Consider the following 421,120-nt stretch of genomic DNA (forward strand, 5'->3'; position numbering starts at 1 on the left):
TTGTAGATACAATAAATTGATTATACATTACTTGACACTAAACTATAATATTTTTAAGTACTAACTAAAGCTTCTCTGGTGAAATAGGTTTATTCAAATTTGGATCACTTATAAAAAATCATGCATTAACTGATGAATAATGATTGCATACAAGTTCATACAACAGACTCAATATTTTCTTGCGACGTTTCCAGTAAAACTTCAATCAATACGATGTTAAAATGTGCCAAGTCAGGTACCAGGGTAATATATCAACGAAGGAGGTCATTCTACAAAACTTTATTATCTATTCATATTATTGACAAACAACATTAATTTTTAAGATCGTAACTTAATTAAATGAAGGTAGATTTTTTATTTTAACTTGGAAGTATTGAAAAATTGCTCACGAAGCTGGCAATAAGTGATTGTTTCCGAAAACCGCCACACGCACAGATAGTTTTGCTTAATATATACATTTCATTTCTTTTCATTTGGCGGTAAACATCGCATCAACATTCGCGGACACGAAATGAATTTATAAATTGTTTCCAACAATGTTATTTACTTAAAAAAAACATGTGATAACAAGTAACGAAAAAAACACGTAAATAAACATTTTAGTTTGTAATCTAGCATACAAATAATTCATCATGAACCTGCGCTGAACTGAAGGCGTGAAAATTAAAAGTTGAAAAATTAGAATTTTACCGTTCTCAAGGTATCTACCATAAAGTTTGGTAATTATGCAGTTTGGTTACTTTTGCGAAAATCAATGCAATAATTTTTTTTTAGCATGTGTGGCTTCAATTAGTCACCATTGATGATATTCCGTCGGGGGAGACTAACATTTCCTATTGAATTGGTTAGGTTAGGATGGAACATATAAGACAATATAAAACTAAGCTCGCAGGGCGCGGGAGCGCCCTGCGAGCGGGTGGGTTCAATCCAGACCTTACCTTTATTCATGATCACGTTTATACAATTTTATATTATATTAATATAGACTTTTGTATGTCATCACTAAAAAGGGTGAAAAAAAGGTAATTATGCAATGTTAGTCTCCCCCGACGGAATATCATCAATGGTGACTAATTGAAGCCACACATGCTAAAATAGTACATTACAATACGAGGACGAAAAATTTTTTTCTGACAAGTGTGAGTTTGCAGGCCGAGCCGCAGGCGAGGACTGCAATCACACGAGTCAGAAAAACATTTTTCGTCCGCGTGTTGTATAAAATTTTATATTACGGGGTCGGAAATGGGGGTTTTGCGCACGCGAAGCGTGCGTAAAACGTCAATTTACGCACGCCGTGATATAAAAAATATTATTGCATTGATTTTCGCAAAAGTAACCAAACTGCATAATTACCTAAAGTTTTTTTAAGCGTCTGAGGTCAATTGTCGATAATGTATTTATTTTTAATTGTATTTTTTAAAGAAGTATAACTTCTTACACACACGCTTTTATGAAGTACTAACTAAAGCTTCTGTGCTGAAAAGGGCATTTTCAAATATGAATCACATAATAATTCTATACAACAGACATTATTATTAAATTCTTTATTTTTATATTTTTGCACTTACTTCCCTTTTTTATTGGATGAGTAAGAGCTATGCCCACTTGTAAACAAGTGATAAACCTTAAATTAATGGAATGATTCTAAATTCGTTGAGTTACACTACTAACACTGAAGTTTTATGAATGAGAATAGACGCGTTTGGTAGTAACAAATGGAAAAATAGTTCAGTTACTGAATTAACACTATAAATCCTGGGGAAATCGGCGATGGCTTTTGTGAATAGTAATTGTTGCGTGAGGCAGGGGTCTTTGGAAAGTATGAAGTATGAAGTGATGATATGATGGTGGTGATCATGGTGGCTATGATAGGTATAGGTATCGTATCTGTATCAGGGTTAACGAATGGTTTAAGGTTGTTATTATGTGGGTGTGTTTGTGTGAATATCGAGGAGGTATAGCGATGTAGATGATTATGATGTGTGTTGGTAGCTGTGAGAGTATCCGTGTTGTGTATCAAGGATAATTATAGTGTTTTAATGATGAGGGCTATGTGGGAGGGTGTGTCAGATGATAAATTCATGTGTGTCATTCATTACCTGGTTGTAACAGGTGTGTATAAGGGATACAAGGCAGTAATGTTATCGTGGTGCTGTGTGCTATGTACCAGGGCCGCATAACCGCGAGGTAGCGGGTTGCGTCAGGGGTGCATGGCGGCGATGGTAGTAGGTAGATAGTAGGTAGTAAGACAGTAATCATGGTGTATGGTGGTGTGTGCGGTGTACCAAGGCGGCACGAGGCTTGGCGGGCGCGTCAGGGGTACATGTCGACGATGGTAGTAGGTAGATAGTAGGTAGTAAGGCAGTAATCATGGTGTGTGGTGGTGTGTGCGGTGTACCAGGGCCGCATGACCCCGAGGTAACACGGCGCGTCAGGGGTGCATGGCGACGATGATGTTGGTGAGCGCGGTGCGCGCGTCGCAGCGCGGGAAGGCGGCCAGCACGGCGCGCGCGCGCTCGATGTGCGCGCGCTGGAGGGCTTGTGTCTGCGCGATGCCGCTGCCCTCCAGCACCGCGCGGTACAGCTGACGGGGACACAACATTTTGATATAAACTGACGACACCGCGACGTAACCGGTGAAAAATAACATCCCATTTGTATAGTTTAGTTTAGGTGGTAGAATCCTTTGTGGTTCGATTCCGGCGATATCACCGCCACACCTATTTCTACTTCATACCAGCAATCTTATATACTGCTGTGTTTCTGGTTTGAAAGGTAGGGTAAAGGAGACATACGTTTCCTAGGCGTTCCAGCTTAGTCTGTAGAGTAGCGATGCATCGGTGACTAACGTCAGACAGGAATCTAATAATAACTAGAGTTGATTACAGGTATCCATAGCCGGCAGTTGCACTTATAAGCCGGTGGATTGCATTCCCGTCAACTACTACTGTATATGTAAATATTTCACACCGCACGGCGACATTGGTCAAATATAGTGCGCGGCGACGAGTCCGCCGCCGCCACGCTATATAATACAATCTTATTGCTTGTGTTTGAACCCATAATGAGAACACAAAATGCTTATTATGATTATCATATGTGATTTAAGAATCATGTAGCCACCCATATAATTATAAAAAAAATCTTCAAGAACTAAGTATCCTGCAGCCATTTAAAGTTCGGTGTTAGAAAGAACTAATTAACAAAGTAAGATATTAGCTATCTAAAGAAGTGCTTAAAAAATAAAACAAAAACCACTTACAGCATGATAATCAACATCGTGCACACTCTTCCTCCCCGCTTCAATGTACTCATAGAGCTCCGGGCGCGCTTCCAACGTGAAGGCGAGCGGCGCCCCCACCAGAGAGAAGCTGGCCGGCTCCGGCCCGGAAAACGCTTCCAGGTCGAGGAAGGCCTGCCACGCTAGGGCTAGGTGGCAACCGAATAGGTAACCCTGGATTTTGAAAAACAGAAAATATAAATTTGAATAGATTACCCGGGATTTCGAAAAAAGGCAATAAATCGATGGAAGGAGAAAAATACACAGTCTACGAAATACTGAAATTGAATAAGATTTCGAAAAAAAGACGAAAAACAACGGTAGTGTATGGAAAAGAATAAAAAATCTAAGATATATTTAAATTGAGAAGTATAGAGATAGAGAACATAACCTGGGCTTAGGGAAATAAACAGCGAAATCTAGAGAGGGAGAAAATTACCAACTCAAAACATAAAAATGTGTTAATAGTGTTAATGGTCAGAAAGAGCTGACGAGAAATTGCAGAGAATCGAAATTAATTTACATAATTATTATAAGAGGTATATCATTATATGAAACAACCGGGAGTTTATAGGTCTAGTTTAAAAACATGTTACATTAGACTTTACAGATTTATGAATGCAATGGGTGCAATTATGTTGTCCGTAATAGTTTAAAATGCTCTCGAAAGCTCTGAGTGTAACTCACTAGAAATATTAGATTATGGTAATTTAAATGGTAATTGCAATCATGATTTCAAACATACGAGTCATATGCCATCAAAAACATAAATTGTAAAAAAACAAGTCTTGCAACATAATTGGCTACTTGACACTTTTTGGGAAACTGTTTTAACACGTTCCCAGCGGCACAGATTTTTCTGTACTTTCCATTACTGCGTTACGAGTTGTTTTAAACCTCGTCCTATACCCGACATTGTGGCGGCACGAGGCGTATTAAATCCCACCGCCCGAAGGAGACTAAAATCCTTTTTTTGGCGCCAAATAAGATAAAATGGACGGCTTTTGTCTTGATTATTATTAACAATGAGTTGATTAACCTAGATCTGCCACCGCCCTTGGTTAAATTAGTTAGTTTAGATTCTATGGGTAAAATAAAATGTGGGGTCTAATGCACCTCGGCCCGCACTGAAAAATGGCAGGTTTCGATATAATTTAGTGATGGGAAAATAAATATCGATTTTATTTTATTGTTTTTATTTATCAACGTTATGGACAGAATGAATAAAAATTTTTGCAAACAGTGCATTCCGTGAGATATTTTTTTTGGTTTTTTTTGTCTGCCTCACGACATGTCAAGAATGTGCGGAGTTTTTCGTAGCATCCGACACATCTCTTCTTCTTTGGACCCTTATCGAGATGATGTGCTTTCTTTGCAGTGGATTCTGAAAAGTAGGAGCGAGTAGATTAGGGTAAAGAGTAATCGGAATACTAGGTAACGATTTTGTCTACGTTTCCTATATCAATAATGTAGCTACTTAACTTTTGTTTGAACCATAACAGGAAACGTAATTATCTATAATGTAATTTCTTACTATACGGATATACGCCTAGCCTGCCAAGTCTCACTACTGGACTTTCACCTAGACAAAGTATATTTGTGACTTACCTGTTTTTGAAATATCTTCCTGTATTCTGATTTTGGCTCAGATTTTTCAACCGGTTTTTCTTTATCTTCCTCCATGATCAACTTTTTTCGGTAACGTTTCGACATGTAATTTTCAACACAAAGACAGCCTCGACTGCGTTGCACAACACTAACCACGTGAAGCTAGCGTGGGGTGCTGTACGAGGTGCGTGGGGAAACGAGGCGTTCGCAACCTCGTTCCGCACTGTGTTAGCATTATTATTTGTTCAGTGCGGCACGAGGTCTAACAAACCCGACATTAGGTTGGTGTACCATAGAACTAGGAATCACTAGCACATCACAAACATATAGTTATCACTCTCCTACACTGAACCAGACGGAAGTTATGCCTCTCGCACCACAGAGAAGTTAAAGTTTTTTCTTACCGCTATAACGACCAGACATGGACGAGGTGTTTTAAGCCGCGTTCCGCAGCTAACGTGTTAATGAATTCATATACGTATTATATATGCCTTTCATTGATCATTTTTTCGAAAAAAGGGCTATTTATTAATAAAACACATATTTTTATTACGATAAACGGAACATTACGCCAAAACAGGCGGTCAAGTGTCATTTCGTAGCGTGACGTCAACACATTGAAAATATAGAAATAAACTTCGACGCTACACATACTTTAGGGGAAATCTTGGGAATTATTTAACTTTTATTAGTACAATTGCAAGAATGTCAAATTACAAGGCGTGTGCAGTGACGATGTGTACAAGTACGATCGCTAAATATTCTAACAAATTTGCTTATACAAGTTCCTAAACCCAAATCTCATAAACGTTAAAGAACTTGAAGATTCTTATATGTTTAAATCCTCTGTTTGCAAGCAATAACATTTTATACTATTTATGTAAGAGAAGTATTATTGAGAAAAGGGAATAAATTTAGTAACTCTCGAGTGATTCGTCAATTCCAAATCATTGGAACGGGACGTAATCAAAACAAAACAGCAAGTGGAAGTATTCATATATTTAATATAATATATAGATGTCTATGATAAGAATAGAATTATAAGACGTCTATGAGAATTCTATTTTAAAGGCCCATTCTGTAATTAAAAGGACACAATTAAAATATTTCATGACTGTGTTATTATTGCTTGTGCATGTGCACTGATTAACTTACAGGACTGTATAATTAAAAATACATAATTTGCTAATAATAGTCTTTTATTTGTTTATTTGGTTTATATGGTTCTATTGAGTACACACAGTAGAACTTTTGTATATATTTATAGTCATATGTTACAGTTACAATAATTACTGAAGATCACCTCAAAGCATTCTGAAGATGTTATTTCCTTCGTTTATATCGAAGTTCTTGCTAAGCTGAATTTGTGTGCTGCTTGCGTTAATGCTTTTCTTAATTCCTAAAATTATTTTCTGTAACAACTGAATATATTTTTTTATCACTGTCATTTTCATAATTAAATCTGTAGTCCAATAACAGCAACTGTATGGTAGTTTTCCATCTTCATCTTTTTGGGTAGTTTATGCAAGTAAAGAACTACTGTTTATACACTTTCGACACTTTTGGTTCCTCACTTCTTCTACAAATCCACATTAAAAATGCTACTGCATGTTTGCAGCATCCTTGGGAGGCAGGACAGTAATCCCATTTAATACTTTCCTTTTCATATACAATCATAGACACTGTGCATGACATTTGATGTACCTTGTGTTCAGGACAACTTTTACTTTTCATGAAACACAAGCTTGCCTTCGTCTTAAACTGCACATACCCTATAGCGTCGTCACTATAATGCTGTCGCGATGATCTGAAATTATAAATATGACCAATAAATAACCTTAAAGCAGTTCACATAAGAATATAAGTATAGTTTAAAAAAGTTTGATAATCACTTAAACACAACCTTTCTTCTATCGGAAGTCGGCTAAGAAATGTTTTAACTGTCCGAAATGATTAAATGTAAAGAATATTTTACTTACGTTGTTTATTTGTGATTTCCATAGGTTATTTCGCGGAAGTTTTTGTATTCATTTTTATTTATTGCATTGTATATCTTCTTTAAGCAGATACACGCTATCAACTTTATTATAGTGTGGACTTATATCGGTTCACAACATAAATTCAACCAACTCTAACAGCAAACGATATAATTATTATTTGTCTTGTTTATTATGCGTGTGGTGACGTCACATGACATTTCAAGCAGCACCGTCCCCGTTTTGGAATTTACAACCCACAGATAAAAAATCGAAAATTTCTTTTTAGAAATAAAAATACTTAGAGTGTATTAAAAATTAAACTAAATATTGCATAATTTATGTTTACTTATAAGCTATCATATCGATCATATTTCATATTTTATTGTTATTAGTGTCAAGTACCCAATTCAGTCCCTACTTTAGGGACTGAAAAAATCATTTCGTAATTAGCAAATTTTTTGTTCGACTTGGCGGGATCACGGCCGCGCCCCCAGATTGATATCAAAACACAAACAGAGTTGTATAGTATATATAATTTACCCAAAAACGAGTACTTTCTAGTTACTAGACAATGTAACTAATATCACAATCTAGTAATTCCCCGTTTACCTGTGTCTGAAGTGCAGGTTTGTGTCCAGCGAGTTTGAGCGCGGCGGAACAACTCTTGCCGAGCAGCGCCCCTGCGGCCAGCACGTGCCTGGCCACCCACTCGTGCCGAGCGCTGCCAGCCACGCCCGTCATCGGCAACGGAGAGAGGACGCAATCCCATTCTGCAAATAGGGCCAGATTAAGGAAAGGACAGAACTTCCACAAGAAAGGGCCCCCACAATACAGAAAAAAATATGCGAATTTTAACAAATCAGCAACTTTTACATATTTTTTAACACGTTAGCTGCGGAACGCGGCTTAAAACACCTCGTCCATGTCTGGTCGTTATAGCGGTAAGAAAAAACTTTAACTTCTCTGTGGTGCGAGAGGCATAACTTCCGTCTGGTTCAGTGTAGGAGAGTGATAACTATATGTTTGTGATGTGCTACTGATTCCTAGTTCTATGGTACACCAACCTAATGTCGGGTTTGTTAGACCTCGTACCGCACTGAACAAATAATAATGCTAACACAGTGCGGAACGAGGTTGGGAACGCCTCGTTTCCCCACGCACCTCGTACCGCACCCCACGCTAGCTTCACGTGGTTAGTGTTGTGCAACGCAGTCGAGGCTGCGTAGCGACGAAGTAGGACCGCTGTCTTTATGTTGAAAATTATCATGTCGAAACGTTGCCGAAAAAAGTTGATCATGGAGGAAGATGAAGAAAAACCGGCTGAAAAAATCTGAGCCAGAATCAGAATACAGGAAGATATTTCAAAAACAGGTAAGTCACAAATATACTCTGTCTAGGTGAAAGTCCAGTAGTGAGACTTGGCAGGCTAGGCGTATATTCGTATAGTAAGAAATTACATTATAGATAATTACGTTTCCTGTTATGGTTCAAACAAAAGTTAAGTAGCTACATTATTGATATAGGAAACGTAGGCAAAATCGTTACCGAGTATTCCGATTACTCTTTACCCTAATCTACTCGCTCCTACTTTTCAGAATCCACTGCAAAGAAAGCACATCATCTCGATAAGGGTCCAAAGAAGAAGAGATGTGTCGGATGCTACGAAAAACTCCGCACATTCTTGACATGTCGTGAGGCAAAAAAAAATCTCACGGAATGCACTGTTTGCAAAAAACCTTATTGTCTGAAATGTTTCAATGAAAAACATCCATAACTTTTCCCCTTTTTGTATTCATTCTGTCCATAACGTTGATAAATAAAAACAATAAAATAAAATCGATATTTATTTTCCCATCACTAAATTATATGGAAACCTGCCATTTTTCAGTGCGGTCCGAGGTGCATTAGACCCACATTTTATTTTACCCATAGAATCTAAAGTAACGAATTTAACCAAGGGCGGCGGCAGTTTTAGGTTAATCAACTCATTGTTAATAATAATCAAGACAAAAGCCGTCGATTTTGTCTTATTTGGCGCCAAAAAAAGGATTTTAGTCTCCTTCGGGCGGTGGGATTTAACACGCCTCGTGCCGCCACAATGTCGGATATAGGACGAGGTTTAAAACAACTCGTAACGCAGTAATGGAAAGTACAGAAAAATCTGTGCCGCAGGGAACGTGTTAAACAGTATTTTTTTCGGGTTTTTGCCAATAATACTTGCACATAACTTAATGCTACATTCTATGTTGAAATAATTTTAGTTGTTGGCAGTATTTTTTTGAAAACGATTTCACGACTTGCCGAAAAAGAAATAATTGTTTTATTCTTTTATTCGGAAAATAATTAAGCTCCTCTCTTGCCCCATGGGATCCACACTTTTAAATCCGGCCCTGTCTATACCCAGTTATAGTAGTAAGATACCCTATATAAACTGTATGTATTTAATATTTTACGTGATAGAGCCCTTTATTGTTCGTTGACTCCGGATGCAACAGCTCCACACTTATTTCGTCTAATAACAGCAGTGTGAAGTGCCGCTATATTATGTTTTAAAATAAGTGGTAAGAGACACATACTTAACCGAGGTATGTCAAGTTGACATACCTCGGTTAAGTTGACATTGTCAACTTAGTTATAAGGAGTAGCCCAATATAATAAAGTACTCTGTGGGGGTAGCAACACATCCGTGGCCGACCTCAAGTAAGTCTTATCCTGGGATTCATTTCATACATTACAAACGACTACGGGCGTCAGTGGCGACTTAACATCAAATTCTCGTGTGCTTTTTCTTTATTATTAAGCGTATTAGCGTTCATTGTATCCATAGAAAGTGACTGAATTTATTACTAACTTTGTTATTGACGTTAATTAATAATGCGTATCGTTTTCCTTACCGTATAAAATGTACCGTATAAACAATTCATTCGTAGAAAACACATTTAGAATTCATAATTCGTCACGTTCGTTACTTGGTTTCCTAGTTTCAAATAATTTTAATAATTAAATCAAATAATATAAAATTTCAATTTACCTATGTGTTCTGTGAGCTCAATACATGGTGTTGTATAATTGACATTATAATCTGAATCGATGCAAAGGAAGCGGGAGGGGAAGGAAGCGGGCAAAGCTTGTAAAAAAAAATGTGAGCCGTCACGGGACGCCTGGCAGATGTGAAACGTCGACATTATTTTGTAAAAGTAATATGCAGAAAACAACATATTGTGATAGGAACTAAATATGTCATAATGATAAAACAAATTTTACGATTTTTTTCCAGATAACGATGACTATTTATTGAATAAACATTTATTTTCATTAAATACAAATTAACGCCAGATCGAGTGGGAGAGAATAGCACAGTCAATTGCGCATGGCGACGCGTCGCCACACCGTACACACTACTGCATATAGACTGTATATATATACCATCGTATAGCGTAGCCAGAAATCGGTTTTACGTGCGGCTATAGATGTTTCACATCAAAAACTTTTAGTTTTCATTTATTTTTATGATAGTTATTACAGTGGTATGATAATTACAGTAACCAATACCTATATAATCATAAGCTTTGACGGGTAACTCATATGGCCATTTAGATATTATAACTGTTAACGTCCAAAATACGCCATATAACATCGACGAAGCAACCAAATAGACTTCAAATACACGATAAATTTAGATCACAGGCGAGGCTTGGTAGTTTTACATTGAATCCGTTTGTCTGATGTCATCATCATTATTATTAACGATTTCTAAAGAATAAAGTACCAGAATAAGATTCCATACGTTGTGCTATCATCATCTAAAAGCCATTACACACACAGTCTGACTTAGAATCAATTAGATGTTTGCTTGGCTATCTAACCTGAGACTGTCTGTACTTATGGTACGATAACCATTGCCCCCCTGCGTGTCAGCATATAAAACTCCAAACCTCAAATCTCGAATTAGGAGTCTAGGCAGTTACTACGTCTACAGCACACACTATACAAATCGGGGACACAGAGTGTCGGGCCCGTTGCTTTTTACGGGCGCCGGTTCTATACGTCAGAAGTCCTTTTAGGTCGTGAACGCACGGCGTTGTCACGAATTCTTTACCTTACCGCACCAGTAGGTCACTCTCTCCTAAGGCCTGTGATTAATGGAAATACCCGATACTTTCGAGAATGAACATCATTAGCAATAACAATGTAATAATACGAATGTAATAACAATAACTGATTCAAACATTAATCGCAATCGGTATACGGTAAAGTTTAGGAGAATTTGATATTATATAGAGTTATTTTTCAAGATGGAAGAGCTGTTCATGTAATGTAAATGTGTTTTTGTGTAAATCCTGTGAGTATAAATTTGAATATCAAATATTACTTGAACCGTTGAAAATTATACAACGAGTGGGGAAATAAACACAATCCATGACATATAATCACAACCAATATTCCGCTATTAGCAAACAAATCCAGGATGTGAAACTAGGTACTATACTATCAAACTAACGAAGCGTAGAACATCATTCTTATACGTAATGCACAGTTCGATAAATGAGGTATCTATCATGTAATATCAAAACATATAGGTAAAACAAATATATAAACTTGGCTGCAGCACTTTTTAAATTCTAACCAAATGGAGACTAACTGATAGCTTAGTTTATTGATAACTTAGTAACGCAATATTTGTAATTTTATGAAAATAAAGTAGCAAATAAACAAAGAGTCTACCTATTGAAGTGGATACTGCCATCTATTAAGATATCTAGACTGCAAACAAGAATGACGTCCTAACCGAGGTCGGCCAAAGATTTTTCCCTGAGGTCACGTTGGAAAGCTCCGTTTACGTGTACACATGTTGTGGTAAGGTTATATGAAGTGCCTACCTTATGTTATTTATTCCTACCGGTACCAAACCTACAAAATACCAGAGCGTCACCACGAATACTTATTCAAAGCACGATCGGCTTGCTTGCATTCAGGGAGCCTATAGCCTCGAGTTTACTAGTACAATGGAGAATTACAATACATACTCGGACAATCCGAATATCGGTCGTAATTGTTCTAAACAAAAGGATTTCATTGTAAATATTGTGGCAAAGCAATTAATTTGAAGGTAAGATCGATTTCGAAGCGGAATACAATCCTATATGCTGATAACGTTGTGTAAAAAAATACATATTGATATATTGTTTTATATAACGGAATTATATACAAATATATCAAGGAAATGGACACAAAATGCTGTTAGGAGAAAGGTGTTTTACAAATTGGTTTACTGTTACAACCACACATTTCCAGCATAGGCACCATACATCGCCATGCGTATTGCTGACTGTAGTACCTAAAATAAATATAGAGACCTAAAACCGAGTGTTACTAAGTAGATATTCTAAAATGTATGTAATTAGTAACACTAAGTAAGTGGATAATTAGCATAGAATTAATATAGAATGAGTATGTACTTTTCACAGGCGTTCTACCTTCCAACGCATCTGTGACCGACCTCTTGTAGAACTCCAATCTTAATTAGGGATTGATTATAGACGCCTTTTGGAGGCAGTAGCAATTTATGATAAGGTGTCATGCTACTTTCACCACATCATAAAACAAATGCTAAATTTCTATCTTCAATATTTCAAATTAAAGACAGAAATTCAGCAATCTATTTTAACGAAAAATGACGCAACCTGTATATATCTAATATTGACGTGAATGGCGGATGTGACACGATGCTCATTAATTCTTATGCAAATAGGTTTAACCGAGCGAAACTTATTTGCCCCGAAAGGTAAACGGAGACATCACAACTCATTAACTCGGCCTCAGAAAATGTGCTTCGCGACCCACAAAGGTTTGTCTAAAATAAACATTTGCTTGTCTTAATTATGGAGATGGGCTCCATAAAATATCTTTAAAACTGTGTTATAATTCTCAATAAGATTGTAGAAGTTTGAAACTAGTTCGAACAAATTTAGGCGTTAATAACGGTTTTAACATTCTTTGTAAAAATAGTAATGGGTTCTCATGCTGACGATGCAAGCTCCAATTAAAGAAACCTGTTTTTTATCTATATGTTTCTTATAAAATATGACTTTCTTTAAAGATGAAGAAAAATCTTGATTTGTCTTGCTAGTTTGACTCTTTAGACTTTTCCAAATGTTTTCAGGTTGCGGCGCATCTTGCATTTGTATTAAACTGTAAGACAAACTCTTATAATTTTAATTTATTTCTGAAAACCGTTCGTAGCAGACAAGCACTGAATTGTACAATGTACATATCACTTTGAACTTAATAGCATTTGCTATTAAATCATCGGGATCCTTTAAAATTTATATTAATTCATATTATTATTAACCTTTAACTACTAGGCCACTATAGACATGCCTCATCATCATTAACCAAACGTACTACGTAGATTGTAAGTGAATCCTCTGTAATACATCACTGACTTACCTTCAGCTGGTTCCCGTTGTTCTTCTGGCAACGGCCTCGAAGGCAGAGGATTGTTCTGTTCATCCCTCTCTCCCAGGAACTCCGCTTCAGCCAAGTCTCGGACTGCTGACGACATCAGCTCTACCAACTCTTGATTCCTGTTGAGAAGCATAATGATAGCAATTTAAACAGTTGTTTAAACAGGTTTGTTAGTTGCATTTCAGTTATCATGGCCATGGATTGATACGTATGTAACAAGTTAATTATAAAGATAATCAAGTTATTTTATCTTGAGCTTAACAAAGTCTAGTGAGCTAGACTTATACATACACGAGAATTACTCTTAAATCACTGATGAAGATTAGTAATTCCAATTCAATAAAAGTATATTTGTTACTAAGTTGTGAATCCTGCTACATAATAAATGCTTAGTAATAGAATATGATTTGGTATATACAGCATTATATGTATCGCTAAAATCAAACCACGCATTATGTTCAAGTCAATGTTAATAACAGTAAAACCTATAAAATTATGTTAAGCGACATTGTATGTTAATATTATTTAAATTTAATGGTATATGGAACACGTGAAATTCTATTCGAAACCTACTTGTTTGACGAGAATTGTATAATTAAGTAAAAATATCTTTCTTAAAGCTATAAATTCCTTAAGCTTGAAGCCACTAAAAACCCATTTTATTATTGATATGAGTTACATCATAATATAGGAACTGCTCCAACGAGCGTGATATGTTACTAAGTTGTTTATTTACTTATAACATAAATTGCAGTCATTTTTATTATCCGGAAAACGAAGCGCAACGTAAGTTATAAGTCATCATTTATTAAAACTATTATGACCTTAGCTAGATGAATGTCTTCACCAAATCTCAAATATGTAGGTCTCTAATTCATTATTAACTTAAGAATTCGAGTTAGTCTAGTACTTGAGGCGGTAACTGTTCACATTTTTAAAAAATCCGTGTGAGTAATACAATTTGAACTAGCTTCTGCGAAATTCCTGGAAATGGCAAAAACGGTTTAAAAATGTATGTTTCTTTAGAAGTCGCAGATGATATAGTATTTAGATAACTATAGGTATACCATGCAAATAATTTTTGATTCATTTGTATTTCTCCAAGATTCCTTCAAAATCCTAGTGTAAAGTCTGTAGAGCTATGAATGTAGAAAGCGTGTAAATAATTTAATGAATGATACAAAGCACATTATATTTTGGCATTTTATCCTTTATAATATAAGTATTAAAATATTATTAAGTGTTACTTTATTTTTGAATTATATTATCTCTATAAATTACCTTATATACGTAAATAATTATAAGTTATTCATATGAGTAGATATTGATTTTAGTATTCTTATCGCTTAAGATGTCACAAAAAATAAAATTAATCGATAAATACTTTTAACTATAGAAGCGTGTAAATAGTTACATGCACAATGAACTGTTAACGTATGCGTGTGCGCACGTGCGATGCAAACACTCTCACTCGCCACTTTCATCGGGAAACCGCTTACCACACACCACACGCCACACAGTGGCAAGTAGGCCTGTCCGGGTCACTTCATCTGGCTATCTGATATGCACTCTCTGTTTACGCAGTAGCTACGAGAGACCTTGGTAGCAAAAGCAATGAATTGTCGCTATCAATATACCTAAGTATCTGAGAAGCAATGTTCTAGATTATTCGAATGAAGCATTTTGGTAGGTTATTGTAAGTTGTCTCTTATTCTATCCAATAAAAACAATAATTTAATAGTAATATTTTTAATACCGGTATGTCCTACGAATTCATCTTTTGTCGTCACCGTATTTTTATTATATTCTTGTAAGGAAAATAATAAAGACATGACAAAAGCACGACAAAAAGGTTTAAATCTCATTTGTAATTAGGACAAATTAACCGAGCAACTCTCTCTCTGCTTTAATGTACACAACAAACTAATTAGCCGAGAAATGGAAATATATGCAGATGGAGGCAATTATAGACACTAAGCTAATTAAAAAATTCTGTGGAATCTCACGAAATTTAACGACCGTGATGGTAATCGCATGCCATTACCATCACGGTCACCAGACAGATTTTTAGGACTCTTTGATAGGGTAAAAGTTATTTAAAAGCGAATATAGAGGCGTTGCTTACCTTATTAAATCAAATAAAATGAAATATTTTTTTTAAAGTCCAAAATAGGTTATTTACAAAGCACTTTCTGAATGTCATTACAATTACCATCACTTCACTTTTTCACGTTTTTATACCTTACCCTTTGAATCAGATCACCCCAGTTCCACCGCTATTTCAAGGCAGATATTGATTGACAATATATCACTAGAGATGAATATCAACTAGTATCGTGGGCCCCAAAATATACTTCGTGTATTTTTATTATTTAGTTTCTACGTCCGGCTCCGTCCGCGTCGTCAATGTCCATAACCTTTTAATGAATTTCTAGAAATTCTAAATAGTTTTGCTTAAAATAAAAATATGCACCCGCAGAAGGTAATCTTCCTTTCATTTATACTTGCGTTAGAATCTATGCAGTTGTTTTCAAGATTAACCCGCACGCTAATATTTATTTAGAGACTGACCGAAATAATTGTAAATAAACAAACATTTTCGCACTAGGTATATGAGTTTCCAAATAATCGTACTTCAATTCTATCTATTCTTATAGATTTGGGAAATTAGTAAAAATGAAGTAACCAACTGTTTCCACACGAGATCGTGGTGACCCCTTTGCGAACCGGTTTAGAGGTTACTCTCGGTTAGGTCGCTCAATGGACGGAAGATAGTTTACCTTGGAACTGATATATTTTAAAGCATCTCCAATAAACTTAACATTACAATAAGTAGATATTGAGTTATTGAATGAACTTTAGTGACATTTTATGTTCGATCTCTATCTTACATGGTTTTACCTTAATTCTTACAGGGTTACTTGCCCATACTATAGATAGCTTCCTTATTATTCAGGGAGGACTGAAGCTCACTCACCACATCGCTGAAATGCATATTGTGAATGTACCGGGGGATCACTTATGCCAGTTTTTTTTTTTATTGTCGTAGCAACACTTTATTGTTGGCAATTAATATATGAAAATATTGTCAGAAAAAATGTTCATTTTGTTTGGAACATAATAAGGGGATCCTTCGTTCCCCTAGGTCCTCTAAACCTCCAAATGGGTCCTTGCCACTAGTGGTCACTCCTCCACTCCAGTCCATTAATGAAACTCCTTACCGCCCCCGGTTTCATGTATCTTCGTCAGTGAGTTACGATGCACAATAAAGATGTAAATAACATAGTAGTAAAATAAAAATGCAATTAATTTAATACATACCTATCTGATATCTCAGACTCAACATAACGAATATCTTCATTAATCGAATTCACCGTCAATTTGCAGACTTATTAGCAATCAATTATGCAGATCCGTTAAATGTGGAACGCATGAATATAAAATTAACTAAAATATTTATTTTAATGAACGAATGTTGTGGTAAGTGATCACCATTGCCCGTGGAAATCTATTACCGTCCCCAAATAAAACAAAAGTCGCCCTGGGCAATACATTTCTATTCCTAAGGATTAAGATGGAAAGGCTGATGTTATCCTTTTTTAACTTTCTAAAAGTACCTAAAATAATGTGCAACCTCTATGCCCAAAGTCCCTAAAACAAATTTATCTATTTTAACTTAATGTATCAAAAACTAAAATAACAAAATAAAATAGAAACAATTAATAACAATGACCGTGCAAGCCGGTGTGTGAAACTTCTCTCAATCATTAACAAAAACGGAAGTCAATTTACTTGAAGCCATCTTTTTATTTTTCTCTTAAAACTTCCGGAATAATTATTATGATTATACCCTTCTCATTCCGTTACTATATGGTATTCTCTATTGTTCATGTCTTTATTAATGTTGGAATATGCTTTATTTATCTTATACATCTTAATTGCCGTATGAGTCCGTAGCATTGCCGAGAATAAGATATCTGAAACTTGAAAATACGTATAAACCTTATGGATTCACTGTGGTTTTTAATATCAATACTATAAATCTGGTTTCGGATCGAAAAGAGCGATCGGCCAATTATAAGGTGATGAGTATTTCAGAATACAATAAACATTGTTAGAAAGGCATGAAGGAAGAGATCTCCGAAGTGTACCAGTCCCAAACGTGCTAAATCCCTTCCATTTGATTTTTTCTACACTTCTCTTATTGTCACGTGTAAAAACTTAATTACATAAACTTTACCTAATTATGTACAACATATTTTTAATATGTACGAAGTACGAACAAAGAAAGACAATTTTAATATTGCATCCATCGTTGGCAATGAGGTTACCAAGTTGTTTGGTTAAGAAAACAGACAATCTTAAGAGTCATTGGCACTTATTAACAGGTACAATGTGTGTGATATGTGTAATAAACTTTCTACACCAAAAATGCATATGAAACAAGTAGTGGAGTGCAGGTACGTTGAGTGAAAGTACAGTGCTTTGTGCAGAAACCCGCTAAGTAGGTACTGTATTAAGCTGTGGATACTCTCAAGACGACCTTTTGTATGCATAGCTCTTATGGGTGAAACGGTGCGAAGTCACACGAAAATGACGCTTCCTATATGTTTATGGGTGGTATACACTCACACAATTATTAGTATACAGACACTAAGACCCAGAATACAAATCTAAATCCATAATTTAGACGTCTGTCTTGCCGGAGAACGAACACGTTATACCGATATGAATACCGCTTCTCTGAACGGCTCTTTAAAAACACAAGAACTTCCTTTAGAATAACATTTTAGCATTCCACTTCGATAATGTTTTCAAAATCGAATTTTAATAAGTTTCGCAATAAGCTAAATGAATAAAATTATTCAGACTATTGAAATTAAACTTTAAACGGCAAAATATAAAAATTAATAAAACAGGTAAAAAAACCTAATTTAAATGATCATTAAAGAATTGACTTCACCGATATTGTAGTTAATAACAGACGTAGTAAATAATGTAGTTCATGATACCTCAATATTGAGAATGTTTTCAAATTGCACGGTCAAAGCATTTTGTACAATCGTAAGGAGGATGCAATCAATGAAACTAGGTAATCACGAGCACGAAATTAAAGAACAAGAAAATAACCAAAACACTTTATTACGATATTTCATACATCTTTCAAAATTTGCTTCAAAGTTCAGATCGTGACTGCTTCGTCTCGAACTTTTTTTTAACAACTCGGTCCCGGTTAATTAATTATGTTTAAACAATTTTGTTTCTCATAAAAAATACAGTCAGTCATAAAACATGTGCAAATACATTAAGTTTGCTTTGCTTTGAAGGCTCCGTATTTCAAAAAGAAAAAGAAACCCTTACGTGTAGAGGTTTCAAGCTGAAATTTATCCAATACTAGGTCTATCTACGAATATCTACGGTCTCTTCATAAAAAGAAAATCCCTGAAAACCGTAGACATGTAGTTTATTAACAAAAGAAATGATGTTATTTTACAAACTGATTATTTTCCGGTTGGTGCGGTATTTAGGAATCGAAACAAAAAAATAGTTTGTCCTTTAACTTCATTTGTACAGAACATGGCCCACTTCCTTCCTTTGAGAAACGGCAAAAATATATTATTTTATTGTATTCGTATATTTTTTTATCATATTTTTGTTAACCTTAGTAAAAGTGAGGCGGTCAAAATGATATGATCACCGCTTCTCATTGATATCACCACCTCGTAATGTATTCATATCTGTTTATACTTTCATATTATTAAAATATTCGTGCATAATGCATTTTATACTTACACCTCTAATAGACTCATCGTTTAAAAACCAATACAAAGCATACAAAGAAAACTCAAAGTAAATATTTTCCTGAGTTTAAGGTCATTTTATAGCCCTTTACCACCAAGGTATGTCAAGTTAAATATACGATGGTCATTCCCTACAAGGTCAACAAGACAGGGGTACTTCCCTGACACTGCAAATTAAAGTGCTGATACACTATCCGGATGCATTTCTTATGCATTCCTTTGCAATGAGTTATTACTTTTTAATAGCAAAAAGTGAAACGTTATATTAAGCCTTATATAATTTAATTTTAAACATTTAAGGTTGATAGGCTGTTTCAAGCAATGGTCTTCAATTATAAGGCTAGTGTGAGAGAAATAAAAATTATATAATATGTTTTACAAACATGTTCAAAATTTCGAATGTGTTAATTTTTTTCTCAAACCAAAATCATCGAATACCAGTGCTAAAAACTTCTTCAAATGCACAAAAACTAATATCCGTTTCACATTACAAATATTATATTCAATATAACAATGACATATCTATAGTAAGTTTTTGAATATTACAGAACTTTTCACAACTTTTCACGACGGATACCCCGATATCTACTTTAGCCGTAGAGCGTAAAATAGCGCTACTTAGTTTTGGTTGAAAGGGTATGTATGTATGCATACATTAGACTTTCCAACTACATTTAACTTTAATTGATAAGAAGTAGGTAAGCAAGGGACGCCAACCTCCCTCCTAAAAACTAGAACTCCTAATACAAAGTTACGAGTTCTTGCCCAACCCATAATTAGGTAACGACACACGGTAACCATGGACATCTGCCTTGCGTGTCGAAACCATGTGTGAATTACTCTCCACTCCACTCTGATATGTGGTCTCCCACTTATGACAAACTGTTAGAAACATGGTAAATTACATGACAAATACACCCAACAAGCAAAAAATCTGTGAAACTTTTCGCACATTACCTAAAGAAATCATTGAAGAATACAAACATACGCTAAGAAAAGCGTATATATTATGATATAACACATCTTTTGACATTTAGAAAACAAGTAAAAGTAATTAACGAAAGCCTTTTTCCTTTACCTTTCGGACAATTAACGATTTGTTTACTTCACAAGTCGTAGAATGCCGTGCCCTACTCTAGGTAACTTTCTAACTACCTTGATGTTAGCATATACACGAAGGAAACTCTCATTCACTCATAGCAATAAAACAACAATAATTGTAGAATTTCTTTTACAATATAGAAGTAGAAACCCGTCTACGCAGTATTAATCAGCCTCTACAGCGCATGGATATCTGTAATTAATTAACCTTAGATACTCGTAGGTTTCGAATCTTAAAAAAAAGGCCCTCGATACGTCTCTCACTCCCTGCTTGACACTACTTTTATGTAATATACGGTTGTTATACAGAAACATTAAAAAAATCAATTTAAGTCATCTTGTACAAACAAGAGGTATACAATATAACATTTTGTATACATAATCCCTTGAGGCAAATTAAGCTTTCACTGGCTCGAATGTAGGACTTTCTTAGCAGCGTCTAGTCACTTTTAAGCGTAGTCAGATTTATGTTTGTATTCTTTACTACTATTGTATTTGTGTATATTTCCACTTCACTAAATTCATTAGGGAAGATTTTATTGAGTTTAATATTAATTTAGGAAAATATATTAATGTTCGTTCATATCCAATTGCAGTATTAGTGCTGTTGTAGTCAGGTTTGAAGAACATGGAAACGGTCACACATCGCCTTCACACAAATATATCCGTAACCAACATTAAGTACTGGAATCCCACATAGAGTTCGTACCAGCTTTCCATGGACAGTACTGCCCACTCACCATTAACACAAGCATATCGTAAACAAAGACAATTCCTTTTACAAATACTGGTAATAATATACTCAGATACGTCAATTTTATTCACTCGTACAACTAAGGTCCATTTATGGAAGTATTAAGTAGGTACTAACTTTCAAATTGCACAAGCATTGCGTTTAAGTTTAATGACTGTCACATTACTATCGAGCATTATGACCATAGTGATGAAATATGAATCATACACATTAGTTAGATCCTAATGCAACTTGTAAATATACTGACCTAAATTTGAACGTGCAATTAAGTTACAAATTGACAGTTACTGCAACCAAATGCAAAGCCAAGTACTGTCGTTGCTTTTGAAAATTCATGTTATTTTGCCTTTGCTATTTGTAAGGAATTATTTGACCAATGCAATACAAATGTCGGTCAAGCTTATATAAATGAATGGAATTACTACTTCATGAATAGTTTTTTTTAATTCCTACTTGTACGTCTTATACGGGGTTGTCTTGAAACTTAAATCATGTTTTACAGAACTTTCACGTAAGGATAAGGAACCTTACAGAAAGTACATACGTAATAGGATTATAATAAAAAAAAATAAAGAAAATAATGTATATATTTTGCTAACTAAATTAGCAACAGCAAACCAGCCGGCCTGATGTTATGGATCCTTCCGCTTGTGAACATCTTTAACGACACCTTTAATATGTAGAACAAAAGACCTGATGAGGTCGATTATGACCGCTGCCTTTGAAAACTTGAAAGTTAGGATACGTAATCTATATACGAATGTATCTAAAAAACTCGACTGCATCTGTGTAGTGTTTTTTTTTAACAAATGCATCCAATGTTCGTAACATTTAGTGTTATATTCCGGTATTACGCAGTGGTTCACCATGACCTGCCCACTCTGTTAGGTGAGTGTCGACAGGATTGGTCAGTTATTATTAATTTGTATGCAATGGTTTCGCGAATCTATGAAACTGGTCTTTAATAAGCAAAACAAAACAAAGAAAAAGTAGAAAAACATATTGAAGCGTCAATAGTTCTTTGGTTGGATAAGATGTAAAGGCAGACTCTAAAATGTTACTTCATTAAATATTAATTTTTATTACAATCTGTCTGTAGTTAAAAGTAGTAGAACCATCTAAGCTTATAACAACACAGGTTGCCACTGCTGTGCTATGTAATATTTTGAAGGGGTACAGATAAGATAGAGAGACTCTTAAAAGAGTCGTTGCAACTGGGTTCTCATTCTCACGAAGTAACGCACCTGTAGCCGTACTCAGGTAGACCACTCCTGATGATGTAGTTGATGATAGATGTTATGTTAGTAGTTCATGTTCATGTACTACTATTTAGTTCATAAAGGTGTACTCACCGTAAGTTAGCCAGCTCGGTACAGGAGTTAGCCAGTAGATAATCCCCACTGAGCAAGGCTATCTTGTTCCCGAACAGCATGTCGTCGGACTCTCCTGTAGCCGTTTGTCTCAGATTCATGTTCACCAGCCCTTTGTGGACGAGATGAGACGTGCGGATCATCTCTGTGACCTCGGCGAGCGCACGTTGGCTACAACAGAGGCTACATTATTAACCCCTCTAAAATATTATTTGTTGTGACTGTTATTCACAGAAGGATTAGTGCACAAACAACAAATAGACTCTACATTATTAACCCCGCTAAAATATTCTTTGTTGTGACTGTTATTCACAGAAGGATTAGTGCACAAACAACAAATAGACTCTACATTATTAACCCCCTCTAAAATATTCTTTGTTGTGACTGTTATTCACAGAAGAATTAGTGCACAAACAACAAATAGACTCTATAATATTAACCCCACTAAAATATTCTTTATTCAGGCTGTTATTCCCACAAGGGTTAGTTCACAACAGAGTAGAGATTTCGAACACTTTGCGTGTCAGGACGGTATTAGTGAATGTTAGGAATATGTTTGCAAACATTTATGATGGTTAATAAAGAATACTTTTAAGATATTGGCTTCTTGAAAATACATGCTATTCATGTATTAATGATCAAAGGAAGTAAGTAACAGTATACGTCAATAAAAATAATAAATCCTTAATGACTATTAAGCATTTTTAATATATACGTAGGCATTTATAATTTATTAAATATAATTTGAATACAATATAATGATTCATAAATACAATCGTTACACAAACACACATTAAATTAATAATTCTTGGATCGATAATTTATTTTTTTTAGATACCAAGTAACATATTTTCGTACCTTATACAGCCCTTTTCTTAGTGTTCATGTAGTTTATATAAGAAACTTCTGTGCAAAATTTCAAACTTCAAAAAGCAACGATAATGTTTGAGACTTGGTGTAGGCACTGCCGTGCCCCCAGAATTATTGTTGTTTACTGGACTACAATGCAACACAAAGTTATTTGATGATATAAAAAGTTAAATCTCACCTGTGTAACACGCCAGCCGCTTTATCCTGTTCCATGTCTGGGATCTCTGGGCTGTGGCCAGCCGCCTTCGATACCAGCAACACGATGAGGCCCCACGCTTGCATGTTGTTCTTGCCATTGTATATTAGATTCCTGATTAAAACAATGTTGGATATTAATCAATCGCGGGCAAAACTAAATATAGTGGAATTTGATAAATTGATAAGTAGCAAAATTATATGCAGTTGAACTGCAATGATACCATAACTCTACCATAGTGGTACTATTTTCATCCACTTTATATTAACAATAATGATAAACAACCAAGTTTTACCTTTATGAGAATTAATTACATTCATGAAAAGGTATTAAAACCGTACTATACATTTTAGTTGATAATTTAAATAAGTACTCTTTCGTATATTTTTTCATTAAGCACGACATAGTTCCCATGATTTTAGTAACTGCAAGCAGAAATAAAGAATGGGAGACATATTCTATTGTAAATAATATATAACAATCTTAAGTATTCTTCTTAAATAGTACATAATTAAATTTATTTATATTGTAATAACAACGAGATTGTAGTTTATGATAAATTTTAAGATGTCTAAAAGAATTATTGTATAAAATTGCATTATACGTGCCAAGGACAAAAATTACAAAAGTACAGTTCACTTAGTTATTTAAGTTAAAAATATCTTAATATTGTCATTGCTACAACCCATATCAGTGGACATGAGACTCCTCTCAGAAAAGGTAGTGAAGTCTACTTAACAACGTTGGCCAATGGGAATGTTCAAACAACATTTAACCTTTCTTTACAACGCTCAAACATGAAGGTTTCCTCATCAAGTTTGTTCATCGTTTAAGCATAAGTAATTAATTTCGAAAAATTACAGATTCTTGCCTCGGATTTAAATCGGGCGCTCCGAAATGAGAGGCAAAAATGTACAACAAAAAGAAGTTGTTTATTTATATTTCATACACTGTAAACCCGATCACTGAAATATTACGAAGATTATGTATGAGATAGTCAATGAACCCGCATTGCGTGCACACGCAGTCTGACCGGTATGCTTCCTTTCTTTTTCTTTATAATCGTAGTAGCTAACAAACATGCAGTCCACTTATGCAGTAAGTAGTCATTGCTAAAGTACATGAAATTAACACCAAATAGAAAGATTGGAACCTAAATTGAGGTCGCTCACAGAAGCGAAGCGTAACACAGGAGTAGCACCTGTAGCACTACCATGAGTTTACAAAAGTATTACTCGCTAGCGACTGCGTAAAATAAATGTATGAAAAATTGTACAGCGCCTCTGGTGGTTACTCGTAGAACTAAATTCCGTAGTGTGAGCCACTCGTAACGTAATAAACCTATCGAAATCAAATCGCTAGCGAATGTCATTATGATCTATTGCCATACAAATTCGGTCCCATGAGTCATTAATTTGACAGACGTTGTCAAGAAATACCGTAACGATAGTAGTTATGTTATTCACTAGCTAAATGACAATAGTTTTCTATTTACAATTTCTATAGTGGCGTTTCTATGCCAACTCATGGTAGTGCTACTGAAGACTAAGGGTGGGTTGCATCATGTAACTTTAACGTCTACAAAAGCCTAACCAACCGCCAAATCTATGGTTAAAAAATTCATTAGTTGCACAATTTTTTTTGACGTTGAAGTAACTACTAACAACTAAATACTAACTAACACTTAAAATTAACCGCTCGATTTCGATCGGTTAAAGTTACAGTATTTGTCAAGTTCCCTATCTGTGAACGTCGACTAAAAATTGTGGTGGCAGTATTTTTACATCCCACCGTTACAGTCAAAGTTACTGTTATATTTAACTTTAACCCTAACTTTAAACGGGCTTTCGATGCAACCCACCCTAAGTTGCAAAGCTCATCATAACCTAACCAGAAAACCAACAGATACACATAATTTACGTTTTTATCATGGCAATAATTACTGTACTTTTGTATTGCGGTATGGCCTGCAATGGCACATGAGACGTCCCAATGTAGTCAAAACTTGACTCTTTGTATAACGAGAGGCTTTGTGTTACGTTTACTCTTTGTCAAGTCCCACGCATTACTTTGGTGCTTCCTCGTGCATAATTTACACATAAGATTTATTTAATTTCGTGTCAGGTACCTACATACCTGTTCGTCTCACGTATATACCTGCCTATAATTTATTGCATATTTAATGCTGTATATATTTATATGTATTACCCGGTAGAGTTTAAATCGAGTTAGTAATACAGTAATATGTATAAGAATAGCCGTTTTGTGAAGAAGTAGATTAAAAGCAATTAAACTAATTGTAATTTAATTAAATTTTTCATGATTATGTTTATATATCACTATAATATGGATATTTTAGTGATAAATAACTCGATTTAAATTATTTTGGTGGACCAAATCAACATAAATCAATAATTTATTTCGAAACCTCGTGTAATTTCAAATATCAGAGTTTCTATAGATTCAAATTTTGGATGACTTTTTACGAAATTCGTGTAATTCATGTAAATCAATGTTTTTCTGGACTGCATGTTGGGGTCGCGGGTACACTGGGTGGGGGGCATTCGTCACCATGGAAGGCCTAATTCTTTACTATATATAAACCACAGTTACGTCTTCGAGCCATGAAAAGTCGCCACCATGTAGGTAAACGGGACCCAGTGCAGGGAAAATGATTTACATAGGTTACCATTTGTTCTGCATTAATCCTCATTTATTTATATTTAGCAGTGGCTCAATATTACCTTGAACATTGGTTGCATAAATATGACAATGCTTTCATATCACTCCAACGACTAATGCTCGTTATTAATAATCAATCTATCCAATATTTACCTACAAAAGATCGAAATTTGACACTATGTACTATGAAATTGCCAAATGAATCCATATTATTTGGTACGCAAAGCATAGATTAATTATTAATAACCGGCGTAAGTGTACCAATACAAATACCAAGCCACCTTCTATTTTGTTGTTTAAACACAAAGACCTTCAGCCTCGCAAAATAACGTTACTTTGGCAATTAATTGGCGACCACCGCTCGTCAAACACAGTCGTTAGCCTAACGGATGGTCAATTAAAGCAAGCGCGGTGCATGCGATTGCAAAATATTGCGTGGCTGTCGTGATAATAACTTCGTAACGCAAAAATAAACACCAAATAATTGCTACTTTTTGCACAATTCTCTCTGCACAAAATCCACTTGATGCAAATTGAAATTCGGTAATTATAAAAAGGTAAGTGAACCGATCATGACGTTATAGGTGAAGAGTATCTACCGTACGTAATCGTATACTTTACGTATTTTTAAATAAAAATATGATTTTATTAAAAAATAAAATAGGATATCGTCAAATATTTTGAACTGAAGTGAAGGTTTAAGTTTATAAGTTGAAACAGCTATGTATGCCTCACCTTTTAAACTTTAAAACACATCTAGAATCTGTACATAAAAATTGATTGCATTTTTGCCAAAGTAATTTTTAAATAAAAGGTTGTTATGCTTCCAAATTACGATAATAGATTATTATCATTACAGAACAGAACAGAATATACAGAATAACATTAATTGTTGGTATATAATAACTTAGCTTCGGTATTATTTTCTTTAATGAAAAAAAATACTTATTAGTGATTTAATAATTACTCAGTAATTACCTACGTGGTAGTAACTATAGGTAGGTGTTTTAATGTTTAGTGATTAACTGATTAGTGATAGTAAGAGTGCTATTGACCAGTATTGGGTCAGTTTTGTTTCTCACGCTAGAGGTCCGTAATCAAAACAAAGCACGCACCTGTGATTTTACGGGTTTATATGCATATTAAAATGATTACTTGTTTTACCTGAATTTTGCGAATCATCAGCACCTACATTCAAATAATTATTTACTGTTTCATCGAGATTATTCATTAACACGTTAGCTGCGGAACGCGGCTTAAAACACCTCGTCCATGTCTGGTCGTTATAGCGGTAAGAAAAAACTTTAACTTCTCTGTGGTGCGAGAGGCATAACTTCCGTCTGGTTCAGTGTAGGAGAGTGATAACTATATGTTTGTGATGTGCTACTGATTCCTAGTTCTATGGTACACCAACCTAATGTCGGGTTTGTTAGACCTCGTACCGCACTGAACAAATAATAATGCTAACACAGTGCGGAACGAGGTTGGGAACGCCTCGTTTCCCCACGCACCTCGTACCGCACCCCACGCTAGCTTCACGTGGTTAGTGTTGTGCAACGCAGTCGAGGCTGCGTAGCGACGAAGTAGGACCGCTGTCTTTATGTTGAAAATTATCATGTCGAAACGTTGCCGAAAAAAGTTGATCATGGAGGAAGATGAAGAAAAACCGGTTGAAAAATCTGAGCCAAAATCAGAATACAGGAAGATATTTCAAAAACAGGTAAGTCACAAATATACTCTGTCTAGGTGAAAGTCCAGTAGTGAGACTTGGCAGGCTAGGCGTATATCCGTATAGTAAGAAATTACAGTTAAGTAGCTACATTATTGATATAGGAAACGTAGGCAAAATCGTTACCGAGTATTCCGATTACTCTTTACCCTAATCTACTCGCTCCTACTTTTCAGAATCCACTGCAAAGAAAGCACATCATCTCGATAAGGGTCCAAAGAAGAAGAGATGTGTCGGATGCTACGAAAAACTCCGCACATTCTTGACATGTCGTGAGGCAGACAAAAAAACCAAAAAAAAAATCTCACGGAATGCACTGTTTGCAAAAAACCTTATTGTCTGAAATGTTTCAATGAAAAACATCCATAACTTTTCCCCTTTTTGTATTCATTCTGTCCATAACGTTGATAAATAAAAACAATAAAATAAAATCGATATTTATTTTCCCATCACTAAATTATATGGAAACCTGCCATTTTTCAGTGCGGTCCGAGGTGCATTAGACCCACATTTTATTTTACCCATAGAATCTAAAGTAACGAATTTAACCAAGGGCGGCGGCAGTTTTAGGTTAATCAACTCATTGTTAATAATAATCAAGACAAAAGCCGTCGATTTTGTCTTATTTGGCGCCAAAAAAAGGATTTTAGTCTCCTTCGGGCGGTGGGATTTAACACGCCTCGTGCCGCCACAATGTCGGATATAGGACGAGGTTTAAAACAACTCGTAACGCAGTAATGGAAAGTACCGAAAAATCTGTGCCGCAGGGAACGTGTTAAGATTCACTTAAAACTTGATTTTTTTAATGATTTTTCAACGTAGGTAAATAGTTATCAGACAATAATCAGTTTTATTCAAATAAAATACCTAGATGCTAATAGGTCCCTAGCAATCCCAAGATTATATTTATAGAAAAGTTTATTGTTTATATAAAAAATGTTTATATTACGTTTATTTAACATTAGCCAAGTGAAGCATTTTAAGGAAGTTTTCTTCATTTATACAACTATTTTTTTTATTTTGCGATTTTTAAGGACATAGGACTTTTGGTGGTTTCTTGTTTTTTTTAAATAATATTCTTCAACATCTAAAAACATGAATAAAATTAATCAATACGTAATGTTAAATAAGTTTGCATTATGTATGTATCTATCTAACTAGAAATATTTTTTCTATAAAACTTACTTAGCAGTTTTTAACAAAGGATGGTTACTGCCGACGAGTTTCCGAAGATGCAGTGCAACGTTGGCGATTTCGTCGCTCAACACCCATCGGAGGCTCAGAAACGATGTTGGGTAACCGACGATCTTCTCCGCCTCGCTCACTGCGCGGTTCCAGTCAGGCTTGCTGTTCTGTTGAGCAACTGCATACTGCGTGCCACTCGTGCTCACTTCCCGACAAGGTCCCGAAAGTTTCGCAACAACCACCGAACTCACTTTCACCACATCCAACCTAGCCACACTTCTCAGCATACTCAAACTCATTTTGCTAAATTCCAAATTTAAAGTTAAATCGCGCGAAATTGGATTTTTAACTTTTTTTTCTTATTTAGCCGCACATCACCAAAGAAACACTGATTTCACTTACCACTTTAAAAAATATAATAGCCTAATGTTCTCTCATTACGAACATAATTTACGCAACTTTGTGTATTATGTAAATCGAGAGAAGTTTCGTAAATATTAATCGCACTAAAATCCGCTCGTTCGCAAAGTTCGCGCTAAAATTTTGACTGGCCCGCGAATAAAATGAGTAGAACAACGTGAATGAGCTAAAGTGAATTCATTCACTTGTTATTCTTTGAATGAATGGCTAATATAAGGCAAAGTGTAGACTTAGGCGATAGATAATAAAATATACCATTCTAATCTATAATTAAATATTGTATTTAATGATATATTTATAAACTCTGTATATTTCATTAACGACCTCTTATAAAACACTAATGCATAAAACGTTTAAAAATGAACATAGATGCTTTATATCAGTGTAGACCTTCTCTAATATTATGAAGGGAACGAATGGTTTCATATTAATTTAATGTTGCCCGCATCCGCTACTATCCCATTTTGTGTGTAATGTTTTATAGGACGACATTTACGTAAAAATAAATGATTTTTATTCACATAAAAGTGCAGAAAAAGATAGATTATAAAGGATTGTTTCATAAAATGTAACTTGATTTTTTTATATTTATCCATGCATAGTAAGTAGGTAAAAATAAATAAGACTACATTTCTCAAAGAAAATACTATCAAATCATTAAATACACAGTCAAAAGTTTCCTTTGATTGTTATTTTGTCTATATAAATCTAAATAAGTATTGCAAATACAAGTTCGAATACACATGAATCCCTTCTACTTAAATTTATCAATAAATTCTATGTGCAACTAGAAAATTCTCATAAATACAAGAAGTCCGTGTATCCAGTAGGTAAATAGTTAATCCAGGTGAGGGAAGTGGGATAAAATTATTAAAATGATGTATTGTCATTCTTGATACTTGATCAAAATTTTGAATTAATCTGACCATTCGGTAAAAATCGAGTTAAAGGATTCCATTACATATCCAGATTCATCAATACATACATACATGTCAAGCTAATAAAACCTAGTTAAAAAAGAAACGTTTTTCTAACATTGACCCTAAAGTGGCTAAAGTCACAGTGGACATTTTGATCATTACTCAGGCAACACTGTTTTCACAGTCCCACCAATCAGCTACACGCTTTGCCGTTCATCTCCGTGACGTATTTTCATTCAATTTGTTTCATCATCATCCTATCTCTTTCTTTCTATCTTGCTTCACGCTCACACAAGGCACCGTTCTGCGTTCTTTTCCTCAGTTCCTCCAATCGTCCCTCCCTCAGTTCAGTCAGTCAGTTAATCGTGTTTCACCGGGTATTGTATTCGACTGCTAAGGGTCACTACGATTCGCCGGCTTTTTCAGTGTCCCAGAAACAATTTTATCATTATCACAGAACTATTGTGTTTTCTGTTATATACCGGCTCGATCTGTGAAAGTGCGTACCTTTGCGTAGTGCAATATCAGCGCACACTTTCTTAAATTTATCGATCCTAATTTGAGGTAAAGTATTTCATACATTTTGAAATTATTTTTACTGCTCGATCAGCCGTTGCACCGTCCACGTGTAGTCTGCGTACGTGGTGTAGAAATAGAAAGGAAACGAACCAGAGATTTAAAAAACTCTAATATGATATTTGCGATGTATTTCTTTAAGTATTATTGTAGGTACGTTTCAAAAATTGGTAGATAGGAGATAGTAGAAGTCATTCCCAATATTCCAATCACACACTTGGTAGCAGTTTTTTGCCGTAAATTTATTACGCGCAATATAAGCTGTTGTTTTTCACAGATGTTGTTTTACTACAAGTTAAATTTAATTGTTGTTGACGCCTTATCAAGAATTTGTTTTGTCTACAAGCTGTCACAAGTCTGGCATAATTTAGCACTAATCTAAGGCAATACCGGAAAATAACGTTGCATACGTAGTGTAGTCCTTAATGAATGAAAATTAATTTAATAATTCGTCAAACAGTATAGACACATAGTGAACAAAAATAAAACAAATCTGGTATACTTTGGTGGTTAAAAATATAGACTACAAATACTAGTAAAATATTAAACAGTTCAAAATATTATTATTAATTAACCATTTAATATTCAGAAGCATAGAAAATTATATGAAATCCCAAACTGAGTTTTAAAATTTCTCTTAATATTATTTTTACAACAATATGTAGTAAGTTTAAAAAATTAATAAAATACCAAAACACTCGTCAAAATATAAGTTCTTATAAATTAAAACAAAGTCCAATGACATTTGTTCATAGTGCGAGTTGAGATGAGGTCAATAACTTATGAATATATTAATAGAAAAAATTGTTTTGATCTCCACTGCAAAACTGGTTTTCTATGTTGCTTTGTGTTCTGTAATGGATATTGTAACTTTATGTAATTACGAGTTACTATTTTTAGCTGGTATTCGCAGAAATAGTAGTCCACTGAAATGTGCGGGTAGTTTTGTAACTTGTGTATTCCAGGATCATTTAGCAATAGAGATTAGCTTAGATCCTGTATTCTGATAGGTGCAGGATTTTTAGAACCAGCCCATTTAAGTTAAATGTATTTTTAAATATTGTTATAACATACAGTAAGACTAGTGAACCATCATGGCCACACCTTATTCAATATGAAGCAGGTTTTGCATTTGGGTGCAAAATTATTGATGCCGGGTAACTAAAATGTGAGATAACCATCTTAGTCTTCAAGCATAGCAGCATAATATCTGTAACTGGCTGTAGACAGGATAGCTGTTCTACATGGAATTGGTTACAGACGTCCATGGGTGACAGTAACCACTTACCATAAACTACTAAACTGTATGCTCGTTAGCTATTTAATTATTTAAAAAAAAAATCATATACCATATTATGTTATTGTAAATTATCTAAACTTGATATTCTTACTTCGGGTTCAAAGTTTTTTCAGTAATTTGTGGTTAAAAGCAACAAAATCTCTTATCCCTCTCAATATTAACAATAACTTCCCTTTGATATGACTTGTAACCGCCGTTAAAGCCAGCAGGAGATTTTTGAGGCTTTAAAACATCAGATATCTTGATTCTTACATCATATACTTTTAAGTAGAAGATTCCAGTTAGGTATATTAGAACATATAGGCAACTTCAAATTCCTATAAGAAACATGGAGTGGTATTACATGTTTGAAACAAAGTAATTTCAAATTAATATCTTACTTACTCTTATTACATCATACTTTATTTATTTTGAGAGTAAAATTGTTTCAAACATGTATAGAATATCAAGTGTATCTACAAATCATTGTAGATATGATAATAAAATAATAAAAATCCTTTGTACTTCATTTCTATTTTCTGTAGTGTTATCTTTTTTTTGTGTACAAAAACTTATTAAATAAATAAAAATAAAAAGACTTGTGTAGTTAATAGTTAGGTCATAGAGTTCGGTTTGTTTTAATTATGACCCCTGTCCAGCCTGGAATTCTAGGGAGGAAAATCTTAGTTTATTAATATAATTTGTATATATAGGAAATTGTATGATGATTACATTTTGTAATGGAACATAATAATTACTACTACATACTATTTTTTGTTGGTAAATATTTGGATTATATTTATACCATTCACTGATTAAATTAATTAACCCGACAAAAAGTGTGTTTTAAGGTTACTAGTTTATGCTTGCACAAATACATTTTTCTCGTAAAATAATAACGCTATGAACGTTAATTTGTCGATATTAGCCATTACCACACAGGGCTGATTGCGCAACTCTATGCTATTGAACTGAGATAACCGCTATTGTAGAGCAAGGCGACTCACGGTACGAATACAGACATGAACGCCGGCGCTTTTAACTCGAAACATTGTTTCTAGATAATAATTCATATTTTTGATTAATTTATTAGAAAAATATTTAATTCTGGTAAACGTGTTTGCAATTATTATCTTTTTAAACGGTCCGACCGATTTAAACGAAGTTTATTTTTCATGCTCATAGCGTCATAGGAAGACCCATAATCCTTAACTACAGTGGAAACCGCTAGCCAGTCTCATGGACATACTGAAAATTTTATTTTATATTTATTTTAAAACTTGTTAAATACAATGCAATGCAATTTTGATCATACAATTTTAACCAAATACACGCGCGTTTCTAAATTGATTTTGCAGCATAAAATGTCTTATGTAATCTGCAGTTAATATGTTTTTCCTCTCATAAATAAGTAATAGGTAGGTATTGTCCTCTCTTTGTTTCCTTCCCAATATTACATATAAAAATAATTTATTTAAATAAATAGGACATACCATCCACCATTATAGTCATGAAAAGACATTTATATACACAAAGGTATAAAGTGATTTGTATATAAAGCGTTAACGATATTTACGATAAAGGCGAAGGTTACAGACAGAAGTAGGTATCTAACTGAATTTGTCGATAATTGCTTTAGACACGTGTAAAGGGCTACGTTACATAATAGAATTACATAACTAGATACGTATATAAACGCTAGGATATTTCAATTGGCATCATCCGAAGTATCGTTTTCAGGCTATATTTACGTCGACATACATTCTGGCGCCGGCGCTTACCAATATTTTCTTATGAAGTATATAGGTTACCATATTCGATATCAATCCGTTTTTGTTCCTCTGGTGGGCACGAGTCTCTTGTCAAACAAACTGTGAAGGGTTAGGTTAGGTTAAGTTATCCACAACGCAAGCGAAGTGCGAATTAATAAACTTCACACGGCTTTGAAAACATTTCTCTAAAGTATACCTGAGAACACTCACACTCACAGTGTTTTCCCTTTGAAAGCGGTAAAATTTGTATTTCTAATACATAACTTCAGAAAAATCTAAGTTTCATGCCTAAGATTCAAAACCGGCACCTATGCGTGAAAGGACATATTGTAAACCAACAGATTGAAGATGTTAGAACCCTTTGTGGTTTGACTCCGGCGGCACCACCGCCACACCTATTTTTACCTAATAACAGCAGTGTTAGGCGCTACTGTGTTTCTGTTTTGAAGGGTGTGGTAAAGAAGACAGACTCTTCCGAGGCGTTCCAGCTTAGTCCTCAGGGGTAGCGGCGCATCTGTGACTGACCTCAGGTAGGAATATCTATCCTATCTGGGGTTGATTACAGATGTCCATGGGCGGCAGTAGCCACTTACCATCAGGTGGACTGCATGCTCTTCTGCTACTCCTATATTATAAAAAAAAGATTCGTACTTACCCATTGTAAATAATATAAAATTGTTATCAAATCACACATTACTTAGGTACATCATCATCTTTAAAGCGTAGTAGGCAGTTACCTTTCGTTCCTATTCATCTTAATAAACCTTTTGTCAACGAACAATTGTCTAATTGAAGGTCATTTATATCTAGAACTTAAAACGTAGGGGAGCATCGGATGTGTTTTTCTATACTATATAATAAGGAAGAACTGCATCATCTTTAAATGGACACTGATACTCGTACCTACCTAATATATAGATATTACGATATCTGTATAGGCTGATACCTATATAAGTGCCAAAAAATCAAGGCTATATTTTGTATTCTTGATTAAACTGACTTGGAGATAGTCGTGTGTATAGGTAGTAGATTTTGTTGGTAGATTTTGATATACATCGAAACAAAAGCTTAAACGAGATCTTGATTACATCATTATATATTTGGTCGTGTTTTTCTAAGAATTTTTAATGATTTTGTACTATTATGTAAGGTACCTTTTCATAAGCCTGGAATCGACTGATATTATTTTATAATAAAGAAATGACACACGAGCATGCAATCAAACAACAAACACACGGTAGGCTACTGAGAGCCTTAACATCTGTAATCAACCATAGATTGGATTGGGGTTTTACCTAAAGTCACGGATATGTACGTTGCCATCCCTGGGGTCTAAATTGAAACCCTCATATGAACATCTCTGCTTAAAACCGTAACTTAGTGATTAACACTGCTCTTTTTGGCCAAAAAAAAGGTAAAAAGGTATGGTAATGGTATGTTCGGAGTCGAAACTTGAAGGGGACCACATTAGATTATAAGTGTTCCAGTTTAGCAATTATATTTCCTAAACATTGACATTTTTTGTATATTACAATATGGTGAATATTTTGTTGGTTACCAGGTATGGAGTGGGAAGGGCCGCCCAAGCAAGGCTTGTACGACCCTCAGAACGAGCACGAGGCCTGCGGTGTTGGTTTTGTAGTTGCTATCGACGGGAAACGTACTCATAAAGTTAGTATTGCCTTAATATTTTTTATGAAAGAATGTTCAACTATACATGATTTGTACTTTACAAATCATATACTTAGGGCATACATTTTATTTAGAATTTAATTACTGATACTTCTCTCGTACATTTTTTGTCAAACTTTTTACTGTGACTGACTAAAAAATATTTTCTGACTGATACTGAGAAATACATAATTAAGAAAAGAACCGTTTTGAGTTTGTATATTTGAACTACACGTGTATTTTATAATAACCATTCGAATATCCATAAAGTTCTACAACAATGTATATTTTAGTAGGTTCCTATGAGCATAAAATGTAACTGCAAATTGACTACTGGCCTCTGAACATTATGGATGATAAAATAGGTAATCATATTTTTATGAAATTGAAGTAGCGAGTAATCAATCCAAATAACATCGAAGTTCTACTTGTTACATACTACAAATGTGTTACTACTTTATCAAACAGAAAGCCCAGTATGAGGTAGGTCTCATCTATAAAAAGCCCAGTGACTATAAGGTAGGTTTCCTTCTCTGTAACCTTTAAACTAGGACACCATAGCATTTGCCACTTATTAATGGGCAAAATAATGTGTATGTGTTGTATGTGTGCAACAAGACTCGTAACATCTCTTCATGTTACTAGATTGTCCGCGATGCCGAGGTCCTCGCGAAGCGCATGGAGCACCGCGGCGCGTGCGCATGCGACAACGACACCGGCGACGGCGCTGGTGTACTGACCGCTATCCCGCACCAGTTCTACTGCGCTCAACTCAGGTAGGATTTTTACATTATATTGATGATGTTTTGCAAAAGAGGTGATTTGCGAAATTACCTTTTCGCTGCGTATACATAGTACGTATATATAGTATACATTTTCTAAGAAAAGTTTTGCGACGAGTAGACAAGCTAGAGACGTTTTGCGATGCGTAGACATTTTACGTTATTACCGTTTTACAGCGAGTATAATTTACCGAGAGTTTTGCGACTAGTAGACATTTTGCGAAAGAGCCATTTTGCGACGAGTAAACATTTCGCGTAAGAGACATTTTGCGACGAGTAGACATTTCGCGTAAGAGACATTTTGCGACGAGTAGACATTTCGCGTAAGAGACATTTTGCGACGAGTAGACATTTCGCGTAAGAGACATTTTGCGACGAGTAGACATTTCGTGTAAGAGACGTTTTACGACAAGTAGACGTTTCGCGCATAGAAGTCTCGCAACGACACGCAAACGATAGAGAGTTACAACGAAAATCTAAAAATATTTATATATCTGCCTCTGTAGGAATCAACCACGGCACACCTGGAAAATTACCTATATTTTTTAACTATCATCGAGAAATAAAAATAACATTTGGTGGCATATCACAAGAAACAAACACGGCTTTTACAATATTTCAATGACAAACTCAATCTCATCTAGATTCAACAATAAAAGATAAAATAGATTACTTAAAATGTTCACTAGGATTTCTTATCTACTGTAATAGATAACGGAACTACAATGTTTTGTCCCTTAGTTCAATAATTGTCGTAACTTACAACCTTGATTCTTTAACATAGATTAAATTTAATTTATGTTCAACTTGAAATGAAATTCTTATTTAACACTGAAGTTTATTTACAATGGTTAGTTAAATGTTTGTTTAAAACCGTCAGTAAAATAAATCATCATTTTGGATTATATTTTTAATATAATCTTCAGCGCCACTAATCAGTCATCGGGTATTAAATTTAGTAATTATAGCATTAAAATTAATTTTCCACGTGTGATTTATCATATATGACGCATTCAGCACCTGTCTGCTATAAGTAGCTGCATTTTTACATAATAAAATTGTGTATTTAACAATTTTGGTGAATATTTTGGCAGCGTTTAAGTAATTGTAGCTATTTAGCTACGGCTGCGGAACAAACAAGGTTAAAGTCCAAGTTTATGTTGGTAGTCGATGTTTTACGGCTGTAACGTGTATTTACTAATAAGCATTACTACTAAAATACGTGAAATCTATAGGTTGAACTACCTTATAGGCATAAATGAATAAATTTGAAGCGTCTGTTTATATTTCTTAAATAACTGTCATTTTTAACTACGTGATTAAGCGAGCTTAATAATGACTGTTATTTTCGTTCAGCAAAATGCAAAACAGCAGTTGTATTTATGATATACGTTTTTTAGACTTGTTAACTTAGGCCGGCCATACACGAGCAGCTTGGAGCAGCCAGTATCGAATGCTTCAAGCTGCGACTGCATAGTGAACTTCAGACTTATAAGTACGTACATACACGAACCGCTCGAGCAATTGCAACTGCTTAAGGCGGTTGGTAGCACGGTGATTTTTCATCTTGCGGTCAAGCAGTGGCCAGCCATACACTGACTGCTCGAGCTGTCAACTGTTCTCGCGCAGTTACCTCAGTCCGCGCTCGTCATTCCTCGTTGCGCACGCTTCCTGCCTGCACGAATTCCCCGAGCAGTCAGCTTAACTGCTCAAGGAGTTATCAATGGCAGCTTCAAGCTGTTGACTCTGACAGCTCGAGCAGTCCATGTATGGCTGGCCTTAGGATTTGGTAGAACTATTTTGACAGGAGATCTATGCTATACAGGACAAAGTGTGACGTAAAAGAGACGAATTTATACAGCGTTCTCGGGCAAAAAAAAAACAAAAATCCTTTTTTCGACAGCCGAGCGTGAAAGCCCGTCTTTAAAAAACAAAAACGACCCCAATTTTCACGAGACGTGCAAAAACAAGTGGGACATCTCGTCATAGCTAGCACAATAATTATGAGCATAACAATCTCAAGCTTACACGATAGGCAGAGTGCCAAATTGTACGACAATCGAACGTACTTTAGTTGGCGGCGTGCCAACCTCTGACAGGAAATCGATTTGGGGGGAACTGGAGCAGGATACAATTTATTAAAGGTTTCAAGGTAAGAGGACTCTGCTGAGAGTAGTCACTAAAACCTTTTAACCTCCAGACGTATAAATAAGATAAAAGTGTCGGTGTGAGTCGTAATAACGTATTTGTTAGGATTTAACTAAATTACATACAACTAGATCATGTTTAATCAGTACAAGCTAGTGTCGGTTAGTTCCAGTAATATGCTATATTTCAATGTAATATGATGCACTGGTACACAAACCGACTTGTGGGTTTTGGACATTTCAAAATCAAGGCCAATGTTAGAAATTTGGCGGCGTGCCAGTGGATTAATGGAAAACAGTTGAACTGAGTTGAAAGAGCAAGCGATTTGGACCTTAAGAATCTCATAAATTCTTTGCAAAATACGATAGGCATGGTTTAAATGTGGTAAAAACATTTTTGAAGGTGGTAGAAGCTTCTTTGAATCACCTCTAGAGATATTACCTGAAGTCGGCCACAGTTGCGTTGTAAGTCAGAGTAAGTTGTATCCTCTCGGATGAGTCATTATTCCTTACCACACTTCTGAAATTAGATGACAGCAACATTTAACGCTGCTGTTATAAGGCGGAAACCATCGTGGCGGTGCGAAGTTTATTTGTTACTTTCCCACTAGACAAAACATACCTACTCCCCTACCCCAATGAGAATTAAAGTACACAAACATCTTAACATGGCAATCATACAATCGCAAGTGATTAAAATCGAACTGATGACGACAATACAGGAGTCCTTCAACCGCAATCAGCGCGGCTAACTCGGTCACAATACTCACAATTGTAGCGTGCATCCGACCCGTTCATCTGTTCCGATATGACAGCGGTACTCAACCTTTTACGGCACTCTATGAATACGCACTTGACAATGGCTAAACCCCTCTCACTTTGATTTGTGCTCAACAGTGAGACAGTAAAGAGTTCTTAACCGGTATCATTTTAGTACCGGATAGCAAAGTGTTCCATGTATTTTTTTTATGTTTTCACAAAAATACAAGTAGTCAGACAATTATTATATAAATTATTATGTAACAAAAAATATTATAAACGTAGATGGTTTGGTCACAGATAACTCGTGTAAGCTGAAATAAAAATAAAAAATGAACACAGCAATACAAACTCTGGTGTTATATAATATATATAATATAGAAATGTGTGTTGTAGCGGTACTGCTGCAGTCCAACTACAAAAGTTTTTCGCAATGAAAATACCGACACATATAGATACAGCCACATATTTTTTAATTTACAATTTAACTATGTTTTGCTATCATTCAACATTGGACTGTCAATGAAATATACTTTGTTGCATTTTAATATCTGAAAATACCACACTCTATACTCTACGGAAGGTTGAGTACCTCTGATAGTAAATGAAGAGCGAACTGTCTACTGCGTACTGCGTCTGAACTACGCAGTTGATCTTACGACCACAATAAGTATCTTTTAATAACTTGTTGTTATTGGGATCGACTACATAAACATAATGTTAATAAATCATCAAATCTGCAAATAATGATAACATGTGTGCAGATGTCAGTTGTCAACGATGGCTTAGATTTGTTATCTACGTGACCATACGTTCCCTTTTTGAAAGAGACCGTCCCATTTTCGGTTCGTGTCGGTCTCCTGAAAAATAACCTCGGAGCACAAAATTGTCACGTTTTTCCAGAATGCTCAGATATCAGTATAATGATATTGCGTAACTTTCAAGCTTGTGACAAATTTTAGTTTCATATTTTTTATTTGATAAACTAAAGATTGATGTACTTGAGTTAATTATGATTATGATTGGCGAGTTTAAGTAGCTAGAACATTTTGCTTTATGAATCGGTCCTACTAATCGTGGTAGACGTCCCGTTTTGAGTCAAATATCAAATTGTCATGTGTATGTTTTTGTGCTGAATCTGCACCGGTGAGTCATTCCTCAGACAACAGATATCGTATCTACGCTTCTTAAGGTATGCAAAGATCCGATAACGTGCTTCTGGTACTAAGGGCCGTATTAATAAAAGGACCTCAATATCCATCTTAAATTCATATCACCTGAGTCGCTCTTAAGTTGCGATCAGCGACTGTAAAGCGTCGCTAATTAATAAATTTGTATCAAGTGCGCATCATTTGATACCGGTCTTAAGTGCCTGAATTATATAAACTGCCGAGCATTGTACTAGTGGAGCATTGTAGGTTCGATTTTCGAGTGGATAAAATTTTTGTGTGTTTGTTCTTTGAACGAATTTGTACCTGAGAATTAAATTTTCAGTCAATACTATTTCATTTCTGATGTGAGATAAAACGACGCTCTCATCAGGTATTTTAGAACACGCAAAAATATTGTATGCTAAAGTTACCCAGTTTTTGAAAGCCATACATAATTCAGATGCATTGTTAACGATGTCACGCAATAAATGGTAATACAAACTATCATCCAAGGTCAACGGAAATACGCAGCGCTAACATAAGCTACTTTTTAGGGTTCCGTACCTAAAGTGTAAAAACGGAATCCTATTACTAAGACTCCGCTGTCGGCCCTGTCCGTCTGTCACAGGGCTCTATCTCTGGAACCGTAATAGATAGACACTTGAAAAAGTTAAATACAAAAAGGGATCCCCATACAACAAATGTTATTTTTCCATATTTTTCGAACTAACTGTTGAAATTTTCACAATGCATGTGCTTCAATGGTTACTATAACAAAAAATACTAAAATAAAAAAAAAAATGGGTACGAACCCTCCTTGCGCTGGTTCAACTTGCGCTTGTCCAATTATTTAAGATTGATGCAAGTCCAGAACTGATCCCACTTCTGGACTTGCATCAATCTCCACTTGTGGGCCAGGTCTGAAGTACATTGCCATGTTGCTCCAATGTGGATAAGATATATTTGTAATAAGGAACCATAATTATAGTATCAATACAATAGGTGTGTAAAAGGTACTCTGTGCTTCAAACAAAGGCACGTAACCAACTCATAGCTATAGTAATATTATCATAATCGCATTCAATTGCTCCTACTATGTATGAATAGCTTTATGCGGTTAATGTAAAATGGCGATGGCGGTTTTCCTTATCATATCATATTATTTTACTAATTTTTATTTTATTGAATTACAACTTTTAAGTAGTGATTCCTGAGTGGCTAAAACTCGGCCTCTTAGTTGAGGAGGCCGAGGCTCGATCCCAGTCACTCCCCTCTGATTATTACGAGTTATGTGCATATTATTTATTTACTATCACTTGCTATAACACGGAAGGAAAACATCGTGATGAAACCTACAAGCTATTATTTTAAAGAACTCACAGTTTTTAAAATAGTAGTTCTCAAAGGTGTTTGAAGTATACCAATTCGCACTTGGCCAGGGTAGTTCATTACGACCTAACTGCCAGCAGTGGGACAATAATGGATTTACGACGACAACGGTTATATAATTCTCAATATTATATCATAATTAAATCTGATTCATTTTCGTTACGATAACCCACGCCTCACTTCGTAAGATCCTACGTCATCGTTCTATTGTACAGTTCCATTTTAAGAACGAAACTTTTACACGAATATTTTATTTTATATATGTATATGGCGTAAGAATGTATTCTTGAAATGTACGGACGTTGAATTTACTGTAAACAGGGGCTGTGAGTTACCGTAAAGGTAAAATCATACAATAATGTAAAGATTGGCTACTATAATTGCAGATAGAACGCATGAAAACCAAAATAAACTAAAGTTTGCCGGTTTCATTCAGTATCTCAAACAAAAATAAAACAGAACAACTGCATACATGAGGATTTTCTGTTTAACTACGACGTCTACAAGCCTTGTTGATAACAGTCCGGATATGCCGTGATTGTTGAACATTCCAGTGGATCACTAATTCATACTGGTTTTCGTCAGTTTGATGATTCGTGAATCTTATAGTAAACACTTGTCTGTTTATCATATTGACGCAAGCAGTTGCTGCTAGTGATGTGCTACAAACATGTCGACGGTGTCTGAAATCTTGGCGATGTGTGGTACACTTCAGCGTGTTATGGAAATAAACAGTATGCAATGAGTCTGTTTTAGGTTATTCCAACTAAAATATCTGTCGCTTTTAGTCCTAATGTATTCATATAACGCTGTTGCGATTTCCAGAAATTAAACTTCCATACAATCTATTAATTTTCCATTCCCAGGCTATACGAACAGAAAAGAAATGTTTTTGCAATCACTATCAATTACGCATAACTGAAAGTATATTTTACTGTCATATTAGCCGTCATAAATTAGATTATAACCTTATGGTGTAACGCAACACTGTTCGCGTGATTATATTACCACGGTTATTAAATTAAATCTGCCTGATGAACCCAAAACTGGATCTGAGGTTCAAATCCCAGACCTCTCATTTTTTAAAGTTTGTGTATATTAGAAATTATCACTTGCTTAAACGGTGTAGAGAAACATCATGAGGAAACCTCCTTGCCTGAATTATGAAGAAAAAACTCACCGAAGTTTGTGTGAATTCTACTAATTCGCACTTTGCTAACGCAGTGGACTATGGCCTAAACCTTTCTCTCTGAGAAGAGACTCATGCCCAGCTATGGGACAGTAATGGATGGTCGACGAACCAAGAGCGAAGCGTGGTATCCTAGATACTTATCCTACAATCATCAGTGATTTGGGTTCGAGTTTAGTTCAAGTCGATTATGGTGATTGCGACTTAACCGTCGACTCGTCCCCTCGGTTAGCTGAAGGTCAGCCGTTGCGTGCTATTGTGCAATCGTTGGCATGCATGCATTGCAATTTACTGTTAACGAAAGAATTTATTTGTTGCAAATAAGCCTACGCTTATCTTGTAAGGAAAATTTATATACCTGATGCATTTTTAAAATAGATAAGTTTGAGAGTATTGCAATAGTTAGGAAACTTGTCCTGTGTGGTTAAGGTGTTTTTATTTTTGGATCTTAGCGGAATTTCCTTAACCAACTTTTTACGATTACGTAAATACCTACTCACTAATACTCCTCGACCCTCGTGCCCGCAATGCGCATGTAGAGACAGTTCTGGATCTCGAAAGAAAAGTTGGAAGGCGGTTTCATTTGATAAGGCTCTTAAGTTTTCTCTGATCAAGTAATACTTAGTTCTTCGCATATCATAGAACAATAATGAAGTGGGAAATATTCTACAAAATGTATTTTTATTTGTATATTTTTTAAATATACAAATAAAAATATATGTATATCTAGGGTACATGTCAATTTCATATCAAGAGTCTTTAACAGTCTTCTTGTTGTTCAAAAAAGTCGAAAGGAGTAATAAGTGTGTAGGCTTCTTGTTAAGGATTAAGTAATTAAATTATACAAAGTGACTTGATAATTATAATAAGTTAAAATGTCTTGTTTTAATTGACTTTCAATACGTGTTCGTTTCGTAGGTATTGGTAATATTTTATTTTTTGTTTGTTTTTTGCCTAGTAATATATTAAACAGGAAACATTTGCAGAACTAGAACTAAATTTAGAAAATGTTTAAGATTAAACTGGCCGTGTGCAAAATACTGGTAGTTTTTAGGAGTAGCAGACAAGCATGCAGTCGATCTGATGGTAAGTGGCTACTGCCACCCATATGCATCTGTAATTAACCCCAGATAGTATTTGATATTCCAACGTGAGTCTGACACAGATGCGCCGCTACCCCTGAAAACTAAGCTGGAAAGTCTCGGCAAAAGTATGTCTCCATTACACACGTTGTAGTAATCTTAAAAATACGAGTAAAATCGCTTACCAGCCTGGTCTACAACCAATGGATTGCAGACAGTCGTTTTCGCGTTTATTTATAAATTCAAACGGTCATTGTCTTGCAGCCGCCCATCTCGCCCATTCAGCATTACCTTACTACCTACACGGCACATAGCAACAAAATAATTACTATGTACAATGTACATGCATACTATGTAATTTACTTATTTGATCAGATTTCTAGGGAAATTGAAATTGTAAACCGCAGTTTTAACCTAATTTTTTATTGTACTAAGAATTTTGCATTTTACATAATAACTGCATTTGACTGTGTGTTACTTTTGAACTTACAATTTCTTATTTTGTCCATCATAAAACCTTACTCTACGAAGATAACATTTGGCAAAAATCTTAAGTTTGTCAAGGTTAGAAATCATTACTGTAATAATAAATAGAGACCTTTAATCGACATGTAATCCATATTATTTAACCATGAGGAGAAATATTATATATTTCAGTTTAAGGAGCAGTGCTCTAAACGTGAACGTTAACAAGAAGTTGGCACAGATTGCGTGTAGGTTGCAGAACTGGAGCCAATTACGTCACTCCTCAGATGCACTTCTTGTTAGACCAACACAAATATGATCCTTTGATTAGATAATTGATGATTGTCGCGATCGTCGATGAACGGTCGTCATAGCAGTCTGCAATGCAATTGGTTCCGGATTTGATGCCTGGCAAAACAGACATCTAAATGATTTAGATTTCTGTTTTGTGACATGATGTTTGTGTGTATTTATAGACGCACCATATAAGGAATCTGAGTGTGTGATTATGAATATATAAAGAAGAAAACCTTCATTAAATAATAAAATCCACATAAACAAAACGTAAAGTTTACTTAAAGTAATACAGACGAATCGTCGTTATATGAGACATCGGAGATAAAAAAACCGGTTACTTTATGTTAAGAAAAATCCTCTTGGAACTGACTGAAAACTACTGGAAAACTAATATAATATGGCCTGAACCTATTTACGCATTTTGAAGGATCAGTAGACACGCGAGTGATCAGTGATATACAAAAGCCCTGTTATAAAAATTAATTCTATCTTTATAAGCCATAATAATGCAGAATTATTATGAATTATATACCTTCCTGCAACTGTGTTATAATCTCGACAATTGTTCTGAGTTAAGTAAACTGTGGTATTTACTTATCGTAATAATTAAACGTGTTTAATTTTATTTTTGTTTTAACCGGTTCTCTTCAGATTTAACAGTTCAAGGTTTTAGTCAATATTATTAAAATTAGTTATCATTTAATGCCGTTATGTTTAAAAAGCGTTTATATCAAATAAGTGAGATGGGAATTCGTAAAGCGGTTTGCATCGGATTACGAGGCGTTCGAATTTAGATTTCAGTATTAACAAGTTATATATCAAAACACCTGGTAGAAGTTCAATCGGTTTTAGGCTAACCATGTAAGAGAAAAATCATACAATTAAAATAAAACAGTTAAGAAAAGAAATTAGTAAATATTTTTTAAGATTCGATTCGATTCTACACTTTGCTTTTTTGCTTTGCACTATCACATGTAGTACAACACTATGTAGGTACATTAGTGTAACATTATAAGTAAATAAAGTAAGTAATATTTAACCTTAACCTTACCTTAACAGACTCAAGAGACTTCTGAAAAGGTAAAAGGAAAATTTTCCAGACACAAATAAATCCATTTACGTAACTGGAATCTAACACAACCCTTTTCCCTCCCTGTATTGACAAACGGGTTGCTTGTTGACGAACCGTACGAATTGTATTGACCTATAACAAATAAGGGATGGTCACTTCTACTAAGACGTTTTTGGCAACAACTCATACCTTAATAGTGAATAAGATTCACCGAAAACTTTAGAATTAAATGACATATTATCCAAAGTCTCAAAATATTATGGTCACTTAGTACACGTGCAGGAAAACGTGGTAGGTGACTCTCATTCCTCATTTCTTACAAATAACCAATAGAAGGATTAAAAGAGCCCCGTATCGACTTATACAATGTTCAGTGTGCACTTAGCGCACCATTTTGTGAACATAATGTCGTTGAACTTTACGACCATAATATAACACTAATTAAGGTACTTTAAAATTGATATCAACACTATATAGGTTTAAGTGATCAATAATTCAGATCGAAGTACCTACTGAGGTTGGATTTCGAAGCCCAATTCGTATATGGCTACATTACTCATTCCAGCCATTCACGTGCAGAGTACTCAATAGTACCATTGAAATACATCAGCCGAGATTTGCCAAGTGCCGAGCAATTGGATTATTATATCTTACGGCAATTAAGATGATAATATGTTATAAATCTATAACTTATGATTTAATATGTATAAATACGCGTGTTGTGTATCGAAGATTCTCTGCTGGACGAGTTGTTCTGCTGTTTATGAATATAAAATATATCGTGTCTAGTGTGTAATACGTATTTTATGGTATTAAGTTATTTACTAACTCTCATATAACGAGGTGTCCGCCGCGTCATAACCCTAGAAGAGTGGGATTACTTTCCACAGATATGGTATATCTTACATATTTTGGAGTAAATGTTACCTTTTTGAAAATTCTTCTTCAATCGGTTCTGCAATTTCCAAGATAAGTCAAAACTGACCAGCAAATATTGAACAACGGAGTTTTCATACGTTAAATTTAACTCATTTTGCAAAGGCATCATAGTTTTCAGCTTATGTTGTAGCGTTAACCTAATTTCATTACATAATTAATTCAATTTAATAACAGACGGAAACTTGTTTTTTAATGTTATTGACTTGTATAGTAGGCATGTCAAGCATATTATGTAACTACATAGCTTACGTGCATATTGTACGTAACTACATACAAGAAGTACTTACATACTACTACATAGTTTTTATGTCGGAGACCTTTGATTCAACAAAGTTTTTCTGCGTTGTCCTTATCGACAAAACTCTATTAGTTTTTATAGTGGTATTTTACGCATTAACGCTAAGGATAAAACTAAATATCAATTCCGTTTCACATGTCAAGTCAATCATTCCGACGTTAAAGACAAAAAAGTGATATAAAGAAACAATTAAAATGCTCTAGTACTATAGAATACACTGTAGAATTAACTTTTTAATTCTAGAAAACAATTCTAGAGAATTACTTATTTAAGCATCAGATAGCGATCAGATTTTCCTTAATCTTAGCTAAGCCGCCGTTCAAGATATCTTTAAAACATAATAATGAGTTAAAAATCGGTTAATTCTTTACTATGCTAAAGACAGCCAATGACTTAAGATTCAAAATCTGTTCATTCTATAGGATAGTAAAGAATAACATTGACTAAAGACATACATGCGTTTAACTCATACCTTATGCCACCATTTTTTTTGCGTCGGATTTTAAAATGGAGGAGAGCAAATGAACGCAAAAGGTTCGGATTTAGGTCGTTTGCGATCAATACGTACTGATCAGATCATTAGTGACAATCTAGCGATATGAATAGAACTGGAATCTAGTTGATAATATAAACCGGTTTCCAATCAAGTACATTAAAGCTTATTAAAGCGGCAGAGGAGATACAAAGTATCCCGCGCACCAATTGGTAAAAGTGTAGGGGTCCTGAGAATTGACATCTCGTGTGACGTGCAGTATCGGGATCATTTGGAAGTTAAAGCCAAATTGGCATCAAAGAAACTGGGCGTCCTTAACAGAGCCGAGGAGTACTTCACTGGAGGTCAACTCCTTTTGCTTTATAAAGCACAAGTGATGCCCCACATGGAGTACTACTCGCATCTCTGGGCATGGGCGCCACAATGCCAGCTTAACCCGCTTGACTCCGTACAGAAACGCGCGGTGCGAATCGTCGATTACCCAGCGATCTCTGATCGGTTAGAACTTTAAGCCTGCGTTGGACATAGTTTCCCTCTGCGTGTTCTACCGGCTTTATGATCGTTCTGAGGAACTGTTCGATTTGGTGCCTACATCACTTTTCATTCATCGCACCACTCGCCGAAGGATGAAGTTCCATCCACATCAACTTGACCCGTGGCGGTCCTCCACGGTTCGGTTTGCACGGTTATTTTTGCCGCGTACGTGCAAAATGTGGAATGAACTTCCTCCTGAGGTATTCCCCGAGGACTATGACATGGGGCTCTTCAAGGGGAACTTTCCTCCAAAGCCGGCGTTGCATTGGCGACTGGCCTCTGGTGTTGCAAATGTCCACAGGCGTCGGTGACTGCTTTCCATCAGGTAGCCCGTCTGCCTTATCGTTAGGTTAAATAAAAAAAAAACAATTGTAAACAACGAAGATACCTAAATTACGGTACAAGACAAAAAGCTGAACATTAATTATTCCTCAGGTAAATCATGTAATGTTGCTGTCTTTTAAACATCATGCAAACGAAATCATAGCTATTAGATAGTTTAGAAACGTGAATAACTGTATAGTTCTAGTTAACGTTTGTTTATTTCTACTTATCAAGTACCTATTTCTACGTTGTACAATTGTTTGTTTTATTTATTTTTTCCATTGTCACGTTGTACTGGTAATATTCCATACCACTAGTGTTTTACGGAAATTGAAAATGACTGCTTGAAGCCGGCAAAACTCTTATATCATTTCGTATCTACAATCAATCAATACAAAATATGATTACGATAACTTTATCGGTGTGTTAACATTCGGATTAATGTTGTTAACAGAATCTAATCTATGTGGTGTCTGTGGTCATGTCGATACAAATAAATAAACTGCGTATGTTTTATATATTAAGATTTTTTTGTCGTATTATTCGTACTGAATAATAAAATTTACTACCGACGCCGATATATGTATTGAAAAATATCCTTTATTTGATTTGTATTTTAAATACAGAGTCAGTAACCGCAACTTTTTGTATATTATATAATTCCACCAACTATAGTAGAATGAAGGCATTGAAGTAAATTGTAACTGCCATTGTAATTGTTCTGCCCCTGAGGGTTAGGAATAGTTCAGAACAAATTGAATCCGCTTCAATAAGTTCAACCCTCCCATTTCTTTATAAGCACATTTGTTTTCTTATAAAGCTGTATTTGTTTTTTATCTCAGTGCAAAATAACGTGTATATCATTAGCCTAGCTTATCGTACCCTTCAAACGAGAGCAGAAATCGTCGAACTATAAAGAGTTCTACCACCTTTAAACGTAAGTTAATGACCTACCACCGTTAACGGGCCCGAAGGAATTAGGATGTTCGTGTGCACGCAAGCTTAGGGTCACCCGGTCACAGTTTGCATGTCGAAACGCCTAATCGTGGGTATACCTAAACTTTATTTACGACGGCAAACTATTCAGAATATGACTATAATTGAGATGTCTGTCTCTGATTTCAACTGCCGCTTCTAAACTTATATGAGGTCTGAATAAATTCATGAAAGTTCTCTTTGTTCAAGGGATGTGAATACCCAAAATCAGACTAGAAATCTACATTCATAATTTAGATGTTGGGTTGGGGACATAACTTTGAATTTTCTCTTGCTATCATGGTATCATGACCGCTCCTCCACGCGGGTCATCATTTCAAAAGACTCCAAAATACTTAGATTATACTTAGACTTACATTATATTTCTAATTTTGAAGTAATGTGTCTTACAACCCCAAAAGTTTGAAAAAAAAAATGGATACTGTACGTAACACAGAAATTATTTTTCTTTTTTTGTTTTCCATCTATCTGTTATCAATTAGCATGCAGTTTTGTAAACAACACCGCGCAGGCTCATATAGAGCGTCAGTGTAAGTACCCATGATAAATGACTACTAAGTGTTAATGATAGTGCTAATTGCGAAGTCATTTATCGTTCGAACTCTTATCACGTTATCAATTGCCAATTGGAATGACCCCGATATTAATTAAAAAGCTCAATTAAGGATGTTTTGTCTCAGACATAGTGACTATTGTTTTCTGTATTGATACGGTATATATGAGAAATAAGATAATGTATTTCATGATATAATTATATATTTTTTTCGCAATTCATTTAAAGGTTTTTAGTTTTAATAATATAATGAGGAAGATAAAAAGCCCCGAAAAAGATTACGCATCGCGGAAGCGCCTTTACTATACAATTTTGTACTTCGGTTAGGTACATATTGGATTTCAAGTTCTTCTTCTGATCATTCGTCATAATTATGAAAGGAATAATGTTTGTTCGCGTCGACCCCTCCTCGCTCGATGCTCAGACTTCTACAGATGTAGGGAGAGACTTGTGGCCGGTAGAGGAACCAAGTAAAAGCTGAGGCTTACAAAAGATTTTATGTTACAAAGCAAGCAATGGTTTATATAAAAATATATACTTTATACAGACAAAGTCACACGCAAGGTCTAGTAAAGTGCACAGCGCGAATAAATCAATATCATCGTATTTAGCGATACCTTATCAGCCGACCATCAAATCATCGACGTATTACTTGTACTACAAATTACAATGCAGATCACTTATCGCTCGGTCACTCGGCCACCCGCGGAACATCAAAACAATACACCGACGTGACGAACCACCGCTATCAGTATACGTAACACGCAAGACGTTTTTGGAAGATCATTCAACTCATTGTGATAAGAATTTGCACAATAATAACATGACTCAATAATTCTGATAGTACATTCCAAATGTTTTTGCGTATTAAACTACTTGCCGCCTACGGCTGTGTTCGCGCATTTTTTTAAACATCTATAAGTTATTCAGGTCTTTCCAAGTTTCGCTCTAGTCCTTTAACATTTCTATAAACAGCGGATTAAAATACATACAGACCATTTTCTTGGAAATCGTGAATAGTCGTTTTAATTATTAATATGTAAAAGATAAAAGGATAATATGGCATATATTTATAAAAACTTCACACGACTTTATCCTACCTACATATAAAGTGCCAGCTTACAATTTATGCATATTAATCGGGCATATTAATTTGTTACACGTGAGAACTACAAGTAATTACCACTATCTATCGCATTACCTATCAGCACGGAAGAACTGAGCCCAGCGACTCGGCACTCGAGGTAAATTGCACAATAAACATGCACTGATTAGATTAGTTCGGAAACACGAGGCCCACACGTGAAGACATCGTACTACCATTATCATTATCGGTACTACTAATATTGTATTAGTGTAATCCATTCAAGAAGTTTTTTTTTTGTTATTTGGTCGCTCCAGAGCCGGAATACGTTCTACTACAAACGTAAGATTTTATTAAGATTATTCAATAAACACCAATAGTTCGAAACAATGCTATTTTGCCTATGCGTCAATTTTTGTACTTTCCGGATCCGGATGGGATTCAATTAGGTAATTTTTTTTCCATACGTGCGATGTAAAGCAAATGGATTGAAAATTCATGTTTTATAGATTCAATTAATTAAATTGTAATACATATTTGTGGTACATAATACGATTTAGATTAATTTGCATGCATATTATTCATTAATTGCAGTAGACTTCATTATGACTTATATTTCATTTTTACAATATTCTATATACAGAGTATTTTATACACGTACTCAGACATACAGTTTACACAACCTAGCACCAGTTTACAGATATGAGCTAATCAGTGTGACAATAGGCAAGTGCACGAGAACGTAATGTAAATATTAACACTGATTGCGAAGGATCTATAGATGAAGTTTGCAATGATATTCAATGCAGATGAATGTCATACAGCGAAATCACGAATTTATTTTGCGATGAAATGGAAGTACACAGGTCAGTGTATGCGTACAGCAGCTTGACTATGACATATGACCACTTGCTCTCAAGTGCTTCTGCATCCTCATTGCCTACTTTAAAGAAACATTTATCACATATCTCTCAATCTTGGTTCCTTTCTTCATACAAATTAAAGAAAATCTAATAAATTAATTACTTTAGTTCACCTACTTCTAGCACGTGGACGATCACTGATAGACGTCGACCACAAAAACTGTGTCACTGAAAATAATTCTCACTAGACTTTAGACTTTCTAGACATGCGATTCAAATATTTTTGTGCTGAATCATTGTGTTATAAAATAAACGTTTATTCACAGGATTATTTTCACGAACATTAAGCCAATAATACTGGCAATAGCTACGGGTAATAGTAGCAATTTTGTTAATGGACACTAGAATAGTTTTCACGTGACTTAATCTTGTTGTATTTATGACGTAACAAAGTAGCGTAGAAATGTAATTGAAACTTATTTGTGTACGGAGTCCACGAGGGCGGAAATGCAAACAGGAGACATACTTTTCCTATTCCGTCTTAATCCTCAGAGGTAGCGGCTGTGGTCGACTTCGGTTAGTAATCCAATCTTATCTGGGGTTGATTATAGATGTGAAATTTGAAATCATGTACAAATGCTCTAATTTTATGATTTTACTGCAGTTATATCCATATGAATGGAATTTCTTCACATGAATAGTATCAACTGCAGTGAAATCACAGAGCACTCTACTCCATTTATACGTATAACTTATGTATTCAAAGGTAATAATCCGCTTTAGAAAGCGCACGCTTGCCTTTATCCCTTTATGCGGGTACACCTTCGTACTCAAATCACGTTTATATTCTTTGTGAAATATTTCATTAAATTTCCTGCGTCGTGTTAAGAAATAAAGCATACTTACTTTTCCGAAGCGTTCCAGCTTAGTCCTCAGGGGTAGCTGCGCATCTTTGGCCGACCTCAGGTAGGAATATCTAATCCTATCTGGGGTTGATTACAGATGTCTATGGGCGGCAGTAGCCACTTACCATCAAGTAGACTGCACGCTCGTCTGCTACTCCTATATTATAAAAAAAAAAAAACTTAAGTTAATACTTGAGTATGTGCTTGTTAACAAAATGTTTTTGGAATTGATCTAAATTCATCACGTTATAATCAAGTAACCATTATGTTGTAGTCAAGATCGTAACCGGTACCCTCTGTGTGTCTTGTGGGTCGTAGATATAAAATAATTGGTTTATTAAGGAGCTTTGTTTGAAGCACCACGTCAAAGACATTTTGTGAATTAAATAAATTTATAACACGTTTTAATTTGAGTTATATTGTTTGTCCGTAACTCAGCTTTCTTTCATTTCTTTTAAATCAACATTTATTTTCACTTTTTTTATAAAAGAAGTATCATATTCGCTTTTAATATGGTTAAAATAAAAAGTAGTGTAAGTAGGTAACTAGGTACACAGAAATATATACCGCGTATGCGATGAATTTACCCATATTAACTTCATATTTGCAGCAACATTCAACTCTGACCTTTGCTAGTATGGTATGAGTATATTTATCTCCGACATTTAATTAGTAGCAAGCTCGTCTGAAAAGGAATGCTTTCAACGGAAGCGGGTAAATTGCAATAAGCAGACGTCCCTTTTGAGTGGGTACTACCCACTACCCACACAGTATTGATCTGTGACTGTAGGAATTCTAAATATAGCATTTACCCGGGACTTTATACGTATTCTGAGTTTAATAAGCTTTTATGATTTCTTTCATTTCGCTGACATTTAGTTTTTTATTACAATAAGGGATTTGTATTCAACTGAGAGGCCTAGTACCTAGCTTAGCATTTTACTCTTAACAGGATAAAAGGAATATGTTTATTTTTAGCAATTCAGTTTCCTCCCACAAAGTTTGATTAAAATCGACAGTAAACGTTTCAGCAGCTTTCAACAGTTCCACACTTCAAGTACAGTGCAGTTCCAAAGATTTTCTCGAAAAAAAAAGTTTGACTCTTAACATTAAAAAAAAACTTGTAGTAAATCACAAAGCAAACGTACCTATTTTTTAAGTGTAGTTTGAAAGACTACTAACTACCATGATTATTTCTACTACGGGTCCTTTGTAGCCCATGAAAGTGTTGGCATGGTTGGTTATTTTGTAACGACAATTAAAGAGATAATACAAGCCACATCATGGCACATAACGTCTAATATCACTTAACTGATAGTCACGCTGTGTAGACATCACTCTTCAAAACGGCCCTCTAAATTACAAATAGTTCTCTACCCTAAAAAATTTTTAATAAATTACACTTTAAAATAACTTCTTGCCTAAGCTGTGCTCTAGATTTTTTCCGCTCGGGACAAACTTAACTATAATAGTAAAAGCTATTTCCTATAAATTTATACCACAAAATCAAAAACCAATCCAAAACATAATTTAGGCACGATGGTGATGAAGTTAAAATATCAGTTTATTATTATTTAGTCTTTAATGTTAGTACAATTAGCCTTTTCTATTTCATTTATCAGAACTAGGTAGATCGGATATGGGTCAAACATCGGTCATCTTCAGATAGCCGTTTATCAAGTATGTATTTGTATCGATTGCGCACGCTCGATACTTGCAATTTACGACGATACGCTCGGTTATCTAACGTATCATTAACGTTAGCCGTATAAGCAACTGTTAAGACAAGCATTGATAGATTAGTCAATCTCTAAGTCATTTATCCTTCGAATTATATTTGCGACGAAGGACGTAGGACAAAGTTGACGAAGGACAAAGTGCGAAATATCATTAATAGCTACAAGCGTTATAAATGGTTCTGAATATATGTGTAATATTTTTTCACATTCACGTATTATATGCGAACAATGTATGCGTACTTTGTACATCTCTGCTGGTCGTGGACATTTGTCATTAAAGTGACAAGGGCAAAAATCATTAGGACTAAATATAAAAGTCTCGGTTGTCTCTACTTAACGTATCACCCTTTAAAGTTTAAATCAAAACTTAATACTGCTATTAGGTATGAAGCAAAAATATGTGTGACGAATGGTGGCCACATGCGAATCTTAAAACATTTTACGGCTTTTAAATTACTAATATTTTGCTGTAACCATTGATTTATAAACATATTTTCATAACTAAACTGAATATCAATTCATAACTACGACATATAAGTTCTTAGTGCAATCTAAATCTCATACAGCCCAACGCAGAGTATGCAGCGTTCTCTCATTCCGCATAACGGTCTATAAATGCAATCCATGTGTCATATCACAGTAATCCAGCGTCTAGGCTAAGTTCAGCGTCCGATGGACAGTTAGCACCATTGTAAATATCCCGATTTGGCCGCCATGTTGGCAGGTATCCAACATTTACATGCATTCCGGCAACTCCGCTGTCGGTATCGTAAACATACGTACGCCATGTGCTTTACCCATGTGACAGAGATTTCTATGTGGCGTGATCTAATAAATAATGCGTTTCACCTTGTATATAAGCAGGTGGTTTCCGAATATGACTCATTATTATGTAAAGGATTAGTCCATGTTAGACCTTTAAGTGGTCAGAAATCGAATTGAGAATTTGTAGAACAGTATGCACTGCAGTATGACCTCATTGTCGACTACCAATTTATATGCAAGTGTCAACATGAATGATTTTCATTGTAATAGGTACAGGCTAAACGAAACAATCTAACAATTAACATTAAACATGTAAAACAATTACGCGTACTTTCCTAACTTCCTTATTTTTACTTTGATTCAAAGACTTTAGAATTACATCCTTGCTCTTTTCACACAAAGAGTAATAATACTCGTATCATAATTATAACAATAATACTAGATGTAATGTCTATTTAAACTGGTATATAAACGTGAAGTGTGTTTACCATAACTTCATTATACAATACGAGATAGGCTTGTCTCACACAAACGTCCGCATCGCGACTGATATCGGTCCAAATGACTATACGTAATTAAACATGTGTCGTATCGAAAATCAATTCAGCTAGACGGGAGTGTGGGAACGATTGTATTGTCTTGTGTGGTTATTTAATACTCCCATTCAATGCTTATCTGCGGATGTTACCGCGTACTTGTGCCCGATAGCCGATAGCCCGTAGGGACTACTGATGCGTGTAAAGCTGATAAGGTTTGTAGGGCTGGCAATTGTCGTTTCTGTGCGGATTAGACGTTTCAGAAGAGAAGCAGCTACGGACATGGTCATCTCATGCTAGGTGCTCATAGTGGCTCAAATACTTAAGCTTAAAAAGTATTGTAAACGATTGTCAATATAAATGGGGTCTGAAGACAGATATTTTTCGGTGATGTAACAAATAAAATTTTCGTAGCCCGCCATCCGTTAAAATTAATAAAAATAACTCTCCAAGAAAACAAATACTTTAAAGAGAGGCGTGATAAAGATCTAAACAAACGTATTTTCTTTCAATTAAATCTAAAAGGAATCTGATCCAGTAAACGTGCTTCTGAGAACAGTATAACATCTAGACATTGTGTAGGTCGAGGATCGATACGAGTTTGAAACTTTCCATGTAATGGATGGCAATAATTAATCATTGCTTGCTCTTATAAAAATGTTTGTGTTATATTATGTTCACAGCTTCAGACTGTCGACATATCCAAACTATTATTGGTTAACCAACAATGAACACGAGTGCTTCCTGATTTAGTCTTCATAAGCATTTCTATTTTTTGGAGAGTACTTTAAGATATATGTCGTATTGTTGTTATCCGAATTGGAGCAATGCGATACAGTATGAACTACATAGTTTAGATTTTTCTTCAATTTCGCAACGATACCTATTTAGTTCGTGTTAATTGGTATACGCGAAAAGAGTGCTATCCAGCCAATTAATAGATTGCAGATAGTAATGTTAGCTTAATTGTTACAGAGAAACAATTCATTTCTTGGAAAAATATAGTGCACAAATAAATACCAAAAGGAGCTCTACTTTTCAGCGGTTAATCGCTCATTGTGATGACAGTCGCTTCTTTGAAGCAAATGTTTATAATCATATTTCACAAAGTCATCGCTTGCTTATCACTTTAACGAAATCTTAGATTGTCTTTTATATTGCCAACACTGTAACAATAAAGCTTAGTTGCATGTAAGTTGCATGCATGTATGTAAAACTTACTCGGATAGGATTTTATACGAAAATATGTGTGTTATGGAGTTTCTTTTGCCCATAACGAACCACCTTAAAAATTGTGGTAGTAGTGCTCAATCTATTTTAGTTTAACATTACAACTATGAAACACTCAATTTATTGTTACTTACTTCAATCTCTTTAAAAGTCCAGACTAATTAAATGGAAAACTGAAAAGCGTTGATCAAAGAAATTTCCCAATGCAATTGGAACGAGTAGACTCTTTGATCAAGTCTCGTTGTGAAATCAAAGTTGACAACAGCGGATCACTTCGAAAATACATTATGATATCAATTGACGTCATCAGTTTCAACGTTCAGTTTTTTTCCAAGCAGAAATAACTTATCGGTCCCGAGATATTCCAAAATTATACAAGTTTGCCGTGTCACCCATTCTAATTTTATATTGTCATTGTATTCTCTTAGCTTCATTCGTGAATTTGCGGTATTTCAAGAGTATCTCACAAAGTAGGATCAGGTGCCTTCTCTTGCTTTTCCTTATTGAGTTTTATTTGCGTTTATTGCTTTATTATTTTCAGACTTTCTTTATCTGATCAAGATATTTTTAAATATTTATTACACCGTAACTATAAGCTAATTTACAAATGAAATCAGTTTAATTTATTTGTCATTAGATAAGGGTAACAACATTGGAATTTTCATTATAGTATAGACAATTCCAGGGTATCTAGTCGTATTATGACATACAAATATAACAGTATTAAAAATTTACTAATTCAGCAAATTTAGCAACATCGGCGCGGTCATAAAGTTGAGTGACCACTATAATAGTGACTTTTCAGGCGCACTTCGGTATCAGAGAGCTTGTTATAATCCCAGTCATTTTCTTTAGATAGATAGCAAGCATAAAATGTTGTAGGAGATTTAAAGTGCGGCTAACAAGTAATTTATCTCTTTATGTGTCTCTATTGAAACAGCATGGAATCCCCTAGCTGAAAATCACTGTTTTATTACAGTAAAATATGATGGAGGTTGCAGTCGAATACTTTCTTTTAATGCTGTTTAATATTTTATTTCGTTCTGATGAGCTCGTCTCACGCAATAGGAGCAGGGCCGTAGCAATTGGTGCCTATTAGTGTACGACGTCAATGGAAAGATCTTTGGCCAGCGCCTCATTATCTGCTATTGTTATTAAATAACACCGATTTACGTACACGTATTTTTATAAATAAACTAGTTACTTGCTGTGAAATTGTGCTCATATGTGTAAGACTTTTCAACTTTCCTCGAGATTTGTCGCGGCATATTCTATATTCGACTCCATAAATCATATCCTATATAGAGGTGGTTAAGCTGTACCGACGTATGCAATGAATATATGCAGTGCACTTTCTTTTTTATAAAATCAAAATCCTTTATTAAAAGTTGTTTCCCCTGTGTAAATGTCATCATCTATCACCATTTCGAAAGTGTTCACAATAAAGAAGTGGCGCAAGAAACTCCATACGTGTACATAATTTTCATAGTTAATAGAAAAAATGTTTACATTGACATACTTATAAATAATTATTCATTGTAGAGCTGGTGTCACGTCATAAAATGCGTGTATATGTTTTAAATAGTAATTTACATTGTAATAATACACAAATATATGGACATAATATACTCGTATTGTAGTAACATACAATACCTGCGAGTTCCTGTTATTAAAGTTTAGCAACGAGCTTTTTATACTGAGAAAAGTCTATTCATGAGTTTAGATAAGAATAATGCCAAGGTTCAACTTTAATCTCACATTCCATACTCGCTCTATTGTTACGCTGAAATCTAATAAAGAAAATAGAAAATACTGAAATACTCCGCTTCAATTGGTAGCGTGCTTGCTCTGTTAAAGTGTATACCTATAGCTTCTCCGTAGATTAAATTTATGTAACCTTTTGTTATATTGTCTTATGTTATTGGTTGATTAACAACAAATATTACTAATAACAACGTATACTATCCCCAATACTGTAATACATAGAAAAGGTCCTGAGTTCGATCGTCAGCAAAGCTTCTCGATGATAAACTTAGATTTCTGTTTTGGCTGGTGTTTGTGTATTTGTCTTGTGTGTGTCCTAGGCACCCAAGACATAGGGAATCTTAGTGTGTTACGACTTATGAGTATAGAAACCATCTTAAAAGGCAATTTAGAAAACCCTCGACCCATTTTATTAATTTATAATTATTTGAAACCGTCACATTACTGTAGTTAATGTGACGAAGCTCAGCTAATTGATAGACACACATCGTAATCCCAGTCTAGACACCCGGCTAGTAGTTTTCCAACTACGCACGCTGTGTCACCTTGACAGGCCGTTGCAGTGCTGTTGATATAACTCGACGCAGTGCTGGGAGATTGATGCGATGTTTGTTGGTTGCGACTTGCGAGTAGAGTTGTAGGGATATCGGATCTGTTGTCTAATCTGGATATAAACTGGGATATATTAGTGACATATTTAAATTATGTGAATTTTCCAACTACGCACGCTGTCACCTTGAGAGGCCGTTGCAATGCTGTTGATATAACTCGACGCAGTGCTGGGAGATTGATGCGATGTTTGTTGGTTGCGACTTGCGAGTAGAGTTGTAGGGATATCGGATCTGGATATGGACTTCGGTATAATAAGAACGTTTGGCGCTGTGATACATACAAAATGATATGAAATGTTAACAGGCAATATACTTGTGATGATAATATGAAAAGTCCAGTAAATAAAATTCGAAAATTATGAAAATTTGATATTAGACTGAGAAAAAATCGGATATAGACAACTAAACTAATAAACTCATTTGCAAATAATAGTTTTAAATGCTTTAAATAACGATAGAACAACTATTTTTCCGCTGAAATCCCAGATTCTTACGTGCTACGAGCAGAGAATAATGTAACATCATATTGACGAATTATGTTACATGTTTTATTGTTATAATTTCTAAATGACTGCGGAGTATTTGTTTACCAGCATTAAGTACTTCATTTCATTGAATAGTTTAAAACAACATCCGTCTCTGAAATCACGTATCTGAAATTCACGTATCTGAAACTGTTATTTGAAATTTTGAAATATTAATTGTAATATCCGATAATCACGGTTATGATCGCAGAGCTTCATAACATCCCTAGTTCGAAGCGCAGTCGGTATTGGTCAATATCGTGGTCGGGTGTTTGTGACGTCACGGATGCGCGCGCACCTCCACCACGATCCTCTGACCTTTGGGTTATATTAAAAATATGGGTATTTTTTAATATGTTTTTAAGTTGCTACAGATGTCTTTAAATGGCCTCTTCGGATGAGATTATCTGAGATCAACTTAGTTCTGTGTATTTATTTTGTTTCGCTCGTCGACACAAAGGATGTTTTTGAAAGATGATTAAATACGCTTTTTTTATTTTTATAAAATATAAAACACAAACACAAATATTTAATTAATTTAAATTCTGACAGATTAAAAAAAATAAATCATCGCATTAAGCTTTTTCAGTATCAAATGTAACAAATTTCAAGTCATATAGTAGGACTTAGTGGCAGTCAGTACTTCACGTCAACATCTAGTGGACAGCATGCTCGTCTGCTACTTAAATTTAATAAAAAAAAAAATAAGTAGCAGACGAGTTTAAAGTACCTAAGTACCTATGTACGTACTTTACAAAATATTTACCAGACCTTGAATTTCATGAACAATACAAATTAAACTCATCTTCTTTCCACAGAGATACGCACCAAATAGATCTGCCGCCGTTCGGGCGTTACGCGACCGGCATATTCTTCCTGGACAAGTTGCACCACCAGGACATCGAGAGCAAGTTCCAGGAGCTCGCCGAGAGCCTGGGCCTCAAGGTCCTCTGTTGGAGGACCGTGCCCACCAATAACTCTACCATCGGTAAAGAACAAATAACTATATTAAAAATTATGAACATATTATTAAGGACCGAACTATTATTAAGTATACTGAGAATTTGATTTTTTGTATGTTAGTAATATTGATGACTTGCCTTTAAAATGTTTCTTTAATACATGTTTTTGTAAGCTATTTGTAATTTGTTATTGTATGTTATGTTTCACATATATCGAATTGCCTATTCTGTGAATCTCAGTGATTTTTAAATTTGTAATATCTTATGGTTGAAACATAAATGTAATTGAAAATACACTGGGCGACAAAATATTCGGTTAGAAAAACCTCAATTCTTAATTATTGCGATTAATCTCAGGATTACAAATTCTCAAAAAACTTTTACACATTGTTTCATGCCAATAACAGTAGTAAAACAGATTTGAACGTAGCAGAGCTAGATGGTTCGAACGCATCGGCAGAGCCGCCTATATTTCTACTTGATATTTACAATGTAAGTACTACTCTGTACTGGTTGGAAAGATATGATAAACATAGAACGCGGCTATGATTCTTAAACTAAAAACTCCTGTTATGTTTGGACACCAGAAACGCATTAATTGATCCATTTCAATTCGGAATGCTCTTGTTCTTCGAAATGATTTTGAATTAAATTCTGTTGTTATCTTACTACATCCATCAAATATAAAGTTAAGATTAAAACTACTTCGCAACAATCCGCTACAAATATGTATGATGGTACAAATCCGCTACAAATATGTATGGAACCCATACCAGGGTTGGATACCATTATAAAAGGCATGCATTAGGTTGACAGCGTCACTTAGCGATTAACCGTCGTAGAGTCAACTTACCCTGATGATGCTCCGTTTTGGAGCGAAACACGTGTTGGTGGTGGTATGTATGGTGGTGTATATTTTTAATTTTTGCATCTGCATGCATCCTTTGAGGGAGGGAGGGTGGTACATACTGCATGGTTTAAAATATATACCATCATACATATTTGTAGCGGATTGTTGCGAAGTAGTTTTAATCTTAACTTAATAGCATGGATTTCCCCAAAGTAACGCCTGATACAATTAATTAACCATCAAATATAATTTGAACTATGATTCGCCGTCGACTCACTACTGAGCACGAGTCTCCTCTTAAAGTAAGAGGTCTACGGTCTACACCATAGTCCACCGCACTACCTAAGCGCAAATTCGTGGACATATAGCTTAGTCGATATAGCTTAGTCGATATTAATATGTTCAAGAAAAAAATTGCGGTTCTTCTAACTGAAAGTTATTTTTAATGCCTGGTGTAACATTCATCAAGTTCATTTGCACGATATTGCCGAATTAAAACTGCTTGATTTTTATTTATAGTTTGAAAAAATTTTTGACATGGCCTCCTTGAATCGACTTTTTTTTATTTAATTAAGTAATACAATACTATTAGCGAATTGAATTCTCAATTGTTCTTACTGTAAACATTTTGTAGAAACTTTATTCATCTTAAATTTCTATTTATGTTCAGTAAGTCAATTAATATCTGTAATACTTAAGTAGCAAAATGACATAACTATAATTATAATTTCTATTGAGCATCATCGTGCCTCAAGAGACAATTTTAAACAAAGTTTAATGTTTTCAAAGTCGACAATTAATTTAATTGTCCGGCTTCGATGGAACAAGATTGCTTGTCTTGTTTTTATTAACACAATCTGTGTCATTCATAAGTCCTTGTCCCACCGTCGATTTTAGAACGCCATTAAATATGTAATTGAAATGAATTACTGAGAAACGCATATTATTTTTTATAAGTATATTCAGTTTAGGGGTCTTTTTCTCATTTTGTTATACTTGTTTCACGTACAACGTAGTAGTACCTACAACTAAAAATAATAACTTTAAGAAGTTTACAAGATGTGGTCCAATTGTTAAGTCAGTTTAGATTTAAAACTTTTATGCATCATTTTTTGAACAAAAGGTAACGAAATATATAGAGTAGGTACTTACACATACGGTTTTGTACACACAATATGTGATTTTTAAGCATTTAGGTTTCATCATGGTTTATGCTACACTTTTTTCTTTGAATTAAACGATATGATCACCAAACACCCATTTACAGATTGTTTCTTACATCCTGTGGATTTCCTGGCCTAAATATTTATAACTAACATCCCATGGTGGACTCACAATTTTAGGATAGAGAAGTAGACCTATACTCTTTCAGCGCAATGAGATAGATCTTATTAATTTTGTTTTATTAGCGATAATAGATGTCGCTTTACAATTTACATGTTTCAGATAATATTACTGGGGTATTACATGCATCAGGTACATTGATATATGAGTAGAAGAGCATGAACACTTAAAATACAAGTGTCTGCGGTCACCGGCGAAGCTGCGGTGTGGGTATCGCATGGCATTTCAATTCATAAATACCTGCTTCCAATGACATTGTACTTGAAATATATCGTCGTATGTTTTTATCTTCGATCACTAATAAAAACTAGTGATCGAAGGTTTTTATATAATATTCTGATATTTTTCTTCCTGTAAGCAAATAAGTAGAAATGTGTATAAATGACCCGGTGCAAGTCAAAACGAGTGACTAAATCGTGGTAGAAAATAATCTTTATAAATAAACTTGCAGTTTAATCATCTTATCTATCAGTATTGCCACTCTAGTTATAGACTGATATTCAATCTCCATTTTGAATGCGTAAGGACTAGAAAATTCTGAGATTGGGTAGGTACTCAGAATAGCCTGACAAATTTTCCTTAAGCAAAACACTTGACAACAGGGCATATGAGTATCCGACTTACAAAATTCTCATTGACAACAAATAGATATCAAACAATTTATATTTTTGTCTAAGTTGAAATTGTTTTGTCTACAATAAATCTGGGAAGTACCGGCACGATAACATACATAGGTACATATACTTTAGGTATACATTTTATGGAATACCTTATTGAATATGCGGCATTGTTATCCTTAACAGAAGATTGATCTGTTTACCGTCTCCACGCATTAAGTAGTGTCGTATACCAACAACCCGCTTCACGTTACACATTGTTCCAAAATTATATTTTCCTTTGTGTAAGCAGAACAAAAAAGGTTGCCTTCACACAAAAGGCTTTGCAATTGGACCGTGCTCTAATATTTATGTAGAACGGACGCGAAATATGAAAAAGACCCCTACCATTAAAACTCGAAGTAATCAGAACATGTCAGGAAGCATTATTAGTGTCGACATTAGTATTGTCATTTTAGTGTTGTTGCTTTCTAAGGGCAGTTATGGTGTTGCGATTGTTTTGCGACTATCATTCCAGGTCGTACACGTAGTAATGTCGGTTGGGTCGCAATACGTGGCCGCCGCGGTCATGCGATGCTTGACCATCTGGTTTGTTCTATTTAACAATCTGTGATGTCACGCGGTTATTCGCTTTATTCTCGTTAATATAGAACTAATCTACCTTTTAAAATAAAAATAAATCATAATAATTTTATTTAAAAATTACAATACAATGTTAATTGAACATATTAACACGATTAAAGTCGAACAAATGAAAAATAAAGTGATATGTAAATGAGAATTAAGCGAGTTTCTCACGTGGTGTTGCTTTTTCCTTTAAAGGAACAAGTACCTTATCCATATACTGGCATTTCTTAAATTTTATGTACAATATGTATACAGTTCAATAAACAGGTAGTTAATTTAACGTTTATTTATCAAGCGCTCGTATATGGATAAGCGCCTGTAATTGGAGGTGACTTCGATACGGATGCGTATTATGGACCTGTTTTTAAATACGAAAAAGGTATAACGTTTTATTTATACCTAAATACTTAATCTGGTTTATGTAAGGTCCATAAACACGAACCCGTGTCGTTTGCAAATATACCTAAGATAAAATATCCAGTAGTAATTGGCTTGAGATTTTTGCTAAATTGGAAAATGGTCATCGCACCACGAAATTTTATTCAGTAGCGCATTACGCATTTAGCTTTCATTGTTGGAAATATTTCTAATATTTTGCCGATCTCAAGTCAACCGAATATCAAACGATGGTTACGCTTAGATGGGTATCATGCCGAAACTAATTAATATCGAATATCATCATTATCAAGCGATCATAAATGCTTTAATTGTGAATATAAGAAAATAATGAATCATAAAAATGCATTTATGATGTTATTATAGATTATATCGATTCATATCTGTTACTCGAAATGTTTGTGTAGCTTATATTTACCGTGTAAGCGTTAGAATAATAGTGAGTGCTTTGAGTTGAAAACAAAGTAAGTAATGGCCAATTTTGACTGGCTTTCAGGTCAGGTGGCTCGTAACTCGGAGCCATATATGCGTCAAGTGTTTGTTACCGGCGATATCGACGACGAGAACCGACTGGCGCGGCAGGTAAGAAACGAGAGGGGTACGAGAGCCAGTTGCAAGGGTAGAGTATGAACTCGCAACCAGTTGCGATTTCAAACTCGTTTCGAACGACACTAGGCCTCTTGACGGTGTTTTTTCAGGTCGCGAGCCGGCCGGGCGGTCCGGGAGCTCCAACTTGAGTTGTAAACGTAAAACACCCTATACATAGTATATATATACTCTAGTGTTTGTCAGTATGCGGAGTGGTGACGTGTGATTGCAGGTGTTTGTGCTCCGGAAGCGCGCGTCTCACGAGCTGGTGGTGCCCGGCGCGAGGTTCTACATATGCAGCTTGTCGCTCAGGACCGTCGTGTACAAGGGACTGCTTACGTCTAATCAACTATGGGTGAGTTGAATTTGTTAGAGATATTCGAATATGTATTTCGAAAGTTCACTGTTTTTATTGACCTTTTTTTATTGGTTGTAATGTCGATATACTGCGATTCCTCAGGATCAGCAATTTATTTTCGATGGACTTATTTATTTAGGACTGCTGTTCAATTTAATATAGGTTCCAGATCTATACAATAGGCAGTGACAATAAAAATTATTCATACCTATATTATGAATATCAACATTATATAAAGAAACAAATGTAGATCAGAACATAATAAATTTTATTTCGTAGGAGTACTTCAAGGATCTGAGCAACCCAGCATTCACCACTTACTTGGCGCTGGTGCACACCCGCTTCTCCACCAACACCTTCCCCAGTTGGGAACGAGCGCACCCTTTGAGGTCAGTGCTTGATATGATTTCATTATTGATATTCAATTTTAGCATAATATTGTTGGACAATAATATTTATACTGTACCGGAAAATTTTTGGGCGGAAATATCATTTGAAGTCAAATATGTGATAAAATCCGTTCTATTATTTCAGCGAATTATTGTAAGGACTTTTTCCTGTCGTTCATGATTTAATCCGATACTATCTCTTCGCGACCCATCTTCGTGTGGCACACATGTTTAAAAAGTATCTTTGAAACGATACACTAAAAATGGTGTGCAACAAAATTGCAGGCAGCCCCGCATGACAGGAAAAGCGCCTTAAACTCCAGGGGATAGCTTAAAACGTTTGTACCGCAACTTTCATAAAAAATTAATAGAAAAAAAGGATTTTGAGTTTTACTTCCATTACTTTATTCCACTTTGAGAGCTGAAAGACGGTTCTGAAAATTCTATGGCGGAGGCACTGCCGTGCCTCCAGATTTTAATTTTAATCGTTAGGACATGTTACTACATATCATTACACTACGTAAATGCTGTTAAAATGTAATCCAATCTTGATAAATTTTCCTTCATATTTCAGAGTTCTTGCCCACAATGGCGAAATAAATACGTTACGAGGTAATGTGAACCTCATGAAGGCTCGCGAGGGCGTCATGAAGAGCGACGAGTTTGGTGATGGTAAGTGTTCTCAAATATAGCTAAAATGTTGACGAACTAATGAACAAGTGTGTAACAGGGTTAGAAATTCATGTACTTACTGCAAAAATGGAAAAAATATTGCAATTTGTCAGAGTAGCGTTATTAATTTACCTATACTTATTTAAATATTAACTGAGTGAGTGATTCATCATCGCAGAGCTTACATTATTGAAACTGGAAAAAAAATACAGTTAGTTCCTTTGAAGCGTTAATTAGGGATTGAGCATTTGTTTAAAAAAGTTCAATTATAAAGTTAGACCGATTTCACTTTTTTATAAAATAAACCTTAAGAATTTGGAAATAAAGTACTAACGCTTGTCGCCTAAAGATACGAGTAAGTCTTAAATCCATACATACTCAATAAGAAAATATACAAAATACAAATACAATTATGTAATCTAACATATGCGTTCTTCAGTAATAAGAAGATATAAGAAGCTCATCAATAGGACAAATATAGTCATATGCTAACATTTTTGCAAAGAATGTTTTCCTTTGGTTATTTTTAAAAATCCTCCGGTATGATAACCCCTAAGTTATTTTTTCTTTCGATTCTTACAAATATTGTGTTGTCACTATACGATTGACGTATATTATTTGTATATTTAGATAAAACGATGATGACTGGAGGCTTAACTCGCTCGCTTCACGTGCCAGCGTCATGGGGGGACCGTGATGCAATCGTGTTAGCCTGTTGGAAATATTTGTAAATTCACTAAGATAACATGAATGCTACTCGATTACAATTATTTGAAACTTCATCTAGGTCTATGTGTAATCAAACAATAATACATATCTATACTAATATTACATAGAGGAAAACTTTGTTTGTTTGTTTGATTGTAATGAATAGGCTCAAAAACTACTGGACCGATTTTAAAAAATATTTCACCATTCGAATGCTACATTATCCACGAGTAACATAGGCTATACTTTATATGAAATATATTTGATAAATAGATTTTGAGGCGGTTGTACCGCCTCAAAATCTATTTATAGTTTGCCGGGTCAGCTAGTGTAGCATATTCTGACAATAATCTACTAAATATTTAAATACCGCTAACTTGGATGGTTAACTCTTAGGTGATGAATATTATATAATGAAATGAGTTATTAATTTTGGAAATTTAAATAATGAAATGAAAGGTATAATTGAATTTTATATTTTGGTTGGATATAATTTAAATAATCATGTTATTTCCTTATTGCAAAAACACTGCGAGACGCTTGGTTATGCTGGCAATATTTAAATCTCTTTTGTGGATAATTGCTCGGTCCAAAAAAATGTGCTAACTGTTCGCATAAATATTGCTTTAATGTAAGATAAAACCAAATCATTATTTTGTAATGGATATAATTGTGCAATAAAACTTTCCGAAATTTGCATGTCTCGTAAGTCAGGAATTATGTGTTACAGTTCAATGTAGCATTTATATTTATCTTATATATGCGGCACCACCGCCACACCTATTTCTGTCTAATAACTCTATTGTTAGCGCTAATGTATTCCGGCTTCAAGGGTGTGGCAACGGAGTCATACATGATCTCAGATGCATTCCAACGGTAGTGGCTCATTGTGGCCGACCTCATGTGAAAACTAATCTTATGTGAAGTGGATTACAGATGTCTTTTTGCGGCAGTAACCACTTACCATCAGGTGGACTGCGTCGTCTGCTACTCCCATATTAAAATCTACAATAATCTAATCCTTCCAGACCTCAAGAAGCTGTACCCGGTGGTAGAGCCGAACCTCTCGGACTCCGGTTCAGCGGACTGCGTGCTAGAGTTCCTGGTGCACTGCGGCCGGCGCTCGCTGCCCGAGGCGGTGATGACGATGGTGCCCGAGGCGTGGCACAGCGACACCACCATGCCGCCGCTCAAGCGCGACTACTACCAGTGGGCCGCGTGTGCTATGGAGCCCTGGGACGGGCCCGCGTTGGTGTCTTTCACGGATGGACGGTACATCGGTTAGTACCACTTGTGTCATAAATGCTGCTGTCTCTCACGGATGAGTGGTACATCGGTTAGGTTAGGTTAGGAAGCGCTCGCTACCCGAGGCGGTGATGACGATGGTGCCGGAAGCGTGGCACAGGCACACCACCGGTACATCGGTTAGTAACGCTTGTCTCATAAATGCTGCTCTCCATCACGGATGGAAGGTACATCGGTTAGTACCACTTGTCTCATAAACGCTAATATTCAAAAAGACAATTCTGTTTAGGTTTCGTTTGCAATAAAATGTTAGTTGCAGACGTTCCTAATTTTATAAATGCCTTAAATATATTTTGTATTGTTTGCTTTTAATGTTTGTAACATTTTGTGAAAAATAAATAAAACATTCAATAACTCATTTAAACTGATATTAAATATATATTAACTTCGCTAAGAAAAATCGGAAAGGTTCAAACATAAACAATTCATAAACGTATGTATATAAGTACACAACTGTCGAAAATACCTATACCTCCTTTCTTTAAAATCTATTGAAAAAGTTTTCACAGTCTCATATATCTAAACTCCAAAATCAACACATAATTCTACGCGTAATTGATTTTAAACTAAATATTGTTTTCAGGTGCAATCCTGGATAGGAACGGTCTCAGGCCGTCCCGATTCTACGTGACGAGTGAGAACGTACTGGTGATGGCTTCCGAGGTTGGCGTGTACGATGTGGATCCTGAGAAGGTTATACATAAGGTAAGTTATTATCCCCTATTTAGTCCTTCAGTGGAATTTGAACCCTGAGAAGGTACTTAAGATAAACTTATTCTTATTTAGTTCAATAGCATATTAAAATTTCGAAAAACAAAATTTGTTTTTAATTAGTAATTACAATATTACAGAATTCATGGAAATATTCGTCGTAGTATTGTATCGCAATTTGATAGTTCTATGATGTTTAATGAACCTAATGAAAAATATCCAATAATATTATCCGCACCGTGAAACAAAACAGAGAGTGACAATAAAATATACGTGAATTTCGCTTTAATTCTATATTAATGGCTGCGAACACATCGAATTCCCGACAAGACCTACAAAGAGTGAAATGAAATATATTTTTTATGTATAGGCCAACGGCGGCACTTACAAATTGTCACTTACAATATTTTTCTTAAACTACTATCGGATTGGAACGCGACCTCTACTGAGATGTTATACGTCACGACACTTATAATATATTTCACAATTGATTACAGAGTCGCCTGAAGCCAGGTCGTATGTTGCTGGTGGACACAGTGGAGCAGCGCATCATCCAGGACGTGGAGCTGAAGATGGATATCGCGCGTAGTCGTCCGCACTCGCAGTGGCTCAAGGAACAGGTCAATATAGTGTTAATACTCCATTGAAACGCTCTGAATCGGTAGTTGATTAGCGCCCATTATTAATATTCGAGCTATCGAATGTTTTGTCTACAAAAAGACGAAATTGGCCAATTTCTTCATTGTCAAAGTTTGATCCTTGAAAGAAAAAACGTTGGATAGATTGATTACTAGTAATGGTCGCAAGTCTTGTGTAATTGACCCGGCTGAGGTTTTACTTCTACAGTCAGTAAAAATGATTTTATGCTCTCGTTTTTATAAATAGCATTTAAAAAAACGAGTGCTTAAAAATACTGCAGAGTTGTTACTATAGTATATTCTAGTTAGAAGAATGTAATAGCATTTAAAAAACGAGTGCTTAAAAATACTGCAGAGTTGTTACTATAGTATATTCTAGTTAGAAGAATGTAATAGCATTTAAAAAACGAGTGCTTAAAGTACTGCAGAGTTGTTACTATAGTATATTCTAGTTAGAAGAATGTAATAGCATTTAAAAAACGAGTGCTTAAAGTACTGCAGAGTTGTTACTATAGTATATTCTAGTTAGAAGAATTAAGTCAATTGCAGTTCTTATAGCTTCTATTAAATATAAGCTGATATGCAAAACACAATGTTAACGTAACATTTTTCTTAACTCTAAGGGCGGGAAGCTATCATTAAAACACATACATTCATCCACGCATACATACAAACATACACCCGAAAACATTACTTTCCTATTGTAATATAAATATTTAATGTCACTTTACTTATAAAAAAGAAGAAACAAAAAAATTCTTCCATTTAGGAACATAAGAACATATGAACCTACTACCTAACATCATGAATTTATAATTATAACAATCCTTTACACACAAAACATAACCGAAACATTAATGTAACTGACTAAAAATCATCCTACATAAAACTTCAATTCTAATTATAACCTAAAACTACTCTTTGTTTTTCATGCTACATTATATGGTGTTGGATAAATATAATCGATATATAGATGGTGAGTCGACACGAGTGATGTGTTCAAAATTGCTGATTTTCGCGATACAAACTGTTCTCTTTCGTCCAATAAGAGCTATTATAGTATAAATACTTGCTGTATACCATGCTTTTTAATGTAACTATGTAGACCCATTTTGTTCTGGTTGTGGGGACAAGATAGTGTGATTTTAAATTTATTAGGGACGTATGAAATTTTCAAGTGTAAGGGCGGCTACAAATTTTGTTGCTAGAGGCACCAAATTCAGTTGTGCACAATATACGAATCCAAGGCGACACCGACATTCGACACAAGTCATTGATGTCTGGTGACCCTAACGTAGCTGGAATTGATTGTCTGAGTGTCTTAAGTTAAATGATTAGGCGTCGAGATGAAAGTGTCGCCCTGTATTTTTTATTAAACATGCCATATTTATTTCTTCATTTAATATACTATAATTATAATTTAACGCAAATATTGCAAGTGCTGCCTACACTGAAATTTGAGCCGCCCTTCTTAGTGAGATGCACGACGAAAGTAGCATGATTATAATGTTACAAAATTAAGAAGTAGGATTTATATGTACACGTTGTTACAGATTACTATGGAAGACATCCATAAGTCAGTGGCTCTCGAAAATGGGAGCATTACTAACGGATCGGTAAACGGGGCCATTACTGGCCTTTCCGATAAAAGACTTGGTCTCTTTGGATATACTATCGAGTCTATCACTATGTTGCTAGTGCCGATGATACAGAACAAGTAAGTACTTACAAATGTGTCCAGAATCAATAAATAAATATGTTAATGTATGCTACTCGAGAGTGGTCAGTCTATTGATGAGTGAGTAAATTCAATTTGAATGAATGAATGATTAGTATAAGCCACTTTCTACACTCATAGGTGCACACTAGGATTCCCTGTGTTGTAAGTGCCATGGACACATACACAGACGATTAACAGTTAACAAAAACTCATAATTAACAAAAACCAAAACCGAAAACAGAAATCTAAATTCATCATTCAAATATCTGTCTGACCGGAAATGCAACCCGGCACCCTCTACTCGTCAGACCTACATGGTGAGGGCTATGTCACGCGTGTCGTAACACTTCAACATACTCAACAACATGCCGAACACTAATAACTCTTATTATGCATTATAGGAAGGAAGCTTTGGGCAGTATGGGCAACGATGCTCCGCTAGCTTGTCTTTCGGAGTTTCAACCGCTGCCCTACGAGTACTTCAAGCAACTGTTTGCGCAGGTCACCAACCCACCCATTGACCCCTTCAGGTAAATTCACAGAACAATTATCATTTATTATCTATTACAGATCGATATGACGATGTCAGAGATGTTGATTTTTTTAAACCCTTTGTCTTATGACGTAGCATGTAGTTAAGGTAATAAAACGATGTTTTCAGGGAGAAGATAGTGATGTCGCTGCTGTGCCCGATCGGCCCCACGGCGAACATCCTGCAGCCCAGCGCGGAGTTCGTGCACCGGCTGTTCCTGCCGCAGCCCATACTGTCCATACCGGACCTCGAGGCTCTAAAGCGGACTAAGCACCGTGGTTGGGAGGTATGACTTACATTATTATGATCTTTGATAAGTAAAAGAGCAAGATACTGCACCGCCTTGATTGAATTGAAATGAATTGGATGAAGCCACAAAACGCTGATTTAGTCAGTTATTTATTTAATTTTTGAGAAATATAAATTATTTTTAGAAAAAATGTACGTATAAATAATTAATACAACGTAATTTACGTAATAAATAGGTAAGTATTTCAAACATCTTAGGGACATTTTAGTACGGAAACGTGGTCAAACTTTATTTACGCAACAATTTCAATTCTCAAAACTGGTTACACTTTCTTGTTAGGAGTGATCCGTCTATAGTCTGGTTCATAATTAGGTGTCCAAAATGTGACAATTGTAGTAATTGTTATTTCAATTTTTATAAAACCGACGTGTCTTAAACGCGCCATGTAGTTTATCTAGTTGAGTTTTAGCGTGTCAATGCTAGCTATGCATAGCATTCTATTTCATTTATGATATAATTGTTATTTTGTTTGCTATTGTAGTGACGTCATATAGGAATCATAATGGCATTTTTGGTATTTGGGGATCAGATTAAAACTGAAGAATTTAAAAGTTGCATTATCTTATACAGGGTGAATCTCCATAAAGTGCACATATTAAAACAGGTAAAATTAAACCGCATTTTGTCGACAAAAAAAATAAAAAAAATAATAAAAAATTTTTTTTTTGGGTTTTACGACCTTTTGAAGTTTTTTTTTTGGAATTGTGCACCTAAAGTAAATAAATCGCTATAACTTTTGAACTAAAAGAGTTATCATGTTCAAACAAAAATTACAATGAATGCCAATTATAGGCCGTACTGATCCATGAAAAAAACAAAACAAAAAAGCTTATCTTCCCAGAAAAAAATAGTCAGATTAGTGTGAAAAAAGCAATTTTTTTAGGTTAAATTTCAGTAATCGTGAATTTCCTCAAAATAATCTAGGCTTTTTATTTTATTTTTATTATTTAATGTAATTCTACGTCGTATTAGCTTTCAAACACTAAAAAAAGCATGCCTCTAACTTAAGTATAAAGTTTCCTACGAGCGCTTAAACAAAGGCAGTTTTTAAGGGTGTTGGTAATAAATAACATTTTTCATACAAACTAGTGTTTTTTTTTTAATTATTAAAGATTAATTTTATTACAGTTTTATCACTTTAATATCGTCAAAAATAAGAAACTACCATGAATTTACCATTGAAACATATTTTTGATAGTTTTCTTTGTTTATATTTTGGACATCTAATTATGGGTCGGACTATACCAGTTTTATTAGGGCGCACGTGCGTCGCGTCATGAGTATCTTTTTTGAAACGTTCCTAGCAAACTTTATACTTGAGTTAGAGGCGTGGTTTTTTTAGTGTTTGAAAGCTAATACGACGTAGAATTGCATTAAACAATAATAAAAAAATAAAATGCCTAGATTATTTTGAGGAAATTGATGATTACTGAAAATTTTACCTAAAAAAAGTGCTTTTTTGCACTAATCTGAAATTTTTTTCCTGGGAAGATGATTTTTTTTTTCTTTTTTTTTCATGGATCAGTACGGCCTATCATTGGCAATCATTGTTATTTGTTTGAACCTGATAACCCTCTTAGTTTAAAAGTTATAGCGATTTATTTACTTCAGGTGCACAATTCCCAAAAAAAAATTCAAAAGGTCGTAAAACCCAAAAAAAAATTTTTTTTATTTTTTTTATATTTTTTTTGTCGACAAAATGCGGTTTAATTTTACCTGTTTCAATATGTGCACTTTATGGAGATTCACCCTGTATATAAAATTCTCGTGTCACAATGTTAGTTACCGTATTCCTCCGTCTTTACCGATTTTTATAATGACCAAATGTTATATGCATATTCAGTATGTCTGAGTATCGGCTACTATTTTTCATACCCCTAAGTGATAAGGGTTGTTCACGCTTAACATTTTTTATTTATATGGCAACACAACGTTTGCCGGGTCAGCTAGTATTATTTAAAATATACCGTATGTGTGCAGACGCGCGTGCTGGACTGCACGTTCCCGTACGCGGACGGTCCGGCGGGGCTGGAGCCGGCGCTGACGCGGCTGGCGCTGGCGGCCGAGAGCGCCGCGCGCGCCGGCTGCCAGCTGCTCGTGCTGTCCGACCGCGCCGCCGGACAGGAGCGCGTGCCCATCAGTTCGCTGCTGGCTCTCGGTACGTAGCATACAGCCTTATCACATTGTGCCAGTGAGGTTAGCCACGCGACGTCAGCATACCAATTATTGGTTGTGCTCGCTGCTCGACTGCCACGCTGCTTAGTCTTGCCTGTGACTTCAGACGCCACCTGCTGGTGCTCTCCACGTTGCTAGCCGCGCGCGCGCCCATCAGCTCGCTGCTGGCGCTCGGCACGTAGTGTATAGCCTTACCTCATTATGCCAGTGACGTCAGAAGGTAATACACTTATTGAGGGCAAAGTCATACTAATTGTCACGTGACGCTGACTGACAGGTCGTGCTGCCCGATCGCACCGTCCACATCATCAGCTAATCTGCTACAGTATCTATTGCTGTGTTTTTGCACGACTCATGATGCGAAGCATCAGAGAGTGCTTTACGATCGAAAAATTTTTTTCGCTTCATTTTGGCGGCTATTTTTATTATTATAGCCTTGATAGTTCACGGAATCAAGATATTTTGCATACTATTGTCGAGATAATTTAATGCAGATTAATTCCATACTTTTTAAAAATTGTTTTACTGCAATAGAATTGGAAAAAAACACCAAAATAGGTCAAAAAAAATTCCTGTCCGTCATGTGTGAAACCTGAAAACACTGTAACTTGTGAAAAAATCCATCATTTGAGTTAATTTTTTTTTTTTAATTCTAATCGACGATTGTAGGTCACTGAATGCGAATGATTAATTAATTCAGTGTCGTTTAATTGCAATTAATAAAAAACGAAAACTACAAGACTGTATATCTATAGATATTATGTACATTTATTCCACCAGGGGCGCTTGTGCAGTACCTTCTTCCTACTACAGCTGTTTTTTCGGCAATTAATTTTGAACGACTTAATTTTTTTTTTTTATATTTCATAATTAAATGAGCATTATGAGTCGTGCACTTTTGGATTTTCCAAACTTTTTTTTTATATTTACAAATTATTTCTTTTAACCCAGTGTTACAATAATAAGGGCCTTTTTAGTTAGTAGATTTACTTTCGATAAATACATAATTTTATGAATGTTTACAGGAGCGGTTCACCACCACTTAATCGAGACGCGTCAGAGAATGAAGGTTGGTCTCTTGGTGGAGACTGCTGAAGCACGTGAGGTTCACCACATGTGCGTGTTACTTGGTAAGTTGTGCCATATTACATTCTATTCTATCAATACAAATAGATATTGTTCACGTGTCTATTACAAAGTTCGAACATACCTAACCTAACCTTACCTTATTATGATACTTAAAATAAATTTGCTAATTTAAAGATACCATAATTAAACCCATTTTTAAGCTACGATAGTTGGACAGCTACTAACTAGTTAAATAGAAAAAGGACTCGAAACAACTATTAAAAATGAGTGCTTTGTGAATTTCAATAACATAAAAATTGAAATTATAGACCGATATTTAAACTTTAAACATTTTCACTATAGGCCTATAACTTTACTTTTATTGTATAACACCATCAGGTTACGGCGCGGACGCGATCTGTCCCTACCTGGCGTTCGAGCTGGCGTTCTCGCTCCGCAACGACAACATTATCGACGGTAGCCTCACCGACGCAGATGTGTACGGGGCGTACCAACGCGCCATCGAGACCGGGCTGGCCAAGGTCATGGCCAAGATGGGCATCTCCATGCTCCAGTCGTACAAGAGCGCGCAGATCTTTGAGGCCGTGGGACTCAGTGAGGAGGTTATCGATAAGTGCTTCAAGGGAACGCAGTCTAGGATTGGTGAGTACTTTCAATGTGGAATACTATACCGTTCGTTAATAATTAATCTATCCGATTGTTATCTATCTACCAAAGATCGAAATTTAACAATTATGAAGAAATTGTCAAATGTTGATCTTTGATTGGCGTTGAGTTGCGTAAATTGACTGTTAATAACGACGGGTGTAAATATTTGTATAGTAATATTAAATTAAAATTTCATAGATAGCATTTTTTATTTTTATATTTTCTTGCTTCAGGTGGAGTGACCTTCGAAATTCTATCAAAGGAAATATTCGAGAGACATGCTCTGTCGTACGGCAATTGTCGAGACACTTTAGTACTGAGGTGAGCGTTAGAAAATTTTCCATTATATTATAAAACGAATGTAAAGTCTGATAAGTAAAAACCTGCCCCTGCTAATATTGTAGAATATTATCTTAAAGATAATATTTAAAATATTGCATTATGCAAAAAATCCCCTATGACATATAGATACACCATGATGAGACTACTGTGTCGATGACGCTACTTCAAGAATATAATTCGCTTATATCTGACCAGACTTAAAATTAATGTTGTTTTGTAGGAATCCTGGTAACTACCACTGGCGCGCGGGCGGTGAGAAACACATCAACGATCCCATGTCCATCGCCAACCTGCAGGAAGCCGCGCTCAACAAGAGCTCCTCGGCTTATGATCGATTCAAGTAAGTTAATTTTACATATTTTATATACATTTCAAAAATTACCTAAGTTAATCAGAGAACAAGATTTCTTTTTTCTTTACCAACCAAGTAACGAGCGAATAAATACGGGATAATGGGGAAATGTTGAAATTACATAAGAATAGTTTTTTTTATATTGGTAAATCGGTCACATACTCAATATATTGAGTGGTTCATTAAGACCATTATAACATTAAATATAAGCAAATTTTCATTATATCACACACTATAAGAAAAGGCTGACGTATTTTTTTTACTGTGAAACATGAGATGCGTGCAGAAAGAGTAACACATTCCTTCGTACCGTTTTAAGTTTTTAAATAATATGTAAATTAGCAGACATCTTTATAAAATATGTAACATTTGTTTTCCAGGGAGAGTGCTCTGGAATCCGTTCGAGCTTGCACCCTCCGCGGCCAACTGGAGCTCGTAAAGCTGGATGAGCCCATACCCATCAGCGAGGTGGAACCCGCTTCCGAGATTGTAAAGAGATTCGCTACCGGTTGGTCTCATTCGAATATAATAAGAGTAAAAAAATCTATCGCAGGAGATTTGTTCTGTTAAATATTATGTGAGCAAACCGTTGTTTTATATGAAAATTTAGAAAATCGTTGAATCACTTATTACTAAATAATTTATGAATAATTGATCAAGCGCAAATCTTTAAATTGATGCACTACAATTAGTAGTGCATCTATTTAAAGATTTGCGCTACTTACAATATATTTGATGTTCATGAAATAAGACAAAAAATATTCAGTGGTAAAACGATACATAATGTTGCTTTATTATCGATGCCTATATGTCTGTATTTAACTCTTAAGACAATTGATGGACCTTAGCGAATAATTAATTTCGTAATACTTTTCTTCTAGGTGCTATGTCGTTCGGATCTATCTCGTTGGAAGCGCACACGACGCTCGCGATCGCTATGAACCGTATAGGCGGCAAGTCCAACACTGGGGAGGGTGGAGAAAATGCTGATAGATACCTTAACCAGGTGAGATTCATTTATATAAGTCATTATTTTGCATAAGTTTTGAGTAAAATTCCATTTGTTTGATATTTTTGCATTAATCACATACTTTTTGAATACATCAAATGATATGAATTATTGATTTGATAGTTTAAAAATATGATTTATAGTAGAATAGATTGTCATTAAATCGTGCTCCCCATTGTGATAATGCTAGAATCTATACTGATAGTAGGTAACGTACTGTTGATATTACATACTAATATAAAATATTTTTTTACTTGTAGCACTGTTGGTTGTACTATAACTCATCATCATCATCATCAACTCATTACTGTCCCAATGCTGGGCACGGGTGTCCTCTCAGAATGAGGAGGATTAGGCCATAGTCAAGGCGCAGGCCAAGTCATAGGCGCAGGCCATGTGCGTTGACATTGGTAGACTTCATATACCTTTGAGACTTTTTTTATAAATCTCTCAGGTATGCAGGTTTCCTTCACCGTTTTAGCAAGTGATAACTGATTTCTAATACGCACATGATTACGAAAAATCAAAGGTTGGACCCCTCGATCGAGAGGCCGAGTTTCTTTAACATTACTTTAGCTATTTTATTTAACAGTATACTCTACATTAAGATAGACATTCATTAAATTGGGCTTCCTATAGCACTAATGATCTATCATTATACTATCACTAATGATCTATCAGTATAGATTCTAATCTATACTCATAGTAGGTAACGTAGTATTGATACTTAATATAAACTATTTTTTACACGTAGCACTGTTGTTTTCGTATTACGATTATTTTAGGACCCCGACTTCAACAAGCGCTCGGCCATCAAGCAGGTGGCATCAGGTCGGTTCGGCGTGACGGCGTCGTACCTGGCGCACGCGGACGACCTGCAGATCAAGATGGCGCAGGGCGCCAAGCCCGGCGAGGGGGGCGAGCTACCCGGTACGTACATCAATCCTCGAATTTACGATATGTTTCTTACTTTGAGATATGAATCTTGCTTGAAGAATTTGGAGTTCACATATTACACCCCGCTTCCATGGGTCTTTGTTTTGTGAAGATTCTAAATGTATACAATCGGTCCAATCTTTGCTACACTTTGTCTTGCAGATTCCCATATTTCAATGCCACTGAAACTGGAGTGGTCCGGTTGTTTCTCTGTATCCAATGAATTTCCGTTATGTCATTAGATCACATGAAACATGGTTGCCAATTAAATCCTATTTATTATCCCAACTGTGCATATAGGTATGCACTTGTCTTAATATGAATATTAGAATTGGTACAACATTCACTTGAAATATAAATGATCACACCTTATAATAATATAGATAAGGTGAAAAGTCAATTTTTATGAGAAATACAATTAATATTTGATAACATTAAACTTTATAAAATCCTTTTCAGGTTACAAAGTAACAGAGGATATCGCGAGGACGCGTTGCTCAGTGCCGGGCGTAGGGCTGATCTCGCCGCCACCGCACCACGACATCTACTCCATCGAGGATCTGGCAGAACTGATCTACGATCTCAAGTGCGCCAACCCTAAGGCCAGGATCTCTGTGAAACTCGTGTCTGAGGTCGGCGTGGGTGTGGTTGCCTCTGGAGTTGCTAAGGTAACCGTTTACAACTATCTATACTAAGCTACCCATACTGCCCATTTCACAATCTTTCAAGAATTTAAATATGTAACGGATGGTCACGATATGTAGTTATATTTTTTTCTGTACTGCGGTGTACATTCATCTATTTAAGTTCTAAGTTTTAATAGTAGATTAATAAGCAGCAATGAATAGTTATTATTGGTGGAATTGAATGTGAGTAATTGTTTACTACTTCTAAGCACACAAAACGCTGTTGGGGATGTATAATGTAACACTTCTAGAAGACTAATGCTAGTTTATTGAACGTGGTTGGAATTAAGACTCTAGACACGCACGTTCGAAACGGGAGTTTGACGTTGCGGTCCTCGCTAGTTCTGTGCGTCGATTTAAGTGATGTGCGTAGAGAGACTCGAAATCGTAATTTGTTCAAGTCAAGGGTGAATAAGCTACTTCTAGGCGAAAGTGTTTTATCCAAGGCTGCATCTCACTTAACATCAGGTAACGTTGCAGCCAAACGCAAGTCTATAGTAAGTTAAAAATAATAATAATTCGCACTACAAAACATCCCGCCTACAAGGAAGACATACGAGCTAGTTATTTACATCCTCGTACTCGCAGCTATTCGTCTGTATTCAGCGAGCGTTTAACCGTTACAATTTACATTACATAATAATGTTCCATAGGGCAAAGCGGAACACATCGTGATCTCGGGCCACGACGGCGGCACGGGCGCCAGCTCGTGGACGGGCATCAAGAGCGCGGGGCTGCCGTGGGAGCTCGGCGTGGCCGAGACGCACCAGGTGCTCGTGCTCAACGACCTGCGCTCTAGGTAAACATACATCGCTAATAAATTATTTATTATACCATATTTAAGGTCTAAGCAACAGCTAAGTCTAAGTAACAGCTAACAGAACGCATTCTTTAGCGCTGCGTTAGGCGTTAGCGCTAGAAGTTAATCCTGACACAGTGCCATGACGCAGTTGTGTTGTACCGAGTTAGTAGTAAGCGGTCACAGTTATAGTCGTCATAATGTAATAAGTCGGTTTGGACTTATTTATAATAGCGTGACTGAGCACATGCCGAATAACGCCCGTTATTAATAATGAATCTTACTAATATTAATCCTCTGCGGTAGCAGCGCATCTGTAGCCGACTTCAGGTAGGAATCTTATCTGGGGAAGCCACATACCATCAAATGGACTGTATGCTCGTGTACTACTATTATTATAAAAATATACATTCCATCTACCATCTTATAATTTACATTCCGTCTTCCATCTTATAATTTACATTCCATAATTTTTAAAGGGTGGTGGTGCAAGCGGACGGTCAGATTAGGACTGGATTTGACGTCATGGTGGCTGCGTTGCTTGGTGCTGATGAATTCGGCTTCAGTACTGCCCCGCTTATTGCACTTGGTAAGAAAACACTTAACTTTTTTATTGAACAAGGTTTTGTTCAATAATAATTATAGATAATTAATATTGTGTCCACAAGTGTCAGTAACCAAAGTGCAAAAACAGTATTATAACTCAGCTTTTATTTATTTCTGCCTTTAATTTAGTTTATTTGAGCAATATTAGTATGTGGAATGTCACCATGTCACAGATTTCCCTAATAATCTTGATACCTAAATAGGAAACTAACATCATGACAGTTAATGAATTTTATTTTTGATACTTTAAAATAGTCATACTAACGCGTACACACACACACTATGTTAGTTGTGTGTGTGTGTGTACACGTGCATGTGTGTTTGCGTGTCTGTGAGTAAGTGTGTGTAACATCACGAGTTCTAAGTAAATCCTCATTTGCCCCAGGTTGCACGATGATGCGCAAGTGCCACCTGAACACGTGCCCGGTGGGTATCGCCACGCAGGACCCGGTGCTGCGCAAGAAGTTCGCGGGCAAGCCGGAACACGTCATCAACTATCTGTTTATGTTGGCCGAGGAGGTATGTTAATGGGATATTTGGTCATATTTTTATGTATGGTCATTACCATGTTTTAAGTGTTATATTTTTATGTATGGTCATTACCATGTTTAAAGATGTTTTAAGTGTATACATATCTTTCACGATGTTTTTTGTTTTTCACAAGCACGAAGAAGCTCTTCTCAAAAATGAAGCCTGGATATCAATATCGTCGTCATTAATCGATTTTTTTCTTACTAATGAATACAGCTAAGCGTTCAGAGTGAGACGGGCTTAAAATATAGTCCAACCATTGGCTGGGCTAAGTAATCGTTAGACAATATCATATAATATCTTGAAGAACTTTAAAAAAATTGACAATTATATCAGTTACTAATGTCTTCCTTTACCTTCAAACACCGATGTATGAGATAAATTGAAAATAACTTGTTTGTTCCCAGGTCCGTCAGCACATGGCGGAGGTGGGCGTGCGGCGGTTCCAGGAGCTGATCGGGCGCACGGACCTGCTGAAGGCGCGCGAGAACAACCGCAACCCCAAGGCGCGCCTGCTCAACCTCAGCCTCATCCTGAAGAACGCGCTGCACATGCGCCCCGGGGTCAACATCGTGGGCGGCTCTAAGGCACAGGTACGGTAAATTAAGTAACAAAACCATATGAGAAATCAACATAAAACGTATATCAGTAAATTCGAAGTAAATTGACTGTGGCGGACGCACAAGCAGACAAATACATTAGTGACCTTAGAAGGCTTTATTATTTTCGTTTTAATGAACGAAACCTTTAATAATTACTAGAAATGTAAAATGTGTGAGATAATGAATAATAATTTTCAGTTATTCCATCATTTGTGATTATAAGCAAATTTATGTAGGAGAATATTTGATTTTGTTGCTTTTAATAATGGTCAGTTTTATCTAGAGTTGGATAAATATGATTTTTTTATACAAAACCTTATTTTTTTAATCAAAATATTAAATATAATACATAAATGATTATTTTCAAATTTTATAACTTTGTCTCATTACTGGATTGGATATCCACCGGCTATCCAAATCGTATTTCCACACGTGCACAAAGACTTAATATTATTATTATTTCGGTGTGCAGGACTTCCAGCTGGAGAAGCGGCTGGACAACCAGCTGATCGAGCAGTGCGCGGGCGTGCTGGACGGCACACAACAACATGTCGACGTGCGCATGCGCATCACTAATGAGGATCGCACCTTCACCTCCACGCTCTCCTACCATATCGCCATGTTAGTCACTCATTTTCTACATAATTTTAGTTTATGTAATCTATATAAATCTTTTTATTAGTATGCTTAAGTTTTGCTTTACATAATCTGATAGATTTAAAAGTTGACTGTCTATAATGGAGTATTACTACTCGAGTTTGTATATTATTAAATTAAACAATTTGTCAAATGACACAGGTCAAAATCAAAATTCATTATTATTATTTTAAACAGTTCAATAGATAATGTTGAGACTAAAATACGTGGTAAAATTAATATGACTTACATGTCTTGCCTTGAAATATTTTGTCTGGTATTATTCTAGTGTCATAAGGGATTTTTCAAATAGAACAAATAGACTTACTTATAGGTTTTACTATAACATAACCCGTAGCATATTTCCCCTTTAAATATTTCGGTAACCTCAAACGACTAATTTCAGACATATTTTATGTTAAAAATTCTCATATTTTATTTTATAGGAAATATGGTGAGGGCGGCCTTCCCGATGGCACAACAGTGAACATTTCGTTGACCGGCTCGGCGGGACAGAGCTTCTGTGCGTTCCTCTCCAAAGGAGTCACCGTTACATTGGAAGGCGATGCTAACGACTATGTCGGTTAGTTCTTACCTGTTAACATAATTGCGTTTAATTTAAACGCTGTCTACGTTCACAGCCACACACAAAGATTCACTGTGTCGTGGCTGCCATTTATACACACGGACAAATACACAAATACCCAGACCCAGAAATAGAAATCTAAATTCAGCATTTAGACATCTGTCTGGCCAGGGATCGAACTCGGGACACTTTCCGCGTCAGACCGGTATGGTGACCGCTCCACCACGCGGGTCGTCAACATTACTACAATCCTATTACTAGCAATAGGTCGTGTCTTAGCACCCAAAATATAAGAGTCCAGTGCTTAGACATCTGTCTATAATTTCCTTTATAATTTCTGAACAGTACATAGAAATGGTCCGAACCGTACTTATAAATCGATCTCGTATAATGAGATTCCTGGAATTTTCGAAAAAATATTCTGAAAAAATAAATAAACTTCCAGCCTTACTGCTTTGTCATGCTTATGATTAATTAAAATTTACGTGTCTTTAAATTATAGGTAAGGGTCTGTCTGGCGGCAAAGTCATCATCTACCCGCCAAAGAACTCTCCCTTCGAGTCTCACTTAAACGTGATCGTTGGCAACGTGTGCCTGTATGGCGCTACTTCTGGAAGAGCGTATTTCAGGTAAGATACAAAAATAAACTAATTTAACATTATATACATAATTAAAATAAAACATGTAAGTTAGTTTATGTAAAAATGTTGTTTTGATTTATTTTTAGACTTCAATATATTAATGATTTTAATTACAATGAAATTTGTAGTTTTGGGCATCATTCTTTTTATATCTGTCTTCTATATAAACATACTTGTGCTTTTTTATAGTATATAGGATGTAGTGCACCTGATGGTGAGTGGCTGATTACTGCCGCGCTAACGTCTGTCAATCAATCCTAGATAAGATTAAATTCCTATTTGAGGTCAGCCACAGATGCGCTACTACCCCTGAGCACTAAGTAAGTTTGCTTCGGAAGTATAACTCCCTCACCACACCGTTCAAAACAGAACACAGCAGCGCTTAATACTGTTGTTATTAGGCAGAATTGGGTGAAGCGATGATGCCGCCGGAGTCAACCCATTTCTAAATAAACATACTAGTTTAACCAATTTCTAAATAAACATACTAGTAAAGTCCGCACCAAACTCCTAGTCCGCTCGCACGCAGGAGTAGTCCGAGAGCCAATGCGGTCAAACAACCACAAGCATATACTCTGTAGCAATAGCTAGAGCACACTAACGCAGCTATGTACATATGGCTGAGAGCGCGCGGCGGTCAGCTGCCGGGGGTGTCGCGCGCTGTCTTCCTTCCGCTGCATTTTGCCATTGCGCCGCGACTCGCTTCTATATTCAGAGCGGACTAGAAGCTAGGCGCTGACTCTACCTATTATTCTAAATAAGTGTATAATTTTCCTTAAATGACCAGGGGCATAGCGTCGGAGCGGTTCTGCGTGCGGAACTCTGGCTGCGTGGCGGTGGCGGAGGGCGCGGGCGACCACGCCTGCGAGTACATGACGGCCGGCACCGCGCTCGTGCTCGGCCTCACCGGGCGGAACTTCGCCGCCGGCATGAGCGGTCAGTGCGCTGTAGCGGGGCGCGTGCCCGGGGCACAGTGTGGGGCGGTGGGGAGGGGCGGGCGACCACGCCTGCGAGTACATGACGGCCGGCACCGCGCTCGTGCTCGGCCTCACCGGGCGGAACTTCGCCGCCGGCATGAGCGGTCAGTGCGCTGTAGCGGGGCGCGTGCCCGGGGCACAGTGTGGGGCGGTGGGGAGGGGCGGGCGACCACGCCTGCGAGTACATGACGGCCGGCACCGCGCTCGTGCTCGGCCTCACCGGGCGGAACTTCGCCGCCGGCATGAGCGGTCAGTGCGCTGTAGCGGGGCGCGTGCCCGGGGCACAGTGTGGGGCGGTGGGGAGGGGCGGGCGACCACGCCTGCGAGTACATGACGGCCGGCACCGCGCTCGTGCTCGGCCTCACCGGGCGGAACTTCGCCGCCGGCATGAGCGGTCAGTGCGCTGTAGCGGGGCGCGTGCCCGGGGCACAGTGTGGGGCGGTGGGGAGGGGCGGGCGACCACGCCTGCGAGTACATGACGGCCGGCACCGCGCTCGTGCTCGGCCTCACCGGGCGGAACTTCGCCGCCGGCATGAGCGGTCAGTGCGCTGTAGCGGGGCGCGTGCCCGGGGCACAGTGTGGGGCGGTGGGGAGGGGCGGGCGACCACGCCTGCGAGTACATGACGGCCGGCACCGCGCTCGTGCTCGGCCTCACCGGGCGGAACTTCGCCGCCGGCATGAGCGGTCAGTGCGCTGTAGCGGGGCGCGTGCCCGGGGCACAGTGTGGGGCGGTGGGGAGGGGCGGGCGACCACGCCTGCGAGTACATGACGGCCGGCACCGCGCTCGTGCTCGGCCTCACCGGGCGGAACTTCGCCGCCGGCATGAGCGGTCAGTGCGCTGTAGCGGGGCGCGTGCCCGGGGCACAGTGTGGGGCGGTGGGGAGGGGCGGGCGACCACGCCTGCGAGTACATGACGGCCGGCACCGCGCTCGTGCTCGGCCTCACCGGGCGGAACTTCGCCGCCGGCATGAGCGGTCAGTGCGCTGTAGCGGGGCGCGTGCCCGGGGCACAGTGTGGGGCGGTGGGGAGGGGCGGGCGACCACGCCTGCGAGTACATGACGGCCGGCACCGCGCTCGTGCTCGGCCTCACCGGGCGGAACTTCGCCGCCGGCATGAGCGGTCAGTGCGCTGTAGCGGGGCGCGTGCCCGGGGCACAGTGTGGGGCGGTGGGGAGGGGCGGGCGACCACGCCTGCGAGTACATGACGGCCGGCACCGCGCTCGTGCTCGGCCTCACCGGGCGGAACTTCGCCGCCGGCATGAGCGGTCAGTGCGCTGTAGCGGGGCGCGTGCCCGGGGCACAGTGTGGGGCGGTGGGGAGGGGCGGGCGACCACGCCTGCGAGTACATGACGGCCGGCACCGCGCTCGTGCTCGGCCTCACCGGGCGGAACTTCGCCGCCGGCATGAGCGGTCAGTGCGCTGTAGCGGGGCGCGTGCCCGGGGCACAGTGTGGGGCGGTGGGGAGGGGCGGGCGACCACGCCTGCGAGTACATGACGGCCGGCACCGCGCTCGTGCTCGGCCTCACCGGGCGGAACTTCGCCGCCGGCATGAGCGGTCAGTGCGCTGTAGCGGGGCGCGTGCCCGGGGCACAGTGTGGGGCGGTGGGGAGGGGCGGGCGACCACGCCTGCGAGTACATGACGGCCGGCACCGCGCTCGTGCTCGGCCTCACCGGGCGGAACTTCGCCGCCGGCATGAGCGGTCAGTGCGCTGTAGCGGGGCGCGTGCCCGGGGCACAGTGTGGGGCGGTGGGGAGGGGCGGGCGACCACGCCTGCGAGTACATGACGGCCGGCACCGCGCTCGTGCTCGGCCTCACCGGGCGGAACTTCGCCGCCGGCATGAGCGGTCAGTGCGCTGTAGCGGGGCGCGTGCCCGGGGCACAGTGTGGGGCGGTGGGGAGGGGCGGGCGACCACGCCTGCGAGTACATGACGGCCGGCACCGCGCTCGTGCTCGGCCTCACCGGGCGGAACTTCGCCGCCGGCATGAGCGGTCAGTGCGCTGTAGCGGGGCGCGTGCCCGGGGCACAGTGTGGGGCGGTGGGGAGGGGCGGGCGACCACGCCTGCGAGTACATGACGGCCGGCACCGCGCTCGTGCTCGGCCTCACCGGGCGGAACTTCGCCGCCGGCATGAGCGGTCAGTGCGCTGTAGCGGGGCGCGTGCCCGGGGCACAGTGTGGGGCGGTGGGGAGGGGCGGGCGACCACGCCTGCGAGTACATGACGGCCGGCACCGCGCTCGTGCTCGGCCTCACCGGGCGGAACTTCGCCGCCGGCATGAGCGGTCAGTGCGCTGTAGCGGGGCGCGTGCCCGGGGCACAGTGTGGGGCGGTGGGGAGGGGCGGGCGACCACGCCTGCGAGTACATGACGGCCGGCACCGCGCTCGTGCTCGGCCTCACCGGGCGGAACTTCGCCGCCGGCATGAGCGGTCAGTGCGCTGTAGCGGGGCGCGTGCCCGGGGCACAGTGTGGGGCGGTGGGGAGGGGCGGGCGACCACGCCTGCGAGTACATGACGGCCGGCACCGCGCTCGTGCTCGGCCTCACCGGGCGGAACTTCGCCGCCGGCATGAGCGGTCAGTGCGCTGTAGCGGGGCGCGTGCCCGGGGCACAGTGTGGGGCGGTGGGGAGGGGCGGGCGACCACGCCTGCGAGTACATGACGGCCGGCACCGCGCTCGTGCTCGGCCTCACCGGGCGGAACTTCGCCGCCGGCATGAGCGGTCAGTGCGCTGTAGCGGGGCGCGTGCCCGGGGCACAGTGTGGGGCGGTGGGGAGGGGCGGGCGACCACGCCTGCGAGTACATGACGGCCGGCACCGCGCTCGTGCTCGGCCTCACCGGGCGGAACTTCGCCGCCGGCATGAGCGGTCAGTGCGCTGTAGCGGGGCGCGTGCCCGGGGCACAGTGTGGGGCGGTGGGGAGGGGCGGGCGACCACGCCTGCGAGTACATGACGGCCGGCACCGCGCTCGTGCTCGGCCTCACCGGGCGGAACTTCGCCGCCGGCATGAGCGGTCAGTGCGCTGTAGCGGGGCGCGTGCCCGGGGCACAGTGTGGGGCGGTGGGGAGGGGCGGGCGACCACGCCTGCGAGTACATGACGGCCGGCACCGCGCTCGTGCTCGGCCTCACCGGGCGGAACTTCGCCGCCGGCATGAGCGGTCAGTGCGCTGTAGCGGGGCGCGTGCCCGGGGCACAGTGTGGGGCGGTGGGGAGGGGCGGGCGACCACGCCTGCGAGTACATGACGGCCGGCACCGCGCTCGTGCTCGGCCTCACCGGGCGGAACTTCGCCGCCGGCATGAGCGGTCAGTGCGCTGTAGCGGGGCGCGTGCCCGGGGCACAGTGTGGGGCGGTGGGGAGGGGCGGGCGACCACGCCTGCGAGTACATGACGGCCGGCACCGCGCTCGTGCTCGGCCTCACCGGGCGGAACTTCGCCGCCGGCATGAGCGGTCAGTGCGCTGTAGCGGGGCGCGTGCCCGGGGCACAGTGTGGGGCGGTGGGGAGGGGCGGGCGACCACGCCTGCGAGTACATGACGGCCGGCACCGCGCTCGTGCTCGGCCTCACCGGGCGGAACTTCGCCGCCGGCATGAGCGGTCAGTGCGCTGTAGCGGGGCGCGTGCCCCGGGGCACAGTGTGGGGCGATTCAATAAAAAAAATCAATAATAAGTGCCAAAAATTCACCGATGATATGTGCGGGGAGAGCGGGGGAACTTTGTGTTGCTAGAGCAATTGATGTTCAGATAGTAGTTATGGGATTTTTAAACTCCACAATGGTACCGAATTTGTTCGGCCTAATGGTAACCATTTGCTCAACCTTACCAACGAGAACTCTGCTACTGAGTGAACTGAACACACTTACACCGTCAGCCGAGTCTACATAGATCGCGCAGTAACCTGAAACTTATATTAATGCTGGATTTGCAACTTGCTTACCCGAATTTTCACAACATACATTCAAACACCATATTAATAAAGTCAAATATGACGTAATATAAACTTATTAATTTTTGTATTAGGTGGAATCGCTTACGTCTACGACATCGATGGCTCATTCAAGGGCAAGTGCAATCCGGAGACGGTGGAACTTCTTCCTCTAGAGAAAGAAGAGGACTTAAAAGAAGTGCAGACACTTCTAGAAGAGTTCGAGGAATACACCGGGTGAGAATGACAATACGACACACCATTGTAATTTCAATGTTGAAAGAAAACTGTAGTTTGACTGCAGTCATGGACAACAGAAACTACTCAACGGTAGAAGGACGGTATAGTCCTTTGTTGCTTAAAAAATAGACTTCAGACAGAGTGACGGACAAATAGTAAAAATAATAAAATAGCTGATTTTTTTTTTATGAATTCCAATATAGTAATATCTGAAGATGCGTTGTATTGTAAACTAATCCGAAATATTTATTTCAGATCACTAATCGCCAAGGAGATGCTCGAAACGTGGCCGGAGCCAGCCAAGAAGTTCGTGAAAGTATTCCCGTACGAGTACCAACGCGCGCTCAAGCAGCTTGCCCTGAAGCAAGCCACCCCGAGACTGGAGGCCAACGGCAAGGACGAGAACGGCATCGTCGACATCGAGGAGGCTGTGCGGGATGTGGAACAGGATAAGAAGAACTTGGAGAAGATTCTCGATAAGACCAGGTTGGTTCTGGAGTTTGTTTTAAGTGAGAAAATTTTATGCTTATCATGTATCTGCAGTTTTTACTTATTTTTGATAATTTTACTAAGGATTCTGCAAATGTTTTTGTTGATGTTTCTTTATACAACTATTTTTTATAATGGATGAATAATGTTTTCTGGTAGATAAGTGTTCGGAGGCAATTTGGTTACTGTTATGTATTCATAACAGTAGCCAATATAGATATTTCTATATTTAATTTTAAAAAGAGATTTTTGGGATCGATTACAGGTCATAATTTCAACTGCATCTTCTTTAATAGTACATTCAACATAGTCAGGTAGCCACGTACTGCATCAAAGCGCTTTCAATGGCCTGTCTTGATGTACCGCTACTTATATGCCTGCGCTTCTACAGACTACTCCCGTGGTGTGTCAGGCTTAAGTGTCGATCCTAATCGAATACCCGTGATATCACGAAGTCAGCTCAACAAAACGTATTTGTCGTAGGGGCTTCATCAAGTACCCGCGCGAGACGATGATGTACCGTCCGGCGGAGAAGCGGCTGCGCGACTGGGACGAGATCTACAACAGCGCGGGCGTGCGGCGCGGCCTGCGCGTCCAGGCCGCGCGCTGCATGGACTGCGGCGTGCCCTTCTGCCAGAGCGGCCACGGCTGCCCGCTCGGCAACCTCATCCCCAAGTGGAACGACCTCGTCTACCGCGCCGACTGGGCCACCGCGCTCAAACACCTGCTGCAGACCAACAACTTCCCGGGTGAGTGTATGTCGACAACAAGCAGTTTAGCGATAACTCTATGTAAGTACTAATGATGTGTGTGTTCGCAGAGTTCACGGGCCGCGTGTGCCCGGCGCCGTGCGAGGGCGCGTGCGTGGTGGGCATCTCCGAGCCGCCCGTCACCATCAAGAACATCGAGTGCGCCATCATCGACCACGCCTTCGAAGCCGGCTGGATACAACCGGAGGTAACTGTACATGAAGCCGACTCCGATCAACTCATTAGAAAAAGTTAAAATTGTGACAATTAATTTATTTAAATTATTAACTAACAATTTATTTGCTGTACATTAGTAAAACTATTTTAATTATGTTACTTATACTCCCAGATCCCAGAACATCGCAACGGGAAGACTGTAGCGATCGTTGGTTCTGGACCAGCCGGTCTCGCGTGCGCGCATCAATTAAACAAGGTAAAACAATAGAAAATAATTTACATTTTCAAAGTTATTATTACTGTTACCATTTTATATTATGTAATTTAAAAATATGTTTATATCACGGCGTGCGTAAATTGACGTTTTACGCACGCTTCGCGTGCGCAAAACCCCCATTTCCGACCCCGTAATATAAAATTTTATACAACACGCGGACGAAAAATGTTTTTCTGACTCGTGTGATTGCAGTCCTCGCCTGCGGCTCGGCCTGCAAACTCACACTTGTCAGAAAAAAATTTTTCGTCCTCGTATTGTAATGTACTATTTTAATGTACGACGTAACATTTGGCAATTTTGCGAAAATTAAATATTTTTTACCATAAAATAATCTTTAAAAACTTAAAAATTATAGCTTTAATGTACTTACTTAAGCTTAGAAATAATTAATATTCAGATGATAAAATTTAAGATCGTATTTCCTTCCAATGTCAACTATAACACTTGCAGGCGGGCTACACGGTGACGGTGTTCGAGCGCAACGACCGTCCGGGCGGGCTGCTGCAGTACGGCATCCCCAGCATGAAGCTCGGCAAGGACGTGGTGGCGCGCCGCATCAAGCTCATGGCGGCCGAGGGCATCGCCTTCAAGTGCAACGTCGACGTCGGCAAGGATATCTCCGCTTCTGATCTCGCTAATGAGTTAGTCGTCATTTTTTCCCCGATTTTTTGTGAAGGCAATACTCTACAGTCCATAATCACTCATTACCCAATATTTTAGGAAATAAATTTTCTGTCCATGTGGTAAATGATAATAAAGACATGGTCCACCCATATTCAATTTAAAAGTCGAATAAAGTCTAAGTTATGGTTGAAATGAGGCATTTGGGTTGCAATTGTCAGAGAACCCCATTTTTTGTTAGGTGTCAAGGAGAGTTTAGTGTAAAGATAAATCCTACAACTTTGGTTTTCTAACTTAGGGGTCGTTCAAGTATTACGTAAGCGCCTTTACGTTTACACAAATGGCAACCCTCACATTGTCTTTACTTGAAAGCGAAACGCATTTTCGGGGATTCCCGCAAATCATGCATACGTTTAGGAATTTTTAAAATTATAATTATAATATAAAAGAAACAATACATTAATTGAAAAATGTTTACGTAAGCATGAGGGAGGGGGTAAGAGCTTTTCTTACTTTTACTGACAAGGGGGATGGGGGGGTCAATAATTGTAATAAATCTGCTTACGTAATACTTGAACGGCCCCTTAGAAGTCTAAAAAAAGTAACTTAAAAGTCCTAAAGTTAGGTTCTATAACTTATACTCCTAAGTGGTAAATCCAAAAATAACAAAGTTCATCAACACATAGCTTATATTTACACGCAACGGGATCTGATGGTGTATGCTCGTAGATCAAGAAGAATATGGTTATAATGAGCATTTGTTTTGCAGGTACAACGCGGTGGTGCTGTGCATGGGCGCGACATGGCCTCGCGACCTGCCGCTGGCGGGCCGGCAGCTGGGCGGCGTGCACTTCGCGATGGAGTTCCTGCACAGCTGGCAGTGGCGGCAGGCCGGGCCCGGCCCGCGGACCCCGCCCGCGCCCGCTGAGATATCCGCCAAGGATAAGCATGTACTTATCATCGGCGGCGGCGACACTGGGTACACACACTGTTTAATATTTGTAATGTAATAAAATTAAATAGTAAGGAATTAGTACGTCAGTTACGACAAATGTATTGTATTGTAACTACAGGATTATTTATAATGAAAATAAAAACGAGTATACTGTTCTTGTATCTCACGACGTCCGTTCGGGTTCCATAGATGTCTTGTAAATCATACATCGGCCCTGAAACAAAAACAAAATAAGCGATTTATTAGGCAATAGCCGTATAAACTAATATACATTAATTATTATTTATTATTATAATCCCGCCACGCGCGACTCGGACTGACTTCGTGAGATAGAAGAACTACAGTTTACTCATTTTGGACAAAATATGTTCTCAAATCAAAAATACATGATCAATGTTAAATTGTATAAAAATATAATAATAAATTGTCAACAGATGCGACTGTATCGCCACATCGCTGCGACAGGGCGCCAAGTCCATCACGACCTTCGAGATCCTGCCCGAGCCTAAGAAAACCCGCGGCCAGGACAACCCGTGGCCACAGTGGCCAAGAGTATTTAGGTAATTACCGATTATAATATATTTTTGTCCGAAGTATCAAAGACTTCAGAGGCATAGTGTCGGGCGGGAAGCGTGTGTTTTATATAGGAAGAATTTTGAAATTGCACACACAGGCGGCGCGTTTAGCAAAATTTTTGGATGAGGCGGATCATTTTTCCCCTACTAATTGTAGAGACATATATTACAGACGATCATTGACCTTTATTTTGCCGATAAACAATGATACACATTTTAGAGAATACCTTATTTGATGACTCAACTTCGCCCTTGTTGGCTTGGCTTTACTACACCTACCACCCATACTATCCTTCTGTCAGACAAGTTCTAGAGTAATTCACTAATAGAGTAGGGTATTAATTCTTATAGTTAATCTTATTCTCTCTTACAGGGTCGACTACGGACATGAGGAGGTTAAGGTGAAGTTTGGCAACGATCCCAGAAAATTCTCCACATTAACCAAAGAGTTCTTGGATGATGGTATGTATAATTTTAGACACATGTTAAATGGCGTTTTTTACCTCGGTAAGAGCTTTTTTAAGTGGGTAATTTTTAAAATAAGTTTATGTATATAATAACTATTTTCAATTAATACGATATATTGTAAACTATATGTTGTGTATTTACGTGTAATTATTTTTACATTTACAAAGTAAAAAAATCATTAACTGATCTGTAATCGATAATCTTACATAAATTTATCTTAGCTTATAATTAATGTTATGCTATATGTTACATATCTAAAAGTAATGTATTTTACCCAGGCGAAGGCAACGTCAGCGGCGTATCAGCTGTAGAAGTGGAATGGACTCGTGGCGCGGGCGGGCGCTGGGAGATGGCGGAGATACCGGGGACTGCCCGAGTGTACCCGGCGGACCTCGTGCTGCTCGCCATGGGCTTCCTCGGCCCCGAGCGATACGTCGCCAACCAGCTGGGTCAGTGCACCGTATATCACATTGACTTTTGTGTTTTAGGGAACTTTTCTAGTCGTGCCGATTCAGACCGCACGTGCATTAACTCGCTCGAGTCTTTGCGACTTGTGTGCGCGTGTGAGCAGAAATTAAAGGGTGCAGTATCGCGCTTTCATAGGGAGTTGTAGTAACGTTTTATAACATATATTTTTTCCAAACATTATAACAGAAGAAGAATAGAGCTATAAGAACAAACTTCTTTTTAGTCTGTTTAAAATTAATAGACGATTGTGAACGTTATTTGCAGAATTAATAAGGATCAAATAGTATAAAATGGTTTGTTATGCTATCTAAAAATAACATTACGACACATAGCTAGTTTTAACAAAAACAGCGTAACAACCCCTTTCCATTTTGATGACTTCTAAATTCATATAATATTTATGCCGTACAATCAAATTATTTATGCAATTATTTTATTTGTATTTTCTTCCCTAGATCTGCCGCTGGATGCACGTAGCAACATCGAGACGGAAAAGTCCAATATTTACAAAACACCATTGAAGAACGTCTTTGCTGCTGGAGGTAAGAATATTGTATCAGTTTAAAACTTAATTCTTATATCTTCCTACGTCTCTTTATAAGTCTATCAATTTTATTAGGTTTTTGATGCTATTTTAATCGTCATTTAGAAAGTTTGTGGAAAGTCTTATTGTCTTAAAATATCATAAATGCTTTGTAACTATAGTTTGAATCACAATTAAGTGTCCAAAATGTAATTATGGCGGATTTAAAATGGCGGCCACTCTATTAACTTCCTATTTATATAAGGTATGTGGATCGAAATATTGGCAAAAATAAATAAAAAATTGCGAGTCATGAGTACCCGATACATATCAAAATGTCTTAATTCCGCGATATTATTAGTCTTAAATCATATTTTTTCTGCTATCGATATTGAAGCATTACATAAATTCCCATGTACCACAGATTGCCGCCGCGGCCAGTCGCTGGTGGTGTGGGCGATCGCGGAGGGCCGCCAAGCAGCTCGCGCGGTGGACATCTACCTCAGCGGCTCGTCCTCCCTGCCCGGCCCCGGCGGTGTGGTCTACGATCACTGAGTGGCCACCGACACTACATCGGACAATACATTGGTTATCTGAAGAACCACCTGCCTCTTACACTCCACTGGACAATATACATTAGTTATCTCAAGCTGACTATAGCGAGCTGGCATGTCCATAGTAAACGCACGCATGATTTAAGAGAATTGGTAAAATAATAAACGTCCCTGAATTATAAATAACTGAAAAATTAATTTGGCAATAATAGATGTGCAGGTCACAAAATTTATTTACACAAATAATTCAGAGAACAAGCTTTATTTCGTATATAGTTAGCAATATAGAAAGCTATAGTTGTCTCAGTTATGCTGATAATCGCACGTGCTTTTGAAAGAGATAACAGATGTCGCTGCATGCTATATATCATGCGTATATTCTCACATCACTAATCAAACCTAAATGTATTGTACGTGCCAGCTTTGGATAACTAGAACATGATTACACTTGGCCGCAGCTCAACGTTTGCGGTAGACATTGATATTAGTTATTGAAATCGGCTAATGTAGGTTGTTACATGTTTTCATGCTTAGTTTTCAATTAACGCGATAGTAACGGGTTGCCATAGAGTTTGCCAAAACGTAATGCCACACAAATCTATAGTTACTATGTATTACGTCCTTATTTGTAAGCAGAATGATAAAAAAAATCCTAAAATTAATAAAAACAATGAAGCATCAACTTCATTTATCTTTATAGATGCATATTAATGTATTTAATCAAATTAGAATCAGATTATTTCTGTATTTTTTTGTTTGAAGCGAGTAAATTAGCAAAATAATTTTATTATAAAATTAATATGCAATTATTAATCTCCACTACTTACTGAATGAGTAGAATTTGTTAATTAATTCGACTAGAAATAGATATTTTAGGATTTAAGAAATAATTTTGAATTGCTTATCTATTTTGAAAGTAATTACTGTAATATGGCGTAATTCATTATAGATTGGAAGTAACTTATTCAATAAAATGAATGAATAAATCATTTTTACTGTTTAAAATACGTATTCGTAATTTTACAATACAATTTCAATTGTGTGTATTTTCGTTGTTTTACGTAATCTCAGCTGAAAATTTGGTTATTTTCTCGCAAATAATATACCTTTTTACGAATTATTTCAATTTTATAATCCACTATTATTAATAGTCCCTATATCTGTGTTTTTGATCCATGTATTTTGGGCCGTATCCGCACGGATTTACATTTTATAAGAATTTATTTTCTAATAACATTCCGTTTGTAGAAGTGGATCGTGTTAAAATAAACGTAGATCGATAATTCGGTGCATATCATAAAATGAGTTATTAGTTTTTGATTCGGTATTGTGATCTCTTCTTGAATGTTTGCTTTTTTTGTTTCTTTTTACGTATGCATAAGCGCAATTTTTAATAGTTGATATTTTTGTATTCATTTTCAGTAAGCCGTTAACTGCAGTTTAGCTGCATTATATCTCACTTTAAAATTAAACCAAACATAATTATTTACTGCACAACTACAAAGTTAAGTAGTACATTTTGTATTCAATGACCTACGTCTTTTTATATTTGACTACATAAACATATAAATACAATTTGTTATGCGTCATCACAGCTTCTGACGTCAACGGCGTTATTCCTGTTTCGAAAATCACTTTTTTAATATATTCGACAAACATTTAACCAGTTTTTCAACTTAGCACGTGAACATTGGCAGCGTTTTCGCGTCATCGCGTTATATTTGCCTATGATTTGTATACAAATGAAGTTGTTTTGGGCATTTATGATGTTGATGTCAGCCGTTAAGTTTAAGTTACAATTTACGATTATTGTGTGCTGTTTAACATAGGTTTTTTAATAGGAAACTTCTTACGTACGTATATATTTATTGCACATCAAATTACAGTTGTAAAATAGATAAATTTTATTTGTATCCGTTTTGAAAACGGCATTAAATTTAATTTTAATTACGGCGGTTGTATTTCATACCTGAGAGATGAGTTCCTATGAGTTGAGTTATTTTATTTTAGTTGTTTCTTCAGCGATATTTATGATTATTTCTTAGGTATCGTCCAAATTAAGTGTTTTAGACCATTGGAAGAATATAATATGTTTTGGCTCATTTAAATAAATATTACTAGTTCGCTGAATTGTCGAGATTTGCAATATAATAATCATTAAAGATAATTTTAGTTTATTTAAATTTAACACTACAACAGCTTTAAAAAACCTGTTGACAAATAAAAGAGAAAAATGTTTTTAACTTATTTTTTGAACATTGGTGGAATTGTATTTGCCATTTAGTTGTCCTCTATAATAATATGTGAACGCGAAATAAGCGACTATTTGGATTACAAATTAAAATTTATTTAAATAATTTATACAAGGTATGTTTAAATAAAACATGAAGGTTTTGGACATTACCCCTAAGAAATATTCCCCACACGTTATTTAATTATGTCGTGATAATTTTATTTTGTTAACTTTAATTCATTAAGTTAATGTCACTCAATGTACTTGTGGAGTTTATGTAAATAATACATAAATATATTATCAGGTATTTGTTATTCTACGTAAGTAATACCTAACACGTTATTTTTAATCAATTTGGCAAGAAAATTTGTGATATATATATGTTTTTAACATATTTTATTTTAGATTATAGATCGAAACCCTTTTCGTCGTGATTTATCATTATAAGTTTTTTTTTAGTTTTATTTTTGAGTTTCAATGTCAGGTATGTGTTTGGTTCTGCAGTATATTTCGGTACTACAGTATGGTACTACAGTAGAAAATATAAAAACAGTTTAATCCTAGGTACTACTAATATTTTGATTAACGTTTTAGATAGAACAAAGCGTAGTGTCGATACATCTGTCTCAAGGGCGTTACAACAACCATACGATCGACGTATCGATTAAATTTAGTCATGGAGGTGCTGGCTAAGGCTGAGCAAATGGGGAAAGCTGGAATGTCTATAACAAACAGGCAAAATTATTTGTCGCTAATTTAAAGCGGTCATTTATTTGATGACTATGATTCGAAATATCGCATTATTGGGTCGATCTCTCAACATTTTTGTCAATCGATGATCGTATGGGTGTGGTAGCTTTCTTATAGTTTCCGTGGTTTTCATATGAAGTATTAAAATTAAAAAATCGCATTGATACTATTATTGGATTTCGTAAGAAATTTAAATCGTAATTTTTTTATCGTAATATTAATCCTAAAATGGACGTTTTCTTAAAACTCCTTTCGTATCCTGTGAATCTATGTATCCAGTTATATGTATCTATAGTTTTAGGAATCTGTTATAAGTTTAACTAAAAGTTTTTATTTATTTCGAGTTAATATTGTAATAATATTTGTTATTGATTACATTTAATTTGTTGAAATATTATTTTAGTCTAGTCAAAAAAACTGAAAAATACTGGAATGTTTTGAAGGTATTTCTTTTTAAAAAAAATCTCAAAATGTATTAAAACTACGATAATGTTTGGATCTATTTAAAAATTGATAATTTTGTACTATCATCTACAACCTACAAAATAATATAAGTCTTAGAACTCTTTGAAGCTATCATAGTAGTTAAAATGTTAACAGTAGAAGTGTTGGATGAATATTATGATTGACAATAATATATGTCTATTAATCGTAGTACATTATTCGTAGAACATGTATCAGATATTATAGAATTTGAGAAATAAACTATTTCAGCACAATTGTATGTTTTCATTCTAATTCCTAACCTCTAAACCAAATACACGAATGTATGAACTTTGCTTTACTCAAACATTTGGCAAATCAGAGGAAATACTCAATTCACAGATTTTTTAATTTAAGCACAAATATTTATACGTCGACGTACGAGATAAACGTCTAGCTTGCCATTCAACATCGAAAAAATTTACGTCAAAAGAAATCGACAAAATTACCATAAACATAACCTATATACGCACATCAATAAAGTCGAAATCATTTTTCCTCACTTACTATGCGGTTCATGTAATAAATCACACAATTTATTACCATTATTAAAATAATGTACGTCATTATTAAATGAACCACTGAGCAAGGTCATCAATATATTAAATATTGAAAATGATGTGAAAAACTACTGTGATGAGAAAAACTAAGACTGCATCATTACCTTTCTTTTTTTAAACTAATGTTTTAGTTTTTATCAAAATCGGCCTCGTAACTCCTTTCAGCAATTTTCGGTTATCCTTATATTTTCGGATTTCCAAGCGACACTATCAGATAGTGAAATAATATAGAGGGTGTATATTTTTCCAAAATGAACTCGTTCGATTCCCGGCTAGGGAAAAAGATATTTAAAAAAAGTAATGATGCAGTTTTAGTTTTTGTCAAAATCGGCCTCGTAACCCCTTTCAGCATTTTTCGCTAATCATTATAGTTTCGGATTTGGCCCTGAAGGTCTATTTGAAAAATTCACCCTGTACCTATATACGTCATATACGCATTAAATAATAAGTCGCAAGTTTAACGCAATAGTTATTTATAATATCCATTAAAAATACGGGGTTTTCAAGCCGTATAGGCCCTGACTAATTTTCTACTAAGAACTAGATACTAGGTATAACTACTACTTTTAGTTTTTAATATAGTAGTGTGATTTATTTCTTAGTAGATGACTGTTTATTTACAGTTCTGTGACCAAACCGGATAACATTGGAAAACTGTAAAATAAAACACAGTATAAATATATATATCATGGTGCCTAATATTTTATAACGGATGTTTATCTCGTCATTCATCTTATATGTTTACAAACGTACGAATTTAGGATATACTTACATCAAATCAATTAAGGAAATCTGAACTACATTAACCTTAATGACATCGTCTTTATTATGATGAAATAAGTATATATGTATATTCTATATTTAGAAATCCATCATCCCATTATTTTTAATTGTTATAAAACTATCGTCATGTATTTTAGTAACAAACACTTAGCATAGATACTTAGTTATATGGTATAAAGTGGTGTCTTTTTTAGTATTTACTTAACTAGTAATACTAAGCCGCAAAATATTAGAAATACCAATTTGCGGCATATCTTTGGCAGTGATATCGTAGTGGTTAAGAAGCTCGGCCTCTTGATCGAGGGTTCCGAGGTTCAAATCCCAGGCACGCACTTCTGATTTTTCAAAATTAAGCGCGTCTTAGGAGTTAATTATCATTTGCTTAAACAGTGAAGGAAAATATCGTGAGGAAACCTGCATAGGTATCTGAGAAATCTAAAAAAAAAGTTTTCAAAGATATATTAAGTCTACCATTTCGCACTTGGCCAGCGCGGTGGACTATGGCCTAACCCTTCACATTCTGAGAGGAGACTCGTGCCCAGCAGTGGGGCAGTAAAGGATTAATGATGATGAAGATGATGATGGCATATCTTTATTTATTTTAGTACCTATAGTTTTATAGAATATGCAGAAGAAAACTGTTATTATGTAAAACTTGCGGTATAAATAGATATCGCTAAATATAGTTATGCACGACTTTAGCAGAAACTGAATAAATTATATTGCTATGACATAATTTATTCTCCTGATTATGGAAGCACATATGCGGCCTGTTTGCTGCTTGACTGCACATGTCGTAAAGTTGAGTTAACCCATAATTAAGATGACATGAGATTTTCTTCAATTTAGCCCATGTTTACCTATTTATCCCTATCCAAATTTCACCTTAGTCTTTGCTGTGTCTTCGAAGCGTTCACCAGATATTGGAACACCATGAGTAGAGATATATTGAGTAAGTTCAAACAAAGTACTTATGAAATATTTATAATAAAATATTATACAGTCCAACAGATATGTGTTAAATGTGCAAGCTTCAGAATTCACATTTTTTTTCAATAGGTACCTGCTTATTGTACTTAGGTAACTTCACATTTTTTTTTTTTTTATATAATATAGGAGTAGCAGACGAGCATGCAATCCACCTGATGGTAAGTGGCTACTGCCGCCCATGGACATCTGTAATCAACCCCAGATAGGATTAGATATACCTATCTGAGGTCGGCCACAGATGCGCTGCTACCCCTGAGGACTAAGCTGGAATGCCTCGGAAAAGTATGTCTCCCTTACCACACCCTTCAAAACGGAACACAGCAGCGCTTAACACTGATGTTATTAGGCAGAAATAGGTGTGGCGGTGGTGCCGCCGGAGTCGAACCACAGAGGGTTCTACCACCTTTAAATGAGGTTTACATATTTATTGTAAATGCGTTTTATTATTACTAATATTTAAAAATATTGCTAAGAAGGTACGTACCTACTTATTTTAAAATATAAAAATATGTTTTTGTTTAGTTTGTTTGGAATTAAATTAACAAAAAACATGTTTTTTTATCATTTTGGTTAATTAAACTAATTTCTATAAGTCTACATATATATATATATATATATATATATATATATATATATATATATATATATATATATATATATAAGTCTATATTTTTATATGTGTAGATTACATGGACACTCGGGGTCACGTAAAGCATAACATTAAGAATTTATAAGATTTGTAATTTTATGTACCTACATGCACTTTAATACCTACCTACGTACAGGTACCTTATACGTATTGAAACTTATTTTATTACCATCCAGGTACCGCCAAATGCAAATTATCTGTCTCATACAAAATAATTGACGAAAAAGTATTAGAACAATTTGGTTTTCGTATCCGAGATGTGACGTTGGGGAAAATAGTAGACTACATGTATGCGCCGAAAGACTCCTCTGCTTTAGCTATCACCAGAATATTATTCGGTAAGTTGTTATAATATAATACTCCATATAGTATACAATGCTTTATACTTTGAGATTCTCAAATTATTGTTTTTTTTTTATTTCCCATTTATATATGGAACTGAGACCGAGATTTGAGGATTTTATTTACTTATGTAGATAATTGTATTTGCCTTATTTAGGTACTTACCTAATGCGAACCGAGTTTAGTCAAGACTGTAGACTGATAAAATATAGTTCAATGTGTTCCAACTAAAAGAATATTCTTCTATAACTTATTAATTTATTACGTTGCGGAACACGTTTATACAATATAGAAGTAACAAACTAATATTTCGGACTGTTTACTTCTTAAAAACCCTACATAAGATTAGTTCTACCCGAGGTCGGCAACAGGTGCATTGCTATACCTAAGGACGAAGTTGAAACGCCTTGCGTAAGTATGACTACATTACGACCACTTCCAAAACAAAACATAGCAGCACTTAACCCTGCTTTTATATTAATAAGAAATAGGCGTCGCAATGGTGCCTCCGGAGTCGACTCACAATGGATTCTACCGCCAATTATTTGCAGGTCTGGCAATGCTCTTCGACATCCCCGATGAACGTGGCGGTGCGGCGATGGTGGAGAGGTGGGGAGATCCTATGACTTGTCATTTCCCTCTGCTGCCTTTTGTTAGGGCTGTACCGTTGCCCTACATAGCCTTGGTGTATGCGGCGCTTTGGCTTGGTAAGCCCCTATTATATTATTTAAACGGAGTTAAATACAAACCGAACCATTTTAATATGAGCGAATATTGAAAACGTTTTTTTTTTTTATAATATAAGAGTAGCAGACGAGCATGCAGTCCACCTAATGTTAAGTGGCTACTGCCGCCCATGGACATCTGTAATCAACCCCAGATAGGATAAGATATTCTTACCTGAGGTCGGCCACAGATGCGCCGCTACCCCTGAGGACTAAGCTGGAACGCCTCGGAAAGGTCTGTCTCCCTTACCACACCCTTCAAACCGGAACACAGCAGCGCCTAACACTGCTGTTATTAGGTAGAAATAGGTGTGGCGGTGGTGCTGCCGGAGTCGAACCACAAAGGGTTCTACCACCTTCAAAATTCCAGTTTGATTCCATTTTAAGGCAATTGGAGAAGAAATTAAGGTTTTTAAGGAAGCGCAAATTAATACCTGTGTTACAGGAATTAATGACTTATTTTATTATAAGTTATGTTACATACTAACATTATGTCTTAACATTCGGAACTAAATGTCAACTGAAACCATAAATTATTTTCAGGCGCCCTTGGGATAGTCCTGGGCTATAAGTACCGCATGAGTTCCATAGTCTTCGCGCTGTGCTACTGGTACCTGTTCCTCATCGAGAAGAGCTTCTGGAACAACCACAGCTACTTGTTCGGGCTGGTTGCGGTCCTTCTGTGCTTCACCGACGCACACTGTTATTGGTAAGATATAATGTATCAGTTAAACAATGCCTACTTAAACTTCTAAGTGCCTAATGTAATATTTGCTTATAATTGGAACCAGAACTAATTAGATAGGTAATTATTACTTTCTGAAAAACTTAAGTAGGTAGGTACTTACTTATTTTAATTCCAAATCCAAAATTCCAAATGTCTGTATTCGTGCGCAATGCTTACATAATCCACATTATTTAGTTAAGTTATTCGGCAACTTATTCGCGAGTATTTATGGATTGGATTTTAAAACTTAACTGATCTATTTCATTATAAATTTTCCCGCTATTATTAATTACAGTAAGACTGTATTCAGCAATATTAAGTCTAGTTTGCTATTAGGAGAATATAGGTCGAACATAGGTGAGTATTAGGTCGTCTCTGGGAGACTTTCGCTTAATAATTTAATCTATTACCTACATACATTTTAGTCTTGTACAGGTAAGTGTCATGCTACATTTATTGTACCGATAACCTCATTTGTCATAAGTGATACGAAAAGGGAATAATTAAATGATCACCTTGGTACGAAAATGTTGAATTATGTTGTAATTCGACATTTTAAAAAACAATGTAATCGATCCAAATAATTCAATAGAACAATAAGTTACTAAAGTTTCGTGGACGAAATAGTACCTAAATCAAATTGTAAAGGCAAATACTTAAGTAATATATTATTTTAAGTAACATTATGCGGTTTACACAATAGTGTGTAATTATATATATAAATGTCTTCTGTAGGTTTGTGTACGCCGATATTTTGACAACAATACACAATTTAACAATTCTATATCATGTTAAGTGGTTTTATATATTTTTCTTATCGAAATTACCACTAGACCGCCACTAAACTTTATTTACTTTCCTTATTATTTTTATTTGACAGTGTTTAATAAAATTAGAGGTAACACAAATGGAGATCCCTTTAATTTAAGTTGCTCCAGTTCCGGTTCCCCGTGTTTATATTATAGTACCTAACAAATTGAAGTAGAGTTTAGTGCTAAATTAAATTCAGGAAGATACCTACCTAACACAACTAGCAAAAGATTTTTATAACCAATCTTCTCATAAGTCGAGAGTATTGTATCATGAAGCCTCATTAACGTCAGCCGCGGTTCCGTAGGCGGGTTTAGCAACGGTAGCCATCCAAATACGTAGTCATTCAAAAGGCATTTTGTCCTGATTGGGAATATTCAAAGTAGGTATAGCTTGAGGAAGAAATCGTCAGCTAGTTATACATTGGTGGATTGTACGTCTATTGGCTACACGGACATTAAGTACCTACCCACCTAAATATTAATAGATATTTTTACTACTTGAAACTAACTAGTTAACGTTTTTTCCTTCTACAAACTGCTTTTTCATTTTTTTCTTACCCACAGGATTTAATATGTATCAACATATGTCATTAATTCATTAGAATATATTAATAGGTAAAGCAAAAAATTGAACTCTATTCCTATTAATATTTATAGAAGACTCCAAACTCCAAACCTAGCCTATTACGTCAAATGAGTAAGGAATTTAATTACCTATCTTTATTAGTAGTATATCGATGCGTATATTATAATTGATCACTCAATTTTGCAATGTAATTTTTAATTTTTTTAATATATACTCAGTGAACGATATCGATTGATCGCCTACAATGGCTAGTTATGTGGATGATTTAATATTTGATGATTTAAATAAATTTAGTAAAAAGCAAACGAAAAATGTCGATTTATAACAATTCACAATAAATTTTATAATTCGATGTTTAAAATAACGTTTTTTAGTTTCTTATTCGACTGTCTAAAACGCTCGAGGCCGTTTTAGATTTTGATTTCAATGTGACGACACTCCGCTAGTAAGCAAAAGATTTTTGGGGTTACAATCTTCGATCATTGGTATTCTTGAACGAAGGTTACAATACAATGGTTACCAGCGCACTGATATTATCACGAGTAAAACTAAAAGATACTAAGTCGTTTTAGGGCAATATTTGGTTTTATAAAATTGAAGTAAAAAAATCTAGTAGCTTGCTCTACTCGGCTTACTCTAGGAGTCATTAAAAATATTTTTACTTATAACACCCTAATTGCAGGTCTGTGGATGCGTTTTTGGATGCATCAGTAAAGAAAGGCACGGTTCCATATTGGAACTACTTTATCCTTAAGTATCAATTCTTCATCCTGTACTTCATGGCGGGGGTGAAGAAGGGCACCGCTGAGTGGCTCACGGGGTACTCCGTTCAAAACCTTAGTGAGCATTGGGTGTTCAACCCTTTCAAGTAAGTTGTCTAAGAAATTTGATTGAAATAACATCGTTCAACTTTCTTTCCGAGGCGATCCTAGGTGATCTTTGACATAAGAATACCTAGATATCTGAAGCTGTAAATGCCTCAAACTTAGAATAAAGCTACAGGTTTCATGTGTAGAGCAGATCTGCTACTTGAGGTTCAATTTCTAGACACGACCTTATCCCGTAATACAAGTATAAGTCAGCAAAACGGAACTTTTCGTTACTTGTTCAATGGTTTATAATGTATTTTGTGGATTGCGCTCGCATGCTGAAATAGTTAGTAATTAAGTATAGTCCGCGCTAAACTGCTTATCCGCTCTGAAGTTGTTGCGAGCAGGTGTCATACAATTTGCTATGGCGACGCATTTCATTTCTATATTCAAAGCGGACTAGTAGTTTTACGCGCACTTTACAAACCTATTTGTTTCTTTCGTAGGCTGTTCCTCACAGTCCCGCAAACAGATTACCTCGTGGTCCACTGGTTCGTGTTCGCGTTCGACCTGACGGTGGCAGTGTGGATGATGTGGGGCCGCACCCGCCACGTTGCCATGCTCTTCTGCGCCCTCTTCCATTTGATGAACAGTCGCCTCTTCAGTATTGGTTTGTGTTGTTGTCTATTTTTCTGCTCTCTTGAAGACCGAAATGATAGTTTCTTTTTTAATTTTATTATGTTGTTATCAATTTCAGTACAATACAAACAAAATTGGTTTTAACACAATACATAAAAATTAAGGCTTACAATTTATTCTTTTTTGTTAGAATTAAATGTTTAATTTTCGATATTGTGTTTATTTTTGTAGAATAAATAAGTAAATAGGCATTAAAAAAAATCATTTTAATAATCTATTATTTTTCTACTTAAAATATTTGTACATAAAATCTATTATTTTTAAAAATATTTTTGTTTTAGGCATGTTTCCTTGGGTTTGCTTGGCCACAATGCCTCTTTTCTATCCGTTCGACTGGCCAAAAACCGTTGCAAGTTATTTAAATACTCATTACTTGAGAGTCCGAACGGAATGCTGTAAATTTTTCCACCGAAGTCTAAAAGATAAAATAATTAAATGCAACCAAGTCACTAAAGATAATGAAAATATACAATCAATAAAAAATAACATAAATGCGGCAGTTAAAGAGGTATTAAATGGATCAAAGGATAGTAATACTGAAAATGGTAATAAGAAAGAAAATACTCTAAAGGATACTGATATTGAAAATAGAGAAAAGAAAGAAGATGATATCAATGATTCACATAATACAAATAATGATGAAGATAATAAGACTATGACACCGAATGATAAAGTTGAAGATACTGAGGTACTAAAGAGTACAGATGGTACGGATAATTGTAATGTACGGATGGAAGTAGATGAAAAAGAAAAGTTTTATAAAGTACTTACTATTGTTTTAATAGCTATTCATATACTGACACAACTTTTTCTACCATTTTCGCATTTTATTACACAGGTAATTTGTTCTAAACAATGAGCTAATTATGGATATCATTATTGTTAATTATACAAGGATTTTTCCCACAATTTTTATAACGTTTGACAAACTAAAACATATAATTTTCATGTTTTGCCTACTAGCTACATTCCAACGCACTTCGCTATGGATCGTCTGTATATTATTTAATTTTTATGTAATTATATTGATTCATTTGGGGATAAAATTATATGAAAATATGTATACTATATAGAAATGATATGTTGTCTAAAACTTGTAATTAAAACCCTCGACTACGTTTCGAGTTTTGCTGATCTATACATATAATAAGAATGTAAGCTTCACGTGTCTGTGCATCCCGTGTGATTGAAATTACTGTAGTTAGAAAAAATAATACTAAGAAAATAAGTAATAATAGCAACTTCAATCATATCTGATGTTAAGTAGAATAGATACGAAGTCCACGCGAACGAAGTAGCAGCCACAACTTGTACAAATATAAATATGTAGATGTTTTATATAAGTATAAAGATTACGATTAACGAACATGAAATACAGAGTTCCGTGTATATTTTAAGACTACATTATTATTTAACTGGATTGGTAAAACAATCATATCCGGTAAGATGAATATAGTTATGGAAATGCTTAACCATGACATGGTGGTATCGGTAATAAGTCGATCCATCAGCCATTTAAGGTCCATTGCTGGACCTAGGTCTCCCCTACCACTTCAACCGGCCCTCTGAATCGAGCGGATCCGGCCAGCTTCATCCGGTCATCGGTCCATCTAGTAGGCAGGGGATCTCTGCTCTGTTTGCCTAAACGTGGTCAACACTAGAGGACCTTGTAATATCTACCTCTATTCTCTAACATCTACCTCAAATTACCTTGTTTCTAATATATGGAATTTCATAACCACCAGTTCATTTATTTTCAGGGGTACAATAACTGGACGAAGGGTCTTTACGGATACTCCTGGGACATGATGGTCCACACCTGGGACACTCACTCAGTTATAGTAAAAATAGTTGATAACGATAAAAACGCTGAGTTTTTCATCGATCCTTACCTCTTCGCGCCAAATGAGAGATGGACTCGTCACGGCGACATGGTGTATCAATACGCGAATTGTTTAAAAGGAAATATTTTGAGACAAATGAAGCAGAAAGGAATAAAAAATGCTATGTCGAAGAATATCTCGATTTATGTAGACGTATGGATTTCCTTGAATGGTAGATTTACGCAGCGTATGTTTGATCCGAAAACGGATTTGCTGAATGTCTCCTGGTCCCCGTTTGCGGCGACGTCGTATCTTATGCCTCTTTTAGACGAGGCTTTAAGCTGGAGAAGCGTCCTACAGGATATCAGGCAGGAAGTCCATTCTTGGCACGTTGCTAGCGACGTGATTTTCATAGCTGATTTTCCAGGTACGGTATTATTTATATTCATAATCTGATTCATATGTAAATGTGCGGTTGTTATGTAAAGATTAAAGGTTGATTTCTTATACTGTGTTTATTATACCGATAGGTTAAAGTATAATGACCACGCATACAATGAAATTTATTTTTAATTATCATTGCTGTAACGTTAAAAATCGTGACGAAATATACACGCGAAAGTTTTAAAAAGTTTCCAAAAGTTTCTAACTACCTAGAGCGGACTAGAAGTTTTGCGCGGACGCTATTGTATGTAATGGTAGATATACGTTTTTAAACGCTTTTACCAATACTTTTGAATGAATGCTGTCTCCATTTAAAACAAATCCATTCGCAGGTTACGATCAAGAAAAGTACATTTCGCCTGATTTAGACAACGTTACTCTAACTGTACTCGAAGGGCTAGTTGTCTACGAGCCTGAGGTTTCCACGAGCTTCGATGGAAAGTCTCACCAGTTAACAACAGGAGACCAAATGAAAGTTGATTCCGGGATATTCCACAAAATTTATAACATCGGCGAAAACCCTGCGTACTATATGTATACCTTTGTGAACACGTCTGATATTCATAAAACTGACAATGTCAACAAATCGTCACCAAAACTACCTATCGTCCGGGAATTATCCAGACGTGTAAATAATATGGTTACCTTTGCCCATATTGTCATCTCGAATGTGTTGCAAGTATTTTTCAGGCTAACACAGTGCCGGTAGATTGCTTAGATATAAAGTAAAAAAAGCTTAACCTATTTACAACATTAGTTGCGAAAACGATCTTATTATTGTTAAACATCGTTAAAACTGCTATAAAATTTAATTATTCATATAAAACATGAAAGGTATTTTGTATTTAATTAAACTAAATAAGCGTGCACTCATGCAGGGCACTTGATCCTTAGTGGTCATTGCCACGCCCTGGTCGACCTCAGCAGCCACCATTTAAAGCGGGATTCATTGTAAAAAAGAAGTTACTAAAACGTCTTTTATTTCTTTACCGTACTAATCTACTAGAACACCGTACCTTATTTGCACGGCTCCTTTAATATGGAAGTTAATAGAACTTTGAAAAATCCTTTGACACTTATATAATTTAATTAAATTATATTATAAAAAAAATATCTGGTATTAGTCAGGTTCCCTATTACTACAGATGCCATCATACTGGTCTGAACCGGATTGGAAGAAACATGGTTTAGTAGCCAAACTAGTTTGCAATTTTTTTCTTCGCTCTAAAAACATTCTATAATTGTTTAATTAAATTAGTGTTGAGATAAAAACTTTTCCATGTCCGTAGCGTAATGAAGTCAAATTATAGTTCTTACGTTACTAATAATTCGACAGTGGTTGTTGGTGATATTCTATTAATTGTCATTGTATGTAAAGTTGGCCGAGCGGATTCTTCGACCACTAACTATAATAAACACTAATGCAAAATATGACTAATGATTGCGTTTAGTGGTTCTAACTTCTGAGTCTTAAATCTAGGTCTAGGACATCTTCTGGCATTCTTCTGGCATGGCTTCTGACATTACAGGCGCAGAGGGTACGCCAACAGTACCGATCGACGTTAAATTAATATTCTTTACTTCAGTTTCAGATTCGCATGAAATAAAGTGTTTGAAATATTTATTTTTTCTTTTGTTAATCTTCCTTACATTACCGTATAATAGCATATTTTGGTTAGCTTATGCATATATAATGCATGTTTTTTTCATTAGGATTTATAAATATTGTTTTTATTATCATGTCTTTTACGGTCAATGATTTTGTAAGTAAAAACTTTGATTATACGTATATTTGACGACCATATAAATAATCCAAAGAAAATAAAGTCATTTTGATCATATTTGTTATTTGATTTAAAAGTGCAATAAACCCTCACACGTACATATTTATAGGGTGTTATCGAAGTAAATAAATTCAGGTCTACTTATACACCTACTTATACACCTATTCTAAATACTAAAGTTACTTAGTATTTATTTCATCCACTTCCGCATAATTAAATGCTATGTATTTTCATTTTTCATTTAAAATACATAAAAGGTAGAATCGGTTTTTAGTATGATCCGTGATTATATTACTATTACTATAATAAATCTACGTTTTCGTAGTATATGTGGAATTTTTCGCAACTTTACGTATGTGACATAGGGTTGGCACATTTTTAAAAATTAGTAGTAGGTTGTAGGTGTAAAAGTAGTAGGTAGGTAGGTTTAAAAATTAGTAGTAGGTTTATTAAAAAAAGTTAAATGCGTGCTGTACGCACGAAAAAAGTTGTATTGCTTTCGTACGTACCTACAGCACGCGTTTAAGTTTTCTTATAATTCATGAAAAAGCTTAAAAGATGTTGAAACTGACAAATGTTCAAATGTGTAATGTCATATTACTCATCATAAAACTTATAATTACTGAAAAAGGGATTATTATATTTTTTAACTATTATAATTATGTTGATAAAGCTCGCTTACAAAACAGATGCCTAGTAACAGTAATAATTATCATGCGACTAACTTGATCCTTTATTATTTTAGTGCGCACACGGTAGTTTCATTCGGGAAAATTTACTCGCATCTGAGATTTATACGCCTAAAAAAATACACTTAATTTTTATACATTAACAAATAAACTTAGATAACAAAAAAACTTTTGAAATATTTTGATAAATAACAATCTATATTTTTTCATATTGATGTCCTCTTCGCTTTAGCTGTGAAGTATTTATAAAACAATTATAAGAATCTAAGTAAATTACATTAATTTTTTTATAATATATGAGTAGCAGACGAGCACGCAGTCCACCTGATGGTATGTGGCTACTGCCGCCCATGGACATCTTTAATCAACCCCAGATAAGATTAAATATTCCTACCTGAGGTCGGTCGGTTAGGTAGAAATAGGTGTGGCGGTGGTGCCGCCGGAGTCGAACCACAAAGGGTTCTACCACCTTACAAACTTTTCGACTAACACTATTTCGACATAGACATGATACGCAAGTTTTTTTTTTATAATATTGGAGATTTAGCAGATGAGCATACAGTCCACCTGATGGTAAGTGGCTACTGCCGCCCATGGACATCTGTAATCAACCCCAGATAGGATTGGATATTCCTACTTAACCCTTTACACCCGAGATGATATGAGCGTGAGTTTCACTTTAAAAAAATTCCCACGCGATAGCTTCTTATTTTTCGAAACGCAACCGATGCCGATCGATCGTGAGGAGAGTATCGCACGTGCTACCGGCTAAGTGAGCGGGGTGCAGGCGGTCAGTTGTGCTAGGGACTCGTCCAAAGATGGCAGATTGTTTCGACCCGCGCACTGTCACAGGTATGTAATTATTTTTGGTATTAAATGTTTAGTATCTGTTATTAATTATTGCTTATTTAAAAGTTAAAAGAACACTTAATACGTGGACTTTATTAGTTTATTCGATTAACTTGCAATTTAGATACAATTAAGTTGCAAATTTCAACTGTTACGATCGTGTGCCTTCGGTTGTTGGTGCAGAATAACGTTTGATGAAAATGCTTTTATTGCTATTACCAGTTATGTGTATGTTTCGTCAATAACAATTTTGTTTGTTTAAATTTTAGGGGTACATTTAAATGACGATCAGATTTTGCTCGTGCGGGGTGAGGAGAATTATATCGGACATTGAAGATCTTCATGAAAGTGAAGAGCTTCAACCAAATAGATTAGAAGAGTTTCAATTTAAAGAATTGTGCCCTGAAACAGATCCAGAAGCACATGCAGACCCTCAAATAGAAACTGACCTAGAATTGGATCTGGAACTTGAGCCTGAACCTCAACCATCTACTTCAAAATCATCCCTAGAAATTTCTCGCCGCCGAGCATCTTCAAGTCCAACACATCGAAAAATAGCTTGGAAAAGAATACGTTTTCTGTCTTGAAAAGGTATATACATCCCTAGCAACATCTCCAGTAAAGTTTCCAAAGAAATATTCATCTTAATATTTGAATTGTGAGGCTCTTGATATGTAACCAGATGTACAAATTTATATTATCTAAGAAGAACCGGTCGAAAACTTAATTTAATTGCAATAGATATGGCTAAAGTTTTCTCCATCTGCATTATCATTGGATGTATTCCCTAGCCAAGAATACCTACGCCTTGGAGACCTGGATTGAAGACGGAGGCAATAACAGAAGACAGAAGAATGTTGATTTTCATAGAATTACGTAGTTTAGGTTTCATTGCCAAGACAGATTTTTTATAAAGACTAATGAAAATAAAGACAGTGATGTTAAATATCTCCAAATTGTTTTAATTTTCTAATATTTTTTGATAAAAAACTATTTTTTTTTGCAATTTTCACGATCGTGAGTGTGACAGTTCCCACCGGAGACTCACGATCGTGCGGGTCGATTTCTGGATTAAGTATAAACTCTGGATTTTTTTTTGTATTTTTTGTGGATCCCTTAAGCTATATAAAAAGCCGTAATAAACGTTTTGAAACGGAAATTGCGAAAAAAAATCTTCGGGTGTAAAGGGCTAAAGTCAGCCACAGATGCACTGTTACCCTTGAGGACTAAGGTGGTACGCCTCATAAAAGTATGTCTCCCTTACCACACCCTTCTAACCGGAACACCTTCAAGTTATGTAGCCTCGTATATGAACCTGGTTCTGCAATTCTCTATGCTGTGCCGTGCCGTAAATGTGTTCCAGTCACCGTTATATAAAAAGCGCCGCAGTTGTATTACCGATGAAAGTAAAGTATTTTTTATAACATTTTTTCTGATATATAGTACGTGAGAGAAGGTTGCAGTACGAAACCATGAATACCTTAGTAAGAGTGGCAACCCTACATGTATCAAAGTCCGCCCACAACGCATTTGGAATATACATTTTATAGTAGGTAGCAACAGCGGTTATTTTATAAATTATTGTTATTATTATAGCCGTTATTTTTAACAATCCATTAATTTTTGATCATAGACTTATTCACGCTATATTTTATCTATTCTATTCTTTATCTGTGGTCAGTCGGGAGGACAAACGTCAAATGTTTTTTAAGTCGATGGCTCGGTGGGGCGCTCGCAAGTGTCATGTGTGTCGTGAAGCCAGTGTCGAGTTCATTCTTCATTCATCGTTTGGTTTCGTTGCACTCGCTACAGTCGCTGTGACGAGTGAAATAAGTTCGGGCTCGAGCCGACGCCTCGTCACCGCGATTAAATAGTCAACATACAGGCATCCGCGATCATTACTGGAATCAGTGTCACGGAGGCGAAACGCCTCTCGTCTTAGAAATATTGACCGTCTGTGATAAAGATACATAATTGTATCTCGTTAAATTTTTAGGTTAACCGTACCGGTGATAGTGCATCAACTTAACCGTGAACTGTGGGACCTAGTGCTTAGACTAAAGAATGGAGTCCACGATGACTTATAACCTGGACATAACGCCGAACTACTCGTATATTTTCGAATTTGAAAACGAGTTTATTCACCAGGATTATCGAAAATGGATGACAGAGAATTGGACGGTGGCTTTCTATTACGTCGGGGTGTACATGGCTTTCATTTTCGGGGGCCAGTACTACATGCAGAATCGTCCAAGGTATGTTAATTGCAGCTAACCTCTCTGAAGTCTTCATTTTTATTTTCGCTCTATTTAACACTTAATTGAAGGTTGTTATCACGTTAGTAATTATGCTTGAACCTCTGGTGAGCAGGCTGAGGCTGTAGTTTTTGCTATTTATCTGGTGTGTCATTTCTACATTTCTTAGTATACATATTCGCGATTATGTAAGGGCACGTAAAGATTGATGTTAATTGGTAGATGTTTTATTTGAAACCTTATTTACTTTACGTTATGACATAACAAGTATCTCAAATACAATGAATATACATAATTTTATTAATAATAAATTATACAGTTTAATATAATTCAAGAAATTAATTTCGTGTTTATCTTTAATTATAGTTTATAATTAAATGTGTGAACAGTAAATTACAATTATATACAGAAAACATTGTTGTTAACGAATAAATTTTAATTAAAAATTCTATTATGATGATGAATTGTACAAGCAATTACTTATTTATATAGCTTTAGTATGTTTACTACATGTAGTTGTATCAGACAACTTTAAAGCCTATTTTAGGAAACAAAAATTTTCATGCACATAAGACGATATATTTAAAAACCTAACTAAACTTGGAAGTTTATATATGTCTTTGAGCCAATTCACCAATTTTTATGTAGACCTTATTATGAGAAGCTTAGACTACTTTTGTAGTTTTTATGCCCTGACTTCTGAACTATTTCTTTAACGACTTTAATAAAATTTTCCTTTATAATGATAGGATTTTATTATTTTAGGATCATTTTACTTGTTTCTTAATTATAGGTTGAAGCCTATCCCAATAAGAGCTGGGAGCTCTAACTCGAATTAATATGAAGTAATACTTGTTTAGAACTTAAAATAATAATCGCTTAATATCGAGCAAATGACAAACAAAATCACAACATAAGTAATATTAAGTATAAAATGTACTTACTGTCTATGGTTTCAATTGAATTTAAAATTAATATATGTACAAGGTAAAAGAAAATTAGTAATCAAATCTATCATTACATTAAATTATTTACTGGAGATCTTGTGATTTAAAATATAAAAGCAGTAAAAGTGAGCATTACTGTCACAATCACTTTTAATTCATTTATTATTCAACAGTTTTATTTAAATATAAAGGAATTAACATAATTGTATAAAATTAAAGTATACATTCCTTTGAACACCTTAATTCAATATTTAACGTATATGTAGTACCTGCCGCAAATTCTCTCCACTCACCAAGGGTTGACTGGTAGAGAATGCCATCAGGCATTAAGTTTGCCCTGTTGTACCTTAACCTTGTGTTTGTGTTACAATTAATATATAAATAAATAAATAAACATCTATAAATATTTTTTTATCGAAGGAACCTCGTTGTATATAAATGTATTGTACCCAGAATTCAGATCTAAGGGTATAATTTTTAACATTACTTACCACCAAATTATTTTTTACACTAAAGATATATAAATATGGAAAGAATAATATAATGTTTATTTATTATTGCTAATACTAGTGTTTTCACTTAATGATCAAAATTTTACAATAATTATGATTTTTCAACAAGTATATTTTGATAGCATCACAGGCTTTGAAAATCAGTTATTAAACAAAAGAGAAAAGGGTCACTAGTATTTCCGTCGCCTAATTATGTTTATATACAAATAAATAACATATTTTTTAATATGTTCTTATATTAAAAATATAATTTAATATTAAAACCTATAAATAATTATTTAACATTATTCAACACTACGTTGAATTTAGAGTACTTGTTACGGATAATATTTACCGCGAAACACCACATCATACGATATTACGATGCGTCATACCAATTGGAGCTATACTATAATACAGTATGTAGTATAAAATGTTGCATGTTTCATCAAGACTCATTTCTGATGTCACTACCGAAGCTTATTTAGAATCAGGGCTGCAATCTATTGCTGGAACTACTATGAAGGATTCTGAGACAAATGATGAATTGATGATGGAACATTTCAACGTAAATTCTAATAATATATGACACCCTATTTTAATATAATTATAAAATTAAATTATTACGAAGTAAAGACTTAGAACAACAAAAATATATATACGGTCGAACTATGAAACCTCCTCCTTTTTTGAAGAGTTTCACATCTTCTGACGATAATGCCGATTAGCGTGTATTGCACACGTACTGTACAAATGCCGATTGTGTTCAGAACCTTTGATAAGTAATTTTATTCATCTAAGTTTAGAACAAATATAATATCGGATGAATCGTTTTGTAAGAATCAAACCATTAGAAAAGGAATTAAAAGGTGTCCTTAAGTGTTCCGACTGAAATGGTTACAATTAAAATATTCACGACGATTCAGTCATCATATCCCTGAAAGTCTCTTAGAAGTGAGGTTGTGCCGTGGTCAATGTTCTTTTCTTTCATCCCTTCTTTTTGATCTGGTTACATCATTGTGTTTGGAAATAGTTTAAAGCGAGGAACGCCACAGGCTGTAGCTGTAGCTGAAGTATTCACGATATTCAGTAATGCGCGAACAAGTAACCAAAAAGCGATTAACTTGAGGTGATCGTCTCATTCGTAGTTTTATCAAAAAAATGCCAAAATGAATAATACCATTATTGTTATCATTTAATACACTCGTATGATCGTCCGGGTTATCGCTAATTCCTTTTATTATCGCTGTTTATTTGGTTTTACAATTATATTTAGCAGATAGCATTTTTGCAATCGATAAACTCATGCTCTTATATAAGTTTGCCTGGAAAGCGTAGGTATCTTTTTCATATCGTTCAAGTCGCGATAGTGTATCGTGTACGCGTGAATGTTTAGAGATAGGATTATATTTAACATAATGACAGTGTATCAGTATCATGCGATGTAAAGGAGAAGAGAAGTTGTAATAATAATGGCAGTTGGTACAACCCTTTTTGTTTCGTATTCGGAGGCATCATCTCCACAACTGCCTACCTAATAAGATGGCCTGCATATTAAGTGCTGCTGAGTTCCGTTTTGAAACGTGTGGTAAGGTAGACATCGGACTTCCAACTTAGTCCTCAGTGATAGAAATGCATCTGTAACCAATCTCCAGCAGCAAGGAATTTAATCTTATCTGAGAATGATTATAGACGTTCATGGGCGGCAGTAGCTACTACAATATTATAATATTACGGTATGGTTTCAAGGATGTGATAATGGGGAATCGCTTAGAGTCATTCCAACTTGGTCCATGAGGCACAGCAACAATTGGCCGGTACCTCAAATAGGACATCAATACTATCTGGGGCTGAGAACAGATGTAATTGTGTACCTACTCATTTGCTACTGATTACATTTAAAAACATCGGTAACTACATAAACGAAAAAAAACAATAGCTATTTAAAAATATAATCTTTGTGAACACGCCATAAAAATAAATTTATCGCATTTATAAGCACATTTATATTACCGATCTCCACGCTTGCATAATCAGCTATCATAATTGTTATAACTCGTTAGTAATACCGATTTGATACATGTATTTATGTATGTGTGTCGTTTCCTTAATTTTCATGTCCATTATCACCCTTTTAATGTACAGTTAAATGACGTTTTCATTAGCATTTTAATTAACATGGGCTTTTTTTATTTTTAATCTATGGTGCTGCCGATTTGTATAAGATTTTCTTCCGAAGCGTAGCGTAAATTGAATAAAACATTAAATTATTTTAGAACACAAATCATTAAAGGTAATCTGAATACGCGATCGGCTTCCGCATAAATAAAATAACCAGACTGGTTTATTTATAATTAATTATAGTATAAAATACTAAAATGGTCAATATTTGTCTTATTTCTTTACATAACTTTACAAAAATGTAGTTCATATTCCTACAACAACCCTTATAATTTATTTGCCACTCAATACTGGTAGCGACACTTTGCTATGCATTTTTCATTTCGCCCACATTTAAACTTCGTCGTTCAGTCACAAAAAAGCGTATGAGTACCAAATTTAACCTCATTTGGTCCAGTAGTTTCGAAGTAAAATTGACTGTGACAAGCGGACGGATAGACGCACGAGTGATCCTATAAGGATTCCATATTTTGTTTGTTTTTTCATACGGAACCCTAAAAATTAGTTTAGTAGTTAACTATAAACCGTAACACACATATGTACATCGCGGATCACGCCACGACTACCTATTTCTCGAGCAATAACCCGTGAACTTGTGATATTCAAGTTAACGCGATTCCTATAAATATTAATCATTATATTTTGGATGTCAATGGCATTGTGTAATTTTGTTTATCGCCTGTATGTAGAAATGTGGCAGGTTCACGAGGGGGTTTAAAATTTTGACAAGACATTAAATTGGTTGGTTTTAATAAGTGTACTGATTGGATATGGCTAAGGCTATATTTAAAGATGGTAGAACCACGTAGAACGGCGACCATCGACTCCGGCGGCACCACAGCTACTTATGACAGCTGTGTTAAGCGCTGCTGTGTTCTCGTTTGAAGTGTGTGGCGAGAGAGACATACTTTTCCGAGGGATTTCAGCTTAGTCCTCAGAGGTAACGGCGTTTCTGGGGGCGACCTCAGGTAGAAATCTAATTTTATTTGGGGTTGATTACAGATGTCCATGGACGGCTCGTCTGCTACTATATCTAAAAACATTGATTTTATCATTGCTCTTACAGTAAATCTTACATGACTGAAGGTGATCGAACTGAATGACTGATCCTTGCATCTACTTTGTATCCGGAATTGGAGCGGTATAATTATATTATACGCAGACGTAACCCCTAATGCCACAAAAGAAATCGCAACTCATAGGACTGTTTGATGTGCAAAACGCGATATCCAATTGTTTAGAAGTAGGTAACTCTATCTGATCTACAGAGATGTTGCTCTCAAACAGACAATACCGCATTGCTTTTCGCACTGCTGTTTTGAATTAATTACGTAAAAACTGAGAACGTTTATGTATGCGCGCATATTTGACGCGCTTTCATTTTTCTTAAATTTATTTGACTAAGTTAATATTTTCACTTTTAGTTTTTTGGGCAAAATCCACTTATTAAATCGTTATATAATTTTTGGCGAAAGATTGCTGTTGTGATATTTGATTTTTTGGCAACCAATTTATATGTCACGGCCAGATATCGTTACTCCCCGTAAATGATATGACTTCGCTTCGTAATTATTACAGCAAGTTTTTAAGTTTAGGTTAGGTTTACACTGATGATATTTTCTATCAATCTCGTTACGATGCCAATAAAAAAGGTTGGCAAAAAAAATCGTTTGTTGAAAAATTTATATTTTTTATATGACGACAAAGGACCGACTGTTAGGCCTGAACGGATCCTGGTAGCGCTGAAACATGTCAACAGTGATCCATTCATAGATCGACCATGATCTTAACGCATGACATGTTTTAGGGTGCCTATCCACTACAGATGTGCGAGGTAGCTAAGCTGTGTGCGAGATCAAGCTAAGAAAGTATATAATATGCTATGGAAATCCTGTAGCTATACGGTTCGCGATCATTAGCTCGCATCCGAAGCTCCAATCTTAAGCTCGCATTCCTCAATATAAAAACATAGCTATTACACCCAAACAAAGCTAAACAAAGAAAAATCAAACAATCCTATCAGTGGATTTGACACACATTAAAAGCTAAGCTACCTACAACTCTGGAAAGGCACCCTTACATGCCGGCGCTAAAGCTTGCATAATGTTAACCGGGATGACGTCGCATGGTCGCACCGGTCGTACGATATAAACACGGCGTGGAGCTGAATGAACGGTCCCCGCCGCATCCGTTCTGCAGCGTTACATAACCGAGTTGGCACGCTTTCATCTCCCGACGGTTGTAATTGACCGGCAGCCCGCGGTTTTGTTTTATTCACAATATTCGCTACCTTTCTCTTTCACTGGCTTGCTTGCATCTTTTATACGAATTCGGATAGTTTTCGATTGTTAGGTTTTTGTAACGGACTAGCCTGGCCATGATTACATTGACTATAGATATTGAACATCATTGTTTATCACCATTAAAATAATAACTTCTCATTTTAAAAATAGTAATGATAATGTACGAGTATTATCGACACTTCATTATTTTTAAAAATTTATCTTATATTTGTTACATTTTACGGATAAGACTGTTATGCCTATTTCTAACTCATGATAGAAAATATTTCTTTCCGATAAGTAGAAAAAAAAAAATATTATTTCGTGAACTGGTATGTTTGAATAAGTGAAAGTAAAACCTACATCATATAGCATACATATCGCACATAATATAATGCGCATATGTAATACAACAAATGCTTGATGTATTTTATCCAAAGTTACTTATTGTTATATTCCGAACGGAGAGGAAAGGGAGTGTTCTGCTAATTACTTAAGTGGTTTTAACGAGTCTATTAAGCCTTAGTTGGCTGCTTAATTGTACGTTGTGTAGAGTAGTGCGGATACCGCAACATTACATTTTTCTATGCTATATAAATGCTATGGTTCAAATAGGGATACTTTGTGGTAGAGGAAAATCCAACATGTTTTTCCTCTATCACATATTAATAAATGTTATATTATGTACAGGTATGTGTATTTTGTGGTTAATCACTTTTGGCTAGTAACAATACTGTTAATAACTTTTTCTGGTTTTTATCCGGCTTCAATGGTAATAACCATTTTGACCTGTTGGTGTACAAAATCGTTGGATTTGTATAAAACTTATATGTTACACCTGCAAATATAGTAACATTTATACTAAATTTGATAAGAGTATCTACAAAATCTATTTCGATAATTATAAAACACACTTAATGTATTTTTACATTCACGCACATTAGAATAAATAGTTCCGGAGTACATTCAATCGCGAAATATAGGTATAATTTCGTCTACCACACATGGGTTAAAACAGAGGAAAGCTTTTTACTTATATGAATGTAGAAATACACCGGTGACATCAGAATGTTAACCTGAAAATTGAAATGTACGTAGCAGTCGTGACTTGGTGACCTAGATAATTATGTATTTACTAATTTAAAAGTGAAATACCTTTAAAAGTTTATGCTATCATATATTAATATATTGATTTAATTATATGCAATAACAATGATAGCCCACATTTCTAAATTTTCGAAATTATATGCGTATTTGAAATTAATATCAAACGCTTAAACGGTGAAGGAAAACAACATGAGAAAATAAGTTTTCTCACAAATTTGTTACTAATGCACCTAGGGGTGCCTGAGCTCGGCCAGCGAGGTGGAATAAGACTTAATCATTTACTCAAATTATAAACATATGTATATTTTAAACCGTATGTCATTCTGAGAGTAGATCCGTGCCTAGCAGTGTGACATTAATAAATGATTATAATACGTACTATATATTGCGTACCTATTTATATTACACATACAGTACATGGCACATATAGCAATAGCACCGAAAATAGTAACTTGTAGTTGTTAACAGATACTATTTTCGGCTCATGGCTTTGGGAGCTGTCCAAAATTCTAAACTGCTGTATCAAAGTTCAGTAAACATCAAATATTGTTACATTTCCTTTCGTGACATTGATGATCAATGAAAATAACTAGATTAGTATGTACACTAACATATGTAAAACACGTACGTGTATGATTTTTACACTCATGACTTTAATTTTAGATTCTCCATGAAATGCATGTTATGAATATGCACAAGAATCGAGACAGAAATCTCAATTTGACATTTAGATGCATCGCTTGGGGATCGGTACAGAAAACCTTTACGTGTTACACGAATATGGTGAGCGCTGCGAAACGTGGGTGCCTTTAAAGTGAAGTGCCAAAAGATAGACCTCTATGTTTCGAGTCTACCACCAACCCTATTTCTGCTTTATACAGTAGTGTTCTGCTACGTTTTGGTCTGATGGTTGTGGTATCTACGTATTGAGCCCATAAATTTGGCACGAGAAAAAAGTCTATTAGATTCATCAATCCATTACGAAATTATGGAAAAACGTATCACCTTCTGTATTAAGGACTTATGGCCTAAGAAGTTTGCAAATAACTTTGTCTCTCTCAAGTAGATTTTCTAACAATCGAAAATTGGCTTTCGCGGTGGCTTTCCGGAATAAGAAGAAAGGTGCCTTTAATGAAGCTATTGTTCTTGTTATCGCCTCTCCTCGCCTCGCTCGAGTAAACAGAGTTATTAACAGTTAAGAAATAAAGCCAAAATTCAGCACTGGCTATGTTCGTCTGCTACTTCGATATTATAAGGAATATCCCTCTATCTAAGGTGCTCATGGGCGTAAATGAACCTAATTTAGGGTTGAGATGTTTTTTTAATTTTTTTATTTTTAGTCGTACGGTAAATGGTGGTACTAAAAATGGAATAAGCTATTGCGGTATTACGAAAAGTATTTGCGTTGATCAACGCGTAACATTTCGAATTAGGTCACGTAGTTCTTTTGCGAAGCTCAAGTACTGTTGCAGGGCGAACTGGTGTAGTTCATCATTAATTCGGTAACTCTGCTTCTCTCCGGGCGCTCTACTAGTTTGGGCTCGCGGACTGAATACTGAATTTTTATGAAGGATTTATTGTTCCGTAACGTCTGAACAATCGGGGTACAGCTCGTTCTAGACTTGCGAAGTTTGATAAATAATAAATAACTCACTATACATTCATAGCTTTAGAATATCAAAGTGTGCATGGGAAAGCATATACGGTACCTAGTTACAAAAAAGTATCTGTCTGTTTATCACGGATAATAATCCGAAACAATTGGGCCTAGTTTGAACGGGATTATCACTGACAGCTGATGTGGTAAGGTGTAACTTAAGCTATTTTATTTTACAAAAAAAATAGGGGCTTAATAAATAAATAAACCCATAAAATCTCCAGAGTATTTACACTTTGAAACGCGGGTGAAACCGAGATACACAGCTCTTGTTCAGATAAAAGTATTAATATAAAAGTAGTAATAAAACAAAAACAAAAGTGACGTTGAGGGTTGAGCAACTTCGTATTGTAAGCTGTGGCTTACCATCCTTTCAACTTTATTCCTTTGTAGTTTATATAAATACTCATAATGTAATTAACGATTTTAAAGTATCTACCTATAAATTTATATTCTCTTTTGATAAATTTAAATAAATAATTCCTTGATGAGAGTTTAATAAAACATGTCGTAAATAAGTATAAGTGTGAAATGGGCAAAAAACGTAATTGCCTTATAGCAGTGCTTTTTATATCCTACCTTTGTTTTGTCATTCAAATGGGCATTTATATTTTTGCTATTTACGTAACTTTTGTCATTTTTTCACAAAAGTAATGATAGTGCTTATTTTTATCATTAGCTGGTACGTGGCAAACACTTATGTTAAACACAGAAAGAGTGCGAGATACCTCTTATGTGCGTAATCGTATAAAAAAGATTACCTTGCTGTTTTATTGTTATTGGAAATAACCGGCGTGGAAAAAGCCGGAATTGATCATCATCACGCCAATAGTCGGTATTGTTAGAAACCTTCTTATATAGTCATAAGAAGTTGTGGTAATTATTTTAATAAGTCTTATACAACCGTGTACAACTGACAGCTATGAAATATTAATCTTTAATAAGCGGTTGTTTTTATTGACCGATTATTCGCATTGGAGTTACGTTGAAAAGTATATTCTTCAGACATGGGAGGATAATTTAAATTATTTTCCAGACCTACCCCAGTTATGGGGTAGCCCAGAGAACCTTGCCCAACAGTGAAGCATTAACAAGTGTTATGAATAAATTATATAAATTAAACTGCAACTATTGGTTTGATGAATAGTTACGGTTGCAAGGCTGTTAACAGTTTAATAATATATAATTCAAACATCTCTTACTTAATGACAATCTCATTTAACGATTGCTATACAAATATATGAACAAGGGAGCTTAGGACTTAAATGGAACATAGCACATGAGCATGTTAACACGTCATGACCACGGAAGCGTACATGAAATTTATCCACTAGCGGTCACCCATTCCACTCCCGACCACGCCTGTTGCTTATCTTTGTGTATCGGCTATGATCCAATGCCTCGGGCTTATGTTCACGTTGTAGTTATAATTGTGTACCATTATCCACAACCCGTGCGCGCTAACGTGAGGCCTGACCTTTTGGTCCACATGCGGTCCTTTTGATGTTTCAATATCGTTTTATCAATTTATAAGTTTGTAAAACCCTCTGTGGTTCGACTCCGGCGGCACTACCGTCACGCCTATTTCTGCATTATAACAACAGTGTTAATCGCTACTGCATTTTAGTTTCCAGGGCGTGGTAAGGGAAATATAGGTACTTATTCGAGCGTCCTAATCTAGTCTTCGAGGCTAGTAACGACTCTGTGGAGGACCTGAGGTAGGACTCTAATATTATCTAAGGTTGATTACAGAACTCTATGGGTGGCAGAGGCCACTTACTTAAGGTGGACTACATGTTCTTTTACTACCTCCACATTATAAAAAAGATACATAATATGCTAAATAAATACTTATTAAATAGCTTAATCGGTTGTAAGTATATCGGCGTTCTCGTTGGTAACTATTATCTTATAATATAAATTACGATTTATGCAGATAAAAACCACACCTGGTTTTGTTAATCTAATTTATAATCTTACATTTGATTAAACACGATTAATGAATATTTTGATTATTACGTGAATTTATTGGTTATTATCTTTTCCGCGTTACATCGTTTTTGTAGATATTTAAAAATAATCTAATGATTTATTTGGTCTTTAAGCGTACGTCCAATCATTAAATGTAAGACAACACCTATTATATGGATACGTTCAAATATAATTAAATCTGCTTTTGGTATTCAAGGATTCATACTTGGAAGAAAAATGTTGTAATATAAAAAATAATACTATTCTTTAATGTCGTTACTATGTCGATTAAATTAAAGTAGGTAGCTACACGATATATGTTTATTTAATTAATTTTGTAAGCATATGTTTATTTTATTCGTTGTTCTTTCCGTACAATATAATCTTGGTAACTACTGACTTTAACGAGTTTTCTCGTTAAGATAGGCGATGCTGTGTTGGTGACATGACTAAATTTTACCTAGAAATAGGTACTTTAAAATGTAAATCCTGTCAGCCAAAACCGTATGTTTTTCTTAACACACCCTACAAACCAGAACACAGTTGGAACGTATTGTATTAATATCGTCTTAACTCACGAAATATTTTTAACTGCCTAAAATAACCGCTAGTTCTGCTAATTGCACGCATGTTTGTTTTTCCCTATGTTGTTCCTTTAATGGCTTTATCTTGTGTTAATGAGTTGTCTATACGTTTCCTAGCATACGTGATTAGGTACGTGGCACGCGACCCATTCCCACACCTCGCTTGAATGAGCGTGTGACCCGCTAGGTGCTACTTACAGTGAAGGGTGGTATGTAGTTGTTACTCGTAGTTGCTAGTTGATAACTTGTGATGAGGTTTGGTTTCCTGCTAAAAATATCTCTAATAACTCTTATAGTATAATTCAGAGTTTCCAATCTTTCTCATGGTCTCATTATTTTACAAAAATGACATCTGTACAATAATTTATTAGGTTTTTCGCGAAATTCCTGCTAATATTGCAATTTTCTTGATTATAATTATATATTTTAAGTTTATATTTTTTATGCTTGACCGAAACTTCGTGACTCTCTTATGGTTTGCGACTCCCCAATAAAAATAATCATAATTTACTAAATTCTTAAATTTAACTATATATTTGTGTAAGTAATACACTTAAGAATAATTGCAAAGTTTCCACCATTGGTTATTTATGTAGTTACAAGTAATATTACGTCATTGAGATATTCATCTAGGTATTGATATACGAGTGCCTACATCTTCATCCGAACCGCCGCCGGACGTCAATATTCGATCGTTTAAAACCGAAACAAGGTCGACGACAGAAATACTTCGCATTTTATGAAGGAAGATCGGCATTTTCATTATTTTGTCGGCGATTATCGATCCACAAAAAACTGTAATAGCATGGTAGTGGGTTATTTAAAGGTAATGTCGTTGAAGTTCATCTTATGGTATACACCCTTGACTTACTCCACGTACTCTTGACCTCAGTGCCGCAGTAGTCGCGTGACCTCCGCTCGCCGCCCGTACCGGCTCCCTTTGATAGGTCAACGGACTGCTATGGAAAGTTCGTAGTGACTAGGTAATTCATTTTAAGCGTAGTCTGTTACTTACCTACTTTAGTTATAATGTTTAAGTATATTATTACGTGACTTCTCTGTTTGTTTCCTATTTCTTCTATCTGGAAAATATTAAATATTAAACGCTTTCTACACTCACAGCCCCACACTAGGATTCCCTGTGTCGTGGGTGCCATGGACACACACATAGACAAATACACAAACACCCAGACCCAGAAACAGAAATCTAAATTCATCATTTAGATATCTGTCTGGCCGGGGATCGAACCCGGGACCCTTTGCGCGTCAGACCGGTATAGTGCCCGCTCCGCCACGCGGGTCGTCAAAAAAAATGTCTTTGTACTTCATTTTTTGGCACACACTTAGCAGCCTAAATGGCATGACACATTTTAACATAATATGTGTATTTGGATTCGTCTAAACTGCGGATGTAACATAAGCTGTATTTTTAAGAAGTTGAGATTTTGTTACGAGTATTATGATATTTCTCTAGTTCTGTTTGTTTTCTGTATCTTCTACATGGCATATTTTTTCATCTCTGTACTATATACATACATTTTGCAAGCATGAGCGTGCAGCTCTCATTTGCTACCTGAATTTTATAACAAAAAATATCGAAACGATCCTAGTTTAACAAATGTGTATAATTAATCAACTTTTATTTCATTATAATTATATTGACCAAAGCACGAAATGTCATTTTCAAGGGTGTAGGGTACGTACCGTATTTTTGCGGTCACTGTATGAGGGCATTGGTCGGTCGAATGTTTTGTTATGTTAGGACTGTCCCTTAACTTCGCCGATACGACTGATAAGCCGAAGATAAGCAAAATTGGGAGATTGTGAAAAATGCTAAAATAATGAATTGTAGACAAACTATAAATATTAATTTTTGAAGGGATGTTGTCCATTAGTATAATTCCGTGAACAGTTTTACCATCTTTGTTTTATTTGTTTTTATATGATGTTAATGCGGTAAGAACATTCGCGAATGTTGGAGGTTCAGGAAGAACCCAGTTAATAGAAATATATTTGTCTGTGTTGGAAAAAAAGAGCTTGTGATTACTATCCTAAACGGACAACGCTGGATGAATAATTCATAGAGAATCTTTGTTATGTACCCACTGAAAGTGCGTAGTCATGTCTTTTTTTAAGTTTTCCTCATTACTTTACTAGGGGCGTCCCAGGGTTTGATTCGTTGAACTGTTTTATATGGTATCTACCATCGTCATAATACAGCCGCAATCGAACATTATTTTATGTACGCATTATTTGATGGCAAAAAATCAATTCAAATAATTTATTGTATAATAAAATTATGTTAATATTATATTTAATATCTTCACAGTACACCAATATTTATTAATACAAAGTACCTAACTATATGTTTTTTGGTGTGCTGAGCAGTTATTCGCAATAGCAATGAAGAGAAGGTATCCACCTTTTTATCCACCAGCGCTCTGTAGCTGGTGGATAAAAAGGTTTTTGCAATGGAAAAAAATATGAATAGCGTAGTATAGCGACTTGTAACTTCTAGAACCTCATGAGTGTTTCAATTAACAGAAGACACAAAATATATAATTTTGCGACAGTCAAACGGCAAATTCCAAAATTTTGCATAATTCATGCATATGCAAGTAGGCTAACATTAATTACGTGTTGGTACGGTAGGCAGGTATAGGTTAAAATATAAAAGGTAATTGCCACTTTGTACCCTATGCTGCAAATATATGAATTAGAATCGTAAGTGTCTTCGCCATAAAAACAATATTATTATGCCCCCTTGCAATATAATCCATTATTATGACAAAACTTAAAACCCAAACATTATCGCTTTAACATTTGTGAACGACACAGGGCCAATCAGTCACTGGGCTATCGCTGGCTTATCAATATCAAAAGCCAATATCAACTCTGATATGTATGACGTATGACATTTCCTATCGGTACTTGTACAACTTTCTTACCTACATTATTTACGTAAATAATATCCTATGTAGAAAATTCTCGTGTCACAATGTTAGTTACCGTACTCCTCCGAAACTTTACCGATTTTCACCAAATTTTATATGCATATTCAGTAGGTCTGAGAATCGGCTACTATCTATTTTTCATATAAGGGTTGATCACCCTTACCATTTTTTTATTTATATGGCAACACAATGTTTGCCGGGTCAGCTAGTAAGTAATATTATTTCATATATTAGCTGCACCACATTACTTCTTTGGTCTTGCTATGAGGAATAAAAACGTTATTATTATTTTTTTATCTATAATGTTGCTTTTTTCAAATAAATATCCTATTTCCAAATTATTATTTATCAAAGATGTTCAGTGATTTAAGGGCGAAAGCGAAACAAACAGTATCGCGTTTATATTTGGTTAGTTATACTTAGGTATATGGACATAAAAGTTTGGGGGTAAGAATGCGGGGGAGATTACGCACGCAACAGAATGAAAGTAGGTATGTAACACGCGATGGCAATTTTAGAAGGGTTTGAAATGTACCTTCTCTATGCTAGTGGGGGAAATCCATTATTGTCTTTAAAAAGTGCAGCGGTAACACCCAAAAATGACTTAATGAAGGCTAGTTTTTTTATGATATAAGGTTACAAGTATGCAGTCCACCTGATGTTAAATAGTCAATGAGGCCCATATAAAATTTAAAATACATAGAAAATTCCTGTATTGCAGCCACTGTCTCTTGCGCACCACATTATTTTTCTATTATATAAAATACAGTTGACTAAGATATAGTTCGGTAGGTACTATATAAGTGTTAGAGTCTGGTTGACAACCCTACTTGCAAACGTCGCCTCCCAATTAAAGCATTCGCCTTCCATACTCAAACAATATAATCGTTACAATTGCATGTAATTGCTCCGATACGATGATCAATTACAATAAATATGTTAATATTGATCGATATGTTCGATAACATATTCAAAGATTACTTTTCTTCATTTTCATTTTGTTAGATTCTTGCTTTTATATTACCACGCTTTTATTAGCTTGGGTTGTATGTATGTATGAACATACATAACGGAATCTTTGAACTCGATTTTTACCCAGTTTTAACGGTCCGATTAATTTAAATTGAACTATTATCAAGAATCGATGACAATACACGATTTTAATAATTTCATCCCATTCTCCTCATTAGGATCGTCAGGAATCAGGATTAACGATTTTCCTTTTGCGATTTTAGCGTGGTTTTTAGTTTTTAAACTATAATTATATTATGTGTGGTAGAGACTTACGCGTGGCGTTCTAACTAAGGCCTCATAAATAATAACGTATCAATTAGGACTAAACTTATATGGTTGATTCTAGATGTACACAAACAGCAGTGGCTTACCATCAGCTGGATTGCATACTCGCCTGGTACTTCAACGTCTATATTATATAAACACTTATATCTGTGCACTAGAACATTTTCAATTTATTATAATACATAGGTGAAGAGACATATGAGTGCCTAAAAGTGATTGAGCGTATAGTTTTCCATGGAGTGTACTTGACAACGTAGAGCAACTATGTAATAGGTCTTGATAAATAAAATAAATTTCGCAATAAAATACAATTGAATAAACTATACTACGATTAAGAGCTATTAATGAAACGATGGATAAACGTTTCTACTCTTACAAATAATACCCATAGAATAATACCTATCAAGTAGTATGAGGTTCTGAAGGTGAAAAGCACGAATTGTAGGTTTCCAAATGAAAATAACTGTTTAGACAAAAATGCAATCATTATTCATACTGTTGTTATTTTTAACTAGAACCGTTAACATCCGCATGTTTTATCACTTTTACGTACATTTTTTACGCACGGCCGTGAGTCCAATAAATTCTAAATAAATTTTGCGCAAATTAAATTTAAAAGCATTTTTTTACACGCATTTTTTTACAAGCATTTTTTTTACGCATGTATTTTTTACATTCTTAAACGGGAATAAGTTAAATTATATAAGTTGTAAGTTCAACAAAGAAGTCTCATTAAAACGTTAATGGCTATATCTTAGCTGTTAGCGTAACTTTTCGTAATATAATCCGTAACAAATTGTTTTTAATGAGGTGAAGTACTTAACATTACGGCTTACCTTTTCAAAGTCGAGTTTTGTAAGGTAATACTGAAAAATTGCGGTACATATATTTATAAAATTCCTAATACATAATTAGGAATTTTGTATTGTGAAAATTATTTTGGTTTGCTGGAAAGCGAATGGTAGACACTTCGAGTGTGAGGGGTTAGTAATAGTAGAGAATGACCGGATTGGATGTTTCGGAGAGGTGCCACCGCCCCACCTATTCCCAGTACGAACCAGTTTTCTGTTTCGGAAGGGTGTGGGTGCCGGCAGACTCACATATGAGGTGGGCTTCTTGTTTCATATGGAGTTGGTTGCAAATATTCCCAGGTGACAGAGGCCACCATTCATGAAATTGAATTCCTACCGAATGACATCAGATAAGGTCACTAATCTAATTTGATCATCATATTGTACGCTAGCGAGGAATGTCGTCCAAACCATCGGAATCCAAACATCCACATAAGCTTTACCACAAACCTCGGTATGATATCTCTTATCATTCTCAAGCCACCGACTATTCGTTTGTATGTTTTACGTAATCTATTGATAAGAGGTAATGATTGTGCATTGTGGTATTCAGGCGTTTAAACGTCTATGAACTCCAAAGATGTATCGTGATTTAAAGTGACTTTTTCTTCAGTTATGAATTCTGGTTTTATGTTTGCGGGTTTTTATATGTATCTTTTATTTAATTTTCTATGCATAAGCTACCTAGTAGTCGCCGAGCAATTTAGGCCCATCGCCTTAAATCCTACATAATTACAACATTTTTTAGTAAGCAGATATTGTTAATCTTATTGATAGGTACAACATGGATTAGATTGTTTTTTAATAACGATGTAAAGTTACCTGTGTCTGAAGCTTTAGTAGTTGTGGAGGCTCTTGTGTAAAGGAGTGGATGCTTCTAATTATTTCCAGAATAGAAAGCAAGACTTTTTTGATAAGCAGAAGTTTATAAAAATGCAGAAAACTGCCTAGAGCCGGATTAATTCTATTCTTATACCAAAATATAAAGGTCTTGATTATAAAAACGCTTGCTACAAAATTTATTTTGCAATTCAATAACGTGTTGGTCAGTCAACAGATGATGCTAAATTTGGTGGAGAGATGGATTGTTTCCTGTATTAAAGTGTTACTTTTATCCGGGTCTTTCATTCAGGTACTTGTGAGAATTGGCGTTTAAATGGTGGTAGATTCATGGTTTCTCTACGTCACCTTAATCGCTGTATAGTTATACTCTATATATAGCTAGTCTAATTTTACCGTAAAGCTGGCTGACCATTGGTCAAGCTAGGTTCGCAAATAAGGTTTGAACTGTAGATTCTAAAATTTCGACCTATCCGTAGAATAAAGTTACTTCTATAAAAAAAATGGTTAAAAATGTTTTATTTCTTTCATTTTTGAGTGTTTATGTACACATGTGACGATTAATTGTGGAAATGTCTACGTCGTATGTACACATATAACCTTATTCGTCTTTTTATAAAAAATAATGAGTTTATCTCTATAACTGCTCTTTGTCTACAACTTAAAATGCCAAATTAATATAAGATACTAGCTGACCCGGCAAAAAAATGTTAAGGGTGAACAACCCTTATCACTTAGGGGGATGAAAAATAGATGTTGGCCGATTCTCATAGATACCGGATAAGCACAAAAAAAATCATCAAAATCGGTCAAGCCGTTTCGGAGGAGTATGGCAACGAAAACTGTGACACGAGAATTTTATATATTAGATCTACTCGTGTCAAACTGTATTCATTTCAAAGAACAAGATTGTAAAATAAAAAATATAGACTATTGGAAAGTACATGAAATGATACGCCCATATTTCTAAGCTGCAATTTCATGTGTATCTACTGATCGGTTTCGACAGTCGTGAATCACGTTTCGCGGAGGTCTTTGCACCGGCGAACAGTTATGACAATAAGGCTCTATTCACACCGTCTTTGTACCTCCGGCCCTTGCGATTAACCCTTGACTTACGTATATGCCTTATTATAAATGCGTATGGTGCCTTTGTTGTAAAAGTTGAGTTTATTCGCGACATTATGCTACATCATAAATGTTGCGAATTAACGAAACTGCAATGTAAAATAAAATTCAAAAACCCTTTGTGCCTTGGGTCTGCTATTATTATTGACAAAATCCTCATTCCACCTTCTGGGCCTATCGTCACATCAACAGAATAATAATCACTCTATTTTTATGTTTTATATACTTAAGACTATAAATATACACAAATTACTATTATATTACTTTTTAATCATATCTAAAAAAGTAGCAAACTATCATGGAGTAGGTACCTGATCATGACATTTGTAATTAACCCAAGACAATTAATCCTACCTGAGATCGGCTACATGACGTTATTGACGATAGGGCAAAGGTGATCAATATGAAAACGTGTAATTATGGTGGAACACGATCTCTAGTCTTATTCTCATCTAATATAATAATAATAAGCGTATCGTCATTAGTTTATTTATCAACTCCTCTCGAATTTTAAGTTTTGAATTTTATATTTCATACGGATTAACCTATAAAACGGAGGGCATAAACTCAATTAAGTTGTCAGCGCTTTCTGTGGCTAATAGAGAATGGTCTAAATTATGTATCTGATAAAAGTATTATTATCGTAAATACCAATTTGAATTGCTTCGTGTGCTTAAAGTAGCACAATGATACTATCTTTATAAGAAAAGATAAAATTAGCAAGAGAATTCTTAAGAATGTTCTATTATTCAACCCCTGTCGTCAAACCTTTGGATAATTTATAGCTACCTAAAAATATAAAGGATGTTCTTAGGAAAGTTTCCATACAATAAATCCTCCCACGCGGGCGATATAATTTTCCAAAGTCCTTTTAGATATTACTGCTCCATTTTTGGATATTCCTAAATATAATACCTTTTATATCTTAGTGAGACTTTCATCTTTTCATTACATTTATTTTAGACATCCACTTAAAATAGTTATAGTCTTAAAAGTTTAGTTTTAAAGGTTTTAGTCAACATGACTACGATATTTTTATTCGTCATGTAATGAATGGTGTAATTCTTTATAAAGTAAAATGTGAATATCTTCAAAGCAAGTAAGCCTTTTATGTTTCACTGCCAAATAAAGGTAACGCAGAATTGATACAATTGTGTATTATGTTATTTCTAGAACATTATTCCAAAGAGATTTCCAAGGATTCGACTTGCAAAAAAATGTGGGAGAAAAACACCATACTCACTAAAATGAAAAGGTCTTGCTTCATTTTTTACACTTGTTATCTCGGAACTTGTTTTGCTTTATTCATAGAAAAAACTGAAACAGTCACGGCCACGCATATTACTGGGTCCCGTAGATTCAGATATAATATTCACTATTTTAGCGGTTACATTAAATGGCTATAAAGTTTTTGTATACAAAAAAATTACAGTTAGCGATAGGATAGGATAGGATGTTCAATCTGGACACCTGATGGAAAGTAGTCACTGTGAAAGTCGTCATAATTACTAGTAGAGAAATCCTTGTCCCAGACCTACGTACACTAAAATGTGAATTCAGAAGTTTAAAAACAAAATTATGTAAATCTTAAGATATAAGTACTAAAACTAACATACCTACGTCAGTGGATGTGTTGAAAACAACTCAAGATTTCTTTTGTAGTTATAACACATGTAAATATACATTGAACTTTAGCATTGGTAATGTAATGTGAGGAATACATTTATTTGTTGTTAAACTACTCATATCGTGCTTCTATTTGCAATAGGTACATGGACTGAATACCTATATATCTATTTGATGTTTATTCCATATTTTTATTTCCGTAGCAAAAGTAATCGTTTCAAGCTTTGGCGGTTTTCCATTATTAAATATACACTGTATCATTATTAATAACGTTTTGCCTAAATTAATCTGTATTAAATTGAAATTGAGTATTTAATGTTTCACTTCTACGCACGGATTTATCTTATTCTCTCTTTTATTATGTGGAAAAGCCCTGCATAGGTTCCTTTCCGCCCCAGCGGCAGCGGTGAGGATATGCCGGACCCCTACTGGTTAAAACACCCCACGATGTTCCTTTAATAAATTCAATATCAGTGGTTATTTTTTGTTTATTTTGGTATTAATATCTATATTAATTGTGTTGATAACTTCAGAAACTTGCAACCGTAGGTGCAATAAATGAAGTTGTAACACGATGTGTAATTGAGACATTAACAACAGGAATAATCATGCAGTTCTTATCCTTTCCTCAATTGAACGACATCCACAACACACCGTGCAAACTACGCTAATAAGTGTCCATTGTTCTGACCCGTTTTAATTATTTCATTGTCTTGTGCGGACTGCCGTCATGATACGTTTTTTTTACTAAAAATTTTTTTATATATTGGTAATGGATGTAGATTGTAGGCGTCTATTTTATGGCGTTTAATGGTGCATTTATATATACAGACATCCTACGGAAATAGATGATGGAACAGCTGGAATAACAGAAAATCGTGAGCGCTGATAGGATTCAATAGATTAGAATAACGGTATAAATCAATCCTTCCTCTATACTCATAATAAATTTCCTCAGTATTGGTTGCCATGGATACGCATAAAAACGAATACACGCACTAGGTTATTTACCCGGTTATTACCCGGGGTATTTTAGACCCAAAATTCTAAATTCTAAATAAGCTAGAAAATACTTTTTCGAATACCTACTCATAGTTTAGGTACCTATTCGCATAGCTTAGTCATCGCGTGTACACAACATAATTATACTTTAATTAATATGATAATTTATAATAATGATAGCTTAAGTTATATATAACAACAAGTTTCAAGCAACTGTTTTCACAGATACGCTCGAGTAACTCATTATTTTTTGTTAATGTTCATCTTACTTGTTATATTTTAATACAATCATAATTGACTTGGTTCATTACATAAGTTATAACTTAACAAAAAGTTTTATTTTTATTTGTTTTATTAATTTAGTTTAAGTTATTATAATATTGTAAATAATTTTAATATTTTGTTCAATAAATAAATACAAATTAAAATAAATGCTTGTTTTTGCTTAATAGGTGTGACTTCTGTGGTGTACTTCTGGAATCGAACTACGGAAATTTCTACTAATTTCTAATGTTCCATAATAGCCAATTTATCTATATCTGCTAAGAGATAATAAATATGATGATTTATATATTTTTTCTTAATTGCTAAGATATAGGAAAAATGTTAAATAGAGGTACCTTGAGTAGTCTTAAACATAGTAATAGTTATCTATTGCATGGGAAAATTATATGAGAAGCGGGTACTATTTATTTTGCAGCGTATACATTAAATAGGTAGAATAATAATGCACGTTAATCGTTGTTTTCAATGTGAACAGGATTAACTATGCCAGAGTTAATCGTATTACGTGTTACTGTTACGAATAAATTAAAGCTTGACAATCGAGTAGGGACAACAGGAAGCCAAATATTCCAATTACACTTGTCAAAGTAGATATTACTAGTTTGAGTTTGCCCGCGGCTTCGCCCGCGTTTAAAAGAAAATAATATGACATACATAAAACTGAAAATATTCGTAACTTCATTGCAATGGCAGTGGCGCCATGGGGCGAAAATTGACCGTACCAACTCTGAAACCATCGTGGGCTCACAACAACTTTGTCAAACTTAACTTTGCTAAAGATCATCACTTGATAAAATGCATAGTTGACGATTCAATTCTTACTAATATCGATTAAAATAATAGTTTTTTTTGTTCCAAAAGATCGATTCTCCGATTAATCGATCTTACATCGCCATCCCTACTTCCCGTAGGATTTCCGGGATAAAAACTATCCTATGTCCTTTCTCGGGTCTCAGACTATCTTTGTACAAAATTTCATTAAAATCGGTTCTGTGGTTTAGGCGTGAAGAAGAGACTTATAGAGATTTATAATATTAGTAAGGATAAGGAAGTAAGGACTAGTAAGGAAAAATTCTCGTATCACAATGTTAGATACCGCACTCGTCTGAAACGGCTTTACCGATTTTCATCAAATTTTATATGCATGTTCAGTAGGTCTGAGAATCGACTACTATCTATTTTTCATACCCCTAAGTGATAAGGGTTGTTCACCCTTGACATTTTTTTATTTATATGGCAACAAAACGTTTGCCGGGTCAGCTATTTATTTTATATATAATATATTTAACTTTTTAGGACCACTTGGCATAATTATAGGCTGGAACCAGCGGAATTGCGGGATCCTACTTCGCGTGATTGCATTTTAGTGTTAATACGACCGTACTTTGCCATATTATACTGTCTCATGATGAGTATCGTAAGATTTTGATATATTTGATATGATGTGTCTCATTTATGAGGTCAGTTACAATGTGGTAACGATAACTCCGCGCTAACCTGTTAGGTCCGTGTCCGAGTGATCGACACGTGCTCGCCGCTACTGCATCCGTCGACTCAGCGTGGTGGGCATGATACGTGTAGGGTTGCCAACTGTACAGTAATATTATTGTTTTCTTCATACGTAGAGTTGAATGAATATGCAGCATCTAAAAAATCTGCATTTAGTCGATAACATTTTTTTATATTTCTGTATTTCCGTTTAGAATTTCATAAAATTTATAAAGCACGTAATTTTACTGAATAATATGTAGAGTAAATGTTGAAAGAGGTGCAACAAATATAGTTTTCGAAACAATTTTTTTAGTAATACATTTTAATATAACTTATTCTGGAAAATGCTATTAAGTTTCGCCAAGATGTTGGCTACCCTAGATACATGCATATTACCTATGTAATCTGAGGTTAATGGTGAGATAAACATTATTACAATGTTTATTACATTTTAATTATGTACGTCAGATCGGTTGTTTCTTTTTATATATAAGCGTTAATTAGTCTTATAGCTGGAAACTGAGCCTCTAAATCGGAGGTCCGGGGTTAGAAACCCAGGTTGATTTTAATCTATGTGTTTATTAGAAATTAATTATCACTTGCTAAAATAGTGAAAGAAAACGTCGTGAGGAGTTTATACTCGTCTCAAAATTCTTAATAATTTGCTCTCAAGTGAATTGAAATCAACCAATCCGCACTTGCCCAGCGCTGTGGATTGTGGCCTGACCACCTTTTAATCTGTTTGAGGATGATGAGGATACCTTTGCCCAGCAGTGGGGCAGTTATGTGTCGATTTCAATAACATAATTCAGCACCATATGTACGAGACTTTAGTTTATTATATGCATAATTAGTGATAAAATAATTGTATAAGGGTTATCACTAAGAGCAGGAATTTTCCATTATTATACTTAACTTGGATAATAATGGAAAATTCTATAATCTACATGTCAAATGTAATGCACACTTGCATTTTAGGCAACTTCTTCTGAAACCTACTTGTTGCTTTAAATCTGTGAAAATCTCAGTCGAATAGTTAAGTGCACTTAGTATGATGTACCTATAAGGTACTTACTACATGCAATAATTTTCTGCAAATAAGTGTTGAAATATATCAGTATATCAAATTAGATCAGTTCTGCGTATTCCACCGACGACCTGTAGTAATTAGTTGACTTGGTCACTTCTCAACTTCGTGGATTACGTGTAGCGCCGTTGAGAATCACTAGTGGTCCGCGGACCTTTGGCTTGGACATTACGTGAGCTTCCAATAAAAACAATAATAAAAAAAATGTTTCCTTTCTACGGATTACGCTTTATAAAAAACTGTGAATTAAAATATTTAAAGCAGTTTAGACGACGTGAAACACATTACAGAAATGCAACAAGTATAATAATGTTTGAATGAATATGCGTGTTATTTATAATTCATAGGGAAGATGACGTCATTCCAGTGCAAACTGTTCTAAAATTATACGGCTGATATTTACCCGTGAACTAAAGCATCTGTGTGAATTTTAGTTTTTGTAATACCTACTATAGAAGCAAACAAAACAAAAAGCAAACATAAATATGTGTGGTGATGGTGCCTCCGGGGTAGATTTCCGAATGGCTCCTTTAAAGGTATTCCTTGGTATTTGAAGTATACCAAAAAGGGCAATAATTTTCTGTTACTACCCCTCTCATAGGATTTACTATGTATCTACGTGTTCCTTTCACGTGTAATTATTTGTTATAGTTATTAAGTTATTACGAATTATAACATTGGCTATAGTCGATCACAGTCCCATGTTATTGCTGAACAGCTAAATCTCGAGTGCGAGACTCGAGATTTAGCTGTTATATAGCGAGACGCAGAATTCCTATAATAACATAGATAGAAAGACAGAAGCTACTCGCTCCCATTTGTAAAAAATATGAAAGGTTATCGTAACTGTGAGATATATTAAAACCCACTTTAATCTTCTATGAGTAAAACAATTTTACTGAACTAAAGGATTTTTTTTGCACTTGACAAAGAAACAATATTTTTCATATTTATGATATTACTTTAAAAAAAAATTAAAAGTATAATTAATTCATATTACTTTCATTCTAATGATGTTAAAATTGTGCAAAATTATTTGAAGTAAATTCAACAAAAAATAATTCATTCGATGACTTCGATCACTAATAAGAACGTTTAATGAACACATGAAGTAAACATAAAATTGTTTTTTGTTTATTTAAATATAATTAAATTGAAATGTAAATAACTATTATATTTTAAATATTTGATTCCAATAACGACACAATATTTAACAATGACTTGTTAACGCAAGTTGTAATTCTCTATACAATCTGTAGGTAGGTACATAATTTTTCACACGTTGCTCAAAATGTTTTTCTCAAATTATACCATTGTTGACCCTAACCATTATTATGTACTAAGTACTATGATGTGTTTTTTATTGTGCTTGTCAATTTGATAGTTGATTCATAGTACAAGACGAAGTAGCAAACAAAATTAATTCTTTTATGGGAAACTGTATTCGTTTCCACAATAAAATACCAAAAGACATTATTGATATATCCGAGAAAAGGTTTAAATTTCCTATAAAATTTATATAAAAATAAGCTTATTATAATTTAAATGGTAAATCCGCATGGAGAGACAACTCCAGCTCCACCATAAAAATAATTATATGTACCACTATGTATAATATTAATTTTTTAAAAGTTTCCAATTTTCACACGTGTGGAGTATCTTTCGCCGCTTCTTCTTCATAGCGAAACACCTTCCGAAGCGGTGGTATTTGTTGACGTTCAAAAAACGTTTCTGTATTAATTTTGAATAAATTAGATTTGAATTTGAATAATATTCTTCATAATGCGTATTACCGTAATTAGAGCGTACGCTGCTGACGCGGGTGCACGCTCGCGTGTTTGTGTTGACATTAATTAACTAATAAATGTCTTACTGCAGAATCCATTTAATACCAAGAGTGCAACTTTAATAACAATAATTGAACTCTTTAACACAAATGTAGGCGTCTAGTTCGTCTATAACCGCATCTCACTTACCACAAGGCGAGATCGCGGTGAAACGTAAACCAGCAAATTAAATAAGAACATGACATTAACAATGGTATTAGTACTTTTATTGAGACTTGTTTAAACTGAAACCACATGTAGGGTAAAACCCACCCTTGAAGTTTATACCTCAAGCCTACATCGAACTTAGTTATATTAACTAATTTTGTACTTCAGTGGTTAGTCTTTATTAGAACTTTACTAGCTGACCCGGCAAACGTTGTGTTGCCATATAAATGAAAAAATGTTAAGGGTGAACAACCCTTATCACTTAGGGGAATGAAAAATACATAGTAGCCGATTCTCAGACCTACTGAATATAAAATTTGGTGAAAATTGGTAAAGCCGTTTCGGAGGAGTACGGTAACTAACATTGTGACACGAGAATTTTATATATAAGATTTAACTTACTTTGGTCTATACTTTATCAAATCTTATTACTTAGATTCCATTTATGGTCACAGGTGTCTTTGATGATACATAGAGAAGGGCTGTGGGATATTTCGCCACGCGGTTCTAATTAGATTTGATGGAGTAAAGTACCAGTCAGCAGATTTAATGTTTTCAAACCGCACATTCCAAGTCTCCAAGTCTCCAAGTTTAACTACTGCTATCCAATGATACTATGACTTGGCGCTTGAATGAGGCCCCCGCTCCATTTAAATTAGTTATAAGGTGCTAGAACCAGTATGGTTCGGCCGAGAAGGTACCACCGACACACTTATTTCTAGCGTAAAGCAGTTCTACGTGTTGGTGGAAGGGTATGGATGGTGAATGACTTACATGTGACGCGATGATTTTATGCCTCAGTAGTAAAAAAGCGTATGTAGTTGGCTTGAGGTAGAGCTCCTATTCTATATACATAGGTATTAGTAATTAATTACCACTTGCTTAGAACGGTGAAGGAAAACATCGTGAGGAAACCTGCATACCTGAGAGATTTATACAAAAAAAAGAAAACTCAAAGGTATGTGAAATCCACCAATACACACTTGGCCAGCGCGGTAGACTATGGACTAATCCTTCTCATTCTGAGAGGAGACCCAGAAGTCAGAAGCCCAGAAGTGGGAGAATAGTGCGTTGATGACGAGGTATGGTTACAGTGTCCATGGGCAGTAGTTACCACTTCCCATCAGGTGGATTGCATGCTCGTTTGCAACTTCAATCTTATAAAAAACGTTTTTGAAAAAGAAATACAGGCAATTTGTCGTTCGAACATGTTTTTTGACTTTTATTTTGACACGGTGAGCGATTTTGTAGAACACCGGCCGGAAGCGGTGAGTCCGCCTTCCGACAGCTGTTCCCGAAATTACAAATTCAGTAGCAGGTGTAACATTCCCCTGGTCAAGGGTTGGATCAACCTAGTTGCATGTTTACAGTCTCCCTTGGCTAAAACTGTTGGTTATATCGTAGGAGCTATTATTATTTCTTTTTTTTTGTACTTGTGCTCAAATTTTGGCTTGCGCTTTACCACAGTCCATAGGCCCAATAGGATTTTTGTCACATGGCAAACATAAAGTCGAATACACTAACAATAATCCAGAACAGAAATCTTAAGTGTGAATGAGTGATAATAAGCACGATAATAAATATTTCAGATTTGCGGAATATGCGATTGTATGAGTTGTCGAATACATGTGCAGCGCGTGGTTAAGACATGAAATTCCTTTTCAAAGTGTTTATTTATAGTTTCATGACTGTTTTGTACTTAACGAAATCGCCATGATTTGTTTCGCATGTGTGCGTAATTCGTCTACAGTTCGAAAATCGTTTGAATTTTTGCGCCTGTACATGTTGTTGCGAAGTATTTTTATCGTTTTCCTGTATGGTTCGGATTCATACCTTTGTATTCAATCTCATGAATATTTGATAACATCTCAGTGTATTCATATTTGTGTAGGGATTCACTCTTATCAGTATATTTTGAACAAGCGATGTAAATATGAAGCGACACATTCTCATGAGATTATATAACCCAAATTGAAGGTCATATGTCTACTTATATAAAAATGAAAGTATCTATGTACGTATGTATGAAATTGTTAAACTCCGACACAGTAGGCCGATTACCACGAAACTTGGCAATATGTATCTTATCACGAATATATTTTTATGCAATCCAATATTATGACCACCATCTGTACGTCTTAACTTGAGGGCGAAAGAAAACTAATTAATTATGTAATTAATTAAGAAAATTAATTATGAACACTTTGTGTACTGTTCAATCGTCAATAATCTGCATATTTTCAAGTTCAGGGATTTTCCGAAGTTCAAGCAATTATCAATGTATGAATGATATTTTGTTATTAACTCCAAATAGGACTAAAGTTACCTAAGATTGATAACAGATGAATTGATCGAACAAGGGTAGCCCTAGAGGATTAAGCAAAAACGTTTACATATATCTTTCTTACCGCATCCTTCAAGCCAGAGCACAATAACACTGTTCTTATGAACCTAAGATATTCGATGATTAATGTGTACCTTTGTTTTGACCAGATTCGAGCTCCGGCGCACGTTGATCGTATGGAACAGCATGTTAGCTCTGTTCAGCATCATGGGCGCGTGCCGGACGCTGCCAGAGTTCATCCACGTGTTGCGCAACCATGGCCTCTATCACTCTATCTGTGTGCCTAGGTGAGTACTACCATGATATAATGTTGATTTGATTGATGTTTTTTTTTTACTTTTTATATAGGTACCAGGATAGTAGTAAGCAACAGGATCATAGTTAGTTCTAATGCTAGGCCCTTTATGTTGTGGAGGTTATGTAAGTTTGATGAAAATTTGTCATACTTCGTACTGTCTCAGATGAATCAGAGGTTTAATTATGTGGTCATGAAATCCTATGTTACGTTTAAAATTATGGATATTTCGTACTTACAGTGAAGATACACGGCTGTAACTCCATTCGCAATATAAAATATATGACAGTCGCTTAATCGGATCATAGTATCAAATTCACAACGCTAAATTAGCGAACAACTTACATACGAATCTGAAACTGCTGACGTATATACAGAGTAAATACTCGGAACAAATATATATTAAAGTAGAGAATATGTAACGATATCCTACTCGATTACGTACTATCTATGAAATTAGAAAATGAATGAATATTAATTAATACTAATTTATATATTGAAAATAATCAATACCATTGTTGATTGAAGTGGAAAATATATTGATAAAGAACAACGACAGTGACAACGTAACCAACTAATCGTAAAATACACCGACTCTGTAACTCTCGTACTCGTACGTGTCAAAATTGGTACTCGGACACATACCAAAGCAGACCCAATGTCGCGGCGACTTCGCTACTTAGTTAAATGTTGTATTGAGGTCGGCAAACGAATGAATTCAGAGAAAGCATTTGTTACTAAGATGAGTAGTCACGTTTGCGATGACTATACTGTTACGTAATTAACAACTAGTCGTGCATGCATATGAGCATATAGCAGACATAGTAACTATGCAACTTTATTAAATGTAGTATCAATTCTGTGCATAGGGCTTAGTTTAATATCGTATGTAATTGTGTTAGGTAAATATACAATCTTCAATGACGACTCGCGCGGCGGAACGGTCTCAATAGCAATATTTCACGGGACCCGGGTGTATCTTTATACCCCGATCAGTCAGGCATCTAAATGATTAAGATTTATGTTTTGGCTCTGGAATTCTAAATGTTTGACTATTCGTCTTTGTGTATTATTTTCATGGCATCTGTGATAGAAGTAAACCTAGTGTTTTCATATAAACGTAGAATGAATCTTTGCGATCTGTCTTCAAGAATTCGCACAGGATCCGACTGAGAGGGCTTTAATAAAAATATTATTTAATTCAGTAGTTTGATTGATGATAAATTGGACTAAACGGAGTGAGAACATGTAGAATGATGAATTGATTACTTTCATTGTGAATTCGCGATGTTAATTGCTTCACCAGTATTTATTTTCAAGTTTCAATCATACAGTAGTCAGATGAATAGACATTGATGATTCGACAAAATACAACATAGAAATTGTTGACGTATTTTTGCGGACGTGATGAGTGACGTCATCATGGAAACTTCTAAAACTAGTCTATTTCCGTAAACGGTAACGCGGAATGATTTGGACGCGTTTAAACTACTTCTGGTAATAATAAATATACATATTACGTAAACAAATGTCGTTGTGTATTTTCGTATGTCTGGCTTCCTGTACGCCATGTTCGACGCTTCCTAGTGAATGTAGTTTTTGGTGGACATTTTATACTATTTTGATACATTTAATTGCATTTAACATAATTTTGTGGCTTCGAGAAAATTCTTTACTTTATATGGTAGGACTTTTACAATAATTTTATCGCATGTTGTAGTAATTGTATATTAACACTAGCTGACCCAGCAAACGTTGTATTGCCATATAAATAAAAAAAAAATAGGGTTGTACTACCCCTAACATTTAGGGGGATGAAAAATAGATGTTGGCCGATTCTCATAGATACCGGATAAGCACAAAAAATTTCATCAAAATCGGTCAAGCCGTTTCGGAGGAGTATGGCAACGAAAACTGTGACACGAGAATTTTATATATTAGATGTTTGTTTAATTAGTAGTTCTCAATGTAACTGGAAGTGGGGCTTTCCGATGTGGTAGATATCCATGAGATCCTTGAGAACTAGTTTGGATAACCGCATATAAATACATGTGTTTACCACATCTCCAAAACAAACGTTACGTTACCATAACAGTGCCAATTGCCACTTACGTAGGGGGTTTGTATATAAATACATGCCCGAAACCTCGACGAGTTCAACCACCCTTAATCTTATTTATTACCGGTCTAGCACCCGCCGGTTAATTGGCGGATCGTTCAATTGCCAATACTGCCAATACTGGCGGATTGGCAGCGAGCGTCACGTACCGATGTAACGTGTCGGCTGTGTAGCCGGCGTCACGTAGGTATGCGTGGCGCGTGCTTCTGCCACACGCGTATGTGTAGACTTGTTCGCGTATTCTTCAAGCGTTCTTACGAGTTTGGAAGCGAAAGTTCACGTTTGCGTACGCCGCAGCCGAATGTTGTGACGTAACCCGGACGTATGGGAGGTTTGGGTAGGGCTCAATGTTGTGATTAGTTCGTTTGATTGTTAATCTTACCACCATAATAAGCTTGGCATCCTAAAAGTCCGCTATCATGAAAAATAAATTTTCGGTGGCCAGTAACAAGTATCGAGCGCCTAAATGAGTACAATCACAAAGTATGGCTAAAATACTGTCTGATTGAGTTTTCATTCATTCTGATTCATTTTCTTTGTCAACCGATTTCGTTTTTCTAATAATAATTTATCTAAAGCATAGCCTGGTGGACTAACTTGTTAAGTTATAATGGATTTGTGTTTACATAATGAACACAATTCATCCTCAACAGGTTTCAAGAACTAAACCAGCTTCTAATTAATGCGTCTAATGTGGTGTTATGGCGCACGTTTTATTTTAGCACAAAACGTGACCATAATATTTTTTTTTTAATATTTTATCACAGTTTTCTTACATCCTACATATTTACTAACTTTTACAGCAACTGCATTATTTTTCAACCGTATTAGCATTTTTTTGTAAATGGGATATTTTTATATTACAAGAAAATGTACTTACCTGGCATAACAAATGTTGTTTTTATTTGTTTATATTTATTCGAATAAAAACTTTTCATGCGGGTGTTATCTGTAATACATAGCGCCAAAATGAGGTTTAAAGTTAATTAAAAGTATTAAATTTATGTTTTTTGAATAATAATTAAAAATTGGTGTTATTTAACACAGGTAGTTACTACCTATATCATGTTTATCTTTGTAAGCATTAAAACATTAATATTATTGCTAATAGGTAATTATCTTCCGACTATTACTTTGAGGCACTTTGTAAGGTAAATTTTGTATTTATGTAAATTTATGTATAAATTTACAAATAAATACAAAAACCTATTAATATTATCATGGCATATTAAGTGGTGTATCCAATAGGTTTTAGGAAGACTTTACTGAAATGAAATTAGGGACCTACTAAGGATAGGTGAAACATGACATGATATTATTGGCAAATTTAATAATTATAGTTTAAAAACTAAAAATCACGCTAAAATTGCACAAGGAAAATCGTTAGTCTTGATTCCTGACGATCCTGATGAGGAGAATGGGATAACATTTTTAAAACCGTGTATTGTCATCGGTTCTTGATAATTGTTCAAAATTTTAAATTAATTGGACCATTCAAAGTGGGTAAAAATCGAGTTCAATACATACAGGTCAAACTAATAAAAGCGTGGTAAAAGGTAACTTTAAAAGGTTTTGTAAACGCTTGAATTGTATTAATAATTTACTTATATTTGTTTACATAACCTTTAGTGCGTGTATTAGTGATCGTGTAACTCGTCGTAAATAGTAAATAAATTATAAAATACATTGTCTTATTCTCAAACTGTTTAAGAATTTATATATCAACACAGATCGTATGAATTAAAGATGACCGTGAAAAATATCCGTAAATCTTAATTGTATCTAAATTGGGAACAGACTACGCATTTCACTTGCCATTTGCCATTTTGCAGTATAAATGCCTACCCTGCATTCTTACATTAATAATAATTAATTAAAAAATGCATTATAAAGGGTGTCACAGAGAGATCAAAATTACAGTTAATAAAGCAAAAAAAAGTTTTAAAACGTAATTTTACTTAATATACTGCTCTACAATAACAAATGTTGGCTACCACGCGAATTGAGTCGCGGTATACTACTACTAGTACTATACTACTACTAGTCTACTTGTATACTGTAGTTTGCTACATAGATGTAAAGCAAATACCATTAGCTTATGGATGTGGTTGAATAATTTCAACCCTTCGTTCAAATGTAATGAGAGCTGTTGTGTACTTTGAATCGGTTTATTATTTGTCCAGAGGCTATTAGCGGCATGAAATGTGGAGTAATAACGTTTAATGTACGTAGGTAGTTCTTTGGTTGCGTGTATATATTGTTTATATTATATTTAATTAGTAACGTCTGCATTTCTGTTTCTTTCCTAATACTATGATATGTCCCAATATAGTCAACAAGATCAGAGTAACAGCATCTTCGGGGAGGATTTTGAATTATTGTAAAATAATTTGGTAGAGTTTTTTCTTGGTTGCCCACGACACTAACGTCACGCCTGTTTATTAGAGTGGTCGCGCTACCGTATTACCACAGTATAAGATATCCTTATACTGTGGTTTTACGGTTTGAAGAGTGTAGGGGCTTATATGAGGCATGTCACTTTAGTCCTCAGGGTAAAAACGCGTTTGTAGCCGATTGCAGACTTATCTTATTGGTTTGATAACAGATGTCCATGAACTGCAAGGGTCCCTGGCCATCAGGCCTGGCCTGACTACTTGCTCGTTTGCCACTTTAATGCCATAAACAAAAACTTTACACGCAATAGTCGAATGTTGGTAATGACCATTTTCTTGTCAAATGATCTTACAAACTGGGCGGTTTTTAGCCGCGCGTTTTAAGTAGATAGGGTTAAATTCCTGAAACATGAAAACTTTATTTCACACACGACATTTCCTACGTTGTTTTTTTAATTCTACTGATCAAATTAAACGAACATATCTTATTTGTCACTCCTCTAATCGTTTTAAATAGAAAATCGAAGAAAACATTTTCTTCTTGGGACTTCAATAATCCCGAGTGATGACATAAAATTACATAAACGTCTAGTCTGTAAAAAAGCAGTGAAGGCTGTTGTAACAGGTACCGTTGTCTTGTGGCGCGGTAATAATTTGTATCTTTTTGTGTCGAAATATTGTGGGAAACCCGTCGTCATTTCATTTTGACTTGTGGTAAAGATATTGTATTATTCCAAAGTTTCCACCCGAAGTACGCAACACTATCAGATAGTGGAATAATATAGAGGATGTAATTTTTTTCAAAATGAACTCGTTCGATTCCCGGCTAGGGAAAAAGTTATTTAAATAAATAATAATGATGCAGTTTTAGTTTTTATCAAAATCGGCCTCGTAACTCCTTTCAGCATTTTTCGCTAATGTTTATACTTTCGGATCTGGCCCTGAAGGCCCGTTTGAAAAATTCACCCTGTATAACATAAAAATGAATAAAAGTATATTTTTAATTATAATGATTTAATATTTAATCTTACATTAAAATGTTCCCGCCATGCCAAAGTGATATGCAACTTTACATTTGTGTTTTTGATAAATGTACATTTTCTAATTTTATTTGACTAAATTTAAATATAAACTTAAGATTTTCGGTAACACAGCCACATAACATTTTTGTATGCACAATGATTAAAGAAATATTTTTAAGACCATTATGCCTCGTGTTTGGAAAGAATGTTAATTACGAATAAATTTATTTTTAGTATCAAGTAATAAAATATAGAAATTATAAAGATAATTTATTGTGTTATTATTTTATTTACTTAGGTGTACTAAGTATTAAAATTATATTCACACTTATGTATTAATGTAAAGAAGTACTATTTCCTTGCCGAAGTGTAAAGTTACATATTTAATTATTTTTATTATCATATATTTAAGTATTTTTATATTTAATGATGCTAAAAAAATGATGTAAAATGGTAAACGAAAACTAGGTAGGAAAAAGAATGTATGATCTTATAACTAAACTAACTTTACCGCGCGTCGTCGTCCGGATGCATTGATGATTCGTATGACGTGTGCAGTTTTTTTCTCTATATTTAATAGTTTTAAATATTTTATAGTTACAACATTTACAAACATAATAGCGTTTTAGAAGCCTACCGTAAGAAACGAAGAGTATTCTCCTTTAAAATGTATTTATGTCTATCGTAACACAGCCGTGCTTTAGTTGCATTTATCAACTACTATTTGTCGCCCGTTATTGTTAATCAATTTAGCTATTGTTTTGTCTACCAAATGTCAAAATTTGATAATTTCTGCCATCTTTAATTCTTTGACAGGCAAAGATATAGATTGATCATTAATAACGTGCGAATATTTAGTATATACCTATGTATAGTATATACTATCTTACTAGTTTACTATGATCCGGTCTGGTCTATGGATATCTTATCTGGCCCTGCTATTTTCCTTATTATTTAATTAAGCTCGAAAATATTTAAGGAAAAGACGATGTTTGGGCGTTTATTTAATAGCGGCTTAAACCGGAATAATTTACAAAGATCCGCGTTAGGTATTCGAAACAATTTTACAAAAATATGCCTACATCCGGGTAATAAAGTGAACGGGAGAATGGACGAACTGAAAAAGGTTTTCGAACAAAACGTTTCAAGCTTTAATAAATTCGGTTTAGTGGTCTGACAGTGGATTGTGGGTTCAATCCCCGACTAGCCACTCACGACGAATTTAGATTTTTTTCAGGGTATCCGCGACACAGAACAAATGACTTAATTTAATAATTACAATGATTGAGGTTTACATATTATCGGTCTTATTCATAAAAAATGCTTATAGAAGGTTTTAAGCACTCATTAGTTAAAGTGTTCAATAAGCTTATAAAACGTTCTATAAAATTGCTTATTCATAAACGTTCCATAAACCTTCTATAACTAATGTGTCGCTTAAGTCAACTATAAATGAAAATGTTGCCATTATAGTGAAGTTCGGCGAACAAATTGACGAATATCCATAGATAAACATCATTAAATGACATTATTTCGTACTAAAAAATATTCTGTCTTGACATTCTTGTCAATGGGTTGTCGATAAAACCAAATTACATGTCAGTGTATTTGTAAATACCGCGAATTTAAAAATATTTTATTTGTTAAAATGGGATGTGAAGCAAAAGTTGTTAAAAGATAAAGGAGTGAAAATTGGTTGGATATTAATGTTTTATGTAATATTGATATAATTATATAAAGTTAAATTCAATTAAGTTTCGTTTTGTAAACATTCGCAATATCTTATGGCAGTAAACCCTGTATTTCAGAAGGTGTACCAGGACCTCTGCGATCTAATTTACGATCATTACGTACGAGATCAATTATAAAATTTACTGTCGATTTATTAAAGCGATAACGCTTCCTATAGTCTAATGAAAACAGATCACTCTTTGGTGCAATGTTCTTCGAAGTGGACGGTTTTCTAGATTTTTAATAATCTAAGCTTTGTAAAATTTGCATTGTGATTTAAAATAGTGATATAATAATGTTATTTATCGGATATTAAAATAAATCATTTCAAGTTTGTATACAAAATGGACATTGACATAATTTATTAAAAACGTATTGTCAAATTAGGTTAGTAATCACGAATCAGCTGTTGAGAGTCGGCCATCTTTGCCTTATAGCACTGTTATAGTAGGGTTCTGGCCTCTATAAGTTATAGAAGGTTTATAGAACGGTTTAGTGCCTAAAATGCGTTTATGAATAACACTTTTTGACAATCGTACTATAGCAACGTTATAAGTGTGCTATAACTTTTTATGAATAAGACCGTATGTATATAATAACTAAACATAAATAAAACTTACGTAAGTAGGTACATTATTTGGTAAGCTTTGCAAACACAGTGTTAACACATCAATGTTATTTTTCTTCCCAATCGACAAAATGTGTTTTCAAACGTGTAAAGTGATCACTTAAACAAATGATTTACAAAGTTCTTATATAAGAAACGTTGTTGAACTTGAATCCAGCGCGTTTGATTTTACAAAAAGCAGAGTTAAATATGTAATAAAAATACCAAATTTTCGATCATGCATTTGCTTGGGATATTTGAAGAAAATAGACAATAAGGTTTTTGCTGGAAATGTATATTTCTTGGGCAAACAACGAATCTTGTTATTGGGTTAGATAAAGTCTTTGGCACGGTGCCAGGAGTCGAGCGCGGGGTAGGGCTGCCAACCGTCTGAACTTTTCCAGGATTCGTCCCAGTTTACTTAGTGCGAAGGGTCGAAATAAATTATACGTTTCAGTGATAATAACGCTTTGGTGACAAAAACATTTTTATGTTTATTGAAGTAGTACTTATGGAAATAAATCATAGAAGTTCTCTTAAATTTTACAATGGCTTAACTTTAGCTAAGCAGCAGTTTACTTATCATTTATATTTTTATTAAAAGATCCGAGTTTTTATCTCTTAATGTTGTAGACACCATGGACGCTTAAAAAATAACTAAGCTATCTGTTTAGCGGGGAATTGAATGTGGAACCTTCTTAGTGTAAGTCCAATATGTGGACATACTCAAAATCGTCGGAAATAATTTTAATTATACAAATGTTTTGTTTTTTAAAATGTCACGTAATGATGGTGACCCTACAGTAGGGTAAGAAGGTTGGAGCGGTCGACCTACATCTGAAGCACTGATAACAGACAAAAGCTCCAAGTTGACTTTGATGCTGTTTGCTTCACATATTGCCCTATTAGCTATTTTAAGGCCTTGACATTCAGAGCTGTGAGTGGAAATCTTATGCTCATTATTGAGCGCGCTATAGAATTATTTTTTTTATCAGACTACGCAAATGATTTGTTTTCAATTCACATTTTGTATAGGGTAATCACGTAGCATTGCGGCTTGTGTAGATCTCAACTGCTCAACAATTTAAGCAAAGCTGAGCGTGGTCGGAAGTTGGATAGGTAACCGCAAGTGACAAATTTTAATGCATGTTTCTGTGCTTCATAGGACTCTGTAAGCCGCTGATACCGGTTGTACAAATAGGATAGCAATTGTCAAACTTCGTCGGGAGGCCTTATGTTGGTTACCTATGACCCCCTTGACTAATACGCATTGGAGCAGTGCGGAGGTGTGAGCTCCATGTCTTCCGTGTTGCGAGAGTCCCTTGCCCAGCATTGGGACCTATAAAGAGTTGCAAACAATGATTTCTTCTCCCGCCAGGCTATATAATCTGATTGAAATTAGTGCAAAAGTCAAGTAGTGACATATGGTACGATTCAGTTTAACATTACGTAACACAGATATTGATCCGTACTTCAGCAAATTCACAATGAATCAGATGATTCATTGTGAATTTGTGTTTCATTGTGATTGTTTTGTTTATGTTACCAGATAGTAACATAAACAAAACAATCTATCTCATTATGGTTCGTACAATTCTTGGAAAGTAAGTATATTTTACTAAAGTTAATGAACACAGCTATATAGGTATCCGTAGCGTACCCTATTGATTCACCTCCATTCACTCATTTCATTCACATCGCCCCGAAGCCTGTACGAGTTCTTTGATATTCAGTTCATTCTTGCTCTCAAATTCACCTACATCTTTTATTCATGAATGTAATACAATGTAGGCACAATACAAAGACTATAAAGGGAATTATACCCAGTAACCTTTTGCTACTATTGTGGGTCTGCATCTTAAAGTACTTAGCATAAGTTCTTGTTAGTGTTTTAGGCCTTACAATATTAGCACAATAGTTTGTTTTACATATAAATGACAGTATGTATATAATGTTATTATGATGGTTATCCTTGAAATAATTAGGACATAATAATATGTACTCATAACAAATTTTCCCATAAAACAATAGGTGGCATATCTTGCACTGTAAATCCATTGTACATAAATATTAAATACATAACTATAAGCATGAATCTTAAAGTGTTATAAAACAAAAGTATGTCAGGGATCCGAACTTCGAATCCTAGACCTTACATTTTTTAAAAGACGAAGGAAAGTCTGCCGCCTGTGATTTCTACCCAGCTCCAACGATAACAAATATCCCGTCTAGAGATGGATTCCAAATTGGACATATGCTTTATTTTGAAGACTAAGTTGGAACGTCTTGTATAATATGCCTTGCGTACTGGCTTACTGTTCCACTGGTGGTATGAAGAGAGTTCTACGATCTTTAAAAATACAACCTCAATAAAGACTGAGTTATTTTATGCTTGCAGTATTTACTTTGTAAACACGTGTAGGAATTTCCACTCGTAAAGGGAATTTTTAAATTATGCATGCAAGAACGTTTACATGGTCAGATTAGATAAGTGGAAAGGCATTTTCATGTAATTTAGGCATTATGTATGTATTGCATTTGAAGTGTATGCAAATTGCCATTGTAAGGATATGCGAAGTTATCGTTTTATTTTTTAAGCAATTTTGAAGGTATTTACTTAACAGCGCTACCGATGTATATGTCTTACACTTGTCTATTGGTGGCAATGTGGTATCTATGCATGATTCTGTCCTTCCAATGCATAATATATCATTGGGTAGTGGATAAGGGGTGTGTAATTTTATAAATACAAATAGGTGTATGTGACTATATTAATGCAGAATAATATATAATCATAGTCCTAGGTATAAAAGCGTCGGTTAAAATGGTTGCTGACATAACCGACGTTCAATTAATGATTATTTATGAGGTCAGATGTTAAGGTCTACTTACTCATAAGAACCGTAGAATCTTGATCATTTAACGCGTAAAAATTAAGTTATGCATTAAAAATACAAGTTTTGGGAAAGTTCTATTGTTTATTTCGGGTCAATTCATCATGGTCGGAGCATCATGGGATCGCGATTTGATACAGTACTACAACTCAAATCTTTCGACGGAACCCTTATAAACAACGCGTCCGTTTCGTATTTCAATTAATTTGATTAAACGAGTGAATTATATTTATCACATATTTTTACAGATAAATTAAATTAAACGTAGACACAGGTAGACTTAATCATTATAGAATACATGTAATTACAATAAGACAGACGAATCAACCAGAACATATGGAACTTATACCGTATATGTATATGAGCATATGCGTCATTGGGCGCAATTATCTGATGTCAATGACGTCTTGTCTTAGTAGCGGACGTAATGGCTGTTTGCGAAAGTGGTCGTTATCGACGCGAGATCACCCATTATACTAATGTTTAGTGCCAATGTTAAGGTCAGGCTATGTGAACTTGGTTGCATGTATACTATTATCTAGGCGATAGGGTTTGAGGTCAGTATGAAAAGGATTGCAATGTAATTCACAGAATTTTATTGTATTTAGCAGTGATAGCCTAGCGGTTACGAAACTCGGCCTGTCGAGTGGTACGAGTTTCAAATCCCAGGCACACCTCTGATTTTTCAAAAGATATGTGCGTATTAGAAATTAATTATCAGTTGCTTAAACGTTGCTTAAACCTTTATAAGAGAGATTTATAAGAAACATCTCAAAGGTATGTGAAGTCTACCAATACGCACTTGGCCAGCGCGGTGGACTAAGGTCTAATCCTTCTCATTATGAGAGGAGATCCGTGCCCAGCATTGGGACTTTAATGGGAGGAGATATAAATAGTATAACTGCAATTTATAGTGGCATGCTTGGCCGAATAGTCATGAAACTGATTTGACCGGCAGAGGCTTCCTAGACTAGATAATTCAGTTACGGGTCAGCGGATCTGCGATTTGTATTGTGGGTGTGGGTGTGGGTGTGGGCATGTGCTACGGCCCTACGATGTTAGTAATGATTATGCGGTGCTGTGTGTGTACTTAGTTATAAAACAGTATCCGTCTATAGTAGAGAAGTTTTTTATTAGTATATAATTACAAGAATAGATCAATCCAATTATAATCGAATACACTGGTTGTAGAGATCGCCTTTACCTTTAATATATTTAATAGTATGCAAGTAGTTTGTATAACATTGAACAGTATTTTCATGATATCGCGATACAAACAGTATAATTTATAATTAGACGAAAAATAATTTTCCTTTAAAAATGCAAGGTTGCTTATTTATCTCATTACTTGAACTGAACAAGATCTCGTTTAAAGCCAAGGGCCTTCGTTTAAAGTGGTTTTTGTCCATCCCTTGAGAAATTACGAGCTTATTAAGAACTTCAGAAGCTTAGGAACCCACTTAACTGATCCTTGATTACGTATCTCAGTCTTTGATCACCGAAAATGTTGATTTTTTATGATAAAATGTAACGTTGGTTTGACGTCATAGCTATTTTCGTAAGATAAATATTTTTCCAATGTAGCTCTCTATCTAAAACTGCAAACATATCTGCAAAAATAGCGAATAACTGCAAAAATCTGATTTGATTTAACGAAATTACTATTATCAACCCATTATTGATCTACTGATGGGCATGGGTCTCCTCCAAGGTATTTTAAGCAAAATGTAATTATTTCTAAGTAACAAACAAACAAATAACCAATGTTACTCCATAAAATTCATTATGTTTGCGTGACAGTCCCGTCCGAATTAGTTTATTAACTTTGGCCCCTATAGACTCCTACGGACAGACAACAAATAAATTAAAATTGATTGACAATACTAGGTACTAGTCAAGCCTGTAATGTTGTGAGTAAACAAATAAATAAACGATATTTTGTGCGAGACAAGCTTAGATAGAGCTCATTTTGATACTTCAATTTCATATATTAGCATAGATAATGTTCTGTAATATTTCTGCAGCTGTACAAAAGCCTCAAATAAATGGGTCTCATAAAACGTCGAACCCAAACGAAGACAAATCGCCAGACATGACAACACGGCATTTTTTGCTATGAAGAGGGCTCTACAAAAGATTTTTCATAGAGACGTGACCTTCCCTTCTATGACACGATAAGAAATATTGGCAATTGACTTGGACGAGGGCTATGTCTATAATGCTATGCAAAGCCGTAAGTGGTTGTACTTATTTAAAAATAAAAGATATCTAAAAAGTCACAAAATAAAATAATGTGAATAAGCAACAAATAACCATTAGGCATATTTTGAATTACATTCTGAGATTACATATGAGGATAATTGAATCTGATATCTGACAAGTCCACTAATGCGCAGATCATCCCGACGCGGATAATTGCTGATTAAGTTAATTCGCCCACTCTGACCCAACAATAGACTACGTCCGAAATAGACATGGAATTCAGTTACGTGCTTTGTTTATGCGGTAATTTGACACATAATGTCTACTCTATTATTTGTTGGTATGTTATAGTCGGGCTAACAAAACTTTAGTGTTGTTTGGCAATTGTTTGAGAGTTTTTATAAAGTGCTAAAAGCAGCAAGTTGTTCCATGGTTACCTATTAACAAAATTCATGTGAATAACTTTGATTTAGGTCGCGTTCCGATCCGGTAGTAGTTTAAGAAAACAATTGTACCTGACAATTTGTAAGTGCCGTCGTTGGCCTATACAAAAATAAATATATTTCATTTCATTTCATTTACGTTTACAAGAGAACTGTTCTCTAAAATGAACCCTCTAACAATTGAACCTGCCTCGCAAATCTCTCTAAACCAAAATATAAAAGTGCTACAATGCTGCAGTAAGATAAGATGAAGAATAGATGAAAAATAGTAATGATTGGGCGGCAACGATACACCCTACTAGATTCTATTTGATATTTTCTACCACCAGTTTTATGATTTGCATGTGGAATTAATACAGAGTACTATTGTTCCGTTTCAAATAACAATTCTTTATACAAATGTTAAAAACCTTAATATAGGTATAGCATTATTAATAAATAAATTACTACAATAGCCGTTGGTGACAGTATATTTAAGAACTCGCCTAAGTTCTGTGAAACGGACTATTTTCACGGAAGATCCAGTCGGAAGAGGATGTGACCCGAGTTGACTCCCGATGCCATTCGCAGGATGTACGGCATCCTGATAATCGGATATCGGACGGGTATTGTTTTGCTTTCCGCTTACGGAAGATCAAGTTCCTTTCCCAGGAATAGACTTCATGAGAATCGTGTGGAATCCCGTTTAGATATTTAAGTTTTTTTTTTCAGTTTTCCTTCTTTTGAGGCTTTAAGAGAAATTGATCAGGAGTGTTATTTAGCTAGAAAGTATTTTTAATTATGTATGTCATTATATATTTCAGTGAATTGCATGTAATTGGATTACGAATTAGACATAAGATGAATAAACACATACCTACTATGGTTCATCATGTACTTCAATTACGCGAACGTGTAAATTAATTCGCAATCAGTGTTAATGAACGCATTTATTTTAAACACTTTTATATAATTTTTAATTATTTGTTGATGTCACTTCAATTGAGTTTGATTAATGCATACTTACATTATTTCATTAAGTTTAATTAATATTAATTACATAGCATTATAAGTGCATTTGCACGTCAGTAATAATGATATAATAAGCACCACCTATAATTACCACCCTGTATATGTGTATCGGTAAGTTTAAATGGGTCTTCTGTCAAATATAAAGTAAAAGTATATTTTATTACATGCCATTTTTAGGGTTCCGTACCCAAAGGGTAAAAACGGAACCCTATTACTAAGACTTCGCTGTCTGTCCGTCTGTCACAGAATTATATCTCCGGAACCGTAATAGATAGACACATGAAATTTTTACAAAGGATGTATAACGGTGGCAGCTATAACAACAAATCCTAAAAATAAAATAAAGTTGAATATTAAAGGGGGTCTTCATACAACAAACCGGTATTTTTCGGCATTTTTCGATCTAACTCTTAAACCGTACTAAGAAGACGGTTGAAATTTTTACAATTCGTTTAATATTATAACTGGTATTATAATAAACACAAAGAAGAACCGTAAAACATATTTTAATATAGTTATTTTAATTTTATTGTACGTTGTTGACGTATCATTCATCATCACCCCAACGCCATCTATTGTTGCATCATATAACTAAGTATTGTTGAAAATAATAAAATGAATAAAAATAATTATAGTTCAAAAAACTAAAAAACACGCTTTTATGATAAAATCAACTAAAAAGTAGAAAATAATTTTCAATCTAAGAATCAATTAAGGAACAGTAAATAGTATAATTGTGGAAAAAGTGTGGGGTGCTCCATTTATCAGGTTCGAAAAGCACCCCACACTTTTTCCACAATTATACTATTTACTGTTCCTTAATTGATTCTTAGATTGAAAATTATTTTCTACTTTTTAGTTGATTTTATCATAAAAGCGTGTTTTTTAGTTTTTTGAACTATAATTATTTATTAATTTTTAGTATTTCTCGTTATAGCGACCACCATTATTCATCGTTTGTAAAAAAATCAAGTGTCTATCTATTACGATTTAAGAGATAAAGCCCAACGACAGACGAACAGACCGCAGAGGGTTTCGTTTTAACCTTTGAGTACGGAATCCTAAAAATCATTCTACAAGAGCGCATTATAGATATGTTTCAGAACATTTGAGTTATAGGGAAATAACATTATTATTTTCTAAACTAAAAATCACGATATAAAAGTTACGCCTATTGAAACTAAATAGCAATAATTATTTGCAATCTAAAGTTGCGATGAACTTTGCTGAAGGTGTTTGAAAAATCTCGCCTCGAAAATCGTTAATCCAGAGGATGTTGATAAGGACAATGGTATAAAACTATTAATGTTTAAAATATTGAATTGTCATCGGTCCTTAATAAGTACGCCAAATTTCGAGATAATCCGACGTTTTGAAGGGGGTTAAAATCATGTTCAAAGATTCCGTTACATACTAACATACCAACATACCAACATACATACGTCTGAAGCTAATAAAAGCGTGTTAATAAGTTAAAAATAATGAATGGTGGTACGGAAGCCTCCATGTGCGAGTTCGACTCGTACTTGGCGAATTATTGTTACAATTCAGAAATAAATATTCCTAATAAGGTCTATCAATCATTCAAACCAGAACACATAGACAGAGAACATTAAAGCAGTGGAATAGGCAAAATATTTTTTGTATGAATTTTTCAAAAGTTATGTATTTATACAAATTGTTTGGAAAAAAAACATTTGGTAGAAATTCTAATAATATTAGTATTAGGTACTCATTAACCCGATGTGGCCATCCGTATTATGGATCGTTGTTTGATGGATCGATCAAACAACGATCGATAATCGATCTTTTGTTGCGGGGGCAACCTAAGAATGGACTGTTAAGTATATAACTTGACTAAAACATTAAAACATGATACCCTTCGTGTATTTAATAAATTTTTGTTAAAATTTAACTTAACATTTTATATAACAACTCTAATTTCTTTGGGTTTATTCGCGTAAGTGACGTAAAATGTGTGCTAATTTGTATATAAAGTAAATGTTTGTATAAATAAATTAAAACATATGGGCCTCTGCTAACATTGAAATTAAGCCAACATTGTATTTACTTAGTAATATTTAATTTAAATGAGCCATTTTCATATGGGTATTGTTCCAATACAACACCTAAATAAATATTTTAATAAGTAAACCGTAGGGTTGTAATTCATGCGTATTTGTTAAATGTTTTTAATTAAGACCACAACAAAATGTTTGTATTAGCATCAGTGATCGGCGAAATTTACGCAGCGATCGAAAGCTATGTTCAATACATCAGAATTTTAAAGTTGAAGTCGCATTGTACTTTAGGCTTCAGAAATGCTACTTTACTAAATTAATGTTAGATTCTCAATATATACGTATCTTAAAACAGCGGGGTGACGAGCGTACCTAAAAGCAGAAATAGGTTATGGCGATGGTAGTATCACAACCAATATTAAAATTATTCTTAAATATTTAAATTCTATCCCGCAAAATAAATAACGAATGTGGAGATATTTTGCTGTGGAACATATTTTTTGAAATGTAGTGCATATCATTATTTTAAATTGGCAGCACGTGTGGCCTTGTAGCATAAGGCGATTTATACACGTCGATACTTAATATTTACTGATTATTGAGTATTGGATTGACGTATTGCTGATAGTCGTTGACGACGGGCGGCGGCAGTGGGTAACGGTCGGACACTTGTGTATTCATCGTCGCTCGTGTGTTACCTCGTTAAATCAAAATTATTATCTAACGAACGAAACAAAGGTATCAAGAAAATATTTACGACTTTTCTTTCCGACCGATAAGATTTGTTTCACATTCATTTAATAAATGATGATTTTAATTATTTTTTCTTTTGTTAGGCAAAAATATGTGTAAAAATCTGTAAAAACAAGATTAATAAATGTTGTCTAAAAAGCTGGTATTTTAATAAGGAATGCCCTTAAGTAAACCTTTTGAAACGACTAAAGTTATAATATTTTTATGGAAATCAATTTATAGCCATCATCGGTATTAATAATTTTATTATCTGAACTACGCGACGGGGGCAGTCGTCAATTTAGGAGAGAGTAGTCTCGTGTACGGACTGTCTGTTTCATAACTTTTGCTATCTACTTCAATAAATTGTCTTTTTGGTCATAAATTATATGTTTCCTATCCATTTTAATTTATTATTCTGATTAAACTTATTTTAAATTTAAATAAATTGCATTATAATATATTTTTTGCATGTGTTGGTTTATAATTGTCGAACGTTTTAACTCTTCGTAATTATTGATAATTATTCATAATTGATTTATTAATTAAGTAATTGAAATTATATTATTATTATAACAATTATATTACCTATTATAATTACATTGCAATTTCCTAATTTCAATTATAATTAAAATTGTAATTTATCATGATTGAATCTAATCTTTTTCATGTATACCAGTACTACTGATGGAAGCCTTTATGAAAAATCGTATCTATTTTCAACGGAAATTTGATGTTTTAACTGATTATTTTTATAGTTGGTACAACCCCGACAGCCTTGTACGGTGTAATTTTGTTCCGGTCACTGACCCATTAGGAGTTATCCAATTACAATATTTTCTCGCAAATAATTGACAAAACATATTGTTTAAATTAATATGAAGCTTTGTAAAGCACGCACGATTTTTCGAAGCTATACTCGTATCAATTAATGATCATTTGCAATAAACGGTAAAGAAAAGCAATGTGAGTAACCTACATGCCTGAAAAATCTTTAAAAAATCTCAAAGGCATGTGAGGTCTACAAAAAGTGAACAAAACGCACCTGGCCAACTTGGTTAAATATTATTCAGGACCAATTTTCTTTTAGTCACACTAAATATAAATATTTATTTACACAAATATTCTGAGTTCTTTTAAAACATGGACGTTCCCCTTGACCTTGTATGGTATCATCTAGTTCCAGTCACTGAGCCAACAAATTAGGAAAAAATGCCAGCGACAAAATGTCTTACACAAAAAGTACCTACTTGTACTTAAGATTCAACTGATTCAAATTTACAATCGTGAGAATCCTTTTAGAACCCAGACACATACTTCGCATGGTCGTAAACATTGGACGTAAAAAATCATCAGATCTAGTCTGTATGATTAGCACTATAAATAAATATATGTTGTTTGTGCGTTTGTCCGTGTGGGATAAACATAATTTAAAAAATATTGATTTGTCAGAAATTTCGAACTTCCCAAAGAATGGTAGAAAGCATATATTTATTTCGAAAATAATTACACGGTTTGTACACCATAAAACAAAGAAAAAATTAAGTCTATACGGACGAAGTCGCGGGCAAATTCTAGTTCCCTATAACGTCTTAGAAAGTTCCATTATCATCGGATACTACGTGATAACATAACATTGTGGGACCATGCAGCTTGTGAACGTTTCGCAAAATAACTAAATATATTTGCAAGTACGTCCGTGTGTATCGATTAGCATTTAAAAATATTTACATAAGGATGGTCATTAACTTCGCCAATGCAATATCAATAAATGTAGAGATCTGTTCACGTGTAAATATATTAATATGTATTTTGCACTGTTTTATGTGTGTTTACATAAGTGTTCATACATTGTATTTACGTACGTAGACCCGGACACAGAAGGTGAACTAGAACATGATGCTTTGCTGATGATTCTAAATCTGCCCATTCTAGAAGTTCCAGTTTCCAACACAAGCAAGTTTCTGAATTTTTGTAATGTGTAAATTAACCATGAAATACGGCGAGCGTGGTAGACTGTTAGCTTATCTTAATATTTTGAGAAGAGATCCAATCCTACTAGTACTTCAAGAACATGGGGAGTTTAGGTAGGAAGGAATTAATAGGTCTAAGACGTATTCCACTTTTGTTATCAGGTTTAGTAACGCATTTGACTTCAAAAAATATTTCCGTAGTATTTAAAATTGACTGTAGAAGACTGGTTGACTACGAACATTTGTGATCAGATAGATATCAGATGATAATTTGTCTATATTTTAGCTTTAATATTTTTTTGTTTATTGGATTAATTTATAGTAATTGTTAACTTTAAAAGGCCTACATCTGCAACAATTTAATATTTAAATAATTCGATAAAAAAATGTATTTCTTTACGAAAGTATGTTGCGTTTAGCGAAATAAATTAAATCAGATAAACTACAAATCTATCTATCTAATTCTCGACCAACCAAACCAAAACCAAAATTCTCGTATAAAATCGGCTAGAAAATGTAATGGAAGTGAAATACGTTTCTGTGTTGTAGACAGTTATCAAACTTTACCGCATTGCCAAAAAGTTTGTCATATTAGGAAAATTTCAAAAAGCTTTAAGCTTCAAGTTGGGTCGAATCGGACGTTGGCGACGGTCCATTGGCGAGCTTGCGACAGGCTGTGGGCGGAGAACTATCTACTGTAGTTCATTGAGAACTTGATTTTATATTTTTGAAGATGCTGAAAAGTATCCAACATTTAAATTTCTTGAAGACTGTAAATAATATTTAAATATGCTGATGTATCTTCCTTGTAAGTGTATAATGTATAGGTATAGGTATATAGTGTAATTATTTACAAACTATCGTTGCTCCCTTGAAGCGCTTTTCCTGGCGCCCGGACGTATTTCGCCCGGACACGAATTCCACTCGGAATCTCGCCCACCCTACAAAACATATCTTCAAGATCTATTTATGTGTATAGACAGTATCTATAATGAAAAATCAATTGTGTGTGTGGGATTTATGTAGGGTGAAGACGCAAACAAGATAATACGTTCAATTTAACAAAGCCTTCGCGACATTAAAATATCCAAATGTAGAGTAATAAATGTTGTAAGTATATCATTTTACTCTAGGGATGACTTTTATCTGGCTTTCTAATGAACTATATAAAATTTGAAACATAGATTGTTAGTTCTTTCTTTTTCATGTTTTGTTGTGTCCAAAGGGTACCTACCCTCTGGACCCCTAGTGGAGAGCCTTGTTTAATGTTCAGTGTGTTTTTAAAATTTAAATAGGTATCGGTTTTTCAATAGGTTCAACAATTTAATGGTTCGTAGCAAAAAAATAAAATAAAGTAAGAGATTTCTAGTGACTTTAACTGGTTATTCAACAGTCTCCTGTCAGTTAAGCTAAGCGAATCCTAAATTAATCGACGGTCAATCGATTCATTGTAAATGTAGAATCGATTTAAACCATTTGGCGCGAAAGTACGTAGAGATCTAGGGGATTTTTTATCCGTCGCTTGTAATGAAGATGAATTGAAGCAATCACTCCTGTGATAATTGGTAAATGTAATTTACAGTACTATATATTTTAACCCGGCGGAGGGTGTTTCGAGCGTTCGTATGTATGCGCCGGACGGATTTAGCCATATTAGGTGTCGTTGGATTCTTCTAAATTGTAGATGTAACGCCGAATACAATTTTAAGCAGTCTGGTATTTTAGTCAGTTTATAAAGATTATTATGACACGAGATATTCTCAACTTAACAAATATTAAGTTACATATGGATACTTATTATTATATTATAAGCTTACAAAAACGTAGTATAAATAAAAAACATAAAACATACTTTAATTAACATTTTATCTGCCTACAACTTTTTGTCTCATTTTAACGACAATAGAACAATGTTACCTTGATATTTTTTAATTAAATAAATGTTTATAACATTAAATGCATATTCCGGATCTTTTATAATTTTTTCACATAATTATAATAAATAATTAAAGATTATTTTTAAATTGTACTTAACCTCTTTGTATAAAATAACAATTAGTTTCTAAGATATTCCTCCCGTTCGCATTTAAAGGATAATATTGACTTTATTGTAAAAAAAGTTCTACTTCTTCTGCATTTACCTAATGATAATGTAATCAAGCCTAGATACGATTGGAATTGGACTTTAGGACGGTCACAGATGTGTTGCTACCTCTGCGGACTAAGTTGAAATGCCTCCTATAAGTTTCAACCAAAACATATATACTACATTGGGATATTTGTGGTATATTTGTGGATATCGGGATTGAATCACGAAGGTTCTACCACCTTTATAGACGTACGTTTAATTAAACACAGGCATAGGTATCTCGTGCGATCCGATGCATAGATTTTCCAATTGCGCAACGCACCACTTTCTAACGCCGTCGTCAGTCGGTCACTCGTCCGGCGTTGTTTTGACTTGTGACGTAATCCGAATAAAAGAAAATACATGCATGTACATACACACATAATATGTACATGTAAGCACTTTAGTTGGCTTAAACTGCCTGATGATCAGGATCTGATACTAATAAGCACTGAGTACAAGTCGTACAACTGATGAACTGTAGTTCTTTATACTGCATTTAATAGAATAAAGATTCATGCCATTCTGACGTGTTACCTTTCAAAAAGTATCTTCGAAATCAGTTCAGTCCATTTAGGCCATTTTAGGCGTTCAAACATAAAGAACAGCTTAATAACAAAATAATTTACTCCATATAATTTCAAAATGTGTGCAGTTTTCTAAGCGTATGCAGAGCTATAGGTACTAGTATCATCATCAACCCATTGGGACATTAATGGATACTGGCTACTGGTAACTGCTGGGCACGGGTCTCCTTTCAGAATTAGAAAGATCAAGGCATAGTCTACAACGCTGGTCAAGTGCGAATTGGTAGACTTATAAAACCTTTGAAAACTTTTTAAGGTTTTTCAGGTATTCAGCTTTTCTCACGATGTTTTCCTTCACCGTTTAGGCAAGTGATAATAAATATCTAATACGCACATAATTTTGAAAAGTCAATGCTTGCCTGGAAATTGAACCTCGGACCCCTCGATCAAGAGGCCGAATTTCTTAACCACTAAGCTATCGCTACTTTTTATAGGTATAGGTTTAGGTACATGTATTAAACATTAACTGAGTAACGAAATGTAAAAGTCAATGTGTTTGGTAATTTAAGTTCAAATTTATTTCGAATGTAAGTAAATACTTGTACCGGAACTTGCAACTTTCTGCTAAACTATGCGACAATCGTACCATTAAATATTTAAACACGTATTGTAAAACTTAATTACTGAACACAATAAAAATAATAGGTACGCGAGTTTATATTACCGATATAAGAGCACTTCACTAATAATGCGCTCTGCATTTGTTTTGTTTTATTTCTGGAGACGAAATGAAATTATTATAATATGAAATGTAATATTATTCTCCTACTCGTATCTACGCCGTTATGGGGAATATAAGAAGTTCCTATACATTCTGACTTTTTGAATTTGTTCTTATATAAAGTTATAAATAACTTATCTTCAAAGCGCTCTAGATTTAATTATAATTTATCATCAAAGTACCGGCCAAATAATGTATTTCATAAAAAAATCCTCATTATGTTTTTACAAGACACAGCTGTGCACAAATTTGGAAAATGACCGGTAATAGGAAAAGTTTGTTTATGTCGTAATTTCTTCTGATATAAAATGTTTTTGACTGTAACGTAAACATTTAACGAGTAACACTTTTCGCACAAAAGGATCCTCTTGCGAAGCTTTAAAGTACTTACCAATAATGAACTAGATTATGGTTCTCAGTTACAATAAATTATGTATGAACTAAGGGTTACAAGGGCAAGTATAATGACGAATATCATCGTCGTTAAATAATTTGACCAATTTCTCTAATGTACATTTTGCGTAAGTAAATGATTTGTTATTTGTTTTTAATTTTAAATTTTGAACGACCACGCAGTCAACCTCATGTACACTCCCTGTAGTTCCGGGACTAGAATAGGTTCCCCGGGAATTGCAGGAATTGAAGGTTTTTCCCTAGAATAAAAAAGGTATATGGACACTGGTCACTGCCGCTTATGCGTGTAATAAACCCACATTACCATTTAAGTTCTACCAGTGGTTAGTCACAGATGCATTGCTTCCTCTAGATACTCGGAAGTTAGAAAGCCTTGTGGAAGTAACACCGCTTTTTTGGCATTTGGCACTGCTACGATGAGATGAGATTTATTTGTGACCGTGGTGGTTCCTTCACTTTCAACAGTATCAATCATATCGGAAGTACCAAACTGGTCCATTTGTTCAAAGATGTATGTAAATATCTTAAATCTATATTCGTGTTGACCTTCAACCAACGACAATTTATTTTGATCTTAATATAACACATTTATATTATGTACTATATTTAAATTAAACCTATTTGTTCATGTAAATTTATTTTAAGGCACATTTCCATGACAGACATTAAGGTATTTTACAAAATTTACATTATGTATTCCTGTTTGTTTGAATTTACAATTTAATGTTAAGCTCTGTGGTTATTCTGGTAGGTGTTGCGGACGTGAAGACAGTTATGTGATGGAAAATGGGTTAATTAAATTTTATGTTTATTTACATATGCCACTAAATGTTACATTAATTTAAACAAACAATTCTTAATATATCCGTAAATATGAAGGTATGGTTTAATTGTACTTAATATAAATATATTAACATCTATTTATTACTAATGTAGAGGTTTTATTTTAATGTGAAACAGCTTTTGCTTTTCGATGTTAGGCCGTAGATGTCGGCAATCTACATTTTATATATGAGATAACCATCTCAGTCCTCAGGAGAGGTAAATCATCAGTGATCGCTTCACATTGAACCTGTTTTATATGGAATTACTTACAGATGTCCATATTGTCCATGGGCGGCAGTTATCATTTCAGACTACACGCTCGCTTGCTACTGCTGAAACCTATTAAAAAGTTTAACCAACAATTCAAGGATCTCGGGCCCATTTAAGCACCTTATTTTTAGCCTATTTATTTAATTTATTTATTTAAAGCTTAATTTAGGTAAATTTGATATTTAAGAAGATTCTTTAAACTTCAAATTAATGACAATTTAATTATATACACATATAAATATATATTAACCTACTACACAGAGAAACCACGTAATTTCCAATGCAAATGTAAATAATGCAATTTTTCGCTATTGTACATAATGGGATAAGCGATGTCCGCTTATGTGAAACATGGCCGTTTGATGGTCACGAAGGTATAATAGATTCCAATGTTGAACACGCGATAAGAAAATCAGTTACGTTTCTTTTAAGTAGGTAGGTACATAATTATATATGTAATGCAATCAAATTTGTATTCATGTATCAATAATTTTTGTTTATTTAAATCGTTTATTGATTACATAGCTTCTAGTTACTTTTAACATCAAAAGACAGTTATTGTCTGTTTAATGTCCGTCCGGTAAAATTTTGTAATCCGTCAATGACATCATGAACGAACGAACGAATGAGACGAAAATAAATGAAATCTATTCAGATACTCGAATTACATCAAACTATATTAGGTCAATCGTGATTCTTCCACTTTCCATAAAATGGGTGTATCCTAGATAGTTTCATCGATTATTCGAGTCGAACAGAGAACCTCTGGGAGGTTGATAAAAAACGGATGTAACATCAAGTGCCGGATATTATTTAGATTAATTCTCTGATCGTACGTCGTCGGAACTTCCATTATCTATTATAAAGTGAACGCCTTCCGCGCGATCTCGCGAAAGTTAATAAATCGATTAGTAATATTGTGATATAACACAGTGATTACATATTTTACTGTATCTGTGATTATTTTCATCAAGGTTGTCTGGGAGGGTGAATAATATAATAGAATACTTCGTATTTTGTCTAAAGGTATCGCTATTTGCTATATCTAAACGCTTATGTGAAAGTGGTTAGGCTTCAAAACCTTAAACATTTTCCGCGCAATTTCCTTTGTAGCAAATTGTTTGCGAGGCTCGGAACGCAGCGATAACATCCATCTTATGTGAATATATCCAGAATGTTTGAGTTTTTACCTTTTGGAGAATATTAAGCTTAATAATATATTGAAAAGTTTTACAACGAGATATTTTCATACTGTCTTATGTTGTTTTTATTATTTCAAGTTATTTCTTATTTCATTTTTGTAAGGGTGTTTGTACCGTGCATTATTATGGGGTTTTTATTTCATATTGCATTTAATTAATCATTATCTCTCATGCAATCTTTTTAAAATCTTACTGGTTACCGGTCTCTTATTTCTATTGCTGCTTTTGTATTCTCTAGCCAAACTTTGCCAGGAAAAAATCGCTACTCTAGCTAAAGGCCGTCTTTTGTATGCCTTGGTTATAATATTTTTTGCATTTTTTGGTCTCTGAATAAAGGATACTTTTATCGTAGCGTATTGTATAACCTCAGTGAGCTGCTCAGAGTTTTATTATTCATTTATTTTAAACTACAAATAATTATTTAATCTAGGTCTTCTTTCTTGAATTCTATTGTGATGGTAAAATTGCAAATGTCTCTTGGTTTATTGTAGTTTAATAAATCATTATTATAAACTTTACATTATTTTCAAATAATTTAACCACGTAAAACTGATATTGTCGTATCCTAGCTTGTGCTAATTCTTCATGGACAACAATTTTTGAGGCGATGATATCAACTTTGCATTCAGAATTAGTTCTATATAAATCTATTTGAATTGTAGTCATAAATAATTAATGTTTTCCGTTTGTTCCATTTCAGTTTTATCGAGCAAGACAAGGTGTCCGGCTTCTGGACGTGGATGTTCGTGTTGTCCAAGCTGCCGGAGCTCGGCGACACGGTGTTCATCGTCCTGCGCAAGAAGCCGCTCATCTTCCTCCACTGGTACCACCACATCACAGTGCTGCTGTACACCTGGTTCTCCTTCACGGAGTACACGTCGTCCGCGCGTTGGTTCGTCGTCATGAACTACTGTGTGCACAGGTGAGTTTTGTCATACCTATATGACAGAGGTGGATATGCGTAAAGTGTTGACTGTTTGTGGCAACAATTGTGTTAGAAGGATGAGCGTTAAGCCGCCCTCGTTTTAGTTCAGTGGCGATGACGCTATTATGTTTCCGTTGGGAATGTGTGGAGTATATCACATGTTAGTGCCAGATGCGCTGTAACTTAACCTTAAGAGGTAGCCACTAAATTGCTTTTTAAGTTGATTAACTTAAAAAGTATTTCATCTCCTTGCTAACCATTCCTTTCGTTTTAATTTAGTCCTGAGGGGTTGCAAAACAGTCATTGTAAGATGTGAATTGCAACGACTAAATAATATGTTCTTGTGCACCTGTTTACTATCTCCATAACGCTAATTAAAACCAGAAATTCATGACGTCATAACTAACGTTATGTTATTACCTTTTTGCGATGGAATTCGTCAATAGACGATTAGCTTTATTCAACGGCTTGCCAATTATGTTTGAATCCGATTATTAAATGGTTGTCTAAATTTAGGAATGAGTAAGTTAGAAGTTCCTTTACAATCGTTAACCCACGCGCTTCCTACTCATGTCTTATGGCACCGGCTTACGTCTCATATGCAATTCCAGCTTACAAATGCGAATTTTCTAAGCTTTCCATATTTAGCATTGGCAAGGACGTAACATCTTGGATTTAGCATTTTTAGTGTCATGGCACATGACATAGTTTTTTATTAGAACGGTTGTAAAATACGCGTGATAAATTGAAATGTCTACTAATTAAACAATCCTTTATATTCACCAATTGAGAAGAAAAGTATTGACTAGTACGTTAGATTTAACACAACAACAATCTATAATAACTCAAGCCATGTTATAATCAACGATCAATCGTCCTTTATTGATTATAACGTTCGGGCCGAAGTGGAGCATCCGCTAAGGACAACGATTCCTTATTAGCAGGGTCAAATGCAACTCGCCCAGCTATCTACAGACATCTATAGATTTGTAACTTTATTACAATCCTGTAACGTTTGTTTTGGCTCAATACACATTGGTCCAATATAGTTATTGGTTTTATTGCAATTTATAGCACATTAATAAATATGACACACTAGTGTTCTCCGAAATCACCACTTATGGAAAATTGGCAAGACCTAAAAATGGAACATGGGAAATTGGAGGCCAAATTCTGATTGTGGATCAATGTCATATTTCGAAATTCTAAAATGACCTCGAACATATTACAGAATTTTACCAAATAGATTATGACCACATGACTGGACATCCCATTTTGTATACAATCAACATACATAGTCGTGTGTCTATCTTTAGCTTTGTAACTTGTAACTAATAACTCATAACCTGTACTTATATCACTTTTATGAATTTGAAATCAATGACGGTATTTTTCTTCATTCCAGTGTGATGTACTCCTACTACGCCCTAGTCAGCATGGGTAAATACCCACCGAAGATCCTGGCGATGACCATCACGTTCCTCCAGTTGACCCAGATGATAGTTGGGTGCGCGATCAACATATGGGCCCACAACTACATGGCCACCGCGCCGCCCCACTCTTGCGGCATCAGCGAGATCAACATCAAACTCTCGATGGCAATGTACTTCTCATACTTCGTTCTGTTCGCTCGCTTCTTCTACAAGGCCTATTTGTCCCCGAAGCCGGGTAAGAAAGCCAAGATCGAGCCGCTCCCGGAGGCCCCGGCGGTGAAGAAGCCCGACTACAACAGTTACCCGCGACAGAGGAATGGCGTTGTCCACTAGTCGACGACTTGTGATATTGCTAAGTATTGTATTGTACAGGTTTTGTGTCCGGTCGTCCGGGCAGTCTTTAAGTTATTAAAATTGGAAAGGTGCAGCTTGAAATTGGGTTTGAAAATGAAATAGATTGAAATTGCAGCGTTTCGCAATTTGAATAGATGTGATTCGTAATTGGAATAGATTTGGTTTGCAATTGAATAGAAGCGGTTTTTAATTGCATAGAAGCGGATTGTAATTCAATGTTGTATAAGAAAAATGCAAAATTCCAGATTATTTTTAAAAGTGTAATAGAGTATATCGCACAAGAAATTGTTAAAAATCTGGTATAAACTAATCATCTAGTAAGCAAATATTAAAAACAAAAGTGCAGTTTTACTGCTGCATTTACTTTAACTGATGTTTCACTAACCGAGCGTATAATTTGTACAGCATTAGTAGTTGATAACTCGTTTCATTAACATGATGATTTGTATCATGCACGGTAGCACGCATGTTCTCTGTCAGCTGATCGCCGGCGCATGAAACGATCGTTTGGTTTTTATCGTTTCGTCGGTAGAGCTTAACCAAATAAATTAATTCTACGATTCGTCTATTTCACACTTATTCTTGATGACTTGGTACAAATAGTGCGCTAATATTCATATTAAACAGTATAGTAATAGCATTAATTAGACATGGATAGTAGTCCGGGTTCGATGCTCGGTCAGGCTGATGTCACAGTATGTTTAGATGGGATCTGGGCCTGGGTGTTTGCGTACTTATATAATTTGCCAGTACCAACAGAAGTAACAATTGTCTGTCCGAATTATTATATATAAACTTAACCTTTCAGCGGTTGCTTCTAAATGCTTTATGGGTGCCAAAGATTCAACAAACACTTATACTTCAGCCCTTATTTGAGCCCGTTAAGGGATATATTAAAAAACATTTTTATGGTTATCTACATTAGGTATATTTAAAAAATCCTATATAGCTCATATTTCTATAAACACTCGTTGCATCAGTACTTTTCTGTCGGCCAGGTACTTTATTAACTCGATATCGGGAATTATAAGACCCTTCCGCATCAAGGCTTCATAATGAACAAGGTCATCAGAATAACTCAGTGTAATGACTATTTTTCCTCTTACAGTCGAAGGCAATGTCGATGTCAAACAGATCGCCTCTAATTGCTGCGTAAATATTAACTTACTGCAACAAGCGAGGTGCGCATTCTAAGAAAACTTACGTCGTAAGGATATTAAATTATTGTGCTCTAAATGATATTGTACATGCGAAAGTTGGTTTGTTTTGTAATAAGGTGATAAATAAGACTTGTTTTTTTACTTAGTCCTTGATAGTAACACATCTGTGACCAGCCTCAGGAAGGACACCTATATAAGAAGCTTACAATCAAGCAGACTACATTATCATTTACTGCTATATTTCATACAATCTTTATCATTGAGTAACTCCACTTAATAGAAATTAAATTGATTTAGAGACTTAGGCGGAATATAGGCAGAGTCGTATATTAAGCTAGTTTCACATAATTGTAGTGTCACATTGCTCGTGTTTGATTTAAATACATATTACTTTGCTGTACTAATAACCTCTAATTGAAACTGCAGTTTAAATAATACATTGTAATTATATGGATATTATAATAGTTCTAACATTAAACCAACATATGTATAGGGATTAGATATTCATCAATATACCATTTCGATATACCAAAACTAAACGAATTTAACCGTTATAAGAAAACAACGAATCTACGATATCAAAAGCGAAACCAAAACCGCTTCCGATCTAATATAATCACATCTGTTCGACTTTCAACGATCGCTGTAGTGAGAAAGAGATGAAACAAATGAAATTGAAAATATGTCAAAACAATTGCGTTTGCCAGTTGTTTGAAACTGAAAATTCGACATCAGTAACAATCTGCTTCTGACATCGATATAAGAGAACAATTTACCACATAGGTATGAAAATCAAATATCGGTTAAGTATCCGTTTTCGTGTAAGAGAGACTGCTCCGGACTACCGCGATTTCTAAGGCCGGTCGTCACGTGTTACATTCCATGCTAGATTACATTCGCGTGTGTCCACGGCTTTAGTTCTGTTGCTTCGGGAGTGACGACCCAGCCTTAGCGTCGCACGTTTACATGCGGACCACATGCGATATTCCAATATATAAGTAAACAGGTACAAATTATTATTAGAATAAACCTCGCAAGATTGCCATAGATTGGTCAATGGGAAGCATTGACGAAGTAACCGATTAGACTCCTGACGGATTATATTTTCGTGCGAATAATTGAACTTGATATTTAGATCAGATTCGGCGTTTTTTTTTCAATTAAATTGCATGCTTATTGAGCCGATAAGTAATACGTTAGGTATTTACTTTATAGAAACCACAAAGTTGCCAAATTTCCATTTGGAGTCTATTTGGTCACCACATCTATGATATGGTCACGTAGGAAGCTTTTGCCTAGTTGTAGGCCGTGATCCTTATACAAAGTGGGAATCCTACTTTTACTAAGTAGCAAATTTTATCTGTCTCTTATTCTATATCTTCTAATAAATCTAAATATACATTTCTGTAGTTCAACTTTAATCGCATTAAAATCTTGTAAAAATCACTTTACATTATTCAATTCTTCGGACGCTTAATGAGGGAATTAAGCGAACTATACACAATATAAAATTATAAACTAACTTCATTTAGTGTTCGATGGATTGGATCTGATCGTATAGCGGTAAAGTCCTTTTAGATAGTTTATTATAAATTGTAAACGGAATATCGCATCTGTGTTCAAATGTAAAACAGTGTAACTACTTTGTTGTTGGTTAACGTATTTATTACTTAATGAGAAAATAGTGATTTTTAAAGTAATTTATTTGTAAAGGGGTAGTTTTATCGACCTGTACAGTAATTTAAAAAATATGGGTTCCGCTTATTGTGATCATGTATCGGTCGTAGGAATAAAGCTCGGCGACAAACGGACTTATCCGTTACTGAGGTATAGGTATCATATTGAAATTTGTCGGAGATAGGTCCTTTTGTGTGTGCGGGGCATTAATATAGTTTTAATACTTTGAAACGCTTGTCAAACAAGTGCACAAAGTGTATGTCTAGAATTGTAATTTCAAATAGTGGGTTAAGAGATTTGCTGTTCGTACTGACAGTTACGGCTCTGGAGATTTGAGTGTAATTTTTAAAGGCTGCTATGTTACGGCATTCCGGAAATAAAAAACCGGACGGAAAGTGTGTAACAATAGATTACCGTACGGTATCTTTGTTGGATTGTTTTAGAAATATTTATAACTTTTATTTTTGGCGTACAAAAATATGTAATGAAAGAATTAATCATAAAATTATTTATTATTGTTAATTCTAAAGAAATAAATATTGATTGTTCCGGTTTTGTAATGGAATACCGTAACGTATGTAGCTGGCTTAATACTTGATCCGTTTCGAATTTAATTTACCCGTCGAATTATCAAAGCAAATGTATGTACATAACTGTTTGGATTAAAACAAAATGATGGTTTACTATTGTTACTGAAAAATTGAGCAAATATTTTTTGCAACTATCAATTTGTATATTATTAATATCAGGCTAAGATTGTATGTAGTTTACAATATGTTTACGGGTGAACTGACGTAACTAATCCAGTTTAAGCGGGGCTTGTAAACAGGTCGCTTGTGGCAATTTCTAGCTGCTATTGTATAGCCGTCGAGTTACTGACTGTATGGCGCTACATAGCGCTTGCTGGTAATATGTTACTTGTTATCTTAGTATAGCAGTGGATAGTCATATTTGATGCAGCCCCATTTTGTTTCGTGTCTAGCGGGCTAGATTGCAGTGTTGCACTATAACACTACATAACAATAAGAGAGTATTGCTGCCAATATTGCTGTACAAGATTAAATATTTTTAGCCTGTTTACTAGCCCTAAAAGGCAGTGGACGATGATATGATGATAATTAATGTACAAAGATATGTAACCGAATGTACCCAGTCGTACATCGGACAGTGAGAATAAAGTAAGTGGAAGAAATATTACGGCTCGGAGAGTGGTAGGCCACCGTGGCGGACTGAGTGTCCATTGTTAGCTGATAGTTGTAAATTACGCGTAAACGAGCACTTGTGATGTGATTTTCATGACGGTTAAATTTTTTAACGCTTTACATGTCATTTGTACAGACAATGGGGAGGGCGGCTGAAGTTTTGGTGTAGGTGGCGCCTGTGTGCTATGTGCCAAACTGGCTTTGTAGTTTAGAAATATATGGCGAGATAATGTCGAATTGAGTTATGCAAGATACGAAAATCAAAATTACTACAGGTAAATTAGAATCTAACATTGTAAAAAATAACAATATTATGGCAGTTTTTTGTCACTTTTATAGATAGAAAATAATGTTATGTACCTACTGACAACTTTTGCAAAAAAATATAATTTTCGAAAAATACCTCATAATATATGTGAGGAGCCCATTCTTTCTAGAATATTTTTATGAAGAAGGTAAAAATGAACACTAACTAAAGTACAAGTTGTGTACTAGAAACGGTTTTATTTTATCTATCTGCCTCGAATGGACTATAATCCGTTATTTATAATCGATCTGTTTAATGTTTGCCTGAAAAATATTGAAATTTGATCATCTCTGCTTCTTAGAAGTTGTCAAATTTCGATCTTTGGTGGGGAAAATTTGATTAGATTGACTATAAATAAAGAGCGTAAAAAGAAGAGTCACAAATAGACTAGAGAAATAAACATCTGTAGCCGCCTTCCCCATTGAATAAACGATCAGTAATTGATCAAGTCGTAGCGGTATCAACTCAAATTAGGTAAAGTAAAATACGTGTACAAATAAGATACGCGACGCTAATACTACGTGGTGGCTAAATTTTATATAGATTACGATAAATTCGATGCGTTGTGAGTAGATACAGTCTGTATTATCCACGTACAAAATAGAGAGTATAAAATGTCCGAAACTCGTGATTCAAGTATCGTTAAGTTACGCCATACATAAAGTACATAAAGCTTCAAGCTGTTGAAAATGTAGAGGTATTTCCGATTTAGATAAAAGCAAGTAATGTCATAGATTAAATTGTAGATATGCTTGTTTATGCATGCCTTTCAAAATGTGGACACTACTATTCAGTGAAACGACTAAATTAATGTCAGTAAATCATATAAAAAATAATTGTAAGAAAGAATTTATAGTCCACAAATTCGACTCCAAGGTGTATGTACGATTTAAATTTATGATTAAAATTTAACTTTGAATGATTTCTCTCTCCTTAACATTCTTAGCGTATAGAAATTTATATTGTAACTGTCCGCTTATTAAACCTTTACGAATTTGTAAAGAGGTGGTGTGCAGATATTAGCATAGATATTAGTCCAGGTCAATTTGTCTAGTTTAAAATAGAAGTCACAAGTTAGATAGGTTGGATAGGCTGTTGATTTTTACTGTCCAGTACTTAGGGCTATGTTTTTCATTCTGGACTAATCTACTTTTAAGAATTTTTACGGTTATATTAATCATCCGACACCATTTTTCATTTTATTAATGCGGGTAGATTAACCATTATCTTACGTGTGGTTTGGGATTATTATAAACGGATGTATGTTCATAAATAATGCGCAAAGCAAATTAAAATGGTTCAAAACTGTTTCTTAGGTTTAAATATTATTATCATTGGTACATTCAACGTCACACAACCGAAAGTACATTTTATGCCATTTTTGTACTTTTTGTAGTAATGTTTACATTGATTACTAGTATTTATTTAACATATTTTGTTAATGAATATATTTAACTCGTTCCGTCGGCCTTTTGTTGTAATTTTTGTGGAACTTATATTTTTGTTATTTATTTTTTAATACTTAACGTTCCTACTTATTGTTTTGAGGATTTTTTTATTTAACACGGCTAAATTCCAATTGAGATAATCAACACGTTTTTTATAACAGTCTGTTGGTTAAATTATGATAATAGTCATAACTTATAGTTATAAGATGTACTCAAATGTACAATATTATTGAAATAATTTAGCGATCGCTATGCTTAAATATAATTCATACTATTGTCAATATTGCTGAATTGTAATTTAATATTATTGTCAATAATATTGTTTGTTGAGAACATACAGGACAATGAAGTGAAAGGCCGGCCTGAAAGCCATATTGAAAGTAAGACAGTGTATATTTTTGGAGTACCGAGATCAACACATGGCATTTATTTTTTTCCCTGCACGTGTATGTCCTTATTTCTTTTGTTGCATTTACAAGATCTTTGTTCTGTATAGGACGATTTAGCGGTTACAGTTCCATATTCATAAAAATATTTTTAAAAATATATTTTTGTGAACGATGTTTTGTGATTACAACCAACTTGGATCAAATAAGATGTAATTAAATTGTAGCATCAGAAAGTATTGTAATGTAATCTGTAACACAAAAGTGGTATTATTCTTGCAATCATTAATTTGTATTTTCTGGGCAAATAAAGAGTTAATGCGTATATCGATGTTTTTGTTTTATTATTCTGATAATGATTAGTTATAAATTAAAAACCCAATATAAATTCGATAAGTACAATGGTAAGGTAAGACAGATAAGCTGGCAAAAATATTGGAACACAATAAAATAGACTTAATTAGATGAATGTCAAAAGATTGTGATCATAAATATTAATGTAAAAATAATAACTTACCAAATAGATTTGTAATAATAAAATACGACTATTTTCTATTGTTAAAAATAACACCGACTATATTATGTATAAAAATGTATTTTATTTTATCATTTTGTAAAAAGAATTCCAACTATACTTTTTTACATAACCAGTATTAAATTTATGACCAGTCATACATACAATAAATAAATCGGACATGTTATATTTTATTTCAAATTATTAAGTTTTGTATATTCATATTCCTCTATCTTTATTTGCTAGAATAAGATTAACAAAAGTTCTTAAACTTATACAGTTCTCTTATCCTACATCGTCGGCATGCAAATGATCAGTCAGTTATGTCTATATAGGTATTATGTACCTACATTGTACACTATAATTTATTTTTAAATAAAATAATAATTATTACAAACAACACGATATACTAAATTTCTTCAAAAAGTCCATTTACCAATATAAATTAAATTCTTATAATATTAATGTCAAACAAATAAATAAGTAACCTTTAGTTAAACTACATAAGCAACTGAATTAATTTTAACATTGCCATTTCTCTGCGACGGCGTGTAAACGCAATTTCAAATTCCCGCCTTTTCCCTTCTATTCAGTAGAAAAAAGGGAGGACAGTTTATATTCTTCTTATAAGGAAAAGGGGATTTAAATAGTAGGCGTAAGTCGATTTTAATCTCAAGAATTATTAGACCGAACCATAGATTAGGAACGTACATACATAAATAAATTAAAACATCTGGAAACTATTATTCACAGTTGAAAACTATTTCTGAACGTGGCTCTGTCATACCAGCCATTACCAGCTGACCGTGACATTCAATTCAATAATCAAATCAAGTGACAATGAAAAATTAGTCTCTTTTTGTGAATATTCTTTATAGTACTATTATTGTACTCTATATTTTCACTTTTCAAGTGATTAATATAAGGAAAATTGATAAAGCAATACATAACGATCGATAAGATAGTCAATTTGAGTTATATAAAAAAAATCAGGCATTGAACTGACTGACGTTTCTCGACGTCTTTTGTTTTTAATTTGACAGCTGTGTGTGGTTGGTCGTGTTTAAATTTGAATCATATTTTGTTTGATAATACAAGAAAGATGGACTTGATCGATAACGATATTAGGCAGTGGGACGCCGACGACGTGAGGGAACAATTTGGGGACAGCCTCACGCTGCTCCCGTCTAACGATAATATTAAGGAACTGCAAACTATCCTGAGGGACAAGTAAGTGAGGTTACAAAATGTGATCGTATTACTTTTGTATTTCTTACTACAGTGACGGCCTAAGGTCGTCAAAAGCCCGAGGCGGAAAGTTGAATGTGTCATAGATTTATTCGCTTGCGATTGTGACTGCGACCTTTTCTTTAGCAACTGTGTTTGGAGGCCCGAGGCGAACCGCCCCTTAAGCCGCTCTTACTATCCGATGATTTCACATATAAAACACAAATAAGCAAATCATATATAGTGATAAAATCTTATATAGTGATATGTTTTTAAGAAACACAACAAGGAGTGACTTCAAGTTCTATGCTGATCGACTAATCCGACTTGTTATTGAAGAGAGTCTTAATAAGCTGCCATTCACTGATTGTGAGGTTGTGACCCCTACTGGAGCTCTCTACAAAGGTTTGAAGTATGGTGCCGGGAACTGTGGAGTGTCCATTGTGAGATCGGGAGAGGCTATGGAACAGGTAAGTGTTTGTGCAATTTACAAAGGTCAGTCAGGGATTGACAATTTTTTTTTTGTTATAATATAGGAGTATCAGTCGAGCATGCAGTCCTACATGGAAAATGGCTACTGCCGCCCATGGACATCTGAAATCAACCTCAGATAAAATTAGATATTCCTATATCAGATTGGCCGCTACCCCTAAGGAATGTCTCGGAAAAGCATGTCTCCCTTACCACACCCTTCAAAACAGAACACAGCAGCGCTTAACATGCTGTTATGAGGCAGAAATAGGTGTGGCAGTGGTGTCACTGGAGTGAAACCACAAAGGGTTCTACCACCTTAAGACAGAAGTGAAGATGCACCCAGATGTGAATAGTATAAATATTTTATCATATTTTGCTTTTATCTAATATGACTATCAATGAGTCTTAGATGTTAAGTGACTATTGAGTATAGTATTTATCATCAATCCCAAGTGGTGTAAGTCATACCCAATGTTGGTTAAAAAAATATTGTTATTACTGCACCATTAAAAGTAAAACAGCTCTAGATTACTATTATATAATAGAAATGAAAGGTAACAATGCTTTAAAAACTCTCCAACATTTTGTTGTTTTTAATTACATTCAATATTTTTGATACCAATTTAGTCTTTTGGAGTGAACTCAATATGCTTCTCTGTTGTATATATGGTTCGCGCCAAACTGCTAGTTTGCTCTGAAGTTATTGCGAGCAGGTAGTCATACAATTTGATGTGGCGATGCGATTCATTTCTATATTCAGAGCGGACTAGCAGTTTTACGTGGGCTATTCAATGTTTGTAGATGTATAAAGTTATGCTTCCAGGGACTCCGTGACTGCTGTCGTTCGATCCGCATCGGCAAGATCCTAGTGGAGAGCGACACGGATACGCATGAAGCGCACGTTGTGTACGCGAAGTTCCCGGAGGACATCGCGCGCCGCCAAGTGTTGCTCATGTATCCCATCATGTCCACGGGAAACACCGTTAAACAGGTACTAATTACTTTGTAACTATAGCTCTTGCCTGAACATTTTGATCCGCAGACAAACATTTTGTAATTAAGGTATAGTCCGCGCCAAACATCTAGTCCGCTCTAAAGTTGTTGCGCGCAAGCATATGCTCTGTAGCAACAATAGAGCAAACTATCACAGCTATGTACCTGTGGGCGAGAGTAGGCTGCGGACGGGTACCGGGGGATTCCGCGCTGTCTGCGTCCCGCTAATATCTAAAATTTTCTATTGTTGCGACGCAATTCATATCTACATTGAGAGCGGACTAGAAGTTTGGCGCAGACTCTACTAAATTAAGCTAGTATATTATTGCCTCTGAACATCTGACACTTACCCTATTAAGGTTAATATTTAATAGGGGAGTCCTACCTAACGTCGGCCACAGGTTTGTTGCTAATTTAAAGTACTATGTTTGAATGCTTTTTAAAATACGTTTTTTACTTTAGGATGTGTGGAAGATGATATACATAAAGATATAAAAATATATTGCTATGTCAGATCTAGATTGCAAGTATTGAAACTTTATGATTTGTAAATTTTTGATATATGTTTCAAATCAAAGATAAGGAGAAATATTTGAATCATATTGAATGCTAATTTTGACAGTGTTATTATGATTATCTTTGACTTTTGTCTATACTTTTCAGGCTGTGAATGTGTTAACCCAGCACGGTGTGAAGGAAGAACGAATTATTCTCTCCAATCTCTTCTGCACTCCTGCTGCAGCACAAGCGGTGGTAGACTATGTTCCTAAGATGAAGATTCTCACGTCTGAACTGCATCCAGTAGCACCCAACCATTTTGGACAGAAGTATTTTGGAACTGACTGATACGAGGATGAATTTGAAGTGTAAAACTTTGTCTAAAGCAAATTTTTCCTACAGCAACATTTTATATGTAACAGTGTTGTCATTACCAAAAAATATTTTATGGCCACTATGTATGTTTTATTTCTTATGAATATAAATTTAGGAAAAAAAACTGCATTTAATTTTGGTAATCATAATGCTATACCTATGCTGTGCTTGACAAAATGTTTGGTCTCATAATTTATTTTGTGTATAGAATAGAAATTGTGTTATATTATATATGAAAAAGTCCAGATACCAATTTTATTAATACGTTAATATTAAGGTAACCAAAAATTGTATGAAACAGAAAGTTTCCCGAAGTATCCATATAAGTTTTGGTACAATTCTGAAGGTGCCACTGCCACACCTACCTGTCTTTTAACAGCAGTATTAAGCGCTAAATTCTGTTATATTCTGGTGAAGCAGACACCAGGAAGGATTTTGTTCTAAGAACCTGCTAAATGGACTGTCCCAGTGGTTATTTTGATGACAAAATATTGAAGCTCTTATAAGGTGATCTTGGTATCTTCAAATAAGATTGGTTGACCACTAACTTCAATCTACACTGATCTGAATGTTTTAGTGAGTAGAGTTAATAAAATATCATTATTCTATGTATGTATATTGTTTGTAAATGTTATTTTATGTTTGTAAAATGTCTAATATGTATAATATGTATATTAAGAATATTGTACATAATACGTACAATTAGTGTTGCAAAGCTTGTGTAAAATATGTAAAAATGCATAAATGTAATCATGTATTAACTATGGCAAAATATATATTGCTTATGATTTTGTACGCTGATTCATTGCATACATTCAGGTTTCAATAGGTTTCAATATACACTAACATGGCGAAAAAAACGTCTTTTTATCTTGAAATATGTATTTTTGAATATGACAAAAATTATAATTTTGTACTTAAATATCATATGAATTTATAAAGTAATGCTTTATCTTTATATGTTGGTTTTATTTACCATTAAATGTGTAAGAATATATTTCATTTTTTTCTTCCCTTCGCCAACTAGCCCTTCGAATTAAATATGTTTTTTTATTCTAGTTAGTTTTGGCGTATTATTATATACATATAATCTAAATTGCTACATTAAGAAGAACGATAGTTGAATAATGATATAAATAATATTGAACTTTATTTAATATCACATTTTAATCCATCCATGGTTCCATCATAAATTGAGAATTAGTACGTTTATTCGACCTTTTAAAATAAAAACGAACATTGTACAATTTATAATAAATAAACAATAACATTATATTATTACATATTGCCCATCCTTGTCAGCCTCCACATTGTTAATGTTAGAAGAGTGCGGGTATTCTCACAGACTAGAATATGTTAGTACTTACTCTCCAGGAAGCTGACATATAAGGAAAAGTGTGAATTTCGCTCATCTTACTAAGGCAACATAACTCTTTAGGACAGGGGTTCCCAAAGTGTGCGCCGCGGCGCCCTGGTGCGCCGTAGAAAGTAAAGAGGGGCGCCGTGAGTCGATCCTCTAATCATTGGACACCACAAATATTGGCGTTTTGGTCATCGATACAAAATGAATATCCAAATTTAACATCCAAAGCATTAAAAAATTTCATTCCGTTTGCAACATCATATCTATGTGAAACTGGGTTTTCAGATGTAGCTGTGATAAAGAACAAATATCGGATTAATATGGAGCAAGAAATGAGAATAGCAGTGTCAAGTGATAGTCCCCGCTTTAAAAAACTGCGTGGAGATCACTTAGCTCACCCTTCACATTGATTTGACTGAATAAATATCGTATTTTATTTTTGTTATCCTCAAGTCTTTCTTGTTGTTTTCCGTTTAAATTATTTTATAATAACGTATTGTACAATTTCATATTGCTTTAAATTTCGTTTCGATCAACCTAAGGTAACTGCTATTATTGTAGTGACCTATTTCTTTCGACTGTCTTCTTCAAATAGTTAGCTAGGACAGGACACAGGGCGCCGTGAAATAATATTAAACTTGTAACTGCGCCGCGGGCTACAAAAGATTGGGAACCCCTGCTTTAGGAGATCAATAAGTGAAAGAAAATCCGCGATTTAAAATATATTCAAAATATGTTTATAATTTTTAAACATCGGAGGACATAATTATGGTTAATTTCATAATAAATTCAAGATTGAGAAAACTTAAAAGTGTTGAATGTGATTGGAATGTTTGATGTAGGTCAGTGTATAATAACGAAAAGGTAAGTAAATAAAAACGAACAATCAAGTTACTTTTGATAATTTAATTCAGTTTCATAGTTTATACAATCTATGGATTGATAGATTATAAAGATTAGATCAGATCACACAGCTAAGCAATTTAAAAGTGTACACATTAATATAAATTATTATTCTTTCATCAACATTTTAATAATTTAACCCTTAACAAGTAACCTTTATAAAGTGATCCCAGACTTGTCGTGGTCGTCTCGCTTGCGCGATCTCAAACAGATGTTACTCACTTACTTACACGAGATACAACTCTAATGCTAAGAAAATATCATTATCATGTAAAAATAGCGATAACATTCAATTACATTATTAACACGAGTAGATCTTATTCGAGGACAAAAATATTTTTTTATATTATTTTGATTAGTAAAAACTATACGACTCGACGTCTCTTATGTTATGTTAGGAAGCTCCGGCCGCTCGCTAGACTGCGTACTCCGTATAAATAAATACTTAATTATACGTAAACATACATTACTCTGTCGATATTTCTTACACTTACACTATGTTACGCGTTTAAACAATGACAAGCACTTGATCCTCGCGGATTTAAACTAATAATAAAAGTAGCCGCTCGGCCCCGGCGGCAGGTTACCCTCCAAATTGACTTAGATATGTTATTAAGGCATCGTGTGAATTGCACTAGGTAAAACCTAAGTCTAAGGGACTAATACGACAGCCAAAGCGAAATTATATGGCAATTAGCATGTATAACATTACATATACATAATTTCAATAAATAGGTATACAGGACACGTGGATGTAATCTCTGCAATTAGTTATAGTTAAACAACCAAAATATATATAAACATCTTAATTAAGAATTCAGTAAAAAAGCAAAATTAAATACTTTATTTGTGCATCCACATTTTTTTGTGATTTTCGCATTTTTTGTATAAAAATATCGTCAACAACGTAACGTAACGTGACTACTGGTTGACCTTGCGGAAGCTGTGTTTGGTCGCAAGATCGATTAGCTCATCGCTGGACTTTTTCTGCTTATCGGACACGCACCAGTCTCTCGCGCTTACGATTATTGGGAGGATGGTTTCGTCGCTGCGCAACCACAAAACAGACCATTAATGTGAGGGTTAGAGCACGCAACGCTTAGCGACTGCACTCTCGAGCCCGGTTGTCTACAAGCCTTGCAACTTGTTATTCCAGAAACGACCTACACAGGTTATAAGGCTAGAAGATTAGATGCTCTTTCGGTCTATATACACGTGGTACCGTTCCTGAATTCCAAGATCGTAATGTGACCGAATACAATGTACCGAACTCCCTGTAATCCGACAAGTTTTACACGAAAACGGCTGATTTACAATCCTCTAAATTTCCTTTTTCCCCATTTTACCTAATCTCCTTAGTTGTAATTCGCACTATTAGACTATTATAAGCCGACAGAAATGCAATGACAGATTGTTACATAGTTTAAGCAAAATATATTATACAAAAGCATCAGTATTGAAATTTATTACGCCATTGGTTTTTCCGATGTTTCTATTCGTAGATACGTACGTCGAAATTTTGTGGGTTTATTTTCAAATAAAACACAAAGTAACTTTTGAAAGAGCCTAAATATCGTCGAATTATGGTATTATGCTAAAGGGAGTGTGTGTTTTGAAGGGTGTCAGAATACAGGGAGCGCTGAAGCGTTACGGGTCGACGGAGTTAGACATGCTTGCAGTTGCGGTCTAACACGAAGATAGAGGCGACGTGGAACCGGCGAGAGGAAGCGGTAGCGGGGTATTTACATGAGCTTCTGTTTGGCGCACTCTGGGCAGATGATGTCCTGGCCGTCGGTGATGAAGCCCTTGCCCACGAGCGAGGTCTTGCACTGCGCGCAGATGAAGCAGTCGTTGTGCCAGTGGCGGTCCTCGAACGAGATGAAGCGGGTGCCGCCGATACCTGCGAAAAATACATTTGTTTAGTCTGTATACAAATATTTTTGTTGGAAGATAATAATATTTCCAACTGCACGTCACATATATTTATGTAATCTTATTTATACTGCATTGACCGGAAGTTTTATTCTACGCTATAAATTATTATTTCAGTAAGTAAAAAAAATAAGCAATAATTCAGGTATTGGTAATGTAACATTAGACATTATTTACTAAGATAAGAATAATCACTAAAGATTTGACAACTTTCCTACCATTTTCGCTAGACTCTACATAATGAGGAATGTACTCGTAAACTCTCCTTTTTATCTGTAAATTCGATAGTCTATCATTAGCTACAGAAGCTTGCTGCAGGAGATCTTAGCGAACAGCTTGCCAAAATATTCAGCGCAAGACTTTTCGTTGCGCTACGTGAAACACTAACTAGTGAGCAGGATCTCGCAGTACATGCACGTACATGGACAAGGACTTATTGGCCGAAGTATAACGTTACTCACCGGTGATAGGCTTGCTGCACGAGGTGCAGCGCTTGGCGAACAGTTCGCCGAAGCACTCCGCGCAGTAGGGCTTCTCGTCGCGCGACGTGAAGCGCTGGCCGGCGAGCGAGGCGTCGCAGTGCGTGCACGTGAAGCACTCGCGGTGCCACGGCTCGTTCTTGTAGGTTACGCCGCCCTGCGTGATGATCTGGGGACAGAAGTATCTTAGAGTTAGTTCTCATGTGAAATTGACTGTGGTTATTCAAACGATGGAGGTGTCATCAAAAGAGAATCCTTTAAAAAGAGGGGTGGCTGCAATAATTTCAAGTGCTAGTGCTTAACATAAATATCTCCACTAATAAGACTTGTACTTTGGGTAAAGAACAACTTAGCCCTTGGGGATAGTGGCCAACTTCAGATTGGAATGTAAACTTATCAGGAGTTGATTACAGATATCTATCGGCGGCGGAAGCCACTTACCATCACGTGTACGAGCATCTAGCGTGCTTGCTACTGCTGTGTTTAAAAAAACCTATATTTCAGCGCACTGTTTTGTTTTACTACTTTCGTTTTAAATCACTTCTTAAGCAGAACCGGAATTCCGGAAGCGATGCTAGTGCGAAATATAGAGATACAAGACAATTTGTATCCAGTAAATATGTTAACTAGGATAAAAAGCAGAGTTGGTTACCTTGTTACACTTAACGCAGCGTGTAGCGAACTTGTCCTCGTAGCAGCCGGCGCAGTAGATCTCCTGCTCGCGCGGGATGAAGCTCTTGGTGCCGATGGGGTTCTTGCACACCACGCAGCAGAAGCACTTCTCGTGCCACTGCCTGGTCTTGTACTCCATCTTCTTGGTGCCTGGGGAAACGAGATATAACGTTAGGTTAGACTTCCTTAATTATCCTTCATTAGGTTTAAGCTTAGACTCAATGGCAATGTAGGTTTTGTTGCTTTTGTGTGTATAGTTCTTGGTTTGATATGTATCAAATCTAAAAAAAACTATGTTAAATTCGACCATACATTTTTGCACGCTTGTTTAAAGCTTGTCTATGTAAATTACTCTTTGAATTATTTTAATTTTTGTAGATGTTGGCTCATACATGAAAAATAAAGAAGTATTTAAGTCAACTGCATAAACGAATTATTATAAATTTACTAAGTATTAAACATGACTAGATATCACAGACCTATATCTACTAGATATAGTCGTTCGAAAAGCACATTCGTACGATTAAAATGCACACATAAGTAATTACCGCCACATCAAATTATACCTCAGTAATATCATAATCACATTTAATTATAGGCTATGATAGATTAAAATAAATATTGTTATTTGACGTCCACTAATTTCAAATGAGTGATGCCCAATAAAAACTGTAATTATAGTTGCCGAACGCGATGGCCAGATATTTAATTAAAATGTCGGATTCGGAGAAAACGAAGCGAATGCAATCAAGATCGCCTCGTTGACCGCGAACAGGTCAAGGACTTTATATGTTTTTATTTGGCCATTATCATTAAGTATCTTTCTTACGATAGCATACTACACACAATAGTGTCTTCCTTGCCGATGTATAAATATAAATTAATAATGTTCGCGGTCTCATTTTCTTGGCTGTTTGAATTGCAGTTGAAAATGCTGTAAGTATATAAATTGATCGGTAACTAACAGCAGTTTTTTATAGATTGCTTAGTATAGGTATTATACCTACTCGTATAGCGTAGTATCCCCACGCTATGCTGCAAGATCGTATGACAAAGCTTAGGGGGTTAAATGTGCCACGAAATGTTATGGCTTTTGGCTACAAATTGATTATTCTAGGAATCTAGGACAATTTGACAAATGAAATATCGCCAACTACATAAAGCTTCGAACCCTATATATTTCAGTCAAATTTGCGAATGTAATATGTTTTTCATAATATATAATAATTTTCAACCAATATAGTATATTTTCATATTTTTACCATACCGGCAGTCGTAAAAACTGTTTTATGAAACAGAAGCACGGATTTGAAAATCATTTGCACGCGGCATCCGTGAGCGATGGCTATCGAAACGTTACACGATCGTAAATTGCATTGATAGCGTGTATAGATCAGAATTGTATATTAGCGTCCTTGAAAACCTGTGATACACTGCACGGCATTGGAACGTAGGATATGCGAGGGATGCACGCGAATTTGCATCGTTCAAGGTTCATCGACTCGATCTTGATGGGGTTGTAAACAGTCGGTGCCAGTCAAAGGCAAAGTAACTTAATATGTTGTTATACATTTTCTTGTATCATAGCAATTGGATAAATGTACATAAGAAGATCACAAACATATGAACAACCTGATAGCGATAATTGCCTCAGATGACTCGGTAAGCGGCATTACCTACAATGTACCTTTTCGGTGGTAAGTATTCCGCTTGTCTATGTTGAGCTTTGGGACAGCGCGGTATCCTTCCCCCTGATCGCTGCTGCGAATTCCTTTAATTATGTACTTATTGTAAATTTCAATTTTTATATGAGGAGTCTGTTCGGTAACATTTATGATATTTGTGGTTTCATAGTCTGTAGCCAAGGACGCGGAGAACAAACTTATAAATTTAGCAATTTGTCATTGTCTATGCATTTATGTGCACGTCAACCATTTGTTATAACTCAAAATGACTCAAATGATAATAGAAGTAGACTGAAACGGTATTAGAAATAGACTGTATACTGATAGCAACACTAGCATTATATCTAAATTTGTATTCGTAGATCGAAGTTGACAATTGGAAAATACGAATATAGCTACACAATATCCTTACACATTTAAGAGTAACTATCCCGTTACCTACATGTTTAATTTGGAAATGATTACAAAGATCAAGGCCTGCCTGCTTCCACCTTTTGTTACATGTCACATTGATGGATCCCTCTCTTTCCTAAATCGCCCCGGGTCATAATTCTGTAGCGTTCACTTATCCCAAACGCTACGTCAGTTTGATCGACATTGCGTCCAACATTTTGTCTATTTGGTGAATTAACACTTGGTATTATATTCTAATTAATTTAAAGCAATTCTTAAAGTATGTAGAATCAAATAAGCTCAAGGACTTCCCAAGGTTAATTTGTTCTTTATATCCGTGGTGCAAATACGACAGATGTTAATTAATTAATGGTAATTCTACAAGTGTAATTGAATGAAGGATTGTATACGATGTATACAGTTAGAATTAGTCACCGAATTTACATTAAACATGACCTGGTACAAATCTGATTGTGATCTATGAGTGTCATTGAACTTTTTGAACCGCCATACAATAAAATATCCATAACTGTCCTCTTTGATAAAATATATACGCGAATTCACGCGATCGTTACATTTGTTACTTTTTCGTGTTATTGCTAAAATTTTGTTTGCTTAATTTTAATTTTTTTTTAGATTTATCGAAACAAAATCCACAACATTTTTTTACATAATCTTCCAAAAAGATGTTGCTTAATTTTAAGATTTTTTTAATCCACAACATTTTACTCAATTTTCCAAAAATAATATAAGTAATAATTATGTTGTGAATAAATGAATAAGTCTTTTTTCAAAAGTATCTAATATATCGGAATATCTAAATTTATTGAAATATTTATAAGTTATTATTAATACACATTTTTTTATTTTAATACAATTCTCTCATCGCAAATAAAGAAAGTATGCGGACTTATAACATCGTATCTACACAAATGAAACAAGTAACAAAATGTAACGCAGCATAAAATTCAGATAGGTATGTGACAAATTCGAATCCATCACGGACTACAAAAAACCCCAAACTTTGGTGATTTCAGGTGAATCATTTCGTATCAATCATCAATCTTGATGATTATGTCGCGGAGTTAAATGGGAAAAGTTTCGCGGAATCAATGTACCTAATACAGTTTCCCTGTAGGATCGCGTGACCGAAGCTACGATACGCAATCTGATTGTGTATTCACCTGCCGTGAACATTCGTATTCAGGAGATCCGCGCTTCAGAATACGTATAAACACATATAAACAAATCGTATAGATGATTGACGTTAGGCTTTGCGGCTTACTTGGATTAAAAGTTCTGTATGGAAAATATGATTTGCAAGCTTCCATCTCTGATTTTGATTCCTTGGGGAATAAATTAAAAAAAACCTTTTTTTTCTTAGTACCTACTTATTCACGTTCTATACTTAGTCTCCTGATTGTGTACACAGATTGTGTCCCTCCTGCATAACTTCGAAAAGTTAAAATCGAACTTAATGCATTTCCACAAAAGGCTTTGTGTAAAGAAAGTATGGAAAACTAAGATTGAATTTTTCCGCGTCTTGAAAGGTTGCGAAGCGAAAAAACTTTTAAAAGCTTTTGCCTTTGTTTAGAAGTAAAACAGAAATTTAGCTTTGTATACATCAATGTATTTATGTAACTATCTACGGTACTTTATTTATAGAAGTATAATATATTTTAATTTATCGTTATTTAAATGCATTACGCCAGGTAAGAAAGATAGATAAAAAATCTGATAATTGATTTAATTTTAACATGATTATAATACAGCAGAGTGTGACGCGAAATATATAATACGTGTAATATAATATATGTTTCGCTCAAGAAAAACATTGCAGTGTAGTCGCCGGTAAGCCGGTAGAAATAAATTAAAACTGTCAGGCCATCAGAAAACTTGTACTTATTTTTTACTAACCATTAGTCCACTTTCGCAAAACGAGAAAAGGGCGAAGCCGCGAGCGAGAACTAGTTTTTGTGATACTGTTTAGAAATTTCCCCGACATCTAGTTCTGCATATCAAATGTAAATGTGGTTTAATCAGATCTGGAAATGGTTTCTCGAGCGCTATGTAGTAAGTGGGAGATACGAATACGAATTTATGTACTACTGAATATGTACATCTACGTCCTGGGGGGTTACTAACATCTCTTAAAACAATATTATTTTAATCATACTTTTACTTTTTTTTGCAGGAAATTTAACTTTTAAAGCAAAATATGACATTTTCAGTAGGTTTTATGCAATGGATAAGCGAAAAATTAATAAGGGTTTAAGTTTGTTCAACTGTGTATGACGGAATATTTTACTGTTTTAAGGGGGAAATAAAACTTTCCCGAACTATGATGGTTTTTAAAAGATGGTGGTAGGCCCCGTGTTCTTAGATTAAGAGTCTGGTTCTTACATTACCATAAGTTAAGACAACTACATAAATACCTAAACCAAAACAAATATCTATTTTTATTTCCCGACCACATGTCACATGTTAATTGGTCTCTGTCGCCGATGGGAAAAGCAGCTCTCAGTTGGGTTGCTACTCGCGAACTATATACGAGTATATGTCACAAAGTACTAATAATGCCATAAGGTCTAAAAGCCCCGTTGTATTCGAAGAAGTTCTAGCATATTTAATTTTTACTGATGTTAGTTGGTTGAAAATCTTTTTATATTTAACTTAAAATACTTCATACTTACTTTAATTCTTTCATGAATTAACCAATCGTTTCGAGTAAATGGATTTATTTCTTTACACACAATCACCCATGATTTTTGACACTCGCTGAACAGTAATATAATCATTACTAAGCCATTACTATTCCACTGTTGGGCTCGGGTGTCCTCTCAAAATGAGAAGAAATAGTAGGTAATCTAATTATCTTAAAGTGTTCGCGGTTTATATCGGAAAACGATACGTATAGGTAATGCGATTTGGTTTGCAAATGCGGTTACCGGCCACTCTCTCTAGCCCTATTTGATTATTTGTTATAATAAAGTTACTGTAGTTCGACGCACATAACTGGCGTGGCGTTATATCGCATTGCAGTAGACTTTTTTATAAATCAGGAGTAGCAGCATATAGCGAGCAAGCAGACCACCTGGTGGTAAGTAGCTACTGTCGCCCATGGACATCTGTAATCAACCTCAGTTAAGCTTAGATTCTGCTGAGGTCGGCCACAGATTCACCGATACCCCTACTGGAATGTATGTCTCCGTTACCACTCAAGTATTTATTAAGTTGCATGATACTAAACTTACTTTGCTTAATTCACTAACCATTTTAACTCTATATTGTATCAAAACATATCTCTACGTTCAATAAAAATGATCAACTATACGTTTCCGGGTCTCATTAAACTCCACATTTTACCTTTCAATTAAACATACAGGAAGCTCCTTCAATGGTTCATCGCAGCATTGAACGATTAAAAATGCATATGCGAGAGGAAATGAACGGCGTTAGCGTTTGCGCGACTTCCGAATGTAATACTGTTTTGGGTTATGTAGATTATTTTGAGGTAAACAATAAACAAGTTGTGTACATATTTATCGACTTATATAACTTTGTTCAGTTTGAGCCTATAAATTTAAAACATTTTAATAAGAATGTAATAACTTATTTTGTGTGTTATGCATTTCATCTTTAAACATTTGGTGCTCAGATTAAACAAAATGAAAATAATAAATTAAAATAAAATGTCTTTTCGTTAAAAAACCGTTTATCTCGGTAATGTAAAAGTGTAACGTAAATAATTTTTAATTTTTGAGATCTTGTATGCTTTATCTTATTATTCTGTAAGATTACAAATACAGCAAAATATTGAAGACAGCAAATAATTGATTACGGAGATTAACCTGTCATCATATAATTTTAATAATAGTAACTTTAATGAAAAATGTAGATAGAAAACGCTCAAAGCATCAAATGTCATAAGCAAAGACAATAATATCTTTATCTTATCTTGGGTCCTTTGTGACGGTTCCACTTCGCGCCGGTGAAAACGTATCGTAACTCAACCCGTTGTGGTTTCCTTCGCCTGTGGAACACGGGGACCGCGTGAAATATCGTGTATTGTTACAAGGGTGCTGTGTTACGTTATTGTTATTTGTCAAATTTCGATTTGGGATGTGAAGTAGCGTGTGTAATGTGATGTAATCGTTTACACGTAAATTACACGTTTATATGTATGTTAATACTTTTAAATACACACGTACACATTTAAACATGTGTTGTAAATATATATATATTTTGCTAATGACTTCTATTCTAGTCATCCATTGATGATTGTACATTATTATTATAGGAATAGGATATCATTATAGGAAAGTTGTATATTTGTGCCAAGCACGAATCGAATTCATGCACGGAGATAGCACAATACAACACATTGCATTATGAAAATTGAAACTGTCTATTATGGTTAAATTGTTAATTCGAAAAATGCCGATAAACATTGGATTTTTGTATGTGTGTAAAAAAAATTAGTGTCTATTACATTTCGAGTGATAGAACCTGTGACAGACAGACAGACAGACAGCGGAGAAGAGGGTTTTGTTATTACCTTTTGGGTACGGAACCCTAACAGTGATGTGAAAACGATTACATAACTACGATTTTAAGATCTTTATTCTAAGTTCTCAATTACGACATCCACCTAAATAAAGGCATCTATTACCATTTATATAGATCAGTGTATCGTAAAGATCAGTAAACACAGTTGTTTGTTCTCGGAATTAGCAAACGCACTGATATTCGAAGGCCGGCCACAGTGGGCCGAGTGATGTCAGGTCCTTGCGTGGGACGATACAGATTATGTAAAAAACAGCGACTTGAGAGCCTTTGCCTTCGGTTTAAAGAAAAAAATAACTAGTATGTATTGTAGAATAAGCTAGGCATATTTAAAAATAGAAGGAATTTCTGACGCATTTCGAATATGTCGATAACTAGAAATAATGTTGAAATGTTGGAAAAAAGTTGAAAGAAATGATACGCGTTTTTAGAAATATAGCGGGAATATAACTGAAATATTATTGTTGGAGAACATAATAATGTTTGACAAACACTACGGTGGTGCTATCTACCAAATTGTTTGTGAATAGTGTAGAGCGTATAGTGTGTAATTCTATTTTAGAGCTTGTAAAATGTGTCTTATGTTTTAATATATGTCGGAAGAAGAGTCAGAGTTATTTAATATAGCTTTAGCTATACTGTTACTTTAGTATTTTAGTAATGTTATTAGTACTTGATCAATCGAAGGGTTAATTGATTTAAATTATAATTAACAGTCATTGTATAACTTTCGTATTAGAATCAGAGCAGAGACTTAATTTAAGAGGTCTCTAGTGGAGTCGAGGTATGTGACAGCGCGGTGGGGAAACATTGATAAGAACTGATGTGACTGATCGATGTGGATCATTATTTCGTTGTGCTTTGGAGCGTGTAGTCACTACCTTGAACCTGCTGCTCAAATCCTTTGTTTGTAAAGTAGTATAGTATAGTTATTTTGTAAAACCGAAGTTATAAATGTTAAGAACAATAAATAATGTGATTACTGTATTTGTGCCTGCATCTACCCTATGACTACGCCCACAAAATCCATAGATTCTATCAATGATGTCGATGAGAGCCGTCCTTCTCTGACATATATATGTAATATATATGTCAGAGAAGGACGAAAGGACGAAGGACGAAGGACGAAAATATGTACTAACCAAATCTATGGACTGTAAAAAAAAAAAGGTCTGAAATAAAGAAATTATTATTATAATTATATAATATATCATCTTGTACGTCGAGAGATTCGCATATAAAAACACTATTTAATATTTAATGAGAACTGTAATAGCACAATTTATTTTATATACAAACTAATTATAATCATTGAGTACAAACACGTTCAAGTAGAACCTACAATGGGTGTACTTAAATGGCAATTATCCATATTGAAGCGAGACGCGATCTGTTAGTTTTATAATGAATGGCAAAACTAATTGTGATGGCGTATGACTAATGCACAGCTTAAACAATCTTTGTACAGCTAATGTGTGTGTGGAATAAACTTAAGCGTTCTAGAAATGATTTACGACACATAAAATAGGTATATAATATATGAACTTCCGCTTCCACTTTAAACAAAATTGAGTAAACCAGTAAAGATATTTTTCACGTCTTCGTTTTAACAGATTAATTTACTTCACAGATTATTTGACAGTCAGAGTCATAATTAATTCAATAATAATTTAGTACAATTTAAAGTTTTCTAAATTTATTTGACGTTTTTATTAAAAGAATTTTTCTGCACATAACGTCCAAGTAACTTAATTAACTTGTTTACAACTCGCCTGTCGGAGTAATCGTCCTCCGAGTTGGATACGCAGGTTTCGGGTTAATTCCCAGACAGGAGACAACATGATGAATTTAAATTTCTGGTCTAGGCCTTCGTGTTTTTATACTCGTCTTTTAACGTGCAATAGCAACCACGACACAGCGAAAATTATTGTGGCGCTATCAGTGTATAAAACGTCAATTACATCCATTTCTATAAAATATTTGCCAATAAATGTTGAGATACTGTAGTTACCATATTTTCCGTGCCACACACGATCCATCTTACCATTTCTATCGTTTTTATAGTCAATTTCGTGAATAAAGTTCCTATCTCTTATTTACCTGCGTAATAAAAAGCTATGTAATAAAACGTTCTCACGCAACTAGCAATTCGGTTTGGTACTAATTTCCGAACGTCATCCGCCATTTTGTTTTTTATTGTTCCAACATAAAATGGACGTGGCATGGTCTTTATATCAAGTGATATAAGGTTAAAAGCAGTTTGGGTTGTACGTGGTCGTAGCTATAACTATATTTGGCGGTAAATGTTATCGCGCACGTGTCGTATACTTGCGTTGGCACCTGTTGGCCACGTGAACAAATCGGATGAAAATTCTTAAAGCATTGTTCTGAAGTTTGAGTTTAGATAAAGGGAACGAATAGACTCCTAAAGTAACACGCGTGCTAATATTACAAGAACAAGTAAATAGTAGGGGCGATGTGAAGAACATTTATTTATTTCATTAGTAAGAATATTACTAAAATATATAAGGACAAAAAGCTAAATACTGTACTATTAACTTTATCCGAGCTTTACTTATGAGAGTTGAATTTACATAATTATCACAAAAATGCTTAAAATAGGTGGGGTTGTTATAATTATCATACTGGCAAAAAATATGAAGGTAGCAAAGAAACTTTAATTCCTATTTAATATTAGGAATTAATTTTCTAAAGTCGTGAAAGTTTAGTTATGAGATGTCGAAGAAATAATTGATGATTATTCTATTAGCAACTAGGAGTCTATTAGTTTAGTTCATCTACATGCTAAGCGGATCGAATAAGAATGAACCGCGACCGTCTTTCATTGTGTATTTCCATCGTTACTTTGGAATTCCATTACGTTGAGAGCTATAAAAGGCCTTATCTACCTTGACTAAAACATTTTATTCTAGATAACATGTAAATAAACATTTTAAATGTTAAGATTATTTATGTAACCTAATAGGTATTCAAGTGCATTAAGTGGATAAGAAAAAAATATCAACGTATTGAGAAAGTTTATATCCGGTAAATAAAATTTCATTAAAATATACATTTGCCTACCAAATAAAACAACGCACGCGAAAAATACTTTTGCATCTTATTATTGAAAAGTGCAATATCTCATTTTTTTTAAATAGCAAACCATCATATAGTCCACCTAATAACTGATACGTGGCAACTGCTGGCCATCTATAATCTATCTCAGATAGTCAGGCTTCTTCCTGAAGTCGGCCACAAATGTGTTGCTACCCCCTGTGTTAGTGTTGGTATGCCTCGTACAAGAGTACCCCTCTTATCACGCCCTTTCAACTGAAACACAGTACTGCTACTGCAGCTGTAGCAGTATTGCAGTTATTAGACAGAAATAGGTGTGGTGGTGTCTCCGAAGTCTAACACTTCCTGGTAACCATATCTCCTAACAATATTTATCTTCCCATCATACTTATACCATCACACATCATCATATCATAATGAAAGATCTAACTTCAGTGCGTAGACAGAACGGATCAATCAATGAAATGAATGAAATCGGCCTTAAAACATTGTTGAGATGAATAGGGCCACGTAAAGGCTAATCACGATATGGCGGCTGAGGTGAACCGCCATCTGCTCCGTTATACTCAGATATAGGGTTGCCAGTTTACAAAACAAAATATTAAGTTTAAGATAAAGATAAAAAAATATTTTTTAATAGCGTTTCCAAGTGATGTTGGAAAACTGTACTAAATATTGTAATTGATGTATGTGCTATTTTTGTAAATGCTGTAATTAGGTAAATGTAGTCTGCATTCAAAAAAGTCTGCGCGTACTGTGGTAATATGAACAAAAAATTTTAATGTTGATTTTTGACGAAAGTGTATCAAGTTTACATTAGATATTTGTGATGTGTAAGTAGTTAAGTAGAGCAAGTATGTATTTATTACAAGAAAGGAAATGGGCAATAGCTTTTTATATGGTTGGATGGTTCCTGGGGTTGAAACCCAAGATAAACCATATTTGGTTTCTGAGAAGAATTTAAAAATAAAACTGTTATATTTTACTGTACTGTGTTCTTTATTGGAGACAACCCTGAGACGATGGAGCCGAATCATTGTCGACCTTATTACCTGTGTGCGTTAATTATCCATTAAACATTACGTCATACCCATTTCGATGGAGATTCTTTCCTTCAACTCTGCTATTTGCTCTGTTCTTGCAAAATACGTGAATTCGGAATAAACTTGCCTTTTATTGATGCATTAACATTGCCCAGTTACGTCTATATTGGGGCAATCGACCCAAAATGCGGATTTTGGGTCAAAGTCAGTGTCGCCCGTAAAATTACATGCCGTTGAGTCATACGGAAAAATATAAACTGACGTCTTACGTTACTTATTATACTTGTATGATAAATGTTAAAATAAGTGTGGCATATAATTATTATAAAGTGGTGAAATATATCTTGTTCCTTTTTATTTTCATGTTCAGAATTTAAAAATAAATGTATTTTTAAATGTTTTATATTGTAATCTTACTATATGATGTATTTTTTTCTTTACAATATTAATTCTTCTTATTTATTTTATAATTTAAATGGGTTTTAAATAATCACATACTCTTTATTGCTACATACTTCAGTTTTACGTGATATTTGGGATATTTGAAATATGTGTTAAATTATAAAATGTAATGGATATATTGACCAAACTATTCAATTAAATGAATTCCGAGCCTACATTCGGCATTGATAGTGTTTTCATGTGGGTGTTGGAATAGTTGAAAGGAATTATGTTAACATTAATGTGGGTAAAATGGGTAATTCAATTTAAGCATCATTTATGTCTTTAGCAAAGATTTCAGATCATGTAGCGTACATTACAATTTATCAATGCAATGTATTCCGAATTTTTTATTTCAAGTTTAAAAATATTTGTGTAATTTAATAAGAATTGACGTATTCATAGTAGTAGTATTAATTTTCTAATCGTATTTTTCTATTACATAGCAGACAAGCCTATTTATAAATAGGGATTACAAATTACTTACACTTTAAACTAAAAGTAAAGAAACATTGTGCTCTTTTATACAGTTTAAAACTGAAACGCTGTGTAAGGTTTCAATTTCGTAAACGTCTGTATAGGTACACATATTCGGAATTTTCAACCAGCCAATTTTGATGGTAGAGCGAGTCAAAGCCTTTGCCCGGAACTAGGCTAAAAGGTTATGCAAAACGTGTTTACTTATTCGCCTTTATTTATCTACCACGCCGAATATTCGCGATAAAACACATCCATTACTGTAACATCGAAATGTTCAAATAAACCACCATTCGGGTTATTTGATATTGAATCAAAAAAGTCTGTATTTGTTGCCTATATTTGCCTCAATATAGTCCGCGTAAAACTGCTAGTCCGCTTTGAATATAGAAATGAATCACGTCGCCATAGCAAATTGTATAACTACACCTGCTCGCAACAACTTCAGAGCGGACTAGCAGTTTGGCGCGGACTATAATAGTTTTATCCCTGTATTATTATTTGATGATTATGCTTAAAAGGCGTTCCTATTTAGTCTTCGAGGGAGTTCCGCATGTATAATGAACTTTAGGTACCTACTTCTGTTTTGTACTTCTGTCCTAGTTTAGTATGGCAACATTTAAGTGCCATACATTTTTGTAGTCTAGGATATAACATTTATATCAAAAATAAGTTAAATTCTTGCAATGTTATAACAAAACCAATGTTTCATATGCATTTCATAACGAAATGTCATTAATTACACAAGTGGTGATTGTCATGTTAATAAGTATTATCAATTAATTGACGTCAAGCAGGTGTTATTGAGTATTGGACATCCAAAATTAGTTATGACACAAACATTTACTTAAATTAAAATCCATTTTTTTCATATTACGGCGAAGCCAGGTTTGTCTTCGCTTACTGGGAAAGCATGGAGAATACTTCAGATGACAACATGACTATCGGAAGTTTCACCGTAGCAGACCAGCGAAGTTTAATTACTGTGACCTTATTATTACAAATGGGAGCGATTGCTTATAAAAGCGATCATGATAAGTTGCAACTTGCAGATCTATCCAAAGATTGATGGAACTCTGTTTTATTGAACGTGTCGCGTCAGAAAAATCATACTTTTCTATTGATTTAAATATTTATATGAACGTATGTTCATACAATTTGTTCTATAGAGCAATGAAGAACCATAGTTTGTCCTTTCACTGTTTTTTATGATACGTGAGCTCTATTTTTATTATATAAAATAAATGGGAAATTATATCCGATTTAATACGTTTCTGTTTTTAAACGGTTTTTATTGCATACTAGGTACAATCTATTACATATTGTTCTAGGATCTATTGTTTATATTCTCGGAAAACATTAATAATCACTATACAAAATAAATTACTAAAATAATTCATGGTTTCAACAAAATTAAATAAAAATTATGATCATGCCCGGGCTGTTTGCTTAAATTTATTGTCGCCTGTTGTTGTCGGCCATCATATTTTACGGTTACGTTTATTTTTGTTTTCGCGCCATTACGCTCCGTTCACAGATGATATAACAGGTCTTTATGCAAAGTGAACATTCATTATGATAAAGTCTTGTCATTAAGAACTGTTGTAATTTAGAAAATAGCAGGTTTAAGAACATATAAATATTTAGAACTTATAACGAGCCTTGGTTAAATCAGTTATGAATGCCTACCTCTACATGACATTGGATTCGTTCTATGTATTATCTGTGTCTTACTTTTATTGGAAACTTTTCGAGTTCTCTTTGTTTTGAAAAATTGTTTACAAGCGTATCGTTACACTCATTGTGAAACTAATTATAAATTCTAATTATAAAAACAAAGTAGTTATACTGAATTCAAATAGGTAATAAAACTCGATAAAGGTAGTTACAGATATTAAAATATTATAATATTAATATTCAAGTCTAAAGATAAACTGTCAGAACTTCAAAAGAGCGCGTCTGTTTTATTGAGTGCCCGAATAGGATTAATTTATTTTTACTGCACCAAAAAAAGATCTTAAATCTTCCTAAAAATAAACTAACGAAATTTTTTATTGCATTGCATGAATTTAATGTTTTAATTAGAACATTACTCGTTCAAAGCTGATTAAGGGAATGACTTTGCCTACCATATTTCTTATCTGTAATTACTAATGAGTTAACGACATTGCTAACCAAAGACAATTTGTTTCTAAAAAAAAACACTCATGACACTTTTAAATAATGCACATACTGCACCTACGTGCGTATTTTGAAAATGGGTGTATAGATTACGGTCAAGGGCAGTATAATGAGCGAGCACTAATTAACTTTGCTACATAAGAGTTTATACATACTGCGTGCTAACGAAATAAAAATCAATATTTTATAATAAAAATAAATATTCATATATATTTTCGTGTCTGTTTGATTTTTTTTATTTACTTTTGTACTGAATATATCACGGTTTGTAAGTTAAATATTTATGATTCATTATTTACTAACCGGTAGATATTTTTTCGATATACATATTTGAGTTCCGTTTTAATTTTATTTTCTCATTCCGCTACGGACAATTACTTTTATACTGCTTTAATTATATTATACTTACACAGTATCAATAATAAAATTATAATTCAAATAGCACTTGTTGGATCCATAAACAAAAATGACATAATCAGCTATTTTTAAATGCAAAGAACGCAGATGTCAGGTTATTTGGAACACGACCTTACTTTCAGTGAGCCATATATTCACAACATTCTAGAGACACAGAATCCGGAATAGTATAGGCGACTCAAATTAGTTTTCTAGTAGTATTTATGTGTTACATAGTTTCTTGATAGAATATGAATTGACGATAAATTTCAATGCGATTGAGCAGTTACCTATATTTAACGTTATGTAACGTTTATGTGCAATGTCATAGTCATTATGTCGTCATTACACGTCAATGAAAATTGAAATTTATTGACAATATTTTCCGTCCTCATTGAAAATAAGATTCGACACGAACACTGATTTTCATGGATACAGAACCTGAACTACGAGCTTAGTAACATGTTTTTTTAACCGTGGCACAGATGGCAGGTTATTTGGGAGATGACCCAATTTGCCGGGAGTCCATAGCCGGGGCTCGAGTAAATTATACATGACACATAACTCTTGTTTTTCCAGATGAGCTCACGGTTTGGGGAACATTTTGGAACACTTGTGTCGGTTCAACTGAGCGGACATAATCGTTGTTTGTAATATTTTGGGGTCATTATTGTTTTCATTTGTAATTGTTATTTCATAGTGAAGCCGCATTTAACGGATGTGTTAAGTTTGTTTAAAAATAATAATGGTATTATTTCGCCCGATATGTATGAGTAGGTGTTACATGTAAAAAAATTGAAGAGTGTCTGTGACCGTGTTGAAACAATGGTCTTTTTAGAGGTTAAGTACACTTGACTATAAAAAATATATTGTTTGTTTTTAATTTGTCTGAATTAGTCTCGAAGTACTAAAGTTATCTGTTTTAATCCATAAAACAGCATCAAAATGTATTTATGAATTATTCCGGACCAACGTACGCTCAGAAATACATAAACATAATTTTGCCCAATTAGTTCATTCATAGTTTTAATAATAAACGAGTGAAAGCGTCAAATGAAAACAGAACAACACAACAGCATTACAAAAAACATAGGGGTCCTTAAGCGTGTTCATTATACGAAATTTAAACGGGTCCTTTGAACGAATGGTACTAATTGAATGAATGGGGAACTCATTCAATTACGTTCGAATGGTTTACCGGCGCGGCGTAAATGAAGAACTTTGTAGCGAACGTTAATTAACGAAGTACGGAGAATGTTTAACTTTTAAATCTTTAAGTTGTCTGGCTTTTCACGAGGAATGCAAACAGAAATATACGCTCGTAATGAGATTTTCTGAAAAGGTTCTCGAGGGCTATGCTATACTGTGAAATATATAGGCATGCTATGCAGTGCCTCAGTTTGTTTTTTCTCGTTTTATAGCTGAATGAGAATAAAAAAACAGTGATAGCGTAGTGGCTAGAAAGTCAGGCGCTAAATAGAAGGATCGAGGTTCGAATCTTGGAAACTATTTGCATATTAGGAATTAACACAAGATTAAAATGTGAAGGACAAAATCGTAAGAAAATCAGCTCGCATGTGATTTTTTATAAAAATTGCAACGCTGTCTAAGTCTAACTCGGTATCTCTTGGTCAGAGTGGTTGACTATGACCTAAACCATATTCTGCGACCCATGACCAACAGAAGGATAAAAATGTTATGATGCCAATGTGAACTGAGCTTTATGAAAGGCAAGGAGATACATTGTATCCTGAGGAAGGATACGAGCTACTTAAAAAGTTATAAAGCGTAGTTACGATCGAAACTCTGCAGTTGTTTTTGGAAGTAAAAAACAACTCATATTTTTCTACTGCATACATTGTATTTCTTATTACGATTCTTCATAAAAAAAAAGTAATACTTTCTTTTCTTTCTTTCTTTCTTCCTATTTTTAAAACAAATTATTAGAGTAAAACGGGTTTAGGTCTATAGACATCGATTTAAAATTCTTAATTAACAACTGTTCATTCAGAAAATTACCTTTATCTAAAGTTCCGTTTTATTTTTTTAAACCGGAAAATATATCCAAACAAAAATGCATTTTGTGCATACATCCTACATCACTTTCAATTGTTATCGCTTTGTGATCATAAAACACGTTTTAGAAAGTACCTTTCTGTGCTTTTAAACCTGCTGGTCAGCGACAATACGTGGTCGCTACACGTCTGACCTCATGAAGCTTACACCTACATAAAGGTGATTGAATATTTGTCAAAATATATTGAACAACTTTTTTTCGTGTAATAAAATACTTTAGAATCAAGAAATTTTAGTTGAAAACTTTAAGAAAAATATTTTTATGTAGAGGTATTCTTATTTAATCGGAGTCCAAAAACATAGGCCCCAAACCACAGATTATTAACTGGCTTCTATTAGAAGGAGCGCAGTGGAAACCAATTTTCAATCGTTGTGCACAAAAAGTTGTATGAGTTTTTTTTATGCTCCGGTTTTACCTTTAATATTCAACATCCTCATCTAATCGTATGTAGTGTCGGTATCCATTCAGAATAAGAATGGTTCGACAAAACAAAATATGTAGCTAAATGAAAATAAGAATTTATCTTGAAACTGTCTTAAGATTATAACGATGTCTCAGACATAGAGGTTCTTCTCAGACATAGGTTGTTAGAGCGACGTTTCCTTTACCGTTAGATCATGCTAGATCAAGTGACAATTTATGTGAATAAACACAAGACTTAAAAAAGTAGCGTGGGAGAACTTAAATTCAATACTGGCCTACCATACATAGCTTGAACTCGGGAATAACTTCAATACCCAAAAAATAAGAGCGCCCACATCAAAGTATTAAAAACATTGTATGTTAATCTTTGATTGATGTGTGGTTGCCGATTATTTTAGAAAAAAAATATTACTACACCTGCAATTGTTTTCCTGGCATCACCAAGAAGACACTGGTCCTTCATCGCACAACAGAACTTCTTGTTTTCCCGTTCAGCGGTGGCGTTTGGGAGGAACATGGACAATATAGCAACATCCTCATTATTCTCCCTAGCCCTCCGTATCCGCTCCTGCCCGACAGTTTTTGTGGTCAAATGCAGCCGAGATTTAAAATCGTCACTCAACACGTCCGCCGACATTTTGGCAGAATAAACTTTGATCCTTTGTCAATAAAAAAATAATAAAGTACGACGCGGGAAGTTTGACAGATATGTGTGTAATTTTTTTTTATTATTGATTTTCGGGAGTTAGTTTTTGTTTTTTTTTAAAGAGTTACGCGGAAGTTTTGACAGGCGGTATTTCGCGCACGCTCGCGAGGTGCAGGCTTCTCGGCTGGCGGTGCCGTACTGATGCCGTGACGGTGCGAAGGAAGGGAGACGTGTAGGTCGTGTAGGCTGTAGATTGAACTTAATTGATCGGGTACGATAAGGCGATACAAATTCTCTTGACATCTGATTAGCGCAATGAAGAAATAGCGGTACTTGTTGAAGCTGTTTTGAAGAACCCGACCTAAATTTTAACGTTAACTTACTTTTGTATGTTGAAATTTTAAGTTTTTAAACGTCAAATGGCAATCTTTATTAACATGTTTGTAAAAAAATAGCTTAGTATGTAATTCTGTAATTTTTATTTTTTATATGATTTGTTCTTAACTTTTCATCCATTCCTATGATGCCTAAGCTCATGACGTAATATTAACACAAATAATGCATCTGGAGTTTCTAGTTTCCATGTTATATTTATCAAGACGGACGGTAATAAATCATAACACATAATTACAATAATAGCAATTATCCAATAGATCTCGTAATGGTTCAATAAAACAAAGGTCATTATGAAACTATCGATAATACACACGTGTGATGTTGATATTTAAATACTTAAATAATAATGATTATGTAAAGTACGGAAAAATGGAGAGTTAGGAAAATTTACTATAGTTATATATGACGTACCTAATTGGTGGTTACATTTCCGTGTTAAAATGAGTGCACACATTAGCCTCTTTTGATGTAGCGATAAGCTCAATTGCATAAGAATGCTGCAAAGTTTTGGGTGCGTTTATAAAAACGCAGATTGTCCTTTTTATGATTTGATAAACTTAAGAATAAGTGGCAATAGTTCCGCTAATGTATTTAATGGGATAAAATTACTATATGTACCTAAATAGGTATGTATGTTTATATTTATTGTGAAGAAAATTGAATCGCCTATTGAAGAAAATTGAGGTCTTTAAACGGCTTTATTAGCGAACCCATATTTAGCATAGAAAATTAAAAAGAAAAGTTCGCTTGCGGATTTCTAGTTGAATCTTCTAACTTAAGTACGTACGTACTTTTGCCCGACGGTATTATACGAGTAACTTAAGAAGAAATATTATAACTGTCAATTTTTAAGTGGCGTAGGCTTATACAAAAAGTAAGTACATTTTATTTCTGGTTCACATCCTTCCAATCGATGTCAATAAACTAGAATTAGTCTACGGTTTAAGACGATTTATTACTGAGTAGTTTGCCTAATAAGTAAGTTTGTACCGTTATTCGTACGTACATTTAAATTATTTCTTACAGGCATTTCATTAATTCAATTATCACTTCAATTAATTCAATTAATACTTATCGCTCGAATGTCCAAACATTCGTCATTGATTATTTTGTTTCGTATGTCGTATATACCTGTTAAAGAATGAGACACGCATACAAACATATACATACGTATTTAAATACACTCGAAAACATTACCCTCAGCAGTCGGTAGAAAACGAAATTTACTATTATATATAACTTATAAGTCACTTCCTAAAGCTAAATAAATATGCGATAGGCACCCATTTCGGTATATACCAATTAATTGATTGATGAAAACGGGGCAACTTTTAATTGAATTTTGCGTACTCGTATTTTGATCACGAGTACTCGGAAACGTGAAGTTGTTTCGCAAATAAATTGACGAAGTTTAAAAGCTTTTATAAATTGCTTCACTGATAAATTTTCATGTTCAAAATTATTATTATTTAACAATTAGTCATTTATTCAAATATTTTTTCGTTATACGCAATTGCAATTATTTTTTGGGAAAATAAAATTATATTATATACTGAATGACTCTGTTACTAACTTATTTACCAAAAATACTATTGTCATAATAAAAAATAAAAACTTGTAAATAGGTTATATTTCACAATCAGATTATTATTTTCATTGTTACACCCTGAACAAATACTAACAAACAACATCAATAATCCAAAATATTAATATTTATAACTCTACCCACAACTAACATCTACATACACAACGTAGGACATTGCATTTTATATGGTAGCTACAGATATTAATGGCAGGTATCCGAGCAATGCCGGGGGCGGGAGATAGTTGATAAATGGCAGTGTCAAGTGGTTTATCTCGATCGAACGAAGCTGTATTAATGATGCGGATGCTCTTGAGATGAGAGCCATAAATACTAAATATGACGTTAGGCTTATTTATCAAAGGCCTTGTTGGGTACACGCGTCTTATTACGGGCTTTATGCGATATACGAATAAAATCTTCAAGTCTACATTAGTAGGTTTGAGATATACCTTTTTAATTAATATTGAGGTAGCGAAGGAAAAGGCCAATTCATTTGAAAGTAAATATTATAGTCGACCCCAAAGAATCTTCTATAAGTTCGACAACAAAAGCATTGCTATCCCTGAGGGCTAACTAGGAAAGCCTAGTGCAAAGATTTACTAATACTACACCCCTAAAACAGAATACGGCAGGCTGTCCAACACATCTTTAACAAGACATAATGCAACCATAGATTAGTAAAGATTACTCACTCCTAACAAGAAAATGTAACCGGTTTTAACAATTGAAATAGTTGTGAAAAAAAGTTTTGCCACGTCTCCGTGCCAAAATGTCCCTAAAATATTTGAAATAATTATTGATTTATTATGTAAATCACGCAGTATTAGCTATTTATTCGTAAATTAAAAAAAATACTTACAAATAAGCCGTTTGTGGCTTCATTCAATTTCAATGCGGCGAAGTATCTTTACTAATCTATGAATGCAACAGACAAATTTTGTAAAAATTGTGACTGCATTCAAATCATAATAGAATAACAGACGTTCGTATGAAATATAATCATATTTATAAAGCTTTTTATAAAGCTACCTTTTTATAAAGCTACAAACTGGTGGTGAAACACATCACTAATGACAATATTTGTGCCTACTTTCTGCCTTGACACCGCCCGCTGCAACTCACAATTGCATTCTTTAATAAGATGACAAATTGGCAAATATTTCAACATTGTCTTCAAATAACGAGTTAATTACTAAAATGATGAGCTCATTTTAGTAATTAAAATAAAATGATTATCATTTGTATGAAGCGTAGGTAAAGAAAAACGTCGTGAGGAAATCTGCAGGATTGAAAGTTTTTAAAAAAGCTCCACGCTCCAAGCTCCAGTGAGGAATCATGTCTTATCTGGGGTTGGTTATAGATACTAATATCCATGGGCGGCAGTAGCCACTTCGCATTAGGTTGACTGCATGCTCGTGTCTAACTAGTATATTTGAAGGTGGTAGAACCTTTTGTGGTTCGACTCCGGCGGCACCACCGCCACACCTATTTCTACCTAATAACAGCAGTGTTAGGCGCTGCTGTGTTCCGGTTTGAAGGGTGTGGTAAGGGAGACAGACTTTTCCGAGGCGTTCCAGCTTAGTCCTCAGGGGTAGCGGCGCATCTGTGGCCGACCTCAGGTAGGTATCCTATCTAATCCTCCTTTGGTTGATTACAGATGGGGGTTGATGATAATGAGTTGAGGATGACTCACAATTTTAATAACCCTACTTTGGTCATCTAACTATGTAAGGTAAACTAAATATATAATACGCATTGATTGTCACTTACAAAAAATGTAACTCCAAATATATTTCGAGCTGAAAACATAATCGAATCACGATTTTATGAATATTAATTAGCTTCGTTCACTTCAATGGGCAAATTTAATTTGTGACGAAAATTTAAAACGATTCCGATTAATTCATATTGACATGACCTGACTTTTTATTGAAATTATTTTAGATTTTATGTGAGGCATGGATCGCATGACCGCCACATTTTTATGTCTGAATGCTAGAGAAGGCACTCTGTCACAATTATGGTGGTATGGGGCTCTTCCACGTTGCTTCATTGCGAATTAGTGAAGGAAGATTCTAAAGATACGGTTTAGTGACTAAACCATGTTCGATTTTTCTATCACCCATAATGTCTCCAAAAGGGTTTACTGCTATCAAATAATAACTAGCACGGATAGTATGATGTGCCATCCAAAGCATAGAAGCGGAAAAACTAAATAACGTATTCAATACTTATAGCCCCACAATAAGTAGTTTCCTATGTCATGAGGACCATGAACGAATGAATCAATAAATAAAGATGAATACACAAACATCCAGATTCAGAACAAAAATATAAAGGTATCATTTAGATATTACTGTGGCCGGAGTCGAACCGGAACCCACTGCGTGTTACTCTGACATGGTGACCGCTCCGCTACGCGAGTCGTCAAGTGAACATAGCGGTCACCCATCCAATTCTCGACCGCACCCAACATTACTTACTAGTAGATCTAATTACTAGTAGATCAGTCATCTACTAAATATGCAAAGCTAAGCGCGCTTCGTCTTATGTCATTGAAATAAAAACTACTCGTTACTTGTGAGTCATAAGGATGCGAACTGTATAATTATGGATATTATAATTTAAATTCAGTGCACAGAACTCGTATTTCGAATAATAAATAAATTGTACAAGCCATTGTGTTCGTGCGAATAATTGACGAAAAATCTTTGGAATTTGCGTTCAATGGTTGGCACTCGTTGGCAAAAAATATACGTATATTTTATTTTTGATTTTTTTGTGTATTTGACTTTTTTATATTTTTTAAATTTCAGGTAAGTTGAAAATACATATTCCATTTTTTTGGTTTTTGAATATCACGTTCATATTAAATTGAAAGAAAAACGTACATGTTGAAGGCACGTTTGTAAAATATTATGTTTTATCGCTACAAGCTTTGTGAACTGAACTAGATTTTTGCAATTCGCTTATTTATCCCAGCTTCCCACTGCTGTCCCATTGCTGGACGTGGGTCTCCTCCAAAATTGACGCTTGAAGCATATTCCACCACGCTGCTTCAAATGAGTACATTATTAATTACTCAAACCTACGCAAGTATAAAAATACGGGTTAAGTAGTAAGACTAAAGTATATTTTTTGTCACATCAGCCCACTCGGTGATTCAGGCCAATCTAAGCTTTACCTTGTTAAGTATATACGCGCTATTATTACTCTCCATAATAATATCAATGTACTCGTACGAAATTGCATCGAGCAAAGAGGTGTATTTCCCTCTTTGATCTATGTCACAATTTTGGACAACAATATTTATTAACACAAGTTATACGAAATTTACTTAGTACCTATATAAAAAATCTGACTGGTTGCAGTAACGTGTAATAAGGATTATGTCAAAAAGAGTGCACGTGCCTGTAACGAGACTGTAACGTGTTGATTGTGAATTGCAGCGCATTATACTTATTCATCTTTTTTTATAAGGGAATATCGGAGAATTCAGTGCTTTACAGTGTGGTGGAATATTTACTTTGCAAGGCGTGGTGCACGTTACATGCGACTGACACATAAGTGTAACTGATCGACGAACATTTGTATGGGATCGACTTCATATTGCTTCAATGTTCGAAGTTGAAAAGGTGAATGCACATAAAGAACATTAGCGTGTAATCGCGATACAAAATACTTTCTTACATTAAATAATCAACTTACGTACGTTTTATAATTCTTGGAGTATCGTACAAATGGACGTTATAACTATAAACACGTACAAAACGTGTACCACTGATTTGTTTTCCCGTTAAAACCGGTAAGTTACAAGTGGTACGTATATACTCGTAAATATTGTAATGTTCGGTTATGGTTACTTACTACTGGCACATTCGACATTAAGTATTTACGAGCATCATAATAGCCGCCTGGATTCGTTGAGTGATGTAAATCTTGAATATGAACGTTAAATGCAAACCTTCTAGTGAAAATTCACCTTAAATTTAACATATGAGCGTATTACAATTTGTTTGAGAGTGGTGGAACCTTCTGTTCAACGCCGGCGGCAGCACCGCCACACCTAATTCTGTCTAATAACAGCAGTGTTAAGAGCTGTTGTGTTCTGGTTAGCAGATGTCTATGGGCGGCAGTAGTCACGTACCATCAGATGGACTGCATATTCATTTGCTACCCTTACATTATAAAAAGCGTTTGTATTCGATTTGTTATATAAGTTACATTACACACGAATGGTCTAGTCTGTATACACCTTTACTTCTTCGTTACAAGCGATGACATCACTACATCAAAAAGCGCTTAATCCACACACGACTGATCGGATATTTCGATCAGACCCATAAAAAGACGAAAGCCGTCGGCCAAATTGAGCTATTTGAGTCTTTGGCTAATTCTTTAAGAATTAAGCATGACACGAAAGTAATGTAGTGGTTCCGTATAAACAGTTCAGATTCTGTAGGATAGTTGGTTGTATTGGTATAGGAAAATTGATTTAAAGAGCTATAAAAAAAGCTTTAACCGTTTGAAGATTGGAACATTTTTTGAGAATTTAAGAGAATGAAATAAATCCTAAGATAAAAAAAAATGTGAGCCGTCACGGGACGCCTGGCAGATGTGAAACATCGACATTATTTTGTAAAAGTAGGTAATATGCAGAAAAAAACATATTAATTTTTTAATGTTCATATTTATAACAAATAAGAAAAAACTTTCGTGCGCTGCACGCCATCAGCTGATTTTGAAATACAATTCTGTCAGTCTTAATAAATTTATTCTCTGAGAAGAATGACATTAAAATTAATTAATAATTTAAAAACATTGTATGCAATGATTTTTATGTGAATTTTAATCTACCAAGATATTAGATTTTACATTTGCTGGCGCTCAAAACACACCAAATATACGCGTGCTTAATGCACAGATAAATGCATACTTTAATTATAAAAAAATAATTAACTTACTGATGACTTGATGGTGTGTCATAGTGTGATTTTGCTTTCTTTGCAGAAGGCTGATCACTTTCACTCTCTAAATTATCACGGTCAGACATTTTATTATCAGAAAAATAAGCGGGCAATACTTAAAACATACAAAATACGTCAAGTGGTGTAAAACGAGTTAAAACGACTCCAGTCGCTCTCGCGCGGCGTAGTAATACACACGAATGTCACTGAACACGTTAAACGTCATTATTTTGAATTTTAAGCCTCAAAATGCCTTCTTGTGCAATGCATAAATGCAAAAATTATGCTCGAAAAAGAAACAAGATTCATGGAATCACCTATCACACGTAAATGAAGAGAAATTATTAAATTTTGTTTATTTTTCGTGTTCGATCCGCCATGATTACATGAGTAACCAGAAAGAGACAAAGTATGTTTTTGACAAAAACTTTCATTGATTGAATTGAACTGTCATAGATCAATGAAAAAATTTTCATTGATCTATGACCATAGATCAACAGAACAGAAGTGACATTTTATTGAAGCTCACGATGTTCATACGTGTATGTTATAGTTTAAGATCCCACTGCTTAATTTTTATATTAGTGTGTTTTAGTCAAAATATAACTTTTTATAGTTTATTTTAATAAAATAAAATCGATATATGGGAAATTCTGTATCCTAATCTCTAAATTTTCTTCGATATCTGTGGTAAATAATAAAAAATATTACCATAAAATTTATATAGGATAGTATACGGTATTTTAAAATTTCTTTAATTGAATAAATTAACCTAAACATAATTTAATAAACAATCTTTGTATAGCCAGAAATTAATCCTCAAAAAGACCACGGTAAGATTATATAAAATTCGCATGTCACGATGTTAGTTACTGTACTCCTGCGAAACGCTCTTACTGATTTTCATCAAAATTTATATGCATATTCAGTAAGTCTGAGAATTGGCTACTATCTATCTATTTTTCATATCTCTTAAGTGATAAGGGTTGTTCACCCTTAACATTTTTTTTATTTATATGGCAACACAATGTTTGCTGGGTCAGCTAGTACATTTATAAAATGTACACAACTTTGCAATTAATGGTCGTGTGTAAAATAAAACTGAAAATAATAAACATAAATTAGTAAAGATACTTCGCCGCCTTGAAATTGAATGAAGCCACAAACGGCTTATTAGTAAGTTTTTTTTGAATTCTTGACAAATAAAAACATTTTTAGAGAAAATTTACAAATAAATAACTAATACTGCGTAATTTACATAATAGATAAATAATTATTTCAAATATTTTAGGGACATTTTAGCACGGAGACGTGGCAAAACTTTTTTACGCAACTATTTCAATTCTCAAAACTGGGTACATTTTCTTGTTAGGAGTGAGTAATCTTTACTAATATACGATAATAAATATAAACAATTTTTAAATCGTATATTTTAAACCAGTCGATACATCTGTATAGATACATTCTTTCATCAAATTATATATTTATATAATAATAATTTATTTAGTTAAACTGTACTATAACATTTCTACGTAAACGATGTACTAAAACTATTATCGACAGTTCTGGACATTTTTTACCTTCTGTTCCATTATTTCATTGTCTTTGACAGGCATGAGTATCAATGAGAAATATACGTCCATACGTCCCGTTTTTAACGGGACAGTCCCTTTTTTCGATGCTTCGTGCCGTTGTCTCCGAAATGAACCGTTGCCATTGTCAATTAAGTAACAGTAAATATTATAATTGTGAAAAAAACATGGGGTGCTCCATTTATCAGTTTTCATAAAGCGCCCCACATTTTTTGCACAATTATACTATTTACTTTTCCTTAAACGATTCCTAGATTGAAAATTATTTTCTACTTTTTAGTTAATTTTATCATAAAAGCGTGTTTTTTATTATTTCTAACTATATTTTTTCAAGTAAAAAGTATTTGACATAAAAAAATCGATGTCCCGTTTTGACTGAAGTAATCATTGGTCACTATATTCCATGGTCAATATTTACGTTTGCGTACACTTGAAACGCAAGGTCAAACACTAGTTGTCTTTTTTTATCACATTGTTCTAATAGCTCTGTCCCTTATAGAACATTTGTCTATGTAGTTAAAGGTAATCGTCGCCACGCCAGAAATCTTTTTTACGTGCGGCTATAGATGTTTCACATCAAAAACTACTATAAATCGGAAATGCTTGTTTCAAGATGCTTAGACATAGTTATTAATTAAAAGAATAAGATATAACTACACAGTTATATAAAAACAATGGAAAGACGAAGATTTTTATTTGTGGATTTTAGAAAGGATCTCTAAAATTTATAACTGAAACGACTCGATCTCAAAATAGCACCTAACGGTGACCACTTATGCACTCGTATTTTGCAGATCACGACGCAACCTAACGGCAAGGTGTCTAAATCATATTTATGTGAACGGATTTACTTAGAAAGCTCTAAGATTTGTATATTTATGTGCAAGTAATAAGATACTAGTGGTTATCGTTTCGTTGTCACTTTAGGAGTCCGGGGTTCGAATCCCAGCCAAGACAAACTCTGATTTTTATTTTCAGAAATTTAAATAAAAATACTTTGTGCTTATATGGCCTTTAAATTAAATCATAACATACCTTTATGCCCAGAGCATATAAAAATTCCTTTTTATTTCTATTTTTCACTTTATATCAAAGTACCTACTAAACTTCTTACTTGGCTTGAGATTTATATTTTTACAACTTTCGCAATACAAAACATTATAACATAACTTTATATTATAACATTATAAACATTTTTAAGTATCAACTTTTTGATATTTGTGTATGAAATAAAAAAAATATTGCAAATTTTTTTTGTTGCTCATGGGTTTGAGTCAGATAAAAAATACAATTGTCAAGTAATTACGATGAATCACAAACTACTGTTTGGGTTCAATGTAATGTATGTATGTATTGTATTGTGGTGTGTGGGAGTATATATACAAAGATTTAAGAGATGTTAGAAAAAACTTTGAACTCTTTAGTTTTTTTTATGTACAATAGAAATACATTTTAATTGTGAAGCGATCAGATTATAAATGTTAGAGTATATATGGGAAATATTGACAAAAAACGTAACCTACTACGGAAATTTATATCTTGCTTGTTTGTTCTGAGCGCAAATCACGTAAACATACGTTTTGAAGGTGGTAGAACCCTTTGTGGTTCGACTTCGGCGGCACCACCGCCACACCAGTTTTAGGCCTCATAACAGCAGTGTTAAGCGCTGCTGTGTTTTAGTTTAGAGGGTGTGGTAAGGGAGACATACTTTTCAGAGGCGTTGCAGGTTAGTCCTCAGCGGTAACGGCGTATCTTTGATCGACCTCAGGTATGTAATGCTATCTGGGGTTGATTACAGATGTCATTGTCATTGGGCGGCAGTAGGCTTTTACCATCAGGTGGATTGCATGCTCGTCTGCTACTCTCGTATTATAAAAAAAAAATGACGCAAGAGAGCGTGTCAGAAGCGTGCCGTGGCAGACAAAATAGCATATAATTTGTATTCATGTATGTATTTACTATTTATTTCTATACTATTATTCGTAACACAGCCACGTAGACACGGGCCATGACTCTCAAAATATTTAATAGAAAAAACTGACTCCCTATTTCAGCCTATGCTTAGCACTATCAATGTCTGTATATATAAACTGGGCCCTTAGATGAGTAAAATACAATATATATATAAATATAGATTGATCACTTCTAGTCCTGACAAAGATAAAGAAGTGTAACCAGTTTTGAGAATTGAAATTGTTGCGTAAATCAATTCAAATTTTCCTCAAAAATGTTTCAAATACTTATTTATTTATTACGTAAATTACGTGGTATTAGTAATTACGTAAATCTTCTCTAAAAAATATTTTTTATTTGTCAAAAATTAAAAAAATAAATAATAAAAACATCCTTTTGAAGCTTCATTCAATTTCAAGGCAGTGAAATATCTTTATATTTCACTTATCAAAGACTGGGCCTAAGTTTAATAAAATAAAATAGGGTTGAGTCATCGAAAACCGTTGTAATTGTTGGCAGCCGCGTCTTGACCATGCCTCGACAATACCTGTTAGAGCTGTCAATTAAACGTCACTTTTGATTTAGGGTTGTCGACTGTCAATAACAAGGCCTAATCCCAGGTGTGTAATTAGAAGGTTGTTTATTTTAATATCGAACAATTGACATAATTATGACTGCTATTTTATTTTTAATTAGTTAAATTGAAAACAAAGAAGTACTAATGCATAACATTTATAAGTTTCTTATTTAATTTTCTTATTTAATTACGTATCTAAAAGTAAAAAAAGTAAAAACTCACATTCACATAATTTTGACAATATATTTACGTAAGCACATCAGTATTTTACTAAGATTAAATAACTTTAGGTTTTTTTCATCGTGTTATTTTTTTAAATACTTTTATTATAAAAAATTCTCAAATCAAATTAATATCAGAACTCTGTAGTAAGATCGTTTCAAATAAAAAAGCATAATGAACATTTAAATTACTACATGTTCATGATTAATCAATGTAATGTAATAAAGATGTAACATCTACTAAATTTATCGTATCCCTTACCTACGAACCTAAATCAATAATGTCCTATCCACACACTAAAAAACCACGCCCCATTACGATTAATTTTCATTCTACCCGACACCACCACGTACGACATTTAATTCGTAAATGAACAGTGATTCCATATTCAAATCACGACTGGTTTACATGCTAACATGGCTTCCCGAATAGTCGATTGCTAATAAGCCCGACACTCGTAAATAAACGCAATTACGCGCCCTGGCGGGAACAAGGGGGATTGATGTCGTATTTACACGGTTTCAATTGATTGGAAAAATGTAAGTGATTTATTACTGTGGGATAACAGAATCGGTATGTGGGACATCGATGATTCAGTTTTCGTCGTATTTTTATATTTGTTTAAACTTAACTTGATATGTTTCTAATGATTACTTTGATTGAAAGTTTTTACAATTAAAATTTAAAAGAAAGCATGAATCTAACTATATATACTATACTACGTTAGTACTACAAGATACTATTGTTGGTTCTCTACAGTTTCCTAAAATATTTAATTTTATTTTGAACGAGTATAAAGAGGACTGATACCTATAAATTAGCATTCGAATTTATCAATATCTAATACTTAAAATTCACACATAAACAAATGTACAGAGTTAGGGTCCCACGTGTGTTAACAAACGTAGCCGTTAAGAAAAGTCGAGCTTGCGAATAAATATTCAGGATACAAAGTTTCGGAAAGAATGCGACCTCCACTTCGTTACCATATAACAGGGAAATAGGCTCATATCTCACTTGCATTCTCGGAACTCGCGAATCGACGTTAATGTGCAATTTAAAAGTCAAAATGCACGCGTCGAGGTTACGACAATGACAATGGTGAGTTTTTTCTCGATTCACCTTACAGTGCCTTATCAAGCGAGGGTAACACTGTGCCCTTAAATGGCCCGCTCGCTGAGCAGGCCGGGACACACGGGTCGAAACCTTGGCGAGCTTAACACGTTACGAATACAGTGCATTTTTTAACTGATATTGACTGATTAATACTTCAAAATAATTAAAAAATGTAGTATACTAGAAATGTATGCACGTGTAATAAGCGTACATGCACCTTTTGTCGTTTGATTGTTTCTTCTTTTCATTTTAAGACGTATATATGTAATATATGGATTTAAAATATAATTTAACTTCCGTGATTATCTGGATTAATGAAATATAAATTATTTCCATACACTAATACAAATTAAATTTGTGATTTAAAGTCAGTATAGAGTACAGTTAATTATTATACTTTTTAAAATAATACTGGTTACTATTAGAATACTATTAGTTCGTCATATTTTACAAAACGCGGTTATCAAGCATTACTTCAATACAAACTTGTTCGCTATTCACCGTAACAGTATGCCTCACGAGTCAAATAGATCAACATATGGACGTCTAATCCCGGCTATCAAAGGATACGATTCCATGAACGCGATCCATCAGGCCTTATTTAGTTTCCGAATGATTTAATACCGCTTTGGAAGTAAAGCAAGTGTAATGTTTACATATTCATACATTTACACTAGGGATGGCGATCTGAGGATGATCGATTAATCGAAGAATCGATCTTTTGGGCCATAAAAATCGATCTCCAGTAATAGATCAATTCAGTGAATCGATCGAAAGATATGATCGAAAGACCGATTCACTGAATAGAATGAAAATTCTAGTAAATCCAAAGTCGATCATTTCAAAGTTGGTTGAATGTGTTATAGACATTTTTTGCTGACGGATACGTATTTCAGTGCTTGTTCGGCACTGATGATCTTTTTTCTAGCTATCTTTGCCCTTTTTTGGCTGAAAAGATTGAAGATCGATTTTTTGAGAATCGATTCTTTGGACCTCGATTCAGGACTCGATCTTTTTCGGAGAGAATCGCCATCCCTAATTTACACTTCCTAAGGGCACGTGTGCAGTTACACGCATCGGTGCCTCGAAGTTATGTGGCAAATGACGCTTGACGGTTTTAATGGTATTTATTTTATTTCTAGTTTACATTGATACACCACTTTGCATAAGTTATACACCTTATAATTTTCTTATGCTAATATTAAAATTATGAAATCACTTGACTTTAACTTGAGGTTTGTAAGAGTAGTGTGCATCTGAATTTCTAAAAAACCTTCGGATGTTACTGAACACTTTTTACTTTTGTTTTAAAATGTGCTGAGACTAATATGCCACTGTAACATTTATTATTAACATTTGAATAATTTATATTCACTCAAAGGAACGACCTACTTAAACTTAGAATTAATTATTGAGACGGATATAAAGGACGCTTCATTATGATTGTATATAATTTATGAGCAATGACGTCATTATATACGTTACCGCGAAACACAAAACCTACCTAAAAGTACTTCTACAAATCGATTATCGATACGGATATAAAGGACGCTCCATTATAATTTTACTTCTTTTATAAGTAATAACGTCATTAAAGTTGTTACCGCGAACAAAAAACTAACCTAAAAGTACTGTACCCTTAGTATGAGTTATGTTTTTACAAAAATGACTGTTTTGGTATTTGTTTACGTATTTGCCCATAGATTTCCACTCAGCGCCCCTAGCGGATTTTATCAGAACTGACTGGAAATATGGGAAATACGTAAACAAAAACGGTCATTTTTGTCATTTTAAAAACTACGGGTACTCTTATAGAAAAAAACCAGTACTCACCAGCACGGAACACCTCGCCGCAGCCATCGCAGCGGCTCGCGAACTGAGCGTCGTAGCAGTTGCCGCAGTAGATCTTATCGAGCTTGGAGCCGAACTGCTTGTCCACGAGCGACACGCGGCACTTCGCGCACAGGAAGCACGCCTCGTGCCAGTGCTTGTCCTTGTACGACAGATCCTGGGGACGAAGATCCAGTCAGTATTAGCGGTTCACACGGAAACACTTTGAAGGTGGTAAAATGTTTAGGGAATCGACTGCAAGAGCATTGAAATTTTTTTCGCGTTATAACAGTGGCGTCACATAAGAGAATTATTAAGAAAGATGATAGTGAAACTCTTTGTGGTTCAACTCCGGCGGCACCACCACACCTATTTCTGCCTAAAAGCAGTTTAATACTGCGCTGCTGTGTTCTGATTTGAAGGGTATGGCAAGGGATACATTGCTGAAGCATTCCAGCTTAGTCCTCAGGAGTAAGGACATCTGTGGCCGACCTCATGTAACCTAATCTTATCTGGAGTTGCTTACAGATGTCCATGGGCGACAGTAGCGACATACCATCAGGTGGATTGCATGCTGGTCTGTACAACTATATTTAAAAAAATGTAATAATAATATATTATAGGTTAGGTTTTTGTGGCAAAAACGATATTTTAGAAGAGATGAAGGCGGCGAAAACGATAAACGAGTAAAATGTTTCTAACAGCCCGTAGAACCGTAGACTTCTACGATATTTGTGGCGACAGAAGGTTTAATGCATGGTACCACTAACGGCACTAAACTTTGATTTGATCCTATCTTTGTACATTATACACTATGTATTAAAGTATAAAAGCTCTACCTTGAATGCTACAAAACATATAGAAAATATGTCTACACACTATACCCAACATGTAGCTGACATTGCGACAATATTATATAAGTCATAAGGAAAACTAGAAGTAAATCTAGTTGAATGTTAACTCATGAGTAATCCATGGCAACAGTTTAATGAAATCATCGACTAACTTTAAGACCACGCGACCTTTGCCCTAAAATTGATAAATATGTTATTTCGTATTCACACTAAGTAGTGTAAATAACGAATGATCAAGTACGTGTCGAAATCGTACAATAAGGGTTCCCTACTACCATGTTAGTATTTAAATATATAGTAAATTTTGTTATTACAGCAGCTATAGAAGAACATGCTGAAATTTAAACGGCTTTCCTATTATGGTTCAATAGTTCCAGTAATTCCAAAAATACCAGTTTCTTATATGGCATCTCATTTTTTTATTTATGTGTTATCATAACGGCCACAATAATACAGAGTGTTAAAAATTTATGTTTCTTTATTACGATTCAAAAACAGACAGTGACAGATGGACAGCGATGGCTTAGTAATACGGTTCAGTGTTTACCATTTAAGTACGGAACCCTAATATATAGACAAAATTAATACAACAATATAAATTATTGTCAGAAACATAGTTTCTTCGCGGAAATAATTTTATAGAGGAGTAAAAACATATGTTGTGTAGGTGTAGATGACATTGATGATAAATATTCTTGAATTAGGTAGATTCATCACTTGATAGTGTTAATAGCTCTGAGGTGCCGACGTATTGAAAACAATATGTTAAATTAAGTGAGTAAAGAATGCAAATAGATAGAAATAAATAACGTTAGGTACATTATATACAGATCCATTACTCAAAGACCCATAGTCGCAGTATAAAAAATGTATGAATGCTGAATGAATAAGTGTTCAGGCCTTTTAACCGTTGGAAGTAAGGAATATCTGAACAAAATAAGTGTTGTTGTCTTGTCGTTAGGGCTTTATTACGTTACGCTGTGAAGAGTGGTGGTTTTGGGGTATATGGCTACGAGAATATTCCAACATGGGTAGCCGAGTTTTGCAATATTCAGCCATCATTTGGTTTAAACTTTTCGATATAAGGCTTCGTTCTATATTAGGTATACTAGACCACCGGTATACTTAGGGTTCGGTGAAAACTTATTTTTTTAAATATTTCTCCTGAGTATCAGTATATGGTACGTCATATTGATTTGTAATATTTTTCCTATTCTGAGTTTAAATTATTAAAAAACTTCTCTAAAATTTTTCCCTTACAGAAACGCATGTTACAAGCGCCTTAAAATGATTTTAAAATTATAGATTAACAGTGCGATGACAAAACAGAGGTTAGTAATAAAATGACATTGACTTAATTTATTGGCTGGATTTACACATAAGGTTACGCATCGACTATCCCCCAAGAGAAGGCGAGAAATGAGAACAAACCTATCCCTAGAGATGAAAGGTATGATGAGAATTTAAATCGTAGAAAAATTGGAGAACCATTGTATAGAATTATTCACACATCGGGACGGACATATGTGCGGTTGGCCAAAAAGGCCATAATCCATAACTACAGTGTAAAAAGGATAATTGATAATAGTAAGTACAGCTTGAATATTCTTGTGTAAATCAGTTGCTTTAAAGGTGAAGGAAACCGGCGTGTCAAAACCTACATGCCCGAGAATTCTATAGAAAAGATTTAAAAGGTGGGTGAAGTCTACTAATCCTCACTTGGGCAACGTGATGGACTATAACCCTAAACTTTTGTAATTCCGAGAGGAGATCCATATTCAGCAGGGGCACAGACATAGGTTGAAGGTGAAGGACCATAGCAATATTCCCAATAACATATGCACATGAATATATTATTGCGATAACTTATGCCACGTGCGAAGTCAATTATATTGGGCCAAGACAAATTAATCATAGAGCCACTTAAGTTTCTGATTCATCATATTTCATCGTTGAACAGCCTAATGCACCAATTGATGTCATTTTTATATTATCGTCAATTATTGTCTGCATTTCGTTAAACGAAATAGTGTTTGCTACATTAGATACAAATGGACCTAGTAGCTTACTACTTGAATCAATTACTTATTATTTGCAGCTGTTTGTAAATGGAATGAAACTTATTTTCGTCGTAGATACAAAATTAATGTAAACCATCGACAAGTATCACGACCGTCTTAGTTTCAAAATAAAGCTCCCCTCATTCCACGTTCTATTCTTGGCAACATGTCGAGAGCCGCTAGAGAATTCACGTTTAAAACCAAATGTCGTAATGTCAATAAAATATGAATGTTTATTTTGGCCGATTACAAAATACTTATGTAGATCTAAACGAATCGTACATAAATCTTAGAAGAATAACCTGACAGATCCATCCGCGACTGCTCAAGGTCGAGACGCAACGTAAACACCAGAATAATACTGTTTCCGTCCCAGAAATACAACCATACGACCTATTTGATCGTTATTTCACTTGTTTTTCGAAATCCACGCCGTCCTAAATGAGCAAATGAGTAAACAGTTTTAAAATAACACTAACAAACTCAATGTTTTGTTACAAACAGTACAAATAGTAATTTCTTGTAAGAAAAATATATCTGTATTTGTAAACTACACTGATTTAAGGTGAGAAACGCGATTTATAAGAATGTAGGCGACAGAAACAATGGAGATTATTGGCTCAGAATCAGATTAGGTATTTACCGGATTATATGGTATATTGTCGATGTAAGTCCGACAGGAAAAGTCATTCGTCGGTGGTTGAGATAAATGTAGTGTTTGGCGTAGCCGTATTCACTTTATGTTGGCTTGGCAGCGATCGGCCTGGTGCCGTGTGCAGAGGAGAGGTGCGCCTGAAGAATCTGGGCCGACTGGAGTGACAAAACTAAATTTGATCAGCGTAACAAAGCTAAGCAATGCCACTGACTACGAATCTATTCTCAGCCGACATAATGCCACTCGAATAAGGTTAACGACTAACGATTCAGTTAACATTAACTCTTGAAACACTGGAGATATAGTTCGCAACGTATCATATTTTGGCAAGCGATCAAAGCAGCTCCTTTTCTTTCAGTCGATACATGTACGCCGAAAATTTATTTTCGCCTACAAGACAGGTTTATTAATCACTGAGATAGAGACAGTTTTGCCAATGCTATAAACCTTTTAGCGGTGTGTTTGAAGCTATTAACTATTGTCTATTTATAGGTTATGTAAACATGACTGTATTTCACGTCTAATTAAAATGATAAATCGGATATTCTTAATCATTTCAAACGTTTATAATTGCTTAAGTAATTTTGGAAAGTATTAGGAATGCCGTAGGCGCTACAATGTTAAATAGATAGAGAAGTGAAATTTGAAGATGGATGAAATAGTAAAGAAAGTAAATGTAAATTGAAAATTTTAACATACCTTTGAGTCAATGCCGATGATCTTGTTGCACTCCTCGCAGCCGTTGGCGAAGACGCTCTCGTAACACTTGATGCAGTAGGGGTGCTCCTCCCTAAGCACATACCGCTGACCGGTCAGCGACTCATCGCACTGCCAGCAGCAGAAGTGGCCGCTGTGCCAATCCTTGTTCATCGCCTTGGTGTATTCGCCGCTGAAAATAAGCTGCAAACAAAACAACAGTGGTTAGCATGATTAAGATTTAAAAGGTCTAAGGATTAAAGAATCCTTGGAGACAGATTTTAAACAATCCTGCAAAAATATTGAAAAGTAAAATGAAAGTCCGTGGATCCAAAAATTGATCATAGTTTAGATTTAAGCTTTCTATAAGTTAAGGTGTAATTTGACACTCATAATCCAAAGTAATGGTAAGGAATAAAATCTAAATCAGTAATAACGATGTTTCGAGGAACTCAGTTAATTCGGTTTTTCTTCGCTTTTGAGTGAATGTTATTCAACTAAAATGTTTTATTTGTATGATCAGTTATATGCTGTCTCAAATTCAACAATAAGTTAACATTATTTGAAAGATTCAAATAAATACCTTAAATTATGTCGGGTATGTGAGGGTGGCCAAATAACTACGATTAACATGTTGTGTTGTATGTATACATGATATATGTCACTAAAGGTCGAACGCGATCGGTAATCGACACTTGGCTGACACAGACACTAGCGTCACATCGCACTACACGAGGGTCAAGGGTTGGCCACCGCTACACATACCCATCATCGTTGGAGGTGGTGGTGTTGGTCTGCTCGAGTTCCGTGACGGTGACCTCACCATCCTTAGACTCCCTACGCTTGGAGGTCTTCTTGACCTTCCTAGTCTTTCGTTCGGTGGTGGTGTACTGGACTTGTACGTCAACGTCGGCCATGGCAGGAGTCGGGGCTGCCCAATTTGCGAAAGAAGCGATATCACCGAACGCGGTCGCGACCCGAATTCGAATGGCGAGCACCGGTGGCTGAATCGCAGGAATTATTCCAGAATGTTTAGCGGCGTACGCCGGTGGGGGGAGTTTGGGATTTAAATTTGGATGAGTGACGGAGAGGGCAGGTGCGCGGGCGGCGTTTCCGAGCGTCCGGAGAATCGAGCGTTTCCCTCGCTAACTCCGCGATCGGTTATCCCGTCGCAGCCGCCGACTTTTCAGGAGATCCGAAGCAGTAGCACTCATGAAATGTAGGCCGAATCGCTTCAGAGTTATGAATATTGCAACGGAGTTTAACTGCGCCTTATCGCTTGGCCGGGATTCAGCTAACGCTCGATTGTAATTTGCTAACGATCACTGATTTACGATTTATAGTCAGCTTTAAAACTGCTTACTTATAAATCCGAAGCATATAGATCATGTTATTATAATTATATTGAAGTAACAAAATTAATACACACTCGATTCGTACTACGGTTACGTAGCTTATACCATAAGGATTTACTACTATACGACTATTAATTTTTCAAAACAAATTATTTAAATAATCGGACTGAAAGAATTCTAATTGTTTTTGATAGAGCAATTAATCTTACAGTCAGTAAAACAGCGAGTGGCCTGTAATTTATGCGTGTGTATATTTTGATCAAAGAGTTGTAATTGAGAGATCTGTGGTAATTTATAATACATGACAAAAAGCCATTCATGTTTATTTTACCCTGAAATTGAACTTAATACATTGTAGTTATGAAAGATAAAAAAATAAAATAAATATAAAATAAAATAAATATAATTAAAAAAATATGTATTGTTTGTACAAGAAGTATATAGTAGTTTTCTAAATGGAGAAAAATTAAAACCATAAAGCTCCCCTGAAATTGAACATTGTTATAAAACACCACACTCAAAAAAATATTTATTTTTTGTACAAGAAGTAATTAATAGTTTTCCAAATGGTGAAAAGTTCACCAAAAGCATAAAGCTCCTACTGGTATCAGACTAAGAGAATCACTTTCATTTTTGCCTGCCGTCTACCTGTCTGCCGTTCCACCACAAACGGATCTATCTAAAATAGAAGATGCATTTATGCAAATGGACGATGCTACAACAACAAATAGTTCTTCAAAGTGGGTTTGTTTAAATCTTTGAAAGCGTATGCTACTACGCTTGAGCTGATTGATAGCACGTTTCTGTCCAATTCTTTTGATTCGTGAATGGGTTTAGAGGAACCATTAGGGTTTGTTTAGATATTACTGACAGCCTACATAAATTGAATTTCGATGACGTCATTTGGACTGGGAATTTTTATACGTTAGAGAAGTTATAATCAAAAATTTAAATAATATTTATTTGCCGGAAGATGAAAGTATTTGAGTTTCCTTGAACTTAGATTCAAAACAAATATTAGATAAGTCATCTATGTTTAGCGAATCGATATTTTAATACATCCGGCCCGTGACGAGTGACAAAACTTTTGTTTGTAGTTTTTTCTGGTGCCTTAAATACACCGCAGCCTTCGGAATGTCTAGACGTGGGCTAAGCCGGTCGATGTTAGACCTTGCGGCAAGGTCTTGGTCAGCGAGCTTCATTCATTGGTTTATTTTTAAATTTCGCTTACGTTTGTTAGGTTTTGTGTGACGCCGATAGGGAACACCTGGTGAGCAGGATCGATCTACTTTGCTTATGAATCATGCTGAATCAATTTCAAGGTATTAGCTATTCATACAAGATATTAATAATTGCTTAAACACCGTCTTCGAATGTAAGGAATTTCCTTAAATAACTAAAACGGTTTCGAAGAGTAATAGAATAAACATTAAAACGTTCGTAAAATAATAATTACCAAAAATTTTCTGGAATCACGGGTATTTGCGCCTAATAAGTAGAATGCAAGCCCACACTTGAACAAAATCTTACTCAACTCAAATTTGTTATAATAAACGCACATCACTTAATAATGTAACTTATATAAACATAGATTTGTAAGGATTACTCGCTCCTAACAAGAAAATATAACCTTTTGTCAATGATCACTGTCAATTAATTTATTGTTTAAAAATATTAAAAAAAATGTAGTTTTTAGATCATTCACGAATGAAACGATATTTCCTCGCACTTTTTCTTCGATTTCGTGCCTTCACTGCGCATGTCGGCATTGTTCCGCATAAATTACACCATGACAGCCATTAAACGGGTAACAGAATTGTCAGCCGTTTAAGTCATTTAATGGCTTCCTTCAATTACAAGGCGGTGAGATATATATACTTATCTATGTATATAAATGTAAAGTTATTCGGAAATTTACCAATGACGAATTTGTAGTCCAAATATGCGAAACGTAAACAATAATCTTACCTTATAGAGCTTACAGTACGATATTTGCCTTTAACGCTAATAATATGAGCAATGGTCTTCATTTTGTATCTAAAAATAGTTGTACAATGTTACTCGTCACTCACTACACTAATTAGTCAATCGTCGCCATGAATTAATTATGCAAAATCACTGTTTGCTAATTACTACCTATTGTTCCGTGCGATTTCCAAAAAAGTAATTTTCATTTTCTTAAAATCAATTAAGAACTGTATGGAGTTGTGGTTAAATTAAAATATTAATATAGCTTAAATAACAATTGAAACATATGATTAAATACGGTAAATGAAAAAAGTTCAATATTAAGTTGGAGCTATTAATAAGAGAGTTGAGCAGTTACAATATGCGTAAAGTTTAACTTAATTTGCAAATTACTTTGTGTCGTGATTACGTATGCTTCAAGTATCAACTTTGGTAAGTTTTATGATACTTGAACATACTACAATACTGATATTTTTTTATTTTATAATGCAGAGCTGATCCCTAAGTCTTCGTAACAACGATCGCAAAACAAAAGTAAGAAACAGTTCGAAATCGATTGAATAATAGTCACATAAGAAGCGGCAATAGAAGTCATATTTTAAAAGTATTCCATAATATACCGTGTATTGTAAAATGTGTGTATATTAAAACATGTAAATACCTATGCGCATCTCAAGTAAACAAATATTAATACAAAACATATTTACAAAATCTAAGGATAATTCTCGAGTTGTCAGAATTAAAAAGTGACTTTTTGTTTACGATTTGACTATTGAGGTCGGTTTGGCATCATTTCCAGTACTGTTTGCTAAAATTAGATACTTACGAAGACACCCGGTACGGCACATAAATAGAATAGAAAGGAGAGAGGCAATTTGGATGACATCGAATGAATTACACATTCCAAAATATATTGTTTATGTTTCAGAAGGAGCTATTAGTCACGTGGAAATTAATTATCATTTGTTTTAACGGTGAAGAAAATATCGTGAGGAAAGGAAAGGTTCTTTAGATTTCCATAGAAAGTTCTCAAAGGGGTATTAAGCGCACACTTAAAAATCATAGTAGTTTACATCCATATAATTCTGAGAAGCAGCTGCGCACCCTGCGCAACAGTGGGATAATAATTAGTTAAGGAGAAGGGTTACAGAAACCACAAACTATAATTCGAGTTTGGAGGATTACATTTCAATAATTACCGCACATTAATATTAAAACTAAGTTACTTAATCAGTGTAGGGACTGACACCGATTCTGAGAGGAGACCCAAAGCTGTAGGATAATAATAAGGGAGAAGATAACTTGAACCCTGTAATTTGAGCAATAATTTTGCTTTGAAGTACAAGATATTGAATAATTACCATAAGTGGATGTAAACAAATCAAAATAGGATAGAAGGTACTACCTGAAGCTAAAGATGATACCATGAACGTTGCTACAGTAGCTTTAGCAGAAGCTTTTATAAAAATAGATGACATCAAACTTAGGAAAATAGATTACGCTGCTACAGGTGAGACTAAATAAAAGATTCTAAAAGCCCGTAAACACATAAACTCAGGGACGAAAATATAATATATAGATAAACATATATATGAAAATGCCACAGAGGCTAATGACATACAATGATAAAGCGAATGTGCACGTAAAACGTATTTCGAACAGGGGGGTTACTACCATCTCTTAAAACAATATTATTTTAATCATATTTTTACTTTTTTTGTAGGAAAGGAGATGTTTCATTTTCGGCCATCTCATGTACACTATCGGTCTTATTCATAAAAAGTTATAGCACACTTATAACGTTGCTATAGTACGATTGTCAAAAAGTGTTATTCATAAACGCATTTTAGGCACTAAACCGTTCTATAAACCTTCTATAACTTATAGAGGCCAGAACCCTACTATAACAGTGCTATAAGGCAAAGATGGCCGACTCTCAACAGCTGATTCGTGATTACTAACCTAATTTGACAATACGTTTTTAATAAATTATGTCAATGTCCATTTTGTATACAAACTTGAAATAATTTATTTTAATATCCGATAAATAACATTATTATATCACTATTTTAAATTACAATGCAAATTTTACAAAGCTTAGATTATTAAAAATCTAGAAAACCGTCCACTTCGAAGAACATTGCACCAAAGAGTGATCTTTTTTCATTAGACTATACGAAGCGTTATCGCTTTAATAAATCGCCAGTAAATTTTATAATTGATCTCGTACGTAATGATCGTAAATTAGATCGTAGAGGTCCTGGTACACCTTCTGAAATACAGGGTTTACTGCCATAAGATATTGCGAATGTTTACAAAACGAAACTTAATTGAATTTAACTTCATATAATTATATCAATATTACATAAAACATTAATATCCAACCAATTTTCACTCCTTTATCTTTTAACAACTTTTGTTCACATCCCATTTTAACAAATAAAATATTTTTAAATTCGCGGTATTTACAAATACAATGACACTGACATGTGATTTGGTTTTATCGACAACCCATTGACAAGAATGTCAAGACAGAATATTTTTTAGTACGAAATAATGTCATTTAATGATGTTTATCTATGGATATTCGTCAATTTGTTCGCCGAACTTCACTATAATGGCAACATTTTCATTTATAGTTGACTTTAGCGACACATTAGTTATAGAAGGTTTATGGAACGTTTATGAATAAGCAATTTTATAGAACGTTTTATAAGCTTATTGAACACTTTAACTAATGAGTGCTTAAAACCTTCTATAAGCATTTTTTATGAATAAGACCGTATATCTAAAAAACAGTGAATAATTTGTATAATTGAAGAAAAATACACATATATTTTGATAACCTAAAGTATTCCTATTTAAAAATATTTAAAATAAGCATTCCTCATTGAAATATTAAATATGGCGGAATACTGTCAATGTCAAGTTTTCAAAACTGTCGATGTCAGTCAGGGAACCTATGTGTACCCCACACATAGGTTACTATACTCTTTGGATGTCGGTAATTCTGTATTTCGCTGTTTTTGTCGTAAAGTTATTGTTACCTTAGTACTTTACAACCATGCCTTCTTTTTGGGTATTCCGTCATTATTTCTGAATTTAATTAATTATAACAAAACCACCTTTTAAATAGTATCTGGTTTTATAGATGTAAGTGTAAGTGTCATGTCAAATTAAAAAAGAAGAAGTTGTCAATTTGATATGTGTAAAAGTGGATATATACATATTATATACTAGGAATCCAATGTAAACGTTGAATAAATATGTACTGATGAGAAGATTCCATTTCAATTCTGAATATGTTTTTGCTCTGTGCTGCTTACGATTTTGGACTGATTCTACCTTACTTGTTTACCCAGCTTATGTTTTATGGACTTTTGTGATTTTCGTGCGATCGCTGTGGATTGTGTTGACAAGGATTCAATATCATCAAGTAAAATATACATCAGTTAGTTGTATTAATCGTGATATTATCGTTATTTCTCTTTTTTAGATAACTACAATAGCAAGACAAGGACATTCTTGGGATGACAAAATAATCAGTTATTATTGCAACTGCATCGCTGGGCAACGAACCGTACTCGTAGGTAGCTGCGTTCACATTATGACCATTGTTTGATGTTTGGGCTGAGATCGTCACAGGATATTACAGAACCTGCTACATGATTGGATGAAAATATTGATAAGGGAAGATATTGAATAAATAATGTATCTAAGTGAAGAATAAATAAAATATTATGTAAATGTGTACTTAAAGTTGTTTTATTTACACGTTTAAACGTTTTAACTAAAATAAATTGGTATAGAAGTGCATATTTTGGTATGTTTGTTTTTTAAGTCAAGATTTATGAAAGTAAATATAATTAATGTTTATCAAATATAGGTATTGTTTCTCAATACATACAATACAATATTTATATATCTACGCCCATTCGCGAAAAATATATTAAAAAGTATATAATGTATATAGTAAGTTAAAATAGAATGACAGATGACATTATTACGATAATCACTACCGCCATGATGTTTTTCAACTATTGTGTTGCAAGTTTAAGTGTAAATTATTGTTTTTTAACAATTAAACGATGATGATTTAAAGAAAATGAACCCCTACGAATTGTTCTTTGCATGTTATCTTAGTTTTTAGTATAGTGTACAAAAGGTGGCCGGGAGCCCATACATTTTGAAACATCTCCTTTAACTGTTTAAGCAAAATATGACAATTTCAGTTTGATCAACTGTGTATGACGGAATATTTTACTGTTTTAAGGAGGTAATAAAACTTTCCTCAACTATGATGGTTTTTAAAAGATGGTGGTAGACCCCCAGGTCTGTCGTCAGCGCCATTTTGAAAGTGAAACTAAAAAAGTGAAGATGAAGCATATTTATTCTTCTGAACAAAAGTGATTTGTTAACGTCGCGTATTTTTATACTCAATGTTTTTCACGTTGTTTCTTATTTAATTTATACTCTTTAAGAGTTTATTCAAAAGTTTAGTTAACTCTATAGTTAAATAATAAGAATTTGTACAAAACTAATCTTATTATGAAATACGAAATTTATTTTCGTCATGTCTCCTACTACATTGTGGGTTTTCTCGTGATATACCAATGAATAAAATTGTTTAATGAATGAGTTAATATGAGTCTTAATAAAGATTGTTTTAATAAGTTAATTTATTTTATTTCGGCTGATTAAGGATACTCTCTTGTATTACGTTATATTAAACGCCTAATCCCTTCCAAAATATTTTCGAAATATTTATTATGTATATTCTGAGAAACAAGTTAGATAATTAGGTATATATTTGATTCGCCAATCTACAAAAAAACTTCATTTTTTGTAGATTTGTAAACCCACCAATTGACCAGTCCTATATAGTAAATTGATGGGTTTAACATGGCAACAATGTGAATACTGAGTGTTGGATTGTTAGTTTTAATGTTTAAGTACTGAGTATTGTTTTTGGCTCGAAAATATAAATAGAAACACTCTGTCATAACGAACGTGTAACCATTATTATAATTATTTATAAAACTTACACAACCCACTTCCTGAGATAGTGGAAGCTTATTTCATAGATTACGATGCCAATCATTCTGTTGCCAATGGAAACCATAGAGCAGTTGCGCCAAGAGCATAGTGGCTAACAATAAGGTAACCTTACTCCCACCTCGTGAAGCGACATTGTTAATGATGGATTATTATAGTGGTTGGGTGGAAAACGAACATGTAGATATACCTGTATTTTTATCTATAACCAAATTAAAAAAGGAAACTTTATTAATTCGTATTTACAGTTACAGTCATAATTTTCTTAAATTATTGTTTACTGTATAGTTGTATCTTTTTAAATTTAATGTATACATTAAACTGAATATTGTATATTATAGAATATATTGAATACTGAAGTTTAGGTTTGGAAAAATAAAATAAATGTGGCACTATGGCACTCCCTAAATAAACCCTTTTTCTAGTCTTTTCGTAATATGATATAATATTATGTTCTTTATTATTTTTAAATTCACTACATAGATGGATGTTTTAGTAAATACCAGCTTGTTTTTGAGTTTCAGTTACTATGTTTTAGTTCAAAGTGTTAAACAACAATATCTACAATTAGCGTTTGAGAACTACTACAGATGTGTTGTTCTCCTTAAAGTTTGTATCACTAAGGATGGCTCAATTATAACTGTGTAACCTCTATTGAATCAGAACAGATTATAGCTGACAAATTCGTCACCTTTTTATTTATAACTCTTATTAACTCTAATGACATTGACACCTACGACTTCTGCATTCAATTTGTTTATAGCAAAGGATTTAAAAGGGTACATATAATCCATTAGAATCCCATAGCATGCTGTTGAAAGGTCAGATCATCTCGCGTCATCTCCAATAAGAGTAACTGGGTCGAGGTTCCCCATGCGAGTATTTTCGGATTCGTTATGCAAGTCCAAATTAATGTCAGCTTTTGAAATAATTTTATGAATAAAATATCTTTAACTATTTTTAAGAAAGCTAAATTTGTTTTTTTTTCTATTTAATTTGGCTTTGCGTTTGCATTGTGTAAACTTTAAAAAAAGTACTATTCAGACAGAGATAAAACCAAAATTATATATTAATTTAAATAAAATTATGTTAAGATGAATCCAAAACTAGCATTCTGTCTCCCTAACGTTCTTGCCAATGTATTCAATATTGCTATTGTAAGTATGCATAATTTGGAAGTAAATGGAATTCACATCATATTTACATAAGTAAAATTACATATCCACATTCAGTAGGTATAGAATTGACAGTAATGTGCCAGTGTTTGTGTGGAGGAATATTTATGTTTACAATGTTCGCTATTTTGGGAACTGTATCTACGTGTATCGTTTATAAGCGTGCGGTTCTCGCTTTCTGTTGAAGCCATACGTTAGAGCTTGTTTAAATCGACTTTCCGTCTACAGGGAAGGTATCACAAAACTATAACTACAAAGGGCTTAAAACAAACACGAGGTAGGAATCATATTACTTTAATGTCTTTAAATTCAGTCATGCTTGTCTTGAAGCTTAATAAACAGTGCAATCGTGCTGTAACACAGTAAGCGGCACTAATCTCCGATGTTAGCCCAAAAATCAACTTCGTCTTCCTCCTCCTCTTTTACCTCGTTAGTTTCTTTCGTTTCATCTTTCTCTTCGAAGGAATCTAGGCTGGGTTTGTTCAGCTGTGGCTTTGTTTCTGCAGTTTTTTCATCATCCACATTGCCACTAGCCGGTTCCTCGCTCCAGGATTCGTGTTTCCTCTCCCTGGAACTTTCCCTCGATCGACTTCTGGAATAAGAACGCGCCGCTAGATTAGGACTGCTTCCGAAACCGCTGAACACTTCCTTATTCATGCTTTTAAACTCAGCTTCCTCGAGTGACGTGAACATCTTTACTTCCTCTTCACGCGATGCCCGCGATTCTCTAGAAGAGGACGACGACGAGTGACGCTTTCTGAAACTCCTTCGCCTGCCACTCGGGTCGCTACGTTGCAACGGTCGGAACTTAATGCCATCAAGTGATCTTAAACAAAATAACATGAGTCGGTTATAGTACAAGGAGAGGCAATGGACCATGAACGGAAGTAGCTTTCGAGACGTGCATAGATGATGGTGAATAGAACGCTCACTCTAATGACTGAAGTATGTAGCTAGGTCACTATAAAACGCAGTATGTGTTGACGTGCAGGTGAAGTGTGCTGGACATCAATGTATATTAACCTTAAGTATTCCTCGCTGTAACCAACGCTTCCTGGTTTATCTTCATCATAGGATTGGAAATGTATCTCTGGCAGTGGTGAGGTAGGGGTAAGAGGGCTATACTCCCACGCTACGTTTTCGTTGCTGGCTTCTCTGGCATTGCGTTCCCTACGCTCGGAAGAATCGGAGGAGTAAGGTACAGAATCTGAAACGTTTTCATTATACGTTGGTGATCTTCTCCTGTTACCCACACTAAAGGACTCTGATGTGTTGGATATAATCGTTTTAGTCTTTGTCGGGGTATACCTTTCAGAACTATAACCACCGTTTACGTGAGAATTGTCTTCGAGGGAATCCTGACCGAAGCTTGATATTTTCGTGGAGAACAATATAGCGGTAGAGCTGGGTTGTCCGTCGTAATATTTAACTGCGACGGACTCTAGCTTTCCTTCTTTGTTTTCTTTTAAACTTAGATATCCCTGGCCGCATGCACTTATCCAATCATTGTGTGACGGGTTAGCCGAGTTTTGTAGTAGTTTGTTGTAGTATTGGATAAGGTCTTCGAAGTCTGGATCTGATCTCGGTATGATGCCACTGACAATGTGCCGTATGCACTCGATGGCCTCCAGGGCCCCCGCGTAAGAGATAACCACAGAAAGCATAAGTCCCATACTTCACAGGTCACGAACTGTTCGATTTCGAAATGGGAAGGACGAGGGCGGGGCACTTTGATGTTGACGGGGAACGGGATGCAGCGATGTAACGCCGGGGCAAGATATGAACAACTGAAATTAAAATGCTATACTTGCCAAAGTTCGTGTCCACATTTAGAATTGAGATTGGCGTTGTGGCCAGACGTTACGTTTATGTCTCGTTTAATCTTGCGTTCAAGGTTAGCTCGGTTTACGGCTGGGACAATGGATGTGATTTATCCATTGATTGATTTCTATTCGACGCTTGTTTAACTTAAAGGCGAGGAAGTTGATGACATATCGAGGTTAAAACATGTTCCTTTAATTTATGCAAAGTTTTTCTCAATGTCATTTTTATCTGATGACGAATGAAGATAAATACACTTTGTTAAGTAAACACATAATTATCTGTTTTTATTTAATGAGAAATATCCAAAAAGAGACTGACGGACGTTCCGCTAATTTATGATCAAAACCATTTAAAACAAAAACAACTAAAGCGAGTTATTACTTGGCACGTAATTTTCTCTGAGAGCATTTTTCATACATAAATATACATTACATGGCAGATAAGATCCCAGAAGTGACAGATTATCAATGGATTTGGCGAGCTATGCGAAAACAATGGCCAAGAGCGCTAATTATTTAACTCTATCAAATAATTGTTTCCGAAACAGCCTAGATACAAGTAACGTTAATATGATATGAATAATTCTGCAATAGTCTACGTTGACCCTATTTGTTTATAAATTATTCATATATCATTTTTCATAAGAAAATTAAATTAATAAGAAAGATTAATTAGACCGGACGCTGAACACGCAAGTTCTAGGTAGACATCTGTTATAATAGTGAATTTTCATTTTAACAATATTTTTGACTTTTTTGACAATATTTCTTTACTCATTATAGCTTTATTCATTATAGCAAGTGATAATTGATTTGAAATACACAAAAACTTCATGTAAAAATGTTTCTTTTTCCATTTCTCACATACTTTAAAAATTCATGAAAATATTCCCAAAGTGTATAAAGTACCAAACCGCACTTGGCAAGCGTAGTCGAATATGGTTAACACCCATTATTAATAATTAATCCAAACCATTTTTGCCTATCAAAGATCGAAGTTTTGACAATATCTAGAAGAAGATGAAATTCAAGTATGGATCAAATATCGATATTGGATTGGATGGATAGATTATTAATAATGGACGCTAATCTATATTAAAAAAAATTAAAATCTAGTGTCAAACAGGACAGTTACGCGGTAATGAACGTAAAGATGACAAATCTATTTCGGATAGAACATGTCAATTTTTTAAAAGTGATCAAAGACAAGGAGAATTATTTAGAAGCCAACATAGCACAAATCAAGTGGATTGCTCAGCGCTGTCCGAGCTTGACATTGAGGATGTCCGACCACTGAAAATAGTGACCACCTTTACCGATATAAATATACAATTATTTGCAGTACGTTTAAGATTATCGATATTAATAATGTCATGTACGCCTTTACGAGATTATCATTATATTCTTGAGAAGCTTGGCAAATAACCTAGGATATAAAGTTCGTTTTTCGTTATTAGATTTAAATTCCTTAGCGCATATAATTTCGAAAATGAGTTTACTTTGTACACTTTCTGACGGTAGGCAACCATTCAATGTAGATTGATATCGACTACATATACATAAGTTAAAGTTTGATGAAATAAGAAAATAGATAAGGTGGTTGTTTCGCCGTATTGCAAATATAAGGAGTTCTACCGTAACTAAATATAATTTAATTATATATCTTATATCATCCTTGATTTTACTGTAATCTGTAAATGATGATGTTTTGGAGATAATATTGTATGTATTAAACTGGTAGAACTTTGGTTGTATATACTTTCGATGTTAAGTGTCAATGGGCAGCAGATATCGTCATCAGATAGACTACATGCTGGCATGCTACAGACAATGTCACGTGAACGAAGCCACGTCAACAAACTAGTTCGATAGTAAACAGAGCCATCGACCTCAGCGGAAATAAAAAAAAACGTCTTTGCACGCGCCACCTACCGTCCCGAAACATCTATTCAAATTTTTTGGAAGAAAACCTCTACGATTGTCACATTGCCAAACTTATTTTTTTAGCTTTTAGTTTTATTAAACGTTATTCTTTCGATTTTGTTGCGTTTCCAAGAATTGTGCGGCTAAACAGGACGACTTGAATTATAGTTATATTTGCCAATAATGTTTTTATAGTAAATAGACTTATTATATAGTATAGTAGTAATAGACTTATAATATTTTTAAATAAATCAATTGAGAAACTTTCCTCCTTTGCTTTACAGAAATAGAGCAAACTGCCTGTTACAACATCTGCTAACTAGAATTTGTTTGGTAACTATCTAAACAATTCTTTATTTCAATCTTTGCCTTATAAGAAAGTGTGGACTACTGTTATTTTCTCGTGCGACGGAGCAAAGTCACTCACGTGAAGCGTGCTAACTTAGTTAAGGTATAATAACAACATCTCAAGTAAAGCTCCAATTGTACTTGGTATCGATTACAGCTGTCCATGAGCGGGATTGACTACTTGCCATCCGGTTGATCCGGTCATCTGCATCCTCGTTTGTAACTTTATTTCATAAATTTACCCTCTTTTTAATGCAGACGGTAATCAGTGCGTGCCATTTTAGTCATCCCACGAAAAAACGTGGGATTGAAAATTTGCAGAATCATGTATTAGTAATTTTCTAAGAAACATTTTATAAGCGTTAAAGAACATTAAAAGATACGTGGGCACTGCGACCCACGATTGCATTGGTGAAGTATTGAAATTTTATACTGAATCGTCATGCGTATGAAATTTGTAATTCTGAAAGAATTTAAGAACTTTTAAGACTATTACTAGCTATGACTTTCTTGGCTCGCTCGCGAATAAGTAACTTTACTTAAATATTTAAATAAAAGCAGTTAATATTTACTACTTTCATTTAAAAAAATATTAAACACAATTACTATTTACCGCGATATTTGCCTTCCTATTTATTTTCTTTTGTAAAAGATGCAAATTTTGCATTGATATGGAATTTCTTTGGCCGCCTTTTATAACAAAACATAGGTAATAGACGTACAATTTTGAATAAATGAAATTTTAATTTTATCTGTATCTGTATTCAAAGATAATAACATGCCTATTATATATGTAGGTTTGTACATAATAAGCGCGAAGAATTTATCTAAACAGCCAGGCCAGTTTGATGGTTTTGTTCTAATTACGGCGTTGTGACGTCATTGTGACGTGAGATTGCGAAAAGAAAAAGCGGAAACGCGTTCATAAATCATAGCTATGGAGATTAATTAATTATATTTTTATTTCTGTTTGGCTGAAGCGTTTTGATCACGAATTACTAAATACAATTTTTGTTCGTCAAAATGCGGATTGTTCGAAACTTTTACTGAAAACTTTTTTAAGAACTCTAAGGCGTGTAGTTTTACTCACAATATTTTCCTTCACCAATAAAGCATGTGATAATTAATTTGTACAAAATCAGAGGTCCCTGGGATTCCAAAGTAGACCTTATTCATTTTATTGCAATAATATTTTTTATAGTTTTACAATATTTTTTTACACATTTTAAGATGTGTTGATGAATGTAATGATGCATCATTAATTCGTTTTAAAAAGAATTATCACATTCTAAACAAGAATTTTCAAATTTTCAATTTCTTTATTTTAACTAGTAAACTACACTACAAGAATAATAGTTGGAAATATAATTGCATTATACAATAGAAATCTTGCAACATATGATTTAGGAACTAAATGATCTTTTCGTATTTCAGAATTGGCAGAGAATTCAGCTACGCGGTGTTACGTCATTGACCATCGTCATCGGAAGCAAATCGTCATCACCAACGAAATATTATCTTCTTTAATTAAATACCCTACTGGTGGGCTTATATATGCTCTTGAAAGAGAAGGTTTTATATGTCGTAAATCACTAGTGTCTCACAGCTGGGCACTGGTCCCCACTCAGTGTGGACATCAATCACAGATACGATTAGATTCCTACGTGAGGTCGTCCACAGATGCGCCGCTACCCCTGAGGACTAAGCTGAGATGCGTCGGAAAAGTATGTGTGGCGGTACCTTAGGTAGGAATATCTAATCCTATCTGGGGTTGATTACAAATGATGGGCGGCAGTAGCCGCTTACCATCAGATGGACTGCATGTTCGTCTGCTACTCCAATATTATATAAAAAAAATAATAGAAACAGAAAGCGTATATATTTTCAGAATATACATATGCTTTTTCGCAAATGTATAGTCCGCGCCAAACTGCTAGTCCGCTCTGAAGTTGTTACGATCAGGTAGTCATACAATTTGCTATGGCGACGCGATTCACTTCTATATTCAGAGCGGACTAGCAGTTTTACGGACTATACCAGCCCCATAAATCCTGATGGTTCCCTATCCTATTACGTGATCCCGGCGCTCGCTGCGTAGGCGCCATTCTAGGATTAGCCCGTATGTTTGCGTAAGCGTTGTTTTCACTATCTAAACACTAATACGCTATAACTTGCACTAATAGGTCGGCCTGTTTCACATTAAGACCCGTTAGGGCTTTTTGGATATAATTTGTAGGGAATATTTTTTTAAAGAATGTAGGGAATATGTGGAACTTTGTTACACAATATATCTTTAGCCATCACAATATAGCTTTAGTCAATCTGTTGGTAAGTGGTTACCACTGCATCAATTGATCGCTAAGTTGATCGCCTTCGACATACCCACCGTTGAAGTTAGCATTAGTTTCATTGGTAGTCTTTTATTAGTGATTGAAGGCAAACAATAGATTGTGACATAGCATACTACTCTGACTATTCTTTAAAATAATTACGATGTAAAAGATATACTTACTGAAGTCGTATTATAACAATGAGTCGCCATATTTAGAAGTCAATTCGGTAGCCTTTTCAATCTTAACCATTAAAGATTTACCTACGGGCCTAAAGAAAAATGTAGATATATTCATTTTAATAAATTTGTATAATATATCTTGCTCACGAAAGAATTTAACCTATTTATTATTTCGCAACGCAGTGACAGTCAGCTGCGAGTTTGATGTGCGGAGCACAAAATATATTTAAAATAAAAAATAATTTGTACCTGGTTTTTTATAAAAATAACTGTGAATTATAAAAAAAAATATATTATCTTTTTTGACGATTAATCTAAATTGTACATATTTTATCTCTATTTCGCTATTGTCTGTGGTATTTCTACAGATAATAATAAAATTCAAAACCCCAATCTTATGTAACACAGTAGTGACAACCGGTGGAAAAATCCAGGTCGCATTAAAATAAATCGATAATTTTCAACAATTAAATGGCTCATTCGAATTTAAATATATCGATTCTTTACGTATTTGTAGCTCTTTAAGTTCTATTTGCGCCCACGTCTCGATTGTTTTCCGACCTACATTTTAAGATGTTTATTATGTTTATTTTTATCTTTGTAGAACAGAATAATGCTAATGTGTTAATTATAACTTTTGTTTTGGATCGAGGTAAATTGTTCAAATACCTAAATTTTAATCATACCATTTTAATTAGTTGGTAATGTCAATTACGGAACTCAAAAGCAAGACTCCGATGTTTCTGATTTTTGGAGTATTTGAAAATACATCTTGAAGTAACGTAACCATTCATAATTGGTGCCACCTGTATTCAGATCTTTTTATCAACTTCATACAATTCATTCAATTGGTGACGACATCTCTAACAAAAATTATTACCATACAAAACTCATAATTTTATAATTGTAATCTTATTCTCTCGCCGCAGCCAACGCAATTCACTAGGGTAGTGGTTCAAGCCCAAGATTTAATTGTAGTTGTACAATTATCTTATCAAACTAGCATGTATATATCTTACAGGGTAACAGGGCTGCTTTCCTTTCATTGGGCGTGAAATTGCCTGAATTCCACGAAGACACTGACCTACATCCAAATATAAATATGTGATGGATAAGTATAACAGAAAAAATGCATAAAATAAAACTTTACTCATGATTTACTAAAAATGTAATGTAAGAAAAATGCCTAAAGATTTTAACTACTTATACGTTTGTGTACAAGGTAACAAAAAAAAAAGATAACGTAAACCGGACTAACAAAAATAGCATCCAATCTAGTTCATTTCATTGCCATTATTTTCAACAAATTCTAAAATACCAACATTTATCGTGCCAAACATATCCGTAAAAGGTAAACCTTTTCATACATTCCCGTTACCCGCGCATTTACTTTAAATAGAAGCCAGATACCCACTCAAAGCTCAGTGAAGCAGGCAAGCTCGCGAGGAACCCGCGACCTTGCCTTTGACACTATGAAACTGAAAGTAACCGCCCGAGTACGGCTCTGGGCGGCGCGAAACTCGATCCGCGTGACGTCACGCGCGTGCCGTGCGCACTGGTCCGCGCCGCGAGAAGGAACCAAGGGTTTAGGAACTGGGATAGGTTAGAAATTCGTAAACAGAGGAAAAACGAAAAAAATACTATGAATGCACGAAGTAGAAGTCTTTCAAACGGAGAAAAGAACTAGAGTTTTAGGAAATATCAAAGATTATCGTTATTATCTGCTAAATTAGCAGATAATAACGATAATCTAAATGTCATGTATCTGAAAAGTTAAGATAGTTTTAAATAGAGATGAAAAACAAAGCGTTTTAAATAGAGATCAAAGACAAAAACAAAGCCCATAGGCAGTATAGCAGCCCATAGCCCATGGGCTATGTGTAAATAAGAAATTTAAACTTCTCACTATTTTACAAAAAAGTTTGGGTCAAAACTTATTTCATCGGTTATTATTTCAATCAAATGTTGTAGTTGAATCGTCTACTAAAATAAGGAAAGTTTGATATGAAAGGTTAGAAGTAATTTAGATTCTTCTACGACAATTTCTCCGTTCAGCAATTAATTTTTGTGGTCAAATTTTGCCATCGGGGAGTTGCGATAGACTATAAGATTTGTAAATGTAAATGGCAATATCGATATAAGGTAATTTAATGTTACTTGGTAATGAAAGTAGTAAAATATTTCGAAATTAAAAACAATAAGAAACTCTCAAAATCATAGGAAGATCTGAAATACGAACTACTGTATACTGTAAAGATTTTTTGGTGTTCATTTACGTCATACTTGACTAAGGCACAGATTAATAAATATACTATATTAATAAATATAAACCATGGACATTGTCATAATATAAAATTTCTACTATTAACGACCATAGACAACAATAATCCTTAATAATCTGTTCTCGAATGACATCTTCCCGCTTTTTTTCTATCGTTTGATTAGTTCTGGCGTGAGAATCGCCAAGCAGTGGTCTGTGAAATATTTTTAATTCGTTTATATGCATTGTATGTGTACATGGATATAATGTATTAATAGAATGATCTGGGATGATTAGGCGGCTTTTCCACGGCTTTATCTGATTATGACGAGCTATGAACGTCTGTCGGTGAATTATAGATGGTTTCAACACATATAGTCTCGAGACTCTACATTTTAGACTAGTATTTCTTATTAGACTAGTATTAGAATAATCTTTGATTTACGCGAGCGGATAGGTACATGTTTAATGAATTAAAGCTTTTATAGATAATTTTGGTTTATAGGCTTAACATATGCAACATGGCAAAAAAGGAGTCCAACATTAGATCCGTTATCAACAAATCTATTCAATATTTCGCGAACCAAAAATCGTAATTTAACAATTTCTGCGTATTGTAAATTCAGCTTGCAATATTCCTACGCCTGACTTCATATAGGATTTCAGTGCAAATGTGTGAAGTCTAATAGATGACTCGGGATGTTTAAATACAAAAATGGGAAGACGTGGAAATCTTCGAATGTCTAAAGAAAATATGCCACTAGCTGGTATGCTCGGGTATACCCCTCATAATAAGTTTGAAGAAAATAAACCTTCTTTCTATTTGACCTGTGTATGAATATAATTAATTGCACATAGCAAAAAGCGCCATTTCCACCTAATTAATCGATAAATCAAACTGCCATTTTTAAGATTATTTGTGAATAGCGCCAAAACCATTCTGAAATGATATATATAGATTTTAGCGGTGCATGCGGAAATATGAAATCTTTAATGGATTACATAGATTATATTTAAAAAATAGATTTCATGACAATTTAAGAATATAATGAGAAACCCTTTTGATATAATAAAAAAAAAATAAGGGTATGTATATTTATATAACAATTATAATTATTATTTATTTATGTATATTTATTTTTAACAACTCATAACAATTCTTAAGGATTGCAATAATAAAATTTACCGCCAAATCAACTTTTTATTTCACTTGGAAACAGACATCTACTTTATGAATATTTGATACCTACCGTGAAAGCAAAAATTGTACAGTTGCCAGAAATCGTAAGAACAACGAACTATACCAATAAACTAGGAGTGAATGAAAAAAACTACTCATTTTTAATGAACAGATGTTTCAAAACTTATTTTTTTAATTTGTTTGTTACTTTATCCGTACTATTATAATAATTAATCAATTATTATTTTTTGTTATGAATCTAAAGTGGTTAAAATGTAGTGGATAAGAATGAAGATCTCCTGATGGTATGTGGTCAGTATGCCCATGGACAACTGCAATCCAAATGATTAGATTTCACCTGATTTTGTTCATAAATACTTGGTACCTCCGAGTATTAAGTTAGAACCATATATTCGTGTCTAACTCATAACTGTTAAATGGCAGAAAACAGAAAACTTTAATATAAAAAAAAAATATTGCTGCATTTACTAAATGTTTTATTTTAATGTTTAACTTTATTTTAATTCACTAAAAATATTCGGTTTAAAGTTTAAAAAACCCGTATTTATTGTGCTAATATTTCCTAATTGTATTGACATCAATGTAGTTATTTTAGTCCAGTCATAGATGATTGATGTGTAAGGCAAAAACCTTGGTTAAATCCTCGGTTATTAATATTAGCCCAGCAACGAAATACCTCATGTCAAACGTCTGTAATTCAATTTGGATTAGAACCGCAATACTATGCTCTACATAGATCTGTCACTAATCATTACTTTTTGGAGGTTCGCCATATTTTCGAGTATTTTAAGTATTAGTCAAGTTTAACAGTTAATTGTAATAGATAATAAGTGCACAAGATATTAATGAACAAAGTTTCCATTTAGATTATTAAATAATTTAAGCCTAGCATAACAAAATAAGTTTTGAATATAACATGTTAATAACTTTGTACATTTTTTCTTTTTCTTTCCGCCGGTTACACTTAAATCATTTAAAAGGCAGTATTGTGATACGCGCGCCATCTGTTGCCGAGTAGCGAAATCAAATTATGAAGTATGGAGTTATGGATTTTTCTGTCGCAGTCATACACATTTAATCTTTCTTTTGATTATAAAATTATATCATGAAAAATGTTAACTTCTTATATGTTGATAATTACTTTTAGTTAAAACATAATAAATGATAACATTTAATATGTTATTTGTTGTAAGTACAATAAATGCAGGTATAACAAGTTTTGAAAAAATTGTAAAATGTAAAAATTAACAACAAAGCGCAATAAATTAACACTTTAAAGGGGAATTTAAGACAAAATCAGAACAAATTCACTTGAGGTTGCAAAAATTTAGTATCACAACAAGCACAAGACAAGCTTTCTCACTCACAATAACTTAATCTTATCGGCGATTTCCGAACGCACAATTTCACAACGCGGTAATTACTTCGCGCGCAAATTCAAATTTCGAATCAAACGTAAGTCACTCTCAACTTTTTAAATCTGGAGGCAAAGGCTGGAGGAGATACGTCCTCGGTAACTGTCGAAAGAGTATTGAGTTCAGAGTTGGCGACCGTAATAGAGTTAAGAAGTGTTCCTTGTCGCGTGTGTGCGTCAATTATATTTATTACATCGAACTAGTGTCTATAAACAAGCTCGCACGACGCGACTTCAAAGCGATCGATCGCTATTTAGAGGATCGATGAACGGAGTCTTCGGTTGGTTGAAGCTGAAACGGTATATGCCTCGGAGATAGATTTAGCGGAACATGAAAAATGTTATTTATCTTCAAGTTGCCAGGCAGACACAAAGCTCCCTTAGTGAATAATTTAGACGCCATTTATATTTTTTATTCGTATTTTTATATTGCTAACTTGCAGTTTATAAACATGAAAAATATGTGATAAGGTCTTACATTTTTAATTTAAATTAAATACAGGTTAAATAAAATTATGCACGTATAAAAATTAAGCTCTCGTATGTTTGTATTCACAAAACTCGGAGAGAAACCAACAGATTGATCTAATTTTGATAGGATTGAATAGGATTTTTTTAAACACATTTCATAGTATCCCCTGAAAATAGGATATTACTTTAATTGACAACGAAAGGTGGCCCCACCCATTTAGCCAGTATTTTAATAGGTTAAACAAAGTTGAATCATAGACAAATCGGAAATCAAAAACAAAAAAATATGACTTACGAATTCCAACCGTGGAATAACCCGACAATCCAGTCAAAACGTTGAAACACAAAACGTAACTAACATTAATGTGATTGAATACAGAATTGCATCAATAATTTGTTCAGTTGAATGTAGGCCAGCACTTCAGATGATACTTGAGAGATATGTTTAAAAGTTCCACCATTATTCATCTAAGACCATTTGCGTGAAGAAACTCTCTAGAAATATTCATACACATTGTACCAAGTAGCATACATACGACTTTTATATTCATAAATTGATGTATGAAAAGTTATTTTTGGATAACCGTTATTAAAATAATTTAAAGAAATGCTGCGTATTTTCAATCGTCTAATCGTTTCCAAGACTTTAAAATAAAAATAATTTAAATAAATTAAAAACATACCTAATACAGCCACTGGCCGAAACGCTCGTAGCTGTTTTAAAAAGCACGTATTACTTCAAAATGGCGGTGGAAAAGGCGCGCAAATATCCCGATGAGTGTATTGCAACTGGTTACATGTAAGGTGCGAACAAACGTACACAATTCTGTTTGTGTTTAAGTTTATTTTTATTCCTTAACCGCACGCCCGACATATTTCATTAACAGAATCTGGATAAACCTTGTGATTCATGCATAAAAATTGATGCTTTACTCAAGAATGTACTTACACGCTCGTCATCCATTGCGCGGCAAAGATTTACACTATATACAGCCACAACACTTCAAATAAATTTAATGTTAAAATTCACAATTTTAACGCCAAAGAAAGCTAGATTTATTTTAAACTAACATAGTAGCATCAGTATAAGGCACTGAAACACTACTATTCCTATTTTGCTCACAGAATGTACTAGTTGCTAATTATACCGCGATTCCACTGATGCAAAACTAATTCAACTTCATGTAAGCTAAATGGAAACCTCGTAGAATGTGGTTTCTAATGGAAAATTGTTGGACAAAAACGAATGTGCCGGCGAGGATAATAAATCATATAGTGATGAGCTTGATCGACTATACCTTAGGTATATGTTTGTGGTAATCAATTACTAGGTACACGACAGCAATGGACGAGCTGGCTTCATAGGGAATCCCACGTAATTCAAGTTGGACATGAGACTTTCCACGAAGTCGGATGGGTTCTTGGGTGTATAGTTTAATCGTAGGTTTATTTAAAAATAATAGTAAGTGTAGCAAAGCAGCACACAGTCCTGTTCGTAAGTTTTACTGCCGTCCATATATTCATTTGAAGATGGTAGAATCCTCTGTGGTTTAACGGCACGTTTTTAGCAATGTTAAGCGCTGCTATGTTCTGGTTTCAAGGATGTGAGGGAGAAATACTTTTCGGAGGCGTTCCGGCTTAGTCCTTAGGGTAATAGGGTTGATTACAAATTTCCATGGGCAGCAGAAGCCACTGACCATCAAGTGGACTGCAACTCGTCTGTTACTACTATATTTAAAAAAAATCAACTCCAAAAAAGATTGGAGTCCTATGAGAAGTCGGTCACAACTGCACGACCTTTGAGGACTAAGATGCAATGCTTCGTTTAAGTAGCTGCCTTATAACAGTGCTTAACACACTGTAACAGAAAATAGGCGTGACAGTAGCGGACAGTAATACTAGCATAGTCCGCGTCAAACTGCTAGTCCGCTCTGTACTTGTTGCGAGCAGGTGTAGTCATACAATTTACTATGGCGACGCGATTCATTTCTATGTTCAGAGCGGACTAGCAGTTTTACGCGGACTATACGTACTAAATCGAAAGATAAACGTTACACTATCGCACAAACACCGAGCAATAAACGCACGAAACCACAGGCAAGAATGTAGTTGAAAATACAATTATAATAATGACACATTATTGCAATATTACAACAGCGGAGTATGCGGGGGCGCCGCCCCACTTGGCTGGGTGTTTTACGACGGCTTATGAAAAGTGCAGTCCGCCTGTGAATGGGATGCAGTTGCGCTGCATTAATATTGTCAAATTTTAGGTCGGTTGCACACTTGCGATTTTGTGGCGACTTTCAGACTATGTTATAAGTTAGAGTACATTTATTAGACTTACCTATGACATTGTTTTAGGAGATAACTACCGTTATCAATCTGCCATATATGATTCCGAGTGCTAAATCAGGCATTTAAGTATAAGTTCTTACTGTAGTTGACATGTAGTTGACGACTAATAGGTACCTATACTTGTTAATATATCGTGAGAAGCAGCGATAACCGGGTAGTTTAAACTTGAAAAAGGAGCTAGAGGGTCTCTCAAAACTCTTGATTTTTATAGTTATATACGTATTACAAATTATTGATCACTTGCTTATAACGATCAAGGAAATCACTGTAAGTAATGGTTCTTAACAAAAGTTTTCAAGGAGGTGTAAAGTTTACTCATGCGCACTTGAACAGCACGGTGCATTATGGCCTAAACCTAAACATAACCTAACCCAACAGTGGGATAAGTAATGGATTAATGACGAGTAATATTCTCCGCCTTTATTTCTATGATACACAACTTTGCAGGTGGTCAATACCTACTTTGATTCTCAGATGTGGACCTTAGCTCTGTGAGTGTGTAACATATTTTGTGTCTTTCACAGATTGGCTGTATTCATCTTTCAGCGATTTGATACTGTCGACGAGTACCGCTTTAGCTGTATCTTGATGAATGCAGACTTCTCTTATTATAGTTACTGTTTTAATATGGCTTGTTTAATTGATTTTGAAAGTTATTAGACGTTAAGAGAACACGAAAATATCTTTACTTTTAAGCTACATTTTTAAATCGTTCGATTTAATATTTTCATTCCGAACTCAACTCTATATTTTTAACACTATGCTACAATTTTCACGGATTATTTCCTAAAACCAATGATTCTTTACCTTCATTCAAGATAATCAATCTACCGCCACGGTCTCATTATCTCCAGTTCACAAAGCCGTCAATGTGTCGCCCCCCTGCGCCGTTACTCACACCGTGGCACAAATCCGATAATAAACGCGGCAAATATAGAATTGTATCGTATTATATACATAATGTATTAAACAATTCGGAGAATCAATTGCAAAGCTAGATTGAGCCAACTTTAACTAATGAGGAATCACATGTTATTTAGTAAGACTGTTTAAATATGGTTACTTTGTTTGGTAAAACTCGCAATATTATTGTAGTAAAGCCTCGAGACGAAGTTGAACAAGATCGGGCGTAGTTAGAGGTAGGATGGGTCACCACTAGTGGACTTCCATGCGCGCCTCCAATCTCCATGCGTTGGTGGGATGTTAAGCCATTAGTTGCTATGTTTGGATAGTATTCGTTTTACTTTGTAACACACGTTAATGAAGTTAAAAAGTTCTCTCAGGAATAAAGACTTTCTTTTTTATAATATAGCAGTAGCAGACGAGTATGCAGCCCCTGATGATAAGTGGCTACTGCCGCCCATGGACATATGTAATCAACCCCAGATAGAATTAGAAATTCCTACCTGAGGTCGGCCATAGATGCGCCGCTACCCCTGAGGACTAAGTTGGAACGCCTCGGAAAAGTATGTGTCCTTTACCACACCCTTCACACCAGAACACAGCAGCTTAAGTGCTGCTGTTATGAGGCAGAAATAGGTGTGGCGGTGGTGCTGCCGGAGTCATATATGATGTCATGTGGATGCTGGTGTGAATATTAACCTTTATTTGAAGCAAGGGGTAATAAATATCCAATAGGCAGATGATTTTTATAATTATTGGGTTTACGCTTAGTATTATGTAACGTTCAAGCGATTGTAAAACTATTTTTAATACGTTTATTGTACTATTTTTGAACAAATATGATTATTTTGTAGAATCAACCAAAGTTATTCACTAGGTATATTGAAACTATTTAGGCACGTACGAAATATATTTAAAATCATAGTCAGAAAGGATATTTTTACAGATTACCAACAAAATTCCAGCTTAACTAAATACGTGCTAACTCAAAACATTTCATGTTTTCAATTCGGTTGAGTGAAAAACAGAAATAAATCAATGCTTTTACTTTAGCTCTTCTGGCAAATGTCAGCCGGCGCAGGGCGTCCGGCAGATGAGAATAAACGACACTATTGATATGTCTTGATACTTTGTTTCTATACGATATGTTCTTAGTAACTAAACTACCTAACTTAACAAAGTCCTTTATAAATTAACAGTTCAGTCGTTGTTGAAGTATCTTTGCTCGTTTGAACGGGTAGTATAATAACGGCATAATAGGCATAGGCTTAGACCATTTAAGGATCCATATTTGTGTACACATATAGTTCTTACAATAGGTACAGGCCTAGATAATATGTCAACATACAATAAGTAATGCCTAAATATAATTACTGAATACGTATTGTCGATTATATGAATATCGGAATATGTGTTTTCAATTAAAAAAATCGGTGTTTCAGTTTCAGAAACGAAATCATTTGAAACGGCTTCAATTACACAGTTATTAGAAAAAGATAAAAGTAACATTTACACAGGAAACTAACGTTTGGTATCGTTCCAATAACAACTAATTATTACCGCTGTTTTTATATTTAACTTGATATTTTTTTTTATAAAATTGTTACATCCTAAAACACATTTACATTTTTAAATGTCATACGATCGTAATTTAACTTTCGGATCGCATTAAATAAGCTTGTCATGCAAACGCAAACTTTGCTTATCAACTTATTCCGACCTATCTATTTATTATAATATAAATTAAATACAAGTAGTCACGGAACAAAAAACTGAAGTACTTTTAAATTCAAGGTGGCAAGATCGTGGAATCCTGCTGCATATTTCTGACTGTGGGTTCTTTCCTGTTTGAATATAGCAAAAACTCAAGCCCCTCATAATGTATAATATTCAAGTATGTTGTATATGATAAAGCTGGCAGCTGAAAAACATATAATTTACTTCTTCTGATTTGTCATTCTGTCAATGATTCGATATAATAAAAAGTATATTTTTGGAGTGAATTTTATTGTATTATATTTCATAGTTTATTTTCTCGTGCTCCTGTGGCCATATCCCAACATTTCCAACAATTTCTTCCTTATAATAACAATATTAAGCGACATATATTGATGCATGATATTATATACATATATTGATAAATATTGATACCCTTACGTATGGCAATAAGACTAAACTTTAACAACGCCATCTAGCGGCCAGGGTACGAATACCCACGCCAGGTACGATGAGTCACTTGGAAAGGTGTGAAAAAAGATTACTAATACTTCTAATTATAGCTTTGGCTTCCAATCAATACAATTACATTGCTTTATTTTTAGTTTTGTTTTGATATCGCTAACGATTCAGAGGTAGCTTTAAATTACCTCATAATTATTTTCTCAATGTTATTGAATGAATTTTGCTTATAATCTGTACTCTGAAAAATTTAATCTTGTTTTTTTTATGTATAAAATAGTAGCAGACAAGTAAGCAGTCCACCTGATGGTAAGTAAGGTAATAAGGCTACTGCCGCCCATGGAATTTTGTGATCAACCCCAGATAAGTCCTATCTGAGGTCGGCCACAGATACGTCGCTACCCCTGAGGAATAAGCTGATATGCCTCGAAAAAATATATCTCCCTTACCACACCCTTCAAACCAAGATCAGCAGCGCTTAACACTATTGTCATTAGGCAGATATGGGTATAGAGGAGGAGTCGTCGAAGTCGAACCACACAGGGTTCTATCAACTTACATATATTTTCTAAAATTTCTTGTATTTTAAGACTTACCTCATCACAAGCATGGCATCTCGGCTTAAGTCGCTCGGCATAATGCCGAACGCAGTATAGCCGTCCATCTAGAGCGCAGTAAGCAAGCTCGACGAGCAGCTCGTCGCACTCCGAACACGAAAAGCATGCTGGATGAAAAGTTGCCTGAAAGAAATTAAATAAGTTAGCACCATATAACGCCATCTGTTGTCCAGTAGCACTAATAAAAATCAGTGGTAATAACGCCATCTATAGGCCCCAGTTTAAACTTTTACGCATATAAGCTACTATCTGACGTATGTACCAGTAGCTGAAGCTAATATTTTAATTTAAATGCACCTTACCTCTTCACCTATCCTCGGAGCTTGAATTGCAATATTCCCACTTCGTATCGGCTTCGTGCATCCCATACATTCCACTGTAGTGCCATGATGCTGACATGCAATACCTAAAAATAAAAACTCATTTAAAGTCACAGGTTACAGCTATTGCATACTAGATGGCGCTGTATATATCATACCAATGTCAAGTGCAATTTCATTGCGAGCAGCGACGAAATCTTCAAATTGTTTACGGTGAGCTTCATCGATGTGCCGGCAATGAGCAAGCGACAGATCTTGCTTCGGTAGTTGTGCCGCTAAAGCTCTAGTTCTCCACGCGCGCCACGCAGCCGCTCCGGTGGCGCCCCCTATGCTGTTTGGCGCACGCTCAGCTAACGACGCCCAATACAGTTCAGTCTGAAATAAAACATTATTTTGATGTAATTACTAAAACCAAATTTGGAAGGTAACGAATTAACAAAGATCTCTTAAATGTTTTATTTTTAAACAAAATACTTTTATAAATGTTTCTACTTTACTACATACTTTTTGATAAATATTTTTAAAGAACTGACATTTAGCGTATACACGACCTTCACGACTAGCGTAGCGAAAAAATTCTAAGTCTATGTTCACGACGATCAACTTTTCATGCACACACACTGCACACGTTTAGTGTGTTTAAATCAAAGATTAAATACTAGGCTTCACACAAAAAGTCTAACACTTCTCACTAATACTATCTCGGATTGAGTTAGACCAATTGGAAAAAATATCTCGTGGATGAAAGTTTTTCTTCTCATGTCCCATCTATTACGATATAATCTTTAAACATATACATTGCACAATATACCTGCTTCGCAGTGAGTCCGGGCGGGCTGTTGTCGTACGTATGGTGGGTGCCGCGGGACTCCCTCAAGCCGAGCCGGTCTCGCACGGAGCCCAGCTCCTCGTGGTACACAGAGTGCTTCAAACGATCGCACCCACATGACTTGCACGTCTTTCTGGAAAGAGGAAAAGATTCTCTTAGTATTGTTTACGTGTTCTGTAGGGTTAGTTGGTCTGCCTTGCAGGTTTCGCATTTGATCCTCGGTTAAGTAAAATAGTTATTAATTCTCAGTGTAATTGTGAATTTGTCTTTGTGTGTATTTACCGAAAAATTCAGTGGGGGTTGTGTAAAGTGTCATGTTTCAACCATTTTTCTGTCTTATATTTGTTATATCCCATTCAATTTTCAGACAACATCCAACATTGATAAACAAGAATGCTTACCAATAATACAGTATGCTTACCAATAATACAGTATTTATGATATTAAATCATATTTGACTTGTACAATTTACATCAACGCAATTCAAATACGAAAATAAAAACGAAAAAATCAAAATACGAGAATAAAAACAAAAAAAGTTTAAAGATTTTAATGAATAAAAACACGTTAAAATAAATACAGTATTCGTAAAACAATTCGTAAATCAAGTATGAGATATCAATTTTTTCATAATAAAACATGACGTAGTCATATATAATTATAATATATTCTTTTAGTGACAGAATCTCGGCCACGATCGTAAGTTCACCGTTATAAATAGAATAGCTAAATGCATAACCAGTTCATATGCGATTTGCATGAGACAAGCCATGCTAAAATAATACACGACTAATTGCGAACATACTAGACTAGCGTACTTAATACCGAAGTATTATTTATAGGACGTTTTTACACAACTTAATAATATTTATTGAACTTTGAATAATTTTCTGAGATATTCAATTTGTGTCTTCGTAATTAGGTAAGGATGATAGGCACTAGGAAGTATAAGGATCCATATTTCTACTGTGGTATTACTGTGTTGTACTTAACAGTGGTAGACGGTAGAAGCTGCTGATCTACCGTCTGCTGTTTTTCTTTGAAAACTAAAGTGGTTAAAAAATGTTAGAGGCATCAAACTTAGTCCTTACAACTAATAATGCATCTGAGACTGACCTCAGGTTCAGTTCTATTTGAGGTCGCTTAGAAATTCACTAAGCTATTGCTTAGTAGTATGAAGTCTGGTCTGAAGTTTAAATCACAGGCATACTTTTTGGATTTTTCGAAGTAGGTAAAATGAACATAAGAAATTAATTACCACTTCTCCATCATTCAATCTACGTAGATTACTTGAAATCAAAAAATATTTAAAAATATCTGTAGTGTAATAATCCGCATTGGGCTAACGTTATTAATTTCCTTACTCTGAGAGGAGATCCGTGTCCAGTAAGACATAAATGGGTTGATTATTAACAGTTTCTACCTTCAGGTGAACAGCAGGCTCGTTTTCTCCCATTACATAAAACTACATTTTTTGATGCGTGCTTACAGTCAGTTCAACGTTGATTAAAATTCATTAAAAATAAATTGTATAACATGTGCGTAACTAATTTAGATTCGCATGCAAGCGGTCTAAAAATATCGCAAAAAATAAGCGACAATGCTACTGCTCCCTTGTATGGAAGTAATCAATTTTTAACTAGCAAGCGTACGCGGCTTTCCCTGATAATAACTTTTGTGATTTTTTTTAATTTTCTGATAGGAATTATAGATGTCATGGATATGATTTGGATCTAGAAATGAAATTATTCCGGATTATCCGATAGTTCACGTTACGGATTTAAGTAAGGTTTTAAGTTACGGTTATGGCTACAGATCTCCATAACTTTCCTGGTAGGAATTTTTAAATTTTGGAGTTCAAAATCGATAGTTTTCAAGCACCAAATAACCTGTATTGTCCGGAAAATTGCGTAAGAAATCAGCTTACGATATCCAATTTTATTAACCCATTCTAATTCTACCTCTTAGCAACAGATGGCGCTACCTGTATTACGAGGATTTATAGAACAGACGACAATGACGGTTATATTGTTCTCATATAATTCAAACGATATATGATATTAAAAAAAACTGAAATAATAAAGGAGCAGACCTGATGGTAAGCGGGCACTGTCGTACATACAAATTATTATTTACGTCAAATAGTTGTGTCATACCCAGATTCGGAGATGCGTTGTTACCTCTGGGAGTTGCAACGCCTCATATAATATTAAGTATATACATTATACACACACCCTTCAAATCAGAAAACAGCCACACTATAATAAAAAGGGAAAATGTATTTAATTCACAGACAAACTCATTTTTTTCCATGTATAACATCTAAAAATATCGTAATAAATGAACGCGACAAAGCGAGCCCTATCCCTTATATGGAGGTAATCATGTGAATAATGATTTTCTTGTAGCATCTTGCATGGGCACCGGCTCTTGTGTTTTTTTGATCGGAGAGGATATCTTGTGTTAATTATGAGCTTATTTTATTACTGTTACACAAATTAACAGTAGATATGTGTGTGCAAAACTGTGCATCCAAAACCGTGTGTTTGGCATTAGAAAACTTAAGGAAGAATTAAAACAATAAATAATTTATGTATGAGGCAAGGATGTCAAGGTGTGAAAGGTTTACTTATTTATTTTTAGACCTTTCACGATATTTCACGATCTCTTACTGTTTAAACAAGTTATTATTAATTTCTTAAGAGCACAAAAATTACAAAAATTCTATCGGTCATAAAATATGTCCCTTCGAACCACTAGCCCATCATAGTTTCCTAGTGTAACAGGTAGCAAGTAAACAGGAAAATAACCAATAAACTATTGCATTCGACAGAACAATAGCGTCGTGCGTCGTGCAGATCCAAGTATTAGTTGAAGACATGTCTGTCTTCGTACGTAGTATTGTTCTAATATGAAGTACATCACTTCGACGTTGGATCATTATTTACACTCGTGCTGCAAGAATAGTGTAAGGCAACGATGTACATTGGTTACATGTGAAAAGGGAAATTACATCTGCTGTATTGGTGACCATTGAAGTAGGAGACCTAAAACGTCTAGGGGTTGATTACACCGTCCCTGTAGTTCCGGGAGTAGAATAGGACTACGGTATCTCCTGCCCGTCGTAAGAGACGACTAAAAGGGGGCTACCGGGATTGCGGGTGGCAAGACTGGGGCTCGAACCGCACGTCAGAGACCCCGGGAAGGACGGCTGTATGTGTCGCATACCGGTGTACACACCAGACGGTATGGCAAGCGAAAAGCTCACCTGGGCGGAGCCCGACGGGGCAATGCGCTAAGAGGACTCCGGTTGCGTTCCTCTGGAGATCCCGGAGTCCTCTACGCAGCGCCGAGGACGGCCACCGGGGGGGTTTTAGTGCGGTAAGAATCCCACGTAACCTCGTGTCGCTCCCACGGCATGGGGTACCTTTTGAAGGTTTCCCCCTCGTGAAAAAAACGTTGATTACACGTCTGTGAGTAATGCCTAAACCAAATAAAATAAATAAGTACCATTTAGCCTTTGCGGTCAATACCGCTTAGACGTTTCCACATGCGGTAGTGACCACCCAAGGGCTAGAAAGTCTCTCCACCAAAGATGTGTGCGGTTAAACTATGAATATGTCAAATTCACCAAAAATATTGCATGATTTTCATTACTTAATTTAGTTTAGTTCTGGTAGCTCTAAACAATGTTTTCTAAGGAGCGATGCTAAAGACAAGAGCTACGTATGTGAGCTAAGGACCACGACGGGTGTATTTTCATAGCTCATGTTACTAGCTTAGATTACTTAAACTTTATACCTAGTCTTAGACCTCATACACTGCTAAGTTACTTCACACATCTTTGATTAAAAGGGACCCAAATGCTCGTTTTTTTTTACATTTAATATCATATTAAAAACAGAAATATTCCTGTTACAAAATTAAAAATAATAAAATATCTCATAAAGATCAAATCATAAAGTTTAGAGCAGTAAAAACCAATGTAATTAATATGCTAATTAAATTATACCAAGTGCAGTTTAATTACAAGTTAAATTAAAATTTTATTATAAGTCGTATTACTTGAACGCTGCTGTGATGTCGCGTAATTTTAGAACTGGCGAAACCTAAACAGAAATTATTTTTGAAAGTAGAATTTACTTTATAAATAAACCACTCGAAAAATTTACTTGGGATAAAAAGAAGAAGAAACTTACTACTTAACTAATTTTCTTTCTTTCTTTCTTTCTTTTAATAAATCATTTTATTATTTCTTTCTTTTAATAAATCAATTCGTTTATAAGTGATAACTTACAATATTAAAACCGTGTAAAAATCATAATGTTGCACATAAAAGCATAAAGTAATGATGGCGTAATAAATTTGATTTTATGACCATTTTCGATTTATGTTACGTACTTTGTCTTTAACATAAAGCAAGATTATTTTATTACAATACTAAATAATCATTACGCTAAATGGTGGAATAAAGACGTACTTAGATGATGTTACAAGCATTCTTATTAGAAAACTGAAATCTGATAGAGCGATTTTTATCATAATTATAGTTTTTTCATCATTATATTTTTTTATAATAAATGTTTGTTATTAATAAACAAAAAATCGACTGCTTAAAAATAAAGCCTACGCCTTTAATGGATATTGGACATATGTAATAAATCCAAGATAAGAGTCCTATCTGAATTCAGCCAAAGATACATTACTACCCCTGAGGACTAACTTGGAACGCTTCAGAGACTCACATTTCAAACGTAAAATAAAAGCTTGTAAAAATGTTACATTGTCTGTTGTTAGTCGTAAATCATTGATAGAAATACCAGACGCCTCTACCTGACGCTACTAAGACGCACAATTTAGAATAACGTCATACTCTACACGATCTGACTGACTCATACTTTGTACTTGAAGTCTCCAAACGATTTGATTACCGAGGACTTTTATTTTCATTTTAATAACCTATAGAATCTAACGATTATTTTTTATATTAAGTGTATAATTTTAGTAATGTTAAAAAGCTATAAAATTCTATAAACAACCTATTGACGAAACACGTGGCGGAACGGCCACCATACCGGGTTCGATCCCCGGCCAGACAGATATCTAAATGATGAATTAATATTTCTGTTTCTGGGTCTGGGTGTTTGTGTATTTGTCTTTGTGTGTGTCTATGGCACCCACGACACAGGGAATCCTAGTGTGGGGCTGTGAGTGTAGAGTATAACAAAAGCTTAACCCGATCAAGGGTAAAAAAATCAGATAAAAAATACTGTTGTTGATGTTGCTATGTTATTTAACATTTTTTTTAATTAACATGAAAGTATCAAACGAATATGCAGTCGATAAGATGATGAAGTGTGAAATGCCGAACATCCGTCATCAATCCCAGATAATATTAAAATCCTATTTGTTGATGTTGTTTGTTGTTGTAATATATTTCAACAGCTGAAGAGAAAAAACAGGACGGTTTAATAGAAACCTATGCCGTATGCAAATCATGGTTACATAGGATTTTGACCGCACTAAAACCCCCCCGGTGGCCGTCCTCAACGCTTGTTGGAGAATGGAGCTCCGGGATCTCCGACGGAACACAACCGGAGTCCTCCAAGCGCGATTCCCCGATCGAGCACTGCCCTGGGAAAACACTTTTCGCTCCTCCTCCACTATCCGATGTTTATGAAGGGACCACACATGCCGCCGTCGTTCCCGGGGTCGTTTGCTGGAAGGTTCGAGCTTTCTTGCCGCCCGCGACACCGGAAGCCCCCTTTTACGACAGGCAGGGGATACCGTAGCCCTATTTCAGTCCCGGGACTACAGGAACAAAATCATAGTCAACCTAGTAGAAATATAATAACGTACGATCACTCTACATAAACCAGTGGTAAGGTGTTCCTCAACTATTTCTGGACCATGAAAGCGTGGGTGGCGTGATGTAACACGTAAAAGCTATGAAGCTAAAAGGATCGTAGGTTACACTAGATGGATTCATAGCAAAAATATCTTAATAGAAGTGTCTGTGTGTAATTTGAAAATAACTGCCAATGATTTATGGGTATTTTCGTTATAGGTAAATAAATCATTTTGGGTTTTTTTTCTTCTTCTTCTCTAAAAATCTGTCCTTTTGTTAAAAAAAGTAAGTTTTTCTTTAGTAAGTTCTTGAATTAATTTCATTTGAAATTGTGTCAACGAGTCGTAAGAAATAAATATATGTTAAATAATATATGTTATTGGCAAAACATTTTACGTAACAAAATTTCAATGAACTTATAGACAATTTTAATATAGGAATAAATAGTCACACAACGGTGATGATTCTACCTACATCAGGTCCGAGTGAATACTGTGGCCAACCTCAAGTTGAAATATCTAAACCTATCTGGGGTTGATTATAGATGTCCATGGGCGGCAGTAGCCACTTACCATCAGGTGGACTGCATGCTCGTCTGCTATTCCTATATTATAAAAAAAATAATAACAACTAAAAAGTTTATGTTATGTGATCGATATTAGGGAGCCCGTTTTTGTAACGCGAGCAATATATTAATAAAATTGCATTTCTTCTTGTGAAATAGTATCGTGTGATCTAGCCTTAAGAAAGGGATCAATTTCTTAATCTTCAGTAACAGCCAATGACGTCATGTAATATCCGAAGTGCCACCTTATCAACGACCCTCACCTTGGGCAAGCTCTGATAAAAACGGATTGATCTTGACTTATACTGATAAAAAAGCTTTTAGATAATTTTCTTGCGATGTAATGATGTAATAGGATTTTATTATCATTTTGTTATTTTCTAAATTTATCGTCATAATATGAATCTTTTCTTATTTAAAATATAGTCATTTAGAAGCCGCATACATTCTATGTAAAATACTGTACCTACGTTTGTGTTAGAAAAACAGATAAGTAGTCGGTAAACTGACATGATTGTCTAATAACGTTGCATTTCTATATAAAAGTATATTTTCTATTTATTTACGAGATAGATCACACAAATTATCAGACTGAGCCACAAATATGGCCAGATGTAGCGAGCGAGTTTAATAACATCATTCTTAAGCTCATGCTTAGGAACAGTACTTTTCGGAGATACTGGTCACTGGACGCCTGACTACGTGTGTACAAAAATTCTTGACAATCGGTTTTGTAGTTAAGGCGTGAAAAACTGAAAACTTAGCAAATACAAATATTCATTAAGCAATTAAAATATTTGTTAGAAATTTTAAAGAAATTACGAGTATTTCAACCATTCCCGCATAATAAATATAAAGCTACGCGCAAGAGGACGCGAGCGGTTTAATTAAAAAATATCCCAACAGCCTCAATAAAGCCGCACAGGAAGTGGCAATAGAGAATTATTAGAAGCGATTAAATCGCAGAATAGGGATGCCTATATGAGCTCGATTAATCGAAGAATCGATCTTTTGGGCCAAAAAAAATCGACTATTTTAATCGGTGTCCAGTAATGGATCGATTTAGTGAAACGATCTTCGATCCTAGAAAATCGAAAGTCGATCTTTTTAAAGTTGGCTGAATTATAAACATTTTTGTTCACGGATATGTATTTCAGTGCTTGTTTGGTCTTGATGACCTTTTTTCTACTCTCTTTTTAGCTGAAAATATCAATTCGATTTTTGGAGAATGGATTCTCTGGGCGTCATTTTTTTGAATCGATTTATAACACTTCGATTCGAATCGATTCAAGAATCGATCTTGGGATGAATCGCCATCCCTACCGCAGATATTGCCGCGTAAGGCTCGCGGTTCCCACAGCATTCTGATGCGCTCAATTTGTATGCGCAAGCGCAACGCAACGACAATCTTGCGCAGTTCGTTGACACCCATACGCTGTTTACAATTGATCTTAATCCTGCGAGTACAGGATAAATATTGTATGCGATGAAGCAACAAAGACTTGCGTTTGATTGTTGACCGTCAGAATGTGTTTGAAACTAGATATGTAGTATGATAACAGTGGTGTATAAATCACAAGCCTTTGATTTTGGAGCCCTGTACATATTAGTTTATTAAAATTTGTTTTGACGGTGATGGAAAACATAGTAAATCTAAATGAATGTGAGCTCTTTCGTACTTAGCATTTGCGGTGAATTATGACCGAAACCGTTTTTTTGTGTTTCAGTGAAAATGCCGGCTGACTTAAAGATATACCTATATATTTATAATATAAGAGTAGTGGACGAGCTTGCAGTTCACCCCGAAAGTAAGCGGCTATTGCCGCCCATGGACACTTGCAATCAACTCCAAACAATATTAGATTCCGATCCGACAACGGCCACGGTTGCCCCGCTACGCCTAAAGAGTAAGCTGGAATGACTCGGAAAAGTATGTCTCCCTTACCACACCTTTCAAACCGGAACACAGCAGCGCCTAACACTGCTGTTATTACGTAGAAATAGGTGTGGCGGTGGTGCCGCCGGAGTCGAACCACAAAGGGTTCTACCACCTTATCTGTGATCTGCTTGTTCTATATGGAGTTTGTCACAGATATCCACCGGCTACATACTTAAAACTTATATAAAATAACAAACAAATACACCGTAAAACATTATTCCAGGGAACAAAGATGTAAACGCAAATAAAGCTAAACTGGATAATTAGATTCGTCATGTGTGGCGACATGGGTTCAGTTATTTTAGTACTCCAAGGACGTTTGGGCGAGACGTCCACATTTTTAAAGGTTTGAACTCTTTGTGGTTCCATTTACTTAAACGTATTTTACTCGGAGTTTAAGGTAGAACTTTGTGATTCGACACCCGTGGCACTAGTGTCACACTTATTTCGACCTATGAACAGCAGTGTTAAGCGCTGCCATATTTTGGTTTGAAGGATGTGCTAAGAGAAACTCTAAGGCGTTTCAATTTAGTCCTCAAAGGCAGCGTCGCATAATATATGGCCGACCTCACATAGGAGTCATAAATTATCTGCGGTTGATGGGTGGCAATGGTCACTTACCATCAGATGAACCGTTGAAATATGTGATCTCAGAACGACTGTGTACTACCTAAGGTCTGAGTTCAGATACAAATGCATTGTTACAGTTACCGCCAAACTGCTAGTCTGCTCTCAAGTTGTCGCGAGCAGGTGTAGTCATACAATTTTCTATGGCGACGCAATTAATTTCTTTATTCAGAGCGGACTAATAGTTTTACGCGGACTATACCTCTAAGAACTGAGTTATGACATCTGGCTACACGGCAGAATCACGTGTGGTAATGCCAACATAATATTGTGCATAAAAGAGTTCTTCCGTCAGATAATCTTAACTAACTTTGCGTATTTATTATTATATGCTGTTTTTACATTAAAAAATGGCGAACTAACATCTCTATAACAATTTAATTGGTATGCCGACATTGTCATAAAATTTATTTTGATGGCTGTCCGACATCGGTACAGAACGACACTTAGAGACACATTGTAAATAACTACAGTTACAAATATTTTTAAAGTAGGTTAATAGCCTTAGGGGACAATATTTAAAAGCTTTTTTATTGTTTTCTTTTTTATTATTCTTTTATTTTACAGACGCATCATCTTGTTTTGTTTATCGAAAGCAGATTTGATTATTTAAAAATTCCACACGAAGTTTGAATTCATCAAAAATATTAGTAATTACAATTACATAATGTAATTAAAAAAAAACAGCTGCATTATTTAAATGTAAATAATTACAATGTCTAAAATATTTGTAAAACGAATTCCGATAAGAATTCGAATTTCAAACATCGAATTCCGTTGCGATTAGGCGGCGCGCACACTGGAGCGCTCCCAAAAATATCTGATAGCGAAAATTAATCTGTCAAGAAATCAGTTTGCGAATAAATAAATATCTAAGATTTATGTCTCCGACGTGGACGTAACTGCTTTGCAATAACTGACGATTGTAAATTAAGAATAGATTTATGGTTGTTTTGCTTGGAAGCGATGATCTGTGTGTTTGTTTGTCAGCTGGCTCGGTCAATTGTTCTGGATTTCTGATTGTTTTAATTGTTTTGTGTGGCTTCATACGCTGTTTAATACGAGTAAGCGAATTTAAATTAAGAATCGGTTTATGGTTGTTTTTGTTGGATCACGGCTTGGAAGTTTGTTTGCCAGCTTCAGGCCAATTGTAATCAGGCATACTGATTGGTGTTTATGTGACTCATACTATCACAGTTTATCTTTTAGGTTACCTAATATAATTATTGAGGTTTTTTCTCGAAAGCGCATGATAATCAGCATATTTTTCAAAAGTAGTCTTTAGTACCAAGGATCAAACTGTGCGAGTTAATAATATCAAATCAAAAAAAAAATCATAAATATTTATTTCTTTAACAAAAAATTGAATTGTTATATAATAAGTGATTTGAGGCCGCCTAGTAAACAAATGTCTGTGTTAAATATGTACACTTATTAGTATTAGTAATAGATGTGAAACTAAAGGATAAGGCTATTTTTAAGAAACTTTATTTGTTTTCAGGATTCTCATTCAACGAAGGAGTGAAGTTACCTTCTTATTCGGATCTTAGACCCGAATACCCGGAAAAGATCTGAATTTCTTACATACTAAAACTGATTTTGCCACTCGCAACCTATGAACTCGTCTCGAAGAGAAGTCGAAGTTCCCAAACAAAGTCACGCGTGTAATTACTACAGTACACTTTTTTTTTTGTTGACGAGGTGGAAACCTTCAAAAGGTACCCGAGGCCATCGGAGTGACGCCGGTTTATGGGGGATTGTTACCGCACTAAAACCCCCCCGGTGGCCGTCCTCAGCGTTTGGTGGAGAACTCCGGGATCACCAACGGAACACAACCGGAGTCCTCCTAACGCGATGCCCTTTAACTACTACAATACAGCAGTCACGTTATTTACAAACTGAAATATTCGACCGTGGCGGTGTTCAAGTATTTAGGTGATACTAATTCGACAACTCATTTGTCCAAAATAACTCCATCTGTCCACAACTCTAGAATTGGCTGACATACATCTTATTTTATAAATAGCTATGGTCTACATACGTTCACTTTATGGTTTTCTATTTTTATGCTTAATGCATTAAATATTCTTGGCATAAAAAGAAGACTATGTCAATTCTTGAAAATTTTTCTGGTTTGCGTGAAAATTATGTTAAAATTGGCTGTCATTTTTACATTAGGGATAGATAAAATAGAATTTTACCTGACTTCGAAGAATTTTTCTAGTCGGTATTTTGTATTTATGATACTTATTTAGTCATGTTTGTTATCATAAAATTCAATGCAAGGAGGCAAATAGTTTAAAATGATATAAATAAGAAACACACAGAAATACGATAGGTACTTTGTAAAAAATGAAGTAAATCCATTTATACAAAAAGATGTCATGAAGCGTGGTAGTTCTGACATTATTAAACAAAAAAAGGAAAAATAGAAGCGTTTAAGCAACTTAACGTGTGTCCACTTAAAGAGACGTCAAGAAATATATACAAGTGCAGCTGAAGCCTTACGCTGTTTGTCCACTGCACCGTCACCGAGCCGATACCGATTAATTAATCACGGCACCGAATTAGCGTACACATACATTTACTATGGGATGACGGTGTTCGGATGACGGACGTTCGGTGGACAAGCTGCTATAGCAAATGTATGAACGCTACTTCGGCGCCGTCATTAATTGTCGGTATCGGCTCGGTATCGTGGTTGGTGGGCAAACAGCGTTACGCATAACCAAGTAGAACCGATTCTCTATAACCGTAGAAATAAGGTTCGAAACTGTATATAGGATGTTTATTTAATTTAATGCACTGTCTTCATACGTTACAGTTCAAGCGAAACTAATAAACGTGGTAATACGCTAACAAATGTTCCATTTTAATTATAGGACCCCAAGCGTGAGCCCCCACAACTTAACATACAAATTTATTTTTTACTGATACGCAGCCTACGAGAATACAGCCACCTGATGGTAAGTAACCACTGCCTTGCACGGATATATACATGAATTTTTCAAATGAGACTTCAGAGCCAAATTCGAAACTATAAGGTTAAGCAATAAAAGCTAAAAGGAGGTAGCCTATTTTGATAAAAACTAAAACTGCATAATTTTAAAAGATTTTAAAAAATCCATTTCCCTACCCGGGAATCGAAGGAGATCATTTACGATCAAAAGCACACCCAATATGATCATTCCAGATAGGATTCACGGTCACTCAGACTTCAATCTCATAAGGTAATGAGTTTTAATGATACCCAGTCATTTTTAATAAATTATAACATTGTATATTTCTTACAAAATCTTCATAAATACGAGTAATTAATTTTAATTATTTAACCTGTTATACCGTAATATATTTCGAATTAAATCAATGGATCATACATCACGGTTTAATGATCTGTCCAATTGAATACAACTACAACCATAAAAGTCTACATGACATGAGATAGCCAGCTTCATTACTTTTCTTTCAACATCCCAGCATCCGTATTTAGATCTGATTGCGCAATCAGTCGTAGTTTGCGCAAACTAATTGCAATCGTATCCGTCATTCTATTAGGAGTTTATGACGACTGGAATAAAGTTTTAATTAATAGAACTTTAGAAGATCTAAATCTAACAATTTGTTGTATGAAGTAATTGATATTTTTGTTATAATATAGGAGTAGCAGACGAGCATGCAGTCCACCTGATGGTAAGTGGCTACTGCCGCCCATAGACATCTGTAATCAACCCCAGATACCATCTTAAATCAACCCCGAATAGGATTAGATATTCCTACCTGAGGTCGGCCACAGATGCGCCGCTACCCCTGAGGACTAAGCTGGAACGCCTCGGAAAAGTCTGTCTCCCTTACCACACCCTTCAACACGGAACACAGCAGCGCCTAACACTGCTGTTATTAGGTAGAAACAGGTGTGGCGGTGGTGCCGCCGGAGTCGAACCACAAAGGGTTCTACCACCTTCAAATTGATTAATTGATCTTTAGTAGGCAAAACATTGGATAGACTTTAGTTTTTGAAACTCACATTGCGATATTTTAGTTCCAATACGGTACGGGGCGATGTATGAGGGAAAACGTAAATGGTGACCATTTTCGCAATTAAAAGCAGTGATAGCCTAGTGGTTAAGAAACTCGGCCCTTTGATCAAGGGGTCCGCGGTTCAAATCTCAGACACCCTGGATTTTTTAAAGTTATGTGCGTATAAGAAATTGATTATCACTAGCTTAAGCGGCGAAGGAATACATCGTGAAGAAACCAGCATACCTAAAGAATCTTAAAAAAAAGAACAAAGTTTGCAAAGGTATGTGAAGTCTACCAATACACCTGTGGCCAGCGCGGTGTACTATTGCCTAATCCTTCTCATTCTGAGAGGAGACCTGTGCCCAGCAGTGGAACAGTAATAGATTAGTGATGATGTTGACCGTATTCGAAAAAACGTAAAAACTCATTATAAGGAGATTAGAACCTGCGACCTGGGGGCCTACCACCATCTTTTAAAAACCATCATAGTTCAGGAAAGTTTTATTACCTCCTTAAAACAGTAAAATATTCCGTTATACACAGTTGAACAAACTTAAACCCTTATTCATTTGTCGCTTATACATTGTATAAAACCAACTGAAATTGTGATATTTTGCTTAAAAAGTTAAATTTCCTACAAAAAAGTAAAAGTATGATTAAAATAATATTGTTTTAGGAGATGGTAGTAACCCCTCTGGCTTAACTCGAGCGTGACTGACTGAAAGTGCCTGCCTAAATACGAAGGTAACAAAATCAGTAACTAACGTGAGCTTAAGTCTTAAGTTACTCTGTTGCAATCGGCTAAGGTTACGGAACGGCGACAGAAACGCTAACTGCGGTTATTTGGCCGCGATTTTAGGCGCCCGTTGACTGCTGCTTACAAGTACACGTACCTTTTGGCTTTTAGCGTTCCGTATCTAAAGGGTAAAAACGGAAGCCTATTACTAAGCCTCCGCGGTCTGTCCGTCTGTCACTCGGCTCTATTTCTTGTACCGTAATAGATAAACACTTGAAATATTAACAAAGTAGGTATATCTATAAAGTTGGCTGTAACAAATACTGAAAATAAACAAATAACTTCTAAACATATGAGGAACGCTTTTCGCTTTACCTTTTGAACCGTGAAAGTTAGTTCAAATTTTCACAATACATTCACTTCTATGGCTGCTATGATAACAAATAATAAAAAAAAAGAAAAAAAATACAAATGACAATTTGGTGGTAGGTACAGGACCCTCCGTTGGATAGTTCAACTCGCACTTGGCCACTTGTTCAATTCTTACTCAGATTGTCTTGGGAGTAAAAACTACTCTATGTGATTCCTTTTAAAGTGATCTTAGTGCTAAAGAACGGTCAAAACCCCAGCGGCTTCAGCACTTTCCCAGATTGCTTTGATTTGATTAGATTAGATTTGTGTAGGTAGTATGCATTTTTACCAAGTTCGAAAACGGAGAAGTTAAATGTTCGGTTGTATGTATTTTTTTTCTTAGTCAGTTATTACATATTTACGTGGTAAAAACTATCTATATGTGTAAATCTAATTAAATAGTTCGAGTCCTTTCCCAAATTAGGAAATTTAAATTAAGTATCTACATATTATGTACGTGTCTCTAAGGATAAAACTCATATAGAATTTATATATAGAAAACTAGCTGACCCGGCAATCGTTGTGTTGCCATATAAATATAAAATGTTAATGTTGAACAACCCTTATCACTTAGGGGTATGAAAAATAGATAGTAGCCGACTCTCAGACCTAACGAATATGCATATAAAATTTGGTAAAAATCGGTAAAGCCGTTTCGGAGGAGTACTGTAACTAACATTGTGACACGAGAATTTTATATATAAGATTTATATTTGTTTAAATAATACTAATAGTACATTAATTCTATGTATTTGTTTAAGTTTCCTGTTATTTACGACATTTAGGATCTATTTCCTCATCCTATTTAAATTTATTGACAATTACAAAATTTGAATACAACACAACACGATTAAATATTCTAATTCGGGACTCATGTGGGTAATTACTATTCTGAAGCACTAAACATCGACATAAAACGAAGACACAGGCTTCTTTCATGTCCGAGTATTTATTAGTACTTGTCAGCGGAATAAACATACACAATATAGTTTTGGTGAAGTTCCAAAATAATTGTAAATGCATTTACGTGGAAGGCTAATTGAGTAAATGCTGTTATGCTATTTGTTGTGTCATACTGTCGTAGGGTAAGCGATGGGCGACAATCTTCCCCCAAGAAATAGTACTTAACCGTCATACTGTTCGATATATTTTAAATTATGTTTGCATGTATTTTTCTCCAGATAAAGCAATTTAATGTTTCGTGTTGCGTGAAAATGATGTTCCGATCGGAAAGTAAGGCTTCAAGGGACGGAGCCATTGGAACAAATAGGTATAATTTGAAAGAAACCTGTAATAAGATATTTTACTCATCTATTTTATCTATCTGTCTATTTTTATCACAAATAATGTAATCTATACAATATAGTATATCGATACATGTAAAGCTCCTTAAATACCGTGATATACGATCGTTTTATTAAATCGAAATAAGCGAGCATGCAGGACTGTTCACTATCACTTACGAACATCCGTGACCAAACCTAAATAGGATTGGACCGCTCTACCTGTGGTCGACCACACAATCATATCTCTCACTACATTTGAGAACCATGTAAAATAGTTTGGTATATGTCTAGCATACCATAATTATTAACCAGATCATAGCAACGCTTAACTCTGTTCTTGTAAGATCCTTGTCAACTCATCTCGCTTATCGTTCGTAGTCGATGGTGTGACAACTTAATTTTGGTTCTTAATGCAGTACTGTTGGTAGGATATAGAGCATCTGGTTGACAAGGTTATAGGAACACACGTGTTAATGGTTATTTAAACCGAGTGTAAGGGGTACTCATTTATACGTATAAATTCCGATGTTAAATGCGTTGTATGCAACTGTATGGGAGATAGGTAACTATTAGCTTAAGATGTTTACATAAACGTTTAAATATTGAAGATGTAGAATATAGGAGTATTTAAATAATGTTTTGAAGCACGAGCATTAAGTAGGAGATTTTAAAATAAATATATTTGTCTCGAAAAGATCGTAGTGTAATGTTTCATAAACTTTCTTAATAAATGGTCTTAAACCTTCCTCAATATCCTTTCAAATCAAATCAAATCATTTTTTTTTATTCAAAATAAGTTCTTTACAGAGCACTTTTTGGATGTCAGTAAAACTACCACCACTTCACAAGGTGTTTCATTATGGAGACGAAGCGGCAAAGGAAACTCCATAACACACATCTTTAAAAAAAAACATTTATTCAAATCAAAACAATACAAGATCTCTTTCATTGTAATATTAATTATGTACCTACCTAGTTTCTAATTAAACAAATTACCTTCCTATGACATAAAGGCTATGTTATTACTTATTACCAATGTTTAATTAGCACCACCTATGATATGAGAATAAATGAGTTATTATGGAAATAAACAGCGCAAACAATAGTCGTATGTTGAGGAAAATTTGTTTAGTAAACAGTGGCGTTGGTATGTCGTCCGACCGTGTTGTGGAATGGAAAACAAAGGTGAGTGGATGACGGCAATTTGTAGCATTTTAACTTCTTTTAGTTAGAACTCTTTACTTTTCTTCTTTTTAGTTAGACAGAAATTGTACTATATATTATGATGCTTATAGTAAACAGCAGTGACGTCATAGTGCCACCTATGGATATCTGTACTAAAACACAGATAAGATAGCATTCCCACCGGTGTGCCGCTACCCCTGAGGACTGAGCTGGAATGCCTCGGAAAGTATGTCTCCCTCACACACACTTTCAACCAGAACATAGCAGCGCTTAACACTGCTGTTATAAGCAGAAAACAGGTGTGGCGGTGGGTGGGTGGATTTCGGAATCGAAGCCACAAAGGGATATATCTACCACCTTTAAGATTTAGAAGTAAGACATTAATTGTAGTAGGTATGTAGGTAGTAAGCAGCAGTGATAGCCTAGTAGTTGAAATTCTGCCTCTCGATCAGTATTCCCAGGAACGCACCTCTGATTTTTCAAAGTAATGTGCGTTTTAGAAATAAATCATCACTTGCTTGGTGAAAACGTTGTCAGGAAACCTACATACCTAAAAGTTCTTTAAAAAGTTCTTAATGGTGTGTGAATTCTATCAATTCGCACTTGGCCAAAGCTTCGTTCTTTATTTTCTTTTTATTCAACCACCAATTGTCGTATGAGACAGTCAGTATGTAATTGTAGTATATCTTGTCACTATGTAATAATAGATAACTTTACAAAAACCATTTGAACATTTAATACGTCTTGTTTTTCCATCGAAAAGCGCGCCGAATACTACTTGTCTACATGACAGCTAGTGTTGGTCATTAACAGTAGTGATGTGTCTAACAATAATGTGTGTATATTTATTTTGGCATAATAAATTAGCATAACATTATGAGCTTCGATAATGACCGTCAATTTGAAATTCCAGACCGACATCTATTTATCGATGGACTAAATCTGACCCTTCCATGAATTATGAAGAGATTATCTTGGCACGGACCGCTGGGTGGACAGCTGAAGGCCGATATTTCGATAGACTGACAATGACGTTCAGTCAATGAAATCACTTGTCCGTCACGAAGATCAAACGGTGGTTATACTTTGATGTTTCGGTACGAGATTAACTTTCCTCCTTCAGTCATATTCTTAACCCCATTTAGTGGAACGGTTATGCAGGGCAGTATGAAGACCGCACTTTGGTAACTGATATATGAGGTGAGATATAAGGCGATCATAGTCTTCAGGAGTGGGGAACGCACCTGAAATCGGCTTTAGGTAGAATATCACAATATATGGAGTTGGTTACAAGTGGTCGTGGGTGATGATCACTTACTATCAGGTGGACTTCATGCTCGTTTGCCAATTAAATCCTAGGTAATGCTGTGCATCACTTGTAATATCCAAGAGGTGCACGCTTACTCAATCGCCTTCTACGGCATCCATGAAATGAATTATAGTAATTATTGTACCATATGTAATTAAATATTTGTAGATTTTACACGATATGATACGAACACGTTAGAATACTAAATTGCACAATAAAGAGTTACAGAGTGAGTGTTTTAAGTGTTTTGTACACACGCTTTTCTTGATAGTACCACAAAATAAAAACTTATTTTGTGATAGTACTCTTTTATAAGAATTATACGACCCTTGCAAATAAAATTTTACATATCGGCAATATAAATAATTTAATGTCAGATTAAATAATTACTGTAATTTATAAAATGAGACTTGTTATGATAAATATCAAGCAGCGGCGTCTTTAAATTATAATTAAAAATATATCGCCGAATGAAAGTTTGCGAATTGAAAGCCCGAAATAAAACAGTATTGCCTGCGATTACCATTACATTCGTATTTATTGCCAATTTGTTGTCCGTGCCATACATTATGTTGGGGCAATGTGTTTGAAAAAGTATAATAAATATATAACAATGGTTTTTTGTTCACTTTTAAAATGATTGTTTTTTTAGGGCAGGGAGGTTGCCGTATGACAAAATCCTTAAATCCCCTAGTATTTTAGTTCAAATAAAGAAAACCACTAATGATTTAATGAACATCGCGATTAAATCGCGATAAAGTAAACACCTTGTTCGCAATCCGCTTTCTATTAATCACTTTGTCTTAACACCCATTGCACCTTATTAAGCAAGTAAAGATTATGATTATTATTGGTATTATTAATTCGCATTCATTTTGAAGCATTCGTAAAGCTGTTTTTTTATTTGTCAAATGTACTTATGGTACAATTAAGACAATGGTTTACCGTGATTGATTGGGACACAGCATCGCCACCTTACCGTAGCCATTTTCTTTTTAAGTGCTAATTGCAAAGGCGCCAAGTTTAATAGTTTTAATATATTTTTGCGAGCCATTTTCTTTTTAATTGCTAACCCAAATGCGCCAGGTTTGTTAGTTTTAACATATTTTTACAAATATTAAAATAGTATTTTATCGCCTTATAACTAACATGACAATTTTATTACATATGTTTTAACCCGTGGTTTTAATTATTTATTGCAGGTTTAACAACCCGGATTATATATAGGAATAGACCTGAAATATTTGACATAAAATAATTACAATTTATTCTTAGTAATGTGGTTTGACATGACGATAAACTTGCAAAATTGAAAGCCAAAACAACGTATACATTTACTACTGTACTATACATACTCCAAATACATATTTGTATGAAGTACTAAAATTGGCAAGGAAAGCTACACTCCACCTTACTACGAAAATAATATGAGTGATCTGGTTAATTTAAATACATCGATGTATTTATATTAGCGTCGGCTGATTCAGAGTTGACAGGGAAATAAATATTTACTGGAATGCCACGTATGTATTTTTATCTCGATACTAATAAGAGTTTGAAAAATATTTGATGAAACATATGTGACCTCCTTACTGAGATTTTATACTGTGGGCTTTATAAACAACTACTAGAATAAGATTTTTAGGAAAATCCGACTGCTACTAAAAATATAGCCTATGTCACTCCAACAATTCAGGCGAATACAAGGATACCTCATATGTTTAAATGCGTGAAGTTTGAGCGGTAGTGCGTATGAGTGAGACATACATACATTTATAAACATGCCCGACAAAAATTATCTCCACAGTCGGGTAAAAGTACTGAAAATCATATTACTGATTTTGTACCCGGACCGTTCCTTTTGTAGAAATAATTTTGCTACTTGTTCACCAAAACAACATAGTCATTAGTATTACATACAAAACTATGTATGGACCTGCTTTATTTATTTATTTATTAAAGGTTCACCAACGTAGTATACACTTATATAAATTACATTGCAAAAGTTAGAAAAATAAGTCGTGTACCCACAATTATAGGTGAACACGGCAATTACAGAATAGACGCTCTAGTAGATTTAAATATAATGATAATAAGACTACAATTTACATTAAATACAAGATAAGAATATAACAAACTTGCTTTATAACAAACTTGGCATAATAAGGGCTGTTTTTTGAAAACCATGTGAAAATTACGAAATGGTCATTTACAAACCTTACGGTGCAAAAACAAGGCGTAGAGACCATTCAACATTGGAACATACATAGCGTTCACATATAAATATGGCAGCTCACATAAACATAATGTTTTCAAGCGCTTCCAGAACAAATGGTTTCTTGACGACCTTTGGCGGGCGTCTAATGGAGCACACTGCCAAGCCCACGATGCCATTTACTTTGCATCGCTTGAAAAGCTCACGGTATTCGTTACAGGGTGTGCTTTGTTAATTTTAGTATCGTAACAATTTGCGTGGTATGACAACATAGTAGTCGGACACGCAAGGTTCCGGGTTTGAATCCCGGTTACATAGACATCTTAATGATGAAGTGAGATTTCAGATAATTTTTCTTTTTAGAGGTCGAAGTATGTCTTGCTTCAAAGCAGAACACAACAGCGCTTAACTCTGCTGTTATTAGGCAGAAATGTGTGTGAGGCTTGTGCCTTCGGAGGCGAACCATAAAGAGTTCTACCGCTTTCAAAGCTTGTCTTATTATAAGACACAAATTGGAGAGGCCGCCAAAGTCGCCTTGCAAAGGGTTATATATCATCTTTAATACCCCTTTTTAGTTCTTCGGCAGTCATGCAGTCACGACACGGCAGGCTGACGACAAACAACAACCGGCAACAATTTCGCAACCGTTGTTGATATAAATCTCTCTGGTATTAGCTCACTGTCTTTCGTGTGTTTCCTCCCTTAGCCGACAGAGCTGCAAACCCAATACAACCCTTACCCAATTGATACGAAATAAAAGTGCATGCATGCGATACTTTATTACCCATAAACCGACGAAATGTTTATTAAAAGTATTTTAAAACACCCGTTCTTTTGACCGAGTCATAGAAAGTGGAATACCTACACGTAAATTACCTGTTTGAAAGATTTCGATGTGTATTTCTGGAAAATCACATTGCTAAGCTTTCATCTTTAAACGAAGAATCGTTACTTGTATTCGGAATATTACTAGGCTCATTACAAGAAAAAGTTTTACGTTCCGCAATTGTTTTCGCACTATTGTGGGCGATGAGTAACGTGACATAAACGAACCCGTTCATGTTTAGGGTGTCCGCTCATGTAGCAACATCGAATCGGTCCGTTTGCAGGCAGCGTTAGCCTCGAATACTGATGTGCATTTTTATTACTTATTTATTATATCTGGAGGAAGGGAAAGACGGCGGCAACATTGAGTAGTTTTTTTCTAAAGCCGGTACTTTTAAGGTAATTATTGCACTGTAATGTGCTCAATTCCGAGGACGGTAGATCTACTAGACTACGGACACTAGGTTTTCTCGTCACAAACTACGTCATGGACTGTGGACATAAAAAGACAAATATGACATCGAGTCCGGAAATCTATGTGTGTCAGATTCTTATAATCCTTTGAAATGGTATCAGAAAATAACAAATCAATAGAAAACAATCCATGAGAAATTAGGTGCTGCACAAAATTGTAAAGTCTATTTTAAACTTACAGTGGTTATGACTGTTTATATGACAAATAATTATTAATATTATACATCACAGGTGACTAGCATTCTTGGCATCGGTAAATTTATTACGCCGTTAGCACCTAATAAATGTGGGAACGGCCATATTGTTTATTGTACGTAGGCGCAGGTCTTCCTCAATTTTATCGCAATGTACGTGATGATGGCAACACTAAACGTTTTTGTGGGCATTAAACCCGAAATCGGTTGGTCGTAACTCGTTAATGGACGGCCTAATGAGCGGTATGGTATTTTAAATCGGGATCGTAGAAGATTATCCAGGCGGATATCATTTATTGTTCCTTCTTTTCTTTTGTTTTCGGGTAAACTAACTCGTCTACATGATAACTGCTGCCTATGGACGATATCAACCCTGGATAAGATGAGTCTTTTTTGAGGTCGGCCACAGACGCGTTGCTATTCCTGAGGACTAAGTTAGAACCCTCCGGATACGTATGTCACCGCTATTACACCCTTCGAACTATGACACAGCAGCGCTTAACACTACTGTTTGAGGGCAGAAATTGTAGTGACAGTAGTGCCCGCAAAGTTGAACACTGAAGAGTTCTACCACCTTTGATCCTGCTAGCAGTTACAATGGAGGATTAGGTTACAATGGAGGAGTGGTGCCTTTGGAAACCACGGAATATTTAATCTCATCATCAACCCATTACTGTCCCACTGCTGGGCACGGGTCTCTCCTCCAATTAGACCATATTATTAGGTCAAGGATTAGGCCATAGTCCACCGCGCTGGCCAAGTGCGTATTGGTAGACTTCACATACCTTTGAGATTTTTTTTTATAAATCTCTTAGGTATGCAGGTTTCCTCACGATGTTTTCCTTCACCGTTTAAGCAAGTGATAATTAATTTCTAATACGCACATAAATTTGAAAATCAGACGTACGTGCCTGGGATTTAACCTCGGACCCCTCGATCGAGAGGCCGCGTTTCTTAACCACTAGGCTATCACTGCCTTAATGAATATTTAATCTACTGTGCATTAATTGTATACAAAACCTTTATAATCTATTTTATGTTACTTACCGAATAACCATATCCAGAACATCTTCCTTCTCAAACACCTTGCAGTACAGATGCAGTATCTTCAGGCAGGTGTACTGGAGGCCTGTCCAGGCGATGTCAGCAGACTTCAGGGCCTCGTCCCAGGGGCAGTTCTCGTGTCTCGACAGGCACAGCATGCCGTCGCGTGAGGTCTCCGTTGGAGGCATTTAAGGTCAATTGGTACACTGGGTATGTTTGTTCATATCACTTCACACGGTCCTTCACTGTGATTTGGCGCAGAAATATTGCTGGTCTCTCTATTGTTGGAAATTCGAAGTTACAATACTTGATGTGTTTGGAAATATTGTGATCGTGGAGGAATACGACGATAGACTTTTAAAAAATACGATTTGACAGTGCGTTTATGTTTTAAAGTTATAGGTACGTATAATGATAATCTAATATATAAAATTCTCGTGTCACAGTTTTCGTTGCCATACTCTTCCGAAACGGCTTGACCGATTTTGATGAAATTTTTTGTGCTTATCCGGTATCTATGAGAATCGGCCAACATCTATTTTTTATCCCCCTAAGTGATAAGGGTTGTTCACCCTTAACATTTTTTATTTATATGGTAACACAACGTCTGCGGGTCAGCTAGTAGATACATAAATTTTTGGGCGTTTGTTTTGAGATAGGTATTATATGAGTTTAGGGAACGTGGAAATAAATGCGTTTTCTGTTTTTGAAAATTATAAAATTCAAAAAACTATTCTAACTACAATGTTTACCTTTCATTATGCGTTATCTAACATACTCGTATTAAGCTTGCCAATATGACTTAATTAAATATTGACGTACATGAACTCAAAATCGAGAGCAGAGTCATTTATTAATTAGACCAAACGATTGTTGAGACGAGAAATGACCTAAGGAGATCACATTACATCCGCTAATTGTATTACTCGTTTTAATGTACGTATTTCTTCGTGAATGATACGCACACATACATACACAGACGTATTCGTACATTGTATAATGTGCATATGTATGTTAATAAAATAAAACCATACGACTACAAAATAAAAACATTTCTCGTAGTGAAAGAAAGAAAGTATATACTTAAATTAGGATAATTGACTACTAATTAACGTTATTAGTAATTATATACCTATTATTGCTCAGTTTTATTACTCAGTAATATAATAATCTGAACATATTTTTAAATCTGTCAAAGCTAATGACATTGTCTACGGGCAAAATAGCGTTGTAACCACCCAGATAGACCTTAACCCCTGCTGCTAAGGGCCCATTGCTTACCTACCTAAAAATTAATACCTAATCAACATAACGAAAAACACTACACATAAGTAGTTTAAGATCTTCTTAGGAACGTGTTACAATTCGTAGCGCGACTCTAATTCGTCCGGTGTAGTCAGCTGCTGAGTAAAGGGTAACTCATACTGTGACTGGGACGAATATTTACAACAGTTACATTAAAATACCTACTAGTTACAAGCGACTCATTTCAACTTTATTATAATGTTTATAAATAATGTAGCCAAATTATTTTTTTTTAATATGGTTTCATACATGTTTCATCAATAGAAAATTATTAAAATCTCATATCGGAAATGCATCTATGCATCTAAATATGTTGTTTAATAATTATTAATAATAATAATTGTGTATTTTTTTTTATTAAATAAATACCTACATCCATTTTATAGAAAGTTGTGCAGGTAATTTTATATTGAACTCAATTGATGTTAATTATTCAAAGTAATACTATAAAGGAAATTTAGACTTAGCTATTAAATATTTTCAGTTGTTCAACGCGTGTGTGTAATGTGCGTTATCCCTTATTTCTCCTTAATAGTATAATAATTCCGTTACAAGGCTCAGGACAGGACCAGCGAGACCTTCAAACGAATTGTTATTTACATGATGACAGTTACGAAAAAACTTGCTCTATAAAGATACCGCCCTCTAGGGCTGGCCGTAAGTAATTAAAACTTTAACTGAGAAAACTTACTTACTTAACAAACAACTTACTTTAAAACTATGATAATGAGGTAATTTTGTAATGTACTGAGTTAAATTTAATTGAGACATTCTAGAGGCTACACGGCGGAAATGACGTAATATCTCTCATCTTATTTATCAACTCAATGTACGTATATACGAGTACCTAACATGGTCATCATATTCACAGGTGTACAAAATTTCAGTAAAATTCAACCATAGGTTTTTCGAGAAACTATTTCTATCTAATTTTAAAACTGACACCGGGCTGTATCTCCATTGATACCTTAAAAATGTCTCATTTGGATGTAAATACCAAACATTTTTGAAATTTTCTGGTTTGTTTGTTCGTGAATAAGATAAGCGTAGGTAATTCATTCAGTATTTATATTCCACATTTTTTTCTATAAATGTAAACATTACTTCTCTAATGGAGGTGTTTTATAATTAAACCTAACGACAAGGTATATACGCCTGATGGAAAGGATTCACCATCGTTACGAACATTAGCAAAATCAGAGGTATATCGCCACTTTCAAGTCGGAATTATTAAATTGATTGTTGCCAACCCTACTGAAAGAACTCTACAATAGTTAGCATAATTGCGCTACTACTTGTTACTCGGTACTTGATTGTTCATATACGGCGGCCTGCGTTTCCTGTTTTGACTGACGAAAACAGTTAGCCTTAAGTAAAATACTCGTTGTTATGCCAGGTGTTCGTTCACAATCTGTATTGGAAGTGTGGTGGAAACTTCATGCCACGCAGTTATCAGTTTTCTGTAGGGAAAGGTTTGTTGTTTAGCAGTCGGCAACCCATTACTGTCCCACTGCGGGGTAAGTTTCCTTCTTAGAGTGAGAGGCACTTTAGACAACATGGAAACCTAATTTTAATAAATTTGTAAAACGGTGTAACACGCATAATGTAAATACAAGGAACAAACATAACCTTTCTACAAATGTTACTCGTCTACACAAAATAAGTAATTCTTTTATGGGTCAATGTATACGTTTTTATAATAAACTTCCTACCAAAATCAGAAATATATATATAAAGAATGTCTTCCTAACTAGACTATCACTGCCTTGACAAGTTTATTGCTATAACTCACTTGTTGCAATTTATATAATCTCAATTTATTATTTGATATATTAAGAGACGCAGGATACATTCGTCTAAATCACTGTCGAGAAAAGTGTCGCCAGTAAGCTTATGTCCATTACGTTATTTTGAATAAATTAATTTGACAACATCATAAGATCATTAATTATAATGTAAATCATTTATTTAATATACGTATTAAATTAAGTGTCATGAATATTTTTTAAAAATATATGTATTTCTTTTAAATATAAACAGGTATTTGAAATAGAATGAAATGTGTATGGTATTTCAAAATGATTTATCGGTAAATTTTAGGTTTACTAAACATGAAATCCGTTTTGAAATCGCTCGCTTCTTGTTGGTAACTGAAGTAATCTTGAATAGATTTTCATGAAAAGACAGAAGATTATACAAGGAGTGGTTAATATTACTATTTAATCTCAAGTATTTAAAAACAGAAACTTTTTTGCTAAGTGCCTTTGCTTTGAAAGGTTACATAATCCTAAAATTCCATCTACTATCTGTTAAAAGTATTTATTTTCCTTATACAATTAAATGCATATTGTCATGCCCGTGATATGTGTGCCAAGTGCACACGTGACTTTTGGAACTATGTAATGATTGTCATAACTTATCTGTTCTTTTGTAATACCAGCAAAAATGTTCTATTGATTACGATGGGTTGTAATGTTGTGGATTATGCTCTAGATTTTCTTCAGAAGTGGCGAATCTCGTGTCCAGCAGTGGGATATAAAATAGTTGTAATAATTAATTATACTAGTGTTACAATTTCAGGGTTTTCCGGTTTAATCCCAGATAGGTAAGCATAGACATAATTAATATAGATCTATTTACGGTTTTGCATACGGCGTGTGTCGATCACACATTAATTCCATATATAGGATAACACTGTAAAAGGCAGTATTGATAAAATGTCAAAGAAAATCGCGAGAAAACATGAAACAAAAATCTTTATAATATTCTCAAATTCGAGAAATTAATTATCGATTACAATAAATTACGACGTAAGCCCTTTTAGTTTGGAGAGAAGACCAGCGTACGAGGCTATATTTAATTATTGACATAAAGAAATGCACGCAACGGCTCAAGCCTCCCAAGCCAGACCTGCTCACCGTAGGAAGTCCTAATTTAAACAATTTGACGTGGACAGCTATTGTGTCTAAATATACTCGTCCGTTATGTTATGATCGTAACTAGTTTTTACAGCTTGTAATTATCGCTTCAAGATCGTAACTGCTATTCATAATAGCTTTATAAATGACACGTTTGGCCTTTGTTACTAACTAGGTTGCTTTTTGTTATACGAAAGTGGCAACGGGTATGTAGTCCACCTGTTTTTTAGTTAGCTACTTAATAAAATTCTAGACTGATAGACATAGCTTAACGGTGTGGATAGTGACACTTTGTAAAATTTTGCGCAGAAGTCTCTTTATGTATCTCAAGTATCTACTAAAAAAAGTAGAAAATTTTCCGCCTAATTTTTATGGCGATTTAAATTTAAATTTTATGGCTATCATCTGCTAAGAAGCTTAATAGAGGCGAAGTTTGTTCACATACGTTAATAAAAGAAATCGGACATACAGTCTGCCTGTTGTTAAGTGATCACTGCCTTCCTTGGACATATGTAATTGATAATACATAACTACATCTGTAACTGATAATACTCCTATAAATAAGACAAGAGTCCTGTCTAAAATATCATAGATATTTTCTCTAATTGCTATTTTGGAATGCCTCACAGTATCCCGATTCTTTTCAGATATTTTATTGTCTCTGGGAACTAGGTTGGAATGTCTTACAGGATTTATGCATTTTCACGCCCTTCAAACCAAATCACAGCGTTGACACAAATTACGTGGGTACACACATGTTGAAGTAGGTAAAATGTTCTACCTGCAAACATTAATTGATCGAATTAATGTACTAACATTAATACCTTAACCAAATATAGCTTCATTAATATTACATTTCAATTTTATACCACTCGAAATTATATATAATAACGTGCAAACTAATTATGTGTGTAAAATACTCGGCTATATAAGGAATAATTTGAATTATTTTATAATAACTTATTTAGCGTAATATTGAATGTCCTTATAAAGAAATTGAGGCCATGTTAATGAAATACAGGATCATTAGACGCTTATTTATTAGCTGTAGACAGAACTTTTATAGCGACAAGATTATAATCTAGTCCAGTGTTTTTCAAACTTTCACGGCACGACCCCCTAATGTGTAAAAATATCTTGCGACTCTGCGCGCGAGCCACTGATTTCATTATGTTATAAATATTAACTGTGTATAATTTTATTTATTTGAAAATTATTTATCTATAAAATACATATTTTAGTATAAATAATATTTGCTTAGCAATATAATAGTTTTTCGAACTTAATATTGCTTTTCCGAATCGTCGCGACGCTGTCATGAAGGTGGTGCCACCCCTCAGGGGATATCGACCTACACTTTGAAAAGCACTGATCTAGTCAATCTGATTTACTTGAAATGCTTAGAAAACACTGCCATTCACACTCTAAAAGGTAATAAGGACAGGCCTTAATAGATAAGTGGAAATTATAAAAACAAGATCAAATGTAAGATTTTAATAAGGCCTAACAGCTTTTTAGGGTTAGTGCGGATTAGGCTGCGAAACACTGGAGCATAAATTAAGTCTAATTTTGAACGAGGTTTTATAAATAAATTTTCTGTATTGAAACATTTTTGAGATAAATTAATTTAAGGGCCAATAAATGTGACAGGAATGACGTCAAAATCCGAAGTGTTAAGAAATGTGAACGAAGATCTAACATCTTGGAAACATTTTGGAAACAGCGTGAATATTTTTCACGATTAAGATGCATGTTATGTCTCATAAAAAAGAAATGACGTGTGAAATCAGAACTTTATGGCTCTCTCGATGACAAAAATCAAATATTTTTATGGCAGGTGATTTGTAGAGATGGGCTCACTGACTAGTGAAGCTCTTAACGATATTCTGTAAAAAGTCGACATATTTTGTAGCCAAATATATCGATTTTTACACTGTTTTAAATTGAAATTTAAATAAGATGTATTTCTTACTCGGATAAATGTTTTAACAAAAAGAAAGTTTTGCATAAAAAGCGTTAAGAAATAAAAGCGAATAAAAAATATAGAATATGCAATATGTAGGTACGCCAAAAACGGCTTCAAAGTATAACACTACCGACTTAATATGAAACGCATACTCGGCTGGCAAGTTAGCAATTTAATAAAATATTAGTTTTCTAGTCGACTAGTCAGCAAACATCATATTATATTAATTTACTATTGAACACGATCGAGCAGGTGGGAGGAGTCGCATGCATATGCTCGCATAACATATGCTAATGAGTCTATTTCAAGTTACCACTTAGCGTACTAACTCTTGTCTCGCTGTTACTTCCGGAGCCCGCAAGTTAACTATTACTTAACGAGAAGCCATTTGCGTACCGCCAAGGCCTCTACGTAACCAGTATTATCTGCGATGAGGTCACAAGCTAGCTTATATTGTACAAACATTATTTGAGTTTTATCAAATATTTTTGTTGCTTATTTTAAGCATACTTATACATTAACATGCATATTATATTGTAAAAAAGCATATCCCGAGCTACGAACCTAAGGGGCGTATAAGAAAGTGTTATTTACTCATTTCCAAATTGATCAAAATATACTATCTCAATGGTAAATAATAATAGATTCATATTTTTTATTAAAATGTATTTTATTTAATTATTATATTTAATAAAAACATTGAATTACTGTTTGACTTAAATTATGACTCTTGCTTCATTTTTATATCTGTATTTTTTAAAGTACTGTATTAATTAGGATCTATGCAAGTTCTAAGTTGCAAGAGTCGGTTCTCTACTGTTGTAGGTAGTTAGGTAGTAGTGATATACGTGTGTTTGTATTATTCGGTGATTTTCCGAAGATATGTTTTAGTTTAACATTTGAAACCGCAAATAGAGATACATACGTGGAAGCGCTGGCGGAAAATGTTAGAAATAATACTTAGTATTCATCTAAATTCTAATTCAATAAATAGCCATATGGTAAATATTATTACTTTATTGAAACGATATTAAAAGCGCCTCATTTATACCGATATATCAAAAATATTTATCATTTAAAAATAAACGTTCAAAAAACGGCACAAAGGCACGAATCCATGTATCTACTTTGCTGAAAGAAAATATTTACAGCATCAAGACCGGTAAATGTTCAAATCGGAGAGCGTTGAAAAACGTAACTGGAATAATATTTCGCTAATTTAAACTGTGTTGATAAAAATATCCGCTTTACATCCTTTGATAAGTAAAATAGAAAGGTTCACCACCTTGAAGTTGAAACCAGAAAATAATTTTATCATCTATTTTTTTTTAATTCTTGACACTTACAAACCGCTTTAGGGAAAATTACGTATCTATACTAATATTATAAAGAGGAAATCTTTGTTTGATTGTAATGAATAGGCTCAAAAACTACTGGACCGATTTTAAAAGTTCCTTTACCATTCGAAAGCTATATTATCCACGAGTAACATAGGCTATATTTTATATGAAACATATTTGATAAATAGATTTTGAGGCGGTACTAAGTTTGCCGGATCAGCTAGTAAATAATATACTATGTAGTTTACGTAATAAATAAATATTTCACACATTTTAGGGACGGTTTAGAACGGAGACGTGGCAACCAACAAATTCTCAATACTGGTTACAGTTTCTTGTTACAAGTGATCAATCTATGTATTTTACTCCTCTAATTTTAAATCCGACCACCGTATTCAAGTTTGCACTCATCAACGCTCTGTTTACTCGTCTGTCTGTTTGTTTATTAATCTAAACGGAACCGACTGCAAAATTACTCCAATTCACTTTGAGTTTTTTGCTCTATAATCTATGCAGGGCTGTGTGCAAAGTGTTTTGAAGAACGAATATTGGCGGTAACTTGTCGATGTTTCTGCCAGACTCGCAGATACTCGCGAATCGGCCGAGTAACTTGATTAAAAATTATGAGTATGTTTAAACGCTTTGATTCCTACCAATACACCCCGCGGAGAAAGGTACGCGGTACGCGTACTCGTCAATACTTAGCAAATATGTAAACATGGCATTAACTATTTCTCCCGTCAATTGTACGTTAATTAAGTTTAATTTTAAAAATTCATGTCATACGACTACTTATATTTGTAAACACTAACTATTAAAGCTATTGTTTAGGCCAATGATGAATTGTACTTAAATTTGAATGAACAGACATGTCCTATATGTTCCCTCTTAAGGCAATGTACGAAAACCTAAGTAATAGCTTAAATTTAACAAAGTATGACAGACGAACTGGCAGACACAATCCTAGAAGATCGCTTTCCGGATGTACAGTGTTCTAACATCACCAAGGTTACTCCAAGGCAATTTAGTCACAATTTATTATCAGCCCTAGTTGTCAGTCGACCTATTTGTGAACCGTGGAAACCTTACATCACGGCTGATCTTTTAGTCCGGAGCTGACCTACTCGTTAAAACGTCTCGTTATTTATACTCTGTTGTAGCACTTACCTCATTATCAATGTTGACTGCCTTATTTATGAATGTTAGACTGTGTATACCAAATTGGAGTCTTAATACTTGTGCATAAAAACTGTAAAGGAGCTACTCGGTAAATAAAAACTAATGCGTTTTCGGTGATGACTTCATTAACAAATCTTTGGACATTCGTGGCTAGTCACGTACTAAAGTTTTTAGTAATAAAAAATCGAAGTGTATGTTTATAATTACAAAATAACTATCTGTCTAAAACAAGTTTATTGGGTCTTTCATAGATTAGTATAGATTACTCACTCCTAACAAGAAAATATAACCAGTTTTGACAATTGAAATTGTCACTGTAAAATACGGACTTTCACTGAAATGTAACATTATACTAACTTACAAAGTATTTTATCAGTACCTTATTATTTGTCCACGTCATGTTATTGTTATTACCCATTTGTTTTCATATTTACTACAAAGTAATACAACTGAAAGAGTTTTTTGTGCGTTTAAGTGCACAACTTGAGTAGTATATTGGTTCTGATTTAAATTGCAATAAATCATAATAGTGAACATTTTATAACACGATGGTAAACCTTATGGGTATAAACACCGAAAGACAACGAAAATATTCGTCCAAAAAGATGTGACTGATAGGAGCAATCCTTTCAAAATTAAATATAAATTATAAATACAATATACTAAAGGTTGGTCATGTATGGGCAAGAAGGTAGGTGATGACAGCGTTACCTCTTTTTCCTAGATGTTTACCATTAGCAATGTATTTTTATTTGCTGATTGATTGATTGATTGATTACACATATCCTTTAAAAAACCCCGTTGAGCTAGACAGATAGCAAGTAACAGGACTTATAGCTTAATTTTTACATAAAATCTTTTGCTTAAATTGTTTTTCAATGCAGTATCCAGGATCCGGAATCCAGAGACATGTTCAAGACAATAAATCGAGTACAAAGCGATTATTTGCGTTCGATACCTCATTCGATTTGTTTTACAACCTCGCCGTTATATTCCACGATTCCGAATTAAATTTGCTGTCATTGAAATTCCAGCTATGTCTAACTTTTCACTTAATTGTATGAAAGTTCGCTTTTATTTGATTTCGCCCCTATTTACCAACAGTTCAGAGATGTATGAGCATTGCCTATTTGTCTTAAAATGTTTGAACTATTGATAACTTTTTTATGTAAATTGAGAAGGTAAGGTAAGCAATACATGCTGATGGTAAGAAATCTCAACTAATCATGGAAATCTGTAATGAACTCCAAATGGAATTGGAGTCCTACCTGAGCTCAGCCACAGACGCATTACTATAATGAAAGAATAATTTGGACCGCCTTGTGTATTAGCCTTACCACACCAAAGCAATGCTTAACGCTTCTGTTGTAAGGAGAAATCCATTCATATTTCCTAATCACGACAAATGTTTAATTTCACCACGTTCTAGGCCTAATCATCCTCTTTCTGAGAAGACATCTCTGCTCAACACTAGGAAAGTATTGGGTTAATTACGATATGTAGTATTCGTATCTTACTTTACAAACATAAATCTCAATACACTCACTGATGTGTCATCAATGATTGGATATGCATTATTCGAGATTAAAATTTCTGGAAATGGCATTAGTCACCAAAGAATTCGACATATTCCCGAACATGTTCTGAATGAGAACAGGGTGACGTCATGGCGCCTAATGAAATACTTGCCAGGATTACAAAGCCCTATAAGGGAGGTTTTATGCCACTTTACGCCCTTTTAGTACTTCTATTTATAAGTAGCATGTCGTATTGTTACATATTTATTGATTTTTAAGGCAGCAATACTTCCGCAAAAAATGAGTTTACAGGAATTTGGAAAAACGACGTCAGATTTTTTTTAAGCTATTGCATAGCTTTTAACGCGGGCTTTGAGCGCGGCGACCGATTCGAGAAATTCCGTAACGAAAATTGATAACACCTTTGTTGGATATCAAGTCTCCAGGCAACCGAGTTGTTGACTGTCAATAGAAAAATATGGATATAATTGAATAAAGTATTATTTTACATTCCTTATTATTTATTTGCTTTACTTTATTCATATTAGATGATTAGTTCTTTATAAGACCAGCAGTCCACCAGATAAAGTAAAGTGGCCACTGCCGTCCATGGACGTCTTACCGACTTCCTCAAAAATAGGGGTTCTATCTGAATCCGATCACAGATTTGTTGCCACTCTTTAAGTGACCATCTTAAAGTGATCATTTTACATGTAAATCAGCCGGTATTCACCCTTTGCCACTGAATTACAGATGTACTTCACGCTAGAAATTCCACCACTTTTACTACCTTTTAAGTCATAATATTAAGTGCTGTTGATTATAAAAATTCTGTTATTATCTTGGTTACTACGATTCTTGTATCATCAAGTCATATCATACATACTAGTTTTTGCCCGCGGCTTCGCCCGCGTTTAAAAGAAAATATTATAATACTTGACTTGATCAAATGCATAGTTTACGATTCAATCCTTACTAATATCGATTAAAATAATCGATGTTTTGGGTAGAAAAAATAGATTGTCCGATTAATCGTTCTTAGATCGCCATCCCTAGTTCCCGTGGGATTTCCGGGATAAAAACTATCCTATGTCCTTTCTCGGGTCTCAGACTATCTTTGTAGAAAATTTTATTAAAATCGGTTCTGTGGATTAGGCGTGAAGAAGAGACAACCAGACAGACAGACAGAGTTACTTTCGGATTTATAATATTAGTAAGGATTAGTAGTACTTGTAGTAAATTTATAGAATTATAGACAATGCTGCTACATGTCATATGTCACAATATAGTTCCCGCCAAAAACGTAACGATTCATCGTCAACATCTTAAAAGAGAACTGGTTCAAATATTTCTAGAATTCCATAACAGATTTTGCCTGATGAGATATTTTTGGAAGTTTACCTACTTCATCTGTATTTATAATAACCCAAATTATGTCGATTACCAATGTTTAGTCTACGATTAACCAACAAATTACACTGGCTTAGGCGGGGATGATTTTTAGTAAATATAGCAATGACAAATGTATGAATAAGTTGTTTACGCAGTTCAAATCTCGTTTTGAATTAAAATCTACATTTTCTAGACCATTTTGGTATGTTTATGCGAAGGGAGACGTAAGCAGTCACGCAGTCAATTTAATGTTACCTACATACTAAAACGAATCGACCTGAAGTCTATTATGCATGACTTGCTTCTTCTGAAGATCACGTAGAAGGTCACATCTTTCAAATCAGAGAACAGCGTACCTACCTGTCATGGCGCAGGAATAGGTATGACAGGGGTACCCTTCGGACTCGAAGAAAATCACAAAAAAAAACAAGAAAATAGAAGAAAATAGAAGAAACCGAACACAAAGAGTAGAACTCTTTAAGATAATCTAGACCATTGGCTTTCGTTCAATTTCATTTAAACTATCAATATCTTTTTAAAACAATTTCCGTAACCATATTTACACAAACTCAACAGCTGGATATCATCACGGAAATCTAGAATTTAAATTAGGCTATAACTTACGTATAATACCATGAAATATTTTTCTACACTCAAGTCTAAATTGGACCAATGTGTGAGCAATAATATGCTTGTTTGCGACGTGAAGTGGGTGCAAACGGAACACACTTGCAATGTTTACAATGACTAGGTAGAGCGGACTTAAGACTAAAATTGATAACGGTTTATTTTTTGCCTATTTAACGTTCTTTTGTCTTTTGTAAAACCCATTGTTATTGTGTAAATATTTGTGAATTACTCAAAAATTGTTAAAAGTTTTGGACCTACTTGAAAATAACAATAGATATTTTAAAAGCGCGGTAAATCTCGATTAATTTTATTTTGCGACTAAAATCAAACACTCAAAGCTACTTAAAATAACTAATGTTATGTAAAAAAATATACTTAATACAAATAAATTTGATCCCAGTATATGAATTATAGGATAATCTATTTCCTGGAGTAAGTACCTAAGTCGCGTCTAAATCTATGGAAAGAACGGAACGGAAAGAAAGGGAGTGGAGCTGCCAAGCTATTCTGAGCAGACACCTCATTCTACTATAACTTAGGAACTATAAATAAGTGTTACATACCTATACATCGTAGGCAATAAAGGGCGCGGAAAGGGCAGTTTATTTAATTAAGCCGTGATATGGGCCAGTCCGGCCTTATATTAGAACAATCACAAAATAAAGCTTATGTCAGGGAGGGGCGCTTGACGGGGATCGCGATAAAATGCCCATATAAATATGGATATTAGAATCGCTTAGCTAATAAACATGGATTTAACGAAGCCGACTTGGATTTAAATCCATCGATGTAAGGTTTTTGCTACGGAACGCAATAGCTACAATGCTACGAATTAATTGGTACATTTGTTTCACAATCTGAGTGTTGCTACATACATTTCCGGACTATTTGAAATAGTATACAGATCATTCCATTTATAAACAATGTGTATTTTACGATAAAGGAACTATTTGTCAACTCTTTACTGTAATACTGCTTTCGTACACGGCTTCTCTCGTTGAATAATAGGGGTGAATAAAAAATGTACCCTCACGGGGTAAGTGCGGTAGACTTTACACATCTTTGAGAGCAATACTCAAGCAGACATGAGCCATATGTCAGTGACGAATATGACACAGCGTAAAGAATATTAAAGAGGGTAGCTCATCCCTCTACTCCAGATTATGAAAAATTTTGAAAGTAAGTTCTTACTAATGTTGACGAAATTAATTAAAATAGGCACATTGGACAACATTATAAAAGACGGTAGAACTCTTTGTGGGTTGACTCCGGCGGCACCACCACCACATCTATTTCTACCTAATAACGGCAGTATTAAGCGCTGCTGAGTTATAGTTTGAAGGGAGACATACTTTTCCGAGGCTTTCCAACATAAGTACTTAGGGGTAGCGACGCATGGCCAACCTCAGGTAGGAATGTAATCCTATCTGGGGTTGATTACAGATGTTCTTGGGCGGCAGCAGCCATCTACCATCAGGTGGACTGCATGCTCATCTGCTATTCTCATATTATAAAAAATAACTAAGTACAAACAAACAATGCTCAACTTGAGTTTTTAACGACGTCCTGTAAAGTTAACGCGTATCTTGTTATATTGGGCTATTTCGGCTGTTAGGTCCTTATCGACATAACAAGCAGGAACCTCTGTTGATAACATGTATATTTTTGATAAAGCAACAGTGCGTATCCGTGGCAGTCTTCCGCTTCATTGATAAAGCTTTAGTAATCTGTGACTCATTAAATATGTCACACATACAGTAGATACATTGTGTGAAACTCGCTGAAGTTATATACATTAGTAGTGGAATGCTGAATTGTCTTGCCAGTATATAAAATTATATAAAATAATTTAGAATGATTCTACGGAAAAATACTTAGATGTGCCAACTTTCATGGTAATCAGTTAAACTGTGGGAATCCGTTATTTATAAAAATCTCACACATTAATATATCTGACAAAATTAGAAAGATTGAATATTAATAACAGGCGATTGTCTACAAGCCATATTATAATATTGATCTACGTACACCTAAACTACAAAATAATTAAAAGTTAATATAAAGTAAAGTACTTTGTATATGTAGAGGGTGGTAGAACCTTTTGTGGTGTGACTCCGGCGACACCACCACCACACCTATTTCTGCCTCATAACAGCATTATTAAGCGCTGCAGTGTTCTGGTTTGAAGGGTGAGGTAAGGGAGACATAGTTTTCCGAGGCTTTCCAGCATAGTCCACAAGGGTAGCGGCGCATCTGTGGCCGACGTCAGGTAGAAATATCTAATCCTATCTGGGGTTGATTACAGATTTCCATGGGCGGCAGTACGTAGCCATTTACCATCAGGTGGACTGCGTGTTCGTCTGCTATTCCCATATTTAAAAAAAATCTACTTCGAAGAATTCTTATTATCCTAAGTCGATATTTTCAATCGCAGTGACAATGTGTGTAACAATAATTAAATTACATACAATAGCCGAGCCGAGTAGGTCATGCATGTTAAAAAAATATGGTCATTCTCTTCGACAAGCCGTCATTGAGAGACAAAGGAAAACGTCACTACAACATGCTAAATAGTTTTTTTACAAATGTCAATTGACAGCACAATGAGTATCGAAGAAAACAGCCGTCTAAATATATTGTCTATGATATACGAAATAATAGAACAAAAGAAAAAAACTATTCATCTCGCTAAGATAAGAATGACCGTGACATTAATTAATTCTGAACTCAACACAAAATATTTATAAACATGGCCGCACATTTGAAGTTCGAATGTTCGCTTCAAATAAAAAGGTTACTCCATCTTTTGATGTAGAAAAAGGATTGAAATATCTACAATATTGTGCGTCAATGCAATTATTTATGATTTCCTATCGGATCAAAGCATTTTGAAGTATTTGATCTTGAACGTAGGTATAAGTAAGAAAAAGCAGGACGTGGGTAACGTTCTGACCGCGCAATAAAAACAGAATTGTCTATGCCAAAACAAGGCAAAAACGTTAGGTAGATAAACAATATTAAATCCGCACAGTCGGTAGATATCTTTATAATTTGGTCGCGAATATTATCACAGAATATAAATATATCATGTACATTTACGAATACAGTTGTAAAGATTTCTTTGTATTTTACAAGATCTAAAATATTTCAAAACTTTATTGTAATATATAAGATTTTATAAATAAATAATGTATATAAGTATGTATATTTTATAACAACGACTTTAAAATAATAACATGTCATCTGAAACTATTTCTCAGATTCTCTCCATGTATCATGTCTGATTATATTTTGTAAAATCTACAGGAACATATGTCGGTGGCATTTCAGTCTGAACTCTAGATTTATTACAAAATTAATCGTCTTTGCTTCCGCCCGTAGCAGCATTGTTTGATAAACGATTATAATTTATAAAATGTAAGAGAACTTCATACAATTTTGGGATATAAATATTTTGCGCAGATGCTTCGTATCTTAAACAGACGCCCTTGATAGCGGTTGAATAAAATATAAATTACTTTATGCTTTTGTAAATAATTCATCAGAATACTGATAAGGGTTGATGGTGTAGTGCATAGATAAGTATAGATATCTCACCACCTTGTAATTGAAGGAAGCCACAAATGGCTTAAACGGCTGACAATGTGTCAGCCATTTAATGGCTGTCATGGTGTAATTTTAGCGGAACAATACTGACATGTACAGTTAAGTGGTGCAGAAACACGAAATCGAAGAAAAAATGCGGAGAATTATCGTTTCATTCATAAATGATCTAAAAACTACATTTTTTAAATCAATGATTCAAAAACGAAAATGACAGTGACAGTTTCAATTGTCAAAACTGGTTACATTGTCTTGTTAGGTAGTAATCTTTACTAATCTATGGTGTAGTGGTATGAATTTAAGGCTTCCTTTACCACAAGTATATTAAGCGGGTTGATTTCTAAGATTAATTGACTTTGAGAGTTGACATTACAAATTAATTAACATTTGCAAAACATTAAATTATTATTTATATTTAAAGTAAATTTTGTATTATGTTTTTAAATGTGTTAAGTTCATCATCAAGAAAAACTTTGCGTTTGGTAAGTGTTACTAATTGTCGTTAACGGTCTAACGTTCGTTAATCTTTGGAAGCCTTCAGGTATTTAAGGAAGACGGACATCTATACGAGTTGATCACTACCCCATATTATTTCCAGTTTTTTAGCTATCTTCGTCCAAAAATGTGGCACGAAAGGGATAAAACTTACTACAAAATAATGAATGTTATTATGTAGGTTACTTTGGCGCCGGTAGTAAAACTATTTCAATGCTAAGCTATTAAAGAGTCAATGTCACTACATTTTAGGGCTCTGTAAACAGTTAAAAGCTTTGAAGTTATATTTTGTGCATTTCCTGCTCAGTACGTAATGGAGTAATTTAATATAAGCAAATCTGTATGTATATCAAACATAAATAAAAACGAGGTGTCTGTCTGTCATACAAAATAACTTCCTTTTCCTAAGCTTAGAATTGCGTATGACATGATACAAAATATAAAAACCACCTTTTTGACTGTTTGACTAAAAATACATTTGAAAAGGACTTCTAATAAAAGATTTTAATTAATTTTCTATTTATTTTGTGTTTATGGTGAACATCGCTCTAAATTCTAATGTAAATAAAGTTTGGCTAAAAGGCATGAAGCCAAGGCTGTAAACACTATATAAAAAAATCTAAGACGATTATTTTAGTTGAATTGATTTGAAATCAATGTTGTCTATGGAAGCTTTTTAATCTGTAACATCCAACTGATGCAAATCAGAGCATAAACATCTCGGATGCACATATTTTTGCATGTAACGAGCCAAGCAATTATGGTCCGCGAAAGCGTTGCATATTTGTTCAACAAATGAATTGGTTCCCAGAACAATTTACTCATGAGCCAATTACTAATAGAACAGTGTTCACTTTTAAATAAATATTGACAGAACAAATACCGATGTCGTTACTCTAATGAGTGTCTCGCTTAGATAATTTATTTTGTTTGTTTTTGTTTTTTAATAAACAGATTATTGAGAACTAGATTAACCTATGCTAGGATTACGGCTATTTTTAGGCATGGTTTGTAATACTTTTATTAAACAAATTCGAATGTTATTAAATTTGTAAGTCTGTCATATTGGTATATCATGTTATTTTTTATGTTTGTCTATGTTTTCAATTTGTCATGCCATTTACAAATTACAATATATATATTATGGGAGCACAATAGCATATTTTGTCTCACATGCACAATAATCTATGATATAATGTAACCTAAAGTAAATCATAGATGAAAATAAATAAAGTTTGGCTGAAAGGCAAGAATCAAAGGCAAGGTAAAACACTATATTAAAAAGTAACCTAACCTAACTTTTCGTCAAAGTACCGCGAAAATTATTGATTTTCGTTTAGCTCGAATTACAGAAAAAAGAATCTGACAGGAAATTTAAAGAATACGATAAAGTTTATACAAATAAACAAATGAGCCTAAACAATAGCAGTTGTTTTGACAATCACAGACGAACATTTTATTCACGTGTGTATAGATTAGGGTTGGCGCGAATATTAGCTTCAGACGAACATAATCGAAATTTATTTCAAAATTAGCATCTTTATGGATCGTAGATAAAGTTTAATGCCTATTTTTTTATTTTGCACATAGACTGGCGAGGGTGATATCAACAACACAAATATTTCATAATAATCTAATATGTAACTAATAACATAATAATCCTACTGTGCACAACTGTGCATAAATTATATTTTTGTGGTACAATTATAACTTAATATTTATTTTAATAACTTAATAAAACTTTCGCTCATTTCTCCATAAAAAGTCTCAGTTTATGTACATAAATAATTTTATCATAAACATAACTCTCACTTCAGTTGCTCCCCGTTATTTTCGACATTTCGAATAAAGTTTTATTTCATTGAGCAAATATCAACGACCTAAGCGTATTTCTACTTTCGGGACAGGTTATAAATTTTATAAGGCCGTATTTTATGTCGCCGATAATTTGTTAGATTTATATTTTTTTTCTGGCAATGCTCCATAATTTTGAGACATCTCACATAGTAATAACAAGGTAAGAGAACCAGTTGCGAATATGTATCATAAAAAGTATGTTACTCATAGCGTTCGATATAGGGTTGGGGAAATTGGGTATTCATGTTAGAAATTATATACTTAAAAATATTTTTTCTCATTAAAGTGCACGTAGAATACGCAGGTAAATATCTTTTGTTAAATAAAACAAATCTTCAAAATGTATTACTGTTACGCTTTGTAACGCTGATAGGTGTAATAAGGTATGATTTTAGCATATTTTATTGAACATAAATTTTGTACGAGTATAATAGATAATTGTAGTCTGAGAATATCTATAACTTGCATACATAACATAATAATAAATTATAATTTATTAAATAATAGCGTATTATTCATTATATTTATAATTTATGATTCTTAATAAATTTCCAAAAAAGCTCTACAAAGATATAATTAAAAAAATATAGGAATGTGATTCACTATTAATAATTTTTATTATTTCGCCTTTTAATATTACAGCTGGGGCGCCACCATCGACACATCTAGTTCTAAAGCAAATTGCTAACAATCATAGATTAGTAAAGATACTTCGCCGCCTTGAAATTGAATGAGGCCACAAACGGCTTATTTTAGTAAGTTCTTTTTTTGAATTCTTGACAAATAAAAACATTTTTAGAGAAAATTTACGAATAAATAACTAATACTGAATAATTTACGTAATAAATAAATAATTATTTCAAATATTTTAGGGACATTTTAGCACGGAAAACTGGCAAAACTTTTTTACGCAACTATTTCAATTCTCAAAACTGGGTAAATTTTCTTGTTAGGAGTGAGTAATCTTTACTAATCTATGCTAACAATTAAGACCATATAACATATATGACCCAAGTGTCAACCCTAGGACCAGCCGAACGGCGCCAGAGCAAAACGTTCGATCACTCGCGTGTGACGAAATCGCCTCGTTTTCTTTGCATGGATTTTGCGAGATCGCGATTTTAGATTGCGATTTATAATCGGGGTAGGTATTATTGCTTATTTAATCCAATGTTCTGAATAATACTTGGATAAATATAAAATGTGCGTAAGCTTCTTTTATTATTAGTTTTAATTTAATTTTCAACGCATGTTTTAACTACAAGATGCGTAATATAAACATGGGATTATGGCATTATTTTAAGAAGAAAAGGAAAAAGTACTTGTAGTTGTCCGTCTATCTGTCAATTATTGGAAAGCTTTAGTTTACCGATCACGTTCACGTCTAATTCGTCATCATCATCATCTACCCATTACTATCCCACTGCTGGGCACGGGTCTACTCTCAGAATGAGATGGATTAGGCCATAGTCCACCGCACTGGCCAAGTGCATATTGGTAGACTTCCCATACCTTTGAGATTTTTTTTTATAAATCTCTCAGGTATGCAGGTTTCCTCACGATGTTTTCCTTCACCGTTTAGCAAGTGATAATTAATTTCTAATACGCACATAATTTTGAAAAATCAGAGGTGCGTGCCTAGGATTTGAACCTCGAACCCCTCGATCGAGAGGCCGAGTTTCTTAACCACTAGGCTATCACTGCTAGGCATTCACGTCTAATTACTAAATCACAATTCAGACCAAGATCTCAATTGCATTTTTGCGTTATTAATGGTTGGGTAGGCAAAACATTGGATAGATTGACTATTGTTAACGGACATAATTCTATCAGAGTAGGATATCCCTAAAAAAATCATCTAAACTTTCGAGTCAAAAGTTAAAAGCTGTTATTGACAGAAATAAGTATGAAACGGGTGTTCAATTGAGTCTCGAATTGTTTTTAAACACTTTTAAGTTATGTCTTAAGCTTTAAAACTTTGAGGATATTAATTTAATTTTTATTACATTCTCGTAAATTTCTTACCGAATTATTACTTCCTAATGTTTGTTTACTTACTGACTTTAAACAAATGACTATGCCAATAAACAAGAAAATTACTAAGTTTAATTAACAGTAATTCATAACAAAACAAGCAGCCACTTGCGGAAATATGTTTTACATGACTCAATTTCGGAAAACTGTGAGGGACGGAGTATGTAATCTCAACGGCCTATGGACAGAATAATATAACTCTGTGCCTATGTTTTGTACTACATGTACAGAAACAGCTATGATCAAAACAGTTAAAATTACGTACTGTAAATATATTGTAATTGTTGTCACATTAAAATATGATTTACCTGTGTATAGTCCGCGTAAAACTGCTAGTCCACTCTGAATATAGAAATTAATCGCGTCGCCATAGCAATTTGTATGACTACACCTGCTCGCGACAACTTCAGAGCGGACTAGCAGTTTGGCGCGGAATACATTTAGTTAAACCTGTTAAACGTGGTTGAACGTTGTGTACGTAAGAAGATCATTAGGATTTAGATCCATGCATGATGGATTAGATTAGGATTCGAAATAATTTTCAGCAAATATTACTTTTATTACTTAAAAGTTATTTGAATAATAATTAGTAATGTACCAATGACGTAACCAATGTAATGTAATGCTTAAGTATATGTTTGAGGTTAAGTTGCCAAGATACTTTTTTAGATAAAGTAATTGCTTTTGGACTAAGCAACGTCGTATGTAGATTTTATTGGTAGTTTAATGTGTCTAACTATCTCGAGGCAAATAATAACAAAAAAAAAATAAGATCTATCAAGCTATATCTAAGTACCTACCCGTAAAAGTGATTTTTAGTGTGGAATTAATAATGCATAAGTAGAGCATAATATGCTATGCCATGTACTAAAGAATAGTCTTGTTCTAGGATTGCCACGTAAAGTTATATAGTATTGTACTATATTTAGGATATTTTTTTCTTTTTTTTCTAAGTAATGTGGAAAATCTATTATATTTTGATAACTCAGAAACCGTGGAGTTCTCCCTTCGCTTCATGAGCAGTGTTTTTCAATATTTAAAAAGATGGGAGAAAAAATGACAAAAATACTCTCGTTTAAACATAAGCTATTAGGGTCGAAATATACAAATGTATAAGTATGCACTATATTTTTGCAAAGTTTAGTAACAATTTTTTTTTTTTACAAAATTGGTAACCCTGCTTATGACTACTTTGTAAGTATTGTTACAATTTTAAATGCGTACAACTCCGAAATATTAGACTAAATAATGCAAAAGATTTACAGTTTCGGTTAATATCTTTACTATTTACTTATTATTAAAAGGATCGATTTAATTGATTTGTTTAATGTTTTAATAATTCATCACTTAATAAGTCAAGTCATTCAGTGCACGAACTAACCGGTAAGATTTCTAAACATTCATGATAGCGATGTCGGATGAGTAAAATTTTACCCATCTAAGACTAAGATAGCGATGTAAACAATGAACCCAAAAAATACCGAATTTGGTATCCGGTGTGCCTAACAACAAATTATAGGTATTTATACGGATAAAATCTTAAGAACATACCTATTTACAAACTAATTACGAGTATAAACCATTTTTATCTGTACCTAGTATTGGTATATCATCTACTTATCGTTTTCGCTAATTAATACATAGTTGTATGATAATTTTGCCTATAATAGTGCTTCTAGAAATTAAAAAACAATTTACCTCTGGGAAATCCAAATGTCAAACATGTTCCATTTTCAGAATTAAACCGGATATATACTTACATAGAAACTTACTTCCTCTTTAAAACATAAACACTGTTTTCGTTTAATTTGCCGTAATTTCCTCCATAATCACAACAATAACGACCAAAACAAACGAAAACATTTGAATTTTAATACGCAAACAAATAAAAGAAAAAACAAATCGGAATAATTCACTTACACTGGCACACAACACATACATTAAAAAGTAAATGTTATTATTTTTTTAATTCGTCAATTTCGTTCGGAAATATCGCGCACGAGCCGACAGTACTGCGACGCGCTTACGTTGGCTTCCAAATGACAAATGAGCGTCAACGGGTTGTTCGTTACTTCGTTCGTTTGTTTACCTCCGAGGTTTCGCTCGCTCAAGTTCAAGGGATTACGAAGGAACGCTACGACGACCAGCGTACTTAGATCCCCGCGCGTCTGCCTAATTGTAAACATTTTGTAAGGATTATCCGCAGGTGGGGAGTATCTTGTAATATTGGTGTGCTTAACTTTTCTTTCTATGAGCCATTTAACCTCATACGATAATGCTTTGAGGGAGCAGCTACATAAGTACCTAATGATGTCATACGAAATACAATTTGATAAGCGTTGATAATAAAAAACGGGCAAAACATTACTTGGAATATTCTTGCTCACCTATTTAAATACCTACTTACCGCTTGTTGGTACAGCTACTAACATTTGCTAAAAGCATACCTAATTTAAAGATTGTAAAATGCAGTTAAAGGAATCATGATATTAAAGTTTGATTAGTTACATTAAGGTAAGTACGTTAGTTAGTTAGTAGGCACGTTAAGCAATTTTACGACATTGAGGCATGTTTAACTTTGAAGAGACACAAAAACTTATAAAAAAGAAAACGTTTTTTTAAGTTTTGTTTTTAATAAACTTATATTTATGAACCTTATATTTTTAAAATTATGTTCAATTAAATTTGTAACTGGATCTATATACACTGGTTTTATTTCTTCCTCACAATATAAGTAGCATTAAGCGTTGCTGCGTTTTAGTCATAGATTAGTGTTTTAGTTTATAGGCTTTGGTTACACTAATACTAGGCGCTCCAATTAGGACCTCTATGATTTTAATTTAATCTGGGATTGGTTGCAAATGTGAGTGTCAGTAGCCACTTGCCATCAGACTGTGCGCACTTTATTTTAAAAAAAAATAATGTTTTTTTTATTTTTGTTGTTGAAATGAGGAATTAATGTCTTTATCATTAAATTCATCTGCCTTTGTGCAATTGCTATTCCTGTACGTACCTTTAAAGTCGCCGTTATTTTGAATCACAAACCATTTGTATATTTAGCGGCTTATTACTGATAATAAGCCTTAGATTTAAATATCTACAATGTAGTGACATTTACCTTTTACTTTTATCGTACCGTGTTTTATCATTCTGCTATCATTAGTACGAAAATAATCTGGAAGCAAAATTGGGACGTAACTATCTTATCACTGTTTACCCTTCATTGGAAAGTAAATATGTATTCTGTCGTGTACACAACACAACTCACACATTGATAGTTTGTAATAGTTACAGTATTTACACACACAGGTATCTAGTATCTTTTTCTATTATCTTTACTGATAAATGATATTAATATTGATTCATAGGTGTTTAATTTGATTGCATTATGACGACCTGATAGTTATCTATACAAAATTAGTGGAGAAGGTTGGAACAGCATCCTAAAGGATTTTCTTTGTTATAAGGAAATGTGTAGCAGCAGTGGGAGCTGATATGAAAAAAATCTTAACTATAGACCGATGATCAAATAACAACTCAGATGTATATCTAAGTTACGTCATATGTGGATAATAGAAATGATTCACTTGATTTTAACGGTGAAGGGAAACATTACGAGGATACCTATATGTCTGTATGCCTAAAGTTCTTCGTAATGTTCTATGATTTACTAAATCGCATTTGAATAATACAAAGTTGTATGTCCCTAGATGTGAACTGTTGTGATTGGAGTGTTCGAAGGAATTACTACTTACTATACTCATACTATACTTAATTAATATAAAATATTTCGTTAATTAAAATATACTTAATTAAAATATTTCGTTTTTATTTTTCAGATCATAACGGCTTTTTTTCAATCGTGTTCACTAACTACTAATTTAATTTTATTAAGGCCTGTACTAAGAACCTCATTACATTTCACATATTTATATTTATGCAAATAAAATAATTTCATTTGATTGTGAAGAGATACACTTTTTGTGAGTTTTGTGAATTCAAGAATGTTATCGATTTTTGCTCGCTATACAACGCCATCTGTTATAAGGTCGTGACAACATATCAAATAATATTAGTATTATCTCACAAGATGTCGCTTTACATGTTATTATGTATGCGCTACTCGACAATAGATGGCATTGTATGAATATTTAATACATGCTCGGAATAATGAGGATAGCTATAAATAATTTAATAAATATATGAATATTATTTTTACTTCTTTATTTATGTTACATATTTTTTATGTACAATTTTAACAAGAAATTACAAGAATTACAAAATCGTAGATAATGGAAGTTTCATTTTTAGCTCTTTATTTTTTTATCCACCTAGTTATGTTTACGTAAAGAAAAATATTTTCGCTACCAACTATTCTTACATAAGCCTCTTGGTAACGAACTGGTGGAAATTAATTAACTCCGTGACCTTTACTTGTTGCATAAATTCTAATTATTTTTATTTATGATACAACGGTAATTTATTTTTTTTAGAATATTATGACTTTATAGAAATGTGTGTTGTGCAATTTTCTACTTATAAATAGATTATAAATGAATTGGTTTAACGGGAGTCGATTCTGGGACAGGAGCAGACATCACCGCACCAAATGGGTCATTGATAAAAATATTCAGTACTTTTAAAACATACTTACATCTAAAAATATTTGACTTTCCTAATGCCTAATTATTATAAGTACCTAATAATTGTAATTTTAATTTAGTGCTTAGATTGAAGACTGAAGTCATTGCTTTGTTATAGATGGTCTTAGTGTTACAAATTATAATTAGTTCTTAGAAATGAAATTTTTCAAATCAAACAATAATTATGGGATGTTTTGGAACCTAAACTAAGTATGTAATATAAAGTTTTCGATAGTATTTATTCCATTTATCATGGTAATATTCACAAAACTAATATATCTAAATTTGCATAATTGTAATCATTTAACAGAATCTCTATGTAAAATGGCATTCTTCTCAGTGACCACCAGACCGAAGAATTAGTAATTGTGTTAGCATTTTACAATTCAAATGTGTTGCAAGTATTACGCGGGATTCCACTTGCGTGTATGAATGACCGCTTGCTTTCGTGCATATTGTTACATTTTTAACCAGTTACCTTTTTGGGAAAGGTAAAAAATAGAATATATATAGTATAGTATAGCCGTGGTAGATTTGTACGGTTTCGGAGGCACCACCGCCACACCCATTTCTGGTGAAACGCTACAGTGTTCTGGTTAGAAGGGTTGGTAAGGGAAACATACTTATTCCAAGCGTTCCATCTTAGTCCTAGGAGGACCAACGTATTTGTGGCTGACCTCGGGTGGTACTCTTATCTGAGGTTGATTATGGATGACCATGGACTGCAATAGCCATTTAGTATCAGGTGGACTTACGTGGTTCGTTTACTACTTCTATATTATAAAAAAAAATACCTGAGAGTAGTTTTGGAAAAAGAAATATATACAAATATAAATAAGGGCAAATATGCTTGCCCTTATTTATACTGTTTGACATCTTAAGGTCTCGACAAATTTGCAAAGGCGGCATCGGTTTCTCATTTGCACGTAAAAAAGTATCTTTTTACCAATCAAGTCACTTAAACATGTGGAACGTGTTTAAGGAGGCCTAATTGGTACCTATAGGCACTTGCTGCCATTTGCCTCATCCTGCGGAAGACATAAGGCCATGTTCCCATAATTAGGGCGATTCCTTTAAGCTGCAAAAAGCAATAATTATTTTGCTTTTAATAATGTTCTTGTAACTTGGTAGACTTGATTTTCGGTTTAAATTAACCAATAATGTACCTAACATTATTGGCTTGCGTTTTTCATTGTTTACAAGTGTATGCAGTAGAAATATCAGACTTGTTTTTACAGTTGTAGGTACCTATGTAATATGATATGCAAGATCCTAAGCAAAATTATTTATACTTTTCGGGAAATTTTCAGTCGTATGCAAACTGCAACAACAGAGGTGCACTTTCTGTGAAATACGTGAGATAAGTATGATATTAAGGGCTGTGGATTTTGTAATAATTAAAATAATACTACTAGGTATGACTAAGTACATATGAGGTGTAAATACCTTTCTTTATATTGAAGTAGGAAATGAGTATGAAGTCCACCTGATTGAAAGTGGCTATTGCCGCCCATGGCCATCTGCAATCAAGCCTAGATAAAGATTAGATTCCTGCCAGAGGTTGGCACCGGCTGCGTTACTATACCCGAGGACTAAGTTCGAATGCCTCGGATAACTATTTCTACCTTATCCTTCACGGTGAAAAAATATTCAAAAATATTTTTTGCGATATTAGACAAGTAGGTAAGTATGCAAATTATAAAAAATCACTCATTGTGTATTTACAGTTTTCGGCGGGATAAATCTTCAAGAATATGTCAGTTAATAACAACAATGGCACAAAGCGTTCATTGTTTTAAATGACTCAATAGCTTTTGTTTTATTTGACGAATTGATTACTCACGGGCGTCGTGTGGCAATATACAAAACTAGCCCTAAATATCTGACACTAAATATCATTATCGTGTATCACGCTGGTCTTTGGTCATGAGGTACAGTAAAGTTAATGTGACCATCTATTCTATTCATTAGCTCGGGACGCTTAAAACATCTTGTAAAAGAAACTTATAGGTATTTGCCTTTTGAATACATTTATTATGTAACGGCGACAGAAGGTTTTTTTTTTTTTTTTTATTAGTTGATAGGCATGCGCTTGGCCTCGATCTCGCCTGATGGTAAGCTTCGATGAGGCCTAAGATGTGCCACGCTTGCCTAGAAGTAGCCACTCTTGACTTGAAGACTCCTAGATTATATGTGTCGGGAAACACAGAAGCCGGCAGGGTATACCACTCCTTGGCGGTTCGTATTAGAAAAGACGAGGCAAAACGCTTCGTACGAACCAAAGGAAGGTCGACTTGATAGGGGTGGTAGCCTGCCGTGCGTCTGGACGTCCGAAGATAGAATGGGGCTGGGGGAACTAGATCGTGAACCTATTGCGCACACTCCCCAAAATGAATTCGGTAGAAAACCGCAAGACGAGCCACACGCCGACGGTGTTGTAGGTTTTGGAGCCTGGCTTTAATTAGCGACTCATCCCCAATGAGTCTCTTGGCCCGTTCCTCAATCGAGTCCAGTGCCTCTAAGTGATGCTTAGCTTGTACGCTTAGCTTGTAGTGGGTTCATATGCTTTAGTGACGATATTTCGAATTAGTTGTATGCAAAATTCTTGTTCCGTGACCACGGCCTTAACTGCCGTGAGCGAGTAACTTCACAAAATAAAATGAAAAAAATATTAGTTAAATAATTAAATCTAATTATTCACTAATTTATGTTAAAAAAGAAAAAGAATTGTCTTAGTTCCTTACTTCCACCCTTTACAATTTAATCAATTAGTCCCATGTTTACTTACCAAAGATTGAAATTTGACATCATCTAGTATGAAGAAATTATAAAATATCGATATTTAGAAGGCAACTATTTAGATATATTGATAATTAAAAGCGTGCAATTAACACATCTTAATCTGGTATCAAGACAAGCGGGACTGTCCCGCCCAAACTGGAGATATGGTCACATGAAGTAAAGTGTCACTTTGATAACTGCTTTGTATCCGGTTGTTATCTAGTGTTTTGCTGTAACTTTAACAGAATTGGTAGAATCATCGTAATCTTAATCTCGGCTGCGTGGCGTCGTATCGCTAACGATATGGTTCGTCGAACAATATTGAGAGTTTATCTTTAGTTAGTAGCTACTAAGCTGCATGCATTGTTACAGTACTGGACATGGGTCTTCTCTCAGAATGAGGATTAGGCCACAGTCTACCGCGCCAAGTGCGTGTTAGTACTTTACAGACCTTTAAAAACTTTTTTAAAGAACGTTCAGGTGTGTAGGTTTGTTTAGAATGTTTTCATTGTTGTAGTGATAATTAATTTCAAACACGTAATTACTTTGATAATTATAATTAGAGGTCCCTGGCATTTGAACCACGGACCCAAGATCGAGGGGCCGAGTTTTCATTCACGCTATCATTGCTTACGCCTACAGCTAACAACAGTGAAGTTTAATAATACCTGGGGACATCTGTGACCAACTAAATAGTCAAAAAATGAAACTTACACGATGAACTTCTTGTAATTTCTTTATTTATTGCACTTCTATAAAAATAAACTTAATGTCTGATAGCATGACCAGTCAAGACCAGAAGACGGTGCTCCATATATTCTGAATCACTCTATAGATGTTCTAAACGTCCAAAATATAGCACAAATTTCAAATTTCAGTGAAGTACCTATCTACCAGTTTAAAAGATTACCTAAAACTGTTTTTGGGCGTCTATGAGAAATGTACAAAGGGTGGCAAGTTGTAACCTTATATCATAAATCGGGCGTGCCCTAATTGGATCGTTAAATCTTTTTACGTCACAAGATGTCTGTAAATTGGCAGAGAAAATGTAACTCCCCTTTTTACCACCGGAATGTGCCCCGATAGACCCCTCCCTATATATGAATAGTATGAGATTTTTCGATGAAATACGTCTTTCTACCGTAATGATTACCGTTATACCGATAAATCTACGAATTCTACCTATTCCTTCATTCATATAACAGTTTTAAAGGATTTTACGGAAATAAATGTGTAATCTATCTAACTTTACTTATAAATATACTTCCGCTGATTTAGTGACTGATTCATTATAGCAGTGTCTAAAGATGGAAGCGTGTTTCGTTCATTTTATGATGAAGGTAAACACTAAGGAAGGATTTTTATATTCCACCCCTAAAAAGTATAAACTAATAGGGGTTGAAAGTTAATTTAAAAAACCGCAAATCTTGAACCAAGCTTTATTAAACTTTGTATTTGGCTTTCTGGTATACAATGAAACACTTACCTTTGGAAAATTAACCCATAAAGGAAGTAAAGGGGGGGGGGGGGTTAAGTTTCGTAATATTAGGTAATTTTACGTCTACGTCGCTGACAAAAGCAATTTAATTATAAACATTGGAATAATACAACAATATTGTTATCTTCATGTCGGCCAGTCCAATGTACAAACTATTACAATGTAAGAAATACGATAACTGATTAATCACAAGCAATTAGTAAAGGTTAGTGGGACAAAGACCACGCACATGTGACGTCTAGCGGACATGTTAGGTATGTAAGAAATGGGCATGTATTTGAAAGAAAGAAAAGGAGAAAGAAAGTAATTTATTCGGAAAAATATACAATAAACACAATAGCATAAAAAAATATAACATTTTTGACCGAAAAGGTCTCCACTCAGCTTTAACGTTTCAGGTAACGTTAGTCATCTGCAACGCTGGTATTCTGTAGAGCCTGTAAACTGAGCCTGTATATGCGTGTGTGTGTGAGTGTGAATGTGTGTGAGAATTAGTGTGAATATGAATGAGACAGTAGAAGTATTTATCATCTAGGTAGTTCAAATCAGTAGCTTAAAATTGGGTACGACTATATCTGCAGTCGATCATAAGGACGGTGGTATTGCTATTAGCCCGTCTTGACACTCAGACGTTCAGTTAAGTCCAAGAACTTCATATATATATAGTTTTTAATTATATATAATGTAAGTGCCTGACTGCACCTAAAATTAGAACACAGCAGTGAAATCACTGCATATAAAGTACAAATACACAGTGAACGAATAATAATTACTACTAGTGAAAAAAATATAATTTACATTTATAAGTAAACATGAGCGTATTGTATGATGTATCTTTGTTTGAGTTATATTATTTTTGTACATAATTATTTCAACGCTTCCGCGACAATTAGCGCCCGAAAAGCCTTCAGAAAAGTAATTACTATCAAAAACTGAACTGTTTGGACAATTTAAAATGAAACAATCATCGTATAAGACAAATAGGAACGTTGGCCAACAAGAAATAGACTATTTGATTACAAATAGTCCTAAATATCAAAGAAGGTGTAGTAATTTTAATTTCTACAAATATTAAAATATATAAGGTACTTACTATTCAAGACTATAATAGGAAATCGAATAATAAGACTTGTTATATAAGACTCTTTATTATAGAGAATATAAAAAAGTAGTATCCTTTAGTTTCGATATACTCGTAGTTAGGTAAGATGAACTCTACAAATTGTAGAGTTGGCCCTGATACTATCTTTAGTATGCAAGTTAACACCTTGATGTTGTATCAGGAAGTTACTGAGACAGGATAATATATTTGCCTTCAACACACGTATCAAATAAAGCCTGTGTTTACTATATTTCTAGTACATACGTCATACTAAGACACCAAATATAAAATATAATAGATTTCAGTAAGAAAAATAATAAAATAAAAGAATAATATAAACCTCATATACTAACTAAAATAATAGATTTGAGTAAGAAATATAATAAAATAAAAGATTGCAATAAGACTTTATTTTATTTATTTATTTTATGACCTCTAAAATAGACGGATGTTACAAAGGCCAAACTTAATGGCATCTCTGTCGTTCAATTTTGGTATAGACTTGCCGCAGGCATTAAATACTTATTAAAATATACTCATTATTGCTACAAATCATATAATATTTATAAAATTAATTACATACATATAAATTGATAATAATGAGGGGTATGTGGTAGGAAATAAATTCTATTGTAGACAAATAAGTATTCTACGATAAGGAGCGAATATCTCATAATAAGTTACACATTTTGGTCTTTAATAATATGTACTAGTAATTATTAAAAACAAAAATCCCACCTGCTTAAAAATAATTATCCAAAAACTGAATTAATTTAGCGAATATCACTTCCACATTTTAAACGAATCCAACGATACCTCATAAGTGCAAAATCCCTCAAGCCGTTTAGGCAGACCGCCGAGAGGCAGAGCGCCAAAAAATGAGACATACAATAAACTTTACCCACCGCACACTGCAAAACTAACACAATTTAAATTTAGAAACTTTCAAATGAATCTGCTTAAGTGACATATATTTTTATATGTACAGTATCTCAATTAACCAAGCCTAACTGATATAAATGAGCCGACGACCATGAGTGAACCACTCGCCAATTATGACTATATTTAGTCGTTGCGTGTTCAGCATGACATAAAAACGTGACAAACTGATTAACATTTAATCGTATTTAGCTATTTTAACTAGCTATGAACAATTTTATTCGATTATGTAATCATAACTTAACTAGTAACTACAGTAAAGTAAATACAGTACATTTAAAGTTTCCGTTTAACCAAAGTGTATAAATAATGCGTTAATTATCTTATCCTTAATCATCCTTTATAATGAAATATACATTTTTGTAAACATTGTGTGAAACTTGATAATATAATTTTGAATAGTTGAATATTTTAACTCTTATAACATATTAAATAATACAAATTAATTATTACTCTTACAATTTATATAAATTAAGTAAACTAAAGTTTAATCTGTCTTTTTTATATGACAACAATAGCAAAATGAGCACATATTATTTTCTGTAAACATCATAATTTTTTGTCAATTTAACGAAACCAGAAGCATTATTATTATCTATTTCAAGTTTGATCTAACGCATATGTAAGTATGATGCAAACCTATTTTAAGATATATAAAATATTTACTTAAAATTTAACACAATCTTTCTTATAACATCTTCATAACTTAACATGAACACGTAAATGTATTGATAATATTGAAAGTGACGTACATACATGTTATGTTAGAATTATACAACACGAAGGTCATCAATCGTGACTTTTAATATAAGGTTTAATTTCTTCCCCGATATGACGAAATTATCCACACCAATTTATTAATGATAATCTTTTGCAATTGAGTAAAATAGTTCGTAGCTAAATGTCCTCGTCTTGAGCAAACAGATCAATTGTCTTTCGTAACACATCACTAACTGTCGATAAACACAATCTTCTATTAGCAGTCCATCCATTAACGAAATTCTAGGTCGTTCCCCATCACCTGTTCTCCTCCAAAGCAATACGGGCGCAGTCATGACAATTCGCATGCGAGCGAAAATTATTATTGTTTTTCTTCCTCCGCACCGCGAAATTCCTTTCTCTCGATGGGAACTTCTGTATTTGCCTCCCAGGTGCCTCTTTCTCACTTTCGTTTTTCACTACTCTGCGGTAAATCTCCGCCCACTCCAGTTGTTTCAACGATAAACACATGTTTATGTTATAAATTGATATGTTTGTTTTATTGATAGCGACGTGTAACCGCGTCGACCGCGCGTTCGACAATGACAAGTAGATTGTTTATATCATGCGCTTGCGACCTCAGGTCTCGGTTTCAAGGCTTTGAATTTGCCTTTAAATTGATTTTGGACGTTTTACTGTGTTCAAATTGAATGAAAGTAGAGATAAGCTATCAGTGACCCGGACTAGCCAGTTCAACGTCTAACGATAACGCTGATACTTTTGTCTTTGTTGTATCGTCTGTTGTATTTCTAAATGTGTAAACGTTAATCTGTAATTACGAGGCTCGTTATAGCGCACTAATGGCTGTTCTAATGATTATTGACTACTTTCTTTTCAGTTTAAATTTGTTTACATTTACAAGATTTGTGTGCTATTAGGTAATAAGTAATCATTTTTGTTTTCCAACCGAAGTGAAATCACTAGGAATCTGATACAATTAAATCTGAATTAATTAAGATTCTTTGTGCCGCCTATGTGTCATGGACACTTGTATGTGACACACAAAGACAAGTACACAACCGAATCAGTAATAATAATTAGGTATCTGCGTAATTTGAAACCCTCTGCGTGGCAGTCCTGTATGGTGTTCATAATTATATTGGATAAGTAATTATAAAATAGTACTAACCTCCATGGATGCGAAATAAAACCAGGGCACAGCTCCGGACAGTTGTCGCACGGTCTTCCATCAGAAACTTCTTTTATACGAACGCCCTGTGAACAAAGAAAATAATTTAACTTAGTACTTCATAAAAGTAAATAAAGTTCTTCATTATATGAAGAACTTTACACGGTATATTTTAAATAATCACTCGCTTTGACCAGTTCTTTTAGAAGACGAGTTTCCAATCTTTTATAAATACATACTTATTTATCCCAGAAACTGCTATAAATAATTGTATACTATTAAATCTAACGGTTTAATTTTCTGTCAATAATTTAATTAAGTAGAACAAAGATTCACCTCAATTGATAATTCATCGTTCAATATATCAAATGTGTTAAGGCCATCGAAGTGTGCCGTCATGTTCCAAATAGCGATATCGTTTTTGTCAACTTCAATACTATCGATATCACCCGCATCTCTGATATCGTCATTAGATTCACATTCACTGTAACTATCTGACGTAGTATCACTATCTCGTCTGTTGAATATTTTAAAAATATTTGTCTTCTCGCGCCAGGAATCACCGTCTCTAGAATAAGAGGATTTTTTGTCTCTCTTTCTGTGTATTTTAAAGGGCACTTGCTTTAATCTGGGTTGCACTGGGTAAGAAACTTTTGGAGCTGATTTCTTGTAGAGTTTATAGTATTCTTCTTCGGAGACACCACAATGGTACATAAGATAGTCTTTCATTATTTGTTCCTTTCCTGCGGGATCCCGCCAATACGTCTCTTTTTTACGCACACCTAAGTAATAATCTAGATCTCTCTCCCCCAAATCACTTTCATGTTCACTTTCTTCTTCTTCGTACCCTTTATTTCTCTCCTCATTACGTCTGTATTCTTCTGCCACTCTAGCTAATAAACGATACTTCTTTGTGTTTGGAGTTTTTTTCAACAAATGTGAAGTATTTGATGTTAAAAATTTTGTAGTTTTTCTGTACACGGACGCGACGGATTCTCTTCTTCGTTTCAAATTATTCATGTTTCGTTTTCTACAAAGGTGCGTTATGAAAAATCTCTTTAGTATCTTCAAAATGTTTTTTGTCCTCCAGTTCATTTCAGTACACAACCAGTGTGCAACATATTGTTAAAATAGATTACATGATAACAGTGTAATTATTTTAATTCACTTATTGTTGCACAAATTTCAACGTGTCATCGACAGGTGATCCCGGCGAGGTGTAAATTGTACTATGTCTCGATACGATGACAGTGGGGAACTAGAGCAGGTTTACTGCCACGATACAGTTGCGAGGGTGACGCGATAGTGGTCACCTGCCAATGGGTGGACGAGGTTTCTACTAACCAACGTAAATAGGTCCCCAATCACAAAAATAAATTTTCTTTTATCATTGTCCAATGCACGGACAGAGGAGGCGCGAGGGGTCAATTTAATCTGGTGATGTGGTGGGTGGTTATGGGCAGCCGTAAGGGTGTGGACTCTTTACGATCATGCAAACAGAGCTAAATGTGTCCATAGCAAATGACTCGACAAATTGCAACACCCTTGGATAGAATTGCCTGTTAAATTTACACCCTTGTTAGGAATCTCGTTTGGCCGGGAGGTCGCTGACTTATTTATTGTTTGGCGCTAAAAATAACTTTGCGTAATGTCGACAAGTATATAAGTAGGCAAACCTTGGAAGCAATAACGAATGTAAACAATACAAAACAAATTTCAATTAGTGTTGCGTAAATTTGACACGAACAGCAGTTTCTGGATATTTATATTATTATTAGTTTATGGTTATTTATGTTATAACACCTTATGAGGTGCATAGCGCCATCTTGTAGCATTTTAAAGTATTATTTGAATGCGAGACCTTGTACGGTAGACGTCGTATCAGGGTTGCCTAGTGCTGCCATCTAGTGGCGAGTAGCTGTACTAAAGCAGGATGGCGCCAAGTTCTATTATTTTATGAATGCTTAAACGGTCTACTTACTATAGGGTATATTATAGTTATATATATATAGTTTGCTAAATATTTTTTAACCTTCAATATATTGCATGGAGAGAAAAGAGGGGCCCCCACAATAGAGATTCGGATTTTTTTTAAATTCCGACTAGTAAACACTAGAAAAAAAAATCTTTTCCTTTGATATTTTTTTTCGTTGTTTTACCTTTATCTACAGTACTTTGTACAAACATGAATACTAGAAGAATCTACCTGCGTTTCACAATAAAATGTTTATTGAAAAACTCAACTGAAAAATTTTTCATTTTATTCGGAAAATAATTTGGGGCCAGGGGGCCTCCACTCCTTTGTTGCCCCAAAACCGGCTTCTAAATCTGGCCCTGAGTCTAATTCCGGTAATATTTGTCAGAATATATACATATTATGGTGAATGATAAACGTTGTGCTATGCAGACTGCAACACAATGCAGTACAAATTTAGGTACTTACAAAATAAAGTACGAAGAAAATCAGATCAGTTTTTTTTGAAGTCTATTTTATTCTTTTTCATTAACATCTAACGTTCAAAATACTAATTGATTCAATTATAATTCGATTCATTTTTTCAAGCTTTTTTTGATTCATTTAAAATGTTCTTTCAAAATAGTAAAAACAAATATATATACGGTCGAATTGAGTAACCTCCTCCTTATTTGAAGTCGATTAAAAATAGGTAAATATGAATTTATATATTCCATGGTTTAACAGCGAAGGGCAACATCGTCAGAAAACTTATACTATGTATAATGAGAGTTCTGAGTAAAAAAATATTCTTAGGGCTATGTGAAGTTAACCAATCCTTCGTATTTTATTTGCAGGTGGTAGACGAAGCCTTTGTAGTTCAATTCCGGCGGCACCACCATCCCACCTATTTTTGCCATATAACAGCAGCGTTAAGGGCTGCTGTGTTCTGGTTTAAAAGTTGTCGTATTGGAGACATACTTTTCTAAGGCGTTCCAGCTAAGTCTTCAGCGATAGCGGCGCATTTGTGGCCGACCTCAGGAATATCTAATCCTATCTGGGGTTGATTACAGATACATGGACGACAGTAGGCATTTCCCATCAGATAAACTGTATGCTCCTCTGCTACTCCTATATTATAACAATTTGAAAGCCCTATAGCCTATTATAAAGACCTATGCCCAGGGTTAATGATAGTGATCCTTCAGAACAATTTCATTTCGAAAATTGAACGTTCTTGGTTCGCTAGTAGTATTCGAAAAGCCTCATATATCCAACTTGGCAATAAAAGCGATCGCTTTGCGCGGAATGTGCATTTGATTCGGTTTTATGGCAACTCGCATCGTAACCATGATTTCTATTATTGTGAGATCTTTTACGAGTACTTATCCTTTTGCAAGTAAATTAAAAAGACTGGCGTAGATTCTTCCGTACCACAGGTGTTTTAATACTTAATAATAATAACGCCTTCTACACTCGTAGCCTCACATAAGGATTTAATATCTTAGTTGCCATGGAAAAACAAAAAAGCGAAGACACAAAAACCGAGACCCCAAACAAAAATATAAATTAATCAGTTAGTTACTTGAAGCAGCAGCAGCAGCAACAGCAGAACTCCGGTACCGTGTGGTGACCGCCACCGCCCGAATTTGTTCTGCTCTGAGAATCGGGCGTGCGGTTGGATGGGTGACCACAACTTTTTTATGATATTGAGGTGACAAACGAGCATGCAGTCTACTTAAGTAAGCGGCTACTTCCGTCCATAGTCGTTACCCCTGAAAACTAAGTTGGAAAGCCTTGGATAAATATGTCTCCTTTACAATACCTTTGAAACACATACACAAAGGGTTCTGCCACCTTCAGCTTAGACAACATAATGTATGTATTGTATGTAGGTAATTGGTTGCGGAAAATGCCTTAAACTGTCGATCTCAGTTCTTACTCGGTACATATAGTCTGATTCATAATTAGGTGTCCAAAATGTAAACAATGGTGTTGACCTATCAAGAAAGTACATGTCAAATGGTACTTTCTTATTTTTGACGATATTAAAGTAATACAACGATAATAAATTAATAATCTAAATTAATTTAGATCAATTCACATTTTCCAATATTTATATTCCCTCTATTCTGAATCAGAGATAGAAGTCGTTGAATATTCTTCGGTATCCCAAAACTAACGGTTATATTTAAAACAAATCTGATTTCTCTAATCTAATCTGCTAATTTTGCCTTTCTCATGCACAATCCTGTCCCAGGGTTGCTGGAAGAAATTCCATTTTGGAATAAGCGATTGCTTATTCCAAAATGGAATTTCAAGGAGATAGAAATGTTGTACAAAGGATTCTTTGTACATCATTTCTATCTCCTTTGTATTGTTATCTTTTTTTGTGTACAAAAACTTATTAAATAAAAAATAAAAAACCTAGAATATTTCCGAAACCGAGCAACCGTAGCCTTGATAAATGCAAGAGCCATTCCACAGCAACCGATAAAGCTTTATTGGAATTGCTTGCGATGAAGTATTTCTCCAGCGTGACATAAATACAAATAATATAAAACTTCACTATACGTTATACCTTTCGCTATTTCGTTTGAGATATTGGAAAGCTTATTTTACGATGTTTATTACAAAAATAGTATATTATATAAGATAGTAGGTAAATAGACAAAATATATCGATTGTGTTAAAAATGTTACAGAATAGTAAAATAAATACTATTAAAATTATTCATTATTATTTTGATTATTATTAATATGTTTTAATAATAATTCAATTACATCAATAGTGTGCATATGTGTTTTGTGTACATATGTATGTGCGTCTCTATAGAACATTAGTTTTAATTTAAAGCTAGTTATTACAAACATTTTATTTTTTAGATAAAAACATTTATTCAAATGTGTATTTACATATAATAATTACATTAAAATTCAATGTACAAAAGTTAGAAAAACTGAGTAACTAAAAAAAAATGACAAAATATTCGAAGATGCAACAATGAGTCCAAAATCTCTGTCATTTTTTTCACTAATATTATTTTAATTTATTAAATAGGTACAGCTACTCGACAACAGATGGCAGCTACTCGACAACAGCGCGACAATGTTAACTAACGTAACGTTTACAATATAGGTATTCGGTACAATAATGTAACCAAGATGAAATAATTTACTAAAATACTTTTCCTCATAACACGCAGAAATAATTTATCAAAGAATATTATTACATGGTATTTGTGCAGTTTAATTGTGTCGAATTTACGAGTATCTACTTATAGTTTTGGAAACCATTAATCTTGCTAAGCATTTTACTTTTTAAATCGCTAGTTGCGATTTTTTTGACATGTGATGTAAGAGCTCTGTATTATTATCTAAGAGTGATAGTATTTGGGGCTTTTAAGTGTATGATAATATAATAGTTTTTTTTTTTTAACTTTTACGATCACAGGTATACAATATTTGTAGCATAAAATTTTGTTACCGGTAGCCAAAATATAATTCTCTGTCGGGTATTAAAGACAGAACCAACAACACAAACACCCAGGCCCGGAACATAAATCTAGAATCCTTCAAGTGTCTACCTGGGAATCGAAACTGCTACCTTCTGCGAGTCAGGCCAGTATTATATTTAAACTGTCTGAGTTTAAAAGTATATTATACTAGCTCACCCGGCAAACGTTGTGTTGCCATATAAATAAAAAAAATGTTAAGGGTGAAAAACTGCGATGGAAGCGAACCCTGTCGAATCCAATGTGAAACATTCAAAAATCAACAACTACTTACGAATTAAAAATTAATTAAAAAAACCTTTTCACACAGACTAAATTGGTAATCTAAACCATTCTCAAGTCCTCTTGAACACACACAACAAATTTCATCAAAATCCGTCCAGTCGTTTAGGAGGAGTTCAGTGACATACACACGCACATAAGAAATATATATACATAAAGATTTAATTGATACCTATAAGAATAATGATAATGACACGTTTATTTCAGACGTTGGTACATCCATATGTCTTTAGTGTGTTAGTAACAACTGTACTTATATTATGTTAGTATTGTTAGTTATTATATTAATTTATCTTATAACAATTATTATACATTTATCTTAGACCAATGGCTATCTCCATACAGTGCCTTTGAATGCAGCAGTCCGATCTAGCGGCAATCATCTTTAGGATGCTGTTGGGGCTGTTACGCAAGCGATTTAAAACTATAGAATTATATGTAAAATGTATTATGTGATGTAGAATTTAACATTCATGTCATTAACAACGCCTTCCATATGGAGTGTGTAATACCGAGGCCGACATTATGCGGTTTCAGTTATCGAGTTACTTCAAACACGAAGCTTTGCTTCTAATACCGGATTAATACATCGGATATTGAAACTGTGGAAGCTTAAAGCTTTTTGTTTGAAGGTGGAACCCTTTGTGGTTCGACTCCGACGACACCACCGCTACACCTATGTCTGCTTAATAACAGCAGTGTTATGCGCTGTTGTTTTTGTTTTAGGGTGTGGTAAGGGAGACATATTATCCGAGGCGTTTCAGTTTAGTCCTCTGGGGTAGCGGCACATCTGTGGTCGACCTCACGAATCTAATCCTATATGAGGTTTATTACACATGTCCATGGGCGGCAGTAGCCGCTTACCATGAGGTGAACTGCATGCTTGTCCGCTACTCCTAGATAAAATAAAAAATACAGATGTCCATGGGCGGCAGTGGCCACTTACCATCAGGTGGAATGCATGCTCGTCTGATCCTCCTCTATTATAACTATTCGTAATATTTTGAACGGAAATAAAGTAGCCTTTTGTGGTTGAACTCCTAAGAATTAGTGGCATATCTATTTCTGCCTCATATATGAGATGCCTCAGTGATGTTTGAAGGGTCTGGTAGGGTAGTATATAACCGAGAGGTTCCAACATAGTCTTCGGGGATAGTCTGTAGTCGACCTCAGACAGCACTCTACCTTATCTGGGGTTGAATACAGATGTCAATGGGTGGTAGTGCCACTTACCAAATGACTATTTACATCACAGCACATTTCATTATACAACATTATTTAATACACTTTTAACGAATTACTTGTAATTGAAATTGTAATTCGTTTAAGTAAACATTCACTCATTAATTAATATTATGACTCATTTAATGATCTTCATTAATTAAAACAATAATAAGCTTGCATTTCAAAACTGTCATATTTCTATCATTAAAAATATATCATATTTCTTCATTGATACAGAACTTATAAACAAAAATGATCACCTACTCGTGCCGCTGTTTGTGTAACTCTATCGTGGTTGGTTTAAGTTAAAAGCGAAAGCGTTTTTTTGAAATAACAACAGAGTAAATATATTTTACCTAGGCTTATATTCCTTTAGTATTTATTGTAAAAATCTATAAATCTAATAATATCTAAGTATATTTGAGGTAATTAACTTATTAAACAAATTAAGAAATATTTGCCGTAATTAGTATGATATTTCTATATGCTTCGATGTTTTTTTTTTAAATGCGTAATGTTTACATCATCGTTATATTATTTAGATACATAATTTTGATTTAAACTTTAGTTTAACATTAATCGACAACGTGCGTTTAATAAAAAAATACATTCACAACACATAACATTATTAAAATCTCCGTATTCTAAAGAGTTCACTTAAAACATAAAATCGCTCACCGCTTCCTCTTTGCACCAAGCCCCATCTTCGCCCGATTTGGCATTCAGGGTCAATGCATACAGATGTATATCGAATGATCTGCCGGTGACGAGCACTAAGCGATCGTGGGCTGATCGATCAATCACTCAGCTCGTACTAATATGGTGACGTGTTAATGGTTATGGGTTTGGTTTGCATATCATTCGTGTTAGGTATGCTGGAGCATATGTGTAAGTATATCGATCTTTCCATGCTTCTACAGTATCTACATATTTCTATAGCACGTGAGCTTAAAGCACTAAGTCATATAAAATACTGCATTCGATTAACAAATCTCTACTAAAGATTATTGTAATAGTAGAATTGTAAAAAAAAAATTTTAACAAAAAAATAAAACCGACTTCTATGTCACTACAAAGTAAAAAATAATTGAAATAAATGTTGGTTTAGTACATATTTCTGAAGTCGGCGCTCAATATATTTCGTTTGATAACAGCGTGTCCAATATGAGCGCCGACTTCAGAAATATGTACTAAACCAACATTTATTTCAATTATTTTTTACTTTGTAGTGACATAGAAGTCGGTTTTATTTTTTTGTTAAAATTTTTTTTTTCACCCTTTTTAGTGATGATATGCTAACGTTTGTATTAATATTATGTAAAATTGTATAAATGTGATTATGAATAAAGGTAAGGTCTGAATAGATACGGATTGGACCCACCCGCTCGCAGGGCGCTGTCGCGCCCTTCTTGCTTAGTTTTATATTGTCTTATATGTTCCAACCTAACCTAACCAATTCAATACGAAACACTATAGGCGAAGCTTTATGAGATACTAATTATTGGCTAGGTTAGGTAGGAACAGATAAGTAAATAAATCAAACTAGGTGGTAAAACTCTGCGAGTGAACCGGTCCAATTTACCTTAATTCAATAGTTAAGAAAATAAAAAGGAGTTGATGGTCAAATTTTTCATCATATATTTCTGTCTAGCTACTTCATTACAACAAATGTCTAATCTATATATATATACTTTACATGGGAGGCACCTCTGCATCATCAGGATTGAAGAATTGAAGGTCATATCTTCCATCATATGTCTCTACTCAAAGACCTTATCATATATTCGTAAGCTCCAAATGACTAAGTTGTACGATTGAGGCAGGAGGCACTTCTGCATTATCAGAGTTGAAGGGTAGAAGGTCAAATTTTCCATCATATATCTCTACCTGTCAACCTTATTGAATATTCATAAGCATCAAATGTCTAACTTGTATGGTTGAGGCAGGAGGCACCTCTGCATTATCAGAGTTGAAGAGTGGAAGGTCAAATTTTCCATCATATATCTCAACTTATCGACTTTATTAAATATCCATAAGTTCCAAATGCCTAACTTGTATGGTTGAGGCAGGAGGCACTTCTGCATTACCAGGGTTGAAGAGTTGAAGGTCAAATTTTCCATCATATCATGATAACCTAGACACTCAATGTTCATTTTAAGTTTCATGAGAATTGAGTGGGCAGAAGGTAAGTTGTCATAAAATATGTAAAAAGCAGGGGTAGTGAAGATGAGTTCCACCCCCTAACTTAAATTCTAATCATCAGAGCGTATTAATGTTAAGGTAGGAAAGTACCGCAACGAAACACCCTTTCATATGAAAAAAAGAAAATAAAAATTGGTTAAGAAATACTCGACTTATTCAAGTTTATATGAAATCGGGTTTTTCCAATTTTCCGGGAAAACTGGCGAAAATTTTCAAATTTCCTCAAAATGGGACCCCCTGTGAAACTAGCCGCATACAATGGTGTATGAATCATGTCGATCGGTCGCGGCATCGCGAAAAAATCGCCGAACAAACATAAAAAAAAAAAATATATATACGGTCGAATTGAGTAACCTCCTCCTTTTTCGAAGTCGGTTAAAAATAGATAGACAATATTCTTCCCAATGATATAATATAATGAATATATATAACAATTAATTAGTTATGGAAACGAACAAATTCAAATTTGTTCATTTTGAAAATCTTACAAGTTTTTGTAACAGTTTAAGTAAAACATACTCACTGCAATAAACTACGAGAATATTATTTTATTTGACTTTTGTTTCCTTTAAATTACTATATATAATTGGCCAAGTGCAAGTCGAACTCGCACACGGAGGGTTCCGCACCACGAACATTTTCATATTTTTTTATTATTAGTATTTGTTATTATAGCAGCCATTGATGTAAGTACATTGTGAAAATTTGAACTGTCTACCTATTACGGTTAAATGGATAAAGCAAAAAACGTCAAAAATTAGCAGTTTATACTATGGCGACCCCCATTTATTTTTATTTTTAGTATTTGTTGTTATAGCGGTCACCCTTATACATACTCTGTAAAAAATCAGGTGTATCTATTACGGTTCAGGAGATAGAGCCTTGTGACAGACGGACAGACGGACAGACAGCCAGACGGATAGATAGCGGATCTTAGTAATGGGGTTAAGTTTTACCCTTTGAATACGGAACCCAAAAAAATCCTAACCATATATGTCATTACCGTGCGTGGGAAAGTTTCGTGGAAAACCATCCATGATAATTATGTATATATAATGGCACGTGACCTTAAACCACTACAATTAATAAACTAAGTAATTATCATACTTTGAATGAAGGGTTTGTCATGTACCTTATTAGTTGGTCCCACTGTCAGCGGAAACAATATATATTCGTTAAAAAAAGTTATTCTCAATTTATAAAATGTAATTTTCATTGCAAAATGGTGTTATTATCATAATAAATTATTTTGATCTTATAATAGAATTAATATCAAAGGCAAATTCAAAAATGTTGGTCTGCCGAGGCATCGGATCCAGGAATTCAAGTCATACTAATAAGGCCTGATGTCTGATCGCGCATCGAACATAGGACTGCAAGTACTCGTACGGCTAAGCGCACTACTGTTTCATCTGGACCGTCTATTGTTACGAATTTTTTTTAATATTAAAAGACATTAATAAAACAAATAATAATAACAATAAAACAAATAATAATGACAATAAAACAAATAATAATAGACAGTAATAAAAGACGACCCACGTGGCGGAGCGGTCACCATGCCGGTCTGACGCGCAGAGGGTCCCGGGTTCGATCCTCGGCCAGACAAATTTCTAAATGATGAATTTAGACTTCTGTTTCTGGGTCTGGGTGTTTGTGTATTTGTCTCTGTGTGTGTCCATAGCATAGCACCTAGTGTGGGGCTGTGAGTGTAGAAAGCGTTTATTTATTTATTTATTTATTCCTCAATTCTACAATAGTTAACAACCATCACGTAGCTTTCCGCCAGCACTGACGCTTCAAGACAGTTTCGTGGTGTAAGGGATTAGCCGCGCCCGGCAACAGTAATTAACTAACGAGTTTTGTCACGCTAAGCGGCCCGCGGGCGTGATAGAATGCGGGCGGGACGCATGGAAATAAGCCTGGTTGGCATGGCTTAGAGCATATGCACGTGGTTGGTAGGGATTGGACCGATTTAGGTTTATGCCCGTTTTTAATAATCTATCAAATATTTAGCCAAAGATCGACATCGGACAATTACGACATACTAAAAATCGCGAAACTTCGATCTTTTTTAAGTACATAAAATTTGGTGAAATTGTGAATTAATAAGGGCTTACAAGAATATCAAAAATACTAATAAAACAATATATATATAGATCAATATATAATAGACTTATTTTAACTTATTTTGTAACTGGGTGTAAAGAGCTTATTGGGCGTCTATATCAGATGCTTCAGAGGCAAAGCTTCTCTTGTTATAGGAGACCTGTGTCCAGCAGAGGGATAGTAATATGATGTCGACGAGCGTCTACGTACGATCATATAGAAGTAAATGAGTATACTAACTCACTACTTTGATATATAAAATGCAATATAATTTAGCAATGAAGTAATAATAAGTAATATTTTTTATAAAATTTAGTGTACGTCGGTCTTTTTATTAAAAATATCCTTAACAATATAAAGCTTTATCATTCTCTTCTTCTCTCTTCCTTTTGGCCGCATCCTTTTTCCCTTTTAACCCATTGCTTCAAGTGATCAAGGTAGCCGCGAGTCAAAAATGATATTTTTTTTGGAGTGGTAATCTACTAACGCGTTTTGTCACGCCAGCCCGCCCGTGAAGCGTGAACTGTCGGTAGGCTTCTGCACGCTGTCCCTGCAGTTCCGGGACCAGAATAGGAATACGGTATCCCCTGCCAGTCGCAAGGTGCGGCTAAGGCGGCTTCCGGGGTTGCGGGCGGCAAGAGTGAGAGCTCGAATCTTCTAGCAAGCGACCCCGGGAAGGATGGCGGTATGTGTGGTCGCATACCGTCGTAAACACCAGATGGTGTGTGAGGAGCCAAAACTGCTCCCCCAGGGCAGAGCCCGATCGGGACATCGCGCTTGAAGGACTCCGGTTGTGTTACTCTCCACTATAGAAGTATACCAATTCGCTACTATACCACTAAAATATCACAGTAAAATAAAGCTAAATCATCATTAACCTCTTTCTTTTGGCCGCATCCTTATTTAGCCCATTGCTTCAAGTGATCAAGGCAGCCGCGCCTCAAAAATGGTATTTTTTTAGGAGTGGTAATCGACTAACGCGTTTTGTCACGCCAGCTCGCCCGTGAAGCGTGAACTGTCGGTACGCTTCAGCACGCTTCGTTTGTATGTATTAAATATGATAAGCGTTTTTTTGTTGTGAAAAATCGTGCGTGTACGCATGTTTGCATGTTTCTTATGGTAGTATAAGGTTTGTTACAGAATGATACTGGATTGGGAAGGAACTCTTTCTAAATTGACTCCGGAGGCATCATCGCCAAATTTATGTCCGCCTAATAACGGTGTGACACTCTCCTGTGTTTCGGTCTGAAGAGTGGGGTAAGGGAGACATACTTATCCGAGTCTATCCGATTTAGTTCTCAGGGTAGTATCTGAGGCCAACCTCAGGTAGTAAAGTTTATCTTATTTGGGGTTGATTTAGATGTCGAATTGGTAATGGGCCGCAGTAGCCAATTACCAGCAGGTGGACTGCATGCTCTAATGGGAAAAATGTAAAAAAATGGTGTTTGTTTGCATGTACGCGAAGTGGATTAAATCATGTTACAGATTGATACTAAATGACATTGACTTTTGATGAATAAACAGATGGAAGGGCGTTGCTGACTTTACTTTACTTAAAGCTTACTTAAAAAATAAGTAACAAATTATTTTCTAAATTTTACTGGACAAAATAGAGTTGTATTTTATTCCTATACTGCAGGGAGCAGACATTCAGACGGTAATACGAAATATTTAATAGATACCGCAGTGGATTATCGAATTTATATCGGCGACGTCTCTCAATAATGCATGAGTATCGCTGGTTGTAAATGTTTGCATCAAGGGGTTGTGGATAGTTTAGTGTGGTAATGTGACCACCAGATTATTTTAAACCCAAAAGACCAGAATACCTAAAACATAGCCTATGACACTCTCACAATTTAGACGAATCCAACGAAACCTCAAATTAAAATCGGTCAAGACCTTTCGGCTATAGGGCACGTCAAAGAACTGTACCCTTAGTATGAGTTTTTAAGTTTTCTCTAAACGTTCAACGTTTACGAATTTGCTCACACAGCGCCCCCGTGGAATGTATATTTAAATCCCGCTGTATATTTACAAAAAACGGAGCGATAAAGCTATCAAAAGGAAATGAAAATTTTAAAAGTATTCTATTTGATTCTTTCATACATGCAGGGTAAGATAAGGATGTATGTTGATCTCTTTCTACCTAAAAAACAGAGTTACTCGCTGACAAACGTACAAGTGAAGCTAATATAAAGCGTGTAATAAATACATTCTATTTATATTTGTTAAATTAAAAGTCGTTACAATTGACTATTCAGTTTTTTTTTTAAAACTCCTAATGCGAAAATTTAGTTCCGATACTGTCGGTTCAAAAAGGGTGAACGTTTTCGAGCAAACGTAAAATCTCATACTAATAGTACAGGACGTACGATACATATGCTCCACACCATTACTCTACATAGTAGAGTAAAAATTGAGAGAGCATGGGATTTGAACCTCGGACCTCCCGAGTTACAAACACTAGGCTATCACTACTAAGCATTGCTCGTTAAGGTTTAAATTATGCAATACTAATAAAACATGATCCGCTCTACATTTAATACCTAATCTAATACCGTCAAATCTAATACCATGTAATGGCTTATCAGCGTATCAATTTGTAATGGTCGTGGCGTGCTGTGTCGAAATGACTTTAATCGGAACTTGTTCTTACTAGCTATTGGTTTATCTGCGATCGAAGTTTCAAATATTAAGGCGTGGTATACATGTATTAGGCCCCTATACCATTGTTCTCCATGTTGCCCATGTAGATTGATAAATTGACGTGGGCAACGTGGCTCTTGCATAGTAGATCCATCGATCTACTATCAAGCATTTGGTACCTGTGTATAACTTTAAATAAAGCTTTTTTATTTCTTAATCGCTGTTGAATTAAGTGCAAAGATATAAGTGCTTGGTATTTGAACTCCAAATTTAAGTGTTGAATGTCGATGTATTGAACACTGCTCAAAGCTATCACTACCTAGCTTGCTTACGAATATTGCATCGAATGAGCGACAGTATCTGCTTCTTGTCATTGATTTCACCTAAAATAGATAGGTACGAAGTGTTTGAAGAGCAGGTATTGGAAAAAGATTGTCCGCCCCTTTTTATATCCTACTGCTCTTGTCCTCTTGTTCATCTACTACACAACTAGGAAAAGCCTGAAGTATACTACTCAAAGATTCCCAATAAGCTCTCATAAAGAATCCAGTAAAACATTTACGTCTACGAAAATAGAACATACACTACAAATAGCATTAGCACAAAGAGTACTATATATCATTCATTATACTATTACTAATTAATAAGGTTTCTGTTACAATTTATTTATACATAATACTCATCGATAACTAACAATTATAATTTACTGATGCAAACATATTATTACAATTCAATAAAAAGCATTTAAACAAAATAATTCTAATTCATATGGAAATAAAGTTCAAAGTTTAAATAAATTAGTTTCTTACAGCAATTAAACGGAGCTAAACGTATTGATAAACTAAAGTATGTCAATTATTAGTTAGCAGAGGTCTGCAGTTAAAAATAATTGAACAACCTTATCTAAATGGGTCAGATGGTATAAAATGATTATGTTGCACGCATAATCTTTGTGTAGCTAACGTTAGATTGTTAAGGCTCGTTTCACACTTGCAATTAAGATAATCGCAATATATTTTTTTTTTTATTTCGTAATGAAGTTTCTTCGATATCAAAAAATCTTTTATCTATTAAAATCTCAAAGTAGTGAAAAATAAATTGCAATGTTGTATACTAAATAAACTACATCGTTTGTTGTATTAGATATATTAGTTGTAGTAGGTATAGTAATATGAAAATACTTTATAATGTCCCCTAAATATAATTAAAGGTACATTTTATTTAGTTGCATCTATTAAAAAGGACTGTTCTTTGTTAGGTTTGTCCTTAGACTGCATAAGCTTCTTAACATCACATGAACTGTATGCGACTTGCTTCTTCTAAAACTGTAAATTTATTTTATAAAAATAACAAACAATCGCAAAATCGCACGTGTGGAATTGCTTAATATTCAGGTCGTTTGATATAACGGTGAGTGGTCTCTGCTTGTTTCACTGAATCCTATATCGGGTGTCTTAGCGCATCTGTGCATCTAGTGCTTGAATATAATACTAGACCATAATACTAGAGATAATGACATTCTTACGTGAGCTTATGAACGGTTATTTGCTATGTGAAACTTGTAATAAAACTTAACTACTAATAAAGAAAGGTAGAAGTTTGAAATTTAATTTTGTCAACACCTATTTCTAGCTAGTTGCTGTGTCTTCAATAAGTATTAGTATTAGTACGAAGCTTCTAACGTTGTCTTTACCGATAGCGCATTTCTATGTCATTAACTGTTCATTGTCAGTCTAAAAAGTATTATAAATCTGTTGTTTCCGTCGAAAACTAAACTAGAATGGAAGTAAAGTAGACCACAAGCAGTACTTAGAGATTAGGAGTAGCATTGACATTGAAAACCACCATACACTTTACCTCAGTAAAAGGTGGATCATAGTGGTCATACTTACTGTACATCAATAATTTACCCCGAGCATAACTGAATCTGGGCTGACCCTTTCAGATTTACATTAGAAATAAAGGTGTCTCTGTAAGGGAAGCGGCGAAAGAATTCATTCTATTTCGTTTAATTTAAACTTTTAAACTTATTATCGCATTACTTCTAACTTTTGCAGCCCACTCGTGTCGCTACGACTACAGAAACGCAGTCTTGAAACAGAAACCGTTGTTTAAGGACCTCAATCTTAAAACGGCCTTGTAAACCTAACGCGTGTAACCTCGATTGAATAAAATATAAAAAATACTTCATAGAAACAGCAGATTACGTAAACCGTCCGTGATTGGCATTTCCCTGCAGTAAAATGAAAAGCTTTATTAACGTAACTGGGTGCAAAAACTTTAATTATCCAATATTGTTGAAACTCTGCACGTAGCGCACTTTCTCCCGAGAATAATTTCGTTGTGAAAAACTATTGCATTTACGTTTTTACTTTCTTACAAGAGCATTTCCAGGGCCGCTTCACACTGCGGGGATTCATCTGTTCAGTTTTATGAATTATTTTTCTTTATTTCAAATAATTTGTTTAGTGACGGAAAGACAATATAGTTTCTCTTCAGTGTGGCTAGTATCTGATCCCAAAAATGGAACACAAAGTTTATGCTTCATAAACGGAATAACAAATTCTATTTAGAAATCATGGGCATTATACAAGAAAAAATTGGGTTTAATTGTTTGCTACATAGAGCGCACATAGCCCTGCGGTATAGACAAATCGTAGATCCCTGTCACCCGAATCACCCTACACGAACAGTCTTTGGTTGGAATTGGACCAGTAGATACCATTCATATTGGTGCAGGTGTAGATTAAATGTCAGGTTAGAGAGATTCTTTTTTTTTATAATATACGAGTAGCAGACGAGCATGAAGTCCCCCTGATGGTAAGTACCTACCTACATCCCTACTGCCGTCCATGCACATCTGTAATCAACCCCAGATGGAGATATTCCTATCTAAGGATGGATTCGATGGATACCTAAGGAAGGATATAGATTCCTACCTAAGGTCGGCCTCAGATGCGCTGCTACCCTGAGAACTAAGCGGGAACGCCTCGGAAAAGTCTGTCTCCCTTACCACACCCTTCAAACCGGAACACAGCAGCGCCTAACACTGCTGTTATTAGGTAGAATTAGGTGTGGCGGTGGTGCCGCCGGAGTCGAACCACAAAGGGTTCTACCACCTTCGAAATTATTTATCGATTGATCATATTGATATGTTATTGATCAATCAACATTAAATTAAACAGTATTAATATTCGCACGCTAGTGTCGAAGGACCCTACAGCAATGTCGACCTTTAGTTCAATAGAATCCCGTCAGCTTTTTGTTTTATAAACCTGACACGTGTCAAATTTTAATTGCATTCCTCCTTAATGAAGCGTTGGAACGATTAACAGACCGTTTTAATTATTGATGGGTTGTTGACACGCGTGGTATGTCAATATAAGGTAGTAATTTTCAGGTTCGATTCCGTGTAATTCAAGTAGACAGCTGAATAATGAATTTGCATCTCTGTTCTGAGTGTGGAAATGTAGGTGATAGTCTTTATGTGTATCTATTTTCCATTGTTTCTACGACATAGTGAATCCTTATATGGGGCTTTAAGTATTCTGTTTTAATAGCAATAAAGTTGACGGGCTATGTGTTGAAAAGAAGTCACTCAGAGAACACCAAATGGGTTGCCAATGTATCGCCGACTTTTAGAAAGGCCCTTTTTGAACCTATTTTTAAGAGCCCTTTTCAAAGCGCAAATTGGATGGATAGATTAACTACTACTACTACTAATAGTCAATATAAAAAATAAATAAGTACCTAACTATGACACCTGAAAACGTATTGTGCAACACAAATTGCATCATTGGACAATTTATCCTGATCCGCTCTTGGCACCGGCCCGTTGAAGTTTCGCTGGCTTATATAAGTTGTTCTGCAAAATACTTTAAAACAATACTATTTTCTGCTTAGAGACTCGAAAGCTGACCTTCTTAAACTTTTAGAAGATTTTTCTAAAACTGTCGCAGCTAATATCGAATTAAGTTGATAGTGATACATATCGTGTATTGTTTCATCGACTTAAAGAAGGGAATATAGCTTAATTTATTGTGAACGTGTATCTTTATATATTTGTATCAACGCTACTTTTTACAATTTTGGTCGTATAAAATAACAGTATTTAAACAAATAAATCTATTTAGAGACCTTTTCAATCAATAACAAGAATCCTAATTCAACAAACTGTAATAATATACTGGTTGTCAAAGTATTAGGTTGGGGAATAAATTCGTAGCGTTTTTACCGAAGACTTTTATTTAAACAAAAAATAATAATTATATCAATAAGTTAATCAATTATATATTCGGCGGTGCTGTTACATACAATTAACATAGTTTTGTAGAGCAGAAAGAGTTCTATCGAATGAATGCTTACTCTTTTCCAAACAGAAAAAAAATGTTGTAAAATAAAATAAATACGCTATGAACTTATTCCTCAACCTATTAGATAACATTATTCCGCTTACTAATTATATTATCTTGAAGTTATACATATTTAGGCCTTAGGGGAAACATATGTAAAATTTTAATATTAAGTCACTTTAACTGTAAATAGAAAAAAAACAGTTTAAAAGTTTCAAAACCTTTGTAAAACAACCTTTGTTAAACATTGCAAAACAATTATCAAAAGGGTTGTTAGATAATATTATTCAGCTTACTAATTATATTATCTTGAAGTTATACATCTTTAGGCCTTAGGGGAAACATATGTAAAATTTTTATATTAAGTCACTTTAACTGTAAATAGAAAATAAAAACAGTTTAAAAGTTTCAAAACCTTTGTAAAACAACCTTTGTTAATCAATGCAAAACAGTTATCAAAAGGGTTGTCAATATTTGAGTTACTTTATTTACGTTCTGTTATACCTTCAGACCTATATTTGAAAATTTGAAGCAAATATCAGCCCTGAAACTCGCCTGCAGGCCACTGGTATTATTCCCGTAGGAATTAAAACCAGATTTCATTTCAGACCGCCGCGACACCGTCCCTCGTTTATTTGCTTTTCCAACTCAGTTTTGCGATTTCCGAACTAACCTTGTGCTTCGATCGCACCACGCTTTAGATGATCGTTATTTTTTATTTTGAAAGACTTTTGGAATAGTTAAAGGTCATATTATAATTGGATGAATTAATTATTACGCTTTAACGGTGAAGGAAAACGTCGGAGAGGAAACCTACATGCCTGAGTCTTTTAAAAAAAGGTGTTAAAGTTGTGAAAGACTTTATAGCAATAATAGGAATAGGTCAAATTATAATTCGCAAATAATTTTCACTTTCAGTTTCAAAAGAAAGAAAACATCGAGAAGAAAGAGTAAACCTATGCGCTTGACAATTATTGAACAAAGGTCTTAAATGTGCGTGAAGTGTACCAATTCCCATTTAGCGCGCTTGTTAGACTATGGTCTAAAGGCTTCTCAATCTGAAAATAAACTTTTGCCCAGCAGTGGGTAAGTAATTGGTTGATCATAATGATAATGAAAATTCTGTTTCTAATGCTATAATTGAATCATCCCGGTGATGACATCTATTAGGTGGTAGATATCGTACATATGCCGAATGCACATTTCTAACAAATAATGATCTTATTGACCTTGATAACATTACATGCAAAATTTTCTTTCTGTTGATTTCATAGAAGGTGACTAAGAAACCAAATTCAGAGTATACACAGAATCATCTTTCTTTGAAGGAATGCTGAGGTCACCAATAAATACGACCAAACGTAATGCCTCCGGCAAATCGATCATGACTAAGTAGGCACTTCTGACTTATTAAAGATTCATGTTCTAGCTAAATGTATCCTATCCTTTATAACCTATTCCTTCTCTAACTTCACGCACACTATCCTTCTTTCTTCGCTTGTCTCTCTTTTCTTTTTCATGCATAGGTTGTCTGGAAGAGATCGCTACTTAGCGATAAGACCGCCTATTGCATACTGTTTCACCTGCTATGTATATTGTGTATTGTAAAATTTCAACTGTAAGTGTGCAATAAAGAGTATTTTATCTTATCTTATATTTTGGTTCAAGTCGTTTGGGTTGCAGTGTCACTTACTAGTATTAAGTTATTAATTTGAATACAAAATTAAGTAACGTAAATATCAATTTAAGCAATACCACCATTCACAAATCGAGATTATACTCGTACATTTGTAAGCCTAGGTGAAATTCGCTTCAACCCTATAAAAGTAATCACGTTAAAATCAGGCAAATTGTTACGAAATATTTGGTGGAGTAGAAATTATATGATTTGTGATATATAACTTTCATCTTAGATCGCACATATGCTCCACTTATTTTGATCTGAAAACAGAAAAAGACATCTTTAAAGAAAATGTCCACTTGCGTCCACTCGAAGACCAAAAATCTCACGAATTTGGACAGCTTAAGCGAGCTACTAGCGCTAGTAGTGTGTGTGGCTTATATACGTGACGCGTGCCCAAATAAACTCCAGATAGAATTGTATTGTTCTCGCAGATATTTTTTGCGGCACTTTTTGCCCACACGACTGCGAGGATTGGAAAAAATACGAACGGAATAATGTGGTTTTGGACTTTTTAACTTTTAAATGGATTGGCACAAAAAATATGTTAGCACGATTGTTGGAGTTACTTACGAGTATCTTTAACGGGATATTAGACTCGATTCTAGCTTTTGAGTATTTGAGTTACCTATGCTTCTAATTCGAATAAACAACATAAAAAAATATCAAATCTCTCTCTGTATTTTGATGTTCGACTTGAAGGCATTGCATAAGCGCAGCTGCCTTCTGGCTTGAAGGGTGTGGTGAGGGAGATATACTTATTCACGACTTTCCAATTAATTCTAAAAAACAACGCGCCTGTGATCGATTTTAGGGAGGATTTAATCTTATCTGTGCTTGATTATAAATGTCCATAGGAAACAGTGGCCACTTACTATCAGATGGACTGTATGAGCGTTTGCTTCTCTATTTAAAAAAAAGTCTTGATCTCAGATATTTTTCCTACGATACTTATTTCTTTGCTTGCAAGATTGTATAAATGAATGTAATGTATAAATGAATGTAATGAATGAAAATGTATAAAAAACTCTTGATCGCAGATATTTTTCCTACGATACTTATTTCTTTGCTTGCAAGATTGTATAAGTGCAATTTAAGCGGTGGCAGTCGGCAATTGCTGGTTAAATACTAAAGCAAAATGCGACAGTTAATTATTCTTAACATGCACACGCTTCTGTGTACGACGACGGCCTGTCACAACGTAGGGTAATGTGTTAAGCGCAAAATATGCGTGCGAAAACATTAAAGTGCCTTTCCACGAGATGTACGCGGTAATTAAGTGATGCATATACGTGAAATACACTAAGTAATAGGATTGTTCCATTTTCATATTTTAGTTTCGTTTAGTAACAAATCTGTGTTTTTATATGGAAGGACGCGAGTAAAGGATTAGAGTGATGAATTCGGATATCGGTGGAACTAAGTATTTTCATACACGTCTTACTCACTTAGCTTAGCTTCGAACTCGCGCATCGCTTAACTACCTCGCCTCTACCTCCTTGGTGGAAACCTGGTGTTACCCTTAACATATTAAGACTGATGACAAAGTAGATTCCATTTTCTTCAATGCAAGTATATTCCGGAGGATATGTGTCGTACTGCTGCGCGCAGATTTCTTTCTTTATTTGGGAGAGGTATGTAGCGTACTTCATACGCATCTCTTAGATTAACAGCATCCAGCAAGGGTTACTTGTCGATTCGTGTTGAATGTTTTAAAACGAGCCATAAGGCCACAGACGATGTATCGACTGTTATTCGACGACTCTACGTGTTTTTCAATACGCTTGGAATTTTACCGTCGCAGTCGATTTAGCTAACATTGATTTTTTTCTTAAAAGTCAATCAAAATATAGATAATTACATTTTTTTTTGTTTGCGTCGTTTGTTAAATTACACGACGGTGTGACATCACCTCTTTATTTAAATTGCACGCATAACAAAGTTTTTAAACGTGTTTGGTTTGCAAACATTTAATTTGAGATGTCTAACTCACCGAGAATTAATAAGGACTTTTTCTCACACACATTCTTTTGTATAACTGGTGATTTTGACTAATTTGTAATTCAGTTAGCATGTGGAGGAGGTAAACCGTTATCGAAATTGAGTGTTGCTTTATTTACTTATTATCATATTTTATTTATTTATAAGTTTTTGTACACATGAAAGTTATCAATAGCAAACATTATAGAAATACAGTACAAAGGACTGCTTATTTCAAAATGAAATTTCTTCCAGCTCTTCACTTGTTTTTGGAAAATAAGTCTAAATAAATTATTTAGGTGTTTGCCCGACCGGGAATAGAATCCGTAACACTTTTTCTGTCTAACTAATGACGCATCCAGATGTGGGTTGTGAAACTCAGGATTCCTTGTAATGGTTTCCTTATTAATAAAAACGATTACGTATTTTTTTACATTAAATACACAAATGGTTTCTAACAGTTTAAATCATTTTCTGGGATTTGAACCTGAACCATTTTATGGACTTTTTCATTGATCTAATATCACGTATACCGTGGCGATATAATATCGGCCATATTAATAACGATTAAAAGATAAGATAAGGTAAAGAAGGTCAATGTTTCGTGCACTCGAATGTTGCAAGTAAATTGAAGGTATGCAAGTTGCAACATTACTGTTATTTGGCCTAAATATTTGTTAATATTAACATTTTGTTAATAAATATAATCTTTAAAAACATTGTATAAGAATTTAATAACATAATGAGCACCAGATGTCGAAAAGACCTTGGATAGGTGTATTGATATTTTTTTTATTTAAGGGTGATAGAACCCTTTGTGGTTCGACTCCAGCACCACCGCCACACCTATTTTTGCCTAATAACAGCAGTCTTAGGCGCTACTGTGTTCCGTTTTGAAGGGTGTGGTAAGGTAGACATACTTTTCCGAGGCGCTCCAGTCTAGTGCTCAGGGACAGCGGCGCATCTGTGGCCGACCTCAGGTAGTAATACGAGAATCTGATCCTATCTGGGTTTTATTACAGATGTCCATGGGCGGCAGTAGCTACTTACTATCAGGTGGACTGCAGCTCGTCTGCTACTCCTCTATTATAAAAAAAAAACTTATTTTATTTCAAATAGAATATACACAATTAATTAAACTAGCTGTAACTAATTAACGGGATACCATATACAATTATTCATACAAACGCATTTAATAATGAATTCCAACTAAGATGAATTAAACTATTAAATACGTAATTAATAATTGTTTATTTATTTTATTTAAATTCATAAAAAATATACTCTGAAAAGAGAACCCGAAATACGTCGAAAACGCAACCAATAATTATTGTCTCAACCTGAGCTTAACTTTATCAGATATGACGTCACATATGATCATTGTCTCTGTTTTGAGGGTGAAGCAGGGTGAAGTGGGCAGTAATTAGTACGGCTCTATCAATGAGATCCGCTGTGTCAAGGTATGAAAGCTTTTTATTCGAACTGTCGCATCGTGGCGCATAGCGGTACCTTGTGTGTATTGTACCTTGCTTTAGTAATGAGGTACATTTTTGAATATACAACCATTCACACACACACACACCTATGTCTGCCTTATAACAGCAGAGTTAACCGCTGCTGTGTTCTGGTTTGAAGGGTGTGGTAAGGGAGACATACTTTTCCGAGGCGTTCCAGCTTAGTCCGTAGAGGTAGCTGCGCATCTTTGGCCGACCTCAGGTAGGAATATCTAATCCTATCTGGGGTTGGTTAAAGATGTCCATGGGTGGCAGTGGGCACTTACCATCAGGTGCACTGTATGCTCGTCTGCTACTTCTATATTATGAAAAAAAAAATTCACATACTATTGTTCGGTACAGTATTTGAACGATAAAATGTTTAAAGAAAACATAATGTTAAAATGGGTTCATAAGAATGCAACTGCATAAAACAGTTATAAGAGCATTTAGAGCCATAACTTAAATTATATTGCATTTTTTCACACTTGCAGTGCATAATGTTAGCACAAAATGCATTATGTTTGGTCACTTGGTAGGGCATGTGACGTTTAGTCGGCTATTACAGCATGTTTTACATTTTAGGAATTTTAGTCCGTATGTTTTACTTAATTAGTACTCGTACCTACCTATATGTTTTACGTTGCAATGGTGGATTTCAAAATGATCAAAAACATAAAATCAGGTTTCGATATAAAGTTGTTATTAATTATTATTATAATTATATTTTCTCGGAATTTGGTAACGCACTTCGTGCTTATTGATGGCACGGTTCCTATTTACTTTCCTTAACTGGGTTACGGAATGTGGTCCTGCAATGGCTTTCCGCAGGCCATAAGCGGTCAGCCGAGGTTTAGAGGCCGTTTCGCTCCTTAGCGATAACGATTAGTTTAATGTGTGACTGGTATGTATCAACATTTGCTTGGGAGATTTCTTGAAAAATATTCTTGCAGTCTGTATATTGTAATATATTTTACCTCATGCGTTTACAGTTATGTGGCGCTGAAATATAACAAATAATGTGCCCGGTCAAGCAACGTTTTTCCCTGTAGTTCCGGGACTAGAATAGGGCAAGAGTGGGAGCTCGAACCGTCCAGGAAGCTACCCCGGTAAGGACGGCGGTATGTGTGGTCGCATACTGTATTAATCACCAGATGTTATGGGAGGAGCGAACGCTCCCCCAGGGCAGAGCCCGATCGGGGCATCGCGCTTGTTTGTAGGTCTCCGGTTGTGTTCCGTCGGAGATCCCGAAGTTCTCTAACAAGCGCTGAGTACGGCCACCGGGGGGGTTTTAGTGTGGTAAAAATCCCACATAACCCGGCGTCGCTCCCACGTCGTCGGGTACCTTTTGAAGGTTTCCCCTCGAAAAGAAAAAAAAAGTCAAACAACGTTAAGCTCGGTCAAATATATATCGTTTTATTAAAACATCTTTTTTGTTTAAGGTGAAACATAAGCCTATGAATATAATATTAGCCTATTTATTACCTGTATTATCCTCTATCTTTTGGCCGATTAATTTGCACAAATTAGAAAAAAATAGGTACGATTGTTATAAGTTTGTTTATGTTTGTCCACCATTAAAACTAATTAACTTTTGAAAACGCTAGTTTTTAAATAATCTAATCCATACTTTCCTGTACCAATCCACCTTGATACCTCCCTCAATAAAGTAAAGAGATCAAAATGACAGAGCAAAAAGCTCCTCATAAGCACAAATCTTTCTTTATGAAGTCACCAGTATTTTTCTTCACAATATCAATATAAAGTCTTTGATTATCTTCTTTGAAATGTTATTGCGACATTTCCACGAATCATCTATCAGGCAATCATAAATTGTTTTTCTACAGTACTACCTACTTTTATTGGAAATATTGAAGAGCTACGGGAGTGTAGTAAGAAGTGAATGGAAAATTTGAAATTGATAACTGCTATTGAAAATCAATGAAGTTTATGAAAGAGACTAATTAGGTCTAGGTCTACGGTGTCAAGATGAGATCCATGAAATCGTTGTAGAAGAAATACTAAAAATAGAAAAAGATTTTGCTTTTGTTCTTGCAAAATTGGCTAAATAGAACTCTTTTGTTTAAGGCCAGCCACAAATGCATTGATACTTCTAAGTTTTGACGACTGCGTTGGAATGCCTTGTGTTTGTATCCTCTTTTCACTCTTTGAACTAGAACACTAGAACAACTAACTCACATATGTTATAAAATGCAAAAACAGGCTTAAAAAGGAAGGCGGTGGTGTCAGTGGAATCGAATCGAATCGTGTCGATGCTTTGAAAGGTTATACGCGATATTTCTCTATTAATTCACATTAACACAATGTGGAGGTATAGTCCAGATTAGCTCTTACCTCTTACTACTCAAGAAGAATTGTAAAGACGTTAGCGTTCTGTAGGTAATTATGTAGGCATTAAAAGTAGCTTAAACAGTCACAGTTATTCGAGCGGGCAATGCAAGTGCTCGACCATTACGTCATGAGATTGCAATGCATGGCGCTCATAAAGTGCAATGGCTTATCGGAAATTAAACTAACGTAATAATTCTCCATGTGCTATATATATAGTTGACTATTCGATATTTCAATTCCTAGAACTTTATTGCAACTATTTTTAAGTTTTCAAACCGCCTATAAAACCTAGAGCAAGGTTCAATGACTCCTATTTAATGACAAAATATGGGACTGGTGGCTTTACCGTTTTTGTTGGTGAGAGGAGGTACCTTAATAAGGTACATAGTGCCGTGGGTGTGGGGTAGAACTGTAGGCTTCGGGGCTAAAAATCCTAACCTACCATATCGTCGCATCTTAGCGGTGGCCCTCAGGGTTATGTACAGCTATCCAGAATCTCTAACGGAAACCGATCAGAATCCAGATGAACTCGATCGGGTCAAAGGAACGTGATGGAAGTCCAAAGAAACGCGGCCTAAGTCCAAAGGAACGCAACTGGTGTCTACAGGAACGCAACCAGAGGCCAAGGAACGCGACCGGTGTCTGAATGTATGCATGAAAAACACGACATTGTGCATTAAGTCATTAAAGGATACAATACTACCAATTTTCGATCGCGTCTGAATTAACTAAACATTGTTGATCTTTTACGACTATCGCGATGCGCTTCAAATCTTTAAACGTAAATACTTATTAAATAAAGATAATTTATCTATCTTATCTATTCATTTATCTATTTAGATGCCTAACAGTTAAAGGTAAGACGGTGAGTAACGAGTGGCGCTCGAGTCCTTTCACTGGTGTTTGAATTGCAAATGACATCATGATGTGTAATATCACGACTCAGTTGCATTACGTTGCACAGGACTGACGTACACTGAGAATAATAATGAAAGACAAAAGAAAGAAAAATATTTATAAAATAATTTAATTAATATTTAATAATTAATAAGTGTTTTTGTCAAAATTTAATAAGGCTTCTATGAGTATTAATGATTTAAGTAATATTGTATTATTAAAAGGCTATTATCTAAGACGATAAATACAGTAAATTTTGCATGGGAAATCCACTGTTCTAATTTTGGATTTTAAATCACTGAGAAATCTAATATTGTCAATGTATCAATCGTATTACCTTGTTAGGACTTTAATATAAGGTATGATAATTAAACTAAACAAGCAGGAAAAACAGCGGCATGAATATAGTATAAAACGACTCGTTCCCAAAAATAGAAATAGCTTTTACATACATCTCATTTTATTATAAATTGCGCTATCATTTTTTATGACGAGAATTTATTGTCATTCACTAACTTTCGGACGATAACCAAGTCATAAGGGAGAAAAGTTACGAGCATGGCTCCGTTGGTTGAAGTAAATTGTCCATTTCTAATATGTGTACATGTATTTGTAACGTAATTCGTACAACTCTAGTAGAAAATTAGGTTTTCATAAGAAATGGAATCTAATTACTATTCTGTGCAAGAAAGTAAAGTTGCTTATCACAGCAGTTCTTAATTTATCATAAATAGATTGATGATAATATATATAGACATAAAGATTATAAATAATTATTATTTTAATTTTAATTTTATTTATCTTACTTTAATTCTTTTATTGATTTAATTTATTCCATTGCTAGCTCAGTATGCGTTATGCTTTATCGTGCCTACTGTGGTATGTTGGTTGGTGGTTTATAGTCAGGTTTCAAATTTAACGGATGTTTATAGATTCCATTACTTCTAATGTTACAGTCTCAGTCGATGCTTCAGTATATGATGCAATTTTATTATCATTATTATACTCGTGTCAGTTTTTACTGACAAGTAGAAGCTCATTAACATTTTACAATAAAATTTTATTAATGTAATTATTAGTTTAATTAATAAAAATACATTGTTCATGACTCACAGATGAAACAGAAATTACAAAAAGATTACAATAATTGAAATTATCTTTTGCATTCATTTTAATTTTGTAGGTTAATTAGTTAATGTAGTGAAAATGTAATTAAAACATTAATTATACTTTTCTGTTAAATTCTTCCTAAAGTCTTCTACTAAATTTGGAGCAAAATGTAAATAGCACTAGTATTAATTTCCCCTTGACCTCGCTGAGTGTTTAACGCTAAAAATACAGTACGGTCTATTTTTAGCCGTAAATCTACTGGAACTACAGAGTAATGCGAGCTGATCACTGTGATCACATGAGATAACGTTAAGTGAAGTAAATAGCGGAGGTGGGAACATACGGAAACATATCCTGAACGTCAACGCGTATACAATTTTTCAACTTTAGTATCCTATTGCAAAAAATTAATTTGTATTTTATCAGAATTGTTGTTCTTTTTATTTTTGATTTATTTAATAAGTAGAGCACACTAAAGGTCAAAGCGCTACTCCTGCCGTCGTACGTTGGCGACGTACCCAGCACGGGCTGTGACTCGTATATTACAAACCTTAGGAGTTTAAACTTATAATATCATTTTAAATGACATTTTGTCTTACAAAAAGGGTCGTTTCCAATTTCATTATAGTATAGTGATATTAGTGATAGTCACATAGCCTAAATCCAGCAGACAATCGATTGAATCAAGTCAAATCATAAATCTCCTCTTTTGGCTCGCCGTCGTCGGGTAAAAAGTTGCTAACTACAATAGCAGCGGCGCGGCCGCTCGTAGCAAGTAACGACGTAGGTTTCCCGAACCTAACACTATGTCACGGTAATGTATCGTCTATCGTCTGTCCGTCCGTACAGTGGATCATGACAGTGATGGAAACGATACGTTGTCTTTGAGACACACTTTAAATCATTTTTTTATGTCCTCTAAAAAGCGTCGTATTCAATCAAATGTGATAGTCACATAGCTTAAAATTCGACAATCGATTGAATCGAGTTGAATCATAAACCTCCTCTTTTGGCTCGCCGTCGTTGCGTTAAAACTTGCCAACCACAATAGCAGCGGCGCGGCCGCTCGTAGCAACTAACGACGTATGTTTCCCGAACCTAACACTATGTCACGATAATATATCGTCTATCGTCTGTCCGTCCGTCCGTACAGTGGATCATGACGGTGATGGAAACGATACGTTACTGCATTCGAGGCACGAGCTTTAAATCATGCTCGTCTACTCCGACTGCGATTTTAATTTATGTGTCACGGACGGTATAGTAAATTTTGTTTGAATAATTAAAGTTGAACAGATGCTAAAAGGCAATTAGTTTACAGGCCGCTGTACATGCTTAGAAATATTGCGATGTCTGTTAATAAATATGGTAAGTATTTTGCACATTGGCTTAGCAACTAATAAAATGTATATACGCTTAAAAAGTGTCGAATCTATTTTTTTTGCATAAAGATACCTAGATTCTAAGTGGCCACTGTCAACCACGGACATCTGTAATCAACCCCAGATAAGATTAGTGTACTACCTGCAATAGATGATTTGTAGCCCCTGGACGAAGTTGAAATGGCTCTGTTAAGTATGTTCTACATATGGGCAAAATATACTGAATGTAAATTGTATTACGGAAGAAAGTTATGCAAAAACATATACTTATTATAACATTTTTATGGTCATAATACATATTGAAAATGCATTACAAAGTACGTAAGACCAAACTTTAAAACTGGAAAATAAGGTGCGCTTCAAACCTATACGTCACTCCTTCATAACCAATGTACTTCGATCGATAATGTGTATTTGTCTATGTGTGTGTCCATGGCACCCACGACACAGGGAATCCTAGTGTGGGGCTGTGAGTGTAGAAAGCGATTTTTTTTTTTTTTTTTTTATAATGTACGTGTTCACCAATCTACCCTTCACATTAGAGCAGGCACCATACACCGTGTGGAAGGAAATGAGGCTTGAATCACACGGCTGATTTATTTCCCTAAAGCTTCTATGAATACCGTTCATTCATTCGATTCAGATGCCTGTTCGTGATTTTAAAATAGCTTCTATTTTCCAAGGTCTATAAATTATGCGGCCTTATTTTGGCAAAGAAATAGTGAAGACAAAATTGCTTGGTCTAATATTTTTACGGAGGAAAATTATTTAAATTTGAAAATAAGTCTTTGTCAAACATGTTACAATAAGTAATTTTTCTGAACAAGACTCGACGTTTAGATTTGTCGTCAAATTTAGTTATTTATGTTCTTAAATCTAATGTTGGTAGCCTCAAAAACATCAAGGAGAAATGGCCCAGGGATTTAATCCAGAAGATCGACAGCAACGTCTTCTTGCGAAGTTTGCTGGGTCGCCAATAGCACAGTGGAGCCTTGTGGCCAGGGAATACTAACCAAAAAGTGGTACTACAGCTATCAAATTGACGTTGCCAAACCGTCGCCAGGTGAGATGCTTATCTGTTTGAATACATTTGCTGGCGACGTTACCAGCTTGTCCCAGACTTTGGCCTAATGGGGGAGCTTTATGTTGAAGAATTTACTTTATAGGACGGATGAGTGAATTATTATTAGTTACAAATGTATTATTATTAAAAAGAAGACTACATCTGAAGCAAGCTTTACTTCATTAATTTCCTAAGGATGTACAGGTTCTATTAAATGTGAATGCTGTTGGCATTTACCACTAAAGGTCACTTTGAGACAAGATTAGTCAAAGCCTATATCATTTTAATGGCATATCATTCATCCATTACAGTCCCCTTCTAGGTCTTCTAAGAACTGAAATTTAAGATGAATCATAGAAAGATTAAGGCCATATAACCGACTTCGTATCGAGAATATTCAGTACTGTGACCAAGTGTGAATTTTGTAACGAGATTTCACATATCGTCGATCGTATTACGGAGTCCTCTGAGGCATGTAGGTGCCTTAGGTTCTTTTCCTTTGCCGCTAAAACTATTAGTAATATTATTTCGAAATATCCTTAGACTTTCAAGAAGGGAGATAAAGTCATACTAATATACTTATGACTTTTACTCGCAATTTATGAAATTGAGGGAGCAAACGAGGCATCTGCCTGAAACCTACTATAAGAATAATATTTCATAGATATGACAATTAATCTAAAACAAACTATCTGAGTTTTATCAAAGGATTCTTTAGAATGCATTATCCCGTTAAGGATTAACGCTCGGTATTAAAAATAAATCTATTCTTTTTTACCTATTAAAATCGTAATTTAAAAATGTGTAATATGCAAAAAATGTCAAATGTCGATCTATGGTTGGCAATACGCTGGATTGTTTATTAATACTGGCCGCAAGTCGAAACGCCTTGCGTAAGTACCACAACCTTCTACTTAAATAAAATAAAACACTTGATAAACCAACCAAGACTCTCTTTCATTGCCAACGACGGAAATAGTTCTATACAAGTAGAGGAAGCTTATTATATACACCAAGGTCCCAAGAATCAGGGTGAAAGTGAGTTCTTTGAAAGCTAGACCTTTGAGATTTAATTGCAGTAAGTATAAGGTTACATCATTAAAAGTTCAAGTACGGCCGTTTTGTTTTAACATTATAAAGTAAAATAAAGGATATAAAGTATAACGGCAACTTTATATCCTGTCTTTCATAACTTTACTCAACATTTTATGTAAGTTATAGTTTACGAAAGTTTTAGTAGGAAGGTATCTTTTACAGAGCGGAGAACTTGCCGAGTTGTAGCCGTTTCATTTTAATACCCTTATTATTCTGTTCCTTAAACTAAGTATACGTTATATTATTTAAACCAAGTATAAAGTAAGTTCTGGAAATCGCAAGATTTTTCTTTTTTTGGTTTGGATTAACTCAACTTCTTTGTAATGTCAATCTAAATTAATATATTGACGTAACAGACGAAATATGTTCGAAATATTAAAAAAAAAAACATAAATTAATATTTACGGCCAGATTTTAAACGAATGTAAAAAGTTTGTAAACTAATTCATTCTATATTTTAAAACATGCTTCTTCTGAAATTAGCAAATTTTAATAGACGATATTTTATAAACCAAAAAAATAAATAAAATTAAATTAGTAAAATTTTAATCGCTTACCAATAGTTACAGATACGAATAGAAACAGATTAAAAATGACAGCGTGTCAAAAGAAGAACTGTATCTATGAATTTCGAGATCATTCCAGTGAATAGCTACCGTGAGTACCGTGACTGAGCAACTTAACCCTCTAGGAGTAATCTGTAGATGGGTTCACATTGTACCGTTCAAGTACACATTAAACTCGCATTTCTGCATTCGAGCAAATGATGATGTTCACTGAATGTTGCACGGCGCAATGCACGATTCTCGTAATTTAAGTTTATGAGTGCGTGTACCGTAAAGGGTGGAGATATTTTTCTACATATTTTTTATTTAATAGGAGAGATGGGCACAAGGCCTTTAAAGTTAAGTAGCCACTACAGCCTGTAATCAATAAGAAAGAAATGAAGCGTGCATAGCTCGGCGTTTTTTATAGAAACTAATCGATGGTTAAGTCGTGTTAGGCATAGCTAACATTAAATGGGTTAATACATACGAATTCTTATGTTTTAAGCTTTCCTTAATCGTTACCCATGTGCAGCAAATAGGTTCGAGTTAATCAACAACCACCATTGTTGGGCTTATCTACTCTTGGGTCAGTTTTAGGTTGCAGTGAATGTATACCACTTTCTGCTTACGATGCGATAGTCGAAATATAATCTTTGATTGTCAAAACATAGGATACATTGATTTTTTATACCCGGTGCTACTAAAAGTACCTATATTTGAATTCTAAGATTATTAATGACAGTCTAACTGAATATTTCGAATCGCTCCCTAGATATCTCGCCTACATTCCTCGCGATCCAGTTCGCCACAAGTAGAGCTAAACGTGCACAAACGATATACTTTCTCCTAAACGCTGACGGTAATGGTCGTCTTATTGTCGCTACGTTGGAATAGATTTCTTTGGTTCTTCTATTACTTATTGATTTACATAAATCTTCTGTATAATTTAATTTGAAATAATGTATGATTTTAGGATTGTAGTCTAAATCTTTCTTATTCTGAGAGCAGATCCGTGTCTAGCAGTAGTACAATAAAATGTTGATGATTTAGATGATGTGGATACTTAAATAAGTAAACAACACTGTGGTCACTCTCACTACCCTTATTTAAAGTAAGAAACTCTGCAATCCTCTCAGCTGCGGAGGCAGCGGAAAGGCTTTGTTCCGACATAACCTCTTCGCTGCGCTCAGAAGTCCGCTCCTAACGGTTATAACCCCACGGTGTTCCTCTGGACGCCCTTTGCCGGAACCACAGGTACGTTTATACTAATAGTCGGCAGCGGTCCCGACGGCACAGTCACTATCCTAACCCAAGAGGAAAAACCAGTATAGTTCAACCGGGAAGGTCACTACCGTCACTTTATTTCTATTATGAGGCAATTCTTGTTTTGGCAGAAGGGAGTGCGGTGATCCACTTGGTTCTCAGGAGTAGCAACGCCACTATTTAACACTTCTTAAGCTAGAAATAGATGTCGTCATGATATCTCTTCGGTCAATCCATCCTGACTTTACTTTTCAAATGTAGCCACTTGCCTGAATCTTAACTCTAAGTTATATTTAATATTTTGCCCAGATATAATATACTAGTTGACCCGGCAATTTTGTACCGCCTCAAAATCTATTTATCAAATACTAGTGGTGCCCGCGGCTTCGCCCGCATTTTAAAGAAATAATATGAGATGGAACGACAGTGGCCCCATCTAGCGAAAATTGGTCACACCAACTCTGGAAGCTTCGTGGGCTCATGAACAACAATGCTGCTAAAGATCATCACTTGATCAAATGCATAGTTTACGATTAAATCCTTACTAATATTGATTAAAATAATCGATTTTTTTGGTCCAAAAGATCGATTCTCTGAGTAATCGATCTTAGATCGCCACCGCTAGTTCCCGTGGGATTTCCGGGATAAAAACTATCCTATGTCCTTTCTCGGGTCTCGGACTATATTTGTACAAAATTTCATTAAAATCGAATCAGTGGTTTAGGCGTGAAGAAAAGACAACCAGACAGACAGACAGACAGACAGAGTTACTTTCGGATTTATAATATTAGTAAGGATATTTCATATACAATATAGCCTATGTTACTCGTGCATAATGTAGTTTTCGAATGGTGAAAGAATTTTTAAAATCGGTCCAGTAGTTTTTGAGCCAGCATTACAAACAAACAAACAAACAAAGTTTCCTCTTTAAAATATTAGTGTATATTATGTGTAAACTTACTTTTCAACACGATGTTTATAATACTCGAAGGGTTCAGTTGGTATGTTCAGTTAATATTTAAGTGAGGCTAATAGGTCGGTAATGCGTATTATTTATTACTGAGGGTAAAGGCCAGATTTTGTCTTGTCTTAAAACTTTGCCTTTGTAATATTAGTAGGCATTCAAATCTCGTAAACAAATTAATGTCCCACTGCTGGATACGAATCTCCTCTGAGTCAAAGCGGATTTAGGTTATAATTCACATAATAGTAGACATTACAAATATGTATTTATATATATATTTATATATATAATGTATATATATATTGTAACTTTTTAAAGAACTCTTACGCTGTTTGTCCACTGACCACCGATACCAAGCCGATACCGATAATTAATGACGGCGCCGAAGTAGCGTATATACATTTACTATAGCTTGTCCACCGAACGTCCGTCACCCGAGCACCGTCATCCCGGCAGCCGATATTCCGAGTACATCGGCGTGACCGCTAGATCAGCACCGAGTTTTTGACGGACCCATGTGCCGGCAATGTAAAACACATTGGAACTTGTCCATACACTTCCGTCACACGAGTGACAACTGGAACAAAATAAACCGCCGATATAGATCGCAGTGACAAACTATCGCCGTCACGACATAATTAAAATCGGCCCGAAATAATCTCATTCTCGGTATCGGCTCGGTGACGGTGTTCTTTACGAATTTTTTTCCTCGTCGCTATGGCAACTGACAAATTATATCAAATACACACAAAGTTTTGAAAAATTACAGATTAGCAATCAAACTCAAATATTTCAGCATATTTACGAATTTATTAATATTGAATACTAAGTACAATGCCTCAAGTCGTTATTGTACATTCTAAGCAAACTTTTACCTCAAAGCATAGATTAGTAAAGATACTTCGCCGCCTTGAAATTGAATGACGCCACAAACGGCTTATTTGTAAGTTCTTTTTTTGAATTCTAGACAAATAAAAGCATTTTTAGAGAAAATTTACGAATAAATAACTAATACTGCGTAATTTATATAATAAATAAATAATTATATCAAATATTTTAGGGACATTTTAGCACGGACAGGTGGCAAAACTTTTTTACGCAACTATTTCAATTGTCAAAACTGGTTACGTTTTCTTGTTAGGAGTGAGTCATCTGTACTAATCTATGCCTTAAAGGGGTAGAGGAGAAAAATATAGTCTAGTTTATATACATAAAAAACAATATAAAATTAGGTGATTTAAAAATGATAACGTTGAAAATATCAAATGGGGTGAAGACAGACAAAATGTTAGTGGATAAATGTCAGACTAACCCTAAGCATTTATAAGTATACGGACTGCAACAGACAACTCGTTACCCATTCATTAGAGTTTAAACATTAATTTCGATTCTAAAGCGTTGCTGCCCAAGGGTTTACTGTAGCTTCACGTGAAGTAAACCCAGTAATTACTACGAGAAGACATTGCGTCTTAATTTATTGGAGGGATTTGCACCTGGCGCTTGAGACTCCATTTTCGAAGTGACCGAGAACTGCAGTAGTTAGCAATGAACTACCTTTTGAACGATATTCCTTTGTGTAGTACATTTTGGTAAATAGATTTATTTTTAAATTGGCACATATAGAGCTATTTAAAGATTTTAAGGGTATATAAATGTTTAGTAAATAGTAAATAAAATTGTGTAGCCATATTGTAATTTTAAATTGTATTGCGCTTTATCGCCTTCGCTCTGTTATTCGCTCGGTAATCTTTATGTGCTTTAGACATTTTAGTCATTTGGCGTTTTGCGCGCGTTTGTTATTTTGATTTTATGCGAATTCGCATAAAATTATAAAGATGATATAATTAAAAACTCCGCTTGTTGTGTCGCTAGCTTGTTAGAAAAGTAGTGATTACTTAAAAAACAAAAACGCTTAATGATAGCATTGTTACTCTCACAATTTAGACGTATCCAATGACACGTCAAACCGTTTAGGCTGGAGGGAATTCAAAGAATGATATACAGGGTGAATTTTTCAAATAGGCCTTTAGGGCCAAATCTGAAACTATAAGAATTAGCGAAAAATGCAGAAAGGAGTTACGAATACGTGAAATAATATAGAGAGTGTATTTTTTTTCATAATGAACTCGTTCGATACCCGGGTAGGGAAAATGATATTTTTAAAAAGTAATACAGTTTTAGTTGTTATCAAAATCGGCCTCGTAACACCTTTCACCATTTTTGTTAATCCTTATAGTATCGGATTTGGTCCAGAAAGCCCGTTTGAAAAATTCACTCTTCATACGCTCGAAAAGGTTACCCTCTACAATTTCACATTATATCTTCCTATATATTCTATGCGAAACTATGCTCTAAATTAATAGTTAACATGGTCTCATATACATACGTGTACACGAATTTGGTACAGATTCAAGCCACATAAGATCGTATAGTTACGCTGTTAGGCGAATATTAATCTTGTTAGCTAAGATGGGACGATCCACAAAGTCATATTATATAGTCCGGTATATTTCTATGTAAATTGTAAATAAATTGACACATGAATTCTATTATAAATTGATCCGAGTTCAAATCCTATTACAGGCTCTTATAGGTTGGCGAAAAAGGTATTTTGACGAAAATGTATGAATTTATGAATGTCTGGATGTATGTGGCTTTGGTACGTGTTAGAGCCCAAACCGCTCGATGGACGTTAACATTATATGGTATTTGTTTCATCTAAAATAATTCGGCAGTTTATTATTTTTAAGAACACGGGATCTTGGTTTTACTTTTGCAATTTATACTTTCACTTCATTACAATATTCGCTAAAAGACAACTTTAAACTTCAAAATCAAATCACAATTCACAAGGCACAGAAGTTTGCGTGTAAGTAATAAAAGTTACACATTGTTTTGTGTCCAACATTCAATGGTTTGGTGGGCCAAAATTCGCGGAATTTGCCGTTTGCCATTTGCGTTCCCTTTACATTCTGTGCACGTATCGTTCAGAGGCTGTCATACGTTTTGTGTATCAGGGTTGCCATTTTTTTTTTTTTTTTATTCAGCTATGCATCTGCATTGTATTCAGATAGTAGAACTAGTATGGTTTGACCGGAAAGAAAAGATAAGTGGCTACTGCCGCCCATGGAAATCTGTAATGAACCCTAGGTAGGTTAGATATTACTGCCTGAGGTCGGATGTGCCGCTAGCCTTAAGTATTAAGCTGGAACGCCTCGGAAAAGTATATCTCCCCTACCACACCCTTCACACCAGAACACAGCAGCGCTTAACACTGTTAATAGGTAGAAATAGTTGTGGCGCTGGTGCCGCCGGAGTTGAACCACAAAGGTTTCTACCACCTTCAAAAATCGGTCAAACCGTCTGGGCTGCAGGGGATACTAAGTATGCCAAATAATGAGACCTTCTTATACACACGCTCGAAAAATTACTTTCAGCAATCTGTAGGACTACCATGAGTTTACAAAAGTATTACTCGCTAGCGACTGCGTAAAATAAATGTATGAAAAATTGTACAGCGCCTCTGGTGGTTACTCGTAGAACTAAAATCCGTAGTGACGTAACTCGATACGTAAAAAACCTATCGAAATCAAATCGCTAGCGAATGTCATTATGATCTATTGCTATACAAATTCGGTCCCATGAGTCATTAATTTGACAGACGTTGTCAAGAAATACCGTAACGATAGTAGTTATGTTATTCACTAGCAAAATGACAATAGTTTTCTATTTATCATTTCTATAGTGGCGTTTCTATGCCAACTCATGGTAATGCTACTGGTAAAAAAGTTAAGTTTTGTATCGTCTTAAAACATCTAGCATGAAGTGTCGGGTACATATGACAGGTGCCAACAATATGTGTTTTATCAAACGCGAGCCAAATCTTAATTGGAAAGTTTGCGATCGTATTTCATATTTTATGAAATTTTATTGGTGCCAGAGTCTTTCGCTGACTAAGCTATTATGGCTGAAGACAAGTTATTTTGTTATTTAGATAAATGCAAAACAAAAGTGTTTTGGCCTGCATTCAACATATATTCTAAATTTTGTATGTTTGATGTATGGTAATTTAAAATAGCGAGAACGTTTGATTTACCTTGACTTATCAAGGATTTTTCTATGATAGACATCAGATCGTCCGGATAGGCAGATATATAAACTTCAAGCTCCAATAATTACGGGTTAATTGTTATTAATGCTGAAGTTAAGTGAAGAATACATTTTTATTTTGGTATTAAAGTGGTTTATAGGGTATGATTAGAAGTAACAAAAGTATACGGCCTAGTTAATGAAGTGGCAACTAATACAATTTTCCACTGATTATAAGTGCGGTAAAAATTGAGGTAAGTAAGATTTCTGTTTGGATTAAATAGAAACGCATATTAGTATTTCCTACACCCTTTTAAGTTGCAGTTATATTTTTAATTCCCCGCCAACGCCCTAATTAGTCAGATTAAGTGCTTTACTAATACTGCTAAATACTATAATTATGTTATAAATATGGTTTGTAATCACAAACTTTTACTTTTTTAAGGCAGTGATAGCCTAGTGGTTAAGAAACTCGGTCTCTCGATCGAGGGGTCCGAGGTTCAAATCCCAGGTACGCACCTCTGATTTTTCATAGTTATGTGCGTATTAGAAATTAATTATCACTTGCTAAACGGTGAAGGAAAACATCGTGAGGAAACCTGCATACCTGAGAGATTTATAAAAAAAAAAAAGAAATCTCGAAGGTATGATGAAGTCTACCAATACGCACTTGGCCAGCGCGGTGGACTATGGCTTTAGACCCACCAGTTGAAACTGTGCGAAGTTTATTAGTGTGACAGTTATTAAATAGGACGCGTCTATACAAAACGATGATGTAATAACATCTGTCACTGGTCAAGTATTTTGTTTACACTAAGATAGAGGCTATTTGCGACCATTTTGAGTTCCCACTCAGAACGAATTGGACGGAAGCTAAAATTGGTAGCGTCACAGGGTCACTTTGAATAGCTAATAGACCCCGGAATTTGCTAAATTTATATGCAACTAGGCGTGGATGACACGTACTTGTATTCGTAAGAAGAATCTACAGAATTTGAAATGTAGAATGTAGTAATTTTAAAAGTTGTTTAGAATTACTACATTCTTCTTCTAAATTTGATGGTATAAATGTTTATAAGTTTAAGTGTTATTTGTTGTGTACATGTTGTTGTTGTTTGAGTGAGTTTTTATACAAAATTTCTCCTAGATGACTCAATTGGAATTGATCAGAAGTAAATAAGTAGAACTAGAGAAATGTATTAAAAACAAATCGGTCTGCTGTCTAAATTGTGGAAGTGAGTACAAAATAGGTATAGCTTTTATACTCACACAATTAAGACGAACACAACAACACCACATAATTCATATGAAATCCGTCAAGGCGTTCGGGCTGCAGAACGTGCCAAGGAATGAGAGCACATTTTCACGAAAGTTACCTCCGCAATCGGGAAAATTAGGCTCCTGGTCTTAGAGAAGATCCGTAGGTGGTCCGTGGGAAAGGTATAGATTGATGATGGTGAAATAAAGCGATAGAATTTTTAATGAAGTTTTTCGAAAACATCAGAACTCAGTAGGTACATACTGATTCTACACGTGTAAGTGTATCCATAGTACGTACGTATCCATAGTACGTACTATGGAAAGAAATTGTACTTGCACAAAAATATGAAAATTATATAGATATATGCACAGCACATAAAATAGTGTGATCAATAAAATTCTATTAGAATAATTGAAGCAGATAGAATTAAATTTTGTTAGAGCAAATTAGTTTCGCTAAATTAATTGGAACGAATTGAAAATAAGTTAAATTTGTTCGCAATGTCACGCCATATCTAACTTTGGATATCTAATATAGAGTAATATAGAATCTAAATGGACTATATATACTATATTGCATCCATCCATCACATGGTCATCATCATCATCATCAACCCGTCACTCTCTCACTGCTGGGCATGGGTCTCCTCTCAGAATAAGAGGGATTAGACCGTAGTCCACCGCGCTGCCCAAGTGCGTATTGGTAGACTTCACACACCTTTGGGATTTGAACCTCGGACCGAGATCTCGATCTCGACTCGACTCGATCGAGAGGCCGAGTTTCTTAACCACTAGGCCATCACTGCCACACATCACATAGTATTTTTATATTATTAGAATAGCAGACGGGCATGTAGACCATCTGGTAATGACTACTACCGCCCATGGACACTTGTATTCAACCCCAGAAAAGACTAGATTCCATCCTGATGTTGGCCACAGATGCGTCGCTACTTCTGTGGACTAAGCTGGAATGCCTCGGAATAGTATGTCTTCTTTACTACACTCTTAAAACCAAAGTCCGGAACACAGCGCTTAACACTACGGGTGGTCGTAGCGGTGGTGCCGCCGAAGTTGACTGTTGAACCACAGAGGGTCTTACCATCTTGTAACGTTACACGCAAACTAGACATCCAAATTTGACTCTCATTAAAAGACGTTTCTCTTAAAAATTAATAAAACTCGGTTATTCTCGAAGGCACTAATTGATTCAAGTTAAAATTGGTCGCGAGGTCACTCTGAAAATATTTAACAGACCCCGAAGTTTATGCAACGGCGGTTATAGTAGGCGTGATTGCATAAGATATGAGTAATTTTTATAAAATGATAAAATTACTTATAACAATTGAAAGAGATTAGGTAATTGGTTGTATAGTGAGGTATGCGAATGTTTTGTTAAGGTAAAAATAAAGTCAAATTCATTAAACACAGTCAATTTGTACACCCACAGGTACTTTTAAAACATTTTGAGTCCAAAGCATACATTTATAAATTTTCGAAGCCTTGTGATGCTTAAAACAGCAATCCAATGACTCTTTGCAAGATCTCGTTGCAGATAGTCCTACTTTAGGTTGGCCACAATTTCTACCTCTACCGCTACCTCTGAAAACTGTGACTATGTTACTACAATCTTCTTAAGAAGTTTGTTATTGATGATGCAAGTTAGAAATAGGTGCAGCGGTGGTGTCGCCGTAAATCAACAGTATTGTTGTTACAAATTCAATACTAGTACCTATCTTAAAGGTGGTCTTTTAAAATAGATATACATTATACATATTTTAAGCAAATTTTAATAGACAGTCAATTTACCTATACAGGGACGTATTCCATGTAACACTCAGAGATAACCACGAGTAATCACTCTGTCTACGTGACAAGTTGCACGGCTTAAGTGGATGCTTGTTACTCATAAGTAATCGTGAGGTTCAGACTAAAGACCTCATGTAAACCTCATAAAGGATTAATGTCTTCAGTTTACGATACAGAAGTAGTTAAGGGGCATACAATCCACCTGATGATAATTGACTTCTAGTAAAACCCAGGGGGAAATATATATGTAAGGGAGAGATACATTTCCGATGCATTCCAGCTTGGTCTTCAGTGATAGCGGTACATCTGTGGCCCACCTCAGGTAGGAATGTAATCTTATCTGGGGTTGATTACAGATGTCTATGGGTGGGAGTAGCTACCTACCATCAGGTGGACTGCGATCGGGTGCAGATGCGTTTTCACTCCTACTAAAAAGGCCTCATGTGTTAAGAGCACTTTACACGCTTTTACGGTATGTCCGAGGCACATAAATGAGGCTATTTTAGACCTCAGGTATCATTACCACATTCTTCAAATCAGAACACAGCAGCGTGAAAGACTGGTATTATAAGGCAGAAATAGGCGTAGAGATGGTGTCTCCATAGTCAAACAACGAAAGCTTTTACCAACTTACGAACTATAAAAAATATGTACATATATGTATGTATATTGTATATGTAATTTGGCCTTCGACTTCATCGTCGGATCGTGGGTTCGTGCCCACGCGATGTTTTGTAGACTAAAGACACCTCACACCCACACGTACAACTTGTGAGTAAAGAATAAAACTTGATTCTGTCATTTGTGTGAGTTACTCAGTGAGTATACTAGCTATGCTCGCGGTTTCACTCGCGATTGTAATTAGTGTTCATAGTATCGTACCCACTCTTTCTAACCCAACCTAAACTAACCTAACCCTGCTCCCACGCCTTATTGGCTCCACTCTCTCTACGTATAAAGATGTATTAACCAGTTCCATTGACCTATAGCAGCACATATTACAGAGGGGTCAAGCTGATTCTCAAGTTGTACATAACCGTCACCAAAGGTGTTACCAACGTATCGGATTTAAAGCAGAGCTCTTTTAGAACTTTTTTTAAGAACTCCAAGACATCGTTTGTAAATCGTTTTTTTTAACTGCGTTTAGCCAAAGGACCATGACCATATCCTTTGCTATGTAGTACCATCTACGTATATTACTATGACTAAAGCGCACATAAGCAAATAATTGTCTGTTAATTAGAATCAACATTTAAATATCAATTGCAGACGTATGAATAATATGACCCTATATGTTTTCCAGGCCATACATTGTATCGTATGTAAATATTATGACGTATTGTATTCATAAGTCCCCTACTATGGCCCACTTTTGAGTTACAAATGAGTATAGCCCTCTGGGTAGCAACATATTTTAGATATACTGTCCTATTGCTGGGCACGGGTCTCCTCTCAGAATGAGAAGGATTAGGCCGTGGTCTACCGCGCTGGTCAAATAATTACAAGTATTAATTTATAATTTATTTGTATGTACTATTACTTTTAGGTTCTCGTTTTGTATTGGCTTATTATATTTTAAATTATTTTAACAATTGCCTATCGATACATTTTACTTTTAAGGTTTTACGACCATTATTTCAATGCAATAATATAATATGATGTGATGTTGGCAATATTTTATTAAATAAAAAAATGTTTTGGTTTACATATTTCAAATACGAAAATTCGTAGTAGTAGCCTCTGCTAATAAACAGACGAATCAGGTGTCGAGTTGGCGAGTGTCAATAATTGTGTTGCTACTGCGGGCTTTTGGACACATGTGGGTCAATTCAACCATTATTTTAAACTCACGGATTAAGTATTCAACATCATCCCACCCATTACTGTCCTGCTGGGTACGGGTCTCCTCTCAGAATGAGAAGGATTAAGCCATGGTCCATCGCGCTGGCTAAGTGTGGATTGGTAAACTTGACATACTTTTGAAAATTTAAGAGTAACCAGGTATGCAGGTTTCCTCACGCTGTTTTCCTTTGCCGTTTAAACAAGCGAAAATTAATTTATTAATATGCACATTGAAAAATCAGAGGTGCATGCCTGGGATTTGATCTTCGGATCCCTCGATAAAGAGTTATTAACCGCAGGCTATCACTGCTTAAATATTCTACCCAAACCAAAAACCCAAGTGATTTTTGAGGTAATAGATGAAGGAACACGTGTTAGCTCAGATTTTAAGTAGTTACTACTAGTTTGGGTATTTTTCAGTTATGTTATTAGATTAGATCGACCATAAGGCTTCTAATAAAGTTTAACGACTGTTATCCAATGTTATCAATGTGGACCGACCGATCCGTTATTAATAATCAATTAACCCAATTTATTGCCTATCAAATATCGAAATTACAGTGTCCAGTATGTTTCAAGGTGATAGAACCCTCTGTGGTTCGACTCCGGTGGTACCACCATCAAACCTATTTGTGTCTAATCACAACAGTGTTAGGCGCTGCTGTGTTCTGGTTTGGTGGGTGTGGTAAGGGAGACATACTTTTCTGAGGCGTTCTAGCTTAGTTCTCAGGGGTAGCGACGTATCTTTGGTCGACCTCAGGTAAGAATATCTAATCCTATCTCGGGTTGATTACAGATGTCTACGCGCGGCAAAAGCCACTTGCTATCAGGTGTACTGCATGGTCGTCCGCTAATCCTATATTATAAAACAATTAAGAAAGTCTCAAATGGTCAGCTACGGATGTGCCGCGACGCTGGGAACTATGCTGGAATGCCTCGGAAAAGTATATCTCCTTACCACACCTTAACTTTAGCATATCTGCTGGGGGCTACACAAGCCCAAACTACGAATCTTTGAACTTATTATAGGCATCCGTCAATACTAAAGAATAAGAAACCTATTGTCCGCCGTATTTGGGTCAGTTAAATCATTCCTATCAATAGTTACTCGTGAAATGACAGAGCGTTTCGGTGAATTCGTAATTGGTTGCTGGAATTGATTACTACGGTACGCGGTAGAACAACATATCAGCTTGTTTACATTTAATGTAAATAGTTAATACACACGGTAACCTATTGAGTTATCCTGTGTGAATTGTTGTGTTATAATAAGAATAGAAAATTGTATTTGATACATTTGTGCAAACGTGTTTAGTCTCATGTAGTTTAAGAATTACCATATGGGTTCTTTCTGTCGGCGAGTTCCGGGTTCGATCCTCGACTAGGCAGACATCTGAATGATGAAATAGTTTTCTTTAAAGGTCTGTGTTTGTGTACAGTAAACAATCTCTGGATGTTAATTGACCCCAATTAGAAGTTAGAACTATGCATGTAAAAATATATGACCGGATAGTATAAATATATCATCATCTATATCTGGATTTGATTTAATTTGCATTGCATCTGATATAGCCAAATAACATTGGCTATATAAAAACTAAGTTTTGTCCCTGAAAAATGTCTCGCCGAAAACTTTTCTGCTCAAGAATTCTATTACAAAAGTGACGTCATGAATATTATACAACTATGTACCATTTTATGTTTTACCTTCAAGCATCATGCTTTAATACAAACTTCTTATGCAAATGTCTCTTACCGATATGAAAGATACACATTATCAATTGATATACCCTCGACAATGGACCTAACTATTTCTAAAGGGCCCTTGTAAGCCCACGTTCCTTTCGCTCTCTGCTTAAATTTTCTATTGAGAGATTACAAAGAGTATCGATATGTATGATATAAAGCTATTACATCGCTATTCTTTATACAATACTATGTTATGTAATTTGATAGCTACGGGTGTTACCAGGTCAATATCGTGAATGGACCTCTGCAATTAATTTGAGTTTTTTTCTTCTTTACTTTGGGTAAGTTACTAAGGTAACATGGTAATCCCATGGACACCTGGAATCAACCCTACATAAGACAAGAATCCTATTTGAGGTCCGGCAATACCTATTAAAGTAGCTCCAGCTCCACATGTTCCATTAGGTTAAGTTTATCATTGTAGATAACATTTATATTTTTAAAATATGTTGTTATAGTTTCTTTCGTCGCTTCTTCTTATCGTTGTCGTCGTCGTTGCATAACGAAACACTTTGTGAAGTGGCGGTTGATATATTGACGTTTAATAGAGTTCTGTAAAGAATCTATTTTGAATAAAATATTTTTGATTTAATTGATCTAATAAAAATAACTTATGTACTTGTATGCTTTTTTTAATTAGAAAGGATACTGCTTCTTAGGTACTTAAACTTAAGCAGAATATGTGTTTACAATAGACTTGTTCCCGTCAAAGGTTAAACAATGATTTATTAATACAATTTATAGCATTTCACACTTAGACAATCAAAGTGTGTACTATTACTGATTAAATAATCAGTGAGCTCTTAAGAAGTCGCATAAACCATTACATTATTTGTCTCGCTTTGAATAAGGTACAAGATTTGTAACAGAATATTAAACGAGTCCATTAATGTTCTAAAATGAGTTCTCATTTTAACTGTAATAAACTTCTGCCAAATTCGGTTTCTGCCGAATATCAACAGTGTCATGGGTGTAACAAAGTACCTGAGTCCTACTAGATGGAAAGTGGTGACCGCCATATGTGATCAACTCTAGATAAGATTCGAGTTCTATCTGAGTTCAGTAACGTGGGTTTTTACCTCCGAAGACAGTTAGAATAACTCGGATACCTTAGTATATTTCCACTTACCACACCCTTCGTAACAGAATACAATAACGCTTATCTCTGCTATTTTTTTTTGGAGTAGCAGACGAGCATGTAGACCACGGCATGTAGACTGTAGATGGTAAGTGACTACTGCCGCCCATGGACATTTGTAATCAACAGCAGATAGGATGACATATTCCTACCTGAGGTCGGCCACAGATGCGCCTCTAGTAGACTAAGCTAGAACGCCTCGGAAAATAAAATTAATCATTTATTTCAGAATTGGATATTATAAAATTATTTAAAATTATTAAAATTAAAATTATAAAATTAAAATAGAAATTGTCTCCCTTACCACACCCTTCGATCCAGCACACAGCAGCGCTTAACACTGCTGTTATTAAGCAGAAGTAGGTGTGGCGGTGGTGCTTCAAAACTTCAAATGTACTATTTCTGTATTATAAGTCTAATTTTCCTACTCATAACCTCGAACAAGATGTTTGCTATATTGATTTTTATGCCAAATTTCATTAGCTAACACTGACGGTAACATATTAAAATAATCCCCTGGTTGGCAAGAACCTTCTAAACTTTGGCACCACTTGCATAACCGCAGAAGTAGGGGATTTATTGTTTTATAGAAAACGAGTAGTTTAAACAAAATCTTGTGGGTTTTTAGTAAGATAAATTATAATCCTTCATTTTTCCTCATTAAGAATCGAGTTTCAAAAATCTAAATATATATATTTCAAAGGTGACTGACTGACATAGTGATCTATCAACGCACAGCCCAAACCACTGGACAGATCGGGCTGAAATTTGGCATGCAGGTAGATGTTATGACGTAGGCATCCGCTAAAAATGGATTTTGATCAATTTACCCCCAAGGGGATAAAATAGGGGATGAAAATATTACTGCGTAACTTGAGCGAAGCCGCGGGCAAAAACTCGTTGTACCTAAAATTTCTTAACTCGCATTACATAAAGTTAAGCCAATGCGTTGTCTATGGCTGTGCTATATGAATTAGAAGTAAATATGCAATTCCGAGAGTTTTTGACCACTTGGCAAGTACGACAGACGATAACCTAAGCCTTCCGGCTTCCTCATTATTATATGAAATGCATATTCCTCATCATTATATGTCCAGCAGTGAAAAAATAATATAATTATAGATCGTGTGAAGATAGTCTATTCAATGTCCGACATTCAACAAGTCACGTGACCGCTCTCGTGGCGACTCTACGACTCTACGTCGATTTGTACCGAACTTTCATATTTGTAACTTCCTTATAGCTTCTGTCTTATTTGAGTTACAGCGAACCATTGACCTCGTATACAGTAAACTGCACACACACATACACGTACACACACATTAATAATTCAGAAGTGACCTTCGTTTTAAAATGCAACATACTAAAATATAAAACACATATAAAAGTTGTTGTTCCTTTTATTGTGAAATAGGTGTAGGAAATAGAAAGTCTTGTGTCAAATATTCCAAATAGGAAGTCATGCTTCCTGTATGCAGTCCAAATGATGGTTAGAGATTGTTGCCGCCCATGGACACCTGCAATTGGTCCCAAATTGTGTTCGAGTGTTCGTGTATTCCTGACTGACTAAATTAAATATCTCGTGTAAGTTTCATTAGATTACAGTGCAGACCCGATCATCTCATACACCTACATAGGTGTGTGTGAAGATGATCGACAAAAATGCCAACCATTTACTTCAGCAAGAAATATCTTACATTAGTAAGAACTCTAGAAGAAATAAGTCTATTTAGTGAGCGGCCTCTTCTTATTGCGATTGAAAACAAAAAAAAACTTCAAGCAGAGGTATAGATAGATTCATATTCTACCTTTACACCGAAAACTTGTAGTTTAACTTAAAACTTAAATATCAACTTTGAAATATTTTATCTTCTTGTCACATTTAATTAATTTGGCAACCAAACACGATAACTTCACCTTTAAACTATAACCTATCACTTTTATTTCTCTTTTGGCCGGATGCCCTAAAACGTCACATTACATCACCGGTCATCAGAGTTGCCAGGGATGGTACATCTGATATATTAGTGTCTAGATGAAAAATAAATATTAAGAGCTTCAAAATATCTGAAGTGTTTTATTCAAATTGATGTAGCAAACGAGCATGTGCTTCATGGTAAATGGCTAAAGGCTATGGACGTAACTGGCTCCATATAGGAGAGGTTCTACCTGAACTCTATCACAGATGCATTGCTACTCCTGAGGACTAAAATGGTTGCGTCATATGTAAGTCAGTCGGCTTCCACACTTTTTCCACCAAAACTAAATACTTTATGCTAGAAGCAGGGGAGGCGGTAGTACCTCCCCGATCAAACCATACAGGTTTCACCACTTATCAAATAAATGGGTAAGAACCCTGTGATTTTAAATGTCCAAAGATGACTGTGAACTTTTATGTCTACTCCATAATGACGATCTGCGTGGCGAAGCGGTCACCGTACCGGTTTGTCGCGCAAAGGGTTTCCGGTTCAGACAGATGTCTGAATGATGAATTTAGATATCTGTTCCGGATCTGGATGGTTGTGTATTCTTCTTTATGTGTATCCATGGCACACACGGTATAGGAAACCCTAGTGCGGGGCTGTGAATGTAGAAAGCCTTTATTAATAAACGTTTATAATCATTTGCTTGTAATAACATAAGGAAAATCATGTAGGTAAACTTTCGTTTTGTTCATTGTGTTCACTTTTATCATCAACAACATATAACACATGTAATGGAAGTAGTTTGGTCATTATCTGCTGAGAACAATAGAATGGCGATAATTTAGTGGGCACTTCTCGGTAGTTTCTCTCCGCTGAATGGATTTTAGACGGGCTGTTATTTACATGAATTAGAAATGGCGGTGCTACATGCATGGAATTTCCTGACGAGCATTGAAGTGATGTGGGTAATAGCGAATAGTTCCCGAAGGACATGCTATATAAGTAAGTAGGTCAGATTAAAGTTAGAACATATAAATATTAGACACTTGTGTACGTAAATTTGTAGCAATGCTACAAATTCATTACTGATTAAATTTTTAACTAGTGGTTGAAAGGCAGTCGGGGGATGCATAGTTCACCTCCCAGGTATGTCTGATTTTTAAAGTTGTCTGTGTATTAAAAATTAATTAACACTTGCTATAATGGTGAAACCAAAACAGATCAGTGCTTACCACTGCCGTTACAAGGCAGAAATAGGCGTGGCGGTGGTGCCGCTGGAGTCGTACCGCAAAGGGATCTACCACCTTCGAAGCGCCGTTCTTTTATTTATTAGTGGATAAATACGCGTTTGGCCTCGATCTCGCCTGATGGTAAGCCTGGTTTTAAGTATATAGGTGTTTTAAGTAGGTACATCTTTTATTTTATTTGGAGTCTGCTGCAGATATCAATGGGCAGCAGCAACCATTTCAAATCAGGGGTGCTGAAAGGTCGTACGCTGCTTAATGCGTTATTTAATACAAAGATATTAAAAGTCAACAGAATAGTACAAAATCGAAATACTAGGAAATTTGGTTCAAAATATTTGTATTTCAATATTTGTGTCGTTAAATTTTACTACCTAGATTTTCCAGGTATTATTGTTACCTAGAACCAAAATTTCGTGATATTTCTTGGTATTTAATAGAGACTGTAGTACGTTCTACAAGGTCAATTCGATTGTGTATCTTTGAGCCAAAATTGTCCCGCTGCTGGACAAAGACTTCTTTCTAGAATAAATTTTCTTATAAGAAAACCTACAAAATATACACACATACAATGATGCAAAGATAGACAAACCTAAGTACCGGATCTATATACATCATTGACTGAGCTTGACTGGAAATCGAACTCGGAACCCTCTGCGTATTAAACTCATATACTCGTAGTCACCGTTTCGCAATGCGGGTCAACTTTCAGCACGACTTTATATAAAGCGCTGCATGATCGATTGATATTTCAAAATTATTAAACAATACAGAATGTGTTTCAAAGAAGCTATGATAATGTTAGGTCTTATAACTTAATAAATAACACTATTTATTAATGCTATACCCATTGATTCATTAAAATAAATAATAATAAGACTCCACTGCACTCCTAGCGCAGGGAAACCAATTATTTTGTTATGGAAACTACAAGCAACTTTTGTCTTAATTTTTCTTTTAGCGTTATCTGCTCGCTTAAAATCCGCCACAAAGTGGATAAAAAATAATCCGTAGCTTACATCTAAAAATATTCTGTGAAGGAAATTGAAAAACGTTTCATACTTTCGTGCTATACAAAGTGTAACAGGATCAAAGCGTAAGCGCGTGGCGTGAAATTGTAAAATGGCCACTTTCATTCAGAAATTTACAACGGGGCTTGACGGCTGGCTTGAACGTGAATTATACTATACTGTACTATAGTATACTTTATATTGTGTTGTTCAGTTGTGTGTAGGTATATGTGTGTCCCTGTAGTTCCGTGACTAGAATAGGGCTACGGTATCACCTGCCTGTCGTAAGAGGCGACTAAAAGGAGGCTTCCGGGGTTGCGGGCGGCAAGAGTCGAGACCTCGAACCGTCCAGCAAGCGACCCCGGGCAGGACGGTGGTATGTGTGGTCGCATACCGTCGTGAACACCAGATGGTTTGGGAGGACTCCGGTTGTGTTCCGTCGGAGATCCTGGAGTTCTTCAACAAGCGATGAGGACGGCCACCGGGTGGGTTTTAGTGCGGTAAAAATCCCACATAAAAAACAACTCGACGTCGCTCCCACGTCGTCGGGTACCTTTTGAAGGTTTCCCCCTCGTTAAACAAAAGGTATATGTGTGTCGTATGTAATTTGTGACGATGCCATTTCAACTGCCTTTAATAGTACATAACATGTTATTATTAAGTGCACAATCACGTAAAATAGCTAAATATTGGTGTATATTTTATATTGTATCATTCCGTTGTATGCGTAGGTATGATTATGTGTATATCGTATGCTGTTTGTGAAGATGATATAACATCTTACTAAACCATAATAAGTGTAAAATCACGTAAAATACAAGCATATATTACAAGCATTTTTTTTATCTAAAAGCTCTGGCTGTCTACAACTTCTAAATCTCACCATTAAGTACAAAGAACATTCTATCAATATCTTTCGTATACTGGTTTAATTCAACTTATTGGAGTAGAGTAAGTTAGTGGCTCACCCCGTCTCGCCCATGTCTGTTTTCAAGCGATACATAAGGCATTCGACAAGTCGTCCAAAGATAAAGCATTTCACAAATAATAATAATAATAACGCTTTCTACACTCACAGCCCCACACTAGGATTCCCTGTATCGTGGCTGCCATGGACACACACAGAGACAAATACACAAACACCCAGACCCAGAAACAGAAACTTAAATTCATCATTAAGATTTCTGTCTGGTCGGGGATCGAACTCAGGACCCTCTGCGCGTAAGACCGGTATGGTGACCGCTCCGCCACGCGGGTCGTCAAATAAATTTCGCATAGAAATCGCGCATAGAATTTACCAACTAGCGGTCACAAAATCTACACTATATGGGTTGCATAATCACTACCAAACTGATATGCATTAACCAACTGCTAATCTGCAGTAGCAATGCTTACACACGACCCAACCCAATAATTTATCAAAATACATGGCCAGATATTTGATGGATTACCAATGGTTCTCAACTATGAAATAGCGCACCGTGAAATTGTAAATGGCCGCTGCCCACTCGATAAAACACTCGAGAGCATAACAGCTGAATTTGCGCGAACTAAAATATGAACGCAATTTTGAAGGCTTTAGTTAAAATATATTGTTTTTTACTCGTACTGCGGTTACGATGAAGTTATACGGATTTTTTGCTACCTATTTTCCCACCTATTAGATTTTCTATTGATATAAATTCAGATTACAATTTTGTTGTGTGTGATTATTTCTAAAATGGCTGATGTCGTTGGTACTTTTCATAAGAAATAAAGAATATTACAGGAAAATAAAAACAATTAGGTTGTTTTTTATGCCCATAATATCTATGGTCATAATAGAAAAAAAATATGCAAAGAAACATCAGATGTAGTAATTATAAAAATATCACCTTAATTTTTTTGATTTCATTATTAAATATTCATTAGATTATTAAATATGTCCTGCACATAGGGGACTAAATAAGATTTTTTTAGAGTTTTTTTCCAAATTTATAGTAATGATGTACCACTTATGAGTTTTACTTTGAGAACCTTTTCAGCTTTACTGAAACCACTAATAAGAAGGTAATATTTCACTTTCAGTTTATTTACGCGAGCAATATAATACTTGCTTATTCTCGTAAGCCTGATAAGACAGGAGGCTTACGGCCACATTGACATTGAATTAACTTGGTCCCTACGTCAATGGGTTAATATGTGCACACTGACAGTTGCTAAGTCCAGGTTGGGTGACAGGAGAAATTGACTTAATTATTTGGAAAAAATGTTGTTTATATGGAATAATTTGAGATACACTGACTGTGACTGACTTTCTGTCAGGTCGACTGCATGTTTAATCTGCTCGATTGCTTTAATCTTATGTTAAATAAAAAGCTAAGAATTAACAATGGATCTCATTCTCATTAAGGTATGTACTTATTCGAGCCAAGTAGCATGCCGTAGGTAGTCTGTTTCCTCTAGATTATAGATTTACTCGTATGAAAATTTCTTATTAGGAGTTTATTTGCTTACTACACCTTACACTATATAAGGAAGCTTACAGACGAGCTGGCTAAGTGGGAATTAGAAGACGTCACATAAACTTTTTTTAAGATTTCCATGTTTTCCTTCACCGTTTAAGCAAGTCATAATTAATGTCTAATACGCACATAACTTTGAAAAACCAGAGGCGCCTGCCTGGGATTTGAACCTCGGACCCTTGAGCAAGAGGCCGAGTTTCATAACCATTTATGAACTTCATGAACTGTTGCCCAATATATTGTGAGTTAACAATCGCTCGTGTGTTACCTTCCTAAACCAGCCCGGATTATTCCATAGTTATTAATTTTATTATATTGGACAACGCTAAATAACAAATATTGGCTTAAAAGGAAAACGGGTTAAAATAAACAAAGTTTACGAGTCGCCTTGAGTCCCTATTTCGAGCGACACTAAATATCAGCAATGATTCAACTGCATTCCAATTGCACCATCACCTCGTCAGCCTTCGCTAATAACCCTTTTTCCTATTTTAAGAGGTGGACGATAAACGATAAAATGTTTCATAGTTAGGGGGTATAAAAATATACCTTACTATTTGTACCTGGAAGGTTATTTGACTTATCTGCTTTTAATTTATTTATTAAAGAAGCTATTCGTTTTTGTTATTATATAATATTTTAAAAGTGTACTTACAATTATAAAAAAAAACATAGAAGTCAGTTTAACTTGCACATAAGAAATAAATGCTTGCTTAAAAAATTATGTTGTTGTGAAGTAAAATATTTAATCATCTTATATATAAAATTCTCGTGTCACAATGTTAGTTAACGTACTCCTCCGAAACGGCTTTACCGATTTTCACCGAATTTTATATTTTTCATACCCCTAAGTGATAAGGTGATAAGGGCAACACAACGTTTGCCGGGTCAGCTAGTTATTTATATAGTGTTTTATAGAAGATAAGATATTCTACCTTATTGATTGTTTTATCTCCATAACTACATCGCATTGAATCACTACAATTAATTGCATATGTTTTTGCGGACTATCTAATCTAAGTCATTATGATAATAATAAGTATATACGGCTATCTAATACAAACGTTACTGGTATAATATTATACACCGTCATAGTTACTTCTAATTGTTTTAGGCAATAGGTATTACATCGCTTTTATAAGCTACTCTGTATGTATGTAACAGAATATTTGAACTCGATTTTTAGCCACTTTGAACGATTCGATTGATTTAAATTTTTTAACATTTACTATTATCAAGAACCGATGACAACATACGATTTTAATAATTTTATCCCATTCTCCTCATCAGGATCGTCAGGAATCAGGATTTACGATTTTCCTTGTGCGATGATAGCGTGGTTTTTAGTTTTTAAACAAAATATTCTCCCATTTCTATCTCTACTCGTATATCTTTCGTATTAAAACGACTCCCTTAACGACGCTCCGTTAAATGAAAACGTTAAAATAAATTATTTAACGGCAGAGGTTAATGCAGAACATTTAATACTGGAGCACGAAACTATTAGTTTAAACCACTGTGGTTTAAACTGAAGGTGAAATGCATTAGTGTGTAAATATATGAATGTATTTGTTAAATTATGTAAATATATAATTTACGAAGCAGTTTTTGGTATTTTATGTGCCTATGTAGAGAGTTGTGGTAGAACCCTTGGTGGAATTATTTAGGTAATTCACAAAATATTTTTATCGTATATTTTACTTGTAATAGGGTTTATTACTAATGATAAAAAGTAAATATTTTAAGAACGAATATGATATACCTATTACTCGTAACAAACTATGCATCGTAAATTCCATGAATTTGAAATTAAATGATGTGTATTTTCACTTTTTAATTTTTACGTCTAAATGTAGAAAATATGAGAACCGAGAAACTAAATTCAGGTCATACTTGAAACTAGAACATAAAAAGCTCGTAAAAATGTTTACAAACGTGTATGTAATCATTGCAACCAATACCTCGGAGTCCCTTGAGGAAGACTTGGCCCGGTTCATATAAGTATGTTTGCTTTACAATACCCTAAGTGCTTTACTCACTAGCTACCTTTATTGCTGTAATAAGACAAGAAAAACCTAAAATACACTTTATGGTACGGTTACAATTTTTTATGGTAGTGCTTTTGTTTTTATATTTTTGTTTTTTATTTTTGTATATATGTAAATATTGTGAACAAATTCTTTTTTTTCTTATAGTTAATTTTTTATTTTTTAGTAATTGTAACTGTACCTATATATAACTGTAAAAAATAAAATATATTGACGATTATTGTAAAATGAAATTTGCAACCATAACCAAGTGTACTTTAAGTAAAAATCCTTACTAATATTATAAATGCGAAAGTAACTCTGTCTGTCTGTCTGTCTGTCTGGTTGTCACTTCTTCACGCCTAAACCACTGAACCGCATTTAATGAAATTTTGTACAAAGATAGTCTGAGACCCGAGAAAGGACATAGGATAGTTTTTATCCCGGAAATCCCGCGGGAACTAGGAATGGCGATCTAAGATCCATTATTCGGAGAATCGATCTTTTGGATCAAAAACATCGATTATTTTAATCGATATTAGTAAAGATTGAATCGTAAACTATGCATTTGATCAAGTGATGATCTTTAGCAAAGTTGAAGGTACGAATTTTCAGTTTTATGTATGTTATATTATTGTCTTTTACACGCGGGCGAAGCCGCGGGCACTACTAGTAAAGTATAAAACACAAATTCAACTGAGTAAAAATAATTAGCTGAAGTAATGAAACCTACGTTACCTCCATATTTTAAATTCATCCAACGAAACTTTACATGTTAATCCATCAAGCCCTTTAGGTTGCAGCGCGAGCCAAATAATGAGACATACATACGCTCCAAAACATTACCCTCCGCGGCTGCATAAAAATGTTTATGATTTTAACTTATTTTTATTTTACTAATGTATAATTATCCCATAAGCACTATACATAGATAGAAATATTTTTAGAAGATTTTGCTAAGTGGGGATTTGCCTTAGACGCTTCTTGAAGTGTTTTCTATCTTATGGGTCTCTTGTATACCTACGCGTACGAAACACACTCTTTTATAATATAGGAGTAGTAGATGAGGATGCAGCCTACCTGATGGTAAGTGGCTACTCCCGCCCATGGACATCCGTAAACCATTCCAGATTATGATTAGATATACCTATCTGAGGTCCGCCACAGATGCGCCGCTACCCCTGAGGACTAAGCTGGAACGCCTTGGAAAAGTATGTCTCCCTTATCACACCCTCAATGACTTACCACAGTTCGAAGCAGTCGATTAAAACATTGGCATTTGAATTGTGAAGTTAAATATACAGTAAGTACTTTCTACAAATAATAATATGTAGATGAAAACTTTACGATATATTATGTAAATTTGTATTATACGCCAAAGGAAATAATCTCGTTTCTTTGATGTACGGGGATTTCGATACCACTTACCTAATGAAGATTTGCGTGTTTATTTACAAACATTCGTGCAAATACTCATACGTTTACGGCCTTGCCAAGGTTTAGCGAAGCTAACATTTGTTCATACAATTTTTCTCTGAATGTTAAATTTATAATATTAACTTTAAAGAACAACCGACAAAAAAAATAAAAATATTGGGTATTATTTTCAAGCTGTTTTTTGTTCACAAAATGGAACTTATAATTCTTCAAAATACTCCGGCTTTGTCTTATAGAAGCTGCGCAGCACAAGTGTGTTCTTTTTCAAAGGATTCGGCAATAAATTAACTTTTAACTATCAAAATATCTATGATCGACTTCAGTCAGAACTGCTGAAGGAGAAAATGACCTTTTAACATGATGAAGGCGGCATGCTCATTTGCAATTTTGTCATACAGCAGAGAAAATTTTTAATATTTTCCACTTAAACTCATAACGTTCTCTAAATAGTCCGCTGTATGCAATTCTAAGCTCTTTACCGCAATATTTTTAAGTATCAAAAGCAGTAATTGACCCAGTTGCTCGAACACGTTAACTGACACGCATTTCGCATTTAATTATGATATGAAAACACCCTTCAAGCTGACATATGCAGACGAATCCAGGTTAATCTGATATAGTCATTCCCTCGAGAGCTTCTTTACAAAGGCGGAGAATGCGTAATCAAAATTACACGGGAAATGCCTAGTAGAAAGGTCACGTTAGATTTATCGTTTCTTTAAAACATCATTAGGGTAAGCTATAGCAGAGAAAACCTAGTGGTATGCCTCTCAATCTAAGGGCCCAAGCTGTGGGACCAAGGTTTGAAATTAAAGATTACTTGATTTCATGGTAAAGGAAAACATGAGGAAACACAAAGGGTGCAAAAAGAGTTCTCCTCCAAAGCCGGCGATGCATTGGCGACTCTTCTGGTGTTGCAAATATCCATAGGCGACGGTGCCTGCTTTCCACCAGGTAGCCCGTCTGCCTTATCGTTAGGTATAAATATAAAAAAGACAAACCTTCACATCTGATAGTATGAAAAAAATCTCAAAACTCAAATCTGAAGTCTACCAATTTACACTTAAGCATATCTAACTTCGAGAGGAGACTCATATTTAATTTAAAAGCAGATAACACTTTGCAAAGTCAACGACACCCAAGGCCAAAAACATTACCCTCTGCAATCGGTTAAAAAGGGATCCAGCAGTTTTTAAACGGAACAGATGCAAGAGAAAATAGCACTAGAAATAAAACCGGAATGTGATCAGAAAGCTGAGAAAACTGAAACCAAGGCTCACCCTGGAATAATCTTCTTAGCAGCGAATACTTGTCTTTTAATCCTCGTACAACTGTACACAAATGTGTGTTAAAAAGTTTCGAGTTTCTACAGTGGAACGTTAAATATGCTAATGCATTATTTGCTTAGGGATTTGAAGAGAAGCTGGAATAAAGTGTAAAATAAAATCATCGTGTAAACGTTACGCAAGATTTTATTTAAATAGGAATAGCAGACGAGCCGGTCGTTTGATGGTAAGTGGCTACTGCTAATGGACAACTGTATTTAACCATAGATAAGATTAGATTCCTACCTGAGGATGCCCACAGATGCGCTGCTACCTCTCTGAACTACCAGACTGGAACGCCTCTGAAATATATGTGTCTCCCTTAACACATACGAGTACTTCAAACCAGAACACAACAGCGGTTACTACTACACCTATTTCTGCCTAAAAACAGCAGTGCTATTAAATAGGTGTGGCGGTGGTTGCGGAAGTCGACCTACAAACCATCCTATCACCCTTACGGTCTGACACGCAGTGGAATCCGGGTTCGATCCCCGACAAGACAGATGTCTAAATAATAAATTTAGGTCAGTTCTGGGTCTAACTGTTAGTGTATTCGTTTTAGTGTACCCAAGAAAAGATACAGGAAAACTCATAATGTGGACTACTCTAACTGCATTTGAAATAATAAATAATACAAGGCAGACGGGATCTGTTGAGAACATATTATAAGTTTATTCTATGTCTGACGAAGAAAATTTATAACCCTGTGAAGCATGGTAGAAGATTAATTGCTTAGAGGTTAAAGGAGTCAGTATTTTATAAAATACTAGCTGACCCGGCAAAGGTTGTGTTGCCATATAAATAAAAAATGTTAAGGGTGAACATCCCTTATCATTTAGGGGTATGAAAATAGATAGTAGCCGATTCTCAGACCTACTGAAAATGCATATAAAATTTGGTGAAAATCGGTAAAGCCGTTTGGAGGAGTACGGTAACTAACATTGGGACACGAGAATTTTATATATAAGAAATTCTAATAGACGATCAGTTTACATTGAAATGTAACTATTCTATTTAACTACATAAAATATAGAGTAAAAATCAATGAAATCATACGATCGAGTGTTCTTTAAAAAAATAAATTATGCTGTGTAAAATCAGTGCGGTGGGCTAAGACCTGCCCATTTTCCGGTCTGAGAGGAAACCAGTGCCCAGCAGCGGGGCAAGTGGACAAAGCTACACGACGAGGAACAAAATAATAGCCTATGTTATTCCTACAATTCAGACGAATCCGTTTTGGCATCACATCGTGTCAAAGAACAAAACATAAAGACATACAAAAACTCGAAAAACACTGTGAAGGGCGTAGTCGGAGAAAAAGATACTAAATCATAGGGCGTGAAGATGGCTTCTTAAATTGTAAGTTGTTTTAATACGACTTTATTAACTCTTAAGTCCGAAGCGCGGTGGACTTGGCCCGTTGTTGCATTAATTCAATTATTTCTTGGCGGTTCTGCAATATTTTATTCTGAGAGTTTAATTTAATAACATAATTTATAACTTTGAATTAAGTAGTAGCGAATTGAAATAATAATTGAATTTCAAAGTATTCTTATAGAAATGTGGCAAGGTTAAATAAAGTCTTTAATGCACTCTTCGCAGAAGTTTCGGGTTCGATTACCGGCTGAAGAGATATCTGATTATTGTATTTCGATTCATATCCTAGACTTTTGTTAGACTTATTTGTAGGATTTCTGTTATATTTGAAGTTACTTATAAATATATTGTATATGGCGGAGGGCGGTACGAACCATTTATTATCACGAAAAAAAATATAAAATGGAAAAGAAAACATTAAAGTAAATATCGGATATGGCCTCTAAATTTAACAATACACATTTCATAAACCGTATCGAGTTTTCCAAATGGTAATGATGTAGAAAATGTTATGTCTATCATTCAAATTAATTCGCGTGAAACCTTTAATGAATCGAATTTATAGTGAACAATGCATTTAGCGTTTAATTGTACGTGAGCTGGAAATTATTTGTTATTGGCAAAGGTAATTTTGTCAAAAAAGTAACAAATAACGATATATATAGACCGTCGTCAAACAATTGCCGTCCCATTACTGGGTATGAATGTTCTTGAAGAGTGAGACAGGGTTTAGAACATAGTGTATGTTACGAGTTATCTAAAGAACATTTTCTTTGACTTTAAAACAGTCAAGTCAAGCGATAATCTTATATACAAAATTCTCGTGTCACAATGTTAGTTGCCGTACTCCTCCGAAACGGCTTTACCGATTCTAACCAAATGTTACTCGTATATGCATAATCAGTAGGTCTGAGAATCGGCTACTATGTATTTTTCATACCCCTAAGTGATAAGGATTGTTCATCCTTAAGATCTTTTTATTCATATGGCCGCTCACGTTTGCCGGGTCAGCTAGTAATTATTTATCTAAGATTGAAAGATCATAGGTGCATGCCTGGGCTTCGAAACTCGAACTCCCCGTTTGAGGCGCTAAGTTCCAAGCCACTAAGCTATCACTGCTATAGCATGCCGATGGTAAGATATCATTGCTGCCGATTAACATCTCTAATGAACCAGACAATATACTGCTTTCCTTTAAAACAAACGTAATACTTATGTGTCTCAGGTACGAACCTAGTAAGGGTACGCTAGAGTGAAAATTCTAAGCTATTTTGCAATGAACTTCCACTAACAATATATAATAAATTTCATTCCATAATGTTAGTGTTAATTTTTTTTTCTGACATCCACCTAATTCAATATTTACATAAGGAGCGGTAAATAATCCACCGGTAATCATGATGAGCAAACGTACGTGCTATATCGCGAAAGGGTTGAATAGAGCCGGATGCTCTGTAAACGATAGGGGTGAAATTTTAATTACCTAGTATGGTGTGGGTCTTTTATACCCTTATTTATATGCACAAATCTCCGGGGATAACTGTGCAACGTGTTTAGATGTTTATAATATTTATAACACCATTTATGAACCTTTAAGATTGCGATACATGAGTACTGACTAGAACACACATTAGTGTTAGATAGTTAATTGTATCAGGCGTTACTTTGCGGAAATCCATGCTATTAAGTTAAGATTAAAACTACTTCGCAACAATCCGCTACAAATATGTATGATGTATGAAATATGTACTTAGCGATTAACCGTCGTAGAGTCAACTTACCCTGATGATGCTCCGTTTTGGAGCGAAACACGTGTTGGTGGTGGTATGTATGGTGGTGTATATTTTTAATTTTTGCATCTGCATGTATCCTTTGAGGGAGGGAGGGTGGTACATACTGCATGGTTTAAAATATATACCATCATACATATTTGTAGCGGATTGTTGCGAAGTAGTTTTAATCTTAACTTAATACACATTAGTGTAACAATGGTGTAGCTGTAATAAATACTATAGATAAGATGTTGCAAATTAGTTATGAGGGATAGCAATTCATTCGTAAGCAACCTCATGAACGACTCGAATTATTTGAAGTCAAATACCTTTGCCTGCTCAATTTTGTCCGATCACATCCTTCGATCGAGACAGGAGACCCGTGCCCAGCAATGGGACAATAATGGGTTGATGATGATGACATCCTTCGAACTAACATAACAGAACTTATACTACTGTTATACTTAAAAGCAGAGGAGACTAGTGAATTATTATAAAGGAAACAAAAACGAAAAGTAAATATAGCTTCTAAAGTGAATTAGACGAATCCAATGACACCTCATACGTAAACTTGAAGACGTTTGGACAGTAAAACGCTAAAAACAAACGTATACGCATACAATTCATGGCACAAAAATACGAGTACGTTCGAAAAATATTACCCTCTGCAATCGAATAAATCGTGGAGTACTTAATAGAATTTTATAGACAACATCATCATCAAAGAAGTTTCAAATCTATTTATATCTAACTAACTAGTGCGAGTAGAGTTGCAAACAAAATTAATATACATTAATTAAGTACCAGGGCACTATAAATGCTCCATATATATAGCACTATTCCACATGTTTCATACACGTGGCTAGCTAAACAGATGACATTTGGGGTACAACTCGCCCTTACCCGATCATCTCGGTTCAGTGGTCAATGCGCCTGAATGGTCTGCCGCCCTGGTACCTCCGCTATTAATAACGATACCGATGGATAAAAGGGTCACTTAATAAGTCACTTTATATCTTCAGACAACCTTGAAATTATTAATACCTTGATTTGTATATTATTTAAGGTTTTTTGTATCAACTATTTAGGTTAAGATGTGTTATCTTATGTATGAAAAATTAGTTTAGATACTACACTTATGGTAAAATAATTGAACGGTTTGTGACACTAGCCAATTTTTTACCATAATTATGGCTAGTGTTTTAATTAAATTTCAAATTTTAGAATATAGTAGTCCTGCGTCATTAATATTATTATGCATATGGATATGAAAGTGAATTGTGACTTTGTTACACGCATAAATAAATAAAACTAAAGAAGCCTAATGCCAATCATGCCAAAGTAAACGAATACAGGTCCCCGAGGAGTTCAACCTGAAGAAGGCAACGGATAACCGCTGGATACAAAGGGCATATGCCGGTCTGAGACGCACTAACTAGGGGAGGCCTAAGTCCAACTAAAGACCTTCACAGCCTGATAGATGGAATACATTTAAATTAATTAGCTACGAATTAATCACTTAATCACACTTTCTGAACACGTGCCCTCTTAACAAGTGGTCACTATATTACCTATTAATTAAATCCTAAGTTATTTATACATGCAGCTTATATAAATAAACGATACAATTAACCCAGATACAACCTAGGAATTAAAATAAACTGCTAAATGACTTGTCAGTTTAATTATTCCAGTGCGCAACAGTATTAAAATAATTACGTTTCAGGAAAAAAATATCTCATTTTTAATACGCTTTTATTAGCTTCAGACGTATGTATGTTAGTATGTAACGGAATCTTTGAACATGATTTTAACCCCCTTCAAAACGTCGGATTAACTTGAAATTTGGCATACTTATTAAGGACCGATGACAATTCAATATTTTAAACATTCTGACCCGTTATCCTTATTAGGATAATCAGGATCAGCGATTTTTGTTTTCCTGAGACCCGGAATGTCTGCGTTAAGACCAATAAAGGAATCTACCAGGCGCGCCGATCACCTAACCTAACCTGACCTGACCTGACCTTACCTGACCTGACCTGACCTGACCTGACCTGACCTGACCTGACCTGACCTGACTTGACCTGACCTGACCTGACCTTACCTGACCTGACCTGACTTGACCTGACCTGACCTGACCTGACCTGACCTGACCTGACCTGACCTCAACTTCGACGCGTCCGTTGTTAATAGCATCATGAAGCGGTGTCTCATCATCCTTATTCATTCAGCACTTCAACATCTGCACCTTCCTTTAACAAGATTTCCACTATTTCATTGTGCCCATTTCTTGCTGCCAAATGTAAAGGCATATATGATTTCAGCTCATCGTCATAGTCACAACTTATATTATTAACTCGAGCTGTAAAATTAATTAAACTACTAACAGTTTTAAAATCTCTGCAGGCAGCAGCAACACAAAGAGAAGAAATTCTAGAAATATTTTTGATATTAACATCATCCTGCTGGAATATTAAATCGATGATTGGACGACGTCCTTTTGAAATGGCTAGATGTAAAGCAGTTGACCGTTTTTCTCTTGAGTATTGCCATCAGCGCCTGTTTTTAAAAGATGCTCTATCATCCTTTTTCCGTGATTACTTTTATCCAAGATAGAGGACCTGGGATATGGTATAAATTATGAAAGAAAGCAGTTAGCATTGGCAATTCGGATGTCATTCAACAACTCCTCTGAGATTTTCACGTTAACAATAAAAATAAACACCAATGTAAAACACCACTTCATACAGCTGTGTTAAACAATGACCCAATATTCATTTTTGCACTGCTAAGCAAAGGTGCTGATGCTGATTCGAAAGATAAACTTGATAATACGCTACGTAATAATCGTTAAAATAATCAGTAAAAAATGAAAAATAAGTAATAGTTAAAAATAACTAAAAAATACGCTTTTATAAAAAATTCGACCAAAAAATGAAAAATAAATAATAGTTTAAAAAAACTAAAAAAATACACTTTTTATAGAAAATCCAACTAAAAAATAGAAAATATTTTTTTTTAAATTTGAATTAAGAATAGTGTAAATAAGATAAAAATATTTTTTATTGTAAAAAAAGCGTGGGGTGCTTTTTAAGATATTATCAAAATGATAATCCTTCTACTCAATATCTATCAATAAAATATTTATAACTATTGACACCATGCACCCCACGCTTTTTTTACAATAAAAAATATTTTTATCTTATTTACACTATTCTTAATTCAAATTTTAAAAAAAATATTTTCTATTTTTTAGTTGGATTTTCTATAAAAAGTGTATTTTTTTAGTTTTTTTAAACTATTATTTATTTTTCATTTTTTGGTCGAATTTTTTATAAAAGCGTATTTTTTAGTTTTTTTTAACTATTACTTATTTCGTAATTGTACAGTTGTACATATATCCCTTACAGAAAATTGTTTCCAATGCATATAGAAAAGATTTTAAAGAAAATACGGACGTAGCTTTAGTAGGTATATTCAAATAACACCCGTAAATTAAAATTTTGCATTTTTTTTTTAAATTAGAGGTAGCAGACGAGCATGCAGTCCACCTGATGGTAAGTGGCTACTGCCGCTCGTGGACATCTGTAGTCAACCCCAAATAGGATTATCCTAGGATAGTCCTACCTGAGGTCGGCAACAGATGCGCCGCTACCCCTGAGGACTAAGCTGGATCGCCTCGGTAAAGTCTGTCTCCCTTACCACACCCTTCAAACCGGAACACAACAGCGCCTAACACTGTTGTTATTAGGTAGAAAATAGGTGTGGCGGTGGTGCCGCCGAAGTCGAACCACATAGGGTTCTAACACCTTCTCAAACATATAGCAACAATAGCATTGATAAGTATTATTGAATTGATATTGAATTGTGATTCATAGTTAATTAGAGTACCGTACTTATCTCTATGTCATCAGTAGTCAGCATAAAAATGCCTAAGTAAATCTATGGTAATCTAAGTAAAGACGCTAGTTATCGTTTTTAGTTTCTTTGAGCTAATCATGAGAATATTTTTTTAAATTTAGACAACTTAGGCAATCGAGCGTGGGTGTACCAAAATACTCAAATTTAACACGAGCTTATTTAAGTTTTATGTACTCGTATTTGTCGGTTAATGTTTCATTAACTTGTCATTTAAAAGTTTTATTTAATCAACCTTTCAATTAATTTATCGACGGTCACCGTTTTATTTTGTCGACGTCAACAGTTTTATTTAACTAACGGTCAACGTTTTATTTAATTAACGGTGAAGGTTTTATTTACTGGACGTCAATCGTTTCATTCTTTGACAGTCAAAGTTTTATTTACTCGGCGTCAAATGTTTTATTATTTGACGGTCAATGTTTTATTTAATTAACGGTGAAGGTTGTATTTACTGGACGTCAATTGTTTCAATGTTTGACAGTCAAAGTTTTATTTACTTGACGTCAAATGTTTTATTACTTGACGGTCACGTTATTTACTGTACGTCAGACGTTGTATAATTTGACAGACGGATTTTTATGTTTTTTGTCGCTGTAAATTGAATTAAAGGATTTCATAATCCGAAAGTATGATATTAAAATTATGTAACAGGCGCAGACTGCGTTTCCTTAGGGAAGAAAATTTCTCGTAAATTCTCAGTTATCTTTCAGATTACGTTTAAAGTGGTAGAACGTCTAACTATATTTTATCAATTGTATTCAATTTCAAACGCAATATTAGCAATTATTTCTAAATGTTGTTCTTGAGGTATTCAGTAAAAAATTGTGTTAAGAAAAGTAAATTCTCGATCATATTTACCTTCAGTTGTGTATTTAATGATGTTTTATGACGTTCAGCCGTGCATTTTCTTTAACAAGATAATTCTCAGAAATAATAAAACCTTGAACAGAAATAAGTTAAGAAAATTTTCATGCTCTTACCAGTAATGTTGACTTCGAGAAAATATGCTGATCGCTTTCCCAGCAAGATCTAATAAATTTAGTTTTTAGTAGTAAAACTGTGAAGTTTACTATGAAAATGCGCATAAATCGCACTCATTTCAAAAAGCCAGAGTCGACGAGAATTAATTTGCTTTAAACTGTTGGTTTGGAAAAAGTGTCCAAGCTCTATAAAATGTAGATACAACTACTTAGATACTTTATCGATTTTCTTTTAAACTCTGTATATCAACCAACCTATCAGATGATAATATAGTCACATTATATAGGAAGATTCGAAGATAGATAGGAATAGGATAGATAGGATAGGATAGATAGGATAGAATAGTATAGATAGGAAGATTATTATTTTTCTCATATACACGGATACAATTATAAGATACTTTGTAATAATAATATGCATATTTATAGTTTGGACGTGTTATTTTACACAAATATACACTTACTTCATATTCGGTATATCGTTCTGAGTTGTATAGTTATAGTGAAACATGCTTCATGTCGCTTTTAGTTCGATGCATCGCAAATATTTTAGAAAACATTATTTACAATAAAAATGAACAAATATATGTATACTATGTCGCTATTTATATCTTCAACCGTTTTATTCAACAATATAAAGTATCGCTTCCTCAAAGGGTAGTGATGTGAATTTGAACACCTGGAGTGGACAAACAGACGGCGGAAATTCTGTCCTTGATATATTCCATGTTGTTATTTGAAAAGTAAAATAGAGTTTAAATTCTATCGAATTGCATTTGTGAAAGAAGTTTAGTTTAGTTTAGTTTAGATATTTTGTGTATTAATGACCTCTGATCAAGACTCTTAATTAATAATCGTGACAGAAGTGTAATAAAAATGGGCATTTCAACTACATTTTAGTCGCATTTGTAATCATTTCAAAACTCTTATGGACATCTCATTCATTTTAATATAACATTTACCACCATTACTTTTAACGAAAATAAGAAACTTCACATGTTCACATATTTTTAGCAAACGATAAAAAGTGTGAACTTTCTCGTAGCTTTTTTTTGAAAAAAAACACGCTTCGATTGAAACGATCAAACGTGTTTGTAGTCGGATGCACCGCAAGCCGCTCCAATCTGCTCCAAAAATGATATTTGCTGACCTTTGATTTTTTTTTCAGTTTTCGCACTCGATTTCATTTACTCGTATAACTAAGAATAACTCACGTTCATTTAGTTCGATAAAAATACATCATCACCATCATCATATAGTTTGTCACCGAAATGAAAGATCACTCAGTTTTTATCAACCCATCCAAAAATCTATTTTTCTTATGATTTTATTTATTTCTATTTCATTTATGATTTCAATAGCAAGGACGGTAGTACCCACTTACCATCAGGTGGACTCCACGCTCGTCTGCAACTCCAGTATTATAAAAAAAATGGATGCGGTGATGGGGTAACCTCATTCGAACCACACTGGCTCTACCAGAGCTTTCAAATATTATTTATTTAGATTAACGATGTCCATAGACCTCTAGCGGCTTAAGAGGGGGCGGAAGGAGCGGTCCGCCCCGGGCCTCTTATCCTTGGGACTCCAAACACAGATGCTAAAAAAAGGTCGCAAGAACCAAACAATCAATGAATTTATCAGTCAGCAAAAAAAAAGGTCACCGAGTCACAAGCGAATTATTCTATGACACATTTGTAATTTTGTAAAATAATCAACTTTTTAGACTGGAGGCCTCCATTCAACTTTCCGCTCCGGGCCTCCAACGACTGCCATAGAAGACTTAAGTTTTCGATTTGATTAACACAAATTTGTATGAACACAATCCTAATGCATACAGCAAACTAGATCACGTATACCAACCTCGACCCATAAACTATGTTCGGGAACATACAACTGGTCACCGAAGGACATAGGTTCCAATTAAACATTGAAGGTCTATGTCGGTTGTGGTACTGAACTGACATTTATTGAAAAGGAGTTTTGGAACTGTTTTAATGTTTGCATGGGAATTGAAACCGGAAGTTTTTACGCATTTTGTTTTTTACGGATCACCTCGTAAATAATCTCACATCTAAGTCTATCTACATCTCATATCTAGTATAATCAAAATTAGTTTAGTTGAGAGTAAATAACAGTTACTTTGTTCTAAACACAAGATAAGTACTTTATTTTGCTTAATAACGAACAGTTAAAAGATTTAATATTAGTTATAAAATATGAAATTTGAATTCGACGTTTCTAACCGTCCACACTAGACATGCTCTTGGTTGGTCTGGGTTCCAGGTACTTTAGAAAAAACATCGCCATAGTATTTTAATTGCAGACAGATATGTAAATTCAACTTTAAAATGTCTTGTTGATCAATTGGAACCTCATCAGTAAGGCATGTCTCATAAGTGATCATGCCATCTGGGATGTCAATTTCATTGACTTAATATTTATGACGTCATAATAGTGTACATATAATATTCTTAGTGTGCACTTTTCTTCAGTATTTTAAGATAACATTAGTTGGTAGCAACAAGGGATCATATTTCCATGAGAAATTAAATATCGATTGGCATGCGGCTTCCGCCCACCAGCGTGACGTCAGCCGTATCGAGTGAACATGAACAAACTGACAGTTACTACTAACTACTTAGTTATGGACGGAGAATATTGTACCAATTGTAGCTTGAACTTGAATCTTAGTAACTAATATGTATATATTAGTTTTCGCCTCATGCGTTAAATTCGAACATAAATAGTTTAGGAAATTAGAGGATGTTGAAACTAGAAAACTAAGAAACAAATAGCAATAATTTTATCAATACCCCATTTATTTCAAAATGCCTATGGCGTTTTGGTCACCCCGTAATTGAGACGTACAACGATACCTCATATACTAAAAAATCGGTCAAGCCGTTTGGGTTATAGGCCGTATCTAAGAATGAGGTATACGCTCGAAACACCTTTCCCTCTGGAGTCGCGTAAAACGGGAATAATTATTATATTTAAATACAGATAACCCAACTGCTTGATGTATAGCCTATCCCAAAAAATTTACGAATCCAACGCCTCATATGTTAAAATCAAAAGTGCAAGTGTGAAACATCTGTGACCCACAGACAGCCATAAAAATTGTTGCATCTATTATAAATATAAAGTAAAATAATCTTGTTGATTACAGTTTGAGAATCATAGACACGGACTAAGTAACCAAATTGGCATCTAATGGTAGGCATACCCTACTTTCTAATATTACATCAATCAAATAGAAACTATGAACCTTTGGTAACTTTGATGAACAATTAGTACCACAATTAGTAAGAAATAGGGCCTCTATTGACCTTTCATGGGATGGACTTCGAGTCTGTGCTAACTGTCCAAACTAAAAGTGCTACAAAAATTAAAAGAAGAGTAGATCAGTTGGTAGATGATGGAACAGTTGTCATTAGTTGTGATACGAAAAATATATTTTGAAGTAGTAAAAGAGTATGCAGTGCATCTGATGGTAAGTGGTTACTGCCGTACATGATCTGTAATTAATCTTGGATTAGATTAAATTCCTACCTGAGTATGGCAACAGAGGGTTACTGCACGTGAGGACTAAGTTGGAAAACTTTAGATAAGTATGTCTTATTAGGCAGACATAGGGGCAGTGGCATCAGGATTAGAACCATAGAAGGTTGTACCGCCTGCAAATCATCTTTTAACGTAATATCGTATTCTTTAGACATTTCAATATTTGATTTAGTACCAAAGTCACTATGTACATATTAAATTGCTAAACCCGTTCATATGTTACTAAGTCAACGGACATGTAATACTAATTGTTGATCAAAGCTCCAATAAAACAGCATTGTGACTTTAGGTCACAGTCCAAGTAAACATTGAAGAAAGCTTTTAAACCAGAACAGTATTTATTTACTCGCCTTTAATCAACACAGCAATGCAATAGTCCATGTATTTCCATTACCACAATGATTGTTTAAAACAAACTGTGGTTTCTTGGAAGTCTTATCTCATAGAGTCGATTTATATTAAACTTCAATAGAAGCAATTGATTGGTTTAATTAATATTAAATTGTGGCCCTTGGAGAAGACGATAGTGAATTGTGTTGGTAATATTAATACATCAATTTCTAGCCTGAAGCGGTTTTGCGTTTAGGTTGAAGGGTGTGGTTGCTGGCTGACTTATGTCTAGGAACTAGCTCCTAAGGAAGACCAAGATGGTCTTCCTTAGGAGTTTCTGTAATTCACTTCAGGTTGATTCATGTTTAAAGAAGGTCCCCAGAGGCACGAGGGTCTTACCACTTTGTGCCTAATAACAGCAGTGTTCAGTGTTGTTGTGTTTTGGTTTGAAGGTTGTCTAAATTGGGAGACATACTTTCAAGTCAATCTAACTGAGTTCCCAGGGGAAGGAACACGTCTGTGGCCAACCGCATGTAGGACTTATCATATCTGGCGTTGATTACAGATGTCTATGGGAAGCATGCATTACTAATATTATAAAAAGGCACAATCCTTGTCCTGTATGATGGAGTGCTATAATTGCTATTAACATAGATTGGTAGAACCCTTTGTGGTTCGACTATAGTGGCACCACCGTCACGCTTATTTCTGCCTCATAACAGCAGTGTTAAACGCTGCTGCGTTCTGGTTTGAAGGGTGTGGTAAGGGAGATATACTTTTCCGAGGCGTTCCATCTTAGTCCTCAGGAGTAGCGGCGCATGTGTGGCCAACCTCAAGTAGAATATCTAATCCTATCTGGGGTTGATTACAGCTGTCCATGGGCGGCAGAATCCACTTACCATCAGGAGGACTACATACTCGTCTGCTACTTTCATATTATAAAAAAATAGAGAATTCGACTACCAATCACTACTAAATATTTAAATAATATTTGGACTAAGTACCCGCGACAGCTGATGTGCACTGGCGATCGTGTGAATTTTTTAACACATTAATGTACCGGATCTCGTATGTCAATACGAACACGATTTGTCGGCGAATGTTTATCATTAATAATTTATCCATCCGTCTGTCTGTCGATTTTGTTTATTGAACTAGATATGTTAGAATCGAATACTGGTACTTTCTATGAAATATAACTTAAGGAACGTAACACACGAGCGACAGTTTGTGTTTTGGGACTGTTTGCTCTGATCGCTGGATCATTAGGTATCGTATTGGATGACTATTAGCAACGACGATCAGCTGATGCCGCTTGTATGCGATGCTGATGCGAATGTACGTGGTGTGGTGTGTGGTGCGTATGTGGCCTGTTGCTCAAGTATTAGTTCTTTAAGACGATAAAACTAGGTAACATTTCACTATGCCTCAATGTCATTATAATATGAATAATTTATTTGGGAAGAAAATAAAACTAATCTACAATAAAATAAACATAAATTTACCGATATAATTTCTTAAAATAATACCCTTCAGGAACTTTGATATAAAAAGTACTTATATAAAAACACTTTTGTGTAGGAAAACAACGTCGTATAAAATTTTCAAGTTAATCATAGACTACTTTTAGAGTTTTGCGGATACAAACATACTAATGCTGAATTTTTATTTAAAAGAAATTATCGAACATCATCAAATTACTTACAAGAGATTCAAACTTAGTTTAAAGTAACCAAGTTTTAGAGATCCACTAAAGATAACCCGAAAGCATAATTATACAGCTGAAGTATAATAATCATTTAGGGTATTTAAAGGAACCCTTGGAGCATATCAAGGCCATGCGTATGACAGGTGATACGTAACGGGGATAATGGGGTTTGGGACCAGTGGGGTAATAGGACCATAAAACGTTATTACTCTTGGACGAAATTATATACATAAACAGAATTCCATATATTGATGTAATTTTATTACCATACAAATTCATATAATTTGTATTGGAAAAAAAATATACTGATAGGTAAGTTTTGAAAATTAAATAGTAATTCTATTTAATTTTCAAGACTTACCTATCAGTTGTCACCTATTGTAATTTTAGAAATGAACAAGTCATAAAAATAGCACACCATACCTAATTGTATACAAATAATTGCAATGATGCAAATAAAAGTCAAAATGTAAGTATGTGTATCTCTGCCTAATAAAAATAGTGTGTTCAGATTTTAAGGATATGGTAAAAAGAGATTATACGAGGCTTTTCAACTTAGTCAAAAGGTAGCAACCTATCTGTTGCCCACCCAAAGGCAAGACGTTACACGCATCTAAGGTTTATTGTAATCTATGAGCGGCAGTTGCCACTGACCATGAGATGGACTGTATCTTACTTCTAAATTTTAAAGAAGTTTCACAAAAGTTGGTAAAATAGATTTTCAGTGAAGAATAAATTTAAGCCAATTTTTATCTCTTCACACTTCTACAAAGAACATCAGATTTTTATAAAAAGTGCTTTTGAAAATTTTGTGTTTTAAAAGGGCATCTACCCCTTCAGTTTAAGCATGACTGACGTCGTTCCTTCTTATCACATTTCTAATTAAAAAACAGCCCAGATATTCTACGAATTTGATCTTTGGATATCTTTTTGATAATTCGAGATCAAAGATATCCAACAATTATGAAAGGCTTTGAAAACCAGTCATCTTTGTTCCGACATCTTCCATTTATTTCTAAACCAGTTTAGCGAAAAACCGCTTTATTATAGACGAGTTATCGTTCCCAACTTCCCAATCGTTGTACTTATATTTTAAAGTAACATATATCTTTATATATATATTTCTTATGTGCGTGTGTATGTCACTGAACTCCTCCTAAACGACTGGACTGATTTTGATGAAATTTGTTGTGTTCAAGGGGACTTGAGAATAGTTTAGATTCACAATTTAGTCCGTGGGAAATAGTACATTACGATACGCGTGGCCAAAGTAGCCTATTTTTGCACGGCGTGAAGTTAGCGCCCGAGCGCAGCGAGGGTGCTAAACGCCGTGCACATAATAGGCTACTTATGTCACAAGTATCGTATACAATTTTATAGCTCGTGTGACATAAACCCGCTTATACTTGTGAAGTAATATGAAAAAATATGATAATTATTTTGAAAGTTATAAATGATTGAAACTAAAAATTATGAACTAAAAAAACAATAAAAATGTGACACAACCAAAACCATTGAAATTTGATGCGAAGAAGTCTTGATTTAGAAAATTTAGTAATTATTCTGCTCTTGTGATAAAGCCAAATCTAACACCACACATACGTCGAAATCTATTAAGCCATTTAGCCTACAGACAGGCGTCTAGACCAATGACTTATAATGGGAACTCCACCTAAACGTATTAAAGAAACATATGATAAGCAATCAGATAATGTACTAATATATGATTAATACTAGTGATACAGTAGAAAATCGATTATCCGGACCTCAGTTATAAATATTCGCGATTGACAAACGTGAACAAGTAACTTTGTAATAACCCTTGCAAATCAGCCAAATTTTGTGTAACATGTGCATTTAAATTCCGGAAAGTCGCATCTAAAAAGCAACTATATCGCAACTAACAAGTTACTATAAAAAACAAAAACCCGATTGCTAAAAATAAATGTTCTTATTAGTGATCGAAGAAATAAATCCTATGTTATCTCCACAATTTAGATGAATCCAACGGCACATCATATGTCAAAATTAGTGAAGTCGTTTGAGTTTGCCAAAGAATGAAAAATACATAATGTACGTAACAAACATATAGTCGAAAAACATTACCTTCCTAAATCGGTTTAAATAGCTTTTCTTCATAAACTCAATTATCCAAATTTTCGATAATCCGAATGCCACAAATACGACAACAAATAGGTCACTTAGTCGAGGTTCCACTGGAGTAGTATTATGGCTAATTTTGATAATTATTCCTAATTTAAATATCTCCTACTATGGTGTGTAGCGACAAAACACAGTCAAAACAAACAATAAAACTCGATAAAGCCCAACAGTTAGTCTTATAGTGATGCTATTGCTTAGTATATACACAATGGCAAAAACATTTATAAATATGTACGTCCAAAATAAAATATTAACATAATTATAGCTTTAAACAAAATACTCATTACTCACTTTTAAATTTTAAATGGCATTTAAAAGTATGAAACGTTCATAGCTATGTTTATTTTTTACAACTGTGAGGGTAGTGTATTAATATTCGTACGGTGTAAAAATCGGCTACTTTGGACACAGAAATGCGTAGTTAAAATGCGGGTTTAGGTCACAGAGTGCTATAATAGTACATTACAATACGAGGACGAAAAATTTTTTTCTGACAAGTGTGAGTTTGCAGGCCGAGCCGCAGGCGAGGACTGCAATCACACGAGTCAGAAAAACATTTTTCGTCCTCGTATTGTAATGTACTAATATTACGGGGTCGGAAATGGGGGTTTTGCGCACGCGAAGCGTGCGTAAAACGTCAATTTACGCACACCGTGATATAAAGGTTTTTTAATTAATTTTTAATTCGTAAGTAGTTATAGAATCGGAAACTATGCATTTGATCAAGTGATGATCTTTAGCAAAGTTGTTGTCCAAGAGCCCACGAGGGTTTGGGAGTTGGTAAGATCAATTTTCGATAGATGGCACCACTGTCATTCCAATGCAGGTACAAATTTTCTCTTTCTGTGTATGTCATATTATTTCTTTAAAATGCGGGCGAAGCCGCGGGCACCACTAGTATTGATATAAATATTCAACTTTTTACTATTTAAATTCATCTGATGGTAGTCTCTGTCTCTATTTCCCCGATGGATAGTTCCAACATCCCCGAGATACAGATCCAAACCTCATTATTTTCGAAGTTGCATGTCTATTACAAATTAGTAATCCTGAATGATAACTAATTTAGAAATTAACTATAGCAGTAAAGGAAAACATCTTGAAGAAAATATAGTTCTTAAAGGAGAATCAAACCCACTCTGAGATGCTCGTACCCAGCAATAACACAGTAATAGGCTGCTGATGACCTGATGGTAAGTGGTCACAGTCGCACATAGGCACATCTGTATCCCATCTGAAATAGTATGGGATATCTACTCTCTGCTCTAAGGTCGACTACAAATACGTTGTCGTCCTTGAGGGCAAAATTGGAATGCCTCGAATCGCGACGTGTGTAAGGGTGCTGTAATCCTTGAAACTAGAACATAGCTTCAACGAAAAGCCTATATAGAAACATAGAAATATATAATCAGACAAAAAGATTAGGCCTAGTAATAAATCGAGGGTCGCATGATTGTTTCAAAATAATAATTCTTCATTTTATTTATTTATTAATTGTTCTATGATTTAAAATATACATATCTAAATATATTTAAGTAACATATGATATTTGTACACGATACATAAGAAAAATCAATATACGGAGCCAAAAAGCAACAAAAATAGTAGTGAGCAATTTTTTGTATGTAAATAGCCTTAACAATGATGACCTTAGAAAACACCACTCATTTCTAACTAACCGACAGAAATAAATTTTATTTATTTATATAGATGACATCCGTCCCGGATTTGTTATAACCACCTAAAACGATTTATACCTAACTCAGGCTACGTGACCAGATTGCTAGAAAGGCCTCAATAAGGATAACTGCCTATATAATGATTTAGATTCGCCGTTAAAACGTCAAAATTTTAATGAACCGACTACATTTAGTCCGATTTACACAAAACTCACACTACCATTCGTAAGAACCGGTTCTGTGGGTACGAAAATCCATTTGGAATGTAGTCCTGAGGACGTATTCTACTAAATATTAACAGTTTAAAACAGAGCTTTGACAATATTAACGCTAAAATACAATTAAAACAGTTGATTTTCGGTCACTAAGTATATGAGGAGGTTTAATTTTGTTCTATCCTAGTTTCGTTTTGTACCAGTCGAATTTAAAGGTCGTAAGGTTATTGTGGTTTGACCCCGGAGGCACCACCGTCTCATCTGTTTCTGTGTTATAACAACAGAGTTGCCCGAGGCGTTCCAACTTTGTCCCCAGAGGTAGTAATGCATCTTTGACGGACTTCAGGTAGAACTCAAACTTTATGTAGGGTTATTTATAGTCAACGAGCAGCAGTAGACAATTACCATCAGGTGCACTGTTCTCGTTTGTTTCTTTGTTTTATATATAAATTATTTTAAATAGATTGAAATTATTATCCGAAATTCAAAATTAATTAAATACAGGCATAAAAATACAATGATTGCTTTTTATCCTTAGGTTGAATGTAATAAGAGCCATAGAATATACAGGAGTATTGTTTGTAACACTATGCCTGAACCACTCAATCTTCAAGTAAAATAAATAAACCATCAATCAAATAGCCCTACGGCTTCCCTTTAATGTAATTGCTACACACGGACACAAAGACAAATACACAAACAAACGGACACACCTATAAACACACTAGTCTCACAGTTTAGATATGCATGTTAGAATTAGGTGTATAATTTAAGTTTATAAATACAATTTAAGTAAAAGGTAAGATTTGTAATTAAATGGCAATTGTATTTAAATAAGAATACAAACAAAGAATACAATATGTATTTCATTTCTTATAAAAAAAATAAATTAATAAAATTAAGAGTAAATATATTTTAACTATTTATTTTCTCTGACAAACCATTCTATGACTATCCATCGTATTCTCTAAAAAATCGAATATCCTTCTTTCTTTTATATAGTTTCCCCCTAGATGACAACTCACCAGCAATTAAATAGACTCTTTTTAACATTAAAGAATTTAAAAAAATATTGTAATGAAAATATACCTTTACAAATGCTTGAAAAAGTTTTGGACAATAGACATACGAATACCACTTTTTTCTCTATAAGCAATTTATCGTGCGGTAGTCACATAAAAAATAGATGGAATGTTAGACTAAATAATTTCTAACTATTGAACCTAGTATACTTTTCACGGGTACACATTGACTATCCTAAACGGATCAACACTGTAAATACTGATAGACGAAAAGATAGCGGTTGAATAGCGGAAAGAGAACGGAACGGTATTATAAAATGCATCGAGAAAGTTTGATGTTCCTGATTATAAAATTTTTTACACTGCAACTCAGATTAAAAGAAGACTAAATCTCTTGAAAATAATACTGCTGCATTCTACATTTGGCCAATAAGCGTAGTAGGTATAATACACATAATAACACGTTTTTATGCATGTCAAAAGTTTGTAAAAAGATTAATGCCATTAAGTATTAAATATATTTAGGCAAATATAATTTGACACCAGGATAAATAAACATACAATAATATGGTAAGTAATCATGAATCATTTGGTCTTGAACATAGTTCTATATTTATCCAATTCAATAATATTTTCGCGTATTTCAAATGCCCGTTCATAACATTCAATCTATCATTCAGGTCTACCAAAGATTAAAATTTGCTAATTTTTAGTAGACAAGAATTATTAAAATACGACAAATTTCTTGGACAAAAGTTTGATTTAGTATTAGGTATTAGTTATACAATTTGTTCAATCATAATATATACCGAAGGCAACCTTAGCTTAACACCTTAAGTGTTTGTACGTAAAATATATTTTATCTGTTTCATAGCAATGTTATCGTACGTGAACCTAACCTCAACTATTATCGTAATGTAAATTAAAATTACTAAAAATATTACGCATAGTGTTCGTAACGTAATCATAAATCACATTGGTCAAAAATATTTTATGTAATCAACTTTCGGTATTGCCAAATGATTTTTCTTCCCCTATTCTCTTCATGGTGAGTTTCTTGATGTTCATATTTTTTAAGAATTCATTACCTATTCGAGATAAACATCACCGTATTGATTGGAGGGTTCTTATATCAATAATACGATTATCACATACTCTCTCATCAATTTGAATTCCTGATGTAAACCAATGTTCTATTCGTGTATCCAACTAATCGTTGATCGATCTACGTGATAGCGTTACAATTCCAAGAATTAATATGCAAAAACATATAAAATACATTATACACATCCTTTATATTTTTAAAATGTTTGCAGAATAAGGCTCCTATTTGTTAATTCAAGACATGGAATATAAATTTAGCAGCCGCATGGTAATAATAAAATTGATTTTAACACCTTCTTGTCTTGAATGCTTATTACGATATTGTTTCTCATACATAACTTTACCGAAGATGGTAATGGATTAGGGAAAAAAATTGTAATGTAGTTTAAAGTAGAGTTAATTTTTTTTTTTAAATAAAACGTTTTGCTATTCTGATCATGAACAATTATATGAAATTGATTAATCATAATTGTCCCAACACATGTGACCATACATACGTATTATAGCGCTAACACTATGGTTATGTTGCTAATTTATATATTCGACTAAACTGACCACCTGTATTTATTTAACTGCCATATACATTACAATGAATCAGTGTTACACTATCTATCAATACCAAAATTAGTGCTTAAACGACCGGGGTACAGAACAAAAAACAATTTATTATTAGAACAATACGTCTTATCAATACGCGACGATGACCTGCCAGCCGGACAATAAGCGATTCCTCACGATCATGCCACTTACCGTCCACCTATAGTTACTGAACTTGTTTACAATCACAAACAATACTTCACGCCGTCAAATTGCCATTCGCTCGCCCAATCATTTCTCTCTTTCTAACGCCCCACACTTGACAGTGACCGTCAAACTTTCTGTTTACAAAAAATTGTGTAACTTACATTTATCATGCTTGTAATATTACATTGGATTAACGCAACAGCTACCTGTAGTTACGTGCACAATCATATAAAACAGGTTTATGATTGTATTTGTGTTAATTATTTATTTTTTGTTCTCAATCTTTAAACGGACTTACACTCTCAGAGAAGGCGCTCTTCGGTCTCCTAGCCGGCGTTCCATTCATCCTGGACTAGCACAAAACAAATCAGCCAATGGGATCGCACAAAACTTTTTCACGGACACTTGTGGAGTTCACAGCTGTCAAACTTGAACATTCAAGCGACTTCGCAAGTTTACTGTTAATCCGCGGAGTTGGACCATTTGCCAACGTTTTTCGTTGAAAAATCGTCGCAATGCTGTATTGAGACGCGGCACTTAATTTAATCGATGACTTCATGCAATTATTTGATGATAAGTTTATCGAGTGGAGTGGAACTTAAAACCGGTCGCGGCGAGCGAAGCGAGGACTCCGGCCCGCGGTTGAGTTGTGACTGGCTCGAACACTTGCACTCGGTCTCTCGCGGCCAACGCGTTCCGAGACGCCATGCCTGCATTTTTACTTGCCGGACAATGGACCAGGCATTTGGAGGTTATGTTTTCTACCGGTCCCGAACCAAACGGAGAAATAATGAACCTTTAAGCAGAAACGACACTCGTACATTGAGCCGGTGCGCTCAATCGTCTTTCCATTGAAGAAAGTGATCTCAGTTTTAAGAATCACGGCGCCGGTTATGTATTTTGAAGTATTAAAACATATATATTATGTGACAAATTGATTGTGAAATATCGTTTGCATATAGCTATATATTTAACAATGTGCCATTATCTAACATAAGTATAATTCTTAAGAAATGAGTAGGCAACCTGGTCTATTGCTTACATTTCTTATTACACTGTTTACTTATTACAGCTGAAGCGTAGGTACATGAATCACTTAAGAGATGTTTACATTCTATATTTAGGTAGTTGGTCGCTGGTTAATCTTGGGTTGCGCCTGCGACGGTGACGTCACCCGACTCGACATTTTATCTGTGAGATAAAGGATCGCAATTATTGGATCTCAAACGTGTGTGCTATCGCAACTAAGTAAATATGTAGTAAGTACATACAATTTAATGTTTGTATCTTTTATCTGTATCGCGATATGGAAGCAGCTGATGAGATAGTATTTTGTTCGACGTTCAGTAAAGTTATAGAAGTCAATGCCATTGACTTAATTTATTCAGTGGCTACGATTTTATTATTACGATTATTTTTGAGCATTTTCTGTTTCTACTGTAGAAAAAAATATTGACTATAATACGTCATACAATTAATTACAGACGCTAAATAAAGTAATGTTACACGTTATGTCATTTTTATTTTTACGAGTATTGACATTTATATTTTACACTTTAGTATGTGTAATAAAATTGGAACTTTTACATTAAAATATTGTTTACTTAGTCGATTTCTAACTTTTATTCAAATGATTACGTGTGTTTACAAATAAAAAATGTAAATAAAAAGTTTGTCAACCGACCACTTATTCTCAACTTTTAATAATAGGTGATTATTTTGTAATATTGATGTCATGAGGTAATGACCGACCGCAATAAACATAAATTATTCAGATTACCGTATCATATTATTTATTGCAACTATGATATTAATGGAGATGTACGAGTAATATATTATAGTTGTACAAATAGTTACATAAAGTTATCCATTTATAATTTTATATTATAAACTTCCATTTGGTAATTAATGGTTGGTTGTATTATGATAATTGTTTCATGTATTATTTATTGTCTTAATTTTGAAACCCTTTGTCGTAGTATAAAAAAAGTTTTACGCATTTCTTTCAAAAAATGTTACAAGTAAATAAATGATGCTAGTATCTTGGGTACATTTCCTCGGGGCAACGATTTGGCTCATTTATTTTATTTATAATTTTTTCGTGTTAATCTTATTATTTTTACTTTAAATATTGTTTAATCGTTTTTTAATTGTATTGTAGTAAATAAATTCATCGTAATCTTGTAGTTATTGATACAGGTTTCAACATATGTTAAAGTTGGGTTTCGACTCTGGAGGTACCACCGCTACACCTATTTTTACCTTACAACAACAGGGGGCCTACCACCATCTTCAAAAAACCATCATAGTATAGGAAAGTTTTATTTCAATATTGCATAAACATTATTTTGTTTCGTACCACGACCTCTTTAAAACATTATTTTCAATGTAGGATTAAAATAATATTGTTTTAAGAGATGTTAATACGAGTAACCCCCCAGTTCTAAGCGTTGCTTTCTTTTGATGTGTTAAGGGTAAGACACTGGGCTAAGCATTCCAATTTAATTCTCCAGGATAGGAATGCGTTTGTCGCCGACCTTAGATAAGACTCTAATTTATCTGGGATTAATTATAGATGTCTATCGGCGCCAAATGCATCTTACAATCGGGTGTACTGCATAATCATTAGCTCCTCAAGTTTTCAAAAACCAATTGTAACCTCATCACTACTTTTGTATAGAAATCCTTACCCACAGGTGGTTCTAACGCCTTTATCCATATAAATAAAATTACTGACGAACTAACCTCCAGTGCCCGAAGAAAGCTCCCAACTTTCACCAATAAAACTCGTTCGTAACTGGTTTGCGCTATATCCGCAATAGACAGAGTGGCACTACGTTAGTAAGGGTTACAATATCTTTAAGACTTAAGGTTCCGTATCCCTTCTTTCTCCCCCATAAACTGTATGACATATCCTTTATCCGTGAATTTGATATGTAATGTAAGAACTTCTAATAAGGATCAAAATAATATACTACAATTTGTTGAAGTGATATTTTTACATTGTTTCCTAATTATTAATAATGAGCATACGGTCCACCTAATGTTAAACCATTTTTGCTTTTGGACATCTGGTATAAATCCCAGATGAGATCGAAATAGCCTTAAGATGTGTTGCTTCTTATGAGGCTTTCTAACGCCACATAGGATCGATAATCGATGACTCTCCCTTGCTTTAACCTGCAAGTTTAATTTGATTCAATTTAATTTAATATAATCTGATTTGATTTAATTTAATTCAATTTGCATGCTTATGGAAGGCTGAACATGAGACTATTAATATTGTATGTAACATATTTTCTCACTGTTCAAAGCTAATAAATTATCTTTCATCTTTAATACAGCAGAGCCTAGGAGGTCTATAAAACAGGAATAGATGTGGCGAATATGCCGCCGACATTGAATCACAAAATTATTTTATTAGTTTAAAATTATAAGATTTAATTTGAAGATTTTCTAAAGAGTTTCTACTCTAAGGTTTCAATTATGAAGATTATTAACATTACAAAAATACCATGAAATGAAAATGTATAGCAAAAATCTTAGCTTAGTTTAATAAATTGGTCTCCGTTGCGCTTCAAGATTGTCCGACTGCGCCAGACTAAGTCTTATGGATTTCCATAAATTAATTTAACAAAGTTATATTTTATTTCTACCCGAGTTTGGAGGGGTAAGATTATCGAGTGTATTGTACTGCATGTATGTGGGTCTTGTAGGTATGTCTCATTTTTGGGGCCTTACAGTCTAAACGGCTTAATGGATTTTAACATGTAAGGTGTCATTACATTCGTCTAAATTGTAGGAGTAACTACTTGAGGAGGCTATATGTTTTTTTTTAGTTAATTATTTTGAAACAGGCAGGTGTTCTTTTTTATAATAATTACGTACTAGTAAATTATTTTGTAATATTGCTCGCTTTTTATTGAAATTTAAATTAAGAAAACAATAATGAATATAAAATTCATAATTACTTTTTATTTTAATTAGGTGTGTAGTTAACGCCTATGTAGTCACTTGAGAAAGAATTCACTTGATGTATCTATATTATTTTTGAATAGCTACGTATATTTAAAAAATATAGCAACAAGCATTAATTGTTATACTAATGTATTTTTATCACTCAGCACGTGATACAATTATTACCCATCCGTGCCGTCATCGGTCCCTATTGATCCAATTATCCTTTCCTAGAAAATCCTACGCTACAATTTAAAAATAGCTTTTGTCCGCTTGTGTTACCCTAGGAGTCATAATTGTTTTTTTATAATATAGGAGTAACAGTTGAGCATGCAGTCCACCTGATGGTAAGTGATTACTGCCGCCCATGGACCTCTGTAATCAACCCGAGATGGGATTAGATATTCCTATCTTAGTCGGCCACAGATGCGCCGCTACCCTTGAGGACTAAGCGGGAACGCCTCGGAAAAGTATGTATACCTTATCACGCCCTTCAAAACAGAACACTGCAGCGCTTAACACTGCTGTTATGAGGCAGAAATAGGTGTGGAGGTGGTGCCGCCGGAGTCGAACCACATTTAGTCAGGGGTAGCAATGCATCTGTAGCCGACCTCAGATAGAAATCTAATCTTATCTGGGGTTGATTACAAATGTCTATGTACAGCAGTAGCGACTTACTATCAGATGGCTTGCTCGTTTGTTACTCCAATGTTCTTAACTTAAAAATCCTCATCTGTTATTCATGTGTCTACTCTACATACTCATTCTAGTGTGTAAACAATAAATAGTACGACTCTACACCGCTCGAAGAAAGCTCTACCAACTTTCACCGAGGAACTTGTTTGAGCTTAACTGGCTTGCGCTATATTTGCACTGTCTAGCTCTACGCTCTACATTACTGCGGTCCCGAGTGTCTCTACACTAGTAGTGATGTGCCGAATAGTTAAAAGTATATCTGCACATAAGGATCCGAATACGGATGTTTGTCAAGATCCGCAGATACGGATCTTTATTTTTGAAAACGAATGAAGAATTTTAAAAAATAAGCTTTGTTTTCTTATATTCATAAACTGATGGTAGAACTTTCTATAATAATGATCTCGTTATAAAGATAGTTTATTTTGTTATTATCCTTGAGTTATTGATTGATATGTCTCGGAAGCAGTGATAGCCTAGTGGTTAAGAAACTCGGCCTCTTGATCGAGGGATCCGAGGTTCAAATCCCAGGCACGCACCTCTGATTTTTCAAAGTTATGTGCGTATTAGACATTAATTATCATTTGCTTAAACGGTGAAGGAAAACATCATGAGGAAACCTGCATACCTGAGAAATATTTAAAAAAAAAGTTTTCAAAGGTATGTGAAGTCTACCAATTCGCACTTGGCCAGCGCGGTGGACTATGGCCTAATCCTTCTCATTATGAGAGGAGACCCGTGCCCAGCAGTAGGACATTAATGGGTTGATGATGATGATGATGATGATGTCTCGGAATGCATAAAATCTACTCTAAATTGAACTTTATAGTTTTAATTGTACATTATCACCTATATATAGCTTTTCATCCTATCAATTAAAAATTAATACGATAAAATATCCGTAAAAGATCCATGAGAAAAGTAACGGATCTTTCTTTTTCCTCGGATATTTGCGGATATCCGGAGCATCACTAACTACACTACGGCTCGATCTGAATCGGTGTAAATTGCATCTTGTTGAAGTTAAGAAATGTTTTAATATTTTTTATTTTTGTTCTTGGATATTTGCGTGAGTAATATATCAACATTGTAATAATGTTTTGTGTATATGTCAGTACTTTTGATGAATGGTCCCCAAAAAGTGGTTTTCATTGTGATTTTTACCCGACTGCCAAGGAAGGGTTATGTTTTTCGCGCGTATCTTGTATGCTTGTCTTTCTTTATTTGATCCGATCTAACAAACGGCTGAATGAATTTCAACAGTTAAAGTGTCATTATATTTGTCTCAATGACCCGAGTGTCCTTAGATAGGTGTTAGTAAAAAAAATCAAAATGGCGGATTTTTGGCGCGAAATAGTAACACATTTAAAAAAAAAAGTTAACCGAACCTATCGAGTAGGGTATCAAATGGAAGGAAATTGAACGGAGATTATAAAAACATATTTGTATATATATAAAACAATAAGGTGACTGACTGACTGACTAACTAAATGACTTTTTCATTTTTCAGAAATCAACGTACAGCCTAAACCAAGGACCTTACAGTTCTGAAATTTTGCACACAAGTTCTCTATATAGCTTGAATAAGTACTAAGAAAGGCCTTTTGGAAATTCTACCCTTAAGAGGGTAAAATAGGGTAAAACAGTTTTTTTGAAGTCCTTTAATTTTGAAGCAACTACTATAAAATTTTGTATTTGGCTTTCTGGATAGGAACAAGGACACACTTATTTATCCCCCTCCCGAAAATGAACCCCGTAGAAGTTAAAATAAGGGTTAAAAGTTCATTTGAACAATCGTCAATTTTGAAGCAAACACTATGACATTTTGTATCAGGCTATCAGGCTTGTTGGATAAAAATAATGAAATGTTACCTCCAACGAGGTAAAATAATGACTGAAACTTTGATTTACTGAAGTTATATATTTTATAGACCGTAAATGGTGAATTTTTTCGCGAAATAGTAACACGTTTTAAAAAAGTTAACCAAATCTATCGAGTAGGGTGTCAAAATAAAGGAAATTAAGAGGAGATTACACATAAATTATATAATATATCTTATATATAAAATTCTCCTGTTAGTTACCGTACTCCTCCGAAACGGCTTCACTGATTTTCACCAAATTTTATATACATATTCAGTAGGTCTGAGAATCGGCCACTATCTATTTTTTTTACACCTAAGTGATAAGGGTTGTTCATCCTTAACATTTTTTTATTTATATGGCAACTTTATACTCGTATATACACATCGAGATGACTGTCTGACTAAATGAGTGAGTTGTTGTGCCAGAGATCAACGCAAAGGGAAACCGCTAAACTTAAGCGTGCTGGAATTTTACACATAGGTTCTTTATATAGCGTAAATGAACACTACGAGGATAAAATAGGATAATATTGTTTGAACATCTTTTGTTTTTGAAGCAGACACCTACTATGAAACTTTGTATTTGGCTTTCTGGATAAAAATAATGAAATGCCTATTTCATTGCTTTTGGAAATTCTACTTCAGCCTTTTTGGTGCAGTCGGGTTTTTGATTTTTTAAATTAATTATTATATGATTACTATCAAATATTTCTCGTTACACGTTTTTAACATGCTTTTTGAATGTATTATTCTAGAACAAATTTAGAATGTCACAATTTGATTTAAAGTAACTGCTACTTCTACACTGATATGATATTTCTATACTGATTTAGTATCAGTATAGAAATAAAATGTGAAAAGCAGCTCTAAAAAATTCTTTATTTATTGAGGCACACAAAAATATAAATACAAAAGAGACCTTAATTTTTTTTAATGACCGTACCAACTTACTACGTAGAATCAACTGAACTACTTAATTTTAAAGTTAAGTTTAATTAAAGTCCTAGCACACAAACTATTTACAGCGTAGGTGATTAGCGTGGAAATTGCATCTATGCTGTATCACGTTTTAGCGACTTGCTGCGTTCGGTAACGGCACGGTAATAATATCTGTATACTTTTGCCGTGGTAACGGTATCGAAATCGCGCCTTTTAACAACTGTTTGAATGCTGCAATTCGTTTTTTATTCAGTTACTGTATTAAACGTCAAAAAGTGGCTGCGACCGGAGCGAACGTGTACTATTGGATCGCTGCATCTAGCATCCGAAAAGCAGGTAAGTCGTGGATCGTTGAGGCTAAAGATAGGATGTCTGCTGAGCCTTATCGATGCTTGCCCGTTATTTATAATCAATCTGTCCAATGTGCTGCCTACTAAAGATCGACATTTGACAGTTTCTTTATACTAGAAAATCTCAATTTTCGATCTTCGGTAAGTAAAAATTAGACAAATTAATTATCTTAAAACAGGCATGTAGATATCGACATTTTAAAAACAATTGAACTATTTCTGTTTTTTTATCATTATGGCATTCAACTGTATAATTTCCAAATGGAACATCCAATAGCCTGGAAAAGTTATTTGATGTACACTTAAAGACATACAAAATGTACGTCCAGTTTAAACCTTCTTCTACAGTCAGGGTAACCCTGACATCTGAGTTGATTTAGCGATGTTTATTAACTTAAGCGCCACGTGTTACGCAACATTTGTCAGCGAAACGGTTTGAATTAATTAAGCCAATTAGACATGAGCAGTATTTTCTGGACGCTTCCTTAAAAGATATAAAACGAAGAATATCAGATTAAGATATACTTATTAGTTACTTAGTGTAAATGTGACTAGATTTATCTTATTGTGTTATACCAATTCCACTAATTGGTACACTTTGAAGATTGCCTATTGAAAACGTGATAAAATGAGGCTTAATCAACAGTTTTATTTAAATTGTAACTTATGCGCTTTTTACCACTTTCTTCAGTTGTCCGAATTAGTCTTCGATCCTTCGAATATATTAAAATTTATATTCTGACTCTTGAGTATTCGTGTTTTCTTTAAGTCTAACATAGTATAATATGTTCATAATAATTTAACATATTCATTAAAACATGTTTGCAAGGTTTCGTCTCTATCATTCTCCATCAGAATCCCTCAATCATCTGCCGACGTTATCGCATAACCAATTCGAGCAGTGAAACTGACACCGATAGGTAGACTGCAACAAGCTGTGATAAATTGACGACACACGGCCCGATCTGAACTAGATGATTCATGATACAGGCATGAGTGGAGATTTCCAAGAAGTGCTACTGGCGCCTGTAGCTCAGTTGTTGCTTGAATATTGATGTGCGATTTGGTCATCGAAGGCAGTCATCATGACTTATTCCGGATTCCGGAATTCCGGAAATAAAGTTGCAACTCAGGTCAATGTTTGGCCATCGTGAGCCATACCAAAAATTGGAGGCCTGATGCATTCTTCATCATACTGCTCCACTGCTGATAGGGGCAGATTTTATATAATAGAAGTAGCATACGATCATAGAGTCTAAATAATGGTAAGTGCTCAGGGGCATCTACAATCAACCTCATATATGATTAAAGTCCTTAAGTCGCCCAAAAATATTTTACTATTCCTAGAGATAAAGATGGAACATCCCGTTTTACCGAATTATGTCTCCCCTTGATACACTATTCGAACCAGTACACAGCAGTACCTTAAATGATTGTCATTAGGTCGAAATAGGTGTGGCGATGGTGCTCCCGGAGTGGAACCACGAAGGGCTCTAGCTTATCCGAGGCGTTCCAACTTAAGCCTCAGAGGCAGTAACGCATCAGTGACCAGCCTCAGGTAAGAGTCTAATCTTATCTGCGGTTAATTGCTGACATCCTTCTACTATAATAGCTTTTTGCCACCAGGAAGATTGCAAATTCGTATTACTTTTATATTGTAGAAAACGTTTCTGCTCCTAATGAGTAATTAACAAACCCTCGTGTAAGCCTTACACACAAACCACACAACAACACCGTTAGCACTGCTATTATAAGGCAAGAATAGTTACAATCAAACATAATAAGCAACATATAACTTTATTCATACATTAATTATATATAGCGAGGGAATTGTGAAAACACGTGTTCCCAGCGCATTACTAAGGGCTCGTGATACTTCCTGGAATAGGTATCGACTGTTTGTGATTGTGACGTAAATTAATGTTCATGTAATTATATTGATGGGGTTGATTAATCTTTATACAATCTTCGTACGAGGTACGATGTTAATTATTTTATGTAAAGTACTTTGAAGTTGAGCAGACCCGTTGAGTGTCGAATTTCTCAATGAAATTTGATTTTTAAGTACTTTTACCACATATTTAAATATTGTTTGTCGTTAAAATGTAGAAGGAAAGAAATTTAAGTAATTTGGTAGAATACAAATTAGGACAGGCGTAAGTAAAACATAGGGTCTGACGCGCAGTGTCACGGGTTCGATTCCCGGCCAGACAGATATCTAAATGACGAATTTTTTTAATTTCTGTTTTGAGTCTAGGTGTATGTGTATTCGTCTGTGTTTGTGTCCATGGTGCCTACGATACAGGGAATCCTAGTATGGGGCTATGAGTGTAAAAATCGTATATTCATGCCCTGAAAGATATGTAACTTGAAGATGATGTAACTTGCAACTTATTTTCAAAATCCCACACCGAACGTATTAAAAACACGATTTAAAGCACATATCATTTTTGAAGTTTACAAAATAAAAGTGTTTGAACGTCAATATTGAATGTTTTGGAATACTGAATGGTAATTGCATCTTCGGTTATGGAGTAAGGTCATCTGTTTGCGCCGTGAACTTTGCTTGTTTAGGTTTCATACATTATCATATTAACGAGGTGTACGTACGTGGACGAATTTCAATTTATTACATATAAATTAGTACTTATATACTTTTACACGTATAAAGATTTTTATGGCAAAACGCCCATTAAGGAAGAATATGGGCAAATTTGGCAATAACGGAAGACCCTCTATGGTTCAACTTCGGAGGCACCACCGCGGCACCTCTGTCTGCCTAATGACAGCAGTGTTAAGCGCTGCTTATGGAAGACTTACTTATGAAAGTTTTTGTTTTATAATATAGGAGTAGCAGATGAACATGCAGTACACCTGATGGTAAGCGGCTACTACCGCCCATGGGCATCTATAATCAACCCCAGATAGGATTAGATATTCTACCTGAGGTCGGCCACAGAAGCGCCGGTACCCCTAAGGACTAACCGGGAACGCCTCGGAAAAGTATGTCTCCCTTACCACACCCTTCAAACCAGAACACAGCAGCGCCTAACACTGCTATTATTAGGCAGCAATAGGTGTGGCGGTGGTGCCGCCGGAGTCGAACCACAAAGGGTTCTACCACCTCTACGTTTACCTGTACCTTTACTTATGAAAATAAACTCACTTCTTAGTCTTCGGTAGTGAGAGTGGAAAATTTCAACTTAACTACAACTTTAATACATTGTACACAATGAAACACCAACACGTGTCTTTATTTCAATTTCAAGAATCACTGTCGTGTAAAAATAAAGTTACTTCAAATACTGCTACAGGTAATTTCATATTGTTGAAAGGAACGCTAGAAGTGAAGTCATAGTATGCATTGTTTAGTACCTTTCTTTTATCTGTTTCTAATAGAAAGAAGACTGTAAAGATATTGTATTCTTACCTTACCGTTTTGATTTCACGAATTGAAAATATTCACACGTGTAATGACGTTCATTGGGTTTATTGTGTCACGTATAAGTGTTCTGAAAAGAGGGTATTTCTCCCGTCAAACAGGTGAAAATATAAATTAAAAAAATGTAAATGCTTATCCTCTACACTAGAATTCTTCGTAATATTCAAGAGCCTTTGCTTTAGGTGCTATGTATACTTATAAGTAGGAGTATACAAACGTTCAGAAGTAAAACGTTACGCGGGCTGGGTCCTATACAGAGGCGGACTCTATACGGCCCGCGGGCCGGCGATGTGATATGAATAAAATAAAATGTTTCATCCGGGCATTAAATATTTTAAAAATATTTTTTTTATTGTACTAAGTAAACCAATTTTGTTAAAATTTCATGAAATATAAAATATATTTTCACCATTTGCTCATAACATTCAAGAAAGTTGCCAAAAGCAAAAAATATAAAACATAAAACCATTCCATATTCATAAAGATAAAAATGTTGCCAAATTTGATTAAGAATAAATTAAAATTGTTGCAAAATATGATTTATAGTGGATATTACTTACAAAGAACAAAAGCTGCATATTAATACGTTATTAAACAAAATACGTTCAATCAAAATTATAATTAACTCAGTATTTTAATCTCGGATAATAAAATGACTTGGTGGTGAGTGGGTACTACAATAATATTTAAATTGACATTCATATTTCAGGAAAAAAGAAGAATCGAATCTAGTACCGTTGAATAGCTAGCTAGATAACTAAATTATTTCGCCGATATTTTATTTTCAATTGAATGATGCTTCTTTTGTTTGTTTTCGAGGGGGAAACGAGGAGGAGCGACACAGAGTTACCGACACAGAGTTTCTTACCGCACTTAAACCCCCCAGGTGCCCGTCCTCGGCGCTGCGTAAAGGACTCCGGGATCTCCAGAGGAACGCAACCAGAGTCCTCTTAGCGCGTTGCCCCGTCGGCCTCCGCCCAGATGAGCATGCCGCTCGCCACACCGTCTGTTGTACACGACGGTATGCGACCACACATAGATTTGAATGATGCTGCGTCCACCTTACCGTCTGTCACACAGAGAGATACGAGTTCGATCTTCGGTTAGGTATCTATTTTTTCTTTTCGTGGGAATCCCACGAACATAATTATGAATCTAGGAGAATAAAAGCACTCGCATGGCGACGGTTGTGGGTATTTGAGCTTTCTTTGTGTGTGTCCACGGCACCCACCACACAGATAATTATAGTGTGGGACTATAGGTAAGTGTAAAAAGCGTTATTATTATTAAATGCATGTTTAAAGCGTATACCATTCACAACAAAATTAGCATGGCTTATGGAATTCTGCTTGACACATCATATACAGATGTATGTAAAATATAATATGTAAATTGCAGAGATTAAGATTTTATTTCGTTGAAATTTCATATAATATGTATAAATATTTACGAAAAGTGATCGCTCACCGATATTGCATTTGGAATATTTTTTTTTTTTACTCAGTCTATATACAAAGATCTATAACGTCATAAGTGCAGGCCGACTACAGTAATGTAGTCATTGCAGATAATCCGTCTTGCCAGATAAACCTCGTTATTCAGGCTCGCACTGGGATAGGATTAGGAATAGGATTTCATTTAAACCCTTCGTAATACTTTTAGACTTAGCTTAGTTTTCAAAGTCTGTTCTGTGTTTAGAGTAGCTTATATGCGGCCTTTGTAAGGGGTTAAACAGACGGACTACTTTTAGCATCGATGACGGGCGTCGCCCCTACAATTTAGACTAATGTCAATATTATAATCCGTTAAGCCATTGAGGCAAGAGGGCATGAGACATACATATATACATACATTCGCTCTAAAATCATTGTCCTCGAAATCAAACAAGAACGCTTGTCGCATTGACGATCCTAGACTATCACTTTAATTAGTTCAGCGGAAAAAAATGATTTAGTACATTTAGTCACAAAAACGCACATTTTAGATACCGCAACCGCAGTATCTAACGCACAAAGTCGCCAATACGTGATGTAACATCGATGAAAATTGCAATCGTCAAAACGGAGTAGCGGCGCATCTGTGACCGATCTCAGGAAAGAATATCTAATCCAACTAGATAGTTGATTACAGATGTCCATAGGCGGCAGTAGCCACTTGCCATCATGGACTGCATGCCCATCTGCAACCTATATTATAAAAAAAGTAGCATGTCTGCTAAGGCCGTAAAGATGCACTGAGTTTGCTCGGCAGTATTTGTCACTTGGCTAAACTCCATAATAAGATATAAGGTAGTTTTAATATACGTAGCAAACAGTATGCAGTTTGCCTGCAGTTAACGGGCCTTTGCGGCTCTAATAAAACCCAGATATGACTGCAGACGTACCTAAAGTTGATAATAGATGAGTTGCTACTCTTAAACACTGTTTAGAAGACTCGTGTACGTGTAACGCTTAACACACCATTAAAACCAGCAGCGCTTGGCACTGCTGAGCAATGGTCACTGTAAAGCTATACAATACTAAAATACATGTGGTGTTGAGGTGTTTAAAGGCGGTAGAACCCTTTGTGGTTCGACTCCAGCGGCACCACCGCCACACCTATTTCTGCCTAATAACAGCAGTGTTAGGCGCTGCTGTGTTCCGTTTTGAAGGGTGTGGTAAGGGAGACATACTTTTCCGAGGCGTTCCAGCTTAGTCCTCAGGGGTAGCGGCGCATCCGCGGCCGACCTCCGGTAGGAATATTACTAATTCTATCTGGGGTTGATTACAGATGTCCATGGGCGGCAGTAGCCACTTACCATCAGGTGGACTGCATGCTCGTCTGCTATATTATATATAAAAACAAAAAAATAGGTTTCCCTAGTCGCGCTATGAAGAATTCAACCAAATTCGAGTCGGGAGCAGCCTCGCTATATAACCGTTATCTTGGAAAATTCTAAACAGCAAAAACCTTCAGTGGATATAGTAAATACACCGTAATATTATGTATAACAAATTTTATAATGTTTGCAAAACTGACCCTTTAATGATTACGGTCATATGCATAATTAAAGAGCGTATTGATTAAACCCATGAAAGCGTTTATAGCTCTGGCGTTATTAGAAATACTCAGCTCAACACATTATGATGAAACTTATACAAAGATAAAGGGTTCTTGCAAGAAATTATTTTACTTACTTACTTGAGTTGAACATTAAAAAATGCATTAAAATTACAAAACTTTGCATGAGGTTGAGTACAAGCGAAATCGTTGGAAGATGCTAGGGAAATGCAAAATGCTTTTCGGGATGCTTTCCAGCGAACAATTTAATATGATTACAACCATATGCATAATTATAGAGCTTATTGAGGCGACCAGCCACTGACATAAAGCTTTTATTTTAGATATTAATCATCCTCTATTTGTTTTATTAACTTCGACTCCAGCGAGATTTATTATCTAACTTTCTTCCTGACCATGACATGACTACGATGATCGGATGAACTTTTCGAAAGAAATTCTGGTAATAGACGGTAAGTTCAACTGGGTTACAATTATGGTAAGGGTTTTTGAAGCCTTGATTTGTATCTTGAATTTATGTAACTTTTTATTTCTGCAATAACAGCAGTGCTAATTTGAGGGGTGTTGTAAGGGACACAGACTTTATTAAGTTATGATTAATACTTCTTCGCTACAATCCGCTACAAATGTGTAAAAAATATATACCATGATAGGTATATATTTTTTAAACAATGCATTATGTACCACCCTCCCTCCCACAAAGGATGCGTGCAGATGCAAAAAAATAAAAATAAAAAAAACAAAGCAAAGTAACGCCTGATACAATTAACTATATGACACAGACTTTTCCGTGTGCCGTCCTGATGACTTAGTAGGAATGTCTTTCATTAGTATTATTCTTTGTCTTTCATTAGTACTATTCTTACTACACTGTTTAAACAAAATATAGCAGTGCATGCACCACCACTCAAAAAATAGGTGCAAAGATGGTTCCGGGGAAGTGCGAATTGGTAGACTTCATATGCTATTGAAAAGTTATTTCTTCAGTTTTCTCAGATATGCAATTTTCCTTCATCGTTTAAGCAAGTGACAGTTAATTGCTAATATGCACATAACTTTGAAAAATCGTAGGTCGAACCCCGGACCCCTTCATCATAGGCCGAGTTCCTTAACCACTAGACTATCGCTGCCTTTAGCATATAAGTATGTAATCGTTATATAAACTAAATCACGATATATTCTAAGGGTAGATACAGCAGTTTTGTTCTCTTTTTGTCGTTTTCATCCCTCTCTCAAAGCGTATTGTATAGTATTCAACAATGTAAATGTGATGGGATAACGAGCTGAATTCAAAGATTTCATTGTAAGATGGCTTATTAAGTTTTTCTGGCTGTTGCTAACTAGAGGACAGTTTGATTTCAATATCAGCTTTAATATTAATATGCACCTTTTTTTTTCCCCACATAACCCGACGACGTGGGAGCGACGCCGGGTTATGTGGGATTTTTACCGCACTAAAACCCCCCCGGTGGCCGTCCTCAACGCTTGTTGGAGAACTCCGGGATCTCCGACGGAACATAACCAAAGCCCTCCAAGCGCGATGCCCCGATCGGACTCTACCCTGGGGGAGCAGTTTTCGCTCCTCCCACACCATGTAATGTTTATGACGGTATGCGACCACACATACCGCCGTCCTTCCCGGGGTCGCTTGCTGGACGGTTCGAGCTCCCACTCTTGCCGCCCGCAACCCCGGAAGCCCCCTTTTAGTCGCCTCCTACGACAGGCAGGGGATACCGTAGCCCTATTCTAGTCCCGGAACTACAGGGACAATATTAATATGCACCTACCAGCTTTATTTTTGTAGTAACATAATAGGGATATCCCGCACAAAGTTTTAAAATTTTACACGCTATACTTAAATTGTTTGGGAGTTTTTGTATCAACTGAAAAATGCTCTAATTTTTTTTGGTTGAAATGTTATTAAAAAGTATGCTTTATTCATGGATCATATTATTGAAATAAGTTTTGAAAAATACATCTTTGTAAAAGTACACTTGCTTATTATTTTTATATATTTTTTTAAAAGGCTTCATTTCAATTTTGCCACCTACTAGATAGTTCTAGCTACACATTACAGTAATTTTGTGAGTCGCATACAGCCTGCGTTACGATACGATATACCTACAACGTATAATTAGAGCGAACAGCACACGCCATTGCCGTTAACTTCACCACAGCGCAGCTACATTTTATTCTACATTATGCCTACATTTACCCTATTACCTTACAAAATGCTCAGAGCTTTGTGACGTACTTTTTTGGGCTATACTAATAGTATAGCATGCGTAGTATAAAAAAGAGGCAATTAAACTTACTGAGTGACACTACCATCCATGGACAACCTATACGCTTGTAGAACCCTTAGTGGTGGTTCTTGCGTGTTGGCTGAAAGGTATGAACGCTGACTTACATATGCGCCGATAACTTCAATCCTTAGGAGAGGCAACGTATCTAGAATTGTTTTCTTTTTCTTTTTTTATAATATAGGGCTAGCAGACGAGTATGCAGTCCACCTGATGGTAAGTGGCTACTACCGCCCATGGATATCTGTAATCAACCAGATAGGATTAGATATTACCTCTTAGGACTAAGCTAGAACGCCTCGGAAAAGTATGTCTCCTTTACCACACCCTTCAAAACGGAACACAGCAGCGCCTAACACTGCTGTTATTAGGTAGAAATAGGTGTGGGGGTGGTGCCGCCGGCGTCGATCCACAAAGGTTACTACCACTTTCAAAAATTTGAATCTCTGTTGTATACAGTTCGCATCGACCACTATCAGTTGGGATGCACGTTCGTCCTACTTCATTAAAAAAAAACTCTTGAGTACGTTACTTAAATTTAAAGCTATTGCATAAATTGCAGCTTATCCTAATTTTCGTTAACGTAGAAGCTAGTATGCGTTTAATATGTATGAAGCTCCATAAACATGGTTGGATATTAACCGGACAATAACATTACTCGCTGTTAAGATAAGAACCTTGCTGAATATTGCAAACTGTTATTGTGTTAGGTCGTGGCTGTTTACCGTTCCATTGTATATTACGAGCTATTGTTTATTAAAATATTGTTAAACTGTAGTTATAAATAAAATTAAATGATAAGAAATCTTTGTAATTTTAAAATTTTATATTTTACAGTCGTCATTTAGAATTACAAACTTAATTTTAATTTCGGATACAAATCCAAAAAATATATGAAATAGGATTAGTTAAAGTATAATTTAAAAAGATTTCTTATGTAAGGGCCTTTTCCTGTCACGCAGGTTTTTGTCCGTGTCACGTGCTACAAGCATGCGCGTCGAGAAAATACTGTAATAAGCAACAGCCGTGCATTTGAGACGCATGCGGTTATTAAGATTGCGTGATAGGAAAACCCCGAGACTTTTAAATACAGAATTAAAATTGTACAAGATTTGTCATAAAAAATATTAAACCGCTATTTATAATGAATCTGTTACTGTTACCCGTTTTTAACTGTATTTAATTGTAATACACATCAAAAACTTGTTAAAAACATCAAAACCAAGTCATGAAACGGATCACCTTTTGTAAACCGCGGGAAATTCTCAAGGATTCTGTAGTTATTTTATTAGTTTGGCCAGCGACTTCATGAGTTCATGAGAAATTCTCTATCTCAGGACAATGCCCTCTTGTGTATATAGTTACTAATGTTTCGTTACTGTTAAAGTGCATATTAGTCAGTGGCGGATTTATTTATGTCAACAGTAGATTATTTAAATTTTGCTGCCTTTTTTTACGAGGTAGAACCCTCAAAAAGTACGCTATGCCGGATGGGAGTGGCACGGGATTATGTGGGATTCTTACCGCACTAAAGCGGCTCGAGCTCCCAATCTTGCCGCCCCTATCCCGGAATCCTCTTTTTAGTCGCCTCTTACGACAGGCATGGGATACCGTTGCCGTATTCTGGCCCCTGAACTACAGGAACAGAATTTTGCTGTCCTTACTGACCTGAACAATTCAATACGCTGATTCAGCGAAGTCCAAACCAGATACGATCGTGGGCCTCATTTCACTATATAGATTGGTAGGCCGTAAAACCAATACCTACGTTAATTTATTTTTTCACCACCTTACCTGACAGCGAAAGGTCTATTGGTAGATCCGCCAGTCCGCCACTGATACAAAAGCTAGGATAATATTAGAACATGAATAAGTCGAATACTTCTTAATAGATAGTCATTAAATAAATAACCTATACAACTTATAAATTGCATTTCATGTGTCCGTGTCATAAATGTATAATACTTAATTTTGCAAATAAAAATACAAAAAGGTCAATCCGCATTTTCACACATTTCCAAAAGGAAAGAGGTTATTGTCTTCGTAACCAATATATTTTTCCGTTATTATATATCGCACGTTTTCGATATAAAACCGAAACATTCAAAAGAAAACGTACCTACGTATGTACGATTGTAAAAGTGAATTCCGAAACACGTATCTATTTTCCTATAGTTTCAGTGTGCATAACTTTAAATATAAACTAAGTTCAGAGAAAATACAACGTTGACATCATCGACCGCTCAGCTGAACCCATTTCAATGAAAACAAACAGGGCTAAGAGGAACAACATTGATAGATATTTTCCTGCCTTTGGAGATATATTTATGTAGTAGAACGCGATATGATGCAGTTTATATAAATTGAAATGAATAGAATTGAAATTGGATTTCAATGATACATCAATAAGACTTTATATGATTTCTTTCATGAACTAAAAACTTTGTAACATTGACTTTGGGTTTTTAAGGGACTTATTAATATATTTATTGTGATGATAATCAATTAAATTAGTCGCCTAGTTGCCTCAGACAAATCTATTTTGCGTTTAAGTCTATATTACAGACGTTGTACCACGTAACATAGAAGAAATGCGACTATCTTTAGCAAATTATAATGAACAATCATAATTTCTTTAGTAATATTTATAACTGCTGAATCATTTTTACCAAAAATTTCATTCAAAAGTAACTACATACATGCGAAATAGGAGGAGCAGGAGCAAGTTTTATGACAACAAACTAGATTTCCATCGCAATATTGAAAAAATGCGGGGGCGGTTGGAAAATTTTGTATTTTTCAGTAAAAAGTTTCAAGAGAGTTTCTAACTCGTTTAATTTAAATACCAGGACGAGGTTTGTAGAAAATAGTACAAAGTTTGTTTAAAAATAACAAAAACATTAAATTGGAGCTAGGTTTTATAGCCGGGGTGGCCTTTAGAACTAGGAACAATCGTCCGAAATTTTTGGACTTAGCGCCACACAAATTATATAAAATGCAGATAAAACCGCATTTGCACTGTATTATTGTCACAAAAATAAAATTACCTAAATATGACCCTATTCTTTCAAAAAGTATTGTTATTCTCTTACATTAGTACCACAGAAATAAAAACGAGAATTTCAAACGAGCATCAAAAAAATTAAATTCGTTCCCAGTGTCCTTATTAAAAAGAGTTGGGTCGCACGTCGCATAAGTTCCACTTACCAATGTTAGGTAAATTAAAATTACTGTCACTTAAACGCTAGTATATGTTACTAACCTTTATTTTACGGATCTAGAACGAGAATAGTATGGGGGAATTCAGTTTTAACAAGTCAAAGAATTTAAAATATTTTTGTAGGTCCTACAACTGTACTGAATTCTACTAGAATATTATTACATTTTCAAAGTTTAATAATACGTGGTTTAATATGTGGAGTAAATTGTGTAATCCAATTTAATCTTCAAATTTCAGCATTACTATACTATAATACCTCTCGGCTCACACGGCTCTACATCAAACATGCCGTCACTGACACTGACGGTACGTCTCGTCACATCACGTCACGTTCCGTCACGTCACTTTCCGTCACGAGTACCTCAACATCACATAACGTCACGTCATCTAACTGTCTTGAGGCCGGAAATTAATAGCTTCCGTTGTGTACCGGATATCTATTAATACTGAATCAAAGCCTGTCCGGGATGCAATCTACTGACTGAAGCGGCTTCCTTTATGATTGTGACGTGTTCGTTGAAGTTATTTATTTATAGTTTTTATAATTTTATAGTATCATAAAAGTTGTTACTTTATTAAGTTATACTAGATATAATAATATTAGTTAAGTATTTTTAAGTAATATAGTTCTTCGACGAACCAAACACACGAAATATCAAACTAATAAACAGACTAAATAAATTATTATGAATTACCTATAATTAATAATATACACCTTTTAAACATCAATAACGTACCATCGTTTCGTAAAGTGTTTCTTTTACGGAGACGAAACGGCAAAAAACTTATTTCTTTATTGTGTGATTTGAAAGCTAATGAAAAATAATATCTTTGTTCTCGCTAACTTTTTAAATTTGGAATTTGTAAAAAAGCTTAAAAAGTATATGAATTCCAGTTTCATCATTGCCAGCACGGTGGACTATGGCCTTATCCCTCTCAGAAAATATATGCCCAGTAGTGGACCAATAATGGATTGATGCTAATGACGTTTAAGTAGACCAGAAGGACTGCAGGTGCGAATCAATTTAATAACAATAATAATAAACAACTATTGGTGCGTTCAATTAACGATGACGAAACTGTAATTAGAATCAGATGAACTCATCTCGGTTTTTGCTTGTTAGAGCGAGAGCGTGGTCGTATTGCTTCGACGGTCTGACTCATAGCTCGCACGGGTGTTGTATTACAAGCGAGAAGCGATCAACGATGCGAACTTGGACAAGGATTATATGTATTCCAAAAATATATATAAAAGCTTAATCAAAATTAAGTTGAAGTTAAGTCGTGTTGACCACAACTTAAACAATACGAGTAAAAAGTTGCTTCTGAGAACCAGATGCTCAAACGATAATAATAATTGGGTGTCAGACTGTTTAAATAGAATCTGTCGCAACTATCGATCATGCGATACCTCGTAGTCAAACGCGGCGATCTATTGCAAGTGAAAACCTTTAACTTTAATGATATGTGCGCGTAAAAAATCTAAAAACATAGATTTTTTACACATAGTTCTAAAAACTGAGAATAGATATATTTACGTTCATGTTTAAATAAACTGCATACCTACTTTCAAAAATAGACTTAGTTTTACATATGTATAGAAATTTTAAACCTAGCCGTAAAAATATATATACATTGCATTTTTTGCCCTTTTACAAATAACAAAATTAGCAAATATTTTACTAACTGCCACTGAATATACGTTTCATTTGTGTGGAAGTAAGCACCAGGAAATGAGAAATAACATATTTTCCTTGATGACACAGGCAGAGCATCTGGAAAATAAAACTCAAAGAAATTACATTACAATCACCAATAATTTCTTGAAAGAGAAGCAGATATTTGCATAATTCATTTTCGCATTCAAACGTTCCTTAATAAATTAATGGTCTCCGAAATTTTGGTTTCGCATTAGAATCTACGTAATGATTTATATGGGTTTCTAATAACCTTATTTATTAAGTGTTTAAAGCAATGGTAGTATGTCGCGAAGAATTTAGATCCGTCACATGAAGGGTCCAGCGTTCAAATCATAGGCACACATTTCTATTCGTTTACGCATGTATGATAAAAGCTATAAAATGTTCACACACTTATATAACGAAGTAAAACATGATGAGTTTTTCTTAAAAAATCTTAATAAGAAGGTGTGTAAAATCTGTCAATTCGCATTTGGCCAGCTTTATATTCGAACAGGTGCCATTCTGAAAATAAACCAATGCCCAGCAGTGGAACAATATAATGGGTTGATGATGAAGTGATAAAATAATTAATTATGGTTGTTTTAATAGTCTAGTAGATTACAAAACACATCGAAAATCTGTATCATATTCGCTTGTAAGCCATCGCTTATATCTGCCCGTTTTCAGTGAAACCAGTGCCTTAAAACATTAAAAAACCTGTCGGTGTAGTGACCAGTGGAGGTTGCACGGCTGGAGATACTTGCATAAGTTTTTACAAGTGCTTAAGTGGTAATTAAGCACTTATAAGCGAGTTCGGAATACTACACATTTATGAACTTCTGTCTTTATATCGAAGTTCCTTCGCACAATTTATTATTAAACGTACCTATTGAGTAGATCGTAACAAATTTGTAAAGTTCTCCAGTACCCTTACCATGACGTTTTACGTTAGACAAATATGACTGTTTTGGTGTTGTTTGTAACAGAACTAGGAAATCGTATGGGCCAATACGTAAACAAATACCAAAACAGTCATATTTGTCAAAACGTAAAAACTCATGGTAAGGGTACAGGGCGGTCAGAAGCTCGATGGATTTTTCCTCAATAACGAGCAAGCTTACGTGCATAGATATATGTATTTCTTAATAAAATATCATGCTTCAAACGGTACCTATGTAAACCAGTTGGTCCTGATGTCCTTCATTGACTTTACCAATGAGGCTAGAATTTCGGAAAAAAAAATCAGAAGAGAGTTCTTTACTTTTAGGTAAGTATATTATAGATTATACTATAAGAAGGGTATGGTCATAAAAAAAAACAAACATATTTTCCCATACACTATGTATGAAACAACAAGGTTTTCATTTACAGTATTAAAATTTGTACGAAACCCTCTTCAGGCGAGTTTACTCGCTTCTTCCCCACTTTTTATGGTAATAAAATTAGCTTTTTTCCTAATGATTTTAACAGTGATTTAACTATTAACTTGAAAATAACATTTTTTGCTGTAAAGGTATCACCTACATGTACATTCGTGTGGTTAGAAGGAAATCCACGACTCGGCAGCTGAGGGCATTGAACGACCTCCGCCAACCGCAGACTTATGAATAAGTCGCCGTACATTAGGGATGGCGATTATTTCCGAAAAATATCGATTCTTGATCGAAAAAAAAATGTCGAAAAAAGGTTGGTCCTGATGACTAAAATGAGCACTGGTATACGTATCCGTCAGCAAAAAATGTTCACACATTTGATAATGTTCAATCAATTTCAAAAAGATCGACTCTCGATTTTATAGAAGGAAAGACCAATTCACTGAATAGATCGCTGGAGATCGATCAAAATAATTGATTTTTTTGGTCCTTCGATTAATCGATGTCAGTTTGCCATCCCTACCGTACGAGTACATACGTATTTATATCGTGCATACAAACATGTTACTTGTTGAGTGGGAATATAGTTTATATGCAATGATATGCTTAGTTTTCGTGTCTAACGCTCGTATCACTATTTTTTAAGGTAAATATTTGTTGAGTAAGAATATCTTTTACTATTAAGACCATAAGCTGATCTTAACTAGCTGGTAGTTTCCAAGCTTGAAACTTAAGTTAAGGTTTTAATCAAAAAGTTACATAAAATATTGCAAGTAGGTGCATATTAGAGTAAAAAATCTAAAATCATCATTTACATGCATTGCCGGGTCAAGTCCGATACATGACATAAAAGACTACGTTTAATTTATATAGTTTTGATAACATTTTTTTAAAACAGAATATAACTATATTAATATATGCTTAGTACAGTGAAGTAAAATAGTATATACTGATTAATATACAGTACAATACTATGTACCATGCGGGTGGCAACTCTACCTATGATATCGAAATCTATCAACATAATATCTAGCCCAACATGCCTTTTAGTGTATCACTTTATTACAGGTGCGGTGTAGAGGACAAGCTACCAGTGAGCCTAACCGCATCATTGGCCGCCGAGGACGATGGTTCAGCCCGAATCAGTTCAAGGCCGAGTTGCCGTGTTCGCATGACCTTACCGTACTGTGACCGGGCAAGTGCAGTAGTGCAAATTATATTGATATGTGTGTTCGTACATACGAGTTAAAATTATAATAATATGTGTTGAATGTTCAGGGATTTCGAACATATAATATATTCTTTCACAACCATTTTACAATAATACATCTTTATCTCACAATGTTTTCCTTTACCGTTAAAGCAAGTGATAATAATTATTAATACGCATATAACTTAAAAAAAGAGGACCTTGGATACGAACTTCGGCCTCTCGATCGAGAAGCCGCGTTTCAACCACCTTTCTACCCTTCTGTCAATTTAAAACATTTATTATACAACACCTATTTCTGCCTCATAACAGCAGGTTAAGCGCTGCTGTGTTTTAGTTTGAAAGGTGTGGTAAGGGAGACATACTTTTCCGAGGCGTTCCAGCTTAGTACTCAGGAATAGCGACGCATCTGTGGCCGACCTCAGTTAGGAATATCTAATCCTATCTGGGGTTGATTACAGATGTCCATGGGCGGCAGTCACTTGTCCATCAGGTGGACTGCATTCCCATCTGCTATATTATAAAAAAAAAAACTATCATGCAAATATACGAAGCCTTCCGTCTTGTCTTATCCAAAATGATTAGATCAGTTAACTAATTCATTAAAACAGATTGCCATTGTACTTGGCGGGAGTGATGTCATAGGAACTCATTGATACTCGCTCTATTTGCTGGCGTTAATGTGTGTAATGACCGTATTATGTGCATTGAGCTACTAAAAGATATGTCTAAAGAGAGTCTGCGATCAAAAATATCAAAAAACATCCACCAAAATCTACCACCACTTCTACACTTGTAGACGCTTTTTATACTCAATCCTACAGTAGGATTCCCTGTGTTTTAGCTACCATGGTCACATAATACACATTAATACACAAACGCTCAGACCGAAAACAGAGCCAATCTAAATTTATCATTTAGTCTTTAGTTCTATATTTCTGGCTGGGAATCGAACGCGAAACTGCGTTCTGACGGGTACGGTATGGTGACTCGATGCTGATGTTCTATTGCATTTTATTATATAAAAACATTTTTAGTAATCCAATCAATATTTGACTTTTACTTCTTATTTTTCGCTGAAAAATCAGGCCTTTAGCCAAAACGAAATTAAAGGGGTGTAAACTGTAAAATCTTCGAGAAAAAATAGTGACGGTTCTTTGGTTTTGCTCGACTTAGCGGGAGCACTGCTGTCCCACAAATATTGTTTAATCATATTAAAGTCATTATTTATGTTAAATAACTTACATTAATTATTTAATGTTAAAACCAATTTCAAACTTTAAAGTTGAGATGGCATATCTAGTGACATCTATCGTCAAGTAGCTAAATGACGAACACCGCCACCTATTGGTGAATAGGATATACTTAAAGATGCTAAGGTTATATGTCAGATGGCGCTTATGGCACTGAAACAAAAATCAAGTGCTAAAACAAAAATATGTGACTCTTACTACTTATTTAAGTGATTACTTTTTAACCGAAATCAAAAAGGGAAAAGGTTTATCAATTGTCTCTTAACTAGCTTTGAGATTAACTTGTGATAAAATCTTTCTCAGTTTCACAAAGGGCAGGTAAAGCGAAAAATCTGTCTGAACCAGAAATTTAAAAAGGAAAACAGGAATTATTGTTACCGGTAAAGATCAATGTTTATTAATCCCATATTTTTAAAATCTTCTCAACGTTTTGTAAAGTCTACCAATTTACACTTAGGGAGCGCGGTGGACTATGTATAAGCCTCTCTACTTTGAGAGCAGGTGTGCTCACAGCACTTGGAGAGTAATGGCTGGACGAAATATCATACTCCAGGTTTTCCATGGGAAGCCAGATCAATAAGGATCAGCTGCTCACCAAATAGGTACTTCCATATGTTTTGGAACGTACCTATATACAAATGCAATATGTACATACAAATTCAAAGCTTATCTCTTGCTCTTTGTCAATGACTTTCGTCATTATTATCAATTGGCGATTGTTTTTGAAAGTAATCAATAATTGTGTCAATTGAAGGCACGGCACAATTTCGTCTCCGACCTACTTAACGATTTCTTAATAAGTTGACATTGACGCGGTTTAAGTATGGGTCACGCAGAAGCGACATAAGGCATGGATGCAATGCCCTTGTTACGTATTTTAATAAAAAAAAAAACAAAAACATTATTTAGCAAAACAAACAAAAAGTGTTAAAATGTTATAATGTCAATACAATATACTAGGCGACGTGGCATGAACGACACTCCAAAGTGTTTATGGGCATTATGTGTGTAATAAACTTAAATCAGCTACGCCAGATAAATTACGTTTTAAAGACGCTTCATAAAAATGTTCATTAATAATTTTAAATATGATTAGTGTACTATTAGGAGCATGGAAAATGGAATTTAATAATTCTTTCATTGGATTACCGTTTTCTTTCAGACGAATACAACACTTCGTTGACGGATACAGGGAAGACCTCCAGGAACCGCGTCCGCGCCTTACGTCACATTTGTCTAGCTCGCGTGTTTGCGTTGGCACTGTAAGCGATTATCGATTTCTTCTCATTAACAATTACTTTTACCAAAAAAAAACTTGATTATTCCTTTTTATTGGTATTCTTTATAGGTGCCTAGTTTTAGTATTGCTTAAGTTAGGTACCTTTGAAAGCAAAAAGTTGGTGGACATATGCTTACGCTGCTTGTCCACCAACCACCGATACCGAGCCGATACCGATAATTAATGACGGCGCCGAAGTAGCGTACATACATTTACTATAGCAGCTTGTCCACCGAAAGTCCGTCACCCGAGCACCGTCATACCGACCGCCGATATTCCAAGTAGATCGGCGTAACCGCTAGATCGGCACCGAGTTTTCATCGGGCCGATGTGCCGGCAATGTAAAACACATTGGAACTTGTCCATACACTGCTGCCACACGAGTGACAGCTGGAACAATAACATCTTTAGTATATAAATTATTATTCATATGTGTGTGTTTATCTTTGAAATTAATTATTTATTTACAGTATTTATATATATTAATACTTATTTATAAAACCCTTATTCGTGCTGTTATGAGTTTTGTAAAAAATTGTAAATTCGTAATTGGCTGTAAGAAATACTATATAAGAAATGTATTTGTATGTTTTTAAGAGCTGTGGATTTTGTAATAATTAAATAAATTAATTAATTAATAAACAAAATAAACGGCGGATATCGGTCGCAGTGGACAAACTATCGCCGTCACGACATAATTAAAATCGGCCCGAAATAATCTCGTTCTCGGTATCGGCTCGGTGACGGCGCAGATACCGAGCCGATACCGATAATTAATGAAGGCGCCGAAGTATCGTACATACATTTACTATAGCAGCTTGTCCACCGAACGTCCGTCACCCGAGCACCGTCATCCCATAGTAAATGTATGTGTACGCTACTTCGGCGCCGTGATTAATTATCGGTATCGGCTCGGTGACGGTGCAGTGGACAAACAGCATTAGACTACAATGAACGAGCGTTATCCATGTGCGAATTGGTAGACTACACTTATGAGATTTTTAGAACTGTCTTGCTAAAAGGTTTTCTCACTATTAATATATATGTTACGTTTTCTTTAAATTTTATAAAGAATATAATAAATAGCGTAAGCTGATGCAGCAGTTTCAGTATCGTTAATGTTTTACTACAGTTAATCATAGATGTTATTTTAATTATATTCCCGCTTTGCTCTATTCGCTAGCAATCAGGCCACAGCCACGCATCGGTGACTTCAAACACCGCACGGTATTAGTATAAATAAAGTTTTATTTTCGCTCAGATGAAACGGCTCGTTGCGTTTAACGAATAAATAAAATTATCCGCCATTACGTCACGTATTGACTTTGTAAACATTATAGTTAGTTTTTCACATCATGTAAAAGTATTAGTTAAATCGTATCGGTCGTAATGTTTTAATAATATGGTAGAACCCTTTGTGGTTCAACTCCGGCGGTACCACCGCCACACCTATTTCTACCTAATAACAGCGGTGTTAGGCGCTGCTGTGTTCCGGTTTGAAGAGTGTGGTAAGGGAGACCAACTTTTCCGACGCGTTCCAGCTTAGTCCTCAGGGGTAGCGGCGCATCTGTGGCCGACCTCATGTAGGAATATCTAATCCTATCTGGGGTTGATTACAGATGTCCATGGGCGATAGTAGCCACTTACCATCAGGTGGACTGTATGCTCGTCTGTTACTCCTTTATTATAAAAAACACCACTATTTCTACATTACCTAAACTTAACTAAAGCTTTTTAAAATCAAAAACTGTTTTAAGGCAGTTATACCAATATGAGGTATTCCATCTTAATCCTCAGGGACAAAACAAAAAACCATATGTGTACTAGAACGTAAGTTAGTCTTGCTTGTTTTAGATTTACGTATATCGTCAAAGCACAAGCTAACTTTCAATACTCTTTATTAAGATCTGGTTACTTCTAAGTAGTTCTTCCTTCATTATTCAGAAACATGCACTACGATTTTTGGACACTACTTACATTTAATTTTGGCATTTCTATGCATAAAAGTTATGTAATATAAAGAAAACAAAAAAAACGTTGAACAGAAATAAATCCAAAAAAAAAATTTTAATCTATAATAATGAATCAAACTACAAGAACCATTTTTAGCAATACAATTATACAATTTAAATTAAAACTACTACAATAACCAATAATTATTTTTTGTTAATATATATTTTGTGTATCATTCATATGTTGTCAAGCCGAGAACCGCAGTAAGTGGCGCTATATTATCCAAAATGTGCTCAACAAGAATCATGGCGGTCACGACCCTCAGTAGTGAGGAAAACGGATCGAAGAGAGACAGATTTTGTCATACCTGTAGGAGGCTATATTCATTACAGTCTCACGCATATTAAAACGCGCAAAATGCAAATTGTAATGAATTCAGGTCATTTATATTTAATACAGCTGACAGCGAAAGTAACGCTGCGCCATGAGTAATTGGGTGTTCTCACGTTACGGAGATTTACCCTCGGCATTCCAGTTTAGAGTTACGATGTAATGTGATAGTATTTATCGTCACACGTGTTGTTGTTATAGTGGTCTACGTGTACGTCTTTGTAATGTTACACTTACGGATGACGACCTTTTTAATATCGCTTGTTCATTAGTATATTGTATTTTATATATATTGTGAAGGATAGACACGGTATTATTCGACTAGGGAGGTAAAACCGCTCCTATTTCTAGCGTGAATCAGTTCTTCTCTTTCGGTGGAAGGTGGTGACATTTTTTATAAGATTGAAGTAGTAAACGAAAATGCAGTCCATCTGATGGCAAGTGGTCTCTACCGACAACGTTCACCTGTAAACCATCTATATATATATAGAACGAGGGTTCTCCCTGATGCCGATCACAGGTGCGTAGCAATCCCAATAACTAAGGTTTCCTCAAACTCGACTGTTTAAATAAATAAATATAAATAAACGCTATCTACACTCACAGCCCCACACTAGGATTCCCTGTGTCGTGGGTGCCATCGACACACACATATACAAATACCCAGACCCAGAACAAGAAATCTAAATTTATCATTTAGATATCTGTCTGGCCGGAGATCGAACCCGGGACCCTTTGCGCGTTAGACCGGTATGGTGGCCGCTCTGCCACGCGGGTCGTGAAAGATGTTATGTTATATGATTATGATGTTATAACCTATGTTACTCCTACAATTTAGATGATTTGAAAGACAATTTTATGTAAAATCCGTCAAATCGTTTGGGCTTCAGGGCGTGCCAAAGAATGACACATGCACACCCATCCATGCATCCATGCGTTCAAAAAACATTACCATCTCTACTCGGGTAAAAACATTCCCATACTTAAGGCAACTCATCTAAATTGTATTAGCGGACAGTACAGTGGCTTCACGCTTCAATTGTTGAGTAAACAATTGATCAATTGCGTTAAATGGACCTATTGTGGCACGTAGTATTTCCTACTGCGAATAGTTCCTGGAATCCCAAGTATTTGTGTTTCCAGTTCATGTCCTCTATAGGCCATTATTGATTTGTTATTGCAGGTTGTACAGTCAACTCCAGGAATAGATGAGTAGATCAAAATTCCGAAAATACTTATACACCCAAACATTTATAAGTAGCTGAACACAACTAGCACCATAATTAGATGATCATCGTAAAGTGTCAAAATGGGATGAACACTAATGCGTCAAAAGCAGCTGAACACCGTACGTGCAAAATGGCTAAGGTCACTAATATGATATGTCATTGCACAGCTAGTTTTGATACTGTAGTGTTCATCTACTTTTGAAACTTTATGACGATCATCTAATTATGGTGTTAGTTCTGTTGTGTTCAGCTACTTATGAATGCTTGGGTGTCGCTGTATTTATAGGTATTTTTGAAACCATAATCTGTTTATCTACTTTTGAAGCTGACTGTCCTTGTAGGTTCAGTGCTCTCTTCAATAAAATCTTCAATAAGAAATGCCAACGCATTGAAAGTTGTAGAATTAATATGTTTCAGCCGGGAAGGTACCACGGCTATACCTTTTTTTGTTAAGGATGTTGAAACTCTCAAAAGGTATACGGTGCCGTGGGAGCGACTCAGGCTTACATGGGACTCTTACCGCACTAAAGACTCCCGGTGGCCTTCCTGGACGCTGCGTAAAAGACCTTGGGGATCTCCAAAAGAACGCAACCGGAGTCCTCTTAGCGCGATGCACCGTCGGGCTCTACTCAGGTGAATACGACGATATGCGACCACACATACTGCCGTCCTTCCCGGGGTCGCTAGCCGGGCGGTTCGAGCTCCCACTCATGCCGTCCGCAATCCTGGAAGCCTCACTTAAGTCGCCCCTCACGACAGGCAGGGGATACCGTAGCCCTATTATCGTACCAGAACTACAGGGACAACCACGGCCGCACCTAGCGGAAAGTTGATTTTTTCCAGCGTTTTGGAACAAGTTTGTATAATTAAGCAGAGTTACAGCAAGCATCTTAGTCGTCATGAGCATGTGTGTTAATATTCAGATGGAACCCCTGTTTTATTTGGATTTGATTAAGATGTCCATGAACGGCAATTACCAATTACCAACAAGTGAACATGCTCATTTGCTAGATCAATCTTATAAAAAGATAACACTATCGAATAATCGCTGTACCAAATATAATCTTGTTACTATTTTATCTTAATTATGTGATGGTATTAGCATAATTATCATTTTACAAGGAAGTTCGCTTATCGTAATTAGTTAGAACTGATACCAAAGAATGTGTAAATTCAATTATCTAATAATTCAATCAGATCGCAAGATACTAATCATTTTGTAATCACATTCGTAATTTAGGGTGTGTTATAATTAAGTAATAAAAGATTGCAGATTTGAATTGTATGATTATTATGTTATATTAATTGTACAAACGTACTTCCAGGGGTAATGTGTCTCTTTTAAATTTCAGCTTAGATTAATTCCCTTTGAGTTTGACTAGATGTATGGGTGACGCTAACCACTTACCATCAGATTGACTGCCTGGATTGCTAATTGTTTGAAAATTGTTTGAGTATACTATAGTATTATAAAGTATAGTATACTTGATTATTCTAGTAATTTGTGATTAAATTCCGGAGGCATCACTGTTCTGCCTGATAACAGCAGTGTTAAACTATGTTTTCTCCTTTGAAGGGTATGGTGAGGGAGACATACTTATCCGACCCATTCCAACTAGATCACACGGATAGCAACGCCAACACAGGTAGGAAGATGTATAGGGTTTGATCACAGATGTAGGTACGTACATGGGCTCCATCAGGTAGCCTACATGCTCGTCTTCTACTCCTATATTATAAAAGAGTGCATGCTTGTTTGTTTTATTTAAAAAAAATATCACCGGCGACTTGAATTTAAAATTAAATAGAAGGACACAAGAAAATCCTTAATCGCCTTTTGATGACACTTTCAAAAACCAGTTCAGAATTGCATTTAGATAACTATGTCTGCACTTGATTCACACAAACTATGACGTCACGTCCGCCTATAGCAAGACATGCATATCATAGTGATAAAGAGTGTATTGTGAACGTGTTTTAACCATCATAATACTCATATGACTATAAAGATAAGGAAGTCATATATCGTATGGAATCGGTTAGATGCTTTCATCTATAAATTTAAATTTTACTATTAGTAAGTGAGTTTTACTCATTGACCTCTCTCATGGATATCTGTAAGGCACTTCTACCAGAACAGGGTTCATATGATAATAAAAAATGTAAGATTTTATAAATGTGGATAATTGTCCCTTAGATTAAAATAATATGAATTATCCACGGACATCTGTAAGTCATCTAAAACAGAATAGAGCTCATATGATATTAAAAAATGTAAGAGAGGTATGATAAATATGGCAAATTGTCCCTTAGGACTATAAATGGAGGAGGCCTAGAGCAAACTCATTATTTGTCAATGTGTCTACACATGTTATTATAAAACGTAAATTATACGCTTTAAAAAACGTAAATCATAAGAGCTCTACCTACGCTAATGTTATGAAGGTATCGAGTGTTTGTATTTGAACCATGAAGAAAAAATATATAAGTATTCTTCTGTTTCGAACCTCGACCTCTATCTATGAGTAAATATGTATGTATAACATCTTAATAATGAATACATACTTCTGTTTTGGGTCTGGGTGTTTGGAGAGTCACCCACTATAAATAAACTAGTGAGGTGCAAAAAGTGCCATTTCCCATAGATTGGTCTGTACTTGAATAGATGGCCGTATATGATCATTTTTATTACTGTTGATATGTTTTTGTTATATTTTTTGTTTTTGTTTTCGCAATACCCGTTATCTGTGTTACACGATGGCACGTAAATTACGTAAAATAAAAAATGGATCAGTCGGTCGATAATGTGCTACATATGTCTTGAGATAATCAGTTAGGTACAGTCGCCAACTAAATATACAGTGTTACAAGTCACACTTCATAAAGAATTAAAACTTTTTATTTTATCAAATTGTTTAACAATCATAATGTTTGAAACTCGGCTTCTCGAGGGCCCAAGGTCTTATTCCCAGAAACGTATCGCTGACTTTTCTAAGTGTGTATGTCTAAGTGTAAGTTTTCTATGTATGTATTACAAATTAATTATCACTTGCTATAAGTAAACATTCGAAGTCAAAGTCATAAATATTTTATTCAACGTAGAAACTTTTTATAAAACTTCTTTTTGAAGGAAATTGCGAGGAAACATACAAAAAGAAAGTTTTGAACAAAAGTGCTTGTGTGAAGTCCACCAATCCGCACTTGACCAGCTTGTTGGATTAAACCTCTCTGGTTGAGTATTCTCGCCCAGCTATGGAGCAGTAAACATATTTAGCTTTACAGATATCCACGGCGGCAGTTAACATAAGATGCAGCAAATCCATTCGCTACTGAAACTTCATAAAAAACATTGCGAGAGATAATGTACTCGAAATATTTCGTGCACATATGAGACAGTGCAGATGTTGTCTAGTGTGGTCTCAGGCTCCCGTCTCGAGTGGGTCTCAACGCCGTATTCGTGACAAAGAATATTTTAAACAGATTGGAGAGGCTGAAGCATCGGGCTGTTCTGATGAGTGTTAATTTAAACGAAATGCATGAATGCAAATTCTTACGCAACATCGGTTATATTAGTGTTGAATAGTAACTGCATTTTCGATATTTGTCATTTTGAAAATACTTTTTTATTACAATAGTGTAGTATTCGTGACAATCCTAACATAAAAACGGTTTTTTATGATTTATTTTGTTTATTTTTAAATAAAAATACTTCACATCAAAGGTTATTGTACATATTACAAACAGATTGCTTTAAAATTTAAGTCGACTTTGCCTAGAAATTAGTAATAAAATGAATAATTAATAATAAAAACAATTTATAGGTAATTAAATAATTTAACGACATTTTATAGGAATTAATACTGAATAAAAAAGTAGCTAAGATTTTCAGGATGAATATTAAAAGCTAATACTATTTTTTGTATCACAATATATAACACTAAATTTACTAAAAGTGCACTACATATTTTTTAACAAAAATAACAATAAACACACAGTCCTCGTTAAATCGACACTTATTTTAAAGTAATTTCCACTGGATTGTACTTGTCCCGAACGAAGGCCGCCCTAGTTATCACCAAAACTATATATATCTTATCATCAAGATACATATTTGATACCAGTCATTACACTCGTGAACTATATTCTCACCTTTATCGTCCCGATAAAAAATATCTTTCGGTTTTCGCCTTTGTTAAGCTATCTATACTCTTTAGTTATTTCTGCCTAATAACAGCAGTGTTAGGCGCTGCTGTGTTCCGTTTTGAAGGGTGTGGTAAGGGAGACATACTTTTCCGAGGCGTTCCAGCTTAGTCCTCAGGGGTAGCGGCGTATCTGACCGTCGTGGCCGACCTCAGGTCAGAATATATAATCCTATCTGAAAAATGAAAAAGTCATTTAGTTAGTCAGTATATATACAAATATTGTTTTATAATCTAAACGGAGAATTTAGCTTTCATATGATAATAGGGTTTCATTTTTACTCTATGGAAACGGAATCCTAAGGTATTCTCTTACCTAAGGTGTACTGACGCATTGATAACTACCGTCACAATATTATATAGACAATTAAGATTTTCATTGGCATTGGCCACGCCTACTTGATCGTAATAATAGCAGCGATACGCGCTGCTGTGTTCTGGTGTGAATGGTGTGTTAAGGGAAACATACTTTTCCGAGGTATTCCAGCGTAGTCCTCAGGGGTAGCGGCGCATCTGTAGCCGACCTCAGATGGGAATCTAATCTTATCGGGAGTTGGTTACCTATGTCCATGAGCGGCAGTAGACACTTAAAATCAGATGGACTACATGCTCGTACGCTACTCTTATATTTAAAAAATGGGCCCTGTGCAGTTCACCTGATGTTATGTGGTCATTACCCTTGCTCATATGTTTACTACATATACAGGGCCGGATTAAAGGGAGCACAACCGGGGCGGCAGACCCGGGGCCTCCACAAAAGAGGGGCCCCCACAATAGAGACGTCGGATTTTTTTTATTTAATTCCGACTAGTAAACACTAGTAAAAAAAAATCTTTACCTTTGATTTTTTTTCGCTATTTTACCTTTATCTACAGTACTTTGTACAAACATGAATACTAGAAGGATTTATCTGCGTTTCACAATAAAATATTTATTGAAAAACTCAACTTGTTGAAAAAATTGTTCATTTTATCCGGAAAATAATTTGGGGCCAGGGGGCCTCCACTCCTTTGTTGTCCCAAGGCCTCTATACCTCTAAATCCGGCCCTGTACATATAGGCTTAGAGTCCTTCATGTGGTCAGTCACAGATATCTTCCTGGTTCTGAACTACATAAATTAACGAGAACGAGGCACAGTTACAGGCCCCAGAAAAACTCCTGGCTGATTAAGAATGGTTACTGATGTCCAGAGAAGAAAATTAAAAGACAAATAAAAATCAGAAAATCCGCACCCCGAATTTTCGGATTTTTATATGTTAAACTTATTCTATTATAATTTATATATATAGTTGATGGAATCTTGCCAATAGTAATGCAATATGTGCAACATTTTATATGAAGATTTATTGTCATAGTACTACAACATAACTAATAAAAACAAAATGATTTCATGTCTTTTAAAGAATCACTGAGAATATAAATGATGAATGGCGCTGTGAAATCTTTTAATGTGTTAATGTAATTAAACTAATTATATCTAAACGGAGAGTAAGTATAAGTACTTAAATGTAAAAAACAAAGCACGTTAATCATTGTGATATATTATGTGTAAACGAAGCCACGGTAAATATGACGTCGTCGCATTTTCACCAAAACCATCCCATTTCCTGCATCACATAATCACTTTACGATCTGTCAACGCACAGCGCAAACAACTTGAAAGTGACCGCCATTATTACATTTTAAATTTGCGTTGTAAACGCCACACGTAGTAGAAAAAAATAACACTTGCTTCGGTACCGAAGAAG

The 421,120-nt window shown here is 35.0% G+C and overlaps 6 protein-coding genes and 2 long non-coding RNA genes across 17 annotated transcripts; 5 read left to right on the plus strand and 3 right to left on the minus strand.

Annotated features, from left to right (window-relative positions):
* Positions 1-2,416: 2,416 nt before the first annotated feature.
* Pdss2 (Decaprenyl diphosphate synthase subunit 2) lies at positions 2,417-29,600 on the minus strand. The gene is made up of 7 exons (XM_073084310.1): positions 29,024-29,600; positions 23,410-23,541; positions 22,344-22,532; positions 13,318-13,454; positions 7,477-7,637; positions 3,263-3,454; positions 2,417-2,584 (listed from the first exon to the last, which is right to left on the minus strand). The coding sequence occupies exons 1-7, from the start codon at positions 29,320-29,322 to the stop codon at positions 2,432-2,434; spliced, it is 1,263 nt and encodes a 420-aa protein (XP_072940411.1). The 5' UTR covers positions 29,323-29,600; the 3' UTR covers positions 2,417-2,431.
* LOC140750643 (uncharacterized) lies at positions 5,873-6,689 on the minus strand. Its single transcript, XR_012103235.1, has 2 exons — positions 6,593-6,689; positions 5,873-6,300 (listed from the first exon to the last, which is right to left on the minus strand). It is a non-coding gene; the product is annotated as an uncharacterized LOC140750643 (long non-coding RNA).
* A 1,081-nt stretch (positions 29,601-30,681) lies between the features above and the next one.
* Positions 30,682-96,864, plus strand: Gogat (glutamate synthase). The gene is made up of 43 exons (XM_073085006.1): positions 30,682-30,927; positions 35,552-35,661; positions 36,307-36,437; positions 60,971-61,140; positions 65,445-65,530; positions 65,769-65,891; positions 66,174-66,283; positions 66,858-66,955; positions 68,692-68,943; positions 69,552-69,673; positions 70,177-70,299; positions 71,871-72,034; positions 72,439-72,567; positions 72,699-72,855; positions 74,860-75,037; positions 76,080-76,184; positions 76,522-76,785; positions 77,025-77,112; positions 77,354-77,473; positions 77,866-77,993; positions 78,367-78,491; positions 79,280-79,424; positions 79,890-80,098; positions 80,770-80,915; positions 81,395-81,504; positions 81,907-82,040; positions 82,460-82,645; positions 83,127-83,275; positions 83,737-83,873; positions 84,379-84,505; positions 85,305-85,453; positions 89,502-89,643; positions 89,902-90,132; positions 90,619-90,884; positions 90,956-91,092; positions 91,234-91,317; positions 91,789-91,979; positions 92,729-92,938; positions 93,349-93,474; positions 93,863-93,951; positions 94,236-94,406; positions 94,881-94,967; positions 95,373-96,864. The coding sequence occupies exons 2-43, from the start codon at positions 35,554-35,556 to the stop codon at positions 95,501-95,503; spliced, it is 6,138 nt and encodes a 2,045-aa protein (XP_072941107.1). The 5' UTR covers positions 30,682-30,927; positions 35,552-35,553; the 3' UTR covers positions 95,504-96,864.
* Positions 96,865-102,049: 5,185 nt separating this feature from the next.
* On the plus strand, positions 102,050-110,408 carry LOC140750740 (vitamin K-dependent gamma-carboxylase). Its single transcript, XM_073084442.1, has 8 exons — positions 102,050-102,288; positions 102,844-102,999; positions 103,561-103,726; positions 105,825-106,010; positions 106,458-106,621; positions 106,932-107,488; positions 108,411-108,900; positions 109,250-110,408. Exons 1-8 carry the CDS (start codon positions 102,237-102,239, stop codon positions 109,624-109,626), a joined length of 2,148 nt encoding a protein of 715 aa, XP_072940543.1. The 5' UTR covers positions 102,050-102,236; the 3' UTR covers positions 109,627-110,408.
* A 1,623-nt stretch (positions 110,409-112,031) lies between these two features.
* LOC140751051 (uncharacterized) lies at positions 112,032-113,189 on the plus strand. Its single transcript, XR_012103268.1, has 2 exons — positions 112,032-112,242; positions 112,509-113,189. It is a non-coding gene; the product is annotated as an uncharacterized LOC140751051 (long non-coding RNA).
* Positions 113,190-113,964: 775 nt separating this feature from the next.
* On the plus strand, positions 113,965-177,428 carry Baldspot (elongation of very long chain fatty acids protein baldspot). Its single transcript, XM_073085047.1, has 4 exons — positions 113,965-114,494; positions 142,765-142,902; positions 168,906-169,127; positions 170,536-177,428. The coding sequence occupies exons 1-4, from the start codon at positions 114,304-114,306 to the stop codon at positions 170,894-170,896; spliced, it is 912 nt and encodes a 303-aa protein (XP_072941148.1). The 5' UTR covers positions 113,965-114,303; the 3' UTR covers positions 170,897-177,428.
* A 969-nt stretch (positions 177,429-178,397) lies between these two features.
* On the plus strand, positions 178,398-181,974 carry kri (uracil phosphoribosyltransferase krishah). 2 transcript variants are annotated; one of them, XM_073084474.1, is made up of 4 exons: positions 178,398-178,841; positions 179,101-179,308; positions 180,136-180,303; positions 180,969-181,974. In XM_073084474.1, exons 1-4 carry the CDS (start codon positions 178,714-178,716, stop codon positions 181,149-181,151), a joined length of 687 nt encoding a protein of 228 aa, XP_072940575.1. In that variant the 5' UTR covers positions 178,398-178,713; the 3' UTR covers positions 181,152-181,974. The 2 variants fall into 2 exon arrangements, with proteins under 2 accessions (XP_072940575.1, XP_072940576.1); XM_073084475.1 differs by having other exon boundaries at positions 178,401-178,841; positions 179,116-179,308.
* Positions 181,975-183,427: 1,453 nt separating this feature from the next.
* On the minus strand, positions 183,428-385,599 carry Lmpt (four and a half LIM domains protein limpet). 9 transcript variants are annotated; one of them, XM_073084350.1, is made up of 11 exons: positions 385,271-385,599; positions 306,912-306,997; positions 251,129-251,279; positions 250,476-250,692; positions 250,300-250,403; positions 249,977-250,120; positions 222,440-222,640; positions 218,175-218,349; positions 186,508-186,677; positions 185,838-186,024; positions 183,428-185,344 (listed from the first exon to the last, which is right to left on the minus strand). In XM_073084350.1, the coding sequence occupies exons 1-11, from the start codon at positions 385,316-385,318 to the stop codon at positions 185,187-185,189; spliced, it is 1,641 nt and encodes a 546-aa protein (XP_072940451.1). In that variant the 5' UTR covers positions 385,319-385,599; the 3' UTR covers positions 183,428-185,186. The 9 variants fall into 9 exon arrangements, with proteins under 9 accessions (XP_072940451.1, XP_072940456.1, XP_072940450.1 ...); XM_073084355.1 differs by lacking the exon at positions 385,271-385,599 and adding an exon at positions 307,277-307,946 and having other exon boundaries at positions 306,912-306,999; XM_073084349.1 differs by lacking the exons at positions 306,912-306,997; positions 385,271-385,599 and adding exons at positions 273,828-274,102; positions 295,981-296,132.
* Positions 385,600-421,120: the final 35,521 nt, after the last annotated feature.

The sequence above is a fragment of the Epargyreus clarus genome, unplaced genomic scaffold (genome assembly GCF_041222505.1).
Source record: "Epargyreus clarus isolate Ecla_fem2 unplaced genomic scaffold, WU_Ecla_fem_2.2 ptg000021l, whole genome shotgun sequence".
Lineage (NCBI taxonomy): Eukaryota > Metazoa > Arthropoda > Insecta > Lepidoptera > Hesperiidae > Epargyreus > Epargyreus clarus.

Bases quoted from the DNA above. Each gene is read 5' to 3' on its own strand.
- Gogat (XM_073085006.1), top strand. From the start codon at position 35,554: ATGGAGTGGGAAGGGCCGCCCAAGCAAGGCTTGTACGACCCTCAGAAC. The intron at 72,856-74,859 runs GTATGACTTACA...GTATGTGTGCAG, and splicing joins CTAAGCACCGTGGTTGGGAG to ACGCGCGTGCTGGACTGCAC. The intron at 85,454-89,501 runs GTCAGTGCGCTG...TTTTTGTATTAG, and splicing joins CTTCGCCGCCGGCATGAGCG to GTGGAATCGCTTACGTCTAC.
- Baldspot (XM_073085047.1), top strand. From the start codon at position 114,304: ATGGAGTCCACGATGACTTATAACCTGGACATAACGCCGAACTACTCG. The intron at 142,903-168,905 runs GTGAGTACTACC...GTTCCATTTCAG, and splicing joins CACTCTATCTGTGTGCCTAG to TTTTATCGAGCAAGACAAGG. The intron at 169,128-170,535 runs GTGAGTTTTGTC...TCTTCATTCCAG, and splicing joins ATGAACTACTGTGTGCACAG to TGTGATGTACTCCTACTACG.
- LOC140750740 (XM_073084442.1), top strand. From the start codon at position 102,237: ATGTATGCGCCGAAAGACTCCTCTGCTTTAGCTATCACCAGAATATTA. The intron at 102,289-102,843 runs GTAAGTTGTTAT...AATTATTTGCAG, and splicing joins TATCACCAGAATATTATTCG to GTCTGGCAATGCTCTTCGAC. The intron at 103,000-103,560 runs GTAAGCCCCTAT...AATTATTTTCAG, and splicing joins GTATGCGGCGCTTTGGCTTG to GCGCCCTTGGGATAGTCCTG.
- Pdss2 (XM_073084310.1), bottom strand. From the start codon at position 29,322: ATGAGTTTGAGTATGCTGAGAAGTGTGGCTAGGTTGGATGTGGTGAAA. The intron at 23,542-29,023 runs GTAAGTTTTATA...TGTTTTAATCAG, and splicing joins CCTTTGTTAAAAACTGCTAA to GAATCTAATATACAATGGCA. The intron at 3,455-7,476 runs GTAAACGGGGAA...TTCAAAATCCAG, and splicing joins AACCTGCACTTCAGACACAG to GGTTACCTATTCGGTTGCCA.
- kri (XM_073084474.1), top strand. From the start codon at position 178,714: ATGGACTTGATCGATAACGATATTAGGCAGTGGGACGCCGACGACGTG. The intron at 179,309-180,135 runs GTAAGTGTTTGT...TTATGCTTCCAG, and splicing joins CGGGAGAGGCTATGGAACAG to GGACTCCGTGACTGCTGTCG. The intron at 180,304-180,968 runs GTACTAATTACT...TATACTTTTCAG, and splicing joins CGGGAAACACCGTTAAACAG to GCTGTGAATGTGTTAACCCA.
- Lmpt (XM_073084355.1), bottom strand. From the start codon at position 307,931: ATGAATAATTTGAAACGAAGAAGAGAATCCGTCGCGTCCGTGTACAGA. The intron at 186,025-186,507 runs GTAACCAACTCT...TTCTGTCCCCAG, and splicing joins GCTGCGTTAAGTGTAACAAG to ATCATCACGCAGGGCGGCGT. The intron at 185,345-185,837 runs GTGAGTAACGTT...TATTTTTCGCAG, and splicing joins GTGCAGCAAGCCTATCACCG to GTATCGGCGGCACCCGCTTC.